Source organism: Mauremys reevesii, linkage group 2, assembly GCF_016161935.1.
Source record: "Mauremys reevesii isolate NIE-2019 linkage group 2, ASM1616193v1, whole genome shotgun sequence".
Classification (NCBI taxonomy): domain Eukaryota; kingdom Metazoa; phylum Chordata; order Testudines; family Geoemydidae; genus Mauremys; species Mauremys reevesii.
In genome coordinates, this window is record NC_052624.1 from 36,008,377 (window position 1) to 36,559,213 (window position 550,837).

General features: G+C 41.9%; 4 protein-coding genes, 5 long non-coding RNA genes and 1 other non-coding gene across 25 annotated transcripts; 5 read left to right on the forward strand and 5 right to left on the reverse strand.

Annotated features, from left to right (window-relative positions):
* The first annotated feature begins 3,568 nt into the window (after nucleotides 1-3,568).
* LOC120398424 lies at nucleotides 3,569-23,502 on the forward strand. Its single transcript, XR_005594391.1, has 3 exons — nucleotides 3,569-3,633; nucleotides 8,837-8,935; nucleotides 20,056-23,502. It is a non-coding gene; the product is annotated as an uncharacterized LOC120398424 (long non-coding RNA).
* Nucleotides 23,503-52,500: 28,998 nt separating this feature from the next.
* Nucleotides 52,501-246,882, forward strand: PIP4K2A (phosphatidylinositol-5-phosphate 4-kinase type 2 alpha). Of its 8 annotated transcripts, none has more exons than XM_039523540.1 (13): nucleotides 61,885-62,256; nucleotides 75,586-75,659; nucleotides 76,282-76,382; nucleotides 116,749-116,852; nucleotides 155,359-155,456; nucleotides 156,581-156,677; nucleotides 188,467-188,619; nucleotides 209,833-209,979; nucleotides 214,876-214,914; nucleotides 235,555-235,668; nucleotides 240,425-240,668; nucleotides 241,768-241,871; nucleotides 244,614-246,882. In XM_039523540.1, exons 1-13 carry the CDS (start codon nucleotides 62,116-62,118, stop codon nucleotides 244,692-244,694), a joined length of 1,497 nt encoding a protein of 498 aa, XP_039379474.1. In that variant the 5' UTR covers nucleotides 61,885-62,115; the 3' UTR covers nucleotides 244,695-246,882. The 8 variants fall into 8 exon arrangements, with proteins under 8 accessions (XP_039379481.1, XP_039379474.1, XP_039379475.1 ...); XM_039523543.1 differs by lacking the exon at nucleotides 116,749-116,852 and adding an exon at nucleotides 71,226-71,293 and having other exon boundaries at nucleotides 61,899-62,256; XM_039523544.1 differs by lacking the exons at nucleotides 76,282-76,382; nucleotides 116,749-116,852 and adding an exon at nucleotides 71,226-71,293 and having other exon boundaries at nucleotides 61,899-62,256.
* On the reverse strand, nucleotides 199,001-215,156 carry LOC120397549. Of its 2 annotated transcripts, none has more exons than XR_005593856.1 (4): nucleotides 215,001-215,156; nucleotides 211,760-211,859; nucleotides 209,895-209,953; nucleotides 199,001-199,232 (listed from the first exon to the last, which is right to left on the reverse strand). It is a non-coding gene; the product is annotated as an uncharacterized LOC120397549 (long non-coding RNA). The 2 variants fall into 2 exon arrangements; XR_005593855.1 differs by having other exon boundaries at nucleotides 214,959-215,156.
* Nucleotides 246,883-281,048: 34,166 nt separating the features above from the next.
* On the reverse strand, nucleotides 281,049-310,623 carry LOC120397552. The gene is made up of 3 exons (XR_005593860.1): nucleotides 310,504-310,623; nucleotides 300,748-300,855; nucleotides 281,049-281,620 (listed from the first exon to the last, which is right to left on the reverse strand). It is a non-coding gene; the product is annotated as an uncharacterized LOC120397552 (long non-coding RNA).
* On the forward strand, nucleotides 284,858-319,307 carry LOC120397551. Of its 3 annotated transcripts, XR_005593857.1 has the most exons (8): nucleotides 284,858-287,210; nucleotides 295,826-295,922; nucleotides 296,925-297,097; nucleotides 299,776-299,908; nucleotides 311,429-311,850; nucleotides 312,930-313,014; nucleotides 318,719-318,865; nucleotides 318,971-319,307. It is a non-coding gene; the product is annotated as an uncharacterized LOC120397551 (long non-coding RNA). The 3 variants fall into 3 exon arrangements; XR_005593858.1 differs by lacking the exon at nucleotides 311,429-311,850; XR_005593859.1 differs by lacking the exons at nucleotides 311,429-311,850; nucleotides 312,930-313,014; nucleotides 318,719-318,865; nucleotides 318,971-319,307 and adding an exon at nucleotides 303,310-303,696.
* Nucleotides 319,308-337,539: 18,232 nt separating this feature from the next.
* SPAG6 (sperm associated antigen 6) lies at nucleotides 337,540-392,464 on the reverse strand. 2 transcript variants are annotated; one of them, XM_039526876.1, is made up of 11 exons: nucleotides 392,290-392,464; nucleotides 392,042-392,137; nucleotides 373,752-373,918; nucleotides 369,602-369,785; nucleotides 359,626-359,831; nucleotides 358,482-358,655; nucleotides 356,431-356,583; nucleotides 354,489-354,680; nucleotides 353,335-353,451; nucleotides 341,776-341,921; nucleotides 337,540-337,692 (listed from the first exon to the last, which is right to left on the reverse strand). In XM_039526876.1, exons 1-11 carry the CDS (start codon nucleotides 392,312-392,314, stop codon nucleotides 337,626-337,628), a joined length of 1,527 nt encoding a protein of 508 aa, XP_039382810.1. In that variant the 5' UTR covers nucleotides 392,315-392,464; the 3' UTR covers nucleotides 337,540-337,625. The 2 variants fall into 2 exon arrangements, with proteins under 2 accessions (XP_039382810.1, XP_039382811.1); XM_039526877.1 differs by lacking the exon at nucleotides 337,540-337,692 and adding an exon at nucleotides 341,413-341,543.
* A 15,397-nt stretch (nucleotides 392,465-407,861) lies between these two features.
* LOC120398271 (polycomb complex protein BMI-1) lies at nucleotides 407,862-418,973 on the reverse strand. 4 transcript variants are annotated; one of them, XM_039525533.1, is made up of 10 exons: nucleotides 418,394-418,973; nucleotides 413,324-413,457; nucleotides 412,876-412,972; nucleotides 412,081-412,136; nucleotides 411,931-411,981; nucleotides 411,543-411,651; nucleotides 411,411-411,456; nucleotides 410,717-410,815; nucleotides 410,123-410,203; nucleotides 407,862-410,037 (listed from the first exon to the last, which is right to left on the reverse strand). In XM_039525533.1, exons 2-10 carry the CDS (start codon nucleotides 413,433-413,435, stop codon nucleotides 409,708-409,710), a joined length of 981 nt encoding a protein of 326 aa, XP_039381467.1. In that variant the 5' UTR covers nucleotides 413,436-413,457; nucleotides 418,394-418,973; the 3' UTR covers nucleotides 407,862-409,707. The 4 variants fall into 4 exon arrangements, with proteins under 4 accessions (XP_039381467.1, XP_039381465.1, XP_039381464.1 ...); XM_039525531.1 differs by lacking the exon at nucleotides 418,394-418,973 and adding an exon at nucleotides 417,589-417,609 and having other exon boundaries at nucleotides 409,708-410,037; XM_039525530.1 differs by lacking the exon at nucleotides 418,394-418,973 and adding an exon at nucleotides 414,888-415,405 and having other exon boundaries at nucleotides 409,708-410,037.
* A 2,011-nt stretch (nucleotides 418,974-420,984) lies between these two features.
* Nucleotides 420,985-425,774, reverse strand: COMMD3 (COMM domain containing 3). Of its 2 annotated transcripts, XM_039525534.1 has the most exons (8): nucleotides 425,484-425,763; nucleotides 423,713-423,824; nucleotides 423,550-423,613; nucleotides 423,430-423,464; nucleotides 423,028-423,088; nucleotides 422,875-422,931; nucleotides 422,720-422,779; nucleotides 420,985-421,650 (listed from the first exon to the last, which is right to left on the reverse strand). In XM_039525534.1, the coding sequence occupies exons 1-8, from the start codon at nucleotides 425,620-425,622 to the stop codon at nucleotides 421,591-421,593; spliced, it is 588 nt and encodes a 195-aa protein (XP_039381468.1). In that variant the 5' UTR covers nucleotides 425,623-425,763; the 3' UTR covers nucleotides 420,985-421,590. The 2 variants fall into 2 exon arrangements, with proteins under 2 accessions (XP_039381468.1, XP_039381469.1); XM_039525535.1 differs by lacking the exon at nucleotides 422,875-422,931 and having other exon boundaries at nucleotides 425,484-425,774.
* Nucleotides 425,775-427,116: 1,342 nt separating this feature from the next.
* LOC120398273 lies at nucleotides 427,117-428,513 on the forward strand. Its single transcript, XR_005594282.1, has 3 exons — nucleotides 427,117-427,176; nucleotides 428,267-428,303; nucleotides 428,422-428,513. It is a non-coding gene; the product is annotated as an uncharacterized LOC120398273 (long non-coding RNA).
* A 33,456-nt stretch (nucleotides 428,514-461,969) lies between these two features.
* TRNAN-GUU lies at nucleotides 461,970-462,043 on the forward strand. The gene has a single exon. It is a non-coding gene; the product is annotated as a tRNA-Asn (tRNA).
* Nucleotides 462,044-550,837: the final 88,794 nt, after the last annotated feature.

Below are 550,837 nucleotides of genomic sequence, written 5' to 3' on the forward strand. Positions count from 1 at the left end.
GTATAGATGGATGTCATTCCACTATTTAATTGATACCTTCATAGCAAATAATCAGTGAAAATATTAATAGTTGCTAGTAGCTTCATCAATCACAGCTCACAGTGTTTATAGGACCGCTTCCTGTTTGTGTTGGGATATGTTAGTTTTTCATTCTAATATTTTGGGTTTTTTTCATATTTGATGTACAAATGTATTCTGTGGTGTCATGTGACATTAAGGCTGACTGATTTGGTGTCAAAACTTAGTTTCTTTTGATCCACCAATAGCGATTGCCTTTATCAACGGTTATTTTGCCTCTCTAGCCAGCTTTTTTCACATCACTACTTGTGTGTAGAACTTGGTTCCCAAATATTCACCACAGACCAGATTTGTAAAGGTTGAAAGCATCTTGATGCTTTAGAAAATCCCACCAGTTGCCTCAGTACCTTTAAAAATCTGGCCCTAAGGGCACAATGCTATTTTTTGTTAAATCCTTCTCAAAGGCAAATTTCTACTTTATTTTTTTTTTAACTAAATACAGGTATACAACCCCAAGATAGATTGACAACCACAAGTATTCAAAAATCATGAGTTATATACCCAAAAGTTCTGAAATTAAAATAAATAAATACATCTCGGGTTCTTCTAGTTTTCCTTTTTGTTTCTGAGTCTTTAGGGCACGCTAGCTTCATACTTTTGCTGTTAGCTCTCCCAAAGAATTCATATATTTAAAGTGGTTGTAAATTACATTCCTATAACATTCAATACCATTTTCGACTTCCAGTAACGTGGTTCCGCAGCCGTTTGTAAGTGAAAACTTATTTAAAATCCTTAGTTGTGCAAGTAATTCCTCATCCTGCAAACACTGAAGAGAACACTGTGACATTGCACTCTATATGATTTTATGAAAGTATGCTGATGAGTGTGAACATAATGTAACTAAAATATGCTTCATGCAAAAGGTCTCTTGCAAGGTATCATTACAAAGCTTATAATCTACTGAGTGTGGTCATCCTATTTATATAAATGTATCACTCTTGTATCAGAAACTAGAAATACGGAATATAACTCTGAGGGCCTACTGTAATTACGAAAAGTGTGGGCCATTAATGGTGGTTTGGAATCTTGATGGCTCCCATCAACCAGAACAATTCACTGTGGATGGCTCTGTTTGCAGGCAGACCTTCCTGTGAGAAATGAAGGCTTGAAGTCTTACAGTGAGGTGATCATGTCACCTGAACTGGAATCCATCTAACCTGGTGTTGTTCCATTGAGAAGGAGGGTGGGAACCAAGAGAGGGACAAAAGGATTCCCGCCTTATGCAAAAGATATATATGTGGGTGGAACAGAACAAAAGGGGCAGCCATCATGAGAAATCCCCTAGCTACCACCTGAGCTGGAACAAGGGCTGGACCAGGGGAAAGGATTGTGCCCAGACTAGGAAGGCATCCAGTCTGTGAAAAAAACTTATTGAAACATCGCTGAGGATGAGATTTTATCTGTATTCAGTTTTATTACTATACTAGGCTTAGACTTGCGTGCTTTATTTTTCTTGGTAATTCACTTTGTTCTGTCTGTTACTACTTGGAACCATTTAAATCCTACTTTCTGTATTTAATAAAATCACTTTTTACTTATTAATTAACCTAGAGTATGTATTAATACCGGGGTGGGGGAGGCAAACAGCTGTGCATATCTCTCTATTAGTGTTATAGAGGGCGAACAATTTATGAGTTTACCCTGTATAAGCTTTATACAGGGTAAACGGATTTATTTGGGGTTTGGACCCCATTGGGAGTTGGGCATCTGGGTATTAAAGACAGGAACACTTCTTAAGTTGCATTCAGTTTAAGCCCATAGCTGTTAGTTGACATGGTTCAGACCCTGGGTCTGTATTGGAGCAGCCTGGCGTGTCTGGCTCAACAAGACAGGGTGCTGGAGTCCCAAGCTGACAGGGAAAGCAGGGGCAGAAGTAGTCTTGGCACATCAGTTGGCAGTTCCCAAGGGGATTTCTGTGATCCAACCCATCACAAACAAATTTGATATTTCATTTTGAAAGGATTTTTTAAGTGCATAGGCAACTACTAAACCAAAGCTCAAATCATTTGAAGAATGATAAGTCTTAGAAAATTTGCATGTTTAAGTTTATGAAATTATCTTTCTAAATATACTGAGACCACAGTGCTGAGGGAGCCATTTTTCATTTCCTGAATCATCAGTATTGGAATTATTATTTGCTGGAGGTATTTTTCTAAGGTATCAGTCATATTTTATGCTTTCAGAATATCCTTGCTGACATGTTGTACAAATAAGCCTCTCATCTACTTGTTTTATATCAGTCTGAAAAGACTGTTAAAAGGAATTTTTCTGTTCTGACAGGAAGAAGCTGATTTATGCAATAATGAATTTACAACTCCTCATTTGGGCACTCCAGCTGGGCATAGTACTTCATGCGTTAAAATAGCCAATATCAATGTAAATGGCCCTCTTTCTCCCAAAAAGAAATACAAATCAGATTAACAAACAGTCCCTTCATTCTTTTGCTGTGCAAAATAAGATTTCCTCATGCTCATTCCTTGCAGGCTCCCTGGCTATACATTCACCAGGAGTCTGTGCTGGGATTATTGAAACATTTCTTTCCACTGTAGTATTATTCTCTTCTATTTATATAATATATTCAAAGCTAAAGTAATGGGTGTATTTGGTCATAATTTGCAGATGATAAATTTTACACCATGAACATTTAGGATTTGGTGATTGAGCTGCAATCTTTTGGTCTAAGACCACATAAATGAAGCAGAGTTATCAGAACTCATCAGTAGTTGTATAGGAGATCTCCATGGACACTTAGGAGAAGACGGCCTGGTAGTGAGGGTGCAACCCTGTGATATTAGAGATTTGGGTTCAGGTCTCCTCTGCCCTAATGGACTTTGTTGTGCAACCTAGAGCAAGTCACTTACTCTTTCTAGGTCTTAATTCACTGCCTGTAAAATGCAAATAGTATTATTGCAGTACCTTATGGGAGTGGTGTGAGGCTGAAGACATTAAAGATGCTCAGATATTAAAGAATTGGGGGCTGTGTAAGCACTTAAGATAGTCAGAAGTGGTGTTGATGATTCAGTGGGTGGCACTCTGCCCTCTGAGCACACATCTATCCTAGGAAAAGGGGTTGTGTTTTAAAACATGCTGGCTATCATGTTTGTTTTTTCAACAACACTGAAGCAGGATTGACCACGGCGAGATAACACATTTTAAAATGTAGTATCTTTGTCTGCAGTGATGTTTGAAAATATTAATGTATCTTCATAGGTTTGCAAGTCAGGAAGCGTCAGGGGGAACAGTTCATGGCCACAAGAGAGTGGTCGAAGGTAGATACATTATCTCCAGGTTCAGCAGGTCCCTTTTCCCTGGGTAAGATAACAGGGACTATTCCAGAACACTCAGGAACTTTCTAGAACTAATTCAGGCAGGCAGGCTACACCTGTAGCCAATTGGGAAGTTACTAGAATTAATTAGGGCTAATCAGGACAGCTGGTATAAAAAGGCTCTCACTCCAGTTAGTGAGGTGTGTGTAAGGAGCTGGGAATGAGAGGATATGCTGCTGGAGGACTGAGGAATACAAGTGTTAACAGACCTCAGGAGGAAGGTCCTGTGGTGAGGACAAAGAAGGTGTTGGGAGAAGGCCATGGGAAAGTAGCCTAGGGAATTGTAGCTATCGTGTAGCTGTTCCAGAAGGCACTCTAGACAGCTGCAGTCCACGGGGCCCTGGGCTGGAACCCAGGGTAGAAGGCAGGCCTGGGTTCCCCCCAAAACCTCCCAACTCCTGATCCAACACAGGAAGATCTGAGGCTAGCAAAATCTGCCAATAAGTGCAGGACCCACCAAGGTAGAGGAGGAACTTTGTCACAGTGGTCAGAGTCCAGACACCAGAGCCAATGGTCAAAACAGTGTCAGAGCTAGGAATCAGAGCCAAGGATTAGAATCAAATTTCCAGAGTCAAAGAAGGCAGGGGCAAGGCTGGGACAGGACTGCAACAAGGCTGGGAGCATGGCAGGGTCTAGGCTGGAGCAAGGGAGAAGCAGGTCTTAGAGTAAGGTGAGAACAAGGTGGGGGGCAGAGAATCTACAAGCATGTGAATTGACCAGCCATCAGGCTGCTGCTGCTCAGCTTAAGAACTGGCCTGCTAGCTTCCTCAGCCAATCAGGTAGCCCAGCTGACTCATGAAGCTGTCAGGAGTAGTGAGCAGGTGCAGCTGCAGGGCTTACTGCTGACTGGAGGGACCATTCTGATCACTGATAAAGTTTGCAGCTGAGATAAACATTGGGGGAGTGGTAAATAATGAAGAGGACAGGTCATTGATTTAGAGTGATCTGGATCACAGGTTAAACTGGGTACAAGTGAACAGTATGTGTTTAAATATGACTAAAAGTAAATTAATACATTTAGGAACAAGGAATGTAGGCCACACTTACAGGATGGAGAACTGTATCATGGGAAGCAGGGACGCCAAAAAGGATTTGCGGGTCGTGATGGATAATCAGCTGAACATGAGGTCCCAGTGTGATGCTGATGCCAAAAGAGTTGATGCAACCCTGGGATGCATAAATAGGGGAATCTTGAGCAGAAGTAGAGAGGTTATTTTATGTCTCTTTTGGCACTGGTACAACATCTGCTGCAATACAGTTCTGGTGCCTACAATTCCAGGATGTTTATAAATTCAGAGATGAGCCACAAGAATGATTAAAGGATGAGAAAACATGCCTTATAGTGACAGACTCAAGAAGCTCAATAAGTCTGTAAGTAACTATGTGGGGAACAAATATTTAATAATGGGCCTATTCTATTTAGCAGAGAAAGGTATAACACAATCCAATGGCTAGGGATTATTTTGGGGAAGTTCTATGGTCTGTGTTATACAAGCGCTCAGACTAGATCGGGGTGGGCAAACTATAGCCCGGGGGCTGCATCTGGCCCTTCAGACGTTTTAATCTGGCTCTCAAGCTCCTGCTGGGGAGTGGGGTTGGGGGTTTGCTCCGCGTGGCTCCTGGAAGCAGCGGCATGTTCCAACTCCAGCTCCTATTTGTAGGGGCAGCCAGGGGGTCTGCACGGTGCCCCTGCCCCAAGCACCACCCCTGCAGCTCCCACTGGCTGGCAAACGGGGCCATTGGAAGCTGCAGGGGCAGCGCCTGCAGACAGGGCAGTGTGCAGAGCCGCCTGGCTGCATCTCTGCATAGGAGCCAGAGTCGGGGACATGCTGCTGCTTCTGGGAGCTGCTTGAGGCAAGCACCGCCTGGAGCCTGCACCCCTGATCCCCTGCCCCAGTCCTGATCCCCCTCCGAACCCCTCGGTCTCATCCTCCTGCACCCCCAGCCAGAGCCCTCACCCCCCCAGCCCAGAGCCCCCTCCTACACCTTGAACCCCTCATTTCTGGCCCCACCCCAGAGCCCACAACCCCAGCTGGAGCCCTCACCTCCACCCAACCCCCAATTTTGTGAGCATTTATGGCCTACCATACAATTTCCATACTCAGATGTGGCCCTCAGGCCAAAACGTTTGCCCATCCCTGGACTAGATGATCACAATGGACCCCTCTGGTACTGGAATCTATGAATTTATTATCATCTAGTCTGGTGTTTTGCATTACTCAGGCCTGAGAATGTCACCCAGTAATTCCTGCCGTGCCACTAATTGTCCCAATGATACTTCCTGAATGAAGTCTTCAATTTACTGTTATGTGGCATTTTGGGCATGTGGTCTATAAAATGAGATGTACCCAGAAGCTTTGACCTCTCATGCTTTTAAAGATCCCATAGCATTTTTTTCCAAGAGCAGCTGTATCTTGCCCAGCAGAGCTGTCCCTTGGGTAGGGTGATTTGGGGTGACTGCTCCACGCAGGCTGGTGTGATTGGCCAGCACGTTCAGTCCCAAAAGAGACGAATCCGTCACTTCCGCCCTGGGCCCCATACTCCCTAGGGATGGCCCTGCTGCCCAGATTTCAACTCTAGTAGTTGTATTCTGCATAATTAAAATTTCCCCTGTAGTTTCAGCTGGAAAAGTTATTCTGCACATCATTTCCTATAACCTGTAGCTGAGGGTGCAGAGGGCTGCCACATGCATTCCATCCCAGATGGGGGCTGTGTTTTAATGATGCCTGGGTGACTTTTACCCTATACCATCTGTAAAGAGTAGAGCTGGCTAAAAAACAGAAAAAAACCTTAAATATTCTGAAGTTATTTCCCATTTGCAGGGTTCAGAATGAAACAATACTTAATTCTTTTTGGAAATTTTTCATAACCATATATTTTGAAAAAAGATTTAAAATATTTTTTTGAAAAGTAAATATTGTTTTTCCCACATGTATTCCTTTTTGACACTGAGAACAATAAAATGAACAATCAGGTTTTTCCTTTTTCTTTTCTTTCTTTTTCCTTTTCCTGCTCTAACTTTTCAAAACGTCCTCTGATTTGGAAAAGTTTTAGTGGCATTTTTTATTTTGCTACTCTGTAACTTTTCCAAAGTTACAAAAATTTTGAAAAGCTATGGAGAGGAAAAAGGAAAGTGGAAAATGCCTCAGAATCAGCCATTCAATTATATTGAGTGGCAAAAAAGAGAAAAGGTAGAAAAAACAAAAATCCAAGATTTTGGAATTTTGTTTTTTGAAAATTGAAATGAGAAATTCAATTTGAAATGAAGAAAAATCTATTACATTTTCAGTTTGAAAATTTTCCATCTAAAAGATCATAAAAATGACATTTTCAGTACAAATAAATTTGGTTAAGATGGAAACCCCATTTTTGTTGGGGAAATTTTTTGATTGAAATATTTGGACCAGCTCCCGTAAAGCACTTTGAGATTCTTCAGCAGGAAAGGCAGTATAGAAAAGTTATTAATCTAAGTATTTCTTAAATAGAATTGTTTTTTTTGTTTTTTGCCAAAATATTTTCTTATCCTGATACAATGTATTGTTCAATTATCTGCTATAGTTTCTATTGTTTAAGCAGTAAGCTCATGCAATGAACTTGTATGACTGAAAAGTTTCTAAATCCAGTAGATGTGTTGTGTTGTGCTACAGAAGCACCTTATGTAACACTTTCCCCACCCTTAGTCTTTATGACCTTTCTACAGGCATTTTCAAAATTAGAGCACAAACCAATATACTGCACCTATTTTCCCCTTGGATCCTAATGACTCTTAAGGACACACTTGTTTTGGAACATCATGTGATTCAGATTAAGTATGAGAAGGCTTGCCAACCACTTAATAAATCCAGAGGTGATTTCAAAGATGCTGGCATTGCTATCTCTGAAGTGTGTTATGGTGCCAAATCCTGCAGTTGGAAAACTATCTTTCACAACATGAATATAGGCCCTGAGCTATCAACCAAGCACACATCACATCTGTACTCCTAGAAAAGCTAGACAAAGAGGAAGATGAGTGCACAAAGCAGATGGAGTTTGTTTTAATGTGGTAATCCTGAAATTGTATCAGCATTGGCTAATCTATGTTTTAACTTTACATAGCTCTTGATTTTAGCAATTTTTTCCAGCTTGTTTGTTCATTTCCTATTTTTGACTTACATTTCTTACTGTTGAATATTAGTTGAGTATGTTTTCAGTCTCTTGAAATGTTACCTGTTCACTGGCTATGAAGAAATTGGAGATAGTTTTAGGTGTCTTGCCAGAGTGCAGTCAGGAATGTTCTGTGGTGCAGCTGTCCTGAACTGATTTGGAGCTCTGTTTGTTCTGCTGAATTAGATGTTCTCTTTTCTGCGTTTTATCATCTTTCCACTCAGTTGGCCTGCTGAGATATTTTAAGGCTGTTTCTCCTGTTATTGATTGAGTTTGTGTAATTGTTGAACCAGGATTGTGTTTTCCTCCCAGTAGATTATGCTGCTGTGGGCTGCCTTTTTTCTCTCTCTCTCTTTTCCATGGTCAATGGATTCACTTGCATTACTGCTCTCTACAGACAGCTTGTTAGTGCATAGTTCTGCATACAGGATTTTCTAGAACCTGCCACTTCTTTTTTCTCTTCTTGAGACTGTTGGTCCTGCAGTCAGTCAATCTACAGTAAAGATCTACTTTTTGTGCTTTCCCTATCTTATTTCTGAGCACTAGGTAGTGGATATTATGGCCTTGGTCACAGTGGAATCAGAACAGTGCTAAATACTACATAGATTTTAAAAAATGAATGTTGCCCAAAACAGCAGCAATTTGCGTTCAGCTGCTATATGTGCCTAGTTAGTGTATAATATAAACATGCTAGTGGCATTCCAAACACACACAGGCCTCTGGACAACAGCATGGTGTCTGGCTTTCATTGCAGAGTACAAGGGTTTTGGCAAAACTTGTGTTGTATATAATTATGCCCTGTTCCTCTTTTTTATCTGCAGATAGACACACATGTAGAAGCTCTGTGCTGTCCAGCCTCCATGGGGTTTGGCTCTGTACAATGTTGTTTTGTAGTTATACAGCCTGTGATTTGTTTAGTTGCCCACAGATTCCATGATATGCTACATACTATGTCTATATTTTGTGCTTAATTTTGAATATCTGCTCCTTCTGCCTCTTTTTCCATAAAATGGGAAATATGGTCCTTTGTTTCTAATTTACCTTTACATTACATCTATTTGCTAGTCTAATAAATTATTTCTTTTAATTTCTTTTAATTTATCACCATATTAAGACCATATTAAGACCATCTTCTGAATTTTTCTTAGTTAAAGATGAAGTGGAAATGTAAATGCAAAAATCCTTAGCATTTCAATAGTGCGCACGGAATGTTCCCACTAATCAAGCTAAGAGAAGCTTTTAGCAAATGAACTAAAAATCCTTCTTTTTTTTTCTTAACTTTCCTTTAGGTCAAGGATTGCTGGTTCCTATTCTATAGTGATAACCCTACATGCGTCCTGTTGTGATGTCACAGCCACTATAGAACTCCATTGGAGCTTCTACCATCTGTAAGTAAGTCCAGTTCTTTAAAATATTGTATTGTTGCTCCTCTTGACCAGAACAATTAGCCAATATTTGGGGTCTTAGGAGTTGTATCTGTTAAGTAGAGAAACTGATGATGAGTCAGGTATTTCTCTGGTGCAATTCTGTTTATTTACAAAGAATGGAAATGAAGTCCTGTTTCCCTGAACACAGTAGGACTCCAACAGGAGTCATTTTCTTTGACAGTTCCAAGGCTCTTTCCAGCAGCACTCTGCCCAAAAAACATAAGAACATAAGAACGGCCATACTGGGTCAGACCAAAGGTCCATCTAGCCCAGTATCTGTCTACTGACAGTGGCTAATGCCAGGTGCCCCAGAGGGAGCAATGATCAAGTGATCTCTCTCCTGCCACCCATCTCCATCCTCTGACAAACAGAGGCTAGGGACACCATTCCTTACCCATCCTGGCTAATAGCCATTTATGGACTTCACCACCATGAATTTATCCAGTTCTCTTTTAAACGCTGTTATAGTCCTAGCCTTCACAACCTCCTCAGGTAAGGAGTTCCACAAGTTGACACTGCACTGCGGGAAGAAGAACTTCCTTTTATTGGTTTTAAACCTGCTGCCTATTAATTTCATTTGGTGACCCCCTAGTTCTTGTATTATGGGAATAAGTAAATAACTTTTCCTTATCCACTTTCTCCACATCACTCATGATTTTATATACCTCTATCATATCCCCACTTAGTCTCCTCTTTTCCAAGCTGAAAAGTCCTAGCCTCTTTAATCTTTCCTCATATGGGACCCTCTCCAAACCCCTAATCATTTTAGTTGCCCTTTTCTGAACCTTTTCCAGTGCTAGAATATCTTTTTTGAGGTGAGGAGACCACATCAGTACACAGTATTCAAGATGTGTGCGTACCATGGATTTATATAAGGGCAATAATATATTCTCAGTCTTATTCTCTATCCCCTTTTTAATGATTCCTAACATCCTGTTTGCTTTTTTGACCGCCTCTGCCCACTGCATGGACATCTTCAGAGAACTATCCACGATGACTCCAAGATCTTTTTCCTGACTCGTTGTAGCTAAATTAGCCCCCATCATATTGTATGTATAGTTGGGGTTATTCTTTCCAATGTGCATTACTTTACATTTATCCACATTAAATTTCATTTGCCACTTTGTTGCCCAATCACTTAGTTTTGTGAGATCTTTTTGAAGTTCTTCACAATCTGCTTTGGTCTTAACTATCTTGAGCAGTTTAGTATCATCTGCAAACTTTGCCACCTCACTGTTTATCCCTTTCTCCAGATCATTTATGAATAAATTGAATAGGATTGGTCCTAGGACTGACCCTTGGAACACCACTAGTTACCCCTCTCCATTCTGAGAATTGACCATTAATTCCTACCCTTTGTTCCCTGTCTTTTAACCAGTTCTCAATCCATGAAAGGACCTTCCCTTTTATCCCATGACAGCTTAATTTATGTAAGAGCCTTTGGTGAGGGACCTTGTCAAAGGCTTTCTGGAAATCTAAGTACACTATGTCCACCGGATCCACCTTGTCCACATGTTTGTTGACCCCTTCAAAGAACTCTAATAGATTAGTAAGACACGATTTCCCTTTACAGAAACCATGTTGACTATTGCTCAACAGTTTGTTTTTCTATGTGTCTGACAATTTTATTCTTAACTATTGTTTCGACTAATTTGCCTGGTACCAATGTTAGACTTACCGGTCTGTATTTGCCGGGATCACCTCTAGAGCCCTTTTTAAATATTGGCGTTACTTTAGCTAACTTCCAGTTATTGGGTACCGAAGCTGATTTAAAGGACAGGTTACAAACCTTAGTTAATAGTTCCGCAACTTCACATCTGAGTTCTTTCAGAACTCTTGGGTGAATGCCATCTGGTCCCGGTGACTTGTTAATGTTGAGTTTATCAATTAATTCTAAAACCTCCTCTAGTGACACTTCAATCTGTGACAGTTCCTCAGATTTGTCACCTACAAAAGCCAGCTCAGGTTTTGGGAATCTCCCTAACATCCTCAGCTGTGAAGACTGAAGCAAAGAATCCATTTAGTTTCTCCACAATGACTTTATTGTCTTTAAGCGCTCCTTTTGTATCTCGATCATCAAGGGGCCCCACTGGTTGTTTAGCAGGCTTCCTGCTTCTGATGTACTTAAAAAACATTTTGTTATTACCTTTGGAGTTTTTGGCTAGCCTTCTTGAAACTCCTCTTTGGCTTTTCTTATTACACTCTTGCACTTAACTCTCTCTCTCTCGGTCTTGGGGGCTTTCTCTCAGGGCCACATTACCAGTGCTTGTTCTCCTATTAGATTTCCTGCTGCCTTCTGTCAGCTTCTGCTCAGACACACACACCTCCACTAAACAATACCCAGCACCCTGCATTTTCATTCAGGTCCTAGCAAAACCACTCCACCCACACAGCTCAGCTTTTGATCAGCCCTATCTATGGCCTGTGTTTTGGGGTGTTCCTTACTGTTTCAGCTCTTCCTCCAAAAAGGAATTTAACTGCTGTGATGATGCAGTTCTGGCGGGACCCAACTGAGAGTGCCAGTTCAGGACCAATTGCTTAAACAGGGCAGTTACAGCCCAAGGCTGGGGTTTTTCCACCTCTAAGGCAAACCAAACCAGACAGACAAAGGACTTCGGTCTCACCCCACTGGCTAACCACAAGTCACAAGCAATTCCCTTAGACAGTCCAGTTTCCCAGTATCACCACCAGTGCCACTCATCCTGGGGATGAATGGTTATGAAAACCAACACCCCAGTAAAAGAGAGGTTCTCTCGATCCCAAAGAATCAAGCCCCAGACCCAGGTCAATATACAGATCAGATCTTACCCACAATTGCCAATCCTTTAGAATCTAAAAGCTTATTCATAAAAGGAAAAAGATATAGATGAGAGCTAGAATTGGTTAAATTACATACAGTAATGGCCAAGTTCTTGGTTTAGGCTTGTAGCAGTGATGGAGTAAACTGCAGGTTCAAATCAAGTCTCTGGAGTACATCCCCTGCTGGGATGGGTCATCAGTCCTTTTGTTCAGAGCTTCAGTTTGTAGCAAAGTCCTTCCAGAGGTAAGAAGCAGGATTGAAGACAAGATGGAGATGAGGCATCAGCCTTTTATAGTATTTTTCCAGGTGTAAGAACCTCTTTGCCCTTACTGTGGAAAATTACAGCAAAATGGAGTCTGGAGTCACATGGGCAAGTCCCTGCATACTTTGCTGAGTTACAAGGCATATCTGCCTTCTCTCAATGGGTCAGTTGTATAGCTGATGGTCCTTAATGGGCTAGGCAGAGCTAACACCAATTTGTCTGGGATGTTTCCCAGAAGCACAGCACAAATTTGAAATACAGACAGTATAGAGCCAATACTCATAACTTCAACTACAAATGATACATACATATAGTCAGCATAATTATAACCAGCAACCCATAACCTGGTCTTAGACACCTTATATGACCCCCTTTACATAAGATTTGGTGCCACTACAGGACCTTGATTGCAACCATGTTCTATATGGCCCCAGATTGTATCAATAACATCACAACTGCTTCTTACATTATCCCGAGTGAAGGGCATGAATTGCACCCACCTGCTTAAATGAGATTTCACCCAACCTCCATCATAACAGTATAGTTTTTTTTCAGTGTTCTGTGTCTATTTTATATCCCAAAGAAGAGATAGAGGTGTTGATCAGAAGAGTTACAGTAATTCAAGCAAAAGGATATAAAATAACCCCAAATGGTAAATAATAAAAAGATATTTTACAAAGAATATAGTATATCTAAAAAACTGGGCCTTACTTAATTAACCCTCTGCCTGCCAGCTCCATAGATCACTAATATTCCATTGTAGCTGGGGTGCCCCTGAGGTGTCCCAGACACCAACGACCGCAAATGTGGTAGAAAAAAGTGAGGTTTTGCTGGAGTTGTTTATATAGGAGAGTGTTTCTCTTAGCCTGGCTAGTGGAGCTTGTGGAGACAATCAGCACATGCTGCTGAAGTAAACAGAATTTTTGTATTTACATTTGCAGTTATTCTTTAATCTCTCTCTAAATTACATTGTTCATTTTTTAATGTGCACTCTTAGCTCAGAAAGCTTTACTTACATGTAATTTTACTGTTGATAATCAAGTTGATGTGATGTGTTTAACAGAACCTTGGCTTAAAGCTGTATATAATTTGCTATTATTGGAAGCCAGTTGAGTTGATTGCTTGGTTTTTTTCCATCCACTGTGCCAGAATTTAAAAAGAGGCAGGTAGACACATACTTTATTCTGACCCCTTTTTCTTTTATAAAAGCCTGATTTGAACAAGAGTTGGGTTTGGGGTTGTTTTATTCCTAAATATTTTAACCTACTAGTTAGAAATCTGGGATTTCTTTTGTTTACTGATCTAACCAGTTATGAAACTTGGGTTAAAGAAACAGCCTCTTCTTGGGAGGAAGAGAGAGGAAAAAACTATTGAAAGGCATCTGGATAGTCATGGCTATTTTCCTCTTGCAGTTCTTCCAATGCATCTTACTCTTGACCTGCATCAAGTCCTATTGGATCTCAGCCAGCAAGTGCCATTGATACCAAAATGGGTAGTTCTGTGATAGCTTTTCATAGAGGACTAAACAGACCACTGCATTCAGGTCTCTCATGACCAGTCTAAGTTTAGAGTTCAAACTTCCAATTATGAAAAGCTATTCATGGAAACTCACTGTGCTTAGACTATATTTTCAGCTGTTGGTGAATTGGCCTCGCTGACGTCAATGGAGCAACTTCCATTGACACCAGCTAATGATATGGTCCCTTGAGTTGTGCTGATAAATAAACTTACTCAGTTAGTAGCATAACTTTACACAATGCTTTTGATTGTGAAAGCATAATAAAGAATTCTATTTCTCACTTTTGGTCTTGTTCCACTGAATCTCTTAAGTACCATGTGGTTTGGTACTGCATGCTACTATCTAAAAATGAACCATTCTGAAAAATTGATCTACACTTTTAAGGCCTCTGTTATTGGATGTGCACTACTCCAGCTATCTGCTGAGCAATGGCCAAGGAGGTGGTGGTAGTAGTAGCAGCCATGGATATGAGAACAACAAAAAGAGAACCTTGATTGTCCCGTAGTATTTTCCTGAAGCTATGAATTAGTACACATTAAGGGGGCAGGGACATATACGTTGGGAATAGAGTTTATGTGCAACTTGAGTTGGAAATCAGTCTCATGGACTTATTTTGATTTTTCTTCTGAACTCTTGGATTTACAATATGACCATTGGCCAGCAGGCAAGTGTCGTCATGCAAGATTCTCCTGTTGGGTCTCTCTCTCTGGCTATGCCCTAAACAGGGGATGCAATATCCCCAAATGGCAAATTTACACCACTTCCCTTTGGTATCCACTCTGCTTCTGCCGTCTAATGCTAAAAGAGAAATCCTTGATCCCCTTAATAGAAGTAAAGACATTGAGAGCATTTGTTTAAATACATTTACAAACAAATGATTTTATTAAATTCCTTCCCTTGCCTATGACAAATCTGATATTTCTTTGAAACCACTAAATCCTATCCCCCTGCCTACATTTACAATATAGGGGGAGAGATGTGGTACCCATGCTTATGAGGGGCAACAGTGTTTGCTGAACTGGATGCAATCCTGAAGGAACGTTTCACTCCCATGTAAATGAAAGCATAGAATGCTTCAGATTTAGCTCCTATAACCAGCAGATGGGGAATCGGTGATTACAGTTCTTCATATGTTGTCCAAGCACTGTGTCTTTGGAAATAACTTGCCTAAAATGGTGAGAGATACAGTGGTGTGGAGATAAGACTTTTTCTAACTTTGTATTTGATCCTGAAGTGCTTAACTTAGAAATCTCTCTTCATATTGTGTGGCCACAAAGGTAGTTAACAAAAATGGCAGCAATTCCTGGTCACTGCAAGGCGATCTGACATCCACAAGAACATAGTCTGTAAGAGAAGACTGGCTCATTTAGGTAGTGAGCTAATCCCATGAGTAGCAACAACAAAAAAGTGGACCAGGGTAATGGTAGATATGGTGGAGGCCATAGAAACGCCTTAAACGTTGTGGGGGTTTTACAGGTGCACCAGTGCAAACTCTTAGGTTTGGTCTACACTTACAACTTTTACCAGCATAGTTATGTCAGTCAGAAGTGTGAAAACCCCCCAGTGCAGACGTAGCTCTGCTGTCAGAAAAGTGCTTCTGTTGGCATAACCAGAGCCGTCCCTTGGGTAGGGCGAATTGGGGCAACCGCTCCGGGCCCCGTGCTTGGCGGAGCCCCACAGGCCACTGCAATTGGCCAATGTGGTCAGTCCCATAAGAGACGAATCCATCACTTCTGCCCTGAGCACCCCCACACACACACTCTGGGCCCCACACTTTGGGGCACCCCAAGGGCCGATGCAATTGGCTGGCACGGTCAGTCCCGAAAGAGACTAATCCATCATCCTCCGCCCCGGGCCCTGCACCCCCCCAGGGACAGCCCTGGGCATAGCTAATGTTGTTCAGAGAGCTGGTGTTATTGTACGAGCAGAAAAACGTCTATAGGTATATGCTGCATCCACACTAGGGGGCTATGCTGGTATAGGTTCTGTAGTGCAGTGGTTCTCAATCAGGGGTACATGTATGCCTGGGTGTATTCAGAGGTCTTCCAGGAGGTACATCAACTCATCTAGGTATTTGCCTAGTGCTACCACAGGCTACATAAAAAGCACTAGCAAAGTCAGTACAAACTAAAATTGCATACAAACAATGCCTTGTTTGTTTCGCTCTTTATACTCTGAACTGAAATGTAAGTACAATATTTATATTTCAATTGATTTATTTTATATTTCTTTGGTAAAAATGAGGAAGTAAGTACTTTGTCAGTAACAGTGTGCTGTGACACTTTTGTATTTATGTCTGATGTTATAAGTGAGTTTTAACTTGGGGATACGCAAGGCAACTCAGACTCCTGAAAGTGGTACAGAAGTCTGGAAAGGTGGAGAGCCACTGCTGTAGTGTAGACATAGCCATAGGTTATGTCCACTGCACATTCCTTTCAGCAGTGTGTAGTGTACATACACTATATGCCCCCCTCGCATGGGTATAATTAGCAAGTAGATGGTGAGGCACTGGTTAGGTGAGTAAAGATACTCCTGAACTGTATGGGTATGAACTCACCCAAGCAGCGCATCCTGTCTACACTGCTAAAAATAGCAGTATAGTGTCCCTCTGTCTCACTGTTGCTGGAGTCTTTCTTTGATACCCTGCTGCCAGAGTTTTTCCTGTAAGACTCTGGCAGTGGAGAACGGCTCCAGCAGCAGAGAGATGCTGGAGTCTTTCCCAGCCACAGGGAAAGGCGCCTACAATGGAGAGCTGCTGGAGCATTTCCCTGGAGCAGGGAAAGGCTCTGCCTGGCAACTCCCAGTTGCTGGTGGCAGCTCATTGCTGAAGGAGACTTTCCCTTTGGCAAGGAAAGGCTCCAGCAGCTCCCTCTGGCTGAGAGAGAGACTGACAGTGGGAAGCTGCTGGAGCCTTTCCCCACCACAGTGAAAGACTCTGGCAGCAGGGAAAGGCTCTGGCAGGGGGAGGCAGTAATGACACGCTCTATCAGCTCCCCACTGCCAAGCTTTTCCCCATTGCCTCCCTGCTGCTTCCCCACTGCCAGAACCTTTCACTGTCACGGGTAGCTGCACACTGGAGCATGAACTCAGCCTGCTCTTCATTGCAGCGTGTAACTACACATACCTTATCCACCACTGAAAGAGGTGTGCAGTGCAGACATAGCCTTTGTGCAGACACACTGCGGTGGCATAAAGAGTGTCTTATACAGTACAGCTGTAAGTCACTTTTTGCATATGTGCCATGCATCTGTGCTAGAGGGCTGCACTGGTGCTGCTACATTTGTATAGTTACATCAGTGCAAAAAACTAACAAACCTGTGGACAAGATTTCAGAATGATCAAGACAGCAATCTGACAGTGTTGCAGGGGAAAAGAATATCTTAAGCACATTTTCTTATCGAGTAAGAAGGAAACCATCCGTCATGAGTATGGTGAAAGGCCCAAAGGTTGTATTGCACATAAGCCAAGATCAGTACAGAGATGGAATCCTCTTGGCTGAGGAAGAGTGACAAATTTATTCTCCCCCACCCCCACTTTTTTTTAGACAGTGGCATACATTCCAAAGAACCTCGAACAATTGTTACACTATCATGAAATGGCTGAGACACTGGAAAGGGACTCAAAAATCCTGGAGGAAAACAGCATGTTTTCAAAGAGGACCGGGAGTTGCTAAAAGGGATCCAGAAAAAATAAAAAACAAAGATTATTTCTTACAAATCTGAGTCGGTGCCACATGCCATGAGAGCCAAGACATGAAGTTGAGAGTCGGTGACATTCTTGCTCCAGAATAGCCTGCCCCATTTGTACCTCTTTTAAGCCAGTTAATATTCATATTTGCAGGGTTTATAATTTAAACAATTGGCCGTCTACAACACTGCCAAATTCCCAGGATTGAGAACTTGGTTACTCCACTGTCAGGAGTAACTTTTGCTACAGTAATTTAGGCCTACACCTAAAATTTAGATCTTCCTTAACACAAAGGGGGTAAAAAATGTACATCCCTGGGAGATGCAGTTAAGCTGACCTAAACCCTGATATAGACACTTCTAGGTTCTTCTGTCAACATACCTATGGTGTGGATTTATTACAGTCATGGAAAAACTCTTTCTATCTCTATAGGAAGAGTCTACATTACAGTGCTACAGAATTCCTCTGTTGACTATCTGTGTCTACACTGAGGGTTATGTCAACCTAACTATGTTGCACAGGGCACAGAATTTTTCACAGCCCTGAGTGATGTAGCCAGGTCAATCTAATGTTCAGATATAGATCAGGGCTTTGATTCAAGCATGGTCTAAACTACGAAGTTAGGTCAACGTAAGCCACCTTGCATTGACCTAGTTATGCATTTGTCTACACTTAAATTTGTCTCCCGCTGAAGCAAATGCCCCATTTCCCTGACATAGTAACACCACATGTCTGAGCAGTGTTGAGCCATGGTAGATTTACTGAGATTGATGCAGTGCAAGTGTAAACACTGTTATTTATGTCAACCCTAACAGTCCTCCAGCAGCTGATCCACAATACCAGACACTGACCACTCTGGTCACAATTGTGAACTCCACTGCCAAAAGCCCCCCTCCCATTTAAAGCCCCCCCAATTTTTTGATATGCCTTTTCCAGATTGCCCAGCATGGTGAGCACACCTAGCAGCTCTCCACTGTTGTGTGCAACTGCCCAGCTAGCCATGCTGCTCTGCCTACATGCTCTAGCTTGAAGTACACAGGAGATATTGGATCTCCTGTGCCTCTAGGAAGAAGAGGCTGTGCAAGCACATCTACAGAAATGCAGACATCTATGAACAGATTGCCTGGGGGATGCGGGAGGAGGGGTATAATATGGACCAGCAGCAGTGTTGTGTGAAAGGAAAGGAACTGTGTCAAGCATATCAGAAGGCCAGGGAGGCCAACAATTGATCTGGTGCTGAGCCATAGACCTGCCACTTTTACAAAGAGCTGCATGTCATATTTAGCAGAGACCTCACTACCACCACCCCACAACTACTGTGGATACCTCCAAGAAGCCCAAGTCACGGGCCCCTGGTGTGAACCATGAGAATGAGTAGGAGGTGGAGGAGGAAAAGGAGGAGGACGGAGGACATGCAAACAGGGCAGGGAAGGGTCCAGCCATGCTGCAAGCGAAAACCTATTTGAGATGCCATCATAGTCCAGTCAGTCCCAGGTGTCAAGCACAGGCAAGCCTGATGCACTTCCCTGAGGAAGGAACTTCAGGCAAATGTGTAATTGTATTTCCCATTAAAATGATGTACTGATGGTGCCCCCAACTTAACAGGACACAGCTATCAGCTTTTCCTTATTTATTCATACCGGAAGAGAGAGCAGTACAACAAAAAGAAGTAGCGTTGTTATCTGCTTTTCATTTCACTGTAGAGCTAGGCAAGGGCAGCATGTGAAGAAGTTTGTTTATGTACACAAGGATGTTCCTTGAATCCTCCTGAGAGATCTCTATGAGACACTCACGGAGATACTCTGTAGTCCTCTTCCAGGGCCGGTGCAACCATTTAGGCGACCTAGGCGGTTGCCTAGGGCACTAGGATTTGGGGGGTGCCATTTTCTTCGGCAGCAACCGCGGCGGCCTGATCTTTGGCCGCCCTGGTCGCCACCAGCATTTAGGCGGAGGGAGCTGGGGCAGGGGAGCGCGGGGAGGGCTACCTGCAGCAAGTAAGGCGGGGGTGGCATGCAGGGGAACTCCCTGCCTCAGCTCACCCCTGCCCCGCCTTCTCCCCAAGTACTCCGTGGCTGCTTCACTTCTCCTGCCTCCCAGGCTTGCGGTGCCAATCAGCTTAGGTGCCGCAAGCCTGGGAGGCGGGAGAAGTGAAGCAGCGACGGCGTGCTCGGGGTGCTCGTGAGTGGAGCAGGGGTGAGCTGGGGGTGGGGAACTGCTGCAAGGAGGGCGCCTCAGGATGGAGGGAGGGAGCTGTCGCGGGGGGGTGGGGTGCGGGCACAATGTGGAAAGTTTTGCCTAGGGCGTGAAACATCCTTGCACCAGCCCTGTCCTCTTCCAAAGGTTTCTAGGGATGGTAGCATTATTTCTTCCTCCACGGTAGGACAGTTTCCCATACCGGTCAGTGATAACTTCAGCATGCTCCATTGAAGTACACAGGCTAGCAGCATATGGGGCTGGGTGGATTCGGGACACCAGCAGGAGCTGTGCTTTCTGTGCCTTTGTTACCCTCAGGAGTGAGATATCAGCTAAAATCACCGTCGCCTGGGGAAAATGGTGACAACTGCAGTACCATTGCCCTATATTCGATTTCATGCAACTGAGCAACTACCTCCTCATTTCCCTCCTCCCGGTGGGCCATATTCACCATGGCTAGTGCTGTGAGTGGTGCCGTGCTCCAAAGCAGAAGTGTCAATAAGCATGTCTTGTTTAAAACTTATGGGGAGCAATGGAAGGGAGTTCTGAATCTTAACTTTCCCTTTCCCTTGTGACTACGTTGACAATGGCTGAATGGCACCTCTGTGTTTTATCTGCAGCTGCTGCTGTTGCAGCCTTTAGGGGTCTCCCCTCCATGCCCGTGGAACACCTGAGCCAGATAAGGAAGAGAATGTTCAATGAGATCCTGCAAGCCAGTGCTGCATCAGACCATGAGTAAAGGACCTGGAAGATGAGTATTGCAGACAGCCTGGAGAAGAATGGAGCAGACAAGAGAGAGGCCCTGGAGTACCAGCAGGAAAAGGAAAGGGAGATGCACCAGCACATAATGAGGCTTCTTCAGCAGCAAACACAGATGCTGCAGACTCTTGTGTACCTTCAGGTTCAACAATCATGGTCTCCCCTTCCTTTGCAGTCCATGGAGAACTCCATGACAGCACCTCCCTATGCCCCCCCCCTCAACATTCCACATAGTATCAGGGGCCATATTCCTACCCCACCACTCTACCTTGGGGAACATTAGGGACAACCATAGCTCCACATACACTGACCTGTGAAAGCCACAGTTGCTGTATGTGTAGGTAAAATAGATGTGAATGTTCCTTCTCCTTGTTAAGTTCTGTTCCATTAATTTATTAAGTTTTTATATAGTTGCTTTTAAATTGCACAGATTTTAATTTGCACTGGTTTTGTTACTGTTCCCAACATATGCTGCAGAGTACACAGCAGTTCTGAAAGTACCTGCTTACATGTTAATGTACAATGTGACACAACTCATAGGCTCAGTGACAAATACAATGTAAGAATGATAAGTACAACAAGCACAGCAAAATTAATAGGTGCATTGACAGTGTGATATTCATACACAAACACCAAGTGCCACAGAATTCCTAACAGGCCCCAAAACCAGGAAGAGTACAGTCCACCACATTGCATTACTGTGGCTCACTGTTAAAATGCTCTTTCAAAGCCTTCCTGAGTCATATAGCTCTGCATTGAATCTTCTAATAGCCCTTATGTCCGGCTGTTCAGATAGCCACCTTCTGTCCTGGCAGCAACTGTTCCCCTTTGCTTCAGAGATATTATGCAGGACAGAGCAGGCAGCTATAACCATTGGGATGTTTTTCTGACTGAGATCCAATCTTGTGAGTAAACAATGCCAGTGTCTCGTCAATCTACCAAAAGTGCATCCAACTGTCACTCTGCACCTGCTGAACCAGTAGCTGAAACTTTCCTTGGTGCTGTAGAAGTGGCTGGTGTACAGCTTCATGAGTGAGGGGAGCAAGAGGTGGGCTAAGTACCCAGGATCACTATTGGCATTTCAACATTGCCAATGGTAATCTGCCAGTTGGGAAAGGAAGTCCCTACTTACATCTTTCTGAACGGTCCTGTGCTCTTAAAGCTGAGAGCGTTATGCATTTTCCATGACCAGCCAACATTCATGCTGGTGAAGAATCTTGGTAATCCTCCAACGCTTGCATAACCATGGAAAAGTAGCCCTTTCAACTGAGGCACTCTATTGCAAAGTGAGTTGATGTCATAATAGAGATATGACACCATCTACTGCTCCACCACTGTTCAGGAACCCCATTACTGCCAGTCCATCCACTATATCCTGCACATTATTGAGAGTCACAGTCCTGCATAGCAGGATACAATTATTGGCCCTGCACACTTACATGACAACTGCCCTCACAATGGATTTTCCAACTCTAAAATGATTGTCCAGTGACTGGTAGCATTCCGGTGCTGCAAGTTTCCACAGTGTGATCACTACTCTTTTCTCTAATATCAGTGCAGTTCTCATAGTGGTGCCTCTGTGCTGGAGGGCTGGGGTGAGCTTGCACACAGATCTAGGAATGTGGCCTTTTGCATCTGGATGCGCTGCAGCCACTGATTGTCATCCCAAAACAGTATTATGATGCAATCCACCAGTCAATGCTCGTTTCTTGGGCCCAGAAGTGGTGCTCCACCATCTGCAACTGCTCTGTGAACATCACCAACAACCTTGAATTGGTTCTCGCTATGTCCCACAACAATCTCTCCTCCAAGAAATTGTTATATTCCACCCTTATTTGTTTCTCCTTACAGCTCTGCAAATGCTGGAGGTTCTTGCAATGCTTATGACAATAGCATTAGTTCTCCTTACAGCTCTGCAAATGCTAGAGGTTCTTGCAACGCTTATGACACTAGTGCAGAGCTGTGTAAGCTCCATGCTTCTGTCAGAGATGGTGGACAGCAAGAAGGCTGCACGGGTTCATGGTTTTTTTTTAAAGTGCAAAAATTATGGGATACAAGTGACATTATTGGATGTGGACAGTTACATACTGGGAAATTGACCTTTTGCTCCCAGTCAGCCCTTTGTGACTCATTTCTACCCCACCATGCATTGCCAAAAGCTTCCCAAGCACAGTGCGCCAGAAGGTGGTGGGTTGCACGCTGGGATGCCTACCATAGAGCACCACACTGTGCACTGACACAAGCAGTCCTGGTGAGTATGCACAGTGCCGACGGAAGGAGCCAAGTGTGTACATGCACAAATGATATACTAAGTATGGCGGCTTTCTGCTGATGTAATGTCTATCAATCAAAGTTTGTAGTGTAGACATGGCCTGAGTCATGTATACCAACAATTAGTCCTTGATGAGGTTTCAAAAGATCGCTAGTAACCATAAACACCAGTAAGGGTTTATTTCTTGATATAAGTTACCATTTAGAGTGTTACTCACTTCTGTCATTCTTAGCACATTGTGGAAACCATCTGACAGTGTTTGGTTAATTGGCTCTATATATTGTCATTATTATTGTGACAGATTAAACAGAACAAAAGCATCTCAGATTGCTACAAGAAGTGATAACAAGCTATGACAGGGGTCCAGATAAGAAAGGATAAATGTCTTTCACAAGAAAAAGGTAGACTAATTGGGCACTGTGCTAGGTGACACCGGAATTCATCCCATTGACAAGAAAGTTAAGGAAAGAAATTAAAAAGACTTGAGATCCTTAGACCACTATAATTAAGGACTGTTTGTTTTTCCATATCACAACCATTGTATAAGTTGGTGTATAAAGGGATTGAATGGATATAGGATCCAGAACAAGAGGAAGCTTTCACAAAAACTAAAGACCTGCAGTACTTCTGTGGTAGGCCATTATGGGGCATTGCAAGCCACGCATTCTACCATTTTTTTTTTATAACTCATGTGCTTCTGTTAGTGAGACTCTTCAGCCTATCCAGTATTTGACTTGACTGAGCCTTTTGCCAGTTTAGGAAATTGGATAGTACTATAGCGTTATTGTATGTTTTAGCACCTGTTGTTATTGTCAATACCCAGGGATAGTGACAATTGTCCTTTGGTTTCTGGTACGTGCTGTTCTTTCTGGTTTCTCTATGATTAATTGTTTCTCCTGCTCTAAACCTGTTGTCTTTACATTCTGAATTATTTTCTAACTCTAGGAAAGTTAGTGAATCATCTGTCCAGTACTTCTCTATGGGAGAAATTTATTCAAAGTCATGAGGTTTTACAACTGTATCAACTCTCTTTTCTGAATCACACAAATGATACTATTATTAAATGTAATATAAAGATAAAATTCTTGTATTATCTACTTTATTATAAATTGCAAATTTTGTGCACTGTAGGGTTTCTTACCAATATGAATCAGGGACTCAGTGGATCTGATTCTCCACTGCCTTGCATCTTGTGCAGTCATTTACATCTTTCAAGTGAGAAGGGTAGAGTTTTACACCCACTTTGTAATGACTAGGCAAGGAGCATTTTCTTAAAGGCTTTACTAATAAGGGAGAGGGTACAAATGTTGGGTTCCAAAAAGAAGGACGCCATGACAATATGTGACTTGAAGAGGGAAGAAAATGATACACTTCATTTTGATTAAGAGTTAAATTCTGCACTTGTGTGCTTTTATGAGAATGGTCATAGCTGACATCTTCAATTGGTGATGATTATGTTGTGCCACAGGTTATGCAGATGTGTTGCTACTCCTGATGAGGTTGGTATCCTGTATGTTTTGACTGACATAGACAGCATGGACAGCAAATAATCAGTGGCTATTTTCAAACAGGTTCATTTAATCATTTATCATTCAGCATCTCTTAAGTCAACGGGCAGCATAAGTTTTTTGTTTGTCTTTTAAATATGGGGCAAAATACATTCATTTTCCCATAAATATTCCACTCAAATTTTAAATAAATTCACTTCAGACTGTGTTCATATTCCATTTGTGCTATCTTTCTTTGAATATCCACAGAGATGAGTTACTATCCAGGAGTGACGAAAGATATGGACTTTTTCTGTCATTTTCATTGGCTATTAGAACCAAATCCTCTATACTATATAGCAGTGTGGTGAGCTCTGCCACACTGTACAGTTTAAGGTCCAGACAGAGCAGTGCCATGTTTCTTTCACATCCTGTCATGCAGACAATCAAATCCAGAGCTAGTGTTTTTGGACACATAGCTTAAAATCTCCCTCTGTTAGAGATTGTCAGGGCACTTCAAAGGTGGGTTCACTTCGTCACATATTTGTCTATGGATCCTGAATTTTGGTTCAACACTGTTTATTTGGCATTAGGTAGTTGTGACACGAACGCTGCTGGGCTCTCAGCCAACCACTGGTAGGTCCCTGATTGGGTGGACAAGACAAAGTTTTTTATTCAGCGGCTGCTCTCTTCAGATAGGACACCACCTGCAGCAGCCTTTCCCAGCCAAAGGCAGCAGTCTCTCAAGCAGTTCCTGGCCCCAACTAGGCCTGTACTTTCCAATCAGCACCATACTGAATTGGGCTCTCCCTTTTTAGCTCCTCTTTGCAAGCCAGATACCTAGTGCATGTATAGCAGGACAGAGCTGACCCTTTCTTGGCGAGTGTGGGGTTTGTATACCCCATCACAGTGGTACAAAACTTTTTATTCTGCTAATTGTCAATACAAATATGACAGACTGTATAAACACCTCACTGGTAGTGAAAAGGTTACGGCACAACTCTAGGCACAGACAACCCCACCCAGCCGCCCCTGCAGGACATGCTCCAGGTGGCGGTGGGGCTTAAGAGACACCCGGACAGCTCAGAAGGGGGTTGAACAGGCAGGGAGAAGGACCTGGCCTCAGGAGCTCCTGAGGAAGGACACGGAATCTGCTTCTTTGAGACGAGTGGAAATGACCCACTACAATCCAGACAGACAAAAGGCACCGTGTTTTTGTTCTGTATTACCTTGACAGCAGATGGGAAAAGCTTGAACTATAGAGTGGAGGGGTGGAAGTGGTCCAGGGAGGACTCACTTAAAGTGCTCTTGGGTGCCTGACCTTGGCTACCCTCACAGGGCCCTGGCCCAGAGCCCAGTGGAGTGGGTTCCCCTACCATCCTCTAAGCACCAAGCATCACCTCCATCAAGCGCCAACCATTACAACAAAATTTACACAGGCAGCTGCAAAATATGATGTCTTATTTACAAGGCTTGTTCCTAATAGTCTACAAATGTAGTCCACAGAAAGTAATTGTCTAATAAGTGTTTCCGTTTAGTCTTTTAAAAGATCTACTGATACGACTGGTAACCTGTAGTTTGCAACCTGTAGTTGACCAGGAACAACACAGCTACAACTGGGCACCAGTAATGGAGGATGAACTGCTAGTTCCTAGACACATAATCTAAAACTCAAAGACTATACTAAAGACTTGACTAGACTAAATGTTAAAGTGTTTGTTTTAAACATCTAATCTAGACAAGGCAGTGTGCTTTTAACACATGTTAAACTGGTTGAGTTAAAGCATAAGCTCCCCTCATCTTTACTTCAAGCCACTTAACATGTGATGCGCTGCCTTGGCTAGATTAGATATTTAAAACATGTTCATTAACACGTGTTCATTAACATAATATCTTAAAAGAGTAGTCTAGACAAGTTCTAAGAAAATGTTACTGTTATGACAAATCCCCAAAATTGAGGACGTTCCTTTGCAAATTATACCCCCAATAGCTAAGCACAATGGAGAACTGATTTGTCTCAACAGCTGAAGTTTAATCCTTAACTGTAAATGTCTTGTTCTGTGGGTTTGTGATAACTATATTTTCTTTCTTATAATATAAATTTTGAGGGGCTAATTTCTTTACTGTTGTTGTTATATTGGTCTGTGGGTTACGTACAAAGTAAACACTAAAATGCAGCTACTCACAGTGATATGCAGTCCCTCAGCTGAAGGCATACTTTATCTTAGTGGGCCACATTCATCCTTACGTAACTCCCCTGAAGTCAATGGGGTGATACCAGGGACTAAACTGGCTCACATTCCTCCATTGTATACAGGTAATTCCATTGTAGTCACTGTAGTTACCCCAAGAAAAATAAGCCCAGGTTAATGTGGTCGGTGCACCATCTTGGTTACATCTGCCTGTTGTGTACCTGTGCTGTTTACTTGTTTTCTCTGGGTGTAGGACTTCACATTTATTAGTAGTGAATTTACTCCTATTGCCCACAACTCCTACTGCTCTTATGTCTCTTGGTCACTTTTCAGTTCGATTCTCTCTTCCTGTATTGAGTTTGCTATCGCTCTGATTTTGATGTTATATGCAAATTTCATCACAGCTGAACTTACATCAGAGAAGCAACCAGCAAAGAAAGAGACACAGAGGCCATGTAAGGTGCAGAGAGACTTATTTTTCATATGACCAATAAATGGACCCAGAAAGCATGTAGAAACCCTACAGGATCCTAGATTGGGATACAACTAGTGGGATGCATCACTATTTGAAGACTAAATAAGGCCCTGTATTATCACTATTGCTGCTGTTGTTCCCATTAAGTTGCTAAGGGGTAAATTTCCAAAGATTTTGAGGCACCTAAAGATGCCAAGAGTTGCCCAGTGGGATTTTCAAAAGTGCCTAAGCTGGACAGGCACCTAACTCCCATTGATTTAAATCACTGAGCTATGCAATGCTAAGATCCCTTTCATCAGGAAACCTGACAAGAAGATAAGAGACAAAATGAGAACCACATTGCTCAAACCCTAAAGGCACCCAAAGCACACGAATAAGTCCATAGATATATTTTTATTCATTTTAATCTGTTTGCAGAAGACTTTAGGCAGCACTGAAGCAGTTGAAGTGCATCATTAAAACAAAAAGCTATATTTATCTGTGTTAAGTCCAGTCTAACTGAACTATGATATGTAAAAAATAAATACAGTGCTGTCTATCTATAAAGGTATATATTTAGACAGATACTCATATTCAAATTCTGGTTACAAAATCCACCTATGGGCACATTTTTACCTGGGAAATATTTCACTGTATATTATGGTAACACCCTATTCCATATAATTTATCATACATGTATTTTTAAAAAGAAATTTTATTGATTCAGTGTAAATAATGGTGATGTAAAACTCATGGTGATATGTATCTTTTTACAGGATGCAGGTGGGATTCTGTATATTAGGAACACTGGGTTCTTTTAGGGCTCAATCATGCAAGTTGCTGAGTGTCAATTCCCACTGGAAGACTGTGTCTTTAGCCTCCTCCTTTCAATATGTTTTTGGAAAGCCTGTGTGAGCTTTTTTTTAAAAAAAGATTCTTAATGTATTATAATAAACACATGCATTAAAATATTATTTCCCTTCAACACAAAACAGATGACACAGTAATCATAATGTATACAGAGAACTTAATCTAAAACCGCCTTGATCCATATCTGTAGTCCAGGCACAATTTACTTTCTTTTGTAGTTTAATTCCATTACAGGCTAAAATCATGAGGCAGACCTTAGAGTTATGTGAGAACCTACATTTCCACTGTGTTTCCAGTCTCCTTGTGACCAGTAACATTTTAGACTAATCCTTTGTGGTGCCTTTTGACAAGGACCATGTAGGATACATGACTGGCTCAGTGTCAGATTAATTTTGCAATCTGTTGTTATCTCATTTTTTTGTTGAAGTGGTCTTTAGGCTGCTACAGCAGAAGCTGCAGAATGACGTTTGGGAATTGGGATGCAGTCCTGGAGGCTCAGAGGGCTAGACTCTGATCTGAATTGCCCTGATATAAAGCAATTGAAATAAATGGGGCTAATTCCGTCCTCATTTACAATTGCTTTACACAAGTGTAATTCCACTGATTTTAAAAGCAGTGAATACCCACTTTGTCGGATGCATGTACACCCACGAAAGCTCATGCTCCAATACGTCTGTTAATCTATAAGGTGCCACAGGACTCTTTGCTGCTTTTACAGATCCAGACTAATATGGCTACCCCTCTGATACTCCACTGACTTTGATAGTTATTTCTGATTAACACCACCGTGAGAGCAGAATCAGGCCCACTGAAGTTATTCTGGATTTTTATTTATTTACTTATATTTCAAGTGCATCTATTGTAAAGCTAGGTGCAATACCTAGATAAAAAAACACAAACCTCAATCAAATACAAAATTTATTAATAAAACTGCATCAACAGAACTGAAATAAACAATCTATAAATCTTAAGCAGAGTTCCTAAAAAAACAACAACTCTTCTCAACCACCTTTAAGGTATTCAACCTGGCATCTGTTACAACCTCCCACCTCTCCTTCTATCTTCAGGAAAGCTTGGGAGAACAAGTGAGTCTAGGGGTGGGTTCTGAAAGTCACCAACTACAGGCTTTGGCAAACTGAGGCAGGAAGCAAATTCCAGATGTCCTTACCAAACAGTCCAACTGAGAAAAGAATGTGGTCCAGAGACTTTGCAATCTCACCATCAGTATTGTGCAAAGTCACAGTAACTTTAAAAGATGGGTAATGCACTTAAGTGTTGGCTTGTTAAGACATTTGATAAAACTTTTTGTAAAAGAGCTATAATTATTTTTGTCATCTTACCCAACCATGCCTAATCACCCTATCCGTCTATATTATATAATGGCAAAATGAGTTAGTTTCTTGTTCTTCTTAGCCACTCAAATGTGACTTGAAATCACCACTGTGTCGAAACTAGATTTCAGAAAGGGGATAGCTTATGAGAAGAACTGATCAGTTGTGGCATTGTAAATTAGGCCATGTGCAAACCTGGGGTCTGAATGTCTGACACAGTTCAGCCCCTTTACCTTACTCAAGGTGCATAAAAGGGTCCTAAATAGGGCCCTACCAAATTCACAACCACGAAAAATGTGTCATGGACCGCGAAATCTGGTCTCCACCATGACATCTGGTCTTTTGTGTGCTTTTACCCTGTACTATACAGATTTCACAGGGGAGACCAGCGTTTTTCCAACTGCAGGTCCCAACCTAAAAGGTGATCGCAGGGGGTTATCAGGTTATTGTAAAGGAGTCGTGGTATTGCCATCCTTACACTCCCCAGGCGACGGTGATTTTAGCTGATATCTCACTCCTGAGGGTAACATAGTGAAATTTCAGATATAAATATCTGAAATCATGAAATTTATTATTTTTAAGAACATAAGAACAGCCATACTGGGTCAGACCAAAGGTCCCAGCATCCTGTCTTCTGACAGTGGCCAATGCCAGGTGCCCCAGAGAGAATGAACAGAGCAGGTAATCATCAAGCGATCCATCCCCTGTCACCCATTCCCAGCTTCTGGCAAACAGAGGCTAATAGCCATTGATGGACCTAGCCTTCATGAATTTATCTAGTTCTTTTTGGAACCCTGTTATAGTCTTGGCCTTCACATCATCCTTGGGCAAGGAGTTCCACAGGTTGACTGTGCATTGTGTAAAAAAATATTTCCTTTTGTTTGTTTTAAACCTGCTGTCTATTAATTTCATTTGGTGACCCCTAGTTCTTGTGTTATGAGAAGGAGTAAACAATACTTCCTTATTTAGTTTCTCCACACCAGTCATGATTTTATAGACCTCTATCATATCCCCCTTTAGTCATCTTTTTTCCAGGCTGAAAAGTCCCAGGCTTATTAATCTCTCCTCATGTGGCAGCCATTCCATACTCCTAATCATTTTTTTTTTGCCCTTTTCTGAACCTTTTCCAATTCCAATATACCTTTTTTGAGAGGGGGCAACCACATCTACACGCAGTATTCAAGATGTGGGCGTACCACAGATTTATAAACAGGCAATATGATATTTTCTGTCTTATTATCTATCCCTTTCTTAATGATGCCCAACATTCTGTTTGCTTTTTTGACTGCTGCTGCACATTGAGTGGATGTTTTCAGAGAACTATCCACAATGACTCCAAGATCTCTTTCTTGAGCAGTAACAGCTACATTTAGACCCAATCATTTTATATGTATAGTTGGGATTATGTTTTCTCATGTGCATTACTTTGCATTTATCAACATTGAATTTCATCTGCCATTTTGTTGCCAAGTCACCCAGTTTTGAGACATCCTTTTATAGCTCTTCACAGTCTGCCTGGGACTTAAGTATCTTGAGTAGTTTTGTATTAAAACTCTATGACTGTGAAATTGACCAAAATGGACCATAAATTTGGCCATAAACTCAGCAAATCTGGCCACTGTATAATACCCCTTCCATTACAGTTTTCTTGGTTGGCATGGAACCACAACTCCTCCTTAAGCCCCAGGTTGGGGAGTACTATAAGGGAAATGACCAGGGGGAGTGGTCACAGCCAGAGCACTGCTGAGCTCCAGTTATTTTTGACTGCCACAGTGACTCTCAGGGCCACAGGAAGCTGAGTGTACGTTAAAGCAGCCCTAAGAGATGAACACCCTTCCGCAGAGGTTGAGGACAGATGACACCTTTGGGAAGTTTTCAGCAACTCATAGGATCAAGCCACAGGTGCCACAATAATGATACTACTTCAGTATGAATGCAGCCCCATGTTTCAGAAAAGAAACCATACTATCATTGAGAAAGTAGAATGCTTCCATCATGAACCCCTATTTTTCAGACATCTATGAAAAAATTGTGGTTTAAATTGAAATTTTTTAGCTCAAATGTGGCTTTATTCATTTTGTTTTGGTTTTGAATGGCAAGGAGTTTTGGAATAATCTGGCCATTTTTCAGATATCCATCTGAGTTATAATTTTTCACACATAATTTTTTGTTTCAATAAAAATATAGTAGCCATAAAAACCAACCAAACAAGAGCAGCATGCATGAACAAACAGAATTATTTGTCTCTTACGTAAACCAAATACAATACAGTAATTTTGTATTCAAATGGTTAAGTTTGATATGACTTTTAGTCATGGGGAGCCAGGTGCAAATTACAGGACATCAATGTTGTGAACTGTGTAGAAGAAATCAGTAAGAGCAGGAGTAAAGTTATAGATTTATAAAAGTTATAAAAATGGGACGGCAGTGACACTAATGCAGTAAATAATTATTACAGTGTGTGTTTCAATTTTCATTGCATTCCACTGCATTTCAAGTTTTCCCCAAGCTCCAGGGTCTGGTTGTCAATTTCAATTTTTTTTTCAAATTTTGTGTCCAACCCAAACTGAAGACTTCACTCATCTTTTATGCAATTGTAACTCAGACAATTCTCCATTAACGTTAATGAGACTAATCCAAACATCATAAAAACTGTATTTTAAAACTATTCTATTGATATTGAATTAATTAATGTTCTGTAAAAGCATATTTTAAAACAAAACTGATGTTTTGAGCCATCCTGCCAGACAATAATACCTGTCTAAAAGCCTCTTGAATGGGTTGGTAAAATCAGCGGTTTCTAATGACACAAATATTTGCAGTTTTAGAAAGATTTTTTTGCAGTGATTGTGCTGCCTCTTCCAAATGTTTTGTTTTTGGATGAATCTGCACATTTGCCACAATGCTTGCTGTGTGCTATTTTGATATTTTCTTTTGGAGTCACATAGACTTGTCCCACAGACTGAAAAGTTTTAGGGTCCTTGATTACTCTATTAGAAATGGGGCAAATTACCCCAGTGGCACTAGAGATAGGTGCAAAAATACTGAAGCGAAGAACTGAAGTTGTTTAAATCAGATATTATAGGTAACTGTGTTTGCTACTGTATAGTGCTTACACAACATTTTTCATAAAGAACCCGACTCTTCTGCTGATCTCAACGGCAAAACTTCCCCTTACCTCAGTAGGAGTAGGACCAGACTCAAGGCATGAGATAATTATAGACAAGACTTGGAAGCTATGGAAAGAAAATTTGACATCTTTTGGATAATTTATTATGGTCATGATCTGTTTAACCATCTCACACTTTTATAGCAGATAGCTAACAAAATACTTTAATTAGTTTAGCCAAACACATTATGCAGAGCTGTGATGGCTGAAATTGTTAACTTAGTTTTGTGGGCTATTAGAGGGAAGGTTTTTTCTAAATATATTTCTAAACAGCAAGAAGGTAAATATAGATTATTTTGAAGTATAATTGAAAATACAGTAGCACCTCAGAGTTACGAACACCAGAGTTACCAATTGACCGGTCAACCACACACCACACACCTCATTTGGAACAAGCAGTATGCAATCAGGCAGCAGCAGAGACCAAAAAACCCCAAACAAACAAATACAGTAGGGTACTGTGTTAAATGTAAACTGCTAAAAATATAAGGAGAAAGTTTAAAAAAAGATTTGACAAGGTAAGGAAACTTTCTGTGCTCGTAGCATTTAAATTAAGATGGTTAAAAGCAGCATTTTTCTTCTACATAGTAAAGTTTCAAAGCTGTAGTAAGTCAATGTTCAGTTGTAAACTTTTGAAAGAACAACCATAACATTTTGTTCATAGTTACAAACATTTCAGAATTACGAACAACCTCCATTCCTGAGGTGTTCAGAACTCTGAGGTTCTGCTGTAAGTAATGCAGGCCAAAAAGCTTTATCAGGCAACAACCATAAATGAATATAGAAACAAGAAGGTGTTTGTTTTATTGTAAATCTGTCATGTGCTCTGAAAGGGCAAAATCCCATTTACCTTATTCATGTACGTTTTCCCAATGATTACTCAAAATAAAATATAAGAATCCATTGTGCAGCTGTGTAATGTAAAGACTGTTCATATTGAAGAGTCAGTCTTTTCCTCATGTACAAGTGCTATAGAATTGTCAGTTTTTAGATTTATTGAAATGAGAACAGAAGTTTCAGCACACACAAAACAGTATATAGCACCCAATGTTCTGGGGGCAAAAGAGAACAATGGTTTGGGTGGCCAATACAGGATGAATTTCAGAGCTTCTTGTCCTAAGTAAATTTCATTTTGTCTTGTTTTAAAATGTCTTGTTTCTGATGGGCCATTACGTGAATGAAAAAATATCTTATGGTTAAGACATTGGTCTGAGAGCTGTAGGCTCTGTTCCTAGATCTTAATGCTTGTGGGACTGGGGCTAATCACTTCAACTCTCCTGACTCAGATTCCCTATCTGTAAAATGGAGTTAATAATGCTTCTCTACCATTTAGGGGTGTACTGGGGCTGAATAAATTAATATCTGTAAAACTAATTGGAGCTTTTTGGATGGAAGGTGATATAGAAGTGTAAGGCAGTATTCATCAACTTGGTCACTCATCACTGGATCTCTGGTTCTTATTTTTCCTAATCTCTCCCTCTCAGGAAGATTGCTCATCTCTGACAATCTCAGGCTGAGCTACTGTCCTTCAGCACATCATTCTCTCTCTCTCTCTCTCTCTCTTTCTGGTGTGTGTAAACAATGTATTCATATATAGATTGCTATTCTGGCATCAATCGAAATTAGAGCAGTAGGCCAAATTCTTCACTGGTGTAACTCCATTGATTGTATGGTTTGAATCTGGGATCAAATGAGATATTGAATGAATTTGGTCGAGTCTTTTGGAGATTTTCCTTTCCAACTAAACAAAATATTTGCAGAATGCAGAATACAAACAGGGTTTCCTACTGTTAGCAATTCCACTTCATTTATTTTGATTTTACTTTAAGATACATGTACACTCAAAAGATTGGCAGAATGAATGATGCATGTAAACAAATCAGACACATAGATTAAAGCTTTTAGTTGATTAGCTAGCTGTCAATACTGCTGTAAAAGTGGACAAAAATCCATTTTGTCCCTAGGATATTCCTTCTCCACAGGCGATACAATCATGAGTGTGTGGGAGGAGGGGTAACAGCAAGTACTAGCTGTTTGTTTTCAACTTATATATTACAATAAATAGTGGCAATCCATTTCCAGGAGTACTGGGGAGGGCCATAAAGGAATTGGCTGCAGCTCCCTGATCCTGGGGCTGTTTCCATATTAGATTTAGTGTTCCATGATTTACTGGAGTACATGGCTAGCTCTGGCCTCCAAGGCCTCCATACTCAGCCCAGAACAGCAGATTATGGTAGTGCTCTGGCCACATGCTGTCCTATCCTTTATGACCCCAACATGCTCCTCCTACATCAGGGAATGCACAGTGGGGGCTGGCATAAGAGCCAGCAGTCTCCAGCTGGACAGATTCACTGGTATTCCAGCCCCTCTGCATCAGTGGAACAACAGAAAGAGCCTGGATCACAGAAAAGAAGCTAGACAGTATGTGCATCCAGAATTGACAAAATAAAAAAGGAGAGGATATGATAAATTTGTTAACAGTTTATAGGATAATTATTCCTGTGTTGCCTATACAATGATCTATTATTGTTATTGTTGCCTCAGTGAATGAGTCTATCAGATCTCAAGATTCTAGCTCACAGGGAACATGGAAGTTTATGGTAGTCAGTCACTGTGCTACAAGTGTCTACAGAATATGGGATAAGATAATTATAGGTTGGGCTGGCATTGGTGGGGCAATGAGACTAGGACTGGGAGCTGGAGGAGGGGGGAGGCTTGGACTGGGAGACCTGAGGGTGGGAAGGTTGGGATTGATTGGACAAGGAGAAGGGGACTGGAACTGGGGGAGACTGGGAATGGGGGTCAGGGTGGGGAAGGGAAGACTGGAATTGGTTGGGCAAGGAGACTGGGAGCTGTGGGGAGACTGGAGTCAGTGAGGAAAACAGGAGGTCTGGGAGCCAGTTGGATTGGGGGAGGACACAGAGATTTGAGTAGGAAGTGAGGAGACGAGGATAGTCTTGACTGGCTGGATGAGTGGACTTGCATTAGCAACCAAATGTCAGGAGAATGGATGTGGGGAGAAGGGAGACAGATCTGACAAGGAGCAGGTATGTGAGGGCAAACTGGAACTGGTTGGGCAAAGAGACTGGGAGGGGTTGGGGGAGTAACTAAGATTGGATGAGGAGCCTGGGGAAGGAGACTGGTTTAAGAACCAGCAGGAAGAGAGAAGAGACAGATCAGATGAGAAGTTGTCAGCGGGGAACTGTGACTATCTAGACAAGGAGATTGGGACTGGGACAAGAAGCCTGAGGAGTGGAGTCTGGGACTGGATAGGCTAGAAGCCAGGGTGCAGAAGAGACAGGACTGTCACAGGGACAGGCTGGAGGAGACAGGGCAGAAGGGGCCACGCTTGGGGAAAACAGCTGGAAAAGTCTGTGTCCCAGAGAGCACGCTCCCTTTCAGGGTCTGGAATGGAACCCAAGATTCCTCAGTCTCACCATTCCTCTGCTGTCAGCAAATATCAATGAAAGCCATGGACAGTGTTATATGGTGCCACTAATATGGAAGTTTGAATATCAGGTGTAGCAGCCAGATTGCAACAGGAATAATCATGAGCTACATATACTCATTGTTGTGGTCATGCTTTGAATTTGACATGCCAGGATGCGATTAAAAATAATACTCTGCTAAGAGATACTCTTGAAACTGTTTACAAAATGACAAAATTAATTTAAAAATTACCCAAATGAGTTGCTACATTTCAGGACATTAAATGTGTCGTTTTAAGTATATCACCCAGGCATTTGTGTCCTCTGTCAAACAAAATGGACTCTATGAAAAAGCATTAGCTTCAGTTTCTGAGACCTACCTTGCACTGTGTGCAATTTGGGAAGTTGTGCAGGATGCAGTGAAAGATGCTGAAATTAGAGCTTGAACTGGTGGCACAGCTACTCAAATGGAGAAGTTTAACTTACACTTTGGTATTGAACTAGGTCTAAAAGTCCTAAACATAGGAGAGAATCTTACTAAAACTCTGCAAGAGATGGACTGTTCAGTAACAGAAGGCCAATCTCTTATGAAAATGACATTTAATTCACAGCAGTCCATCAGATCAGATGAAAGCTACAACTTATTCTGAGAGCAAATCCACCTGAAGAGTTTAAAGTTGGAGATAGTCAGAATGTTTGAGCTTCCAAGGAAGAGAAGTTTCCAAGAAAATACAGCTAGAAGAGGTGAACCCAGCTGCCAAATTGAGCAAAGGAATCTGCTTTGAAGTAATTTGTTTTACAATGTCCAGTATTTGATCAAGATATGAACACAAAGCCTACAAAATTATTTAAAAATTTGAAATACTTATAACAACTCTAAATGTAACAGAAATACAAGTTCAAGACCGGTCTGAGTTGTACAGTTCCAATTTTCCAATCAACCATGATTAACTGACTATTCAGCTTCTGCTGCATACCAGCTGTCAGCATACAAAAATATTGTTGAAGTCAGTTCAGAAATATCTTAGCTTGCTCTGTCAAACCGAACTTCATCTTTTTCTGAACTGGTGAAGTTATTGTGGTGGTACCAGTAACCAATGCTGTAAGTGAAGGATGTTTTGAGTGCTCTGTGTTGTACTGACACATAGCTTCAATCCACAATCACAGCTCAACAGTGTATCATTTGACATGTGTACGTGGATAAAACTGATGACTTACAGTTTTCACATGTTGCGGAATTCATTTCAAGAAACCCAGCATGAAAATGGTTGTTTGGAACTTTTTTCACATTTGTAAATCATTCTTTTTATTCTAGTCATGCTTTGAGTAGTTTTGTACCATGACTAAATTTGTCCACTTGTAACAACGCCTCCTATTCCAAATTCAGTCTTTCCTTTATTTATTAATGCAATTCCTAAAGACCCCAGTTGTCTATGCCCATGCTGATACAAGTCAAGCAGAGCCAGTTGGCATAAAACTGTATTGCATTTGTCTGTGGGGGTGGTGATATTTTTACTTCACTGGCACACTTGCAGGCATTTGTTCCAGTGTGTTGAATTAGATTATAATGAAATCCAGGAATTGCACACAACAATTTAGCCTCTTAATTCAGTTGGGTATATTGTATGAGACACAGATCTTCTGCAATGCTAATTAAAGCAGAGGGAATATTATGACTAGGAATCCCTTAATATATTTTACCACTTTAAAAATAGGGTCAGAACTGAAGAAGAGCCAAATGTTTGGTGAGATATACAGTCCTGAGGTGAGTGTGCTAAATACTGGCATACAAGATAAGGAGCACTGTAAACTACTGATAGTATATGCACATCCTTGATGTCAGTCCTCAGCTGCAATGCTGTCACTATCTACTTGTCTAAACATCTCTAGTTTAAGTTGACACTACAACAACAATACGTGCCAGCACAGCAGTTACTACACAATCTTTTGATCTCTTTGCAAAAGCTATAGAGGGAAGAGGCTGCAACATACGACAGAGTGTTTTCATTTTCCATGGTCCTGTCTAGCATTTCTTTTAGAATCTTTCTTTTACAGAAAGTCTTGAAAAGACCTGATTTTGTTTTGATGTGGCTATGTGGGACTGCGATTATATATATATATATAATTTACTACTTTGCAGCCTAAAATAGTTGTAGGATCCTATGCTGAAAAAAATTGGGTCTAGTCTCTAATCTCTTTGCTCATGTTGTGTAGCGCCTTGTTCAAAAAATAATCCCTTTGATTTCAATAGCAATGTTTGACAAGTAAGATTCTACTCAAGGTCAGGGTGTTAGAATCTGGCCCTTTGTGACTTGGGACTCATCTTATTCAAGTCTCTGTAACTGCTAAAATGCAATGAGGACTAGAAGAATAAGAATCAGAAGCTCCTGAGCAATATTCCTGACTGCCGGTGACATGTGTGGCCTTATCCAAGTTATTCAAACCTTTCCATGTCTCAGTTTTTTCCATTCATTGAAAATCAATTAATTAAAAATCGGTTACTATTTGTACGGTGCATTGAAAATATAACATACTATATACGTGCTAAGTAATTATTATTTCTTTTTTGTAATATTTCAGGACAAGTATATGTTGGCTGGTGATATGCTATACTTAATGGCTCTTAGGTGGTTTAATTGCTGTTTGATTACATGACCAGCAATTGTATTCAGAGTTTATTATCTGTACCAGTGGTTCTCAACCAGAGGTATGTGTACCCCTGGAGGTACGCAGAGGTCTTCCAAGGGGTACATCAACTCTTCTAGATATTTGCCTAGTTTTACAACAGGCTACATAAAAAGCACTAGTGAAGGCAGTAAAAACTAAAATTTCATACAGACAATGATTTGTTTATACTGCTGTGTATACTATACACTGAAATATAAGTACAATATTTATATTTCAATTGATTTATTTTATAATTATATAGTAAGAATGAGAAAGTAAGCAATTTTTCAGTAATAGTGTGCTGTGTCATTTTTCTATTTTTATGTCTGATTTTGTAAGCAAGTAGTTTAAGTGAGGTGAAACTTGGGGTATGCAAGACAAATCAGACTCCCGAAAGGGGTACGGTAGTCTGGAAACAGGGGCGACTCCAGGCACCAACACACCAAGCGCGTGCCTGGGGAGGCAAGCCACAGGGGGCGCTCTGCCAGTCACGCGGCAGGCAGGTTGCCTTCGGTGGCATGCCTGCGGAGGGTCCGCTAGTCCCACGACTTCGGTGGACCTCCCGCAGGTGCGCCACCAAATCCGCGGGACCGGGGACCTCCTACAGGCAAGCCGCCGAAGGCAGCCTGCCGGCCGTGCTTGGGGCGGCAAAATACCTAGAGCCGCCCCTGTCTGGAAAGGTTGAGAGCCCATTGGTCTGTACAGTAGCATTAATGTATATGGTGCTATAAAATAGAAAAGTTGTGCCAGATAAGTAATAGGTCCTTGCCACCCATCTAACAAGGGAGAAAGATGGCTTTATGGCTAAAGCACAGGACTTGCATCAGCCCAGGAGCAAAGCCCTCAATGTGAAAAGTCCATTGTGGGAGGAAGCAGATGTTAGAAAACAGCCACAACTTCCCCCTATCATGATACCTACATAGTACTTTTCAAATAGTTTGTAACATTGCATTATATGAGGGGATAAGATATGTGTGTCTATCAAAACACTTCTTGACCATTTGCTTTTACTGCACAGAAGAGCTCTCTTTGAGATTTGACTGAATAACAAATTGACAGGCTGGAGAAGAATATTTCACCACCATCTGTTGTTGGCATTAGGACTGTGGTAAACATCTCAAATACTTTTCAGTTAGTTGGGTAAAACACCTGAGGGGTAGGAATCAAGCTGCATATTCCAATAATTAATTTCATCCACATTCTATAACGTTATCTGTTCCAACAGAACTAGATCATAGTTATTGTTCTAAATTAAGTCATAGTCTTAAAACAGTTGTATATAAGCAGTACCTAAGGTTGTCTTATAGAAGAATTATAAGACTTCGCAGCTAACTGGTGATAAATGCTTTAGTAATTTTTTTGTTTTTGTTAAATAAGCTACTTTAAAATATTACTAAAGTAACTGTTAGCAAAGCACAGAATGGAATTAATTGGGGCTAAATCCACAATGGGGACTTAGACTCAACATTGCAAGGCCTAATGTTTAGGTACCCTGCCACCTAATGCAATACACTACCCTGAGTTACGTGCCCAGGCTCCTTGTGCAATGAACGGGAAGAGTTAGGTGCCTAACAATAGGATTCACAAAAGGCTGAATGGGGAGCTGCCTCAGTTAGCCAATAAGAAATGCTGAGGCAAGGCCTAAACCCCACCCCTCAAAGGGATTAGAGGCCTAATGTGGACCAGAGGGGAGTGCCTCGCTGTGTTTGGGAACCTCCCTGGAGTTAGGGCCTAAGACCTTTCTCACAAGGAACAGGAATGTTGGTAGTGCTGCTTCCCCCTTATAACCTTTAACCCAGTGGTTAGAGCCACTCACCCAGGATGTGGGAGACACAACGTCAACTCCCTTTTCTGCTTATTGTGGAGCAGGGGTTTAAAGTCAAGTCTCCAAATTCCCAAGTAAGTGCCCTAATTGCTGGACTATGGTGTATTCTAGCACAGGTGCCAGCTTCCAATTTTTATAACTCTGGCGGGAGGGAAAGCTGGCTGCCGGTGGATGCTAAACACCCACTAATTTTTTTCTGTGGGTGCTCCAGGGTTGGAGCACCCACAGAGTCAGCACCTACATATTCTAGGGTGGGATCTTCCTCAATCTCTACTACTGAAACTCTTCCACTTTGGATAAATAATCAAATATTCTTTGGAACAGGGATGTCCCACCGGAATGCCCTAACCCTAGGCAATGGAGTCAGTCTCACTCTTTCTCTGGCCCAATGAATATTTAGTTCTTTACACAAAGTGGAACAGCTTCAGCAAAAGAGATTGAGCTATGACAATTTACACTAGCTGAGGATCTGCCCTATAGACCAATCCTCCTGACTTCTAGGCCGGGCCCCAGCACACTATTCCAATAGCATAATTTCAATTAAGTTACTGCCCTTTTGTGCCACACCACGGGCATGAAGGAGTTCTAAAGTCAGCAGATCCAGTTATCAGGGAATACCCCATGCAGGGGCGGCTCCGGGCCCTAGCACACCAAGCGCGTGCTTGAGGCGGCATGCCGCGGGGGGCGCTCTGCCGGTCACTGGGAGGGCGGCAGGGGGCTCCGGTGGACCTCCCGCAGGTGTCCCTGCGGAGGGTCCGCTGGTCCCGCGGCTTCAGTGGAGCATCCGCAGGCACGTCTGCGGGAGGTCCACCGGAGCCGCGGGACCGGCGACCGGCAGAGCGCCCCCCACGGCATGCCACCGTGCTTGGGGCAGCTAAATGACTAGAGCCGCCCCTGACCCCATGGTTCTGGGGTAGTGCCTGGCTGATTCAGAGCCAGAGTAGCAGCATTATGCACCCCTCTCCTTATAGTCCTTTGCATAGTAGGGAGGTCAGTGGCATGGCTGGAGAGCCTCAGCACTCTAGAGCAGTCCATTGGAACTGGAGGCACTATAAATTATAGCGAAGGATGCTGTAATTTATGCCAGGGACTGTGCAGGTTCAGGCTGGGCCCAATATAAAGGCGACACAAGGATTATTATTCTTATTTGTATTTCTTTCTTTCTTTCTTTCTTTCTTTCTATTTATTTCTATTGCAGCAGCACCTATTGACCCCTACCAGGATCAGGCCCCCAATATGCAAGATGTTGCACAACATACAGTCAAAGAAAATATCTGTCCTAACTAAACAGATAAATGGAACAAGGGGACAAAGAGCCCTGATCTCAATTGGCGTATCTGGGTACTACTGTAATACAAATAATAATAACAACAACAATAACCTTTTTCTTCCTTGGTCTCCAAAGATGCTTCACTGTGTATTGAAATGCTTTTGTAACTCACACTTACACAATGTGGTACTCTGTCCCCCTCTAGTGCTAGGATACACAGAGTGGAATTATGAGTGCTACAGCCTTGAGTTTAACCAGTGTGAGCCTTCAACCAAGGGGTATTGTATTACACACTGCATATTTGTTACAGTTTTATTATACTCTATAATATATTGTTTTTGCTTTATCCCAGGAAAATGAAGAGGGAGAGGTCCTCTTTGTCTCTGTGGGTCTGATTCTGGACCAGGTAACGCTGGTGTAAATAAAGCTTATTCAGATACTCTGGTTTTATATCAATATAACTGAGACCAGAATATGATGTTTGTGAGTCTGATTCCAGGGTTTGGACACCTGGCAGCAGTTCGGGTGCCTATGCAGCTAACAGGGTTAAATCTGGCTCATTTTGGCTGCTAAGAGACACTGCTTGAAGCCACTAGTTTCATAACTTTTATAACTCTCTTTAATGGGCCTGAATTGCCAATAAAGAATTCACATAAAATAGTCACTTGCAGACAAGTTCCAAATATGCACCTATCCCAGCCCCACTGTTGAGTCCAGGCTGACATGGGAATCTGTGCTTGCAGCACTGCTCAGCACACAGTCCAGCTTCTTGTAAATGGGCAGCTCACCGGGGTAATGGTAGAAGTGGTAATGGCCCGCTGATAGCTCACCTTGAGTCCTTTTATCTTTTCCACACACTATGTTCCAGTCTGGTTGATCCATTATCATCCAGAAGCTTCTGAGGTATGCCATTGTATTGCTGGGCATTCCTCTTTTGAGTCCCAAAGTCATGAGTTTTGTTTGCTTCTTCCCAAAGATCAACCAAAGCTTTGGTACTGGCCCCTGGCTTGGTGGCTGCATGCTGACTGGGCATTCTTCTCACTCCTGCATTAGACATTGGAGAAGGTATTGCAAGCAACATGGATCTGAGAATACTGAGCAGAACCATAAGAAAGCTGGCAATTTCCAGTAGGGACAGATCATGGGTAAGACAGGACACAGGAACAGGTGCCCTGGAGGCTTGCGAGAAGGGATTGGTGGACCACCATCTATTAATAATAGTGACTGGCTGTGGCCATGTGTTCTCACTGCAGGCATCTCAACTTAGCAAAACGCAAGATAAGCTAACTTGTGGTTTGTCCTGTGCCTCAGAGCAAGGGTGCATGAGTAAGAATGTTGGTGTCTGAACATGGAACATGTTAAAAAAACTTGTGACTCACAACAGGTTAAATCTCCAGTGAAGACAAAGCCAGTGTCCACCAAGCACTAATTCACTTTTTCATTATTCCAGATCTCAATGGAGTTATGCTGGTGCAACACTGGAGTAACACAGCAATGAATCAGGCCTTATGCTGCTTTAATGAAACCCTTCAGCAGCCAGAGGTGGATTTAGAAAAGTCTCCTGAGTGTAAGCTAATTCATGTGGGAGCAGCACATATCATGTGTCACTTTTAAAAGTGCTAATTCCCATATCAGGGAATCTGAAAAGGAGCAGGAATATCACGTTAAATAAAAATTGATATAGCAGAGGGTGGTGAGAGAGGTTAAAAAGGGGATATTTAGAATCTCTTGTGCCACATGAGGCAACCCATTTTTCCAAGTACTGTCTATCTAGAGCAAGATCTTTGACTTCATCATAAGTTGTTGCCATGATGGCACCATCCTTTTTAATCATCCTGTGATAGGTCATTCCTTGTTCTCCAACCTTCCCTTTCCTCCAGGTGAAATCCAATCTAAGGTGTACCTGTAATCCTTCTGCCAGGTGGAATGGGCAGCAACAAGTGCCAGGTTCAGTATCCAGGGGTTCCTCTTAAAAATACAACACAGAACCAGCTTGAGCCCCTACCCAATAATCTGGGAAAACATCACTGGCATGGCTGGCCCAGTTCAGCTGACTCGGGCTTGTGGGGCTTGCGTTCTGGAGCTGTAAAACTGCAGTCGAGATGTTTGGCTTGGGCTGGAGCTTGAGTTCTGGAACCCCACAATGGGGGAAGGTCCCAGAGCCTGAGCTCCAGCCCGAGCATCTAAACTGCAATTTTACAGCCCCACAGCCCCATGAGCCTGAGTGAGCTGACACATGCCAGTCACAGGTGTTTAACTGAAGTGTGGACATACCCTAAGAGGCAACATTTCCGCACTTGCAAGCACTGAATCTGGGTAGATTCAAATTTAAAAGAACAAATTTATGAAAGAAAAAACACAGCGTTAATTTCGGAACAATGACATGAAAATATGCAACCAATAAGTAAAACACTTGTCCCACAGTATCTTGGCAGTATCCTTTGCCTTGGCTTCCCACCTCAAGGTGTGAAAATCCAATGGATGAATTTCTCTCCACTGCACCCTACTCATGATTTGTTGTCTCTTTAGTGATTTCACTGGATAGTGGGGAACCTCTCTGCTGCTGCTTCTTCTGTGTTGTCTTTTCCCTGCAACACTATCTCCATACCAAGTCTAAGATTCAGCCCCCCAGTGATAAGCTCCCACAACTTATTAGTGAGTTCAGCTCTAATGTTCCCTGAGAAATAGCCAGGACTCTCAATTGAGTGTAGGCATTTCTGACCTTAAACACTGGAAGGGGGAGAGTCAATGGCTTTTGGAACTCTTTAAACAGGCCCACCCCACTAGGTAAAAACACCTGTTCTGACCCCCTCTGACTTTTACTTGGATTTGGCATCACTACGCCCTGCTTAGGGAGTGAGGGTCAGTTTAGGGTGCCTCAATCAGGGCATGCTAAGTACATTTCTGCTGCCCTTTACTCATACAATAAGGATAACAATATTTAATTATCCTGGCATTCAATATTAAAGTGAATCTTTACCCAAAACAGCCATAATTGATCACTTTGGCAAGCAGATCTGCCTGCTGATTACCTAGGCAGAGTAGGTGTGTCTATGGGAACATGGTCTGATCCTCAGCTCTTTTCCCGCAGTTCATCACTTGATGGCAGGAGAGAGCTCATTCAGACCCTGCTGACATACCTTGTGCTTCTTCCATGGGGTAGCCTGATGCAGACACCGAGTTTCTAATGTGCCGGTAGATGCTTAGCCCCTGGCTCTGCCCCATGCTCCGCCCCACCTCTTCCTGCCCCTGCTCCACCCCTGCCCCACCTCTTCCAGTCTATTCTGCTCCCTTGCCTGCTCTTCCTCCTCCCCCCAGTACCTCCTGCACACTGCGGAACAGCTGATGACGGTGGATGGGATGCGCTTGGAGGGAGGAGGAGAAGCTGATCAGTGGGGCCGCCAGTGGGCAGGAGGCGCTAGGGAGAGGGGGAGGAGCTGATTGGTGGGTGCTCAGCATCACCATTTTTTTTCTGTGGGTACTCCACCCCCAGAGCACCTACAGAGTCGGCACCTACGGCTTTGTGACATGGCTAAATCATCATAATCATCTCTGCCTAATTATTAAGTCCACAGTCTGATGACCCATGTGGAGCAGCATTTCCACATTGGTTACACGATCTCTCCAATGAATTCCCAAGATTCTTTTTAAACAGTTCTGGAGGAATGCATTCAGCTTCTGTTGTGTACAGCCACCATCTGCCATGTTTCTTAGGCATACAATAGTGTTGGAAGGACAATAACGTTGTACAATCACATTTTAGTGTGTAGAGGTATCCTCTTAATCTTCCAGATATTTGATAAACAGGAAAATAATCCAGTGGCTTTACCAGTTCTTGCCTTCTCTTCTTTAGTGAGCTGGCCATTAGCAGATGTTGCACTTCCAAGGCAGATGAAGTCATCAAGTTTTTCATATTGCTCTCCATCAATCACACATCTGCCAGTGTTGACAGCATTCTCTCCTATCTCCATAGTCTTGCTCATCTGAGTACTGATACAAAGTCTCACATTAGCAGCTTCTGCTTTTATGCTCATAAAGAGTCTTTTCATTCCATCCAAGCCATCCAATATGACTGTATCATCTGCAATATGACTATATCTGCAAAATATAAGTCTCCTGCCCAAACAATATCAGTATCCTTGGGAGCAGCCATTGCTGTTCTCATTACAAAATCTATGACAGTGCAAAAGAGAAATGGGATAATTTTCACTCCTTGCCTTACGCAGTAACAATCTTAAACCATCCTGTGTCTCCACTCTCTGTCCTGATGCAGCACACAGATTTGTCATACAAAGCATTGTAAAAACAGAATAGGGAGGGAAGTATAATTATTGAAGGAGGACAAAAGCGAGTGATATATTTTAATTTTGAGTGGCGGTATTCAAAAATGGTAAGAAAAGAAGAAAAACAGAAGAGAGAGAACTGATGGGAAGACTTAAATAGTCATCATAATTCCAATATTTATAAAAACATGGAACTGATTAGAGGCAGAATAGAAGCTAAAAGAAACGTGGAGTAAGAAGATGAAAGAAGAGAGAAAGAACAGGTCAAACTGGGAGAGAAACAGACAGAAATGGAGGATCTGTAGCAAAAGGGATTCTTACAGCTTTTTATCTTCGTTTGTTGCCTCTGTAATGCTCTGAGGAATGTACGTTTGTTTCTTCAAATATTTGTTTTCATGCTGCCTTCCACCAATGCACAAGACTGTGGACAGAGACAGAAGAGAGCTGGTAACTGACAAAGATCCCTGTGATGGATGAAGAAGCAAGTGGGGAAAATAATTAAACATGAATTCATAGGAGCTATTCCTTTGTTCTCATTTTTGAGAAAGAAGGGGAACAAAACCTGACTTATTTTCTAGCACAGGTTACTTGGATGGAATAGTATATGGAACTCTGCTGTTGTAGCAGAAGGTTTTGGATTTGCCTTAGGAGAGAATGATATTTTAAAATTAGCTTAATCTTGTGTTTTGACTGATCTTCCTCTTTCCTGCCTATAACATTTGTAACCTGCAATGTAATTTCCTTGTCACAAAGTAGGTGTAAAAAAGGGAAGAGAACACCCTCTTCTTCCTCTTCTATCATGTCTTTCTTTCTTTTAATGCCTCTCCTTCATACCCTTCTTTGCCCATCCTTCCCCTCACCATCCATTTTCTTTCTTGTGTGTATGTTTGTGTTTGTGTGCATGTGCATAAGTAGCAAATAACTGGGACCAGATTTTTTAAAATAATCGGTGTCTCCCTGCCAGCTTAATTAAACTGAAGAGAGAATGCAGATGTCAAATAGGAAAATAAACTGGACTCTTTGCCCTATATTAACATAATTAAAACCTTTTACTTAGAATATTTAGCAGCCAAAAAGATCAGGAGATAAAAGTGTCATGTTGTACAGTTTCATTTGCTGGAAACTCTCCTGAACTGAAATTGGAAGAGGTGACACCACAGTATGCCCTAGGCCTGCCTTGCAGCGACCAGCTGCAAGAAACTGACCAGAACAGTATGAAGACAATAGCTCTGGTCTGCAATCTGTAAGCAGCATAAACATTTTTTCCTTTCCCTATCACAAATATTTAAATTTGTTTTTGAGTTCGTTTGAGGTTTGGGGGTGGTGTTTGTGCAGGCTTTTATAGATAAATGTTAGTTTTATCAGAACAGCTGAATCCTTAGTAGTAGTTCATGGCTGATTCAAAGCCTCCAGTACGCTAAGGCTGAGTTTAAACAGTTACCACTTAACTGGCAGGGCTTCAGATGCCTGGCGGCTGAGTTGAACACAGTGTCAAATGAAGAAGTACTTGTCTGAGGAACTGAAGAGCACATTGGATTGCATGTCTCAAACAGCCCTGGACTGTCTTCTTAATCTTGGTTTCAAAGCAGAATGAAACCTCTTGGCTTTCTCACTCTCCCATTTAGTATTTGAGCTCTGCTTCAGGTATTGCAGGACTGTGCAGCAAATAACTTTGCAGGATTGCTATTTACTTTGGTGCTGCAATTTCTATGGCAATTAAAATGTACTTCCTCTGCAGTTTGCAAACTTTGACAGCTGACCCGCTAGTCTGACTTATAGAGGAAGTGTTAGCAGCAACTTCATCTGCAAACGTAGAAACAGCAGAAGTACAAGAAGTATGCACAAATATGACAGTTCTTTTACATCAAATTTCTGTTACTCTGTTTCTGCAGTCTTTGCACATGCAAGACTGCCATTGATTTCAAAGAGAGTTATGTGCATATAAAGGCTCCAGGTTCAGACCTATATTGATTGTGTATCATTTTATGCATTTATGAATTAATTTCCATGTCTATTCTGTTAGAAATCATATACCAGATCCTCTGCTGGTGTAAATAACTATAGCTCCACTGACTTTAATAGAAGTATGCCATTTTACAGCTAAGGAAGATGTGGCTCCACATCTGTAGGTGTTTTATGATAAAAAGGGAACTCCCCCAGGCCTATATTTATTTGCATAGATAATTGTATACTCTGCCTTAATCCCTTTTGAACACACTTTGTGAGTCACTTGCTTAGCCCCTGCTAGATTTCTGCCAAGCAAAATAAAAAAAAATGCTTTTATTGATGTACTATGTAAGCATATAAATTGGGTGTCAAATATTCATCAGCTACTTTTCAAGTAAGCTATTTGCTAGACAAATTATATATAAATTATACTAATAATGATAAGATATTGTAAAGCAAATAACTGTATTGTGTTGCTTTATAAATCCTTTATCTAAGTTCAAAATTAAACAGGTTATTCCATTTGGCAATAATTTTATTATCCAAAAGAGAAAATTGTGTGTTTGAGTTTTTTTTCATTTACAAATACTTTTTGTGCTTTGGCAATTCAAAAATGACTGTTCTCAATGAAGATTAATACCTTTGTGTTTGAAGAACTTTTTCTTAGAAATGAAGAAGTATAGGCATTAGAAATGTATATACTTTGCATGCGCATACATTACTAATTGTACAGCAATGCATGGATGTGTGGTGCACCAGATACATACATGTGCAACTGGAGCATTGCATGATGATATTTAGTGTGAGCTGATAAAGACAGTCCCTTTGCTTTAACTCCATAATTCTTATTCTCTGTGCTCCCTGAGCAGTCATCCTTTCCCCCCTAAATTCTCCCTACATTAAATAAACAAAGTGCTCTCATTTTGTTAGTATTAATAATAATGATTAAAATTACTTATCTAGTGCTATAAATGTACATAGAACTTTGCAAATGAAAGTAAGACCCTAGGACATTTACAATATACCTTTGCCAGACACAGTACAAATATTTAAAATGTAAGACATGAGAGCTGGAGCAGAAAGAAAAGTAGGAAATCACCAATGGAAGGACAGGTGAAACAAGTAGGTTTTAAGGAGAGATTTAGTTGGAGCTAAAAACTTCAAACCTGCCTTCTTTTGTTTAACAAAAATTCCAAGTCTGAAGAAAATGGATTCACTAATTTTAAGTGATGAATGTTTAATTTTGGCAATCTGGATTATGTGCATTAGATTTTTTTTACTAATTTTTAATGTTTTTTAAAAATTGCTTTAAAAGGACATACTTCCTGGGCTACTCAAGGTAGAGCCAATGAGGATGGGTGGCTGTGATGCATATTGGCTCACTAAGAGAGCTTCCAGAACAGGAAATCTTTAGTATAGACTCATCTTTAAAGTGCTTTAGCATAAGCTTAGTTCTAAAGTACTTGACACTGGAACGAAGTGAATCACTCGTTTCAAGCAATTTACAAGCTCAGCTCAGGGAGCGTGTAAGTTCTGCAGCTGGATACCTGGATTCCAATTAACTTTCAAGCTTCTCTGGTGATGCCGGCAGAATCCGTCAACCTAATAGCTCTGATCAAAAAACGTACAAACCTGTGCAGCTGAAGCTTGTTGTACAGTTTTCAGTGACCTTGTATTGCCTTAGGCCTTGTCCAAGGCCTAAGACACAATACACATCCAAATTGTATAGCTTTAACTATACTGGTGCACCTCACTGATTCATCTCTCACCAGAACTCAGATATTCTGACACCAAACCACATATGCACTCCTAGCATAATTACATCATCACCAGGATCATCAAGAAATACCACCACCCAGTGCCAAACTTATCGGGGAAGAGGGGTGAGTGGGAAGAAGTCTGACCGGCTTTGAAATGATGTTAAATATGTGCAACAACTATTTTTGTCTACCCTAAATTTCTATTTTTATACTGGTCTAGTTAAATAATACAGTACCCCTAGTCTAGATTCAGTTATACCAGTATAAAAGTGCTTATACAGGGTAGTTTATCCCCATGATGGAATAATAAGCTATAAGCATATATGGCACCTTTACATTAGTATAACTGTGCCCACCTGAGGGGTTGTACCAGTATAACTATTTTATTTATCACACCCTAACCAAAATAGTTATACTGGTATAAAAACTGTGTGTAGAACCAGGTCTTATACACGTGTAGGTACATTGCATAAGCCCATACCCTCAGCTCATTTGTTCTATTAGCATCCACAGTGGCTTATGCCAGCTTTCTTACAGCACCTTTGGGGAAGGGGTTAGGAACCCTTTTTACCCTTAGCTATATCCAGGCTATTAGATCATTCCTGCTTCTACCTTTCTTAAGGAGCAATGTCAGCTTCCTTTTCTCTGAAGTCTTTGAAGACTGTACATATTACTAGGTCTCTCCCAAACTACTAGTCTGTCAGATTATCAACTAGAGTACCAGCATGTGTTCATGGAAGGCTGTTTAAGAAATCCCTGAATATTGTCCTTTTCCTCCTTTGATGTGATAATAACCCAATTCAGGGCCAAAATACAATAAAAATACATTATTTTTATTTTTATCTAGGGTAACTTTGAATAAAAGCTGTGTATTCTTTATATTAAGTTTCTCCTTTCCTAGTCCAATTTTTATCTCAATAACTATTTGCATTTAATAAATGTTTTTTCCTCCCTCCAACAGATTACATGGGATCTCAGGAGTGGGTCTTAAGCAGTTTCCCTAAGGAGTCCTTTTCTCACTGATTGTTTTTGACACTTCTCTGAAGAAAATGGTTCATTACTAGGGCCCTACCAAATTCACGGCCATGAAAAATGCCTCACAGACCATGAAATCTGGTCTCTCCCTGTGAAATCTGGTCTTTTGTGTACTTTTACCCTATACTATACAGATTTCATGCGGGAGACCAATGTTTCCCAAACCCAAAAAGAGGAGGCAGGGGAGTTGCAAGGTTATTGTAAGGGGATCACAGTATTGCCACCCTTGCTTCTGTGCTGCTTTCAGAGCTGGGTGGCCAGAGAGCAGTAGCTGCTGGCCGGGTGCCCAGCTCTGAAGGCGGTGCCGTCACCAGCAGCCATGCAGAAGTAAGGATGGCATAGTATGGTATTGCTACCCTTACTTTTGCACTTCTGTCTTCAGAGCTGGGCCCTTGGCCAGCAACTGCCACTCTCTGGCTGCCCAGCTTTGAAGGCAATAGTGCAGAAGTAAGGGTGGCAATACCATACCATGCCATCCTTACTTCTGCATGGCTGCTGGCGGCAGTGCTGTCTTCAGAACTGGGCGCCCAGCCAGCAGCCACCACTTTCTGGTAGCCCAGCTCTGAAGGCAGCACTGCTGTCAGCGGCAGCGCAGAAGTAAGAGTGGCAATACTGCAACCCTCCTACGATAACCTTGTGACTCCCCCACAATCCTCTTTCAAGTCAGGACTAGTGTTCCCTCTAATTTTTCCCACCCATGTGTGAATGAATTTAATGAGCACCAATATGGAGGTGATGTGTGACATATCACCTCCATATTGGTGCACATAACAAAATTCATGGGGTGGGGATGAGGAGTTCGGAGTATGGAGGGGCTCAGGGCTGGGGCATGGGGTTGGAGTGAGGGGGGGTGAGGGCTCCAGCTGGGGGTGCGGGCTCTAGGGTGGGACCAGGGTTGAGGGGCTCATGGTTGAGTCAGAGGGTTGGGGTGCAGGGGCTGAGGGCTCCGGTTGGGGGTGTGGGCTCTTGGTTGGGACCAGGGGATGGGCGCATCTCCCCAGGCTAAGTTAATAATGCATTTTATTTCTCAATCTGTTTATCAAAATGCTTATCTCTGTATGTTTCAAAGGTTGCTAAAACCAGATTTAAGAGACTATCCTCCTAAATATTTTTGACATAGGAAAAAGAACGTCTTTCTAACAGAAACAAACTTCTGGACAAGCACAAAAGTAATTAAAAACCAGGTAATTCAATGATATGACATGAATTACATGATGAAGAAAAGTGGTGTGGATGAAAACATCCTCAAGACTGAAGGATAAAAACAAAGATGAATTATAGACAACCTCCTTCTTGAGATGCAAAATTCTTATTCCTATAGCTCCCCATACCTGCTTACTGAATGGATCTAAATTTTAAACATAACAACAATTTTTTTTATGGTTAGCAGCTAGACATTGTATTGGATGTTATTCAAAGTATGTAACTCCCTCCTCCTATGGAATTGTGGTGTAGTAAAATATGGACTGTCCTTGTACTAGAAAAGCTTTCTAACCAAGTACATACACGACAAAAAACACCAGAAATGGAGGATAGATATTTGGTCACTCTTTCTAGCAAACTTAGAGAAGGACTCCCCTGCCAGCAAGCCAGAATCTTTAGCCAGATTCTTTGAATATTAACCAGATCCTAAATAAATAATGTACGATATTGTAAGTTAATGTTTTATTGTAACTTTGCCTTAATTAAAATTTAAAAAATAAACTTCTCCATGTTTCTAGTGTAATATTCCAATTTAGATCCATTTCCCAGGAGACATTGCTAAAAACAAATATCTAGCAATGTATATAGGTTGATATCACACATTAATTTGAGGCTAACTACTCATCCTGTGCACAAAGCATGAGTAAACAGGCTTTTCACGGGAAACACAGGCATGAACTGGGTGAGGTGACTTTTCCACCCTTCAACCTGGAGCAAAGATATGTAGTAACTGCGTAGCCATTCCATGGCCCATTAAACACCGCAAAGCTGTACTTTGCAGACCCACTGGCTACTCTATGAGTTCTACACATGGAAGGCTTGTGGGTTTGGGCTCTACTCCTTGTGAACCCAGAAGGGGTTAATCACTTCACTGGGCAGAAAGTAGGAGGTTAGCCCTTTTAGATTGCACAAGCTGCAAGATGGGCAGTTGTGGCTTATTAAACTTCTAGGAGCTGGAACTGACAGCTGTGCTGCCTAAGTGGAGGAAGTCATAAAAAGGAAGCAGAAGGCCCCAGAGGGAATTAGCTAGCTGCTTTCTAGCTTCATCCTGACTAGGGGAAAGGAGTAACTAGGGAAATTAACTTCCTGCTTGAACTAAGGAGGCCTATACTACAGCCAGAGGGTGACCACAGTAAGACTGTTTTTATTTGCTTGTTAGTTGAAGTAAATGGAAAGAAGCTGCCCTGTGTTCTATTACATTTATGATTATAGCCAAGAGAACTGCCCCATCACTGTTATTTTTCCAAGGCTGGGAGTGGAATGGATTTTCTATTTTTTGTTTTTAATATAATTTAAAGCGACTGTGACCCTAACCCATAGTGGTAGCTGGCATTCTTGTTCCTGGCTTCATAGTAGCAGATTGGTTTTCCTGCTGGAGAAGAAAAGAAAACTGGCAGTGCTCAAGTTGAAGCATCAGAGTCATATATGCTTATAGAGTTATTAATACATTTTTTTTATAAATCAGTTTTTAATATGTCTATATCTTCAGAAAATATTAATTTTGCTATCTAAGTCATTGGTCTTTGAAATTATGCTTATCCATGTTCCAGGGCCATTTGAAATTTCTTCCAATGCTGTAGGATACTGGGAATTCAGGAACTTTAAAAACATATCTGAGAAAGATGCTAGGATAAGTAAAATGCTTATGCTTGTAAACTTATATGGAAATTATTACCGACTATATAAATTTTGTATCTGCCATTCCTAAAAGTAAAGTGATCACCTCTCTCTTTGTATTCATTAGGTGAAGGGAACAGAGACGCCCTGTTTTCAAAACATCTCGTCTTATTCTGTTAAAGCAGTTTTCTTTAAAATATTGAATTGTTTCACACGCTTGTAGGTTTCTAAAGAAAGGAAAATGAAGACAATTAATATACAGTTTGTTTTCACCTTATGATAATGTGAGAGATTCTAGAACTATAGTCGAGCTTTAAAGTATCCCAGCTTGGCTAAAAGTGACATGTGCTCAGACCAATTTATAAAGAAATGGAACAATTTATAAGCATGCTCCAGCTGAAGTTGGCCCAGGGAAACTCTGTGGGCTTTCTGTGCTTTGCAGCTGCAGAAGATAATTGCAAGTCTTAAAGGGAATTATCACCTTCCAGTAGCCAAGCAAAGAATTACTTAAGTCACTTAAGAGCTCTATGATTTCCCCCTTCTTCAAGATAGAGTCCTTAACTCACCCATCACAATTGTCCTTATTGACAAATAAACCTTGTCTTAGACCATATGCATATTGGGAAAATACCATGTTAGAAAACATTCTAACATGCTCCACTGTGATGCTAAACATAACTTAGCAACTAATGTCACTAGGAACAAGTCATGTTTAAAAGCTGGTTAGCAGGCCATGGTTAATATCAGCTTCTCTTTGGCTGGTGAGATGACAGCCCTCCTCCTGTTTCAATCTGCTCTAACCACTATTGAAGTTAGTCAGAGACAGCCAGTCATTAGTACAGTATTGGTGAGGAGAAGAGACAACTGCCCAGAAGCACCGATTGAGAATATCTTGTGCCAGATGAAGAGTGAAACAAAGACTGATACAGACAGGATGAAACACAATGAATTCTTCCAAGCCTATGCTGAGGCTGTATTACAGGCCAAGATAATCTTCCTTTCAGCCTCCATTGAAGCTCTCAAAACCCATCCCAAAGAGCTATCCAGGGTGGTAAACCATTACACTAATCCTGAGTGTCTACAGTCTGCATCAGAACCAACTACTAACAGCTGCAAAGAACTATCATCCTACTTCACTGAAAAGAAAATGCACATTTGGGAAGGCTTCTCAAACAACCTGGATCCACTCCAACTGCACCCAGCAATCAATAACATGCATTCCAAGAGTTCAGTATATTCACTCAACATGAAATTCTGGACTGTAAGAGAACCCTAAAGGAGTCTCAACCCAGGACTTTTGAATCTGATCCATGCCCTTCCTGGTCTGTGAAAGAATCATGGACAATTGGTGCCACACATGATGAAATCAGCCAATGCCTCCTTCAAGGGAGGAATCTTATCTTCCTCCTTCAAACACATAATTGTATGACCAACATGAAAAAACCCCATCATGGATACATTGGTTCCAGCCAGCTACTGCCCATGTCAAACCATCAGCTCCTTAGCAAGCTCAAAGAGAAGCTAGCCAAAGGCCAACTACAATCCCATCCTGTACAAGACCAAGTACAATCTGGATTCAGGACAAGACAAGGAACTGAAACTACTTTAGTGGCACTGATGGTCTGCTATCAATGGATAGAGGGCAGACATCCATTCATATTCTCCTGGACCTTTCTGCAGCATTTGACTCTGTTGACCATAAGATGCTGCTATCTCACCTGAGTGCTTTGAGTCCTTACTGAAGGGATGCATCCAACAAGTAGCAATGGGAAGCTACCTCTGCCACTAAACTGATCACTCATGGAGTCCAAAAAGGATCAGTTCTCTCCTTGGTCCTATTGTACATCTCCATGCAGCTACTAGATCCTTCACCACGTATGACCTCACCACTACCAAGACGACCCAGTGCTTGGAGGAGATCAGTTCATGTCTAAAGAACTGGTTGAAGCTGAGCAGGACAGAGCATATGCTGGTGGGCATAGGAAAGCATTCTGAAGAGTTTGCAGCCATGGCACAGTTGAAGGTACACACCCGCAACAGGTCAATTCAGTCCATAGCTTAGGAGTGCTCCTGGATTCCTTGCTAACACTAAGCTGTCACCCAGCAGCATCCATAAGTAAGACTTTCTGCCATCTCCTGTTAGCTAGCCCATCCTGACAAAATATGGCCTCAGTTATACCTTTATCACCTCTTATCTGGACTATAGCAATGCAATATACGTGGCCATGAAGGCTTCAGTGCTTAGGAAACTCCGACTGGTACAGAATACTGCAGTGTGTCTCCTCAGCAACAAAGGCTACTGCAAACACAGAAAACCTGTCCTCCACTCTCTACACTGGCTTGCTATAGAATTTTGAATCAAGTTCAAGGTCTTGGTCGTTATCTTCAAGGTGTTCCATGGCCTGGGCCCAGGATATCTAAAAGAAACAATGGAAATGAAGATTGTGGTTAACAACTCTGTTCCTTTGGACAAGAGAACTTTCTACAATAAGGATAAAACTCATCTGTCCAGGAAACACAGTTTTCTTGGGAACTAGTCCCAGACTGTGGAACAAACTCCCACAGAAAGCAAGGACCATCACAAATCTCACCACCTTCTGCTCGAAGTGCAAGGCACATTTCTTTGACCTTGTGTTCTCCATCATCAGTGTATAGGGGTGTGTGTGTAGTATTATGTGACTTTAACATTCCACTACACACACTTCTGCTGGGGAGAGGATGACTCATGTGGCAGATATTAGTCACATTGCTTAATGCAGTATTGGAAGGCACTTTTGTCAATGAGAGTAATGTCGGTGTAAAGCCGTTGAAGTTGTTATATCTGCCATTTGTGCATAGCTTGCTGCTTGCATCGGTGCTGCACGTATTAACTAAGAGTACTTGTGTCAATGCAAAGTTTTGTACACCATAGGTAGGCATCCCAGTGTGCTGCGTGCTGCCGTATGGCACAGTGCCTTCTGGGAAGGTTTCACAATGTGTTGTGGGATAGAAATGACTTGCCTAGGAATCTCTGGAAGCTAGGGGTCACGTTCCCAGAGTGAAACTTTCTGCAGCCCATAATGCCATCCATATCCCATAAATTTTCTTGCCTTTATTTTAAATCCCACAAACCTGTGCAGCCCTCCTTGGTGTCCACAATCTTTGACCATAGCATGGAGCCTGCACAGCTCTGCACTATTTTAATGAACATTGCAAATACAGTCCAAACAATCCTCCAGTATTTTCAGACCCACAGGAAGAACCACAATAGTGGGAAACATGATTTTTTTTTGATGACAGACTATTAAAAAGACATAACAAAAAACAATTCAAGGTTATTGGTGGTGTTCATGGAGCAGCTGCAGATAGCAGAGAATTCCTTCTGGGCCAAGGAAATGAGCACTGACTGGTGGGATCACATGCAGGTTTGGGACAATGAACAGTGGTTGCAGAACTTTCAGATTCAAAAGGCCAGATTTTTGGATCTGTGTGCCAAGCTCACCTCAGCCCTCGTGTGCAGGGACACTAGAATGGGAGCTGTATTGACAACTGAGCAGTGAGTGGGGATCGCACTCTGGTAGCTTGCAATGCCGGATTCCTACCTGTCAGTGGGAAATCATTTTGCAATTGGAAAGCCCATGGGTGGGGAGGGGCATTGTCATGCAAGTGTTTAGGGCCATTAATTATGTCCTGGTATACAGAACTGTGACTCCTGGCAATGAGCAGGACATAGTGGATGGATTTGCAGCAATGGGGTTCCTAAGCTGCAGTGTGGCGTTAGCACTCATATCCCTATTTTAGAACCAGCCCTCCTTGCCACAGAGTACACCAAAAGAAAGGGCTACTTTTCTATGGTTATGCAAGCATTGGCAGATCACTGGGGATGCTTCACCAATATCAGTGTGGGCTGGTCAGGGAAAGTGCATGATGCTTGCATCTTTAAGAACATAGGACTGTTCAAAAAAACTGCATGCAGGGACATTCTTTCCCAACCAGCAGATTATCATTGGTGATGTTGAAATACCAATAATGATCCTGGAGCTCCTGCCTACCTCTTGTTCCCCTGGCTCAAGAAGCCATATGCTGACCACACTGACAGCACTAAGGACTGATTCAACTACCAGCTCAGCAGGTGCAGAAAGACAGATAAATGTGCTTTTGGTAGAATGAAGGGAGGTTGGTGGTGTTTACTCACCAGATTAGAGCTCAGTGAGAAAAATATACAAAGGGTTATAACTGCCTGCTGTGTCCTGCATAGTATCTGTGAGGCAAAAGGGAAAAAAGTTGCTCCTGGGGTGGAGGGTAGAGATAGAGCAGCTGTCTGCTGAATTTGTACAGCCAGACACAAAGGCCATTACAAGATCTCAGTGTGGAACTATGCGGTTGAGAGAGGCTTTAAAAAGCACTTTAATGGTCAGCCACATTAATGTGCTGTTCTGGACTGTGCTCTGGCCCTGAATATTTGGGTGCTGTTAAGAACTGTTTAGTGCTCGGTGTACATTTATACATATAACACTGTTTTTAATAAACCTATGAATTATGCAGCGCTTGCTGTACATTTACACATATGAGGTGTTTTCTTGAATCTGAGTTCTGTGGTGCTGTACACTTACAACAACTGAGTGTATTTAAGTATTGCTGTACATTCTGCAGTATGTGTGGTGAACTAATAAAGATTAAAATACTTTTAAAAAATAGAATTTTATTGAGTGACAAAAGCAGTGCAAAAAAATCAAGCTAACCAAAACCAATGTGCAAATAAAAAAGTACAATACAAACTTCTAACATAAATTAATGCAATGGAACTTTAAAATTAGAAAGGCAGCAACTATTTCTGTCCATTTCAATGAATGTGGTCCTTTTTTGCTACACATACACTTCAACTTGGAGTGGTAGAGGTAAGGATGCCCAGGAGTCCATGTAGAATGTTGGGGGATGTAGGGAGCTGCCACCATGGAGTTCTCCAGAGACTGCAAAGGTGGTAAGATCATGATTGTTGGATCTGCAGGTCAACTAGAGTCTGCAGCATCTGTGTTTGCTGCCTGACACATCCCATTATGTCCTGATGCATCTTCCTCTCCTGGTGGGAGTCCTGGGTCTGTCTCCATTTTCTTCTGTTCCACTTCATGCCATCTGCCATGTTGGACCACCAGGATCTTTGTACGCAATCTGATGCAACACTGGCCTGCAGGATCTCGTTGAACATGTCCTCCCTAGTGGGCTTCTTTCTCCTCCTCCTCAGGATCAGGGATTCTGTGGGTGTGAAGGGGCAGCTGCTACAGATAAAACAGACAGATGTATGATTGGATTTACAGCCACAATGGAAAGTGAAAGATAAGTTTAAAAAGGGCCTTCCCTTATTCCTATAAAAAATGTAAGACATGCTTATTGATACTTCAGCTTTGGAGTGAATCTGCACAGTTCTCCAGGCCCAGATATGGTGAGTAAGGCCTGCAAGAGGCAGCAGGGCTAGCGGGGGTAGGAGAGGAAGAGGGCATTAGATTTTCAGTTGCATAAAACAATAAAATTTTAGTCCCTATTTCCATAGGTATGAGTATAAGGTATGAATATTGGCACTGTTTTCCACAGGCAATGGTGATTTTAGCCGATAACTCATTCCTGAGGATAACAAAGGTACAGAGACCACAGCTGCTGCTGGTGTCCCCAAGATGCCTGGGCTCGTATGCTGCTAACCTGTTTACTGCAATGGTGCCAGCCAAGTTGGCCAACCTCATTGCGAAGCGTTGTTGGAAAGTGTCCTATCACAGAGGAAGAAATAAGGCAGCCTGCCTTAGGAACCTTTGGGAGAGGACTACAGAGTATCTCCAGGAAAATTTCATCAAAATCTCTCAGTAGGATACAAGGGACATCCCTGAATACGATAAACAAACTGCTCTGCATTCTCTCCACTCCCTACCTAACCCTACAGGGAAATGAAAAGCAGATAACTCTATCTCTGTTTATGGTACAACTACCTCTTCTCATACAAGTAAAACAATGAAAAGTTGGATACCTGAGTCTTGTTAATTTGGGTATAGGCCAGGTGCCATCTTCATATGTAAACATTGTAAAGGAAAATGCATGCACAGGCTTATCCGAGGTTCCTTCCCTTTCATTGGGTTTGGCAGGAAGGACAGGCTAGACTGCAGTGGAGTCCTGATCGGTTCCTCCATGCCACATCTCTCCTCCTTCTTATTGTTCACGGCATGCCTCTCTGTCTCGGGCTCCTCTAAGGTATGCATGGTGATCTGTGGGGTGCTGGTGGGATCTCCACCAAGTATGGCATACAGCTTGTTGTAAAAGTGGCAGGTCTATGGCTCAGCACCAGAATGAGAGTTGGCCTCCCTGGCCTTGTGATATGCCTGCCACAGTTCCTTTGCTTTCATGCAGTACTGCTGCTGATCCCTGTCATACCCCTTTGCCTGCATCCCCTGTAGAATCTTTTTGTAGATGTTCACATTTCTGCAACTGGTCCGTAGCTGTGCCTGGACAGCCTCTTCCCTCTGTAGGTCCAGGAGATCCAATATCTCTTGTTTACTCCAGGCAGGAGTGCATCTAGTACATGGAGCCAGCATGGTCAGCTGGTCAGCTGGGCATAAGGAAAGAGAGTTGCCTCGGTCTTTAATGAGGCTAATGAAGGGCTAAGGAATAGTGATAGAGGGACCGATGGGAATGAAGATATGGGGTGTAGTATCAGAACCTACAGAGTATAGAATAGCCGCTGGGTGCTGAGCTCTTTTAAAAACTGGCTCTAACTTTATTTTTAGGCACCTAAGTAAGTGATCTGCTTTTTTTCCCCAAAAGTGCTGAACACACAGCAGCTTCCGTGTCTGCAATAGCAACTTCAGGAACTTGTTTTTTTTTTGTGACTCTTGTTTTAGGAACAAAAAGGAAACAGTCAGAACACCTCTCCATACACTCCTACATAACTTTATAATTTAAGAAAGAACTGTGGAGAATGAGCTGTGAAGCCCGTGCTCTTCCTCCTTCCATCCCACCTTCTCTTCTACCAGAAACTGCAAAGATTAGAACACAGAATAAATTCTAACACCTGTTTGGATGCAAGTGGGATGGAGAATAAGCACCACTGAGTTATCCGGCTTTCATCTTGGTTAAACTTTCATATAAAAGATGAAAGTTAAAGGGAATTGGAGAGGGTGAGAGACTCAACAATTGGTGGTTGTGTATGCAAATTCCTCTAGATTTGAGCTTCCATGTAAATCTGGTCTTTTTGCTAAGTTATCAGCCCATAAACAAAGCGAGATCTGCAACATTCCAGATCAATATGTGCAGTTCAGAAGGTGGTGGATACCTCCACCATAAATACATTAACAGTGCATGCTTAAGCTGTACAAGTATGTGGAATGTGAACGCTCACTGGAGTTGTAATTAGTGAGGGAGCTGTATGGGATGTAGATAGTATTTTTTTTATCAGTCAAGTCTAAGACTGAAGGAAGTGCCTTGTGAAGATGTCAGTTTGTCAATGGCAGCGCGTATGTGTGGATGCACGGGCATGGTTATGAAGTATTTTGTAACCTGGTATTTTCTTGCTGCTTAGGCCAGGGGTGATTTCAGAACGGAAATATTATAGAACAGAATAGTTCAAAATATTTAAAAACAGATTATAGAATATGATGATGGGTGATCACTCGTTACTGAGTATGATCATCTTCCATGGGAGTTATGCATCCGGAGGTGGCTAATAAGGCCAATCCTTGAACCACAAGTTCTATTGCAATGAGGGCAAATGTTTTCAGGCTCAGCAGGAGGTTGTTGACCATGACTGGAAGCCAGTCTCTCCTTCCTTCTGCACCTCTTGTCCTCTTCAGCTCGTTGGCAAGCAAGTTCAAAATGCAGGGGACCATCACACAGGACTTCACTCCATTTTAAGCGATCCTGGGCAAGTGTCTCCCAAGTGTCAATGTCAATATTACTTTTTTAGGTTGTCCTTCAGTAAGTCCTTATAACGCTTCCATTGTCCACTCACATTACAGTACCCTTCTTTCAGCTGAGAGAAAAGGACCTGTTTTGGGAGGCGATGGTCTGGCATCTGGACAACATGACCAGTCCAGTGGAATTGCGGACAGACAACCTATAGACACCACTTGAAAGTCCTTGAGAGGCACCATCAACGCTGCCTTCCTAAAATTCTGAAGATCAAATGGGAAGACAGGCGCACCAACATTAGTGTCCTGGAAGAGGCACAGACCACCAGTATCTAGGCAATGCTCACCTGTCAGCAATATAGAATATATATTACAGGGAAATACCCTTTTTTAACACAGACAAGGCAAACTGATGTTCCCACAGGACGGATCTTTAGACTAGGCACCAGAGAGATGATGGATCTTCAGAGAAAAGAAGCCCCATGGGGCTGACTGCCAGTAAGGGCAGCGCACTGTGACTGAAAGCCTGGGGCTGGCGGGACTGGGTGCCAGCAGCCGTGTGTGTCACGCCCAGGTGTCTCAGGGCAGCGGGTGACCGCTGTACCGCTCGCCCGGGGTTGATGCCCGCTCCAGAGGCCACCAGGAGGGTGGAGGCGCTGGGGAGCGCGGTGCGGTGACAAGCTCGCGCTCCGCGGGCTCGCCGAGCTCAGGCAGGTGCCGGGGCGAGTCGTCACCAGGCTGGCTGGCTCCACGCACGCCCCCCGAGCCATGCAGACAGCGGGCCCCGCTCCGCCCAGGGACGGCAGCTGGCTTCCCGCAGCCTTTCCCTTCCCGCCTTGTATTAAACGGGGTTTTCCCTCCGCCGCCCACTTACCCCCATGTTACCGCCCCCGCCCCGCTCTGCTCAGGAGCGGACCCTGAGGGCACAGCGAAGGCGGAGAGGCTTCGTTGCTGCCAGTGCGCATGCTCGGCTCTCTCGGGCATGCGTATTGGTAACAAGGGAGCCGACTCTCACGCTCTCCCCGGAGCCCTTCCCGCCCAGGGGCGGGGCGGCCTGACGCAGAGCGCGGCAGGCGGAGGAAGCCCCGGGGAGGAGGCGGGGCCCTTTCAGCGAGCGGCGCAGGCGGCCAGGCCAGGATGCGCCTGGCATCCCGCGGCAGGCAGCCCGCCACCCCCGTGCAGCGCCAGCCGCCTCGCCTCCGCTCGGGCCCGGGGCGCTGAGCCGCCCCCTCCCGCCGGCTGCGCCATGGCGGCCCCCGGCAACATCGTGTCCGTTATGGCGAGTAAGACCAAGACCAAGAAGAAGCACTTCGTGGCGCAAAAAGTGAAGCTGTTCCGGGCCAGCGACCCGCTGCTCAGCGTCCTCATGTGGGGGGTCAACCACTCGGTAAGTGCGGGGCTCCCCGGCCTCCCGCCCGGCGCCGGGCTCCCCCAGCGCTCGCCCCCTCCGCAGCCCCCTGCCCGCCCAGGCAGCCGGGGACCGGGGCATCCATCCCCCGCCTGCGTGGGGGGCGCCTCTCGGGGGTCCCCGCGGGACGCGACGCCGCGGGTGACAGCGGGTGTGCGGCGCCCCGTGCCGGGCTGGCGGGGAGCTCCGGGCGTCACGGAGCTGCCGGGGCCGTTCTCGTGGCCGGGCTGCGCCGCTCGCCCTGGGGCTGCTGGCTCGCAGCAGTTGCCGTGACCGGCCGTGGCGCAGGGCAGCGCGGTGGCGGGATCGGCTCGGGCTCTGCTGCCAGTCCGCTGGCTTCGCCGCCGCCGCTGCTGGGGACGGATGCGGTTCGCGGAGCCGCGGTGAGTGTCAGGCGGCGGCGGCAGCAGCGGAGAAGCGGCTGCTGTAAAGGGGAGGGGGCGAAGGAGGCTCGCTAGCCGCAGCCAGTGCAGCCTCCCTCCCCCGCCTCGAAAGCTCGGGTGTTAGTGTCTGAGCCAGAGAGCGAGCTGGGGAAGTCGGGGAAGCGCCGCCGGCTTGCAGTGCTGCAGTGCCCTGTCTCTGAATCAGCGATAGCGGCTTGTGGAGCGGAACCCGTGCGGTGTTAATCTGATTATATGGAGGAGGAGGAGGAGGAAAAGCTGAGACATGATCACCGGGTCTGGGCAGAGCCATAAAAGTTTGCATGTCTACATGCATATTGTCCCTGATCTGTGGGAGAAAACTATTTCGCCTCTCATGGCTTTGAGGTCTTCAGTGGCTGGGTGTGTGTATGTGTGTTATGTACACGTCTCACCTTCCCACCCCTTCCCCATTGTGTAACTGTGACGATTGTTAAAACGTGAGACTACTGGGGTCTAATGTCTGCATTAAACCTTTCTCCAGATAAAGAAAGGTGACTACATAGCTGATCTTGAGTGCCTGGGGTAGTGTGTGTCCTATTGATCAGTGATGCAATGTATTAAGCAGTAGGTAAAATACATTACAGAGGTGTCCATTAAGTCACAATATTTCTCATTATGATTTGGGCTGTTCTATCTTCCCAACAAGATCAGCTCTTAAGAAGTGGGCATATTGGATGTACTATGGTAATAAAAGCAATTATACGCTTTTAACTTCTTGAGTTATGGTACCTCAAAAACAGTTTAAGCAAACATTTGTGTTTTGGGGTTGAGAAGGTTTTTTGTGTGCTCTTGAGATGGTAAAACTGCCAAATGGCAACATTTGCCAAGTGTCATACTCTTCTAGTGATATGCTGTTATAACTACATGCTGTCAAGGAATTTAATGTAGCCAGATACATAAAAACTAACTGGCTTGTGAGTGTTTAAGATTGTGAGGCTAATAATGAAGGTGTCACATGCATGGGGCATTATGTGACTCAGGACACAGCTTTGCATCTTTAAATAGCTAATGCAGAAGGCTAATGATGTAGAGTCTAAAGATCACCTAAATCCAGACATTGGGGAGTAAAGTAAAAAGCTTTTTGATCTCTTACGTTAGTTTTTTATCGGTAGTGGTAGCTCTATACTGTCAAACATGATATTCTCTATTAATGGAGTCACACACAATTGATACTTTGGTATTCTTGCAACTAGTTAATAGGAGATGTAGCTTGAGATCACTGGATAAAAGCAGACATTTCCATACAACAATAAAGGCAGTCTTACTACACTTCTACCCCGATATAACGTGACCCAATATAACACAAATTCGGATATAACGCGGTAAAGCAGTGCTCCGGGGGCGGGGCTACGCACTCTGGCAGATCAAAGCGAGTTCGATATAACGCAGTTTCACCTATAATGCGGTAAGACTTTTTGGCTCCTGAGGACAGCGTTATATCGGGGTAGAGGTGTACCAAAAGTCAGGGCTTGGCTACACTTACAAATTTGCAGCGCCGCGGCAGCGCTTTGAAGTTTAAGTGTAGCCATAGCCTCAGACTCTCCTTGCCATGACACCCAACCCCTCCTGCTTTTTTTGTAAAGTTAAACAAAAGGATTTTTAAAGAAAATTATGAAAAGGTCAATAGCCTCATCCCAAACCTATAGTCCTCAGTCAACAATCTAATCATTGGATCATACACCGTTTAACAGGCTTGACAAACTTGATGATTTTTTTTTTAAAGAAAATCTGTAGGTTCAGATTTCTTTACAATGGTGGGCAAGCTTCATTATCTCCATGGAGACAGTTAAAGTAACTAACTTACAAAGGCTATGTGACTTGCTTAAGATAACAGAAGAAATTGGTGGCAGATCTCAAAATAGATTGCTGATCTCCCGAGGGACAATTGTATTTGGTGGCATCCTGTATATTGGACAGGTAAGGGAGGAGCAAGTATCTGTTACCTTTTGTTACTATTACTAGTCCTGGCAGAAAAGACCAAAATGTGTGTCCCACCCCCACTCTAATAGTAAAGTAAGTAGCAAACAAGACAACTTCACATATGAGACATATCAAATGCTGTTATAGAGCAGTTTGAATTATGTTTCCTTCAAGCTTAAAGCTTTTGCCTATGTTATGGAAATATAGTAAAATCTAAGTGCAAATAACTTATGGGTAAGTAAATCTTGCTAATTTCCTTTCTTTCTCCATTTCTTTCATATCTCTAAAATTAATTCTGTCCCACAAATCTTTCTCATTCTGTTCATTGCCTCTTTTCTTTCTGGGGGGAGGGAGGCAGGGAGGGGGGGAAACGCCTCTCCTTCTTGCGGTTTCTCATTCACCACCTGTGTCATTTTTCTTTCTAAGGTGCAACATTGGGGAAATCAGGTTGAATCCTTTCTCCCCTGCTGCAGTCTTGTCAGGTTCTCCACATTCGATGTCTCTTCTCTACTGCTCCCCAGTACTATTGTATGAAATGCAGAAAAGATGAGAAGCTTCCTTCCATTGTGAAAATTATTTTTCTGTGTATGAAGCATTCTGGACAAGATGATACAGTGTTACATATTGTTTCCTACACTTTGAGATGAAAATAACAAATAACTTGAACATTAAGGTGCACAGTAGAATGAATACTGTGACTGTGTGGGCATGGACAGTTCACTTCCTAGCTGTGTCCTTTGTTTCATGTGCTCTGAAGAGACCGGAGAGCAGAGGTGCTGTCAGTTGGCTAGATACAAGAGTGAGGTGGCATATAGGGAACTGTGCCTCTAGTGATGAGAAGCAAATTTCTGTGAAGTTATAGAACATGTAAGACAAATCTGGTATGTATGATGCAAGACTTTAGAGCATAATATGGAACTATTGTATGAAATGCAGAAAAGATGAGAAGCTTCCTTCCATTGTGAAAATTATTTTTCGGTGTATGAGGCATTCTGGACAAGATGATACAGTGTTACATATTGTTCCCTACACTTTGAGATGAAAATAACTAACTAAAAACTTAACTAGGGCTCAAGTGAAATATTGGTGTTTTAGCAGTAAAATTACTTAAAATGGTCAGTGAGTTTCATGTGAGAAGTGTGTGATTCTTTGTTGACAGGAAGTGGTTCTGAGCATGAATATTCAAATACAAATATACAAATATTCCCATTATTTGGTCACAAAAGGATAAACTTATAAAGATTAGAGCGAATAAAATGAATTTATATCCACACTAGCCTGTTGCATTTTATGTCAATGGAGAAGGAAGAATTTTTAAATGACTTCTCATCTTGGATAGTATTGAAGCAAAAGGACATCTGATGAGGGGAACTTTGAGGTTTATCCTGCAACTGAAAAGTAACAAAGTAGCTTTCAGCAATTGTACTACAGTGCCAAGATTATGACAAGTTGGCAGCTCATAAGAGATCTGAAAGAAACGGGGGGAATATCTGGATTCATCAAGGACAGAGGTTGGAGATACTTCAGAGTCAGTTAATAACAGAATAAACTGGAAACCACGAAAGACTTTGATTATTAAATGAGTGCTGATATAAAAATATTTAAAAGAATGTGAAGTCCATAGTGATATTAATGAGACTAATTAACCAGACACAGAATAGATTACATTAATTAGAGGAAATAAGACTGACAGTAAGTGTTGGCAGTCTGTTTTAGATCTGCTTTCTAATACTAAATATGTACATCAACCAACAAGGAAAGGAATAATGCCAGATTTTGAGATTCTGCAATACAGAAAGTATAATAGAAGACAAAAAGAAAGGAGAGAATATGTGAAGCATATCACTGTATCCTGTATTTGAAATATAAATGAGACAAGAAAAAACTGAAAGGGGAAGGAAGTTGACAATGTGGAGTACATCGAATGAAATCAGTTTCAGTGAGGGTAGTGTGAACTGGGCGGGGGGTGTTATAAGAAACGCTCTGAAATACTACTAGTGCATAGTGATGAGTTCTAATTATTAACAAGGTTCAAAGTGCCTTACTAAGGTATAGTTGTGAATTCCCATTCCCTTGGGTGGGGGGAGGGTTGAAATTAAGCAGGATTTTCTTTTTCCCTGGATCTGTGCTTGCCTTTTTTTTTTTTTTTTTTTTGGTCTTTTGTCATTTTGAACTGGTAAAACCACAATATGTTCTGAAAATCTCCTGATGCTGGAAACATCAAGGTTTAATCTGAATCTGTAAATGAAAATTGATCTAAAGTAAAAAGGGAAATTATGAGAGTACTCAGGTTCTGGTGCCTATTAGAAAAGAGTTCTAGAACCCTCTAGAAGCCTAGAGGGAAAGAATAGGTAGTTGTTGGTGACTGGCGAGATAAGCAGCGCTACTTGATGTAGATATGAATTGTTAAGGAGGGGGAGCTTCTGGAAGGTAGGCAAATATCACCTGATCTTTTTATTATTATTATTTTTTAAAAGCTGGTTAAAACATCTGTTTTGGTCTTTATAGGTGAATTCAGTAGGTGGTTCTTCCATTCTAATCACAGTAAATATGAAAGTTGCTACTCAATAGTGCAGATGCCTGACTAGAGACTGAATTTGACTCAACATGCCTGTACTTGAAGGATGTGATGGGAAACTAGCAGTTGAATATATTGAAGTAATGTAAACAATTTTTCTAAAGTTCATGTAAACATTGTCCAGAATACTCAAGTAGCAAGAAAGAGAGCACTTGTGCTCATTTCAAAATGCCAAAACTGATTTATTTGGAATATTGTAGATTAAATATGCTATTGAATGAAACTTGGCCCATTGAAGTAGAAGAGTAAAACATGGAGTTTGATACTCCAGGTGAGAGATTTTTGACGTCACAATCATGGTAGCCTCAATGATAACTTAAGTCCCATGTTTCATGTATCCACATGTGCATAATTTAGGAGTAACCTTATCTGTTGGAGTTGGACATTTGAAAATGGCAAAGATGACTTTGGTTATGCTATTAAAACAAATAGGGCTCTATCCTTGGCATGGGAGAGAAGGGTGGAGGGCCAAGGTGATTGTATGCCACCTTTGTATCTTCCCCCAGAGCTGCTGGGGGTTGGTTTGGTGCCAGGATGAGGTTAGAATGACCCTGTGTCTACTGTAATTTATGCTGGTGGCTGGTAGCTTCTAGGACAGAGGTTCTCAAACTTCATTGCACCGTGACCCCTTCTGATGACAAAAATTATTACATGATCTCAGGTGGGAGGGACTGAAGCCCGAGCCCACTCCAGGTGTGGGGGAACCAAAACCTGAGCCCACTCCGGGTGGCGGGGGGGAACAAAGCTGAGGCTCAACGGACAGCCCCAGTAAGTCTAAGCCAGCCATGTCAACCCCATTAAAACAGTTGTGACCCACTTTGGGGTCCCGACCCACAATTTGAGAACCGCTGTACTAGGTGGTTGTTTTTGCCAGCTGGGATTTGGTGACGCCTGATAGCACTCCCAGGTACTTTTCAGCTGGCTACCCTACTTTTGTCTGTTGTCTTGACTGTAGTGTTTAAGAACTTGGATGGAGCAATCTGTAGTTTTCTTTTCAGACAGAAAATCCTGAGGTGCATTATAACTCCTTTGCACCACTTGGCATATAGGCAATGTGCGGTGGCGGTGTTACTTAATTGTAAGCTCCTTGTTTTGGTTGAATATATACCTTATTTTGAGTAAATAAGCTTATAAGGTGAATTGCAGTTTGTTTCATAAAATCTTTCCTCCTCCTCTTTAGGTTTCTAGGCATTAGGAAAACAACATAGAAACGAGATTATTAGATATCTACAATATCAGGAAGGATGATGGGAAGATTGAGAAAATACTAAAACTCAATTGTAGTCTTTGAATAAAGACTTTGTTAGATGGGGTTTTAAAGGACTCATCTACACATAGTAGCAGCACTTGACAATCAATTCCAAACAACCTATAGGAACAGATGTGAGATGAGCAGTACAGCTGCTATCATGGTTCGCTATGCTTCTGATCCCTTCACTTCTTGAGCTGATTTTTTTTTGTATCCAGTTTTGAGTAGAGAGATCCCTCTTCCCCTTTCCTTATACTTTTAAAGTAATAATGAAGCCTGTTTAACACCTGATGATTTAAAGCTGCAGCATTTTGTCTTGTGGCATCAGCTGTCTGCACCACAGATTACTCAAGAAATATCTGTTCAGAGGAGGGAGGGGCCCGGCCATACCAACTGTACTAGCAACTGCGTAGCTATTATTCATAGCAGCGATGAATGCTGTTGCAGTTGTCAAAATAGTAGCTTTCTCAAGAGAAGGAAATGGCAAGACTAGAAGCTGAAGGACTGGATGCGAATTCAAAATATATTGATAGACTTGAATAAAGTCTGTACTATTTTTGAAAGAAGCAGACATTAGAAGACACTAGGAGGAGAATTTCCAAGGGGAGACAGGAGGAAATAAAATGTGGTTGATTACACCAGCGGGTGTAGGTAATAAAGCAGCTAATAAAGCAATTAGAGCTATAAAAAAAAGTCAACTGGGCATCATGCCCAGATGCACTAAATCCTAGAATACTGAAGAAAATAGCAAAGGAAACAGGAAAGCCTTTACTGGAAACCTAGTTCATCATGCTCTAGGCACCACAAGAGACTTGGAGAGTGTTCGGCTCTTACGTCCTGGGGGGAAACCAGGAAAATACAGACCTGGAAACTTGACTTCTGCTGTGTAAAAGGTAATAGAAACTTCTGAAAGAATAGGACGGGATTGATAATTCAGTAAAGGATACCCAACATAAGTTAATGAAAGGAGGACCACGCATACATGATTTTCTTGTTGCAAAAATGTTGTGCAGTTAATAATCTCCTTAAAATCCAAATACATCTTTGATAACACACACAGATTAAGATGCACGGTGAGTGTGAAACAGGAAGAGCTAGCAAAATCAGTCTTAAAGTAGATCAGTTGGAAAGCTGTTTCAGCCTCTAGTAATTTATGAGTTTATGAACTAGGATGTTGCAAGGGCTGATCTTTTTCCACTTGACATAGGAAATAGAGAACAATTTTCTAAATTGAACAGACTTATTAACCTTCACAGGGAGAGGCAGGATTTAGCAGAGCAAACAAGTAAATAAGGAACATAGGAATTGTCTTATAGGTTCATGCTAGTGGTTCATCTAGTTTTGTAATCCACTCTCTGATAGAGGGCAATACCAGATGCTGTAGAGAAGGTAGAAGAAGACCCAAAGTGGCATGGTACAGGATTAACAGCCCAGAGGAAGAAACTTTTGAAGGTCCATCAGTAAGAGGCTGTCTTGTACTCTGAGGCAGAAGGGGTTATATCCCTCCTATTCATTTGGGTGTCTCTTAAATCCTATATAACTGGCTTTTCTCACTTTCCATACAAGTGTCTAATCCTGTTATCCTTTTGGCCTCTAATATCTTGTGGGACTGAGTCCCACAGGCTACTGATGCGTAGAGCTACTATATGCTTGCTCTTTTAATGTTAGATGAATCTATATTTTGTTTACCAGCAAGAGTTACTTGCAGGCTAGGGGTAAAATTGTCAAGAGAGATGTTTCCAGAGTGGTTAATGGGGAAGTTGTGGAAAGATTGTTATAAATAAAGCTATATACATTACTGGTCCTGAAGGACTTAGCCACACAATTATAGAAATTTAGACTTTCTCCTGGCTTTTAAGGGTTGCCTACGGTCTCTAAGGGGAAAAACTAATGTGTGTGAATTTAGTGCCTTATATTAACTTTTTAATTCTTATTGCAACCTGCTTTTGCTTTGTACTCTGGCTTCTTTCTAAACCAATCATGTACTTTTAGATGCCCCGCTCTAACAAAGCAACCATTACATTTTCTCCTCCCTCTCTTCATTGTATTCTAGCAGAAGTTGCCATGTAACTTATCGTAAATCTAATTGATTTGGTACCTAGAACTTCGCATGGACTTTCTTGTTTTAAATCTAGTTTTTTAAATGTATGCCACGCAGTCTGTCTCAGTAAATAATCTGAGAGCTGCCTCAAACTTGAGAGATGTTTGTCTCCATACTATACTTGATACCAGACTTCAAGGGGCAAAGTTAGGGTTGGATAGTTGTGTGGGCTGTGTGTGTTTCATAGAGTAGTAATGGATGAAGGGTTATATGGCAGAGGGGAGCTGAACAAATCCCTTATTTGTCCCTTATGGAACTTCAACATTGGTTCTTAAAAGTATAGAATTCTTGTAAAGAATGCCTCTGGAGTGTTAGCTGGAGTCTCTTGAAACATTTTTTTCAACTTTAATTCTCTTTAACAGTCTGAGAATCTTTCTCTGCCCACCCCCCCTTTAAAAAAAACCGGTTTATCAAAGTGCTGCAGGAGGTGAGACTTGCTCTAACTGTCCTTACAAAGTCTGCCAAAGCAGGGCTCCCCGTTGCAGACATTCGTTAGTCTTCATGACTAAGTTACCTGCACTAACCCATGTCCAACCCAGGTATAACTCTCTCATTCCAGCCCTCTCTTGCGGGCTGATTAATTTTGGATAATACTCCCATGTGCCCCTCCATCCCTTGCTGGTCCCTGCCCCAGTGTCATGACTCCTTCCTGACTTATGTCCTGCATTTCTTCCCCAGTCTCTTCTGCTGCCTATCATCCATGTCTTGTTCAGTCCAGCAGTAGCCCAGCCTGGAATCAGCTGCAGGTTGGTTTATATTTTAAAATGGTTGTTTGTAAACATCTGTTATATGACAGAGCTGCATGCACAAGTGTGACTAGGCCTATAGCCACATGAAAAATGGAGTGGGAACAAGACAAAAATAAAACATGGCATGCTGCTTTAAGACCCAAGTACCTCCGTCTGGAACACTTCTCTGGCATGGCCCCAACATACTGGAAACAAGAATTGGACTTTCTTTAGTTTGGTTCAGAAATGCTAAGTGGCTTGTTTCAACTGAGGTAGTTAAGTTACAAAGACTTGTAAGCAGTGCAGGCATGCTTACAAAGGATTGTCTTTACTCGCATATGCGCAGGTCCAGGTTTTGCTTATTGTCTGAGCCTGGGAGCTTCTGCTTCCTGTTGCCTTTCTGAGAGGGAGAAAGGACTCTGACTTCTCTCATGTGTCCCTAGCTGCTTTGTTCATGTTCCTGACCCAATGACCTCTGGGTAACACCTTTTGTGCCCACTACAGGATGGAGGACGGGTCATTCAATATTTGTATCTTCTCATTGTTCAATGTGTGGCCCTAGGCCTTATTTATTGAACACTATTCAAACCATGCTCTGAAGATGGAATTATTAATTTCTGCATTGGCTTTTCTGTGGTGCTCATTACAATAGCACCTGAGTCCATGTGGAGTGAAGGAGTGGTAGTATCCTCATTTTACAGATGGGAAGCAGAGGCACTGAGATTATGGTCAAAAGAATCCACTAATTCTGTGTGCCTCATTCAGATGCCCAGGATCTGATTTTTTCAGAGTACCGTATATGCTCGTTCATAAGCCGAATTTTTTTAGTAGAAAGAGGGTTGACTTATGAATGGTTAGAGAGAGGGAGAGGTGGGACACCGCCTCTCCCCTCAACAGCGGGAGCAAGGAGAGGCAGCACAGCCAGCAGAGCCAGAAGGGAAGATGCGGGGCCAGAGCCTCTCTGCTTCTGGCCACGCTGCTCTCCCCTCAGCCTCCAAAGCAGCTGCAGCTCTGGGGCTGGCAGGCTGCGGCCGTGCCGCTTGGCCTCGCCGCTCCCCCTGCCCGGAGCAGGCTGCGGCCGTGCCGCCCGACCCTCTGGAACAGGCTGCGGCCATGCTGCCCAACCTGATGGAGCAGCTCCAGCCAGGCCAGAAACATCCTCCCTGGCCTTCCCCAGATACGGCAGGAAGGGATGGGATGGGGAGAGTGGGGAGGTCCCGCGCTAGGGGTGGGGTCATGTAGGGAGTGGTCACAGAGGTTACCCCCAGCTTCTTCCACCCCAAAATTTCCCCACCAGTTGCTGTTCCTGCTCGATACTTGACTTATAGCCAACAAGGGGCATTGTTACTGGGAGGCTTTGCATACATGTCAACTAAATCAAAGTTATAAATGAGCAAACCCTAGGTCTCGTTATGATTTTTAAAATCCTATGACCATGAAATTGACCAAAATGGACTCTGAATTTGGTGGGGCCTTACCAATGAGTTTACAGCATCTTAATGACGAGCAAGGCATATAACACTGGCTTTTTGGCCTGATCAAGCTAAATCTTAATAGGATGCAGATACACATCATAGGGCAGAATCTTTATATTTAAAAAATGCACACTCTGTCTCTGTTATGTTTCATAGAGAGCCACTGAATCTTTCACAGGTGAATTGCAAGAAGTGTTAGTATTAAGTGTTGTCCCTGAAATTTTGTTCCTGCTGTCTACTTAGTATGGTAAAAAAATAGGTATATGTCTGCAGTTGGTAGATATTCAATACCAATACAAAATATTTCAATTTCAAAGGCATTCAAAACTGATTCTAAGTTGCTGTGAAATGACTCTAATGTATAACTAAATTTCACTATTCCATAGTTATAGGGTAGAATTGCATCCACAATGCTCTTGTGTGTGTATGGTGACAAAAAATACCAAAAATCCTTTTCCAGGGAGCTTATTTCAGTATTAGAAGCTAAAATTTTCATCTGCATATCTCTAACAAAGCAGAGTTTGAAAGATGATAGACAAAGCCTCTTTGTCTTGCGTTGGGACCTTCCATGTTCAGTGTGTTTTGATTACTGTTCACTTTAGTTGTGCTCACAATGCAGATGGCTTCTGTTTGAAACTACACATGAAGCTTAGCATATGGATTTAGCTCACTTTTTCAGAAACAATGTTGCCATATTGCATTAATGAGTGTTGCAGTACAGCCACAGTGTAACTGTTTATGTATAGTGAATCATTGGTATATAATTCACTTAATACAGTAATTGTGTAATGGATATTTATACTACAGGCCAAAATAATTATTAAGTGTTGGACAATATTTCTATTCTGAGGCTGAAATGTGTACTTTTTTTCAGTAAGGTATGCCTTGAATTATAACAGTAAAGGACTCTGAATGACGTATTACTCTGCCTCCTAGGGATACCAGCCTTGCATTACTCTTCATGACAGACTTTTTGCACACAATCCTTTCCCAAACTACCCTTTCACAACACAGCCAAATATTACATCAAACATCTACAACTACTAATGGCGTGAGTGAGGAGTGAATAATTTGATAGAGGCATGTGGGAAAGAGGAACAGATTTAAACTTGTGCTTAGTCTGGTGTACAGTAGCTGTGATAGTGGTAAGATGTGTGCTTGTGGTTGGAGGAGTAAAGGGCAAGTACTCCTTGGCACCTTAACTTTTCACTTCCTTACTTCTGTGGGTTTGTCAGGTGTGTTGTGTAGCAACCCTAATTGCTTTACAACACTTATGTATCAACAGGTATTTAATGTTTATGTACATGCCTAGAGCCTCTCTACAGGCAAATATGTTGCACAAAACATCCTTCTTCTGTTATGATAGGTGGACCCTGGGGTGAAAGTTCAGCTGAGGCTAGGAAGACTATATAGGTAGCATTTCTATTAAGGCATAATATTCAAATTACTGCTTTTATGAGCAAGGGCTAAAATACAAAACCCACTTCTTTGACCTAGCATCCCACAAAAATATCAACAAAGATCTCTGTATATAATACCATGGAGATGTCTCTTATTGAGTCTAGATATCCTTTGTATATAATACCTCGAATGATAAGACTGTAAAGTCTAGTATTCAAAAGTTAAGAAATGCCAGAAGCAACATTGTCCATGAAACCTTAACTTGTCTCACTTTTTGCAAATGCATTGGCAGTCTTAGCCACCTAAAAAGTCTGTGGCAGAGCCAGGAATAGAATACAGCTCCCTTGGGTCCTAGTCTCTTGTGACTAGAGCCCTGCAAATCTGCGGATATCTGCTTTATAGCTGCAGGCCATGTTTGCTGCTCATGTATTGGATGCGGATACAAATTCTGTATCCGCGCGGGGCTCTACTTCTGGCATGTAATGTCCTTTCTGTTCTTGTTACTCTCTGCCTGATGCACTGAGTGAAGTTGGGGTCCTGTAGAACAAATTGTGTGTGGTCATGTAATTAAAGACTGCATCACAAGTCACTTGCATAAGGGGGCTGAATTAATGGTGCACAAGTGACATTCATTCTGGCATTTCCAAACTTTTGAGTGCTTGTTTTTCAACCTTTACATACAAAAAATACGGAAGAAAGTATTTCCTAGTTCCCCTTTAAAAGGGCAAACTGAGAAAACAAATGACATCATGTGACACAATATTGATCCATTGCATGGGTCATCAATAAGATTAGAAACCAGAACTTCTAGACCTATACCACAGACCTCTACTTTTTGAATGGAGTAAATGGTCACAGTAGTAGGCTGTTATCCTCTACACTGACCAACCAGTAGAGGGGAGTGCAATGTTTTTCAGGTGGCTTACAAAGCTAGACAGCAGAGGAATGTTAAGAGTTGGGAATTAGTTTCTATCTATTCCTCTGGATGAGACTGCGATAAGGTTTAGACAGAACACCCACCTACACCTCATTGTCAGAAGAATCTTCTGAATTGTTTTTTCTGCAAACACTTCCTACCTTCAGCTGAATTTATTTTTTGCTTTTAGAGAGCAAGCATGGGAAAACTTCAGTACAAATAGTTAAAATTTGGCAAAGTTTTATAAAACTTAGAAAAATTGCTTACTGTAGAAATTGTTGGGCAATATTAACTACAGCTGTTGCTACCAACAATTTTTATATCTTGGATATGTGTCTACTTATGCACCATCATGTTGACCGTAGGACTGAAGAAAGATAATATCTAATTCTGAGTTTCTGGTATGTTGAAATGTTGTTTTTAAATCTAGAACATGGCTACATATGGGAGTAGTGCACTTTTTATGGGCAACAATCACAAACAATATGAGGTGCTCTATTTCTGTTTTTTTTCTACAGCTCCATTGGGGCAGCACACCTAAGGTGAGGGAGCAAGGAGTTCATCTGTCTGCAAGTTTCCAAGGTCATTTAAGGTATCTAGTGACAGGTTCAATGGGGGAGTAATCTCTGTTCAGATATTGTTTTAAACGAATTAGACTTCATATTCTTGTGGGAATGTCTCAGCACTAGATGACATGCTGACATACTATACCAGCATTATGGAGGGCTTTCAGGGTATGTTTTTGAAGTGTCTTGATCTATGATATCCTAAAAGGTACCACATGGCTTGCTGCATTCACTGAGCATTACATTTGGGAGCAAAGTCTTTGTTCTTCAGGTAGCACCCTGTGGGTGTTCCACTTCAGGTGCGCATGCGCCCTGTGTCTTTGATTGGAGACTTTTTGTAGCCGTGCTCGTTCAGCCCATGCATGCAGTCCACAATTTTGTGCCCCTTGCCTAGGATATATGTGGCTGCACAGGCAAACCATCCTCAGTTTTTTCTCAGCTGCCTTTGGCCCAAGATAGTCTGCTGTGTGCCTGTTCTCTAATATTTAGCTTTTTCTCTACCTTATAGTATTATAATTGTTGGAACAATTTTCCTTTTGTTTTTCCTTTTTTTAAAAAAACACCTTTTTGTTCATAGAGCTATTTATGTAGTTAAGAGATTTCCCCTTCGAGGCTTACATTTTTATTTGTTTTTGTTCGGAATGCCAGGGTTCTCAGGATTCAAGAGGTGCCTCTGTGTCAGGAGACTATTCCGATAAGTGATGGACACTCCCAGCATCTCTGCTGTCCTGGTGATATGCATATGCCCTGTAAGTGCAAGATCTGCACTTTCTTCAAGGGTAGATCTCCCCCCCCCCCCCACCCCAAATAGAGAAATTAAGTTTAATCTCCTAATGATGGAGCAAGATTTATGTCCATCTTTGTATCCCCTCCACATAGACTTCTCGGTATAGCTAGTGCCTTGTCTACATCGACATATCAGTCACCACAGACTGGTAGAGAGGTAGCCAGTTACATCTACAGACGTGGTTCTCAACCAGGGGTATGAATACGTCTCCCATGGGGTACATCAACTCGTCTAGATATTTGCCTACTTTTACAGCAGGCTACATAAAAAACACTAGTAAAGTCAGTACAAATTAAAATTTCATATAGACAGTGACCTGTTTATACTGCTCTATATACTATACACTAAATGTAAGTACAATATTTATATTCCAATTGTTGTATTTTATAATTGTATGGTAAATTAAACCATAAGCAATTTTTCAGTAATACTGTGCTGTGACGCTTCTGTATTTTTATGTCTAATTCTGTAAGCAAGTAGTTTTTAAGTGAGATGAAATCAGACTCCTGAAAAGGGTAAGGTAATCTGGAAAAGTTGAGAGCGACTGATCTACAGTACTAAAGTCCTCATCTATATCTGCCTCTAAGCAGAAGGAGGTAAGGAGTAAATCTCCAAGAAGCTCTCGGTCACGGTTTCACAAGAAGGCTATGGAACCTCTGGTCCCAAGGGACCAGGTCCCCAGGCTCTGAGTGAGGCCGGTACCACAGAGGTGAAGAGGAGTCAGTTATCTAAGACACATTTGGTACCGAGTGTGGATACCTGTATGCAGAGTGGCAGAGACAGGGTTGAAGAGACCAAGCCTATCACTGATTAACACTCTGTACTGATAACAAGAAAATCAGTGGTACCAAAGACTGTTCACCTACCTACAGTACTGAGAGAATCCCATACCAAGTGCTCGGTACCAGCTGCATTGATACCGAAGCTATCCTCCACATGTATCCCACTCAGTCCAATCTTTGATACTATCGGTACTTCAAGAGTTTAGATACCTTAAAGATCTGATAATATCTTCTGAGCTGGAGTATCCTCTGTTAACTAGGGCTGAGGGTTTCTCAGTGTCAAGACGCTCTGACACTGATCCCTCTGTCACATAGAGCACCACACTTGCCCTCATCTAATCTGTAAGCCGAACAGCTGTCTCCCCCCTTAGAGAATGTGGACAAGGACTCATTAGACTCTCAAATTTCAGTGTGGGGTTCCCCTACCTATTCTAGTTTTGATGGCTTGGTCTAGAGCAGAGGTTACTAAACTTTTCTTATTGCATACCCTCTTCTAGATCTACCACAGTGGCTCTCAAACTTTTGTACTGGTGACCACTTTCACATAGCAAGCTTCTGAGTGTGACCTCTTATAAATTAAAAACACTTTTTAATATATTTAACACCATTATAAATGTTGGAGCAAAGTAGGGTTTGGGGTGGAGGTTGACAGCTCGTGACCCCTCCTCCCCCGTAATAATCTTGCGACCCCCTGAGGGATCCCGATCCCCAGTTTGAGAACCCCTGATCTACCAGCTTCCTGTGTATCCCTACCCTTCTCATCACTGATACTTTGTTTTCTTCTTAACACTACCCGTCTTTAGCCGTCTGTCCATATTTCACTGTTAAGTACAGATATAGTTATAGTGGGATGTATACAACCAAACCGCCCCCTCCTCCCCCGAAGTTCTGAGCTCAGTTAGACTGGACATTTCCTAAGCAACTGAACCCATGATGTATAGTGATTGGAGGTGAGGGCTCTGTACATCCGTGTCTCTGTATATCCATGTTCTCATTGCAAATTAAGTACTGTATTTTATATAACAAATTTTCACCTAGTTTTAAAGCTTCATCTGAGTAGCGTATTATGAAAATATAATAAATAAAATCCACCATTACACAATTTCTCCCTCATCTCCCTCCCCGCGATGTCTTGTGTACCCCCAAGGGTACGCGTACCACAATTTGGAAACCCCTGGTTGAGAGTCTCAGCTATCCAACCAACAAAGTCTTACATGTGCAACATCTTGCCCTTCTCCCTACTTCTGGATGCCACCTCTCCCATTTTCAGGATGCATGGGAGCATATAACATCAGACAAATGAGTTTTGGAAGCCATAACACCTGGTAACGCTAACCATTTCAAATCTATTCCTCCTATACGTTGTCCCTCGTTATCCCTCTTCAGCAATCGATTGCTAGAGCAAGAGGTGACCTCTCTTCCAAATTTAGGAGCAATAGAACCATTTCCTGTGCAGCATGGGAAGGAGAGTATTTACTGATTCCCCAAAAGGCCAATTTTAGACCTCAGCTCTCTAAATATGCAAAGCAACAGAAATTTAGAACGTTAAACCTTGCAGCAATAATTCCTTCATGAGAAGTTGGTTTGCAACTCTTGACCTACAAGACACACTTTAATGTCACTATTCACCCTTCACACAAAAGGTTTCTTCGTTTTCTAATAAACAAGCACTGCCAATACAGTGCGCTCCCTTTCAGCCTATCTTCAGCACTGAGGGTATTTTCAAAGATTCTGGCAGTAGTTGCCACTCTCGCACATTGGGTATAATTGTTTTTCCATTCATAGACGATTGGTTGATCAAGGACAGATTGTATCAGGAAGTGTTAATATTAGTAAAGATCATGTGTTCTCTGTTTCACAGCCTGGGCCTTCAAATCAACCTCAAAGTTGGTTTTGACTCTATTACAGCATTTAGATTTCATAGGATCTTCCCTGGATGCTGTAACAGGCAAAGCGTACCATCCAGCAGATTTTTCTCACCAGAGATTCTCATCTCAAAGATTCAGGGCAGTCCTCAAGTAACAGTAAGAGATTGTCTTCAACTGCTAGGACACATCAGCTTGCATCTTTGTGTAGTGCAGCATGCCAGTTTGCACGACCAAACTTTCACAAGTGTTCCATTTTTGCAGTTTCCCCCTACTGTAGTGATATCATCAGATGTTCTGCTTTTACATCTGGGACCTCTCAAGGTACAGGGAAAATGCTCACTATAAGAGCAGCTTCTCCACATCAATCCTTTGAAATTGAGAACTGTCCAAAATCCTTATCTACACTTTCTACTGCTAATCAAATAGAAGACTGTCACTATATTTACTATGTGGCATGCAAGTATTATATCAACTGTCAGGGAGGCACACATTCATCATTTTTCTGTGCTAAAGCAATAAAACTCTGGAATTGGTGTATAGCTAACCACATGGTCATCTCAGCTTCTTACCGCACACACATTCAGAACATCATGGCAGGCAACTTCAGAAGACAATTTTTTCCATTAAATTACAAATGGGAACTGAACTCCAGAGTCCTTCACAAGATATTCTTATCTTGGGGTTGGTCCTGAAGGTTGATCTGTTTACCTCACCAGCCAATGTAAAAATGCATTGGGTATTGCTACAGAGGGAGGTCTCGATCCCTAATTCATAGGAGATGCATTCCTTGTCTCCTGGATGAAAAGACTTCTCTGTGTATCTCACCAACATTGTTGCTGTTAAAAGTTCTCAAGAAGATCGAGCCAGAGTCATGCTTATTGGGTGAGATGTAGATATAATGGATTACATCAACTTTCTAGGTAGAAACGTGGACAGTTTTGTTTATGTACCACTTGTATTCATAACCAGTTAATTTATCTGAACATTAGATATTTTTGATGTGCGCATTTTGCACTATGTATCATACAACAGTACATATTGCTATTTTCTACTAGAGACCTTATTTCTCAGAAATAAGTCAGTGAAATTACAATCAAATCATACTATGACATTTAAAATCTGCTGACAACTGCATGGACTTCAGGAGTAATCTAAGAAGTGAGGTAACATTGCCTTTTGAAGTCTTTCCATGTTTAAAAATAAAAGTTGGTGACTAATGTACCAACATGATTGCAACAAATTAGAAAAAGTGAAGGAATATTTATTGTAAACATCTGTTAAAATAAATATCACAACTAGTAACAAGCAAGACTTTTTCAGGCATGTAGAACTTGGATTTTGTGTCCTAAATGAAAATAACTTGAAAAATCTTTATTTAAAAGTCTCATAAATCAAACAGAATGTTTCATGTGCTAACTATATATAGCCATAGTGTTGGCAACAATGGCATCAATTAGTTATGTACTGTATTATATTAAGGTTTGAGATAGGGTTTAGTTTTCGGTGACCTGGTCTTGTCATTGCTTCAATGTTGCATTAAATTCCCTAATAAGTCACATCACTGTCAGTGCACTGTTGCTGAAAGGATGTGTATTGATGCTGTCATTTGTTATATAAGCCTCTGTACTACATTGATTATTGTATTCTGTTCATGAAGAAATTCTCTTCTCTGATTGATTCATTATTGCATTAACCTCTTATTTTTATGACTGGTTTTGACATCACTAAATAAGTTCATGTGCCTAAGTAAGATGGACTGACTCCTCATTAAGGAAAATTCATTGCAGTGTTGAAACTCCCTCTTTTTGAAAGTTCAAACAGAAACCTGACAGGATCTTCGTAGTTTTATTTGGGATGTGGGAGTGATAATACTTATGCACTACGCCTTTGAAGCTATTGACACATCTGCAGTAGGCTAACTCTTTTCCAAAAACTTCCTGTTTCTCACAAAAGCTTAACTTTTTTGCAGGAGGATCAAATGTTATCTGAACTCTGTGTGGTGTCCATTTATATTTCATGCAGTCTCTGTGTGATTAGGGGCTTGTCTCTGTCGACTGAGATTCTGCCATAAGTTGTTTGTATTTTGTGTACTTGAAACACACACAATTAAAAATGCTAATATAGGATTTTGACTTACTCCTCGGGGAATCCTGTGCCAATTCATAATGCAGAATTTGTGCAGAATTAATGTTCTGTGCAAAATTTCCTTCCCCCCCCTGCAGAAATGGGCTGCAGAGCTGCTGGCCACCATTAGGGGCCACTAAACCCCCCCAGAGCCCAGGTCGCAAATAGAAGACCACTATTGGGGAGATGGGGAGGGAGCTGGAGGGTTCCCAGCATGCCCTGAAGGAAGGAAGCGACATGAAGGAAACTCTGTACAAGCCTGGGACCCAGCGTCAGGCTGTTTCTTCCTCTGGATCCCTGGGCTCTGGGAGGGTAGAGGGTGTGGGTGTCTGGGCTGGAGGGTGCTCACAGCTGGGATTTGGGGTAGGAGGTGTGAGTGTCTGGGCTGGGGGGGCACTGTAGCTGGGTTCTGGCAGAGAGCAGGTGAGAGTGTCTGGGCTGGGGGGGGGTGCAGCTGAGCTCTGGGGGCCTTGGGGCTGCAAGTGTCTTTCCCCCTGGCAGGGCTCTGGAGTGGAGGGGGCAGAGAAACAGGAACTGGGTTGTTGTAGGGGTTTATTTAATTCTCTGCTCCTAAGGGGAATTTTTGTTGTTGTTCGTATCGTTACAGACATAGTTACTGACAGGTATTTTGAAATAAATTACCAAAATAATTGAAGCTGGCGTGATTATATAGCATTATTTTTACAAATAAAATATGCAGAATTTTGCAGAATTTTAAATTTTTTGGTGCAGAATGTCCCAGGAGTAAAATTTTGTTGAAACTAACAAAACTGGAAATGCAGACTGACTTTTAAAGCCTTTCTGGACAAACCATAGTAATCTCCTAAAATTAATAACTAAAAATCTGATTTTTTTTCTCCATTACAAGATTAAAAATTGAGGTTGACATTCCATTTCCTTAAATGGACATGTCATAACCTTAAGTTTACTGTAAGTGAAACTGGTAATGCTGCTTGAGTTAAGGCTGTTTAATGCTTTTCCTATTTTCAGTTGCTTATAGCACTTCAAACACCAGCCTTTCCAGCAACAACTGCTGTTCTGTTCTTCCAGTACAGGCTGCATGGGCCCCTGCTGCAGGCAGAGGACCCCGGTGGACTTTCTTCTCAAGGGCCTATCTCTGTCACACCACCTTGCTTTGGTGCCAGCCAGGCAGCAGGCCTGATTCAGTGCCCCTGAAGAGCATATCATTAATTCCACAACCATCTTGCCCAGTTCCAGCAGGCCTGGTCCAGCATTACCTCAGACCACTGAGTATTGGAGGTGAGCCAGAGAGGTTATGTATGTTATTTGGTTTCTCTCCCTCCCGCCCCCTGCCTTCCCAGTCTGTATTCAGAGACCACTACCATGAGAGCCTGAGTCAACAAGAAATATAGTACTTCTTTGCTTTGGGCATTCTAGAGGAGGTTCTCTGTCAGTAGAGGGAAAGGGGGTTCTAGTCAAAGTACTTCCTTGCTCCCAAGAAGACAGGGGCTTTGGCCAATACTAAACCTCAGAGGTCTGAAAACCTATGTCAAGAATCTTAGGCTTATGATGTTCTCTTGTCCATTATCATCCTTCTCCCTTCCCTTTCCTGGTCAAAAAGACAGATTTCTGCCCTTATCCTGAAGGATGCATATTTTCCACATTGTGGTACACCTGGCACACAAGTGCTTCTTGAGGTTTGTTTTGGACAACAATCACTACCAATATCAGGTTTTTCCCTTGGGGGTCTCCACAGTGCCCCATGTATTTATGAAACTACTTTGCTGTGATGGCTGCTTGGTTCAGATAGTCATCCAGTTCTTGGATTACTGGCTGACTAGGGGCCACAGAATCTCAGGCCTGGGACTGTCGTCATGTCCATTATCCAACTGTTCATTCGTCTGGTCCTGCTGGTGAAGAAGAAGAAGAAATGCACATTTAACACCAGAGTTCTTAATCAGTGCAGAAATGGTGACTGTCTACCTACTAAGAGGTTTCAGACTCTGCAGTTTCTGCTTCTTCCCGCAGTCTAGGGTTGCCAACTCTGGCTGGACATATTCCTGGAGGTTTAATTAGATGACAGTTTAATTAAAGATTAATCTTTAATTGCTGGAGACTCCAAACCATCTTGGAGGGTTGACAGCCATTTAGTCCCATACCCTGACATGAGTAAGATTCTATTTCAGGCTGTTGGGTCTTATGGTAGAATGTATGTCTACCAGGAGAATTTGGGAGCTGGAGGCTCTAATGGCAGAGCCACCTTATATGATCATCCAGAGGGACGAAGTATCCATAAAACTGCATCCCAGTTTTTTTTTCTAAGGTGGTGTCATAAATCTACAACAATATCATCCACTTAACTGTATTGTTCCCCAGGCCTCATGCAAGAAGAGTGGAACAGAGGCTGCGTGCGCAGAGCCATATTTGTTCTACTTGGACAGAACAAAATACTTCCAGAAGTCTCGCATGCTATTTCTGTCTTAAATTGAAGACAACATAGAAGACATCAAACTAGATTGCCCAGTGCATCAGGACATTTTTACTGGCTAATGGGCAGGCAGTCACCTGGCAGAGTACAAGCGTACTCCATGGCTTCCCTAGCGGAACTGCCAGGTTAGGATATTTGCAAAGCAGCAAAGTGGTTGTCTGTACATACATTCACAAAGCACTATGCAACCAGGGACGATGCAAGATTTGGAAGATCCTTGTTACAGTCCATACTCAGACTCCTTGTACCTTTCCCAATGGGGGCTAATGCTTGAGAGAGACCAACTGTGGAATATTTATACAGACTAGAATTTGAACAAAGAGGGTGCTTACCTCTACAATAATTGTTTTTTGAGATATTGTCCATATGCAATCAGTTAGTGTACAGGCAAGTAACCTCTCTTTTCTGGTCGCTGTTGTGACATTACACCCCATATCTTTATGGAAATATGCTTATGATATGAATATGGCATAACAGATATGTGATGCAAGATGGGTCTTGCAAGGTATCATTGAAAGGGTTATAATTTAATGAATATGATTATCCAATTCAAATGCATGTATCATTTCTGTATCTAAAGTTAGGAATATTGACTATGTAACAATTATAACTGGGTGTGTACTTGGGGAAACACCCACCAGACAACAGGCCATCTGCCTTGATGGGTCATTAGGAAGAAACAATAAGACTTTGAAGAGACTAACCTCTCTCCTTCCTGAGAGGCATCCTGGGACGTTGCAGTGGCACTACTAGGTCAGGTGGTCATGTCACATGGTACTAAACACCATCTTGGACTTCTAGTAATTTTCCATTAAAAGGAGGGGGAGCTCAAGACTGGGAAACAAGAGTCCTGCCTTATGTAAATCTTATTTAAGGCTGGGGAGTAAGTTGATCTGGGTTCACTCTTCACTGAATCCCCACCCAGGAGGATTGCTGGCAACACCTAAGGAACAAGGACAAAGGGAAAGGGGGAAGAGTTGAGCCAGGCTGGAAAAGGGATCTGGCCTGTGGATATGGTGTCTGAAGATTTAAGCTGCAAGCAGGGTAGCTAATCTTCAAGAATTTCTGCAACCGGCCCAAAAGCAACATTTAGGGTGAGAATTTATTTGAAATCAGTCTCTTTAAGATCTTAAGCTTAGTATGTGTGTTTTGTTTTATTTGCTTAGTAATCTGCTTTGTTCTGTTTGCTATCCTTTATAATCACTTAATCTGCCTCTTCTAGTTTAGAAACTTGTTTTTGTTTGTTATAAAACCCAGTTTGTGCAATTTATAACTGCGGGGTAGGGGTGGGCAAGAAGTTGTGCATATCTTCCTCCACATTGCGGGAGGGGGCGAATTCATGAGCTTACATTGTATAGATTTCTCTACAGTGCAAGACAATATTATTTTGGGTGTATCTCCCAGAAGGGAGCTGCACTTGAGTCTTGGCAATTTTCTAGTTGAGTCTTCCCATAGAAAGCTGTTGGGGGAGACTGTGATTCTACAGCTGGTGCATCCCTACCTGCATGTGTGTGCTGCCAGAGGCTGGAGAGCCTGATTCAGCAAAACGGAGGAGGAGTACAGGCTAGTGGACCAGGCAGGGTCAGTGAAACCCCAGTACATCAGGTTGCATCCCGGACAGGGGAGTCCAAACTGTCACAGTGGTGTCTTTCAAGGTTTTTGAAACAAGTAGTCTCTTCCTTGTGTATGTTTATTCATTGACTGGAAGAGTAAAACAAGCTTTCCAGCTTTTTCAACTCCCAGGTGGTTTCTTAACTTTGAATGAACCAGTCATTTCAACTAAATGAAATTTAGTTCATTCAAAATGACATGACTGTGCTGGTTCAAAGTGCTTAGTCAGTGACTTCACCAGTTGAGTGGTTTGACTTTCTTTAGAACTTTGGCAGCATGTACTAATCAACTTTTAACATTGATTGTAATAGTTTAAATGCATTTTGTATCTCTGACTATACTTTGTGTATAGTTGCTTGTCCATGTGTGTGGTCAGAGAAAGATATGAAATGAATCTTTTCCTTGTGGTGTTTTTTTTTTAAAGTAGTTTACTAATGAATGCAAAATGAAGCCATCTGATAAGATGCTTGAATGCCATGAAAAACAACAAAATTAAGTGCCAAGAATGGCTCAGACTTAAAACTTTATAGGGGAAAACTTTTAGGGAAATGTTTACAACAAAAACCAAGAAAGTATGGTAAAAACCTACATGGTGCTACACTTAAATTCATCTAGTATTCACCAAGAGCACTGTTCATAAGAACCATTGTTAATTCAAGTGGGTGACCACTGTGCTTTAGAAAGGCCATTGCAATTTGGACTTTAAGGAATAATACACAGGGTAGACCAGTAATTTATATAACTGGAATGAAAGCTACTTGTGTATGTTTATGACCTAATATTAAATTCATTCACTTTACCTGAGTTATAAATAGACTGGGAAGGCTCTGAACTATTGGGGATTCAGAGCAGTCGCCCATCTATATGTGGACAGCAAAAAAGTAGCTCCTTTATACAATGTGGAAGATTGAGAAATAGTAATTAAAAGCAAATTACTGGTAATTATCTTAAATACTGGAAGATCAAAGCTTACACTATTCTTGAAAATTATGCTAAAAGTATAGTTTAAAAATATATTTAAGATGAGCTTAATCTGTGTAAACTTCAGGGCACTAAGTTCTTGTTTTGCTTCTACATTTGCATATGTACTCCATCTTCAAAGTGAAATGAGAAACCCCCATGTACTTGCAGTTTCTAGACTTGATTATCGTTTCCACTGTATTGCTCATCAATAGACATGTCCTTGTTTTGGATGTTTCTTGAACAAGTACAGCAGAAGAGTGATATTGTATATGGTGATGAAACTAAGATTAGAATGTTATTTTCCACCAGCTTCAGGAAATGGAAGCATATAGACTAGCAAGACTCTCAAAGATTGGACCATATTATGATCCAGTGGGTTAAGGCAGGATTGCGAGTCTAGGATAAAATTTATCTAGGATAAAACTAAAGGTTAGTTCTTGTGCTTCAGGAAGTATGATCAGCTGTGTTGACAAACTTACCTTTGATGTAGAACTCCGCAGTTAGGGGCACTATGGGAGCGTCACACCTTTTGTCTAAAGTACTGTATCTAACGATGACTGGATACCTGGTTTAATGGCCTATTGGTGTGTTTGTTTATGTTCCTGCTGCTGTGTTAGCTCCATCTCCCTTTCCGTTTCTATGTGGATACTAAAGTCCATTCTCTCTGGGAGTAATATTACCGCTTCAGTTTACTACATACAATAACTCCTCACTTAACATTGTAGTTACGTTCCTTAAAAATGCGACTTTATGCAAATCCAATTTCCCCATAAGAATTAATGTAAATAAAGTGGGTTAGGTTCCAGGGAATTTTTTTTCACCAGACAAGAGACTATATTTTATTTTTATATATAGATATCTATATGTATAGATATAGATATGACACACACACACACTATAAGTTTTAAACAAACAATTTAGTACCGGTACACAGCCATGATGATTGTGAAGCTTGGTTGAGGTGAGGAAGTCAGAGGGTGGGATATTTCCCAGGGAATGCCTTACTGCTAAATGATGAACTAGCAATTGGCTGAGCCCTCAAGGGTTAACACACTGTTAATGTAGCCTCACACTCTACAAGGCAGCACGAATGGAGGGAGGGGAGACAGCATGGAAGACAGAGAGAGAGACTCGTGTGTGTGAGTGTGAGAGAGAGAGAGAGATGTGCATTGCCCCTTTAAGTATGCTGATCCCGCTCTAAGTACACTGCCTTTTTAAATAGATCAGCAAGTTGAGACAGTAGCTCCTGCCACCAAGGCAGAGGGCAGGAGCAGCACATGGCAGTGGGGAGTGGGACAGCTGAACTGCTGGCAATTGATAGCCTGCTGGGCGGCTGCTGCACAGCAAACTTAGGGGAATGGGGAGCTGATGGGGGTGGGGGCTGCCAGTTCACCCTGGTTCTAAGCCCCCACCAGCTAGCTCCAATCGGCTGCTCTTCCTGCTCTTAGATTACCTATTTCTGTTACTTGTTGTTGTGAAGGGGACTAGGTGAGTTGGCATACTGACAAAGTTTTCATATAGGTCAATTGCAGCATCTTGTAACTAGTATAGAAATAGGCTGGAGCAAGCTGTGTATTAACAGGCCGATGCTCAGAGTAGAGCTCACCACTGAAGACATGCAAAATTTGACATAGTTTGAGTGCTTTTGTGGACCAGTTTGTCCTTTGCTCACAGGACTATATTGTACTGTCATTGTTTAGCAAAGTTTCATATAGTGGGGGAAATAAACCCCTAATATACTGAGCTGTTGGCTGGATATTTTTCAAAGGTGCTAAGCACTTGCAGTCTGATTTCAGCCAAACTCTGTTAAATTTCTTTCCTCCAGTCTTAAGGGAAAAAAATCACTTTTAAAACTTGAAGAAAAATGTGTCCAAGAAATTAGGAGACAATGGGAACTTATGACATGGAGTGTTACCTGAGCCAGCAAGAGCTGGGCCTTAGCTCAGAACCTAAAAAAGTGGAAACCTGTGAAAATTCATCAAATTGAGAAAACTGCATTCAGCTCTGCTGAAAGCTAGCTGACTACACATGCAACAACTTCTGGGTAATACTATATTCTATAAAAGGGAAGCCAGGAAGACTCATGTAGTATAAAAATATTGCTCAGGCGTGCAGGAGTGAAATCAGGAAGGCCAAATCACACTTGGAGTTGCCCCTAGCAAGGGATGTTAAGAGTAACAAGAAGGGTTTCTTTGGGTATGTTAGCAACAAGAAGGTGGTCAAGGAAAGTGTGGGCCCCTTACTGAATGCGGGAGGCAACCTAGTGACAGAGGATGTGGAAAAAGCTAATGTACTCAGTGCTTTTTTTTGCCTCTGTCTTCACAAACAAGGTCAGCTCCCAGACTAAAAGGGGAAGGAAGAGGATCCGGGGAACTACAGGCCAGTCAGCCTCACCTCAGTCCCTGGAAAAATCATGGAGCAGGTCCTCAAGGAATCCATTTTGAAGCACTTCGAGGAGAGGAAAGTGATCAGGAACAGTCAGCATGGATTCACCAAGGGCAAGTTATGCCTGACTAACCTAATTGCCTCCTATGAGGAGATAACTCCCTCTGTGGATGAGGGGAAAGCAGTGGATATGTTATACCTTGACTTTAGCAAAGCTTTTGATACGGTCTCCCACAGTATTCTTGCTGGCAAATTAAAGTAGTATGGGCTGGATGAATGGACTATAAGGTGGATAGAAAGCTGGCTAGATTGTTGGGCTCAACGGGTAGTGATCAGTGGCTCCATGTCTAGTTGGCAGCTGGTATCAAGCGGAGTGCCCTGGTCCTGGGGCTGGTTTTGTTCAATATCTTCATTAACGATCTGGAGGATGGTGTGGACTGCACCCTTAGCAAGTTTGCAGATCACACTAAACTGGGAGAAGTGGTAGATTCGCTGGAGGGTAGGGATAGGATACAGAGGGACCTAGACAAATTAGAGGATTGGGCCAAAAGAAATCTGATGAGGTTCAACAAGGACAAGTGCAGAGTCCTGCACTTAGAACGGAAGAATCCCATGCACTGCTACAGACTAGGGACCAAGTGCAGAACTGCTGCCTAGCCAGAAAAGGACCTGAGGCTGTGGCTACACTTAGTGCTTCAAAGCGCTGCCACGGCAGCGCTTTGAAGCGCTAAGTGTAGTCAAAGCGCCAGCGCTGGGAGAGAACTCTCCCAGCGCTGTCCGTACTCCACCTCCCTGTGGGGAATAACGTACGGCGCTGGGGCTTTGACCACACTGGCGCTTTGCAGCGCTGGAGAGGGTGTGTTTTCACACCCTGCTGCAGCGCTGCAAATTTGTAAGTGTAGCCAAGCCCTAAGGATTACAGTGGACGAGAAGCTGGATATGAGTCAATAGTGTGCCCTTGTTGCCAAGAAGGCTAACAGTATTTTGGGCTGTATAAGTAGGAGCATTGCCAGCAGATCGAGGGACATGATCATTCCCCTCTATTCGGCATTGGTGAGGCCTCATCTGGAGTAGTGTGTCCAGTTTTGGGCCCCACACTACAAGAAGGATGTGGAAAAACTGGAAAGAGTCCAGTGGAGGGGAACAAAAATGATTAGGGGGTTGGAGCACATAACTTATGGGAGAGGCTGAGGGAACTGGGATTATTTAGTTTACAGAAGAGAAGAATGAGGGGGGATTTGATAGCTGCTTTCAACTACCTGAAAGGGGATTCCAAAGAGGATGGATCTAGACTGTTCTCAGTGGTACCAGATGACAGAACAAGGAGTAATGGTCTCAAGTTGCAATGGGGGAGGTTTAGGTTGGATATTAGGAAAAACTTTTTCACTAGGAGGGTGGTGAAGCACTGGAAAGGGTTACCAAGGGAGGTGGTGGAATCTCCTTCCTTAGAGGTTTTTAAGGTCAGGCTTGACAAAGCCCTGCCTGGGATGATTTAGTTGGGGATTGGTCTTGCTTTGAGCAGGGTGTTGGACTAGATGACCTCCTGAGGTCCCTTCCAACCCTGATATTCTATGATTCTGTGTTGGAGAATAGCCTCAAGAATAATCATATTGGTAATTAAATCATCAGTCTCTACTACTTGCCATATTTATTTCATTTGGACTTAGAGATGAACTCAGCCAGTTCAGAAAATGTAAAGAACTCTGACCCTAGAGATGTTTTGCTTAGAGGATAATCTACTGCTGTTTCTCAGCGAGTATATCTGTAATCTGTACAGTAAGTGTATAGTATTTACATGATATTAAACATTGCTAATTAGTCAGACTGCTCTTAAGAATGATATGAAAATAAGATGCCCCATTTCTCCAATCTTTCATCTATATACAGAATTTAGAAGGGGAAATTGCATTTCAGGCAGTATCTACCCCCCCCCCCCCTTATTTTGTTCTTTCATGGGGGAAAAAAGATTTTTTTTACAATAAGCAATAACAGTTAAGTATCAGAGGGGTAGCCATTTGTGGCCTGTCCGTTCAATAACAGTTAAAATTTCTGGCTGTGCTAGCAAAGCAAAATCTAACAGCTTGTCAAATGAGCAAAAAATCAAATTATCCAGTTTTGCTTTGAATGCTTTGTGAAAATAAAAAGGAGACTCATTAATTTAAGAAAAATAAACCCTACCTCTGCCCAGCTGAGAAACTGCAGGTAGCCTGATAATCCTCACAAGCCAGCAGCAAAGCAACCCTCTTTTTATTGCTCACTTCTTCGGATGCATAGAATGGAACACACAGACAGGAGATATTTATACATACAGAGAACATGAAAAGGTGGAAGTATGCATAACAACAGGAAAAGTCTAATCAATTGAGATGAGCTCTTATCAGCAGGAGGAAAAATAACTTTTTGAAGTGATAATTAAGATGGCCAATAGAAGGTGTGAGGAGAACTTAACATAGGGAAATAGATTCAATTAGTGTAATGACCCAACCATTCCCAGTCTTTGTTTAGGCTTAGTTAATTGTATCTAATTTGCATATTAATTCGAGTTCAGCAGTTTCTCTTTGGAGTCTGTTTTTGAAGTTTTTTTGTTGCAAAATTGCCACCTTCAAGTCTGTCACTGAGTGGTTAGAGAGGTTGAAGTGTTCTCCCACTGGTTTTTGAATGTTCTGATTCCTGATGTCAGATTTGTGTCCGGTTTGGCCAATGTACATGGCAGAGGGGCATTGCTGTCACATGATGGCATACATCACGTTGGTAAATGTGCAGGTATAGGAGCCCCTGATGGCGTGTCTGATGTGATTAGGTCCTATGATGGTGTCACTTGAATGGATATGTGGACAGAGCTGGCATCGGGCTTTGTTGCAAGGATAGGTTCCTGGGTTAGTGTTTATGTTGTATGGTGTGCGGTTGCTGGTGAGTATTTGCTTCAGGTTGGGAGGCTGTCTGTAAGCGAGGACTGGCCTGTCTCCCAAGATCTGTGAGAGTGAGGGATCATCTTTAAGGATAGGTTGTAGATCTTTGATGATGCGCTGGAGAGGTAAGAAAAATAAACCCTACCTCTGTTGGGGGCTGTAGGTGATGGCTAGTGGCGTTCTGTTATTTTCTTTTTTAGGCCTGTCCTGTAGTAGGTGACTTCTGGGTACTCTTCTGGCTCTGTCAATCTGTTTTTTTCACTTCAGCAGGTGGGTATTGTAGTTTTAAGAATGCTTGATAGAGATCTTGTAGGTGTTTATCTCTGTCTGAGGGATTGGAGCAAATATGGTTGTATCTTAGAGCTTGGCTGTAGACAATGGATCGTGTGGTGTGTCCGGGATGGAAGCTGGAGGCATGTAAGTAAGTATAGCAGTCAGTGGGTTTCCGGTATAGGGTAGTATTTATGTGACCATCGCTTATTAGTACAGTAGTGTCTAGGAAATGGACCGCTTGTGTGGATTGGTCTAGGCTGAGGTTGATGGTGGGATGGAAATTGTTGAAATCATGGTGGAATTCCTCAAGGGCTTCTTTTCCAGTATCCCCGATAATATCACGGCTAACCTGGTGGCTGAACTTTGTGACTTTGTCCTCACCCACAACTATTTCACTTTTGGGGACAATATATATCTTCAAGTCAGTGGCACTGCTATGGGTACCCGCATGGCCCCTCAGTATGCCAACATCTTTATGGCTGACTTAGAACAACGCTTCCTTAGCTCTCGTTCCCTAATGCCCCTACTCTACTTGCGCTACATTGATGACATCATCATCATCTGGACTCATGGAAAAGAAGCCCTCGAGGAATTCCACCGTGATTTTAACAATTTCCATCCCACCATCAACCTCAGCCTAGACCAGTCCACACAAGCGGTCCATTTCCTAGACACTACTGTACTAATAAGCGATGGTCACATAAATACTACCCTATACCGGAAACCCACTGACCGCTATACTTAATTACTTACATGCCTCCAGCTTCCATCCCGGACACACCACACGATCCAATGTGAAAATGTGCCTTAGCAGCGTTTACAGTTTGGTTGGTTGGGCTTCTCCTCCTGTCAAGTGTATGGCACATCTGAGGCCTAATAATTGTTGAGAAATTTTTCATCTTTACTGCTTCTGTTTAATTATGCTAAAGTTAAAGTGAGGATGTGATTTTTTTTTCATATTATACATATTTTATTAAAGGAAATAATGGACTAAACACTCAATTTAGCATTACATTAGTTTGATAGATCCTAAGAAGTATGAAACAGCCTTTATTAATATAAGGATTAAATTTGCACTTGATTTTCAAAAAATTAAAGATGAAGAAAAGTTTTGGCAGCTAAATTATAATTAAGGCTATTTTGTCATGGATAATTTTAGTAAATGTCACAGACAAGTCACGGGCAATAAAGAAAAATTCACGGAAACCTGTGACCTGTCCCTGACTTTTACTAAAAAAAAAAAAAAAAATCCATGGTAAAATGGGAAGGGATTGGGCAGCTGCAGGGTGTCTGGGAGCTCTGGGGCTCCCCATCGCCCATGTGGGCTCAGAGCTCCAGGGGTCCCCCTGTGATCTCCCATGATGGAGGGGAGTTGCTGGATCCCCCGGCCCCCTCCCCAGCACTGGGAAGCTGCCGGGGTCCTGCTGCACCCCCAACCCCCGCAGTGGTGGCTGGGGAGCTGCTGGGGTCCCCCTGCCCTCCCTCGACAGTGGCCAGGGAGCTGTTGGGTTCCCCTGTCCCCCAACTCCCGCCATGGTGGCTGGGGTCCCTCTGTCCCCCAACCCCTGCGGCGGCTGGCAGGGAGCTGTGGGGGCGTCTCCTGCCCCGCCACAGTAGCTGATGGGGAGCTGCGGGGTACCCCACTGCCCATGGCAGCTGGGAGCTTGGGGACCAGCTGCCTCAGGCAGCTGGGGTCCCTCACAGCTCCCTGCCACTGCGGAAGGCAGTGGGACCCTGCAGCTCCCAGCCACTTGCGCTAAAGTCACAGAGGTCTTTGGAAGTCACGGATTCCGTGACTTCTACGACCTCAGTGACAAAATTGTAGCTTTAATCATAATGTACTGATTGTATAGCATCAATTTCAAACCAAGTCGGTATTAAGTGCTTCAGTGTTTCTTTTAAACTAAGATGTTTTGGGTTTGAGTGATGGGTAAAGAATGCTGGGGGCTGAGGGGAAGTGTTATCTCTTTGTAAATATGATACCCAAAACCAATGACCCAGTCCTGTGGGGTGCTGAATGCCCTCAACTCCCATGTAAGTCTTAGAAATGGTGCTAAGCTTTTTTTCTCAATATGTCCTCTGCACATTAGATAAGTTAATGAAACTGTAGTCAAACTAGGATTTTCCTATTGTCAAGGGAATCTAGAGACTTGGAAAATGAGAGCTCTGACATGTTTTGTTGCTCACTGTGTAGTGCATCAGGAAATACAAATAAAGCCAAGGAAGACCTGCTACCAGTGAACATCTGGAGAGACCAGAATCTTTGTGCTATCATGCAGCATGATTAAATGGGACAAGAAAGAGAGGATTTCATTGCACACCTGTAAAGGGAACCAACCAAATAATGATGGAAGTATCTGAGAGGAAACAAGTGAGGGACACTGTCAGGTACCTTAGTTCTAAAAAAGTGTAAAAATATTTTACAAAACCCATTGCAATACTAATGGAAATATTTTCAAGAAATTGATTATGAAAGCAGTTTCATTGGCAGTTTAAACACTTTCCCAGCAGCATTTGCAGTCCAAACACTGCAGTACTGAGTAGTGCATGCACCTGAAAATGAAACTGACTGGAAACTAGTTAAGAAATGAGTAGCTTATGCACACTAGTGAAAAGCAAAAGTGTGAATTTTAAAAAACTGAGAAAAGTGTATTCACATTTCTTAAGGCTTTATTTTTTACAATCATTTCTAGTTTTCTAATAGTAGTAAGGAAATTTTATAGAAGCATTTACCTTGTCTCTTTAAAACACACTTTTCCAAGCTTGAGCAAAGACTAGAACACCATCCTCGTTAGGTGTGCTATGGTGCCTGAAACGGAAGTTTACAAGCCCTTTCATATGATATTGATTACAAGTCCATGTCTTGGCACTATGTCATAAAGTAGAATACACTACTGTACTTACTCAGTTTGATTGCTGTTATTTCCACAGAATTATGGTGGTGGTTGCTGTTATTTCCACAGAATTATGTAGACTAACATATCCAGGACTAATTTTTTTATACATGATCCTGCTCTGTTTAAACTGTTAACAAGGTCACTCCCAGCATAGATAAACTTTGACATCCATATTTTGTTCTGTGCCGTTATTCTCAATATTTAAAGCTAACTAGTTCACTGACCTGATTGGAACCAAAAACAATGTAATTACTATGTATTCCAGTGAAAACTTAACTTTATTTTTGGGAAGTAAATATTTGTTAGAAATATAAGAGCAAGTAAACAGAAGAGTGCAAAGATATAGACAACCCTTCCAGCCATGTTGCTCAATAAGACTTCGCTAATCAATACTCTGAATCAGTTACAGTGCCTGTTCTTCACATACATAAGTACAATTATGCTGTCAGTGTAAAAAGAATATTTTCAAAAGTGAAATATTTAAAACTACCAATGAAGAGTAATCCCCATTTTATTCTTCTGCTGTACCTATTACTTAGATATTGCCTTACCTTTCATCATTGGTGATCCCTTGATTCGAGGATGAGCTCTACCACATATTTACATATGGGTCCTGAGATGACTTACCTTTTATAATGCACTGAAATGTCAAGGTGAAAGGACCCAGATGCTCATCATTTGTATTTGTTTTGCCTGTGGTGGGTGTGGAAGAGGATCCTAACCGAATGAAAACTTAATTATCACTTATGGTGGACATACTAGTGCTACTAAATCCACCTGTCATGGCATCAGTAGTTACAATTTCTGTTCTTTATTCCTTTGAATTTTTCTATGGTGATATGGTCTAACCCCATCTCCTGATCTCAATGTCAAAGGAGAGACCTCAGAGTAGTATAATGGATTCTAGTTTACATTCTCCAAAGGAAAAGGGTTAACTAAGATAAACCTCTACTCTTAAATGAAAAGCTGAATAAAGAAATTTAGTACGTAGTCTATACAGATCTCTTTTATGCCTCTCTATTCTATGCAGAACATAGTCTTCACCACTGCCTTCTGTCTTTGCCAGTCTCTTGATGCAATCTTAGCTTCTTCCTGTGTCTTTTTGATAGCTTTCAGTTCTGTTTTTATTGGGCATTTCACAAATTTTTTACTTTTGGCCTATTCTTCATCTCTTGCCCTGGGGGTTCTGGTTCAATGCCTGTCTTGTTATGTTTGGGTTTTTCCTCCATCTGTGCCCTAGCCATATCGATTTTTGTTCTGTAATTTCATGTCCTACTAGTTTCTGTTGTCTTCCTCCAGAATTTTTTTTTTCTGGCCATCTGATACTGAGGATTTGTCTAAGGCCACTGATCATGAAATCTTGAAGTTCAGATAGTAAGGTCTTAAGTCTCCAAGTTTCAGAACCATATGCTAAGACTGACTTTATAGTGGTATTAAACACTCAAAGTTTAGTTTGGAAGGCAAGATTTCTGTTTCTCCGGATAAGCTTTAGAATTTACAAAGGCATGTCTGACTTCTGTTGTTATGGCTTTAATGTCTTTTTCTGTTACTCGTATTGTAATTTACTGTGCTGCCAAGATATGTGAAATATCGGACCTCTTCCATGTCAGCCACAGAAAACGTTTTTGGTGTTTCTTATTATGTGTTGATTCTCATGGGTTTTGGTTTTCTCAGGCCTGGTCTACACTGAGGGCGGGGCGGGGAATCGATCTAAGATACGCAACTTCAGCTATGAGAATAGCGTAGCTGAAGTTGCGTATCTTAGATCGACTTAGAATAATTTACTTTGCGTCCTTGTGGTGTGAGATCGACGGCCGCTGCTCCCCCGTCGACTTTGCTTCCGCCTCTTGCTGAGCTGGAGTTCAGCAGTCGATGGGAGAGTGATTGGGGATCGATTTATTGCGTCTACACTACATGCGATAAATCAATCCCCAATAGATCAATTGCTACCCGCTGATCTGGCGGGTAGTGTAGACGTACCCTCAGTGTTGATTTTCAGCCCTACTGATTTGTTAACTATTTAAGAACATAAGAATGGCCATACTGGGTCATACCAATGGTCCATCTAGCCCTGTATCCTGTCTTCCAATAGTGACTGGTGCCAGGTGCTTCAGAGGCAACAGAACATGGCAATTTATTGAGTGATCTGTTCCCTGTCATCTAGTTCTAGCTCCTAGCAGTCAGAGGTTTAGGGACACCCAGAGCATGGGGTTGTATCCCTGACCAGCGTGGCTAATAGCCATAGATGGACCTATCCTCCATGAACTTATCTAATTCTTTTTTGAACTCAGTTATCCTTTTGGCCTTCACAACATCCCCTGGCAACAAGTTCCACAAGTTGATTGTGCATTGTGTGGACAGGTACTTCCTTATGTTAGTTTTAAGTCTGCTGCCTGTTAATTTCATGGGTAACCCCTGGTTTGTATGTTACGTGAAGACACATTCTTATTATAAGACTTTCTTATTCATTCTCCACACCAGTCATGACACAGGTCTATAAAATCGTATCTCTCCTCAGTCGTCTCTTGTCCAAGCTGAACAGTCCCAGTCTTTTTAATTTAGCCCGATATGGAAACTGTTCATCCCCCATAATCACTTTTGTTGTCCTTCTCTGTACTTTTTTTTCCTATTTTAATATCTTTTTTGAGATGCAGCGACCACAATTGCATGCAGTATTCAAGGTATTGGTGTACTATTGCTTTATATAGTGACATTGTTATTTTCTGTCTTACCTATTCCTTTCCTAATGGTTCATAACATTCTGTTAGCTTTTTTTGATGGACACTGCACATTGAGGAAATGTTTTCAGAGAAGTATCCCCAGTGACTCCAAGATCTTTCGTGAATGGTAATAGCTAACTTAGACCCCACCATTTTGTATGAATAGCTGGTATTATGTTTTCCAGTGCATTACTTTGCATTTATTAACACTGAATTTCATCTGCTATTTTGTTGCTCAGTCACTCAGGTTTGTGAGATCCCTTTGTAACTCTTCATAGTCTTCTTTGGACTTAACTATCCTGAGTAATTTAGTCTTGTCTGCAAACTTTGGCACCTCACTGTTTACACCTTTTTCCAGATCATTTATGAAAATATGTTGAACAGCACTGGTCTCAGTACAGATCCCTGGGTGACCCTGCTATTTAGCTCTCTTCAACGTTAAAGCTGACTGTTTATTCCTACCCTTTGTTTTCTATCTTTTAACCAGTTACTGATCCATGAGAGGACCTTCCCTCATATCCCATGACTAAGGCTACGTTTAGTCACGGGTATTTTTACTAAAAGTCATGCATAGGTCATGGGCAATAACCAAAAATTCATGGCCTGTGACCTGTCCATGACTTTTACTATGTAACCCTGACTAAATCTTGGGGTAGGGGTAGCCTGGGGTGGGGGCGCTGCAGGTGCTTGGGGGGTGTGTGTGTGTGTCTAGGGTGTGTCTCAGGTGCTCTGGGAGAGCACCCAGGACCCCCTCTGGTGATGAGGGGAGTGGTTGGCAGGGCTTGCAGGCTTCCTATGTGGCTCCTTGCGGCTCTCTGAAAGTGACATGTCTCTACTTCAACTCCTAGCTCTGCGCGCTGCCCCTGCCCCAAGCACTGGCTCTGCAGCTCCCATTGGCTTAGAACCATGGCCAGTGGGAGCTGTGGGGGCAGTACCTGCGGGCGGAGGCAGCGCATGGAGCTAGGAGCTGAGGGAGGGACATGTTGCTGCTTCCGTGGAGTCCCCCACCGTAAGCACCACACAGAGCCCTCACCCCTCCCACACCCCAACCCTGAGCCCCCTCCGACACCCAAACTCCTGCTCCTGGGGGGCGGGGGGCGGTAGAGGAGAGGGGGTAGATGGTGGCCCGAGTCTTCCCCAGTAGCGGACGGTGTGGCTGGACCAGGTGTCCCCCGGGCCACCCGCACCGGCTGCTGCAGAAGTCAGTCTTGGCAAGTCATGAAATCCGTGACTTCCGTGACAAACTCGCAGCCTTACCCATGACTCCTTAAGCATTCAGTATTGTTTTTTAAACAACAATAAAAAATAAAATAGAACAGGTGCTTTAAACAAATGCAGTCTATGCAGTATCTTCAAGCTAACCATTCCAGTGCCCTATTAGGTTCACTTTCAGATTCTCTTGCATTCACTTAAAATTAAAAAAAGATGTAATTGAGTAGCATGATCTAAATGTACTATCAGAAGACTGCAGACAGTAAACAGTATAAACTAATGCCAATCCCACATGTTCAAAAAATCAGGCGCCCCCAAAATCATGAGACTTTTAAAAAACTTAAAAATTTGGGTTCTCTTGTAACCTGACAAGTTAAAGATACAGTAAAACAAATGGAACACATTTTCACAGGAAGGGAGGAGAGGATGGATGGAGCAGAAGTTGCTTGGCAGCTCTACACTTCCCTCCTCCTGTGAGCAACTGGGGGCTCCTCTGCTCCTCCCGCCTCCCATCCTGCAATACCCAGCCTGCGAAGGAGCAAAAGGGGAAGAGAATGAGACACCACTGCAGGGCCCCCCCTCCCCCTCCCAGCCTGGGGGAAGGGAGTGAAGAACTGCAGAAGGAGCACAGATGAGGCTGGAGCCTGAACTGATGGCAGCAACTGGAGGGATAGGACTGCTGAAGAGATGTGGGGGCAGGTGTGAGAACACCTGCAACAGAGGCCAAAAATTACCCTATCCAATAAATTTGGGAGAGTTGGCAACGAAGGGCGATGATTGGGGGAGCTAAATCAAAAGAGATCAAAAACACTGTATAACTTTAACAAAATCTTGTCTTTTGGATGGTCTGATTCATGATTTTTGATCTCTTGAGTTTGGCAATACTGCATGTAGGACCCTAACTTTGGATGCAGTTACAGACTAGTGACCATTGACAAGGGGGTCTCAGCCAGGTCTGCAGTATAAAAGAGGAGTTAACTCCAGATTTACACTGAAGTAGGAGGAGAATCAGATTGCTGAATACCTACACTCCTCTACAAGTGTGATTGATTTTAATGGAATTTGGATAGGCTCTTGTTGATTTTAATGGGGAGTTGGATCAGCCCCTTTAAATACTTATTGTCAGCCCCTGCATTCTACCACTGATGTCCCAAGTGCTGCTAAATTTCGCTTTAAGCATAATTTTAAATAAAAGCAGCAATACATCTACTCCTTATATGTTTGCATTATTGGCTGTATTAATTTAACATAAGAGGTAGGAAGAAAAGTGTAAATGCAATAGAGGAAGTAAAGACTATCTCTGCTCTCTCCCCCACACCCTTCTCAGAGGGGAGAAAAAAAAGCAAAGTGCTAATAGTCTGCACTGATGTAAATGTTACATGTAACTTTATATTTGCATGTGAACTACTAAATTACACTGAAATTGTAACTTTACATGCACACACAAGAAAATGTTGCTTCATTTTCCTGTAATTAGGCAGTTAATATCCTAGAACAGATTCATTTTTAAGATAGACATACAGAAACTGTTCTGGAATACAACAGTCAAGATACTGTACTTTAATATTAGATGAGAAAAATATTAGATAAGAAGTTGTAGTAAAACATTCATATAAGAATCTCAAAAAAAATATACAGGCAACTATATGCACAAAGCTGTGCTCATTCTGCCAAAAAATTTTAGCTAAATGAAAGTCAAAAGAACATACTATTCAACACTGCAAAAACAAACTGAAAATTGTGGTTTCTTTAAGTCACTTGCTGCATTTCAATTTCCTGGCATCTTATTTTGCTGTGACCACTTCCACCATCACAGTTTCCATTTTTTTGCATCTTTTCTTGATAAATGAACACCTACAGGCATAGTTGCAAAAAAAATATAAACTATTTTCCTGTCATGTACTTTCCAAATCTGTAACACTTAAGAACAAAGCAACTGCTTTTCTCTTCAGACAAAAAAGCAAGGAAATTCTTCTCCAGTATTGCAGGAATTTAAAGCCAGAACATGTCTTTTAAGTGCTGTAACATGTACTAAATGCAATACCTAGGGCTTTTCTACACTTGAAATGCTACAGCGGCACAGCTGTAGCTCTACAGCGGTGGTGCTGTAGTATTTCAGTGTAGGCCAGTGGTTTTCAAACTTCTTTTCTGGTGACCCAGTTGAAAAAAATCGTTGATGCCCGCAACCCAACGGAGCTGGGGATAAGGGGTTTGGGGTTGTGGGAGGGGCCCAGGGCTGGGGCAGAGGTTTGGGGTGCAAGGGTGAGGGCTGCGGGGTAGGTCTGTGAATGAGGGGTTCAGGGTGTGTGTGGGGGGGTCTCTGGGCTGGGGCAGGGGTTGGGTATGGGAGGGGGTCAGTGCTCTGGAGTGGGGGTGCAGGCAGGCTCTGGGGTGGGGCCGGAGATGAGGGGTTTGGGGTGCAGGAAGGGGCTCCGGGTTTGGGTGGGCTAGGGGCAGGGGATTGGGGCGTGGGGTTGGGGCACGGAATTACCTCCGGCGGCTCCTGGTCAGCGACGCAGCCGAGGTGCAGAGGCAGACTTCCTGCCTGTCCTGGCATTGTGGACCACACTGCGCTCTGGAAGCAGCCAGCAGCAGGTCCGGCTCCTAGGCGGAGGTGCACAGGCACCACCCTGCCTCCTCCCCCCCCCCATGGGCTGGTTCCCGGCCAATGCGGAGCCAGTGCTTGGGGCAGGGACAGCACACGGAGCCCTGTGGGCCCACCTAGGAACTGGACCTGCTGCTGGCCGCTTCCAGGGTGCAGCGTGGTGTCAGAATAGGTAGGGACTAGCCTGCCTTAGCTGGGTAGCACCGCCGATGGGACTTTTAACAGCCTGGTTGGCAGTGCTGACCAGAGCCGTCGCAACCCACAGTTTGAAAACGAATGATGTAGACACACCTATCCAATGGAAGGGGTTCTCCCATCAGCATAAGTAATCCACCTTCTTAAGAGGTGGTAGCTAGGTTGACGGAAGAATTTTTTTGTTGAACTAGTTCTGTTTACATCAAGGGTTTAGGATGGCTAAACTATGTTGCCCAGGGGTGTAGATTTTTCACACCCCCAACTGACATAGCTGGGTTGACTTAATATTTTATGTAGGCCAGGCCTTAGTTGTAACAGTGCAAACTAAAGATACAGTGCAGGTTCGGCAAGCAGCCAGTCAAAGGGCTCAAATTTGCAAGAGGGCTGATGCTTTTCATGTCCTCACCAGACTGGCTCCAGTCCCAGCTAAAATCCGGTCACTAACAAAACAAAACAGAAAAGTTGGCAACACTGTATATGCTTCCAAGCCAGCTGGAGTTGGCATCTAGTCACTCTTTCTAGCTCTGAGCCTCGAAAGCACATCCCTGGGTGCAGACCTCCTGTCTGGCACCGTTCCTTGGTATGTTTATGAAGTTGGGAATGGGAGATGAGGTGGATCACTTGATGAGTACATATTCTGTTCATTCCCTCTGGGGCACCTGTCATTGGCCCCTGTCGGAAGACAGGATACTGGGCTAGATGGACCTTTGGCCTCACCCAGTATGTCAGTTCTTATGCTGTTATGTGGGACTCAGCAATCCAACCTCTGTAGGCAATTCACTTACTTTAGGCTTGACTGTCAAACCTACTAGCAATAGCAGTGGAAATGTCTTCTTCCATTGGGAAGTTTGTATGCATGCCTTGTACATTTACTAACATTAATTGACAGATTTAAGTTCAAAGCTTCATTTGCCAAGAAATATTTTTCAGACTCAGAGTAGCTCCAGGTCTGCAAAGAGAATGTAATTTCCTTTATGCAGATATATCCATTTTAATATTTAGAAAAGAAGACCGTTCTCTAGAATCAAAGTTATTCATAACGAGAAGAACGTTGGCAACTCCAGCAAATCACACATAACAAAGGGTTTAAAAGTGCTTCATGTTTGGTATACTCTGCAATAGAAATCTAGTAATATATGAGAGAGGAGTACAAGCTGAGATTCCCCATCAGAGTTTTAATAATTCATAAACCTCATCCTTCACATTGCATTTTCCCTTCCTTCCTAGTTTAGAGACAGGCTACTCTAGTGTTTCTAGTGACGCTATCTTGCTGAACTTTCAAAATTGTGACTGAGCAGCACTCAAAATGACTAGTTAAGGGCAGGGTTTAGGTTAAAAGCAGCTGAATTATTGGCTGATTGTTAGATCTCAAAGACCACCCGGGAGTAATTTTGCAGTAAAACATTTGAGGGCTCCTTGCATCTTCCCTAAGTGGAGTGTTTCTGGCTTTGTGGTTGTAACATTACTCAAGCCTGCTAAAAGCAAAGTTAAACATCAAAAGGCATAATAAAGAGATGCCAGATGTACTGCAGTGTGTGAAACTGCCAACTTTAACTGTAAAATACTTAATTAAAGCAAACAAAAGAAACCCATAAAGAATATTAGAACATAAATTTAAACATTTGGATTGTACTACCTTTTTATTTATTTTCTTTAATAAACCTAAAGTTTGAGTTAATGCTGAAGAGCAAACACTGTGTCACTAGGCTTTTAGTGTGATAGAGGAACCACCTGCCACACAGCTAGTGGGCTGCTGACAGAATGTTGTACCTAGGCTGCTCCTCCATCATCACATGCAATATATTTAAAGGCAATTATTCCAGGGGTTAGATGCAAAAGCTGAATTACCATGGGGAACAAATCTGTTTTCTTCAACAAAGTCTCTTTAAACTTAAAAAGCAGCAACTAGATTTTAGTACTGACCAGCTTGTATAGTAGTTAGTGTAGGTGGTGTCAATTATGCAATTATCAGCAGAACAGTGCAGTGACTCCATTATTAGGCAGTTTAAAATTAACTGTGACATCACCTCTTGGGCCAGCAACTATTCTGAATGCAATATTTAACTGTACCAGTTATTTTAGTGCTACAAAAAACCTCACATAATTGATAAGGTAATTTGAATAACAGGAAATCAGCATCTTGAATCACTATTCTTTCTTCAAATAGAAGACTCATTTAATAGCAGTCATATTTTAACAAAAATTTTGAGAATAATTACTGGGTGGGGGGAAGCTAATGAAGTACGATGTGGATGTTTGCCAGTGTTCAGATAAATGGGTATAAACAGTTGGCTGCTGTTTGCAATCAGAATAGCTTGACTTTTGTTTACACCATCACCCATAAAACAGAAACTGCATTTAAAGATAGCCACATGTTGTTCACTGAACATTTTCACTTAAAGCTCCATTTGGTTCATTTCTAAATTATTTTATTGAGCCTGGGTCATGCTAGTGGCTATTAATGGCATATGGAAACTTTTACCTCCTACTTCAAAACTAGGCCATACTCAGAGATATGGCACATATATGGCATATGTGAAATGAGTTGAACAGTTCTATTCCTACTAAACAGAAGTGATCATAATAAATAGCTTTAGAGTTGATGCTAATTACATAGTCCACCTCCAGCAAAGAGTTAAAAAATCAATTATTTCTTAGGGTGTGGGTTATTAACAAAGAGAGTGCTAACATAATAAAAAAAATTCAGATCAAACTTTTAGCCCAGGGTAGGTAACCGTTACTAGATTTTCCTACTTTAGGACTGCTCAATCCTCATGTAGGATTTTCTCTAGCCAGGCAGTTCCACCTCCGTTATAGGTGTGGGGAAATGAGGCTGGTGGTGGTAACAGTAGACCTGCCTAAGACTATGTCTACACTTAAAATCCAACTGTAGCGCTTCAGCGTAAACACTTCAGCAATGGGAGGGGTTCTCCTGTTGCTATAGTTAATCCATTTCCCTGAGAGGTGGTAGCTAGGTATTGACTTAGTGCTGTCTACACCAAAGGTTAGGATGACTTAATTACGTTGTTCGGGGTGTGTTTTTTTTCACACCTCTGAGTGACATAGCTGGGTTGTCCTAACTTTTCAGTGTAGACCAGCCCTTAGTGAGTCATCAGAATTCACTTAACTCTTTTCCATGAGAATCAACGCATGTTTGCATCAGAGGAATGCTCTCAGCCTGCTGAAAACACTTTATTAGCAATCTCAGCAAAGAAGCCACAGAATGAACAGGCACTTGTGTGTAGCTTCTCCAGATCAAAGTATCTGGTCTGGGGATAAATAGAATATGGCTGGGGATGCTGATTGTCCAAAGTCACATTCTGATTGGCCAGTTGGGCCTTTTTAGCAGTGTCATAATGCAGTTGTGCATGACTGGGATCTCTTGCTTAAATTTAAAAATGTGCACACAAAATCCCAGTGTCTGTTAATTAGGTGTGGGAATTGTTAAAGCAGGAAAGTAAGGCAAATTGAGGATGAGAGGGATGAAAAGAGGCAGTTAGGGAAGCTGGAGAGGGGGGAGTGAGTTGAAGGAGGAAAAGTGCTAAATGTTAAACTGCCTGGTCTCCTTCAAAGTACCAGGGTGCCATTTCAGAAAGTTTGTGGCCCTTTGAGCCACTTTCAACTAATTTTGGGGGTAAAACCTAACTAGGAACTATTTGATATTTGTTTCTTAAAAAGGTAAAGAAAAGAAAATGAGTTCAGAGTGTCTTTTGGTGCCAAACTGCTCTTGAAGGTGTATCTGGGTTTCCAATTGGATCAAATAGGGCGGGGGGGAAAAAAAGTAGTAGTATTCTCAATCTCCATCCACAAAATATTTCCTATCCACCTGGGTTGCCAAAATGAATCACCATTCACAAGAGACTGTGTAGATGTTCAAAATATGATGAAGCATGTTCAGTTGTGCTCCTAAGCTTTTGTTCCTTCTTGGCTGGAAGTAATAAGTAGTGGTGGTATCTCCCGTACACCTTTCTCTCATGGCACCAAAATGAGCCATCATTCACCGCAGATTGGCAGACCTTCATATTATGGTGGTCCTTTGTCCTTTTTATTTATTTATTTATTTATTTAATTTTACATGTTTTGATCAGTGGTGAAATAGTTAACAATTTTTATCATTGGGCATCTGAATTAACATCCCCTTAAGAAGAATGGGGCAGTTCATATTTACAACTGTTGTTTAAGACTCTGTTTAGCCTCAGGTGGATGTAACTGTATTGGTTACACTCAGGTCACTTTTCAAAGATGGTGCTTGCAACTGTAACAGCTAAAGAATAGCACTTTTAAAAAAATGAAATCTGAGAATCTGGAGAACACTATGTCAGAGGGAAATATAACTGGTATGCTATACTACTGTGACACTCCCAATTCAAGTCAAGTTTCTGGGAGATAGAGTGAAATTTGAAAAGGAAAATATATTAACAAATATATTTAACATAGAAGAGTGCATATAATCTCTTCTCTACCTAATATTGAGTTTGGTTAAATAAATATTGTGGTGCCTGTTACCTTTTGAATCATAGTTGCTAGTCCATCAAAGAGGCTTTCAAGACCCGATGACAATTGTGACTGAAGGAAATATCAGCGTACTGTGAATTAAAATGTGTATTCAATTTATTTGGGGATTTGGTTGGGGATTGGTCCTGCTTTGAGCAGGGGGTTGGACTAGATCAGGGCCGCCCAGAGAATTCCGGGGGCCCGGGGTCTTCGGCGGCGGGGGGCCCCGCTCAGGGGCGTGGGGCGGTCCTTTCCCTGGGGGGCGGCATTTGGCTCCGGTTGAGCTCCCGCAGGCATGCCTGCGGCAGGTCGACCGGAGCCCGGGACGAGTGACTGCGGCGGGTGCCGTGGTCCCGCGGCTCCGCTTGACCTGCCGCAGTCATGCCTGCGGGAGGTCCAGCCGAGCCGCGGGACGAGCGCCCCCACCGCAGTCATGCCTGCGGCAGGTCCACTCGTCCCGGGCTCCGGTGGACCTGCCGCAGGCATGCCTGCGGGAGCTCAACCGGAACCGCAGGGGCCCCGGAAAACACTCATGGGGGCCCCTGCGGGACGCGGGGCCTGGGGCAAATTGCCCCTCTTGCCCCCCCCTCTGGGCGGCCCTGGACTAGATGACCTCCTGAGGTCCCTTCCAACCCTAGTAATCTATGATTCTATGAATTGATTACTTGACATTTAAAAACTATTTCTCCATCCTGTTATCCTAGAAGATGGTCATTACAGTTAATAAAACTTTACCTGATTTTCTCTTAAAAATATGAGGATAGTTGAGATCTTAAAAGCTATACAAAATGTTGATTGACAAGACCGTTACTATATCAACAGTGTATTGCAAGAAAACCACAAGATTATCTGCTAACAGCCGATGTGAATCACAAGCTGCAACTTCAGAAGTAGATCAGTTAAAAAGATTGTTCTTATGCTGTAGTGGGCCAGATGACTGCCTTACACACTTCCAAAAGAGGAAAGCCTACGTGGCTTATTTGAGGATGCAGTAATCCCACACAATGTGCTACTTCAACAAAGATTTCTAGGAGGAGAAATTCTAGTAATGCTTAAGAATGGTTTGTGCTCCATAAAATGAAACTTGTACAAAAAATTTTGTTGGTGTAGCTTGTCCTTTCAGTCTTGTTAATCATAAACATAAATTCATCAACCCGTAGAATGGATTCATTGTGGTTGCTACAAAAAGAACATATAGGCCCTGATCCTGCAACTGGCTTTAGTTGGGTGGCCCACATGCTCCACAGAGTCTTCTCTTCTAGAGCCAGTTTAAGACCAGGGCCTAAAATAGTAAAATAATTATGAAAAATGAAAATTACTATTTAGGAGTCTAATGACCTAAGAAACAGAAGATTTCATTCATATTTTGACTGACAGTTCTCAATGGTCAGATGATCCTGAACAGGGTTATACTGTAATGCCAGCATCATAATCTGTTTTGTTCTCTGAGCTGGTCTTTCAAGGAGTTTGTGTCCGTATGAGACGGTTTTCCTGGCAGCGTGTGACTCTGTGTTGCTTGTTTTCTTAGGCGATAAAAGGTCAGAATGTATCATATTCTATGGCAGCTTATAGCTACTTTATACTGAGAATTTACCCTTCTAAACTGATGAATGTGGGTGCATTATATTTGCTCTTAAAGCATTTTAACATTCTTGTATTTGTTAGTGATTCTTCTGAATTGTTTACAGTATATGTTTTATGAGCCAAATAAAATGTTGATCTAGGCATATTTTCTATAGACAGACAAATTGGATTAAAATAACATCATGGCCCAGATTGTAATAAACCCCAAAATACCTTCAGCAGGAGGAAGGAATTCACCTGTTGAAAAAGGAAAAAAATTAAAAACTCTAGGCCAGTCAGTGTTCGGGTCTAGTGCTTTTGTGAAACCAATCAGTATTTTGAGCAGTATCTTCTTTTGGTGGGGTAATCAGATGATTTTTGGTTTAAGGGATTTGATTTGAAGAAAACTATTTTGAGAGATTTCTTCTTCAGAGACTCAAATAAACTTAAATGACTGAGTTTGCTCTTCAGTGATTGGGGTGGGGTAAGATGGAGCAGGAACTGGACAAGCATGGCTTTTTTTTTTTTTTTAAGCCTGCAAGTGCTGTTTGAGAGAGTTACTAATACCATGTTCTTCCAGAGCCAGGAATGACTGGCACAGATCAGGTTACAATGATAAAATCTTGTGGAGGGAGGTAATTAAAGCTGTTTGTATGGGAAGTCAAACAGCCAATAGTCTTGACTGAAATTTGATTTAAAATGGTCAAATCAGGGCCAGAGAACAAATGATAGAGAAGCAGCTACAGTAGAATCTTTAGTGGATAATTTAATTATCACAGATTGGAATAGATTCATTCTTCACAAGTTTCATGGAAGCTGATTAAAAACAAATAAGAGATCATAAAATTCTTAGATCTAGGGCTAAAGCCATCTATAGGTAATCCCTTAAAGTAAAGACAACAGGGATTTGTGGTCTGCTGAAAGGACTGGAATGGAGCATTTCATATTGATTGTTTTGAAGAACAGATTTCATCCCCACTAGAACTGAATGGTAAATAAGATCCAGTTTTTCTAGTGCAAAAGTGCGGAATCTCACAGCAGAAAATGAAATTGCTGTGACAAGCACATATGGGAAGACTGTAAGGTGACTTGTACAATAGGTACTGGATAATGACGACTGTGGGGAAGCAGACTCTGAAAACTACAGCTGTTAGTGATCTTCCCAAGTAAAAAGAACAAGCTGTTGCCAATTAAGGGCCTGACTTTGCAAACTGTTTCATGAGAAGAGTAGTCTTTACTCACATGAGGAGTCCCATTTAAAGTTAGTGGAACTACTTGTGTCTGAGAGGACTCCTCCTAGAGTCAAGGTTTGTGCAATTGAACCCTAAATGTGCATTGCAAGTAAAAAGTGATGGCTGTGTTGCTATCCCTGGTTAAGTGATGGTAACTTTTCAAAGTAAAACTTATTTTTTCATTTATGAATCATTAATACGTGGGTTTTTCACAAAGGGTTCTAAAGTCACCATCAAAGTCTGAAGACACTGTGAGCTAAGAGCCTTTAGAACAGTTGGAAAAAAGTTCTAACTGCATAGTTTTTGTTTCGTATTTAAAATAGCTAATTCCCATTTGTGCTGTATTGCTTTAAAGATTGATTAATTGTATTGGCTATTTCCGCTAAGTGGTAATATATCCCGAGAATGGCATGACTTGTACAGCTTTGTTCTCTTCTCTTCTCTCCTGATTCCAACCCTCTGCTGTTGATCCAAGAAGAGTTTGATTATTTCTGCACTTGTAATGTCAGACATAATTCAACCCATGGTCTTCCACAGTTGTCCTAAATTCATTTGCATACTAATTTATTTAATCACTTGTACCAGAAAGGGCAAGATCAATTCCGCTTTACAGTTTCTGCACCATCCTCTCCTCTGCATTCCCTTTTCCTCTGCCATCCCTCTGCTGGTGGTCTATAAAGAGTCAGTATTGGGTGCTGGGCCTGAGATTAAAGGTAAATCAGCTAATTGTAGCTCTCCACCTCTTCTCCCTCACCCCACCGCCCCATAATTTATCATGTATTATTCATTGACACAATCCCCCTTTCATTTCTGTGATACAAAATGCTCTTCATTTATTTACTTAGTTCCCTTCTGTACTGCAATTTTGTTTTTAAAAAAAATCACCTTTTTTAAATTTAAGTATCCAGTATTTGATCCACATTGTTTTAATGGTATGAGACAGCTACAGAAATAAGTGGTTTTGAATTACCCTTCTCCCATCCAAATGAATCAGAGAGCCATAATATTTGGTTATTCTCTCACAAACTTTGTTAAACATGCTGGCATGGCTGGAGGTGGCATGGGGGCCAGCAGAACTGAGGGGAAATCTTCCCCCCTCCTTCCCACTTGGCTTGGTTAAACATTCCAAAGGCCCCGATAAAGCAAAAGAAAAACACAGTTGAGATGGGGTAGCCTTCCTACAGCAATATTCAGACAAGAGTAAGGCTTAGGGCATGTTCTTCTCGATGGAAGGTGAAACAGTCTGAGCATTTTCTTATCAAAAAACAAAAACGACCAACAGTATTTTCACATTTAGTTGCTTCATGTTTGGAAACTGTAGAAAAGGCAAAAATCAGCTCTTATTTTGTATATGAATTAATTTATGCAGTTCTAATCTAATAGATGAAGAGATTTTAGACTCTCACCTCCCGGACAGTCTGTTCATTACTTAAAGATGTCCCTTTTCCCCAAGCAGTGGTTTATACTATGTAGACTGTACATTTCTATAAGACTTGGAACACTGGGGAAGTTCCAGAAGACTGCAAGAAAGCTAATGTTCCAATATTTAAAAAGGATAAATGAGATGACTGGGTAATTATAGGCCTATCAGTCTGACATTGATCCTGGGCAAGATAATGGCACAGCTGATACAGGACTCGTTTAATTATATTACTCTCCTTTCATTTTTTATTAATGAAAATAAACATGGGCTTACGGAAAATAGAACCTGTCAAATTAACTTGATTTTTTTTGAGATTACAAGTTTGGTTGATAAAAGATATTAGTGTTGATGTAATAGACTTCTGTAAGGTATTTGGCTTGCTACTGAATGGTATTTTGATTATAAAGATATAAGATTAATATGGCACACATTAAATGGCTTAAAAGCTGACTAACTGGTTTCAAAATGTAAGCATAAATGGGGACTCATAATTGAATGGCTGTGTTTCTAAAGTGTGTGGGGGTCCTACCACAATTCCATCTTGGGCCTATGCTATTTAACATTTTTTATTAATGGCCTGGAAGAAAACATAAAATCATCACTGATGGAGTTTTCAGATAACCCAAAGATTGGAAGAGGGGTTAATAATGAAGAGAGGAAGGGTCTCTGATACTGAGCAATTTGGATCGCTTGGTAAGCTGGGCTTAAGCAGACAGTGTGTGTGTTTTAATATGGTTAAAAGCAAAGTCTTACATCTAGGAACAAAGAATGTAGGCCATACTTAGAGGCTGGGGTACCCTACCCTAGAAAGCAGTGACTCTGAAACAGATCTAGGGGTCATGGTGGATAATCAGCTGAACATTAGCTCCCAGTGTGATACTGTGGCCAAAAGAGCTGATGCACTCCTTAGATTCCCTTGCTTATGTATCCCAAGTAGGATCAGAGAGGTTATTTTACCTCTATATTTGGTACTGGTGTGACCATTGCTGGGATCCTGTGTCCGGTTCTGGTATTCACAATTCAAGAAGGATATTGACAAATTGGAAGTGGTTCAGAGAAGAGCCACGAAAATGATTAAATGGTTAGAAAACATGCCTGATAGTGATAGGTTAAAGGAGCTCAGTCTGTTTAATTTAACAAAGCGAAGGTTAAGGGATGACTTGATTACAGTCTATAAGTATCTACATGGGAAACAAATATTTAATAATGGGCTCATCACTCCAGCAGAGAAAGGTATAACAAGGTCCAATGTCTGAAAGTTGAAGCTAGGCACATTCAGAATAAAAATAAGGTGTAGATTTTTAACATTGAGAGTAATTAACCATTGGAATAATTTATCAATGGTCATGGTAGATTCTCCATCACTGACCATTTTAAAATCTGGATTGGATGATTTTCTAAAAAAAATATATACTCTAGGAATAGTTTTTGGGGAAGTTTTATGGGCTGATGGCCTGTGTATATAGGAGCTCAGACTATATGATCACAATGGTCCCTTCTGGCCTCGAAATCTATGAAACGTTAGTTGAGTGTTTAATTCAACAGCTCCACCAGCCCATCGAGTTGCATTGCATCAACTGTACTGTTCCTGCATTTTTGGGAGGAAGGACAACTCAAAGCCTCAGAGGGAAATTTCCTTCCTGTAATGAGGTTCATTGCTTAGTTATAGCAGTAAGGGTGGAGTTTCATTAAACAGTTGGTAATAGACAAAGCAGAGAAAATGAACGTGAAGATTTACTATATTTGTTGCGGTTCATGAAATAAGGGAAATTAATTCCTACAAGTATTTTTAAAAAGTCTGTTTAAACAGGCCAGTCACCACCTGTGTGGCTGGCTGGCTCCCTAGTGGCCTAGGGTCATGCTACAGGCAGCCTGACTCAGTTTTCACTCTTGTAGTATTGAAATAAAACTTAATGTCAGGTTTTTCTTAATGAAAAATTCCTCTCCTTAAGGGCTGGGTTTATTAATATAAAATAAACTTCAAATAAAACACAATCTCAAACAAAGTCCATTCACAGATCTGTCCAAAAGAAAGATGTCTCTTCCTCCTTCCAGACCTCTGTGCCCAGGGAGATTTGCAGTCTCTCCTAGGCCTCTCTGCCTGATCTCAGGGTCGTTCCCTGCAGGAGCCTTTCTTCACTCTCTGACTCTGCTATACTTCCACAGCTTCCCCCTTCACTGCAGCCACCTGCTGTCCTTTATAGGGAATTTCCTGATCTTCCTTTATGTGTGCCTTATTCTGTAATCAGGGCTGCTAGCCCAGCCTTTAAAGGGTGAGCCACTCTGTTACAATGTGAAATAGGCTCTTCAGAGTTATCGTTTCTTATTTTTATTGGAATTTAGCTTATCAGAATTTATTGGGTGAAATAGGGTCAAATGACATACGGAACTCTTATTTTTTTCCATTGCTTCTCCCAGTAGTGCTTCAAGTTTTTTTTTTTTTTTTTTTTTTTTCTGGTTGGTGGACATGGACACAAGAAAATGTTTTTGGTATGATGCATCTCTGTTTATTTTGGTTGGTGCATTATCTTTTGTAAGGTTAAATTTGAAACCATTGTGAAAACAAATGATAAAACATGGTATTTGTCCTAGAATGTTTTTAAAATTTTCAATCATGAATATGTAGTGGTAGTACTCTGTAGTTCTCTAAATCCCTCTAGAGGCCCTGTGAAAGTTAGGGACAGGGAGGATTGTTGCCTTTAAAAATTGTGTACAATGTACTCTCCCACAGTCCTTCAGAATGACAAATGAGGATTGGTATCTTCTCCAGTAATCCTGAGCAGGAAGTAAGAGTGGTCTTGAATTCTTGCTATTCAAGCTAAACCTTTGCTGGCCTCCAAACAGTTGAGTGGTATTTGTAACAAATCCATGTTAGTATGAAAAAAAAGCCTATTGGATGTATACAAGAATATTAAGTGAAATGTAAAATGAGCTTGTTAGGGTCATTATAAGGTCTTGTATGCTGATATGGGAACAGATGCTGTATTAAAAAGGACATCTGTTTTGGGTTTTTGTTTGTTTTGCTAAAAGCATATAAACATCACTAGTGAAATGAGATCTCCTGTCCCCTCAGTTTATTCTGGTTTTACCTTCCATTGACTGCAGCAGTAGTAGAAATGTGTAATCTTTAGGTCAGAGTGCTGAGTGCATTTCTTCCCTGTGTAAGGATGGCTTGGAATAAGCATGGGGTGTGATGAGACTTGATCACCTATGCTGATAAAGAATAAGGTCATCTCCACCTATGTTCTGCCCACATTGAGCTGGTTCCCAGACACTGAAGCCTGTGTGAGAATTAAGTATTCTCAGTATTCAGTGTGACACTCTGTACCTTGGAGGAACACCCAGCATCCCTATGTTCATCCTTGTAAAATGATTGTGTGATATCTAGTGCAAAGTTTGTCATGCCGGGTGTCTTCGGAAGGCTCATGATGCACTGAGCATTGTTGTTACAGTAATAGTATAGTAATATTATAGGTTATAATTTCATGTATGTAGTTATGAGGCTGAAAATGTATCCTCCTGGCTTAAAATAAGCCCAGGCGAAAACTCTCCAAGAGCAGAGAGGCAGTTCACACCTCATCATGGCAGGTATGGGACAAACCCAGCCCAGCCTCACAGGAACAAAGGACACTGGCCTAGGCAGCAACAAAATAATCTATTTGAATGAGTCACCCCCCTTCCTTTGGTCAATAAGGGACTACAATGAGGTAATTTTCACCTGACTCTGAAAGGAGTGGTGGGGGGGAAGCCAAGAGGGAAGAAAACATGATAAAAGGGAGAGGCATTTGCCATGCTCTCTCTCTCTCCCACCTACATCTGTAGACACCACACCAAGCCACTGAAGCGCTGATCAAAGAGGAGAGTCTGGCTGAAGAGCAACCAGCCAGCCTGTGGTGAGAAGCACCTGAGTTTGTAAAGGTATTGAAAGTGTTAAGATCAGCTTAGAACGCATTTTGCTTTTATTTCATTTGACCAAATATGACTTGTTATGCTTTGACTTATAATCACTAAAAATTTGTCTTTGTAGTTAATAAATCTGGTTTGAAGTGTGTCAGAGACTCCCTTTGGAATAACAAGCCTGATACATATCAATTTCTTTGTTAAATTGACGAACTCGTATAAGCTTGCAGCATCCAGCAGGCATAACTGAACATTGCAAGACGGAGGTTCCTAGGGTTGTGTCTGGGACCAGAGATATTGGCTAGTGTCATTTGCTTGCAAGTAGCTGGGAGCAGCTTATGCCACAGGCTGTGCATGAACAGCCCAGGAGTGGGGGTTCTCACAGCAGAGCAGGGTAAGGCTGGCTCCCAGAGTTAAGGATTGGAATAGCAGATCACTGGTCCAGATAACACCAGAGGGGAACGGCACAATGTGAAGTTTCTTGTTTTATATACCTGGCTCAGGACTCTATATGAACTAGCCTATTTGCTTTGAATTGATGTACATAATATCTCAGAGCCTACTGAGACATTTTCTGGTCTAAAAATATCCTCGTACAGCAGCTTTTTAGTTTTTCCTTGTTTTTTAAAGTTTTCAGGAAGGTTAATGCTATAATTAAATTACTAGGTTTCCAACTGACACTGGGTGGTTTTTCAAGAGTTTTCCAGGGAAGTTGTGGATAGATGAGAGTTTGCAATTCATATAGTGCTCAGATGTTTATTGTCTTAAAATATATAACTTCTTATGATGCACTTTAACACAATAAACTGTTTGTATATTAACATTATAATTTCCACCTAATACTATGAGTGCTTCAGTTATATTGCAGACTGCATACAGGGAATATGTGGTGCCTTTTGAGGTTTTTTTGAATTTAATTTCAAAATGAATTTGGGAAAATAACAAAATATATTACCTTCATGGTGAGAGGCAAAGCAAAAATAAAAAATTGAATAAAGCCCAGGTATAAGTATTAAATGCCCCTGCTGAGCAGGTTGTGGGGAGACATTTCATGCAAAAATTCATTAACTATTGTTTTTATTTATTTTTTTACGGGAAAATCCTCTTGGTACTTTCTGGTTCACAGAAAGCATCCGAGAATGTCGTCATTTCATTAAGTCAAAAGTATCTGCTACTGATCGTGTTCAGTTTTCATATAAAATTGTCAGGTCTTGTAAGAGGAATGGAGTTGAAACAGATTCAGTGATTGGAACCTAAAACTGCAAATCCAAGCAATGTTCTGGAGCTTCAGAAAGTGCATGAAATACCACTTAAAATCACTTGTGCATTTGGGCCCTTATATTATAATAGTATCTGCGCATGCAGCCCCTTGCATCTCTGGGGGAGCCCCATGACTTCAAGGTAAGATGCTGTCTACCTGGATCCAGTTGCAGGCTCAGGATCTTAGGTAGCTTGGATCTAGTTTTAGGCTTGGCAGCTTATGTAGCTATGGTGTGGACTGATTGCTTATTTGAATATTAGAAGTAAGCTACTGTGAATGCCCTCTGTCTTTTCCTCCCACTTAGGCTTCCAGAATTTGCTTATTCAACTTACAGGAACACCGTCCATTTGAATAAATGCTTCTTTCTGAACTTTTTTTATCTACTGTTATTGCAAGGAACACCTAAGATTAGAACTATAAAAAGAGGGAAGGAAAAAATGTTCCTTTCAGTTTAATTTGACAGTTCTTGATGTATTATTGGGTTCACTATTTTACCTGTTAGTCAGTCAGTTTCCCTTTTGTGAGTGTGGATCTTTCATACAGCAACACAGAAGAGAAACCATTTTAAAAATTAGGAAAATGTGTGCAGCCACAAAGATTGGTGCAGGTATTTGGGCAGGCATAATATCCAAAATAGCTTTTTTATTCTCTTCTACAATTGATATTTCAAGTTATTAGTATCCCTCTGACTGCCTGTTTTTCTAGATTTCACCTGGCTACCGTCCCTCTTACCTTTTAATATTAGAGTAGTTCTCTCATTCTCCTTTCATCTTTATCTTTGTGATACTTGGCTTCCTTTTCTGTTACCTATCTCAGTTGGAATTACCAGTTAGAGAGATGATACCGTAATTCAGCCTGGGCCTCATTCTCTTGGATGAAGGGAAGGTAAACTGATTTTCTTAGTTATGCTGGTTTTACACTGATGCAACGCCATAGACATCAGTGCAATTTTTCATGATTCTCAACATCATAAGTGAGAGAACAATCAGACACGGCATGTTAGCATTGTTATGCAGCCTCTGTTCTTCTGGTCCACTCCAGTATTCTGTAATTCCTTTCATAATATGATGTTACATTCCACCTATATTGAAATAATTGCTATTTTTAAAGAGCTTTAAAAACCTCTTTTGAGTTAATCTTATTTTTCATATTTCCATGGTGAAATGCTAAACAAAAGATGTGTTCAATTTATACCTCTTGCGTGCTACTGAAAGTTTTTCTTAAAATTCAACATAGAAATCAACTTTTATTCCATACTTCACAAAGAGAAAAGTCGTTTCCTACAGACAAAGGCATTTACTTTATTTTATTTTTCTACTATATTATATATAAAACAATTCTAACGTACTTTGTCTTCATCAGAATATTTGTTGGAGTGTGTGTATATGTGGAGGAAAGATTGCCCACAAAAATTGTTCTGACATTTTGTTTGATTTGCTTCTCTCTTTTCTCTCTTGATTAGACATGGCATGTGGTGTTTTATTAGAACATCAAAAAATATCTGAGAAGGAAACCCTGACATACCATAAAAGATGCACTAGAAGGGCTGGTTCCCTGATTTCTCAGGTATCATTGTGGAATTTAAGAATTTTTCCTCTGACTACAGATTTCCTCACATTTTCCCTCATACTATTCACACACTGGGATCCAAGACAATTTTTTCAACACAGCTAGGTCCAAAGCTTGGGGCAGCGGTAAATTTTGGAGTGGTTTCTCAACATGTCGTAATTACTTCAGTTGTTGCTCTTTGCTAAAGTTGATACCTGTGGGGCCCAAAGTGGAAACTAAGTTTCATTCACAGCTTATGAATGACTTCTTCTTCTCTCTCTTAGGGTCGCTCTTCTCTTTCCCAAGAGTAAATTCAATTCAGAATCAGACTTACTTGTTCATGTTACACTATAAATATTCTTTGGATTCCCCTCACCAACACTCACTTACAAATATATATTAGCTAAGAAACTGGCTCCCACAAAGGTTTTCTTCGTGTGTGCGTGTGTTGACTGTAGCGGAATGCTAGCTATTTTTTCAACAATTTTCTCTCCCTGCCAGTGCCTCCCCACCTGTCTCTTTCTTTTCGGCGTTTTCTTGCATATGTAGCAGCAAACTCTATACGCTGTTAGCCTAATGAGCTTCGCTTTCTTGCATAGGAGTTGATATGAAGCACATCAAGTTTCTTTGATGGGGAGGTGCTGAAGGTGCCTTCAGTTCAAAGTAGTAGTCTTGTCACACTGCTACATTCTCATTGCAAGTAAACTTGTTTTCATCTAGACACACACAGTGGTAGAAATAAACAAAGTTTGGCTCCTTATAAAAAGGCATCATTCTTTATTTTTCAGTAGCTCAGCTTTCCTCTAGTAAATTCTTGCATCAGCTCTCACTTGTGTTAATCCAGATGTTGACTAGATTCTGGGATTAACTGCACTCCTAAGGCTCCTTATACTCAAAATACCCAGGGGAACCCCCTCCTATGAGGGGGGGGGACAAGTTTGTTAGCATACGAATCAAAAAAGTTCCCCCTTAAGCATTCATAGATTCCTAGTTGTTTAACGCCAGAAGGGAATAGTTTGATCTTCTAGTCTCATCTCCTGCACAACACTGGTGATAAGACTTCCCTGAATTACTTACTGCTTGAAGTGCAATTTCTGTGCTTGAACTAGAGCACATATCTTTAAAAACAAAACAAAAAAAACCAAAATTGTTGGTGATGGAAAATTCACCACAACCTTGGTAAATTGTTCCAATGATTGATTAGCCTCATGGTTAAAAAGGTACTTATTTCTAGTCTGAATTTGTCTACTTTCAGCTTCCAGGTATTAGTTTTTGTTATACCATTTTCTGCACTCAAAAACAAAACAATGTAAAACTTTAGAGCCTACAAGTCCACTCAGTCCTACTTCTTGTTCAGTTAATTGTTTACCTTTATGGGAGATACTGCTGACTGCTTATATACAACGTCACCTGGAAGTCAGAACAAGCGTTCACATGACACTTTTGTAGCCGGCGTTGCAAGGTATTTATGTGCCAGATGCACTAAAGATTCATATGTCCCTCCATGCTTCAACCACCATTCCAGAAGACGTATCCATGCTAGTGACAGGTTCTGCTGGATAACAGTCCAAAGCAGAGCGGACTGACGCGTGTTCATTTTCATCATCTGAGTCAGATGCCACCAGCAGAAGGTTGATTTTCTTTTTTGGTGGTTCGGGTTCTGTAGTTTCCGCATTGGAGTGTTGCTCTTTTCAGATATCTGAAAAGAGCATTCTCCATATCTCATCCCTCTTGGATTTTGGAAGGCATTTCAGATTTACATTCTTCGCGTTTTGTCAAATCTGCTGTGAAAGTGTTCTTAAAATGAACATGTGTTGGGTCATCATCCGAGACTGCTATAACATGAAATATATAGCAGAATGTGGGTAAAACAGGACAGGAGACATACAGTTTTCCCCCAAGGCGTTCAGTCATAAATTTAATTAATGCATTATTTTTTTAATGAGCGTCATCAGCATGGAAGCATGTCCTCTGGAATGGTGTCCGAAGCATGGAGGGACATATGAATGTTTAGCATATCTGGCACATAGATACTTTGCAACGCTGGCTACAAAAGTGCCATGTGAACGCCTGTTCTGACTTTCAGGGGACATTGTAAATAAGAAACAGTCAACAGTATCTCCCGTAAAGGTAAACAAACTTGTTTGTCTTAGCAATTGGCTGAACAAGAAGTAGGACTGAGTGGACTTGTAGGCTCTAAAGTTTTACATTGTTTTGTTTGAGTGCAGTTATGTAACCAAAAAAAATCTATATTTCTAAGTTACACTTTCACGATGAAGAGATTGCACTGCAGTACTTGTATGAGGTGAATTGTAGAATACATTTTTTTATCATTTTTACAGTGCAAATATTTGTAATAAAAATAATATAAAGTGAGCACTGTACACTTTGTATTCTGTGTTGTAATAGAAATTAGTATATTTGAAAATGTAGAAAAAATCCAAAAATATTTAATAAATTTCAGTTGGTATTCTATTGTTTAACAGTGTGATTAATCACGATTCATTTTTTTAATTGCAGTTAATTTTTTTGAGTTAAACGCATGAGTTAACTGTGATTAATCGTCAGTCCTAGTAATTATATGATTAAAACTTAGCATACATATTTAATACACTTGTACTTTTCCAACGCCTTTTGCTATTAAATTCATGGGTTAGGACCATTTTAGTATACTTTTTGCTGTCATGATACAAATTTTAACATTTTAAAATAGAAAATTATTTTTACTGAAATCACAGGGGTGTGTGTATGTGCATGCACACACTTATGTATAAAAAGACACATTTTAAATAATAAATTGCACAGAATGCAATTAAGGCTAAGCTTCTCTCTCCCTCACCAGCACCACCACCAGTTCAGACTATTCGTGTGAGTTTATTTATGCTAGGAGAGGACACTTACCCACAAGCAGAGACTTTCCAATGTATGTCAAGCCCTGATATCTAACTCCACCCCTCACTTTCCCCTACACTTTTATATTTATGGATGTTTGTTCATAAATATTTAACGGGATTCAGGTTTCCACTTTGTTTAAGCAGTATTGACCATCTCTGTGGACTTGTTTACACTTAAATTACACTGCTCTACAGGCAAAATGCTTCTGAAATAAATGTAGTCCAACTTTACTAATTCTGGGTCACTGAGAACGAAAATGATGCTTAAAATTGTTGATTGGCTCTAGTTTTCAAGATATGCTATTGGGTCAGTATATATGACCCTTGACTTGGGAATGGCGGAGGATAAGTGAGTTATAAAGGGAAGGGATCTCAATTTAAACCAGAAATGACTAAAATACATCTTTGACTGGATCTATGAATAAATCTATGACTGGGTTTGGACAGTACTTGCTTTTTAGGCAAAACAATGAATGATGCAATCTGAAGCTGGTATTGCATCATACATGATATGAATTGCATCATGTTATTCCTAGAAGTCATGGATGATGCAATCATAACAAAGCTTACATCACTCTGCTGAACAAATTGCCCTATATCAGCTCTAGAAATCATACAGTGTCGTGCTCTCATTTGTCAGTGTTTGATTTTGCAAAGGGACACATTTCTGTTTAGCCAAAGTGAGCAGAGATGCCTCGTACTTGTGTGAACAGTGCAGATAACTTCTGCTATGTTTGTTGTGAAGTGACTTTTGCATCACAAAAGCGCAGTATAACCACTATGGTTAAGAAAGCCTATCACCTTTATTTTGGCTGCAAAATTGGAGATCAGGACAAGAGGTGGGCCCCACACATATGCTGCAACACTTGTGCAACAAATCTTCGCCAGTGGTTGAACAGGAAAAGGAAATCTATGCCTTTTGCAGTGCCAATGATTTGGAGAGAGCCAACAGATCATACCAGCAATTGTTACTTCTGCATGGTGCCTCCAGTTGGGAAAGGTGTGTCAAAGAAGAAAAAGTGGACTGTGCATTATCCAAACATTCCATCAGCTAAACGCCCAGTACCCCATGAAGAAGGACTGCCGGTTCCTGATGCACCAGAATCATTCTCACTTGAGTCAGATGAGGAAGAGGAAGAGGATGAAACTTCTGGTCCTGAACCATCAATGTCACAGGACCCACATTTTCTCCCATCCTCCTCCTCTGAACCACACCTCATAACACAAGGTGAACTGAATGACCTTGTCCTTGTCAGGGATTTGGAACTACCCAAGAGTAAGGCAGAGCTGTTGGGCTCCAGACTACAGCAGTGGAATCTCCTGGCAGGTGATGTTAGGGTTTCCATGTTCCGTGACCGTCAAAAGGATCTTGTCCCATTCTTCTTCATGGAAGGTGATCTTGTAGCCTGCAACAACATCGATGGTGTGATGGCAGCCCTCAACATCGTTCATGATCCAGATGAGTGGAGACTGTTCATTGATTCATCGAAGACTAGTCTTAAAGCTGTTTTACTGCATAATGGCAATGTTTTGCCATCAATTCCAGTTGGTCATGCAGTCCATATGAAGGAAACCTATGACAACATGAAACAACTTCTGAGGTGCATAAACTATGACCAACATCAGTGGCAGCTTTGTGGCGATTTGAAGGTTGTTGCTCTCTTGCTTGGTCTGCAGACTGGATACACAAAGTACTGCTGTTTTCTCTGCGAATGGGATAGTCGTGCCAAGAGATTCCCACTACATCAAGAAAGATTGGCCACTCCGACAGTCATTGGAGCCTGGGAGGAAAAGTGTTCAGCATCCACCACTTGTTGAATCAAGGAAGATTTTGTTACCACCCTTACACATCAAGCTGGGTCTGATGAAGAACTTTGTCAAGGCCATTGACAAAACACAAGCAGCTTTCAAGTACCTCCGTGGAAAATTTCCAAGGTTAAGTGAAGCTAAGATAAGGGAAGGTGTCTTTGTTGGTCCTCAGATTCGTGAATTTCTTTGAGATGATGCATTTGACCATGCACTGCGTGGCAAGGAAAAGACGGCATGGAAAGCCTTCCAGTTAGTGGCAATACATTTTCTCGGAAACAACAAGGCAGACAACTACAGATTGTTGGTGGAAAACCTCCTCAAGGCATACAAAAGCCTTGGTTGCAACATGTCACTAAAGATACATTTTTTGCACTCTCATCTAGATTTTTTTCCACCGAACTGCGGAGCAGTGAGCGGCGAGCGATTTCACCAGGACATAGCGTTTCTCCATTGTTGCAATCAGGGCAAATGGAGCCCATCAGTGCTTGCAGACTATTGCTGGAAAGTGACAAGAGATGCTCCATTTAATGAATACAAGAGACAAGCCAAGAAGCGCCGAGTAGACACTGAATAGGACTAAACTATGTACATAATAGTTTTTGCCTTTTGTTTCATAATAAATTTTAGTTATATAACCCTTTTGCTGATTTTTAAAGTGTTACATAAACAGGACAGGTGAAATATTATCATGTAAAGCAACCATAAACACATGAAAAGACCTAGGTTTACAATTTCTGATTAAAACTCTACTATCTACATAATATACATAGACATAAAATGTAAAAACTTAAATATCTTAGAAACAGTAGCCAATCAGTTGTTTTAATTGTCATATTTGAATTCAGCACATCAAAATACATAATAAATACCACATTTTATCTCTGAAGCAGACGACTTCTCAAAAACTGTAGACCAGTGTTACCTAAGCCGACAGGAGGGCTTCTTGAGAGCTCTCCCACTAACCAAGCGCTGTCTACACTAGGAAGTTAGGTAAGTTTAACTGCATCGCTGCATCACACCCCATAGCTATGTAGTTATACCAACTTAATTTCTTAGTGTAGATCAGGCCTAAAATTTTCAGCTAGATCAGGGACCAATCTTCTGTGCATAATTTGGCAATTCTTTGCAAAAGTGATATGATGTGTACAATACATTAATTTGGCTACAACTTGCTGTCCTCTCACTGTAAACATTATGGTAAGACATGTTATTTTCCTCTGAGACAGTAAGTTCTTCTCTGAATGATTGCTTATATCAGTTCCAATTAGACATGCACAGTCGTCGGAAAGCTTTTCCCTTAACAGCTCCCGTTGGGTCAGCTGTGGAGCCCCCTGGAGTTGCGCCTTCATGGCGCTGAATATAGGACCCTGCTGACCCGGCCCTTCCCCAGTTCCTTCTTACCACCAGGTTCCAGGCGAGGTTCTCTGACACCATTGGGGCGATGATCACTAGAGTGGCACCAGTTCCCCACACCAGCTCCCTGGCACCAGTTCCCTGCAATACCCATTGGTGCCACCATGGTCCTTACGGTCAAGATTGGCCTCATTGGACACGGACTCTTTCTACTCCAGAAGCAGCTGTCATAGGTCAAGTAGGCACTGATGTGATGCACCAGTGATTCCCTGGCACCTCTAGTGGCAGCCGTCTGCACAGTGGCCCTTTTGGACCCTCTAGGCTTATCACCAGGCTCAGGGCACCCCTTCCAGAGGATCCCAGTCGGTGGCCTCTGAAAATCAAGCTCTGCCACTGCCCACAGACTGACCTATGTATGCCTCAGGGCTCTGAGATGATGCCGGCAGAAGGACCGACTCCCACCCAGGCCACCGCTACCGTGACATTGGCAGATGCCAATATCCCCGGTACTGGTCAGGAGGGTGCAAGAGAACTGGAGGGTCAGGAAGACCCTGCACTGCCTCTGGCCTCATCATTCTCATTCCCAGACAAGGCAGTGACTGGGACTTCAGCCTCAGGACCACCCCCGATTGACCACAGAGCCCACCAAGACCTGCTGTGCAGGATTGTCTGCAATATGGGGTTGGAAGAGGTGGTCAAACCTGAGGACCCCATGCTGGACATTTTGGCACCAGAGGGGCCAACTAGAGTTGCTCTGCTAGTGATGAAAACTATCCACAGCAATATCAAGACTCTGTGGCAGACCCCAGCATCCGTTCTGCCTACTGCAAAAGGGGTGGAATGGAAATACCTTGTACCTTCTAAAGCATGGGTCTCAAACACAAGCTCCCCGTGCCCCTCCTCCCCGCCTACCTGCAGGATTGCCCCCTGTGGTGCTGCGAGCCCTGCGCCGCTCTCTGAAGCAGCTGGCAGCACGCCCCTTCAGTCCAGGGGGGAGGGACAAAGAGGCCGAGGGCTCCTGCATTGTCTCCTTCCAGGCACCACCCCCGCAGCTCCCGTTGGCCGGGAACAGGTAACCGCAGCCAGTGGGAGATTTGTGGGAGGTACCTGGAGGAGCGGCAAGAGCAGCAGACGCATGGAACCCTGATCCCCTCCCCTTTTCCCCCAGGGGCTGCAGGGACACAGTTCCAGTTGCTTCCTGGAATGGAGCAGCGTGGGGCCAGGGGCCAGGGCAGGCCGGCAGGGAGCCTTCCCTGGCCCCAGTGCGTGCCACTGGAGCTGCTCTAGGTAAGCGGCGCCAGGCTGGAGCTCGCACCCTGAGCCCCCTCTGCACCCCAACTCCCTGCCCTGAGCCCCCTGCCGCATCCCGCACCCCTCCTGTACCCCACCCCTGCCCTGAGCCCCCTGCCGCATCCCGCACCCCTCCTGCACCCCAACCCCCTGCCCTGAGCCCCTTGCTGCACCCCTTCTGCACTCCCTGCCCTGAGCCACCTGCTGCACCCTGCACCCCGACCCGTGCCGCACCCCGACCCGTGCCACACCCCTCACCCTCTTGCACCCCACACACCAACTCCCTGCTCTGAGCCCCCTGCCGCACCCTGCACACCTCCTGTATCCCCTGGGGCAGCGTTGGGGTGGGGACTTTGGGGAAGGGGTTGGAATGGGCGAGGAAGGGGTTGGAATGGGGCAGGGCCTAATGGAAAGGGTGGAGTGGGGGTGGGGCCAGAGGCAGCGAGGGGTGCGTGTCAGTGATGCGGCCCTCTGGCCAATGCACTAGTCCTCATGTGGCCCTCAAGGTCATTTGAGTTTGATACCCCTGTTCTAAAGGGTATGAGTACCTCTTCTCACACTCGCAGCCCTGCTCTTTGGTGGTGTCCAACTCCTAAATCTAAGGATCAAAAAGGATGGACCTTTTTGGAAGAAAAGGTATACTCAATTGGGAGCCTGGAGCTGAGGATAGCTAACCAGCAACTCTTATAACTTCAACTCTTGGGCCTCTATGTTGACATTTAAGGAGTTGGTGCCAACGGACTCCAGAGCTGAGTTTGCAGCAGATCTTACAAGACCTGCCCTTTGACGGGGCAGTCCTATTCTCAGAGCAGATGGATCCAGGCTGCACAGCTTAAAAGCCTACCAGGCGACCAGGAGATAGTTGGGCATACATACCCCGGCAACCCAGTGCAGGCATTTTAAGCCACAACAATGCTCCTCTCCTCCTCGGCCGAGGCAGGACTTCTATAGATGGAGGGGTAAAAATGGCGGGCAAAAGTCTTCCCATCTGCCCCCTCTCCCTCTGGGCAGGGCCAGGGCCTGACTAAGCTATCGTCAGGCTCAAAACAGGTCTTTTGCAGGGTCACCTGAGGACAGCACATCAGCCATGTCACCAGATCCTTCCCCTTGTTTCTTGAATCATCTTTCCCACTTCTGCCATTCTTGGTCCCAAATAACATCGGACTACTGGGTTCTTTGCACGGTAGAAGTGGGATATTCTCTCCAATTTTGCTCCTCCCCTCCCCGTCCCTCTTCAGGGACCCTTCTCATGAGCAACTCCTTATCCAGGAGCTGCAGGCACTCCTTGCCATGGGAGCAGTGGAGGAGATTCCTCAGGGGCAAGGGATTATATTTCTGTTGTTTCTTAATCCCCAAGCCTTTGGGGGTCTCAGACCCACTGTAGTTGACTGCAAACATTATCAGTTCACAGTCCTCTCCTTCGGCCTGTTGACGGCCCCCTGAGTGTTCACCAAGTGCATGATGGTCGTAACAGCCTTCCTCCAAAAGAGGCAGGTGCAGGTATACCCCTACCTTGATGACTGGCTGCTCAAGGGACACACCAGGGAACAGGTGGAGTCTTGCGTCTGATTGGTCACATCCACTTTCGAGAGTCTGGATCTCCTCCTCATCGTGAGCAAGTCTACTTCGGGGCAGTATTGGACTTGATACAACCGAGAGCGTTTCTGCCAGATGCCCACTTCCAAGTGATGGCAGACGTTATTCAGGGCCTCAGGTGGTACCCGTCCACTACAGCAGGAGGATGCCTGAGCCTCTTCTGCCACATGGCAGCCTGCATCTACATGGTCTGGCATGCCAGAATGAGGCTCAGACCTCTCCAAGCGTGGCTCGCTTTGGTCTACCGCCCAGGGCGCAACAGCCTGGACTCTGGTCACTGACAGTGTGCGAGGGAGTCCCCTTCAACAGCCCCCAGCCCTCCTTGTCCCTGGTAATGGACAGGTCAGCTCTGGGATGGGGTGCGTATTTGGGACACTTCCAAACGCAGGGCCTATGGTTGCAGGTCGAGCTTTCACTCCATATCAATGACAAGGAGTTGAGGGCTGTGCATCTAACATCCCAAACCTTTCAGGTCCGGCTACAGGGGCAGTGCATGGCAGTGATGACAGACAACGCTACTGCCATGCTTTACATCAACAAGTAAGGGGGAGCCCATTCCTCTCCACTATGTCAGGAAGCCCTCTAGCTCTGGGAGTTCTGCATAGCCCATTCCATTCACCTGAAGGCATCCTATCTCCAAGGAGCTCAGAATGAACTAGCAGACCACCTCAGCAGGTCCTTTCGCAACCACAAGTGGTCCATCCGCCCAAATGTCATATTCTCCATCTTCCAGAGGTGGGGGCTTCCCCAGGTTGATCTGTTTGCCACCTGGAGCAACAGAAAGTGCCCACAATTCTGTTCCTTCTGGAAACATAGCCCAGACTCTCTTGCAGACACATTCCTGATCCCCTGGACAGAAACTCTGTTGTATGCTTTTCCGCCGATCCTTCTCATAAACAAAGTCCTACTCAAGACCCACAGAAACAGGCAAGGCACCGGCATTAGCAGACTCACAAACTTAATTTATAGAGTTGAGTGCAATTTTCAAACTACGGGATATGAAAGAGAGAAACTGGGCAGCAGTATTTTTATTTTAACAAACATAATTGTCAGGGTCGTCTTTAAGTGAGAGTTCTCTTCCAAAGAAGTAGTTTGTCTTAATATAACACCACGCTCCTGGAGCTGTTGGTGGATGCCTCGATCACACTGCCACTACTCCCAGACCTGATCACACAGGACCACAGTCACCTCCAGTCCCTCCACCTCACGCCCTGGAAGCTTCATGGCTAGTCCCCGTGGAGCTCCTGTGCTCGGAACTGGTAAGAGAGGTCCTGCTTGGCAGCAGAAAACTCTCCACTAGGGCCACATATCTAGCACAGTGGAAAAGGTTCACATTCTGGTGTGCTCAGCATTGCACACCTCTGCTCCAGGCATCCATACCACTCATCCTGGAGTACCTGCTGCACCTAGAACAGCATGGTCTTGCAGGGTCATCCATCAAGGTGTGCCTTGCAGCTATTTTGGCCTTCCAGCTGGGAGCGGCCAGATGTTCAATCTTCGCCAATCCTATGGTTGCCCATTCCCTCAAGGGCTTGGAGCGATTATACCCACAGGTTAGACAACCGCTCACTGTGTGGGACCTTAACCTGGTCCTCTCCAGGCTAATGGCTCCTCCCTTTGAACCACTGGTGACTTGCTCCCTTCTCTACTTCTCATGGAAGGTTGCCTTCCTGGTTGCCATTACCTCATCAAGGAGGGTGTTGGAGTTAAAGGCCCTCACTTCCAACCCTCCTCCCCCCCACCTCCGGTTTTCCATAAGGACAAGGTACAACTCAGACCTCACCTGGCCTTCCTTCCAAAGGTGGTGTCATATTTTCACACCAACTGGGACGTTTTTCTTCCTGTCTTCTTCCCTAAGCCTCACACTAATGTCCGAGAACAGAGGCTCCACTCGCTGGATGTTCGGTGGGTGCTAGCTTTTTACATTGCACGAAGCTGTTCCGGAAATCGAACTAGCTGTTCATGGCGGTTGCGGACTGTATGAAAGGCCTCCCAGTCTCATCTCAGAGGATCTTGTCGTGGATCACGTTCCTTATCCAGACATGCTACAAGCTGGCCAACGTTCCAGCCCCAACCCTCACAGCACACTCCACAAGGGCGCAGGCTTCTTTGGCGGCGTTCCTGACTCGGGTTCCAATACGAGAGATCTGCAGGGCGGCAATATGGTCCTCGGTACACACGTTCACCTCTCATTACGCCATCATCCAACACACCAGAGATGACGCAGCATTCGGCAGAGCGGTGCTCCAGTCAATGATTCCATAACTCTGACTCCACCGCCTAGATAGGGCTTGGGAGTCACCTAAATGGAATTGATCTGAGCAATCACTCGAAGAAGAAAAAACGGTTACTCACCTTCTTGTAACTGTTCTTCGAGATATGGTGCTCATATCCATTCCAATACTACTTGTCTGTCGGAGTAGCCAGCAATAAGGAACTGGGGCCGGGTCGGCAGGGTCCTGTATTCATGAAGGCACCACTCCAGGGGGCTCCACAGCTGACCCAACAGCAGCTGTTAAGGGAAAACTTTCTGACAACTGGGCACACGGCACGTGCACACCTAATTTGAATCGATATGAACAACACATCTCGAAGAACAACAGTTAAAGAAGATTAGTAACTGTTTTTTATGCAGGAGAGATCTGTTCCCTTAGATGAATTCAAGGTATGTAATAATCTACAATGTAATTCACTGAAGCAATGAATTTAGTATGTTCTGGATATTATTATTACTCTTGTCATTGCACCAAATCTGCAAAATACTTTTTAAATGTTAACATAAAACTAATCTTTTAAAGGTAAATTGGATTTGTGTTTCTAAGTCTCTAGTTTTATGGAATTATTGTGTTTTTGATAGTATTATTGTATTAGATAGTAATTCATGTGTTTAAAATATTCCTTTTAAAATATTCCCCTTTTGAAGGTGACCTGAGAGAAAAATTTAATACCAGCAATTTTAGAAATATGTGCTGCAAGCTCTCAAGTAACCAGGATATGAGGAGAATTTTTTAATATCTTTCAGTTAAAACCTAGCAATTTGTAATTTTTTTTAAAGCCTGAGTTTGGACTTTTCATTTCTTCCAGGGCACTGGTTAGATGAGAGTTCAAAGTCTTAAACTTGCTGAGATAAAGTCTCATGAATGGAAGATAGGGATTATTGTGGTAGTGTTAGTTTTAACAGTGTGTTTTTATTTTTAGTAGACTCACAAACTTAATTTATAGAGTTGAGTGCAATTTTCAAACTACGGGATATGAAAGAAAATGAAACTGGGCAGCAGTATTTTTATTTTAACAAACACAATTGTCAGGGTCTTCTTTTAGTGAGAGTTCTCTTCCAAAGAAGTAGTTTGTCTTATTAAAGTATGAATTTTGTTATATTGTTAAATTCATCCTGTTTTCTGTCTCCGGCATTTAATAGTTTTTTTCAGGCTGTCTGTCCTGTGACCCATATCTTTATGGGAAAACAGGATTATGGGTTTACATGGTAAAACTAGTCAACTATAAATTCATCATTTAATGTTGACTTATTTACAGACGTCTTTGCCTTCTAAAGCTGCTGTGGATTTCTATCCTGACTGCAATTGACAGTTTACTTAGAAAATAATCTTAACAGCAGTTAATACTTTTTTAACAGGAGATTTATTTTATCAAAATTTTCAAAAATGGCCAATGATTTTGGGTACCTCCATATTTGGGTGCCCATCTGAGAAACCATGGGCCTAGTTCTCAGATGTGCTGAGTTTCCACAACTACAGCAAAAGCTAGTGGGAGCTGCAGATTCAGCAACTCTGAAAACCAGGTCCAATGTGTCATCAGTTGGGTACCTAAAATCACTGGCAACTATTGAAACATTGGATTCAGACAGTTCTACACTACAAATTTTTGCTGGCATAGTTATGTTGGTCAGAAATGTGATGAGCTGTGATCCCTGACTGACATAATTGTACCAGCAAAAGCCACTAGTGTAAACACAGTTATATGAGCAAAAATCTGTTTTTGCCAGAATAGCTTGGTCTGGAATAAGGGGCTAGGGGCTGGAATAAGCTATGCCAGTTAAAGCGTAGTTTTTCCATCATAACAGTGGTCCCACTAGGAAGCTTTTCTCATGTGGTATACCAGTATAGCTATACCGGCAAAGCCTTCCAAATGCATAACTGGCCTTAATATCTAGATAAAAGTAAAATAGTCACATCAGTGAGACTTGCAATAAAATTTAATGTCCACATTGTGAAACTAGACAAAACACTATTTAATAACTGAATACTATGGTTTGTTTTCATATGTGCTAAACATAGCACAAGGGAATTCTCTTCAAGTATCTGATCTTGCAAGGTGCTGAGTGCCCTCATCTCGCATTGGTATCAGGGGGAGTTGAGGATGCTCAGCATCTTGGAGGAGGAGGAGGAGGTTAGCATCTCACAGGATCAGGTCTCAAGGGACTGATGTAGAATAGTCCTCAGTATGAGGCTGTATAGAAATGATTTGGGGGGAGTCATGGGTGTGAATTATCAGCTTCTTGCAGCAGAGACTCTCTTACTCTTGTCTGTACAGTGCCTGTCAGAGTGGGAACTCTTATCTGTCTGGGGCCTGTAGGTGCTATTGTAGTGCAAAAGATTAATAATAATAAATTACACCATACTACTGAGTACAAATGAAAACATGGTCTTGATGGACCTGGTTAATTGCCCATTGAAGTGAATGGGGAAACTTCAGTGGGGGATGGGGCAGGCTAATTCCCATATTTCCCTGTTCAGTCTACCTTCTCTACAATGGGGAAAGAAACGAAAATGAACACATGTAAAAATAATTACTTGCAAAGAAAAGAATAATCTTATCTTTGAAATCTTATCTTTGAAACAAATTCACTTTCTCCCACTCCAAACCCAAAGGTAGAGAGCACTTTATAGAGCAAAAGGATTCAACCCTTGCCTTGAAAACCTTATAGTCTAAGGTTAGACATAGCATGAAAAACAATAATTGACAAAATGTGGGGGAGTTAAGAAAAGTAAGGATAAAAAAAAATTGTAGTAATTATGTACACATCGTGAAGGCTTTGTGATTCTTTGATAATGTACGTACACCTCTACCCCGATAGAACATGACCCGACATAACGTGGTAAAGCAGCGGGGAGCCCTGGGCCCTTTAAATCCCCACCCGAGCCCTGCTGCCAGAGCTCCAGCGGTGATTTAAAGGGACCAGGGGCTTCCCGCAGTGGCTGGAGCATCGGGCCCTTTAAATCACCGTCAGGGAAGGCGGTCCAGTCCGGCACGCCGTACCGGACCAAACCTGATATAAGGCAGTCTCACCTATAAGGCGGTGAGATTTTTTTGGCTCTCGAGGACCGTGTTATATCGGGGTAGAGGGTGTAATTATAATTGCATTTTTGTCTGTATCCACAGCAGAGAGTTTAGGTGAAGGAAGATAATGTCAAGCATTTTTATTGGTTTATTTCATTAATTGAACTGTTAAGTTGCAGTCCATAATTATACAAGGGACACACGATATACAGAATGCTCTGTAATTTTGAAAGGGAGAAAAAAAGAATCTGAACTGAATTTCCCCTGCAATATAGGTTGTTGCATAATCAAGTCCAAAATTGAATGAGATGAACAACTTTTATGCATAAAATGCAAATTCAAATATCAGTATTATTGATGAGATTCATAAAATAACATCCAGAAAACAAACCGGCTATAAACAAACTATTACAAGATCTATTCTAGGATGTTAGTATTTTGGATTCATCTGAGTGGAGATTGTCATGCAAACAAGGGTGTCATGGTTCAAAATAGGGACAGTCAGCTAAATTAAAAGAAACATTGTTGAGAAATTACTTTTGTCTTTTTTCTTCACATACTCTCAAAATGCAGTCCATCCTGTGATATAATGACGATGGTTGTTGTCTCTGCATCTGTGATAAATGAAGTGGGTACGGCTATCTCCCTTTTATGGACACCCAGCCAGCCAGTTAGCTATAAAATCCCTGTTAGTAGCTGTTCTCTACTTGCTTTACCTGTAAAGGGTTAAGAAGTCCATAGTAAAAGGAAGGGAGTGGGCACCTGACCAAAAGAGCCCATGGGAAGGCTAGAATCTTTTAAAATTGGGGAAAAAACTTCCCCTTTGTCTGTGTTATTCTCCCAGAGCGTGGAAAGAGGGCTGGAGCTATGCTGTAAAAAGCTTTGGGCCAGGTATGAAAAATCATCAGATCGTACCTAGAAACTACTCATTTGAAACCCCAGATATGCAAGTAGATCAGGAAACGTCTAGGAAGACGTGATTAGATTTCTCTTTTATTTCTTTATGGCTTGTGCACTCCTCTTTGCTAACTCCAGGTGCTTTTGTTTTGCTTGTAACCTTTAAGCTGGACCTCAAGAGAGTGTTGGGTTGGGGTGGCTGGAGGAGGAGGCGAAGAGACGCAGAGGGTGAGTGAAGGAGAGGGCACAGAAGCGTACGTGATGGGGAGGGGACTGAGTGGGGCTGGGGTGAAGCTGAGTGAGGGCAGACCTGGGGGTGGGGCTATGGTCCAGGCATATGCTGCCCCCCCCAATGGAGGAGTCAGGTGCTGCCCATGGGTACGTTAAAAGTTGTTGACTTGAGTTTTTTCCACACTGAGTTAAAGAATAGGGTTTTAAACATTTTTATGATTTCAGCATTTAAGGTTCTGAAAATCTAATATTCAGTTCTGGTTGTGATTTTAAAGAAGGACTCATTTAGTGTGCAAATGTATCTTTATGTGCAAGTGTCTGGTTTAGATAGAAACCCTTTGTTTTCTGCTTGATCAAGTATATGAAGCTCAGTAGGTGTTATGGCTCTAACGGATAAATTTATGAGAGACATGCCAGATCATCAGCCTCTGGCAATACAAACTCTGCCTCCCAGGCTTCTGCAGGCCTTGCTCTCTGTACAGGTTAACGAAAGGCACACACCAACCCCGAGTCCTCAGAAAGTTCCCTGTAGTATCCTGCCCCATATCCACTGAACACTCAGAATGATCAGGTCTGCTGTTCCCAAAGGAACAATATACACCAGCTTGTAAGAGTCAGCTCAGGACCACCACTTTTCTTAACACCAGAACTTTGATAATAAGCATTCTTGTTTTCATTATAAATATATCTAAGAGCAGAGATTCAAGTGATAGTAAGAATATTGGAAACAGTTTCCTATAAAACAATCATAGAATGCTTTTATAAACTAAATTTAACTAACAAGTTAAGCTTCTTCAGACAGGAAGATATCTCACCTGAAGTTTTCTCTGATTTTTTTTTTAACCAAGCCTGGTTGAGACCCCTGCTTCCTCTTCCTGTGACTTTTCTCTCTTTGAAGTTTTCACAATCCTTCATTAGCGTTCAGTTCATACTGATGAGAGGAGACCCATTGTCAACTATATAATAATTAATTTACATGTAACAGCCAGCTAGATAAATATTTCTTGTCTGACAGAACCTGTTTTTCACCTTAGCTGGTAACCAGTGCCTAAACAGACTGCACATATTTCACAAGGATTGCTTTTATTTGAGACTCCACATGACATTTTCTGGCTAACTAGAATGCACATACCAGACTCAGGAGATTCCTGTAACCCCTGGGCACTCCCTTGCTAATTGGCATGAAGAGATTCTTGCATCACAGGGTCGTTAAAGTTGAATATGCCAAAAACATGACCAACTGTGCTGATTCAGTGATTCTGAGGAGATGAGGAATACAAATATACTGGAGTTATTAGATTAGAAGCCAATCATAAAAGCCCAGTAATAAATCCTGAAGTTGACATGGCTAGCAAAAGCTCTCCTTTAGCTCTTAAGACTGCACAGTATTTTTGGTGTCATTTGGGGAATGCTTACCCATAGAAATGAAAACAAATTCTTAAGTTCCTTGGAGAAAATAAATTACGTTCATAGTAGCTAAATAGAGAAAACTAGGGAGCATGACCATTTTGGCTAAATGAACTTTATCTGCCCCATTGACTGATGGAGGTCTGCAAGAGCAGAAAGACCTCCAACTGTGGTATGTAAGAAGGTTTTTCTAATGTTTTCTAGAAGTAGAAGGGGCATTATGTTAATGTCCAATCATGCATGAGTATTCAGAAGAGCATAATATCTGTGAGCAATATCATATCAGAGGATTTAGTTGAGAAATTTATTCAGTTCACTTTATTTGTATGTATATCCTGTATCTTTCACATTATATGGAATAAACTTGTAAGGAAAGGCAATTCAAGTATCAACCAGTTTGGCTGTGCAGATACAGATTTGCAACCTACTATAACAACAAAAGGAGTAATGCAGACATTAAATTCAAAAGATCTGAGACAATTTCTTTACCCTAAACCAAAAATGACTTATGTTGGGACATTAAAAAAAAATCTGAAAAATGTTTATAATAAGGCATGAATGTTTTTAGTGTATGACACTGGTGCCAGAATATGTACTTGCCCTGATTTTCTCAGATTAATAGAAATTGGCATTCTAAATTCTCTCTCTCTCGTGAGAGAAATAAGAATTTCTACAAATTTAGAGATTCCTTTTAATTAGGAAGCAAGAGTAGTTTTGAATTATTTGCTCCCATTGGGTGCAACAGCTAACAGATTGTTTTTAATTATCTCTTTTCAAGATGGCTGAGTTGATGCAAATGTTTTCCTGTGGTACAGCTTGAAATTTGTAGGAAACAATAAAACCGTGTTTGGCAGAAATTTCTGACATCTGTTGCTGAAATTTTATGGTTCTTGCTTCCTGATTGCTTAGAAAAATTGTTGTTCTGAAAGGATCTTCTTTGAAATGTTGTATTGAGTCCATACAATGTACTGGTTGTACATCTAGTGTACAAATTTCCACTACAGATAAAACCATCAGACTACTTTAGTCTGTGACTTAATATCTGAATCCAAGTCTCCAGAAGCAAGGGCTAGTGCTTTCACTTATTACATCACCTCAGGCCCATACACCCACCTTTTAAATTTAGCCTGGTTGGGTCAACATAAGCTGCTTTGTGTTAACTTAGCTGTGGAAGTGTTTTTGCTTAAATTTGGCTCCTGATGTCGTAAGTGCCTCTCCATGCCGATTTAGTAACACCACCTCCCTGAGTGGCGTAGAGTAATGGTTGATGATGCAGTGTAGTCACTGTGTTGCTTACATCAACTGTTTCTGGCTTTCAGAAGCCATCCCACAGTGCCCCACACTGACAATACAATAGAAACCAAGTGCTCCTGGTGAGGATGCTCACCACTGGTACAAGAAGCCAAGTGTGCGTGCGCACACAAGCAATTTAAAAACTGTAGTGTCTGTTGACGTATGTTAGGTTGACATAATTTTGTAGTGTAGACATGGCCCAAGTCTTTTAAAGATCTGGGTGAAATCCTGGACTCAATAAATTCAGTGGGAGTTTTGCCTTCAGGGGAGCCAGGATTTTACGCCTTATTCTTCAACTGTCCTCAGCTGATCGTGGTATTTTTCTAACTACCTCCCACCCAAAATTATTTTTAAATTGTAATTTTATATCTAATTGTATTTTTGGTATTTTGGGTGGGGACTTATATTGTGTTTTATGACCCCTTTATTAATATATGTTCATAGTGTGAGCAGATGCCTAGTGCACCTTGGAAGGGAGAAGAGGGTACTTGATGCAACAGAATTATCATAATTACACTGAGAGCCACAGTATCCTTCTCCATCCCTTAATACTCCCTTTATACTTCTTTACATGCTGATGAAAATGAACCCTTCACTATTGAGATCCTTCTACCCCCAACCAATAGAAAATTGTATAAGGGAGATATTGCTTGCCAGCAGACTTACACTGTGTATACTTGCTCAGTTTATTTTTTAAAATGTATAATCAGTGTAACTTGCATGCACAGTAACACTGAACACTCAGAGTAGCAGCCGTGTTAGTCTGTATCCGCAAAAAAAAAACCCAAAAAACCCAGGAGTACTTGTGGCACCTTAAAGACTAACAAATTTATTTAAGCATGAGCTTTCGTGAGCTACAGCTCACTTCTTCGGATGCATAGAATGGAACACACAGACAGGGGATATTTATCACTTCAAAAAGTTTTTTTCCTCCTGCTAAGGATAGCTCATCTCAATTGTTTAGACTCTGCCTGTTGGTATGCATACTTCCACCTTTTCATGTTCTCTGTATGTATAAATATCCCCTGTCTGTGTGTTCCATTCTATGCATCCGAAGAAGTACTCCTGTTTTTTTTTTACTGAACACTCAGTATATGCCATTGTTAACTATACATAGTTCCTATTGAGACAAGGTGGGTGAGGTAGTATCTTTTACAGCTGGTCCAATAAAAGATATTACCATACCTCACCCACCTTCTCTCTAATGTACTGGGAACAGCACAGCTACAACAACGCTGCATACATTATTCCTATAGTACATTTTATTATTTGTGGTTTTTGCACATAGAGGCCTTAATGAAGAGTCACATTGTGAAAAATTTTACACGCAGACATTCGCTGCCCCAAAGAGTTTACAGTCTCTTGCAACAAGATATAACGTGGACAAAATAAACACATGGTAAGTGAAGGAGAAGGTGAAGGTAGTAACAGTGAAATGAATGAGTTTTGCGCTGTGAGCAGTAGTCACAGCTAGCCACCTGCTTAGCTGTGGTCACATAAGTTTTGGAAATCAGACTCTATAATATACATTGACTTTTCCCATGAGCTGAAAGATAAATCCTCTAACAAGTATGTTTAGTGGATCCCTGACCTTGAGACATTTTCAATAAAAATGGGAAGTGAAGAAAAAATGTAGAGTGGAATGTGCTACAAAAAGTATCCTTTTGTTCTGGGTAAATTAGCTTTTAAATATTGTTTTCAAAACACTTATTTTATTATTTCTCTAGGTAGAGCTTTCTTTGCTGACTTGTTAATGTTTGTTTTTTATTAAATATGCTTACACATGTCTTTGAGCTTACCATTACATTTCAAGTATTTAGAGACCCAGGATATATTGTATAAATACATTGTATGGCAGAATTGGGGTTACAAACCTGCCAATTAAGTCTGTGTGCAGTAAACATTATTAGATGATTACTAGTGTTTATCAGAATAGCCAGATAACAGTGATTTGGGGGGGAATGTTTTTTTTAAAAAGCTTTATGGATGTGAACTGGCGGTGTAGTGAATTTAATATATTATCAATTCAGATCTTGAATTCTTTGACTGAGTGGGTTGTTTATTCTTTAGTTTCCAGTTGGCAGTTGTCACCATTTAAAAAAAAAAAGAGAGAGAGAATAGAGCAGCACTATATGACAGTCTGCTTAGGATGAGTGAAGAATGAGCTAACAAGATACAGATCAAGGCTGAAGTGCACTCAGAACAGGTTCAGTGTGTAAGCTTGAGCAGCCTCTGAGTGCTCTATGGAATGTAGTTGGCATATCACACGCTCTTTTTGTATGATTGTACCTTGGTATTGTGTTCATGTGTCTATTGGACTGACTTTTTTGTAGAATCTACAGTAGAACATCTAGGAAAGTAGCAATGTATTTATGTATTTTGAGAGAGAAGAATTTAGACCTTTTAGAGGTTCTCACTGCTGTCTGACCTGGTGCAATGTGGTACATCTTAAAACCATTATACAAAGGTGAATATTTGCATTATTATCTTGGTGCCTTTTACATCCTCTCTTTTTTTAGATGTTCTCTTGTGAAGTTTTCAAGGCAAAGCTGGTAAACTAAAGCACATCCTTTTAACCTATAGGAACTTGTTTCTTTAAAGTAATTAGAAAAAATGACGTCAGATTTGCTATCAATAATCACTTCTGACAAGTGTAAATAATAATGCTAAGTGTTTCAAATGGAGGATATCAGCTTCTGTGAAAGATATAGTAGTGATACAACTTCTCGTTAGTATGCAAACCACAATAAGGAAAATTTGTGTGTTCAGCTATTTCTGCTCCAAAAGTAAAATATTGTTTTATCAATTTTGTGGGGTGTTCACTGGTGTATAACTTGCAAATGATGCTAAGTTGTTTGAACTATATTCCACATCCTGTTTTCTTTCTAAATGCTAAATTAGAAAAAGCAGATGAGCTCATGTTTGTTGTGTGTATGCCACTCATCCAAATTATTGTGGTTTTGGCTATTTGCAATTTCTCTTTCAGGCTGAGATTGTTTGTGAATGACATTACTTGGCTTTCAAAAGCCACTTGGCACTTTATAAACACCTTTGCATCTCAAGTTTCTCACATACCTGAATATACAGCCTTCATTAACAGATTTCCTCATTGACATTAGTATCATTTATGCATGTCCTTTCTGTTCTAGCTTTTCTAGAGTATCAGAGCATCATGACATTTAATCTGGGTTTCTCAGTTTCTATTTGGTAGACTTGTGTAAAAGCGAAGAGTATTTGGCAAATACATGGTGTAAAGTTTTGCACTCAAATGAAAAGTGTATGCTGAGGCACAGAAGGTTTTTTTAAAACTACATTAGCAAAAATAAGGCATTACACTTGCCTACGTATAGCAGATGCACTGGGTTTTCTAGAATATGGACATCTCCTATGTTTTGATTCCTTAGGGTTTTTTTTGATTCATTTCTTAACATTAGGGTTTGGTGTGACTTTGTTTTGATATAGTTTGCTCCATAGACTTTCTTGAAAGAGAATGTCAACTTAAAATTACATGGAAAAGTAACGATGGCCAAATTATAAAATAATGTTCAATTAGATGTTTTGGGGTCTAGATAGTCTCAATTTAAAGATGGCTGTATTAGCAGGTTTTGGTAAATACCCAAATAGTCTCTCTAGCTCCACGTCTTAATATGTATACCTCTGACCACATGGTGTAAAAAGCAGTCTCTTCAATAAATAGATTGGGACAAATCTGTAAATGATAAGTTAGATGTATATAAGACAACAAGGAAACAGTATTTGTTACAAATAATTCTCTTTCCTTCTCTCTCATTTATGTCACAGTATTCTGTTTTCCATAATGGATGCATGAACAATGAACTTCTCTCACCTATGAGATACTTTGTTATGTTCATACTGCTGAAAATGACAACTAAAAATTCTTTAATGAGAACATCTGTTTTTAGCATGAATTAATAGATATTTTATTAGGTGTTTGATTAATTATTTTGTACAGTAGTTCAGAGTCAGGGTATGTCTACACTACCGGATTATTCCGATTTTTACAGAAACCGTTTTTAAAACGGATTGTATAAAGTTGAGTGCACGTGACCACACTAAGCACATTAATTCGGCGGTGTGCGTCCATGTACCGAGGCTAGCGTCGATTCCAGAGTGTTGCACTGTGGGTAGCTATCCCATAGTTCCCGCAGTCTCTCCTGCCCATTGGAATTCTGGGTTGAGATCCCAATGCATGATGGGGCAAAAACAGTGTTGCGGGTGATTCTGGGTCAATGTCGTCACTCAATCCTTCCTATGTGAAAGCAACGGCAGACAATCATTTCACGCCCTTTTCCCCTGGATTGCCCTGGCAGACACCATAGCATGGCAACCATGGAGCCCATTTAGCCTTTTTTCACTGTCACCGTATATGTACTGGATGCTGCTGACAGACGCGGTACTGCAGTGCTACACAGCAGCATTCATTTGCCTTTGCAGGGTAGCAGAGACGGTTACCAGTCCTATTGCACCGTCTGCTGCAGTCATGGGTGCTCCTGGCTGGCCTCGCTGAGGTCGGCTGGGGGCGCATGGACAAAAATGGGAATGGCTCCCCAGGTCATTCCCTTCTTATGTTTTTTTTGTCTAAAAATAGTCAGTCCTGCCCTAGAATATGGGGCAAGCCTACTAGAGAACCAGAGAGCACAGCCGCTCCGGGTCAGAGCCCCAGACATCCCGCAGAAATGATGATCTGCATGCCATTCTAGGGGCTGCCCCTGCAACAACCCCACCTGTTGCTTCCCTCCTCCCACACCCCTCCTGGGCTACCATGGCAGTTATCCCCCCATTTGTGTGATAAAGTAATAAAGAATGCATGAATAAGAAACACTGACTTTTTAGTGAGATAAAATAAGGGGGAGGCAGCCTCCAGCTGCTATGGTATTCCAGGCAGGACTGAATCTCCAGGAGACAAAGCTTAAAGAAAGGAATGACCGGGAGTCATTCCTATTTTTGCCCAGGCGCCCCCGGCCGACCTCAACGAGGCCAGCCAGGAGCACTCACGGGATGATGACGATGGTTATCAGTCCTATTGTACCATCTGCCATCAGGGAGAGGAGGGGAGGGGATGCTGCTGTTTAGCGCTGCAGCACCCCGTCTACCAGCAGCATCCAGTAGACATATGGTGACATTGAAAAAAGGTGAGACACGATTTTTTTCCCTTTTCTTTCACAGGGGGGAGGGGTGTAAATAGATGACATATACCCTGAACCACCGGCGACAATGTTTTTGACCCTTCAGGCATTGGAAGCTCAGCCAAGAATGCAAATGCTTTTCGGACACTGCGGGAACTGTGGGATAGCTCGAGTCCTCAGTCCCCCCTCCCTCCCTCCATGAGCGTCCATTTGATTCTTTGGCTTTCCGTTACGCTTGTCACTCAGCACTGTGTTGAGTCCCTGCTGTGGCCTCTGTCTCATAGCCTGGAGACTTTTTCAAATGCTTTGGCATTTTGTCTTTTGGAATGGAGCTCTGATAGAACAGATTTGTCTCCCCATACAGCGATCAGATCCAGTATCTCCCATACGGTCCATGCTGGAGCTCTTTTTGGATTTGGGACTGCATGGTCACCCATGCTGATCGGCGCTCCACGCTGGGCAAACAGGAAATGAAATTCAAAAGTTCGCGGGGCTTTTCCTGTCTACCTGGCCAGTGCATCCGAGTTCAGATCACTGTCCAGAGCGGTCACAATGGTGCACTGTGGGATAGCGCCCGGAGGCCAATACCGTTGAATTGCAGCCACACTAACCCTAATCCGACATGGCAATACCGATTTCAGCGCTACTCCCCTTGTCGGGGAGGATTACAGATATCGGTATTAAGAGCCCTTTATATCGATATTAAGGGCTTCGTTGTGTGGACGGGTGCAGGGTTAATTCGGTTTAACGCTGCTAAAATCGGTATAAACGCGTAGTGTAGACCAGGCCTCAGATCCCAAGAATTCAAAAGTAGCACATTTTTTTCCTTTAAAAATAAGTCCCCTTCTATTGATGCTTCAATTGGAATACCTAAATATGTAAAAATATTTTATGCAATATAAAACAAGGTTTGAGATGTTAAGGATCTAGTATTCTGTGAAATTTATGCCTTTCTATATTAATATAGTTTCAGAAATACTTGGCTTCACCAGATCAACTTTTCTAGCATTGGTGGCTTTTGAAGAAGCCGAGTAAGCCAATCCAGTGACAGGTAGGCCCTGAAAGTAAGGCTAACACTATGGTTACCGGTGGGCGTTAGCAGACAGGTAAAACTTCAAAGCATACTAAATTGGCAGGTAGGTAAGGTTTTTTTCTGCATACATTTAAGTGAAAATAGATCCCAAAATATCAGTTAAAATTAAATACGTTATATTTTCCTCAGAGTCAAATAGTAGGTGTTAATTTAGAGGCTGACTTAAGGAATTATTTATACAGCAGAACTGTCTCCTGTGGCATTTAAACTCTTACTATATTCTGTAGTTACTGACAAAAGTCTGAATAGTTATTTTTACTTTGTGCTTGGGAGGTGGGGAGGAACTGTCAAAGATCTGCATATTTGACTCCTAGCAATTCTAAGTCTCATATTTCAGCATAATACACTTTGCTTGATATTTTTGTAGCTCATGGTTTTCCTACTGAATAACAGTATCTTTTCTTGCAAAAATGCCTTTGAGTGCATCTTAAACTGTCAAATGATATTTACAAAATGACTGTGTTGGTCTCCGACAAACAAATGTTTTCCACAAAAATTATCTGCTGACCGTCCACCCTTTTCAAGCGCTTGAAGTGAGACTGCAAAGATTTCAAAATAATCACCTCCCTTTCACTCTGTATTTTAATAGGAGACACACACTATCCCAATAGCAATATTTAGACCAGGAAACACTACTTTTCTGTATCAGAGGGGTAGCCGTGTTAGTCTGGATCTGTAAAAGCAGACTTGCATCCGAAGAAGTGGGTATTCACCCACGAAAGCTCATGCTGCAAAATGTCTGTTAGTCTATAAGGTGCCACAGGATTCTTTACTACTTTTCTGGAGTCTCTTCTCTGTGTCTCCCCCACCTTCTAGCCCAAATTCAGTGAGCCCCAGTGTTTAAAATATGTTTAAATATAAAAATGGGACATTTGATCACCCTAAAGGGACAGTCCCATATTTAAGCCCTCTTTCAGGTGTCCTGACTTTTTCTTAAAAACTGGCAAAATTGTCCCGTATTTTCTGTCTCTCCCCCCTCCTCCCATCAGTACTGGTGGGTCCTGCTGCTGGCCTCCCACCGGCGGGGTGTGTGTGTGTGTTTGTGGGGGGGGGGGGTCCAGTGGCTGACGATGGGGGTGGGGTGTGCAAAGCTTGTGATGGGGCGAAGATGCAGCACGGGGGGCCAGCTGCTCCCCCTGCTGGTCCGTCAGCTCAGCCCCCGCTGTGTGCTGGCTCTTGGCTAGTAGGGCCCTGCTCCCTGTCCCGTTTCCGGCTGGCACTGGCTGCACGCTGCAGTGGCTGGTGAGTGCGGGCAGGCACCAGCCCGTTACAAACTTTCTGTTGTCCGCCCATTAGCCCTTTACATGTTCCACCTCTCACTGTCCTCTCCCTACTTTGCCCCCCTCATCCCCTCTGCTTCTCCATAGCCCCACCGGTGAGGCACGTCCTGCTTCTAGCATTGTGCGGAGAACCATCCCCTGGTCAGAGCACTCAACTCACCAGCAACCTGGCCAGCAGGCTCCTTCCTCCCCCCTCCCTCCCACCTCTGGCTGGGCAGGTGCCCCAGGAAAGCCATGAGGTACTGAGACCTGTATGTGCCAAAGCCCTGTACAGCACTGGCATGGGGAAGCCTCTCCATCCCTCAGCTAAGCTCTGGAGTGGGGAGGAGGGGAAGCAATTTCCAGCCTATTCATCCCCCAAACCTGCAGGCTCCACAGCAGCCCCCATCTCCTTGCCCTAGGTCCTACCCCCAGGGAGTGTGGGGTTGCTCCATCTTCTAAGCACCCTCCCCTCCTGAGCCACCTCTCTGGCCAGTTATCTGAAGCCCTGGCAGTCAGGTTCCCTAGGCCCTGGTGCACAATAATCCCTTCCTGACCACACTGTAGCCAGGGTGGGGGCGAGGGGGAGACAGGAGGCAGCTGGGTTATGTCAGTGGCCAGCAGCAGCCTGGAGGTGTTAGCTGCCTCTCAGCACTGTGCAAGCAGGAAGGAACAAGTTGCTTCCAGCCCCAGGGGCAGCGGGGAGAAGAAGAGATGAGCTCTGCAAAGACATGGGCCAGGACATCCATCCCCCTTCCCTCCCACCCCCCACCCCCGAAACTGGAAGCAGCTCCTGTCCCTTCTCTAGCACAGTGCCGAAAGGCTGCTACTGACCACATTCTGGTGGGAATCCTGGCAGAAATCGGAGTGGGGAAGGGAAGGGTATGTGACTCTGCATGCCTCCCCCCCACGTGTTGCTTCAGGAAGACCAGTCTGTCCCAGGAGCCCAGCCAGGCCTGGAGGGCATAGAGTGCTGGGTGGGGAGGATCGGTTGGTCGGTCAAACCCCTGTGTGAGAGAGGTGTGCAGGAGTGTGTGTGTGTCTCACCTCTGTGTGTGTGTGGGGGGGGAGAGATAGGGATGTCTGTTTCACCCCTCTCTGTGTGAACCTTAAAGATAAGAAGGCATATAAAAAGAATCCAGCTACGCAGTATTTCTTTTTAATGGGGGCTCAGTCAACTTGATCTTAATTTGAACGTTTGTACTGCATAGTTCTGATTAATTGCCAGTCAACTCGCTTGAATATGAGTAGTTTTACCAGCTGTCCCATATTCAGCATAGGGAAATATGGTTACTCTATTTAAATACATAAATTTTGTTTAAAATACAAAGAACAAAAAAGACCACACGTCTTTCTCTCAGACTAACAATAAACAAACCAGTTCACTTGTACCCTGCCAGGTCCATTAGGCAGATAGTAGAGAAATGTCTACCCATTCACAAAGATCTGGGGGGAAAAAAGTGCGACTTGTACAACTGTGGGCATCTGCATCTGCCAAGAGAACAGCAACCTAGGTTTAGTTTGTTGAAACCACTAAGGGCTGTAATTGTGACTTTCTGCAGTGTTTAGCACAAAACATCCAATATCATTCTAGCTTCAGCCCTGAGAGGTTGGTATGAAAAAGGTCATGTCATTTGACAGGAAGGCAGAAATGTTTTGTGATTGTTAATACTTACATTCTTATCAAAGATGAGATATCCGATATTTAATGTATTGCATATAAAAATAAAATGGATGGAATTTAAATGGAAAGATAACTTGCATTAGAAGCACCCGTTAGGGATCACTTGGACATGCCCATTTTGATTGTGTGATTTGACTGGGGTGGAAACAGACATTAGTGGACTTGGGTCCTTTCCTCTTCTAAGTTTCTAGCCAGCCACAACATCTATAAGATGCTGTGCAAGCTCGTAGCTGCAGTGTAAAAAGAAGATATGCACTGGACTGTTAGAGAACAGAATCAATGTTCTCTGTCCACTCCAGCTAAATATGCAGTATCTTCAGTCAACTGCTTTTATTGTACACAGCTTAAATGTCTGTCTGCTTTGCATACAAGTAATTTATTGCTGCTTGTATTCTGACAGAATGAAACCTAATGCTTAATTAGGCATTGCACTGGTAATCTAGTATTTAGGGGGGAATGTATCTGAATTAAATAAGGGCTATTAATAATGCCTAACAACTTGAGCATATTCATTGCTTGATTTGAAATCATGTAAAATTAGTTAAGCTTATTTTAAAATGTCACAGTGTAAAATGGCTTTTGGGGAACACCTCTGTGTATGCTAATCTCAGAACCATTACCAGCTGAGCCTTACTATTTATTCAATGTCCAGTAGGCTTTTATTATTCCCTTATTTGCAATTTAACTGCAACCTCTATTTTCCTGCCAGAGTGAATTCAATCCTAAACCTGCAGGAGCAAAATGAGTTGCAAACACAAATTTTGCCTGCAAGCGCCCCTCTCCCTGCGACTGAACTGCAGTTTCAGGAGATTGGCAGTCTGATATTTTTTCAAACTGAACCATCTATTTAGAGTGGCACTGTCAATCTGAAGTGCCAAAATTTGCCTTTCTTAAAAAGGTAAATGCTTCAGTGTGCCTTTTACATACAATGTATATACAGTACAACCTTGCTTAGGTAAATATCATGGGGGATGAACTAAGGGAATGTTTCCTGGGCCATTTGTCACTGTTGTGCAGATATTTATTTACCTAATGTAATTAATAGGGCTGTCAAACAATTAAAAAAATTGTGATTAATTGTGAGATTAAAAAAAAACCACAATTAATCGCAGTTTTAATCATACTGTTAATAATAGAATACCAATTTAAATTTATAAATATTTTGGGATGTTTTTCTACATCTTCAAATATATTGATTTCAATTACAACACAGAATCCAAAGTGTAGAGAGCTCACTTTATATTATTATTTTTATTACAAATATTTGCTCTGTAAAAAAGATAAAAGTGCAATCTACAAGTCGAAGCATGAAGAGGGATACGAATGTTTAGCATATCTGTCACGTAAATATCTTGCAATGCTGGCTACAACAGTGCTGTGCTAACACTTGTTCTCACTTTCAAGTGACATTGTAAATAAGAAGTGGGCAGCATTATCACCTGTAAATATAAACAAACTTGTTTGTATCCACGATTAGCTGAACAAGAGGTAGGACTGGGTGGACTTGTAGGCTCTAAAGTTTTACATTGTTTTGGTTTTGAGTGCAGTTACTTAAAAAAAATCTACATTTGTAAGTTACACTTTCACAATAGAGATTGCACTACAGTACTTGTATGAAGTGAATTGAAAAATACTATTTTGTTTATCTATTCCAGGAGTTCTCAGACTGTGGGTTGGGACCCCAAAGGGGGTCATGACCCTGTTTTAATGGTGTTGCCAAGGCTGGTTTAGATTTGCTGGGGCCCAGGGCTGAAGCCAAAACCTGAGCCCCATTTCCTGGGGCCAAAGCCAAAACCCTTGGATTTCAGCCCTGGGTGGCAGGGCTCAGGTTACAGCCCCCCTGGCTGGGGCTAAAGCAGAGGTGGGCAAACTACGGCCCGTGGGCCACATCTGGCCTGCGGGACTCTTCTGCCCAGGCTCTGAGCTCCTGGCCTGGGAGGCTAGCCCCCTGGCCCCTTCCATGCTGTTCCTCCTCCCCTGCAGTCTCAGCTCACTGCACCGCCAGCACAATGCTCTGGGCGGCAGGGCTGTGAGGTTTTGGCAGGCTGCATAGCTGCGGCCTGACCTGGTGCTCTGTGTTGCGCGGTGGCGTGGCTGCCTGTCCTAGTACTCTGAGCTGCGTCACCAGCCACTGGTGCTTCAGGCAGCGTGGTAAGGGGGCAGGGAGTGTATGTGGGTGGGGGGGGAGTTGGATAGAGGGCAGGGGAGTTTGGGGTGCTGGTCAGGGGACAGGGGTGTGGATAGGGGTCGGGGCGGTCAGAGGGTGGGGAACAGGCGGGTTGAATGAGGGCAGGGGTTGCGGGGGCAGTTAGGAAGGGGAGGGTGGATGGGGCAAAGATGGGCAGTCAGGGGCAGGGGTTCTGGGGGTGGTCCGGGAGAAGGGGTGGTTGGATGGGGCAGAGGTTCCAGGGGGGCAGTCAGGAATGCGAGGAGGGGTTGGATGGGGTGGTGGGGGGCAGTCAAGGGTGGGGGGTCCTGGGTGGTTAGGGGACAGGGAACAGGGTGGGTTGGATGGGACAAGAATCCGGGGGGGGGGGGGTTGGGGTGGTCAGAGGGTGAGAAGCGGGGGGGGGGGTGTCAGATACAGGGTGGGGGCTGGGCCACGCCTTGCTGTTTGGGGAGGCACAGCCTCCCCTAACTGGCCCTCCATACAATTTAGCAAATCCAATGTGGCCTTCAGGCCAAAAAGTTTGCCTGCCCTTGGGCTAAAGCCTTTGGGCTTGGGGCCCCCCTCTGCACCAGGGCAGGTGGGGCTCGGGCTTTGGTACCCCCTCCTGGGGCGGTGGGGCTCGGGTGAGCTCAGGCTTCATTCCCCCTCCTGGGGTCGTGTAGTAATTTTTGTTGTCAGAATGGGGTCACGGTGCAATGAAGTTTGAGAATCTCTGATCTATTCTATTGTTTAAGTGAAATTAAAACTGCTATTTATCATGATTAACTTGATTTAAAAAAATAATTTGTTTTAAGTTAATTGCTTTAGTTAACTGTGATTAATGATAGCTTTAGTAATTAGTAGACAACTGTTGATGCAGCACTGCTCCAGATCATAGGGTGTTCTGGATAGCTAAAGTTCAGATAGTCAAGGTTGTAGTGCATATGTTTATACTTGGGTTTGGTGGAATTAGGTGCGGGTTTTTTTAATGGTCATTTTGGCAGATACATATTATATTAATCATTTTTTAAAATCTATTTTAATTTTCTTGGTTGCATGAAATTATGGGATTTAAGCATTTTTTCCTGTTTTTATCTATTGAATTTTCACAGTTGCAAGAAGTTGAGAGAGCTGTCCAATTTTGAACTTACGTACTTATTGTAGTACAAAACATTTAGCTGCCCAAGTTGGTCTTAGGAGAGGCATGTGTAGCATTTTGCTGTCTGAACAGACTGAATAATCTTTCCACAGACTCTGAAGTTACTGATACTCCAAATGCATGTAATTCTGCACTGCACATGACAGGCAATGATTTTTGTATTTGTTTTTACTTCTCCAGTATTCAAGTGCTAGTATGCTGTCATCACAGGGCACTTCACATGCCATGTATAAGTCAAAATCATTCCTGAACTCTTCTGTCTTGCATGGGAAAATACACAGCATATTTTCATAGTTGCTAAAATTGTATGACATCTGAGCTTGACAAATGGATCAAACACTTTACAGTTGGCAAAAAAAGATCCTGATCCATAGAGTCCATCAAATATATTGCGGGGTATAGTTGGCTTTAGTTTGCTTTGAAATTCTGATGTGAAAGCATGCATTGCAGATGAAAGGAGTTGCCTTTTGGAGCCCACTGACTTGAGGTTTCACTTCTTTTAAGGCGCCATGTATATAAGCATCAACTTGTAAATTACAGTAAGTAATTAAGCATTAGGTTTCATTCTGTCAGAATACAAGCAGCAATAAAGTACTTGGATGCAGAGCAGACATACATTTAAGGTACATTTTGTTTCTAATTGCAAATGAACCCCATAGATTTTTTCCAAAAAATACACACAGACAATATAACTTGCATTACAGTTCTCACTGGTTTCCATTGTCTTATTTGAGGTGACTGTATCATCTTCTTTAAAGAGAAGGTCTGTTATGCTGTCCCAATGGCTAGGAATGAATCCTGCTGCCTGGATCCAGGAAAACCAGTATGATGGCACAACACAAGGGAGCACATGCAAACTTCTTAGGCTCACCTTGTTGCCTTCACAGACTTTTTTTTTAAAAAAGCTTGCCTTTGCTTGTTTTCATATTTATATATTACTGGAAAATGTAGCACAAATGTGTTGACCACCCAGAATGCAACAGTTTTGATTGCGTAGTCAATGGCTACATGCAAAAGATGAGCAATATATGGAGTATGCAGTATACATATGAAGCAGAGCTAATAAAAAGATTGAACCACAGACATCATTATTTGGAATCTCTACAAAGCACAGTAAATGGAAAATCCACAGCTGCTGCTTTTGTCTCATTCTTCCCAAACTGTTTTACGAAGCCTGTGTTACCTTTCCTTGACTTGCTTTAATTTCAGGTGAGACTTACTGTTGAGATGTTCAGCATTATGATTTGTCTTTCTCTATATTTCTAGTTTACAATGTTTGCAGCACAAAATGTCTTCAGCTCCCTTTCCAAACTTTTTCACAGTTTCAAATTCCAGGTCAGGGCATTCCTGTAGAGTTTTTTTTCTTTTCAACCTATTACTAACATATAAAAAATATGGGCTTATTTTCCCTAAAGAAAGTACCTCTTTGTTACTGAGTAGGTTGATAGTGTTCTGTTTTAAATCATGAATTGAAAGATAACAAAAATAGGGCAAAAATTCACACGTATGCGACTAAAAAAAAGTCCGGACACATGCTTAATTTTAAGAGAGAGAGGCTGGTACCAGAGATTGCACTGAAAGTAGCGTTCCCATTTCACTACAAATAGGTTTAATTTTATTTCGTTTATGCTGTAAGTGATGATTCTCTTGTTTAATAGTAATTAAATTAATATACTTGGTTTTGAGTCCTTTGCAAACAGGAATCTCTTATTTATTTTTCTCCATGCATGAAGCCCTAATACTTTATTGGTGCATATTAATCAGCTTTTGTGGGAAATCATTATAGACGTGTGACTTCATTGCACTCAAGAGAAACAGCTAAGAAGAAAATGAATGTTCCAGCAGTTTTATTTCATGACCTTTGCCAATAGAACAGTTCCAACTATTTTTTAAACTTTTGAGTTATAGCTGTTGTAATGTAGTTTTCAGTTATAGCTGTTGGTGTTACACTCTTAACCTTGAAAATGAAATTTCATTTATTAACAATTTTATGTTTTGTTTTCCCTCCTTACTTTTCTCTAATGGCATTTTAAATCAATAACTTTTCTTTTCTCTCATGTGAATAAGCAGCATTGGTATAAGCACTATTCTGAGAGGTATGTGTGCTTAACTTCGGTGTGGAGGCATGTACAAAATACTTCGTGTCAGATTTCATATAAATATTACTTTAAATTCTGTGCCATAGGTGGCCTTAAAACAAAAAGAGCATGAGATTGAATGTTATCCCAAAGCGCAGGTTTGTCATTGGTTTAAAACACTTAAAAGGTATAAAATATCTGATGTGCGGCTTACTCTATTAAGTATCTTTAAAAGATGATTACTTGTTTTATTTACTTATTGGTCGTAAGTGAAAAAGTTAACAGCCCTCATTGTGACAAAATTACGTTGTTAATATTGATTGAGAGATGCTGATTATGTGTTCATATGAGCCTGAGGCTACCCTATACTACAGATTTCTTCCAGGATAGCTCTGTTGGTCAGGGATGTGATGAGATGTAATCCCAGAAGCTGTGCCAGCAAAAGCCCAGAGAGTAGATGCAGTTACACTAGCAAAAGCACAGTTTTGCTAGTATATCTTGTTTCACAGGATGGGGGCTGGTGGCGATGGAATAAACTATACCAGTAAAAGTGCAGGTTTGCGCGTACATCATCATCCACACTAGGAATGTTTTGCTGGTACAGTATACGGACATAGTTATACCAGCAAAGCATTTCTGGTGTAGACATGGCCTAATTCTCCATTCTATTGCACTGGTTTTATTTTGGCTTCTTAAGTGAGTTACATGAGCATAAAATAGGGGTAATGAAGTGGAGAATGAGGCCCTTTGACCCCTGCTCCTCCCCTCTTGTATCAAAAGCTGCTTTATCTGTATGGTTACAGTTTCCACAGTGAGCTGATGACATGGTATCCCTTTCTTTGTTGCATAGAGCTACAAAACTAGTCAGGTTAAAACTAGCCTACAGAAAATATTAGCACATGAAGAAGTCTACCTTCTTTGAGTGACGGTGCCTATATATATATATTCCAATCATGGGTGTGCATGCACGCCATGCGCCAGAGCTAGAAGGTTTTCGTAGCAGTGTTTGAAGAATTAGACATTGTGCTTGAACGGTTTAAGTTAATTGATGGTCTGTACTGCTAGGAGGTGTCATTCCTTAACTGAGGCAATTAAAGGTCACATTTGGTTTTATGCAGTATTATTTTGTTCTAGAAGAGACAGATTGAGAACTGACTGTCATATACTCTAAGACTGAGTGAATACCTTAAAACAATCTGTTTTTTTCTCAAACAAAAAGTTAAATCCTGTTAGGTTGCATTAATGCTCCTTTCTGATGTATTTTTCTTCATAATCTAGCAAAAGAGCTTGCTGGAGGGAATGTTTGTGGAATTTTATGTGAATTCTGGAGAAAGCAAATGTTTGATATGTAAATACAAATATTTCCACCGTACATCTGATTCTTAGTTACATTTATTCAGTCAGGGAACAGAAATGACCGCATATGACTGAGAGTCCAATTAAAACTAAGCAACACAGCTTGAACTTCAGTTATCAAATTATCACACCATACTGCTCATGAACAATCTATAGACCAAGTCTTAGTCATAGACATTTTCCGCAAATTAGAACAGTGAACAGATTTAAGAAAATCTGATGGTGTTCAGATGCATATAAAATCCTAAATTTGCTGAATAAATTTAATTTACATTAAATGGGTTACCTTTTTAAGATGCGTGAATTAAACATAATTAGTAGTTTTTATTTTAATACTTAAAACACGTAAGAGTGCTTGTGACCAGAATACAGACACACACTGGTGCTGCTTTGGCAACATGTGGTTGTGCCTACTTGAAGATCTGTTCTCCTTCATTCCAGGAAGCTGCCAGAATTTGATGTGTAGAGTGCCTGTCTCCTACTTGAAAGAACAGGACACTTTTAATATAACTAAAGCTACCTAAAAGAGTAGGTAATTATATGCAAGCAAATCTAAACATCCATGTTTGTTATCTGTTATAACAAACTTATACTGTAAGATATCTGTATGTTTATCTCTTATCCAGCTTTTTGTATGATGGTTAAATATGGTCCTGTATCATTACTGAATCATCAGTGCAGGTTGTTCCAGTGTGAATTTATGAAGAACAGTGAAATCAACCAAAGACTGCATATTTTAGATGGTAGTGAGTGCTCAGTCAACAGTTCTTGCTGCTTTTACTGTTCGTTGTCTTTAATGAGAATGTGTCACAGTGATTTATTAGGTTCTGTGGATGCTTTTACAAGTAGGTCTTGAAAAAATTACCAAACACTTACTAATCCAGGGATTCTGAGGCTGCTCAGACTTCTGGGAGGAAGGAGCATTCTTCCTAGAACCTCTTGGATACTGTGATATGTGCAGAAGGGTTCACCACTTTGCCCATCCCCAAAGACTTGCCTTTTGGGCCCTGTTCTCTGTTAAATAACTCCAGTGCCTATCTCTGTAGTTGCTCAGGCTTTGGCTACACTTGCACTTCAAAGCGCTAAGTGTAGTCAAAGCGCCAGCGCTGGGAGAGAGCTCTCCCAGCGCTGTCCGTACTCCACCTCCCTGTGGGGAATAACGTACAGCGCTGGGAGCCGTGCTCCCAGCGCTGGGGCTTTGACCACACTGGCGCTTTGCAGCGCCGCAATTTGCAGTGCTGGAGAGGGTGTGTTTTCACACCCTGCTGCAGCGCTGCAAATTTGCAAGTGTAGCCAAGGCCTCAGAGCTTTCCAAAACAGCACTGAAGTAAAATTGATTCTTATCAATTTCACTGCTGCCCTCAAGGATCCAAGTAACTGCAATGAACTTCAGGGATCCCTGCTGTCACTGGGGAAAGTTGTAAACAGCAGAGATAGCAGTGGAGCTGTCTGGCTGTAGATTTAGGAAGGCAGCACTACATTGGTTTACACCCACTTCAGATTTGTAAGGACTAACATCTTAATTTTTATTTTGTGAGAAAGCTCAGTTTCTCCAAAAGTTCATGGTAAGTGGATTTTTCAAGCCACTCACAAACCACTACTCTGATTCAGTGAAACCTTCCTATACCACTCCATTTGTATAATATTTACAATTAAACTTCTGGAAATTAGAATCCTACATATTAGGTCATCTCTACCCCATATCCTTGCCAGTGCAGGACTCTTCCCTGGTGGGCAAACTAAGGCTCTCTTCCTCCATTTGGCTCCACATAGAGGGAGGCTTTCCCATGTTTAAAACCTCACTGAAGCTCACAGGGCTCTGCATGAGCACAAAGATCTGCCAATGCAAATTCAATTTCAGGACCAGGATCCAGACCCTGTAAGAGCCATGACTAAAAATACTTTCTGGGTATAGTATTTGGTGATCTTTCTCCATGGATTTTTCACTAATGGTTTGAAAGGACTATTGAGCACTTGATTCATAAACAAAAATAGATCATTTTCAGGTAGTAGTTCATGCTGGGCAGTCATAAGAGATTGAAATTGTTTTTCCACTATGTTACCAAGTTAAAACTTATTGTAGTCCACTGAGAGCAACCAGTGCTAATTATTGTGTTTGTTAAGCTGTGGTTCAAATACTGTGCTGGAAAATTTAAGAGAGTAATAAATACAACAACAAAAACATGTTTGTTTTCAAAAGAGGTGAAGTACCTGTGAAGTTTCTTTTTGATGTATGAAAACAATTACCAATATTTGTTAAAAAATAAATGTAATGAATTTAAAAGTGTGACATAAGTGGTCATTTTTGAAATTTTAAATATAATCCTATAACATTCCCTAGTTTAAAGGGATACTGTCAAGTCAGATTTACCCCAGAATTTAGGCTTTGTTAAAACAAGTTTACAATATTCCAAAATTAAGGTGAATAAATGTTTTTATTAATTTAAGAAATAAAATTCCAGTGGAAACAGGATAACCCAAACATTCTTCCTCTATGTTTGCATCCCAGACATAGCAGCATTGTACATGAACCAGAACATTAAATTAACTAGAAACTAATTGATTTTTGTTACTTTTTGCACTGCCTATCTGGATAAGGCCCTAATTCTCCAATTTACCCCAAGTTAGTGAGTCTCCATGCAGATTCAAGTATTTGCCCTCATGTTAATCAAGGCCTAAGTTACATATATTACATATATCACATAAGTTACATATGTCCAATGCAGGATTGAAGCCTAAATTAAATATATATAAAGATTTAATAATAAATGGAACCTGGGCAAAGAAATTTGTTGTGTGTTTTTTTTTGTTTTGTTTCTAATACTTTTAACCTGACAATGTTCTTTTAAGCAGTTGCTCTTTTTAATCTGTTTGGCTAGCATCAAAAAGTATCTTATCTTTCCCTAGTTTCTCTGCACTTTTCCCTTCTACCACAACTTTCGACTAAAATAGACGTATCAATGAGACATTATATCACATAAAAACAAAAGAATGTCTTCTCAGTTAAAAAGTGCAAGAAGCATAAATGAGATCATTAGTGATATTATTCATTGGTAATGTGTCTGGTTCTGTTATTACTATGATTTTATGTGAAAAATATTACACTTTATTTTTACTTGGAATTATTATTACTTTCATCAGTAGGGTGCTCCTCTGAGATCTGACAATAAAATCTGGTAGAATTGTTAATTGTTGTTAATCTGCATTGGCAGATTCAATACAGGAATTGAACTGAGACCTATAATTGTAGTCATTATTATATTACACTGATTTAATGTGATACATTGCCATGAAATTCTTCATTGTAACAAGGGCTTTCTTTCAATTAAATTTTATAGCTGCCCTATAAGGAACCATTACCATTGAAACAAAAGCAAATTCTAAATACAAGTGGGTATTTTTTGTTTTGTTTTTAAAGACTTTCTGGATCCCTGGATGTCCTCTAAGCTTAGGGGGTCACTTTTTAGTATGGTACCTATTCAATCTCTGTCACTCCTGATATGACTGAAGATGACTTCAGGAAGCTACTCAAAGCACTTCTCTGTCCTACTTTTCTTCAGGTCCATATCTGAGCACATTACCTCCATGGCATTTCCAGGCTCTGTTAACCCAGAAGTAGAGGGTTACCTAAGTTAGCACAGCAAGCTGCCATGGAGGTATCGCTAGGCCATGGCCTTAGCTCAAATCAATATTATTGCCATCTCATTATCTGTGTTCTTAGCTCTTTCAACTCCTCATCCACTATGGTGATGATAATACTGCACCCATCAGACAATAATAGAAATTGCATTCAAATGGATCTGTAACAGTCCTTAAAATATTCATTGGAAATATACTTACTTTGAGGTGTTTAAAAGGTGGACTGTGAGAAGATGTGTAAGAAGAAATGTTTAAATCAAGGCGTCTATTTTCAATACAGTTGCAGTAGTAGGACTCAAGCACATACTGAGAGGAGAGGGGAGAGAGACTAGTTTAGGCTGTAAGGGAAAGTAGTAATTAGTGTATGAAATCTGGCAAAATTGTGACAAATGATCTGGGGTAGAAAAGTAGTTTTGCCCAATACAGAGGAGCAGCATTTTCATGGTTAAACACAATTTCTACTCTGATTTCACATCTGATTGACATTCCTGAGAAGTAGTACTTTCCAAGAGTACTTTGGAGGTTCTTGGCACTTACTACAATATAGATCAGGAATGCTTTTCCTACTCTCTCCATCATAGCTGGCCCCTGACCAAAGCAACACTTTAAAAAAAATTACTGAACAGGCAACTGATGACATCGGTCATTCTAACAATAATTCAAAGTAACTATGCCACATTTACTGATAAAACTGGACGCATGTAACTTTAAAATGTCATTAAATTTTTCATCCAGAAAAACTGAAATTGCTTTAGGATTTGTTCTCCTGAATTTAACAAGTTTTAAAACAAACTAAACATACCATCTTTGCCCGATGTCATGTGTAGAGTGTATTTGTAAAGTGTCAGCAAAGCTAAAATGTTATTAAATGTTTGTTTTTCTTCTCCTCTAGATCAATGAACTGAGCCATGTTCAAATCCCTATTATGTTGATGCCAGATGATTTCAAAGCATATTCAAAGATAAAGGTGGACAATCACCTTTTCAACAAGTAAGTGCAAGTAACAACCCTTTGTAAAGGGGGATAAAGCCCCCTGGCAGCGATATTTTACAAAATTCTATAAACTGTTATTTTTCAATGAATGGGAGTAAAGTTTTGCTGATTAAGTTAATCCTGTGATAAACACAACCATCTGTTATATTCTAAAAAGCAACAGCAGGGCCTACTGGGTAGTACTCTTTGGCCATATGGTATATTATTACCCATGAATATCTTATACCTAGAAAATGATTGTTCTGTTTCTGATGGAAATTTTTGTTTAGGTATTTTAAATGCATAAATCTTTGTACAGTGATTTTTGATATCTGAAACAAAAAAAGGTATGTATCAGTATAAACAGTGGGATAGAGAGTATTTCAAAGCCAAATAAGGAATGTACACCTTTTCATAATCCCTGATATGAAATCATATAAAATGTTGACCATATTACCCCATTCTGTTATATGATAAACTATGGAATTAGTTAGAAATTTATTAGAATGATTTAGCAAAATAATGACTTCAGGCATTTATTTTCAGCAATGTACATTAGTCATTGTGTGTTTCACATACAAAATAATAGCATGTGCACTTTTATAAAGATAAAATGAAGGTAAAAATATTCTAGGAAATGGAATGATTCCATTATTTTCTATCTTCTAATTTGTGGCAAAGTTCAAAGAGAAGTAGCAGCAATTACTCTTTCTGAGTATAACAGGGAGGTTAATTATAGGATTTTAAAACTAATCCATCATTAAAGGAGTCCGTGTTTTATAAAAGCTTTGATGTTTCTCTGAGTTTTTTGGTGTCATAGTTGAATCCTTGTATAATCCAATTTAAGGTTTCTCCTTTAGAGCATTAGTAGGGCAAAGGGAAAATTATTTCACTGTTTTTAGTCCAGATGTGAAGACTTGTCAAAAGTTAGATGTATGGGCTTCATCCGGTTCTTATATAGCTGATTACCAAGCCCTATGTGTATGTCTATAAAAGAGAGAAAATAGACCTGATAGAGGTTGGAGTAGATGGACTCTTAAGTCTGCTTTGTCTCTGTTTTGTACAAAAGCTTAAGATGTTATTGTCCTGAGTTCTTTAATTGAACATGCATGTGAATTTTGCTGTTTTTCATTCTATTTCAGAGAAAACATGCCAAGTCATTTCAAATTTAAGGAATATTGTCCAATGGTATTCCGCAATCTGAGAGAGAGATTTGGAATAGATGATCAGGACTTTCAGGTAGGTTCACTATCAATATACGTGTGAAGAACTATTCATAACTCCACTGGCTATGAGCAGGGAAATCTCAGTTTGTGTAGAAGTCTGCCCACAGATCATAGTCAGGCTTATACTTTGAGAGTCTGTCTGCTTATTCAGTGAGAAAATGGGCTTCTCCCACCCTTCTTAGTGATAATTAAGAAGGAACAGGACAGGAGTATACTAATTCTGAGATTGTCAGTGGTGTAGTTGAGATTGTGCAGGAGCTATAGACCCACATGAAAGTGGGGTTTTTGTTTTGTTTTTGGAGGGGGTTGTTTTTTAATTATAAACTGGGGGAGAGGGTTTGGAGTCTGCTTAGGCATTTAATAAGGGATCCAAGAGCGAAGCCCTAGTAGGGTGATGCCCGCTGGCTCTTCATTTGATGTAGACAATGTTGAGGCAGCAAGAGTTTTTTCTGCCTCTTTCCTATTTTTTCTTGTTTCTTGCAATTTTCAGTATCTTGGTCCTTAGCTTTTTCTTGTCTCTGTGTCCTCAGTACTTGTCTGTCTGTTCTCCTCCTCCTGTCGCATCCCTAGGGCCCTATCAAATTCATGGTCCTCCTCCTGTCGCATCCCTAGGGCCCTATCAAATTCATGGTGATTAATTTCACAGCCCGAGGGTTTTTAAATTGGTCAATTTCAGGTTTTCAGATGTTTACATCTGAAATTTCACAGTGTTGTGACCGTGGGGTCCCAACCCAAAAGGTACCCGGAGGTAGGTTTGGTCTCTTTTCCCCCCTCCCCAGCCCGACTGGGACTCGCAGCTAGGAGCCCCCGGCTGGGGCCCTTCCAGCAGCACGGAGAAGGGCTTATTTCACGGTCCATGACTTTCTACTTGTTCTGTTTCCTACTGCTGCATGTACCTGCCACAGTGAAGTTGTTGAGGCTGGGTATAGTACCTCTTGCAGTAAAAGGAAAGAGGTATGTCTGGACAGCACCAATGGGAAATGCTGTATCCACTGAGCAACTTTAGCAAGGTACATCAGTAACACAAGTGTTGTTTGAACATAGTCTCGCTGCATGTGTTAGTACCTCTGTCTTTTTTTCCTTCTCACCCCATATTTTACTAACAAGAAAGAGTACCAGGGTGGTACTTTTGCTGTCTTCCAATTGTCATGATCTGAAGACAGAAACATATGCAGAGGATTGGAGCAGAGTAAAGAGCAGATTTGACAAGCTAACAGAACACTGCAGGACCTGGCAGCGTTAGAAGAAGCTCTCCCAGCCTGATGATAACTCTGGCTGCTTAGCTTTCTGTCCTCACAAATAGGAATGGCCAGAGTACTGCACCACTATAGGAAAAGAAAGTACACCTCTACCCCGATATAACGCAACCCGATATAACAGAAATTTGGATATAAAGCGGTAAAGCAGTGCTCGGGGGGGGAGGGGGGAGGTGCGCACTCTGCGGATCAAAGCAAGTTCGATATAACGCGGTTTCACCTATAATGCAGTAGGATTTTTTGTCTCTTGAGGACAGTGTTATATCGGGGTACAGGTGTAATAGCGTTCTGTTCCAGCATAACCTTACTCTTACCTACTGCCATTCCTCTAATCACTTGTGGCTGTATTTCCTTCACACACTATTCCAGCTATCCACCTCTTCCGCCATGACAGTACAAATGGTTCTATCCTTTTTCTATCCAATGCTTATTGTGAACCCAATATTTTTCCTTCCCTGACAGTGTCCAAGTCATGTCCTTTTATTATGCACTCTTCTAATAGAAGTTATCTGTTTTTCTCCCCTTCACCATTACCACCACACCATCATTCAGCTGCATTTTTATCTCATCTTGACATACTCGGACATCTGCTGAATTTCCACTTGCCAAACCTGGATCTTAGATTTCTAGCCTGGTGAAATGATGGTACAAGCCATTCCCATCTGTTTGGAGCCTGCTAAACTTCTGCTCCATGTTTTAGAGTTGCTGATTTAAACTAAGAAAGCAGAGCTGATTGAAATTTTCTGAATTTTGATGTTTTTAAGCAAAATTTTTCATTGAAACTTGAAATTTAAATGAGAAGATTGGGATAACTTTTTTTGCAAGCATTTTCTCAGAAAATTCAGCCTGTTTCTCAATCTGCTATAGAACTTGTCAATTTTTTCTGAATTCTGATTTTAAAAGAATCAAAACTAACTTCCCATTTTTCAAACAGCTCCCTAAGAAAGAAGATATTCTATAATATATTTGAGTTTAACATTTACATTCAGAATGTTGCGTCAAAATTTTTACAGATCCTTCCGCCTGTAGGTTTCTGGTTCAAATTTGACTATTCATAGAAGATTAGGGTTGGAAGAGACCTCAGGAGATTATCTAGTCTAACCCCCTGCTCAAAGCAGGACCAATGAAATCATCCCAGCAAGGGCTTTGTCAAGCCAGGTCTTAAAAACCTCTAAGGATGGAGATTCCACCACCTCTCTAGGTAACCCATTCCAGTGCTTCACTACCCTCCTAGTGAAATAGTTTTTCCTGATATCCAACCTAGACCTCCCCCACTGCAACTTGAGATCATTGCTCCTTATTCTGTCATCTGGTACCACTGAGAACAGCCTAGCTCCATCCTCTTTGGAATACCCCTTCAGGTAGTTGAAGGCTGTTATCAAATCCCCCCTCTCTCTTCTCTTCTGCAAATTAAATAACCCAGTTCCCTCAGCCTCTCCTCATAAATCATGTGCCCCAGCCCACTAATCATTTCCATTGCCCTCCACCTCCACAGAACTCTCTCCAGTTAGTCCACATTCTTTCTGTATTGGGGGGAACAAAACTGGATGCAGTACTCCAGGTGTGGCCTCACCAGTGCTGAATAGAAGAGAATAATCACTTCCCTTGATCTATTGGCAATGCTCCTACTAATGCAGCCCAATATGCTGTAGTTGCCTTGGCAACAAGAGCACACTGACTCATATCCAGCTTTTCGTCCACTGTAATCCCCAGGTCCTTTTCTGCAGAACTGCCACTTAGCCAGTCGGTCCCCAGCACGTAGCATTGCATGGAATTCTTCTATCCGAAGTGCAGGACTCTACACTTGTCCTTGTTGAACCTCATCAGATTTCTTTTGGCCCAATCTTGCAATTTGTCTAGGTCACTCTGGACCCTATCTCTACCCTCTAGCCTATCTACCTCTCCCCCCAGCTTAGTGTCATCCGCAAAATTGCTGAGGGTGCAATCCATTCCATCATCCCTGGGGCACTCTGCTTGATACCGACTGCCAACTAGACTTCGAACAGTTGATCACTACCCCTTGAGCCCGACGATCTAGCCAGCTTTCTATCCACCTTATAGTCTGTTCATTCAATCCATACTTTTTTAACTTGCTGGCAAGAATATTGTGGGAGACCGTATCAAAAGCTCAAGTCAAGATATATCATGGCCACTGCTTTTCCCATATCCACAGAGCCAGTTATCTCATCATAGAAGGCAGTCAGGTTCGTTAGGCATGACTTGCCCTTGGTGAATCCATGTTGACTGTTCCTAATAACCTTCCTCTCCTCCAAGTGCTTCAAAATGGATTCCTTGAGGACCTGCTCCATGATTTTTCCGATGACTGAGGTGAGCCTGACTGGTCTGTAGTTCCTTAGATTCTCCTTCTTCCCTTTTTAAAAGATGGGCACTATATTTGCCTTTTTCCAGTCATTGAGGACCTCCCCTGATCGCCACAAGTTTTCAAAGATAATGGCCAATGACTCAGCAGTCACATCAGCCAACTCCCTCAGCACCCTCAGATGCATTCGATCCAGACCCATTTATTTGTGCATGTCCAGCTTTTCTAAATAGTCCTTAACCTGTTCTGGGAGCTGACCTTGTCTGTGAAGACTGAGGCAAAAAAAGCATTGAGTGCTTCAGCTTTTTCCACATCCTCTGTCACTAGGTTGCCTCCCCCATTCAGTGAGGGTCCCACGCTTTCCCTGACCACCACGTTGTTGCTAACATGCCTGTAAAAACCCTTCTTGTTACCCTTCACATCCCTTGCTAGCTGCAACTCTAATTGTGCTTTGGCCTTCCTGATTACACCCCTGCATGCTCAAGCAGTATTTTTATATTCTTCCTAGTCATCTGTCCAAGTTTTCACTTCTTGTAAGTTTCCTTTTTGTGTTTAAGCTCACCAAAGATTTCTCTGTTAAGCCAAGCCGATCGCCTGCCATAATTGTTGTTGTTTCTGTACGTTGGGATGGTTTGTTCCTACACCCTCAATAAGGCTTCTTTAAAATACAGCCAGCTCTCCTGGACTTCTTTCCCCGTCATATTAGCGTGACTCACAGGAAGGCTTGCCTACAAGTAGAGCCATCTATAGTCAATTGTCCTGGTTAATGGGAGCCATTAAGATTCCAAACCACCATTAATGGCCTACACTTTGCATAATTACAATAGGCCCTCAGAGTTGTATTTCATATTTCTAGTTTCAGATACAAGAGTGATACCTTCACACAAATAGGATGACCACACTCAATAGACAATAAGCTTTGTAATGATACCTTACAAGAGACCTTTTGCATGAAGAATATTCCAGTTACATTATATTCACCCATTATCATATTTTTATAAAATCATATAGACTGCAACATCGCGCAGGGTCCATGTTCTGCTGCTCTCCTTTCTTCCTTTTGTCAGGATCCTGAACTTGACCATCTCATGATCACTGCTATCCAGGTTGCCACCCACTTCTACTTCCCCTACCAATTCTTCTCTGTTTGAGAGCAGCAGGTCAAGAGGAGCATGGGCCCTAGTTGGTTCCTCTAGCACATGCACCAGGAAATTGTCTCCAAAAACTTTCTGGATTGTCTGTGCACTGCTGTATTGCTCTCCCAGCAGATGTCAGGGTGATTGAAGTCCCCCATGAGAACCAGGGCCTGTATTCTGGAAACTTCTGTTAGTTGTCCAAAGAAAGCTTGGTCTACCTCATCTTCCTGGTCGGGTGGTCTATAGCAGACGCCCACCATGACATCACCCTTGTTGCTCTTGCCTCTAAACTTAACCCAAAGACTCTCAACAGGCTTTTCTCCAGTTTCATATTGTAGCTCTGAGCAATCATACTGCTCCCTTACATACAGTGCAACTCATCCACCTTTTCTCCCCCACCTGTCCTTCCTGAACGGTTTATACTCATCCATGACAGTGCTCCAGTCATGTGAGTTACCTCACCGAGTCTCTGTTATTCCAATTACATCATAGTTCCTTGACTGTGCCAGGGCTTCCAATTCTTCCTGCTTGATTCCCAGTCTTCTTGCATTCATGTACAGGTACCTAAGATAACTAGCCGATTGCCCTACTTTCTCAGAATGAATCAGGAGGCCTCCCCGTTACACCCTTCTCCTTGTGTTTCCTCCCAGTATCCCATTTCCCCATTTACCTCTGGACTTAGGTCACCATCCCCCGGCGAACCTAGTTTAAAGCCCTCCTCACTAGGTTAGCAACCTCCCTGCAAAGATGCTCTTCCCTCTCTTCGTTAGGTGGATTCCATCTCTTCCTAGCAATCCTTCTTCCTGGAACAACATCCTATGGTTGAAGAATCCAAAGCCTTCTCTCTGACACTACCTGCATAACCACGCATTTACCTCCACAATTTGGTAGTCCCTACCTGGGCCTTTTCCTTCAACAGGGAAGGTAGACTAATGAAGTTCCTCTTGACCAGGAGGAAAGTGGATTCTGTAGCTGAGGTACTTTCATGGAAAATACTCTGCCAGGTACCCTCTCGCATTTAAATTGAAAGGAATCTAGCTCATACACCTCCAGTGACCACAGCTATGTACATTCTACAGGACAGAGATGATCTGTTAATTAGGCAGGTCCCAGGCCATTTAAGACTTTATAAGTTAAAAGCTACATCTTAAGATCACTTGAAGGCAGTAGGCAGTCAATGTAGATCATGGAGCACCTGTATCATGTGCTTGAAGTGAGATATTCTACTTAATGAGTCACCTCATTCACTAGTTTGAGCATTGGCCTGCTAAACCCAGGATTATGAGTTCAATCCTTGAGGGGGCCATTTAGGGAAATTGGGTAAAAGTCTGTCTAGGGATTGGTCCTGCTTTGAGCAGGGGGTTGGACTAGACGACCTCGTGAGGTCCCTTCCAATCCTGATATTCTATGATCTGTCTACATCTGTCTAGTTTTGGAGCAAAGCTGACCTTGTCTTAATGATGACTAAAGATAATCAGCCAACACAAAATGTACAGCCTCTGTTCCATGACCCAGTTGAAACATTACTATGTGTAACCTAGGGTCCAAATTAACCAGAACATGCCGCATTAAGTATATTGAACGCATGCAATTAACTGATTGGCAGCAATCTATAGAACAGGAAATATTAGAAAGTACTTGGTGTATAATTTCAAACAATTAATAAATCAATAAAATTATAAGATGCTTTTGGAGGATTCTTGAACAGAAAGGCTGAGTCAAATTATTTACTGTGAATTATTTATATAGTGTTACTTGTTTGTATTAAATTATCAAATAACTGCGTTCTTAGAAATTTAAAAATAGAAAGTTCTCTCTGCTGATTGTGCCCTTCTCACATTTCATTTGCAAATATGGTTATCCTGTCCCCCATCCTCAAAGAAGCTCACACAGACAGCTTCTTTTCATTTACTACTTGTTTGTGCAGCTGAAGCAGCAATATTGAAGTCACTGGAAATGTTTATAGCTTTGGGAATAGGTTTTAATAGGTTCCTCCTACTACAGAATCAGTCCCACATGGCTTTTCCACTGTGCCCCATAACCTCTGACTTCTGTGTGGAAGTTTAAAAAGAATAATAATTGGAAAACCTTAGTGGAAGTAGATTATAAGAGAGGATATATTTGCCATGTTTTTGCCAATTGATATTGAAGGGGAAGGTGTTTTCACAAATCCCAAGCAAGCTTTATATTACCTAGAAACACCATCCTTTCTCCCTCCCACCTGAGAAAATGCACACACCTTAACATTACCATAACTCTCATGTACCACATACACCTCTACCCCAATATAATGCGACCCAATATAACATGAATGCAGATATAACGCGGTAAAGCAGCGCTCCGGGAGGGGCTGGGATGCGTACTCCACTGGATCAAAGCAAGTTTGATATAACACAGTTTCACCTATGACACAGTAAGATTTTTTGGCTCCTGAGGACAGCGTTATATTGAGGTAGAGGTGTACTATGCACTGCAGCCTTAACTCTGCCCTCTTGGGATGCCAGCTTTCTATCACTCCCCTTTACCAAACTACCCCCTCCTAATACAGCACACTATGACACCAAACATCCACAACTCATAGTGTTGGGAGGGATAGTTTGTTAAAGGCATGTGTACAGGAGGTCAGACTGAGGTTGTGGTATGCAGTCTGTCATGGTATACAGTAGTTTAGTGGTATCGCTAAGGGTTTGTGCCAGTGGATGGAGGAGAAGGTATGTACTGTTAGCTGTGTGAATTTTTTTATTTCTTTGATCTTATGGCTTTTTGTCATGTATACTGTGTATGTGGCAACCCTAAATGCTTCACAAGTAAGTTTTTTGCATATTATTTATTATATGATTATGCAGAGTTATAAGCTATCATTTGTAATGGAAAACTAATGAGAGAGGAAGTAAATTGACCATCGTGATCATTAAGACCCAAGTCACTAACTAATAAACTTCTGAGACCAAAACAGCAAATTCCATTCCTAAGTGTGACAGTTCTATCATAGGAGAGTAGATAGGGGACGTCATAATGCAGGCTCCATTTGGGAAGATATTTGACCCCTTTAAATTAAGGTTTTGGAGAATTTGGGTTTTTTTTTCCCTTGCTCTTCAGCAGAGATGGAGAGGTTGGTGCTCCAAGGAAAAAGAGGTGGGATGGTTGTTACAGTTTAATAAATGGCATAGACTAATGTTTGAAATGCTTTGGAAAATTAAGGTGAAATCTGTGGGTGTTCAAGGTGACAAAGTTATCATAGCAATGTGTATGTAATGATAAAAGATTTAACAAGGTGCAAAATGACCATATTTTCAAAATAAAAAACCAGGATACTTTTGTGGAACATTTTTTAGAGTTGCAAAATAGTTGTACAAAAGGCTTTTAAAAAAATGCAGCTGGTGTCAGTATGCCAGCTTCTGACAAGCATATTACTTGAAATGGAAGACTTTTTTCCTTTTACTTAGTGTTCTGAATGTATGCAGTGTTGTTGTAGCCGTGTCAGTCCCAGGATATTTGAGAGACAAGGTGGGTGAGGTAATATCTTTTGTTGGCCCACTTCTTTCTAAGTGTTCTGAATGCATTTATAGTGAAATGCTGAAGAAGTGTCATTAACATTCACTTTGATCAAAAGAAGAGCTTTAATGGTATATACATTTACTTAACTTTTTTTTTTTTCACTCCACTCCAAACATAGTTTATCACACTGAACATTCATTCCACTGGATTGTTTGTTCCTGTTAAACACAGAGAAGGACTTACTCAATATAACTGCTCATCTTGAACAAACACTTGGCAGTTATAGTATTTTTGATAAAATAAACGCCCAGAACATTTCAGGTGTGCTGCAGGAAGTTCCCAGGACATCATAAATAACACTGGGCCTGTCGCAGTAAAACCAGGATGTGCTCATTTTAATGCTTCAACTCTGAGTTAAAAAAAATATACTAAACAAGAGAAGGTTATTGTCCTCTGGGAAACGCATCTATTTGGCCAGGAGACTTCCTCCTTCAAACAGTCTTGGATGGAGCCTGTATGTCTCTCTCTTCGGGGAAATTACTGTATTGCTCGCAGTGTGTGAAAACAAACCAGAATTGATAGTAGATGTTTGAGAGTTATAACTATGACATTTTTATTGAGAAAAGACTTTGCTGGCATTTATGTGCTGAATTGTGATTTTATATAGAAAGTCTTTTTCACATTAGCCGCTCTTCAGAATCCTCATTTGTACACTGGAGATTTTAATTGTATAAGACACAATAACTAAGGGTACGTCTACACTACGGGACTATTCCGAATTTGCATAAACCGGTTTTGTAAAACAGATTTTATAAAATCGAGTGCGCGCGGCCACACTAAACACATTAAATCGGTGGTGTGCGTCCATGGTCCGAGGCTAGCGTCGATTTCTGGAGCGTTGCACTGTGGGTAGCTATCCCGTAGCTATCCCATAGTTCCCGCAGCCTCCCCCGCCCCTTGGCATTTCCGGGTTGAGATCCCAGTGCCTGATGGGGCAAAAATCATTTTCGCGGGTGGTTCTGGGTACAGCCTCACCCCTCCCCTCCCTCCCTGAAAGCGGCAGACAACCGTTTCGCGCCTTTTTTGCTTGGTGAACTGTGCAGACGCCATAGCACAGCAAGCATGGACCCTGCTCAGCTCAGTACTGCAATCGTGGATGTTTTAAACACCTCGGGCACTATCGTGCAGTATATGCTGAACCAGGACCTTCGAACCGAGGCTAGGAGGAGGCGGATATGGCAGCGCGGCGATGACAGTGATGAGGACGTAGACACAGAATTCTCTCAAACTGCGGGCCCCGGCGCTTTGGAGATCCTGATGGTAATGGGGCAGATTCTATCCATTGAACGCCGATTTTGGGCCCGGGAAACAAGCACTGACTGGTGGGACCGCATTGTGTTGCAGGTGTGGGACGATTCCCAGTGGCTGCGAAACTTTCGCATGCGTAAGGGCACTTTCATGGAACTTTGTGACTTGCTTGCCCCTGCCCTGAAACACCATAATACCAAGATGAGAGCAGCCCTCACAGTAGAGAAGCGAGTGGCGATAGCCCTGTGGAAGCTTGCAACGCCAGACAGCTACCAGTCAGTCGGGAATCCATTTGGAGTTGGAAAATCTACTGTGGGGGCTGCTGTGATGCAAGTAGCCAAAGCAATCACTAAGCTGCTGCTACGAAAGGTTGTGACTCTGGGAAACGTGCAGGCCATAGTGGATGGCTTTGCTGCACTAGGATTCCCTAACTGTGGGGGGGCGATAGATGGAACCCATATCCCTAACTTGGCACCGCAGCACCAGGGCACCCAGTACGTAAACCGGAAGGGGTACTTTTCAATGGTGCTGCAAGCACTGGTGGATCACAAGGGACGTTTCACAAACATCCACGTGGGATGGCCAGGGAGGGTTCATGACGCTCGCGTATTCAGAATCACTACTCTGTTTAAACGGCTGCAGCAAGGGAATTACTTCCCAGACCAGAAAATAACAGTTGGGGATGTTGAAATGCCTGTCGTTATCCTGGGGGACCCAGCCTACCCCTTGATGCCATGGCTCATGAAGCCATACACAGGCAGCCTGGACAGTGGTCAGGATCTGTTCAATTACAGGCTGAGCAAGTGCAGAATGGTGGTGGAATGTGCATTTGGCTGTTTAAAGGCGCGCTGGCGCACATTACTGACTCGCTCAGACCTCAGCCAAACCAATGTCCCCTATGTTATTGCTGCTTGCTGTATTCTCCACAATCTCTGTGAGAGTAAGGGGGAGACCTTTATGGCGGGGTGGGAGGCTGAGGCAAATCACCTGGCCGCTGATTACGTGCAGCCAGACACCAGGGAGATTAGAAGAGCACACCAGGAAGCGGTGCGTATCAGAGAAGCTTTGAAAACGAGCTTCATCAATGGCCAGGGTACAGTGTGACTGCTGTGTTTGTTGATGAACACCCAACCCCCTTGATTGACTCAGTCCCTGTAAGCAACTCCCCCTCCCCCTTCGAGTACAGCTTACTTATGCAAATAAAGTCACTCTCATTTAAAAAGCATGAATTCTTTATTGATTCATTATAAAAAGAGGGAGAGAAGTAAGGGTGTGCTTTGGGAGGAGGATAGGAGGGATGGAGAAGGCCATTAAAAAAAAAATTCAGAGTAACGACATCCTTCTGGTTGGGCTGTCCACGGGGGTGGAGTGGGCGGGTGCACGGAGCCTCCCCCCACGCGTTCTTACACGTCTGGGTGAGGAGGATGTGGCACATGGTGAGGGTTGAGGGTGGTTATACAGGGGCTGCAGCGGCACTCTGTGATCCTGCTGCCGTTCCTGAAGCTCCACAAGACGCCGGAGCATGTCAGTTTGATCACGCAGCAGCCCCAGAGTTGCATCCCGCCACCGCTGATCTTCCTGCCGCAACCGCTGATTTTCCTGCCGGTCTTCCTGCCGCCACCTCTCATCTCGGTTGTCCCTCCTGTCCTCACGTTCACTGGCCTCTTTCCTGTAATTTGAAACCACGTCCTTCCACTCATTCAGATGAGCTCTTTCATTGCGTGTAACTTCCATAATATCCGAGAACATCTCATCTCGCGTCTTCTTTTTCCTCCGCCTTATCTGTGCTAGCCTTTGGGATGGAGGAGGGATGGTTGAAAAATTTGCAGCTGCATGAGGGAGATAAATATTTAGAAAGATACATTTTACAGAACAATGGTTATACTGTTTCACAGTGAACAGCACTATTCACCTAGCACATGTGATTTCCCTACAAGGTCGCATTTTTCAATTTAATAGTGAGTGCTTGCAGCTCTGGAGTTACAGATCTCACAGACACAGGTCCAGGCATCAGAATTCAGCTTGCATGCGGCCATGGTAAGCCACTGTCTTTCGGCTTCTGCAGTGATTTACCCCTCCCCCCCCAACGCATGGCTAATACCACACTAGCTCCTGCTAATCAACAACCTTCCCCACTGCGTGTCTGGTAGCTTGGGGAAGATCACCGGTGACCAAACACAGAAAAGATCATCGGCATTTCACTCCTCCCCTCCCCCCGCTTCGCTACATGCAGGAAAGTGTTTTTTTTAAGCTGCTGCATTCCACGAACCCAGTAGAAAAATGGCCACCCCCCTTACTTAAATTCCTGATTTTTAACCAGGTTATCCTGAACGATATCACTTTGCTGAGGATAACAGAACAAGATAAAGAGCGGATGCTTCTTGAATGCCAGCAGTCACCGGGACCATACGCTGCTATGCTTTGCCACGCAATGATACCTGATTACTTGCTACATGCATGGCATGGTAAAGTGTCCTACCATGGTGGGCGGAACAAGGATGCCTTGCCCAGAAACCTTCTGCAAAGGCTTCTAGAGTACCTACAGGAGCGCTTCATCGAGATGTCCCTGGAGGATTTCCTCTCAATCCCCGGACATGTTAACAAACTTTTCTAAGTAACTATACTATCTGCGAATGCATCCCAAGTCCTCAGGGCAAATCAATCATTAAAAAAGGCTTGCTTAAAAAACAATGTTTGCTATTTGCAAAGGTACACTCACCAGAGCTCCCTTCCATGGCGTCATTGTCTGGAATAGTTGCTTGTGAGGGCTGGGAGCAGGGTAATTCCGTCAGGGTGATAAAAAGCTCCTGGCTGCTGGGGGTCACGGAGTGCTGTGTGCTCTCTGCTAGGTCTTCCTCTTCTTCTTCATCTTCCCCGTCTGCATAATCCTCAGACATGGCAGAGATTACAACCCCCACCTCGGAATCCACGGTCAGGGGTGGGGTACTTGTGGCGCAGCCCCCTAAAATTGCATGCAGCTCAGCATAGAAGCGGCATGTTTTTCGACCTGCCCCGGACCTTCCGTTTGTTCTTTGGTTTTCTGGTAGGCTTGTCTGAGCTCCTTAACTTTCACTCTGCACTGCACTGAGTCCCTGCTGTGGCCTTTATCCGTCATAGCCTTAGAAATTCTTTCAAATACTTTTTCATTTAGTCTTTTGGAACGCAGTTCTGTTAGCACTGAATCCTCTCCCCATATAGCGATCAGATCCAGTACCTCCCGAGCGGTCCATGCTGGGGCTCTTTTTCGATTCTCAGGAGACTGCATTGTTAACTGTGCTGATGAGCTGTGTGTGGTCACCTGTGATGATGAGCTCTCCACGCTGGGGAAGCAGGAAATGAATTTCAAAAGTTCGCGGGGCTTTTCCTGTCTACCTGGCCAGTGCATCCGAGTTGAGAATGCTGTCCAGAGCGGTCAGTGGTGCACTGTGGGATACCGCCCGGAGGCCAATACCGTCGATTTGCGACCACACTAACCCTATTCCGATATGGTAATACCGATATTAGCGCTACTCCTCTCGTCGGGGAGGAGTACAGAAACCGATTTAAAGAGCCATTAAAATCGATATAAGGTGCCTCCTAGTGTGGACGGTTGTGGCGTTAAATCGGTTTTACGCTCCTAAAACCGATTTAAACGCCTAGTGTAGACCAGGCCTAAAACTTCAAAGAAAGGTAACGCCCTCAAATTGAATGCAGAGGAAATTGGCTTATTTACTTATTGTTATTTTTGTATTATTTGTACCTAAGAGCACCAGTCATGGACTACCCATTGTGCTACTCACTCTGCAGACAGATGATAGAGACTGTACCTGCCCCTCAGAGCTTACTGTCGTGGGTATCTGGCGTCTGTTGTGTCCTAATATAAAATCCCACTGTAAGAGAATATAGATTATTTTTTCTCTCCAGCACATAAATTGCTTAAGATAATCCAAAAGGAAATGTACAGGGTGAATAGTCCCAGTAAACTGTTAAGTATACTCTAGAATTCTTTCAGATCATTTTAGATTGAGATTTTTAGACCCTAGGTTTTTCAGGGCAGAATTTTTATTGTACTATCCAGAGCTGAACACGTAATCAGTGCTAAACAAATGATAAATGATGGTAATCTAAATGTACCCCAAACTTTTCTGCAGTGGGATGCACCCTTTTTAAAGAAGGTGAATTTCCTTGCATCAGTAAAGAAGCATAGTGAAATCTTCACACAAGCAGACTACTTAGGAGATTTTTACCAGGGGCATATGCTACGAGAGAGGAGTTTTTTCTGAAGGAGAATCACTATTGAGTTTTCAACACTTAAAAATATTTGTGGAAGCTGCTTTGTACTTTAAATCTAAATTGGGTCAATGCAGAGTATGAGAGAATTCTGTAAAACCAGGACAGAATTAAATCTCATATTAACCTGAAGGGTTTGGAAGGATCTTGAGGTAGAAAGTATATGAATATAGAAATAAAGTTTAGTCCTGGCCAAAGTGTTTCATAAATAGAGATAATGTAGCTAAGCTAATACTTCAAATTTAAAATGCTGACTGCAGATCCCACCAAGATATATGCAATATTATTGTTTGTTGTAGTTATCTGTGAGCTTGAACAATTACAGTGCTAGGAATTCAAATATATTTTAACCTTTTAAATTGTCCCCACCTAATTAGCTAGGCAATAAGAGGCATTAGCCAGCCTCAGAAAGTGAGTTCAGGGATACCATATTCCCAGTGGAAGGAGAAAAAGCCTAAGGCCTGAGCTGACATGATTGAATTGTTTTTAAAACACAAACACAAACTGACACTTTTTTACTTTCAGAAACATATTGTGAAGCCTTTGAGACAGGTTCACTTCCTAAGGGGTTCCATATAATTTGTATTTAAACCTAAGAGAGATCTCCACCTTGTCATTTTATCACCCATTTTCCCTTCTAAATAATGGCTTCCAATAGTAGCTAAAATCCTGGTGGGTTAAGAGATTTCTTTCAGGAATAATCCACTGTGATCTATCAGGATTTGTCCAGGGCTGAACATTTGAAAAGCTTGTTCCATCTTACTGGTGTGGTCCTGTTCACTAGCTGAAGAAATTATACAATGGAGCAAAAGCAAGCATATACTAGTTCATTAGTATTAGAGGCATTTTCTCTCTTAAGGCTACACTCTGGGGTCGTTCTGTTTCACCCCTTCTGTTCTTTGGCTCACTAATGTGAAATGTCCCATTGAGAGGGGAATTCCAACTTGGTAAAGAAAGGGATGTAATATCTTTTTTGCAGATTTTCTGCTTTATGCTTCATATTCAGAAAAGTGCTCCAATGAGCATTGTTGCTTATAATGAGTGTCCTGTATTCTGGTCTGAGAATAAATTGGAGAAGTCTAGTATTTTCATTGAGAGAAAGGATTATGGATCAGATAATGAGTAATTTACTGTAGATAAGTTTAAATACTTGGAATATGGTTCACAAGAAAGGAATCCCAATTAACTTTGAACAATGTCATCCCCATTACAGAGCAAGATAGGACTAATATAGACAAATTGGCCCACTTACCTCTTTCATTAATCAGATATATCAGTGTAATTAAAATGAATGTTCTTTCCAAATATCTGTTTCTGCAGATATCCTTTAAGTTGTTCCAGAGGATAGATAGAATTTATTCATAGGGAAAGAATTCTCCACTTCATAAAATAGTTTGTGAACTGATTAACCCATAGGTACTGAGACGACATCTTTTGATCTGATCCCTAAGGAAGAATTGAGGCTTCATAAAATACAGTGCTGTTCACACAACCCAGGCTATCTGAATTTAAAGTCTTAAAGTCTCAGGGAGTCTCTCCCCTGTGGATCCTGGTTCACAATCCGCATATGTGTGTAAGTCCTGAAGGCAATTATTTCTAGCAGTGGGATGATCTTGGAATTATGACAGTTCAGGATCTATATAACAGTCCTCTTTTCTTTTGAGGCAACCAAAGCCAGCTATCATGTCCCTAGATCTTTTTCACAGACTTCTCCAACTTAGACATTTTAATACGGAAGAGATGAATTCCAGGTTTTCTGATAAGCCAAAATTTTAACCCATAGTTCCATAGCTAGATGATTCTAGTTTTTAAAAAGTTATTAATTTATTATAAACAAAGGCCTAGAGAGGAGAACTAAAACTAAATGGGAGGAAAACCTACATGTACAGTACTCAGTGCAATACAGGAGTGATAATTAGATATGAACAAAATCGTATATCAGTGCAAGACTGAGACTAGTTCTCATCAATTTAAGTCATTCCAGCAAGGCTACCCAAAATACATGTTAGCTTTGATGAAGTATATGAAGTGTAACGTAGAATCTGGGATTTGTTACGGGAATGTAGAAAAGTCCAAGTGTCACATCAATTAGGGGAGATACTGAAAGTGAGGACTTTAATGCTGCTTCAGATGTGTCTTTTGAATTACTTATCCAAATTAAGGTATCAGAGAAAGTTTATAGGAATTGCATTCTGCATAGTCACACTTTGTACAGTAACTCCTCACTTAAAGTCGTCCTGGTTAACGTTATGTTGCTGATCAATTAGAGAACATGCTCGTTTAAAGTTGCGCAATGCTCCCTTATAATGTTTGGCAGCCACCTGCTTTGTCCACTGCTTGCAGAAAGAGCAGCTGGTGGGGGCTTGAAACCAGGGTGCACTGGCAGCCCCCCATCAGCTCCCTGCTCCCCTAAGTTCCCTGTGGGGCAGCCGCCAGCAGGCTATCAATTGCCTGGCAGTTCAGCTGTCCCTCCCCCCACTGCCATGTGCTGCGCCTGCCCTTTGCCTTGGAACTGCTCCCGGAAGCTTCCTGCTTGTGGTGCAAGGAGGAGGGGGAGAGGGGTGCTAATGTCAGGGTGTCCCCTTCCCCCTCGCTCCTGCCCCCCGCTTACCCCATTTCCATAGAGCGGGGGGCGGGGCGGAAACAACAGGGCTCAGGAGGGAAGGAGCTTGCTGGCAGCTGTCTCAACTTGCTGATCTACTTAAAAAAGCAATGTACTTAGAGTAGGGTCAGCATTCTTAAAGGGGCAATGCCCCCCCCTCTCTCTCTTCCCCCCCCCCCCACATGGTGTGTGTCTCTGTCTCTCTCTGCCATGCGGTCTCCCCTCCCTACATTCTTGCTGCCTTGTAGAGTGTGAGGCTACATTAACAACAATGTTCTAACTCTTGAGGGCTCAGCTGAGTGCTAGTTCATCATTTAACAGTAAGGCATTCCCTGGGAAATATCCGACCCTCTTCCACCTTCTGACTCCTCCACCTCAACCAGGCTTCACAATCATCATTGCTGTTAACAGTATTAAATTGTTTGCTTAAAACTTAGTGTGTGTGTGTGGGGGAGAATATATAGTCTTTTGTCTGGCAAAAAAAAAAAATTCCCTGGAACCTACTCCCCCCATTTACATTAATTCTTATGGGGAAATTGGATTCACTTAACATCGTTTCACTTAAAGTAGCATTTTTCAGGAACATAACTACAATGTTAGCGAGGAGTTACTGTAGCATGGATCATTGGTACACAGTTTTGATACCCTTCTCACTGTGTGAGTGAACTTGTCAGATTGATACTTCCTTGACCTTTGGGGGGAAAAAACAATATGAAATATTAGATGAAATTGTCAAGACCTTAAGAAAAAGGCATAATGAATATGTGGAGCTGTGATGATGAATGAAGTCATCTACTCTAGGATAAGAAACTGGAATCTTTTGTCAGAAAATACATCAATAGGTTTCTGATCTTTTTATCTGTTGATATTGTGCTGCTGTATATGTTATGTTGGTATGTAATTACTGTGTAGCCTTTTGGCTCAGTTGTTAAGATAACTATTGAGATATATTTTGTTAGAATTTTTCAACATAACTTTAAATGTATAAATATAATTATGCCCTGCTTCTCCCCTTTTTGACTAACACTGCCTCCTGCTACTTCAAATTACAATTGACGCTTTTGTGGCTGATTTTTTTTCCCCCCTGATTTGTAAGCTTAAATAGTGGTTTAATTTCAGCTGGTGCTGCCATATCTCTGAAAGGGAGCATCTAAAATTCTTATTCCTAACTGCTTGGGATAATGGAGAAATATGAGAAATAAAGGAATGTAACTTTCTCTGAATCTTGATAATTGGCTTTCCACTTCTCCTTTCCCTCCGTCAGCCCCACAAATGGATTCTCCTATTTTGCTTCTCTTGTCCCCTTTGCAACTGTCAGTTCAAGTACTGTCCTCATCGTCAGTTCTCTCTGAGGCATTGTGGCTGGACTGCAAGAGCCTTCTGCAGTAGAATAGGAAGTACTCCACTCTGGACTTCAGCACAGTATTTAATCTCTGAGTGGTGGTGCTGCGTTCCCTACATCAACAGTGGGTCTAGCAGTCCAGCGATATTAGTGTTATTTTGGAGGAAGATAGGGGCTGAGCTTGTCACTATCTTCTCATTTGCCCTCAGACTTCATCCTTATTTCATTAATACCAGGATGAGAACAATAACTACAGAGTGTAAACTGAAGTGAGATGGCACTTGACAAATCTAGTTGTCAGGGCCTTTGTGTACCAGTTGATTACCAAGTTGCGCTCAGGAGACCCATAGTGAGATCAGGGTCGAGCCAGGTCAAGATACCAGGAACTCAGGGTCAGGCACCAGGATGCAGACAGGAGACAAATAGCGGAGTCAGGGATGAACTGGGGTAAGAAGCCAGAGTCTAGGCTTCACAGCAAAACAAGATCTGGAGCAGAAGCAAGCGGGCAGTCTGTATCTTTGCTCAGAGAGCTCTCTATGATGGCTTTCAGTGCTCAGTCTCCAGTACAACCTGCAACAGATGATAGAATATTTAGTCACTGTTCCTAGCTCATGCATAATAGACCTGCTCTTTTACCAGCTTAGTCCCCTCTGAGCCTCGCTGAAGTGAAAAGGAATTCCACCTCTGAATTATCTAACCTAATAGTGTAATTTGTCAGTGCCATCCTCTAAATCACAGAACTTTCTCCCACTTTCCTCCTCCATTTCCATCCTTCTTTCGCCATTACAGTGAGCTTCATTTTGTCGCCTTCATAGGCAATCAGTGCTGAAAACATCTGTCAAAAGAGATAGGAAGTTTACTTATAAGACAAACACATTGGGTAAAATTCTGGCAAAACTCCTATTCACTTAAATGGGGCCAGTATTGCACACACTGATCCTGCAGCATTCCTGGTGCTGACTGGTAGGGAACAAAGGACTGATCTCAGAACCCATGCCTGATTCTCCTCATGGCCATGAACTATACAGTTAAATCACTAGGCTGACACAATGAGCTTCAGTTTTAGTTGTCATGTTTTAAGTACATCAGTGGATAATTGCTCCTGCTACATACTGCTGCAGTTATTTTGCTTGAGCAAAGCTGACCCATATGGACTCCAAAAACAATATCTAAACTCATGTGCCTTGATTTTTATTTCAGATACATAGCTGCATATCACAGAATATCTTGTAAAGTTAGTTCTCCTGTTTGTTCATTTTAGCATTGTGTGTGCTTGAATGAGATTAAACTATAGACTAGCATTTTTTAGTATATTTACTTCTAGCCAGACCTTGTGTGAAATTCCACTGAAAGTGAAAGATTTAGATCCTAGTGAGTACAGGGCCATTCAGTCAATTCCGTTTGACAGATTAATGTCTTACTGTTTTTCTAAATCTGTTTCATCACAACAAACTATAATTGTGACCTTTTCTCTTTGTAGAAAAAGCTGCTTTTCTGTGATAATTTTTGACTTTTTTTAAGAGGAACTTAATAAAGTATTTGTACTGTATCCAGAATGTAGCTTAAATGTATATAAAGTGTTGAGATACATAATCTTGAGTCTGTTACAGAAGTAGCAATTATTAAACAATGACATTTACATGAGATGTATAAAGGATTAAAGATTAGAATGAGCTAATTAAATTGACCTTTAAATCGCCTCACTTTCTTTGAGTCTCTGGCTAATCCTAGACCTCCCACTGTGGAGTTAAACATCCTCACTGTGAACTTTAGGTGTAGTGGGAAGAGAAGGAAGAGCTGCACTGGCAGTTCCATTAAAAAAAAAATTAAGGTAGCATTTTGCCAGTTGTAAATGTAACTTTCTACGGTAGAGTAAACCTCATCTCTCCTATCCTTTTGTGGGGGGAGGGAATAGGGGTCAGTTTTTCTCCCCCACAAGAAGAATAACTTTATTCTGAACAAGTTAATCCAAAGAAATACCTAACTCGTGGCATAAAATTGTTCAGTGTAGGCAACAGAACCGAAACTACTTTTTTTGAGGTGTTGAAGGGTTACTTTCTTCTTTATTATCTGGAATTAGGATAATTAACATTAGTATATTAACCTTATTGGTTAAATTAAGATGCTGCTTCTATTTGACTAACTCTTGTAGCTCCTGCTGTATTTGAAAGCCTTACTAATGTGTATATATAGGAATAGAGAATTAAAGCTGCAAAAGGTAAAATGAGTGCTTCAGAGACCTGCTTGTTGCTGTATTTAATAGGGTTTTCAAGAACTGTGTTGTAGTGTTTCTGTGTTTTTAGGACCCAATTCAAAACTATTTTGGCATTATTTTGCCTTCTTAAAATGGTGTTGCCATCCTGGGCAAAATAATGTAAAAGTTGATACTGGCTTCAATTGATAAAGAATTAAAGGATAATAATATAATTAATGCCAGTCAACATGGTTTGATGGAAAGTTGATCGTTTCAAACAAACCTAATTTCAGTCTTGATGAGATAATAAATTTGGTTGATAAAAGTAACTCCATAGATGTAATATACTTACTTTTGTAGGACAATTGACCGTACCACATGACATTCTGATTAAAAATTTAGCACTATACAATCGAGTGTATTAAATGGCTTGAGAACTGACAAATCTCAAAGTATTTGTCAATGAGGAATCATCATTGAATGGGAGTGTTAGTAGTCAGGTTCTGCAGGGATCGGTATTAGGCCTCATGCTATTCAATATTTTCATTAATGATCTGGAAGAAAATATAAAATCACTGCTGATAAAATTTGTGAATGAGACAAAGATTGGCAGAATGATAACTATTGAGGACAAGGCTGTCATACAGAGTGATTTTGGATCACTTAGTAATATTGGCCCATTCAAGCAAAATGTGTTTTAATACAGCCAAATGCAAAAGTAGATATCTAGAAACAAAGATGCAGGCTGTATATACAGAATGGGAGACGATATCCTGGAAAGCAGTATTTCTGAAAAGGATTTAGGTGTCGTAATGGACAAACAACTCAACATTAGCCACTAGTGTGATGCTGTGACAAAAAGAGATATTGAATTCCTTGGATATGTAAATAGGGGAGTAGTAAGAGAGTATTGGAGGTATTTTCAACTCTATATATGGCATTGGTGATACTGAAAGTGGAATACTGCTTATAATTCTGGTATCCAAATTTTAGAGAGGATGTTTGAAAAACTTGAAATGATGCAGAAAAATGATTTGAAGCCTGGCGAAAATGTCTTAAATTGAGAGTCTTAAAGAGCTCAATTTGTTTAGTTTAAGAAAGAAGATTGAGAGGTGACTTAATGATAGCAAAGAGTTCTCTGGCACCTTATAGACTAACAGATGTATTGGAGCATGAGCTTTCGTGGGTGAATACCCACTTCGTCGACACATACCTGCTGGCAAGGGGGGCAAAGGGGCTAATTGCCCAGGGGCCCGGGTGAATTAAAAGGGCCCAGCTGCCGCCGCCACCACCAGCGCAGCAGAGCTAAGGCAGGTTTCCTGCCTGCCCTCACTCCACGCTGCAGCCGGAACGGCCCTACAGCCCTTGGGCGGAGCAGGGGGTCTCCGCACACTGCCCCAGCTCTGCACACTGACTCCGCAGCTCCTATTGGCTGGGAACTGCACTGCAGCCAATGGAAGCTGCATGGGTGGTGCCTGCGGACAGTGGCGTGCGGAGACCCCTTTGGGCCTCCCGCCTAGGAGCCTCTGCCAGAAGGGTGTGCCGGTCGCTTTCGGGAGACACCTGAGGTAAGCACTGACCCCTTCCTGCACCCCAGCCTAGAGCCTGCACCCCAACTCCCTCCCTGAGCCCGCACCCTCTCCCACACCCAAACTCCCTCCCAGAGCCCACACCCCCTCCTGCACCACAACCCCCTACCCCAGCCTGGTGAAAGTGAGTGAGGGTAGGGGAGAGCGAGCGACAGAGGGAGAGGGGATGGAGTGAGCAGGGGGCAGGGCCTCAGAGAAGGGGTAGGGCAAGGTAAGGCAAGGGTCTTTGAGTTTGTGCAGTTAGATATTTGGCAACCCTACCAGGCAGGCATGTAGAAACCCTGGCTGTGTCGGAAGAGGGCGCCCAGCAGCTCGCTGGGCACTAACCAGTGCAGGTGCAACACCACCCACATGTCCCATGGACCACATCCATGTGGGCGTGGTAGCCCATTGACTGTTTTGCCCTGGGGCCTGGAATTGCTGTTGGTGGGCCTGTCTAATGGTCCCTTCTGGCCTTAAACTCTATGAAAAACTCATTGAAGTACAAAGAAAGACTCCAATGGACTTTGAATCAGGCCCCAAATGCAGGACCTGTTGGTAACAGTTTAAAATGGGCTTCATTCCCAGTGCACCTCCCTGGACCTAGAACTATTCAGGGAAGGTCACCCACTCTGGGGGCACTAGGACCAGGGGGTGTGCGCACACACCTCCAAAAATTTTGGAACTTACATGGCATTTGCTGCAATCACATTGTTCACTCTCCTTATATGCTGTTCCCCTTTCCCATCATGTGTATATTTAGAAAATATTGTCTCATTGTTTCCTTGTACTCCCCTGTCTCTGTAGCCATCTCTTGTCTTATACTTAGATTGTAAGCGCTTTTGGGCAGGGCCTGTCTTTTTGTTCTGTGTTGAGAGGGTGGTGTCTGGGCCAAACCCGGGCAATAACTGGAGCAGAGAGCTGGCCCACAGGACAGGAGCCGTGGGAGCTGTTTCTGTGGGATGAGTGCAGGGTGTGTTCCATCTCCAGCTCCCCCTTGTGGGTCTTCCTGCCCCTTAGGGGCAGAACTCGATCCGCCTTCCCCCACATCCCAAGATGGTCAGAGTTAATAAAATGAAATAAGAAATTCCCAAAAAATAAAATGAAAAAGTATAAATTATTTCACTGGACTCTAAGCTACAGTAGAGCAGAACGACATTTCATTTACTAAAGCGCTTCCACTGCCTATTGCAGTGCAGGTGAAACAAATATATGTAATGTAGTTGTGCAGATAAAGTTAATCTGCATCAAGAATGCTTTAGGGAATGAATTACTAACAAAAATCAGTGTGGCTTTCAGCAGGCTATATTTAATACTGTAGAATTAATGAACTAATTTATTTTACTATCAAGTAGTTCTGTGGTATGAGACACATTGGCTGTGATTGTAGCCTTTAGATGTTGAGGGTCAGATTAATTTAATGACCTTAAATGAAATCTGTTGCCTGTTACTCAGTGCACATATAGGTGATCTTTTTATTGACCTGTGTAGAGGCAATGTGACATTTCAACCAGGGTTCCTCACAAGGAAACTATTCTGTGGACTGTGCGTAAATGAAAAGATTTTATTAGAAGCCTCTTCAAGCATGTCATACTAAATATGTCTTTATTTGTTTAATTACTGTACAGAAGTTCAGCATATTCTTAAGGTGACCTCCATAAATATTCACATTTACAAAGTAGAAAAGCTGTTAACTCTCCTGAGATCAAAACCCAGTACGCACAGGCTTAAAATTTCACAAATTAAAAGTGAACAGGGAATTCAAGCAGCACTATTTCACTCAGAATAATATACATGGAATAAGTTGCTAAGCAAAGCTATTAAGTGGAATAGTATACATGAGGTTGACAGACATTTTAATCATGAGAGAGAGGATTGAGGCACATGGTGATAAAATAGAGAAGGCTGGGATAAACGTAAAGGGGACAGGGTTGTGTGACCTCATGTGAACTTTTCTTGTTCTGTAATGCTCTTTGGAGACTACATAGCAGTATTGCTCTTACTGACAACAGAATTAATAAAATGACTTGTTTGTGGTTAGTATGACTAATGCTTCACTGTTATGTAAACATGCCAAGGTGTACAGTAGCTGCGTAATAGGAGTGTGCTGTTGGTTCATAGTGAAAGACATGGAAGGGCTATTAAAACACTTAATCTATCCCCTTGCTAGGGCAGAATGCAGCTGCTTTATAGGGCCACGCTTAAATACATGTAAAGGATAAATCCTTCAACGCCCCTCCCCTTTCCAGTCTATACATTCCTAAAGATTAACTGGTTTGGTTTCTTTCCCTTCTCTTTCTCCAAACAAGAAAAAAAAATAGTCTGAGCAGTTCTGAGAAGGGGTGCACACTGTCTGGCACTTCCATTGCTCATCCCTTGCTATCTGTTCCTTCCCCTCCACTATTCTTTTTTTTTTCCTTCTTTTTATTAAAGCTACCTTGTGTCTGGGAGCTCCTTTTATCTGTGTTACATTTGAGATTGGGAAGGAAATAAGAAAAGACTGACAATCCATTTATAAAATCCCATGTACAGGAGGAGTTATGCCAATTAGGGGTGGGCTAGTGCCTATATGTACATGGCTCTGGCAATGATAGCAGCTAGCTCTAGAAGAGCTGAAGAGCCCTATGCTGCTTTCTTTAAGGAGGTCAAATCCAGTTATTTTTATGTATATTGATGCACATTCAGTTTCTTATTGTCCTGTTTGCTCACTTTGACTCAGTGTTGCCACCAAAGTCTAGCTACAACACTGTTGTTTTACCACTTTCCATCACAGAAAGCAGTGTGATACATTTTATCTCACAAAAAGAGATCTATGAATTAGGACTGTTTTTAAGCTGACTGCTAAAAAGCAACACCATTCAGGGAATGCGACAGTATTTTTCAGTCTGCCTGTTAATCGCTGTAACTTATACACCTTTTTGGGTATATCTACATTAAAATAAGATGGTGCTTTTAAAAATATTTTAATGTGTTTTTTTAAAAATGTTTATCGTAGTCTAGACTTATCTCCTGAGGTTCATATCTAACCTTAAAGAGGAAAAGTCCAAAAAATTGTGCATACACTGTGACATATGCTGTGCACTGAATGCCACATTATTTTACTGTTATTTTCATGTCTGGATCTTCTCTTACCAGCTGTCAGTTCATCAGTTACTGTACCAGACCCAGCTATTGTCAGGATCCCCTTGTCCATTCTGTACAATTCCTTAATGAAAATTGGCAAGGACCTGTGTGAAACTGACACAAAACACAAAAATGCCAATTGCCCCATTTAAACTATTCTTTACTTCCCTTTCCTACCTAACAGTCTCTTCTTTCTGCATACACAATACACATGCTACATATCTTTAGTATAAATTGGAAATGCAGTGGCACAAAGGTTTTTGGTTGATGGTGTCTGTTGTTAAACCAAGAATCAGGCATATGCTAACTGCCTCTAGGTGGGAAGGTTTCTTATTTTTAAAACTTGTTTAATTTTTAGCAAAATAGCTGTTGTGTTTCCACTCTGTGGCTCCCTAAAACTTTTCTAGTCCAGTATATTTCATTGATGTTTGTGTGCCCTATCTATCATTTACAAATGTTGGCACTTGTGGACAAGTTTTCCTCCCTTTATTTAAAGATGATTGCTCTGATGTCCAGGCAACAGGGCTACATGTTCTAATGAAGGTTAGTTTTGAAAATTTTGTAACTGGATGATAAATGTAACTAGTATAGTTGGGAAATGAGAAACTTCATATGCTGTGTGGAAGTTTTCCCTCAGCGAATCCTTTGTTTCTGCTTGACAGGAGCAGTGACATTAAATTGTCTGCAAACATCCACCGAAAAGGCAATACTACCTTGGAACTACCAGAAAGTGGTAGCCTTTTCCAAGCAAATATTGTAATCCGCACAATACAAAGATAGAACTTTCCATAAACTGAAAAACAAATTAATGTGCTTGAATGATCTCCTAATGCAAATACAAAGAAAAATCACAATAAACAACTTGCTAGTAGTAGTAGAACTAAATAATACCCTTTACTAAATTACTTGCAGCCCTTCTTCTCAGGCTTAAGGGGAATTGTATTCTTCAGTGCCTGCCATTATTTCAAACTACATTTGTGATCAAAACGTGTCTTACCTAGAGCATGTCTACACTACAAGCTTAGGCAACCTGTGTTAGGCTGACTTACAGCCACCGTAGTAATTACTGCAATGGTTTACGTCCACATTGCCCTCCTTCTGTTGGTGGTGCACATCCTCACCAGGAACGCTTTCACCAACTTAAGAGGGCTGGTGGGGAGGTGAGACCCTAGACTCTCAGTTCCATGTGACTCCCAGCTAGGAGCCGGGCTCCGCCCGTTTTCCTTGCTCCCTGTACCTCGCTGGGAGCACAGCTGCCCTCCTGGCTCTCTGCTGGGATCAGGGCTGCCCCCCAGCTCTGAGCTCCCTGCTCCCCAACAGGAGCAAGGCAGCCACCCAGGCTTTTGCCTCCTCACTGGGAGCATGCCAGCCAACCTGGCTTTCGCCTCTCCAGTCCCTGCTGGGAGTGAGCCAGCTGCTGCCATTCTCAGCAGGGAGCGTGAGCCTCAGTGCAGCTAGGCTCCCAGCGGGGAGCCAGGCAGGCATAGTCCGGCTGAAAGTGGGTAGCCTGGGTGGCAGCCCAGCTGGGAGTGGGGAGCCAGGACCCCGGGCGGCAGCCCAGCTGGGAGTGGAGAGTTGGGACCCTGAAGGCATCGAGCGGGGAGCCTGGGCGTCAGCCCAGCTGGGAGTGGGGAGTTGGGACCCCGAGGGCCTCGAGCGGGGAGCCTGGGCAGCAGCCCGGCTGGGAGTGAGGAGCCAGGACCCCGGGCGGCAGCCTAGCTGGGAGTGGGGAGCCGGGACCCCGAGGGCGTCGAGCGGGGAGCCTGGGCAGCAGCCCAGCTGGGAGTGGGCAGTCAGGACCCTGAGGGTAGTCGAGCGGGGAGCCTGGCCAGCAGCCTGGCTGGGAGCAGAGAGCCAGGGGCAGCGGGCAGTAGCCCAGCTGGGAGCAGGGAGGACTTTCTTGTCAATTTCATGGCTCTGCATGGACATGGACACTGAGTCATCCTAACTACACCAACATAAGCCCTACGCCTCTCATAGAGGTGGAGTAATGTCAGTGTAGTAGGGCACTTACATCAGTGGGAGCAAGGCTGTAAAGTGTACACTGACATAGTTAGGTCTACATAAGCTGCCTTACGTCGACCTAACAAGTGTAGACGAGGGCTTAGTAACTACAGGATGTGGCTCCCAAAGGATGGCTATTGCTCCTCACAACTAGCTGTAGCATAGTGTATCCTATATCTTGAGAGATAATTAATTCCTGGATCTCATCCCCTTCCCTTCACAATTGTGTGGACCATATCCTCTCCCATTTACAATCACATGGCATACCAGTGGAAACTACAGCAGTTTCTTACATAGCAGTTAATACCCAGGAAGTGTTTAATGTATTTTTAGCTGTCTTAATGCATTTCAGCAGCTGGAAACAGGGAGACCCAGCACCATTTGACCCAGGCAACTCTCCAGAGGCCTGCAGACCACCAGTGGTCCTTGAACCCAGTCTGAAAACCAGTGAGCAATAGTTAAATCTCAACTGAGTTTTTAAAAAAACTCCCAAACAAAACATCCTCTCACTTTGTCTGTTTTGGGTTGGAGGGTTTTTTTTCATTCATGTCAAACTTTCTTAGAATGTGAGTTTTGACTGGGGATCAGAGGATAGTTTTCACCCTTATTGGCTATGAGCCCTTGCAGAATCCTGTTGAATTGTGCAAAGGAATTAGAATAGTAGCTGGAGTAAAATGTGTGTGTGGGGGGTAACTATTCATATTCTGTACATTGAGAAATTTGGCATATATAATTTTTTCCACAATCCCAGTGAAGACATTTTACTTTAAAGGCCCTTTCATCTTCCTCTGGCTTCTCACTGTATTTAGTGTTCATTTAAGCCTGATTAATTGTGATGTCTTCTTGTGAAGACATGGGTTTTAAAAAACAAGAAAGGGGAAGAAAATATGTGAAGATATAATTGTGTAATGCCTTTGTGGCTGGAAAAAAATAAGGGAAATGAGCAAAATCTGCAGTTCACATTTACAGAGCCAACTGTTTCCTGAAAAGCAAGGCCCCAGTCTCACAAAGGGACCTACATGGTGCACAAGGGTCTTTCTGCATCAATCCAGTGGCAGGATCAGAGTCTAAGTGAGAAAATGTTTATGGAAATTGTAAGTGTCCTTATTTATTTTCAGCAAAGGAAGACCAGCTAAATCTGTGAGTTTCACACAGGATTTCCCTCTCAAGCACTTTGGGGAAAAGAGGCCATCTTAGAAGCTATCTTCGTGGGCTGAAATTAATCAACAACAAAAAACCTACTGGTACTTTAATTAGGCTTGAAAATCCCTGTTCAAAATGATATTTTGTGAAAGGTTTTGACATAAACATGGGCCACATACCTCTTTTATTACTGATTTCCCCTCCCCCCCCTTTTTTTCCACCTGGTACACATAATGTCTCTTTATTGTTTTTGTAGGTGCTTTTGTATAAAAAAGTGTTTCAGGAATACTGGTAAAAAATTTCAGTGATGAAGAGCCTTCTGCGTTTTGTATGTGGGGACAAATTCTGATATCCTTACTCAAATGTTGTAGTAGTACCTTTCTTTGCAAGTAGACCCTTCTTCCTTTAATGTGACTGTGCTGTAATAAGTGCCCCTCAGTGTAGGAAAGTAATCTGAATCTGGCCCTTAATCTCCAAATATTGTGGTGGAAAATGCTATAGATGACTTAGTAGGAACTGAAAATTTCAGAAATAAGTCTTCATCCACCCTTCCTCTTCCCTGTTTCAGTAGTGGTGGTGTGGACCACACCACCACACCTCTTTGCAGTTCTTCATAAAAAATATGAATGTGCAACAACGCATGTCCTGCTCCTCAGTTAATTGTTTTCAAGATTTATGCCACATGGCTCACAAGTCCAAGGTTAGGGTTTTTCAGGAGTAATATATTCAGAGAACTGCAGTTACTGACAAATAACCTAGTTTTATTTGTATAGTTACCAGAGAATAAGACACCTTTTTCTTCTGGGAACAGTTGTAATTAATTGCCCAGTAACTCCTGTTGTTGCTAACTGAATTATATCCTAATAACTGAGGATGAGTTCATGTGACTACTGTACATGCAACAATAACCTGTAATTTACTTTTCTAAGAAATAATGTATTATATTAAATATTTAATGTTTGACATTAAGTCCTAACATTTTTCTGGAGGTGGTAATGAAGCTGACTGCTATTGAACTTCTATTATATAATATTTTAAAAGCTACATTTTAACCCATTACAGAAGAGCTGTGGAAACAGAAGTGATACACTGCAGTGTTTGGGGGAGGAGTGGAGGTGTATTGAGAATTTCTAAGCTCATCAACTTAGTCGAAAATTAATCTTTTAATTATAAAATGAATGGAATGCTGAGCATCAAATGTAGCATTAAGGTGGTTGGTCCAGTGTCTCACAAATATAGACCACAATTATAAACAAAAAATAACACCCCAATGGCAGAATGGAGAACATTCCTTTGGTCATCTTTCCAGTGTGGAGCGAGGAACAGGGAGGGAAGTGCAGAGGGTGGAACATCTGAAAGTGGATGAGCCACAGCAATACATAAACTTGCAGGCTTCCATTCTATTTAAAACAGTGACTCAGAACATGGTGTGCAAAGCCTATCCTGCCTGTTCTGAGGAATCTCCACTTGGGAAAGTGGGGTCTTCGAGATCCTTCCCCCTGCAGAGAGGGAATTGGGCCATCAGTGGCTGCCCCAAAGGAGAGGAAAGGGACATTGAGTGCCCTAGCGTATCATCAGCATCCTATATCTGTATGAAGAAGACAGTGGAAGGGATCACCATGCAGTTGTTTCATCACAGTTGTCGGGATAACCCCAGCTAACTCTGTCTGCTCGGTTCTGGATTTTTTGGGTTTTTTTGTTTTTTCTTTTAAATAGGCAAAATTTTTCTATTTTTCTCCCACACTCCATGTTATTAGTACTTTCATTCCAGTTGAGCATTACATTTATATTTGGTGTCTCACTGTTTTTGCCAGTCCTTACTGGACCGAATAAAGAAACCTTGTGGAAAACCTTTTTTCATTTAGTATTTAGGCCCTGATTCAGGAAAGCCTCCTCAGTTCAGGATCGAATGTAAGTGTGTGTTAAAGGCCCATTGAAGTCAATGGGATTTATGCACCTTCTTAAAGTTAAGCATGTGCTCAAGTGCTGTCCTGAATCAGCACCATCATCATTCCTATGCCTCTTTACAAATTACATAACCTGGCTAACAAATGGCATCTTCACTGAGCACTTCTAACTTGGGAGCCAAATACTGCCTCTGGAGTCATGCAGAATATGCATGGCTCCAAAGTCCAAGGGACTAGTATGTGTTTCTCCTACGAGCAGATTTGGATCCATGCAGTGCTCAAACACACTGATGTATAAATCACAGTTTCACTAAAATGTACAGTACAGATTCCTCAGTGTTTAAGTAAGATTGGAAAGTTTGTTCCTTTTTGGTGGTTTCTGCAGTAAATTAGAACAAGAAATACCTTTCATTTACACTGCCATTACTGTGTACAGCCTCAACAATAGGTCTGACATAAACAGCCATTATATTTCTACCAGAGGTTGTATTTTGCTGTGTTAAGCCATTGATGTGTTTTCTGGCACACAGTATATTGTGTATTTAATGTAGTAAGAAGCAGAGATAATTGCCCCACTAAAGGGACCTCCATGCCAAATAGAAGATGATTCTTTTAAAATAAACCTTTGTGGTTTTGGCCCCTTGTTTGTGTGGAATGAGCGTGATTATAATAACTTTCTGAAAATATTCTCATTCTTGGAGTGTGATCCTACATCTATCTCTGACTCTTTCAACAATGTGCTATATTGAAAGATTAAAGTACATTGTACTGTGTTGCTACTGTAATTATTCTGCGTGTTTTAAGAGTACTACGACAAGATATTTGCTGGGACTATCACCACTTAAGGATTTGCAGTTGAAAGTTGCATAAGTATATTGTATACAAAGTTTTAATATAATTTTCTGTGCAAATAGCCTTTTTCCAGAGAACCAATATATTGTAAGAATTTATCATATATTTAAAGGGAATGGGGGTGGTTTTTGTTTGTAGCAGCATTTGTTGAGTAGAATGGCATTCTGTGCAAAGAGTTAGGGGTTGGATTTCTTTCCATTGTAGCTAATAGTAAGCAAAGTGGGGACTGGACTGCAGGCTTTATGAACCCAAAAGTGGTACAGTCTCTGAATACATTCCAAGAACTCCTACCTAACTTGATTTAGTCTTTTTGGAGTAAAGTCTAATTTTGTGGAGATTTAAATAGGGTGTAGGAGTGGTATTGTATGTTCTTGTTACATGTTGTAATTTCATTATTATTATTATTATTTATGTAAGTTTTTTAAATTGTTAGGTACTGTGCCTGGCATAGTCTAACTACTATAAACATTTATATCTAAAGTTATTTTCAGCCAATGGTACACTGTATTTGTTGAATTTTACTATATCGTTTTCATTTTGACAGTCCTAAAGGTAAAAGTAATGCTGACCTGACTACTCATTTGTTTTCCCTAAAATGCAAGAGAATTCTTTACCCTGTTGTAGTTTGAAGTCACACAAGCATCAGTCTAATAACACCTGCTAATCCTGTCACACTTTGTATCTTTAAAGTATTATACAATATTAACTAATCCTCTGAACTCCCCTTTGAGGAAGGGAGGGAGGTACCCTCATTTTACAGAAGAGGAAACAGAGACTGCATGTAACTTGCCCAAGGCCACACATTGAATCAGTGGTAGAGTTGGGATTAGAACCAAGGAATTCTAACTCTCATCTCATGCTTTGTGTGCTAGATTACACTGTCTCAGGCATTAATGAATATTAATATGACAGTGCTCCAACTGATTCATTTTGTATGTGCATTTGTGGTGTACTATTGTATTCCAACTGTTTTATTCCCTATTTAATTTTCTTCCAAAAGCTAACTGTTTTTAAAATAAAGAGTACGAGATCAATGTAAATTTACTTCAGAAATATCATTTAAACATTGGTGGACACTGGTGTTTTTCTCTTTGCAAAATATTTTGTGAAGTAAATGACCATTCAGCCAAGCTAGCAGCCGATTGGCATTTTGGTAGAATTGAGCAAGGTGCAAATGTTAGGTAAGAGAATAGAAAACAAATTTGAATGTACTGCATGCATTTCAACTACACTGTGTATTTTTGTCTGACATGTTTTCCCTTTTTTAATTAATGTGGCAGAATTCCTTGACAAGAAGTGCTCCACTTGCTAATGATTCTCAAGCACGAAGTGGTGCCCGTTTTCACACCTCATATGACAAAAGATATATCATCAAAACTATAACAAGTGAAGATGTAGCAGAAATGCACAACATTCTGAAGAAATATCATCAGGTAATGTTTTAGTTACTATCAGGAAATGGGAAGTGTTAAATTTAATTTGGAAAAATGTAAATGAAATTCTCTGTGATTAAGGAAAAGTTTTAAGTGTGTGCTGTTTTGGCTGTAGTGATGCTGCATTATTAATGTATTGTCAGTTAATTTCAGATTATTTTTCTTTGGTATGTCAAAAGATCTTAATAAGTGATTGTGAAAATAGAATCAGTCCAGATCATTTAGTTCATCTTCCTTTTGTGCATCACGCTTACAGTCTCATTGACTAAATGCTGCTTATATATTTTAGTAATACTGATTACAAGTGATGAATGTTACACTTTATTTTCATTTTATATATAAATGCATGTGTGTTTTGTGCATATGGAGAACATGGTGCTGGGTAAAAAGGCTTTATCTGTATGTATTTGAGGTAACCATGCTACTTGTGTGGCAAAGCCATGAGGGAATAATATGTCATCTCAGATGAGTGCTGATTAAAAACCATTATACCATGCCAAGATGTATTCTGTATATACAACATACTTAGCAGGGAAAATACTTAACAAATCTTTCAGAGAGTTTAAAGAAAATTGATACTATTTTTCATATCCCCACACCTGTTAAATCAAACTCTCTACTGCAGGGGTCGGCAACCTTTCGGAAGCGGTGTGCCGAGTCTTCATTTATTCACTCTAATTTAAGGTTTCGTGTGCCAGTCATACATTTTAACGTTTTTAGAAGGTCTCTTTCTATAAGTCTCTATAATATATAACTAAACTATTGTATGTAAAGTAAATAAGGTTTTTAAAATGTTTAAGAAGCTTCATTTAAAATTAAATTAAAATGCAGAGCCCCCTGGACCGGTGTCCAGAACCCAGGCAGTGTGAGTGCCACTGAAAATCAGCTTGTGTGCCGTAGGTTGCCTACCCCTGCTCTACTGCATAAGCCTTTGTGAGTGTGGGCAGGAGGGGTGGGGATTATAACTACATCTTAAAAATCTCTAAAAGTTTCCTACAAAGCATCTTCTTTCTCCTTCCTTCCAGCATTTCTTCACCCTCACTAACTCTTGGTGGTTTGGAGTGGTGTGAAGGGATTGGAGTGGTAGGCTTGGGATCTGGCTTTCTGTGTGGGGGGGTTAGGCTTAAACTTGAGTCTGAGCCTTGGTTTACTGTGCAGTGTAGACATACCCTAAGTGGCTTCAGCCTGTTTGCTAAATGCTGTGTTGCCAGCTCTTGTGATGTTATCATGCATCTTGTGATATTGGTGTTTTTTCTTAAAGCCCCAGCTCCATGAGTAATTCTCAGTATATGAGTATCTCAACTTCCATTTAAAAAGATAAAAAGCAAGCAACCATCTAGCAGCCCATATAGTTCAGGAAAACTACTTATAAATTTTAACTCTAAAGGCTCAAAACCCAGAAGGCAAATAAAAATCTCATGATTTTTAAGACAGTTTCATTATCATTGAGGAGTCCTGATTTTTGAATACTTGGGATTGACTGTCCCATCAAACCTTCTTGTGAGGAGCTTTTTGCAGTCAGCTTCCAGCTTACTCTGCCTGGTGCTCCAGTGCATGAACTCCCATTTGAGTTCAGAATGTCTTCAGGGCCTAAAAAGCTGCATATGCTTAAGAGCCACAGATTTAATATCCTCGCAGTTATACATTTTCCTTCGGCTCTGCAGCAGCATACTAAGGCCATCTTTGGATCACACTCCTGCAGTAACTGGGCTTTCTTTGCCCAAGACTGACAGATAAAGCTAGTCAGAAAAATTCTGACAAAACATTTTTTCAGCAGAATTTGCCAATTTGTCAAAATTGAAACACTTCATGGAGTTTGTTCAGTTTTGCCAAAGGTTCGATGGAAACCTGCCTGTTTTTTCTGCCACCAAGAGGGCTGCTGGGGAGCCCTGGCTTCCTGGATCCACAGCAGCCAAGGGCATAGAAGTCCTGAGAGCCCTGACTCGTAGCTCCCAGACATCCTGTTGCCCCAGGGTTTCTAGGGTCTATGGTTACAAGGCAGCCTGCCAGGCAGACTGCCCCAGAGCTGGGGCTCCTTTCCCTTTCACAGAGAATTCAGAAATGTTTGGTTTCTGTTCTGAATCAGAATGAATCCACATTTCAAAATATCAAAATCTTCTGCAAAACAGAATTACCTTTCTCTGTCCAGCTCTACAGACAATCCAAAAAGAGTCAGAGAAAGGACATTGCATAATAATTATATTACTTTACTTCAGGTTTCTGTGTTTGAAAGGTGTAAATCCCCAATGAGCAGAGCTGCTGCTTAGGCAGCTGTGAGGCAGTTGGAGGAGGGCAGGGGAAAGCAGCTTTGTTGAAGCAGCTCAGGGGCTGGAGTGCTGAAAGAAAGGATGGGGAGCCTACCATTTTTGCTCTGTTCACACCACTGTTCAATGCTTCAAACTTCCATCAGGAGATTGCCCTCGTGGTTTTTTGGACTCTTCCTATGACCAGGGCCGCCCAGAGAATTCAGGGGGTCTGGGGTCTTCTTGCCACCAAATTGCCGCCGAAGACCCAGCACTTTGGCGGTGGGTTCCGGGGTGGAAGGATCCCCTGCCGCCGAAGACCCGGAGCGAAAGAAGCTCCGGGGGCCCGGGCCCCGTGAGAGTTTTCCGGGGCCCTTGGAGCAAGTGAAGGACCCTGCTCCAGGGCCCCCGAAAAACTCTCGTGGGGGCCACTGTGGGGCCCAGGGCCTGGGGCAAATTGCCCCCCTTGCGCGCCCCCCCCCCCCCCCAGGCAGCTCTGCCTATGACTGCCTTAGCATTTTAACTTTTGACCTGTGAGTAATGTTACCTCCCCAGGTCAGGCATCTCCAGCCTTAATTTCTCCAGTTTTCCTCTTGCTCATGGTGTTTTGTTTTCAGTGATGTGGTTCATTCTCCTGTCCAGGGGCGGCTCTAGGAATTTGGCCACCCCAAGCATGGCGGCATGCCGCAGGGGGCGTGCTGCTGGTCGCCGGTCCCGCGGCTCCGGGGGACCTCTTGCAGACATGCCTGCGGAGGGTGCGCTGGTCCCGCGGCTCCGGTGGAGCATCGGCAGGCATGCCTGCGGGAGGTCCACCCGAGCCGCGGGACCAGCGGACCCTCCGCAGTCATGCCTGCGGGAGGTCCACCCGAGCCGCGGGACCAGCGGACCCTCCGCAGTCATGCCTGCGGGAGGTCCGCTGGTCCTGCGGCTCCGGTGGACCTCCCTCAGGCATGACTGCAGAAGGTCCGCCGGAGCCGCCTGCCGCCCTGCTGGCAAAATGCCGCCCCAAGAGCGCACTTGGCACGCTGGGGTCTGGAGCCGGCCCTGCTCCTGTCACTCCCAAAAAACAATGGCTTGGAAATGTAAATGTGCTTTTGTAACCCCTGTCTGCTTGATGTGGTGCTGTGTCCCCCTCTAGTGGCACCTATGCTATCTAGAGATTAATGAGTCAGCTACAACCTTAGCTAAGAGTCCTATGGCTTTTAGCTCTTGCAGTAGAGGCTCATACACTAAGCTTCAGAAGTCCCAGGTTCGATCCTGCCTCCTGACAACTGGGGTCTGTCAGTGTTACACTATGAGAATAGGCATGTGTTACGAACTGGAAATTCCTGAAATTGGAGTAGAAGAGCCTTATATAGTGTCAGTGAAGTGGGAAAGAGTGAGGAGAGTATTACATAGGAAAGGAAAGAGAGACCAGGGAGCAGGAATAGAAAGAGGAAGGATGAGGCAGCAGAGGAGATACAGAATAAGAGGCACAGACAGAAGAAGGCAAACAATGATGCTGAGCAACAGGATAAAGGTGGCGTGATCTCCCTTTCTTCATTCATAACCTCCTTAAAACTTCTGCAAAGTATATCAGTGACAATCAAATATAGGTCACTTACCAAAAAAACCAAAAACCTTTTGTCACTTCACAATTGACCCTTCAAACACTGGTTTATGGGCCTTCTTTTCAAACGTTTATAGATGTGCATAACTGTATGCACAAATGCAGGAGTACTGTGTGCGCGCACTTCTGGATCTGACACACAATGCAGACCTAGAAAGTTACTGGATGTTAGGCCTGATATCATGTATTTCAACTCACTTGCTATATTGATTGATGCTGCAAGAAGACAGCATTTTCCTCTGTTTCTTAATGCCAAGCATGTTGATGGTGCTTATTATGTAATACCAGTGATGGTGTGTGAGATTACGATAACCTCATTAATCCTGAAGCTCAAAATAAAAGCTGTGAGCAACTGCGGTGGTATGCAGGTAACTTTGTGTCAGGGAGGGAGCAAATGAAGAGAATGCAAAGCTTTGTCCTTTTTTTTTTTTTTTTTTTTTTTTTTTTCAACTTTTAGGAATGGGGGTGGAGAGGAATGCTTAAACTCCTTTCTCAATAGGAAGAAAAGAGAACAGTTTCTGCTTTGCAGCATCTGAGGAAAACTGGGAAAGAGTGATGCTCCTTCCTTCCAGCAGCCAGATGGGTGTGGAGGAGAGGCGGAAGGAGAGAATGAAGCTCCCCCTCACTCTTAATAGCTGGGGCAGGGAAAGTGGAGGAAAGAGAACAAGGCTTTTGCTTAGTCCCACCAACCTTTGGTATGTGGGAGAGGAGGCTTCAGATTGATCACATCTGTAAGCCAAGGCCATATGAGCATTTGAGTCCTTTAGTAGATTCCAAGGTCAGCATTCTGAGAAATACTAAGTACCCCATTTCCAAGCATTTGGGAGTGCTGCTCACTTGGGTACCCTCATCAAACCCCACTCAAAGACCCTCATTGCTGCTTTTAGCTAGTAGATTTATTCCTCTGACTAGCAAATATCTGATTTTCAGCCTCTGCCTTTTACTTATTACTCATCATCATCCTACTGGTCTTCACTTGAAATCAAACTATAAGTTTATGTAACATCTAAAAAACCTGTTCCTTCTGATATTCTGTTTCTTGAGAAACATTAACTTACAAAAAAATAGAATGCAGGAGAAGTCAGACCAAATGAACAGTTTTACATGTTTCAGTCAAAATGTTCATACTTGTGAAAATCTTCCTTCAATCACAGCACAAGCAAACTAGGAAGGCTGTCACATGTTTCAAGATCTGACATCACAAACCATTCAAACATTACTTTCATGATGTCATCACAATCTTTTGGTGTGTGTATTACTTCATAGTTACCTGGCTATATTATCCATGTTTGTTTCTCTCCCTCTGTATAAATACAATAGAAGATTAATGTATTTTTATTTTGCTGGAGATATACGCTGTCATTTTAGTAAAAGATGATACTGTAAAAGCTTCTTAGAGTTTGACAAATTAGCAGTTAAAATTTTTCTCTAATTGTAACTTGTGATTTTTTTAGTTTATAAAGCATCCAATCTTTGTATCATAGCTTTGATCTCAAAGGCATTTGATCTGTAAATCAATGCAGCAAACTGAAAGTGTTACCCAGTTTATTTGTCCAGTCAATTAATGGTAATCCTTATTATCTGTGAAGATAATGATACAATTTTGAGATGGTTGAACTAGTTAAAATTCAGATTACCTTTCAGAATAAAAAATCACTCCTTTCAAGAGTTTGACTGAAGGATGTGTCTCTAACATGAATGAAAAATCCTTGATGGTGTTTAGTTATGCTTGTATGGCATTTTTAAAATGTCGAGCTCTAAGTTAATACCTACAGTAATAGTAATTAATAAGATGTCTGCACCAGGGGTACATAGGTGGACTTTATACCAATTAAAAGGTGGACTTTATACCAAATATCGTAAGAATGGGGAGCATGCACTATACATGAGTGATTGTAGCCTGGTTGTTCAGGTACTCACTTGTAGGTGGGAGGTGCATAGTTCAAGTCTCTGCTCCAATGAATTAGTTATTATTAATGTGTTATATTATTAATATTGTTGACTCTTCAGTAGCTTGATTCACATGTTTGGAAAAGTGGGACTGGCATAATCTTTGGATATAGCATTAAGAATTAGATGTAAAAATACTTTCTGCTTCTAACATGCTTTTTACTGGAGAATTTCAATGCACTTAACAAATGTTATCTAAACTTCATAAACACTGAGAGCCAGAGGAACAGAGCAGTTTCAGTGTATGATATTTTTCCTTAGGTGTTTTTGACAACCTGCTGTTAAAAGAACAAAGTTATTATGATAATGCTGAAAGAAAAGTTAAATCCAAATTAAAATAAATCTTGTTTGCAATGGCATTTGTATTGGAGTTGTTATATCAGTGCACATATACTATATGAAACTGCCACTGAAAAAAACAGAATCAGAAAGTCGTTAGAAGTACTGTCTGGTCTTGATCTGCTTTTTAGTAATTTGTCAATGGGACAATCAGTATTCATATAGTGTGTCATGACCACTAATCCCTAACCAGTCAGTCTTCTACACAATGTAAGTTGGTGGATATTTTCAATACGTAGAAGGTAAAACTAGGTTTTCACTTCTATCAGATTAATATCCTTTTGTGTTTAAATTTTCCAGGGCTCACAGCTGTCTCCCTGGATAGTGTATTTCTATTACAGTATCGAGTAGCATTTTTCAAAACCTGTCATGTTACACTTTTCCCCATTTACAAGCTTATTACTGCTATTTTACATAATACTTTCCATAAAGTAGCAGGAAATAGCTGAAAAGATCAAATTTAATTAGATTCTAATATTAGAAACTAGTTATATACAAGTATCCACAATTAAAAGGTTACATTGAACTAGTCTTGAAAGAATTACATGAAAAATTACTATAAAAACCAGAGGGGTCACTTTAAAAAATCAGAGAGGTGATTTGAAGCTTTAATCTGACTTACTAAAGCCTCTAGTGAACTCATCAGATGAGCCTGGGACTTTGCTTTCAGTCCTATTTAAAAAAAACAAAACAAAAAAAAAAAAACAGTAGCCCAGTGGTGAGAGCACTGACCTGGAACATGGGAGAGTTAATGTCCTTGCTCCAAGAAATGTTTGTTTATACAAAGTGTTTATACAACAGGAGAGACTGAGAGAGACTCACCCCCAGAATACCCAATAGCCTGGCCTCAAAAATTCCCAGCCTGCTCCTCACTGGTTATCTTTTGTGGAAGGCCTGATCCAGTAGAAACCCATCTAATTTTGAGAATCCTGCCAGGACGTAGGTGCATGCTAGAGCTCCAAAAAGCTCAGCAGCATAAGGACTTTAAGGCAGCTTTGCATATACCCACTTGCAGAAATTTAGGAGCCATGGGGGTTTAGGCACCTGCAGGGTTAGGTGGCAGCTGAATAAGGAGTTTTGAAACTCTCAATGGTGTCTAAGTGTTGGACTTTGCCACCTAAAGTGGCAGTTAGTAAGTGCATACTGCTAACATTTAAAATTCTGTCTTATATCAGGAGAATGGAGAATAAGAGCAGTATGCAAATACACTAGGGAGCTTTTAATGCATCAGGGTCTGGGTGAAAAGTTAGTGCGCAGCATGCTGGAGTTCTGTAGATGTACAGTCCATCTTGCTGCACAGTAACTGTTTGTCTAGACAAGCCCTTAGTCTGAATTTTAAAAAAGATGTAAAGGAAAACATTTATATTGACATTAGGTTTTAACCTAAATTTAAAGAGTCATTTTAACAATAAGGTTTTTATTTTTCAGTGAGGATAAACTATTTTAGAGGGTACATTTAGCAAGACGTGTGTCAAATGTTCTAGCTTATCATAATTTTAAATGTTTGAGAAGCTTCTGAAAATTCCATCTCCTAATTATAGCAGCATTTTTGCAATATTGTACTACAAAAGAAAAAAGGTTCCTTAATATAGTGCATTGTATAAATGCAATCTCCTGTTTTAAACTTCCTTGGCATAGGATTTTTTAAAACTAAGGCGTACTTATGGAAAATGTAGCGAGCTGATGATTTTCAGTAGAAGTCATTCTTTTATGACTAAGCACATTAAAGGTGAAGTCTTATGATGGCTACAGTTCATCCATTTTCAAAAGAGGCAGTGTAGGTTCCAGCATTCTCATTTACCACTACGGTATAATTCTACAAAAAGGCAATTTGATCTGTTAATATTAAAACTGAAAAAATACCAAGTGAATAGGGAAAAGACAAAATGTGTGTTTACTTATGGTGCAGCAAAATCTTCAGCATTTAAAAAACATGAGATGCTGCAGAAGCCATGAGGTGTTAAGCCTCGTCTATTCTAGAAAAGTTGAACCATATTTATTTTTAAATTGATTTAGTTTGTGTGTCTAGTTAAAGGGTTGCACCAGTTTAACTAGATAATTTTTTTAAATCATTTTAGTTAAAACAGTGTGATTTTTCTAGTATAGAAAAGACCTTAGAGCTTGCAGGAAAATGCAAACCCTCAATCAAAATATACATAACAATTCTGTGGAAAAATGAGGTTGGAATATGTAAATGTTCAGAGTGGGAGGGGGCAATGTAAAGTACCAGCTGAGATTCAGAGGGAAACAATACCCTCACTAGAAGTGAAGAATTTGAGCAGCAGTGACAACTGTAAAACTCTTGTGATTCTTTAGCTATTGCCATACGGCTCTCAAGATCAAACTTGCCCAGTTTTTTTAACCTTTTCTCATAGGGCAGGTTTTCTAAACCTTGTATCATTTTTGTTGCTCTCCTTTGGAGTCTGGAGACTCTCTAGTTTGTCCACATCTTAAAGTGTGGTGCCCAAAACTGGACCCAATACTCCAGCTGAAGTGTCACCCGTGCCAAGTACCCGGGACAACTACTTCCTGTGTCTTGCATACAGTGCTTTTGTTGTTACACCCTAGAATGATATTAGTCTTTTTTGCAACATTAACTCATATTTGATTTGTGATCCACTAATTCCCATGTCCTTTCCAGCAGTACTACCATCTAGCCAGTTATTCGCCATTTTGTACTTGTGCATTTAATATTTTTTCTTCAAGTGCTTGCTAATGTCAATTCCATTCTAGGTGTGTGTGCCCACGTGCACAGTTGTCAGAGATTTTTGCCTTAGCAGTATCCGTAGGGTCACTTGTGGCACCACCTTGAGTGTCGTGCTTATGCACTGGTATATTAGGTACTGCTGACCCTACACTTGCTCAGTTCCTTCTTACCGCCTGTGGCAGTTTGTCAAAGCACCTCGTCTAGCATTGCAATATCGTTAGCGGTTCTTTACAGCCCATCATATATCTTTTTTGTATATAGTTTGTAGGTACTTAGTTAGCCATTAAGTTAAGTCAGTGGTCCCCAACGTGGTGCCCGTGGGCGCCATGGCACCCACTGGGGCATCTATGTGTGCCTGCGTACTGGCCGGCGGACAAGCATCCGCCAAAATGCCGCCGAAAAGTGACGTCATCAAGAGGCGTCGCCACCGAAATGCCGCTGATTTTCAGCAGCATTTCGGCAGCGACGCCTCTTGATGTTGCTGCTTCTCGGCGGCATTTCGGCGGATGCTTGTCCGCCAACCACGGTCCTTGGTGGCTCGTTGTCTGGCGCCCACCACCCGGAAAAGGTTGGGGACCACTGAGTTAAGTGTTAGGTTAGTTTGGTAGTGGAGTCCCATCTGGCACTTCGCCTTGGAGCAGAATATGGCCCGCTCTATCGGCTTCACATCATGCTCGTCATGCAACAGGCCAATGCCTATAAGTGACCCCAATGACAGCTGTTTGAAGTTCGTGGAGGAGTCCCATAGAAAGGACAAGTGCAGAAACTGGAAAAACTTTTGCCCTAGAACCCAGAAAGAGCAGGAATATCCCCTTGATGGTCCTCCTCGTGGAGGCTATGCTTCATCCTGCATTGGAGCCCTCCAGCTCGGACCCCACGCTCTGCCCAGCACCATTCCCCCTCATCGGTACCTAAGAAGCATCAAAAAAAGAGGAGCCCCCCAGCACCAGAGGGGAAAGGGGCTTTAGGCAAAGGACATATGTCAGGCTATGTGTCTGCAATGGTGCTTCACGGGGGTATCGCTGCGGCTGGACCCTCCGCCCAACCAGGGATCCACCTCCGACTCCTGGGAGTGGCAGGGGACCCTGGCTTCTCCTAGAGCCCTCGTTGCCCAAAGCGGCCCCGGCAGCTAAGGAACAAGCAGACTGACTGGCACCTCAGTCACCGTGGCAGGCACCATACTCAGCTAAGGGCTGCATATTTTCTCTCTTTCCCCAGGTAACTGTACATACCAGTGGTGCCGGCTACGCTGCCTGCTGTCTCTATGGCAACAGACAGCCTGTAGTGACCAGCACTGTGCAGTGCAGTGGACAGGGGGAGAATTCCCAGTTAGCAGAGGTATGGAAGAATGGAGAAGACGAGGTGGGTGGAAGGAGATGGAGAACAAAGAAACCAGATAAAAAGCAACAGCAAAAAAAAAAATAGAAAATAAAGGCAGAAAAATGCACAAGTCAGACAGAGGTCAGAAAAGAAAAAAGATGATAGAAAGGTAAGTGAAAGAAAATGCACAGAAAATAGGTGAGAGAAGACAAACCACACGAGAGCATGGTGCAAGACTGTGGAATTCAGGAGCTAGCATGGATTCATTGTGTGGGAGGTGGAATCGAGAATTTGAGTCCAAGGTTGAGAGCCATTGCTGGTGGTGATGGAGGAGGAATTTTTTAGCACAGATGAGGGAAACTGGAGATGGAGAAAAATTTTCAACCAGAGGATGATGATGATTAGCAGCCAAGGAATCTGGATAAGCCACTTGTAAAATAGGAGTCTGGAAAAGAAAAGAGAACTCTTCAATCAAATTGTACTTGATTTTTGTCTGTCTTACTGTAAGTGCTCAAAAGGATATTCTGATATCACTCTAAGGGCTTGTCAACACAGTGAGGATTTAAATGTGCACTACAGTGTGTGATTTCTACAGTGCACTGTGTGTTGCACATGAATTAGTCAGTGTAGACCCTGCTGGTGCTCACTAAAAATTCATTAGTTCACTTAACATAGTACTATTTCAAACAGCACTACATTAAAGCATACTAGGGAACATTGAGTATACTTATAGCATCTATGTTGACCAGTTAATGTGCAACATGTTAGTGGGCTTTAGAAGTCACTCCCTATAGAGTACATTACCCCACTATTCAACAAACCCAAGATGGGTAGTTCTGGAGGGAGTAACCAACATATTGGAGAAGCACAGAGAAGATGAGGTAATTTTTGGAGCAAAACAGCAAAATGAGGAATACAATGTGCTGAGTTACTTATATTGAAAATTTAAGTCAAGAATCTTAAATTCTTTAGAATATTGGTGTGATTCTCTGTGTGTTTATAATCTTGCAAGGGGAAAAGGTTCATAGGTGTTCTTCCATGAAAGACTATTGTGGGGGATTTTGCATGGAGTGGAGAAAAGACTTGGGGCCAAATTCTGTGCTGACTGAACTCCATGCAAATCATGAGGTTGCACAGGGTGTTTTCCACGCATAATGTGGCCCTTTGTGCTTACACTAAAATTATGAACAGTTAACATCTATTATGTTACTTCATTTAGTTTAAATACTTAGGATTCTTTCCTGGCCCATTGAAGTCAATGGCTAAACTCCCATTAACTTCCACAGGACCAGGATTTCACCTGTAGTTGTTAAATATTTACCTTGAATGTTGTACATTCAAGAGGTATTAAACCTGCAGGTTATTATCAGAAATCCAGTGTTTTATGTTAGGGTTCAGGCTCCTGCTATCAGATCTGAGTCCTGGATAGACGCAAAAGTTGGTGGTCCTCTAGCCAGACTTTCAAATTGATACGTAAAACTAAATATTGTGTTCTCCTGAGGCTCTAGGACTGAGAGTCATAGACTTGTGCCTCAGAACCATTCATGAAAAATTGAGCTAAATGAGTGCAATTTCATTTAAATCTCAAATGATTTAGCAGTGAGACGCATCTTTCACAGCTTTTACAAGACCCATGATGAATAGCAGATATCTCTTGCATTTATAACTTTTCATTGCTTTATGTGTTTGTCTTGTAATTCAGCTAATGAATCCCTTCACTGGGTCAGCTACATGCCCATCAGATAATTTTCCTGTTAAATAGTTCATCAATGGAATAAATTCCATCACACTAGGATTTGATAAAAGAATAGCACTCAACTCTATCCTGAGCAAATGTGTAAACCAGGGGTCGGCAACCTTTCAGAAGTGGTGTGCCGAGCCGTCATTCATTCACTCTAATTTAAGGCTTCGCGTCCCAATAATACATGTTAATGTTCTTAGAAGGTCTCTTTCTATAAGTCTATAATATATAATTAAACTATTGTTGTATGTAAAGTAAATTAGGGTTTTAAAATGTTTAAGAAGCTTCATTTAAAATTAAATAAAATGCAGAGTTCCCCAGACCGGTGGCCAGGACCCAGGCAGCGTGAGTGCCACTGAAAATAAGCACACATGCCGCCATCGGCACCTGTGCCATAGGTTGCCTACCCCTGGTGTAAACCTATGTAAGGTTCTTTTTTCTTTTTTTTAATTTAGAAACAGTAATTTGTTGTAACATAATTCTCTGATCTAAATTTTCCAAGATTAGGATTTTTTAACCTGTTTTTCCCCCCAATACAGTGAGCTGTTTCCTGCTGTCTAGGAACAGGAAATGAAAGTGAAGAATGAGCACAAAGCAGCAGTGTCTACTGTTGCTTCTTTAACGTCTTCAAAATATTTTTGAAGTTATATCACTAATCAATTTACATCTCCCCTCTCCTCCTGTGGCTGCTTTAATCTGCACTATTGCCATTTAAGAAATGTATAATATAAGACTACTGTAGCTTTTTGCCACTTTGCTGACAGCCTTTTTGTAAATATAATTATTTTAAAGGGATAATAAGGTAGAGAGAGAAAATATAGAGTACATTCAGAATTAGCATTTGCAGAATACATAATTAAGCGAGAAGGAGATGTCGAATCTTAGACAGTCAACAGCTCTTCCCCATTCAGGCACTGAGAGATCAGGATTCAGCCACCTGTGATTATATCAGGCTGGTTTTGCCAAAGTCATCCAGCAGAAAACCTTTTTTTTTTTTTTTTTTTGAGGCATTCTTTATATATCAGAAAAGATCTGGAAAGGGCCCAATTTATTCTTCCTGTGTCACCATTGCAATTATATATCCTGTGTCACCACTCCAGTCTGCCTAAGAGCTCACCAAAGTCATCCTGCAAGAAGGGTGAGAGCCAGGATCTTTTTTTTTTTTTTCCCTAATGCAAAAAGAGGCAGAGAGAGATTTTGGATTGAGAAGAACTTTGAGACTTAGTTTATATAGCACAGAAAGGAGAATTTAAGATCACAAACATTTGCAACTCATTTCACCTTTAAGATTTGTGTTCAAGAAAAAGGTAATATAATTGCTTATTTAAAACTATATTTGGATGCACAGCAGGCCAAATGTGCCCATATGTTGATGGTACTTTATTTTGTTAAATGTAATACAACCCTTCTGCTGTGAAGAAAATCTAGGAGAAAAATCATCTATCCAAAGTAATAAGAAAAATGGATAGTAGATTGTTTCATGCAACATCCATGTAAGAAAATGGATTTCATATACATAAGGACTTGTAATTGTATTATTAGCTAAGTATTATAAATATTTTAGCAAGGCTACTTGATGGAATTTTGTTAATGTTCTTTAAAAAAGAATTAGCCTTTATCATTAAAGGAGTGAAGGTCTTCTGTTACACTGAAATTAAGCAGTCCTGCTAAGCATATACTGGCTTATTTTCTAGGCTCACTTTTATCCCAGCTCTGAGTGGGAAACTTCAGGAAAACTTTCCTAAAAAGCACTTGAGTTGACTAATTTGTTACTTCATTTATATCAAGAAGGACAAATTGAAAATCTGCCAACCACAGCCACCAATGCAAGTCCTGCTGGGCTCCCACCCAAACAGATGACTCTCCTTGCCTCCTCTGTGATGCAGAAATGGGGGATTGATAGTTTCAAAGGTAGGAAGTTCTAGACCAACCTCCTAGATTATCGCTGCAAGTGGCATTCCTCCCTTTATCTCTCTCCATCAAGATAAGAAATGCTATAATGGAAAGTTTGGGGTAATTTAGTATTATTTTATCAAGTGGCAGTTGCACAAGTCTCCACACTTGTAGCAACAAGTAGGAAAGAAAAAGTTATGGAGCAGGTTCTGCTTTTAGAAGAAAGCCTCTTAAAACTCTGCAGTGGCATGGCTAAGTACCTCTTTAATCTTCCTAGTGTCCTTTGAGCTATGCTAGGGGAAGTTGCTAATATAAAGAATTCTATTGGTAGAGTCAAAACTGGTTACTTCCTCTGAAATGTACTAACAAATAGCTAGCTTTAACTTTATATTCCAGTAGGACGTAAATCAAGTCTCACTCTGTTCTCCTCTTACATAATCCCATAAGAGAAAAGATTCATTTATATCCTGCTACGTGGGATATGAGTTTCAGGAAGTGGACCAGAGTTGGTTTTATACCTACCGTGACTATTTTGCATGTATGTAGTGTTAACAGATTATTTTACAGATGGGATTGCTAAGGCACTGAGAAGTGACTTGTTCAGGTCACATAGCGAGTAACAGAGCTGGGCTTGAACACAGGTCTCTTGACTCTCAAACCATGCCCATACAGCTAGAAGAAGAAGGATTTTCCAGTGGTTAGAGGAGTAGCCTGGGACTCCAGATACCCAGATTCAATTCCCTGTTCTGCCATGGACTTCTTATATGACCTTGGGCAAATCACTTAGGGCTAGGTACACAAAGGGATTAGGTGTTGCAACACCTGATTCCTGTAAAAGTAGCAAAGAGTCCTGTGGCACCTTGTAGACCAACACGTTTTGGAGCATGAGCTTTCGTGGGTGAATACCCGCTTCGTCGGATGCATGTAGTGGAAATTTCCAGGGGCAGGTATCTATATATGCAAGCAAGAAGCAGGCTAGAGATAACGAGGTTAGTTCAATCAGGGAGGATGAGGCCCTCTTCTAGCAGCTGAGGTGTGAAAACCAAGAGAGGAGAAACGGCTTTTGTCGTTCGCAAACCATTCACAGTCTTTGTTTAGTCCTGAGCTGATGGTGTCAAATTTGCAGATGAACTGAAGCTCAGCAGTTTCTCTTTGAAGTCTGGTCCTGAAGTTTTTTTGCTGCAGGATGGCCACCTTAAGATCTGCTATTGTGTGGCCAAGGAGGTTAAGTGTTCTCCTACAGGTTTTTGTATATTGCCGTTCCTAATATCTGATTTGTGTCCATTTATCCTTTTCCATAGAGACTGTCCAGTTTGGCCGATGTACATAGCAGAGGGGCATTGCTGGCATATGATGGCGTATATTACATTGGTGGATGTGCAGGTGAATGAACCGGTGATGGTGTGGCTGATCTGGTTAGGTCCTGTGATGGTGTCGCTGGTGTAGATATGTGGGCAGAGTTGGCATCGAGGTTTGTTGCATGGATTGGTTCCTGAGTTAGAGTTACTATGGTGCAGTGTGCAGTTTCTGGTGAGAATATGCTTCAGGTTGGCAGGTTGTCTATGGGTGAGGACTGGTCTGCCACCCAAGGCCTGTGAAAGTGTGGAATCATTGTCCAGGATGGGTTGTAGATCCTAGATGGGTTCTCTACTCAGACCCTATGCCACCAACACTCCCAGCTATCTCCGTGACACCACTGATTTCCTGAGGAAACTACAATTTCCTCAGGAATGCATTGGTGACCTTCCAGAAAACACCATCCTAGCCACCATGGATGTAGAGGCTCTCTACACAAACATCCCACACACAAATGGAATACAAGCTGTCAGGAACAGTATCCCTGATGATGCCACAGCACAACTGGTTGCTGAGCTCTGTGCCTTTATCCTCACGCACAGCTATTTCAAATTTGATGACAATATATATCTCCAGATCAGTGGCACCGCTATGGGCACCCGCATGGCCCCACAATATGCCAACATTTTTATGACTGACCTGGAATAACGCTTCCTCAGCTCTCGTCCACTCACGCCCCTTCTCTACCTATGCTACATTGATGACATCTTCATCATCTGGACCCAAGGGAAGGAGACTCTGGAAAAATTCCACCATGATTTCAACAGCTTCCACCCCACCATCAACCTCAGCCTGGACCAATCTACACGGGAGGTCCACTTCCTAGACACCACGGTGCAAACAGTGGTGAGCTTGAGCCGGTTCGCACCGGTTCGCGTGATCCGGTTGTTAAATTTAGCAGCCCCTTTTAGAACCGGTTGTTCCAGGACAACCAGTTCTATAAGGGCTGCTAAATTTAACAAAAGCTCCTGCCCAAGCTCACTTCCCCCTCCTCTCCTGCTCCGCCCCCTCCCCTGCTTCCTGCGAATCAGATGTTCGCGGGAAGCCTGAACAAGCAGGCAGGCAGGTAAGCTGGTGCGGGAGTGGGAGGAGGAGAGGCGCGGCGGGGCTCGGCTCCTGCCCCCGGGGTCCGGCCGGGCGGGGCGGCGGGCTCGGCTCCTGCCCCGGGTCCGGCCGGGCGGCGCGGGCGGGCTCGGCTCCTGCCCCGGGTCCGCCGGGCGGCGCGGGCGGGCTCGGCTCCTGCCCCGGGTCCGCCGGGCGGCGCGGGCGGGCTCGGCTCCTGCCCCGGGAGTCAGGCCCGCGGCGCGGCGGGGCTCGGCTCCGGCCCCCGGGGAGTCCGGCCCCGCGGCTCCGGCCGAGCGGCTCGGCCCCTGGTGCCTGCCGGGCTCGGGGAGTCGGGCCCCGCGGCTCCGGCCGAGCGGCTCGGCCCCTGGTGCCTGCCGGGCTCGGGGAGTTGGGCCCCGCAGCGCCGGTCATGGTCCTGGCGGAGTGGACCCGGTCCCGGCTCCAGGCAGTGTGGTAAGGGGGCAGAGAGGGGGTGGGTTGTGGGGTGTTGGATAGGGGTCAGGGCGGTCAGAGGGCAGGGAACAGGGTGAATGAATGGGGGCAAGGGTCCCGGGGAACAGTCAGGAAAGAGCAGGGGTTGGATGAGGTGGTGGGGGCAGTCAGGGACAGGGAGAAGGGGTGGTTGGATGGGGTAGGGGTCCTGGGGGGCCATCGAGAATGAGAGGAGGGGTTGGGTGGGGTGGCAAGGGGCAGTCAGGGGACAGGGAAGGGGGGGGATGGGTCAGGGGTCCCGGGGGGGGGTGTCAAGGAACATGAGGGGTTGGATGGGGCACAGCCCCCCCTGGGGGGGCCGGGCATGACCCCCCCCCCCGGGGGGGGAGGAGGGAACCGGTTGTTAATATTTTGGCAGCTCATCACTGGGTGCAAATAAGTGATGGTCACATTAACACCACCCTATACCGAAAACCTGCTGACCTCTATGCCTACCTTCATGCCTCCAGCTTCCATCCCGGGCACACCACAAGATCCATTGTCTACAGCCAAGCACTGAGTTACAACCATATCTGCTCTAACCCCTCAGACAGAGACCAACACCTACAAAATCTCCACTAAGCATTCTCAAAACTACAATACCTGCACGAGGAAATAAGGAAACAGATCAACAGAGCCAGACGTGTACCCAGAAGCTTCCTACTGCAAGACAAACCCAAGAAAGAAACCAACAGGACTCCACTGGCCATCACATACAGTCCCCAGCTAAAACCCCTCCAACACATCATCAGGGATCTACAACCCATCCTGGACAATGATCCCACACTTCCACAGGCCTTGGGTGGCAGGCCAGTCCTCGCCCACAGACAACCTGCCAACCTGAAGCATATTCTCACCAGTAACTGCACACTGCACCATAGTAACTCTAACTCAGGAACCAATCCATGCAACAAACCTCGATGCCAACTCTGCCCACATATCTACACCAGCGACACCATCACAGGACCTAACCAGATCAGCCACACCATCACCGGTTCATTCACCTGCATGTCCACCAATGTAATATATGCCATCATATGCCAGCAATGCCCCTCTGCTATGTACATCAGCCAAACTGGACAGTCTCTATGGAAAAGGATAAATGGACACAAATCAGGTATTAGGAATGGCAATATACAAAAACCTGTAGAACACTTCAACCTCCCTGGCCACACAATAGCAGATCTTAAGGTGGCCATCCTGCAGCAAAAAAACTTCAGGACCAGACTTCAAAGAGAAACTTCTGAGCTTCAGTTCATCTGCAAATTTGACACCATCAGCTCAGGATTAAACAAAGACTGTGAATGGTTTGCCAACTACAAAAGCAGTTTCTCCTCCCTTGGTTTTCACACCTCAGCTGCTAGAAGAGGGCCTCATCCTCCCTGATTGAACTAACCTCGTTATCTCTAGCCTGCTTCTTGCTTGCATATATATACCTGCCCCTAGAAATTTCCACTACATGCATCTGTCGAAGTGGGTATTCACCCACGAAAGCTCATGCTCCAAAACGTCTGTTAGTCTATAAGGTGCCACAGGCCTCTTTGCTGCTTTTACAGATCCAGACTAACACGGCTACCTCTCTGATACTTGACACCTGATTCCTGGGTACCCTGCCTCCCAGTAGAATTGACAGCCCTGAGCTAGGCACCTCAGTTCTCCGTCTGTAAACTGTGGATAATAGCACTTACCTACCACGCAAGCTCTCAGATACCATAGTAATATGGGCCATAAGTACTTTAGATGGCTTGACCACTCTGACTTTAAACAGTTGAACAGTCGATGGACAGTTTCTCCAGCACAGAAATTCTTCTGCAAGTGGATGTTTCATTTTCAGGGTCATCATGGAAAACGATCAACCCAGTGGAGGCAGCATCTAGAACAGGGGTAGGCAACCTATGGCACGCATACCAAAGGCGGCATGTGAGCTGATTTTCAGTGGCACTCACACTGCCTGGGTCCCGGGCCATCAGTACGGGGGGCTCTGCATTTTAATGTAATTTTAAATGAAGCTTCTTAAACATTTTAAAACCCTTATTTACTTTACGTACAACAATAGTTTAGTTATATATTACAGACTTATAGAAAGAGACCTTCTAAAAACGTTAAAATGTATTACTGGCATGCGAAACCTTAAATTAGAGTGAATAAATGAAGACTCAGCACACCACTTCTGAAAGGTTGCCGATCCCTAATCTAGAAAATGTTTTTATGAGCACAACTCCCAACCTGCTAAAGCACAAATATATGACATTAGCCTTTGCAATATATATTCGGCACATAATGATGAACATAACACAGTAATAGAAGATGCTGCTTGATAGTGGGGACTTGACTTTTAAATATGCTAAAGTTTTCTATTACCTCAATTTGGGTATTTCTAATGTTAATTTGTGGTGCTAAAATCTGGAAGATAATATCAGGTTTGTGTGTATATATTTGTGGCTAAAATGAGTGATATGCCCAGTAATAGGTGTAGCATGCTTACGAGGCTAATGACAATCCTGTAATGAACAATTTTTCCTCTATAACTCAGGATCTTTGATCAAGTGGATACAGAATTTGAGATATTAGACACTGTGCACTGATTAAATCATCTTTTGAGCTTTTATCTTCAGTCTCCTTGTACTGTTTGGCACATAAAGTGATTCAGTTTCTTAGTCATAATTTGTTCAGCTCATAGTAAGTTTCCAGCTTTGCTGTTTCCCTATTTTCCTTCAGTTTTTGCTGGACATGATTGTTTTCATGATCATTTTGAGAGTTAACTAACATTTTAATATCAACAGAACTTCTTTCTTTAGTGTCTCCAAAACCTAATATCAAGTTAGGGAGAATGAGTCAGAGAATTCTCTAGATTTTAGCAGAGCATTCAGGAATTGGAAAATCTTCAGAGCTCCACTAGAGAGACACCAATCTGTGTGGCCTTGTTGATTTGAAATCTGATGAGAAATTTCCTAGAAAACTGCACTTAAATGTGCTTCTTATTAGAAATATGCTAACATAATTTCAAATCTAATTGTAGTCTGAATTTGAGAATTGTCAAATGGCTTAAACTGCTATGTTTTAGGCTATGTCTACACTATCACTTTTGTTGGCAAAACTTATATTGCTCAGGGATGTGAAAAAACACACTCCTGAGTGACATAAGTTTCACTGGCGTAGTGTGCACAGCACTATGTTGGTGGGAGAGCTTCTCCCACTGACATAGCTGCTGCCACTCTTTGAGGTGGTCGATGGTAGAACTCTCTCCCGTTGGCATAAAGGAGCTATATGAGCGGTCTTACAGCAGCACAGCTGCATCGGTATAGCTGTAAGCTTGATAGTGTAGACATGGCCATAGAAACTTGGTGTAAAATCAACTATATTTCAAAAGACCATGCTCTGACAACGATGACTATTTTGTTGCAAAAAGCAGAGGCTTTAGCTTTCACTGAACACTACTCATCTGTAGCTGTTTCTGCTTTTAGTAGAAGCTTTTGGTAGCATTTTGGTTCCCCATCTATAAGGATTTTTTTTTTGTTTAGGCCCCTCTGAGACTTATATGAGAATAAGATAGAGGAACACTATCATTTCCTTTTCTTTTGTCTCATACAGACTGGCCTAGCTTTCTTCATATCTTTTTTTCTAGGCAATAGGAGAGAAGTATTTGAATTCTTGTTTGGATTACTCTAGTTTGGATACTTGATAATATATTTTCACAATAAATTATCATTCCTTCTTAAATAACTTTTTTCTTGATGAATTCTGTATTTTTATGCTTCCTTGAATACTGTTTCTACAATATTCTTAATTACTAGTTGGAAGGCAGGTGATATCAGAACTGTGGTGGAGCACCCTGTGTCTGTAGGGTGACAGATTCTCTTCAGGGCTAATATCCCATCTGTGAAGGAATATGGGGAGATGAAATGTTCTCTAAATAAAAAACACATGTATTCTGCATTTTTTTCTGCCTGCTAGAAGTGGATTGTGTAATCCTGAGGTGCTGATTTAACATGAGAACTAGCACAAAGGAATTGACAGATTCTATTTGTTTTTTATGTACACTGTAAGCATACACTATGCTAAACAAGTATTGGAAAAATTGTACCAAAGTATCTACAGACTAAAGGCAAAATGCAGTACAACAGAGAATAAAACAAAGTGGGGTAGTGTTTGAAAGGACAATTTCTCCTTTGTGTGAGATCAAATTGTGCTGATTTTGGACTAATAAAACACACAGTGCTGTCAACTAACACAAAGAGAGTCTACCCTATTCTGAAAAGCCAAGGAAACTGAATGTCATAAGGAATGCTGTTAATATAAAAAAGGATTTTGTTTTTGACACTGGTTTACAAGTATAACAACTTTTTAAAGGTTTGCCTATGACAGTGGTTTTTGTGTGGATGCAGTGTGTTTGGAGACTTGTTTTTTCAATGGTTTGTGTATCCACCCACGACATACATGCTGTATATGTAGTTGTCTCTCTGGATCTGAGTTTTTAAAAAGTTGTATTTATTTCTTTTTTTTCTTCTGTCCTTTGTAGTATATTGTGGAGTGTCATGGGGTTACACTTCTTCCCCAGTTTTTTGGCATGTACCGGCTTACCGTTGATGGAGTTGAGATATATATGATTGTAACAAGAAACGTGTTCAGCCATCGTTTGTCTGTTTATAGAAAATATGATTTAAAGGTAAGATATAACTTTGGATATAACATTGTTAAAGTAGTTAAAATTGCTAAAATAAATATTAACTATTCTATTGAGTGTTTTAGACGTTGGTTGTTGCAAAGCACAATCAAATCTATTAAATGAATATTGTTCAGAAGTTATATTGGTTACTTCTAAAATAAAGAAAAGTGTGGTTAGCTAAACCGGAAAACATTTTTATACAAGTAACGCCATTTAAGCTGTATCATGCATGCTTTAAGGGAAGTGGTTTAGCAGAGTATGTTTGCTAAATGTAACTAATTGTTAATGGCTGAAACTAAAAACCACTGTGAAAATGTAATAATAATAATATAGTCCTTCTGTTTTCTATACTCCCTTGATCAACTTCGTGGGGGGCCACTGCTTATTTTGCATAGGGCTTTTTGTAATATTTTAAGAGATGTAATTCAAATAGAAATATCTATCACTTATATAGTTTTCACAGTGATAGTTCTTTTGATATTTAAAAGAAATTAAGGTAGAGGAGTTGGACCGAATGCTACAGTACATAACTTTTGGTGCCTGGTACCTCTACCAGATATGTTTCACCTGTTTTCTAAAATGTTTGGCTACTATTGCTAATTCAGCCAATATTTAATATATAATACTTAAAATGAATTGCCCAAATGTATTTTTCAATCCCTTTTCATAAGGGATTTGTTTTAAATTTCCTTCCCAAAGTATCTCCTTACATTTCTAAACATTATTTATAGTAAACGTTGTCATTCTTTGAGTGTTTGCTTATGTCGATTCCATTCTAGGTGTGCATGTGCCCACGTGTGCGGTCGTCGGATATTTTTGCTGTTGTGGTATCCTTAGGGCCAGCTGTGGCACCCCCTTGAGTGCCATGCTCGTGCACTGGTATATCAGGCGCCACTGGCCCTATGCCCTCTCAGTTCCATCTTATCACCCATGGTGGTTAGTTGGCGCGTCTTTGCTTGCTTAGCAAGGGCCAGCGGTTTTTTCCTCCTTTGGACTTTGTCCCTTAAGGCCTTGTATGTAGTTGATTCTTCAATAGTTAGTGTTAAGTACCTGTTCAGTGTTTAGTTGTTAGTAGTTAGAGTCCCAGCAGGGACTTTGCCCCTGGCAGGGCATGCCCAGGTCTCTGGGGTTCAAGCCCTGCACAGACTGTAACAGGCCAGTCCCTATCAGTGACCCCCATGACAGCTGTCTCAAGTGCTTGGGGGAGCACACATAAAAGACAAGGGCCGTATCTGCGAAAGCTTTTGGCCCTGCATACAGAGGGAGCGGGACATTCGACTTAGGGCCCTCCTGATGGAGTCTGCCCTCCACCCGGCCTCTGAGCCATCCCAGCTTGATTTGCCGAGCACTTTGGCATTGGAGCAAAGTGCACCCCCGGCACTGAGTTCCATTCTGCACCATTCCTTATCACCGGTACCGAAGAAGAAGGCCAACAAGGAACTGAGAGGGTATAGGGCCAGCAACGCCTGAAATACCAGTGCATGGACGCAGCACTCAAGGGGGCACCATAGCTGACCCTACAGATAGCGCTAAGGCAAAAATCTCAAATGACCATACCCGTGAGTGCGCATACACCTAGAATGGAATGGACATGAACAACACATCTCGAAGAACAACAGTTATAAAAGGTGGGTAACTTTTTTGCACACATTTGACTACGTAAGTATGTCTGCAAGCTTATTCAAAGATTGTTACTTAGTACTGTATATTACTGAGAGAAGTGTCATACTGCATAACGCGTCATCCCTTACACCCCCATCTATTGCAGACAAATAGCTACCTGGAAAAGGTGTCACTTGGATGTTTCGTCCAAGCTGATTTCTCAGAACTGACTAACAGTTGTTCAAGAACTGGCTCGTCAGTGTCTAGCATTATGGCCTCTGTGGGAGAGAGTAAAACATGAGAGGAGATTACAAAGGAGAGAATGGGAATACTTCTTAATTGTGCTATGGATGCTCTCGCTCGCGCTCTCTCTAATGGAGATACATATTCATGCTGCCCTTTAGCCCATCTTAAGTTAACCAACTGACACATGCCATATCTTGATCAGCAGAGATACAGAAGTTTGTACTTAACCAAAAGCACACACGTTTTGGGAGCCCTCCAAAGATTTTTTTAAAGAATGAGTCAGTAATCTATTGGCGGAATTAGTGATGGATGATTTATAAAAGATTTAGGGGCGGGTTCAATTTAGATAAGCATCCAAAAGTCCAGATGCTTAACCAATGATCTTTGATCAGTTCAAAATAGATTTTATCAAAAGATTTCCAATACTTCTTGGCTTGACCATGTTTGAAATATGAAGAGAAATGCTCTCATCATTTTATATTCTTGTCTTGGTCAAAACTTGGAAATACAGAGGCATTTCAAGTTTGAGGCCATTACTCATTTTATTTGAACTGGTTTGCTCATCTGTAACTATCACCTTCCTTGTCAAACCAGTAGTTGGAATGACTCCCTCTCTCATGACTCACCACGTTGGTCTAATTTTAGACAAAATGATCTCAGTTATGGGTAAGGGTTAGAGTTGACATGCAGTCAACATGTGCCATAATCAGCCTTGTTCCAAAAATGGGGAATTTGGTTTCTTTGTGTGCTGCTTGGTTATTTAATATTATGTATACATATTATGGGACTGGTGTTTCTTCTTTGATTTATTGCATTTTTAAGTGTTTGTAGGGTTACCTAGAGTGCTCCGATAGGAACCTCCTATTATTATATAAATGTTTATTTGTATTGCAGTATCATGTGGACACCCTAGTTTTATACAGACTCAATATACAAACACATAACAAAAAGAAATTTAAAGAAAAAATCAGTCACATTTAGCATTTCTATAAATAGCATTTGTTGCTAGTTATCTTTCCAGAACCTCTGTGTTTCTGTTAATTTGTCCAGTTGAAGGAGGAGAGGCCAAAAGTACGTTGGTGGTGATGGGAAAATTCTTGTTTCAGAGGCTAGGTTTTATTCATCAGGATGAACTTTCACCAGACAAATTTATAATTACATTGGACATAGTAGTAGTAGAGAGAAAATAATCATTGTTTTCTAACTTTGTTTAATGTTACAGTGCTTGCAAAATCTGTGGGAGCAGAGTCCACTGTAGTAGCTGAAAGTTTTCAAGACGTACCAATTTAGAATTTACACTTCTATTTTTCTGCTTTGGATTACAAGGAACATCTAAGATTACTATAGCTAAAAGAGCTGAGAGACAAAATTACTCAGCATTGGCCTAACTCTGTTCCTGTTGAAATTAGTGGTAAAACTCCCATTGACATCTGTTGGAGCAATTAGGCCAACACTAAGTGCTTTTGAAAACTGACCCCAAAAGTTTGGTGTAAAAAATTTTTCAGTTTGATTACTTCATGCATTTGACCACATTCTGTATATAGTCAGTGTCCCCAGTTGTTTGTGAATGCCTTTTGCACAACAAGAGGGAAAAGACAAATATTTTTTATAAGTAAGAAAGTGTGATTGTAAAATCACAAAAATTTGGCAAGATTAAGGGGCAAGGACAGTACCTAAAACTACATTTAATTGATATTGTTGCAATGAGCTTAATTTCAAGTGTCCCTCTAACTTTAGCTTTTACAATTTTCATTTTTTATTTGTTTGGTTCTTAACTGACCTTTCTTTCTGACAAGTAGCCCCTGGAAATGGATGGGAGTGATATGATACAGAACACAAAATAAAATATGTGTAACTAACTAATTCAGAGGGCCTTTTTTCACTCTTTTGGCAGCTTATGATGTGTAATGAAATCCCTGCTGAGTTGCCATATAATATAGCTAAAGGCCACTGTCCATACATCTGTTTTATGCATCCAGCTCCCCAGATATCTCTCTCCAGGTAAAACATTGAAGTATTTGGATTTAAAATGCGTGTAGAGAAAGGTAAGGCTATGAATTTTGAGGATCACTAGAGATAGCATTCTCCTTTTCAGCATTTCTCCACACGGCATACACAATGCAACAAAAATAGAGCCAGTGAATGCTTTAGATCTTGTGGGGCTGTTGTCTGCATGCTGTAGAAACACATTAATTATTTATTGTTATCCTTATCATTATTTATTTCCTGCACTGACTACTGTGTGGGAGGTACATTCAAAACACTTCAGAAGGACAATCCTTGATCCAAGGAGCTCACAATCCAGGGAACATCCCTTTTTTGTCACTTGCTGCTTACTCAGAATGCACAAGCATGTTTGCTCACTAGTTTGAGCAAAGACAATTTTAAAACAGCATTCAACACCCCTTCATCAAACAGTTAAATCCTACTGGTAAAGTCTTGATAAAACCACCGCTGATCCCATATTTTTTTGCTTTTCTTTTTAGCTTTAGAGCCCCTCTAATTTTATATTTCATAGTACTGCTGTAGGGTGCTTTTATTGCTTTTGTTTGTACTTTCTAATATTTTAAATACTACACAGTAACTCATTTTGTAAAGCATACTGCATGTCTTAGCAAAGTGTTAAAATAGTATAGTTATTATCATGTATTCTCCAACCCATAGTGACACAGCAAAATATAGGCATACAAAACTTAGAAATCTGTCAAAGAAAATGAGCCTCCCAGATGTTGTCTTACTAAGATGCAGTAGGATGAGATCTGAGGAGAGAAAACACAACAGGGGGAAGAGAATGGCTGTCGAACACTCAGTGATTTAAACGTACTTCATCCCCTTCATGTGTGTCATCCTCTATCCTCTTCAAAATATTGCAGCAAGCCAAACTACCTGAGCTGTTTGTGGCAAAATAACCACTTTACTACATCTCTGCCAAACAGTCTTCAGGTTCAGGGCATAGTTTCGCCAACCCGTTCTGGTCCATTATCTTAAAAGTTTTAAATTGATTTCCTTTTTATGTGCACATTTTTAGATTCAGTCTTTCTGTTTCAGGGCTCTACTGTGGCTAGAGAAGCCAGTGACAAAGAAAAGGTATGGTGAATTTGCATGTCTTGTCCAGTTACTTAGCTGCTAACCCATTTTAGGACGAGTACGATTGGTGCTCTTGTGCACCTAACCTTTCTTTCCCCTTCTGTTCTACTGCTCTTTCCTCTTCTTTTCTCAACTCTGCTTCACCTACTGAAGCCATACGAACAGTCCATTGTTCTGTAGTGAGATTGTGACATCAGAGGTAAGTGAATTAATCCACCTCTTCTTCTCCACCTATCCTCCCTTTTTCCTCTCCTCTTCCCAGCTCCTTCTGTTCCTGCCATGTGAAAAGCTTATTGTTGTGACTGTGGTATCAGAAAGTTTTCTCTTGCTTCCTCCCTCTTTTTTTTTCTTGCCACTTTTCATGCTGTAGCCTTGTGGATAATCCATTTTATTTGATAGAAATGACATCCTTTCTAGTGTCATTGTAACATTAAGAGACAAATTTTGAAATGTGGGCACCTCAGCTTTACAAATAAAGCCTGTATTTGTGTGTGCAAGCTGGATAACTGTGATCCTGTGACAGACTTGTATGCATATGCAGTTATGGCTGTTGCCCACAAGACAGGTTCCCACTCATTTTTTGTAGGTACAAGTTAGGAATCAGCTACTGAAAATGTTTCTCTAAAAGTAAGATCTCCATTCTCTATTCTATCTCTCCATCAATGTCTTCTCAATTCTTTTGGGCACTTCCGTCTTGTTGATTTTAAAATAAACTTAATTCTTAAATCTATTTTAATTACAAAACAAAATTTTGATCCACTTTTTATTAATGGTTTCACATCTGTAATCAAATGCCCTGACTGAATAATAGATATAGGAGCAATTGTTGCAGGTATATACAGGAAACTGAATATTCCACTATATATTATATATGACCTAGTAAATTGATTCCTAGCCATTTGAATTTCAAAATACTGGAAAAGATTAAGAATGCAGTCTGCTTATTTTCTTGTTTTCATAAGTAAGCTCTAAACTTCCCCTTCCCCCAGTTGTAAGGAATTCCTGAATTATATCGCTGTGTGGGATCACATAGCAGCGTGGGGTCAAAGACCTTACTTTGCTTTGTCCCAGGACCCACTTTGGTATTTTGTTTAAATGGAGCATTAGTTACGGTGTCCTCTCTGGGCTTTGGAGCCCTTCTGTGTAAATCACACTGACGGCACTGATGAGTTGGAGACGGACGCGATCAACTGCTTTAGCGGTGAAAGCTACTAACGGCACGTCATGACTCAAATAGAGGCTTTTGTTTTAGACCCATGAGAAACTCTCTGCTAAGTATTATTTTTCTCTCCCTTCCAAGAGGAAATGACTGGACAGTTCAGATCCTCATGCATTTTCTTTCAGCATCATCCATCTCGCAGCTCCCAGATGTGAATTGGAATCATCATGACATCCAATATCTGCATTTATCTCCCTTCTGCAGGAGATCCCTCAAGACCACAGCTTGAACTGTCTTTATTTTTCTAGTCTATTTTTATTTTTATAGCACAACCATTTGTGTTTTCAAACCTTAGTAATTTAACCCTCCACTGTTTTGGAATGGCAGCTAGTGCACAGTGAAGACATCTGCTGTCAGCACTGTGATAATTTAATATAAATGCAAAAAAACACAACATCCCAGTATGTTAAAATAACACTTGAGATAATATAAAATCAGACAATATCAAGGATATTCAGATTTCAATGGAGTCTAACTCTGAGTGTCCTCGTGTTGTAGAGAGTCTGTAGAATATTGGTATACATCACATGGGGGAATATATCCTGTTGGTACAAATACAGTTAGTATCTGTTAAGACTCTCAAAAACACTAAGCATTGACCTAACTTTGCTCCCACTGAAGTCAATGATAATTGATATTAATGGGAATAGAATTAGACCAATGCTGAGCACTTTCAAAAATCCCGCCCATAATCCTTATTTTAACGTAGGGTGAAATCCTGGCCCCACTGACGTCTGTCGTAAAACTCACTGATTTCAGTAACACCAGGATTTCACCATTGATTTCTAATAGTTTTTCCTTGTTTAATGGTAACCTGAAAAATACTAATAAAAATGCTGCCCAAAAAACCCGCAGTTAACATTTAAATGGCTGAAATGGTATTTTTTTTAAAAGGAATCTGATTTGTCGATTGTAGATCAAAGCAGGCCTAGTGTTGCAGCCAATTCAGTGAGTGTTGTGAGCAGAGAGCGCTTGCAGCATCAGGGCCTGAGACCAAATATTCTGCAGCTACAACATCTTCAAAGGCAATGTGATGCACCAATAAAATGACAGATTAGCACTCTATGTACATTTAAAAAAATAATTGGCAGGGCTCAGGCAGAATCTAAGCTTCGCAGAAAGAACAGCATTTCTTGGATCCATTTAAAAAAAAAAAGTTTGTTTTGCAAACGGTTCTGATCAATGGAAAAATTTCATTTTTATTTTATTTTACATTACTCTTTTTTCTATGAACACCAGAGTCTGCCTGAGCTGGGTCAGTTTAGAAGGGCCAGGAGAGTATACTGCAATCTTCTTTCGATCTTTACCATAGATTCTTATAGGATCCAAATCACTGTGGTATCTAGATGACAGTATCTTCTGCTTCATGCATTAACATCCTGCAGTGTTTTATCCCAAAGTAATTTTATTCATATTTAAAGGTTACTATTTAAAGTGCAATCTTTTAAATCTCTGAATGTGTTTTACACACAATATTTGTTTTATATCTTTAAGTAGAGTAGTAGAATCTGGATTATATGTGGGTGAACCCCTATGTGGATCCTACTGCAGGGTCAAAGCCTGGGTATAGTATAAAGATTATATTGGCATGAGTTTGTGATGGCTACGTTACTTATGAGTGAAAAATGTAAACAATGCACAACATTACTTATTTTCTGTTTTGCCACAAAATAGAAGGTATGTTAGAAAAAAATTTCTAATGATGCTGAGTGGAGAAGGAAACAAATGTTTGGTGATGTCAGATGCTTCTTTAAGAGAGCTAACTAAAAATGATACTTGTTAAAAACTAAATTTACATCCACATTTTCAAAGGTTGCATCTTCGTTAGGAGTAGAGTCTCAAACTACTCTTGAAAAATGTAAAAATGTCTGAAAAATTGTAGTTAGTTCTCATGGAAGCCTCTGACATCACCAAATATGTCTCCCTCTCCTGTTAAGTATCTTTAAAGAAATTGCTTAACTGATTCAACCAAAAAATAAAAGTATCTCACACCTTATCTGGTGTGGTAACTTATTTGCCAAGTTTTATCCTGATGCTAATTAAAATCACCTTCTGCAGTAATAAAGCCCTGAAATTACATTTGGAATGAAAGACTCTCAATTAATAATGTATTCTTAATCCATCCATAGATATTGTATCTGAGCAACAAGGAAGTATTAGAGAGAGGGAAGAGGCTTTTGTGGTGAAGACTTAGGGCTAAGAAGTCAGGTCTTGCTACAGATTGTGACCTTTAGAAAGTCACCTAAGCCAGAATTTTCAAATGATGATTAAAGATAGGCTCCTAAATTCACATTGAGGCACTCAAATGAGGAGCTTGATTTTGAGAGTTGCTGAGCACTAACAGCTCCCATTGAAATAATTTTGTGCAATTTCAATGGGAACTCTAGGTCAACATCATTCAGAACTGGGCGTGTTCAGCACCTCTGAAAATCAGGAGAGCTAGGTGCTTAATAGGGAGTCAAAATTTTAGACACCCTAGTTCAAAAATGTTGACCAAAATGGTGGTGATGCGCAATATCTTTTTCTGTACATCTTTCTTCAGCAATTACAATGCCTGTAAGTAAGAGGTAATCTGTTATGCCAAGAACTTTAATGCACCAGGAAAGTAGTAAATCAGTAAGAAAAGCATATTCAATCTCTCTCTCTGATTTTCTACTATAAAATAGTCGTCCAGAGTCAAAAATTATTTTTTTCTGGAAGAGGGGCCAACTGGAATGACTAATTATTGAGAACTTTATTGCTTTCTGCACCATTCTCAATTTTTCTTTCATTTGACTTGTCACACCTGTTTAATCTCCTGATGTGTTAATGATAAGCTCTGAAGTTATCATTTTAAATATTTTGTGATCCAATCCCATCCCTTAGATTTCACCTTGACACACAATTCTTGTGATTTATATTAGGAGAGATATTTTAACAATAACATCATCACTTACATGGCAACAGGTATCATAACATACATTTACAGATGTCTTGAATTTTAAAAGAACAGTACATTTCAACAGTTGTCAGATTCTGACAGCTGCTGCTTACTTTTTTATTCCTTAATTCTTTCTTTTTTCAATAGAGGGCATTTCCTATTCATGCCTCGAACAGTTTTGCCCTCTCTAAGTGAGACAGGGATAATGTGGAACTCCCTGGTGGTCTCTTTTTCACAGCTGTGCTGCACTTCCAGTATGACATTAAATTAGTAATTATAGCTGAGTGTAGTACTACTTCCTTCTGACAGTCTGAGCACACTGCCAGCAAGTGAGCTGCTCAGCAGGGAATTTGGAGAAGAAAAAGAAAACAGAACTGGACTGTTTTTCCTAAGGAGGTTGCAGTGATTATTTAAACATCCTATGTTCCATTCTTGCTAGACAACCTTCAAACAATATTAGAACTAGACGTTAATATGCATTTTTATGCTTAATCTTCTAAAATCACCGTATCACTGCTTGAACTGATGTATACTTTTACTCATAAAACAGTAACTAGATCATGAAAGCATAAATGTACTAATTAAAATGACTATGGGTTTGCTTTAACCTAAGAACTTTTCCATTGATGCTGGTTTTGGGGGAAAAAAATGTTGCTGTTGGCAGTTGTAGATATTTCTCAGCTATTATTACTGTTGGCAGTTCTAACTCAGTACAAAAAAGATTTGGTGATTCTTGGGAATTGTACGTGGCACCCATGCACAAGCAATTCTCTGAGGTTGGACACTTTACCTATCACAATTTGAGGGTTACATGAGAATTAATATCTAGGTATTACAGTTACCCATATATACTCATTCATTAGCCCGTTCGTTTATAAGGCGACCGCCCAAAATGGATAGGTAAAAATAGCAAAAACTGTTTGAGCCTTTCATAACCTGACCCTATATTTCAGGGGTTGGAAAACTTTGGCTCCCGGCCTACTGGCGGGTCAGGACATTTTGTTTACTTGGAGTATCTGCAGGCATGGAGCCCCTCAGCTCCTTGTATCCGCGGTTTGCCGTTCTGAGGGGCATCATGCCTGCAGACACTTCAGATAAACAAAATGACAGTGTATTAGATATTCAATTCAATGATTCCACAGAGTTTAAAATAATCAATTTTTGGTGTAGACCGGTTTATAAGCTGACCCCTGCTCTTTGGTGCGTCACTTTTTTACCAACAATATTCGGCTTATGAATGAGTATATATGGTAAGTTATTACATCTAGAAATATCCTCCATACCTGCTTTCCAGCATTTCTTTTGGACCCTTTAAATTACAACATATTATAATTGACTACTTTTATCTGGTTCCTGAGGCCACAGTTATAAATGAGAGAGGAGGGATTGTAATATCAGATCATTTTAGCACAATAGCTCAGCAACAGAGTCTTATTCCGACTCTTTAATTGAAGGGTATTTTTGTCTTTTGCAGTCAGTAGATGAATAGTTAAAGGGACTTCATCAAGTTCCAAAATATGACCAACTTTTTTCATTATTTCAATTCAAAGTCTTGATAATTCCATAATAATATTACTTATTTCAACTGAGGATTTAAAAGTGCTTTACAGACATTAATTAAGCCTCTCAACATACCTCTGAAGTATGTCTTAGACTCATTTTATAGATGGATACCAAATTGAGGCACAGTGAGGTTGTAATTTGCCCAAGGTGTCACAGTAAAGCAGTGGCAAAGTTACAATTAGAATTGAGTCCAGACTCCCATTCCCCTACTCCAAAAACTAGATTACACTACCCTGTAAAATGTCTTTACAAAGCAAATTATTTAAAGTTTTGTGCTTAGACAGGTTTTTTTAAAAGACTTATGCTGGAAGCACAGCACTGATTTTGTGTGTGTGTGTGTGTGTACCTATGCACAAAATGAAGAGACAAAATAGCAAGAAAAATCAAGTTCAGTATCAAGAGTTTGTTTTCTTAAGTAAAAAAAGACTTTAAAAAAATTAATTATATCTAGATTATAAAATTTACAAAAGGAAAAGAAAAATTAGAAATCGCTATTATGACAATTACATACCCATGCCACTGGAATTCAGTCATTTGTTTAGAAAAATAAAAAATAGTTGAAGGAGAATGTATAGAGCAAAGATTTGAAGTAAGTCTGGATATGCAGAATCTCCAAAACTATGCCTTCATTTTCATACAACAGAAGAGGTAGTGTTTATTTTTAAAACGCCAGAATATTGTGAAGATGAAAATTCAAGGGAATTAAATGGTTTCTCATGGCTTCAGAAATTCTAAAGTAATTAGAATGTAGTATATGATTTACTAAATCTAATACCTGTAAAATGTTCTAATGACTCATTCTTTGAATTAGAAATGAATAATCTTAAAGCCCGATCCAGCTAAGACTTATGGACCTACTTGACTTTATGCATTGTGAGACTTCAGTGGGACTAATCACAGCAAAGTTAAACAAGTGCATAAGTCTTTACAGGACCACAGCCTTAGTTCTTGTTACTGTTGCAACTCAAAGCACAAATTAGAATATAGCAGGGGGTTTTTCTAATATAGGGTGTAATTTTGTACTGGACCTCTAAGAGTCACAGCACAGAAGTCGCTCTCAGGGGAAGACAGAACTAAAGTGACTTTAGGATACCTTTTGTGGCCTTATTCTGGGATCTTCTGGTGGCCAGTGTAGCCCCAGCATAATTTAGGCAGCTCTTGGGGCTTGCCTACATTATGGTAATCCAAAGTAAACTGCATATGGCTGGCAATGCTGCCCAAAAACTTGGTAGTGCTATGTATTGGAGCCCCATCTTTCCCACCATTGGCCCCACCTGTGAGAGCCCTGCTTTTGCAGTGTTTGTGCCAGGGGAATTCTCCCCTGACCAGATCCAGGGATTCTCTAGTCCTTTTACACTGCCACAGCTGCTTCCAGGGGCCAGGCTGTGCAGAAAGAATCTTTCTCATTAATTTTAGCAGCATTTTTTCAGGAAAAAAGAGTCCCTATCCAGCAATTTTATGATATTTTTTCCCCAGGGCTGTAAAATTACTGAAGTCCATATTGATTTAAAAATTAAATTTAATATAAAATGGAATGAAACAGGTGTTCTTTGAGTTCCGCTCCTTATCTGTATTCCACTGTGGGTTATGTATGTTCTCCATGCACAGAGTCAGAGCATTCTTGCAAGCAGTGTCCATTGGTCCATGCATATGCCCTTGCCCTCCTTCTGTTTCCAACTGAGGGCATAAAGGGCGGAGGAAACCGACCAGCTTTCCAATTACTTCTTATTGCTGCAGAGCTTGGATCGGAACCTCCAGTGTCTGTAGCTCTCCTTGGATTTCCTTGAATCTGAACTATTTCAAAGATTGCCATTAATGCATTTTGTATATAGTTCTTCATAGTTAATAGTTCTTCTTTGAGGAGTGTCTCTGTAGGTGCTCCACTTCAGGTGAATGTGCCCCTGCACCTTCGATCAGAGAGTTTCAGCAGCAGTGCTTGTCTGGGTTGTGCATGCACTATCCCTGTCTCGCGCTGTTGTCAGCGCCTGTCTGGCACATGTGACCTGACCCCTCTCAATTCCTTCTCAGCTGTCCTTGGCCTGAGACAGAGCTCCAAGCAGTGCAAAAACAGTTTCTAAGAGCTTAGAATAGCTTCTTCTTAGAATAGTTTTAGTAGATGAGTTATGGTTACTTACCCTTTCTTTCCCCGTTTATTTTCTGTTAGAAAAAAATTCTTTTTATACTTCTGTTTTTGCCTGTTAAAATAGTTACCATTCATCCATACGTCTGAACCACCATAGTTCCAGTATGCCTGCTTCCCCGGGCTTCCAGTGTTGCCATTCCTGCTGGAGGTGATGCTGATGTTGGACAGACATGCTGTGTGTCTGCTCCTTAGGTGAGACACACATACCTCCAGGCTTCTATCACAGGTAACATCCCGTGGGGAGTCAAAATCTCCACAGTGAGAGAAAGTCCTGATGATTGGGGAAACTGAGGCTCAGGAAGAGGGAGGACGTCTTCCGGTGTAGCATAAGTATCTGAACTCCTGTTCGTGCTGAAGGGACTGAAGGAGAGAAGATGTGTGGCTGGTGCATGAGACAGTGACAGTACCTGGAGGATATTAATGTTCAACAGATCAAGACTTCTAAAATGATACCTCACAAGGCATACTTTGTACAAAACATATCATAATTATATGACAGTGGTGAATATGGGGGTTTCAGTCACAACAAAAAATTACCTGATAGACCAAGTTATGTGCAACCCTCAAGCTCCAATCAGAACTTGTCTTTCCTTCCTGGGGCACATGGCTTCATGCACTTACATTACCCTTTCACCAGATGCCACCTTTGTTACCTTCAGACATGGCTCTAAACAGCATACTGACCAAACAAAAAAGCATGAATACCATAGGGACAGTTCCTTCTTGAGTAACATCATCTTTAATATGGTGGTAGGATCCTCATCAGTTACATGTGGACATTCCCTTCCTATTCCCATCACTGGACAAGATGATAATTACAGATGCCTACCTCTTAGGCTGGGGAGCCCACATTGACAGTCATATGGCACAGAGCACTTGGACACCCCAAGAGGCCAGGATACACATCCGTGTTCTGGAACTTTGGGTACGCTGAGAAACTCACAATGCCTTTCTGCAATTTGTCTGATTTTCCCCCATGTCCTATAATGTCAGACTATATGAAAACTGTCTTTTACATCAACAAACAGAGAGGGGTGAGATCCATCCCTCTGTGTGTAGAAGCAGTCACCCTGAGGAATTGGTATACTAGGAATCAAATCACCTTGTCAGCAGCTTACTTTCCAGGAATTCAGAATGCATTGGCAGACACGCTTAGCAGGCATTTCACCATCGATCACAAGTGGGAGTTGCACAATTCAGTTGTGAATAGCATCTTCACTCAATGTGGGACCCCCAACTGAGATCTGTTCACCTCCCAAAAGAACAAGAAATGTAACATATACTGTTCAAGAGGAGCTCTGGGACTATACTCTCAAGACAATACTCTCCTTCTCCCCTGATCAGACCATCTGAGCAATGCCTTTCCTCCCTTACTGTTGCTGCCTCTGGTCTTATGGAAAATTCATCATGACAAGGCACAAGTCATCCTCATCGCCCCCAATATGCCCAGACAATTTTGGTTCACAAATGTCATCTTGTCCCCCAATCAGCACCCAGTCCTTTCCCAATTATCTTGACCCAGGAGAAGAGCAGGATCGAGCCTCCCAGCCCCAAAACACTTCTGGCTTGGTTTTTGGATGGACATCAACCCTAGAAGGTTCCTGCTCTGAGGACATACAAAGCATTCTTAATAATAGCATAAAAGAGTCTTCTAGGAAATGCTATTCAGCCAAGTGGAAACATTTATCCATTTGGGTACAGCAGAAACGTACATCTCCTGAGTCAGCAGATATTCCTCTTATTTTGCACTGTTGTCTTTTCTCTCAAAGTGACTCTCTTAGTTTTATACGAGTCCACATGGCAGCAATCAGTGCGTACCATCCACCATCAGATGGTTATTAAATTTTCACTCGCCCATTGACTGACAGATTTTTGAAGGGCCTAATCAGAACCTTCCCACCAAGAAGGAAGCCTACTCCTCGCTGGACTTGAACCTTGTACTTTCAGCACTCACTAAGTGTTCCTTCAAACCAGTAGCTGCACCCTGTCTCATCTGTCAATGAAAGTTGAATTCCTTGTGGCCATCACCTCAGTCAGCAGGGTAGGTCAGTTGAGAGCACTAATGAAGGATCTGCCATACACTGTATTCCATAAGGACAGTCTCTTCACAACTACATTCAAAATTCACCCCCAAGGTAGTTTCAGAATTTCCCATAAACCAATTAGTCCACTTACCTGTGTTTTTCTGAAACTGAGACTTAATTCCCCAGACATACAATGTGCTCTTGCCTTCCAACTGCAAAGGACAATACCAGTCAGAAAATCACATAGACTGTTTCTCGGTATAGCAGAATGAGTCCGAGATCAAACTATATCCTCCCAGATTACCTCTAAATGAAGCTCAGGCTGTATCCTTCTCTCTTGTCAGTTGTCACATCTTTCTTCCCTTCATGAGGTAAGGGCTTATTCTACAAGATACTCCTGAGATAATTTTGTGCCAAAAAATTAAAAATTATGCACACAATATTTTAAAATACTGCAAATTTTATTTGTCAATAAATAAATGTGGCTCCAGCATGGCTGTCGGGAGTGCAGGCCACTGGCTGCATTGAGATGGGAGATCACCCTGAAGCCCCCACCTCTCCAGGTACAGGGACTCGGCCAAGAGGCTGCTTCTGATCCTGACACAGTGCAAGGGCCAGGCCTGCACCAAAACACCCTGGAGCCCTGCCCCTCTGCGCCAGGTGCATCAGGTGTGGGTGTGCAGGCTCAGCCCAGCAGGATCCAAGTGTGGAAGCGCTTAGTGTGGAGGGATCCAGGTGTGGGCTGAAAGGTTTCTGTGTAGGGCAAGCTGGGTGTGGATAGCTCAGTGGGAAATCTGACTGCCCAGGGGCTCGTTGGGGGGCGGGGTTCTGGGTGCAGGGGCAATGGGACTCTGCAGGGGATCCAGGTGAAGGTGGTTGGGGCTCGGGACGACTCAGTGGGGATCCGGTGCTGGAGGAATGGGGCTTGATGGAGTGGGGGTCCACATGCAGCTGGCTGGGAATCAGTGGAGTGGGGGTTTGGGGGTGTAGGGCTCATCAGAGGGGTCCCGGTGTAGGGGGGGTAGGGCTTGTCAGAGTGAGGGTTTAATGGGTCTGCTTAATGGGGGAACCCCAGCTGCTGCTGAGGGGACACCTCATGCTGGGCTCCCGCTTCCCCCCCCCCCACGATTCCCCTATCCCCTTTTCTTCTCTATCTCCCTCCCCACATTCCCCTCTCTCTGCCCAATTCCACCCCCTATTGCACAGAAACCAGGAAGGCTCACAGCACACAGAAGGGGAGCGCAACTGGTACTAGAACCCAGGAGGCGGCATTCAGCTGCAGAGTCAGCAGAGTCAAGAGGTAGCCTCCTTCAGCTGGGCAGCTCTGCGCTTGCAGAAATGAGGGAGGGCAGTTGCACGTAACCCCGTGTGCCCCCCATGCCTCACCCCTGTTTGGAGGAGGCAGTCCCCCCCAAAACTGTGCACCCATTGTCGCCCCTCCCATCCCCCCACACATGGCTTCCCTTTACTTCCCTGCTGTTTCCTGCAGGGAAGCACAGAAATTCTGCGGGGTTCTGTGAGCACGCAGTCACGCAGAATCCCCCCAGGAGTATACAAGAGCACAAGCAACTGCAGTGGCATCACTTCAGAAAGTGCCTGTACTTGACATTTGCAGAGCAGCTATGTGGAGTTCCAGCCACATGTTCAGCAGACAGTATGCTCAGGTGCAGAACTCCTTTGCTGACACATTCTTTGGGACAGTGGTCCTCCAAATGGCTCTTCTGTCAGGATCCCTGCACCGTCCTCCTTCTTGAGTACTGCTTGTCAGTCACCTATATTGGAATACACACAGGGATCAGCACTGGAAGAAGAAAAAGTGACTTACCTTGTAGTAACTGGAGGTTCTTTGGGACGTATGGTCCCTACCTGTATTCCACTACCTGCCCTCTTTCCCCTCTGCTTCAGATCTTTACTGGATTTGTGGTAGAGAAGGAACTGGAGAGGTGTTTGGTCCTCTCCAACCTTTATGCCCTCAGTCAGAAACACAAGGAGGGCAAGGGCACATGAGAGGACCAACAGATGCTGCTTGTAGAATTCTCCAACTCTGGGTGCATGGAGCACATGCATATGCACAGTAGAATATAGATAGGGACTACACATATTGAAGAACCTCCCGTTACTGTAAAGTAAGTTTTCTCTTCCACCCATGCAGTCATTTTCCATTAAAATTGGTGCTTATAGTCTTTTCTGCCTCTCCCCAAAATATTTCTTTGATGTGTCACACAATTATAATTGATGTAGTGTATGTTTGTGGTAAACTGTATTTTGAAATTTCTTATGACATGGTTGCTTTCCAATTAATAGTTACCTCAAATGAAGACATAATTCTCAAGTTAAATCAGAAGGATTCAAGTGTGGTTTTTAATTTATTCCAGGTGTCCAGCTCAGTTAAAAATTGATAAAACAGGGGCACTTCTGTGTTCAGTCCCGCACATTCAACTTGCAGCAAAATAATGTTAACCATTGGAACTCATCCTGAATTAACATCACTGAGTATTGAAAAGGAGTGCACTCATCTCTGCAGTGCCCATCGCTGCCTCCCAACTTCCTAACCTGCCTGCAACTTCCTATTACAAATCCCCTGTCCCAGCTGCTAAAGCCCTCCCCTTAGACAGAGCAATCCACACAGCAAGATCTTAAATTCAGCCTTCCATGTTCACAGCTGGTGGAAACAACTAATAGCCTGCAAAACCCCCAGACAAATGCCCAAATGATTCCCCTTTCCTCTATAATAATTGTTTGGTGCAGACCCTCCTGTCCAGCTGCAGAACCCATCCAAGACACTCCAAACTATTCAAAATATATTTACAGAAGCTCCCCGACTTAAGCATTCCGTTCCAGAGCACCTTGCGGAAGTTCAGTTTTGCGTAAGTCAGGAATGTATCTCTGACAATTACGCCCAAAAAAAGTGCTTTCGGAACTTTTTCCATAAATATGGATTTCCGTAAGTCAGGTTTGCGCAACCCAGGGAACATCTGTAGTTAATACTCAGCATTTCTTTTTCAGGATACAATTTCTGTCCTTAGTGAACACAGTTTAGAAAAGCAGCCGAAAGTAACAAAAAGATTGAAGTTACTTAACATTTATAATTAATTTATAGAACAAGAAAATTTATGTGCAAATGAAGCTGATGCATGGAGCCTACCTTCTGATAACAGGCATTTTTATAACAGCTTGGAAACCAAAGCAGTTGATGAACTATGGGCCCAATCCTGCAAACATTTAGACATGTGAGTAACTTTACTCATTTGAATAGTCCATGAAGTCAGTAAAATTACTCGCATGCCTAAGTGTGGGAAGCATGAGGCCCTATATGCATACAGCACATTGAAATCCAGCCCCCACTGGAGTGGAAGACAACCACTAATTTGTCAGACAACGCACTTAACAGCAATAAAGAGAGGGTACATTTTGGCCTGTTGCACCTAGGTACAAACTCTTGTTCATTCAGAAAGTACCATGGAAATATTGTAATATTTTTCTCTGATTAAATGCAACAAGGCTATATAGAAACAATTAAATGATCTCAATCATTGGGGTTGGTAAGAGGCACAAGTCACAGATTTTTTTTAAAATTCAGAAAACATACTTTTTAGGAAATTAGACAGGAATTGCAATAAAAATGACTCACTAGTTATCCAGGTTCTAACATTGACTATCTAATTCTGTTTCATACGAAAAATACTGCAGTTATTAGCACAAAATTATACACATAAGTAACTGACTTTTTTTTTTTTAAATTGCTCAAGTCTGAAAAATGATTATGTAAAATAGCACCTTCTTCTTTGGTAGATCTTCTCCTTTGTGTATTTAGAGTCAACTTTAATGACAAAATGTAGATTTCAGTACATTTTCCACCTCTTAGCATTACAGTTGACACAACTAAAAAGAGTGTGAATTGGATTATTTTCCCTCGTGTTCATCACAAGCACAATTGCTTACTGTATTTCAATGTTAGACTTGTGCCACCGAGCCCATAATTTGAAGAAAATGGGGTAGCAATTCAGGTCCTATTTTGGCCTACAGAGCTCTCATTATTGGCGGTGATGCAAGAGAATGAAAAATTCAGCTTAGCTCTGTTTCCACAATTCCATTTTTAAATAATCATGCTTCCCAGTAGAAATGCACTTTGGCCCTATCCTGCAAAGTACAGAGCACCTACAGTTCCTGGTTCCTTTGATTGGAATTGTGGATGTACATCACTTGGCAGGATCAAGCCCTCTAAGACCTAAACATGTTTGCATCTTGGGATATCATCTAATATCTGAATTAATAGGTTTTAATTAAAATCTATTATCTTAAGTACTATAGATTAAACTTCCTGCATATTTGCTAGTTTCATTCTTAATAGGAATCTGATACATTATGTGGTCAGCAAAGTCATTTCTCTTGAGCTTGACCTGGATATTATAAAAGGTCCTGATGTATTTTAAAATTGATACTGTGAAAGCATATTATAAAATCACATGATTTATGTTGCATAAAAAGTAAAAGTGACATTGAATTAACCTGTCATTTTAATAATTGTACAGTTGTTTTATTACTCAGTACACAATGATTTTTATTAAAGATCTGGGTAAGTTTCGTTAGTGGGCAAAATCCACTTTTTACATTTTGTTCTGTACTTTCAGCAAATTTAATGAGCTTTCAATGAGAAGTGGACCAGGAACATTAATTATGTTTAATATAAAACCAGAATAAATTAACATTTCACATGTTGTCTATGCATTTTAATTTTTCAGAATGTCACACTATAGATTAGGCATTGTGGCCCCAAACCACAAAGGTACTTAGGCGCCTAAATCCTGAGTTTAGGCTCCACTGTGATCCATACAATTCCTGCTGAACTCTGTAAAGTGCCTACGCTCATTCGGTGCCTATATTCTCGGAGTAAAAGTTCCCTCAGCACCTCAGTTGTGCTGCCTCACTCTAGGCATGCAGACATCTATCTCCTGCCTAAGTCTGAGAGTGATTCGCAAACTGAGAGAAAGTAGGCAGACAAATGCCTATCTCATATGCAGGCACTGAACTGGTAGGTGTGTCGAGAGACCACCTGCCGGATTGGATCCCATTCAGAATTTGTCCACTAGAGGAGGTGAGGTGGTGGCAGTGGCAATGGCAACAGCAGCTATCTTATAACATTTATCTCACTCGTTAGAGTGGTCACTTGGGATATGGGAGACCGGGGGGGGCGGGGGGATATGAACAGGGGTCTACCACACCTCTCAGGTGAATGCTCTATGCACTGAGCTATGGAAAGTTCTGATGTAGGGCTTACTCAGTCTCTCTTTGAAGCTGTAGATAAATAATGAAAGAATGATTGGCACAGGATGACTGAATGCTGGGGTAAAATAATAGTGTGCGTTAATTAAATTTGTGACTGAACTCCTTGGGGGAGAATTGTATGTCTCCTGCTCTGTGGTTTTACCCACCTCCTGCCATATATTTCATGTTATAGTAGTCTCGGGTGATGATCCAGCACATGTTCAATTTAAGAACACTTTCACTGCAGATTTGACAAAACACGAAGGTACCAATATGAGATTTCTAAAAATAGCTACAGCACTCGACACCCAAGGTTTAAGACTCTGAAGTGCCTTCCAGAATCTGAGAGGGACAAGGTGTGGAACATTCTGCCAGAAGTCTTAAGAGCAACACTACGATTCTGAAATTTCAGAACACGAACCACCAAAAAAGAAAATCAACCTTCTGTCTGTGGCCTCTGACTCGGATGATGAAAATGAACGTCTGTCAGTCCTCACTGCTTTGGATCATTATCAACATGGAAACATTCTCTGGAATGGTGGTCAAAGCATGAAGGGGCATACTAATGTTTGAATAAGGAAAAGTTATTTACTTGTTCGCATAATATAAGAACTAGGGGCCACCAAATGAAATTAATGGACTGCAGGTTTAAAACAAATAAAAGGAAGTTCTTCTTCACATAGCACACAGTCAACCCGTGGAACTCCTTGCCTGAGGAGGTTGTGAAGGCTAAGACTATAACAGGGTTTAAAAGAGAACTAGATAAATTCATGGAAGGTAAGTCCATAAATGGCTATTAGCCAGGATGGGTAAGGAATGGTGTCCCTAGTCTCTGTTTGTCAGAGGGTGGAGATCGATGACAGAAGAGAGGTCACTTGATCATTACCTGTTAGGTTCACTCCCTCTGGGGCACTTGGTATTGGCCACTGTCAGTAGACAGGCTACTGGGCTGGATGGACCTTTGGTCTGACCCAGTATGGCCGTTCTTATGTTATGTTCTTAGCATATCTGGCATGTAAATACCTTGAAACACTGGCTAGAACAGTGCCATGTGTGAATGCCTGTTCTTACTTTCAAGTGACATTGTAAATAAGAAGTGGGCAACAAGAAAACAAACTTGTGTGTCTTACCAATTGGCTGAACAAGAAGTAGGACTGGGTGGACCTGTAGGCTCCAAAGTTTTACATTATTTTATTTTTAAGTGTAGTTATGAAAAAAAATCTACATTTGTAAGTTGCACTTTCACGATAAAGGGCTTGTACTACAATACTTGAATGAGGTGAATTGAAAAATACTATTTCTTTTATTTATCTTTTTTATGGTACAAATATTTGTAATAAAAAATAATAAAGTGAGCACTGTACATTTTGTACTCTGTGTTGTAATTGAAATCAATACGTATAAAAATGTAGAAAACATCCAAAATATTTAAATAAATGGTATTCTATTATTGTTTAACAGTGTGATTAAAACTGCGATTAAGCATGACTTTTTTTTAATCTCATGATTAATTGCAATTAATGTTTTTAAATCATTTGGTAGCCCTAATTTCTAAACAATTTACCTACTTAATTAATATACCTGAAAAGGTGAAGATTAGCCAGGAAAAGCTTTTTAGTGTTTTATCCTTTGCACTGAGAACCTCTGTACCACAATGACCAACTCATGATAAAACCTTAGGTTTCTGCTGAAAATGTAATGAAAGCTTAAGCAATTCAACTTGAATTGTGGAAAGGATGAGTATGTGCCTTTTAGAAACACATACTTTTATTTGTAAAATCCACTATGCTCTTCTTGCATTCTTAAACAGAGGATTAAAATGAGAGCAAAGTCTCAGAGTGAAAATCTATTATTAATTAAGTAGGAGTAGTTATGTATTTGTCTCCTGTGCAGCTTTTCAAATATTTAGTTCTTTAATGATAGTAAATGTTCATTACAATGAATTACAGTATCCGTGATTCCTTCTCTACCAAGGGTTTTTCTTCACTGGAAATATTTGAGACTTCATCAAAAATTGTCAATTATTTCACGAAAGCAAAGTCTCTGCAATTTTTCACGTGAATGGAGTTTTAAATGCTCACATGAAAGGAGGTGCATTTTCCCATGCTTACTGGTACCCACTTCAATTTCCCTTGTGCATTGGTAGAACATACATAGCCCCAAATCTTTGCCTATCTCTTCATACAGTATAGGTTTTTAAATAACGGTTAAAACCCCATTCCAGTAATTAATCTGTTTTGTTTAAGTTCCTAAATCTCTAATGCTCATCACTTTTATGGACATTAATCCAGTAACTAATGGTTGTTAATACTAATTTTGTATTACAGCAGTACCCCATCTTGCCAAGTTCTGTACAACCATATAGGAAGACATGGCCTAGCTAAAAAAGTTTATGGTTTAAAAATACCAAGAACAGGAAATTTAGTGTGCAGGCAAGAGAAACAGCATGCATGGTCAGTGTGACAACTGGCATGTAGTATGTTTGTTCCAGGTTTATTTTAAATGCCTATAGATTGTGCTCAGCTATTCCTCTTCCTAGCCATTATTAGGGCTTGGAGTTTTTTGGGGTTTTTTTGCTTATATTTTAAATATCTCATTTATAGTGTTACTTGGTATTTAATCTGTGAATTTAGGTATTTATATAGCTTCCATCACCATAGCATCTCAGTGCTTCACAAGCATTAATGATTTTCACAGCAGCCCTTTAAGGTAGGGAAGTGTTATCATCCCAGGTTTAAAGATGGGAATTAAGGCACAGACTGGTTAAGGAGAGACATTGGAAGGCACAAAGGGAAGTTAGACACCCAACTCCCACTGAAAGTCTCAGTGCAGGAAAGAGTCCAACTCCTGATGTGCCTTTGAAAATCTCCCCCTAAGGCCTTGTACTGAAGGCTAAAAGGCTATGTTTCTCATGTGTGTTTGCCAATATGTCTTTAAACGTGATTGAATTGTCAGTGTTGTAGTAGGGGGAGGGATGCCTAGGCTACTACATGGATCGCTAATATGCCTTCAGATGTTTTAGCCTGTATTTTAATAAGCATTATGAGGGCTTGTCTGTCATGGTAAGCTAACTTGAGTGAAAGATGCGCCCTTTTTAACCCATCAAGACAAGGCCTAAATGACTCCCCCAGTGTCATTCAGGAAGTCTGTGGCGCAGCACAGTACTGAGCTTGGTGTCTTAACCGTAAGACCATCCTTCCTCTGCTTCCCTATCATTTGTTTAATGTGTTAATAGTCCCTGTTTGTTAAAAGTGTCATTCTAAATTAGCTATGACTTTTTTTAAATATAACAATATTCTAAAATCAGGATTATAGTGACTTCTGTGCTGGAAGGAAAGGGAGTTTGGTGGCTTTTATTTTTTCATTGCTTTGTCTCAAGTTTTCATCTAATTCCATATCAGTCTCCTTCCTCCAGTCTTAAACATCCCACTCACTGGATCCTTCTGGCTTTGGCAGCGTCCCTCCATCCTCATCTGCCAAGTCAGCCTACAGAGTTATGTGAGAATTTCCTAGATGGAGAGTAATAAGCTTTACAGCTGCTAGTCCTGAATATTTTATCTGCTTTTTCCTCTTCTTTTCTATCCCAAACTACTTATCCAAGCTGGCCAGGGAGATAATTGATGTATGCTGTCACATTATAGTAAATAGCAACTCACTATTTTCTTCTAAGAAACCTTCCAGATACTACCCTAGCACCTTTGGGTTAAACACCAGAGTGCTTCAGACTGGATTTTTCTTCTCTGAAATCTGGTATGGATGGATGGGAACCTATAATTCCTTCTCAAATGTTTTTTGTTTTAACAAAATGGGACTCTAAGAACAAAGTTATAGGACATTTTAACAAGGCAGAAAGTAATGTATCCAAAAGCTGCCAAGTTCAAAGCTCAACTTTCCCAAAGTTCACGGTTGTTGGGATCTCTGGGTTCAGTTTGGACCTATCTCTATTTAAAAATCTTCAGGGTTTTTTTTTAAATATTCTCTTGGTATGCAGAGAGGGGGAGTCATTTTCTGAACAAGGGCAGCTATGTTATTCACATCAGGGTGAATAACGCACAATCCACAAGAACAAACCCAAGGAAAGGAGTTTGTTGCTATTGTGGAATTAAAGCATCCCAACCCCTCTTTTGTTTGGACGCAAGAGTTTTTCAATATTAGAGGGAGATATAAAAATATTTGTGTGAATTAAATTTTGGGGCCTGTCTGCTATGACAGTGTCACTTTGAATCCTTTGCTTTTTGTGTATCGGTGGGAGGGGGAAATAGAGGAAAAGAACCTCTAGGTTACTTTTTCCTTCTTGGGTTTATGAAGAACAAAATGAAGTGGTACATTGGAAAGTACTATATTCAATAAGGTTTATAAACAATGTGTTGGCATGTTTTTCCTGAAGCTACAGGAAACATTCCAGTAGGCTGTTGTTAACTATGGGGGGAGTTCTGTTTGCTTTTTAGGTATTGGGGGGTGTCCCTCCCCCTTATTTACTCTCAGTAGAAAGACTTGCAGACTGGGGTTGAAATCTTGGCTCTATTGAAGTTAGTCACAAAGGCTCAGATCCACAAAGGTGCTTAGGAACCTAAATCCCAGACTTAGGTGCCTAAGTCATTGTTTTAGGCACCAGTGCAATCCACAAAACTCATGCTAGGCTGACGCCTAACCCTATAGATACCTAAAATCACTCAGTGCCTATATTTTCTCAGTAAAAGTTTTCTTGGTGTCTAAGCTTCTGCCTCTGGGCATGCACATTGCTGCCTCACTCTACTGTCCAAACAGCTACCTCCTGCCTAAGCACCAGGGCAGACCACAACTGGAGAAAGATAAGCAGAAGAGTGTCCATGGTGCCCAATCAACTAGGGATGCTCAGGGGCTACCTGCTAGATTCAAAATGTGACCAGAGAAGGAGGTGGTGCTGCTGTTGCCACTTCCCACCTTCTGATATTTAGACTAGTTATTGCACTCACGTGGGATGTGGGACACTTGAGTTCAGTTCCCCCCTCTGCCTGAAGGGGGAGAGAGGTTTTGAACAGGGGTCTCCCACACCTCTCAGGAGAGTGCTCTAACCACTTGGGTATGGGAATTTTGATGTGGGGCTCCCTCTTTCATTGAAGCTGTCCACTGGGTGGATAATAATAGTTCCTTCATACTTAAATCTACTGAGAGTGAGTTCTGTAATTAGCAGACTTTTTTACAACATTGGTGAACTGTGAAAGCAAATTAGAATTCTGTTAAATTTGTGAACAAGTGAATATATGGTGCAGGTGTATTTGATTACACTGAATGAAGCTTTACGTATCTGCATTTGATGTGTTAGTGTTTTCAGTTGTCATAGCACACTAGTGCCCTCTTTTGGTCATTAGTGACATCTTGTATTTGGGGTGCGGTATATATTCAGTCCTGCTGTGACCTGAGCACAACCTTTTTCTATGGATCCAGATTGAAGAAGCAGTTTCAATGTACTCATATTTGTGTTCTAGTTCCTATTAATTGTTTTTGGGTTTTGCATTTGTTTTAGGCCAAAGAGCTGCCAACATTCAAAGACAATGATTTTATTAACGATGGCCAAAAGATTTATATTGATGAAAACAACAAAAAGGTGTTTCTTGAAAAGCTCAAAAAGGATGTGGAGGTAAGAATGTAATCTGCTTGATTTTTATATAATTATACCACACTGTGCAACAAGTCAAATGTGCAGCTGTGCAAAAAACATTTGTAGTTCATAAATGTATTGGGTAAAAATAAACTTAGCACAGACCTCTTTAAATTAAACACACTCTAAGCTTTCAGGAGCAATCACTTAATAAAGATCCCATCTACCATAGATGGTTGTCATACATTGCCCATGTCCTGATGTATTGTACTTGAAATGCTTTACAGGCATAATACCACATGGAGTGAGCTAAGTATTGTTAGTTATATTTTACAGGTGGGGAAACTTGAGGCACAGAGAAGTTGTGGCTTTCTCAAGGCCATACATTGAATCAGCGGCAGAGAACGCAGGTCTCCCAACTCCCATTTCTGTGCTTATTCCATCCGCTATTCAATTTACCTGTCTATCATCTAGTTTTATACCATCCAAATTACAGTAGTAGGAGTGCCTTAGGTATTTGTATACACTTCCTCTCATTATTCTAATATTGTATGCTTCTGCTATATTGAACACATAGTCAACATTCAATACAAAAATATTGGTTTGTGCTATTTTTAATACTAATTCTTAAAATGCTGATTTGGCTCTCAGAGTAAAATAATTTTATCATAGCTATCTATCCAGCAAATTTAAGCAGTATTTCCCCATCTTTAGAATAGAACTGATAACTCAGGCTTACAGGGTCTTCAGCTTTTTATATTGAATTTTTTTTGAACATTGACATTGATATTAGCACAGCTCTGGGATTTGTGTTTATCAGTTAAAAGCTGTTGCAAAGCACCACAGAACATCGTGTGTGTAACATTTACAGAATGGTCTTGGGGTTAATTTCTCATCAGTGGGGTGATAGATTTTGATATAATTCATACACATTCATATATTCACATGTGTATATAAAATATATTAATCCAAATGATTTGTCCTCCAATCTTTAGCATCTTTAGGATAGGTCAAATTTTAGACTTAAATTCTTGAGCCTTTCTTTAAGCATGTAACATTTTTGCTGACTAAATTTTTTACAGAAAATAGGCTGCACACAAGATGTAACGAAATGCAATGAATACAGTAGCTGTTTTATCTCCAAAATATGGATCGAGTGTGGTCTGCTACATAGCTTTCATTTACTATGTTTTAAATATGAAGGCAGACTTTAGAAGGTCAGTCTTACTCACATTCTGAGTAACCAAGTAAAGACACTTCTGAATTAGATGAGGTGTCATCCCCTATACCCTTGGGGCAGAGGTGAGTATATATTGGTGGTTAGGTCAGTACCTAGCCCTGGGAAGAGACCCACAGTTGAGTGGTACTGAGGTTAGAAAGGGAGACTGGTGAAGCCATGCTGGAGAAAGTCATTACAGTAACAGATGAAAGTATCTCTTGGAGTCCTCAAAAAGTCTGCAGGGGGACTGTCGGTACTGAAGGGTGAGTCGCTGTTGAAGAAATGGATGGAGGATAAGTAGGTTTCATGAGGTTGGGTCAGTATCGGTAGGGAGTACCTCTCATTACCTCTTCATAATGGTGATTTGGTCTCTTTGAGGATTAGGAGGTTCTCATGAGATAGGTGCCTGGATGCAGTAAAATATTAGGTGGTCCCGGAGATTGCTGTTTTTTGCTTCTGGCTATGGAAGTTGGTACCAATAAGGACTTTGCCTTGGGTTCTGGCTTTTGGAGGCACTAAGTCAGGTGCCGATGTCAGTGCCGTGCTAGATGGCTTCTTGGTACATGATGAGGTCGTCTTAGTCGGGTACCGTGGTCACAGTACCAGAGGGATGGGAGCCTCAGCTCCATATTGGGACGTGGTCTCCTGAGATCCAGTTCAAGGAGGTGTCTTTCCCCTTTTCTTGTTTCAGAGAAGAAGGTATTTTCTTCTTGGAAGGTCTGGGGAGTATCCCTGAGCCTCCAGGATCTTTGCTCACTGCAGAAGCAGAGGTAGTTGATGGAACCAATGTACCGGGAAGAGACTTGGACCCTGTGGAGCTCAGAGAGTGCTCCATGAGTAGGAGTTCAAGTCTGTCTTCCCTCAATTTTTCAGATCTGTTTTTAAATCCTAAACAGATTTTACATTTAGAGGGAATATGGCTTTCTCCCAAACAGCAGAGGCAGCTTGAATGTCTGTGGCTGAGGGGAAAAGACCTGTGGCAGGTCTGGCAAGGATTGAAGCCCAGGATATAGGGCATAACCTGCACTTGAGGCCAGGAATGTGGCCTGGGGGGAAAAAAAAACCAGGAGTCCAAAATGGGCAAACAAGGAAAGAGCAGAAAACTTGCTCAAAGCATGAACTCCTGCTAATAAAAGAAAAAATAACTAAGAACGAACTAAAAGAAAAAGGGTACAAGAAAGTGAGGTGTAGCAAGTTGCATGGGTCAGCTAACAGATGCTGTGATGCACCGTCTCAGGCTGCAGGCAGTTGAGAGGGAGCTGGAGTCATGGTGGGTCTGCCTCTACCGAGATACCCTCATATCTTCCTGTCTGGCAGGTGTCTTCATTCTCCTTCAGTTCTTTCCTCAAACCCATTTTTTTCACCTTGCCTTCCACTGTTGACTTCCTCTTCCATGTGACGTATGCCTCTCCTCCTCCATCTCTACTGAAAAATACAAAAACTAGTATGCTAATGTTTCATTTAAATTGTGAGACACTCAGGCCAGTGGTCATGAAGAGAATGTGACCTGGTTCTAGTCCTACGCTATGTAGAACTTAGCAAACAGTGGGTCCAAAAGCTACATTGTCCACTTTCAGTGGGCACAACATTTAACACATTTCTCTCTGTGTGACTCTTGAATTGAGCCTGCAGTCCCAAAGGGAAAGGAATGTTGTGGTCTGTCCTTAATGAACTATCCTATGAAACAAAAGTATAGCTGATAACATAGTGTTATGTGGCACTCTGGACAGCAGAGACAAATAACTGGCTAACAGTGAGACTGATCATTCACAAGAAAGAAAAGGTGTTCTTTTTCCTGAAGACTTTATTACTAGAACAGGGTGGTACAGCAGGCTATGCTTGACCTCTGGGCTGTTACATTTCATGTTTTACAGTATCATATTGGTAGCCTCTTCATCCAGATAAATACACACATTTTGCCTCAAATGTTATCTAAAATATTTTTAAAAGATTGTCGCTGCAGTGGGATGAAGAGAAATCTAACCCACATTTAGCTATGTATGTGAATTGAGGGTGCTTATGAGAGTGACTACAGAAAAGCATGATAAAGGCATTGTGCAAGCTGCCCAGCACAACTCTGCTTATGCATCTTAGTGTTGATTTACAGCATCTGTGTCCCTGACGTCCCTTGAGCTCCCAATGCTAATGATGTTATAAAGTGTAATAGTGAATTTCAGATAGCAAAATAATAAAATACGTTTAAAACGGTGGATTTGATTTAAATCAAACTGATTTAACTAATGATTTAAATTATTATTTAAATTACTAGTCAGGAAGACTTGATTTAATCATGGATTTCTACATAAAAGTGAATTCTTGTTGGTTGTTATAACCTTAACACACACTCTTCACAACTCAGATATAGATGTATAGTGTGTACCTTCTAAAATGAAACCTACATCTTTAAGTGATTTATTTTGAAAACTTTTCAGATTAGCTTTACAGCTATATCAGAAAATGAATGATTATTTGATTATTTCATTTACCAAAGGTAATTGAAGCAGATATTTACGAAGTTACTGGGAGGTGAACTATCTCCAATTCAACAGGCTAATCATTAATATTTGGAGGATTTTCTTGCCATGCTGTATTAGGAGAACATCACCAGACAGACATTTAAATTGTTTTATTTAACTAAAACAACAACATTAACTATTCTGGATATTTTTCTTCAACATCAAACATATAATATTTTAACAAAACAAGCATATGTCCCTCGCGTCTCACATTTATCTCCAGACTTCTTCTCGTTGTCCAGATCTATTCCGCCCCCAACAATCTTCTATTCATTGAACTTTTTGACACTTTGCACTTTTAGAGAGAGGTAAGGGATTGACTTTTGTACACAAATTTGCAGAGAGACACTAGAGGTGAGGTCTGTTATTTCTCACCTCTATGTATTTATTTATTTATTTGAAAACATTTTTGCTGTTAACAAGCATGTTACCTCTGGAGAGACAAATCCACAGTTTGGGAACTGCAAAACTAAGCATCTTTGGTTTTGTCTTCTAGACTGAGCACTGAGTCCCATTGGGTAGATAGAAAGATTAACCTAAAAAATGTATACAGAAGCCTCTGGAACTCCATAAGATTGGGTCCCTAATCCATGAACTATTGGAACTCATTTACAAAACTTACCTAAACATTACATGAATATATTGTCTCATACTATAGAATTAGAATTTTTAATCCCTATCCCATGATGAGATACCTTTGAGCTATAATGTATCTTAATTAAAACTATCTTTAGATAAGTTTTTTCCTCAAAAAGCATTTTATCAAAAAAATCTGATTTTTTTTTTAAATCATTGATTTTTATCCATCCTGATTTAAAATGGACATTTTCGTCTACTCCCACTGCCTCTTCCCACACTTCAGGTTGTCCCCTCTGTACTTGGCACAACAGTCCTGAAGATATCCCTTATTTTAAATCCAGTCTTAGCCCCCATCCCAGCCACCCTCTCTTAGAGATATTTGCTCTTCTTTGTAGACATTCATTTTTACATACTTTCCTATGTTCACAGTCAGATCTAAGATTTCACTGTGATACTGATATTGCTTATTATCACCTTCTAGTTCCTTGCTCAGTTAAAACTCATGGACTACAGCTTGCTGCTTGGAATTCATGATGTTGAGAGAGCTGAACAGGAAGAGGTAGAGTGTGAGGAAAATGATGGAGAAGATGAAGGGGAAAGTGATGGGACCCACCCTATTGGAACGCCTCCAGACAGTCCAGGAAATACACTGAACAGCTCACAGCCTTTGGCTCCAGGGGAATTTGATCCATCCATTGATGTTTATGGAATAAAATGCCATGAAAGTAAGCAGTATTGCTATGAATATTTTTATGTATGAGATGGTTTTATTCTTGAATCAAAAACTCAAAGCCTTCATAACCACATAAAGGCAAAATTATATTGCACAATATAATCCATTCTGTAGAAATGGAAATTAGTTCATTTTTGGTGCAACAGAAAGTTGAAGGCACCTATATTGCTTGGCTTTGATACTTAATATAATTTATTTCTTGGCTATTGTAATGTTTGGAAACACAGTAAAACAGTTTACCTACAGCCCAAGCAGCTAATGTACTTGCACAGCTGTTTACAGTGTTGCATCCTGTGTGGAGATACAGGGATTCTTAGAATCCAGGAGAAAAGCTCCTTTATTGGGTGGAAATCTATTTGCTGTACATAACTGGTTTTTACGCAGGTAGATAAGCCAATACTGTTAGCAGTGGTTCAGAAAAAGGAGCAAATCACTGCTTTGACCTATATCTCAAAGACTTTATTACTTCTAAAAATATTTGTAGACTTTGAGCCCAGTTTTTTAATACTAATAAGAAAATCTTATATGGAAGGCTGTTTTGCATAAAAAACAAGTGAGCTTTAAGGTAGTCCATACCACTGAGCAGGAATGCTTTCTATTTAAAGTTACCATGGATTGTTCAAGGCAGACAAAGTATCTGCTTTCCATCAAGGCCCTGCTTTGTAAACTTATTGGTAAATCCATTTTTCTACCATTCATAAATGAAATGTGATCTTAATTGTTGAAACACAAGCACTGTCTACAAAATATATGCTGTATGTGTTTGGCCATTTTTCTATATTTATATCCCAGAAATAATTGTGGATGAAATGAAAATACATGTTGGTTTTAACAAGGAATATTGACTTATGTCTTCTAATGTTGCATTTTGCATTATCTTTTATTTCATATGTATGAATGCAGCTAAACTATATTAAAAAAAAAGGGAGGGGGGGCTGAGCTTAAACTGTTTAAACACCTAAAGCTCTGACTAAATTCAGCCTCTCCCTTTCCTGAAGATTGACTTCATTTTAGTCACATGTCAAAAGAAGGAATCTTGATTAAAACGCTTGTAAAGTCATTCTGACTGCAATACGTTTGTCATTCTGCAGATGCACCTAGGAAGGAGGTATACTTTATGGCCATTATTGACATTCTTACTCATTATGATGCAAAAAAGAAAGCTGCCCATGCTGCAAAAACTGTTAAACATGGTGTAAGTATCTGTTTGTTTTCTCTAATTCCATTGCTGCTTCTGAATATTTGCTATTGAATGCCCTGCTGTGGCATAGTTTTGGGGATTTATGGAAGGATGCAAAATAAGTCAAGTTTTCTTTTTAATTTTGTTAATTAAATATTTAAATAATTGTGATACAAAACTAGAAAGTGATTGTTACAAGTTAAATATTAAAAGTGAAAATGCTTTCCTACCCTCACAAGCAGTGTTCATTATTGGTGAACACTATAATATATGCTGCATCATTATATCATTTCTAGGTTTTGTGAGACTTTTTAAAATTGGGTTTATAGCAATAAACACCTGAATATATCCATTGCAGAATGTGGCAAGTATTTATCACAGTGGCTTTGGTTGTAGGCTAGAGTGTCCTCTCAAAGTCCCACAAAGTGAAAACTCTTTTTCACCCTGTGATTATATTAGGAAAGAATCTTAAAAATACAATGCCAGATGCAGATAAATACATAATTTATAGTGTACTGAATTATTTTTCCAAATAGCCAACACTTAAAACTTTGTAACCAAGTTAAAGAGCAAATCTCAGGAGCTGAATAGCCTCTTACTATTGCAAATGATCCATAGTGGAAGGCACATCTTTGCCAAAAGAGAGCCTAACCCTTTAATATTTCAGTGATTTGAGCAGTGGTTTTATCTAGAAGTTATTCATCTCTTTTTAAAAATGTTTAAATATAAAGAGAACTCTGTGTGCAGAAGTCTTCATTTTGGCCTTGATCCTGCAAACAGATCTGTATGGCAGACCCTTATGCTCATATGCAGCCCCACAGAAGTCACTTATGGATTAGATTGCATGATAAAGAACATAATGACTATGTTGTGCATTTGTTGGCCCAATCTGCTGAGAGTTTACTCCAAATTGTATAATATGGTTTACTTTGTAAGGATACAAAGTATCCTTTTAGTAAAATACAATTTGGGGGGGGAAAAAGCATAAAAACTCAAATGTATCGCTTTACTACCTTAAAATCCCTTGTCTGAAGGATATGTGTTGTAAATACAGATAAGGCAATATGACTATCACTATTTGACTATAAAGGTAGTTAAGCTCTGGAATAAGCTTTCAAGGGAGGTTGTGGAATCCCCACCACTGGAAGTTTTTAAAAACAGGTTGGACAAATACCTGTGAAGGATGACAGGTTTCAGAGTAGCAGCCATGTTAGTCTGTATCCGCAAAAAGAACAGGAGAACTTGTGGCACCTTAGAAACTAACAAATGTATTTGAGCATAAGCTTTCGTGGGCTACAACCCACTTCTTCGGATGCATAGAATGGAATATATAGTGAGGAGATATATATATCTATATCTGTTCCATTCTGTGCATTCGAAGAAGTGGGCTGTAGCCCACGAAAGCTTATGCTCAAATAAATTTGTTAGTCTCTAAGGTGCCACAAGTACTCCTGTTCTTTCTGTGATGGATGGTCTGTGTTTACTTGGTCCTGCAACAGAGCAGGGAGCTGGACTTGATGACTTCCCAAGGTCCCTTCCAGCCCTACATCTCTATGATTCTGTTATTGTGGGCCACCATTTTAGGGCTTGATCCTGTAAACATGAGTAACTTTATCCAGCTGAGCAGTCACATTGACTACTCAGTGAGACTGCTCTTGTGAGTAAAAATGCACACATACAGTAAGTATTTGCAGTATCAGGCCCTTAGCTATCCTTTTTTTAAACAAAAACCGGAGAACGTCATTGTTGATAGTATCAGTTGCTTTCAAATTCTCAGCAATAAATCCCAGTAATTAATTTATAAAGATTTTCTGTCATACACTATAAAGACAGCTGAAAGTGGAGGCAGCCCTTATACAATCATCAGCTGATGATTACTAACAAAGTTTAAATTGAATCATCTTTTAAAAAACCCACTCACTTCTCTCTGAAATATTTTATCTACTATTGTTGTAAGCAATGCCTAGGATTACAATAACTGAAAGAGATTAGGAAATTTATTTTTCTCTATTTGAAGAGTTTTTTACTTTCTTCATTGGACAGCATTTAATGTGTATTCAATTTTACTGCTCAGGTCCTGATCCAACTTTTATTGAAGTCAGTGGGACTCTTTCCATTCACTGCCTCAAGTTTTCCCCATATATGTCAAGGGCTTTGAAAACCTGAGATGAAAACTACTGTGGGTGAAATCCTGGTCCCATTGAAATCAATGGGAGTTTTGCTATTGACTTCAGTTTAGTCACGATTTAAGCTTATATAGAAGTGCCAAATTACTAGTTATTGTTATCAACCAATCCAAAAATAGTCTGATTTGCCTTTTCAAGATAAAATAGCCTATCAGATTGACATATATTAACAAACAGTGATTACTAGATGTCAGTCCTAATCTGGAGTTATCGTCCATCTGAAGATACCTGTTCGAAGAAAACCTGATGATTCTGTCTGTATCATGGTAATTAAATGCTAGAAATTACAAGGGAGCTTAAAAGTTTCAGAGGGTTAGTTAGGGTAGAGAGAACGTTACACTTTTAAAAGGAGGGGATTGCTCCTGCAGTGAGTACAGTTACTTCAGTGCCAAACCACTTGGAATTCCATGGGATTCTGCATGGGAGTAATTAATTACCTTTGTCTGCTATCCTGTTTGCAGGTTCAGGCCTGGGGACTGAAAATTGCAAGGGAGTTTTAAGTAATGGTTTCCATACAAAAATATTCAATTAAAACTGCTTTTCCTCCCCTTTTTACTTCTCCCCTGTATAGGCAGGTGCAGAGATTTCAACCGTTAACCCTGAACAGTATTCAAAGCGCTTCTTGGACTTTATCGCCAATATCTTGACGTAACCTATCATGTTACATAGGACAGACACCAGACCTGGGGACAGCATCAGAGGCTACAAGTGTAGGGAAAAGAAAGGAACTCAGAGAAGTCTCATCTTGCAGAAAGCCAACCCCCTTGTTTACATCTGCTGGTAAAGATGACTAATTTGGGGTGGAATACTCGCTTTAACAGCTGCCTGATATTCCCAGCATAGTTCTAGCTATTTCTGACTTTTTTGTGTGTGCAAAAAATATATATATAAATTAATTAATGAATTGAAAAGATCAGCTTACTCAGAGTGCATTGCAATGGCAACACTCTGATGCTACTAGCTGAAATGGAATGAATGAGCAGAGGTGTGAGGGTGGGAGAGGAGTAAATGCATGTTAAATCTACAATATTGGTATCAAATTGTAAACTGTGGATCAGTTTATATTTTGAATGAAAGGATGCAAGACAGTATTCATGATGATGATAATAATGATGATAATAATAATAATAATAAAACCTTTACTGCGAATGTTACACTTATACCCTGCACGCTGGCACTCCTTAAAAACAGCAGCAACATTAAACCCTTGGTGCTGGAAGCTTTTCTGTTAGCTCCATTGCTTTTTTTTTTTCATTAGCACATTGCATCAGGAAGACCAGACTCCCAAGAGTCCAAGAGCTAATGTCTCTTGTTTTACAAAGAGCTAATGCCATATTCATGCTGCATATATGTTTTTGCTATAGCGAATTTATGTCAGGGGGAAAACCTGCTTATTTCACTTTTATTACCTGAAGTTTTTTTCATTGTTTATACTGTTATATTCTTGCAATATATGAGCTAATAATGCTACAAGGGGGAAAAAAAGCTTATTTGAAGAAGTGCATAGTTTTGGGCAATAGTAGCTACATCTTCCAGCACAGGAAGGTGAGCAAAGTGATCGAAATCTCCATTCTCCTGTAATCTAATGAGAATCCGAATTTTAAATGCTTATATTGTACTGTTTAAACAGTGGTATTTTATTATTAATTATCCCTCTAAAAATCAATTCTGAATTTTACTGTTTACATTATTAGGAAAACAGGGATACTTTTGAATTTCAGTGTTTGTGTACAGTATGTGATTTTGAAGTTTACATGTAAAGTTATTTTTGCAGTACAGATGAAGTAATCTTTGTCATCTCTCAAGGTGTAACTTGCAGTAATGTCTCATTCACCTCCACGGTAGAGTCTCTTTTACAATAAACTGAGAGAGGTTGTTTTTGAGGGGTTTTTTTCAGTTGTTCTTTATCATCTTAAATGACTTGTTTTAGTATTTCCCAAATTTGGTTGTATAAAATATTGCCTAAAACTGTGCTGATCATGTTTAACCTGTTAAAAATTTTAAACAATGATACTGTATTTACTTTCTTTCTTTCCTGTTTTTTTTCTGAAAGGTTCCAAGCTTAAAAAGTGAGAAACAAAATTAGACATGCTTAAAGTTTATCTACTTATACACTGTGCTAAAGCTGTGCCTTTAAAGCTCTTCATTGAAACAGTTGTTTTTATAGGCAATTTAGAAAACAAACTCCCACCATAACTTAACAAACCTAGGAGTGCCAGGATGCCTTCTCCAGTAACTTAATGTCAGTGCTGTTAAGACTGCAACTGTGCATAATGTATGTAGTGTTTACTTCAGAGAAACCTATTAAAAAAGCAGAACTGAATCGTCAGCAGCCAAAGGCAATACCGTCCCTATTGCTGTGTACTGATTTTTTTTTTTTTAAAACATGGTTTTGTTACCCTTAACTTAGGGATGTTAACAGCACTGTAATGTATGTGTGCACTTCTGAATTGTATGTATTTAAATGCATTGATAGTGTGGCTTGATTTTTTTTGTCCCCTCTTCATGACCCCAGTTAACTATGGCATCTCATGAATGTTCTGTTTTCTGAAGTATACTGTGGCTCCTAAAGTTATGAGACTGCAGAGAGGCCCTGAAGTAAAAAACTAAGGTACACATACATGATCTGAGTAAATACTTAATTGTGGCTAACTAGTGTATGCTTTTTAGAAGCTTACCTCAAAGCATTCTTTTTGTCTATAACAGTCTTTGTCACTCGTTATTTCTGATGAACTGTTTATTTGGACAGGATAAGGAAGATTCACATTGTATCTCCTAGAGCTAAGACTACACTCCAGACATGAGCAGGGCTTTATAAAATAAAGCACTTTGATGACTCACTAGGTAAATCCTTTGTCCCTCTGTTTCGACCGCACTTTTGATCACTTGTAGATTGAATTTTGGATACTAAAGCAAACGTATAATTCAAATATGTATCTCTAATGAAAAATCTTCAGTTTCATATTTTTCTTTGACTTATAGCCTCTTTTTTCCATATTTTCTCCAACTGGCTTGAAGGTTTTTGCCTCTGTCTTTGTGCTTGAATGTAATTTCTGAGGTAACCCAACCTGTGCTCTGAGAGCAAATATGAAGATTTGTTAATGTTACTCCATAGAATTGCTACTAAGGTTTAGTACAAAATTGAAACGTCCTCCGTGGTGGCTTATTGAAAGAGGGGTTGACATAAATAATGTAACACCCCCAACCAAATCTGTTATTAAAAAGTACTCAGAAGCAGGTTAGAATAATTCTGGAGTTTGTAGACCAAAAAATACCCCTTTGTGTTCTGGCATTACAGTGCTTTGATTGTCAGAGCTTTCCGCACATGATGTTTCTCTTTAACAATACCCTCGGGGTGGCAATGCCAGAGCTCAAGTCTAATTCACACTGCTCTTTCTTCCATTTTGACTGGGAGTCTTAATATTGTTTTTAATTTCCTTATTTATCATGGAACTATAACAATATAATGAGTCTTTTACCTGAAGAATGTACATGGTAGAACTTGTTCATTTTCTTCATAGGGGACAACTCTTGTAACAAAGTCATTATCTTAAAAGCGGGAGGAGGGGAGAGAGGAGAGGAGCAGCTCCCTAGTGATCCAGTGAGCCTCTTAATATACTGTCCAGTCATCATAGGCCCTGCTGGGTCCCCACTAGCACCTCTGCATACGCCCTTGATATAGTCACTCCTACAAGTGTTTGTTTTTTAATGTGAATTTGGTGCTCAAGAAAGTGCAGCACAGACTAGAGTCCGACTAGTATGGGAAGGTGGTGTGCAAGTGTCCCCAGCCAGCTCTGAGATTGTGCTTCAGTTCTAACCTGTATTTTAACACCCATTTCTTGAGCAGGGTGCCAGCTAGGCAAATTGTGTGCTAGTTTGAGAAAGTGGACTCATAGCTGTTGTTCTGTGGGAGGAGACCTCCAAACGTGATTTCACTGGCAACATGCGATAAGATTTGCACCCAGTGGCAAAAGGCACTAGTTTCTTATAGTACAAGCATCTACAGTGAGGAAGGTACTGGCTGTCCAACTACACAGAAAGAAACAGTCCTTGCCTCAGCGAGGTTACCTCAGCAGTTGTTTCAATTAAATACTGAACAGTCAGGACCTTTTCCATTATTTCTAAGTGGTGCTTTTCACTCTTTCTCCAGAGCTTCTGGACTTGATCCAGCTGGTCTTTCCAAGAACTGTCCTGCATTCAAGTCCTTCATAGATCCCTAGAAGAGTTGCCTATAGAATAGAGGGTTCAGTCCAGAGTCCCTTTACTCCAGCAGGCCCCTAGGACGCCAGTCGACATTTAGTATTTTAATGACCACACTGCAGTCTCTCTGATGGAACCTCCTTTCTGCAGTCCCCCCCCCCTCCAAGGACTTCTAGGCTGCTGCCACAGATTCTGAACAAAGTGCACCCCACTAGTCTCACCCCCACCCATGGACTAGTCTTTGACCCCACCCTCTCTAACAGATCCCCACAGTCTGTGGGTGACTAACCATTATGTGTATGGAGGGCTCCACAATCTAGACCCCTGGCTGGCAGCTGCTGCTCACTTCTAGCATCTTAAGAAGGCATGGATCATCAGTACATGCCCACATGGTACTGTATCCACTGGGGAGGGGCAGAAAGTCATTTCTATACAATTTCAATTACATTTTTTGTTTTGACTTTCATTTGCTGGTCTGAACTTGTGTGGATGTTGATTATATCCAAAATTTATGTTCGTATCTGCCACATTAATGCAAGTTCTACAGCCAAAGGAACAGAAATATGTTTTCCAAGTCACAAGAGGTTATTGGAAACTAATAGTGCCAAACTTAATCCAAGTTTATTATCTGAAATTCAGCTCAGCTCTAGCATTTACCTCTTTTTCCAAATGCAAGATGAGTGGGCAGGTGCCTGTACCAAAAGGAACAGTTACTTTTTGGTAATGGTACTTCACATTCTTCCCTTATCTATTCTTCCCCTCCTTTATTCTGGCTTTTTCTGAAGTTTACTTAAGTTGGGAGGGGGGAGAAAGGGAGTTGCTGACTCCAGGGAGAGGAGTTGTCTTTACCTCCTATGGTAGGGTTTACATTTTTTTTCCTGATGGATGGAGAAAAGGACTGTGAAAACTACCAGTAATTGATCTTACTGTATGCACTGAACAGTGTAAACATTTGCGTTTGTGCAAACCAAGTGTTCATTTCCAAACATATGATTTGACATCAAAATGGTTGATCCGGATAGAATTGCAGTGTCTCAAAGAACTCCGGTTACAGCTAAGTAACCTTTGCTTTTCTGAAAGCACAGATGAAAAGACATCTAAATCTATTAAAAGCGTTTCTTGTCTCTCTAGCACATTTATACATGGATTTACACAACATTTAATTAAATAATTTCTCAGAGTCACATTCATTTACTAAGAGATTTTAAACAAGTGCTAAATGAATAGATGAGCAGAATCTGACTTTAAAATAGGAGTGCTAATTCCTGCTTAATTGTAGTTGCATTTCCAAGCATGCCACAATCACTTAAAAAAACAAATGAGACTTTTTTAAATTGGGTTTATAGCTCCCTACCTGGCTTCTTGGAAGCAGTGACATGTCCCTCCCTAAGCTCCTAGCTCCGTGTGCTGCCAGCTCCACAGCTCCCATTGGCCAGGAACCACGGAGCTGAGGGAGGGACATGTTGCCACTTCTAGGGAGCCCTCCCCAAGGTAACCGCTGCCCAGAGCCCTCACCCCACCTGCACCCCAGCCCTGAGCCCCCCCACCCAAACTCCTGCTGCCCCGGGTGGGGGGGGGGGTGACCCAAGACTGCCCCAGCAGCGGCCCGTGCAACTTGCCCAGGGGCTGCCTGAGCTGCTCGGGCAACCCCGGAGCCAGCCGCACCGGCTGCTGCAGAAGTCACAGAATCGAAAGTCACAGAATCCATGACTTCCGTGACCTCCATGACAAACTCACAGCCTTAACTATAATCCCATATATTCTGTACTAGCCCTCCCAGTGCACGTGTCTTCTCTGCTCCAGGCAGCGCAGTAGCTTTCTAATCTAGCAGGGGAGAGGGCAGGAGCACAGTCATAAGCTGTCTGTGCCCAGCCCCCCTTCTAAACTCCAGGAAGAAGTTGTTTTTAAACAGAAACTTAACAACACATACACACGAATATGCTGCGCTAAACATACTGAAACAATGTTATTCAGCTTGGATTGATTTTAATTCCTCAGTGAGGCGAGGGAAAAACAAGCTCCAGCAATTCTGAATTAGGTAAGCACAACATTTTAATCAGAACAAATAGGGAGAGTATAGTTATTTAATACTTGCATAAATCAACAACGACAGAGCTAAGCTTACTTAACTTTCTAATGATTATTCACAGAGGGCAAGCATGGAAAATTTCAGCCCAAAAGACGTTTATTTGAGGAAAATGCTAAGCAACTGAGAAACACAAAAAGATGGAGGTTCGATTGGAAATTGGAACTTAACTTAACAGTAATTTCCACTATTGCAGAAACGGTCACATTTATACATATCTCATCCAATTACATTCAGTATCTGTCAGTGAATTACTCCCACAGGCTCCAGTTCAGCAAAGCACTTGTAGATTCATAGATTTGAAGGCCAGAAGGGGACCATTGTTATCATTTAGTCTGACCTCCTGTACAACACAGGCCATAGAACTGCCTCAAAAATAATTCCTAGAGCAGATCTTTTAGAAAAACATCCAGTCTTGATTTTAAAAGTTTCAGTGATGGAGAATCTACCACAACCCTTGGTAAATGTTGCAATGGTTAATTCCCCTCACTGTTAACAATTTACACCTTATTTCCGGTCTGGATTTGCCTGGTTTAACTTCCAGCCACCATATTGTGTTAAACCTTTCTCTGCTAGATTGACAAATCTGTTATTAAATATTTGTTCCCCAGGTAGGTAGGTAGGTATATATATATATATATATATATATATATATATATATATATATATATATATATATATATATATATATATATATATATATATATATATATATAGACTGTAATCAAGTCATCTCTTAACCATCTCTTTGTTAAGCTAAATGGACTGAGCTCCTTGAATCTCACTATAAGGCAGGGGTCGGCAACCTACAGCACGTGTGCCAAACACAGCACGCGAGCTGATTTTGAGTGTCACGCTGCTGCCTGCTGCGGTCCCAGCGCCCAGCCCCACTCAGCTCCCCCACCCACCGCTCTCCCCTGTGGGGGCAGGAGGCAGAAGCTTGGTCCTGCGGCAGCCAAGTTTCCCCCCTCCCCTGCTTCTTCCCCCAGCGTGGTGCTTTCCTGCCCCTCCTCCTCTCCTTCCCTGCGCAGATCAGCTGATGGCCCTTGTGAGGGGGAGGGGGAAGAGCGGCAGCGTGCTCGCTGCTCTGTAGAGGAGGCAGAGAAGAGGTCAGGACAGGGCCTTGGGGAAGGGAGTGGAACAGGGCATATCCCTTCCAGCCCCCTGCCATGAGCCGCTCAGGACAGGGAGCTGGGAGCACCCCCACAAGCCGAGCACCCCAGCCCTGTGCCCTGCCCTTGAACCCCCCCACACAGCCCTCTGCCCTGCACCCCAACTGCCCTCTGCCCTGACCCCTGAACCCCCCCCCACACACACAGCCTTCTGCCCTGAACCTCCCACACCCCATCCCTCTGCCCTGACCCCTGAACCCCCCCACACACACCCATCCCTCTGTCCTGACCCCGAACCCCCCCACACACACAGCCCTCTGCCCTGACCCCTGAAACCCCCCCCAAAGGTCTGGGGTCCTGACTGCTGGCCCCTGCCAGCTGGCATCCCGGCCGCAGGCCCCGCTCAGCCCGCTGCCAGCCTAGGTGAACAGAACCCCAGGCTGGCAGCGAGCTGAGCAGGCTGGCGGCGTAAGATCAGCATTTTAATTGAATTTTAAATGAAGCTTCTTAAACATTTTGAAAACCTTGTTTACTTTACATACAACAATAGTTTAGTTGTATAATATAGACTTATAGAAAGAGACCTTCTAAAAACGTTAATGTATTACTGACATGCGAAACCTTAAATTAGAGTGAATAAATGAAGACTCGGCACACCACTTCTGAAAGGTTGCCGACCCCTGCTATAAGGCATGTTTTCTAATCCTTTAATCATTCTTATGCCTCTTCTCTAACCCCTCTACAATTTATCAAGATCCTTCTTGAATTATGGGCACCGGAACTGGACGCAGGATTCCAGCAACAGTCGCACCAGTGCCAAATACAGAGGTAAAATAACCTGAGATTCCCTGTTTATGCATCCCAGGATCACAATAGCTCTTTTGGCCACAGCATCACACTAGGAGCTCATGTTCAGCTGACTATCCACCACGGCCCCCAAATCTTTTTCAGAGTCATTATTTCCCAACCTGTAAGTATGGCCTACGTTCTGTTTCTTGATGTATACATTTAGCCATATTAAATACACAGTTTGCTTGCACCCAGTTTACCGAGCGATCCAGATTGCTCTGAATCAGTGACCTGTCCTCTTCATTATTTACACATTTAAGCACCTGTTCAGATAGTGTGCTGAGCAGAGGTGGACTTCAGCATGTGCTTAAGTGCTTTACTGAGTCAAATCCATGGTTCTGATCCACTGCAGATTAGTGCAGTGTCACTGGAATATTTTTCAACAGACGTGCAAGAATAACCTTTGATCCAATTTATCTCTATTTCCATTTGTAAGAGTTAAACATTTTAACCCACAAAGTTGCAGCATGTAAATTAAGTGGGAGGGGAGAGTACAGAGAAGACAAAAGAAAAAGATGACAATTGTTGATTTACCTTTTGATGATACAATCTGCTGAGCTGGAGAGAGGAAGAAAGTGATGATTAACTGCCATTTTTGCAGCAGTGACAAACTTTGCAGTTCAAATACATCAAGAGAAGCGAGGAAAACCCCCTCCTCTCCTCAAAACTCATGACTGGTCTTAAAGTCATGAGCTTTGTCTTGCCAAAGTTGGTGGTTTTGTTCTGTTCACATGAATTTGGAAGCAAAATTAAAAAGATGGCCAAGTGTGGGTTATTAATGTGTCATTATTTGTATGAGCCATAGGTGTGCATGGTGCTTTTATACACCAGAAAGAGGACAGATCCCTGAAACCAGAAACTTACAATCTACTTTGGACCTGACACAGAAGGGGATGACACAGAAAAAGGAGAGAGTGGGAGAATCAATGTCACAAAAGTAATAGAATAAGATGTTTCTCATGCGTGATACTGGGGAGCACTGGTCAGGTTGCCTCATACCCCTACGGTATGTCTATACTGCAGTGTGTATCAGTGTCCTGACTCACGTGTATTAGCCAAACACGCCTCTGAGAATCCATGCCACACGTGCCCCATGTATTCATAACCACACTGGCTCTACAGTTGCACGTGCCCAGCTCTAGGACTTCTCAGGGTGTATCCCAAGGTTGTTAGTGCCTTGCCAACTGGAGCTGCTCTAGTAAGCTGTGTATTGTTGGAGAAAAATGGTTATTTACCTGTATTATAACTGTTGATCTTTGAGATGTGGCTCACACGTGTATTCTACTCAGATGTGTGTGCACCCAGCACATCAGAGAGCTTTCTGTAGCAGTATCCGTCAGGCTGGGGCACGCAGCTTGTGCCTCCTCAGGGATGCTCCAGAGGCTACATAACGGCAGCGCTGCCCCAACCACCTCTCACACCAGAAATGTGACTCAAGACTCTTGGGTCAGAGAATACACATGTGAAACCAGATAAGTAACTGATTTTTCTTAGAGTGGTTCTCATGTGAGTCACTTGAGTGGAACATACAAGTAGTATCATTAGGAGGTGGGAGTCCGAGTCTATTTCAATGGAGACTACTGGATTGCTTTCCCAAAGTTTGTATAACATCCTGAAGCAGTCGTGATGGCCTAATGGTGAGTGAAGGTATGTATGGAGGACCAGGTGGCAGCCCTACTAATGTCCAAAGTGGAAACGTCCCTCAAAAACCCTACCAATGTGGCTTGAGCCCTTGTTGAACAATCTCTGTGGAGGACGGGGGTTCACTACTCTGTACGCTATTGTGATGCAGGAAGTAATCCATCTGGAATTTGTGATGAATCTGCATGACCTTTCATTCTGTCAGCATGAGAGACAAAGAGCCAAGGAGATAACCTAAAGGACTTAACTCTGGTCCAGATAAAAGGCTAGTGCTTACCTTACACCCAAAGTATGAAGCTGCTCTTTTATCTCTACTTGAGTGCAGCTTTCGGAAAATAAACAGGTAAGTATATAGTCTGGTTTGGATGAAATGCTGAAACCACTTCAGTTTAAAACTTAGGATGTGGTCTGAAGGCTATTTTAATCTTTGAAAAATTGGGTATATGGCAGTCCCACTATCAGAGCCTGAAGTATAACTACTTTTCCGGCTGTTTTAATGGAGATGAGAAAGGCTGTCTTCTGAAATAGGAGAGGCAAATAACAGGTTGCCAAAAGCTCAGATGGAGGACCCTCTAATACCATATTAATGTTCCAAAGAAGAACCATGTCTTTTACAGAAAGAAGGTGAATAATGGCTTTTTTTTTAAAATGTAACCACCACTAGGTTGGGGGAAAAATGACTTCCCTTGAATGGGAGGACAGCTAGCCAAGGTCACAGCTAAACAGATTCTCAGGGAACTCCAAGAAAGACTCAAGGATTTAAGGTGTAGTAGGTACGGTGATGCTGGCAGACCAGATGCTAGGTCATGCCAAGGTCCTCATCCTCAACTGAATATTGACAAATACATGGCTGAAATCAGTCAGGCTCATCTGTGTGTTAATATTGTTAACACAGGTATTAGAATTATAAGAAATGAGTTTAGACTAGGGCTGTCAATCACAGTTAACTCCGCGATTAACTAAAAAAAAATCATGATTAATCGCCATTTTAATCACACTGTTAAACAATAGAATACCAATTGAAATTTAATAAATATTTTGCATGTTTTTCTACATTTTCAAATATATTGTACACTTTGATTTCAATTGCAACACAGAATACATTATTTGCACAGTAAAAATAACCAAAAGAAATAGTATTTTTCAGTTCATCTCATACAAGTACCATAATGCAATCTTTGTCATGAAAGTACAACTTACAAATGTAGATTTTTTTTTGTTACATAACTGCCCTCAAAAACAAAACAATGTAAAACTTCAAAGCCTACAAGTCCACTCAGTCCTCCTCCTTGTTCAGTCAATCGCTAAGACAAGCAAGTTTGTTTACATTTACAGGAGATAATGTTGCCCTCTTCTTATTTACAATGTCACCAGAAAGTGAGAACAGGCATTAGATTGGGACTTTTGTAGCTTGCATTGGAAGGTATTTACATGCCAGATATGCTAAATATTCGTATGCCCCTTCATGCTTCAGCCACCACTGCAGAGGACATGCTTCCATACTGATGACACTCATTAAAAAAATAATTTGTTAATTGAATTTGACTGAACTCCTTGGGGGAGAATTGTATGTTCCCTGCTCTGTTTTACCTGCATTCTGCCATATATTTCATGTTATAGCAGTCTGAGATGATGACCCAGCACATGTTGTTGTTCATTTTAAGAACACTTTCACTGCAGATTTGACAAAACACGAAGGTACCAATGTGAGATTTCTAAAGATAGCTTCAGCAGTTGACCCAAGGTTTAAGAATCTAAAGTGCCTTCCAAAATTCTTAGAGGGATGAGCAACACTCCGATACATAAACTACAGAATGAACATGCATCTGTCCACACTGCTTTGGATTGTTATAAAGCAGAACCCGTCATCAGCATGGACACACATCCTCTAGAATGGTGGTTGAAGCATGAAGGGACATATGAATCTTTAGCGTATCTGGCACTAAATATCTGAGAACACCAGCTGCAACAGTGCCATGAGAATGCCTGTTCTTGTTTCAGGTGACATTGTAAACAAGAAGCGGGCAGCATTATCCCCTGCAAATGTAAACAAACTTCTTTGTCTGAGCAATTGGCTGAACAAGAAGTAGGACCGAGTGGACTTGCAGACTAAAATTTTACATTTCATTTTTGAATGCAGTTTTTTTATACATAATTCTATATTTGTAAGTTCAACTTTCATGAAAAAGAGATTGCACTACAGTATTTGTATCAGTTGAATTGAAAAATACTATTTTGTTTTTTACAGTGCAAACATTTGCAATCAAAAATAAATATAAAGTGAGCACTGTACACTTTGTATTATGTGTTGTAATTGAAATATATTTGAAAATATAGAAAACATCCAAAAATATTTAAATAAAATGGTATTCTATTATTAACAGTGCGATCAATCATGTGATTATTTTTTTGAATCGCACGACAGCCCCAGTTTAGACTTTATTGAATGTTTGTGATGCATGCATTAATCTCACTTATAATCTCCGAAAAGTATGGGAGTTAGACTAGAGGACTCTTGCATTCCCCTCTAACCCTATAGTTCTATGATAACATCTGTATCCCATATTGTAAGGTAATATTTGAGAATTTGCATTGTACGCCTTTCTAACAGTGTAAATCACCAAACATTGTACTGCCCGACAATGAAGGCCCATTGACACCAGATGGATTAGAGTGGACCATTAAGGAGGACAAAAGACTGTGTTTACTCTCCCTCCACTTCCACTGAAGATGAGTCTTGCAAGTGAACTCCTCTCATCAGCTGAGTTTGCAGTTCAAAGCAGAAGGAGGAAGGAAATAAAAAACCCTTACCAGGAGGAACTGTATCTCATTGCTGCTTAGATTCTGGGGGCAAGTGTCTAGGCATTAGCAAGGGATCCCCAGCTGCTTAGCCTGAGTTTGCAAGGGATCTTGCTTATTATAGAAGCTTCTATTACAATCTTAAGTTTCAAAAGGTAACTCATTTGTGTATGTATTTTTACCTGCATTAACCTTGTAAATGACTATTTCCTTTTCTTATTAGTAACTCTGTATATCGATTATTATAGGATAGGCTACAAGTGTAGCCTTTGGTATGAGATTTAAGGTGCAGCTGACCTGGGGGAAGTGACTGGTCCTTTGGGACTGTGGAAGTAAGATGAATATTGCTGCAATTTGTGGTATAGGGAACCATCTTTCACAAAGGTAGGCTTGCCTCAGTTATAAGATATATTAGGGGTTGTGCCCTGGTTCTTAACAGTCTGCTCTGAGGTTGGTACTCACGTTCTTGAGTCACTGCAGGACAGCTTCACAGATACACAAAAATGTCCTTCTCAGGAATCAGTGCCTCTGCTGAATCTGGAACCAGCTAGCTGCCCAGCAGCTCAACACCCTGATCAATTGAACCACTCCCCTGACAGAAAGGCATCACTAGAACTATCTTAAGCCCCGCAGAATCGCTAGGCCAGTGGCTGCTCAATACTTACGTGCACAGCTGCTAACATGCCTGTGCCTGCCTTGTTACCAATCTTGTTCCTGCTCTACTGCAGCCCTGCTCCCTGACTCTTGGCTCTGACTCCTGGTTCCTGACTCCAGCTCTGACCTTCACCACTGCTCCGACCACTAGGTCCAACCGCCCGCACCCCAATCTGTGAAAGTCTGAGTAGTCCAAAAACCTATGGCAGAAGAGACAAGTTCCGTTACCAGAATGGATCTGGCAATAGCCAGCATCTTCCTGTCAGAGATAATAGGTTCTTTGCAGAACCTGCAGACTCGGTTTGCCGCCATGTAGATGCAGAGTGCAGTGCTGCAGGCACACATCAAGCCATCTGTGACTCCAACTCTGGCCCCTCAAGAACCAAAAATCCAGGGCCAGACAAGTTTACTGGTGACTGCGGTAAGTTCCGTGGGTTTCCTAATCAGTGTTGGCTCCTATTTCTGTTGTGTCTGCAGTCATTCCCAACGGGGATTTATCATCAGCCTGCTCATCAGGAAGGCTTGGGCCTCTCCACTCAGAGATCTAGCCCTCTTTTGAGTCAGTTTGAGAATGTTGTTCAACCCAGGATGGTGATTTTCAGTGACCCGAGTTGTGTCTGTACAGCAGAGGCTGCACTCCAGGCGTTGCAGCCGTGGTGCCGACCAGTTGCTAATTATGCTTCCAGTTTTGACACCAGGTAGCAGATGCTGAATAGAATGAGGCTATGCAGCACTATCACTTTTGGCTTGGCCTAGGTGCTGAGATCAAAGGTGACTGGGCACAGATGGTGCCTTGGACTGGTCTGGGCACTCTAACTGAACTGTGTATTAAGATTTACAACCACCTGATGGTATGCTGCTAGAAAAAGAGGTCAGCTTTCTAACCCTGCCCATCCTTACTGACTCTGCCCCACCAAACTTCCGTGCCTTCCTCACAGCCCAATCCCATGCATCTTGACCAAGTCCAGCCCCACCTCTCCAACACAGAAAAAACAGCACTGTGCATCAGGTCTATGCTTACACTGCAGGGAGGTGGGCACTTTGCATCAAGCTGCCCTGCAGGCCCCACTCTCCATCCCTGCTAGAAAACACAAAGCTCCTATCCCCAACAGGGGGGCCTGGGCTGGGTCAGCATTCCCCCTCTTGCTCCATCTGTACTTTGGGAGTGGCTAATCAGCACCCAACAAACCTTCAATTCCTGCTCCAGCTGCAGCACCCCACAATGTTGGAGGTTAATCTAGAAGTACTGGAGGACTCTGGTGCCTCGGGTAATTTCATGGATTTGGACTTTGCTTAATAGTATAATGTCTCCACCCAGCATAAGATTTATCCCAATTTGGTAGAGTCCATTGACAGATCACTCCTCTCTTCCAGCGCTGTCACTCACCAACTTGTTGCCTTAGAAATTGCTGCCCTCCAAAGTAGTCAAGAAATCCTTTAGTTTGGATTGATCCACACACCACATTCTCTAGCTGTCCTCTGTATTCACTAGTTCATTGCCCACAACCCACCTGTTATTCCTGGGGGAATTCTATGCCACTGCACATGCACAGAATTTATGTCCCCCACAGATTTCTTTGCTTCCCTGCAGAAAATGAGACACAACAAGCAGCATGTGTGGGGGTCACTTCTTTGGTTAGAGACCCCATGCAACAGGCAGTTCTTAAAGCCCAGGGAGTCACTGCTAACTATTGGGGGGAAAAAAGGCAGAAGCTAGACTCCCTATGAAGTATAAAAACAACACAAAAACAACCCTGAGATAAACTGCATGGGGAGAGCCTACTTAGGTCACGGGTGGTAAGAAGGAACTGAGGCCCATAGTCTACTCTTCTATAGACTGAAAGGGTCTGCCTACACTGTGTTTCAAAACCTACTGCAGTGACTCGCACAGCCTGGATCCACGCTCTGGTGCTAACAATGGATGTGTCAACATTCAGGCCTGAACTTGGGCTATGAAGCCCGGGGAATGGGGTGGTGGGGAGGAATCCCCCCATTGTACTTTCTTTTCTGCATCAAGCCAAGGCTGCAGTTTGAAACCTATCAATCTGACATGCCTTTATTCACTCATTCTACACTGCCCTATTCAGAAGTACCTTCTCCAAGGAGAAACCATGATACAAATTGCAGATATACTGAATTGTCAAAAAAACATTGTGGTCCCAAGGGAAGGGCAAGCAAATTAGGGGTCTGTTACCAGTCTGTTTCAACATTATTTCAGGCTGGTGACACTTGGAAAGATGTGAAGAGATGTGAACAGACTGGAGGAGAAATTACTGATTGAGGCCCATCTATCTGAGCAAAGAAGATTTTTCAGCTCCTGGTCACTGAACAGCATATTAGGAATGGAGAGGGCTGGTAAGCAGCTACGGAGGCAGCATGTTGTTGCATCCATCTTCAGATCTCATCCTATCCTCTGCAGGGTTGCTCTTCCTGGCCTTCAGGCCTGGCTGCTTTTGGAATCCTGGGCTTCTACATGCAAGATATGCAGATTATCTATAGAGTCAAAACCGACACAGGTTTACAACCCATGCTGTCCCATAGAAGGCAATGTAATTTAAGTGTAATATTGCACAATTTGAAATGTAGCATTTGAAACCACATTTAGACATAGAGCAGGCGGGGGACAGATCTTTAGCTCTATAATGTTAGGATTAAACATTTGCAGAGTGTTTCCCTTTTCTGTCACTACTCTTGACTATATAGTAGTGAGACCTTGAATGAGAACATGCTGCATCAGGCTATTACTCTGCAGCCTCTTTCTGTGCCGGCTTAGGTTATTTAATCAGGAAAGCCTCTGGAGATAGAGCATCTTAATTTTAAGAGGAGTAGACGATTCAAGAGTGGAAAAAGCATTTCCCAGTCAGCTAAAAATAAGGAGATCTGTTATCTGTTTTGTTTATAATAAAAACAAGTGCCGTTAAAACTGCTTAATACATTGGCTGTGCAAGTTCAGAATCATACTTGGGCTGCACTGCCCCAAACACCTTCATGGTAATGCTGCCTGTCTGAATAGTCTACAGCCTGCTGCATACATAATTGTCAGACCGTGAATTACAAGGCAATGTACAGCCATATTTTTTTTAAAATTGTTTTTCTTGATCTCATAATCTCTTAATCTGGTTCCAGAAGGTTATGTTTTCCTATACACAAAGTCTAAATGACTTTTATTTCATATTAAGGAAAGACACCATAAAACACAATCTGAAGTCTCCCAGAGCATGCGAAAACACAGTGACTCCCTCCGTAACATTCTGCATCTGAACTGAAATGTATAATGGCAGCTGCCTCACAGCTGTTCCTGGAGCATGAATGGTCAAGGGGACTCCACTCTTTTTTAAAAGTGAGATATGAATTAAACAGACTGACAATATCTTCTTTGTTATATTGCTACAAACATCATGCAGAGGCTGGATTGATTTAAAATCACTTTGATTTTAATCATGATTTAAGTCAGCAAGCAGGAAATCTTGATGTAAAGTCACCAATTTGAATCATGTTTTCTGTTTGTACTTCAGTTATTTCCCCAAGAAAGATTCATTCTCATTGGCTAGCATTACCTTTACAACATATTGATTTTATTATTTACAACTAAATAGAGCCTTTACACTAAACGTGGTACTTTTATTTTTCTAATCATGAGGATGCACTAACTATACACATTTATTAAAGCATTTTTATAGCTTAACATAAGTATCTCGACTAAATGTAATTTCTACATTTTTTCACTGTTAGAAAATGGTGAACAATTTTTTTTATAATAATTGACTTACTTGGGATTTGTTTCCAGATGCATTATATTCACACAAAACCAGTATTTAAAAAAAAAAAAACTACCAGATTTTTCTTTCCACTTCCCAGGGTTGAAATCTACATTAGAAGTTACACTCTGAAGAATGCTAATGACTCATAAATAGACTGCAAAAGTGAAACTAAAAGTATTTCTGCATTGAACCAAAAGTAATTAAGGCAAAAACTTGTCTTTACAGAGAGACTGAAAAGCACTGACATTTGGAAAAATGTAAATACCTGTATTTCCTTACTGTAAAGTTTCAGCATTCATTAAAAATTATATACTCAATGAAGTTTTGATCCCTACTTATAAAGCTTGACCTCAAGAGTTAGGGGAAAAACACGTTCTCTCCCTATTTTGTATATAAAATGTACATTTAAATTTATGAAAAGGGCTCATTGATTCACCATATCTACATAACTTCAGTAAGTGTAGGTCTTAGACATTGTCATAAATTCAGATGTAATACTATACACATTTTAAAAGAAAACCATAATTAAATTTTAAAAATAAATTTAAAATAGAATAAACCAGATATTTAATTTTAAAGGATTTTTTATCCATCCTGCCACACACTGAAGTAGATCACAATTACTTTTAAAACTTCAGTTGTGTTCTAAGTTCTGTCCCCAGCAGAGGGAGACAGCACCATATTGCTCTTTAGGAAAAATTAACAAACTTTTTTAAATTTGGGTTGAAAGAATATCTTCAGGATTTCCAATGTGGTTTCAGATTTTTTCCTCAGAACTTCTGTTATTAAATTTAATAAATTAACAAGCTAAGAATTTAGGGCCTGATCCAAAACCCATTGAAATCAATCTGAATCTTTTCATTGACTTCAATTGCTTTTGGATTAGACCTGTAACGCAAAGAACACACATTAAACCTGGAGTTCTGGTGATACAAAGAATTCCAGCTTTACTCCATATTATTTGTTTTCCCTGTAAGCCTCTGTTGCATTTATTCAGCTCTTCATTAAACCAAGTATTTCAGTCTAACCCAGTATTCATTTGTGAAGAAATATCTGACAGAGGTAAGATGCCCCTTTCCCCCAATCCCCTCACATGTGCACCAATACTCCAGCTCACTCCTGGGATGCAGCTATTTTCTTACATGCTCAGCCACCTGTAAGAGATGTTTCACCTTTTAAATCAAATGTAATATCTTAATTTCACACATTTTATGTTAATCAAATTAATTGTATTATTGTGCTTGAGCCACTTTAATACAATGTGTACAAGACAGACATTACCTCATCAGGATATTTTTAACGTGATCTCCTCTAGGTTACAATTTATTCAGGGTTCCAGGTTATCATTTCACTATCAGTAACATGAAAATATTTTCACATTATGAAATAAGTATTTTGGGAAACAAAAGCACCACTGAACCTTATATTGTCTTTAAAATCCTCTGAATTTGGGTTAGAAAGCAAACATTACAACTTCCATAGAATTGACAATGGTGTCATTTGATTTTATGAAGAGAAAGATTGTCTTTTTTGTGCCTGCAGAGAGCATTATTTTGGAAATATTAGAAGCCACAAACCATATACAGCTGTAGCATAGGTAACAAACATCACTATTGTAATACTAGCCATGAAGCACTTAAAACAACCTTGATCTGTTATTAGAAAAGTCAAACCTGTCTTATAGAAATATAATTTTACTGCTACATATTTCAGCACAAATTATATAGGATTTAAAATATCTGGAAGATGACATCCATAAATTTGCTGCTTTTCCCTGTCAGAAGCCATTGCATCATTTTTTCCTCTTAATGCTGGAGCTCACTATAAAACATATGCACATTCAGCCGTTTGTTTTGCTAGTGACACCATACATACTTGTTAGTGTCTATAATTTGTACATCTCTAGTTATTGTTGATCTAAGAAAACCCAGGTCATATCTCTAATAAGGAGAGATCATTGTCTAAAACTTCAGTTATCTGTTACCAGCACAGGCACTTGCAGTTTTCTGATACACCAACATTATCTAAACGAAGCTTCATAGCAGCCCAGCTTTTCCCAAGTCTGTCATTCCAGCATTAAAGGGCCTCATGAATTTTACTAATTTAGATTGCACCTCAGGACAGACATAGCTATTGTTTTGTCCAAACTCAAGGGGACTGGGAATCAAGATACTTGTGGCAGAGCAAAGAATAGAACCCAAGACTTCCTGTCTAATCATGGGCAAGTCACTGCACTTCTGTGCCTCAGTTTTCCCATCTATAAAATGGGAATAATGACATTTTCAAGCTTGTCCACCGGCAAGTTAATGCATGGTAAGCCAAGGTGTGAATCTACAGTATATGAGCTTGCCGCACACTAACATACGTTGACCACTATCAACTAACAGTATGATGGAGTTTGGTGACGTGCCCAAGGTCAGACAAAAGGTCTGTGGTGGAGCCAAGAACAGAGCCTAGGTGTCCCAAGTTCCAATCCAGGACTCTATCCCCTAGGCAACAATCCCACCCTTTAGAGAGTATGTGTGATAAGTGTGCAGCTGCTAGATGGCACATCTGAGTAATGTGTGTTTCTTCTCTGTTTTTAATATAGAACCTAAATAGGTAATAATTAGTGCAATAAATGACATCAGTGAAAGGGATGCATTTCTCTTCCTATCTTTTGATAAAGGTTGCTTTCTGTAATGAAGAAAAAGGACACCTTTGCATTTATCGCTTAGAGTTCTTTGTCCAGAAAACAGACATGTGCTAAACAAAAGCATCCTCCCAGCCCAAATGTGCAATGCTTTAGAATGGCCTTTATCTAACAGAATAGTTCTGAATCTATAGTTCATGTCACTGCTTAAAAACATAGCTGTCAGTTGGGGCAGGTTTATGTTACTGTAAATGCCAGAGAGGTTTCTCTTCCTTTCATTGCCTCATGGAAGTTATATTCTGTGAACAATGAGATCTTTCTTATGACTCATTGAAAGGTGTTCTATACATTTTAATACCTCTCTCCCTCCCGGACCGCCACACCAAAAACCTCAAATGACTTTTGTTGGCATAAATGTGTGTAAGAGCATCCAATCTGCATTTTGAATATTGTATTTGCAAGTTTATACTGGCCATTTAAACCTTGTGGCAGAACGGTTTGAATGTAAAACTTCAGAGGAAACCACCATGCAGCCAGGAACTTCTGTCTCTTTAAGAGTTAAACAAATAGAGTGTTAGCCCTTTTAGTAAAAAAAGTTAGATAAAGCCTTAGAAAGAATCCGTTCACCTTCCTATCAAATTACCCTTAATCCGTTTTCTCACAGCATTCATGTCAAACGCCAAAGAAAAGAAAGAACTGATATGTACAATCTCCTTTTTAAGTTGCCTTTTTAACTGGATTTACCCAGCCTAAAATACACAGTGCTGAAGTATAAGCAGAAGGAAACTAATACTGTTACCTGTCTGTGTTAATGTAATGTTAAGAGATTCTACTCCTGGGGGAATTCTGCGCCACTGGGCATGTACAGAATTTGTCCCCTGCAGATTTCTTTGCTTCCCCACAGAAAAATGAATTTCTGACAGGGAAGCAAAGGGGAGCGGTCATGCGGCCCTCCCCAGCAGTATGTTTCGGGTGCCCAGGGAAGCTGGCAGAGAGGTAAATCACTGTGGGGCAAGGGGTGGGACTGAGGAAGACGTGGCTGGTGATTCCTACACTGCAGCAGGCTCAGCTGCTAGTCCTGGCTGGGTTGGGGAGGATGGGACGACTTCTTCCCCTGCATGGCATCTGGGGTGGGTCAGACCCACCCCCAGATTTTTCCCCAGCTGCAGGAAGCTCTGCAAACTCTTCCCCCGCCCCTGCTTCCTGCACGCATCGCTCCTCGGCTGCAGGGGAAGGAATCCCTGTACAGGGAGCTGCTTCCCCATCCACCCAACCCACGTGCATCCAGACCCCTTAATACCCAGACCCTCCCGCCAAGCCTCACCGCCCCACACTCAGAACACCCCCCCCCATGAGGCCCATTCTCCCTGGCCCTGGACCACCCTGATGAGCCACCCGCACCCAGATCCCCGCCTCACTGAGCCCCACTCTCCCAGCATCTAGACCCCCCCACTGAGTGCCTCACATCCAGACCTTCCTGCCAAGCTCTGTCCCCACACACCCAGGCCCCCCCTGCTGAGCCCCAACCACCTTCACCTAGACCCCCCCACAGAATCCCATTACCATTGCACCCAGAACCACCCCCAACAAGCCCCTGTGCATCCAGATCTCCCCGCAGCCAGATCCCCTACTGAGCCATCCGCATTCAGATTGCCCCACACCCAGATTCCCCCACACTAAGCCACTCCACAGTTGGATCCTGCCTTGCTGAGCCTGTCTGGCCACACCTGATGTACCTGATATGGAGGGCCAGGACCGTGGGGTGTTTCTGGGGCAGGCTGTATCCTTGTGCTTTGTCAGGATTCGGTGCAGCTTCACCACTGAGTCCGTGTTCTAGGGGGTAGCTGCACAGTGATCTCTGTGCAGCCAGTGGCCTGTGCTCCCCAATGCCATGCTGAAGCCTCCACATTTATTTGACAAAATTTGCAGAATTTTTAATGTTTTGGTGCAGAATGCCCTCAGGAGTAAGAGATGCATACTACATACTGGCAGCCAAAGGTAGCTTATTAATTCAGTTTTGCCCGCTCCAGGCATTCATGAGACAGGACCCTCCAAAAAAAAAAAAAAAGCCAGAGATTAGCTTTAAAATCATGAGGTTTTTCTTTATCCAAATAATAAATTTTAGGGATTTCTTTAAAGTTTGGCTTCTGTTTTCAAGTTAGTTTTGAGCCTTTAGTGTTCAGGCTTTTGTTCCCCAACCACGATGACTAGAAAAAAAGAAGTGAGAACAGATTCTTGCAGAATCACGAGACTGCAGGAGCCAGGACTTTAAGGGGAAAAAAATTCCAACAAATATGAGACTCAGAATAAAATGTAAGAGATGGCAACACATAATTTTCAGCACAAATAAAAACCAAACCACATCCTGGACTCTCAGCTTTCACAACTTGGAGGGAGGAGTTGACAAAGCGCAGTGATTGAGTCTATAGAGTTATAAATGTGTTCAGATACCCCAGTAATAGGTTTGATCTAAGTACAATGACTAGACTAGATACAAAATGTACTGAAGATGGTTTCAGTGAAACCATTTGGTTAAGTCACAAATTCACTTGTATAGAACAAAATATTCCTTTCCCCATCATGAATGAACAAGGCTTGTTTTACAGTCACCCTCACCCTCATAGATAGAAATTAACAAATGACTGATACCAACATAAACTGAACCCATGGTAGTGACCAAAACGTAAAACCCTTCAGCAGATGGGACCCTACCAGCTCAGAGCTCATTTGGATAATTGTCTCTTGCCAAACTTTTAAATGTAAGCAACTATTCCCAGCCCCCAGCGTTAACAGGAGGTCGGTGAGGCTGTAAAGGCTGCAGTCGCTCTCAGTTTGTGTATAATGGTCAGTTAAGTTTGGGGATGGATAGTGGCTGTCAAAGAATAGTCTTGCTCAGCCTCCCCAGAAATCCTGATGCTAGCCCACCCGTGCATACTTTCCAGGCTCATGGTGGACAGGAATCAGACATGTTGGGCAAAATTCTTGGGAGACCCAGCCAAAAGGACTCAGTCTGGCTCTGACTACAAAGAAACAGGAGTCCCAAGTCAATCAACAAACAGAGCTCTAGTCCAGACTCAAGTCTCCAGATCCTTTTCCACTTGTCATTTCCTCTCAATAGTTTTCCAGCATGTCCAGTGATTTCTCTACACCTCCCCTAAGGGGGGTGTACACCCCACCCTGAATTTCCCCAACCCCCCCCCCCGAGTTTTGTGAACTAGTTACATGCCAAACCAGGTGGCTGAACTTTGCAACTTTGTCCTCATCCACAACTATTTCACATTTGGGGACAATATATACCTTCAGGTCAGCAGCACTGCTATGGGTATCCGCATGGCCCATAGTATGCCAACAGTTTTTATGGCTGACTTAGAACAATGCTTCCTTAGCTCTCGTCCCCTAATGCCCCTACTCTACACTGATGACATCTTCTTCATCTGGACCCATGGAAAAGAAGCCCTTGAGGAATTCCACCATGATTTCAACAATTTCCATCCCACCATCAAACTCAGCCTATACCAATCCACACAAGCGGTTCATTTCCTTGACACTACTGTGCTGATAAGTGATGGTCACATAAACACCACCCTATACCAGAAACCTACTGACCACTGTACTTACCTACATGCCTCCAGCTTCCATCCAGGACACACCAAACGATCCATTGTCTTCAGCCAAGCTCTAAGATACAACTGCATTTGCTCCAATTCCTCAGACAGAGACAAACACCTACAAGATCTCTATCAAGCATTCTTAAAACTACAATACCCACCTGCTGAAGTGAAAAAACAGATTGACAGAGCCAGAAGAGTACCCAGAAGTCACCTACTACAAGACTCCTGTTCTTTTTGCGGCTACAAACGAACACCGCTGCTACTCTGAAACATGCCAATTTAGTGACTGTTTGGAAATTTGAATTGAAATTGAAACATGAATACACACTTTAAAAGCATATACAGTGTATGATAAAATACATATATCTGAAAAAGTATAATAGATTTCAAAAGTATGAACATAGACTAGCTTCCTTATACAGCTGTTTTTTATGACAATCTCAGTGCATTCATTTTGGTGATGTTGGCCAACGTAATAATTTCAAATGATGATTTGTAAGCAAAGTCTAAATGAGCTCTCCCTGACAGCTAGTGATGAGCTGGGGGCTGGGGGGAAAGGCTTCAGGACCAGATTGTATTTACATTCACACCTAATCTACCTAGGTATCCAGCAAACAGAGCTGTGTTGCCCAAGTGATAGATTTCGGCTGGGGTTGGGTTACAAATTACTTGAATGTGGGGGGTGGGAAATGAAATGTTCTTATTGTATGAGTAAAGGTCAGTAAAACTGTACTTAGCCTGTGCTGATTGACCTCTATCGTATCCCCCCTTAGTCATCTCTTTTCTAATCTTAAAATTCCCAGTCATTTTAATTTCTCCTCCTGTTTCATACCCCTAATCATTTCAGTTGCCCATCTCTGTACCTTTTCCATTTCCAATGTATCTCTTTTGGGATGGGGTGACTAGATTTGCACACAGTATTCAAGGTGTACACATACCATGGATTTATATAGAGGCAATATGATATTTTCTGTCTTATTATCTATCCCTTTCTTAATGATTCCCATCATTCTGTTTGCTTTTTTGACTGACGCTGCACGTTGAGTGGATGTTTTCAGAGAACTATCCACAATGACTCCAAGATCTCTTTCTTGAGTGGTAACAGCTAATTCAGACTCCTTCATTTTGTATATATAGTTGAGATTGTTTTCCAATGTGCATTACTTTGCATTTATCAACATTGAATTTCATCTGCCATTTTGTTGACCAGTCACCCAGTTTTGTGAGATCCCTTTGTAACTCTTCGCAGTCTGCCTGGGACTTAACTATCTTGAATAGTTTTGTATGATCTGAAAGTTTTGTCACCTCACTGTTTAGCCATTTTTCCAGATCATTTATGAGTATGTTGAACCCCTCTGGGCAGGGCCGGCTCCAGACCCCAGCGTGCCAAGCGCGCGCTTGGGGCGGCATTTTGCCGGCAGGGCGGCAGCCGGCTCCGGCGGACCTTCCGCAGTCATTGCTGCGGGAGGTGCACCAGAGCCGCGGGACCAGTGGACCTCCCGCAGGCATGACTGTGGAGGGTTCGCTGGTCCCGCGGCTCGGGTGGACCTCCCGCAGGCATGACAGCGGATGCTCCACCGGAGCTGCGGGACCAGCGGAACCTCCGCAGGCACGTCTGCAAGAGGTCCCCCGGAGCCGCGGGACTGGCGACCGCCAGAGCGCGCCCCGTGGCGCGCCGCCCTGCTTGGGGCGGCGGGATTCCTAGAGCCGCCCTTGCCTCTGGGATACAACTATTTATCTCTCTCCATTCTGAAAACTGATGATTTGTTCCTACCCTTTGTTTCCCATATTTTAACCAGTTACTGATCCATGAGAGGACTTCCCTCTTATCCCATGATGGCTTACTTTTCAAAAGTCAATTTAAATTAAATACATTTTAAAAATATATATATATATATAGGAAATCTAGACCTGTTATGTGTAACTTGCATTATCCTTATGTTAATGTTTTGTTAGGATAATGCAAATTTTACTTTATTCATATCTCTTTTATATATATCATTGACCCTGACACCCCCCCTGTAAATTCAAACACCCCCCCTAATTTTCAATTCCTGGGGAAACTACTGAGCATGTCTCCCCTTATAAACATTGTGCCATTATCCAACTGCATTTGTAAAATATGTTGGTGCATTAAAAAACCTAGGTTGCTGTTAGATAAAAGCGGTATAGTATTTTATTGGGGTTTATTTTCAGAGATACCTGATAGAGCAGACAGGAGATGGGGCCATCTAGCAAATCCCTCCCTCTCTCTCTCTCTCTGTGGCAGGCAGCACACAGAGCAGAAGTATGCCCCCCTGGTGAAAGTCTACCTCAGAACTGTTTCTTTTTTTCCTCCATTCAGTAACACCTGGTTTCCAAGAGATTGCTGCTCAATTTGGATTTCTTTTTACTAAAATCTTTCCAACTTCAAACCTATTTTCAGTCAATAAGAATTCAATTGCACACTTACAGAATGCAGAGCATTTTAAAAGCAGCACTGTGGGACCTCATCACCAGAGCTAAACAGCTGCTTGAGCTTTTAGCTCTGTGTTGAAGCTGGCACACCCAAGCCCATGGACATCACTACACCCCAGCTCCCTACGACTCCCACAAAAACATCTAAGGGATTGTCTACACTGCCACATTACAGCACTGCAACTTTCTTGCTCGGGGGGGTGAAGAAACACCCCTATGAGCACTGCAAAGAGCCAGTGTAGACAGCACACCAGCACTAGGAGCTGAGCTCCCAGCACTGGTAGCTACGCCCCTCGTGGAGGTGGGGTTTTTAAGAGAGCTGGGAGAGCTCTCTCCCAGCACTATGCTGTGATCACACAAGCCACGTTAAAGCACTGCCACGACAATGCTTTAACGTTGCCAGTGAAGACGTGCCCTAATTTTTAGGTTGGTGTTGCTTATGAAGAGACCACTATGAAGAATTATTTCCAGAAAAGGAACTCACAAGGCAGCAAGACTGCAGAGCAGGCTGAGCTGGAGAAATCAAAGATAGTGATTGCTGGACCCAAGCCCAGGCCCATATCCCACAGAGGAGGAAGGGAGCAGGAGGGAGGAATCCCTGTCACTAAAGAAGGTTTTGGTGAGCTCACTTCTGAGTTTGGATCCCTAAAATCCTCCATAGATACCAAAGTGGATGTAATCAAGGCTGATCAGAGTGAAATGGGGGGAGGAAACAGGTCTGGGGGAAGAGAGTGGAGACCAAGTCTCACTTGTGGAACAGAATTCAAATCCTACAAAAGAAAGAGATCAACAAAGCAGAGAAGGTGGAAGACATGGAGAACTGTGAGTGGAGAAATAATCTAAGGATCAGGGGTCTCCCTGAAGGAGTACAGAAAGGGTATCTAGTGTAATTTCTAAAGCAGGCTCTAAGTACCATCTTAGACCCAAGAGAAGACAGAGATCAAGACAGACAGCGCTCAGAATCCTGTATGTCCCCCAACCCTTAAATCCCAATAGACTGAGGCATGATTTTGTGACTTTGCTATTTTGTGCAAAAAGAGCAAACTTTAAGAAGAGCCAGAGAGCTATCAGTAGTGATGCTAGGGAAATAAAGTACTACCACTCGTTACTAAAAAAAAAAAAAAAAAAGATTGCAAGCTGAAGCTCACATAAGACAGAGATGGGCTTTCCCTTTTCAGCTCCTCTTCACCCACAAGGAACAAACACAAAATATAAAAGAGAGAGGATTAGGTCCCTTGAAAGATTAACCCTAATAGAAGGCAGTTCAGACTCCTATGAGGATACAGGCATTGAATTAGCAAGCCAAAATAAAGATTGGCAATCAGTCAAACCTAGAAGAAAGTGATCACCAAAAACCTGCAACAGTTAAGTCAAGAAAAAGATTCACAAGGACATGGGCATCTCTTTATGATTCTCAAAAAGATGAATCTGAGGAAGAGGAAGGAAAGTAATAAAAGAATGAAAAACAGAGTGGCCACTTTATTTATTAACTATTCTGAAGCACTCTGCAAGGGTATTATTTAAATACTGGAACATAATAGATCCCAGATACTTGGCAAGAAACACAAATTGTGGTTGTGCCAAAACCCGTTAAGGACTCATCCTGCTTTGTATCAGGCCTTATTAAATCAAGATGCAAAAAAAAATATGTTTCAAACCTAGCAAACAGTGTGGAAAAATTACCACCTACGTATATTAACAGGGACCAGACTGGATTTGTATTAAACAGGTAACTAGCTGATAATGTTCACAGAATTTTAGACCTGATCATCTGTACAGACTCTACCAATGAATCTCATCTATTTTAATCACTAGATGCAGAAAAAGCTTTTGACAGAGTAAACTGGCAGTTCTTCAAAGATACTCTATATACCTTTGGTTTAGGCCCTAAATTTCAAAATTGGATTCCCATCTTATATTCCAACCCCTATGCTATTATAAGAGTAAATGTATATCTATTAGAAAAATTTCTCCTTTTCACATGCACACGTCAAGGATGACCCATTATCACCTCTTTTCTTCCCTGGGGTAATGGAGTCATTTGCCCAATTGATCAGAGATTATCCTAATATAAATGGGAAACAGGAAACACAAATGACCCTTATATTCAGATGTTATCATGGCATTTGTTGTTAATCTAGTTCAGACACTACTAGAACTGCAAGAGTAAATCTTACAATTTGTCTGTGTCAGGATTTAAAATAAACTATGACAAGTCAGAACTTCTGGGTGTAGGTTTGGGGTCTGACCTACAGAAAGATATAAAAGTTAAATACAAATATAAATGTGTAACTACTTCAGTAAAAGACCAGGGAATACACATTTCTAAAAGATGGCAAGACTTCTATAATATTAATTATATGCCTTTGATTATGAAAATCAAAACTGATCTGGAAAATTGGTCAAAATATGAAATGTCGTGGTTAGGCAAAACTGCAGCAGTTAAAATAAATATCTTATCTCAATTTAACTTCTTTTTCCAAATCCTCCCAGTGTTAGTCCCAGGAAGTCTCTTAGATCAATGGCAATCCATGATAAACAAATTCCTTTTGGGGAAATAAGAAGCCCAGGATTAAGCAATCTATTTTACAAATGCCAGGGCAAAAGGGAGTATTAGCTTTACCAAACATTAATCACTATTATCAAGCTAGTCTGATCAGAAACCTAATGTAGTAGATAACACCAACCCTAATAAGCACTGGGCAGAGACAGAAGAAGCTCATTGTGGTATAATCAAACACCACATGATCCCCTGGCTAAAGAAATCCTATAGGGTAAAAATCAATATATAACCACCCTTCTATGAAAGCAACAATAGAAACTTGGGATAGTTTATGTAGAAAACTAAGCCGAAACCCATCACCTCTAATTCCCATTGTAGATAATATAGACTTTAACCCCAATAAAAAAAGCCTAGAAAGTTCTGACTTTTGGAAAGATATAGATATATCAAAATTTGGCCAACTGTTTAGAGACAATACATTTGGACACTTCAATCACTTGATGAAATACAACAATTCACAAAAGGCACCAAAATTCCAGTACTGTATTTCAATATCTACAACTGAGACATTTTTCAATCCACCCGCACAAAAAGGCAAACCCAAGTAGAAAACTGACAACTTAAAAACCAACTCACTACATCAATGAAACACAAAGGCTTACTTTCCATTTAATTCAAAATAATCTCTGTTATTAGATAAAATAATGATGTTCATGAAAAGACGGAAAGTTGACATAGGCATAGGGCAGGTCTACACTAGGGGGGGGATCGATCTAAGATACGCAACTTCAGCTACGTGAATAGCATAGCTGACGTCAAAGTACCTTAGATCGAATTACTTACCATCCTCACGGCGCGGGATCGAAGTCCGCAGCTCCCCATGTTGACTCCGCTACCACCGTTCGCGTTGGTGGAGTTCCAGAGTCGACAGGAGCGCGTTCGGGGATCGATATATCGCGTCTAGATGAGACGCGATATATCGATCCCCGAGAAATCGATTGCTACCCGCCGATCCGGCTGGTAGTGAAGACGTACCCAAAGACACCAAAAACTGAGGAATGGGATAACATATGGTGCAATGGTCCAAATACCTCAGTAAACACAAAGAATTTTAACATTTTTCTTTTATCAGTCAATGGTACTCAGCTCCCCTTAATATTAAATAAATACTTATGATATAAGGATGGCAACTGTTGGAGAGAATATAATTAAATGAGAGGATTTCTCCATATTTATGGTTGACGTGCCCCAAAATTAACACATTTTTGAAAGCTGTTACATACTCCATAATGAAGATAATAGAGCGTCAGCTGTCCAGTAAACCCTTAATATTTTTATGAAATTGTCCTGAAAAGTCTATGTTTAATAAAAGCCATAAAGAATTGACCACTTATCTCCTAGCTGAGACACACAGGACCTGTCCACACTGCCCTGCAGCTCAGACTAAGGAGGTATGAATAGCAGCACACACTAAAGTGCTGCACTGTGACTCCCCTGTGTGGATGCTGTGAAGAGGACTACATCAGTGCAAAACCAGGACCTTTAAGTTTGAGCCTGCAGTGTCCACAATGCCCTAGTCCAGGGATCTCAAACTCAAATCACCGCGAGGGCCGCGTGAGGACTAGTACATTGGCCCAAGGGCTGCATCACTGACACCTTTTCATACAAAGATACAAAAGCCTCCCCCCCCCGCTCCACCCCTTCCATGAGGCCTTGCTCCACCTCTTCCCACCCCTTCTCCATCCCCATTCCAACCCCTGCCCCAAAATTCCTGCCTCACCTCCGCCCCTATTCTAACCCCTTTCCCAAATCCCCGCCCCAGCCCTGCCTCTTCTCCACCACCTCCCCTGAGTGTGCTGCATCCCCACTCCTCCCCCTCCCTCCTGGAAAGTCCTAAGCGCCGCCAAACAGCTGTTTGGCGGCGGGAAGTGCTGGGAGGTAGGCAGAGGAGTGGGGACACAGCGCGCTCAGGAGGGGCGGAAGGAGGGGTGAGGGGAGCTATGGCAGGCTGCATGCGGCCCTCAGGCTGCATCTTTGAGACCCCTGCCCTAGTCCAAACTGTGGGGCAGTGTGGACATGCCCCTAGGATCTGATTTTTAGAATATTTAGCATGTACAGCACTTCATAAAGCACAGCTCCCCTTGACTTCAGCTGCAGTGACGAGTGCTCAGCACTTCTACAAATCAGACCCCAGGGTCTCAGGTGCAGCACCCGGAAGATGAGAAATAGTTAGTGACCACCTGTGCCGAGTGGCTTGCCCAGCATCACACAGGAACTCTGGTAGAAACAGGGATAGAATCCAACTCTACAGGGACGTATGCAACTGCCTTCCCCAGGAGACTGTCCTTTCTCTTCCTGCGATCTTAATTTAGGCAACCTTAATTCTGGCCATTTCTAAATTTTGCATGCTTGATTTTGCCATCTCAATAATGTTCTTTTCATGTAGTGTGTTGTTTGCTTTTTTAAGCACCAAGACAATTACACAACCAAACAGAAATTCCTCATGTGGCATGATGTTGACACCCACATGGTTCAGCAGCAGGTTTGGAGCCATTAGATCCACAGAACAGACTTCTGACACTTGAGCTACAGAATAACTGCTAGCCATAGTAGCTTGTCATCCTCTATGTAGATCAATACTAAAGTGGGATGAGATGCACAGTTTGCGAGTGTTTCACAGCTACACCTCTACCCCGATATAACGCTGTCCTCGGGAGCCAAAAATTCCTACCGCATTATAGGTGAAACCCCGTTATATCAGGGTAGCAGTGGCAGGGCTCCAGCGGTGATTTAAAGAGGTCCAGGCTCTGGCCGCTGCGGGGAGCCCGGGCCCTTTAAATCACTGGCTGAGCCCTGCTGCGGCAGCTCTGGGGTTACCGTGCTGTATGTGAATCCGTGTTATATCGGGTCTCATTATATCAGAGTAGAGGTGACAGCAGGGGAATGGTGAGACTCAGGAATCTTGGGTTCTATTCCCGGCTCCAGATAGGAGTGTGCACCAATATGCACAGACTTTTCTGCCTGTCCCCCTCCCCACTCCCTGCAAGCTTGAAGCCTTCAACCTGTCCCTGTTCCAGTCCCATCTCTTCCTATTCCTCACTCCTTGCCTCAGTCCCATTCTCCTTGCCTACCCAGTCACAGCCTCAACTCCTCAGAGGCATCTCATCTCAGTCATCAATGTGGTTTGCTGCAGAACTAAAAGAGACCTCAAAACATAATGTCACCTCTGCGTTTAAGAAAACAATATATCTTTATTCCCCAAATAAAACTTTTCACTTGAATAAACAGTTTACTGTAGCAGACTTAGAACTATTAGCCTATAAATATTTACATTTAATAATTGGGCCACACCATTTGCAGCGCATACACTCAACTTAATTCTTTTCTCCTGTTTTTGTTTTTTAAAACCTTTAAAATACTTCCTTGTGTTCTGAAATGTGTTCTGATACAGCTTTTCATTTCCTTCCCATTTTAGTGTGTCAAATCTGCTAACAGCCTGAAATGTGTATGTGGTGGGTGTGAGATTCATCAATACATTCAGATACGCACACACTTTAGAGCTTGCATGCATCTCTGTTTGTTTATTGTGTGTGTCTTCTAGACTAATAAATACATAGCCTTACTGCAACAGGTAGCTTTGCACATACACACAGACTAATGTATTATTGTAATACATATATCTGATGCAATATATTGTATTTTCCTAATAAAATAAGTTTGTTAATATATTTGAATGATACAAAAGTAGGGTGAAAAATTAGCGGAAAAAATTAATAATACTTTTTGTAAAACCCAGGAAATTTTTGGTAAAAAATCTGTTTAAACTGAAAACAAAGGGGCTTAGAGATGATATGTATTTAATCAAACAAATGTCCTAAAATCTGCAGACAATACTGCTATCAACCAAAGCAACATGAATAAATTTCAGAATTTATTATTTTTCTGCTCATACTAAAACTGTACTTACTAGATGCCCATGATAGCATTCTCCACCAATACACTGGCTTGAAACACACAATCTCCTGGTTCTCTTAACCTTCACTCAGGTTCATCGCATTTACGCCAAAAGAAGCATATTAATTTTACACCAAAACAAACAATACTTATAATCATCTTTCATTATGCAAAATTACCACTGATCCTTCCCTCACTGTCTCTTCTATCTCCTATACAAAACATGTCTATGGTTTTAATTTTAGCCTCTTTATAGAATATTAATTCTTGGTTAAAGGTTCCTATAATCTAATATAATTAGATTATGAGAAAAGAAGATGCCATGTCTTCTTAGAAGCAAATTCTGAAACAATACAAAACCCATAATTTGCCACTCAATAAATAGTTCAGACTTAGATGATACATTATTGAAAATAAAATATAGTTCATTTATTGGTTCTGAGACTACAAAAGAGGCTTAAAGCAAACATGTATTCACTATTAAATCTGTGAATACATTTGATAGGGGAGGGACAGCTCAGTGGTTTGAGCATTGGCCTGCTAAACAGTGGGGTGGTGAGTTCAATTCTTGAGGGGGCCACTTAGGGACCTGGGGCAAAATCAGAACTTGGTCCTGCTAGTGAAGGTAGGGGGCTGGATATGATGACCTTTTGTGGTCCCTTCCAGTTCTAGGAGATAGGTATATCTCCATATTTGCAGGGGGAGAAGGGCGAAGGATCGCTCAGTGGCTTGGCCTGCTAAACCCAGGGCCTGCTAAACCCAGGGCCATTTGGGGCAAAAATCTGTCTGGGGATTGGTCCTGCTTTGAGCAGGGGGTTGGACTAGATGACCTCCTGAGGTCCCTTCCAACCCTGATACTCTAACTTTCTCATGCTAACTTTCCTAAAATAGGAGAGACCTTTATTTATAGTTGGCAGAATATATACAATTTTTTATTGGAACCTAAAGGTGAATAGCTCTGTATCTGTAAGCAATGCTTTTTGTTTTTAATAGTAGAAGTGATGGTCACAGACTTATATTATTATTATTAATAATATTATATTAACAACCATGCTAGCACATAGATGGTTATATATACAGTTTACCCAAAATGCATTAATTGTAACAAATACATATTCCTTTTAAAAATGTAAAATGGAAAGGCGCTCTAGGGAAAACACATTTGCAGTTCTTCAACATTGTACACTATAGAACCAGTTATTTAGGCTTAGAAATATTTTTGCTATTTTCTCAGAAAAGACAAAAGCACAACATGGTTCTAAAATGATCATTTATCTCCCTACCATATGGAAACGATGCACAAATCCTTCAGGTATTCTTAAACCGTATCTGTCATAGCTTCTTGGTGCAAAATATATTCATTTTACAATCCTGGAAGTGGCCCAAACCCGGCTGTCTTTGCTCACCCAGTGATAGTCCCACTGACATTACTTTTGAGTAAAAAGTGCCTGTGCAATACCTATGCACTAGTTAAGTCCCAGTGAAGCTCTCAAAATAGGCAAGTAAGATGTTTCTTACAGCTATTGGGACAAAGGAGTGCATACTACCAGTAGCATGAGAAATTCGGTCTCCCAAAGTTCCTTTATTTCAGAGTATTTTCCTTTCAGCACAAAGTATTGTGGCCCAGGATCATTCTTTTTTATACATCTTGGGTACTCCCACCCAGTTAAAAAAAAAAAGAGTAAACAGGAGCCTCTCCCTCAAATTCAGAGTGAGCTGGGTGTTTACCAAATCCTATTGCGTAACATTTTCCTTTATCCAAGCACAAAAACAAACGTTATGTTCCAGGATGTCAGAATAAGTTCTATTCCTAACATGATATGGGGCTTCTTGACAGACCTCACCTCATGTCAGTTGCATAGGTGGTGGTGGAGCTGCCTCAAAGTTTACCACCAAGCTTGGTTGCTGAGAGCCTGCACTGTGCTGGTTCTATGTGCTGTATGATGGTGAAAACTATTCCATACTTCAAGACCCACTGCAGTGGTAAAGTTGCTAGCATGTGTACAGCCATACTACCTCATTCTAACAAGTCTTCCATGCCACCAGACGTAGTGCTGATAATTCAGTAAGCAGGAGTCTTCTCTCCACACATTGATATGGAACTAATGCACTAGTCTGATATTAAGGGGCATTGTGCTTTTATAGGGATGAGATGTAAAACAGAGGACCTGACTGCTTGCTGTCATCAAGGATCCCAAGGTGGTTTTTGTAAAAGTAGGTTTGTTAACAGTGTTTTATGTAAAACTTGAGAAATGACATTCTGCCTCCTGCAATTTCAGTTGGATACAGGATTCCTCTGCATCCTGTTCTAAACTGTTGTTTAGTGTTGCTATGCTCTGGTAAACAGCTGCTGTTTTCCACCCCAGAGAAAGATGCACTTCTGCCTACCTGGTAAAGTGCTAGGCTCTGGGGATGAGTGAGGTACAGCTGTTTCTGGCTTTCAATCAATAGAGAGCTTGAGGACTGCAGCAAAGAATGAGGAAACAGTCAGCTGTTCTTCACTCCTGTGCAGTTATTTTAAGAAAAGAACTTCTGTTTTTATGTTTAAATGCAGATTCTCCAACCTTCTCTGTACATTGAATTAATAATTTCCTGATGGACTATTCTATGATGCTCTCATTTTGGTACCATAATTCTTTATAACCATTAATGAATTTATTTTCACAACACCCCTGGGAAGGGAGGTAGGGTTATGATCCCCATGTTAAACATGGGGAACTGACTCACAGAGATTAAAGCCAAAATTGTCAAACAGCTTTGAGTGCCCAATTTGAGCAGCTGAGGGCTTCATTTTTCAGAGTATTTAACATTTTATAGCACTTCAGATGTGCAAAGCCCAGCTCCCCTTGACTTCAATTGCAGTTATGAGAGCTCAGCAATTCGGTAAATCAGACCGCAGGGTTAGGTGCCCAGAAAATGAAAAACACACACTGACCATCTGTGAGGAGTTTGGTTTAAATGATTTTTATTGCACGCTTTGCAGCAGAGGCAATGATGGAATTCATTTCTCCAAGGCAGCATTCAACTGCCTAAGTCAAAAGACCCTCCTTTCTCTTCCTATCCATGGATGGGTCTTACCATTGCTGCGGGAGGCAGAGGCTGGAGCCCTCCCCCATGGGCCATCCACTCCCCTACCAACAGTGAAGACCACCTGTAGACTGCCTCTACTTGCTTGCCTCCACCCAGCCACCCTTGGAGTGCAGCAGCAGCAGCAGACTGTAATTGCAAGCACATGTGAGAGCACATGTTCCCCCACCCCCTTGGACTTTCCTTATCTGCTCCCCTCAGTTTGCAGTGGGCTGCCACCACTCCCTGCCCACTAGTCCCCGCCCAGCCCCTTGTGGCTTGTTCCCTTTGCTACTTGTCCTGCTCAGTCCCACACTTTGCTACTTGCTGCCTGTCCTGCACTATCCATCCTGCCCAGGCAGGGTGACCAGATGTCCCGATTTTTGGGTCCTATTACCCCCCACCACTGTCCTGATTTTTCACATTTTCTGTCTGGTTACCCTATGCCCAGGCCCCTTTCATTATTTGAAACCTGCCCAGCCCCCTCCCCCTTCGTGTTTGTTACCTGCCTCCCTTATACCCATCAAAGCCCCTGTTGTTTGTTTGCTTGCCTCTCCTGCCCCACCCAGTCCTCCTCACTTCACTGGTCCCCACACCGCCCAGGGCCACCTTGCAGTTTTTCTGTGCCCCACATGCCCCATATACCTGTGCTTTCTCAGCACTTGCGACTGCATCTCACCATTTTCTTTTACCCCCTGCTTACTGCACCACCTCACACCTACTGCTGACCCTCATCCAGTGCAGCTGGAAGAGCTAGTGCCCCCTCAATGGTGGACCCCTGACTTGGCCACACACAAGGCTTCAGCTGCAGGAGCTTTGCCTATGAGGGAACTGAAGGAGGAAGATGCTGGCCACCGTTGTTGCCCAGCCTCTATTCTCGCCCCCATCCATCCCAGTGGCAACCACCACCAACAGCACTGCCAATACCATCAGTGCCCCCTCTGGGGCCGTGGCAGCAGGCACAGGCTGGGACCTTGTTGCCAAACCTCCCGACACCACCAAGGGAGCCCCACTGGTCGGCAGAAAGGGCCAGGGGGAGAAAAAAGCTAAGACCTGCCCAAAAGTCATCTTCTGCAGCAGCCATTACTACTGCCATGGCCCCAGCATGGGCCACCACTCCCCATCCCCTGCCATCCTTCCACCAGCTCTGGGGGCACTCGCTTCTCAGCGCCCACAGTGTTCACCCAGGGGGCCATGGCTCCTCCACCCACCTCTGCCTCCTGGCAAGGCTCCTTCCCCCACCCCGACCAGGGGGCTCGTGTCTGTTTGTAAGGGGGCTGTTCTCCCCTTACTGAAAATTGGTGGGTTTTTTGGTTAGTCCTCTCCCGAGAAAGGGGAAGGGCTAAAGAGAAATCAGGATCCTGAGACTGACAGTCCCCTGGGCCAATGGGGAGATGGTAATGCTCCAAATCCACCAGATTGACAGGGCAGGCAGGCCAATGAGGGCATCAAGAGCACAAGGCCCATCCTCCATGTGAGCTTGAGCAGGGCAGACCAGCTGTGCTGAAGGGAAGCTGGGGCTGAGCTACAGTGGGGAGCTGTGGGGCCAGAGCCTGCATGGCAGATGTGGCCGTGCCACACGTAACCCCGAGGCCAGGATGGCAGATTCCCACTGTGCCACAAGTAACCCCGAGGCCGGGATGGCAGATTCTCACTGTGCCACAAGTAACTCCAGGCTTGGGATGGCAGATTCCAACTGTGCCACATGTAACACCGGGACCAGGATGGCGGATGCCTGCTGTGCCATGAGTAACACTGGAGCCAAGCATGGCAAGTGGCTTGGAAAAGTGAGGTGGGACCCTGGCAGTGAGGACCTGGCATACAGAGACATTACCAGACAATAGGGCCTTGAAGGCCAGACTTAGGGGGGAACACGACTCAGATGGAAGGGCCGATATTGAGGAGAACAGTTCCACCACCTAGAGCCTACATTTTTTAAAACTAAAAATACAAAAAGTTCATCTTGTCTAAACATATTGCCCCCACCCTCACCCCATCGGTCAGCAGTAGAGATGAGATCTTTAGATCCACCACACGGTTCTGTACCAGTTGAGCTAACAGAGTAATTGGTAGCAAAAGGTTGCTGTTATCTTCCACATAGACCTGCCAATCCAGGAGGATGAAAGCACATTTTGTTAGGAGGCATCACACCTAGCAGCAGACAACAAAGGAATGTTGAAACTCAGGAACAATGGGTTCAATTTCAGATTCTGAAGGAAGTGCGCTCCAGTGCAGTGCATCTCAACAGGTAGGCTGAAAGGCAATTGGACACAGGGCATTTAAAATTTTATTATAGTCTGAAGTAAGGAAAAGCTTGCTCTCTCTCTCCCCCGCCCCCACCCCTTCCTGCAAAGAGAAGTATTCTCTGTCAGTCTTTCAACACACACACACACACAATTTTTGTAGGCTTTTATTGTGAACTAGATGCATTTTTCCTCTTATTTTTATAATAAAGGTGAGGGGATCACACTTTTTTTTTATTTTTCTGCCTTCCCTGTCCCTTCCCCTCCCTCTCCTTCCAGCTTCTGCCCCAATCCCATTTTCTTTTCCCTGCTCATGATCTCTCCCTCCGCAGTTCCTGCCCTCCCCTTCCCACTGGTTCTATCTTTTCCTTCCCCACTCATGTCTGCTGCCCACTCTGCTTCTGGCCCTAGCCCACCCCCGGCTCCTGCTCCTGTCCCCTACCACGTTGCTTCTCATCCTTCTGCATGCAAGTGAAGCTGCCTTCTCCTTCTCCTCCAGGAGTCAGCAGGGGGAAGCATGAATTTGAGCACACAGGAAAGCCAGTCTCCCTACTCTCAGTGCCTGTGCCCCGCCCCGCAGCAGCTGCTGCATGCCAGGAGGAGCAACTGTAGGAAAAGTCCTGCGCAAGCCCTGCAGCCCCAGGCTGGGACGCACTCAATGCAGAGGGAACTTTTGAAGAATTTAGCTGCCAAACTCTAACGAGCAAGTGCAAATGGAGATTTTTCAGAGGCTTATAAATTGGTCAGATTGGGTGAATTTTCACAGTCATGGCAAAAGGCACATCTCTGACAGTAGGGCAACCACACTGCCAAATGTCAAGTTCCTACTCCAAAGCATGGAAGCATCAAGTTTCTCAAAGTTTATAAGAATTTTTAACATGAGCAAAATCAATGTATTCTCCCCTAACCTTGTTCTTGGAAATAGCGGAACCATTTTTAGCTAAAACTTCCCCTCCCAAAAATAACCCTGAAGCAGACCTCAGGCTTTGAAAATTTCAGCCCAAGTGGTGTAAGTTTGGCAAACTTATACACAACTGAAAACGGGGTCTTACAATGGACATGGAATCTTACCTATAAGTAAGGTTTCTGCTGGGGAGTATTAATTTCATTTTTCTGGTTTTATTTTTAGAAATGTTTGAGTTTTATGTAGATGTCCAAAACCTGGTGTGGTTTGGGGCTCTCTCTGTGTATATACTGTAATGAATAATATCTATGATATACATTAGTCATGATGGTAGTATATACTGTAATGAGTAGCTCTTTATAATGTTCCCTAGTGCACTTTAATGTAGTACTGTTTCAAAGAGGACTACATCAAAGCTCACTAGGGAATCTTTAGTGCACACCAGCAGGGTCTACACAGACCAATTAATGCATAACACATTAGTATGCTTTAGAAATCACACACCCATCATCCCCCTTACTGTTTCAGGCATACAAGTTACACTGTCTGGTGTGTTTGAGGGATAAACACAGATTTCATTGTTATTTATTCATTTTATTTTATATTGGGAGAGGTGTTGTTTTTGTGTTTACTGGTTAAACCCTAACTATAGGCTATATAGAATATGTTTAACATGATGGGGTCCTTTTTAAACATCAGCTCAGCAATGCCCCCAACATGAACCAACTTTGCATACATGGGCCTCAAAATACAAGCCATGGAGATGTTAATAATTTCCAAACATTTACTTAAGATGCCATAAACTTATGTATTTTATAGTTAATCATCTGATGTTCTTAATAGGTTGATTGATAGTGGATGTAGATAGGCCCCTTCATAGTTTGCTTTTGGGACATGATTGCAGTCTTTGTATTATACCGCGATAGGTTTGGCAGATATGTGATTATAGGTAATGGCTAGTGAATTTAGGACTCGCGTTGGTAAGAGGATAAGAGAGACAATGAACCACACTTTATAGGTGTTTGTCACATTGCTTAAAGCACTATTGGAAAGTGCTCCGATATTATGATTAGGGTGGCATTACAATCTATGTAGAATAAAACTAGATGATGTTTAAACGAGCCTCCCTTCCAATAAAAAAATGCTGTGGTTTTTTTCGTTTCACTCTTTGTGACTTTATAGGCACAACTAAGCTTATGTGCGTTTCGTTTGTGCCCCAGAGGATGTAAAACACCCTGGATTTTTTAGCGGCCAAGCCTGTTAGGGACTAGCTCCCACTTACTGCTTGTGTTGCTATTCCCCAGGAGCGGAGTTATTACGTGGGCTATATGCTGAGAGCGAGTATTTTAAAAATATTCAGTGATGCTGGGGGAATGGGTAGGGAAGTCAAATGACGCTGTGCGGGAAACCCATTGTTTATTAAAGTGAACTCAAACTAGAGGGGCTTCTGGAAGCTGGACAGTAATCGCCAAGGGGAGGTTTATGCTCACTGACCCTTTTGGGAAAGATGGGGCGGGAGGGGGTCGTTGGTTATTGTGCTCGAGTCCAGAACAATTTGCTGGGCGAGTCTGCAGGAGAACAAGCTCCTGGAGAAAAAGCCCCGCTAGGGTCCATGACCGAGCAATCGGCGGGCGGAGCAGGAAGGCGAGTGTGCCCGGCAGCCTGGAGCTGGCTGGGTTTGACAAAGGGAAGCGCAGGAAGGAAGCCCGCCCGCCCCGGCAGAAGGCTGAGCCACAAACCAGGGGCGTTTTCACGCCGCTTTCTCACTGATCGGTTTCACCGACCCCGGCCTTGCCCAGGCAGCGGTGGAAAGCACCGGCATGGCAGGGCAGGGCGGGCGGACACCGGGCAGCCGGCAGCTTTCCCCGTGTCCCGGCGGCGCCTGGCTGCGCTGCAGCTCCGTGCAGCCTGCATCTCGCAAGGGACCAACACACGTTCCCAGCAAACGCCGCGGCCCGATCCTGGGACCCAAACCGGCCATATGAGTCCGCCTTTTGCGAGCAGGGGAAGTGTCGCAGCGGGCCCTAGAGTCTGACTCCTGTTCCCATTGAAGCCGCAGAGACACCAGGACCGGACCCTTAAAGGGTAACGGAGGATGCTGGGGCGGGGTAAGGGAGGCTCGGACTCTGGATTTGTCCGCGAAGCAGAGTCCCAGAGACCCGCCCGCACCCCCATCGGGAACGTCTACACTGCAATTAAACCCCCGCCCCCCAGCTCGGTGTAGACACACCCCGAGTCAGGAGAGAAAAAATGCAGCAGCAGGTAAGTATCGTATTAAAGGAAACGTCCCCGGCAGCGCCGGGTGCCTCGCAGGCTGTCGGCCACCCACTGGGGGATGTAACTAGCTGCTGCTCATCCCCCCCCCCCGCGGAGCTGGCAGAGAGGGGACCCCACGCGTGGGCGCCCTCCCAGCAGGCCTGGTCTGTGCGGGGAATCGGGGCTGCCGGCGGCTGGGGCCGTTTACAGCGGTCACCGGGCTGAGTTCGGAGTGAGTCCCAGTCCGGCGGCCACGGGGCTTGCCCCCCCGGCTGTGCCTGCCCGGCGGCGCTCCGCTCCCTGCTTACAAAGCGCCCCGCCGAGGAGGGGCCGGAGGCCGCCAGCGCTCAGCTGCAAACCCGCGGGCCCGCTCGTGGGCGGCTCGAGCTGGGGGAGCGACCCGCCGCCGGCCGGCTCTCCTGGGCAGCCCGCGGTGCCATGCGGCTGGCGGGGATTGTTCTGGGCAGGCTCCGCCCCGGTCCTGCCCCGCTGCCCCCGCGGGGGTGGGTTTCCTGAGAGGGGCCGGGCCCAGCGCAGATCTGCCTCCAGCGCCGCAGCTCCCCCGGGACACTCCCGCTCCGCGCGGCTCGCAGCTGTGCCAAGGAGGCGCCTCCCTCCCGGCTCCAAACTCCTGTGACCCGCGGAGCCAGAGATCGTCCTTGCAAATGACATTATTACTGGAGGCTTTTGGCCAACCGCTCACTTCCCGTGATGCCCTGCGGGCGGTGGTGGTGTAATCTGCTAAATTTTCGTTGTCTCCGACTTTTCTGGTGAAAGCACAAGGCTGATAACAGTTACCCCACATCCTGGACCTCGAAGTATCGGCTTTGAAGCGGCTCTGCGCTCCAGCCAACAGAGGGTGATTTACATCAACTAGTCAGTCTCTAGATGCTTCCCGGGGAATCTACAGCTGAGCCAAAGTGAGCAAATGCTCCCAACCCTTCCCCGCACCTCCCTCTCCCATTCCCAGTGTATCTCCATCCCTGCCCGCAGCACGCACCTGTAGCAGGAGCAGAGCTCCCCTATCTTGGTGTCGGAGTTTGAGGCAGAGTAACACCGCCTATTGCACTGTTGAGTGCAAGGAATGACATGCAATCAAGGGATTTGCCTGACATCAACACCTAATTACAATAATTTAGCGGTGTGTGAATGACAGCAAGCTCCATTTTTGGTTGAATTACAATTAAAGGGAGATAATTATGCCCTGCGCAGTACAATGTATTAATATTTATGGCGTGGTGAAGACCTGGAGGTTTCTTTCAATGGGAGGACGGAGCATGCCAGAGGTTTTCAGCGCAGTGTTCTGTGGGACTGGAAAGTTTGCAGTGCGCATAAAGCAGGAAGATCGCGGCTGGGTTTGATACAGTTGAAGGAATCCAGATCAACCAGCTGGGGTGAGAGAGGATTATATAGAGAGAGAGAGCCAGATGTCTGAATTTTTCTTTATAAACATTTTATCCCTCATCAACCACGTCCCTCACCACAAGCCGGGCTCCCCTTTATTTGTCTTTTCCTCTCGGATCACTGGGGGTTTCCACGCCTCGTTAGTAGATTGAGGTTTAAATGGGTAGAATTAATGTCTAAACGCCATTAATTTACTTTAACTACACACATGCGCGCTTGCCGAGCGTTTGTGTCCAGCTGCTCCCTAGGCACACGATATGTTATTCACCTCAAGGTGGGAGGAGGCCACGAAGTGACTTGTGCTTCTAATTTTATACCTTCCAAATTCTCTTTTCTGTTTTGCGTTCCCATTCTGGCCAGAATCTCCAATCAGCTGCTCACCCATGCATGGGCGGTCAGCTGCCAACGCCTTTTAAAGGCAATTTACTAACCATTTGCAAAGCCTGCCCAACGCTGATCTAAATAACACACAGAGGGAGAAACCTGGCGCTGTGGGAAGCTGGAATTTCACAACAACTTTTTTCAAGAAGAGGGGAGAAAGCTAAAAGAACAAAATCAAACCACGTAAATCCCAACTCCCTCCGCGAAAAACAATCCCAAATCATTACAAATCCCGCTTTGACGCAACGCCTTGAAACGCAAATCTCCCCCCCCCCCCCCGCAGCTGCTGCTGCTGCTGCTACATGGGGTGGTTTTTACTGCTGCCCCGCGTGTCCCTTCCCACGCTCAGAGCAGCAGCAGCAGCGCCTGGTGCTGATCAATTCTGATGTAATAAAATAAACCAGTGAGTCCTCTGGGACCCTCGGAACGCGGCTCCCATGGCAACAGGGACTATATAACCTGTGTAGCTGCTGCAGGCTTTAGCTGGAGCTGCTGCGATCCATCGGTCTCCAGGGAGCTGTGATCTCCGCACACCAAGCACAGGGAGAAGCCATCCAGCACCGCGTTGTTATACCAGAGAGATCTAGGGCCGGATTAACCAAAACCCATAAAGGAATCACTCAGGAAGGAACCTAGCTAATACAGAAGCTCATTGGTAAATTATCCCAGGCTCTGAAAGGTTGAAAGGCACTATACACCACTTGTCTCTTGAGTTAGTGCTTAAATACAGGACTTGATCTCCTGGCTCTTTCTAGATATACACACTAGTAAAAGTAGTGGCCCTGCATAGATTTATTTTATATTATTGGAATATAAAAATATCATACTCTAGATGGATATTTATAGGCATATACACAGAGGCAACCTTAGCTAAACTCTTTATGGCAGGGACTATGGCTTTCTGTGTGTTTTGACAACACCCGCTGACATATTCAGTGTCCTGAAAAGCACCTCCACTTGCATTTGTATAAGTATATTATATATATTTAGATACCTGAAAAATATATTTATATAAACATAATAAGATATATCATTACTTCATAAAGTAATCTCATACAGTCATTTTGATGTATAGTATTTATGTGATCATAGAGCAAGGTACATATGTCCTCTAAGGCAGCTTCTGATTATTGAAATAGGGAATATTAGTGGGTTTTTTTCCCCTTGGCCTTCCACTCACTTGGTATGTAATCTTTATGCAGTCATTTAACTCTCTGTGTCTCAATTTACCCAGCTCCAAAATGGGTAAAACCATATTTATTTATCTACAGTGCTAACAAAGATGCTGCGAGACTTGATTAATTTATGTTTGCAATAGGCTCTGTAAGTACAAAGTGTTATTATTTATTGTAAGCAGAGAAAAAAATCTGTAACCACAATGTGAAATACAATATACATTTTATTTTCGTGAGTTAGGGATGACTAATAAGGTGTAGAGAGAAGTAAAGTTATGAGTGGGCTGTGCTTTATCATTTATAATGAATGAAAATCAAAAGTGTGTTACGCTGTCCACTTATTCTCTTCCTATAGTCTGGCTCCTTTTCTTTGCCTTATCATTTATTTCATTAGTTAATGTGGTCCAGTTAAGAATAAAAACAACATGCAGAAGAACAGTTTAACTTTGGACTGGAAGGAGAATATCTATGCTGAGGAAATGTGCAAACACATTGTATTGTTAGTAGAAATGGCTATGCCATTGGAATGGTTTGTACCAATGGAATGATTTATTAATGGAGTTTGTATGACATTTCCCTGCACAGCCTGCAGGCTGTCATCAAGACATCTTTGTAATATCATCAGTGCTGCATGGGAAACACAGGATCCTGAAATAAGAACTCAGCAGAAAACGGAGGACCTCCCTTGGAAATATTTGATTTAAAATGGATTAATAGTGAGACAATTCCTGCTCCCCTTACATATAGGAGGTGAAATTCACCCCATATAGAGGGCTAGCAAGAGGCCTATGGACCACTTAAGCCTTAATTTGAGAATTTAAGTGGGGTTTAAGTGACACATATGCCTTGTGCTGGTCCCTCTACACAGAGGTTGGGTGAATTTCACCCATGACTAATCCCATTGACTTCAAAGGGGCTACTTGCCTGAGTAAATAGTCTGATACTTACTTAAGGGAGATCTTAAATAGGTGTTTTTAAAATTTGCAGTTTACTGTTTAGGCTTTAAACTGCTTTGATTCTATTCCTCAGAAAGTAAAATATTGAATCTCTCCATAATCTGAAGTAACTATCTTTATGCAGAGGTTCTGTTTCTTGGGTAATGGTTAAGCATAAATACTTTATGCAGTTGAGGGCCCACTTAAAGGTGAAATATGGCACAATCTGGTATAGAAGAAATCTGAGAGACCCATAGACAAAGTATATGATTTTGTTGAAAGTTCTCTTAGAAGTGGAGATAGCTGTATACTGAATTATTTAATCAGCGTGATGTTTGCAATTTATTGGAATACATAACAAAAATAAAACTCAGGAAGAGAAATATTAACTCTTTGTAACCCTCTTCCTCTTCCTTTTTTTGAATGTTGTTTTAAAGAAAATCTCTAACCGTCGCTCTTTTCTTTGCACTTCATGCTGCTTCTAATGATTTGGGGCCTAATCTAAGTTCCATTAAAGTAATAGAAAGTCTCACATTGATATCAGTAAAGTTAGATCAGGCCTTTGATGTCTGTTATCATCTTATAAATTCAATATTTTGGTCTCAACCAGGATCATCAGATGTTGATTTTTGTTATTATTATCACTTTATTGCAATATTATTCTGTTACTCTGACCTAGCTTTTTGGATCAAATATGCTATGTAAGGGCCAGATGCTGCCACCTTATTCACGTTGAGTAGTAACTTGCTCTGTGAATTTACAGGCCTACTCACTGAGTAAGATATTCCTCAATGTGAGTAAGAGTGGCAGAAGTGGACCATCAAGAAATGTAAAGTAATGATATAATATCCTGTTAGTATTACATCCCATAAATGTGAGCTATCCCTTAGGGATGGAGTCAACAGCTTTGCCACCATTGTAAAAGGCAGGCATGATGTGTTGAACTGCAAATAAAAATACTTCCTCCTTCAAGGGAAACATCTTTCATTGTCTATGGATAGTAGAAGGTATTTTTTTAAGGCAAGTGGACAAGAAGGTAAATTAACCTCCAGACTTTATCTGATGAATGCTGCTTTCATATGAATCCTGTTTGGTCTTTATCTATCAAGCAGAGATTGACTTCAATTGCAGTTAATATAAAGATTTATTGGCCTGAGAAGTAAATATTGACCAAGGTAAAGCCAAGGTCACTGTTTACCTAAAGGGATAATAAGTCTTGATAGTCACCTAAATATGAAGTCAGTGAGCCAGATTTTGCTCTCTCTTCAGTATAAATGCAAAGTAACAGCAGTGAGGTGAATAGATTTACACTGGTAAGTACAGAATTTGTCCCATATAATGTATGTATCAATAGTATCACCATTGTGGACATAAGCTTCCAAAATGTAACTGATTTTGCTTAGAAACTAAACTTCTAAAGCAGAGATAAAACTAGAGGGTTAGAAAATTATTCCCTGAAAGCGAAGAATAGTTTCACTGCATACTGCTGCTGTCGTTGATGTTTTTTTCATTTACAACCTGATTGGTACATGTTGCTCCAGACTTTAATACTATAAACTACTAAGGATATTAAAACAGAAACTTACTGATTTGAAATATCTATATTCAAAGGTTTATGAGCCTGGATTGTTTTTCTTCCAGGTAGTACAACGTAATTGCAAGCACCTTAGTCAGAATGCTTGGACTGTGTCTGATAGACATTCATTTATTTGTGTGGTTTATGTAAAACAGCTCTAACAATATCATTCATTGAATCTGATAGCCTTCATTTCTGTAGTGCCTCTTTAAATACTCTTGACACTATAAAGGCTAAGCGTTCATGTCTTTATAAAAATTAGATGTGAATCCATATGGCTGTTGTATTTTATTGGTCCTTATAGATTTAGCTGCCTACCTTATTTCATAAGGCGTTATTGGGGCCTTTAACTTATCACAGAATGCCCAGAAATCACCGGTCTCTTGGACTACTCTTCAATATTCTCCTATGTTCTGTTCTCTACATGACTGAGAAGAATATAGCTTTTATAAACCTCTCAGGATGCTTCATGAATTTTGTCAGAATTGGTATAAATGCCTTTCTCCTTTGTTATCTCCTTAATAGATTTTTTTCCTGGGCTCCCTATCTCAGTTGTCTGGTGGAAATGCTGCTTTCTCTGTTCTCAGGAACAAAGAAATGGCTCCTGTTTAACTTAATCAAATACTCTGGTCTCTTTCTGATAGAAAGAATAGTGGCCAATTTACCTCTACCACTATTAAGTCCCCAACAGTTTTCCTGTGTGTGGGTTTCTATATGTTCCTTCAGTGAAACCTTTATTTTTTTCCCGGGCTATTTCCATCTGCCACATTCTCTTTAAGACGGCTGACACAAAAAAGTATCTGACCATTCATGTATTTTTGTTGAAGACCATGGTGTTGTTTCATTAAATTATTTCCTGTCATTCATTTGCAATTAAATGATTTTTACTCACTGCACATACCAGGGCTTCTGTAGGGGAAAATTATTAGTGCTCTTACAGCCAAACCCTGCAGGCTTTATTCAGCCCTTCTGCAGCCAGAATTCCCAGTGCCATTAATGAAAGAGCAAAGTATTACTGACTTTAAGAGGAGTTTTGCCTGAGTAAGAAATGACTCTTAGTAAATGTCTCCTGGATCATATTTCACAATCAGACTTTCATATGGTTTCTGCTAACATTAGGTTTCCATCCTCAAATTTTAGCTACATTTTCCATCCATCACACAAAATAATTGACCCTAGAATATGAACTTGTGCTGGATGAAACAGTAAAACTAGCATTCAGTCTCTGTTTCTCACTTTACTCATGTAACAGGACCCATTGAGTCAATGGGATCACTCTCAGGAGAGAACGGCAAGCAAGATATGTCTCGGAGCAGCTACCCCAGGCTGTACACAAACAGAATAGCTGTGTCTTGCTGTCTCTATTAAAATGATGTGGCTAAGGCTGAAATCCAAATTACAAAAGAAAACTAACTTTAAAAAATAAGTTTCTGATTTTATTTAAATAAAAATCTGACCTTTTAAATTCTAGCCCTTCACTGATAAGTGTGGTTAGGGGCTGGCTTTTGCATACAGGCAAATTAGACAGTTGTCTGAGATAGCAAAATATCAAGGGTAGTAAATGTTAAGTGGCTGGCTATTGTGTGAGTCTGCATCTGTGGGAGACAATTGAACATTTTCAAATTTTCTCAGGCTAGCAAATGAACTGGGGAGCCAGCATGTTCCGCTGTAATAAAAGAGATGAAAATAAAAAACACTGCAGCGGATGGAACAGTACTGCAGAGATAGGTGACCACTGCAAAAACATTTCCAGGCATATTTGTTAAAACATTTAAATGAATTTGTTTTTACTCTGTCTGTGTCCCTTTTGTGTTTACTATCTGCAGGTATTCTAGCAAGTTAGTTTTTTGTCAGGGACATTCACTGAAACAGCTAATTTTAATTGGATGTAGGAGAACATTCACAGCATGTGTATTTGGAATTGACAGTTGTGTGTATTTGCACCTTAACTCTGATTCTAAGACTTCAGTTCTGGGCACAGAAACATACCATGGGACTGATGGGTCCAATCAAAACAGCTCAAATTTCAAATATTCATAGTGCACTTTTTGTGAACAAACTACAGAACAAGAGTTACTTGCAGAAAATTATTTAGCTAGTACTGTAATTCTGAACAACGAATAAATCACAATCTTCTCAAGTCTATTCACAGGCAATTTACAAATAAAAAAGAGGTGAATTTTGTCACTTATTTGCCCTCTCTGTTGTAATGAAAGGCATGGCTACAGTGACAATTGTTAGCTGGAGGTCCTGCAAAGGCTTCCTTTTGAGTTTCACTTTAACCATGGATTACTCACAGGGGCAACGTTCAGCAAATGTAAGAAAGACTCTATAGAATCGCAGTGTTGATCACACTGATGTGACTATGTATGTAATACCTCTAATATTTACTGTGTCATTATGGTTAAATACTTTTGGTGAACTAAACAGTGTGGGTGAAGCATCAATGAAAATCTTAGCTGTGCCAATGCCAATGAGTTGCCCTCAACGTACTCAGTACTTGGTGGAATTGTGGTTGACTCTGAAGCTGTTTGTGGTTGGGCTCTGAAGCAGATGTTTTACATTTTATTTTTGAGTTTTGAAAATTCCTTTTCAATAGTAATTCAACTTTATGAATGGTGAGGGGGAAATATCTTATTGACATAAGTGGGAGTTTAGGTGCACTAGGGATGCAGATCTAAGTCTCTAAAGATTAAATATCATCATACTATACATTTAGTGGTGGCATACAGCTACACAATCACTGTTGCGTTATAAAGAGAGGAGAAACCCTAGACAATACTGGCTGGTTCAGAAGAACATTAGGTATACTTTTAACGGGAGAGGGAAATGACAGATGATTTGAGAAAGGGAGTCAGTAACTTTCTCCTGAGTGGCTACCTTTCTGGAATTTGGGGAAAGAGTTCATTCAAATGTAACTAGGAATAGAATAAATGTAATTTGTTTTTCTTTATGTCTGAGTAAATTACAAATTCTCATTGTTTGCTATAGAGAGATGGTGCCCTTTTAAAAGCACACTGCATGTGATGTATTTGTTGGCTCTTTCTTTCTTCCTGTCATCACTCAATTTGTAATCAAAATTTAAGCAACAATTCTCCCTTATTTTGTATCTTTGTCTGTGTTGCTTGCAAAATATAAAATACATTTAAAAAAAATTGTTAATGCCAAAATGCAACCCTGACTAAGCACTCCCAAAGGGAAATAATTAAACACTCCGTTATTTGCAGGTGAAACCTGATCATTTAAATCACTTCTTTATTTCCCTTATTGTGCCCCTATTTAGGATAAAAAAAATCTGAATGAATTAATTTCATCTGCATTGAAAAGTAATGATAAGTTATTGCTCGGGAGGTAATATTCACAACATTTACCAGTCAGAAATGCTATTCGTGGTTAGCCGGTAGCTGTTTGGCTTGAAGTAGTTTGTGGTGTTGATAAAGGATTGACTTTAAATGATACAGCAACAGCATGCTATTAATGGAATATCTGCTTCTACTCAATACAAACTTCTCTGTCAAATCTCAATCTGAGAGAGAAAAACATGAAATATTCACAGCTAGAAACACTCATAGGTTTTAGGCTAAAACTCAACAATTTCAGCAGTAGGGAACATCCTTCCTGTTTTTGCAATAAAGTACATGCCAAATACCGTTACTTTCATTATCTAAGCAAAAATATGAGCAGAGCTTCTGTGGCTAAAGAGGTCCAGCAAAGTGACTAGGCATTTTAGTACATCTCGTTATTTCAGTACACAACACAGAATACATCCCTTTGTTTCCCCTCTGTGAAACCATGTTCATGTAAATACAACAAATGCAGAGTTAATGGCATGGAAAAACACAGACAACCTCATATTCCTCATTTACACACAATGAATGTAGTATTTCCATAGATTTCTATAATAAAGTGCCTTCTTTTTATTAAAATCAAGTCGGTTCTAACACTTTGTTTGTTTGACCGTGTTATCAGTACAGGTGGGAGGATGATGCATATCACAATTTGCACAGCCCATGATAGTGCTTATGCGCCAAACCTTCCAAACTGCACCTTAACATAGTTACAAATGTCCCAGTGCATGTGCAAGTCTGGCTTTGCACAAACCTATGTGCACATGCAAACCTGCTTTGTGAACACACATTGGACTATGGCAAACTCCTGTTATTCGTGCACATTTTTGTACATTTGGCCTACAATGTCAACAGCAATGTCAGCATAACACAGACCAGTTGTCATCACCTGTTGTTATCATAGGTCTTTCCTGGGCTCTTTTTCTCTTCTATCTTGTTTACAATGTCGAACAAATTAATTGTTAACATTCACTACTCCGGGACTGAATTATCCAATACCTGTCTAAAGTGAATTACATAAAGTGTGGAACTTGCATTATTTTTAGTACAAATGATTTGACCCAGGAGATTTGATCACATTAACCAGGTACCAGAATTGAAAAATATTTGAATATAAGTTCACTAATGTTGTTGTAACTCCTATACGCCCAGGTCCCCATTTTCCCCCCCATACCCTTCATTTCAGCCATTTTCACTTGTTCTGATATGTCCAATCTTAAACTGGGGCAGAGACCATGTTGTTTGGTTTAATGCACATCTAAATATTTAAGAAGAGTAGAGAGCCTTATACATAAAGCAACATGTTGGAAACAAATATAGATCTTTTAGATCTTATTTTCTCTTCAGAGTGTTAATTCCCCTTCATCTTATTTTGCTGATAACACATCTAAATAATGGAATCCTGAAAACTGATGGAGAATAACCACAACAACGTTTTGACATTTCCATAGCATCTGCTATCTGAGCCTCTCTGATGTTAATTACCACTCACAATAACCTTGCGAGGCAGGAATTATTACTTTCATTTTATAGATGGGGAAATCGAGGCACAAAGAGGGTAGATAATTTGCTCAGAATTGCACAAAGAGCCCTGACTCAGGAAAGCATCCCTATTCAGGATAGCACTTAAGCAGTATACTTTAGTTATATGCAAAAAAGAACCCTTTTTTGGCAAAGCAAAGCCAGCAGAAGATTTATATAGCTTTGAGGTTGCATCTTGCTGCTACTGAGTAGCTGTCACCAGTTTTCCACAGGCCAAATGGAAAGGCATAATACTTTACAAACCATGTGAAGTTATCATCCCATCCCAGAAGAGTTCACAGCCTAATTCAGCAGAACAGTGACCTGACGCTGTCCTCAACTGTGCTGAAGATGAACCAAACAGCTGTGAAATTATAATGCCGTTCAGCTACTCTAACTTGGGCTAGATTTAAATCAGTGACCTCAAAGGGAAGGGCTCTGTATCCTTCTACCACATCCCTATGCAGTATAGTTCCACTGGCAGAATGTTTTAATCCAGACAACCTCCTGGACCGTTGCAGGGGCTGTGTACCTGTGGATATGCTATCAGACTTGAGGTCTTGTCTAGTCATCAGGCCCTTCCAGACTGAAAACCATTCACACATTACATGTCTTAATTCCAAGGGGAATGCTAACTCCTTCCCTTTTTCAGTTGGGATTCCTGGAAGGATCATCCCAAACCACCAGCCTGGCCTTTAATTATTTTTCTTTATTAGGAACTGCACTGGAAAGCCATTTCTGCCTGAATACGTTCAGGGCAGCAGGTGTGGGAGGCAGACACTTGGTCTCCAAGGGAGTTACCTGAAGCATAAGGTAAACTACTTAAGCCACATTTGGGACCCATTTTTCAATTACTATATTCACAGCCTTAGACCTGACCTACACCCTGGGAGACAGAAGCTTGTTTAATTGGTTGTTGTTGACATTCCTTCAGGGATGTCAGAAGAGGTAGCTCAGAGAGAGAATATTATATGTTAGTCCAGCTTTGTGCATGGATCTGACTGACACTTTCCTTATTCCTTCTTATGTACCATTACTACTCTGTCTTACAATGTGTTTTACGGTCTACTGTATTTCCCTTGCCTTAATAAATACAAAGAGAAATGAGGGACGGTAGGAAGATCTCATAAAAATAGTGGTTCAATCACCCTGGTAAGGATATCAGATTTTTTTTAAAAGAAAGAAATGCTGTTGCTGCAGCAGCCAATGTCATAGCATTTTAATTATGATTCTAATATATTTGTAGCACAAAACCTGGCAATTTTAATGACAAAGTACTGTGATTGCACAAAGCATTTTTAGAACTAATAAATCTCTACAGAATACTTGCATGAAACATATTAAGATGCAATTCCTGCATTCACTAGTAAAATCAAATAGCATGTGGTGGAGATGGTTATTTGAAAAATGCAGTCAGTGTAAATTGATTTTGTATTATCAGGAATAATATTGAGAGTGACTCTCCAGTACCTTAACACTTCAGCTGTTACACTGCCAGCTGCACTTTATGCCTGTAGTTGTGGGAGATTTATGGAGCATTTTAATTTTCACTCATAGTGGTGTTAACCAGTGGAGAGGTACTTAGTGTACTTGACATTAATCCCAAATTCATGCACTAACAGTAGCAAAAATAAGGTGCTAATAAAAGCCAGAAGTCAACCTTGGCTCAGTTAAAATATTTATGTGTCAATATTAACCATGTACTTTCTTATATTGGGGTGCCCATCACCATCGTGGCATCTGAGCACCACCCCAAGAGCAAGAGGGGCAACAACAATGAACTTTCTCTCTCTTTCTTCCTTCCCTCCCTCCCAGCAAGAGGCAGGCTTAGGGTTTTGCTTTTCGGGTTATTGCTGAGTATATGAGAGCAGCAGAAGTACCTGAGTAAGTAAGGGTGATATTACAAGAAAGCTTGGATGAAGGGGCAGTGTGCGTACTGAGTTCTGAATGCTGTGACGTTACCAGTCCTGTGTCGTTAACCCACAGAGGTAAGAAAATGCATTTCCTATCATTAAAATTAGACAGCTCTGTCCATACAGGACATCCAGTGTCTGAATTGGTTTGTACGTCTGCTTTGACTGTAAGCTCCTCGCACCAAGGGCTCAATTTCCTCCGATTTGTATAGGGCTGAGCTGACAGAGCTGAACTATTAATAATAATGATATTAATATTTAATCAGCATAAAAATAGGGCAGGGGACTAAGATAGACACCATGAAGAGCAACATAAGTAATAAATATCTGTCGGGGGGGGGGGATAAAACCAAAACCACATATATTGGGCAAACTGAGCCAAAAAGCTAAATGGGATGTGAGCATGAGCAGAGGGCTGTTGGCACTATTTCTAGGTGTCAAGATCGGAAACTCCACCCCAGGGTTAATAAGAGACTAGCATTCACTAATGCAGTGTGAGCAAAGAGGAAATTAAGGAACACTACTTATCCAAATAGCAGCGGGGTTAATTTCATTATTCAGTTTCTTAATGAGGCAATATTCCTTGAGTGTAGTGCATTGGTGAACCAGAAGGGGTCAGCTGCTTCATATGGAAATAGAAGGGTATAGAGAAGGGCCTTTAAGGAAGAGAACTTCTACAGAGCTTGTTCTATGTTGAGTCACCTGAGACTAGATCCACAAAGGGATTTATGCACCTAACTGCCACTTTAGGCACCTAAATGCAAAATTTAGATCCCCCCAAATCCTGCTCAGCTGCTGACTAAACCCGTCGGTAGCTAAATTCCCTAGGCACCTCCGTTTCCATGGATAAAGTCCCCCAGGCACCTAAAAATCTGCCAATGAGCATGCAGCCTTACCCTGGCCTTAACTTGGTGGTGGTGGGGATTGAAGGTTGGGGGTGGAGTGCTTGGTGGATAGTACTTGAACTGCATTCTGCCGCATTCTGACTCCACTCCAACACTGCGGTGGGTCAGTCTCAATCTCTCCTTTTGAAGCCGTTCTACTCTATCAGTTCTTCATTTAAATAAATATTTACATGAATAAATATTCACTGGGACAGGGGAAGACTGAGAGTGATGCCCTAAGTGAGTGGTCAAGCCACTCATGTGGGAGACCCAAGTTCAATTCCCTGTTCTAATGACTATTTGGAATCCTGAATGTGGGGAAGCAGATCCCTCTGGCCTGGGTGTAAGTATCTAATTCCAACAGGTGTGTGTGGAACTTAGCCCACACTCCTATCCTGGGCATTTTCTATTGGCTAGCTGAAGTGGCTCCTCGCTCAGCTTGCTGGCCTTTGTGGATCCCATTCTTGGGTGCTAACTTTCCCAATGTATTGTATAGAGCACCTGGGTGGCTAATTCAGGGCTATAGATTGCACTAGGTAGCAGGGCGTGCAAACATTAGGCATTGCAACACAGGGTATGTCTATACTATCAGCTGGATCGGCGGGTAGCGGTCGATGTATCACGTCTAGACGCGATAAATTGATCCCCGAATCGACGCCCATACTCCACCTCGGCAGGAGGGGTATGCAGAGTCAACGGGGGCGCCGTGGCGATTGACTCGGCCAGGTAAGTCGAACTAAGATACTTCAACTTCAGCTACACGAATAGCATACTGAAGTTAAAAGAACAGGAGTACTTGTGGCACCTTAGAGACTAACAAATTTATTTGAGCATAAGCTTTTTTTTTTTAGCTGAAGTTGCGTATCTTAGTTCAACCCCCCTCCTGCCCCCCCGCTAGTGTAGCCCAGGCCACAGAGTCTAATTCCCCTTTTTTGATCTAGCCCCTGGGATTCTTGATCCTCATGTATCTATGAGGCACCCCTTTGCCAATGCTGGTAAGTTGGGAAAACTAGATATTAAGCTTTGGGATATTACCAACATGTGCTGCAACAATGAATGAACTGGCATCATTGATATGTGCAGTCAGGGCCGGCTCCAGGGGTTTTGCCGCCCCAAGCAGCCAAAAAAAAAAACGATCACGATCTGTGGCAATTCAGTCAGAGGTCCTTCGCTCCAACCGGGAGTGAGGGATCCTCCACTGAATTGCCGCCGAATAGCTGGACATGCCGCCCCTCTCTGAAGTGGCCGCCCCAAGCACCTGCTTGCTAAGCTGGTGCCTGGAACCGGCCCTGTGTGCAGATAAACCCCAAATCTATTAATTAGAGGTCTTGGGCAGGCATATGAGTGGTATCTGCTTCAAAGGCTGAGTTTACAGCGGAGTAGCTAGGTCTGTTTCTCCAGTGTCTTGTATCACAGTCATTTACACCTGTGCAAGTGGGGTGTAAAATGCTACTGTGTCAGAATGGCTGCCGTTCTACACCCACTTTGCACAGGTGTAAATGACACAAAGTGCCAGGCAGTGGAGAACCAGGCCCAGCATTTTACCAACCTGCATCTCCCTGGAGAGAGACTTGACAGGGCCCCACCAATTCTGAAGTCTTGTTTGAGTATGATCTAAGGATTGTAGTTTGAAATTTTAAATGAAATAATCACCCCTAAGTTTATAAACATATCTTGGTGTCCTAAATGAAAAGTTAGGGTCTGGTCTATCTTGTTTCCACAGGCAATTTATTTAGCCATCTGAGACCGTGCAAGTATGGAGTGTAATGAGGCTTTAGAGCAGTCTCTAGATTCGATAGCTAAAACAAGGCTATCTGAACTGAAGGAGATTTTATTGTCTCCTTTTTTTTATCCTGCTGTCTTTCTCAGATCTGTCCTATGCATATCTGCATTCGCCCATGAACAAATAGTGCTGAGGGGCCAGTCATCAGAAGCCAGGGCAATTTGGCTTTGGTTCACAGAGAAGCAATCAAAAAAAATCAAACAATTGGTAATCATCATGGTAAGTAGTAAGGCCTATAATAAACATACATATTTGATAAATTCCATCTCAGCCTCCATTGAAGTTCTCAGAGACAACACATGTGAACTCCCACTCCATTTGATCAAAAGCATTTTTGGTAGCCAGTGAGCAAAAGAAAAAGTTTTCGAGAACCACTTGCTAATTACACAAGATTAATCAATCATCTGAAACTGATAAAAGACTTTACCCCTGTAATGAAACACATCTGCCTGGGCCTTGACTAATTTATGACTGTTTGCAGATCGTTACTATGTTGAACCAAGTTTTGGGAGTGAGATTTGGTAAGTGAAATTGGCCCATTTACAAACAAAGCTCAGCTCTTTTTAGCTTGGGGCCAACATGTTATTTTTTTGCGTCATTGTCAGATGGCACCTGCCGGGTGCCTCCAAATGCCCTAACGTTTGCAGTAGATGACAGGAGAGCAAAAGAGATAATTTCACTAAAATATGCAGTGAGCCAGTCAGGGTCTAAAGGCTTCATAATACAGTTTGGCTAGTCACTCCCTTTGCTTATTGCTGAACTACAACCCTACTTCAACAAAGCAGCAAAAGCAGGTGACAATTCAGGCAGCTTAAATAAACACTAAAAGAAGCAGTTCTTCTGTTCCATCCCCTTGTTGCAAAACTATTTGTAACCTGATTTGGGGGCCTTTCCAATTTCCCTGATTTGTAGTGACTCTAGACACTTTGTAGTTTATCTGCCCCTCTGCTATGCCACCCCATGAAACCAGATGCTGCTAGGAGAGGCCCAGCAGGAAAAGATTAATAAGATCATTATTTGGCATGGAGCCAGGATACCTTGCAGTTGGGATATCTTACCTCCTAGCATTCAGAATAGTCTCATTTCGTTGGCACTAGCCCAGGTTTAGTACAGCTTTAAGTAGGCAACAGCAAAACTTTGCTTCAGTTCTTCTTTCACACAAAATCCTAGAGAAAGAAGAAGAAAAAGGAAAATCACACTGAGCTAGTGTGAAAGCAGGTACAAACAAGAAATTAACTTAATGTGTGATTTCAGAAAGAGTGGACTGATTTGATTTAGGCATCGTTTCATCTTGACTGAGGCTTTTGGAGCTCAAGCAATAAAAAAAAATTCTCTGTATTCTATCTGAATATTAACGCTCGCATACACCTTTCATGAGTGCAAGGATTTGCTTGAGTCCTGGCCAATGCCCTCCATGCCATCCCACTGTAGCATGAGGTAAACCAGTCCTGTTCTTCCACCTGAGGGTGGCTGTATTTCACTGATGGCATGTGCATGGGAGTGCAAATGGCCTGACTCTGAGAAATGCTAAGCACCTCTGAGTATCAGTTCCAAAGAACCTTGGGATCAGAGGCACTATAACCAAGTAAATTAGCATTATAAGCATAGTCAGTAGATTTCCCCAATCATGTGAAAATGGAAAGCTCATTTAATGACATTCCAATTTTAGCTTGATAATGAAACCGACTATACATTTCTTAATGTGGCTGTGTGTTTAATGTGAGCAGTATGTTATTAATTAATAATACTTGTTAACAGTATCTTTAATTTGTTGTGCATTTTTATCCGGGGGCCCTTTCCACGTATGCCGTTGTCAGTGATATTTAGGGACTAGTGGAGCCATCTAGTGGTAATGTCCTGCACTGCTATGTGGGATAACCAGATTGAGCCTGGTTCTCTTACGCCCCACATAGGTAGGGGTTGGGAGTGCCACACAGAAAGCATGTCCAGCCATGGGAAGCTGGCATTACTCAATAGCTGCAGACCAATTTAAGGATCAGCCTTCATAGGCTCACACAGCAACACAATAGCAGATCTTAAGGTGGCCATCCTGCAGCAAAAAAACGTCAGGACCAGACTTCAAAGAGAAACTGCTGAGCTTCAGTTCATCTGCAAATTTGACACCATCAGCTCAGGATTAAACAAAGACTGTGAATGGCTTGCCAACTACAGAACCAGTTTCTCCTCCCTTGGTTTTCACACCTCAACTGCTAGAACAGGGCCTCATCCTCCCTGATTGAACTAACCTCATTATCTCTAGCCTGCTTCTTGCTTGCATATATATACCTGCCCCTGGAAATTTCCACTACTTGCATCCGACGAAGTGGGTATTCACCCACGAAAGCTCATGCTGCAAAACGTCTGATAGTCTATAAGGTGCCACAGGATTCTTTGCTGCTTTTACAGCAACATAGTGAGGCGAGGCAAATGATGGGGGTGCTAGTGGAAGAAGGGGGCCTCAGGGACCGATAGCTCAGTGGTTTGAGCATTGGCCTACTAAACCCAGGGTTGTGAGTTCAATCCTTCAGGGGCCCATTTAGGGAACTGGGGTAAAAATCTGTCTGGGGATTGGTCCTGCTTTGAGCAGGGGGGTTGGACTAGATGACCTTGTGAGGTCCCTTCCAACCCTGATATTCTATGATTCACTCCAACTGCACTAGGGATGGTTGTCACTCATTACCAGATGACAGTTCCATTTAGGAGGTGTCAGCCAATGCTGATGTCTCTAGGATGGCTGCTCTCAGAACCTCTCTATTTCTTCAGCTATCAGTCAGCTGAAGAGACTCCAGTACCCACATAAGAAGACTGGAGGAGATATCCCTGATGTCATTCCCCTGTATCCCTGATGTCAGGAAAGAAGAGGTCAGCATCTCAGACTCTGTCTCTGGGCAGGGGGCTTAGGCTGAATGGTCCTGTAACAATTCTGCCAGGGGTGCTCCTCCCAACCCCTCCCCTCCCCACCTCTTCTCCACCCTCTCCTCAGGATTGCAGCCATGCTCCATAGATATGAGGGCTGGCTGGTCTGTAGAGCTCTGACCAGCTCCACATCTATGGAGCAGCAGAGCCAGGTTTTGACTAATAGTTTGTATATCGAACTAAGCACTTTGGGATCCATCAGGATGACCAGTGCTATATAAAATGTCATTATCACTAGTGATGGTAGAAAAAACAGGGAGAGTAATGAAAAATACTCAAAATTCCTCAGACGTGTGGTTTTCTGGGTAGGGGGTAATTCAAAACGTTGCCCCCAAAAAATCAAAATTTCAATATTTTGATCAGCCCTAAGTACAGTATCACTATCTGAAAGTTGTAATATGTTTAAATGGCCTCTGAAGATTGCCTTTAAGGAATCTAGAAGCTGAAATGGAGCAAGAATTGTGAGACAGGAGTAGCCAACTATTCATTAGGTAATAACAATGTACTTGATAGGGAGATAGCCCTTTAATGATTTTGTCCAGTTAAACCTCAGCAGAGGTACTTCTGCCCTGCACTGCTTATTTACCACATCAACGATCTGGATATTTAAATGCTAATGAATGTTTTTTCTGTTGATTCTGTAATAAAAACAAAGTGCTAAGTATGTTGCTGAATCATTTCTGATAATCAGTAATGTATATTAGGCAGATAAGAATGTGACCACCAGAGACAGAGAACAGGAGGAATGCCTCACAGCTAGAAATATACACTCATTATCAGGTTCTCAGCATGGAAATTGCAGAAAAGATCTCTGACAATCCAGGTGGTTGAATGGAGCAGAAAGCTGGCTGGGACATACCTGAGTATGGTTGCACAGCTCAACCTGCACGATTCTCAAGCGTGCCCACAAAGATCTCCAACCATCCAAAAGAGAGAGAAGATCCTTATTAGAGACTGTATGCTAAGAAGAATGTGTAAGCCGGGTCTGAATGAGCTCTCCCTGGACATCTAGTGATGAACGAGGGGTGAAGACTTCAGGAACCAACCTTCTTTGCATAGACTTGCCCACTCTGCCTAGGTGCACAGCATGATGGAGCTGCTTTGCCCAAATTATCACTTTTGGCTGGTGTTGGCTTGAAAGTCACTTCGCTATTGGGTACAGTGGTAATAAAGCATCATCCTTGTTTTATGAATAAAGGTCAGCCGAACTGTGCTTGGCATGCCCTGAGTGAGGGTTTCACACTCTACAGAACTGCACTCGCTAAGCAGAGGGTAGGTGTGCCAAAGCTCAGTGGAGATGGGGGTGGGGAAATAGGTGTTTGTGCCTGGTGGTGTGGGCTCTGCCTAAGGGGTCCTGCAGGAATCACTTTTTGGTCCTATGCTATTTAAGAAAGAAAACATAAAATCTCATTATTTATAAATGTTGCAGATGACACAAAGACTGAAAGCGTAGTAACTAATGAAGCGAACTTGTCATTGATACAGAGTGATCTGGATCACTTGATAATCTGGGCACACTTGAACAATCTGAGTTTCAATATGGCCAAATGTAAGGTCATCCATCTAGGAACAAAGAACATAGGACATAGTTACAAGCTGGGGGACGCTATCCTAGGAAACAGTGACTTTGAAAAAGAGTTGGGGGTCATGGTAGATAATCAACTGAACATGAGCGCTCAGTGCGATGCTGTTGCTAAAGGGGCATGAATGTCTGAAAAGGGAAGTAGGGAGGTTATACTAACTCAATTTTTGGCACTGGTGCCAAAGAAATCTATATAACACTTTCAAAAGATGAGCCTGAGCGTTTAAATTCGTTACTCTGCTAGACAGCAAAAATCATGGACTGAACAGAGACATTGGATTTATGGCTTATTACAACAATCTGTAACCCACTAACCCCCTCTTTTTGTCCTATGACTACAGAGCTGTTAATGGGTTACTCTATCTCATAGGTGCCGAGTTTCTAATCTGCCAGGGGTGCTCCCCTCCGGCTCCTCCCAGGACCTGCCCCCACCTCTTTCCCACCTCTTCTCATCCCCGCCCCGCCTCTTCTCCGCCCTGTTCCACCCCCTCCCCCAAGTGTGCTGTGCCCTCGCTCCTCCCCGCTCCTCTCCAGCACCTCCAGATGCCGCGAAACAGCTGATCCATGGTAGGCGGTAGGTGCTGGGAGGGAGGGGGAGATGCTCATTGGTGGGGCCTATGCTCTATCTTGAATGGTCCCTTACAATATGTGCTAATTACAAACGCTAAACAATCTGTTCCACCTTGTATTTTGCTGTGACGCTTGGAGTCACTTTCCCAGACCGGAGGAAGAGCTCCGTGTGGCTTGAAAACTTCTCTCTCTCTCACCAACAGAAGTTGTTCCAATAAAAGATATTACCTCACCCATGTTCTCTCTCTAATATCCTGGGACCGACATGGCTCCAAGTAAGCAGCAAAACTGTGTCCAGTTCTGGTGTCCTCACTTTAGAAGGACATTGAAAATTTGGGGGTTCCAGAATAGAACCATGAGGATGATAAAGGACTGGAAAAACATGCCTTCTAAGGAGACTCAAAGAGCTCAATCTATTTAGTTTATCAAAGGGAAGGTTAGGGAGTGACTTGTTCACAATCTGTAAGTACCTACCTGGAGAACAGAAATTTGATACTAGAGAGCTCTTCAATCTATCAGACAAAGTTACTTACAAGTTGCTTACTTTACCTCCCAATTGTCAGTAAAGCAAAAACATGCTGCTTCACAGCAAGCGTTACATCACTGATGTAGCTACAATTGCACTTTTACAAACAGATGGGGAAAAAAATGCATCATCCTCAAATCAAATTAAGCTTGACATATTAGCCAAGAGCAGATTTAACACATATATATGGAGTCATTTGCAGGAGGGTTTTTTACCTTTTGTTTTTAGCTGAGAAATTGTATTTAGAAGTTTCTCAAAATTTGAAGAAATATAAAACTTTCTTCATATTATTGGATGATAATCACTGTTAGATGCTGGATACATTCCAGGTTTTCTTGATGCAAGAGACCCATGTCAGGGTTGCCACACCTTGTTTAACCTTAAAGCTAATAATCTCGCTGGTGAAAACCTATTGTTTGACTTGTAGACCTTTGTCTGTGCAGAAGTACAGGACAAAGTTAGAAAATGTTCTTTTACCATTTTGAAAAGAATTGTACATAAAGTACAGAATAATGCTATATTTAACTTCTGTTTAGTCTGGAAATATATTGTGACAAAGAATAAACCACTGCATCTTGGTCTGTGAATAGACCAAGATGCAGTGGTTAATTTTTTCCCCAGCCAGAACTATGTCAGTTAAGGGTGGGATTTTTTAAAATCAGTATAGTTATACTGGTACAATTTCTATATCAGTATTAATACTGGTATAGCTGTAAAGAAATAAGCTATACCAGTATAAGCACAGTTATCCCAGTATAACACTGGGGAGTTGTATTGCTTTAGCTATCCCAACATTGCTAAACAATACTAGTGTGTGTGCAGACAAGGCTTTTGGAGGTTATGCAGTGATGATGTTCTGAAGATATTAACTCAATGTTGCAAATATTTTTAGGAGCTAATTGCATTAGGAAAAAATAGTTTAAAAGGCTGGGAATTAGTAGGATGTGGGAACAGGAATGGATGAGAGTTGGATAAGGGAAAATCTGAGGTTAAAAAATAAGCTGAAAGTTCTTCCTGAGCAACTTAAAATGCCAAGGGTAAAAGAGAGGCATCGAAAAGTACAACAAACAGGTGCCTGTTTTACAGCAGTATTAACCGAATGAGTCCTTTTCTCAACAAAATTACATTTGAACTCCTTTGGAACCACTTTGGGCTCTCAAATAGTACTTTGTGTTACCAAAGTTTATAATTTAAGTTATTTATTTTATATGGAGCCAGCCAACCTCAGTAGAACATTGTGTTTTTTAAATTTTTTTAGATCAATTTTTCAAGGAAGATAGACAACCCCACCAGTGTAATTAGCAAGACATTTTTAAAGTTTGAAGTATCAGCATTAAAACCTGCTGTCTGGCATTGGAATGAAGGAAAGATCTTGACAGGAAAATGGCAGACAAAAGAGCAGTGGAAAATATCATGGAGATATGCTAACATTCATAAAGAAGTCTGTTGAACATTCCTCCAAGCCATAGCTTTCTGATCACACATTGCCTGAGCAATCAGAGGTCTTCAGGAGGCCAGACACTGAGGTGATGGAAAATACAAGAATAATGGTGTGAGAACATGGCTGATTCTCTATGTCAAACAGAACAGGTGTCAGTCACTGCCCAAAGGGAAATTTATATGTGATTCTTGAACGCCAATAATGAAAAAGAATAATCTTTAGTGCTTAAATACAGCTTTTCATCTTCATAGTCTTTTACAAACATTAGGCTTGATTCAGCCCTGTGTTATACTAGCTTCCACTAACAAAACAAAGATGAGGGGCTTGGCCCCTCACAAGATACCCATAACCCTCCCTCTGCTGGGAAGCTTACAAAGTTGTCATTGCTGGCTAGGGATAGACATAGAGCATGCACTGATTCAACATATCTCTCAGACAACTTGTGCTGGCAGGACTCCCTGTGGTGCCGTGATATAAATTTATAGCCGCCCTCCCCCAGCAGAACGCCTTAGGGAGGGTGGAGATGCACACACTGTGTGTTTTCCCTTGTAGATAAATCCCTCCTGAGCTCAGCAACCCCCCTGAGTACACACATGGGCATGCACATAGACAATTTGCACCTTTCCGCTAAAAAAGTAGAATGTTGATATAACAAAGGTCCTATTTTTTTTTCGTGAAGGTCACTATTTTAAAATGATACAGCCCGTGATCAAATTCAGTCAACAATTCACCAAAAGCCTGGTGGCCTCTTTACTGATTGTAGCAAGGTACCTAGCTTTATCTTAATGAACTCATGATTTCATTTGAGATGGCAATATGGGTGTAATCCCCATCACTCTAACGAACGCTAACATGAACATGACTTCATTCACTTTAGCCTATCTGAATTGCTCTCAAGATCTCTCCTTCATCCCAATGCCAAAGAGCAGGTTGCTGCCTGATCAAGTTGACTGTATGAAATATTCACCCAGTTTCTGGAACATGTTTCACAATTCATATTCTGAAGCCTTTGTCAGATTGGTAGATGCCTTTTTGCTTTTAGAAGCTCAGGGTCCAACCCTGCAAACTGTTATCTTCATGTAGAAGCAGTTCATGGGCTAATATAGCTAAGTATAGGTCCAATCCTTATTCATTGGAATTGTCCTTACTCATTTATGTTGTAAGGGTTATAGAATCAGGCCCTTACTTAGCTATATTAGTAAATGAGCCGCTGCTTCTAAACAGACAATAAGTAAGATTTTAACTTTCATTTACTCTAGAATTTGGCCACGCTACAGGAAAAGAAAAGAAACATTTAAGGATGAAAAATGACAATGGAATATAAAATCCCTAAATTGCAAAACTCCATTATTTGTACAGGTTTCCTAGTCATTAGTGCACATTTGTAAGGTTCTAACTGTGTTGGTTCAGAATAGGTCAATTTAGATCAGAAATAATAATTGGAGACTGTGGACTATGTATCTGTAATTCTGTTTTCTGGTACTGACATTTTAAATGCTAGAAGTCTGCCTGCCTGTCTGCTGTGAGAAGACTGAAGATAGAGGATCCTATACCAGGAGAGAGACAGTTTTCTGCCATGGAGATTTTCTATATTTTTCTTTCCTTGTTGTTTTCCTGTACAGAAGGAAAGTGCACATTTTGCTCTTTGTGTATAGAAAATATAAAGAAAACTGGCAACCAGGATGAGATTGTAAAAAAAAAATAACAAAGAAAAGAACAAATATAAGAGAGAAAACAAAGCATGTCTCTCTTCCATCTTGAATTCTCACAACCCTAGCAGACAGACATGATGCTACTTACATTTAAAGGCTCAGTACACAGAATCATAGCTACACCACAGAGAAAATAAGTCTCTGTGCAGTGCAAAGAAGGTGGTTCTGGAAGTGAAAATCCAAGAGCACCAACTTAAATCTCCCATAACACTGTGTCTAAGGTTTTATCTGCATTTTTATTAATCATCACTAGTACAGAACATAACGTCACAAACTGATAAACTGTAGCATGATACTGATTCTCAAACTGTGATTCAAAAACCTTTGCACTTTAGTGTAGAAATTAGCTTGGAGAACTAATATATTGTGCTGATGGAGCTGAATTAAGAGGCTTTTGCTCATGTTCATTAAATCTTTTGCTTCAGCAACCTGAAACCTAGTTTGCTGGTTGTGCTCATAGGAACTGGGAAAGATTTAATGTCAGTCTGTTGCAGAGTTGATGACTGGTTTCAGCTACAGACTTTCAGCTCCAGAGGATATAAGGAAACTATACTAGCCAGCAAAGTGACTATGGGTCAAAGAGGCAGCAGTATGTTGCTTTGCTAAAAATATTTTAATTCCTAGATTTTTCACCTTTTCTGAACTCTCCCCTTAGAATGTCAGTGCAAGTGCCAATTCTGCAGGGGCATGTTATGGTCTTAATTTTCCTCTTAGTCAGAGGTGGATGCCATGCCATTTTGTTGACTTTAGGGGAAAGGGAGTACTTTTCTCTCCTCTGGAACAGTTTAATCTCAGGTGTATTATAAAGTTCAAAAAACGTTTCAATTGTGCATTTGATGACAAGTTACATGCTTGGCTTCTCATATAGGTCACATCAGCTTACTCAAAATATGCTCAACATACTCCACCAGAATATTCTGCCCTTTGGACTAAGCATGCTCAGCCGTCTGTGGCTTTATCATCAGTAATGCTAGGTGTGGCTAAGCTCATCAGCTGGTCATGTACTTTACAATATAGTTACTCTTTTCTTGACAAAATCCTTTACCCGATCTAATTTGTTAATATTACCTAATATTCCTCCATCACATGATCTTCCCAAGAAGATTTTGGTTACTTTCACAGGTGAAAGGTGACACATGCAAGTCACCCATCATATTGACATTTGAGTTCCATTCCTATTGCATTGTTTGTTGATTATTGTTCAGACTGAGGTAAGCCGTTTAAAGAATTTTAGGGGCATGTTAGTACTTTACCCATGTGAAATTATTTTAAACATAACTTTGCGAATATGCTGTAACCGTGCCACAGTGGGTCACAACTGAGGATGCCAAATTCAGGATGAACTGCAGAGAAATAGGGGAAACACAACCCAAAACTAGTGGTTAGTCTTTCATAAGATAGACCAAACCAGCCACAAAAGTAAATTCCTGTTTGACCACACTGGCTAACAAGAAGTCATAAAAGCACTTTCCTTGGGCATTCCAGGTCTTATATCACCACCAAAAACACTGGATTCAGAGATGAGTCATTCTTTACAATCAGTCTCATCAAATGAAAAGTTATTCTGATCCCAAAGGACTGGCCACACACCCAGGTCACTATATACCTTAGATCTTACCTAAAAATCACACTGGTGCCAATCTTTTAGTATCTAAAATCTAAGGGTTTATTCATAAAAAGAAAGAAAGAGAGGTGAGAGTTAAAATTGGTTAAAGGAATCAAATACATACAGTAATTGCAAAATTCTTGGTTCAGGCTTGTAGCAGTGATGGACTAAACTGCTGGCTTAATAAGTCTCTGGTTACTTCCAAATCATTGGAAGGACCTCAGTTCCTTGGTTAGAATGCTTCCATTAGTATAAGTTCACAGTCCAGAGATTTGAGCAGGACAGAGGTAAAAGGGAAGGGTTTCCAGGGCCATTTATATCCTCTGCCATGTGGAGGGAAACCTATTATTTCAAACAAAAACCTCAGCACAGGAAGTGGAGAATCACAGGTGATCAGATAATGTTTGGGCAAGTCACATGTTCATGCCCAATTTCGCTCAGTCATTGCAGAAAGCCATTACCTATATTCCAGACAGCACGTTTATAGGACAGTCCACTCAGTGTAGATAGGCATCTCCCATGGTCCATTGTGAGTTAAGTGTCCTTTTGATGGGACACTCAATTTGAATAGTCCCTCCAAGATGTGCTGGCTAACTACCTCATGGGCGTTACCCTAGGAGCAAACATTTGAAATCCAGGTATAGAACCAATATTCATAACGTCAAATACAAAAATGCTACATGCATACACTAGCATAGTCATAACCAGCAATCATAACCTTTTCATAGATATTTTACATGCCACATTTTGTACAAGATTCATTGCAGATATATAATAGTGGTTGCAACAATGATCGATATTATCATACTTTAATCAGATAATGTCACATATGTGTAGCATGAAACTAAGCTTTAGTCTGTCAGTTTAATTTTTACATTATTATAAATGTATGCATATAAAAGTCAATCTTATGCTGAATGTTCCTCCATAGCAGTAAGCTGGGAGGTGCTCAGGGAGGTACATCTTTGGATATTATTTTTATACAGTCAACGTCTCATTAGAAAATAGATTTAAATAGCTTTTCTGAATCACATACCAAAGAACTCAAAATGCAAAGCATTTGGAAGCCTTTATTGATGATTGCAGATATCGTCTCAGAATATTTTAAATCAAATCCTTACCTTGAGCTACAGTTTCAGGAAATCTGTTTCGCCCTAAAATCTTGTAACAATTGTTGAACTTGCTACACCATTGTCTTTGTGTTTTTAGACACACTTCTGCATTAGACTGGAAAATAAACATGGATATAATATCCAAGAGGGTGCCATTTGAAGCAGTACAGAACATTTGGGATGGGGAATGTAGTTATGAAAATTAGCCATCTTAAAAAGAAGTGTACTTAGCTAGTATGCTCTCACTCTATTCATTCTCCATTGTACACTGCAGAAAGCTGGGCTACAGCAAGAAAGATGATGCAAAAATCAGTGAGTAGCTCAATACAACAGGGACAGTAATATGCTTTTAATTATATAAATTGAAAGACAAGTGGAGAAAAGCATGTTAAAAATGGTCATATTCCTGAGAAGTGTAAAGACATGAAACAGCAATGAATTTGGAAGAAAGGACACTGGACTAAACATCAAATGGAGACCTCGAGATGGGAAACGTACAGAAAAAGAGGAAGCAATGGAAAAATGTGCTAAATAAATTCTGTGATGGAAACAGCTGGATTATATTCTCTTGGGACTGAGAAAAAGAGAAACAGAATGGAGAGATCATCTTCACCTGTCAGTGCTCATAATGATGACAGATATAACATCCAAGCATTCTCATCATTCTGTAGTACTTCATCTCATTCCATAACAAAGGTATCCGTGTAGTCACTTTTAATCTATTGAAAGACTAGCCTCTTTTTACAGTTACTCGCTGCATTTTTATTTGTTGTCCATTGTTAGTTTATGTTTCTATCTTTTAATGTTCTTTGTCAGCTTGCTTAGGAAGAGGAGTCAGCCTGATCTAGAAAAAAAAGCCTTGCTGTAAACTAGGTGGCCTTTGTGAAAAGTTTGGTGGTTTCTAGCCCCTTTACAGTCACGAAGTTTTCATGCCGTTCAAGAATCTATTCAGTGGGTCTCCTGTTTAGCAGTATTCTTCACTCAGCAGAAATCCTGCATGAGAACAGTAGCCTGTGATTTAGATCTATTTAACAGATGATTCCGAAACTTTTCATTCTCATTCTCCAGTCACAGAAGTCTATCTGGGGTTGTGTTTGTTCTCTTAACGTCTAATATATATTTTTTTCTTTTTGTTTTCTTTTCATATTGCACTTGGCTGCTTGATAAATGCTGTTCTTACAGAGTCCACTACCCCTCCAGTTCATTGAGGCTGAGGGAGCTGGGCTTATTTAGCCTGCAGAAGAGAAGAGTGAGGGGGGATTTGATAGCAGCCTTCAACTATTTGAAGGGGGGTTCCAAAGAGGATGGAGCTCGGCTGTTCTCAGTGGTGGCAGATGACAGAACAAGGCGCAATGGTCTCAAGTTGCAGTGGGGGAGGTCGAGGTTGGATATTAGGAAAAACTATTTCACTAGGAGGATAGTGAAGCACAGGAATGGGTTACGCAGGGAGGTGGTGGAATCTTCATCCTTAGAGGTTTTTAAGGCCCGTCTTGACAAAGCCCTGGCTGGGATGATTTAGTTGGGGTTGGTCCTGCTTTGAGCAGGGGGTTGGACTAGATGACCTCCTGAGGTCTCTTCCAACCCTAATTTTCTATGTTTCTATGATTATCCTGGTTTGTCTCTCTTTTCTTTTACTGATTGCAGCTACCAACATAAATATTCCAGTTGTACTGTAGGAATCAGCTCACCAACTTTCAATTATGTACTCATCAGAAATAACAACAATTAGTAATATACATTATTTGTGATAATATCTCTATGCATCTTCTCTGCAGTGTTTCAAAAGATTTCAGGATGAACCACCTAAACACGTGAAATGCCCTGTCCCTATGGAGGGAATGAGAGAGGAGGGAGGAATATGTGAGTACCAGAGCACACATCTGAGAAGCTGAACTGAATTGTATTGCTGTAAGAAACAGTCACAGTAACTTCTCCTGGTGGTTTCTTCCTTTCCCTGTGCAGGGCTCTCCTTTATGCACAGAGGATTTTCCAATCTCTATTTGCACTTTAACCCCCTTTGAACTGGGTTTCTCTGACCATCCAACAGTTTACTCAATAAAAGAGGAACATCTCCCAGTCATGCTGAGGGGCCCAGTCAGCCCCTCACACTCTGACCAGCCCCTGCATCTAAATCCCTCCATTTTCTTCTGAGGTTAGCTTTCCTGCCTCCACCTAACCTTGGCTTTTCCGGAGTGCCACTGCTAGGCTTTCAGACAGGAGCCGCACTGAACAGCTCCCGCAATGGTCCAGTTTGGAAGTCAACTCCCATCTGAACTTCCTCCCCTTTGGACAAACTAGACAATTGAACAATGCATTAAATATGCCTCTGGGATATGAATCTCACTCGGTGCTACACCAGTACTGAAATATTGCGGTTACAGTGCTGGCTGAGTCCCTGCTAGTGGACAGACACCAGCCTGTTGTATTGGGTTCAGCCTTTGTATCCCATGCACTGCTTAGCCAGCTGGGGCTGAGCAGTGACCAGACACCCATATTTTCAACTCTTATGATTTTTGGATGAGTGACAGGATCTCAGCTGGAGCTGGAGCCCCTCTTGCAATGACATGAGAAGCCCCAACTCAATCCTCTCACAAATTTGAGCACGGCCTGGGGAGAAAACCCCCTCTGATTGGCTGCCTTCTCCACTTGCCCACCTCCTGGCACTGAGCAACCAATCAGAGCTGCTACAGGAAGAGTTCTCTCCCCCATCCCCTCAGAATCTCCCAGCCATTCTCACAGGAGGGGATCAGGAGGTTAAAGAGTCCAGCAGCTTAGGGAGGCTTCACTCTTGTCTCCCTTCCTGTGAGCAACTAGACAGCTCCTCTGCAACACCCTGGCTGAGAAACAGGAGGGAATGTCTGGAGTGCTCTCCCCACCATGGAAGGTGGAGAGGGACCCCACTGTAGGCCCCCCCAAACCTGGGGGGGTGAAGAACCCCAGGAGGAGCAGAGGTGAGGTAGAGGGATAAACGTGGGGGGAGGCAGAATTGATGCAGGAGCTGGGGGACAGGATTGATTAGGATATTGTGGGGAGCAGAATTAATTGCTGGGCAAAGGATGGGAAGATGAGGGAGTGAAAGCTGCTGCAGCAGAAGCCAAAAATACCTCTCCCGATCAATGTTGGAGTGTGGGTAGCACTAATTGTCACACACACCGGGGGTGGGCAGGGGGAATCCAGCAATCCTAAAACAGACCAAACGCACAATATAGGTTTTTTTAAATCTCAAGATTTTTTCAGGCCAATCCTACCATTTTTGGGGATGTGGCTCATAATTTTTGATCTCTTGAGGTTGGCAATACTAAGACACAGGCCTGGTCTACACTATGCGTTTAAACCGATTTTAGGAGCGTTAAACCAATTTAACGCCGCACCCGTCCACACTACGAGGCCCTTTATATCGATATAAAGGGCTCTTTAAACCGGTTTCTGTACTCCTCCCCAACGAGAGGAGTAGCACTAATATCGGTATTACCATATTGGATTAGGGTTAGTGTGGCCGCAAAACGACGGTATTGGCCTCCGGGCGGTATCCCACAGTGCACCACTGTGACCGCTCTGGACAGCAATCTGAACTCAGATGCAGTGGCCAGGTAGACAGGAAAAGCCCCGCGAACTTTTGAATTTCATTTCCTGTTTGCCCAGCGTGGAGCTCCGATCAGCACGGGTGGCGATGCAGTCCCAAATCCAAAAAGAGCTCCAGCATGGACCGTACAGATGTGATCGCTGTATGGGCGGACAAATCTGTTCTATCAGAGCTCTGTTACAGAAGACAAAATGCCAAAGCATTTTAAAAAAAATCTCCAGACAGAGGCCACAGGAGGGACTCAGCACACTGCTGTGTGACAAGTGTAACGGAAAGCCAAAGAATCAAATGGATGCTCATGGAGGGAGGGAGGAAGTGGGGACTGAGGACTCAAGCTATCCCACAGTTCTTGCAGTCTCCGAAAAGCATTTGCATTCTTGGCTGAGCTCCCAATGCCTGTAGGGTCAAACACATTGTCTGGGGTGGTTCAGGGCATAGCTCGTCAATTTACCACCCCCCCACCTACCCCCAGAAGGAAAAGGGAAAAAAATCGTCTCTTGACTTTTTTAAATGTCACCCTATGTCTACTGAATGCTGCTGGTAGACGCGATGCTGCGGCAGTGAACTGCAGCATCCTCTCCCCCCATCCCTGGTGGCAGATGGTACAATATGACTGCTATCCATCGTCATCATCAGCCCGTGAGTGCTCCTGGCTGGCCTCAGGTGAGGTCAGCTGGGGGTGCCTGGTGGCAGACGGTACAGTGCAGTAGGACTGGTATCTGTCCTCGTCATCAGCCCGTGAGTGCTCCTGGCTGGCCTGAGGTGAGGTTGGCTGGGGGCGCCTGGGTAAAAATCGGAATGACTCCCGGTCATTCCCAGTAGATGGTACAGAATGGCTGGTAACCGTCTTCATCATAGCAACAGGGGGCTGAGCTCCATCAGCCCCCACCCTTCAGGTGTAAAGAAAAGATTCTGTACTGCCTGGACTATCATAGCAGCGGGATGCTGGGCTCCTCTCCCCCACACTGCTTAATGTCCTGCCTGGACTATCATAGCAGCTGGAGACTGCCTTCCCCTTATTTTATCTCACTAACAAGTCACTTTTTCTTATTCCTGCATTCTTTATTACTTCATCACACAAATGGGGGGACACTGCAACGGTAGCCCAGGAAGGCTGGGGGAGGAGGGAAGCAACAGGTGGGGTTGTTGCAGGGGCACCCCCTATGAATGGCATACAGCTCATCATTTCTGTGGGATCTGACACGGAGCGGCTGTGCTCTCTGGTTCTCTGATACACTGGTTCTCTAGTACACTTGCCCCATATTCTAGGCAGGACTGATTCTATTTTTAGATACCATAAAGGAGAGATTGACTCGGGGAGTCATTCCTATTTTTGTCTTTGCGCCCCCGGCCGACCTCAGCCAGGGGGACCCATGACAGCAGCAGACAGTACAGAACGACTGATAACCGTCTCTGCTATCATGCAAAAGCAAATGAATGCTGCTGTGTAGCGCTTCTGTATCGCCTCTGTCAGCAGCATCCAGTACACATACGGTGACAGTGACAAAAGGCAAAACAGGCTCCATGGTTGCTATGCTATGGCGTCTGCCAGGGCAATCCAGGGAAAAAGGGCGCGAAATGATTGTCTGCCGTTGCTTTCCCAGAGGAAGGAATGACTGACGACATTTACCCAGAACCACCCGCGACAATGATTTTTGCCCCATCAGGCACTGGGATCTCAACCCAGAATTCCAAGGGGTGGGGGAGACTGCGGGAACTATGGGATAGCTACGGAATAGCTACCCACAGTGCAACGCTCCAGAAATCGATGCTAGCCTCGGACCATGGACGCACACCGCCGAATTAATGTGCTTAGTGTGGCCGCGTGCACTCGACTTTATACAATCTGTTTTACTAAACCGGTTTATGTAAAACTGGAATAATCCCGTAGTGTAGACGTACCCACAGTCTCTTGTTCTGACCCCTTCTTGGAATGCAGGACCCCGCGGTCAGGCTGCCCTAGGTTCCAAGACCAGTGCTGAACTCCCAAGTCTCCCCAGTAGACTATGCAAGCTCCCTTAGATCACCACCCTCATGGGCACTTCAATTTACAGTTTAACTCTTTGGGGACCATGTGACAGTTAAAGGAAGAAACACCAAGTTCCTTTGCAAAGGAACATGAAATTCAGTGTTGCTAAATTCAAAGTGTTACACATTGGAAAACATAATCCCAACTATACATACAAAATGATGGGGTTGAAATTAGCTGTTACCACTCAAGAAGAGATCTTGGAGTTATCGTGGATAGCTCTCTGAAAACATCTGCTCAGTATGCAGCAGCAGTCAAAAAAGCTAACAGAATGTTAGGAACTATTAGAAAAGGGACAGACAGTAAGACAGAAAATATCATAGTGCCACTGTAAATCCAAGGCGTGCCCACACCTTGAATACTACATGCCCCATCTCAAAAAAGATATATTAGAATTGCAAAAAGTACAGAGGAAGGCAACAGAAATTATTAGGGGTATGGAACAGTTTCCATAAGAGGAGAAATTTAAAAGACTGTGACTTTTAAGGTAAGACAAGAGAAGACCAAGGGGGGATATGATAGAGGTCTATAAAATCATGAATGGTATGGAGAAAGTGCATAGGGAAGAGTTATTTTCCACTTCACACAACACAAGAACCAGGGTTCAGCCAATGAAATTAATAGGCAGCAGGTTTAAACAAACACAATAAATTTCTTCTTCACACAACACACAGTCACCCTGTGGAACTGGTTGCCAGGGGATGTTGTGAAGGCCAAAAGCATAACTGAGTTGAAAATAGAATTAGATATGTTCATGGAGGATAGATCATCCATGGCTGTTAGCAACCATATCCTCTGGGTGTCCCTAAACTTCTGACTGCCAGATGGGGGCTAGGACTGGACAACAGGGGATGGATCATGGTAAATTTCCCTATTCTGTTCATTCCCGCTGAAACACCTGGCACTGGCCACTACTGGAAGACAGGATAGTGGGCTAGATCAACCATTGGTCTGACCCAGTATTGCCATACTCACATTCTTATGTTCAAGAAACAGAGAAGCTCCTTTGCAATGGACCTTACTAAACACACACACTTTACTCATAGAAAGCAGAAGAGATTTACAGATCTATGGAAAACAACAAGCACCTGAATATAATTCTCTCCTTCAGATCCGTCACCACTCTTTGGAATCCTTTGGGGTTTGGTCAATGTTCTTGAGGGGGGACAGGTCCATCCTGGCCTCCATCCTTCTGCTCAGTCTTCTGGCTCTAGCAATGGTCTACTACCCTGTGACAGAGTGCTGGGCGCTAACAGGTGACTCTGCACTCTGATACCAAATAGTTCCCCCAGGAGAAGGCTGACTGGGGTAACTGAAGTTAATTATCTAATCAGCTGAGGGTGGGGGGGGACTGGCTGAGCTAATGAGCCAATTAGCCCATCAGCTCAAGACTGATAAAGACACAGGAAGGAAGTCAAGGAGAAAGGAACATGGCTAGCTGAGCCCAGTCTGACAGTGATCTCAGAAAAGGCAGACCTCTGGTCCTCTCAGGCCATGGGGAAGGGGCTGAAAGCACAGAGAGCAATCTAAACATCATTGTTGCATAGGACTGTAAAGGTGTAGGTGGAAGGAACATAAGTAAATAGCATGGTGTGGATACCCAGCCAGCAGAGCTGCCGTGGTTTCTGTGGTTCTAAAAGGCAGGAGCAGAGCATATCCTGCTACATCTCCTCTTGCTACACAGCTAGTTCCTTTTAAAAGCAAGGTCTGATTACACCTCTTCCTGCTTCTCTTCTCACACTGGGATTTTCCGTTCTCCCTGCCTGTGAGTGGGGTTGCTGGCTGAGGGTCATTCAGAGTCACTGGCTCAGCTGTCTGTCTTCTGTCATAAAATGGAAGTTTTAATCAGCACTGAAAGTCATAGTCACACACAGAGTTCATGAAATCAAACGGAATTCATAAGCTTAAGGACAGATCGCCCACACTGTCACAATCACTTTGTTCTTTCACAGCCCTACAAAGACAAGGCCCCTGGCTCCACGCGCTTGCACGCTGAATAGACAGGAAGAAACGGGGGAGAGGATGCAACAAAAAAGCAGCTGGTCTTGTGTATGGTGGCATCTTGTTAGTTCCATGTTGTTAAGTCTCTGTGTTACTAGGTAAGGGGGTAAATTCCTTGCTTCTTCCTTTTTGTTTGATTTGTATCATTAATGCCTCTCTGCCTGCACTCCCCTTTGCTAATGCCCAGGTGCACTTTCTGTCAGACTCCACTACAGGCTCATTTTGTCAGGGGCAAACCTGATGAGCCAAGACCAGAGACAACCCCCTGTAACCACTTTAAAGAGAAGCAGCCCATTTACTCTTCCCCCCACCTTCAGCAATCCTGCAGTACCATCTACGTAGCATCTGGAAGCAACATGTAATTGGGAAGGAAAGTCTCCGCCATTTGTAGGTCCATCTCTACAAGGAAACGCTGGTGAGTGTGATGGTCACCAGCAGCTACAGCCTTTATTCTACTGATGCTTCCGCTCAGCAATAAACCAAGAACTAATGGGGAAAAGATGGTGAGATAGAGATGGAGGAAGGCTGAGTCCGAGAGTTTAAGGGCAGAAGGGAACACCAGATTATGTAGTCCAGTGTTTTTCAAAAAAAAATTTTTGGTGACCCAGTTGAAGAAAATTGTTGATGCCTGTGACCCAACAGAGCTGGGAATGAGGGATTTGGTGTGTGGGAGAGGCTCTGGGCTGGGACAGGGGGTTGGGGTAAGGGAGGGGGTCAGGGCTCTGGGATGGGGGTGCAGGCTCTGAGGTGGGGCCAGGGATGAGGGGTTTGGGGTGTAGGAGGGGATTCTGGGTTTGGGGGGGCTCAGGGCTCTGCCGGGGGTTGGGGTGCAGGGGGGGTGAGGGCTCTGGGCTGCAGGTGCAGGATCTGGGGTAGAGCCAGGGATGAGGGGTTTGGGGTGCAGGAAGGGGCTCTGAGTTTGGGGGGGGCTCAGGGCTGGGGCAGGGGATTGGGGCACAGTCTTACCTTGGGTGGCTCCCAGTCAGTGGTTCAGCAGGGGTGCAGAGGCAGGCTTCCTGCCTGTCATGGCACTGTGGACCACGCTGCACCCCGGAAGCGGCCAGCAGCAGGTCCAGCTCCTAGACAGAGGTGCACAAGCAGCTCCGCGTGGCTTTCACCCACAGGCACCGCCCCCCCAGCTCCCATTGGCTGGTTACCAGCCAATGGGACTGTGGAGCCAGTGCTAGGGCAGGGGCAGCATGTGGAGCCCCGTGGCCTCCCAACCCAGGAGACAGAGCTGCTGCTGGCCACTTCTAGGGTGCAGCATGGTGTCAGAACAGGTAGGGACTAGCCTGCCTTAGCAGGGCAGCACCACTGACGGGACTTTTAATAGCCCAGTTGGCAGTGCTGACCAGAGCCACTGTGACCCAGTACTGGGTCGCTACCCGCAGTTTGAAAACCACTAACGTAGTCTGACAGCCTGTATATCACAGGCCATCGATACCACCCAGCACCCGCACACCAAACCCCCTAACCAAAACTGAGGGAGGAGAAAGAGAGAGAGAAGTTGCCTAATACTCTGAGCAACTCTAAAGCAAACAAGCCCTTATGGAATTAAGGAATGTGTACAGGATCTGGGGTTTGGTTTGATGTTGTTATGATGAGTCTGTTTATTTGAAGCAATGACTGTGCTCTGCACTTTAATAAGGCCAGCAAGGAAAGTGCAGCTGCATTTTGTCCATGTACTGTCTACTGGGACATAAAATAATTCAAGCATTGGAGGTCCACTCTGCACTTGCACTGCTTCATATGCACATATCATCCTGTGCATCATACAGTCTTCAGCTCCTCTTGTTGCCCCTCATTGCAGGAGGTTGTCTATTAGCCATTAACACAAGAGCTCATTAAAAAAGATTGTGTGGCTCATCAAGCGTTCTGCACAGTACCTTAGGGATGTTGTATTTGCAATAAATTGCTTCATTTCTTAGTAATGTTTCATGCATACCTTAATTTACAGAAAACATTGTGAGAAACTGGTTTTGCATATGTTCACCTTTGCCTTCACCAACCCTGTAGTACAAAGAAATGCTTCAATTTACACTGTTCAGCTGGTCACTAAAATTACTGTATCATATGCAGTCATAATTAATTCCAGTATGCTTGTTTCTAAGGAAGACATCCGACCATTTTCATGGCATACACTGGCTATTTTTGTGATAATATATCAATTCTGCCAAGAAAATGTAACTATTACCCCAGAAAGTAAAGTCAGTTGAAAGGAGAATAAACTATGACAGGCAATATGTAAAATGGAAACTAGGAGGGTTAAGAGGAGATATGAAGAGCAAATAGCCAAAGATACAGAAACAACAAAACAATAATTACTTAAGTACATAAGAAGCAGGAAGCCTGCAAGAGAATCAGTGGGCCTCTGGGCTCATGGGGTACAAGGGGGCAATTAAGGAGAATAAGGACATTGCAAAGGAGCTAAACGAGATCTTTTGCGTCAGTCTCCTGCACCGAGGATGTTGAGGAGATAGTTAACCTCAACCTAAAGATGAGGGACTGTCAGAGACTAAAGTGTCAAAGAAAAAGTATTGGAAAAAATTAAAAAGCAACATGTCACCCAGACCGGATGATATAACCATTCAAGAATTTTGAAAGAACGTAACGCTTTGGGTTGGCTGAAGCAGCGTTGAGGCTGATGGGTGTGGCCACTCCCCTTCATTTTAAATAGTCATGCAAGATGGTTAAGCAGCCCTGCACCTAAAACAAAGGCATATATGAGTAGGCCCAGGAATCTGAACCATGTGAGCACATTGTTCTGGGTAAGGGTGCATGCGTACAAAAAAGAGAAGCAGGAGACAGCACAGACAGAGAGCTACACAGCTTGGACACATATGATGTGTAACCCTGGGAGAAGCCTCATGAGAGGGCTTTTGAGTCTGGTGCTTGCTAAAGAGGCTTGGGCTTGAAGCAAATAAAGTAGCTCCTGTTGTTTGGTTCCTCCTGTGTTTGGAGAAACAAGACTTCGTACATTCCTTGTAAATAAACAAGATTGTTACAAAGAAAATACCTGACTGTATCATCAATCTCCCTCATAACTGAAACAACCCACAATACGTTGAATTTGGCTAACTGATGAGGTTAAAGGGATAACGGTAAGAATGAAGTGACTGAGCCACCATTTCATTAAAATCCTGTTTATAATGGAGGGGGAACAAATCTTGAACCTGTCTTTTAAACAGGCAGGAGTGGCAATTTTGGGAAATGTAGACCAGTAAACCTAACGTCAGTATCAGGTAAACTGGCTGAAATAATAGAATGACAAAAACCCTACAGGAATATGATATGACAGGGACAAACACCTTTCTGTAAAGGAAAACCATTCTTGTCTAATCTTCCAAAATTCATTGAGCATGTCAACAAAATAATAGTAAAAGAGAACTAGCTGAGATAATTTATCTGGATTTTCAAAACGCCTTTCACAACGTTCCTCACAAGAGGCTAATAAGAATACTAAATAACTATGGAGTGTGGTGTAAAATAATGTCTTGGATTAGAAACTGGCTAAGAGATAGAAAGCAAAAACTAGGAATAAGTGGCCAACTTTCATCATGGCAAAATGTTACCATGAGGTGTCCAAAGAATCTGTATCTGGACTAGTGTTTAACATATCAATTAATTGATCTGCAAAAGGGAGTGGACAGCACGGTGTCAAAACTGGTAGGTGACACAAAAGATTTTAAACTAGTCAAGTTGAGAGAAGACTGTGAAGCACTTCAGAGAGACCTAATAAAGCCAGGTGAATGACACAGATTAAATTAAATGTTGACAAATGCAAGGTAATGCCCATTGAAAGGATTAATTTGAACTGCTCACACATTGCAGGGGTCTAAATTAACTGTAGCTACTCATGAAAAGTCCTAGATACTGTGGACGGCTCAACTAAAACTTCTGCTTAACGTAAAGTGGTGAGCAAAAAGCAAACAAAACGATGAGCTATATAAAGCAGAGAGAGAAAATAATATATAAATCAACAAAACACCCTCAAAGTCAGCTCTGATTGCCCTATCTCAAAAAAAAAAGATACAGCAGAATTAGAAGTGGATCAGAGATGAACAATTTGAAGCATGCATCTGGTATAGTAATTCCTATGTAGTTATATTCTATTGCCTGACCTACTTTATCCAGGAAGGTGGGCCATGTGCATTCAGTCCTCATCCTCAGCTTGTTCAGGGATCATAAGAGTCATGTGCACTAATAGTTTGAGCCTCTCTTAAAACCTCATGTAGTAATTATTACCTGGATTGATAAGTGATCCTGCTAGGGATTCCATGTCATATTTGGGCATCAGCTGTAGAGAGTTAACTCTTCCACCAACCTCTCTAATCTTTCACCTCCATTTGCAACTCATTCTTCCTGGGAGCTATTATGTAATGGGGAAATATTTCTCTACTGTGAGTTTCCTTGTCATTCACTACAGAAGCTCTCTCAGCACCAGTGGCTGTGAACTTTCCTCACCCATGCACTCCATCATGCTTTCTGGTGGTCTAATTTATTTGTGTAAGTGGGGAAACCCCATGTCTATTTCCCCACCTCTCACCTCTTTGGCCATTGCAGAAGGATGGAGACTTCTTTCCATATGGGGCATTAGAAACCAACCCTACTGTATCAGCATTAACTGTCAAGGTGTCTCCCTGGCAGCCACAGTTTCTCACTGTGACTCTGGTTTCCCATGGGGCTGGTATACTATCCCATACTTGCAGAAGTGGTTCAGCAGCTCCTATTGATTTTCAAGTCCCTCCCATCCCAGCGATCTTCCTCAGAAAGGGAAGCCTTCTGCTTGCTCCTCTTATTAGTTGCAGGGACATATTCAGACTTCTGATGAATGGTTGAGTCACCTAGGAATTCTCTCCCCTGCGGCCTACTGGTATTCAGATAGGGGCTAGATCCAGCTCTCCTACTCTCTGCAGCAAAGCCTTGATGGCAGAGATGAGAACTTTTTCAAGTGTTTGAGAAACAGCTACTGCCCAAGTTTCTTGTCCATGGTAGTTATAATCATAGAAACATAGAACTGGAAGGGACCATGAGAGGTCATCTAGTCCAGTCCCCTGCACTCAAGGCAGGACTACGTATTATCTAGACCACCTCTGACAGGTGTTTGTCCAACTTGCTCTTAAAAATCCCCAATGATGGAGATTCCACAACCTCCCTAGGCAATTTATTCCAGTGTTTAACCATTCTGATAGTTAGGAAGTTTTTCCTAATGTCCAACCTAAACCACCTTTGCTACAATTTAAGCCCATTGCTTCTTGTCCTATCCTCAGAGGTTAAGAAGAACAATTTTTCTCCATCCTCCTTGTAACAACCTTTTATGTACTTGAAAACTTCTCAGTCTTCTCTTCTTTAGACTAAACAACCCCAATTTTTTCAATCTTGTCTCATAGGTCATGTTTTCTACACCTTTAATCATTTTTGTTGCTCTTCTTTGGACGTTCTCCAGTTTGTCCACATCTTTCCTGAAATGTGGCACCCAGAACTGGACACAATACTACAGTTGAGGCCAAATCAGCATGGAGTAGAGCAGAAGAATTACTTCTTGTGTCTTGCTTACAATACTCTTGCTAATACATCCCAGAACGATGTTTGATTTTTTTGCAACAGCATTACACTGTTGACTCATATTTAGCTTCTGATCCACTATGACCCCCAGATCCCTTTCCGCAGTACTCCTTCCTAGGCAGTCATTTCCCATTTTGTATGTGTGCAACCTATTTGTTCCTTCCTAAGTGTAGTACTTTGCATTTGTCCTTATTCAATTTCATCCTATTTACTTCAGACCATTTCTCCAGTTTGTCCAGATCATTTTGAATTTTAATCCTATCCTCCAAAGTACTTGCAACCTCTCCCAGCTTGGTATCGTCTGCAAACTTTATAAGTGTACTCTCTATGTCATTATCTAAATCACTGATGAAGATATTGAACAGAACCAGATCCAGAACCGATCCCTGTGGGATCCCACGCGCTATGCCCTTCCAGCATGACTATGAACCACTGATAACTATTCTCTGGGAACAGTTTTCCAACCAGTTATGCACTCACCTTATAGTAGCTCCATCTAGGTTGTATTTCCCTAGTTTGTTTATGAGAAGGTCATGCGAGACAGTATCAAAAGCCTTACTAAAGTCAAGATATACCACATCTACCGCTCCCCCCACATCCACAAGTCTTGTTACTCTGTCAAAGAAAGCTATCAGGTTGGTTTGACATGATTTGTTCTTGACAAATCCATGCTGACTGTTATTTATCACCTTATTATCTTCTAGGTGTTTTCAAATAGATTGCTTAATTATTTGCTCCATTATCTTTCTGGGTACGGATGTTCAGCTGACTGGTCTGTAATTACCCGGGTTGTCCTTATTTCCCTTTGTACGGATGGGCACTATATTTGTCCTTTTCCAGTCTTCTGGAATGTCTCCCATCTTCCATGACTTTTCAAAGATAATTGCTAATGGCTCAGATAGTCTGGCATAGAACTACTTTGCATTATGGTGGGTTCGGGCTCCATCGCCTCTGGCATTGGAGCCTGCGCAGTAGCATTTTTCAGCTGAGGAGGAGGAAGAAAATCTAGCTCTTGCATTTCCAGGGAGTGTAATATAGCCAGACCTGTGGGATTCATGGAGAGACATGGTGGTCATTGTGCATACTGGTGTTAAAGGGCCACCTGCAATGTTACTGCTGTGCTTTTGGGGACAAAGATGAATTTACAATAAAGAGCCTTTGTGTCATGTCATAAAATTAAAACAAATTTTTCAATTGTCTGATGGTTTCTTCCTTCACCTAGCTGGCTAATCTGTAGTAGTAAAACAGACCATTCTGAAACACCAGAATTTACACCAGGCTTAAAATGTTTACTTGCTACATATCTCCTCGCCCAGGCATGATGGTTTTAAATTCTATCAGAGCATTGTTAAAATGCCTTGCCTTGGCCATGTAACTATTTCAGAAATTCAGATGTGTTGCATTTTTGTAACTTTTGCAATGTGCACAAACCTACAAAGCCTTCATAATGTGTATATTCCTACTAAAACAGTGGGGCTGCTCAGCTGGATAAGGGTTTGCAGGATCAGGTCTATTCAGTAATGTTATGGGTCATTTACAGGGTTGCACAGTGTCTAATATAGTACATCTGATAGTTATCTTTTATGTACTTTAATGCATCTACCACCATCATACTGAAGTACTGTAGTATCCAGGTTACATTTGCATGCAACAGATTGTGTTGAAGTTAAATTAGTCTGTTTATAAATAAAATAAATTTTACTTCTGTATGTCCCTCAAGTCACTGTCTACTGATTTCGACATCCATCCTGTGAAAATGGGACACTACTGCTAGTGTTTTTCACATTGAGATTGTCAGATTGCTTGGAGGTAGGGGCAAGGATCACAGCTTTCCCAGAAGGTGTGTAAACACTACTCAGATCTAAGAGCCCTATTCCCCGTCTCCCTCCCCCCCCCCCCCCGCAGGATACAAAATAATTTTCATTGCAGTCATTGGGAGTTACTTGTATCCTGCAGGAGAAGGGGAATGTTGGGGGTAAGGGGTAATCTAATTTAGATTTTGGGTTGCTGCTATAGCTCTGTGTGCTCCTCTTTAGAGTGGTAATATGCATCTCTGTTTAATTTCACATGGAAGGAATTTAGTTGATCACAAATCCAAACTATAGCCAAGAGGAGGAAAGAATCTCATTTTCTTCGTGCATGGTCAGTGAACAAGTACCAATAAAACCAGAATGTAAATTATGCACAGGAACTCAAACTGTTTATAAAGCAGTTTCAAAGGCAGTTTAAAAAAATAAACAATGAAGGGTGACTAGATGAGAAGAAAATCCTTGACCTTTGTCACCTTTTAAATCAGTTTCTAATCTCCTAACAAGAGGTAATTAAGTTCACATTAGTTCAAATTGTTATTGGGGCATTCTAACCTTTATTCCTAATGATACCCAGATTTACAAAACACCCCATTCGGTGGCACACACTTGCATTACCAATGTATAGGACTTTTTAAAACTTTTCGGGTAGTTGGCAGGGTGGGTTGTTTGTTTCTTTTATCAGAAGTAGAGAGGGTGTGAGTCTGCTCTCATTGAAGTCAATGGCAAAACTCCCATTGGAGGTTGCTGCAGGGTCATGCCCTAAATAAATTATATTGGTAGGCAGATAAATAAATATAGCAAAAAAAAAAAAATCCCTCCACCACTGCACCAAATGAAAGTTCGGTTTTACGGCCCTGCTGTCATAACATGCCTATAAATCATGTGTGAGGCTGTAAGTGTGAGGAAAGAACATTTTTGCAAACCGTGGAGAAAATGAACAATTTTGATGGCCTTTTAACTAACAGAATTGCCACCTGAAAACAGATTAACAGTCAGCTGTGCATTGATCAGTTCAGTAAATAGCAATAATGCTTAGTACTCATATGGCAGTTTTCATCTTCAAAGCACTAATGAATCCTCACACAAAACCCATGGGAAATGCTTAGGAGTAAATCCTCTTCCGTATGCCAAGCCAAGTACATGAGGTTGCTGCGGGTTGCTGTGTGGGGACAGTGTGGGTGGGGAGGGTTAAGGGAATCCTATAGTAGCCCCCATATGTACTCCCCTCTAGGGCAGGAATGGGTGTTGGAGCCCTGAAGTTAGGATGGGGCAGGACCTGTGGCTCCTTAACTCCATCACCTCTTATACAGAAATACAGAAGGAGCCCTCATTGGAGCAGAGTTCCTCAGCACAAGGGGGCTGAAAGGACAAGGGTTAGCCATTGCTGTGGATGTATTTATAGAATAGTTGAAGGAAACCTTTCATTTCCCCAAAAATAATAATAAAAATATTCACTCCTAATAATTCCCACATTAGCTTGAGCTAAGGAACAAGTGCCCAGCTTAATTTAAGTGTTTTGGTATTTTATTTGCTTGTGTCACCAAATTTTTTTTTTAAAATCCCAATGCTTTTGTTCTAACTAAAACCAAAGTTCTCATTAACCTCCTGTCAAAGTCAGTGACAAAACTCCGAGAGAGCTCTTGGGTCCCTTTAGCAATAAAAGGGAAGCTTTCATTCTTTATGACAGACCAACAATCTTTCAAATTTTTGCCAAATATTTTTAAATTTCAGACTGAGATTGTGTGCTTTTATATGCACGTGCATTTTAAATCAGATGCGAGTTTTAAGGCCAATATAAACCTGAAAAACGTGTTTGGGATTCCTACCAACAGCTCACCTCCTGTGGTACAATGCTACTCTAATTCTCGGTTACAGCCTCTTATTAAAGAATGGTAAAATAATAATCCACAACATGGATGTCTGATGAAATTGCAGTAACCAGAAGAATGCAGCTCTCTGCTGGTGTGAGCCGGTGCTAGACCCCGAGATGGGTTTGTAGCCTTGTTCGGTTTTGTTGTATTATTTTGCATACAGTATTGGTCGCACCCAATTTAACAGGAAAAACACTTGATGAAAATAAAGTACTGTTACTACAGTAACCCTGCGCAGATGTGCAGCAGATCTCAGATTCACCAATCCCAAAGGTATGGGCCCTAACAGTGAAAATCTGGGAAGGAGAGCAAGCTACAAATGTATGAGAGTTAATCTGTGTGAAGAAGGAATGCACCAGGCTCAGGGAAGTTAAATTTATAGAACTAGAGGAATACAGAACCTTTGTTTTAAAAACATCACTCCTGGCTGTTGGCTGTGTCGCCATACTAAGTCCTTTAGCACTCTCATTCTCTCTCTCACAAGTGTGCACACACAGCTCTATCAGGCAAGAAATGGCTGTAATGCTTTTCCTCTTTGCATTCACAATATCCTTAACTCATGATGGTGAGAGGAGAGCTGGTTTTCATGGTCCTGATTCTCTGCCCAGTTATACTAGTGCGTCGTCACTGAAGTCAGTGGAATTGTGTGATTTACACCTGTGTGCAAGGTGAATCAGGCCACGTATCTCCATTTCCTGTGCCCTTTGTACCATCAGCCAGCAACTTCACTTCATTCAGGAAATAACCTCACAAACACAGCTTTATCCTAACTTCCTATGCCCAGCAATGTTTATAAAGGGGGAAGGGGCAGAGTAACACCCACTAAAATCTTAGGAATTCGATCACAATCTAAATGCATGATAGCCTGCACAGGTGAGTAATGTCTGATATACAAACATGGAGACGATGCTGGATAGGGGCCAGAACCAGGAAAACATATGAACCAAAGCATGAGGTTGCTGCATAATGAAGCATAACTGGGACTGAGTGTATATGGAACACAGAGTTAAAGCGTATGCTTGACTGAGCAGCACCGGTATTTCTTTTGTTCTTATGTTTGGGTTTTTGTTATCTCCCATTTTTGGTTTGTGGCTGGTCTTTGCTTCTCCCTCTGTTTTCATGCATATACGCTAGGCTCTTGGTATGATCTAGTACAGTGGTTCTCAACCTTTTTTTCCTTTGTGGGCCCCTAAAAAAATTTCAAATGGAGGGGCAGACTCCTTTCGAAATCTCAGACAGTCTGCAGACCCCCAGGCGTCCATGGATCACAGGTTGAAAATCACTTATCTATGGTAACTACAACCTTTCGTGGACCCCTTAGACATAGTCTCCAAATCCCCAAGAGTCTACAGACCACACGTTGAGAACCACTGATCTATCACACAGCTTAGGATATGCTCATGGTGGAAGTGTTTGCTTCTGATTACTGAATAAAAAGTTTTTGGGGAAAATGAACAATCCCTCTTGAGATACAACAACAATATCAAATTGTCCCCACTAACATCTCGCTGATACAAGATGCCAGGCACTGTTAATTCCCATTGAAGGCAGTGTCAGCTGAGGACCGTCCGCACTTCACTGAGCCAGTCAGATATTCCCAGGAGCAGGCCTTTGGTGTCAGAGAACAGTAATTGACTAATACATTTAACTCATGGGAAAGGAGATGCTTGTGATATGCAGCATAGTATAATGGTAGTTTTCTTGCTGTAAGCATATAAGGCAATAATTTTAGCCACCAAAACATGCTTTGGTAATGTACAGTTCCTAATTTGATTTTTTTCTGCAGTACATATAACTACAGTACAGTAGTGATAGTATAATTAGTATTCACACTAACTCAAATTATAGGGTTGATGGCAGAATGTGGTTTCTTCTAGTAACACCAGTAAAAACACTTCAGTATTAGAAAAAAAGATGACACCATGACATTTAATACAGCCGTGAGAAAGGGATTGTTGTCACTGGAATTAGTTCTGGATATTTTTCTCTTTCTTTTAAGAAAATTCCTTCAAATTGTGTAAGAAAGAATTGAGAAAAATGCACAGAATCCATAAGTATTTAGTGCAACTAAAACGCTAAAAGAATAATCTTCCTTTCCTAATCAGAATTTTAGTTATATTAGTCAGGATTTCAATCCATAATTCTTTACAGACATCTGTGAATTAGGATTCCTGCAATGGAGTGAAGTATTATAACCACATTTTTACAGATGAGGCATAGAGTAATGGACTTACCCAAGGTCACAGATGAAATCTATGGCAAAGCAAGGAACAGAACCTAGAGTTCCTGATTTACATGCTGGTGCTTTAACCAGGCCATCCTCTCTTCCTTCCACTCTGCCTCTCCCAATGGTCAGGTCCGTTGGTTTAACAAAACAGGATGTTGGCTTCCAAGCAGCCACAGAAGACAATATACGGTCAGACATACTTTCAGACAGATATGCACCCATCTCATCTTTGTTTTGGACAGCAATTCACTGAATCATAGTCAACTGCTTCTATGTGCTAGAATCCCATTTACTATTTCATGGTGCTCAGAGCTCCAGTTGGCCAACTTGATCCACAAATCTAGTAAACCAATTGCAAATAGATGCTGAGGATTTAAACCCAGTTTTTTTCTGTCACTACTGTAACACAATGTCTTACTCCAGAAAAAAAAGATAGAGAAATGGTCCTTGAATCTCCCAGTGGCCTGTTAGATTCAGGGCTCTGCAGCTAAACACCTGAAAAAATAGGACTTAACTTCTCCCAGAACAGAAGATAGTATCATAGAACCATAGGGTTAGAGAGGACCGCAAGGGTCAACTAGTATAACCCCCTGCCAAGATGCAGGATTTGTTGTGTCTAAACCATCCAAGACAGATGGCTGTCCATCCTCCTTTTGAAAACCTCCAGTGAAGGAGTTTCCACAACCTCCTCAGGCAGTTTGTTCCACTGTCCTACTCTTCTTACAGTTAGGAAGCTTTCCTGAGATTAATCTAAATCTGCTGTGCCGTAGAATCATATGGTTGGAAGGGACCACAAAGGTCATCTAGTCTAACCCCCTGCCAAGATGGATGGTTTAGACACAACTCCTCCTACAAGACAGATGGCTATCCAGACTCCTTTTGAAAACCTCCAGTGAAGAAGTGTCCACAATCTCCTGAGGCAGTCTGTTTCATTGTCCTACAGTCCTTACAGGTAAGAACTTTTTTCTAAGATTTAATTGAAATCTGCCATGCTATAATTTGAACCCATTGCGTCTTATCCTGCTCTCTGTGGCAAAAGAGAACAACTTTTCTCCATCTTTTTTATGGCAGCCTCTGATGGGGTGACTGCCCCTCGCTGGCAGAAAAGGAGTTAAAAGCAGCCCTAGGGAGGCTGCACCAGAGGCAGCCAATTACAAAGGAGCTGAGAATAGAAGCTAATCATGGCCCGGCAGGCTCATCTAAGAAGGGCTGCAGGGCAGAGCAGAGTTCAATAGCTGACGGGAGCTTGATGGGGGAAGACCAGACTCCTAATAGGAGGAAGGAGTCTGTGCACCTGGGATATTTCAGTGCTGCAAGCGGGGACCAGGGGAACTAGACAGCTACTGGCGGGCTGCTAGGGCCAGCAGGTTGAGGCCCTGACGTAAGGGCAGAAAAGGGTGCTGGAGCCACATGGGAAGTGGCCCTGGGACAAAGGACTGTAATTACCACTGAGGGAGTGGCTGGATGGAGATTGCAGGTCCCCCAGAAGGGGAGAACATAGAGTCCAGCACAGCTAGAGGGGAGTGTCACTGAAGAAGATGCTTCAGTCCTGGAAGTGACATAGGTCTTGGAACGAAAATGATGTTGGCGAGGCACCACCAGAGGAGGGCATCCTGGCGAACAGAGTTAACTCTCATGACCGCCAGAAGGAGGTGCCAGAGTGATGAGTTCCACACCATCACACAATTTTTCAAGTGTCTGAAGACCACTGTCATGTCCCCCACTCACTCTCCTTTTTTCCAAACTAAACATACCAAGTTCCTTCAGTCTTTGCTCATATGGCTGCATTCCATCCCTTTGATCATCTTTGTCACTTGCCTCTGGATCCTTTCCAGTTTCTCTGCATCCTTTCTATATATTGGTGACCAAAATTGGACACAGTACTCCAGGTGAGGCCTAACCAGAGTAGTACTATCACTTCCTGTGATTTGCATGCTATGCCTCTGTTAATGCAACCTAAAATTGCATTTGCTTTTTTAGCAACAGTATTGCATTGCTGACTCATGTTGAAGTTGTGATCCACCACAACTTCCAGATCATTCTCAGCAGTGCTGCTGCTAAGCCAGTTTTCCCCCCATTCTGTATTTGTGCATTTGGTTTTCTTCCCTAAGTGTAGCACCTTATAATTGTCTTGGTTGAATTTTGCTTTGTCTATAGCCCAGTTCTCCAATTTATCAAGATCCCTCTGATTTTAGCTCTATCCTCTAAAGTGCTGGCAACATCTCCCCTAGCTTTGTGTCATCTGCAGACTTGATCAGTATGATCTTTATTCCTACATCCTGGTCATTAATAAAGATATGAAACACCACCAGATCCAGAACAGATCCCTGTGGAAGTTTGAGACCTCTCTCTAATCTGACATCATTCCATTAATAGTTATTCTTTGTTTGCGGTTGTTTAACCAATTATACCACTTCATGGTAGTTCTGCGGAGCCCACATTTCTCCAGCTTATCAGAATGTTATGTGCGACTATGTCACAAATCTTGCTGAAGTGCAGGTATATTATGTCCAACGCATTCCCCCTACCCACCAAATAAATTACCCTATCAAAGAAGGAAATCAAGCGGGTTTGTCATGATTTGTTCTTGGTAAATCCATGCTGGCTGCTAGTGATCACACCTTCATCCTCCAGGTAGTCACAAATTGAATGTTTTATACATTGCTCTAGTACCTTCCCAGGTATCAAAGTCAGGCTGACTAGTCTATAGTTCCCAGGCTCCTCCTAGCCCCTTTTTAAAGATGGACACTACATTAGCCCATCTCCAGTCTTCCAGGATCTCTCCTGTCCTCCATGAGTTTGTAAATATTATTGCCGGTGGCTCTGAGATCTATTCAGCTAATTCCTTCTGTGGAAGCCAGTAAATAATTAACAAGGTTTGAAGAGATCTTAATGAATGTTAGTTAGCAAGAGTCAGGCCATACTGTAACCCTAATGACGTGAGACTTGTAGGAGCAAAGATAGTGCGAGGCGACAGGACAAGAACTGTGTACAAAGTTATTACGACCTTGCAATCACTAACCAAAATGCAGGCTTGCTTTTCTTAGGCTTATCTTATTGTCTCACTCCTTTCTGCTATGTATAAACAAAATGTATTTGTTGCTTTTTACTGTCTCCATGATTGCTAGAAATTGTCTGAAACAAAGGTATAAAGGCTTGATGTAATTGTTTACCAGTTGAGAGACCTGTCCAGGACCCTGTGTCCTATGGCACTCTCTCCCTCCATTGTAATTACTGGAGAAATAATAAAGTATTTAATTTTGCTGCACCCAAACAAAAAGTGAGAACTAAGTTTTTCTTCGACACTTCAGTACCCGTGAATAGCATTAGACCCCGGTGATTTGAATTCATTAAAATTAGTCGGAAGATCTCTGATGTGTTCTTTACTTATCCCGATCTGCATCCCTTCCCCTTTGTCATCTATGGTAACTTCGCTAGTCCTCTGGTCACATTTTTTCTGAGAAGACTGAAGCAAAGTAGGCGTTGAACAGCTCTGTCTTCCTATCATCTTCTGTTACCAGCTCACCTTCACCGTTGAGCAGTGGGACCCACACCATTCTTGATCTTTTTTGCCTGACATATTTGAAGAACCCCATCTTGCTGTCTCTAACATTTCTTGCCTACTGTAACTCATTCATTGCCTTGGCTTTCCTGATTTTGTCCCTAAACGCTCATGATATTCCCATGTATGCTTCCTTGGTGACATGCCCCGTCTTCCATTTCCTATATGTATCCCTTTTGGTTTTTAGATAGTTAAAAAGCAGCTTGTGCAGCCACATTGCCCTCCTATAGCTCATATCTTTCCTCTGTGTCAGAATAGCTTGATTTTGAGCCTCTGTTATTACATCTTTTAAGAACTACCAGCTCCCTTCAACTCCTGTTCTTCCTAATTGGTCTTTCCATTGGACCTTGTCTACTATTTCTCTGAGATAGTTGAAATCTGCCTTGAATCATATGTGTGAGAGTAGAGTTTATCTGTGTAAGCTCCCCTTTGCAGATCCTATTGATCCCAGAGTGGCTAGATGAAAAAGGTAGTTTTTGTGGACCAGCCAATCCTGCTGCTAAAAGGATTAAAGTTCTGAACACCCCTGCACTGTTTCAAGGCCTTAGCCTGTGCTGAGTCACATGACAACTCCAGAAGCAGTGCTTCCAGTAAACAGAAGCCTGCTCAAGTGGAAAGGTGAGCGCCAGTCTGGGTTCTTTGTACCAGACCATCCTGCAAGGCTCTCCTGTGGTAAAGCCAGGATTGTGGGAGCCTGAGGGAAGCCTGCCAGGATTCAATTGCAGCCCCTAGAAGGAGAGCTGTGAAGAATCTTCAACTAAGAGCCACAAGGACTTGAACTGAGAAGCCCTGATAGTAGGGCAAAGAATTACTTGAGCCCAAAGAAAGGCTAAAGGAGCTGTGAGTTTAAAGGAATGTAAGTACTTGTACCTGGAAGGGTAAAAGGGACAACTTGTGTTTATTTTGTGTTATGGGTTAATAAACCAGTCTCCACAAGTTGGAATTATATTTGAAATATGTAAGTGTATGAGATTTCAGAGGGAGATATAGAAGCACTGCTCCAGAGGTAAACTGAGGCAGCAGCTGACCCTTGCACAATCGGCCTGTTCATCAAGCCAACTTCCATGAGTTTGTGTGCGACATGATGCCATTAAATCAGTACAAAAACAGGATTTCTACAGTGAATTAGAATGCAAACAACTAGATTTTATTACATGGAACTGAGACAAAAGATACCACTTGACAGTTGCCACAGTAGTGGCTATAAACATTAACACAGGTATAGATATTATTTAAACCAAGAGAGAGAGGGCTGAAGTGCTGTAAAACATAGCTATTGAAGCACTGCAAAAAATAGTAGTCATTGAACTAGTGAATTTGAAAATGCAAATAAGTCACAGTGCTGTTTAAGACCTAAATCCTGCCCTGTGCAGCATCAGTGTCCATGGGGAGTTCTCCAGCCACAGGAGGAGGGGTTGCAACCCTGTGAAGGAGCCTGTTCAACTGCAGGCAACCAGCACAAGATTCTACATCATCTCCACTCCCCTGACTGCAGCAACGTGGCAGGATCTGGCAGGATCCTTGGATTATTACAACAACAGTTAGAGGCCAAATGATTTTATTTGCCTAGGATAAAATGTATAATTGTCTTAAATAATAATTCCCCAATATTGAGCCAGCTTCTGCCAGGCACCAAGCACCCTCCTTTTACACTGTTTTGTCCACACAGGTGGAGTTCATCCCTTTGGACAATCTGGTCTACTGTGAGAAATAGAAAAAGATTTAGAGGTTGGGGTATGATATGGTGTTTACTTTCCGTTAGGGAAGACAGATATTTTGGTTGATAATGAAGGAACCCACCTGGTATGGTCTATGAATATCTCAGTATCAGAATTCATGAAGCCTCTCAGCTTCCAATTCAATTAGGGCTAGATACTGCAAGGTGCTGTGCACCCTCTACTCCCTCTGAAAAACGTGGAAGCTGATAGCACTCACACCTCGCAGCAGGGACTCAGCCCTTTGTAGAATTAGTCCTTTAGTCAAGATAACCCATCAATATTTTTGTAAACTGCTGAAAATGATGCTGACAAGAATAAAAGAAAATAGAAATTTAGAATTTGGCCAAGGTACCCACTCTAAATAATTTCCAATTACATTGAAGCATTGCTCCTGTTATACACAGTTAATAGAGGAGACTATTCCTGTTTTATAAACTTACATTTTTTTACAAAAGTAGAAAAATTAATTTGACACATTTTATTGTATGTCAAAAGTGTTCTCTTTAATGTGGGGTTTTCAAACATCTCTCCCCACACTGAGTAGTTCAACGCTCCATTGCAGAAACAAAATTTTTATTATTCTTTGAAAGAAAATGCTACATACTAGAGGGAGAAAAATGGTCAGTAGTTCAAAGGGAATGACAAATGACTATGCCAGGTAGGCTAGTGACTACTCAGGACTACATCCTGTCCTGTGCTGCACTGGTACCCAAGAGGGATAAGAGGAAGTTAAGAGTCTTATTACATCATGTAAGAGGGAAAAATCTCGCCATAGTGCTCCAGCAAGCCAACAGCTAATATCTGCAACATACCTGTGTGGGCGTGATCTATGGATGAAGGACTCTCTTTAGGCTCCCGACCTGTTTAGACCCAATTCTGCAGAGTGCCAACTGTCTCCTGACAAATGCTGAGCAACCTCAAGTTCCATTCAAGTGACTGGGAGTAAAGTGCCCTCAATTCACTGAAGATGCTCAGTACTTTGCAGGCATTGTTCTGAGGGCCCGTTATATGAGCTGTTGAGTACTTCCTGCCAGATGCTGCGTACTTACAACCAGAGTTGACTGTGCTCTGAATCTGACTGGACCTCACAGGATCTGGCCCCTATGCACATACAGAAAGCTCAGTTTGGGTGCTCACACTCTGTTCCTGATCAGAGGGGCAGAGAAGTGTGCTGCCCCTTCCCATCATGAGAAATCTTGCCTCAAGCAGCAGGACTCCTGCAGAGGATGCACTGGCCAGGATTCCTGGTCCACCATACTGCACCAGCCAAGGTAGGATTTGGTCCTCATATCACTGTCAGACCCTGACAGCTTGTCTATTTTATACCTACTTTGGCCCCTATAGACCAAAATCGTACCTAATAAGTCAGTCTCTTGTTTTCCATCAAGGAGGGGTTGGAAATGTTTCAGAGGAAAACTGATTGCATAATAACAAAAGAGTTAGGATTCTCTCAGACCTGGGGAGCTCTAACCTATGTATAAAGGTACAAACAGGGAAATAGTTACAATACTGGGAAAGCCAAAGCCTGGGCCCCGGTCAGATAACCACTAGCTTTCCATGAGGAAATAAAGAATAAGGACTGATTCGACAAAGAGTTTCTCCATCACAAATCCTTGCTCTCACATGGAGTTTTAGTGAAACATGAGGTAATAACTAGTTGTAGGATCAAGCAGAAAAAAATCAGAAAAGGAGGAGCAAAACTTCAGAAACTAATTATATACAGAACAAAATATCATTTGCTGGAGACACTGAGCTCCTTCAACTTCCATTGAGTGCAGTGGGAGTTGAAGAGGGCTCCCAAGTACATCCAGGCAGTGCTCAGCACTCTGCAGCATGAGTGACTTTTGAGAAACATGAACTCCTGACATTTGAGAATCCTTGTTCTCAATGTGAGCTTGCACAAACACTACAGCACAAAAAAAATCAAGGTTATTTCTTCAAACTGACAAAGGATTAATAATGGTGATTAATAGTTCAGAGAATAGGAGAAAGATAAATATTTCAGAATTCAGCAAGAGTTTCTGGCTATACTGTACTGTATTTTCATGCTCATCAGAAAAGCACATATGAGAAATAGGCTATTTTAACAGAAAAATCAAAGCATTTATAAAACTGGTTGATAATTTTCCACTCTTTCCAGAAGTGCATCAGAATATCCAGGAGAATAATACCTGAAAAAGAAACATTTTGTCTGTGTATTAGACAAGGGAATATATATGATGCTAAATATTTAAATTATATTAATATCTAGTGTATTTATTAGAAAATTGCTAGACTCAAAGGGCAGGTCTACACTAAGGGCGGGGGTCGAACTAGGGTACGCAAGTTCAGCTACGTGAATAGCGTAGCTGAATTCGAAGTACCCTAGTTCAAACTACTCACCCGTCCAGATGCCGCGGAATCGAAGTCCGCGGCTCCAAGGTTGACTCCGCCACCGCCTTTTGCAGTGGTGGAGTACCGGAGTCGACCGCGGCGCTTCCGGAGTTCGAACTATCGCATCCAGATTAGACGCGATAGTTCGAACTCTGAGAAGTCGAACTCACCGCGTCGACCCGGCTGGTAAGTGTAGACTAGCCCAAACTCTGGTTATAGCTCAAGAAGATCTGTAATTATCCACCTGTAATCCTTTAAGAGACTGTTTCTGTACTACCGTGCATTTTGTGTCATCATTTACCCCTGAGCAAAATGACTGTAAAATGCCAGCATTCAGACCTATAGGACCAGATTTTCAGAACTGCTCAGTATTCAACTGGAGTCAGATTTTCAAAAAGAGCTCAGCTCCCAAATAGGCACTTAAAGGGAGTGGCCAGTTTTCAGGAGAGTTCAGCATCCAACAGCACTCTTCTCAATGGGAGCTGCTGGGTGCTGAGCTCATGAGAAACTCTGACCCTTAATGCAAAGCATGAGTTTCCACAGAATGTCTGTCACAGCATAATGGTTTACGGCTGCCAGAGAAATGCAAGTGTACATGTCAAAAACTAATGCAAAGGCAAACAGTTGATTAATGTACAATGTTAGTAACAGTGATCTTGTAACAATGTTTTATGGCAATGATCTTATTTCTGTAATACCAAATGACTGATGGAGATTACATTATTCAAGAGATTTTTATTAGAGTAGAAATTCATTGTGACTTTACTGACCTACTGCATTCTGACTGGCTTTGAGAACAGACCAGTTGTGTCCCTCAAGTAATCAGAGGCCAGCATTTGTTTATTTTTGTTTTTTTAAGTAAACTGCCCTTTTCTGAATAAGCTTGCTGCTGACTGGTTGAAGGCTTTTTGGTTTTGCTTTTTTAACTGAACTATACCATTTACCTAAAGGTTCACTGGTGAAAATTCACAAAATCCTTCCAACCCTGCAGATCTCAAGCATATTACACTGTAGTTCATGGTTTGATATAGATGCTAGAATTTTGTCTGCACTTGGATTTCCTGTAAATATGCTTAGTTTAAACTTCATAGAAGTTAATTTTAAAATCCGGGTTCATTTTTATGTACACCTGGATCTGATGTAAATCCACACATGCCCCAGTGTGTGTGCAAGTCAGTGCTTATGCCCATACACAGCTATGTATGCAAAATCTCACCCATGTGCATCAGGATATTTCCATGTCTAAGTCAGATGTGCACTTTTATGTTCACTTGTTTGTAAATTAAGCCCTATTTTTATGACCTACAAAAACTGTAAACTACAAAGGATCATTGACTTGGTAAATCATTCATGGAATTTTAAAAAACCTATATCTGTGGGGTGAAATCTCCTAAAGACACCTAAAGTAATTATTCATTCTGTTAACCTATGGGGTTCAGGGGAGAATTTTATCCTTTATTTACCCACAAATAAAGTCCTAACAAAGGCTTTTGAAAGTCCATTGCATACTGATGTCTTTATGCTGGAATAGTTTGTTTCTATTCCAATGTGGCAAGATAAGACCAAGAAAAATGACATTAAATTTTTCCAATGCTTTGCTTAGAAACAATCATGGTCAAAGTCTCTCTCCCTTGAGAAATTTCTGGAGAATTTCCTTTGTCAGTGTGATTCTTTGAAGACTTTGCATTGAGGAATTTACAACAGTCAAGTTGCTCCCTTTTTTACAAGCCACTAAAGCTTACAAAAACTCCGTCCTGCGTTCTTGATGTTACATGAATATCAGACTTAAGAGAGGTGGATGAAGTTTCAAAATCAACACACAGACAAGGAAAGGAATGAGGAATAGAAATAGCTGTACATACCTCAATACTTCCAAATCATATTATCCGAGAACAACAAATAAGGTTTGAATACAGACATTATCAATTTATGCCCAATAGGCTAGCTGTATTTATTCTTAATTCTAAAAGTTATTAAGAGTGGAGGCATGCACCCTAGTTGTATAAGCAAAATCACTCCAGTGCTATACCAGAAAGAACCTTCAATCTACATAGTGCTGAAGTATTGCACTGCTAGCTGTCTAGGTTTTTATACCATACCCATCAGCATAATATCTGAGACTTGGATTACTTGTATTATTGTGTATGTTCCTAAGAAAACACAGTAATACTGTATGTCTAACGAGCCGTACAGAGCCATTGCTGCACATCTCTGAACACTGAAAGCCTTAACTACAAGGAGATAGGAGTAAAGTTTATTATAACTGAAATGTGTTCAATGAGAAATTCCAAATGCTAGCACAGAGGGGGTTAATAATGCATGGAATTTGTCTTTGCTTCATTCTCCTCACTGATTTTCTATAGAATTTAAAACTTTATATAGTTGTTTGTAAATCCATTATTAGCTTTTGTGAAAATAACTTTCCAAATGCAAAGTAATGCAGTTGTCTTCCTGAATCTGCAGACAGCCTGAAAAAGCAGCTTTATAGGACAAATCCAGCCCTGACCTCTGGAGCAGCAGAAGTGCCCCGGCAGTGGAACCAACATGGTTCTACTGCACAAAGAGGCGGGGGAGGAGCTTAAAGGACACATTTTCTTCATTACACCAATGGCATGTTTCTTTGCTTCCCCTAACAAAAAAAGTAGTTTGTAGCAAAAGGAAACATGAAGTACAGCCAAAAAATGTAAACAAATTTTTTTTTATTCTATATAGTTACTCTTCATAGCTTGAAAATGTCTTGATGATTCTTTACCCCTTTGACAGTCACTGAGTTTTCCCTTGCAGAAGCAAACAGGATTCCATGTCTGTGCAACTTCTAATTTGCAGCAACTATTAGCCAGTGCTTAACTCGTGCCAGAGCTTTCCAGGACTGAGCCCTGGCACCTCTAGGCTTGGCAGCTCATAGCCCCAGCACCTTTGGGCTTGCCGTGTCAGTTATGAAAGTTACAAAAAAAATTGCTTGAGTCCTGGCATCTAATTGCTTGAACCCCATCACCTCTTTCACTACAAATTAAGCACTGCTATTAGCTAACAAATGCTGTTTACTATAGTTAAAATTGATGACGCTGATGCAAAGAACCAGTACAGGGCGTGCAACAGTACAACATCCCCGTGAGTGTATTGCTGAAGTGAAGAACTGGTAAATGGATATCTAGAATTCAGGAGGAGATTTCCCTCCTTATTATAAGTTAAGGTTGGTGACATTTTGAGTGCCAACTATTTAACAGTAATTCTGTATTCATCAAGAGCAAAACTCGCCTTGGTGCAGACAGCTAGTGCATGGTCCTTTATATAACACTTGAACCTCCTCATGAGGCTTAGGGAAGGAGCAGCTGTGGTTGGAGCAACAGATCAGGAGGCTCTCTCCATCCTGGTACACTGAAGCCTCGGAACAAGTTAGCTCAGAGAACGGTGTTGGGGAAGCCAAGGGGAAGTCAGAGGAGGCACCAAAAGATACATTACCTGTATTCCATGTATGGGGCAGAAACTGCTACTTCTGCTTACTGATTGGCATGGCATCCAGAAGGGTGGTGTTGCAGCCCCAGAGCCTGCCTGGTGGATGTGGGAGTTAATTCTATTCCCCAACTCCCACTTAGTTCCCTGCAAAAGGGCAATCTTGGGCTTTGTTTAGGAAGAGGTAAATTTGAACCTGAGAAGCAATTTTAAAAAGATGATAATAAAACGTTCAGAAAGACAAGAAAGTATCTGTCTAATTTTGTGTTCATCCAACTACTTTTTCGGGCTGATAACCAAAGATGATCATTAATTTTAAAAGGGCATTCACACAGACCTTAAATTATATTTCAAATCTCTCATTTTGTGCTTTGAAGACAATCTAACAATGTAACAACTATGAATTGCTAGGTCTTCAATTTCCTCACCTTACTATTTCCTCTGGGTAACAGTTGTTAATAGTGTTGATGTACTCTTGAAGAAGTGAACCCGGCTCTGCTTTTATCTCTTGAACTTTTTTAAGTCCACCACTTGTTACAAAGAGACGTCGTGCTTTGCTATCATGCGGCAGCACCTACAAAAAATGAAGTACATAATGAGTGTTAAACTTCCCTTTAAAAGAGCCTTCTACATTGGTAAGCTTTAATATTAAAAAAAAATCAGAGAACATACACAGAGAATAAGATAAAACAGAATTGCAAGCAATATTCAGAGACGTAGCACCTCCTGTAATAAAGGTTTTATTTTAACTTGTTGGTTAACTAGGAACAATTAAATCTTGAGCCACCTTCACTAGGCTGCAACATAATTTGATCTGTTCATTTAATATACACCGCTGTAAATAATAAAAATGCTTATGACAGCTTTATGCAATTAATATTTTAATTGTTTCTACAAAACAACATGCCTGTGAAGATTAAACAAACAGAAAACTAACATGGAATGATAGAGAGGAGTAGTTGTCTAGTCTGGATCTGTAAAGTAAAAGCAGCTTGTAGTGTAGACTAGACACAGTTCAGCAGCATGAGAGAGTGGTGAAATACCACTTCTTCAGCAGATGAGATGCAGATGCAGAAAGAAGAAAATATTCATTCACCCACGAAAGCTCATGCTGCAGAACGTCTGTTAGTCTATAAGGTGCCACAGGATTCTTTGTTACTTTTATGGAATGATAATTGCACCTGTCCCATTACCACTGACTTAGTTAAGTCTTTTATATTGATTCACTCAGTTTATTTGTACAGTAGATTTTCCTATCATTCTTATGATCTAATATGGATTGTTACTATCAACTCAAGTTCCTGGATATTAAAAACCATGGATCAAATCCCACAGTCCATCTGTGTAGCCATGGATGGCCCCTACAGATAGCAAAAATGCACTGTTTGCTGCACAAAGGAGATGGAAAGCAGAAGTGGTAAGTAAAGGGATTTTGCAGCCCCCCGAATGATGCTGATATGCAGCTCTCTCCAGAGGAGGAGGAGGGTTGTGGGCAGGCAAAGAAGAATGGCAGTAGTTGGCCAGTGGATCTACTAGGCCAGAATGGTATGTCGAGTGAAACAATGAGCTGTCAGCTACATCTACATCACAAAAATAGCCATGATTGATTAAACATGGTTGTACCCAACCCTGTAGGTTAAACCCTACATGGGCAAAAGCACTTTATAACTTGATCTGGCCCCATTCATATTAGCTGGGCAAACCAAGTTTTAAATTTGGTTGTGTTTCAGTTGTTAACTAGCACCTTGGGAAAAAAGAGCAACTATGCTAAAAGAGTGGGGAAAGGGAATTAGACACGTTCCCCATCAGGCAGATGAGCTAACAATTTGAACAGACAAACTTCATTTCTCTAGTTCCTTTTGTACCATATAAAACACCCCCAGAAGGATTAAACAACAGAGTCTCCTGGCCCTCAGGTAGAGAGGGCAAAGGGAGGAAGCAAGGAGCTTGACCCCATTATCACTTCATGCAAGGGCCAGGAACAATTACAATCCTTTCACTGTGGAACTGCTGCATCCAGGGGCACAAACTACCTAAAAGAGGATAACAAGGGGGTAAGCCACATCCCTTCCTCCCTCCATACTGGCTCCCAAAGCTGGCTGCAGGGAGCAGGATGCACCCTCCCCTTGAGTAAGAGAGATCTTAGGGAGGGACTGTGTCTCTCAGAGAGGCACAGTCCCTCCCTCAACCCCCACTGAGACAGTGTGGTGATGCACAGACCTGTTCTTAGGGCATTGCTCAAATGGCCATAGCTTCCCCACAGTGAAGTGCACTTTAGGCAATAAAGCTTTTACTTGGCTATAAGTGAGCTGATGGAAGCAATCTCCCTAATGTCCAAGGACAGAGAATTTCAGAGTTATGGTGCAAGAGAAACACTTTTACTGTAAAGAATGTCATATAAATGTATACATTATACATAAGCCATCCAAACATAGTTTGTTTAATGCAATGGGTGAGGAGAAGCATAAAGAACCAACATGTCATTCAATATAAACTGTGTTCGTCCAAGCCATTTACAACATAAAAAACAGCAAGAATCCATACAATGGGCAGCTAGCTACTAAGAGCTCCCTTTATTACTTACTGTGGTCAGCAGAGCTGGTTGGGAATTTTCTGACAAAATATTTTTTCATCGGAAAATGCTTATTTGTTGAAACCATTCATGGAGAAGAGTCAGTTTCAACAATTTTTTTCAACTTGAAAAACTACGTTTCAAAATTGTCAAAACGTTTTAACTTTTTTTTAAATGAAAAAAATCCATTTTTCCAGGGTAAAAATGCTTTTCCTTTTGAAATGTTAGTTATAGTAAGAAAGAAAAAAAAAGAGAGAGAGTTACTCACCTTGCGCAGTAACTGAAGTTCTTTGAGATGTGTGTCCCTGTGGGTGCTCCACTTCAAGTGCTGGTATGTCCGAGCACCATTGATTGGAGATTTTCAGTAGCAGAGTTCGGTCGGGACACATGTGCACAGTAGCTGTCTCACTGCACTGTTGGAGTCTCATCTAGTGCGCACACAGCCTGACCCCTTTAGTTCCTTCTCTACTATAGAGTCCTTGTATCGAACTCCAAAGTAGAGGAGAGGAGGGTGGGTAGTGAAGCACCCACAGGGACACACATCTCGAAGAACCTCAGTTACTGCACCAGGTGAGTAACCCTCTCTTCTTCTTCGAGTGCTGTCCTTGTGGGTGCTCCACTTCAGGTGAATGTAGAACAGTGTCCACTATGGTTGGGGAGACTTTGGAGTTACATGCATAGTGGAGGAGAGGACTGTTAGGCCCAGCATGGCATCAGCTCGTGAGTCCTGTGTAATTGTTTACTTGTTAATGAATGTATGTTCTGAGGCCCATGTAGCAGCTCTGCAGATCTCTGAGATATGTGACGGGTTGGACCCCCTTTTTGGGGTGTCACTGGATGTGCTGAGGTCCCACATAGCCCGCCTGTCCCAACAGCCTGGGCTCCCCCTATTCTGTGCTGTTGTGACAGGTTCTCAAGCTCCTTTCCAGCACACACACAAGTAGGGACACACCCAACTCTAAAATCACACCCCCAGAGTCTGCAATCAGCTCTGTGTGAGAGGACTCAGCTAAGGGATTGCCCAGCACTCCTGTGCACACACCCTCTGGTGTGTAAACCCAAAATTATATTGTATTGCGCTTTATAGAGCTCTATATAGCAAAAGCTCATGGAAATTGCCCCCTCCTTCATTGTGGAGGAAGATATACACAGCTCTTTGCCATCTCCCCCGCCCCCATAGTTATGAATTGCACAAACTGGGTTTTAGAAAACAAAACCAGTTTCTTAACTACAAAGGATGAATTTTAAGTGATTATAAGGGATAGCAAACAGAAAAAGCAGATCACTGAGCAAAATAAACAAACACACATCCTAAGCTTAATTCACTAAAGAAACTGGTTACAAATAGTAATTTCTCACCCTAAATGTTGTTTTAGGCTATAAGTGAGCTTATGAAAGCAATCTCCCTAATGTCCAAGGGCAGAGAATTTCAGAGTTATGGTGCAAGAGATACACTTTTACTGCAAAGAACTTCATGCAGAGTTTCTGCAGCTTCGAGTTTCAGGTATTTCTCTTCATAGGCTAGACCCCTGTTTCAGCCTGGGTCCCAGTCCTTTCTCCCCAGATCAGTCTTAGGTGTTTACAGCAGTCATCCTGGACGAGGATTCAGTGAAGAACCAGCGACAACCTTGATTAACTCACTCTCCAGCCTTAAACAGGATTTACATATGGTGTGAATCTTTTGTTTCCTTGTTTGTGCCTCCCCCCCCTTCAGTGGAAAAATACCAGCTCAAGATGGTGTCCTGTACCAGGTGACATGATCACATGACCTTGCAGTGTCAAAGCAACCATGAGACAAGGTTTATTTTTAATATCCACAGAAGGAACTCCAGGAAGATGGGAAGTCAGCATCTTCAAAGACCCTTTGTCTTTTCTAATGGCCCATTCAGGCTGATTGCATTCTGTCTGGTGGGTGTTCCCCAAGTACACACACAGTTGTAATTGTTACATAGTCAATATTCCTAACTTCAGATACATAAATGATACATGCATACAAATTGGATAATCAGATTTAGTAAATTTTCCAATGATATTTCACAAGACCCATCTTGCATCAAATAAATCTTAGTTATGCCATATTCATATCATAAGCATGTTTCTATAAAGAATATGGGGTGTAACGTCCCAGTACATTGTTCAGAAATGGTATAGATGCTGCCATGGAACACATAGAAAGGCACCTGATCCCCATTGGTGGCTCTGTCTTATCTGTTTGATAACATAATTGGATGCAGCTCGAGATCCACTTAGATAGTCTCTGAGAGGATATAGCAGAGCCCTTGGATTGTTTTGTTGTTGAGATGAAGAGTTTTGGGGCTTTGCAGAAAGATTTTGTTCTATTCAGGTAAAAGGTTTTTGCTGGTCGAACATCTAGAGTGTGTAACATGGCCTCCTGTGTGTTTCTGTGCAGTTTGGGGTACAATGTGGGGAGATGAATAGGTTGGGTGATATGGAAAGTTGAAGCTATTTTGGGGAGGAACTTTGGGTGAGGTTGCAATATGATCTTGTCTTTAAAGAAGACAGTCTATGGTGGATTAGCCATTAATGCAACAATCTCACTCACTCATCTGGTGGAGGTGATAGCCACCAAGAATGTCACCTTCATCAAGAGGTGTTGCAAGGAACAAGTGGCCAGCTGCTCAAAGGATGGTCTAGTAAGGCCTTTGAGAACTAGGTTTAGGTCCCAAGTGGTGTGGGGTGGTATACTTCTGGGTAGAGATTCTGTATGCCAGTGAGAAACTGCTTGGTGGTCAGGTGTGCAAATACTGAGAATCCATAGATTTTATGATGAAAAGTGGTGATCACTGTGAGATGTGCTTTACTAGAACTTGTGGACAGTCCTGAGTTCTTCAGTTCTAAGAGAAATTCTAGTACTAGCGACAGTGGTGTAGTATTGTTTGTTCTGACTCCATGCGGAGAATCTTTTCAATTGATGCAGGTATGTACTGCATGTGGATATACATCTGCTGTTCAATAACATGTTTGACTTGTTCCAAACAGGCTAATTCGTGCTGCTGGAACCATGAAGGGGCCACGCTTTCAGATGGAGTTTCTCCAGGTTCAGATGAGGATCTGACCATTGGCTTGAGAGAGAAGATTCGGTCTCAGTGGGAGAGTTCGTGGGGCGCAAACGGTCATGTGCATCAGGTAAGGATAGCAGGTCTGCCTGGGCCATGCTAGGGCTATCAATATGATTTTGGCATTGTTGTCCTGTATCTTATGTCGGACCCAGGGGATTGGGGGACTGGCAGGAATGCATATTGGAGTGCTGTGTACCATGTGAGGAGGAAAGCATCCCCTATGGATCAAGGTCCTAATCCCGCTCTCGAACAGACTAGCAGACATTTGTGATTCTGAGATGTAGCAAATAGGTCAATGGTGGGTAACCCCCATCGTTGGAATATATGTTGTAAGTAGAGCCCTGCATGGATACAAATTTATATCCACGGATTCAGATATCCACGGGTATAAATCGGTATCCATGGAACTTCAGGGACCTCCCAGGAACCGCAATGGTGGAAAGAAGAGAATGTTGGGCCGCCATTCCTAGGAGCCAGCATTCCATGCAGGCAGCTTCTCCAGTGCAGCTGTACCATCCACAGGCCCGCCCCTGTCCCTTCCACACAGCTGTCTGCTTCTCCTGTCTGAGGGTGTGTGCACTGCTTGAACACAAGAGCGTGACCAGGGATAGCTGCCAGTGAGCCTGCCCACCCCAGTGGGCAGGGCTGTGGGCAGTACAGCCATGCCAGAGGAGCTGTTGGCATTGGATGCTGGCTCCTGGGAGCAGCGGCCCCACATTCTGCTCCTTTTGCTGCTGTGGTTCCCGGGGCAGCCCTGCAGTTCTGCGGATGCTGATTTAGATCCACAAATATCCGCATCCATGGATATAAATTTGTATCCACATAGGGCTCTAGTTGTAAGACTGAGGGATTCATTTCCCATCTGTGTTCCTGTGAGAACCATCTGCTTAGAGTGTCCGCTGTGGTATTTTGACATCCAGGGAGGTAGGAGGCTGAGATGTCAATGTGGCGATGAATACACCAGTTCCAGAGTTTTATGACCTAAGTACATAGGGAGTGGGATCGTGCACCCCCTTGTCGGTTGATGTAGAACATGCATGCAATATTGTCTGTCATCACCCATACCATCTCATTCTTTATGAGCGGAAGGAAATGGAGGCAAGCATTCCGTCCCGCTATTAGTTTCAGTATGCTGATATGGAGATGTGTTTCCACTGGTGACCACCTGCCGTGGATTGTATGATGATCCAGGTGTGCATCCCAACCTATCAAGGAGGCATCTGTTGTGATCATAACTGAGGGTGGTTCCAGGTAAAAGGGAATCCCTGAGCAGAGATTTTCCTGTTTTGTCCAACACTGAAGGGATTCTAGTACTCTAGGAGCTGGTGTTACGATCTTGTTCAAACTGTGTTTGATGGGTTTGTATATGGAACTCAGCCAACCTTGTAGGCAGCACATGTGTAGTCTCACATGTTTTACCATGAATGTGGTGGCTGCATGTGTCCTAGCAGTTGTAGACAGGTTTTTGCTGTGATTCATGGACTGATGAAAACTGTCTCTATGAGCTTTTTTATTATCAGAAATCTGGTTTGCGGTAGAGATGCTCTGGCTTGAACCGAATCAAGGTGTGCTCCAATGAAGTCTAGTTGTTGTGTGGGTATCAATGTTAACTTTTGTATGTTCAGTTGCAGCCCAAGTGTTTGGAAGAGGGCAGTAGTCGGTTGGGTGATTTCTGTCATTGCTATCCAATTGGGGTCTTTCAGGAAGTAGTCATCTAGATACGGGAAAAACACGATTCCCTGCTTGCACAGGTGCGCAGCGACAACCACAAGGGTTTTGGAGAAGACCCTTGGTGCAGTGGACAGTCTGAATGGAAGCACTATGTACTGGTAGTGCTCATGTCCTAATAATGTGAATCGGAGGAATTGCCTGTGAATGGTAATGTGGAAATACGTGTCTTGTAGGTCAAGGGCTGAAAACAAGTCCCACTGTTCCAGCGCTGGGATCACAGTGCCTAATGTGACCATTTTGAATTTCTGGGAGCGGACAAACGTTACGTTTTTGTAGATCCAATATGGGTCGCCATCCTCCATTTTTCTTCTGGGTCAGAAATAATGGGAATAGAAGCCCTTCCCTCTGTATTGCATAAGTATTAGCTCCACAGCACCTAGTTGCAGTAGGTGATGTAGTTCCTGCCTTAAGAGGTGCTTGTGAGAAGGGTCCCTGAAGAGGGACGGGGAAGGAGGTAGGGTAGGTGGGCAAAAAATAAAGTGGATGGCATAACCTGATCGTATGATCTCTAGGACCAGTGGTCCTTGTTGCGAATTCCCATGTTTGATAAAGGTCTCAATATATGGCCAAATGAGCAAAGTGGCGCTGTCTTGAGTGGGAGGTCATTCAGACCCTTGACCAACAGTTCAAAATTGTTGCTTAGTAGATGACGGATGTGACACTGCTGGTTGGGGTTAAGATGGCTGATGTCTTTGTGGTTGGTGTCTTTGTGGTTGGTTTCTCTGCCTGTTGGTGTTTTAAGGTCTGGTATTCTGGCAACTACATTGTGTGTCTTTAGAATGATGGTAAGATTGGTAAGGCTTTCTTTTAGCTAGTGATGTGTAAATGCCCAGCGTGCGGAGTGTTGCACCAGGAGGGCGACCCTACATTGCAAAGTGGATGAGGTGTATACCTTCCTTCCTAGGAGGTCCAGCCTTTTGTAGTCCTTATCATGAGGTGTGGATTTAAAATGTTTAGATCAATGGTTTGCCACCTCAACAACCAGTGAGTTTGGTGACGGATGAGAAAAGAAGAAGTCCATGCCTTTGGCCAGCAGATAATATTTTCTATTGGCCTTTTTGCATGTAGATGGAATGGCGGCTGGCGGCTGCCACACCGTTTCAGCAGGTTCCAGAATGGCGTTGTTTATTGGTAGTACAATTTTTGAGGAGGACAAGGTTTGCAAAATTTGGACCAACTTATGCTGATTTTCTTGGACTTCTTCCAAAGGTGTGTTCTGGCTCAGTGCAATTCTCAAAGAGTTCTTGAAACTGTTTAAAATCATCTGCCATTGTAGGTGGAGGTGACATAATGGCCTCATGAAGAGAGGAAGAATTGTTAGGTGGTGACATGTTTTCCTAACCTGTTTCTTCTTCGAGCTTCTCTGTTATATCCTCTGGGACTATGGATGTCATCGCCACTGGGGACAATGGAGGAGACCTAAGTTCACCTCTGGGCGGTGATGAGGTTTTGGCACAGTGGGCTCTATATGCTGCCAACAGGTCCCATGTTGGCCACTGCATGGGAAACGTCATGGGAGGACACATCCATGGTTGTCCATACCATGGGTGTGTGGGCTGTTTATGATGATTTTGGCCCTCAGACTTTTCCTCCAAGTGGTCTGTGTTGAGGAGGTGAGAAGTGTTGTGGGGAGAAGACCCCCTCATCCTGTTCCTCATTCTCGCTGTCGCTTGGTACTGATGGTGTCATGGGAGAAGTGGGTGCATAATGATGCTTCTTGGAGGAGATCCGTCAGTGCCAAGAAGTGGTGATTGGGGCACCAAAGATATCTATATATCGCTCTGCGTTAGGAATTGCTGTGGAACCGATGGAGGCGGTGCCAAGGATTTTGTAGGAGCTGAATGGTGTGCAGCTGTCTTGTGGCTTGTCTTTGTCGGTGCCGGTGGACCCATCATGGCAATATCAGTCAGGGCTGATGGAGGCATCAGTGCCGAGGTCATTGTCAGTGCTGGAGATGGCAGTAGGCTTGGTGCCGTAGCCACTTCCCCTACCAACGTGGTCAGTGCCATGGCAGAGGCATGGCTATGCCTATATCTCAACGCCATTACTACTTTGGGCATGGGTGGCGGCTGACTTGCTGGCTTAGGGAGGCTGTGTACACACACCCAAGCTCTGGGTGGGTGGTGCATGGCCCCTCACCAGCATGGGGCAGGCAGCCCCTTCTCCCCCTCCACCCTGGGGGCCTCCCCACTGCTGGCAGCCCCAGCCACCCCAAGGCCCAACCACAGCCACCCTAGCCCTCGTCCCAGCTCCAGCATGCTTCCCTGAAGAGGAGCAGCCAGCCTGCCTGGGGCCAACGGAGAAGGGCAAGCAAGAGGGGACATTCCAGGTGGATTGTGGGTGGGCCGCGCTGGGCTGTTGGGGAGGCATAGCCTCCCCCAGCCTACAATATGCACCACCCATGGCTTTGGGCTCAACGGTACAGCCTGTGCCGGAGGTGCCGGGTGAGTCATAGGCACTGACTTGAGAGGCGGCCAGCACTGAAGGTAATGACCTCACAGGGGAACATTTCTTTTTGTGTGGTTTCCTCTGGGGAGAGGTTGACTCTCGCGTCCTCTTTTCTTTAGAGGACAGAGCTGTGCTCTTCCTTGGTTCCAACTTGGTCAGAGAGCCCTTAGCGACATGTTTTGGGAGGTCTATTTTTGGGCTCACCTGCAGCAATTTCTCCATTAGGATCATCTTGAGGCAGAGGTCCCAGTCGTGCTGGGCTCTTGCCTTCAAGTTGTTACAGTGAACGCACTTTTGGGGTATGTGCGATTCACTGCGACATCTCACACAGACAGAGTGTCTGTCGGATATCGTCATCATTTCCCAGCAGGAGCCGCATCTTTTAAAGCCTGGGGAACCAGGCATGTTCCAGAGAGGGCTCCAAAAGGAACATGGAATGGGACAATAAACTTTTCTTTTTAAACAAACTACTAGCTAAGCTAACAATGAGTTAACAATAAGAACTAACAATTAGCTAACAATAAGCTAACAATTAGAACTAACTTATCTAAGGTATCTAGCTAATATTTTTCTTTTTTCTCTATATACAGGGGAAGAAGCTGACACACTGCCCCAAGTTCCATCTTCAGCTGAGGACGGTTGAGAAGGAACTGAAGGGGTCAGGTTGTGCGCACGCTAGATGAGACTCCAACGGTGCAGCAAGACAGCTACTGCACACGCGCATCCCATACAAACACTGCTATAGGAAATCTCTGATCAACAGCACCAGGATGCACCAACACCTGAAGTGGAGCACCCACAGGGACAGCACTCGAAGAAGAATATAAAATTTTCAAATGGTCAAAATAAAAATGTAATGTTTCAAATGAGCTGAACCAAGAATTTTTTCAGATTTTCAGTTCACAAACATTTTTGAGATTGACTTTTCATCCCAATGTTGAATGAGGGAAACTTTTCAATACCTCAAAATTTTTTGCAGAATAGGAAAATGGTTTCCTGGCCAGGTCAACACACATAAGCACCATGGCACCGGTATTTTGAACAAATGTGCAATCCTTATTGATTTAGCCGGATGTATAAACAGCAGCATTTCCAAGTCTGTGGAATGTAGTACTAGATAATATCAGAGAATTTTATTTGGGCATTTCCAGCAAAGAACACCAGAGCAGGACAATCTGGCAGTCTCTACTAAAGGATTATGCAGTATTGTATTTGAAAGAAGAAAGGGCTATAGTGGAGTGGGATTCCCTAACAGCTGGTCACCACGGCAGAAACTCAAAATACCTAAAATCCATGACAGTTATTCACCGTTTAAATAAAATATTTTAATTACATTAATTTTTACCTCTATATTTTGCTCAAATCTGTTACTTAAATAACTGACATAATTGCACATTTTAAAGAGTTTGGAAGAAGATTTAGGATTTTTCCACCTAGTCCAGGACTGGAGTCAAAAGATAAAACACAGAACTGGAGAAGCTTTTACTTTTAAAACAATTTTTCTAATAATTGATTCAATTCACCCCTGTGTAGAGCGCTTGCACTAGACCTAAAACATGGCTTCAGTGAGACTTAAGCGATGCACTGACCTAGTTGGGTTCTCTGCATAAGGGCTAATTTTCTACTTTGGCAGAGGAGGAAGACAGTGTCTTGCTTATGAGTAAGGCTAAGATTTTCTGACCGTTATTTTTAGTAGTCACAGACAGGTCACCAGCAACAAACAAAAATTCACGAACCCATGACTTTTACTAAAAATAACCGTACAAGCCGCAGCAGAGGTGCACAGCCCCAGCTGCAGCCCTCACCGCAGGGCAGAGGTGCACAGCCCCAGCAGCGACCACCGGTGGAAGCCACAGGGCTATGCGGGGAGCATAGCCCTAGCTCCAGCCCCAGCCACGGCTCCAGCCATGGCTTCAGCTGGTGACAGATAATATATTTGATTGGACCAACATCCATAGGTGAAAGAGACAGAGCTCTGTGTAGTTCAAAAGCTTGTCTCTTTCTCCAAGAGAAGGTGGTAGTAAAAGATATTACCACCCCCACCCCCCTTGTCTCTCTAATATCCTGGGACCAACAAAGCTACAACAACACTGCAAACATGCTGTTTAGGTAACAGATGGTTAATCTATCATTCACCAAGAAGAGCCTTTTCTTACCTTACTGAACTGCCCAACTACGTGTTTCAGAATATTGGGAGGTGCATCATGCAGCAAGGGTTCAAGTGCTGGCAGATATGTGCATTTCTGCAAGATGTTCTTTAAGGCCTTTTTAGTCTATTGAAATGCAAAACAAAATGTCTATAGTAAGACATCAATGAAACAACAATGTGAATTTATGTCCACATTCCTGGTGTTTGAAAGTCTGATCAATTTGCTTTTTTGGTCGGAATTATTTCAAAAGGGCAATTTTCTGAATCAAAACTACACGATCCATCAATTAATTTAATAAAGAATCAATTTTCGGCTCATCTTATCAAACTGCAAAACAAATCTTCAGTGCATCGTATTCCTATTAAGTTATCTAGTCAAAGTCATGGCAATTTTCCTCTGAGTGCAATGGGAAAGGGAGCAGGCCCCCTAAGTAAATATAAATTAAAGTACTGTAATACAATAAAAAAAGTTAAATTAAAAACATGTTTTTAAAAGATTGTATTTGAGTAGTAGTTTATTAGGAGACCCTGCCAGTCTGGAGCTGCACCTTGCACTGCCACCTCTGCAAAGGGAAGTGAGTGTGCATCAGTGTTTGGGTCCTAAACCAGAGAAAGTAATGACCCAATTGTGTAGGACTGCAGGTTCAGAGAACGTTGGCCTTTTTTTTTTTTTTTTTTTGGTGACCATTGGCCTTAAAACTCTGAAAATGGCTATATAAAGGTGGGGTCTTACTCAACAAATATGGGGCTGATCATTCTCTAGTTGCCTTCAAAATGGAATGACATGATATGATAAGAAATATATCATATATTATACGATCACATCATTTCCTGTAATGTCACACAAAAATCTATTTCAACAAAGGCTAATAGGCAGACAGTAACTAGCCCCATTGTAAAAGTGTAATGATAGCCCTAAATATGGACTATCCTTTACCCAAGAGTGTTTTTTTTAAGCCAGCAAAAAACACATTTCATACTGACAGCACTTATAAAATTGTAAGAAAGGCTTATGTGTACAAAAAATAAAAATACACCATTAGACATCACTCACTGACTGGTGGCATGATAATATTGAATAACAATTAACACTCTGTAATTTTGAAGGACTTAAATCTGATGATTAACAGCAATGCATAGTATTTCAGACACTGCACCTACTTTTACTTGAAGATCTTCTGAGCTTTCTGTTTCCATATACAGGGAAAGCAGCAGCGGTAACACATTTGTTACAGCAACAGCACGTGCATGCTCTGGAGTATGTCTTCCAATCTGTCCCAAGGCCCAAGCAGCCGCTGCCTTAATATGATCTTCTCGTTCCTCTGACAAGCAGATAGACAGTTGTGGCACCCCCTGTAGTATTCATTAAAAACACAAACATTATGAATCAAGGGCAGGACTAGACACTGGAACAGATTATTAGAAAAAGCTTGTTTCTTCTATTTCTATTTTTCTGGCTTGAATACATTGTAGATGAACATAGGATGGAGCTGTCATTTTTCAAGTCAACTATGTGGCCAGAAATAATTTAAAAAAAAAGAATCTATACAAGTCTAACTGGAGAGAGAATATTAAATATGCCAGTTTCTCTGAGTTTGAGGGCAGTTTTAGCGAACACGTCAGCTACTCCAAAGGTTTCAAAGAGCAGATGCCACAATTCAGGCAGCTGAAAGCAACGCCACCATTTTTGACAGACACTGATATCCCAAGGTCTTTAGTATTTCTTTATTCACTTTATAGTTTTTTTATGAATAGGAATCTTTCATATTATAATTTTTTCCTTTTTCATTGGACACAATTAATCTAAGAATGACTAATATGTTATTACATAGGGAGATGTTGACCCATACTCACATGAGCTGGGACCTTCGTCAGTTAGATTGCTCCCTTAGTCATGCCCAGTTTATAATTAGAATTCTGTATTTTGATAATGCATAGTATTTATTCAACTATCCACTGGCCTTAACATACATCAAAATGTTGTGTTAGATACAATTATATTTAACAAATATTAAACCCTCTTATTGCCTATTGCATGTATGGTAATTCACCTCCCCTCTATATTACTATCAAACATATTCATTTAAAACTGAAAAATCTACAAAACATCAAACTTATTAAATGCAAAATATCATACGCATAGCTGAATCAAACTATATAATGCATTTCAGGGACCAAGATTGTGTGTAAGCATGATGATTGTTTTTGTAAATTTATTATAGTAGTAGCAGTGCAGTCATAGTGGTTTAGTAAATTATATGCCATCACAAATTATTGTTTCAAAAAGGATTATAATGTGGCCACAAATATTTGTTTTAACAGGAAACAGGCTATAGAAAGTCACACCTTTTCTTTTCTTTGTGTGTGCAAATGCAACTCAGCATAATTTTACATTTCAACAGACGCTTTTTCTAGTAAACCAATCCATACCAATACAGCAAAAAAGCAGCAACTCATTAAGGACCTTACTTTTCCAGACTGTCCCATCATTTTGAACTTTGAGTAATATTACAGAAGATGCACTCATAGCACTAGGTATGTCATCTTGTATCAAAACTATACATGTTGTTAAAAATTGTAATATGGTTAAGTTGTTTATTTAATAAAGGCACACATAAATTATAATTCTTATACTGGATAGTTTAACCTAAAAATTATATACAACTGCCTAGTCGCATTATTGAAAAAAGGGATGTATTTTATCAGCAGTTTAAGTGCACTGTTACTGCCAAGTGTGAAATATAATACTGGTGTAGTTTTACTCTTTCCTTAATAGTTATCTGTAAGTACATGACTGAAAACCAGGGCCCTGATCCTACACGTACTTATACATGTACTTAACTTTAAGCGCTTGAGTAATTTCGCTGATTTCAATGGAGCTACTCAAGTGCTGAAAGTTAAACATGTGATAAAGTGTTTGCAGGATCAGGACCTAAGGGACATACAAAACAGAAAAATATGCGGGTACTTTTTCTATGATGTGCGTTACTAAACAAATCAGTAAACCACTCCACCAAATCATCTGTGGGACTATATTCTTCTACCTCTTCTACTCTGAAACTCACTGTAATGGCTGTAGGAAGACAATGAAGCAGGAGCTAACCTTGGAGATGATCACTGCCATTGCCAGGTTCTCAGAATGAGCTGCTACGTAGCCAAGCATCATGATGCCAGGCAGCCTGACATTTCCTTTGCAGTTGCCAATACAATCAATCACAGCAGCAACTCCTCCTGCATTGACTATAAGTTGTGAAAGCTGTAAGAAGATAGAGAAATTAGATACTGTAGCATATCTATCACCATAAAGCACTATACTCAGATGATCCTTAACTATTTCACTCCTGTTTTTTAAAAAGTGTAACTCTATTGTTGACAATCAAGTAACACGAGTAATGGAGTGATGAATCAGATTCATTCTTTGGACTTATGAGTGCTCATAATGTAGCAAAACATTTATATTGTGATGAACGTCTCTATTTTCCATTAACTTTACTGCAAGGTAAGCTGGACATTGAATGCTATGGACTTGCCTAATCCAAAAATCTATTTAGTAAGTATTTACTGATTAATTACGCAGACAAAAATTCAACATGCTAATGACTTGTAGAAATATACATATTGAGCCAGATGCTCATTTACACTAAGGCCGAATTACACCACTCTGAGTGTGTGAAGGGTCCTTAAAGCAAGTGCATGTGTAATTTGTTCTAAGAAGCCTTGGTACAAAGAATAATCAGGACTGGGGTCTTTAATGCCTACTAAACTGTGGCTTATATTTTTCCAAGTGATGTCACCTCTAACATCACTTAGACAGCAGCATTTGAGTGGTTTAGGACATCACCAACATTTAGAGATTATATTAATTTCATATTATGATGGAGGATTTTTCCACCTATACTGACGGGTATTTTCAGTTTTATCTAAAATTCCCAAAGCATTTTAGGAACAGGACCATTTTATTAATGCAACAGCTTGGTTAGAAGATATTTAACTTTTAAAGCGGTCACTTTAAAAATGTAAATACTCTTTACGTGGCTGTTGACTGCAATCACTTACGGTCAAATCTTGTATCTGTGCACAGCCCCAAAAAACAGAAGGGAAATCCAAGAGAGAGGGGAAGGAATCCTCCCCCTCAGGCTGTAGAACAGCTGCAAAGCCATTCCATGACTACTACTGCAGCCTCCAGACCTACCAGCCCCACGCCTCCATCCACTGTCCCCTCAAATATGCATAGGGAAGTCCAGTAGAGATGTGCTCCACAGCACAGAGGGGGTGTGGACCACTGCACGAGCTCTCCAAATCCTGCTGCTGTACAAGCTCCCTTGTGTTTGCAGAAGGAGGCCAAGGGGACAATTTCCAGAATGGTCATATAACTGATATATCTGACTAGTTTAGAAAAGTCCTGGGGCCAGAGTCAGCGCTAGTGTAGCACAAATTCCTTCAGCTGATTTACAGCAGGGATGATTTTGGTCCAATAGCTATCAGTCTAAAGTCAAGTTTGTGGATTAGAACTTTCCAGTGTCAATGAGAGTCATTAGGCTTCTATCTAAAGCCTGGTTAGGGCACAAGTATTGCAAATATTCACAGACCATCGTTGCCAACTCTTGTGATTTTATCTTGAGTCTTATGATATTTAGTCTTTAGCTTCAAGCCTCCAGTTCCTGTAGTTCAGCAGCCCAGCTTTCATTTCTTTTTAAAAGCAAGTTTTTATGGCTGTGGAAAAAACCTGAAAATGTGACTCAAGAATCACCTAAAGGCTCAACAACCAGAAGGAAAAGAAAAAAATCCCAGCATTTTAAAATATCTCATGATGTTTAAGCCAATCTCATGATTGGAGGCAAAAGGAGGTATCTTGACTCAGAATTTTTTAATGTTTGTGGCTGGCAATATTATTAGTGCACTCCCCATTCCCTGCACTGACACCTACTGGTAAGGAAAAGCTAATTATATACATTATTCCTAGTTTCCTAATTCAATTCATATTCAGTCCACATCTCAGAACACCAACAAAAACATTTCCATATTTTTCTGGTGGAAATCACATAGAGCCTTTTGCCCTCTCTTTTTAAAAGCAAATGACCAAATAATACGGCATTGTATTTAAAATGTAAAATCTAATGATGCGACCTTGTATTTGCATTTTCAAGGTGTTACCTCAGGCGTGTGCTTTGCTATCTCTCTAATTAAAGTTGCAGCATTTTTCTTGACATATTCATCTGAGTCCTTCAGGCATGTGAGTACAACTGGGAAAATTTCTGCTTCAACCCCCATTTCTGCAAGATCCACAGAATGCTTTGCTATTTGGCTGAGAGCTGAAAGCACCTGACGCTGGTAAACAGAAATTGTTTTATAAATTATATTATACAAACACCCCACAACACACAGAGTGTCATCATACACACAATCTGCTCCATCAAAAAACAAAGCAACACAGAGCAAACAACCACAGCTATTATATAATTAATTGAGTCAGTTCATATGCCAGTCTAATAGCTGAGAGTATTTATTAGTATCTAATAAATGTTTCTCCTTAGGTTTACCTCTTAAAATATGCTATATAACAGAAACACAAATACAATAAGCCACAATTTAACACTAGATCTTAAAAGAAAATATAGAAACCTATAGTAATTGTTTTTGCTTGCAAAGCATAAGATTGAGCCCACAGATCTTATATTTAAAATATTCCATTTAAGTGTTTAGCTATAATTCTTTTTAATAATGATAATTTATTATTTATTTATAGCTGTAAGAATAAGACAGTAAAACTGTACACAGGAATGGAACTATATTTTCCATAAACTAAACTATAAATATGACAACTTAAGAGCTATTGAAACAAATATTCAATGTATTCCAAAAACAAAAACATTATTGTATTTAAATATTAAACTAAAATGTTTTTATAACACAACCGGAAATGTGTAACTCTGCTTGCTTGTAACTGGGTTGTACACATAATACCTATTAAATCCATCTAACAGGTTTTAAAATTTAGGGCTTGGATTTTACATTTAACACCAAATTTGTTTCTTAGATGTTACTATGTTAATCTCTCTGTGCACTGCTGGCCTAGAGCACAAACACACACTATTCACTTGAAAGACTAGTTTCACTGTTCCTTGTTGAAGAGCTATTGAACACACAAAAATAATCAGAACTCTTTATCACCAACTGTGTAGTTATGCTTTTTTTGTTAGACATTTCAATAAGAGCTTGCTAAATAAACATGGATATCAATGTCCTCAGTTTAGTAACAAATAATGCCTGGTGTAATTTAGAAAAAAAATTAAAGTACCTTCAGTTTGGCATCAGGGTTCAGGATCATCTGAGCCAAATGAGCAATAGCCCCCGCATCCACTACTGTCTGGGCTAACTCTGGAGAATGCTTTGAAATATCACTGAGGGCTGAGGCAGCAATCCTTTTCAAAGCAATTTCTGGCTCCTGGATACAGAGTACTAAAAGAGGAACAGCTCCTGCATCCACCACAGCTTGTGACAGTTCTGTAGGTCCAAGAAAAGTAATTGAGTATGGGTGACTGACCCTTGTGCAAGCCATTTTTCACCCTGACAGATAGAGCAAAGAAAAAAAGGGAGGGTGTACTTCACTGTCTCGACATCTGCATTTCAAATCAGCCCTCCTGGTTTCATAAACCATGTGGACCAATCCACAACTGAAAAGAATACAGGTCAATAGATGGACCCCCATTTACATGCACACATTTGAGGTAGATTAAGCTGAAATGGTTTGTTATTCTGTGTTTAAAAAAAAAAAGAGTAAGCAGATGTCAGCTGTTTAAGCCCTGGCTATTCTGCACTGATCAATAGGCAAGCATTTTATGCATGGCTAACAACAGAGAAAGCTACCAAAATTTTACCAACCACCCTAATTAGACAACATTTTGTCCATTTAAATTATAAGCAGATATTAATATGGATCATTTTAAAAAAACCATATATTTTACACTGTTCATTGGGGAAAAAAAATGCATCTTGTTTTGTAACACAACCCAACTAGGAGTTGCCACCGTCCATTTAAAAGACATTTTGATGGCACTAAAATATAAATTCTACCACATATATTTAGCTAAATGAGATGTATTGTCATTGTGAGATTATGCATTTGGGTTTAGCACAACATCCTTAGCTAACTTCATCCTAATTTAAAAAAAACACGTAATTAGCTGACTTATTCAAGAACTGCAGTATTAGAAATTCATTAGCTCTTTCTCTATATTTGGCATTAATCACAGTACTGAAATAAGAAATTATTAGATAACGAGGTGCAAAAATTACATGATAGCCATTTTAAGATGTTGAGGAATGAATACAAAACACATTAGTTTCAAATAACCTGTTAGCGTCTTAAATAAGGTTTTGCTCTGTTCTATCCTTGTTATGCACATCTATTCTTATCTTTAACATTTAACTTGGCTTACAGTACCATGGCAACATATGGCTATTGTATTTCAAGGACCTAGCTTAGCTTTTCATTTACATTCCATCAATCAAGGCTTTCCATATTAAGAATCACACACACACATATATATACATATATATATATATACACACACACACACACACACACATACACACACGCACACACACACTATCTTTCATTAAGTATGTATAGTTATGCAGTCATTATGTTGCTTGTATTTTGTTAGTACCCAAATCATCTTTATGACTATATGTGTTTTTTGAATTAGTAGACCACAGATGCCCACCCTGACATGCATTGAACACACAAGTTTTTACACTGTACTTAGGATTTTCCATGGTTAAAATAATTGTTTTTATGAAGCAATATTTATATTATACATACAGGAATTTTTAAAAGATTATTACAATTAATCTTCCAGGGTTCACTTTCAAATAACTATTTTATTGAAACTTAGGGGTTTGAATATATACACAAGGCATATGCGTCTAATGCATGCTCATATAGCAGATCTCTCTCTCTAGAAGGTAAAGATATATATATATATATATAAAGCCCAAAATTTCAACAAAACCCTGTGTTAGAGTGTGCATCTATGATTCACTACTTAAAAACTAAATTTAGTAAAGAAGGTTATTTGAGCACAAAGATATTGAATGCACATGACAAACTGTTGCATTTTATGTATTTTTAATGAAAAATGTGCAAAGTAATCCTTGCTTCCCACCAAAAATATGTTTTGGTATTGTATACTAATTGATATAGACACATGATTTACTTCTAATCAAAAGGTCAGTTAAAGAAAGAGAATAACCAGAAAAATAAAAACAGACAGTCCAGCTGAGCAGCCTACTAATGTAACAGCCTCTTTAGAGGCAACTTCAAAGACACCATCTCAATTGCCTGAAAACTGCCAAGGAGATGATGCCAAGGAAATCACATCAAGGAGATAGGTGATGATGCTGGAAAAATATATTTTGTGGCTTACTGTCAGGATATTGTCATCACCTTTCATAAAGAGAGAGGAGAAAGAGGAGAAGTTGTATAATGTCTTAAGGTCACTGCTAAGCCCTAACACTTTTGTTTTTAATTAACGATCTACAAAATTTAAATAGGAACACAAACTAAGTGTGATTTAGTATAAATCTTTTCTGAAGGTCTAGGAGTCTGATGACATTTAATACTTATTTAAACATGACCAATATGAACCATGAGTATCTGCTCTTCTGATATTTGTAAGATGTATCTGTTTGCAAAGGGTAGGGGGCAGGTGGGCTGGCAGAAGAGCGAGCAGCTTGAGATAGGGCTGCAGGGAAACACATATCATTCCCATCCCCCCCACTAGTGCCTAGCATAGCCCAAGACAGAAATGTAACATGGCCTGGGGCATAACACTGATGGGAAAATCTCCATATAAAGGGTGCCTTCTTGGCATAGCTTTGTTGAAGCTATGCTGCCACAGAGTAGGGTCAGAGATGAGAGCCAATGATGAATTCAGTGTCCCTGGCTTATCTCTGATTCCCCAAGATTCATAAGCTTTGTGTGCAGTCCTTGTGGCCTGTTCTTTAGGGGGGATGGGACAAATTCTTCCCCCAACATAAAAATTGCAGAGAAATCTCTGTAATGTTCACCTTGTGGAGATTTTAATTCCTTTAGCCCTCTCCTATAAGCTTTCCTATAGCATGAGGGAAGGGGATCAGGCCCCATATTTGCTCATGTCAGCGTTTAAGGAGATACGCAAGATTCCAACCGTTCATTTCCCCTCTACCCCCAATCTTGCTACCTATTCTCACAGCCATACCCCACCTCATCATTTCCCTTGCTCTCCGTGTCCACAATCCCAAATGCACTTCCCATATGAGGTCTGTGTTCTCTCTCTCCACTAGTGGCCAAATGATTTTTTCCATCCATACATTCTTTGAGTCGACACAGCCCAATTTGAGCCTCATTTCCTCTACCCCAATCTTGCTACCTATTCTCACAGCCATACCCCACCTCATCATTTCCCTTGCTCTCCGTGTCCACAATCCCAAATGCACTTCCCATATGAGGTCTGTGTTCTCTCTCTCCACTAGTGGCCAAATGATTTTTTCCATCCATACATTCTTTGAGTCGACACAGCCCAATTTGAGCCCTGCCAACATGTAGCAAGAGCGAGCAGTGGTCAAAGAAACACTCATCATCTGTTTTCAGAAACCTTCTCATTTGTTTCTGTTTATTTGCAAAGTGCACGTGTAAAACCAAATTTATTTTTTCTCAAAAAGAGATTTAATATAGCTTCACTTTCTATGGTGATTTTGATTCAAACTATACCCTCCAAGACACTTTAGAGAGTTAAATTATACAATTGCAAAATTTCTCTCTCTCCCTCTCATGCACCCGCGCACACAGAGGGAGAGAAAGGGTGGAAAAACAGATAAGGAAAGGGAGAAAAAATATTTTTTCAGATGAAGTTTGAAAGCAAATGGAGAGACCAAGAAAGATAGTGAAGTTGATCCGGATGGAAGGAGATGCAATAAAAGCATCTTCATCACAAAAACTGTAAAGATTATGTGGAGAGTCTGAGAGGAGGCCAGTGCCTAACGAACAGAGGGAGGGGAAGCAGAGAGTTGAGAGGTTCCTGAGGCAGTCTGGAGCTGGTCCTTGAAAGATTTTAGAAAACAAGAAGGGTAGTTTTGAAATGGAACCTGAAATGGGGAACCAGGGGAATTGTCTGGTCACATGGATGATGTGGCAGTTCTTCTCTGTCCACAAGAGAAAGCAGTGTATTTTTCACCCCATGCATCTGATGAAGTGGGTTATAGCCCACAAAAGCTTATGTCCAAACAAATTTGTTAGTTTCTAAGGTGCCACAAGGACTTCTTGTTGTTTCAACCAAAATGGTAAAGGCTACCCTGAAGACACAAAAGGAGCTTTCATCAGCAGAAAGTTGGAGGTCATTAAATACATGGAGGAGAGTGGCTTCTAAGTGGCTGGAGTGAAAACTAGTTTGAATCATTCAAAGTTATGCTGTGTAAGAGAGTGGGGAAAATGAGAGACGAATACTTTCTCGGTTAGGTGCTTGAGTGTAAGTAGCTAGTGTACTTATTTTCACCTTCCTGACCAGTTGCATTATGCAGTGGTTATTTGTAGAACACAGGTTTTAGATTTTGTGCTGATAAAGCAAATGGAAACAAAATTATTTTCATGCATCTCTCAAATGCAAGGTTTTTTGCTTTTTAAAAACCTCACTTAATATGGCATATGAGCAAAATTTCAAGGAATGTTTCACAGATTCCGCAATACTCAATGGTGTTTCAAAAAAGAACTAGGTAAGTTCATGGAGGCAGGGAGGCAAAACCATGCTCTGAAGTGTCCCTAGCCTCTGTTTGCCAGATGCTGGGAATGACTGACAGGGGGCGGATCACTTGATGATTGCCTGTACTGTTCATTCCCTCTGAAGAACCTGACATTGCCCACTATCGAAAGACAGGATACCAGACTAGATGGACCATTGGTCTGACCCAGTATGGCAGTTCTTATTTAGACACTCTGTATGTCCTCAAAAACTGTAAAATAAGTGATGGAAATGGTAAAGAAGAGCTAGGAAGACGTCGTTCAGCTCTGCATCTGGGATGGGTTAGTGCCTGGGGTTCCACTTCAAGGGTCAAGCTAGGAAAGTCTAAGTTTAGATATGTGAGCACCAAATTTTGGGAGCCATTCTTGAGAGATTCTGGCATCAACTGGCATAAATCTTGCAAAGTCAGCTAATCGTATGACATTTCTGCCTTCTTGAATGGTGGAAATTTTTGCAAGATCACTATTGCCAAGAATTTTTTGACATCTTGACCCAAAAACTCCCAAGAATCCCACAATAGCATTTTTAGAGACTTTTTCGGAGAAGAACTGCCTTCTAAGTGTTTATGGGCTTTTTGCTGGTGATTGGCAGTTGATGTATTCAATGAGAGAGCATAGTAATTCCTACACCATAACATAATTAACTAGGTCTAATCCATTATCTTGTCTCAACAGTAGCCAACACCTGATACTTCAGAGGAAAATGTAAAAACCCTGTCATGCCACTCGTTGGGCAACAATATAACTATGGAAGCAACATTTCTTACTAACCTCAGCTAATCATCAGTTTATGTCCTAGAGCACATGGCTTGGTCAGTCTTCCAATTTCAACCTAACTGAAACTGTTATTCTTATTAACAGCATAAACTTCTGTTAGATTCACCCATCCAATGCCAGCAGGGATGCATTTCACAATTGTGCGGAAACAAATGATGCAAATCATTTGTTAGCTTAAACAACTATGCATCGTCTCCATTGTACAGAAGGCCCCCCATAAAGAGACTTGGTTCACCCAACCTTTAGGGCAGTTGAGACAAGTCAATATTCACACACACACACACACACACGCAAACTCTCTTATTTTGCTCATCTTCTTAGGAAGTAACCTCTTCAGGACAAGATCTATCTGTTGTATAGGGCCTAGTGCAATGGGTTCAAATCCTGATCAGCACCTCTAGATGTTACTGTAATAATGAACATAAACCTCCTCTTGGTGTTGCAAGAGACTCTCTAGGGACTTTCCAATTCACACTCTTCCATTCTCTTAAGGGGTCTCATGAAGAATTGCCATTAGTCTATTCAGGATTCCATAGCTTAACTCTGTCATGCATTTCACCATCTCAACAAGTCAAAGCAGCCAGACACCTTTTCAACATGGTTTCTAGTTCCAAACTGAAAACTGGGGTAGTTGATCTCTGAATAAGCAATGCATGCAATGAACATGTACATGTTGTTATGTAGCAACTCTTAAGGCTCTGCAGATCCTGGATGGAACTCTTAAATCACATACACAAACAACAAGCAAAACTTTTTTAAGCGGCCAGGACAGTGGCTTGCTTCCCATGGCAAGGTTCTTTAGGCCAGATGCAGTCAGCAACTTGGATCCAAGATCTCAACTCAGAGAGAGAGATTCTAGGGCTTTAACCTCATAGCTTCATGATATGACAGATTTCCCCTCTCTCCTTTATGGTCTCTCCTGTCAAACAGCATAAGGGACTCAATCCAACTTCCTTTGAAATCAGTGTATAACCCACTAGTGAGTACAAACGACAAGGAGTCCTTGTGGCACCATAAATGTCTCTAAGGTGCCACAAGGACTCCTCGTTGTTTTTGCTGATACAGACTAACACAGCTACCTCTCTGAAACCTGCCACTAGTGAATGTGTCACAGGTCCTTCCTCTGTGCCACTCTGCAAAGGATAGGAGTTGTTATGTTACACAGCTACAGAGCCTTGGCTCTTGATGTTTGGTGGCCCCTGTATGACCTGTAGCAACTCTGGGTTCAATCTTTCTCGTATGTTGACCAAGATGGCAGCTATCACAAATGCAAAACTCCCATTTACCTCAGGGGGAGTTGGACTGGGCCCTGTGTCCTTTGTCACCTCTAGAACATTGTATCCCACCCAAATCAGTCAGTTGAAGCTGGCACAGTATTGACACAATACTCAGACATCTTCATGAAGAACTGAAATAAGTATTCCAACTATTGTTCTCTCTATGAAGCCTTGAGATGATAGTGCTAAGCCACCAACCAGGCCTTATTTCTATTAATTTATAAACTAAAATCATAGCCACCAAATTTTGTGCAACAACTAGGATCCAAGTCCTAGACTTGAAGAGAGGGGGATTCCAGGGCTTTAGCTTCATGGTATGAAAGAGTCCCCTTCATGTGTAACATTTTATGTACATTTTAATGAACTAATTTGCATATAACAATAACATTAGTATTAAACAAATTGTATGAATGTATTGCTGATGAGAGGAATTTGCTTGATGGCTCTGACGAAGTCTCACACACTGCCAACACACATCAACACTGAACAGGGTGCAGGAGTGAGGAGAACAACTTCCCTCAGGGAAAACAGGGGTATTTCAGTCTCCATGATTCATCCAGTTGTTGTTCTCTCTCTCAAGTCTGCCAATTCATGCAAAGCATAGCTTATGATGCAGGTGCTGGAACTGATATCTGTCAAACTTCTCTCATACAGGGGCCACCAAACATCCATTTGATGAGAATTTTTAATCCCTACTGAATTGGACTGGATTCAAACTGGTGACAAATAGGTGCAAAGCTCTCTCTCATACCAATGCCCTGAGACATGCTAGTGTTACACCTTCAAGAATGTGGCTTGTTTTCATATAATCATAGAAATGTAGGGCTGGAAAGTTCCTTCAGAGGTCATCAAGTATAGCCCCCTGTGCTGAGGCAGGACCAAGTAAACCTAGACTATCCTTGACAGGTGTTTGTCCAACCTGTTCTTAAAAGCCTCCAATGATGGGGATTCCACAACGCCCCTGGGAAGCCTATTCCAGAACTTAACTACCTTTATCATTAGAAAGTTTTTCCCTAATATCTAACCTAAATCTCCCTGAAATTAAGCCCATTACTTCTTGTCCTGCCTTCAGTGGACATGGAGAACAACTGACAACCTCCTCTTTGTAACAGCCCTTAACGTATCTCTTATCAGGTCCTCCCCTCTTGTCTTCTTTTCTCAAGATTAAACATGCTTAGTTATTTTAATCTTTCCTCATAGGGCAGGTTTACTAAACTTGCCAGCATTTTTGTTGCACTCCTCTGGACTGTTTCCAATTTATCCACATCTTTCCTAAAGCATGGAGCCCAGAATTGCAGACGGTGCTTCAGCTGAGGTCTCACCAGTGCAGAGTGGAATGGGACAATCACCTCCCGTGTCTTATATATGACGTTCTTGATAAAATACCCGAGAATTACATTAGACTTTTTCGCACCTGCATCACATTGTTGACTCTTATTCAATTTGTGATTCACTATAACCCCCCAGATCCTTTTCATCAGTACTATCACCTAGCCAATTATCTAAGTGGACCTGATGGGACAAGATCACACATTCACTGAAGCGGTCTGAAATTGGGGCCAATTACTCAGACAATACTTGAAATCACCTGAAAAAGAACTGCAATTCTAGGACTTACAAGTTTGGGGGTGATGTTGGGAATCAGAACCAGCAGAAACTATTTCCTATTAATTACACTTGAATCTTTTTATATGTGTGCTTAGGAAATTAAAGTGTTTTCTTTCCCACCTTTCTTCCCATATTTCTTTCTCCAGCTTGTGGACCATGCCTGACCCTTTGTAATGAGACAGTTACACCTATGGCTCAAATAATCTCACCACGTGGTATCATAATGTTCAAAGTAGCAGTGTTGGACTGGAGGAGCTGGCATAGTGATTCACTAAAAGAAAACGGGATGGGAAGAGGGCTGGACAGGAACGAAAAGTCAGATTTTGTAAAAAGTTTAGCTGCTCCATCAAGAAGAGGTAGGAGCTTGGTCTACATGGATAGAAGTTCTGGAAAGATGACTTTATTAAGTCAAGTGCTGACCTTTTGGGAGCTTACACAAGCAAAGTCTCCTACCCTCTGGACATATAAGCAAGATCTCCCACAATCTATAATTAAGTGTCCATCCACATAAAAACAACAAAAGACAACATTCAAATTCATACTAAATACAATGTTTTAGAATATAAAATCATTTCAACAGCTACAATTATTCCAGGGTCAACACACTAAGCTCTTTCATCCAAATAAACACCAGCTATTTCCCCCCCAAATACAAGTGGTCAGGGGAGTTTGACCTCACAACCCTTAACTCCACAGCACAACCCTCTACCACTTGAACTAAATGAACAGCTGGTAGAAGTAAGCTATTACCCTGGATCAGCCCTTAAATAGGAACATGATATACACATTACAAGTAGCATTACACAACTATATGTGAAAGAGTAGTGGACTGTTGGGTACCAGATTCCTGGGATCTGTTCCTGGCTCTGGGAGAAGAGTGTGGTCTAGAGGTTAAGAACAATGATTACAAACAGCATAGTCAAGCCAATAGATTTGGCACATTTGTTCTGAAAGGCAGTGCAGCCAAGCAGATGAGATTTGGTTCTGTGATGTTGGGTGACATCCAGGGCCGGCTCCAGACCCCAGTGCGCCAAGCACGCGCTTGGGGCGGCGTCCCAGCGGGAGGGCGGCAGGCAGCTCCGGCGGACCTCCCGCAGGCATGCCTGCGGAAGGTCCGCTGGGACTGCGGTTCTGGTAGACCTCCCGCAAACGTGCCTGCAGAGGGGCCGCTGGTCCCTGCGGTGGAGCATCCGCAGGCATGCCTGCGGGAGGTCCACCGGAGCCGCGGGGCCAGCGGACCCTCCACAGGCACGTCTGCGGGAGGTCCACCGGAGCCGTGGGACCGGCGACCGCTAGAGCGCCCCCCGCGGCGTGCTGCCCTGCTTGGGGCGGCCGAAATCCTAGAACCGCCCCTGGTGACATCAGTTCTATTCCGAGTTTTCCCAGAAGTGATGTTGCACAACCTCTCAGTTATGCTATTTGTTAAATTAAGGGAATGAATGCTGGAGGAGTTAGGAGTCCTTGTTCAGTAATAAGGGCTGTGAAGTGCACAGAAATATTAAAACCACACAGTAAAAGACATGAAGTCAGAATCTGTGGTTTGCTGGCCCCCACCACAATGCATCTCCTCCTAAGTCAAAGGGCATTTTATGGGGGAATGCCTCTCTCTCATGTTGTCAGGCATTAAGGGCTGCCAAATATGCAGGTGTTACACAAGATCTGCACTTGGTGGATTGGTAAAATAGAGTAGAATTCATTTCCAAATGTAAGATTTAATGTCGGGGGGGGAATCATTTTCTGAGTTATAAATTACAATAAGTCAACATATCACAACGTGTAATCACTTTTAAACAAACAATATTATGGTGTAACAAAGCACACACAAAACCTATTACCTGCATTATGTCTGGCAATATACCCAAGTGCCCAGGCTGCAGCTTCCTTTACTCCAGGGTCAAAATCTTCCAAGCAAATCACAAGTGTATCCAGTGCTCCACAATCAACTATCGCTTGAGCTAGCTGAGGAGAATGTTTACCAACCGCTCTTAACACAAATGCAGCTGCTTTCTTGTAGAAACGCTACACAAATTGGAAACAAAACATACATTTTTACTAATATCATTACTTCAAAAATCAAAAAGATCAGAACAAATACTAAAAGAAGTATTTTATTATTACTATTGATTAATTCCTATTGCAGTAGCACATAAGTACCCAAATTAAGGATGAGGGCTCCATTGTACAAGACACTGGACAAACAATTAACACATACAGACCCTGCCCTAGTCAGCTCACAATCTAAGATGCTGACAGTATGCAATAGATAAACACATAGACAAAATGGGAGGGTTGAGGAGGTGTGACTAAAAGATAACAGGAAAGATACAAATATTTGCATAAATGAATGCTCTCAAGAGCTAGACAAATACAATAAATCTGACCTGTTGGATCCGACTGTGTATGATATGCACCAATCTGCCCTCAGCGCAGGGCAAGTTCCAAGACAGATTCTGTCTATGGCATTTATATGGCCTCCACTATTGTAGAATGTATTTATCCTCACAAGCCCAATAATATTACTTCCATCTTACAGATGGGGAACACACAGACTAACGGCCAGATTTTCAAAAGTATTTAGGCACCTAATGATGCAGATAGATGCCTAATAAGATTTTCAAAAGCTCCTAAGTGAGTTGGGTGCCTAAGTTTCAATGAAGTCAATGAGAATTAATCACCTAGCCTGCTTTATGTGCTGTTATAAATCCCACTGGCTGCTATGTGCATCATTAAGTACCTACATACCATTAAAATGCTGGCCCTAAATGACCTGCTCAATGTCTCTCAAGTCCCAAGCTAGTATTCTAAACACTGGATCACCCTTCCTCTCTAACTGTCTTAGGACAGCATAGCATGCTCCCCTTTGTGCACCTGGCCATCTCTCTTCCCTACCCCCTTTGGGTTCCTTGTGCCCCTGTGCAGGGCCGGCTTTAGGCCTATTCCACCAATTCCCCCAAATCGGGCCCCACACCCAGTGAGAATCCCTTCCCTGGCTAGAGGTGCCTATTTAATTTTTACTCACCTGGCGGCGCTTCGGGTCTTCAGCGGCACTTCAGCGGTGGGTCCTTCAGTGCCGCTGAAGACCTGGAGTGAGTAAAGGATCCGCCGCCGAAGTGCCGCCGAAGACTCAGAGCACCGCCCGGTGAGTACAAGCCCCACACGTTTTTTTTACGTGTTTTGGGTTTTTTTTTTAAGTCATCCCTGCCGGGGCCCCATCAAAACTGTTCACATAGGGCTCCACACTTCCTAAAGCCGGCCCTGCCCCTGTGGGCACTAGAAGGGAGCAATCCTTGTGCTTTCTCTGAGCAAATACCAAGATTGTGCCTTGGCTTTGTGTGGCGACTGCACAGGTGACTGTGAAGCATCCATGGGCCAACACCTCCTACATGCCTATTGTGAAGGGGTTGACGGACCCCTCACTAAGACTAAAGGAGCAAGATCAAGCCAAGAAGGCCCCGCCCCTCAGTAGCTGCAGAATATGCTCCAAATGGAGGACCTGCTTAAAATGGGACTCTGGCAATCAAGCTGTGGCAAGAGTGAAGGAAAGGCTGTCTGCAAGAAGGAAGCCAGTATGGAGAAGGACCTGGACCGTGGGTAAGGCCTTACTGGGCAGCCAGAGGCCTGACCACTTTTTCTTTCCCCTTCTGTCTGACAAGGGGGAAATCATTGGACATCGCAATTTGGAAACCCCAGCTGACTACCTGAATCACTGAGACTGCTTGAACAACCTTCTGAGAGGAGGGAACCAGAGGGCTGTGACTATGCCTGAAACTGAAGAGAGCACTGGGAAGGTAGGAAGTGGGCCAAGGGAGGCTGATCTGGAGTATCAGTTAGTGGGGATGGAAGCATCCCCGCCCGCATCCTCCCTTTGGATCCAGGATCCAGTCAAGAAGGAGGGCCCAGCTCTCCCTACCCTTCCCTCTACCCCAGCCCAACTGAGGGTAACCCAGAGAAGGACAGACTGTAACTTGGCTATCATGCCCCCAGACTGCCTGACAAGGCCCCCTCCCTCAAGACATTGGAAATTGATGAGCTGTGGCCAACCTACTAGGCAATTTCCTAACTGAACCATGCTACACCTCTAAAAATGGGCCAGGCAAAATCTAGTCTTCCTGTAGTTAATGTGCAAATTGACAGAGGTTAGCCTAAGGGCCTGATCCCAATGAAGTTAAAATGGCAGAACTCCCCAGGACTTCAGTGGCAGAAGGACCTGGTTCTAAAATAGAAAAATAGGTTGCCTTTAATGTAAAAGATATTTTGAATAAGAATAATAACCTTAAAAAAAAATGTCTCTCTGCCCAAAGCATAATTTAATAGGAATAATATATCCATGATAGGGCAGATCCTCAGCTGATGTAAACTGGCATAGCTCCATTGAAGTCAATGGAGCTATGCCAATTTACACCAGCTGAGGATCTGCCCCAATATACACCCTCCAATGTGTGCATGTGCATTATTCCTTTTATACTGTGGGAAAGGCTCTTTTTAGGGTTTATTCTTATTCACAATATGTTGTTCTTGAAATAAAACACATTCACAAAAACATTTAGAATGTGCTATAAAACCTTTTTTATTTTCACTCAGTTTATATGACAAAACACTGATCAGATGCTTGATCCTGTAAGTCCTGCACATGTACAAGTCAATGAAAGTTCCACTATGGAGTGCTCACAGGATCTGATCCTTTTTGATACTGATGCATAAAATGAATGGAACAGGAATGCATAGGGAATTGCCCATAGGAACTAACAAATTACTTGCATGTCTTGCTAAACTCTGTATGAACTGGATAATTAGTTTCCTTCACTTGCCCTCAGTCACTAAAGCACGGTAGGCCTTCTGTGACCTCACACTAATCTTGCTGATGCCCCAAGTGATTCTGAATCACAGCTGTCTCCCGGATGCATTGACAGTATAGACACTAAAATGGAAAAGATAAGTCAAGGCATCTATGCTAACTTTGTATAGTTTCTCCTATCAAATAAATGGCGTAACATCAAACAAACAACAAAGACCATAATTTTCTCTCTTTAAAATCGTTAAATAACCAAATTATTTATAACTTTATCTAAGTCCTACTTTGTTCCATACAATATACATATTTTAGAATGAATGGGTGATTCCCTTCAATAATAATATGGAATTTTTATTATGACTGTAGAAGTATTAATCAGATATGCAACTATGAAAATATTATTTCATTAGTGATTACTTCTGAATTCTCAAAAGATGAAAAACTATGTCATTTCATGATAAGCATTGATATTTGAATTCTTCTAAATCTAAAACAACAAAACTACAATCTAAATTCAGTTAAATAAGTTGGAAGTGTAGCCATATTATAACTCTCAAATTTCTATATTTTTCAATCACTAGGAACCATGTTTGAAAACTTTGCTGTTAACCTAAGTTAGGATCCTAAAATTGGAATCCATCCAAAAACTGTAGGAAAAGTAGGGGACAGCCTGTCAGATATATTTGTGCTATATCATATCACATTTTATTTGACAAACAAGCAGATTAAATCATTTTAATGTGTTGTACTGTGTCTGTGCCAATAATTAGATTTTATATTCCTCATGCTATACAAGTTTCCAAATGTTCAAGTTTGGAGATGTTAACTACAGGATAACTGCAGTTCAATTTATGTGCATTTTATAAGCATTTAGAATTAAAGACAAGTTCTAACCAATTATCTGTACAGCATTTCTAATTATTTGAAAAAAAACAGCCTTCTACAAATCCTTTCATTAACATGTCAGAAAAATAAAGCTCCCATGAATATATTACAGATAATACAGAATAAGAATTTTTAAATGTCTCATTGAGTTACAATTCTGACTACAGTATATTTTGACTTACCAGGAGACCAATGCACATGCTGTATGTAACTTCAGTACATGTATTACTGCACTGAGAGTCAAGACAGTTCATTACGTTTTTTTTTAATTGGCAGTTAAATTGTTTAAGAAAATAAAAATTCCTTACATTCTGTTCAGCCAATGAATATACAAGCTGTGGAAGAATGTCTCCCTTAACAACCGCCTCTGCCAGGTCATCGTTATAATTGGCAAGTCTCCCAAGAGCCAAAGCAGCGGTCTGTTGAATAGTTGGGACCACATCCAACAGAAGAGGCCTCAGCAAAGACATTACACCTGAGTTGCATTAGGAAGAAGCAGAAGAAAGAGGCAATACTATAAGCAAAGATTTATCTAAACAGACTTTTTTTTCATAAAAACAAATTAAATAGACTCTTACAAGTAGCAGAAACTTGTGATAAATTCACAAATGTTCCACTGAAAATTAATCAAATATTTTCCTGTTCCTGCTAATGTCTATAACATTCCCACCTGCTTTCCAACAAGTAAAGATGTGTTTGCAACACATGGGTGGGCGATGTATTATATCTAAGTCCTGATTTGCCCCTCCTCTCCTCCCAGCACTTGAATTAATGTTTGTAAAGTTCTCGGATACTTATTTATCACCACAGCATCTCTGCGCAGTAGGGAAGTATTGTTATCCCTGTTATTCATATGAAGAAGCAAGTCTCATTCCGAATCCAGCACAATAATCACAAAACCATCTTTCCACTCCTCTCCTGATAGACCATCTGGCATAAACCAATATACATAAGCAAGTGAGTATTTTGGGGCAAATCTTGAGAAAACAAGCAAACTCTTTTTATTTCAGCTTTGCTCTACATGAAGTCATCCTGGCCCCAACAGGCCAAGACATCTGGACAGAGGCTATAGTTCCTATAGCAGATTATGGGAAGAGTAGCAGGTCTGCTTTGCCAGACACAGATTTTTTCACTCACAACATTTATAGATCTACCATCTATGCCCTTGTCCCTCTTATGGCTAGTCTACATTCAGGGGCGGCTCTACGTTTTTGGCCGCCCCAAGCAGTCATGCGCGAGAGGCGCCCCGGAGCCGCGGGAGCAGCGGACCTCCCGCGGGCATGACTGCAGAGGGACCACTGGTCCCGCGTGGCTCGGCTGGACCTCCCGCGGCTGCGGACGGTTCGCGGGTCCGGCGGCTCCGCTTGAGCTGCCGCAGTCATGCCTGCGGCAGGTCCAGTCGTCCCGGGGCTCCAGTGGACCTCCCGCAGGCATGACTGCGGCAGGTCCGCCGGCCCAGCCTCCCGCCCCTCCCGGCGGCAGGGGACGCCCCCTAGATTTTGCCGCCCTAGGCACCAGCTTCTTTTGCTGGTGCCTAGAGCCGCTCCTGTCTACATTCTCTTCCTCCACAGTGAGCTGCAAAGACCCGCTGGGCATACGGGAATATGGAATCTTCTTTTGCAACATCTCTGCTGATTTTACTCCCTTGTAGTCCCCACAATCAGTTTTTAAAGTGCTTTAAAGGGCACTCCAGGATTTGGTCCTCTCTTAGAAACGCAGTTTAGAGATAATTAACCATCCTCCAGTCTCACTTTTGAAAATTCTAAGAGCAAACAAAAATTAAAATACTCATAGGACATCACAATAGTATTAATCATTTTTTCAAATATAAAACTATAAACAGAAACCTTTACAAAGGGAAGCAGTTTCAACTCTGATTTAAAAAAACCAACAAATATGCTACCAAGGAAATGCAAATATGCACAAGAAATTCCATCTTGGGCTTCTGGTGATGAAATATTACGATGTTCCTCTTGATTTATGCTGCCACCACAACCTATTGATGGAATTACACCAGATTACATTACATACATTATAGCGACTAATTTGGGGAGCAAGAGCTGTAATATATTGCTCTCCAGATAGAAGAGTTATTGATATTTCATTATTATTATTGTAATAATTATTTATTATGTATTTATGGTAGTGCCCACAACATGCTAGCCAAACACAAAAAAAGAAAACTCCCTAACCTAAGGAGCTTACATCATGGATGTACCCTGCTGAATTGAGAGTTTGGGTACATTGTTCCTCACATAATTAAACTATGCAGAGAGATAAAACAATTTAATCAAGAGCAGTTTTGAAACACATTTTATTTTTGACATAAAATACCCTATAAAGCAGAGCCAAATCTAATATAACCTAAAGAACAAACACAAAACAAAAGTTAGGAGATACGTGCATGTCTGCATAAAGAACACAATTTGTAGAGGAGGGAAGGTTACTTATTATACTAACTGTGGTTCTTTGAAAGTGTTGCCTCCATATGCTAAGACCTGGTGGATGTTCTACCTCAGCTGTAAAGCAGTGGTTGCAATGGGCACAAGAGCCCTGCATCACAGCCTCGAATGTTCAGAGCTATGGTAATTATACTCCATCTGTCTCTGTTTTTTCAACTACACCAGTTAGCATCAGCTGATCTAGCCCACTGTCTGGAGTGACAAATGGAACAGAGGGGGTTCTCCCAAGGGGTCAGTGAGACCATCAACTTTGCCAGCACCAGGTTAAGGGCCCATGATGGAACAAGTTATTTTTATGAGTCTTGTGATGATGAGTGACTGAAAAAATTTAGAACTGTCCACTGACAAATTATACATTGGCGTTTCAGACAGACTCACCTGGATAGAAGACAAGGAGAGGATGAGAGACCAAGTACAAGAAATAATCCAGAATAGATTATGGGGATACGTAATGTGGAGATGAATTATTACCAACTTTGTGCCAAGTTACTTAGCCCATCACCAATGAAAGACTTGCACAGAGGGGCTCTGTAGGAGGCAAAATTAGGCTTGGCATCAGTGAAGTTCTGGCACAGAACACTGCTGAGGTTCTCATTGCCAATGAGGCCTCTGTGCCTAAAAGGGTTTTAGGCACTACAGCCACAGATCTCAATCTGTCTGGTACTAATTTCTTTGTGCCTGTGTCATCTGATTTGGCTGGTTTGAAGCTGAAAGTGGCAGATTCTGTCCAATCACAGGAGTAGATCCATGGCCAGGCTTGTAAATTGTCCTCAGTGAGGGAGGCACAGGGCCTTGCCTGCCTAATTGTGCATACTCAAGGTGGAAAGGCTCTACATACAAAGCAACAAATCAGGAAATAAGCTTCCCCCAAACAGAACAGCCAGACAAGAATGCTGGTCCTCCTCTGGGAACATGAAAGAACACCAAATACACCACTTGATTCCACCCTCATTATTTAGTTCTCAGAGGTCTGATCGGTCATGACCAAAATACCTAAGGGCCTAGGTCCACTATAAAATTTAATGTACACAGCTACCTGATACTTACGAGCTAGCTGACTAAATTAACAACATAGTGGGGGAGGGATAGCTCAGTGGTTTGAGCATTGGCCTACTAAACCTAAGGTTGTAAATTCAGCCCTTGAGGGGGCCATTTAGGGATTTAGTTGGGTTTGGTCCTGCTTTGAGCAGGGGGTTAGACTAGATGACCTCCTGAGGTCCCTTCCAACCCTGAGATTCTATTCTATGAAATGAAGAGCTTTATGATCACAAGAAAAAAACACTGTTCCTGGCCAGGAGAGAATGAGCCTACATCTGTAGTTGGCTGTGAAAAGAAAGTAATGGAACCATCTGGGCCCACACAGACCCTTTGAAAATCTTATCTCAGAACACCAAGTGCTGCGAGAGGAAGCTTGCGCAACCCCAGTGGGCACTACTTCCCAGAAAATTCCTAAAGCCCCGTGCTACAAATCAGAATATGCAGAGGCCCTCCTCAATGAGGGAAAGCCAAAATTAAACTCTAAATACATGCTCAGCATTATGAAGGCACTTTTAATGGTAACTTTGCAATCTTCTAGTTATTTATCATTGGACCATATTCCAAAGAAAGGCAAAACTGGGCTCTATATAAATATTTCTTTGGTCATGGAGGTACATTTGGGGCATATTCTGCTCAAGCCAATGAGACTAAAAGGTGGTCTTTAGAGGCTCAACAGTGATCAAGGGCCTGATCCTCCCATACACCTTCCGATATGATATCAATGGGAGTTCATGCAACACTTTGCAGGAGACACTTATTATCCCAGAGGATTGGCCACTAAATTATTATCCACCCACACTCTGAGATGAAAGGAGTTTATCATTATTAGTAAATTATTTATACATCACTTTGAAATATGCTAGGTACTTTACAGAGTATATAAAAAGATAAGACCTGGTGCCAACTCCAAAAACCTTGTTATCAATTTTTATAATCTCATCCTTTGATAAACCATCAACCTCCCCTTCATAGACTCCTAGACTTTAAGGTCAGAAGGGACCATTATGAGATGTTACTGCTTTTGCAGCCAATAATTTCTTATCTTTCCTTTTAAAATGACAGGTTGCATGCTCAATCCTCCATTCCTGACACAATGCAAAATGCCCACTGAAGATCCAGTTGAGCACAGAGCGATCAGGCACTCTCTGTATCTCCATACCACATAGAATTCAGTAGACAAGAACAATGCTACTTTTACACTGACTATGATGGGATTTCTGCTTTTAATGTATGTTAAATTTGTGCCACTCAGCTTCCCTTGTCAGAGCAGGAAGCACAGGTCCCTCTTTTTGCCAACAGAGCAGAAGGAAATAAACAGTCTACATTTTTTGTTTCCAAGCCTTATTCAAACCTGCATTTCTATGAACATCTGTGGGTGGGCTTGAGAGTCAACAAACCTTTTAAACATTTTGAGTGGCTCAAACTTTGAATGCAACAGAGACTGAAGCCGTCTAGAGCTGAGGGGTCCAAGTGCCAGATCCACACTAGATGACATTTTTGGCCTGCATGACCTATCTAGATTCTGCAAAATTTAAGCTTTCATTTCTCAGAAATATACTTCTAGCTGATGGGGGAATTCTCCTGCTGGCTAATAATTTCATTTGAGTATTAAAGCTGAATTACAAGGTATGTCTACACTTTGAGGTGGGGGTGTGATTCCCAGCTCAAGGAAACCTACTCATGCAGCTCTCACTGAGGTAGCACACTAAAAAGAGAGTATAGCTACAACAGTGTCAGTGGCAGGATGGGCTAGCCATCCCAAGTACAGGCACAGGGCCTTGGATGGGCACGTACTGGGGGTGGCTAGCCTGTTCCAGTGCTCACACTACCACAGCTACAATCTATTTTTAGTCTGCTAGCTCAATGAGACTAGCACTTGTATGTCTCCTTGAGATGGGAATCACACCCCCACTTCGAAGTGTAGATATACCCCTAGTGACACCACTTTGAATGTTAGCGTTAAATATTTCACTGATGATCATTTTAGCTGATGCAATAGGGAGGGGATTTAGTGTGAAGACCGTTGACTGCAGCGGGGAGGAAATATGCAATGGGAAGAAAGGAGAAGGATGGGAAAGGTTGAGAAACAGAGTAGTAATAGTGTTGATCATAGAGGAGAACATATTTTCCCAGAGTGATACCTCAATGAGACAAAAGGTATTGAACAAAAGTTTTGTTGTTGTTCGAACTAAAAGCAGCCATATTCTATTCTTGATCTTTGTGTAAACCTTGTAATGCCATCAGTGGGAGATTCACTAAGGATGGTATATAGTTCTAAAGCTATACTATACCCACAGGCTATGGTTAAAAGAAAAAGCTGGACCCTTCCACACAATGAGTTTGATTCTCCGGGTCTAGATCCTATCAGTGATCTTAGCCCCCTCTTAAAAATCCAATCCTCAAAAAAAAGTCCTCCCACATCCCATGATTTCTTATTTACTGTGTGCCAGAGCATTTCTCTGACTAGCACTTGTGAAATAGTTTTATACTTTCCATATATATGATTCAACTTGCTTACTTAGAGGTTGTAAATTCTCCTCTGAAGTGCAAGTTTTAACCTCAATCTTGGCTGTAAGAAGAGCAAAGGCATCCACCTCCCTTTCCACAGCTTTTGCTGATGACAGATCAGCCTGCCACAAAGGGAGACTTTCCTTTTGGGGGGTGGGCTCAACCCTGTTCCCACTGAAATCGATGGGAGTTTTTCCAATGACTTCAATGGGAGCAGTAACAGGTCCTTAGAGACCAATTCTGCAACCGTTATTCACTCAAGCAATCCTTACTCATGCAAGCAACCCCGCTAAAATCAAAAGACCCATTGTACATGCTCCTTCCCTTAACATGCCAGTACTTAGCAGCAACTATGACTCCAACAGTCTCCTGATTTCCCCCCTCCCAACAGCTCCTGTTTCCCTTGGCATCCACATCTACAGCAAAGTCCACACCCTCTATCTCCCAAAAATGTTCCAACCAGCACTCCATGGGAATTTATAGAATTTGAATCAAAATACTTGTAACATTAACTTTAAAAAGCAAAGCAGAAAATTAGAACAGCAATACAACATTTAGAGCAAGTTGTCACCACCACTCCTGCCCCTCCTCATCCAGGTTTGTACACCAGATACATACTTTCACACACGCCAGTTTCCATTCCCTCCCTTCCCACATTGAAACCAATAGCTACCAAAAGGGGAAGGGAAAAAATCATTTAAAAAAAAAGTTTAGCTGTAGGAATGTTACACTTCCTAAGCGCTAAGGGGGTTGGAATGCTGCCCCCGGATTTGGAGCAGCTGAAGTGATTCCCACACACACCCCCCCACACTTCCGGTCAGGAGGCACATAGATTAAGCACTGATAAGGTGTGTATTTCTGGAGTACATAGTGCAAGAAGCACCAACCAGGAGAGGGGGCGAGATGTTGGCTTCAGTTTGTACATGCGTATAATAGCATGATTTATATAACCACTTATAATAAATAGACGTGGACAGCCCCGTTGGGGGCGGCTCCACGGAAACAGACTGACTGACTCGGCTCCGTCATTACTACATTTAGCTACAATATCCGAGCAACTGGGATCGGACATTGCTCCAGTAATCACCCCAGCACAGCAGAGAGAAGTAGAAAGAGTCCATGTACTGGAGTTATAGTATCAGTTCTGCTGCAGTTTTAGCTAGGTCCTGTCCAACAAACAACAAAACAAAGATTTGTGCTTATCTGCTAAGGGAACCTATCATAAGATTTAAAATGTTTTATATAACATAAGATACTACACAGTTTAACAAGTCTGTGCCTTTAAGAGAAGAAAGGCTACTAATTCTACCCCAACACAACTCACATTGCCCATGTTTGTTAATCCCAGTACATCCACCACTGTTTTTCTGCACGCTCTCCCTTTCTGTTACGCCATCTACGACATTACTACTGCCCACTTAGGAACTATCCCACAGCATGCTCAGCAGGCCTTGATGATTACACAATCTATTTACCTCTTCAAAGCAAGTGCATTGGGTAATTTTTTGCACAAACGTTGCTAACAGGAATGTTAATCAACAATGCTCATCACATTCGAGTCAAAATGCAAAACTTTCTTCTTCACCTTTACTTTCCTTCTAAGCAACACATAGCACACAACAGATACTAGTCTTCTTTCTTCTGGAAGGTACTCAGATACCATGATGATGGGCTCGACATAAGAACCTGAATAGAACAGAAGCAAAACCAAATCCTTCTCAGAGAAGATTCAATCTATTTCAAATTGCTGTAGTTTGACTCCCTGGGATGGGGAAGGTTCTTTCCTAGATGATTACTGAGGGAACAAGTATAAAAGGCCCATATCACCTTTTCCTGACTGAGCTCCAAAACAGAACTCAGCCATGGAAAGGAAGTAGCCTGAAGAACATTACCTCCTTGCCCCACAAATACAGATGACCAGATATGGAAAGGAAGCCATCTTATAGGGGACTGCCGTCACTACACCCAAGTATGTGGAACTGAACAAGAAAAATTTACTGGATAGAGATGAGCCATAATGTTTCAGCACACAGCCAAATAAGCATAGGGAGCTCTTTGTTTCACCACTACCACCCGTTTAGGGGATAGCTGAACTAATTCCTATGGAGAAACAGAAGAAGCAGACTGAGAACTGGGAGTAGCAGTGCCCTACTATAGAGCTTTGATGGGGGGGTTGCTTTTTGGTCTTGCTATAGAGAAGTCTCTTGTTACAGAGGCAGGAAAACTTTATTGACGAATTCCCTAATTTTGTTTGCATGCAACAATGTAGAAAGTAAAGAACAACAACAAAGTACAGTGAAACCCCGCTATAACGCGATGTTTGGAGTCCAAAAAATTCCATCGCGATAAATCCGGGGTCGCGGTATAGCAGGGTTTCAAGCCGGTCAGTTTAAGTCAGTGGTCCCCAACACGGTGCATTGATATGCGCCGCCTAGTGCCTAGTGCCGAGCAGGGGAGAAGAGCCATGGCCCCCCGCCTGCCGGGGACGGAGAACTCCGAGGCTGCGGGCTCCGGTGCTCTCTGTCCCTGGCAGGTGTGGGGCCGCGGCTTCTTTCTGGCCTGCCAGAGACAGAGAGCACTGGCACCTGCAGCCCCAGAGAAGCCAGAGAGAAGCCGTGGCCCTGCACCTGCCGGGGACAGAGAGCACTGGCGCCCGCAGCCTTGGAGTTCTCTGTCCCCGGCAGGCGTGGGGCTGCAGCTTCTCTCCCCTGCCATGGTGCTGGGAACCACTGGTATTATGCCTTAAAAGGGAGCCAACCTATGATCGCGTTATATGTGATTTCGCATTATGGCGGGGCACGTTATTGCGAGGTTTGACTGTACGCTACTTATACCAACAGACTAGATTTGTCTTTGAAGAGATCCTATAAGCTATTCAGAGATGGAGTAAAAAAGAGCAATATCCAAATATTCTCCCTTACATAACCTCCCAGTGACTGACCTTGGACAGGGAATGATTCCCCTTTCTATTCACAGTTTCTAATTCATCATTTTTGTTTCAAAGAAACCTTACAGCCTTTATAAGCTGAATCACTTTTAACTCACACATTTCAAGTAGTGGTTTGTGCAAAAGCCTGATTTGTCTCACTTCAGCAGACAAGTGTTGGCTGCTGCCTAGCTTTATCAGGGAAAAACGTTCAGGGTAGCTACAGGTTCCAGATTTTTCTTTCCAAGACCTTGTAGCCAAACAAAGAGTAATCTGCCACAGACAGCAGCTTTTGTTTGGTTCTTTCTACTGCTTGGGGGAGAACACCTGAAACTAAAAAAGAAAAAAATAATGTAACTGGATACAAAGAGAAGATTCTTCTATGTCACCCATTATGCTTTGAAATCCCTCAGTCTGCACCTGATAATCACATTATTTTCATTTAAAGCCCTCCTTAAAAACAGGTTTCTTCCACAAAAACTTTAAAAAACCCTCTACACCACTTTGTGACCCACCAGTGTATTTTGTATCTGAATTGTTCTGTCCATCTAGTGTAGACGATCAGCTCTTTGGAGCAGCAGCTAGATTGTACTCTGTGTTTTGTACAGTGCCCAGCGCATGTGGAGGACATTCAGTAAGTTAATCATGATAATATTCAAGCAATTGTCATGTAACCTTGAGTTTTCAGGAATTTTGATTCCCAAATCCAGACCCAAGACCAATTAAAAGAGGAAACCTTAGGGAGTCTGGAGAAAGTGGAAATGGAATAGTATCCTAGATTATCTAAAATCCTCCCCCCTAGAAACAGTGTAGCAGCAAGACTTAACTAGAGGTGATTAGAAGTTTCCCTGAAGCTTAATGAGAAAGGGAGCCTTCACCCCCTTGTCTCAAGATATTCCCTCTCAGAGAACCCCTTAAATAGCAATCCTCAGCCACACATTCATTTCTGTGAGAGAGCATTCCTACCACCACCAATCCTCTGCTTGAGTATAGCTAGGATTCTCCAGATACTAATGGGGATACTGAATATGTTTCAATAACTGATGTTTTGGATAACTGGGCAATTTTCAATGTAATTAACAGATGATGGAGAACATGACAAACACTCACTTTGTCAGCAGAGGATCCAGAAGCAGCCAGGAGTAGCAAACCACTTCCTTTTAAGACCTTCCCAGCTATTTCATAGGCCTCTTCCATATGGGCTGGAGGCAGAAGGGATCCAGGAGAATTGGCTCTCCTAAAATGCCCTTCGTGTGGCTAATCAGCAACCTCCAGCGGGATCTCCCACCCAAATCCCATACAGGCTTCCTCCACATAGGCATGGAGCAACAAAAATCAAGGAAGCCAAAAGGAGTTGCTCCCTTTTACTGGCCACTTCAGAAGCCAACCAGCAGCTGCCAACAGGATCTCTACCACCCTACACTACCTGTGGGCTTCATCCACAGAGGCTGGACACAAAAGAGACAGAGGATCCAGGAGCAACAAATCCCTTTCAAAGCCTACTTTCTGAGCCCTGGTGATGATTCCTCTTTCCCCCTCATGATATCTCTGGTACTTGCATTAACACACTTCCTTCTTTCCTTCAATGGACAGCTCCAAATCACAAAACCCCAAGAAAGCAACTTCCCTACTTTATTTTCCCACCATGACTCCAGTGATTATCTCTTGGCTTTGATCTCCATTCTCCCCCTCACATGCTTCTTGCCCAGCTTTTACCATATCAGTTATTCCCCTTCCCCACTCACTTCTCTTCTCACAAACTCCTAGTCACCTCAACAGCATTCTTTACCTTCTCTCGTTCCACTGAAGTTGGTCAATTGGAGTTGAGGAAATTATTGGGCTCATACATCTAGATCCTATAACTGGATCCATATGAGCACAGGAGTCTGTCCGTGCAGAATCAATTGCAGGATCCAGCTCTTAGAATGTAGATTCCCTGGAGCAGGTTACATGTCTTATTCTATGCATCTGATCCTCAAGCCCTTACTATTGCGAGTTCAGTGGCATCAACACGATGTTTGCAAAGCACTTTGTAAGTTTATGCAATAAAGAAGAGTAGATTCTTTTACATTTTGTTAAATGTGGGGCAAAACCCTGAAGTCCTTAGTCAGAGCCTGATCCTGTAGGCCCTACTCAGGCAATGCTCCCAGTTGAGTCAGAGTTTTGTCTTAATAAGGTCTAAGGGTCAGACTTTTAAAGACATTGGTAGGTGCCTGGTAGGATTTTCAAAAGTCCCTATCTGTACCTTTTGCCACCTAAATATCTTTAAAAATCTGGCCCTAAGTACTAAATCATCCATCCAAATGTGTCCTAGAAGAGGAGGAAACTGTGAAAATACAGGCTAGTCCATGCACATGTGGAGCAAGATGAACCTGAGCACCATCTCCTCAAAGTAGAAGCATGCTGAAGCACCTCTGCAAATTTGGGACTGCAGGTTTTGAAAGGTTGTGGACCTCAGGGTAGAGCTGGAGCCAGCAGTGCGTATTCTGCATTACATTATCCCATCTCCTGAACAGAATGTACCATGTCAGATTAAAATTTCTGGCAGAAAATTTCAGTAGATCCCACTCCATGTCCTACTCTTTAACAGCTCCACTTACTCCACTCCAATATCCTACCTGTCTCAGCTTTCAGGAATCTCCATTTTCACTAGCACCCATTTGCTACATCATTCCACAGGATCATGGTTTTGGTCTTTCGGAAGCTTAACTATTATTAATAATTATTATTAATAAGTGTTGTCATTATGCTTATCATCCTTGTACCTGAGCCTCACAGACAGACATGGATCTACCCTTACAACATTGTTTTGAGGTAGAAGTAGTATTATTATTCCTATCTTACATGAACTAAAGTACACGGGAAGCTTGAATGGTTTACTCAAAGCCACATAGGAAGCTCATAGCAGACCTGAGAGAGAGTCAAGATCTCCTGAGTTCCAGTCCACTATCTTAACAATAAGGTCATCCTCCTTTCTATGCACTCTATGTCCACACTACCGTTTTATGGCCATGCACTCAGCCCTCTCTAGAAAAACCACCCTACCAATAGAGAGCTGGAAATGTTTCATATTTATACTACAATAGTGCCTAGAAGCCTCAACTGACATCAAGCTCCTCCCCCTCCCCCCACAATCACACTCAGCACTGTACAAACAGATAAGACACAGCCCCTGTCCTGAAGAGCTTACACTCTGAATAGACATGACAGAGGCACAAAGAGGTAAAGTGACTTGCACAAGTCACCCACCAGGTCACCAGCAGGTCTCCCAATTCCTTATCTGGTTCTCTAGCCACTGGACTACACTGCCTCTCAAATTCCATTTTTCAAATTCTCAAATTCCATCCTCAGTTTTCTACTCAACTCCTAGCCACCCCATTCAGAAGGGCATGATCCAGCCATGGGAAAGAATGGCAAGAGTTGTTCCTTAGTCTGTTGGCTTTGAGGCCATTTCAATCAGAGAAATAAAACTGATTCTTAATTCCAACTGGATGTCTAACTTCATAATTTAAAGCAACAATCCTCATCAGTGCAAGCTCCACTGAAAGAAAATGTATAACTTAAATTCTCACTCAAGCTGAAGGTGAGAGTACAGAACTGGTTTCCAGAAACTAAGAAACCACTAAACTCACAGAACCTGATTCCACTGTACTTATTCTTATTAAATAGCAAATTGCCCAGCAAGTAATCCCATTCATTCCAGTGGCACTACTTGCAGAATATTCTACTTCTAAGGATGAATGAGGATGGCAGAATTAGGCTCACAGTGAATAAGATTTTCACTAATAGAAATGGGCCTGTGCCAAAAGTTCAGACTTGATTCTAAACTATCCCAAAGTTCAAGGCAGGTGGAAGTTTTGATCACACAGGGAGGAGGGGTTGATTCAAGTCCATCTTTAATTATAGTTGAAAATATGCAATTTCTAATACTTGAAATCATTGTTTTTCTTTTAATAATTAATTCTGATACCAACATTCACGGGCTGTGCCTGCCAACAGAACAGATTTATTTTTAAAAGAAATGTGTAAAACTACTAACATCAAAATAGATTTCTTCCATAAATCCCAGCCCACTAGAATGAAATTTGTTAAGTGAATTGTTTTTTTAGTGTCTCAGTTACACATTTACCAGTTGACACAGGTTTTCTGGGGGAGGATTTTTCCCCCCCTTTCAGATATGTGCATTAATTATGAATTAAGAGGCCCAATTCTTCAACATTTACTCATCTTTGAGTAATGAGTAGCACTTACTCATGTGAGTAGACTCATTCACAAAAACATCCAAGGCAGGAACAATGGCCAGCAAGAAAGCACACATACAGGAAGGAGCTCTAGGGGAGGAAATCTCTGTGAAGGTTCTCTCGCAATGATCTCTCACTGTCCCATGCGGGGAATAGCTTCACCATGGAAGAAGCCATAGAGTAGGCTCCAAACTTGCACACACTGCACCAAATGTGAGTATCAGAGGAAAGCCAGAGCCACCTGCATCAAGCATTATCTGCAATGGCCCCTAGCTCCCAGGTCAGTTGTAGCTACAGGATTGGGGGCAGGGGCTCTGCAAACAGAATAATGCAGCCTGGGGCTATATTATCTTTATGAGGATTCGCCACAAAGTCCAGGAGGTGTGTGTGTATTTGGAGTGGGAAGATGTGTATCTTCCCTTCAGCCCTCCCTGGGTATGCGTAGGCTGCAGCTGACAGCAAACTTCCCAGTGCGGATAGACAGAGGGGCTCAAGCTAGTGTGCTAAAAATAGGATGGTGCCACTTGGGCTCTCAAGCCCACCTGACCCCATACATCTGATCTTGGGTGACTAGCCAGAGTCTCCACCAGAGCCACAACATCCACACTGCTATTATTAACGCACTAGGCTGAGCCCTGCTATCACGAGTCTGTTTACCCAGGCTGAGAGGTTCACTCCAAGTTGCAGCATAGACAGATCCCCAGTCTCCACTAGCACGGAGCCCAGACCATGCCGAAAGGCCTCCACGGGGTCTGAAAGGGGAAAATGGTGCTGCTAAGGAAGTTGAACAGTGTTTAATTTATGCCAGTGCTCAGCCCTGGCACCTCCTAGGTTTGGTGTGTCAGTAATGAAAGTAAACGAATTGATTGAGTCCCAACACCTCTTTCGTTACAAAGTAAGCACTGACACTGACCTTGTTTTGGTGCAAAAGGTGGTGGAGATCTGTGTGAGCAGATCTAGGAGTGCAATCTGAGCCATTATATTTTAAATTCAATTACACTATTAGTATTATTATCTATCTACTACCACAATACAGTTGCCACTGATATTGCATATCTTGTTACTCACTATTGGTTCACATGCCTCCTCAAATGGCATCTATTATGATACTAGATAAGTGGTGCTTAAAGTGTAATCAACTTTTTTAAAAACAACATCTCCAGCTTGGATGCTTTTGATCAAGGACACTGTTTAACAAATAGCAAGAGCCCTCTCAAACTCTATTTCATTTCTGAAATGACATTAGGAATCTTCATGTATTTATTGCTAAGGATTTCTACACTGACTGATGTAAAGTAAGTTATTTAAAGGCCCAATGCTGCTCAAATTTAATTCAATGGCAAAACTGCCATTTATTTCACTGGGAGCAGGATCAGGCCTGACAGTCCTTTAAATGCACAATAGGGGCCCTCTCCTGTAAGGCGATAAGCACCCTCAACTCCTGTTACAGTCAATGGAAATTTAGGCAGTAAGCATCTTTCAGGATCAAGTGCTATATCTTCTTAAAACAGTTCTCTGCTTAATAAATAATGAGCTTTCGTTATAAGGATAAACAAAGAGACAACCTGTAAGTGTATATAGAATGGTTTCATTCTTATGTAATAAAGGACACCCCTCCACCCTGTTGTTTCATTAGAAACAGTTTTATATAGCAAGACCACCATAAAAGACAGGACAGTTGTCTGGTAGACAATAATGCCTCAAAATACGGTTCTTGGTTCTTTTCTTTTTTAAGCAATTAACCACATTCAGTTTTAGAAATTGTACATTTGACACATCTGCTGAAGCATTTCGATACCAACATCTGCTGTTACAATCACATGATTATGAATTGGTTTTCAAGGAGGGATTCAGGTTTCATTTTTAATGTCTGTGAACGTCAAAAGTTAAAAAATTATACAAAAACTATCATTGCAAATATTTTTCTTATCTAAAAATTTGAGAGAAAATTTAAAAAACTTATGAAACAGGAGTAACAGGACTAAACTGAAACATGTCTGGCAGAAAATATTGTGCATTGCTGTTCCAATACACCAGGAGGCTGGGGCCTGATCCTGCATTCTTTGTCCATCCAAAACGCAGTAGGAATTCTGGCTGCCCAACAAATACAGTATCAGGTCCCTCATAGGTTCCGTGGCCAGAAGAGACCATTGTGATCATCTAGTCTGATGTCCTGTATAACACAGGCCATAGGACTTCCTCAAAATAATTCCTAGAACACATATTTTAGAAAAACAGACCTGGAATACTGAACTGGAATATCCCATTCCTGAGCCTCTTTTGAACAGAAACTGTCAACATGCCACTTTGCTTGATGGTTTTATGATGCACACAAGTGGAAACTAGGATAAAACTATCAAACTCAGCCCCCAGTCCTGCTTCCACTGATGTCAGTGGATGCAGTATCGAGCCCTTGTTCTCACTTGTAAGCTAGTACAGACTCTCTCAAATGCGGCCACTGTGGTCAAATGTGGCCACCAGGGGCTTTTCTTGCAGCCACAGCCTCCTGGGTGGTGACTTGAGGGGCAAAGCAATGGCCCCTACTCCAAGGTCTGCAGCAGGGGTTAGACCCTGCCACCTTCTGGAGCCACAAACACTGTAGGAGCAGGCAACCAGTGCGAGTTCCCCACTTTCCTGGGGGGGCAGTGGGGCTTGGGCTTTGGCTTCAGCCCTGGGGTGGTAGGCAGCAGGCTCTGTCCCCCAGCCACAGGGCTTCAGGCTCTGGCCACGGGCTCACCCTCCTCACTTTGCCACTGGCACCCGCTGCCTCCAGCCCCCACCCAGGCAGCGGGACCCAAGCCTCCAGCCCTGGACTCACACAACCCCATCGCCCTGACCCTGCTGCCTCCTCCATCCTCCCATCCAGTCTCCCATCACCCCTGGCCCTCCTGCCTCCTTACCCATCTCCCCATCCAGGGTTTAATTTGTCCCCCAGCTTGCCAAGGATGAGTAAGTCTGCTGTGCAAAGTGATATTAACAAATATACAAATATCACTTTTCACAATAGCAGACATACTAGCTAGCAAGTCTAAAAAAAAAATCAACCAAAAAAAGCAAAACATGCAAAGCATCTTATTTGTGTTTCTATTCTATTTAGGTCCAGTAAGGAATAGGGACAACTGTACATTATTTTTATTATTGAGTCTGCAAAAAAAACCCTACATAAATAAATGACAATGATTTGGACATGTGTATGTGCATATTTATTTGTTTTTCATAAAGTTAATTAAGTATTTTAAGAAAAAATGTCATGGCAGCCACCAGCAAGAGTTGGTGGCCGCTCTTTGAAGCCACCAAAAAATTTGTTGTGAGAACCCCTGAGCTAGTCTACTATTTGACCTCAGGGCATTGGGGTGAAATGCTAGTTAGTGCATTAAACACATTTCCTATTTTTAAAATTAGTTATTGTTCATCTAAACCACATCATTGTTTTCATTTTACTTAAGTTCAAAAAGGCGATTTTTATATTTTATTTTTCTAATTGTTAGGTAGATGTAGAGACATTGCACTTCTTCCTTCAGGTTTGTAAAGTGATCAGAATTTCAACTAACCAAATAGCTTTATACTAAGTTAATCAACCACAAATGTTTTTAAAAAATAATAATGTAAAGTAGAACTGTGCTTGGAGGTTAGGGGTGTTTTGTTTGGTTGGTGGGTTTGATTTGGTTGATTAGTTGGGTTTTTTTATTCACTCTCTGTAAACAATAACTTTCTTTAGTCATTTTTTTAAAATAGCAAATATAAGGCCTGATCCTGACTTGAATCGTTTGCAGAACTGTTTCCAAAAGAAATGCAATTTGTTAAAATATTCGGCCCCATCCCAAATCCCTTAATCACGAGTAGTTCATACTCAAGCAAACAATCCTGTTTCACAAACGAGGACAAATTGCATCAGTAAGGACACCAAGATCAGGTTGTGTATACTCTGGTTTTGTGGAAGACAAAATCAAGAAGTATGGACAGGCATATAATACTATAAGGCTTACTTAATGGGTGTTCCATTCATGGATTATTTGCACAATCAAGCTCAACATTTCTTTAACAAGAACTTACAGATAGTGACATGGTTTGGTTCAAAATTTATTAATAGAGTTGTACATGTTTTCTTTGTGCCTATCGCATTTCAGGAAAACTACCAGTTTAACAGACTTGGAAAACAAGTATTTAAAACAAAATGCTTACAGTATTCTAATTAGTTTATCAATACCATAAAATAAGTAAAATTGGGTTGTACTGTTCATCAGTTCACATGCCTGACAATTCTTATTTTTGGTTTATTAAATTCCATAACAGCAATAAGTCTGAATTTCTAGGTGGTTGCAGAACACATCAGATGGCTGAAAGCATTCAACAATTTATAAACAACTATCACAATATATACATGCTTACCTTTTGAATAGGATTTTGCTTTACAATATTACAACTAGCCTCATTTAAAAGTCCATTTATTAATGATTCCTCATGCTTCCAAATACAATTTTATTTACAAAATAAAAAATGTTCATTTATACTGCCAATTTTTCCTTTAAATACAAATAAATTGGAATTTGTAGGAGAGTGTATCAAAGGTATCCATAGTCTTAAAAAAATTAGAAATAAAATTGCGGTCAAGCAAGAAAATGTGTGTGCGCGCAATCCGAGGCTATTGTTAAACTTCCAAATTTCACCCAGGAAGATACAACAGACAGGGTGCCCAAACAGGATTGCAAAGAGAACTATACAGTACCTACATACTGACTAGTTGAAAGCCTAAGCAACAGGTAAAACAAAACAGAAAGTCTTGAGCTGTCTCTAGAAGAATTCCACAGATAAATGCTGAATATTAAAAAATTGCAGATATTTTATTTTCTCATTCAGCACACTGTGCCTAAAATACTTTTAGCTTTTGTGAACAGGAACCATTTATATTTTAGAGTCTTTCTGTAAAGCTGTAAAGTTTTTCTCTTCACCTCCATCAGTGAGATCAATATTTCTACTCCAGCATTGTCAGACACCATTATAATGGCAAAGTAAAATGCTGTCCTTCTACCATCCATAGTTTAAACACCCAAATTAGATAGTAGCAGACTGTAAACCCTAGTATTTGTTCTTTAAATGTAACACCTGCGTTATTTTTCTCCTTCATAAAACTGCAGGGGGGGGGAGTAAAAAAGGTTAACTACTGACTCGTTCCTGGGTGGGGGGATATGATCCTCCCTTCCTCTCCTTTGCTGGCATAGCGACTGTGAAACGAATCGTGCAACTACATCTCTTGGAGTTCCTTTGCTGTGAACATGTCAGTTCGATAAGCAAATGCAGACTGGCCTTAAGGTGCAAATACTCTCAGGACAGGCTAGTAAAAGTCACCCTGGGCATGCGTTGCGGTCTGGTGCCCGCACACCAGGGCTGCGGCCCCGATCGGCGGAAGAAGGGAAGCGCTTTACCTGCATTCTGGAGCGTCTCGATATTCTGGGGCCTAGTAGCAAGTTCGGCAACCGTTTGAACAAACTGCGTTCGGGCTTTTTGATACTGCTCGAAAACTGCAAGTGGGAGAGGGGGACAGAGTTAGCACTGGGAAGCGATCCCGGGCCGGGCCGAGCCAGGCCAGTCCCTCCCGCGCCGCCCGCCCGCGGCTGGAGCCAGGGGCTCGCTGCGCCTGGCCCCCAGGGTGGCAATTCCGATAGGTAAATACCTTGTAAGACCTGCCTCTGGCTCATGGCTCCGGGTGGTGGGGAGTCAATGAGAGGGGCTGCCGGGGGGGGGGCACCTGGCGCTCTCTACGTGGGCTACCAGCGCGGCGCGCGAATCCCCTCACGCGGACTCCCGGGCCGAGCAGGGCCGCGCCGCGCCGCGCCGCGCCGCACTGTGTATCTTCTCCTAGGTAACCAAACGGAAGCCGGGCGCCGGCCGGGGGGGGAGGGGCAGGGAGCCGCCCCCGCCGGATTGTGACATCAGGTGGCTGACCCCGCAGCCGAGCTCGCGGAGCTGCTCCCCGCGGGGCACGTCGCGCACGCGGGCGGGGGCAGCCCCGGCCATGGACACAGAGCGTGCGGGTGTTGGGGTGCTCAGACCTGCTACGCAGAGCCGCTGGGGGCTGGTAGCAGCGTAGCTACATAGTGGGGAAAGTGCAATGAACCTGCTGGCTGCTTAGTCTGTTACGAGCTACAGACGGTATTTACACTGCGCTGTGCATAAAGTTAAACAAGTGCGTAAGTGCAGGATCCGGCTGTCCTAGCGGACATATTACAGAGCCACATAAAATGTATGGCATGTCTTTATACCATATAGAATGACATATACACCATCTCATGCCTTTTATCACATTGTTATATCATGCTTTTATTTATGTCATTGCCTTTTCTCTCCCTAGAAGAAAAGCTGTCTCCCCATTACCTGTTTGCCTTGGTGTGTTTTGTGGAACACACACATTAATTAACATAAGAAGGCCATACTGAGTCAGCTCAATGGTCCATCAAGCCCAGTATACTGTCTTTTGACAGTGGCCAGTCCCAGATGCTTCAGAGCAAATAAACAGAACAGGGAACTTAATCCAATGATTGATTCCACGATCCTCTGGTTCCAGCTTCTAGCAGTCAGAGGTTTTGGGACACCTAGAGCATGGGGTTGTGTCCCTCACCAGCTTAGCTAATAGCCATTGATGGATCTATCCTTCATGAGCCTATTTAATTCTATTTTGAACCTTTATATTTTTGGCCTTCACAATATCCCCTGGCAAGAGTTCCACGGGTTGACTGTCTTGTGTGAAAAAGCACTTTATGTTTGTTTTAAACCGGCTGCCTATTAATTTCATTGGGTGACCCCGATACTTGTGTTATATGAAGGGATAAAGAACACTTCCCTATTCACTTTATCCACACCATACATGATTTTATAGACCTCTGTCATATCTCGCTCAGTTCTCTCTTTTCTAAAATGAACTGTCCCAGTCTTTTTAATCTCTCCTCACATGGAGCTGTTCCATACCCCTAATTATTTTTGTTGCCCTTCCCTGTACTTTTTTTCAATTCTTATGTATCTTTTTTGAGATTGGGAAACCAGAATTGCATGCAGTATTCAAGGTGTGGTCATACCATGGATTTATATAGTGGCATAATTATATTTATTGTTTTATTATTTATCCCTTTCCTAATGGTATCTAATTCTCTGTTAGCTTTTTTGACTGCTACTGCACATTGAGCAGATATTTTCAGGGAACTTATCCATGAAGACTCCAAGATCTCTTTCTTGATTGTTAACAGCTAATTTAGATCCCTCCATTTTTGTATGCATAGTTGGGATTATGCTTTCCAATGTGCATTACTGTGCATTTATCAACACTGAATTTCATCTGCCATTTTCTTGCCCAGACACTCAGTTTTTGTGAGATCCCTTTATACCTCTTTGCAGTCAGCTTTGGGCTTAACTAACCTATCTTGAGTAATTGTGTATGGTCTGCAAACTTTTCCACTTCACTGTTTACTCCCTTTCCCAGATCATTTATGAATCTGTTGAAAAGCACAGGTCCCAGTACAGATCCTTGGGGGACCTCACTATTTACTTCCCTTTACTGTGAAAACTGACCATTTTTTATTCCTTCCCTTTGTTTCCTATCTTTTAACCAGTTATTGATCAGTGAGAGGACCTTCCTTCTTATCCCATGACTGCCTACTCTGCTTAAGAACTTTTGGTGAAGGATCTTGTCAAAGTCTTTCTGAAAGTCCAAGTGCACTATATCCACTGGATCACACTTGTCCACGTGTTTGTTGACACCCTCCCAAAGAATTCTAAGATTGGTGAGGCATGATTTCCCTTTACAAAAGCCATGTGACTCTTCCCCAATAAATCATGTTCATTTAGGTGTCTGATAATTCTGTTCTTTACAATAGTTTCAACCAGTTTACCTGGTACTGATTTATTGGCCTGTAATGACCAGGACACCTTTTTTTAAAATTGGTGTCACATTATAGTTATCCACCAGTCATCTGGTACATAGGCTGATTTAAGATAAATTACATACCACAGTTAGTAGTTCTGCAATTTAATATTTTAGTTCCTTCAGAACACCTGGGTGAATACTATCTGATCCTGGTGATTTATTACTGTTTATTTTATCGGTTTGTTCCAAAATCTCCTCGAACAACTCTTCAATCTGGGACAATTCCACCGATTTGCCACCTAAAATGTATATATATAAAATCACCTATATTTCAACTATATATTTAAGTGGCAAGTTTTAGGTTATATATATATATATATTCAGAGAGAGTCATTCTAAGTCGTAGTATATGTAAAATAATACAGACATTTCTGTCTTACTTACACACACACACACACTCCGATTTTAAGAGGTGCTTAAGACCCTAAGCTTCATTTGAAATTTACTGTGTTCACGACCTATAAGGGAAACATCTCCACTGTTTCTGCTTGTGCTAGGCTCCAGAGAAGAATGATTTCATGAAGTTATGAGATTTTAAGTGCTTCTGTGAAAGCCACAGCAAACAGCCACAGCAATCCTTCCTCCCTCGAGGGAAAGCCTTTAAATGCTGCTTTAAAATTAATCTCAAATGAAGGAATCTCTCACTCCCTCAACTGAGTGAGATTTAGCAGGTCTACTTTTGAGTTTTAATTTAAAACCCTGTTTGCTTTCATTACTTCTGGGTTTTCCCTCAGCTTTATTAATTGGAGAGGATGAAAACGTAATGTGTTTAGTGAAAATCAATATCTCACAAGAACTCAAATGGCATTTTAACAAAGCCCAGCTGGGTCTCCTGCAACTGTTTAAGGTCTTCACAAAAAAAGATTTAAGCATCGGAAACAATTTGCCTTTGCCCCTCCTTTCTCTGTAACTGGATTAAAGCATTAATCCAATTTTAAAACATTTTACTTTTTAAAAAGGAAATCGGCAGCCTGTGCGTTTGCACACTGCTGTCCGCCAAGCAGCCGGGAATTGAAGCCATAGCCCCAAGCCTGGGGAGAGAAGTCCCCTTGGACAAGCAGGGAGGAACTGAACTGAGCTGTTCGAGGCGCCAGGCGGGCGCAGCTACCCACCCCCACGCATCGCCTCCCCCCAGAGTTCGAGGCTTTCTGGAGCCCTGGTAAAGCGGCGGAGTTTGGGGAGGACGGAAAGGCGGGGGCGGCTCTGCAGTAGGCAGCGTATAGACCTGGCTCTTGTTGCAAACAAGAGCTGCACCCCATGGGCCCGATCCTGCGGACGTTCCCTGGAGACTCTCCCCTGCCTAAGGTCTATAGGTCTGGGTACCCTCGGGGATTTCCGCGGCACTGCGCGCAGCAGCAAGCACCGCACTACGCGGGGGCAGTGAATGTTTCCAGGCTCGGGCTCTCCTCCTCTCACTTCGCTGCCGGAGGCTTAACTTCAGCGCGCGCGCGCGCGGCAGCGGCGGCGCGCGGCGCGCAGCGCGCGCGCTAAGCAGCAGCGCGCGCGCTGGGAAAAAAGCCGTCCGTCTCCCAGCCCAGCTCCCTGTGGGGGGGGGCGACAGCGCTGGGGCGGCGCGCCAGCAGCGGGGGGGGATTTACACTGGGGCTTTTTTGCGCCGCACAGTAGCGCTGCAGAGGGTGTGTTTTCACACCCTGCTGCAGCGCTGCAAATTTGTAAGTGTAGCCAAGCCCTGTATTACGAGGAGCGTCCTATCTGGTGGTGATTCCCTATGGAGACAAACAAACTGCCGGCAGCGCCTACTGAATCCTCAGCTCAGCTGCAACCTGGGCCCCGGGGTGGTGTGGCGGGGGGGGGGGTGACTTCGACATGTCGACGCTGCTGCTTCTGCCGATGACTCTGCTGCAGGCAGCGACCCAGCCGGTACGCGGCTGCTGCTAGTTTGGGTGACCTCGCTAATCCCACGTTGGGGTTGGCAGGAGACCTGATGCCAACCACTTGGCTGAAAAAGCAGCCGCTGCTCCATTGAGTGTTTTGTATAGCAAATAAATCTCCATCGTGGCGACTCTTGGCTGACTGCTCAGCAAGGAACAACTTCGGGTGGCTTCCAAGTGCTGCTGCTGGGGAAACGCCTTTTCTGTTTGTTGGGAAAGCGGGGGGATGTTTATCGTTATCGTGAAACCGCTTGTTGTGTGTGTCACCCGCTGGCGGAGGGGGAAAGCCGGGGATTTTTTATTTTTATTTTTTTTTGCATCCCTAAACTTGTACTTCAAAGTTCAAACAGATCAGCCCTAGTCATAACGCTCGCCCTTTACGGGCACCGGGACTCCCCCGCCCCGCGCTCTCGGGCACGTCACTGGAAACATAGGGCATTTGCTCCATTTGCGCAGGCTAAGCAGCGCCGACCAACCCTCAGGGGCGGGGGAAGGAGCCGGAGCCTCTCCCCGGCACCGAGCCCTTTTCGTCAACTTGCGGGTGCTCGGCAGGCAGCACGCGCAGCTTGTCCCCGCGCGCCGCGGGCAGGCAGCTCCTCGCCCCAGATCGGCTCCCCCAGCCCCGGCACAGGCAGGAACGGAGCGTGAGCAGCCGCCCCTGAGCTCAGCCGACAGGCGCACACCGCGCGGCTTGCTCCGGAGCCGTTTCTCCCCTCCCCTCGTCGCCAGATCGATGAGCTAGACCGGGCCCTTCGCCCTCAGGCCACTGCGCCCGCGGGCACTTTGTTCTGTTTCCTTTACAAGGAGCGCAGCGAGATTAAAATCACCCAAATCCCCGCAGCAGCAGCAGCGCGCAGCTGGCTTATGAGACGGGGGCAAGCGTCGACGCTGAGCCGGCAATGGGACTGCGCCGCGCATAGCGCATGTGCAGCCGAGAAATAAATTTTGTTTTTTGACTCGCTTCCTTATGACAATGCTATGTGTACACAGCACACACACAGCTGTCTGGGCACACGTACACGCGTACCCAGACTTGAGGGCTGATGTCTTAATTAATAAAGAATAATCGATTGTAATTTCGAATAAAAGCTATTGCCTTTTTCAGGAGCAAATTAAGTAAGGGTGGCACCCACGTGGCTTCTGCCTTTCAAAAATGGGGTTATGAGAAAATTCCTTTTCTTCCCCTCTACTGTATTCGTCTGGAGAAAGTTCGTTCCAAGCATAAGGTTGTCAGTGTGAGAGCTTAATGCGGTGCATATTGTACGCGATAAACTTGTCTCTCTGATAGCTTTTGTTAATTTCTAATGCAGTATCCAGCACAAAAACCAATAAGAAAGGTTGTATTTGTTCGTGACAACGGAGTAATGTACAGATGCCAGTGGGATGTAAGCAACAACTTTCTGTCTTCATCAGATATGCTGCTTATCTTTGCGTTTTACAACATTCATATTTTTTTTTCAAAAAAGACTCCTTACCTGAGGAGGTTGTGAAGGCTAGGACTACAACAGCGTTTGAAAGAGAACTGGATAAATTCATGGAGGTTAAGTCCCTTAATGGATATTAGCCAGGATGGGTACAGAATGGTGTCCCTAGCTTCTGTTTGTCAGAAGGTGGAGATGGCTGGCAGGAGAGAGATCACTTGATCATTGCCTATTTGGGTTCACTCCCTCTGGGGCACCTGGCATTGGCCACTGTCAGTAGACAAGATACTGGGCTAGATGGACCTTTGGTCTGACCCAGGACCGCCGTTCTTATGTTCTTATGACTCCAGATATTAAATTATTAGATAACCTAGTCACTGCATTGGACTCTTAGGGTATTAAAACTCCAGTACTAGAAGGATACGGTGTTTGTGAATTACTATCTTTAATGAGCTCCCTGCCAAGTATCATAATTACTTTACAAATTTAGAGTCTGGCTTTATAATTGATCTTGCAGAACTAAAATTATATTTATAAATAAATATGACCCCAGAGGTCATCATTATAGCATCTAAAGTAAACAGTAGAGTTGAAATGTGAAATTAAGATTGACAGAGTTTGAACATACCTAGGTTGCACACCCTGCTCCAGATTCCTTTGATGGTGATTCTAAATAAGTTGAATATCTGTGAACAAAACTTCTTACTTATATAGTATTTAACCCAAATATTGGCCAAGTTACTCTATGTCCGATGTATTTCAAATTCTAACGGATAGTATAAAGCTATATAGCTCAAAATGTAATACAAAATCTCATAATGATTTTGGAAACTGTTTCTGTTTATTTGTTTGTTTGTTATTCTTTAAAGCTTTAAATGTAACAACTACAATGAAAAATATTACTTATGACACGAACGTGTTATCTGATAAGTAATAAGAAAGGTTTTTAAATACCTTGCAGTTGAAAGAAGTTATTCTTTCCGCCTCATTTAAAAGTTTAGCAAAGTTTACCCAGGTTTTAAGAAAGTTATATTACGTTAATAAATAATCCGTGAAATCTGTTCAGTTGCAAATAAAATGGACTGAAACTAACAGCATTATCCACCACAATCAACTGTTTCAATGTATATTTAGTTCAAAACCTTCTACTTTAAAAAAACTGGCTGTATGTTTCGCTCCAAAAACAAATAGGACTCGTCAAATGAGACTGTCAAAGAGGTCATTTGCAACAGAAAATATTTTGGGAAATTGTCACCACGTGCATATGACAAAGGCAACAGCTGTTCAACACATTTCTGTCACTCTAATTTCGGGTTCTTAAGTTAGATTACAAAAATAAACAAACACTAATGATTTACGTTCAACGTTTTTTAAAGAAGTAAAGATGTTAATTACAGATATAATTGATTTGGCTGGCTAAACAAGTCAAGTGTTCAGAGATATTAAGAAGTCAAAATTATAATATTAAACATATCCATATATTCCTGCTTTATTTCGTTCCTGTACGTTGTGATGGTTTACTTACACAGATAGTAATAAACTATGAAAAATCGTACAGAAACTCAGTCTACAGAGACATCATTGATTCTTGCAAAAGTGCTCAAGACAGAAAGTCATTTATGGAAATGACGTGGTTGTCAAACCTAATTGCGTGGCTTGTGACTGCTTATAATGGAAAACCTGTAGCCTTAGGCATGTTAACTGATAGCTGATGCATTACTGGTTTCAAGTTTAAAATAAAACAAGAAACCCAACCATTATTCAAGTGAATCGCGCTAATTCACATTAATATGGATGGTCTTTAATCTTGTCCTTTGATTCATTAGAAGATGCAGTTCTCATGAGAAAATGAGATAATATTCACTTCAACTCAGTGCACAGCACAGCTGTTGTTGGCCTGTGCTTTTTGAAACACTGAAGAAAAAAACTTTTCACAGGCTTTACTTTCTTATTTGTGTCAGTGAGGATGCATTGCAACAGGTTGTTCAGTTCCCTGTATGAGATCAGGTAAGTATTTCTTATGTACTCTTATTGCTTAAATTGTGTTTATAATTACATTGTGAGAAGTTTGGAGGTAACTTTTTTTTCCCAGAAGGAGTCTAAAATCATCACAGATATATGGTTCATTTAAATGGCATAATTGCTTTGGACTATATAGGTAATTTACAAAGAATCAAGACTGCTTGAAATCGAGTTACATTTAGTTGATGGGTTTATGTATTGTATTGTCCTGGATTTGTATTATCATCTGAATGGAAAAGTCTTAAGGATTCCTGTTTACGACTTCAAGCCAACCCGTTAATGCTTTCAGTGTCTGAGAAGGATTTAAAAGTTGATGGCAGAACTTGCAGCTCCTAAATCACATTTTCAATGTTCCTTAGAATTATGTAAAGTTACAATAATATAGCAGAACTCCTGCTACTCTTTAGTCTTGTGTAGTATTTATTTGCTTATCTTGGCAACCAGACTTGTTTAAGTTTGTTAATAACTGCTTTGAGTATTCAGATAGGTCCGCAAAATGACTTTTTAGTTGCCTAGTGTCGCCATCACTTAGCAGGTCTGAGGCTTTAGTGGAAAGAGTGATGCAGAGAGCTTACTGGATTTCCTCTGTGGCTTAGAGGTTAACGCTGTTAACTTCAGCTGATAACTTTTCCCCAGCGAAGTGAATTATTATTGGTATTTAGGGTGTCCGGAAAACTAAATGCTTTCTTAGAGAAGAATATATTGGTCTTGGGGATCATGGCATAGTGTTTCCTATATTAAAATGTAGTCAACGAGTCGTTTTAGTTCATTAATTACTTTAACATGGGCTTGGCCCCCGAGTTAATTTTACAAAGACTCAATAAGAGAAGTACAATTAAAACCATATAATATTTCATTTTTCCCTAAATGTTGAGCTATACCTAAATAGAATAACTTTGTGGGTCCTCGTCTCAGATTTTTGTCGATACGTTTAATTTACAAAATCTTTTAAAATACATATATTTTTTAAATAATTTTGTTGACTGATGCCAGAAACCTAAAGAAATGTCAAACACGTTAGAAATTAGTCATTCCTGTCTCATGACTTGAAAAAGCAACATTGGCATTTTAACAGAGATTTGTAAATGGTATTGAATCGTGTACATTTGCTTTGTGGAAGTTAGTACCCGGTCACAGTACAAATTCAGAGAAAGGATAAGAATAACGACGTAACAAAATAAATATAACTAAATTAAAAGGAAGGTAAAACAGTACAAGTCAGTTTACATAAATGAAACCAGCAAATATAACCTCGTAGTCCTGAATACTTTATTCAGACAGAGGCAGACACGTGTGTGTAGTTACATCACTGGTTTCCTGTAGAACCTTCAGAGCTTGAGCAGACACCGAGAAGAAGAACACGTTGTGTTCCAAAACTGAAAGAAGCCTTAAATTACTTTAAGGATCTGAAACCAATTAGGTCTTTGTGTGTGTGTGTCTATTAATATGTGTGAGTGTGTATTTTGAGTTACGGCTGAAGACTGTTCCTGTCTGTCTAGATAGAGACGCAGAACATGCACAGAGAGAGCTGAGATATACCCGCACGTTGGTAATGTAAAACAATGCTCCCAGACAATGCGAAGTAAACAGAGTCTATGCTAATAAGGCACATAGGTTGGCACGCCAATCTTGAAATCTTGACCGCGAAGATCAGCTTTGTGTGTTACCTAGCGAAGACACAAAAGCACACACTCGTTATTCCTTCAATTGCTGCGAGTAAGGGTGGGAGCAAATAAATGCCGCGCCGACAGGATACGATACCCGGGTCTGCGAGAGAAAAAGGAGGTGTAACAAGAGGCACCGGCAGCAGAGCAGGCTGGAAATCGCTGTCGTGTGGTTGCTATTAGCAACAAATCAGCTGAACAGCTTGCGAGCTCTAAGCACCTAGCAGGGAGGTGGCAAGGAAAGCGCCGGGAATAGAGAGGCCACGGCTTGTGGGGCTCACTGGAGTCACCTAGAGAGCACGGAGAACCCCGCAAGGCAGCTGCCAAGGGAGGGGAGGAAGGTGCTCCCACGACAGGCCCCGTGTCACTGGGTGCACACACCTTCAAGAAAGGAAAAGCCAATCCACTTACAGAAGCACAAGATGGCAGATCCTAGCGGGTACGCTATATACACCCCCTCCCTGCATAAGTGGACCTTCCTGCATGGGAGATCAGTAAACGCAAAGGAGATACGATTTCAGTGCTTACAATGTGAGGTTATCTACCCGCCCTTCAGGGCACAGAAGGCAAAGTTATATACACCCCGCTCCGAGGATAAAGAGAGAAGTTATATACACCCCTCTCTACCCATGCCAGGAGGGTGAGGTATTCTACACTCCTCTCCGAGCACGGAAGGCGGGTTGCATACACGCCTCCTCATTTGTAGAGGATAATTTGTATACACCTTTCAGAGCACAGAGTGGCAGGTTATCTATTCCCCTTCCAGTGCCCGTAGGGGATGACATACTTAAGCCTGTTAGAATTGGGTTATAGACACCCTTCTCCGTACGTATGTGATTAGGTTATATGCAGCCCTCTTCATACTCGTTTGTCATCGCATTTCCGTGTCCTTCCAGCAACCTCTCCTCCCCCACACACTCACGGTGACCCACTGCGAAAATTCAACTCTGTATTTCCGCGCCCGGCGATTGAGGCCCCAAGGCTCAGCCACAAACTGGGTCTCCTGGGAATTTCCCAAACTGCCACCTATGTGCACTCAAAACCCCTAATGACTTAATTCCAGCACGAGCTGCGGCCTCACTAGCACAAAAACCACCCCTTGCTAGAAAGCAGACGTCCTCCTCACCCAGTCGCATGTACAGTCCAAGAGCAGCAGAAATAATGTTCCCAATATAATTATTTTATTTTAAGAAGAAATACATCTGAGCCGAGAGAGTTGTTTTATGATTGCTTGCTGAGGCTACACGAGAGGCAGAGATTGTATTGCATAGGTTTCACCAGGCGCCCTGATGACATTTTTCTCTGATCATTCGAACATCTCCACCTGAAAGCAAGTCCTACGGTCGGTCAGTCTCTGAGGCCTCCACTGCAGCAGCAGCTTCAGAGATTGTGTATTCTCTTTTCTAGTCGATCAAAAGTGCCTGGGCAGAGAAGGTTCCTGGCGATCATTTTCACCGAATCAGAATTGAAGAGTTAAAAATGTCAGTGCTGAGGGAAATGTCAATGATCGTTATTCTCAGCAAAGGTCAGAACAAGACAGAAAGAGCATTTCCAACTAATCTGGGATTTGAGTCAATCTGTAGTTTCACCACTGTCTCTGGGAAATAGCACCAGAGGAAACTTTTTAGGGGGTAGTTTTTTATTTTCTTGTGTTATTAGCTGTGCGATTTTAAATGCTTCTGTATCATAAAGGAGATTTCACTGAGCTTCTTTGTGCGAAATAGTCGCTACAGGGGAAGCCACACTGCAGTGGAAAATGTAAATAGCATCGAGATGGTCAGAGGGGGAAAGAATTTGCATTTTTTTTACAGCGATCAAAAATACAGCCCTTTGTCTCCGTATCTGAGGTGCGATATTCAGCAACGTGCCATTAAAATACAAACACCAAATGGCATCTACAGTCACCTTCGTTTATTCGGGGGGAGGCCTGGATTTCTGCAAATGGCCCCTGCCTTACCTTTGGTCCGCTGGAGCTTTGTTTCCTATTTTTGCTGCTGGATGCAGGCAGAATTTGGAGGGACCTCTCTGGAAGCCAAATATTTCGCGTTTGAAGCAAGTCCCATGGAGAACTGAGACTGCTGGAGCCGCGGGGGTTGCTCTAAACCAGCCAATGAGCATTGCCCCACCCTACATTCACGTTGTGGTCAGGAGTTCACTTCCCCTCAAAACAGGATCCTCTTTAGGGCTCTCAGTAGCATCGTAAGGAAACACGTGTGTGTGTGGGGACTTCGTGATTCACAGACTCTGGGACTTGCGTGTCAGTGGGTCACGGCTTCTCAAGGGACATTCTTCCTTATTACACGGATCAGTGCGCTCTGGTTATTAAATAAGCCCGTCTGTCTGTGACTTGGTTGCATTGCACTCGTGTCCCGGCTTGGAGTTGTGTGCGCGTGTGGACGGCGATCGGTGCCTGAGGAATTCGTGTCCTCCACACAGTGTCACCACAGGAGAACAGAAGCGGAGCAGCTTTTTCTTCTTTCCCTTCTCCAGCAATGCCCAGAGAAATGTGGGGTTCATTGATCTGCATAGCCTTGGTTGGAAAGAATGCTTCTTTCGCAGAATGAGCAGGGACCTGCAGCTGGGAATGGCTCTCCTTCTGGAAGTGGTTATAGTTGGCCAACATTGTTTATTTGCTAACGGTGGCCGCTGGGAAGGATTGCTTGTATGGCAAATATCGCTGCTTTGGCAATGGCTGTTCATTTGCCCAGCATCGCTACTGCAATGGGTGCTTGTTTGGGCACAGTTACCGGGGAGAAAGATGGCAACTGGCAATGGTTGAGTCTTTGTTAAGGGATGAATTTGGCTGTGGCTGTTCGTTGGACAAAGGATTACAGGGGGCGGTGGTTGCTACGTGGCGACCGCTCATGGTCGCAACTGGCAATGATGATTTTCAAGCTACTTGCAAAAAGGGTGGGTGCTTTTCTCTTGCTTTCGTTTCCCCGTTAGCTCTCCCCGGCTTGCGATGGCTGAGCAAGGAGCATGTGTCTTTCTGTGGCCTGGCGGCTGATCAGAAGAAACGTCAGGGCTCCCCGCAGCGTCTCCGCTTCCCGATTGCTCCGTCGCTCTCTGCCTTGTGCGCGGCCTGAAAGTTCCCATTTGAATTTGGCGGTAGAGAAGTGGGAAGTTCACCCGGCGAGCGGAGCTGCGCAGGCGCAAGATGGCCTCTTCCCCGGGTATGAGCCGCCGCAGCGAGGAGCCTTGTACGCTTCAGTGGCGGCATTGAGCAAACCCGCAGCGGACGGAGTGGGTGGGGGGAATTTGCAGATACACGTATTTTCTTTGACGCTCACTGCTCCAGATGAAGAAGCCATGGGGGTTATTTTAACATAACCGCGCGTTAATGCGGGGAAATAATACCCCCCAGTAAGGGCAGGGCTGCTTTGCACCTCCCAAAAAGCACAACACAATTCATTTTCGGTGCTTAACACCGTTGGTTTCGCTTCCTCCAAATTCGAGAAGGAAAATATGTGCCAGTCAGTCACCACATGGAGGTACGGGCATCAGTTTCAGTGCGATGTGCCGCTGAGATAGAGAGAACTAAAATTAACATCTGTAGCGAGGCACACAGGAACTGAAAGGAGAACGTCGTATCCCTAATTCGGTATCCAGGCTCAAGCACCAAAATCGCCTCCGTGGCTCTCTTCATGGTTTCAAGACATTTGCATGCTGCAGCCCAGCTTCAAAGCGACAGCACAGAATGCAAGTTTTCTTTCGTCTCTTCGAGAAACGAGCCCCAAATGTGTTCGTGGGTTCTTTTTTAGCCACGCGTTTGACATTTTTAAATGCACGCAATTAATCGGTGCATTAAATAAAGATAGATATTCAAATCCAGTAAGCACTGAGATGACACCCGGGACTCTGGAAGGTGTTAGGGTTTGATCTTTTGTCTTTCTGCGACTCTTCTGGTTGGTTGCAGAAAAGGGAATGCAAGAAGCAAATCTGGACAACTACGATATCAGAATTTGAATTCATACGGCACTAAAACAGCTGTCCCGTTGGGGTTTCCTGACATGCTAACGATTTTAAGATCGGAACACTTAGTGTCTTCAGCCCCTTAGATACGCCTATACATAATTGCAAAGGCATTCCTTGTACAGGACCTATTAAGAAAAGGCGAAGAAAAAGAAACTGCCTATAAAGTACTAAAATAAAGGAAATCCGTTTCAAGTACCCAGAGTAGAAGCAAGGACATTAAAATTAACAGCGGAAACAGGAAACACTTATCTACGTAAACATTGTCTCAGAATTTGACAATATCAAAATTAGGAGGGCAGAAGGTGCTTGCACGGAGGAAAACTATCAGAGTCCTGCCCAGGTAACTCACAGTGTAGGTTGCCTTTGCTTTTCTCTGTCTAGCTAGAAAACTGGAGCTCGTTGTACATGTGCATCTAGAAGCACCCGATCTTTGTGAATCTGTTTGGTGGTAAAGGTCGGAACTGCAAGAGCTCACTTGTGATGTTTTGAAAGGTAATACCCAGCAATATATTAGGAGAGGCTACGTACCATAGATTCAGGGCTAGGGTCAATATGAAGGATCGCTTGCAAGTCATAGAGCTGCAACAAACAAGAGTGTTACCGCTTCCCCCCCAGTATTAATCCGCGAGAGCCTTGCAAAGAGTCGTTGCGGCTTCTCACTGGAAATTCCTAACGAAACAAGTCGATTCTTTGGCAGCAGTGAGGGTGGGGAACGGAGTGACATGCTTGATAGTGTTGGAGAATGAAAGGAAGAAATTTACCTGCACTTTACATACATGTTTATCTAACGCTTAAATTTTCCCTGCCTTTGAATTTGAAACATCAGAGTCTCAATGCCCCCATTCATTTCCAAAGAACTGAAGAAAAGGTTCTTTTAACCGAGTTATCTAAAAAGATGCCTTTTTTTTCAGGCACCTTGGCATGTGAATGAAAGAAGCTTCTTGCTCTCCTGTCTAATTACGTGACGCTAAAGGCTCCTTGGAGTTCACCTTGGAACTGCAATAGCTACACGCTGATACTGGCCTATGAAAGACAATGAAATGGGTTGTTTTAAGCACTACTTCGTAACTCGGGACACAATTCTGCTTGTGGAAAAAAAGTTCTGAAGTACTTTTCAAAAGAGGGGATCGAGTGGGCCATTAAATTCGCATGCACCATTCTGGGTGGACACAAGTTATGCGTGGAGCAGTTGGCAGCTGAACCGGAACTGAATTTTGGAGCAACGAGCAATGAAAAACGTAGTATTCCTATGCATACAAAATAAACCTGCCTTAAACTTTATCCATGTATAGGATGGATTTGATTGATGAACATGTTTTTACGGAAAATGCAATTGGACATCGCACACTTTGGCTTATTTTCCCGATAAAAATAATCTTTAAGATGAATCCGAGTATGAGGAATTTCTTGTATTGTCACATTAAATGTCCATTTCATCTTCACGGGCTATAAAGAATCATTTAAAGACTTACCCATTTTTCCCCTGACAACAGTGCATTTTACTTGCTAAGACAATCTTGTGAAACCAGGAGAATGATTGAACTGCTTTGATGTAAACCTTAGGATGCTATCTTGTTTTTTTTTTCAAATAAATTTAGCAATATATGTGCATCACAGTAACAAAACAGCACGTAGCAAAACATTTTCTAGGGAAGAACAGACGTACTACAGCTCCGTTAGATCGTTAGGCTTATCATTTTTAGAAGGACTGGATGAAGTGAAGTCCAGTGTATTATAGAAATTTTATAAGTTCTGAAGGGAACTATCCAACTCACATTTCATTGTACTTATTCTTCACGGAAAGGTTGTATGTACCAATTTCAACTCAGTTTTTATTGCAACATTTATAATTATTGAACTGGTTCCAAAATAAAGAAGCTTAGTTTGATTTATGTGCAATCCAGTGTTTTGGGCTCAATGCTGGCCTTTGTTGTGAATTCATTCATACTTTATATAGGACAGGGAGCCGGGCCAAAACAATTCTCCGTGGGATTGAACCATCTTTACTTTAAAAAAAATATTTTGTTCCATTAAAGTTTTTAAAAAGTAATCTAGAGATGGAGAGAGACAATCTCTACTCCCCAAAACCCCACCATTCCTAAAGTGTGGGTAGGACGGATATGAAGAAAAATAAATCTCCTTTGTCAACATTTGAGAATTAACCACTTAGTCCCATTCAGGTGAAATAAAGAACTCTGCTTGTTTACTATGCATGCATCTGAAATAAATCAGCACTCTTAAGATGATTGTGTTATTTTCATTCTATGGTGACCTATTCTATTTACCGAAACCTGTCATACACACACAGAGTATTTCAGTACTCTATTTGTCTTTGATATCACATGATTAACAAAGCTTATTTACTATTTATTCAATGAAGTATCCCTTTTATTTGTTTATTTCTTTGATCAACTATAAATGAAAGATATTCCTGTATATAAAACTGAACGTTTTAACTGCTGAAATGGAACTGTACATGTTTACTACAGGAAAGAATATCAACTCTCGTTTAACAAGACATTATACATCAATAATCCCTATGGAGGATTTGCAGTAACCTGATCTATAAAAACAAGCAGGACAAGTAACAGCAATTTATATGCAAAAGTAATGATTTAATGACTATAAGCAAGACAAAGCAATAGAATTGTGCTTCTGTTGCAGACTGGAGACAATGAAATGTTTAACTACAATTTTCCCGTACAAACATGAAACAATATCCATATAGAATAAACACCCTCACAAATGTATAAATGGTGGGTGATGAACACACACGAAGTTCGACCAAAGCAAAGCACAAACTGAAAAGTGTTCCGGGCTATTCATATTTTGAGTTGAAAGTGTTCCTTCTAGTTCAAAAATAAGACCTTTGGAAGCCTCTGATAAAATGCTCCTATTGGCAGAACATTAAAAAGGAGGCGTTCTCTACAGTTTATTGGAAATATTAAAGTACCTGTTAAATTTTAATGAAGTTAGTACTGTACCATATACATATATATTAAAACAAATGTAGATAAAATGCCTTCATCCAGCAACTTGCTGGTTCCTTAAAATTTATACCACATATTTTATGGCTTCTGTAATGATTCCATGTGCTTTTTAAAAACACAATTCCATCACACCAAATAATAAAACTAACCTAACAGGTAAATCACTTCCATGTTCCTTAATTTTTCTTCACTGCACCATTTAAACTATTAGTAGCGTTGGGTAAAAGTAAAAATATATCACTTGAAACAAGATAAAGCCCATAAAATCCTATTAAGATTGCCAATTGCTTTCAGGTTAACAGAGATTTGTGATAGCTCTCAAAGACGGAAGCTTTCACACACACACACAACGTGTTCTCTGCAATATCAGCAAAATTCAAACAGGTGGCATCTGCAAGGGTCGAACCAGTTTGGAAATTTAACAACCATATCATGAGTGCATGAAACACAATATTTTCTTTATAGTATTTATAAATATATCATACAATACTGTTTCCTGTTATGTCATATACCAATATGGCATTGTACAACAAGCATAATGCCATCTGATTCTTACAAAAGCGAATCATTTAAACAAAGTCAGTAAATAAAACGGTAATACCCGCTTTTAGGCATACAAATTGTAAAACTGAAGTTTACTTTCATTTTGATCGGTTCTGCGCAGCAACAGAAAAGTAAGGATGCAACATAAGAATCAAAATGGCTAATACGCAAGAAATAGTTATTCACAGTGACATGGCTACATATATGCATTATTCTATGCATATTCTTTCCGTTTTGTTGAATTTCAAGATGAAAAAGCAGTTGCTTTCTACGGGTTCACAAAACAGCATAATAACAATAACAATTGAAGAGAATGTAATGTAGGAGTTAGTCTGGATTAACAAACTACATCCCAAGGTTTATATCCACTTCCGGAGCTTCCCATGTCTAAATGATGGGGACAGAAATCACTCCACTTCTTTCCTAACACATCATGGTACACGTCGGTTTGCTTCCCAGTCCTTTGAAAATAATCCTTTACAGAACAATCTTTCGTTGTAATTAACGTCCGTATAAACAGTCACCTAGTCCATCTTTCATAGCCAAGTTCGGTGTCACTACAAAAGAAAGCGATTTGGACGATAGTCACATGTATTAGCATCTATAAAGCTGTAATGGCATGAAGAGATCTATATAAATCAGGGTTTTCGGCAGTCTCATGGAGGTGTCAGCCCGACGAAGTTGCCGAAGAGCCATTTATTGATGTTTTCCGCACTCTGTTGGTAAAGGAGGATTGGTGGTTACTGGTGGGGCTGCTGCTGGTTCCATTCATAGTACTAGAGATATGAGGAAATTGAGGATGGGGAGACTGCACTGGAGTGCTGGGGCTGGGCAAACAAGATGAAGTAGAGGGGATGCCTCCTGCTGGGCTGCTAGCTTTGTCACTCCCAGAGTCACTTTCTAATTCTCCGCTATTATTTAAGCCCTCTCTCTGGTGGCTGATCTTCATTCTTTTGCAAGTCGGTCGAACTCGATACTTCAGAGGAAGAGGTCCATTCTGCAAAACAAAGAGAAGGCACTATAAGCGCACTCTCTGCACCAGTAAAGATTACAGCGTGACAAGAGGAACGGCAGGTATTTACCCTTCTCCAAGTGTAAATATAGGCAATATCCATTAGTGTATAGTAGTCCTTCAAAGGTTCCTCTTCATACATCACATCGATCTATTTTTAAGACATTAACCCTTCAATTAATAAGTATCAGAATAAAATAACTTAAAGCATAACATATTTTTCTTCCAGGGAAAAAAGTGATCTGAAAGCAATATTATCCAAGGGACTTCAAAACCTTTTACTCCAAAACTGCCTGGCGGAGGAGAACTTTTGATACGTACTATTTATCTGGCATATATGAAAAGAGCATTTAATTTTTAAAAAAAGTCTATGCAGAATAATTTCCTCAGTATTTAGAGGGCAAAAATGAATTTGAAAAAAATTACAGAATAAACACAAATGCTTCTGTGGGATTTTAAAGTATTTTCTTATTTCTTACAAAATATTACATTATACATTTTAATTATGGTTAGTTCTTATTATTTTGTGGTTCTGAGTTAAACAACTAATCAGAAACCCACTTTCAAATAAAATAAACAAACAACACTACAGCTAAACAGCTCTGGAAGGTTTAAAATAAAAGGACTGTTAAACAAAACAAAATAAAAAAAAATATCCAGGTACCTGAAAAGTATTAGGTATGTCCATTTTACTTCGGAGAAACTTTCTTAGATGCATCACTGTCATTGCTGCTGGGCAGCGTAAATATCTTTTGTCATTCACCTAACAGTATATTTGGAAAAAGTCAGTCCATGTACTGAGAACAAACAGCAATTTTTTAACTGTTTAATTTAGGATGACACAGTATAACTGAATAAAAGCATACAAACTTTATAAAATGACCAACTACAGTTTTAAGATTTTTATTGTGAATTCCTTATGAAGAAAATTGGAAATAGGCACTAAATACTAAATACAAAAAAAGTGTAGAGCAAAATCAAATACTATATAAGTAATTGTATATGTAAGGGTGCTAAAACAGATTTAAAATATTATTAGTAGAGATGTTTCAAGTGGTTATATTTTAAAAATTCAAATTGTCTTTCTTCTAATAAATTACATTTAAAAAATAAGAGCAAACTACTTCAGTTTCCATTTTTAAAGTATTAACACAGCTTCTATTTTGTCTACCAAAGCAATTTCTTTCTATCTATAGCAGTAAGAAGTTGCAAACCTCTGTTTAATATCTTTTTATGGGGGTTGTTTCTTCTGGCAGATAGGTGTAATTATTTATTTAGCTCACCCACCAAACTGTCCAAAAAGTATTTTTTTTTTTGTCTGTCTAGGCTTTTGTCTCGAGTAAAGCTAGATTATTTACCTCATCCTTTGATTTCTCTCTCTCTTTATTTCCTTTCCGTTCCAATCTGGAGAAAACAATGAAATAATTACAACAAATAATAGATAGAGCTGTTAATATTGATAAACATAAAATATTGCCCACAGAACTTGCCTATTCTGGTCAAAGAATTCAATGGATAAGCTTATTATCTCGTCATCTGTTATAATTCTTTTGTCTTCGTCTGCAACTTCTCCCCTGTCTTCATTAGAGCCATTGGCAGCTGCACAGAAATTTCCACAATAGTTTATATTTTTAAATTAAAATCAGACAGAATGACAATTCTCAGTAACAGGGGAAAACCTCAGTACTAAGATAATGTATTAGTATTAAGTAGCCATTATCATATCTTTAATCAGAAACCTGAATCCAGGGTGTCTTAAATGTATTTATGGTTAAATAATTTGTAAATGAAAGAGGAAATATTAAGATGTTTTAGCTAAAGTATAAGGTCCAGTCTATGTTATTGTTACCACAGGTTTAATAAACTAGAAAGTTTTACCATCAGCTGATGGATGAGCTGCATAAAAATCTCTTCTTCTTTTCATTTCATCTGGATGGGAAAGCATATATGTTTCATTTACTTTACTCTGTACTATAGGTAAAAAGGCAGCATAGTAGTTATGTATTGTTATTTGATTTAGCTACTTACTTTTGAAAAGGCCTGGTACTAGTTTGTACACAATATCTTGGAGAGTTTTATCTGACCTAAAACAACAACAACCCCAAAATACAAATAAGCAAATGCAACAATATTTGAATAAAAGTTACAGCTCTTCATTTACAATCAATCCCTTAGCAATGAGGGATCGTCTACAAAAATAAAAGGCTCAGCTATATTAAAATTAACCCACAAGACTTTACAAACAAATTGACGGTATTAAAATAAATGTTAACTCTTTTGCAATTTATCTGACTGAAAATATTCTCTGTCCACTAGCAATCTATCTCCTACAGTATTCACTCAGTCTGAAAGAAGGCCTTTTAAAAACCTGTAACCACCAACCAAAAAGAGGAGATAAACACCACAAAGGAGCAATGAAGGATCCTGCTAAAGGACGAGGACTTTTTTTTTGAAGTTTAACTTTTCCTTTTGAGTTTCATAAATATTTTTGATGTTTCTGAAGAACAGTTAAGAGGTTGCACTGCAGGATGTCTGTGTGAAATGGAACATGGAGATACAAAATATGGGATTGTGATAAATAAGGAGAGGGAAAATGACATTGTTCAAGCGGTTAGTGTATTCCAAAAAATACAAAAACATTGTCTCTCGCATCCAGTCAAGTCTTCGATTCAATCCGTGACAAGACTCCAAAGACAGCACATAGGCAAACGTTAGCATGTAAATTGACAACTCCTCTCAGATTTAAATGGTAGATGAAGAGATAACATCAAAATATTCACAGCTAGACCCCTTTTATAACGTAAAATTACACTTTTCTCCTACCTTATATTCAAAAGCGGTCTGGTTTTGTGAACTTGGACATCACATATAGGACAATACTTGCTTGTCTCCAAGTAACGTACGATACACGTCTTACAGACTATAAGTAAAAACACGTAAGGCTTTTAGTAATATTATTAGGTAATACTCAAATATGGACAGGGGTGCGATTTTTACACTATGCAAGCTAATAAATGGTCCACTGTTAGAAATGCGCTGCTTAAGCTAAACAAGTTCTCTGATTAGCTGCAATTAACGTGAAACTGAGACGCTCAGTGTGTACATAGATATACACACCACGTTAACAAAGACTAAGGCTTTTGTCAAACGAAATGTGAACAAATCATCTTTCGCACAAATCTGCATATTGGACGTTCTAGCTAATAGCTCCGTTTTCCCGGAAAGGTGCGAAGCAGCACAGGGACAATGAGAAGAGCCTTACTGTACTTACAGGAGTGTAGACACTCTATGATGGTTGTTGCATCAATGAAGTACCCGCCACAGAGCACACACATGAGATGGGGGTTTAGCTCGGTTATTTTGATTCTGGTTGTTCGGTGCATTTTTGCTTAAGAAAAGGCGGCTCTGAAAGACACACACAGAGGACCATTGACTAGGGGACGAGCTCAGTGTCCCAGGGACAGAGAGCCCGCGTTTCCCCACCCACGCTGAAGTTGCATCCCCAAATCGCAGGGAAATATGGAAGGAGACTGGAGTGGGAGAAGTGGCCAGACAGGGAATTGCGGGCGGGCGCGATGCCCGGGTGACACAGCCCAGGGAAATGTCCCGGCCAGAGGTGCCTGCAGCCCCGCGTTGGGGGCCGGGGTCCAAGCCCTCTGCCAGCTCCGGGAGGGCGAGCCCGCTGCACAGCACCTACCCGCTCCCCCGCGGGTGCTGCGGTTACTCGCTGGCCCAGATCCCCTCGGCGCGGCTGGAGCCCGCAGCCCGGGGTGCGGAGGGAGCCGGGTCCCCTCTCCATGGAGCGGGCCGGGCACTGGGCTGCAGGGGAGCCACACAAAGGGGAACCGGCGCCTCCCGCTGCGCCCGCTCTGGCATTTCCGGAGGGCCAGGGGTGGGGATGGGGGACACGCACCTCGGAGCTGCTCCGGCCGGCCCCGGGGCTGCCCGCTGCCCACCCGGCCGGGGCTGGGGTCCGGGCGGCTGCCGCTCCCCCCTCGCGCCGCGCTCGGTGCAGGCTCGGGACTGCTCAGCTATCCGAGGGGGTTGCTATAGCAACTTACACTTACACTTGGCATCCTGCCACCGCTGGGAACACACGAGAGCCAGGCGGGGGGGAGCCGAGGGGAGGATGCGGGCCGGGGGAAGCCGGGCCGGGGAGGGGGCGCGGCCCTGCCAGGCTGCGGGTGTCTGCGAAGCGGCGCCGGGCAGAGCCTGGGCCTGGAGGAACCTGGGCTGGGGCTGGGGTGCAGCTGGGGGAGGTGGTGTCCGGCGCGGAGGGGGCTGGTGGGGCCGGGCTCGGCAGAGCTGCCGCACGATCCCGCAGGGTGCAAAGGGAGCGGAGGGCTGGGGGTGGGGGCTGAAAGCGGAGCTGGTGGTGGGAGGGGTCTCGGGCGGCCAGAGAGCTGCGCCGAGCCGGTGTTGGGGTCTTAGACTAGTGGAGGCAAATGCAAGAGGCTCCTCCCGAGTCTCGGCCATTTCGGATCCTCTCAGGGGCCTCTATCCACGTCGACTCGGTGCAAGGAGCTTGTCTGAGATCGTTCCTCTTCCCCTCTGCTCCCTCCCTCTCCCAGCCCAGCCGAACCGCATTCCCAGGCAGATCCCCCTAGCTCGCCAGCTGTAGACTTCGCCCCAGCTCCCTGCGATCGCATTACCGAGATGTTTATTTAACTGGGTCTCGTTTTAACGCTTTTGGGGTCTAAAATGAAATTCTCCCGCGGCTCGGACAGGAACGGTGCAAAGTTTTGCTAAGGTGGAAAGAGATTTGCAATAAGGGGGTGAGGTGTCCGTGTGGGAGGAAGCCGGTGTGCAAATCTCAGACTGTTTGAACAAATCACCTTTTGAGCAATAAAAGCTACTTTAAACAGTGCAGGAGTGACAATATGCAAAGGACCACGTGACCAGACCATTCCTAACGCTAAATCAACACCTTGTCAACGCTTTGCAGCGACAGGAGTGAAAAACAAATGTCATTTTCCCAGCCGCAGCCTACAACCTCCCATCGGCTGCAACAACACTAACAAAAATCATATATAGGAAAGAATAAGAGGGAAAAGAGTAAACTCCAAGGAGAAAAAAAAAAGCCGCCAGCTGCGCCAATTGCACAGTAAATTATTTACTGTCAACTAGAACCTGAACAGCGTGACATAACAATGCATGCCAGTCACCTCCCCATTCCAGTGCTCCCACTCCACGGACCAAGTTTCCTGATCTCACCCTTTCTGGGACACAGTAGAAGCTACCGTCGACTGAAATGCCTGAGTTTATGAAACTCGCTGTTGGATACTGCTCGAGATTCTCCCCAGATCCTCGCAAGCTTCGATACCAACCAGTGAAACCCAACGATACCAGCCAGGTTCCGAAACGCTCTGAATGCCAGTCAAACTGGCCAGGTGAGGGATACAACATTTCTAAGTGTCCACAGCGCCCACGAGCGACCTGAGCAAGAAAACTTCTCTTGCTGCTGCATGAGACTCTCTGAACAAGCAATATACAGTAGACAAACTCTCCAATATGAAATGATTGCGAGCCATGTGCAAAGGGCTATGGTGAGGTGATATCCCCAAGGCTGAGTGTGGCACCGCGCAGGGAGTCAAGACACAAATGTCACTGTATTCTGAATCCAAAGATCGCCTCAACAGTCGCCAACCTGCCACTCTTTTTATTGATATCGACAGCATGTTTTTGTACGAGAGAATAAATGCAAGGCGGCTTTACTTCAGTCTCTGAAGTATATTACTGCATTGCCATTGACCTGGGGTTTCTTACATTACTCAAATATGAATAGGCTGCTTTCATTGTTCTGTGTTTTATCTGTTAAACCCAACACCGTGTAAATCATACACATCTATATTGCTAAATAAACCGTGGCAGAGGTCACATAGGACGATTGGTTTAGAATTCTTCCCAAGTCCTGATATACCAGGGCCGTCCTTCCAAAGGTATTAACGCGTGTTTTATTTCATGCAAGCGCAGCCTCTTCCTAAATGGAGAATTTAATTCAACCGTGAACCTTGTTTAGTCGCAGCATCCCCTACCGCATATTATTTATAGTTTAAAGTTAACTCTTTTTCTGCTAGCACACTATGAGCTGTCTCTGAAATCTGTGATCTCCTACAGCAAACTGAATCAAACACCCAAATACTCACTACAAGTTACCTGGTACACACACACTTCTGTAGACGAGCGTGTCCATTGTACACACACACACACACACACACACTATATTTTACTACAGCAAAACCTGACCATCATATTTTGGTTAGAGGAAAATCCTTTCAGGTTTTTCTACTGGTATTAACATTAAGAATCCATAGACTCACCACAGCCAACACAAACTGCCCCTTAACATGAATATATATATAGCTACACACACAACCAAAAAAAACCCAACTAAATGTAACAATACGTGATAGTAAAACTTGCTAGCGGTAAACAGTGACAGCCAACTGACTGTTTAGAGGCCTTACATGGGTTATGTCAAAATGAAGAAAAACAGAAGCACGTTCTTGTGGTTATAATCTGGTAGACTATGAAAAAAATCTGAGTGCAATAAACTATCTAATTCGGTTTTCCAGGTGTGTAACAAAGTATATCTAAAATATAGGTAACTTCATTCAGACGGTTTTGCGTACTTTGCACCTATATCCGCTGGAAGAACGGTCTGTTCAGCAACAACAAGCCTGTCACCTAAAGCCTTATTATCTTTAGGAATAAGAGCCACTTTTACTATGAATACTATTATTGTCCCTTCACTAAAGAATGTCCACATATGTTTTAAAGGAACTGTACGGATAGTATTTCCCCAAAGAACGTCTTTGCACAGCATATTGTAGTAAAGAAAGAACTGAAGAATGGCAGCAGAGGGTAAAAATCCTCAGCCCTTAAAATCAGGCTCATAAATTTAACTACTTGAAGTACCCAGCCAGTCTACCTAAATAAACTAACGTGAATTTGTAGGTATCGCCATGATCTGGTATAGATCAATAGTTTGTATCTGGTAAATTGCAACGAAGGTCTGTCTTAGTTTACGGGATGTATTGTAAATAGCGCCTCTAAGCATTTTTAGTGGATTACATTTCCAGAAACTCTCTAGTCTTTAAGAGTCCTGTAAAATAAAGAAACACTGTCTACTATGAACTATGCAGAAAACTATTGAATGCTTTACTTGGCGTTTGGGTATACATGTCTACATTTCCCTAAACTTTATGGAGAGCGGGGTATGACGCTTAGTTTTTAGATTCTGGAAAATGACGATTTTCCTTTTATATAAATTGATTTTTTTCTGCTTCTCTTTTCTTGTTTACTTCCAAATATTAACAATAAATGGCTAGGAAAGCGCCAAGTTGTGTATTGTCAAGGCCACACACAATTACATAAACATATACAATCAACTTTCTAGTGCCATCCATAAACATCACGACGAGTAAATCCACGGCACCTTAAAGACTTTACCGAGAAGTTCATGTTAATTTACCCTTCCCGGGCTTAGAAGGAAAATACAAGTTAAAGAAAAAAAAGCCATTCAAAAAAACCCACTATGTCCTGCAGTCACACCATCTTCGCTATGGTAAATCTGCACACCCAATTTTCAAGGATCACAGTTAAAGTGATTTCTTCACAAAAAGTTATTTTTCAGCTTTGGTCTCCCCTGTCCCCCCTCAACAGGTACAAGCCCAGAAACTTTAGCATTTTAAGCACAAATGCAAACGGAGGCATTGGAAACAACTGGGAACCGCCATCTTACAAGCCATCAAATTTCACAGAAGTGTTTGTCCAACTTAAGTTAATAACATTTTCTTTGCGGTCCCCCCCGGTCTAACAACCCCCCCAGCGGGATCACTACCCCCCAGTGGCCCTATCTCTATAAAATGGGTGCAGTATCTCACACTTTAAACCCCCCCAAGCATATTTCTTTCGGAGAGGACTGAAATCACTTGACCTAGGCAGCTCCAGATTTCATGAACCGTCCCGGTTTAATCAAAATCTGCCTTTAAACAAAGGGCGCTGAGGCCGGGCTGGAAACAGGGACTGGAAATATAAATATTCTCCTAGGGGGCCATGTGCACAGAAACATTTTAGGGGGCAGCTGGGGAAAGAAAGGAACTAAAATTTGCAAATGTGGGTGCGTAACGAAAGTGAGTGCACAGGCTGCTGCTGCTGCTGCTGTGTGAGTCTATGTGTGTGTGTGTGTGTGGTTGGAGCAGCCTGTCAGCGCTTTTCGCATACGGAGAGCTTGGGGGACACCTAGGCTCCCCTTTGCAGCCCCCAAACCGGCCTAAACCCACCGCCACCCCCTTCCGCCCCCCGTCCTTGGCAAGGAGACACCTCGCTTTATACATACCCGGAAAAAGGAGCCGGTGGGTGATGATCGGAGCGGCCAAAAAAGACAATGAAAGTTAAAAGTCGTTCAGCAGAAAATGAATGTGAGCCAAGCGGCCATCTTGAAATGAACTGCAGACGCTGTCAATTGCAATAAGCTTATTGCTGCTGCTGCTGCTGCTCTCAGCTCATGTTAGTTACAAAACAACCGGGTTTTCTCCTCTCCTCCATCGACCCTTCTCACTCCCTCTGTCTCTCTCCCTCTGAGTCTGGTTTTTGGGTGGCTGAGGAGCTGGGAGTTTAAAATCTTTCTAATCCGGATGGGTTCTGTCTCCACCAGCCCATTGTCTCCCCCTCGGCCCCTGCTCTGTCTCTTGGTCTCCTTTTTATTATTATTATTTCATAGTTGTTGGTGGGGAAACAGGGAAGGGAGGGCGGAGGAGGGAAAAAATGCAACGCTGAAGGCACACAGTGGAAACTGACACCGTCCCCAAAATGGCTCAGAGTTCGCCCGCCCCGCCAGCATCACGTGGGGCTCCTCATTCCTTAAGGGTGGCCTGGGAATTAGTGTCGGTGTAGTCGGAGCCCGTCAGCCTCCCCATGACCCAATCCCACAACTCAGCCGCCTCCTCCCCCTCCTCGCAGGCCACCCCCTCCCCCTTCCACTCCACACACACACTGCCTGTTCCTCCTCCCCCCGCTACCCTGCACACACACAGACCCTGCCTATTCCTCCTTTTCCCCGCTGCACACACGCTGCCCCGGCCCCCCTCTACTCACATTCCCCACTTCTCCGCTTCCCTCCGCACTATACACTTTGCCTTTTCCTTCTCTCCCTCCACACCCCTTCGAGCCCTATTCTTCTTCCCCGCTGGCTGCAGGCACTGCGAGCCCTGCTACCCCTCCTTCCATTCACACGCACTCCCCGCTCTGCACACACGGTCCATGCCTCCTCTCGACACACACCGCCTCCGTCCTTCTCCTGGCCCCACATCCACACACACCAGCTGCCTCCTCCTCTGCCCACCTTTCCTGCCCCATCTCTGCCCAGCTATGGGCTGTACACACCCAGAGCTGACTCTTCCCCACGCTCTGCTCACACCTCCAGTCCCACCGCCGCGCTCACCACGTGGGCTCTCCTCGCTCCTCCACACACACGGTGCCCATTCTTCCCCCTCCACTCCACACATCCCCTCCAGCCCTTGCCAGCACTCTGCGACTGCCCGGGATTTCCCCCGCTGAGCACACGCACCCCCCATCCCTCGACACATAACACTTGCCCCCCTCGATGCACACACACAATTTCCTGCCTCCTGCCCCGACTCTGCACATCGTGCTCCTGTCCCTCTTCCATGTGCAAACAGTCCCCACGGCTGCCTTTCCACACTGCTATTCACACACGCCTGCGTCCTGCTTCCTCCACATCCACATGCCACCATCAGCCTCCGCTCCCCTATTCCACCTTCCTTCCCTCTACACTCAGCACAGCTCCCCCTCCTCGCCCCTCTGCCCCTTTCCAGACACACACACCACCTTCCCGGGCCGCCTTTCCCCCACATTCCTACCCCTTCCTCGCTCTCTTCTATACATACCCCTCGGTCTCCGTTTTCATCCATACCCTTGTTCCCAGCGAACCCCAGAGCCCGTCACTGCCTCCTCCACACGCCCTGACACCTCCTGCCCCGCCCTCCCGCCACATGCACCCTGTCCCCAGCTCACCCTGCGCGCACGCCTGGCTCCCTCCTACCCCCCGGGCATATTCCTTCTTCCTCTCCCACCCTGACTCGGCCCCGCCTATGGCTCCCCCAGGCACGGCGCTGCTTGCTGGGGCTGCGCCCATCTCCTGTTCCCCCGCTGGACACAGCCCGTGTGTGGACGGGAGGTGCCCTCATGTTGGACACGGTCCACGACAGCGTCAAGCTATCAGGGCTAAAGCTCCGCTCTCCGCCCGTTCCGGGGGCTTGCTCGCCGGAGGGGCTGCGATAGAGAATGTGGCTCCCTGAAGGAAGGGCTCATATCAGGGAGTATTGACCGACGGGGGAAGGCAGTAGGCAAGGTCAGTCCCATCTTAACCTCCCCTCCTATGACGTCCCAGGATCGCTGCAGAGCAATAGACCCCCGTGCCTGGCTCCGGAGCTTTAATGAAGGAGAGGCAGCGCTGTACCCAACAGCTGCAGTCCTCACCTGAGCGCCTCCGCGTTTTGCCCGAGTCAGGACTGCAGGAGCCAACCCCGCTTTTGCGTTTAAAGCGGTGCTTATTCTCTTCAACAATTGAGTCCCCCCGCCTGTCGATCAAAGACAGCGGCTGCGAGGAAGAGGATCAGGGGGAGAAGAGTTATGTATCAACGCTGATTTCATACACAGGGTATAATTTCTGGAAGGACAAGCTTCCAGATAATACGGCAGAAGGTGTGTGTGTGTGAAGAGGTTGTGGAGACAACGCAGGTCCCATTTCAGTTCCAACCCTACATCCGTACTGAAACAACAGGATAGACTTCTCAGCAGGAGCAGAGTTTGACCCATTGCCTGCCTCTGTGGAGCGGTGCTTGCTCTGAGTTTTTAAATGAGTAAATCCGGGGCAAGATCAACGACTGGCAGTTTTGCCTCCCACTGTAAAGTTTGAGTGAATTTTAATCTCACCTAAACTGCAACATCATCGGAGTGAAGGATACAGCAGTAGACGGACAACGGCATTACAATCTAACAAATCATATCGCTAGAACCTTAGCAGTATCGCACTGAACTAGTTTTTGCCTTTTGAACGATAATACTGTTCCTCTAAGGAAATGTCATTTTCAACAGAGCGGCTGTTTCCGCCCCTTGGGAACTTTTCATCCACAAAAATGGAGAGAAGAAATTAATCCATTTTATTATAACGTGTGGAAAAATAATATTTCAGAAGAAACCACAGAGTAAAATAAAGTGAATATTTTAAAGACAAATCAATTATCTAGCCATCTAATGTAAGACCAGTTGTGATAAGAAAACAGGACTTTAACAAAGAATATAAATTTGACTGCACAGAAAGAGTAGTTACACTTACTAGAATACAGAATTTCAGATTCAATAGCTGATACATAAGTACTAAGGTCTAAATTTGTGACTACATGATATTTTAAAAAGAAGAAAGTTGATTCAGCATGTTCCCGACGAAGAAACTGTTAGGAGCCAGTGCACTTTTCTTCCTCTTGAACCCAGTGGATTGTCAATTTCCTTCGATCACATCTGAGATGCTCTTTCTAGGCTTTTTGCTGCATCTTTTAGTTTTCCAACTAAATCCTAAAAGATGGAGTACTTCAGTTTAGAATATGTTTTGCAACAAACTGGCTACTAATAGAGACAAATATACATTATTTTTAGCTACTCAAAATGGGAATAGCAGCACTTGTCTCAGAGGACTTTTATATTTGATACAAATTGAAATGTCAATTAAAGCAATAACTTTTACTATGCTTCAATGCTTAAAGTGTTCCACATATTTGCAAAAAGTAACCTTTTACATGGATCCGTTACTAAAATATTAAAGTGCATTTTCAAAATGAAGATTGTATCAGCAGTGTATTCACAGTTAACATTAAAAGATACTTACCACAATAGCCATAGGCAGATTTCAAATATTTTCAAAATATTTAATGTCAACTTTTATGCCAACACAATCCAGCAGTCAAAAGCATGTCAAATTTAATCAACTCAGCAAAACCTAAACCTAACCAAAATATCTCTTTGTAGGTAAAACAAAGTTTTTGGGAAACATTTCACTTGAGTTTTAAATTTGTAATTGGAATATCTTTGCATCCCCCTAGCTCCCCCACAGTCTCACAGTTTTTCCCTAATATTTTTCAGTATAACAGCCCTCCAACTACTTAATTACATGCTTAATTGCTAAGTAGAGATCAATGTATATTTCAATTAATTACTTCTTCTTTAGGTGCAATTAGCACAGATTAAAACTCTTCAGTTTATACACATTAATCAATCATGCAGTGGTTATCCAAATACCATACCATTTTCTCCTTTATATTTTCTCTATCACAGGAGATTAAAGTTGTAGAAAATTGATGATTTCCTTTCAGATTAGCATTACATTAAGAAATGTTTTCCATCGGTTTCTAAAGCCATACCAACAAAAAAGAGTAATTCCCAGGTAATTAACTTCGTGTAGCTGGCAGCTTCACATCAGAAGTACAGATACAATAAAATATTTCATTTAATATGTTTTTACAAAAGGCATTCTTCCCAACCCCATATATTTTTTGAACTGTTTACAAACTTTGCAGTTGATTGACACCCGATCAAAATTCACAGCGCTGGAGTCAAATACAGAAACAGTGATGATATAAGAAAATACCTGTAACTGTTCCATAGTGCAACTAAAACTAACGTCAGGGTGTGATCTTGAGTCGCTGTTCTGAAGGAAAAGAATAACACCTGTTTAATTAAAATGTGTCCTGAGCCTCGAGTTGCCTTTTATCTACTTATGCTAGGAAAAGTGATATACAGTACCTCCACATTTAAGGTCACCAAATAGGCAGGTCGATAAGTTTTATGAAGTTGGTTGGTCTAAAGTGATGATAAAACACACACACACACACACAAAATTAGACATTACCACAGAGAAGGAAATCAAATCAAAGTTTCCTAATGTGGTAAGATTACCTTGATTTGATATTCCAGGCGCCAAGAAACATCGGTTATGTGCAGAGGACACCTGCCTATACTGAAAGATACAATGGTTATGTGTATCCTACCCTAAAAGTAAAGGTCAGTGCTTCAAGGCTTTTGGTAAACAAACGCTAACAAATTTTTACGATTTTCTCAAATGATTGTTCAAAAGTTCACAACTTTATTTAAAGAAGAGAGTGTTAAATGGGGAAAGGAAAGTTCATATTTTGTTTAAATTTGTGTTCAAAAGTATTAAATACAATTGAACGATTTGTTACTTTAATCATTTAAATAGCTCATTATAATTCCCCCCAAAATATATTTGGGTTTTTTTGTTTGCTTGTCTAAATAGTATCTATAACTGAAAAAATGATTTCTGTTGACAGAATAACCTACCTTCCCAATATGAGTTCCAACGTATCTTTGTTTTTCTGAAAAAAGGAAAACATGTATTTGCCAACTTCTACTGAATGAATAATTATAAAAGGGAAATATAGTTTAAAATTGGCTTAAAACCTGATATTCGGTGCAAAATTGCTCTATTCTCTCTCTATCAAATTTACAGTCTTCTAGACATGTGCTAGAGAGAGAAAAACAGAAGTGTATTAGTCTTTGAAAAGAAATTAGCAGTATAATTTAAAGTAACAGCCACTAGAAAAATAGGGTGGCTTCAAAATACCTTATAGCAGATTTGTCGGCTTTGTATTTTCCAGCCTCCAGTATACAAGTTGCAGCTGCTGCATGACAATGTTTTAATACTGTTGGGTCAATATGTTTCAAGACTGGGTGATCTAAAATAAATGAATGACTGATGATATACTTGTTCCTGAAGCCTGAAAACAGCTTAAACCAGGGCGTCTCTTTCTTTTTAAAATGAACTGTTCTAAGAAGTTACAAAGTAAAATGTTTCATAATTTAGAGGGTGGCAGGAAACTAAATATGTAGGCAAGTTATTAAACCAAATACAGCATAAAAGACAGGTATTTTCATATTGTAAAAATCATTGCTAATACGTTAGTTTCATTAATAAGTGGGTACATGCATCTCCCCTCAACCCATTAAAAATCTTACGTATCATAGGGAAACCCTTAACTTCCCATCACCCCACCTGCAAGCATTTCTCAGAGCCTTATCACCAGAGACATGGAATTAGAATCTGACCTCGACTACACCAGTGTAAATTACTCCGGATTTACACAGGTATAACCGAGATCAGAATCCGGCTCATAAAATTTAAAAACATAAATACAAAGGTTTCACAGATTTTCTGAGTAAATTAGCTTTTTCTGCTAATCGCCCCTTCCATCCATCCCCCACCCCTATTTTATTCAGTTAATTTATGGAATTAAATTTAATGATCCAATTAAGAATAATGTAAATTATAAACTAATTGCACAGATTTGCTGGGATTGCCATAAGAAGAAACATCCCACAGGGAAAAACAAAACAAAACAAACAACTTTTGTTCGTGACCCAGGAGGACTCACGGACACAAATAGGCGGATGCCTTCGTTTTAATTACTATATACATCACACAATTAACAACTCAAGCACTCACGTTTAGAGTAAATACTTCTCCGAATAACAATTTACTTCGGAACTGTCTGCAGATTAAATTTTACCAAAAGACTGATTAACCCCTCCCCCAAGTAAATTATAATTTTGTTCAATAATTACAGTTTTAGCTACAATCACCCCCACAGCGATTTGCATTTTCCAATAGACATTTTGGACTATATTGCAGTCACTAGCCGAATAATTAAAACAAATCCTGTTGTTCCACCCTACTGCTGTGCGAAGCTGCATGTCAAATGTCAACACACGATTACTTTGCATGTGCAATTACTGACCAGGCAACAGATTTTTATAACCCAAACTGCACTGAAAATAAATGGAGCTATGAATTAAAAATACTTATAAGGGACATCAACTAAAGACTGGGACTGCAGCTGCCAAAACCAAACTGGACCCACTGCCACATACAAATTTGACCCATGCCATCTTCATTTTAACCTCTCCCGTTGGCAAATATACGTAGCTTAACCCCCCTATAGAGCTGTTTCGAATAACCAGCCAGGACAAGAAGTGATAGTTACCCAACTGTCCAAAACATCCAAGCTCCTTTCATTTAACTGGAGCTTGCAATCTCTTTTAGGCCATAAGCGAGAAATGCACAGTTATTTCTGCAGTGAAATAACAAACATGGGGGAAGAATACTACGTGGGAAAGCGATTACATTGGTGTTTGTCTTGCTTGGTGCAGGTGGCATAGTATGCGTTACAGTACAGGGATCTAGGGGTCTGGCTCTAGCTACAATTAGCTGCAAACACAAGTCACAATAATGCAGCAGAAGATAAAAATAGATCCATTTCCCTGTTTCTCTCCAGCGCCCAGAAAGACACTGCAGGCTCCTTTCCTCGCCTAGCTCTTACTCGAGAAGCAGCGCTTACCTAAAGCTACCTGGTCCGCCTGGGCGTTGAGCAGGCTCTGGAAAGCCGTCTGGAGCAGAACCGTGTAGGCGCTAGGAGAAAAGCAGCCAGAATCGGCTAGGATCTGCAAGCCGCTCTGCACATACTCCGACAGCTCCATTGTGAGCGCTGTGACCTTCGACACACGGCCCACGTGACACCAAGGCTCAGCTGATCTCTCAGCTCCGGAGGAGCTAGAGCGGCAGCAGCTGCTTCTTTCAGCCCAGTCCCAGAAAGCAAGAGGAGCTGCTGTGGCTGTTGGAAGCTAGGCACCCTTTCTGCCGAGCTAGACACCACACATAAGTGCTTTTGTATTTAACCCCCTCCCTCGCTTTTCAATGTTCTCTATGTCTCCTTTACCAGGGTAGGAGCAAAGCCATTTTCTAACTAAAAATAATAAAAATCTAATGGACATCCATGAATTTTACACACTTTTGGTGTTACCCCCCCCCCTTTTTTTTTTTTGCAGTGTAAATACTACCACTGATTTATTTGTAGGGAACAGCCAAGGAAATTCCACCCGCGCGCTGTAAACTGGCTTTACCCTGGCTCTGAACTTTCAATAACTTTCCAGCCCCAGGGAATGCATTTTTTCTCCTCTTTCTGCTATATATCTTACTATGGTTTACATTATCATTTGTGAAATGTATTACATGTTATTTACATCAATGTGCAGCTTCCAGACCTTTGTATGCCTCTTTCCTGTAGGAATGGCACAAATACATTGCTGAATAACTCTACTGGTATATTGTAGATGGACACTATGGAGAGAGGTCATTAGAATTGTCTATAACAATAATTATTATTTATGTATTATTATATAATATAATTTAAAAGCTGGAATGGTAGATGTATATTTTATATTTTGACCTGATACTTTCTCCAGTGCTGTGGAAATCTGAATCTGTTTTAGTATTTGTTCTTCCATTATGCAATACAGTAACAGGCCCTGATCTTGCAAGCAGTTATTCACATGCTTAACTTTACATACTATTAGTCCCATGAGTATTTGTAGGATTGTGGCCTTAATGTTTCTTTTGTACATACAGACATTTTGTAATATGTATACCTATAAAATGAAAAAAAAATGATATCAGTGTAATGTTATGGTTGAGAGTTTCCATACACAAAAGTCAGAGAACTTTCAACCTAGACTCACAAGGTTTTCCATTTAAATCAGTGGAGGTTAGGAGACTAAATACCTTTGTGGATTTAAGCCTTAATGCTATGATTCCCACGGTAAATATAACTCAGCTCTTTTTCATATATGTAGAATTTTCTATTAATATATATGGCAATATATCTATGTTTAAATATATGAACTATACAATGTTGCTGTGGAAACACTATCCATGAATTTTGTGAGTAATTCATGTGTTTAAAATCTCATCTGTAACATTCTATTAATGTACTATTTGTATGTCTTTAAAAAAAATACAAAAACAGAGTTTTGTGCATTTACTTGAGTTAGATCCAAATGATCACACATTATACAAATATACTGTTTGCTTGAATGTGTAATTATTAAAATATGTATTTCAATGAACATATTCTGATATATTCATATAGTTTGTGTTTATCTGGATTATTGCACTGTGGGCTCAGCCTTGCTCCTGTCTGAAGTCAGCTGCAAATCTTCCAATGACTTGGCCCTTGAAACAATAAGGAAAATGAGGTATTGCAGCACAACTATTTTAACTCATTAATACTTTTATTTCTTAATATTTTTTCAAATTTACTAAAGCATAATTTTTCAAATTAAATTGGTTTAGAGTAATATGAGTGTGAAAAAAGTGCAGCCTAAAAAAATCATAAACATGACAAACTTTTATCTGAAACTTGCTGGATGGAATTTTACCAAGCTTTCCCAGTAAGTCATATTTGGGTTAATGAACTGCCAGGAGAAATGTCAACCAAAATGGTAAATTTTGCTAAATTATACGCAACCAAAATAGGGGCTTAGAAGCAAAATGCTTCTTTAACTACAACTATATTATCACTATAGCAACAATAAAATATGCATTCTCACATATGGAAAACACTGGTCTAGATAAATGCCATCTGAGAAATAGTATTATTTTGATTGATGACCCTGTAAGTAATATATTCCTGAGATACAAGGTGTTGACATAATATGTGATATAAGCACTTTATGTTTTGTTTACCTGTTATTTAAATGCTATGTTTTAAGATTAACAGTCTATAATAAATAATAAAGCCGTTTGATGGCATGTATTTGTGAGTCAGCTAAGGACCAAATCATGTGATTGACTCTCCTTTGACATCCTCAGTGTAAAAGGCCTTATCATGATAATATACAAATTCTGTTGCATAAAAATAAAATGACAATCCTTGAATAAAAATTAAAACAATTTAAAACATTTTTAGACATGATACTTGTCCTGCATACTTGAATGTTCTTAGCCATTCCATGTATAATCTAGCACTCCTTACTCAAGCAAAACTCCCGCTAAAGTCAAGGAGAATTTTTCTTAAAGGGACACCCATCAATTTAAAAGCTAGGTAATTTTAAAATATGATGTAAAAGTATACACCTTCTCCTGAGTGTCCCTGTCTATTTTTGTGATTTTAAAATCACGTTTTCCTATTTTTAAAAAGATTTCTCTCTCCCCTGTTGCTATGTTAAAGACCTACACAGATGACAGGGGAAACAGTGAAACTGTCATCTATACACATTGTGCTGCCAAATGCATAAAGTAAAAAAAAAAATAGAAAGAAAAATATTTTTCTCTAATTTCTTTCAGCTTTACTCATCCTAGCTGTTGTTTGTAAGTATAACAGGTAAAGTATACATATATTTAATATTCATTACAATTAAAATCAACACAATTATTACATAAATTGAGACTTCCATTTTGCTCATCTTCTGAAGTATGTTGCTATCACTTTTTGTTTGCAGGTTGATGACAGGGCTTTCAGCAGATTGGACAGATTGGGAAGCAGCAGTGAAAAGACAGTTTTCATTCAGAGTTACGAGCACCATTTATAGTTATCAAGGTAATTAAACAGTAGCATATTATCTTTAAAAACATTTACAATTTTCATATCTGTGTCTAGTGATAGCTGGATAGGTAGATATCTAAAGGGCCTGATCCTGCAGTTAAAGTCAATGAGAGTTTTTTCCTGAGTAAGAGGTTTTATAGGTTTAGAATTACTGTAGTTTTCCTTTCAAGAAGACAGTCTCATTGTGTAGACTTACTTAAGTAAATTATTTATTGTTACTCTAACATACATTTTTATGTTTCTTACTTTAAAAAAGAAAAATAAATGGGCTAAGAGTCTGTATATGACTGTTCACATTGGCACAGTCTATAATGTAAATGGGTAAGAAGAACAACATTTAGTTCCCATTTTTCTTGTACTATGTATGGGCTGTCTTGTCAAGCTATTGTATAAACAGAGTTTGTGTACTTAGGGCCAAGTCACCTTCCTAATTAGGGGTGGGGGTAGCACCCAGTGACTGCAGGATCAGGCACTTAAAATATAATGTATTGTATACATACCATACTAGGCTTCAAGATAATGCATTAATACTATTAGAAAATAAAAATTAGAAATCTGCTATGCATTTTGAAGCAATATTTCTGTTTTGACACATTGGCTGCAAAGTGAAAGTTACCAGAGTTATGATCTTTGAAGCCTGGGCAGACAGGGATCTTGGTCAGTTTCCTTTTGCAATAGTGAAAGACCACAGAAAAAAAGGGGAGAGAAAATAAGGCTATCTGTGCAGCTGTGTTATATAATAATAGTATATAGTGACTGTTTTACCCACACATGAAAGAGGCTATATAAAATGGAGGAGAGAGGAGAAAACATAAAATGGAGGCTAGGACAGAAATATGAACATATAGTTACAGAGGAAAAGAGATCACAGCTATAAAATAAAGGATAACTACTGAAAGAAAGATTTTGAAATACACATAAATAGCACAAAAGCCTATTACAGAAATTCATACTCCAGAGTTTTCTTTAAATTTACAACATTTTGGAAACTAAATTATAATTAACAATGTATTTCCTTAAATGCCTGAAATTCATGAAAAGATTATACATTAGTTTAGTTTATCTTCATTGCAAAAATCATATTTTTAATTTAATCTGCCCCAGTATCTCAGTCTTTTGTCTTTTCAGATAGGAGGTCAAGTTGATTCACAAATTTGTCAGGTTAATACAAGTGTTATTTTGTTGCTCTTGCATAGTGTGTGTGTGTGTGTATATATATATATATATACACTAAAAAATCTAATGATTGTATTTTCCAAAAGAAAACTAAACTGAATATTAAAAACGGTACAAAGTAAATACATTAAGATTAGAACAATAATTAATCAGTCATACTAACTGCCACAACCCATTGTCTATTTTTTTCAGTTATAAAGAATTCATTACAACTAACATGGCAATAATATTCAAAACTGAATGATAAATCATTTAGCATGCCTAGAATAGATATTCATGAAGTGTACGAAGTTGGACCAAAGTCATAGGCTCTAGATTTGCATCTTGTCTTCTACGTAGTCTTCTCCAGTGGAAAAGAAGATGGTGATAACCTAGGAAGATATCCTGCCATCGATATTATGCAAAACCATTAGTGACATCAATGAGTTTGATCCAGAGACTGACTGAATGGAATTTTGCCAGGGTAAGGAGTAAAGGATAGTGCTCACTGATTATGTAACACTGAGTTGATTCAGCATGTACAAATAATTCTGATTTCAAAATACAGTTTAGGATCCTGCCCTTTTCTTTTAGGTAAGTAATGAGTTTTCCTTTCATAAAACATAGTTTATTGGAAAAAATGCTTGAAACAGATTATAAGAGAAAAAGAAAAACAGTAAGGAATAATTAAATAGTAACCATGAAACATAACTTTCATTTGGTACATACTTAAAGAGAAACCCATGACAAATGTAGGCCCTGTTTTGCTTTCTTAGATCAGTCACTGTTGTAATAACGATGATTGCAATGATAGACTAAAAGAACACACACAAAAATGGCCCAGGAACATTTCTCCCATCTTCATTAGCAGAAAACAAAATACTGCCCTGAACCAAACCATGAGCCATATTGTGCTGTTGATAAGGCTCTTGTAGGTATTTCTTTCATTAGGTATAAGTGTAGAACTAGTCATAATATATTTTCTAAAAATAATTTTGCAGCTTTTCTGGCAATTTTTGGATAAGTTTTGAATTCTTGATCCAATACAATATATTGTCTGGTTGTAGAAAGGGCCTCTCCAACAAAACATGCCTAAAAGTGGCCCAGAGATAGTGCTGATCTATAATGTAACAAATCAGTTTTTAAGTGAAATATATCAAAAATATTAAGGATGTATTGTATACTTTCTGTAACCTCTGATGAAAACTATTGTAGTTTAGTTTATTTCTAATCATGTATTCAAAATTCCTTATTCCAGTTTTACAGTGAAAACTAATGTTTCCAATTTTGTAATCTTTCTGGATTAAGTGGGATTGGTGTTAAAAACAAAAATGAAAAAGAAGCATTATCTATTTGCTATTAATTGACTTCATTTTGACTTAGTCACAAATTACTTCTATTTGTCAAGGAATAAAGTTAATCTAGATCTGTTTTCCCACTTTCCCTTGGCACATGGGAACAGTCCCATATGCCCAGAAAACAAAAATCTTTATGAAGGTCTATATTCTGCATATCTGAATTGTCCACTTTTAAAAAGTTAACATCTTAGTCATTTGAATTTTTTTCTTTTAATAAATATTCAGAGGCAGAAGTAGTCTGGGAAATTGCACTCTTTCAAAGAATCAAAGCCAGTTCTGAATTATAACAATACAAGCAAGTGTTTTAAAGCATAAAGGTTCTACATTTTCCCCTAATTTTACTTAAAAATGTCAAATCCATTGAAACCAAATTTCACTATAAAATTGATTGGAGGCTGAGACCTCATATCTCTGTGCCACTGTTTGACATACTTTGTATACTCTTATGCCTGAGCTCCTATAAAAGGGGTTATAATTTAAATAATGTAAGACTTATGTAGATGTTTTAGCAGGCACCATTATAATATATAGTATAATATAATACATCTCATATAATAGTAGTTCTGCCTTTTTGTAAGTTTCAGCATCATTTTTAAGTCTTGCTAATAAAATGAATTACAATTTATTGTATTCTCAGCCTCCCACTTTCTCACACACAAACAAAGTAGGCTGTGTAGACATTTGATATTCCTTCAAGATAAAATTCTAGCATATGTGACCAGATTTATGGAGATTTATAAATGAGGCCTATATAAAGGGTGCAAATCTTTAGCAGTGAAGAGAGAAGCACAAAAAGTAAAGCCTGCTGCTTCAGCAGAAATGCTGATTTCGTTTTATGTAAATTTTAGTCCTATATTGCAAATAAACAGCATTTGAAATACTGACAAAGTATGATACAAAATAAATCTTTCTGGGTTTTCATATTTTTATTCTGTATTTATGGACAACATACATCTAATTGCAATAGACTTTAATATGAACATTTTGCTACCATTCAAATCACAACACTGAAATGATTTATAGACATCTATAAGTTGTGTATATAATTTATGCTTCCCAAGAAGGGTTCAAACACAGACATGCATTCAGTACAGTGAGAAATTGTCCTCCACATTTAAATTTCCATATGCTTTAGTTTTACTGAAAAGAATCTCATTTTGCAAGTATTTTTGGAGAGCAAACCAAATACATTTTAAGACTTGTCAATGTTTTAAATCAGTCTTACTTTACCTGTTTATATCTCCTTGTTGCAAAGATCATAGCTTCACTGTTGGAAGCCTATGCAGAAAATAATATGTTCAGTGATTATTATTGTCACCATGCATTCACAGTCTGTCACATAATACGAGGCAGCATATAGAAGAGCAAAAAAGGAGTAATTTTTGTAAGATGGCATTCAGCACTGTGAGTTATAAAATAGATAAACCTCAAAAGAAATTAGGGCAACATGTTTTTAGATAGCACTTTGTCTCCAGGTGCTTAATATCAGGCCACTAAAATCTGATTTAGCATGGGGCCAAATTGATAAAATAATTTTATGTTTATGTAACAAACAGAAATGTTTTTCTTAGTTCTGTATCTAGTTAGCTTCTTATCAAGGAAGATAGATACTCAAAATATAAACAGTTTTCTATAATCTGACATTTACAGAGATTTTTCTATGGTAGTTTTACTTCTATTCACATGAAAGATTCAGCAGTTGCAAGCAGCAAAAGTATTTTTATAAGAGCCACAAAAATAGTGTGTGGTCTGTAACAATGATAGGAAAGTAAACAATGTAGCGGGTGCTAGAATGAAACTATATTGTATTTTTGTAGAATTAAAAGTGTTGAAATTGTGGGGGAGGGAGGGTTAATTGAAAATGTTTGACAGATGGCCCAAAATGGTGCTTAGATACCAAAATAATAGGCACTTTAGAAACAGCTAAGGTAGATAAATAAAATTCTGTGGGCCTCATACTGCAACATTTCCTGTTACAGTTAGTGGGGAATACCTGAGCAATTTTTAGAAAATGTAAGGATTTCAGATTATTTAAATCAGTGCAGCTTCCTTGAATTACTGGAGTTATACTGATTTACAACAGTTGAAACACTCATCCATATAGATTATCTCAAAAGGGGTATCAGCTACCATAAAACATAACTTGCATATCCCAAAGCAAATACAGTTTGAATAGCGAATTGATGTTTTCTTGAAATACCTACATTAACCTGAGCAATGTGTTCAAAATTGGGCGAATTTATGTATGGTGTCAAATTATTTTGGTTTGATCATATCAGCAATTACATATTGCACTGATCACTTTTAATCATCTATAAAGCTATAATAATGTATGAAAGTTAATGTTGATAAGGAGTACTGACAACTTGGGAGTTCTATTTTGCTCCTATTGACTTCAGTGGGGGAAGCATCAGGACCTTGCATTGAAACAATTCTATACATCAAACAATTCACAGATTGTGTGAAGGAAATGTGTTAGATTTCTTACAGTTACATCACATATTTCAATTCCAATGCCTAGCATTTCTGACATAACTAGTGCGCTCATACAGTCAGATCCTGCAGACACTTAAGCAATTAAATCCAAGTCTATTCATGTGCTGAAAATGATGCCTGTGTTTAAGTGTTTGCAGGATTAGAATCATAATTCTTAGATTAAAATACTACCCTATATAAACCAATATTTTCAGAGGGATATAGTCTAACAATTTATAGCATCCTAATCTATTCTTAATTTTTTTGGCTCAATTCATAAATGAAGAAAGATGCCAATTAATATAATTTTGAGCAGTAATCAGTAGGTATGTGGATTATCTCATTTTATGGCTACACATACTGGATCTGATCCTGCAACAATTATAAAAATAATCCTTAGACAAGTAGTACCATTGAAATCAATGGAATTTTGCCAGGGTAAGGAGTAAAGGATAGTGTCCACTGATTTTGTAACACTGAGTTTAATCAGCATGTACAAATAATTCTGATTTCTAAATACAGTTTAGGATCCTGCCATTATTAGATGACATTTACACAATGGCCAACATGGGAAAGCAGAGAAGGATCTTTATGCGGATCCTTATTGTAATAATTTAGCAATGCCACATAAAAATACCAGTATTCATGTACTCTCTGTTTCATGCAAGATTTATTTGTTTGTGAAAGAAAATACAATGGTTGGTTGGTGAATTAGATCAATAAGCAGTGGGGTAGTGACAGGGGAAGGTTCTTTTACTCTTGGGGATTTTGGCATCCTAGCACCACATTTGAATCAATAGGAATCATCAGATACCCTAATCTTGCTTTACCAAATAGCATTAGGCCTGGGGTGATGGGAAAAAATGGAAGGAAAGTCTGGGAAATTGCTGTTTTTGTATGTTATTATACACTGTAGAATATGATGGTGTGGATACCTATGTGGATGTTACCTGTATATGAGCTTAACTGTATGCATACTAATTATAATGTTCTCATAAAATTGGTATTAACACTTACTACAGAAAATATATGTTACATATAAGGCTTGATCCTGAAGTCCTTGTTCAGCCAACACTTCCATTGCATTTCAAAGAGAATGTTGCTTGAGAAGGGACTTCAAGGTTTGGTCCATATTGTTGAAAATCTTTTTGCAGATTTGTCAGTATTCTGTGAAAACGAATACTAACAAGAGCCACAAAGCAAAAGAATGTTATTATGCCAAAAACATAAATGTTAGGATCCTATCTTGCAGTTTCTTACATTAATTAATATAAAGCAGGGGTCGGCAGCCTTTCAGAAGTGGTGTGCCGAGTCTTCATTTATTCACTCTAATTTAAGGTTTTGCGTGCCAGTCATACATTTTAACGTTTTTAGAAGGTCTCTTTCTATGTCTATAATATATAACTAAACTATTGTTGTATATAAAGTAAATAAGGTTTTAAAAATGTTTAAGATGCTTCATTTAAAATTAAATTAAAATGCAGAGCCCCTCAGACCGGTGGCCAGGACCTGGGCAGTGTGAGTGCCACTGAAAATCAGCTCGCGTGCTGCCCTCGACACCTGTGCCATAGGTTGCCTACCCTGATATAAAGCAATGTGGATGTAGTAGAGATGATGATAAAAAAGTAGAGGTAGATTTACAAAAGAATCCCAAGAATCCAAGGATATGAAGGAATTTGGGGATCCTATAGTTTGGATATGAAGTGACTTTGAAGCGTGGGAGTGTATTTTTGTTTTATTTTATTTTGTTTTGTTTTATTGTACAGCTTGCTGATGATTTTTAAAAAATTAGTTCATCATTGAGATATAAGGCCTAAATCTGCATTGCTTGCACATCCCAAATTTCTACTAATTCCAGAGGCAGTTTTAGGTGAACATACATTGCAAGATCAGGATTTAGGGAGCTGAGAAGTGGGGTTCTTCTAAAATAACACTGTCTTTTTCAACAATATGGGGGTTTTTTGCTATAATTTTATTTAGTACATGATCAAAATATACTTCTTTCAGTATTTGTCAATGCGCACATGTGAAGAGTTTGAAATAATAAACAGTATTTTTATGCATATGGTATAATCAACAATTTTAAATGCTATACTCTGAAAGTGTAATTTATCTAGTTATACATGAATATAAGTATTGAAAGTATACCCTGAAAAGGTATAGTTTATCTTATACATGAAGAATTTTCTTATTTTAAAAATCATCTATCAGTTCTTTGTTTAAATGGGGAAATCATGTATTAGAAGCACCTTTTCTCTTGACAAAAACTTTAATATCTTATGCCCTTTGTCCAAAATAAATATTAGATACTCCTTAATTCCAATATTTTCACACATATCACAGCATTGCAATGTCTTAAGCATATAGTAGCTGTATAAGATCAAGGTATGTGTTCATTGACAGAGTAATTGACCTTCTCAGTCAGAAATCCTGTTCTCAATACCTACATGTAATGCACATCCATAGAGTCAAATCCTGAGGTTATTACGCAGTTTTTACTCAGGCAGGCTTCCATTGAAGTCAGTGAGAGGTTGCCTGAGTGGAAACTGAGCAACAGGGTCAAGCTCTGACCCATAGCCTTTTGGCTGTCAATCCCCGGGTCCCTCAGTTTGCCTGGCTACTACCCACTCTCTACTGAGTTGGACCTTTGCCCTAGAATATAGGTGCCAGGCAATAACAGCTCATGTCGTCAGCCTGTACAACAATGCAAATGTGATATCTTCAGCAGAAAGTTCAGTAAAACTGGGCACTTATTGCATTTTTTGACATGTATGTTGTTAGAAAAGGAGGTACTGGAACGAGGGAGGAAAGAAAACCATGCAATTACTGGTGCTTGATGGTTCCAAAAAGACAAATAGCTCTGGAGCAAGTGCCTTGGAAACCCATGGAGGCCAGCTGAGAGGTGTCAAAAATGTGCGGAACATGAGCAAACAGCAGAACAGACAATGTCACCAAGGGGCTAACGGAACCACAAAGGAGTGAATTGAGCAGCATTCCAGAAATGCACTGTGCTTTGCCCTAAGAAGTGGGCAACACATGCCAAAGAGGCATACCCCTGAGTGGTCAGAACCAGGGTGTGTGGATGATGCCCTTTCAAGTGGGGCAAAGGAAAACAAAAGATTCCCATGGTCTTGTGCCTGGGAAATGCCCATAGTCATGCTGAAAATAGTCGAATCAGAAAAGAGATGATTGTCTGTCACTAGTCTCCGTCAGCCTGTGAATTGAAGTAGATCATTTGAAACTTCATGACCCTGCATGTGTAAATGCCTAATTGCAAAGTGTAGGCAGGTAGAAGGAAGAAGATTATGATCCCTTTTGCAGGGCCTGTCAAACTAATGCCTATAGGCCATACTTATCCCTTGACCTTGTTAAATGTGGCCCACGTGCTGGAGGGAGTACAAGCAACTTTTCTGACACATTCCCTTCCCGTGTGCTTTTACTTCACTATGCTAATGTTGATAGTTTTCAAGAACATGGGCGTAAAAGTGACTTCCTCACGTGTGCTTTAAAGCTAACAGAGCTACAGCAAGTAAAAAGCACACGGAGATGGAAAAGAAGCATCAGAATTAAAAATATTTTCCACTGCTTGTGCTCTGTGTTCATGTATTCAGTGAAAACACATGGGAAGCAGAATAGGAAAGCAAGAGCAGAAATAAAAAAAGAAAGAGAGGACAGGAACAGGAAGAAAACAAGAAAGAGACACAGCCAGAGAGGAGCAAGGAGGAAGGGGAACAAAAGAATGCTGCTTCAGGAGACAAAGAAAAAGGAGAGTCTGAGTGCTAGAGGGAGACATATTGAATGAAAAATGAGAAAAACTAAGATAGACAAGTAAGAGAAAGCAGGAAAGGGAGAGGACAGGAACAGAAAGGCAGTAGAAAGCTATACATAGAGCACGACAGCAGAAAAGGGTAAAACATCACAAGTGTGCATGGTTTTATTTTAGCTTTTAGTGGTGTGTTTTGTGTGTGTGTTTTGTTTTTTACAAAGCTAGGACACTGGTGTTTTGGACATTCTCTATTGCTGTTCCTCCCTTCTTTGGTCTCTAGCTACTGATTCTTTGTTTCTGCTGCTGCCTTCTGTCTCAGTCTATCTTCTGTTGTTCCCCCGCCCACCTTTTCCTTCTCTGTCTCTTTCTTTCAGTGACACTGAATGGGGATGTAGTCCATTGGTATGTGAAGAGGGCCAAAATTTTCTCACACCTGCAAGTAAGGATGTTGTTATTCTTTTAGTATTTTCTCTGAGAAGGCGCAGTTGAGACAGCTTGAAGCCATCAGTGTAGATCTGAATTAGCATATGGGGTCAGTCTGACTTTTGCTCCATGTTTAGGCAGGGGATATGGGCAAAGCCTTGATTTGAAGGAGCTTTACAAGGAATCAATGCTGAGAAATTTTCACCTTTAGTTGATGAAACCCAAGAGAAAGTGCTGAGGAAAAAAAAAAAGAAGACGATAAAGATAAACCTCTGTTAGCCTTACCTCTTAATTTCCCTGAATGTTTCACCTTCTGTGTGTGCACCATTTAGACTGCAACCTTTTCCTGGCAAGAACTGCTATTTTTGTGCATTATATAGCTCTAAGCATGTTGTTGATGCTAAACAAATAACAAAATTATTATTTATATATTTTATTATTAAAATGAATTTTCTCCCAGATAGAAGGTCCTTGGCTTTGAACCCCAGAGTAATGACAAAGCAGGAAAGGGGCAGTGATGGGGCTGATGATCCATAGGCTGCACTGATTCTGGGAGTTTCTCCACCCTGTGACATGGGGCTGCTAGTGCCAAAGAAGTTATTCTGGTCCTTAGGCTGGAGTAGCAGTTGTAGAACCACATCACAACCTAGGAGGCAGATTTATTTTCCTGCTCCCAAGCACCTAGGCCAGTTATTCAGAGGGGATAGGAAGAGGATTTGAGCCATAGTAACAACTTTCTGCTAGAAAAATTTCATCAGGATTCTGGGCATATGGATAAAAACAAACACATAGAGTTTATGTACAGTTTATGAGATTAACAGATTTGATTATGTAGCTGATTCAGTCTATATTGTCATAAAATGACAGTACTTTACACAAATGAGGCAGAATTCAGAATATATTGTAATGGATCCGAGAGAACTGTTCCTTTATAATACAGTTTAAGAACTAGATGGCTCACCAATATAGCTGAATACCTGATTGACTCTAAAAGGCTCCTTTTATCAGGCAGATAATATGAATCTTCCAATGTAAAGACTTACAAAGTACCTATTTACCTAATCCATTATGTATTATAGTCTGCTAGACAAATGTTATGAACCAAATTCTCTGCTGGTATAAATGGTTCAGCTCCAGTGAAGTCTGTGGAGTTGTGCCAATTTGTGCCAGCAAAGAATTTGCCTCCATCTCTTTATGTTATGTATATTTTACAGATTAGTTGCTTCAATTAACCAATCAATCAAATTGTATTGCTTATGCTGACCATTTTTGCAAATAAACAAGTTACATAGAATTGAAACAGAGTTAAGATAAAATAGTTAACTTAAAACATCAGTAAATGAAGAAAAAAACAGTACCCCAGAATTTAATTCATGCTGAGTTAATGTCTATACAGCTCATTGAAGGTAAAAAGTGTTATATAAGTGCTAAGCAATATCCATGTTATTATGGGAAGCTGGCTTCAACCTTACCTGTGAAGAGATGATGCTTCTATAATTGTTTTGTAAATATATGTTTTTATGTGGTAGACAGATGAATAAATAATATCTAATGCTGCATCAGTCATTCAGACAAAATTCCCTTTGACATCACTGGGAGATTTGCCTAAAGGCCGCAGGATTTGGCTAATAACAATAATGACAACCAATATTTAGGCAACATGAAGGTTATGACAATATTAACCAAAGGAAGGGAATGGAAGGTTAAAACTGAAACTCTCAACTGCCCCCATCTGTAATTTATCCTGTTATGAGTAGTTACTGCAGTGTCAAAACAAGGCAAGTCCAGGGCTACATTTCAGCCCTTGTTTTGAATTCTCTTACTTTTAAACATCATATCACAACATTAATATTATTTAAGCCTGGCATTTTGTTTTGGGGCATTAATATTACACTAGTACAGAGGTTTCCTATTTGATGGATTACAAAATGTGTTGGGTTTGGTCAGTATTTTATCACTGGTTATGAGAATAATCTCTTTGATTTGCCTCACATAGCTATTAAATAGCTACAGAAAGATTGATTATGGTACTATAAAGTACTTCATCATTAATAATTGTAAGAGCCAGAGTATAAACAGATTTCATGACTGTGTGCATTCTTTATTAGAATATCTGAAAAAAGATCTGTGCATCAGTTTGCTGTGGAAATTTCTGGCAAAACTGATTTGTTTGGCTTTCCAGTGCTTCATATAGCAACGTGCTGTTATCCTACCAGCACTGCAGTAATGAGGGTTTAAGTCACAGTCAAATTAGTAGTAAGAGACAAACACTCAATAAAACAAAATACTGTAACGACTGAAAGAATCCCAGTTTAACATCAGTGAGAACGTGATTAATCCCATCATGTGTGCTAAATAATTTAAATATTGAGCATGTAGGCCAAACTCCTACTGAAGTCAGTGAGAGTGTTCCTGAAAATGTAATGCAGGATTGGGCCCATTGCTGGTAACTTATAGCTGCTATACAGGTTTGCCTCTAGGAGTGCAGGCAGTGTCTGCACTTGGACTGCCAAATCAGATTGTGTATGTGATCTATGTTCATTCTGCATGCTTGCTAGAATAATTTATTATGATACTGTACTTCCAAAGAATACATTCACTTCCAGACTCTCTATAGTAATACCATATGGTTGATGCAAATAAACATTCCAAGCCAGTGCATTTTTCATCTTGAAAAAAAAATGGCAATCCCAAAGCAGTTTTGTATTTATTCAGTACTGACTGTCATGCCATTTGACACCAGGTACAGAATTAATATATTTAAAAATAGTAATTACTCTCTAGGCCTTTGCATTGATTCCCATTTACTCTTACTCTTCATTTATTTTGTTGACCAGTACCGTCAAAATGCGAGGATAACCTGCTCATAGTATGAATTCTCAAGGATTATTGCACTATTCTGTATAAAACTTCATTGTTTATTTTTTCATATTTTGGATGAAATGTGCCTGTCTTTATCTGAAGCAGAATCTGTTTATAGAACTCAGGTTGTTCTTGATGTTATCTTCCTGATACAAAAATATATTGCTGCTGATGCACAAGCTTAACTAACAAAATAAATATTCAGTGTATGTCAATCTTTTGTGCACTATTAGAAATGTATTACTTTGTATGTCTGCAACATTTTGATTGACAGGTCATTTATTAATACTGCTTCTATAGAAAAAGCAAATGCAGCACCCTAAGGGTCTCAGGCAAAATGACCATCAAAGTCATGGGAATTTGGGCTGTGTAAAGACTGCAGGATTGTGCCTACAATGGGCCAGAATATGCTCTCAGTTGCACTCCTGCAGCCCCCATTGACTTTTGACTCCAGTGAGGTGGCACCTGTTTAAATGACAAAAGATTTAGCCTCCATCTTTCTTTTTGATAGGGTGTTAATCTTCACTACTTAGATGATGGGATATAGCACAAGACTCAATACTTTTATTTTTATTTAGTATAGCTTTTGATTGAAGTAATATCCTACATCTGATACAAATAAGTTAAAACCCCACATTTTTAAGATACATTCATTCAGATTAAGCATTCATGCTGGATAATCTTGTGCATATTCATGCTTTCTGAAATAGTTTTCTAGATAGATGGACTAATTACTTAGAAAAAGTGGTATCTATGTGACAATGATTTTTATTCAAACTAGCTTTGTTTGTTATTTCCATTTATAAGGAGTGGGAAAAGTTGGATATTTTACTTGACGACTGTTATAAAATGAGAAGCAAGACCTGCTCTCACTCCCAGTGGTATAAGTGGAGGTTCGCCACTGACTTCAGTGGGAGCAGGAGTAGGTAATAGTAGTGAATTATGATGTCACATATAAAAAACACCAATGTGTACATAGTTTTAAAATAAAGGAACACCTACATTTTTTTATTTTATTGTAGTCTATGGATAACTGGCCAATGCATATACAAAGTCTGTCTTTAGTTAAGAGAGGTTATTATGGTGTCCAGTTATAAAATTATTTTATATAAATGTTAGGGATGTCAATCACAGTTAACTCAAGTGAATAACTCAAAACAAATTAATTACAAGTAACCACAGTTTTAATCACACTGTTAAACAACAGTAGAATACCAGTTGAAATTATTATAAATATTTTTAGATGATTTTCTGCATTTGCAAATATATTGATTTCAATTACAACACAGAATACAAAGTGTACAGTGCTCACTTTATATTATTTTTATTACAAATATTTGCACTGTAAAAAGATAAACAAAATAAATATTTTTCAGTTCACCTCATACAAGTACTGTAGTGCAATATCTTTATCATGAAAGTGCAATTTACAAATGTAGATTTTTTTGTTACATAACTGCACTAAAAAAAATAGTGTAAAACTTTAGAGCTTACAAGTCCACTCAGTCCTACTTCTTGTTCAGCTAGTTGCTAAGACAAAAAAAGAGGGTCCCATACGAGGAAAGATTAAAGAGGCTAGGACTCTTCAGCTTGGAAAAGAGAAGACTAAGGGGGGACATGATAGAGGTATATAAAATCATGAGTGATGTTGAGAAAGTGGATAAGGAAAAGTTATTTACTTATTCCCATAATACAAGAACTAGGGGTCACCAAATGAAATTAATAGGCAGCAGGTTTAAAACAAATAAAAGGAAGTTCTTCTTCACGCAGCGCACAGTCAACTTGTGGAACTCCTTACCTGAGGAGGTTGTGAAGGCTAGGACTATAACAATGTTTAAAAGGGGACTGGATAAATTCATGGTGGCTAAGTCCATAAATGGCTATTAGCCAGAATGGGTAAGAATGGTGTCCCTAGCCTCTGTTCGTCAGAGGATGGAGATGGATGGCAGGAGAGAGATCACTTGATCATTGCCTGTTAGATTCACTCCCTCTGGGGCACCTGGCATTGGCCCCTGTCGGTAGACAGATACTGGGCTAGATGGACCTTTGGTCTGACCCGGTACAGCCTTTCTTATGTTCTTATGTTTACATTTATGGGAGATAATGCTGCCCGCTTCTTATTTACAATGTCACTTGAAAGTGAGAACAGGCATTCACATGGCACTTTTGTAGCCAGCGTTGCAAGGTATTTATGTGCCAGATATGCTAAACCTTCGTATGCCCCTTCATGCTTTGGCCACTGTTCCAAAGGACATGCTTTCATGCTGATGATGGGTTCTGCTCCATACCTATCCAAAGCAGTGTGGAATGTAGAAAACACCCACAAATATTTAAATAAATGGTATTCTATTATTGTTTAACAGTGCGATTAAAAATGTGATTGATCACGATTATTTTTTTAACTTTGTGATTAATTTTTTAAATAATTTGACAGCCCTAATAAACTTTACTACATTATCTGCAGAATATCAGAGGGGTAGCCATGTTAATCTGGATCTGTAAAAGCAGCAAAGAGTCCTGTGGCACCTTATAGACTAACAGACGTATTGGACATGAGCTTTCGTGGGTGAATACCCACTTCATTGGATGCATGTGCAGAATGTAATGGTGAGGTTATTTGCAATGATGGAATAATTAGAATTGATCTGAGATTTCTAAACAAATATATAAATGTGTGAAAAATGCGGAATTATTACCTGAAAATAGAGTTTCTTGATGCATTGTTCATATTCTTCTTAATTTTATCTTGGATTAAAGAAGATTGTTTTGTTTTGTAAGCTACTGGTCCAATTTGTTAAATTGTGATGTAGGTTTGCTTCTATTTGAGGTCAGTATTGTGTAGTTTATAGGAAAACTAAATAATCTCTGTTGCCACAACTGGAAGTTACTACTATAAAATGGTAATATTATGCACAGTATATAAAAGCATTCTCTACCCAAAAATGTTATTGTGAGGTTACACACACATTTTTATTAGAAATTGCAGTTTTTACTCTCTCATAAATCTCTCAAAACATTCAACTTTTGGGCTGAAACTTGCTGTGGTTGATCTGGCCCCTGACACAATAGCCCCTGCAATCAGTGGAAACTGACCCTTGTGCGATGTGATGGTATAATCTTTTCTGACCCCGACCAATGTCATGTGACTTGAGTAAAGAAATAAAGATTAGTTTCTCACAATACTCCTGTGTGTCATACCTTTATTACAATCCCAAAGGTGATTTTTAAAAAAAGAGTCAAATCTGTTTACCTGTTTTGGAGTTAGCTGAGCATGATAAAATATAGCTTTTAAAATACTATTAAATTTAAATCCTACTCTCCTTACTCACATGAACTCAATGGGACTCTTCAGAAGTGTCGTGCAAACAGGACTTGGCTCAGTCTGGTTGCCCTTGAAATCATGATGATGATGATTGATTTCCAGTGATCTGCTGTACATCGTTTATCTACTGTCCCTTCTGCTGCTGAGATTTTGTTTAAAAGTCCTTTTTAATAGTGTTGCTTAATAATGATTCTTCTCTTCTTCTTAATTGTAAGACATATAAATGAATGACAAGTACTGAGGATCATTTCTCTACATAGCATTCAAAGAAATAGATAATTATATATGTTTGCTGATTGTCTGAATCCCAGAAAAGGGTTTTCTTACATGTGTTTTCTGTACATGACCACACAAACCTATAGTGTTATATAAATACTGAATAATAGAAAAAAATAAAATGATACTAGTGTTCTTGTATGAGAGTCCAATAAATAATAAACCATTTCCGATTCAAGATAGAAGACTTCTTCCTGATACACGTGGATGGAGACATTCATGTTTCTCCCCACCTTAAATATTCCTTTCATGTAAGGCTCCTTTCATTGTGAAAGAGCACTGGGTTTCCCAACAGCTAATGGATAGATTTATGGAACTGACAATCCAGTTATTCTTGAAGAACTGGATAGATGTCTCAGAATGGATAAATACGTTATAGGTTGGATTGCGACTGGCCCTTATACAACTGCACTGGTATGATAGCATGCAAGGTCCAGTTTCAGTTACAGAACCTGTGCCTGGGGGAGCCCAAGGATTGTTCTCTCTATGTGTTTCTGGGAGATGGGCATCACCTCACATGGCGCAAGGAGAAGGCAGGGTCATGGCTATGTGTCCACTTTTGTACCACCCCAGGATGAGCAGGCTGTGCCATCTTAAAGGATGATGCAGTCTGCCCACTATACCCACTCATTTGTCTGATTGGAGAGGGATTATGTCTCCATTAGATTCCCCTCGTATGGTGGTCCATCTCCAGCAAGGGCAAGTGCATCCAAAGTTCATTGTTTAGTGGCATATTGTTAAATATTTTTTATATTATTAATTAAACATTGTATTCTTTCCTTGTTCCTGATCCTGCAGTCATTTCTCAGGCAAAACTTCCATTGCCGTCAATGGAACTGAGAACTGCAGGATCAGGTCTTATCTTTTATTTCAGTTTAATACATTATTTCAACTGAATTTTAGAAGATCTGTGTTACAACAAAATGTAAAGACAATAACTGAAATGGTTTAGTACTTCAAAATGTTGTTTTGTTTCAGCTGGGTGCAATAAGACAACGAAGTCCCAGAATCTTCAAACAGCAGATATAATTGATTTATGAAACCTTGTCAATCTTGCTCCCATTTAACTCAATGGCAAAATTCCCATTATCTTCAACAGCAGCAGGATTGGATCCAGAATTAAACCATTGCTGGCAGCAAAGAAATCCAATAGTTCTTAACAGTTATTTCTGGTACACGGTCATTTGTGCCCTCTTCTTTGTGTGATACAATTGCATTTAAGATTGATGTGCAGTAGTAAAATTAAAGCAGCAGAGAGTATGAGAAAAATGTGCAAATAATATTAAACATAAATTTCACTTTTGAAACTTGAATCTTTTATTAAAAGGCTATGAGATTATCTGTCGTAACTTTGGGAGATGTCGTGTTTTTAAAATCGTTGCTTTAGTGTTGCTATGACCTTACATTAGAATAAACTTATTTTGCTATAATAGGCTGCAGCCTGACTTTACTCACACTGAAATCCATGGGCTTTCTTTCTTTCTTTCTTTCTGCCTGCCTGCCTTTGAGCTATATGGGAGGTATATCTGGTCTTTATTTAGAGGTATCTGATAGACTGTGATGTATTTTTGTTTCATATTATTATATTTATAACAATAGCTTGGTATTTTATTACTGTAACAATAATATACGTATCCAGTAACATTAATATGTAATTGTTATGTTTTATGTATAGCAGAGGTTCCTAAAAGAGCCCTTCCAGTGACCCTCAGAGAGCTAGACTGCTGGTTCTGAGCCCTTGATGCACCTCAGCCAGGACATCTGTACGAGAGAGGAGCTGCCAGTAGAGGAGACTGTGTTATCAAATGAGCTATGCTGAAAAAAAGCTTCTTCCTTCCCCCTCCAAGAACAGCCACACTGCAGGCTCAAGCCACCAGCCTCCCCATCACATGCCAGAGGCAAGGGAGTCAAAATAAAGGCCTTGTCCCCAGGCCAGAGAGGTACTTTGAGGATGGGAGAGGGAGAAAATAACCAGGGGATTGGTGAACAACAGGACTAGACAGGAGGAAGAGAAAAATCAGTCACTGGAGCAAAGGAGCTGCCTAGAAGTCTGGCAGGCGGAAGCAGTGTGGGGCTGGGTGGGAGGAAGGAGCGTGATGTCTGAGGGAAGTAAGGAGACTGGTAACAGAGGAGAGGAAGTGTCCAGATGGGAGAAGGAGCACAGAGTTGGGAGGACCCAGGAAGCAGTCAATAGTGCACCCAAGGGAGGTAGGTGCGTGGGACCTGGGGAGAGAGCTGGAAAGTGGGATTGGAGTGGAGATGGAGGAAAGAACTAGTGTTTGGGAAGAGAGGCACTAGGCTGGAGGGGTCAAGCTAAGTTAAGAGGACAACAAGCATATTGTGTGTGTGTAGTTTTGCATGTTGTGCAGTCACAAATTGGAGCATGATTTGGCAGGGAGGTGGCCCAGAAGATGATTGCTCTAAGGAGTGTTTTATGCTATGAACCAGTATGCATTGCTGCTGCTTTGGACCTGCTGCTCCTGCTCTTGTTGAAATCAATGGGAGTTTTGCAGTTGACTTCTTGGGAACAGGATCCAGGCCTTTTATGTTTACAAGAGACTCAAAAGTAGCAAAAAGTACATTTGGTTCATTTGTAGTTTTTTATTAGTAAAGTAAAAAGTCTGTGAAATTCAGACCTTTTAATGTCCCTTCAGTTTAAATAGTTTTTAGAGGTAATTATTTTAAGAACAATTTCACAAGATGTTACCTGAGGCAAATCATATAAAATTAAAACAAAGAGTCTGTCAAATTCCAAGTCTGTCGGAAGTTTTTAAAATTTTTAGCCTTCTGGAATTCCTGTGGGTCATGATTTATTCTTGATATATACCAGAAGGAAATATAAGGCACTGAAATATATACAGAAATAAATGTAATTAAATTGAAATAATAATTGTAATTATTTGAAAGGAAGCACAATTTGATATTGATTTTAAATGTAATGTAAATCATAACCAGATTAACATGATTTAAAAAAATCTGAACTTTGTAATAGAACAAGGCATCTCTAAGTATTTTTAAATTACGAAACTTTGCATTCACCTAAAGCTTAGAATAGGAAGATGTGATAAAAATAAACAAGTAACAAAGACTAGAAGTTAGTGATTCATAGACTATATCTTCAAATAATGGACAAAGGTATAGTTACTAATCACTGACGAACAGCTGCACTAGTTATTTGATCATTTCTTAAAAAATAAAATATAGATGAAAACTTCAAGATTTAAAAAAAGACGTTTAAAAAGTTATCAGTATATGCTAGTTATTTTAAGTCTCCTTGATGGTTTTATGGTTAGATACCTACAGTTTGCTCATATGAATGAATTATGTTCTTTTCTTTGCTGCTCTGTCTGGTAAATAGAAGTCTTGTTGTCAAATGTGGGGGCAGATTTTGTTCACCTTACATATGTAGGTAGTCTCTTAACTTTAAAAAGTTGGAATTTTTGTGTAAGACAAACAGGATTTGGCTAGGGATTTCTGTGCTCTTTGTTAGGGCTTCGTCCTGCAAACATATCCTTTTATGTATTTATACCTGCTCCTGTATTTTTCACTCCATGCATCTGATGAAGTGGGTTCTAGCCCACGAAAGCTTAGGCCCAAATAAATTTGTTAGTCTCTAAGGTGCCACAAGGACTCCTCATTGTTTTTACATACGTGAGTAGCTTTATTCAGATGACTAGCATCATGAAGCTCAATTGGACTACCCATCTGAGTGAAGTTACTCAAGTGCATAAGTATTTGCAAGATTGCATCCTTAAAATGTCAGAAGACTTGTGTGTGACTCATACATCTATGCAAAGACAGTACAAATTTGAACTGAAAAGAAAATGTACTAAAGTGACTGTTTGTGATAGTTTAATCGATTATGTAACTATAAATGTATATACATTCTGAAACACATTTTATTTACATGTACCTTGTAATGATTGTGTGTAGCTGCTAAATTTTATGTTTAAAAAAAGGAATTAAGTATTCATTCTAAAAATCTTTACAAATAGTAGTTACTGTGCATACTTGCAGCCAACACAATTTTTAGTTGCACAAGCATAGTTCAGAATGGTAATCAGTTTCCTCACTTGTATAACATCAAAATGAACAAAACATATTTTGCAAATGTCAAGTAAAGAAAATTCTCCTGTGCTGAGTCCTGCTGTGCCAGCTTTAGTTAAAAATGGGATTTATAATAGAAATGCTGACACAATCCTCTATCTAGACTATTACACTCAGATTTAATGAACACCAGTCTATGATCTTCATATTATTAATGTCAGTCACTTTACATTTAAGGCAAAAATTCTGGTTCCTTATTTATGCACATAATCCCATTCAAGTCAATAGAACTACCCACATGAGCAGGGTGAGTAGGACTTGACACAAAGTACAATGGTGGTTGTGATGAGTCTCCTTCCACTAAATGCACTATAAAGCTCTTGAATCTAGGACTCAATCCTGCAATGTTTACTCACCTGAATAAATCTTATTTAGGCAAATAGTCCCATTGACTTCTCTCAGAGGAATAGGATTGCAGGATCAGGCCCTTAGATTGATTTTTCCTCCTAAATTTATATTATATTACATGGGAAAGAAAGGCTCAGTCTTGTAACCCTCCCTGACGTGAGTACTTACACCAGTGAAAATTACTGAGTCAGGTTTCCAGGGCTGGGCTCCAAAACCTCTGTAAATGTAACTGAAATTATTGATAACAAATAAATGCTAAAATGATCAGTTCCTTTATACATCCCTCTTCCATTGTTTTTCACTTAGGACAAATAATAAGCATTATTGAAATACACTTAAAATGCGGTGATATGTGTTTTATAATTAAGGGCCTACTTAGATTATGATATTGCAGAAATTGCAGATTCTGCAACATTAGGCTTAGTTCCACCTCAGTTTTGGCAGCAGGAGCCCTGGGATATGCATGGCTAACAGTGGGAGCCCCAGCCACTCTGGGGATGAGAGCGGGAGCCCCTACTGTCAGTCCTGGGTGGCCGCTGTCAGCCCTGGACCCCTGCTATCAGCCCAAAGCAGCTGTCAGCAGGAGCCCCCACCCTCAGCCCCAGGCAGCTGACAGCGGGAAACCCTGCTCTCAGCCCTGGGCAGCCGACAGTGGAAGCCCCCTGCTCTCCTAATACAATATCATGGAAAAGTAATAATGGACTTTATTACCACAAATAATAAGGTCCATTATTACTTTTCTGCAATTTTCCATGGCTTGTCCGCAACTCAGCCGCAATTTTTTGACAATCATCCCGCAGTTCAAGTAGAGCCTTATTTATAATATGGTACAGTTGAAGTCCCTGGGTGTTTTGTATCACTGAATAGTTTTATGCAAGGATATCTGTATATAAGTGTAATCTCACATTCATTCTCAGCAAAATTCAGCTAAATTCATGATATATTAAGCCACAACTGGAGGAAGAGGAAATGAGCAATTTTCCAATTTGTGTAATTTAAGAGAAATATGGGTTAGGGAGCGGGTTAATGGCTATTGGCTGTATTAGATAAATACACATCTATCTACTAGACAGTGAAACACTGTTAAAGGTGGAAGAAGCCTCAAAACTTCAATGTGTCTGTGATTCTCTATGGCCATGTAGGACACAAGTGCTGGGTGTATTTTTGTTGAATAGGACCCTTAGATTTATAGAAGATCACAAATATTACTATGTTCTGTATTGGTTTTATAATAATAGGTTGTTCCAGCTTATATTGTTTGGCTTGAGATTTTAACGAATTTAACCAAATCATGTATTTAAAACATATAGAACAAATTCAGAAAATAAAAGCTGTTTTAGGGTTGCTTGTTTATCTTTTTGGGAATGGAATGTTTTGAATTGTACAATTGAATGGATTATTTTAATTAGGGAAAAAAAAAGATTAAAGGTTTCCAGGTGCATAAACAGACACACATCTTCTCTGTAAGCAGGTTAGCAAATTATTTGTATATATTGCAAAGAAAGCAAAGTAAAATCTGTGAAAATCTGGAAATGCTGAATACATAAAGAAACCAATTGTTAAAACAATGTAAATGTTATTACAGTATTTTAAATGCCAGTTAACTGTGTAATGGCAAAAGTAGCAGGGCTATAACTTTTAAGCCATACGTGGTCATATGTTTTTCATGTTTTGTATTTCCAATGAGGTAAAGTTTCTCCTGGACACTGATTGGAAGGTATGTAGTGTAGCAACCTGCAATGTGAGAAAAAACACAGTTAATTACAGTCCTTTTTAGTTAACGTCAGGGAATGTGGATAAAAGAAGCAATTTTGGATTATGTTCTTTTGAAAGATTTGTGTTAAACATAAGTATCCCAGAGTGTGATACTGAGGAGCCTACACAATGACCGTGGCTATATATGCCCTTTGTATTTTTTTTTATAAAACATTTGTGCTTTACTGAAGTTGAATTTCAGGTACGTAAACTAAGCACTCAGTTATATAATTCAAATAGGAACTCAGGAAATTTAGAATCGACTTCATATAATGACAGAAAGGGAGAGGGAGACTAAGGGGCCCCTCCTGCAGCTATAGGGAGCTCCTGTGCAGTTGAGCAGGTGTGGTTCTCCTGCACAAGGGAGGAAGGTGGCTGGATGCCAAAGGTCACACGGGGATGTACATCTCCTGCCTGTCATAGAGCTGATTGTGCAGGGTCTCTGCATCACAGCATGTAGGAGGAGAGTGGGGAGGCTGGGCTTGAGCCATGTCAGGGATCTGCTGCTCTGTGGCTCCTGCCATTCTCCACCCCATAGGCGGGCTGTGCTAAGGGCTGCAGAATGCACTCTGCAGCCATGGAGTTGCTTGGATGGGAAGATCCCTTTCCATTAGGCTTTGTACATTTCAGTGCGTGTTGTGACTACTTGAGCTAGGTGCTGATGTCTGGATTTTAGCCCAAATGTATTAAGCAGCAGAGAACTGATATTTCCTATTCTTAAACATTAAAGAATCTTAATAACCTTCTTTATTTTCGTATGCATTAATTCTTCTTGGCTTACTGACATGAGTAGGCCTGTTGAAATCAGTCGAACGAATTGTGTGTGCAAAGTGAGAAGGATTTAGATCATTGTTACCTCTGTAATAGATTATAACAGGGACTAATAATGATAGTTAATAATTAATAACATTCCTCTGAAGTCCCCCATGGGAAAGTCAACAGAGATGAGAAGAAAGGACTATGGGTCATTATTAAAACACCCTTACCTTGGCTTGTTTGCCTGTGGACCTGCTCAGCTTCACTTAATGTCCAAGTGCTTTTAGGACTCTTAATATCTTGTACATTACATTCAGATTTTTAGACATTAGTAATATAACCCTCTTTCACCTTTTGTAATTATTTTAGCATATGATGCTACAAAATAGCACCAGATAATTTCAAAGGGATTATGATGAAACCTAAACATCACTCCAGTTCCCTTCCTATAGACATATTTTTATATTAAAGTCTAAGGCTCCAGGGTGTTCTGCAGGAGATTATCCAAAAAACGATAGCTCTTCTGTAGGAGCCATCAAAGCCTCAGCTGCAATTTGTAGTCACTAACTAGGTCCTCACATCTATTATACTGTTATTGGCTTATTGAGTAGCCTGGAAAGTAGTGAAGTATTGATTGCAACTATTTAGGGATGAAAAAGGAAATCTATCCTCTGTCTAAGGAATTTACAGTTCTTTCCCCCTTTTTAAAGTCATTTGCCTTTTGTTGTATTTATCTTATTATCCCCTTACTATTACATGAAGCAGGCTGATGTGTCCATCTTATGGCATCAGCAAGGTGGACAAATTGGTGCCTCACTCAGCTGGCATTGTAGAGAGGACAGACCTAGATGGACAAATAAAAGAAGAAAAAGATTAGAAAAGTCTAGTTGCATCCAAATCATTTTGTATATAACATTCTAGAAAGCAAAACTAGATTCCTTTGTATCTATATTTTTGTTAATTTGCTATGCACAAAAAATCATCCTGAATGTCTTTGCAAAGCAGATTTTGAATTCTGAAGATGGACTTAATTACACTGCAGTCTTTTCTTCTCCCACCCCAGTGCATACCTGCCTGCTCTCCTGGTTCTATTCACAGAACAGCTGCCGAAAAAGTCAATTAACTGTATCTAAATATCCATATAAACTGCTAATCCAACCATAGAACTACATTATGCCAAAGGGACAGGAGGACATATCTGGGAGAATTTTTAGCATGTTGGTCCATTAGGGAGCTATTTTAAAAGTCATTTTCGAAAAGAATAAAGAATGAAACAAGAAACAACAAAACAATTTTCCCCCAAATCCAGCAACCTACCTCTTGTTGTCCTTTTCCCTAGAAGTCCCTGTGCAACTACATTGGCACATGCAGGTGGTTTTCTGCATGGTTAGTTAGTTCTCTGCCTGGTACTTAAGCTGAAATCATTAACATGTGTCTTGTACATTACCTGAATGAAAGGCCAGTTCCCAGGTTATTATAGCCCATTTTTCCCTTTGCTCCTGCGCTTCCCTGTTTCGATTACAAATCCCCCTCCAGGCACAAAGCAAGCTGGACACCTAGGGTGCAGCTAAAGAGTTATTTGTTCGCTAGGTAGACATTAATGAATGACTGCAGTGCTGCCCTGAGCCTGGGGTTCCCCACTATTAAAAGTTTAATAGAAAGATCTGAGAAGCCAGGGGCCAAGAGAAGGGAGAAGGGGAGGCTGGACTGTGAGTAAATCAATAGGTACCTTGTCTGTTCTTTTGCCTTAGCGGAGACTCCACCATCCAAGAGGGCAGCAGTAACTGGGGCATTAAGAGAAGCTAATTCCCTCTGTATTCTCTCCTTTTGCCATCAATCCCACCAGAGGCTTCTAAAGCTGCAAAAATGGTACCTTTCCACTGGAAAAAAATCCAAGGAAGCAAGAATATGGTACTGCTGAAAATTGATCTTAATATTATACTTCCTCTAATTTTCAAATTCACTTTCCCTTTGCTCTTTTTCTCTTGGTTCTCTTTCTGTTCTTTTTTCCCTTGTGTCTTTATTTTCTTCCTTTCTTTTGTTGTCTGCACCCTTCTCTTTCTCTTTTCCTCTTTCTCCAGGACCAGTTACTAAAGACAGATAGATAGTGTGATGGGATCCCCGGGCTGCAGCTTGGAACTGTGGGACTGCTATGCCCCCCTTAACTCTCTCCAGCCTGGGCTGTCTCTCACAATGCCTTGCTAGTGACCAGCAACAAACCCCTCCAGGCACTGTTATCACTCAACACAACAGCATGTGGAGACCCACACCCAGATAGATTGCATGAATGCGCCCAGAGCCACTCATGAATCACACTAAGAAAGGCATTAGAGCCAAATCCCCTCCAGCTCCTAGCACTGTACCCCAGGAATATACCATGTTGCACTGCTCAAGATGAGTAGTGCTAATTTATTAATTGGTTCACAATTTCATCAATGGAAAGTGGATATACACCAGACTTTGGAGAACCTGAGCAGATTTGCCACATACTTCATACAAACTCAGATAGATTTTAAGTGATATTAAGTGATAGGCAAAAAGTCAGAGTTAGTTACCAAAAGAAATAAAAGATAAGCATGCTGTCTAAACTCTCAACCCTATTAGACTGGGCAGCAACTAGATTAAGCAGTTTTTCTCGCGCCACTGGATATTGCAGATTTGTCCCTTAAATCTAGGCCAGTCTCCTCTGTTGGAGTCTTCAGTCTTCTCCTCTGTCTTTGTTGCTTGTAGCATTGGTGGGGTCAGGAGAAAAGGGCCCACATATGGCCACTGTCACAGTTGCCAACTTTTACGCGGTAAATAAGCACCCCGACTTTCACAATAAGCCAAAAATCAAGCTAATCCCATTTCAAAACAGAGTCAAAACAAGTCAATCCCTAAGAACCCCAACACTCTATGTGACCAGATCCCCCTGGCGTGCAGTCTGGGACTGTGGTGGCCCCGTTGTGCACCCCTGACTCTCTCCCCAACTTACCCCTGCTTGCCCCCCTTGCCCCAGCTTGCTGGGAGCCAATCAAAAAAAGAAGCAACAAGCTACAACAAGCTTGAGGCTAGAGTCTAGCATCCCCATACAATGTCCAGCCCAGTGAAGTTGGTGCATGAGGATCATTGCTTCAATCCTTGGCGTCAGCGAGGATGCCGGTGTTAGTGCGGTGATCTTGACACCTGACGCGAAGGCATCAAGACATCATTGGCATCACCATAATTCAGGAGGCATCATTGGTGATACCTCTCCAAACCCTTGAGATGCTGTTAATAGGTCACTCTCACTCAATATTGAGAAGACTAAAGTGCTCTATCAACCTGCTTCAGGCCTTGCACATGACCCACCACAAATCACCACTGAGGGTCAGACTTTGGAGACAGTTGTGCACTTTTGCTACCTCAGTAGCCAACTTTCTCAAAATGCAAAAATCGACAGTGAGATCCAGCACAGGATCCAGTGTGCAAGTGCTGTCTTTGGGAAATTTCTCTGATGCATTTTCATGGACCGTGACCAATGGCAGGACACCAAGATCCAGATGTATAAGACAATTGTTGTTCCTACACTCCTCTATGGAGGCGATATACATATACGGATAGAGAAATGACTTTCAGCAGATCATAACCTTTCCCCTGATACTTTACAAGGCATACTTTATATGCAAGATCACAATCATATGTAAATGAGGAATATGGGGGTTACAGGGTGCTCCCCCAAGGTACCGAATGTCACAGATAGATACATCCAATTTTAAGACCCAGAAATTTATTTTTCATTCAGTATCTCTTTATTTGCTCCAAGACAGAAGCACAGAAGAAGGAAATCACTTCTTTAGTCTTATTACCTCACTGCCTAAATATCTGTGCCTGTAGATCTAACTTAGAATGTCTTCACAAATCCCTACATATGTTAAGTCATCATAAAGCAGGATTCATTTTAATTCCAAGAATCATAAGAAGATAAAGTTGTTTTTTGTCCTCCTTTTAGTGGTTTTAAATATAAATGTCTTCTGTTGTTACTCTGCACCCACCTCCCATTTTTGTCCCCTATCCTTCCTACCACTAAGAAGACCATCAATCTCACTTTTATATATAGATATGCTTTGGGCCTCCACTTCCATAGCATCTGTACCTCTCAGAAACATGAGAAGATGTTTGGATGCTATCTTCACATTGGTTTTATTCTGATGTTTTCATTCATTGGATTGGCAAAATGTATTTTCTCCTCAGGTTCCTTGGCTTAAAGGGCCTATACTGACTTAATTAATTCAAATATATAGGTCTGGATCACAGTTGCCAACTTTCACATGGTAAATAAGCACCCCGACTTTCACAATAAGCCAAAAATCAAGATAATCCCATTTCAAAACAAAGCCAAAACAAGCCAAACCCTAAGAAATCCAACACTTTACGTGACTAGATCCCCCCGGCGTGCAGTCTGGGACTGTGGTGGGCCTGCTGTGCACCCCTGACTCTCTCCTTCCTCTTGCCCCTGCTTGCCGGGAGCTGATATAAAAAAAAACCAAAAACCTACAAGCCAAACAAGCCCAAAGCCAAAAACTAGCCAACAAGCAACTCACAAGCCAATTAAGACAAAACCAAGCCCAACTTCTGTTTTATTTTCCTGCGGGTTTGGCATGTCTGGTCTGGATCCCCTTTTCTAGTCTAATTGAGATTTGGTGCTTGACTCCTTTCCCACATCACAAAGCAGAAGCACGAATAGGCTCTTGCTTTTGTCTGGGCACTTTAAATACCTTTTAAAGAATCCTTTTGGGGAAGAAATTACACTTCCTGAGTCACAGCATTTCTGCACTAACCATGGGAAGCAATATTTTCTTGCAGGTTCAGGCTATCAGATTTCATGCTGTTCTGGAGTTCACCACGATCCCTCCAGTGTTACAAGTGACAACTGAGGTAGACCGTGATGGAAAGGAGCTTCTTAGCACTGCTTCTCAGGGAGAGAGGATTCAGGCGGAATGATTCCAGGGCTAACCCCAGGTAGTTCAAGATTCTTTTCATGATGGAAGATTGGATTACATGAAAATTTGGGCCCCCAGTTTTGACAGCTGAACTCCATTATCAAAGAACTGTAGGCAACCCAGAAGGCCTAAAATATATGGAGTCCTTAGTGTGCTTCTTTAGACTCTGTGTGTCAGATTATACAGAGACCTCCTTCAAAAACGCCTTTGATATGCAACGCAGGAACCACATAAGGGTGTAAATGTGCCCATAAAGAAGCATTAACACCTGAATTTGATGTTAGTCTCCTCTCTTAAATTGCCTGATTAAGCAAAGGCCTCGGGAAAGGGCCCATCATGTTAATTAGACTTGCCATCTTAAATTCCTTGAGATTGTTGGTTGGATTACCAAAATTTTTGAGCTATCAGAAAACACCCTTAAATAGATTTAAGACACTAGTTGGAAATGTCTGTAGTGAATAGGGCTATCTGCTTCTTCCCCAATGCACTTAGCCACGATGCTTAATTTTGACATAAAGATAGATCTAAAATTGATTAATATGACCACCTGTCAAGGAAGTACTGGAGGTGAAGTAGATGCTTTTGGGAATTAGTTTATTAAGGATTTGGGACTCTATCTGTAGACTCTTCAATCCACTGAATCTTTTAGAATTTTTGGCAATGCTGAAATTAGTGGGGATATTGTTTCTTGGACTACTAAGATTCAAATTTTGGGACACTTTGGATGAAGACCTGTCCTAAAACATGGTAAACATAGAAAAAAAAACTAGGACTCTTAAAATACGTAGGGTTGATTAGCATCTATAACATTATATAACTGGTTTCAGAGTAGCAGCCGTGTTAGTCTGTATCCGCAAAAAAACCAGGAGTACTTGTGGCACCTTAAAGACTAACAAATTTATTTAAGCATGAGCTTTCGTGAGCTACAGCATCCGAAGAAGTGAGCTGTAGCTCACGAAAGCTCATGCTTAAATAAATTTGTTAGTCTTTAAGGTGCCACAAGTACTCCTGTTTTTATTATATAACTGGACTCTTATGATTTGGCATGCATGATGTAAGTAATGTACAACCAAAATGGGAGATCACACAGCATTTGTGTCAGGCAGTCCATATTGAAGGATGTCACTTATAATGAGGGGAAATAGAGAGGAATGGTAGGGATGCTTATTTAACCACCCAACATATCCTGGCTCAACCAGACAGAAACCAACCAGCAACCCAATTTTGAGGCTTTCCAGAAGGTAGATGTAGACGCTCATCCTGGACTAAATGCCAGGCAATCAACCTTTTAGGAAAAAGTGATTTTTCTCTTAATATTTTTAATTCACTTTGGGCTATCTATTGAGCAGAGTGACAGGTACAATAAGGGAACAAATCCACTTATTTTCTTCAAATTGAGAGAGTTTAGAAGATTTATATCTTTGAATCTGCTTTAGAATTTGTCCTCCCAGCATTACCAATTTAAGAAAATCCTACTGTAAACTGTGATCTACTCCTAATTAGACTTCAGTACATGCTTAGGTGCTGTCCTGAATAAGCCTACTTTCCTGGATGCAGCCAGTTTTTGGATATTGAACCTCAGAATGATGGACCACCAGGAACCTTAGAAAAGCTTTGCTGCCTCTGGGAGCGTAGAATCTAGGAATTTGTCTGCCTCCCTCTGTGTTCCATAAAACACTCAGTCAGTAGTGGCTGCACTAAAGTTGAGTAGCATCAGACTCATTTATCTCAACAATTTTTCAGTATTAATTATATTTCAAGAGCTATTCAAGCTCCAGTAAGAAACATAGTGATAATAGCAGTGTTGCAAATTTAGGATTTGTTGCAAACCACAGGAGATTCCCTTTTTAACTCCTTCTGAGTATATAAAATTCTTTGGTTTTATGGCAGTTTCTACTTACACATTGAGGCCCCTAATAGAAAATAAGAAAAAGAAATAGAAAGAAACAATGTTCCAGCCAAAAGGATAACAGATTTCAGCTTTATGATCTTTCTTTATTGAGCTCTGTGGTGAGGTGTAGAAACAAAGACAGTAAGACATTTTCTTGGAAATAAGGGAATCTAGCAAAATAATTCTGGTACATTTGTCTTCAATACTACTTATAAACCTGAAGCCAAATTTATCTCAGGACTGTCAAAAAGAATAGTCATTTGGAACTCTGAGTGTTTGCGTGGGGGTGAGGGGAAGGTGAGGTGGGGGCACAGAGGGGGGAAGCAGCAGTTGGAGTCTCAAAAAATAAAGCTTCCAAATATTAAACAGAAAAGAATAACGTCTCCACTTTGCCTCTCATAGTTCTGAAGCAATTTGTAGATCAAGAAGTGATAAAAGTAGATGCAGTTCTACAAAACTGCAAAGACAAGGATTACCCTTTCTAAGGACTGTCAAACACAATTGTGTGTGAGACATGTGGAAGCTACATCAGTGTAGCCATCACTGGCATGATACATACTTTTTGTACTAGTGACAATTTTTACTCTTCACTTTTTAAAAATGCTTTTCTAAATTTGAGGAATTTCTTTTAGTGCTTGTGAAAGGTGCTAAACGGACAGTTCTAAAGACTGAAGTGCTCACATTATCCACAGGACAGGTACATTACAAGGAGTGGCAATGCAAACTCCCTTTACTTTCTTACTATTGTGCCTCAGATGAGATCATGCCTAAGTAAGCAGATAGTTCTCTCTCATTCAGTCCTTGGCCCCTCAGCTGAGATTGCTGCCCAGGCTGTGAATTATGGCCAGTAGTGGTGGTTGTTCTGTGATGTTGACGCATCTATTAGGAAAGAACTGGGCTGAGACGACCAACTCAGTTCACATACTCTCTGTCATTGAATGGCTGTCACATGGTATCGACTGAGCCTTGTGATCCAGAACCATGCAGCTTCCCCCATTTTCCCTCCCTATAAATGATGACTCTCTGAAACATTCTGAACAATGATTGACTACTGATTTTACTAAATACCCTGCAATTAGCAATAGCTAATAAAGACTCAACATGTATTAAATTATTTTCAAAATTCATGGCTAACCAATGTTTATTTAAAATAATACAGATAAAAATACAGACTTTGGATGCCATTCACAAATACATTTTACTAGGGGAATCAAAACCTTTTTCTCAGTCAGAAAACCAGCTTGCTCTTTAATCCTCCTCAGTTTTTAATCCCTCTTTTGGAACCACACTTTTCTATGGTTTGTTGTTGGGGGCTCTGTAAAAATAAAAGTTGGCTCATGGGATTCCCAGAGGGAAATCAGCCTTTGATTATTTTTTGTCATAGAAACATAGTAATTGCCGTATTGAATTAAACCAGTGGCCCATCTAGTTCAGTATTCTAGCACTAAGGATATGTCTATACTACCCGCTCAGATCAGCAGGCAGCGATCGATCCAACAAGGGGGTCGATTTATCGTATCTAGTCTAGATGCGATAAATCGACCCCTGAGTGCTCTCCCATCGACTCCTATATTCCACTGTCTTCAGTGAAGACACTGCGGTGAGTAGATCTAAGTACGTCGGCTTCAGCTACGTTATTCATGTAGCTGAAGATGTGTAACTTAAATCGATCCCCCCTACTCCCCCCTTTCCCCCCCCCAGTGTAGACCAGGCCTGAGAGTGGCCGGCATCAGATATTTCATGGTAAGGTGCAAGAAACTCTGTAGCATTAAGCTGTATCTCCGAGCTTCAACTCCAGAATAATCAATTAATATGTTTTGGAAGACATGGATGTGGATGTTTCCACATTTGCAATGTCTAGAAGGCTGTTTAGCTGGGCTCTAGAATGGATGGCACCCTGAAAGTAGCTAGCTTTCAGAAAATGATGTATAGAATGATAAATTACCCTTTTAGGTCTGTATACATCTAAAGCAAATTGCAGAAAGGATGCTTCCCAAGAAAAAGTGTAGAAACTTAGTAATTTGGTAATTTTATTGTGTAATTGGGAGAGCCCTCTGACTTCCAGCCACCATACTGCTGAAATTACATGGGAAGCTTTTTTCTCAGTTTTCTAGATCATCAAACTGCATTTTTTTGACCGAGGGTATAGGGTGTGTGTAAGGTCCATTTAAACAATACCCAATTTCTTCCCACTTTCTACATCATCTCTCTCTTACATGCAAGCACCAACACTCCAATCTTCTAACAGCTTATGTATGTCCATTGAAATCAGTGGGCTACCCATGTGTGTAAAGTAAAACATGTATGTAAACCAATGGGATCAAGGCTCAAAAGCACTCCCAAATTACTGATTAGTACCATGCTGGTCCTGAGGCTATCCTAGGCCTGAATTCAGTAAGTTACTTAGGCACATGCCTAACTTTAAGCACTTGCATTGTCCCATGGAAGTCAATGAGAGTACTAGCACCTAAAGTTAGGCACATGCTCAAGTATTTTACTGAACTGGGGTCCTGATATGCTACCTCTGCTGTTCTGGCCTTTGCTGTGTGTGTTTGTGCATGTTACTATGCACAGCAGGGTGACGGAGAGCTGATGGGACTCAGACATGTAGAGAACCAAAACCAGTGTTCTTCACATTGAGAATAGCCCATTTATCACAAGCAGGAAAGCACTTGACAGGATGCAAGGCACCCTAAAAAGAATTCATTTTAAAAGATTATTTTAAATGCTGTTTGGGGCCTGGGCATCATCCCTATCTCTCTCTCTCCACCCTCCTAATAGCCATAAAGATGTGGGAAAGGTGCTACCAAAAAAAGTACCAAGGGTGTGAAATCATACACTGAGGAACAGAGTATATTACAGTAATAGTAACTGCACTTATTAGCATCTTTAGCCAAAGTTCTCAAAGCCCTTTGAAAAAGTGCCTCTTTTGCCTCTTTTGTAAATGAGGATTCTGCGACACAGAAGTTAAGTGATTTGCCCAAGCTCACATAGTGGGTGATGGCAGTACAGAGCATAGAACCAGATACCATTCCATGACTCCAGTGCTAAACACACAAAAATTACAGGATATCACAAACATTTTGAGAGCTGACCATTCCTGGGAATGCAAACTCATGGCCTAATCCAACTCTCATCAGGTAAAGGGAGAGACTCCCATTAATTTAAATAGGAGTTGCACTGGGCGCCTCAGGTCTCATTCTGGCTCGTAGATAGCCAGAAACTGGGAGCATTGGAGGTGCACAAACTCTGCAGGGAGGTGAGTTATTACCTAATATCCCTGCATGGTGACCCTTCAGACTAGCTGACTAGCTCTAGCTTTACTTGGACAGAGACAGGTTTGCCCTCAGGCAAAGCCTTAAAGGGGTGAGTGAAGATAAGGAAAAACTTCAAGAGTGGTTTAGAGGTGTAGATCTTACACTAGGAAGTTGTAGATGTGGATTTATCCCAGGATATCTGCTATCGATTTGGTTAATAATGTAATATGTAAAATAAGGAAGTGGTAGCTTTCCCTTTCACTGGTGTTTCTGACCACTACATTGAAACAAAAATGTTGTACATCTAATAAAATCCTGCCTTTTCGAGAATCCCGTCAATTAAATCACACTAGTAAAAGCTCTAATGAAGCACATTTGGAATGCTAGTCAGGAATAACTTTTGGATGTGTATGCATAATGGATGAATCAGTAACGGAAGTAAAAATCTATGGTTAACTCACTGGGATATGTGACTATTTCCCAGCAAAAGAATGTTCCCTTAAAGGGGGAGCTTAGAAATAACTCAACTCTTACAGATTTCGTACAAAAAGAAACCCTATAATACCCTCCCTTTTTCCCTACCAAGTAATTTCGTGTGACTGGATTTAACAGTCAAAGCTTGTGTTTATTTAAATTCTGCATGCCTTATTTTATAGAAAACTGAGATAGAACATTGCCTGATGATGGTGTCAGAGACTTATCAGCTTTTCTGGGCAGCTCTTTTCCACACGAGTCTCTGTGGCGCAATCGGTTAGCGCGTTCGGCTGTTAACCGAAAGGTTGGTGGTTCGAGCCCACCCAGGGACGCGGTTGCGTTTTGCCTCACCGTAAGAGCCGCCTTTTTGTACAGGTGAAGGGGGCTCCGATCGAGCCCGCGGCGCAGCAGCCGCCCGCCCCTGTGTTCCAGAGCGGGGCGCTCCCCCGGCCGGCGAGGGAGAGCCCTGGGCTGCAGCAGGCGCCCTAGCGGCAGAGACGATTATTTCCCGTCCCGCACCATCCCTGGGGAACCCCGGCCCCGATCCCCTCACACCTTCTGCCGGGCAAAGACCCCCCGCCCCTCCTTGCTGCGGAGGAGCCCCCGCCCTGCAGCGCTCCCCCGGGGGCCCCGCTTCCCCCCAATCTCCGCCTCCTCCCGCCAGGACCCCGCTGATCCCCACCTCCCTGCAGGGCCCCCGCTCTCCTGCGTCCCCTCCCGGCTCCGCCGCTGCCCATCTTCCCCGCTTTCCCCACCACCATCCCCGGGGCTCGCCTGATCCCCCCGGCTCCACGTCAGCTGCTTTTCCCTGAGCCCCGAGCGTCCAGCGCCTCAAATTCCCTGCAACAAACTCTGCCCCGCAGCTGGGGTGGGGGGAGTTTATTCACCTCTCCAGTCCGGTCTGAAAGAGGACAAGAAAATCCTCTGTAAATGTCTGATACAGATAGTAACGGATAAAGAACTGATCATGAGCCATTAGGACCGGGGGGCTTCAGGAAACGTTACATTTAAGTCAGTCTTGTGGCTGGCCTGTTACAGCCGAGTAATGTACGCTGGGCTGGAGCCGAAGCTCTAAGGGGAAAAAATCCAGTTGCAAAAGGGATTGTTATTTATTATCAAAGTTAATATGCTCAGCTACGGATCTGGAAGTTCTACGAAGGCAGCAGCAACATTTTACAGTATTTAAACTACGTGCTTAAATAACCAGCGGGGAGGGGGAGCAAGAAGCGAAGATGCCAAGGAAACATCTTATATAAGAGGGTCGATAGGAAAGTCGAGCCAAATTCACTTTCAGCTGCAAATGTCTCCGCAGGAGCGTTTGAAATCGGTCTGGACAGTCCCCCAGCAGCAGTTGTAGGTTTGTTAAACTCCCCTAGAATACGTTTGAATCCCCTCTACACGTTTTATACCGGAGCTGCAGCTATTTTCAGGCCCGTTTTCTTCCCTCCTTGAGCACCAGCTCATCAGCCTTCAACTGGCCGTGTAAAGTGTTTTGCATAAATGAATGTTAAAAGCAATTACGTTCGAAGCTTCACCTAAACGTATCTATTAGGAGTTGGCACCTTTGCCATATTTTAGCCCGTGACCTGATTCAAAGAAGTTTTTCACTGGGTGCAAATACGGCTGTTTTCGAGATCAGCTTCTGCAAAGTCTGGTATGATCTACTTACAATTTATAGACAACAGAATTCATATTAAAATTGCCTACTTCCACGGTAAAGTTGTACTTTAAAGATCTTTCTTTTCAGTGTGTCTGTTTCAAATAAAAACATACAGTTTTCTCAAAAGTCATGTCGTGAAATAGATAGACTTGCAACTCTCCAGTGGTGACAAGATATGGCCCTGGCTAGCTGGATTAGCTGTTGACAAAACTGTATTTTTAAAAAATTGAAAAATCAGTTAAAAAGGAATGCAGTCAAAAACTTTAAAATATCTCTACAGCAATTTGCTGGCATTGTTTTCCTCTCGTTTAAGTCTTTTAAATTTCAGCAAACCATTTTGAAAAATTGGCACCCGCAGGTCATGTGCAGACAAACAGTATAAACATGTTTCACTACAGTACCAAGCAATTATAGCTGACAACGTTTTATTTATAAATAATTCCTACCCAACAGTGGTATTATTTTTTTAATAATCATTTCAATAAATGTTATTCTTCTTGTTGTTGCACATTATTTCCAGAAAAGCACCAAGCCCTGTGGCATTACATTAGCTGCATTTGGCAAAAGCCGGGTATGTGAATAGAGATTTAAGTATATATATACATATACTGTTTGGATTTGTACGTTATTTTCGTATGCTATTTAGGCATAAAAGGTTTACACACAATCACAACTCTTGAAATGTGAATGTGTGCAGCTATGGCAGCATTTATAGAAAGGCAGAGTGGTAGCAATAACTTAGGAGTTAAGGTTTTACCTTAACTCCTAAGTTAAGACCTACAAAACTAACAAGGGGAAGGAAAATGAAACCATAACACGTCTTGTTTTCTAGAGTAAGTCATAGAATACCTTTGATATATGTGTATTGTTATTTACCTCATGGACTGCAAATCCTGCCCCAGTTAGTACATTGTGTTGAGTAAATATGTCTATAGAAAATTTTTTGAAACATGTTTAGCCAGTATATCATATTTGTTCTTATGTATATGTGGTTTATACACAGAAAAAAGATATTTCAAATGCCTTTGATTTGTACAACTAGACATGTAGGCAATACTTAGTAAAACTAATTTTATAAAGGTAGCTACAAAGCTTGTGCATTCAAATTTATGCACTGCTTCCGTTCACAAAAGCACCCCAACCCCTCTGCCCAACAGCTAATTAAAATCAAGGGTGTGTTGGGGGGGAGGGGAGAGAAATCTGGAAAATGTTTTTTTGGGAGGGAGTAGAACCCATGTAAGAGCGAGGCGAAATATATTTATTGATCAGTGAAGCTTCCCCTTATCAAGCATGAAAAGAGCTCATTTTAATTTGCTGATGAACACAAATAAAATATGTTTCCTAAATGAATTAATTTTATTCAAATTCAATTGTGAAGAAATACTGTGATATAAATATACCTAGTAGTAATGTTTGATAATTTTTATAAGAAAGACTTGATACAAGCGAAGTGACCTTATCCATAACAAAAATAAATGTATTTAAATTCCAGCATCACCTTATGTATCTGTCTGCTCTGATACTTTACTGAAATGGTTGAAGGTTTGAAATGAACTGTTGAAATGTTGAAAAGAAATGAGAATTACACAACACTGAAGGCAAGAGAATCTCTCAACTGTCTATTATATTGTTACACAATTTTTGCAATAATAGACACTAATCTAATCTGTTTTATCTATCCCTGCGCACACACTTGATGATCGGGAGACTTTAATGAAGACACACTGATGGCTCAGACGGGACAGCAGAAAGCAAAGTTCAGTGGACAACTGGTCGGTTTGTATTGATTCTGCTTTACGTTGATCTCTCATCCTGCCCACCTTCAGTTTTTCCTTCGGTAACTTGTCAGGGCCATCCTATAAATCCTTCTTTCCCCACCCGCTGATCTCTCCCGTAACCGCCCCCCCCCCCCACAACACCCCTTCCATGTTGTCTGCTGCCCCCCATACTCCCTCCCCCCGCATTCCTGTCTATTCACGGCATTTGCAGAAGTGACCCAACTGCAGTTTGTCTGGTTTCCGCGTTAATCGCTTGAGTGACTCGGGGCGCGGAGCTGCGCAGGGCTGGTTGTTACACGCCCCGATCGCTTTTCGCTGGCTCGCTGCGGTGTTTGCAGCGCTAGTGTAAGCGGCGGGCGCGGCTCCCCGGCACAGCGCTGGGTTGGCGCTGTAATAAACCCTGTCACGGGAGCCAAATCCTGAGCCTGCGCCCTCCTCATTCCCGGCTCGGCAAAACTGCGATTGCCCCGGGGGGTGCAGCCCGAGGGGACAGCCAAGGCCACTCAGACAACGCCGCGGGAGGGGCCTAAGGCGGGCAGGACACGCTGCCCGGCTCCCCTCGCTCGCCGGGCCCCGTTCCGGGAGGTGCGGGCTGTGCAGGCCTCGCCCCGCCGGGCCCCCGGAACCCTCCTTCCGCACGGCCCCAGCAGCATCCTGCTCCGCCGCCCCCTCCCCCGGCAGCGGGCTCCCGCTGGGGCGGCGCTGCAGTTGGCCGAGCCTCCCTGCGGCTGCTCCGTAGCTGGCGTGGAGGGGAGCCAGGGGCTTTCGGCAGGGAACCCAGGTGCCGAGGAGGGGGGCGGTGTGCTACAGAGCAGCCCTGGCCCCGTCCTCGCCCCCTCCGGCCCCACGGAGCCCCCGTGCGCGCTGAGCACCCACAGAGGGGCGCCCACGCGGCGCCAGGGACGGGAGCTCACGCTACAGATGCGGCACTCCCCGCCCCCCCCCCCCGTTCTGCTGCGAAAGGGGGAGACATGCACTGGGAACACCCCCCGCCCCGCACTCATGGATCTGCAGGAGGCAGTCCAGACCTGGGGATTGGGCCTAAGATTTGGACCGCAAAGACAGCCGCTGACAATCATATTCAATGGATATTAAACGTGATTTCTCTGAAATAATCAGAATATTGCGGTGTGCTTAATGTATCATTAAATCTGAACTACTGTACCCTTCATCGTGTGGGTCCACTAAATGGCTGTGTGTATCTTACCTAGGCTACATACGGTGTTTAAAACAACATTAGATTATACCTCTGATCAAAATAGCACAATAAAAGGTATATCAATTTATAACCTAAAAAGTATATTTTAAGTAACTCTTTTGAACTTTTGCCAATATCTAATTATTTGAGAGGCAGATTAGATGTGGAATAAACTATTCATAGATTGAACAAAGAAGAAGATCTGAAAGGTTTGAATCATGAAAAACAAGAGCTCCCTGAAAGGGTGCAGAAAACAGCCATCTTGAATATTTTAATCTCTGGCAAGTGTTTCTTTGGAACAAAATGGATGTTGGAGGGAAACAGCATAGTTAACTTTACTGTATCCGTCTATTTCTAACACCATCCCTCTCACAGAATCCAGCTGACATGAGGCAGTGAAACTAGATGGAATGCCACAGCTTATTATCTATATAAAATCATAATAAATAATCATAATAATATGAATAGTATGGTCTGGAAATTAGTATCTCTAATTTTTTCACATGATTTATATTGATTTGTTTGCATCAGTACATACAAGTCACATGCAGTACCACAAAAAACATTGTTAGGATGCATTCAGTATAAACAAGCAACTGCTATATGTTTACCAAGAACACAGTTGTAAAAAATTTTCACTTTTAATATAACAACATGGTGTTGCTTTTATGAGGCCTGATCCAACTCTCACTGAAGTCAAAGAAAGGATTCCTATTTATTTAATTGGAAATTGGGTCAGGTCCTTGGTTAGAGGTTTGTGTGGGTATTCATGATATGAACCATTATTTTTAGGAATTCATCAGTTGGCCATAAAAAAAAATCACTCTGGGCTAAAATTAAGCATAGAAGGTCCTCAAGATTTTTTTTCCTTTTTACCAAAATTCAAAGGTAGCTATTCAAGTTATTTTTTAAACTGCAGGGGAGAAAAGTAAAATATGTACAGCTTAATGCTTTTAGGTGCTTTATTTTTTTCCCTTGTAACTGAAAAGTAGCTTCCTTTTTTAAACTAAGATTTTAAAGGCTGTTAATCTCAACTGTGGATTCAGCCCTTTGCATATTTAAAGGAATAAATTATTAAAAACAACTAACATTGGGTATAAGCAGGAACCAAGGGGGTCTTGGTGGGGACAGAGATAAGTCAGAAGTTAAGACACTACAGAGGACTCACAGGGGCTTGTTCCATGTGAATTTTTTTTCTTCATTTTGCTGGTTACTGTTTACTTACCTTGGACCTACTCCCTCTGTGGATAAGCTTGGCAGGAACAATGTAGAGAAATATGCTAACGGGAGCTAAAAGAGGGAGTGCTAGACTAGACAGCTGAAGAGTGTTGTCTACAGATTAGAAAATAGGACTGGGAGTAAGGATTGCTGGATTTTGTTCTGACTTTGCCACTGACTAATTGTAATCTTGAGCAAACCACACAGACCAAAATTTGCAAACTTGGTTGCCTAAAGCTAGGCTCCTAACTAAGTGATCTGATTTTTTTCAAAGATTTTCAAAAGCTGCACTCATTCTAAAAATCAGATTGCTTATGTTAAGTGCCTAAGTATGGATTTAGTTGTATACGTTTAGGCACACAGATGTGAAAATTTTTACCTTCACCTCTTTGTGCCTTATTTCCCCCCATCTGTAAAATGGAAATCGAAATATTTCTCAACTCTTTCAAAGGAGTGTTGTGAGACTTCATTAATCTTCTGAGAGCCTGTGGGTGAAAGGCTCTATAAAATCAAGCAACATGCTCATGACTTTATAAAACATAAGCAAGCAGAAACCACGGGAGAAAAATAATTTCGGAAAATACAGGGAGCAAAATTGATAAAATACAAGTGATAAGTACTTAGATGCAAAAACTGAAAATGTGTGTTATAAGAAAACAAACGCACAAGCTAGAATAGATAACCTGGAAAAGCAAACACTGATTTCTTTAGCTCACGAAAGCTCATGCTAAAATAAATTTGTTAGTCTTTAAGGTGCCACAAGTACTCCTGTTTTTTTTACTGATTTCTTGGTGCAAAATGTCTTAAAGGTCATATCTCATTCTAAAAACATAAACACTGTTTTGTTAAAGGCAAACAAATTGTTGTATTGTAATCTAGAAAATATGAAGAATTTAATTAGACTGAATAATGTTGGAAGTTGTGGGATTGTTGTTGGGCCCAGAGGGGAAAGTCACCACTGGATTTGTAGGAAGGTTAAGCTCCTGCATTGAAATGTCGCTGAGAATCCGATTTATGTGGGAAAGGTATTTAGGATTCCAGGAAGGAAGCAGAGTGCAGAGAAGGACTAAGGAAGTATTTTTCTTATACTTTGTTTGTCAGACCTGAAGGACAGAGACACAATGATCAAAGCAGCCAAGGAAAAACATGATTTTTTTATGATGATTGTAAGGGCAAATGTTGCGTGAAAGAAATCTATAAACAGGAGAAGAAAAACAGAATAATGTTATTTGTCTATATAACAATAATGATTTTGTACATTTGAAAAAACGTATTTACCCCATTCCCATTTTTGTGTGGCATGATCAATTTTTTTTCTCCCTGTTATATGCTATACTGCCTCACTGTCATCATAAACTTTGATAAAAAAAAAAAAAAAAAAAAAAAAAGCCTGAGAGCTAGATTGTGCCTAGCCATGCATGGTTGCACAAGGGAGAGAAACAAAGGTGCAGGAATTCTTCCACCTACATACCCTGCACAGGGGCCAGGCACAGTCTGCAAATCCACAAAGATCTGAGGCTCTAGTGGTAAATATTGAACAGCACATTTGAATTATGTAGATAGGGTAGCTTCCTCGTTTTGCTTTTTTGCTGGGTCATTTCCACTTTGGGTTCAGCAGACAAGGACTGTTAAGTATTTCATAGAGCTGGGCATATAATTGGTAACAATTTATTCAATAGACTGAAGGCTTGTATATATACAGTTTTTGTACCAATTTAACTATATTGATTTGGAAAACAATATAGTTACACTGATGCAACTCCCTAGTGTGGATGTAGTTATACCACTATAAAGGTGTTTCTAAACTGATACTGATATAAAACCTGTATGTACTATCGTCAGTTAGCCACCTTTTCTGCCCACAAATTATCTGCAAACACTTTATTTTTTCATATTTGTTATTCAAATTATTTGCCAAATTATTTCTCAGAATATTTCTCTGTCTACTATAGATTGCTTGGGAACAGTTAATTGTTAAATAGTTAAAGTAGTCATTATTCAAATTTCAGGCTGTGTTGGCTAGTTTTAATTGGACACACAGTTCACATGGTACCATTTCTGTTCCCTGATTGGATGAGCTGAATATTCTGAGATGCAGGTGTGAATGCTCACATTTACAACTCCAAAAATGTACTTTCCACAAATATGCTCTATGATTCATGTGAAATGTGCTGTTTCTGTGAACATTGCTACTGGTAAGTAGCTGCTAGTATATTGTGGGAAAATAAACACAGAGTCTAGCACAATGGGGCTTAACTTGGTTGTGGTCTTTAGGTGCTACCACAATATAAATGTTAAATAAAAATAATAATAAGAGGCTGAAATAAAGTTGGTGCAAATTCAGTATTATATTCAAGCCAACATTAGCAGAAAATGTTTTGTTGTATTCACCTGGCTCCAGTAGTCAGCATTCATTGGTGGGGTCTGGTTTTTGCAAGCCCTAAACTAAAAAGGAAAACTGTTCTTTTTCCCCTTCATTTTCCGTAATCTCCTTTGAGTCTCATGTGGAAGAGTTTGGATCTTCCCCAGAGGTCAGTGCCACAGACTGAGAAACACCACTCTAGCCTATCCTTGCACTCCTCTAGCATGAATGCCTCAAACCCCTCCTGTATTAGCTTGTTCCATTATGTAATTTCCTTCTCTATTTTCATATATATATAACCTAGATCTTTCCCTTTTTAATTTCAAGACCTAGTGCCTTCTCTACTACTGTCGCCACTGCAAGTCTCAGATAAATTGGTAGGAAATATAATAATTTGGAATTTATTGCAGAAAGAAGATAAGACTAGCTGCGGTAAAGATTTATTATTAGACAATGAATAGGGCAGTTTTCAAGATTTAAAGGAATTGTACAAATTACCTGTTGGCCAGTTGTTGTTTTTTTAATTTCCAACTAGAGGCAGTGCTGAAAGAACCATTGTGGCCTATTAGCTTGCCTTTGGAAATATTTTTAGTGGAAGAATTTGTAAGAGATATGGAAGATTCATTTGGCTAGTAGATGTTAATAACATTTTTAATGATTTCAGCAGCCTCAAATGAGACTACTGGGGGCTGGGCTGGGCTGGACTGGAACTTGCTGGTGTTGTTAGAGGGTCTAGCACAGTGATTCTCCACCAGGGGTACATGTACCCCTGTGGGTACACAGAGGTCTTCCGGGGGTACATCAGCGCATCTAGATATTTGCCTAGTTTTACAACAGACTACATGAAAAGTTCTAATAAAGTCAGTACAAACTAAAATTTCATACAGAGAATTACCTTTTTATATTATTTTAAATACTATCCATTGAAATGTAAGTACAGTATTTATATTCCAATTGATTTATTTTATAATTACACCTCTACCCCGATATAATGCTATCCTCAGGAGCCAAAATATCTTACTGCGTTATAGGTGAAACTGCGTTATATCGAACTTGCTCTGATCCACCGGAGTGTGCAGCCCCGCCCCCCTGGAGCACTGCTTTACCGCGTTATATCCAAATTCGTGTTATATCAGGTCACGTTATATCGGGGTAGAGGTGTATATGGTAAAAATGAGAAAATAAGCAATTTTTCAGTAATAGTGTGGCTGTGACACTTTTGTATTTTTATGTCTGATTTTGTAAGCAAGTAGTTTTTAAGTGGGATGAAACTTGGAGGTACGCAAGACAAATCAGACTCCTGAATGGGTACAGTAGTCTGGAAAGTTTAAGAGCCACTGCTCCACAGGGTGCCATATGCAACATCAGTATTCTGCTCTCCAAGCTTTTGTGGACTTCCTTTTGACATCAGTGGGGAAAGCAGAATACTGAAGCCGAGTACTAAAGTGAGGATATTAAGTCATGTCTACATTAGGAAACTTGACAAAAATTCCACTGGAGCACTGGTAGAAACTATAGCATAGACAAGGCTTCTGCAGCCAGATCCATTTTTACCATTCTTTATTATACTTACTTTTGGGAGGTGTAAGACCCAGTGTAGAAATGTCCTGAGAAAATAATTTTTTCTTTGAACATTATGAAATGCAAAATCGAATCAAATGCACACATACAAAATGGGGAATAACTGGCTAGGCAGTAAAGGATCTGGGAGTATGGTGGATCACAAATTGAACATCAGCCAACAGTGTAAAAAAGGGCTAGTATCATTCTGCGGGTATTAAAACAGTGTCATATGTAAGACACTTTTCTACTCTGCGTTGGTGAGGCCTCACCTGGAATACTGTGTACAGGTTTAAGTGCCACACTTTAAGAAAGATGTGGACAAACTGGAGAGAGGCTGGAGGAGAATAACAAAAATCATAAAATGTTTAGAAAAGCTGACCTATGAGGAAAGGTTAAAAAAACTGAGCATGTTCAGTCCTGAGAAAAGAAGACTAAGAGGGGACCTGATAAATCTTCAGATATGTTAAGGGCTGTTACGTGTTCCAAAAAGTAATGGGCTTAATCTGCAGCAAGGGAGATTTAGGTTAGATGTTAGGAAAATCTTTCCACTTACAAGGATAGTTAAATACTGGAATAGGTTACCGAGGGAGGTTGTGGAAACCCAGTCACAGCAGGTATTTAAGAACAGGTTAGACAAACACCTGTCAGGGATGGCCTAGGTATACTTGGTTCTTCCTTGGTGCTGAGGGATGGAGTAGATGACCTCTGGACATCCCTTCCAGCCGTGTATGTCTATGATTCTGTGATTATTGCCTATGGTTTGAATCCTTCTTGTCTTACTCTCACTGTCTTTACTAGGAAATGTAAAATGAGCAGGATTTGGCCATATAATTGCTAATTCAAAGTCAGCAACCATCAAAGGAAAAGGGCATTCGCAGTGGCATACTCAGTTTCTGTAATGATAAGCCTGTCTCTAAGTGGCACTAAGGTGGATCATCTCTAGGATGTGGTATTGTAGGTAGTAGTTTAAAATGGTCTTTAGATTGTAAACTCTTTGGGGCAGAGACCGTATGACCATATTTGTCTGTAATGTGCCTTGACACTTTTGGCAGTATATAAATAATAATACTAATTAATTACTACACAATAAATACAGGGGAGCAAGTATAGCAGTAAAGGTTCTGGGGCTGTCTAGGCATCCCCTAGGATCTGGGTCAGTAGGTAAGCACTGAAAGGCATAAAGCCCACTTTAGCTGTGCAGCCATTCAAAGATGTCAGAAGTGAAACCTGTCAAATCCTGAGCCTTTAAAACCATTTGCTGATGAGCCTGAAAAGAGTGAAAATATTTAGCTCCTGTGGTACTGGTCTAACAAATGTCACATTCGTTTTATACAGTATATAGTCTCAGTTTAACCATTTCAATAGCAAAACAGACAACACCTTTCCCTGCCCCGGCTGCTTAGCCTTTTCCCCAGCTGCTTTTCAGTACATTTTTTTACAGTTTTTCTGGCTTAGGTCAGGTGATTCAGACATCCCCTGCTGTTCCTGCCCGTTTTCACAGCCTGTGAATTAGCTCTTCTGGAGGCAGCATTTCCTGTCAGTGACTGACAAGAGGTGTTGTATCTGACAAGATGCATTTTCTCTCTCTTTCCCTCTCTTTCTTCTGTCTTGTCATTGCCTCCTCATCTCTCTGTGTCTCTCCTTTGCTTCTAGTCTCCTTAATCCTCTTCGGTTTTCTCTCACTTCTCCTTTTCTTTTTTCTTGTATTCTTTCTCCACTTCACTTTCTCTCTATTATCTTTCTTGTCCTCCTCTGCATTCTTTCAATCCCAGCAGGGCTCACGCATACAAATTGACCCCCTCCCAGCCAGTAATGTGATCGAAACTCTTTGTGGCTCCTACAATCTCTATGGTAACTATCGGGGGGGTCTCCATAGTGGTGTTAAACCCAGTGCACTGGCCCACATACTGTTGTTCTTGCTAACATTACATACTGACCACATGGGCCTGGTTGCTCATTTAAAAACTACCTTTTTTAAATAAAACATTGAAATCAATTTACTTTAAATAATTTAACACCCCCCCCTCCGGAAGCTAAAACCATGTGCCTGTGTGCAAATAGTTTTTTGGGTTCTAAAATGTCTGAAAGATGTCATTGTCTTCAGAGCAGCATTTCTGGGCAGCCCTTTTTTATCACTGTATTTATTATTATTGTTGATTGCTGGCTGTTGCAGTCAGGGATACAGCTAGGGATAGAGCTATACTAGAAAAATTAGTATCCACATTGCAGCAGCAGCTGGTAATAGTGAAACTGATGTGCTAAGCCACTAAGAAGTGAGCTGTAGCTCACGAAAGCTCATGCTTAAATAAATTTGTTAGTCTTTAAGGTGCCACAAGTACTCCTGTTTTTTTAATGCAGACTGGTATCAGAGCAGGTTTTTTGTTACACAGACTCAGATATCGTAAATGATATCTACGCTTGCTCTTACACCATTGCTACCAGTGTGCAGCTTTACCTTTCCTGACAGTTGCTGCAATACATATCCTAAATTTTAGACAAAGCCTATGTTACTATACATCCACTTACTACCATCAGGTTTGGAGCTGTGCAAAGATGGTGCAATTGTAGAATCTGGTTGCAGCATAGAGCTGAGGGAAGCACCCAAATAATTGTGATATGGCCATAAGGGACATAAAGAGCCACTATGCGGCCAAGTGTGCATTCCTCATGCATGCAAAGCTCCCAATGAAGCAATGAAAACTTGGGAGACACACAGAATTCAAGACCATGTCCATTACACTGAATAGATTTTTAAAAAGGGGATAAAAGTATCCAGCTTTAGAAAATGTAAAGAAGCTAGATTAGCAGTAGAAAAAGAACTGGATCCAAAGATTTTGCGAATATTATTATTTGCATAATATTTGTAAATAGTAAGATGTGGTTCCTGTTCAGGAATGTAGGTCCAAATATTGATACATATGAGGTTCATGAGATTCTTTATAAACAGCTGTGTTTTCGTACCCAAAACAAATGCCCTGGGGCTGTTGATTTCTACAGAAAATAACATTAGTAGCACCTGTTCAATATTTATGAACATGAATAATTAAAATGCGTTGGGAATTTTGGCAAAAATTACCTGAAATTTCAACTTAAAAACTATTGGGTTTTCCCTCATACCTCTGTATATTTTCTGGGACTTTTTTTTAAATATTACTCAGCCTTACTTATACTTTAATATCAAATATCACCAAAAGACACAGTATATTTATTAGGTAATTAAACTTTCCTGGCTTTGCTGCTACTGGAAAAATATTAGAAATCCCACAAGACCCTGTATTGCCCTGTGGGGTCCTGAAAACCACATCACTGTTGTTCAGAACTTTGTTGCTGACATTGGAAACACACTACTTTTACCAGAAAGAACGAGGAGTACCTGTGGCACCTTAGAGACAGGGATAAACATCTGAATTCTTCAAGAAATTATTCGGTTTTCCAACTAGTTCTATGTCTATGCCGTCCTCACAGATGTATTCATGGAAATGTCCACTGAACTGAACACATTCATTTGATTGTGAACGTTACACCTAGCTACGTGTGCATAAGTCAAGTACATTAATCGAATGTTTCTGTGACTACAGTCAGCAATGAAATGGTTAACACTGTGGGCATTTAAGTGGTCATAATTAACAGTCCATTAAGATGAATGGAGAAAGTTCTCACATAGCACTGCTATTGTTTCAGTCTGTCTGTTTACAGACGCCGCACAACAACAGCGTGTGGCTTGACATTGTCCTGGTTTTTGCAACCAGAGGAAGTAGAAAACATTCAAAGAAGCTTGGATTCTGGAAAATGCAGCAAAATCTGGAGGAAATCCATCAGTTTTGAACATTTCTTGCTCCAGGGATTTCTGTTGTCCCAGTTGACAGGGATATGAGAAGTAGCAAATCCACATTTTTTTTTATTAGCTGGTTACTTAAATAACACTCATCATCCATCAAATATTAGATACAAATCCATCCAAAATAAAGACCCAACTATCCTGCATCACTTCACACTTCATAATGACTCACATATGCAATAAAATTTGCTTCCAGCAAATAAAGGTGTAGGTGGAAAGCAACTCCACAAACCTGTAAGCATGCTTCCTGATTTCTCGATGGAATTGCTTTTTTGCTTATTTGGCTTATACTTTTCTGCAAGTGTATAAATGTTTCATTCTTTCTGTGTTTCATATTCTTGTATAATATGTCATGAGTCCCAGTACTGCCAGCCTCAAGCATGCAAAAATCATGTGTTGGACCACAAAACATCATAAGATTGGCTTTAAAAGCATGAGATATTTATAAAATGATATATTTTGGGTTCTTTATATTTGTCTTCTGGCTTCTGAATGTTTAGTGTTCACTTGCTTCATATTTTCAAGCTTTCTCTGCAGCCATGAGGGCTGAAAACTTACTTTTTTCAAAAATGGAAGCTGAGATTCTCATGCAATTTTTTAATTCCAGGAGCTGGGGCTTTAAGAAAAACAACAAATATCAGGAGACTCATGATAAAATTCTGAGAGTTGGCCATGCTGCATTAGTGCTGGTGGCTGTTCTCTAAACAGGTCCAGAGAGGCTGAGGCCCCAAGCATGAGGACCTGCATCCCAGCCGCCTACTGTCAAGTCTAGCAGCACAAATCACTGAGCAAAATACTTTTAGGTGTCTCATCTCACCACAGCAAGGCGTCAGTCAGCTCTTTAGTACACAAGACACATTTTATTTTCAGTGAAGCCCTTTAATTTATAGGCTCTGATTTTTAAAAGGTTTCCATTTTACAGGTGCATTTTTTTCCTCACAGATAATTCATTTGCATTTGTAATTCATAGTTCTTGTATATCTAACTACCTGACTCCACTCAGAAATCAGGTAATTAGAAAGCTTGACATCAGCAGCACTTGGATGTGTATCTCTTTATCTACACGGCAGTCATCATTTTGGTATCTGAGTTCCCGAAAATATGAATGAAATACAAAATGTGAGTGAAAATAATGGCTCTCAGCATGTTTTAATTCATTCATTTGAATATAAATAAATGAAAATATTAGCAAATAATTTTTTATCTTGGACTCAGGTATGATTGTCAAAAGAACATTTTAAATAATACATTTATAGAGTTTACCTTTATCCTTTCTGAAATAAAGGCTAGTAAAATATGGATTTGCATACTTTCATGTGTTAGAGTTTTTCCTGTAATTTTAACCTTAGTTTTGAAATTCCTGATTTTTTTAATGGTAGTTGTTTTTTTATTTATTTATTGTTAATTACAATGTTCTTATCAGGACTTTTGCCCTTAAGCTACTGATACAAATTATTTTATTTTATTTCACTTTAGACACATTTTTGTCTGGGTTCAATTTAAAACTTGCCATAGTGCCTTGTGCTTGGCTGAGGCACTCTCTAACCATTTGAAACAACATTAAAAGCACAGTGACATGCCAGAGTGATCCCCTGAAGCCGTTTTATAGGAATCCCTGTTTATTTCATTTTGATGGCAAGTCAGATTTCATGAAGTGGGAAGGTAAAAATGGTGTTAATTTCATAGATGACCTTTTTTAATCAAATTAATTTAAATCCTTCCAGTAACTCAGTTCCCAGTTTTGTCTTCCAAATGCAAAAATTTAATATCTACAAATCTGAGCCCTTTCAGTTCATAGGCACAATGGGAGAGAGAACTTTATACTAACTGCATCTGATGTAACTGTTACTCAAATTTATAATGAATTTATTTATGTAACTGTTAAAAAAATTGCAACCTCTACTTCTCTCCACAAAGAGAAATTCCCACATGTCCTTTTTTCTTGAGCAGTTTTAGGTATCACCCAGGGATAAAAATCTGAAAAGGTCCCAAAGGTACCTGAGTGGGTTTCAGAAGCTTCATAATGACCCATCAGTGAAGAACTGGGCTGACTGAGAAATAATAACCAGCATTTTTTTGGTTTTTTTGTTGCTGTTTTTTTAAATTGGAAGCCTAGGCTAGACACAATGTTCTAAAATACACTGTTAATTTCATTGTACTGTCCATGGACATCAGCCTAAAAACACTGAATACTGAACAAAATGCTTACTAATAAGTGGCTCAATTGAAATCACTGTAATAAGCAATTTGAGTAAGCGGAGCTGGTTGAGAAATTAAAAACATTTTTGTGAAAATTTCAAACTGCAGATTATTTCAATATGTTCAGTTTCAAAATAGACCCACTTTTTGTTTCACATTTTTTTCCATTTTTAAAATCTCATATTTTATTTTCAAAACACAACTTTTTCTGTGTTGAAATTGACAATTTTTAAATTTTTAAATATGCCACCATAGGAGTAAGCTGATCATTTACAATTGGCAATATAAAAGGAAACCCAAAAATTGAAACAGAGAATAGGAAATGAAAACTGATAAACAAGAATGAAAAGGATAAAAGCATTGTATTGAAAAGTGGGAAATTTCAAGAAAATTTAAATGGTTTTATGAACATTTCTGTTTCAAAAAAGGGCCGGACTTTTTTGGGGAAGTGGGGGAGGGGAGAATCTAATTTAAAAACATCTTCTCTCTTGTAGTAATTGCTTGCAAAATTGGTCCCTGTGGCTGAAATTCTACAAATACTCTGTGATGGCGTGTATTCCCTACATGTCATATTAATATGGACCTGAGAGGCCAATTGACCAGTGTGCTTGCACCTGGAGAGTGGGCCAGGCCTGCTTAGAGATAAAGCCCGGCTAGGACGTTAGCTGGCTTGTCCCTCTCCTCCCACCCTCACCCATCCCAGAGGTCAATTGGAGGAAGAAAACTTAGGGGGAGAGGAGGTGGAGTGTTTCTTCTCTGGAAGAAGGCTAAGAAGGATGTAGAAGAGATGAGGTAAGAGGTGAAGCTCTACACCTGAACCCTGAGTGAGGGGAGGAGTGTGCCAGCCTCTGGGCTTTGATTGAGGCACAGAAACCTGTGGCTAGACAGGACATTATAGAGCAGTAGAGGTATGCCTGCAATAAGGTAGGTGGCTGCCAGCTGGGCCGAAGGTTTGGTTTTGTATAAATTTCTGTTTGACTTTAGTAAAGGAATTTGTGATCCTGGTAGAGGCAGGGCTCTGTTAAGAGGTTTGGCTGGAGTAGGCCAAAGGACAGTGGGGGAAACTGAGGCAAGGGTGCTGCAATACCACAGTGAGACAGAAGGAGGCATGCTGGGTTGACAACTTTGATATATATTGACATGCTTAACTTACTCATGTTTGTATTCCCATTGATTTCACTGGGACTACTCACCTGTGTAAAGTTAAGCACATGTGGAAGTATCAGCAGGATCAGGGCTTATGTTTGTAAAATTGAAGTTGTGGTAGCAACAAATGTTTATGGGGACAAATGGCAAGTGGCCTAGCTGTCTAATTAAAAAACTAAAGGTATAAGTAAGGACCTAATCCTGTTTCTATGGAGTTGGCCATTGACTTCAGAGGAAGCATAATCAGATACAAAAGCTATACATTTTAGTGTTAAATTACTTTGTTTTAATAATAACATATATCTGCTATTTATATAATAACTTCTATCCAGAGAGCTCAGTGGGTCTTGTAACTGTTAACTAATTTAGCTTCAGAAATCTCTTGTCAGGCAGGTATCATCTTCATTTTGCAGATGGGGAAACTGAGGCCCAGAACTTAAATGCTTTGCCCAAACCTGTGTCAAGTCATGACTGAAGTGATCAATGATGCTTGGATCCATGAAACTTTTGGTGGTGGTCCATGGAAAATTGGCTGGCTCTCAGCCGGTCAACAATGGGAGCTTTTGGGTACGGAGCATTTTTGTCAATCTGGCCACTTAACTACCAAAGGTACTGAGGGACTTTTGAATATCTAGCCCTGAAAATGTAGAGTTGAGGTGAACTGTTGCAGGACCACAAAGTATTTAGTTTCCTTCTTTAGATCTGGTAGCTCAAGCGAAACACCAGTCTCTTATGGGAGGTAGATGAGGGAGGCGGGAACATGTGAGGAAGCTTGCTTGTCACTGCCAGTGCTGTATTTGATCTGAGCATTTCAGGGCTGTCCGTTTCAGTGATACACAATCTCTGAGCACTGGCCTCTTGCCAGGAATCTGAGGGCTGAATGTCATTTGCATACAAATTTAATTTTGTACTAAAAAGAAATGTACGCAACAATCATATTTCATGCCTACTTTCATCTCCTATTCCCCATGAACCCGAGGCTTAGGAATGGAAGAGCCTTGCTGAGGGACCAATGCTTTTCACTAACTTCTAGTTCTACTCACCTCTGGCTTTAGTGCCACCCTGTAAATGTTTCTTTCCTCTCCCTTTCTGTATTTAACAACGATAAATACTTTTTGCCCTTCACAAGACCTGATCAATGCATAGCAAGGGACGAGGAGTTATCTGGTATCAGGGTAGCTTATTCAACTTATTACATTTGCTGCTTAAAAATGAAAACACTAAATTCCCTTATTACGGGGGCTGTGGGGCTTGCAGAGGCCTGCCGTGACCAGAGCAACCCTTTAAGTGATGATATTTCGGAGTTGAGGTGAGTTTGAGTGACTTCATCCAATGATATGACAGAATCAGGCATATAAGAGACGTCTACAGATGAGAGTAGAGCAACAGCCAAAGACAAGAGAGCACCACCCTAGAAGGACATCTTGAGGAACAGCTCTCTTTTGGGGGATCCAGTTCATTGGACTGGTAGGAATGTTGTGGGTTATGTTGGTGGAAAAGCCTGATATTTTAAATACCCACTAATTACTTTTAATCTTCTAATGTGTGGGTTAAAAGGGATATTTGGAGTCAGACTCCAGTACTTTGCTTAGACGCTTACAATTAGACAATGAGGATTTCACCAATTTCCTTGGGCAGCTATTCCACAGATTTGTAAGGGCTTGATCCAAAATTCTGGTAAAACTCCTATTGACTACAGTGGGCCTTGGATCAGGTTTGTAGAATGAAACATTATGGGTTGGGGTAATTATAGGGCTGTTGATTAATCGCAGTTAACTCACGCAATTAACTCAAAAAATTAATCGCCATTTAAAAAATGTATTGAGGTTAATCACACCATTAAACAATAGAATCCCAATTGAAATTTATTAACTATTTTTGTTTTTTTTCTACATTTTCAAATATATCAATTTCAATTACAACACAGAATACAAAGTGTACAGCGCTCACTTTATTTTTATTACAAATATTTGCACTGTAAAAATGAAAAACAAAAGAAATACAGGTCTGTCGCATCTTATGCACATTTAACATGCACGATTTCAGCTTTACGCGGTTGGCAAAAACAAAAAAAAACAAAAAAAAGAGAAAAATAACAATTTTAATACTGTACCTGTAGTGCGGGCAATTCTGCCCGCCATTACACTCAATGTAATTTTGACTATACGCGATTTTCGCTTTATGTGCTGACTGTGGAATGTAACCCCAGCATAAGATGTGACAGCATAAGACCTGTAGGATTTTTCAATTCACCTCATACAAGTACTGTAGTGAAATCTCTTTATTGTGAAAGTGCAACTTATAAATGTAGGTTTTTTGTTACATAACTGCACACAGAACCAAAACAATGTAAAACTTTAGAGCCTACAAATCCATTCAGTCCTACTTCTTGTTTAGCCAATCGCTAAGAGAAACAAGTTTGTTTACATTTACGGGAGATAATGCTGATTACTTCTTAATTATAATGTCACCTGAGAGTGAGAACAGGCATTCACATGACACTGTTGTAGCCAGCATTGCAAGATATTTACGTACCAGATATGCTAAACAAGAGGTTGGCAACCTTCAGCATGCAGCCCATCAGGGTAATCTGCTGGTGGGCTATGAGACATTTTGTTTACATTGACTGTCCGCAGGCATGGCCCCCTGCATCTCCCAGTGGCGGCGATTCGCTGTTCCTGGCCAATGGGAGCTGCAGGAAGCAGCAGCCAGCACATCCCTGCGGCCTGCGCCACTTCCTGCAGTTTCCATTGGCCGGGAAAGGCAAATCGCGGCCACTGGGAGATGCAGGGGGACGTGCCTGCGGATGGTCAACATAAACAAAATGTCTTGTGGCCCACCAATGGATTACCCTGATGGGCCGTGTGCCAAAGCTTGCCAACCCCGTACTAAACATGTTTATGCCCCTTCGTGCTTCGGCCACAATGCCAGAGGACATGCTTCCATGCTGATTAGACTCGTTAAAAAATAATGCATTAATTAAATTTGTGAATGAACTCCTTGGGGGAAAATTGTATTTCTCCGGCTCTGTTTTACCTGCATTCTGCCATATATTTCATGTTATAGTAGTCTCAGATGATGACTCAGAACATGTTGTTTGTTTTAAGAACACTTTTACTGTAGATTTGACAAAACGCAAAGAAGGTACCAATGTGAGATTTCTAAAGATACCTACAGCACTCAACCCAAGATTTAAGAATCTGAAGTGCCTTCCAAAATTTGAGAGGGATGAGGTGTGGAGCATGCTTTCAGAAGTCTTAAAAGAGCAACACTCCGATGTAGAAACTACAGAACCCAAACCACCAAAAAAGAAAATCAACCTTCTGCTGGTGCATCTGACTCAGAGGATGAAAATGAACATGTGTTGGTCCGTAGTGCTTTGGATTTTTATCGAGCAGAACCCATCATCAGTATGGACGCATGTCCTCTGGAATGGTGGTTGAAGCATGAAGGGACATATGAATCTTTAGTACATCTGGCATGTAAATATCTTGCGACACCAGCTACACCAGTGCCATGTGAATGCCTGTTCTCACTTTCAGGTGATATTGTAAACCAGAAGTGGGCAGCATTATCTCCTGCAAATGTAAACAAACTTTTGTATGAGCAATTGACTAAAGAAGAAATAGGACTGAGTGGACTTGTAGGCTCAAAAGTTTTTCATTTTTTTTAATGCAGTTATTTTTTGTACATAATTCTACATTTGTATGTTCAACTTTCATGTTAAAGAGATTGCACTAGAGTACTAGTATTAGGTGAATTGAAAAATACTGTTTCTTTTGTTTTTTACAGTGCAAATATTTGTAATCAGAAATAAATATAAAGTGAGCACTATACACTTTGCATTCGGTGTTGGAACTGAAATCAATATATTTGAAAATGTAGAAAACATCCAGAAATATTTAAATAAATGGTATTCTATTATTGTTTAACAGTGCGATTAATCATAATTTTTTAATCGCTTGACAGCCCTAGTTTTGTTTACATTCAGCCTACATTTTTCTTTCCTGAACTTTCCCATTATTTATATTTGCACCCCCTTGTAGCATACTAGAGATTAACAATTCCTCTCCCTCCTTACGACTCAGTTATGTCCAGCCCTGCACTGGTACTCAAAGGCAGGGGGAAGTGTATAAACCCTCACCACCCCAATGTCTGTGTAGGACTCAGCCTCTTCAAGCCAGAGGGTTTTTTATATATAATGTGACACACAGAGTTTTAGATCTGATTCATATGAAGATTGTGTTTCTGTTTTCTGTGTGCTATTGGATATTGTATGTACTATAAACATCAAGGGGCCAAGTATAATTGTTGACTTTATGGATTTGGTCCATCCATTAATTAAAAGGCTTTAAGAGACTGGTGGCTTATTTCTAAATCTTTACAGTAGGAAATGTAAAGGTAATAATGAACCAGAAGTTGTTTCACCGGGTTTCCCCATTTGGGGTGTTTGTTTACATAGAATTTCTGTAAAGAATCTGCCCTTGATGTAAAGATTGTTTGAAATTGTTTTTTCTGGCATGTGTGAGCTGAATTGAAGGGTTTTTTCAGCGTGTACTGTCTATAATTCCCCATATATTTGAAGCAAGGGGTCTGTCTGTACGGGCTATGGTTTAAGTGGGATTTCAGTATTTCCTTTGAAGGACTGGAGACTGCTATTTGGAAGCTGAGGAGACTGTGGAATTGAGAAAAGTGCATTGTCTGTCTGGGGTGGAGATGGAATTGGGAAAGGAACTAAGAATAAGACCAGTTGACATTGTGTTGTGGATTTTCCTTTTTTCCTTTCCCTCTTGTGATTTATAAAATACGAGCTTCAAATTGTAAACCCCCAAAAGAACACAGGACTTGCCACATGAGATTTGACGAATGGTTCTTTTAGCATGGTATCTTCTCTCCAGCAGCAGCTTCAGAGGGAGCTGTAACTGTCACCCCCCCACCACCACATTCCCTATGGCAATTATACAATGATGTGCTTAAAGGAGAGGCTTTGTCCTGTTCTCTACAGGTAATTGGCTTAGGTCCTGAACCATGATATCACATAGGTTTTATCTGAGCTAGTGTAACTGTGGCCAAAATTTTATTATGCATACACATCAATCCTTTCTGGAGTACTTCCAATCTCCAGTAATATCTTGTGGCAATGAGTTCCTAGGGTTGAGCACACAATTAGCTCACAATGCAGGGCTGTGCTGTCAGCTTCATACATATAATTTCTAATGATCAGGCTGGTGAGAGCTGGCTGATGCAAAAACATACATAATGGCTATACAAACTCTAGTATCCTTTCTTAAAAACCACTAGGAGGCTGCCAGGTACATTAGCGAATAATGGATATTACTGAGTGTGTTTGTCATCTCATTTCGAGAGGATACTTTTCTCCTCCAGTTTTATCTAATGACTGACAAGTTCTCAGACACTTATGTTTGGAGCTGGTATTGGAAATCTTGCTCTGGTAATTATTGCTAGAGGCAGGATTGCATGGATGATGCTTTTGTCTCTAGGCCAACCTGAAACTCCATAAGTGCCGCTTTTCCTGGAATTACAGACAAGTGATGACCAGAATGAAACGGATACCTCCAGGTGTTTGTTTATGATGTTGGATTTCTGAAGCTATTATTGTGCCAGCACATGTTGTTGTGTGCCAGACCTGAACGTCTTATAGTTCACTTTGTTATTGGCTCCAGATCTGAGATGTCTTTGAATATTCTACATTTTAAAAAAGTCCATTTAAAGGGCTATATTGTTCTTAGTGGCTGTGAAAAATATATCCTGGTGCATGACAGAGGGTTGCTACATTGGGTTGCCTATACCTGTCACAGTAGTGAGTGCAGGGGCGGCTCCAGGCCCCAGCATGCCAAGCGCGTGCTTGGGGCGGCACACTGCGGGGGGCGCTCTGCCAGTTGCCGGGAGGGTGGCAGGCGGCTCCAGTGGACCTCCGCAGGCATGTCTGCGGGAGGTCCACCGGAGCCGCGGGACCAGCGACTGGCAGGGCGTCTCCTGCGGCGTGCCGCCGTGCTTGGGGCGGCGAAATGGCTAGAGCCGCCCCTGAGTGAGTGAATCACTACCTGCTTTCAAAACCCTATGTTCATATGATGCTTTTGCATTTTATTGGGCCTACATTGTTGTTTTATAGACTGATAGAGTGCTTGTGAACTCTTTGTTTAGATGAAATGATGGCATGAACCAATAATGCCTGCAAAGGCCAGTCCATCGTATGGGATTTATTAGGGCTGCTATAGCATCTGTAGCACGACTGTGGGACACACCAAATATGTTCTGTGCTTGATTACCCCTGTTCTTGTAGTTCATGTGGATTCTTCCCAGGCTGGCATATTGCATAGGCATCTGCAGCTGTAAGGGACCTGTTCTGTAGTTCTGGCTGTCTTCCAAAGCACAACAAAGTTTCTGACCACAACTCGCCAGCGTCTCAACAAAACTTTCATTGCAGACAGAAATGGAGATAAGGACTGTGTATTTCCCTGCTGTTGATATACTATTTATTAGGGCTGTCAATTAATTGCAGTTAATTCACGCGATTAACTCAAAATAATCGCAGTTAAAAAAAATTAATCGCAATTAATCACAATGTTAAACAATAGCATTCCAATTGAAATTTGTTAAATATTTTTGTGTTTTTCTAAATTTTCAAATATATCAATTTCAATTACAACACAGAATACAAAGTGTACAGTGCTCACTTTATGTTATTTTTATTACAAATATTTGCACTGTAAAAATGAAAAACAAAAGAAATAGTATTTTTCAATTCACCTCATCCCAGTACTATAGTGAAATCTCTTTATCATGAAAGTGCAACTTACAAATGTAGGTTTTTTTGTTACAAACTGCACTCAAAACCAAAACAATGTAAAACTTTAGAGCCCACAAGTCCACTCAGTCCTACTTCTTGTTCAGCCAATCACTAAGAGAAACAAGTTTGTTTACATTTACCGGAGATAATGCTGCCCACTTATTAATTATAATGTCACCTGCGAGTGAGAGCTGGCATTCTTTGTAGCTGGTGTCACAAGATATTTACATGCCAGATGTGCTAAACATTCATATACCTCTTCATGCTTCGGCCATCATTCCAGAGGACATGCTTTCATGCTGATGATGCTCATTAAAAAAAAATGTGTTAATTACATTTGTGACTGAACTCCTTGGGGGAGAATTGTATGTCTCCTGCTCTGTTTTACCTGCATTCTGCCATATATTTCATGTTATAGCAGTCTCAGATGATGACCCAGCACGTGTTCTTTGTTTTAAGAACACTTTCACTTCAAATTTGGCAAAATGCAAAGAAGGTACCAATATGAAATTTCTAAAGATAGCTACAGCACTCAACCCAAGATTTAAGAATTTGAGGTGCCTTCCAAAATCTGAGAGGGATGAGGTGTGGAGCATGCTTTCATAAGTCTTAAAAGAGCAACACTCCAATGCAGAAACTACAGAACCCAAACAACCAAAAAAGAAAATCAACTTTCTGCTGGTGGCATCTGACTTAGATGATGAAAATGAACATGTGTCAATCCGTACTGCTTTGGATCGTTATCTAGCAGAGCCCGTCATCAGTAAGGACGCATATCCTCTGGAATGGTGATTGAAGCATGAAGGGACATATGAATCTTTAGCGTATCTGGCATGTAAATATCTTGTGACGTCAGCTTGTTTGTCTGAGCGATTGGCTGAACAAGAAGTAAGACTGAGTGGACTTGTAGGCTCTAAAGTTTTACATTGTTTTATTTTTGAATGACTTTTTTTGTATATAATTCTACATTTGTAAGTTTAACTTTTATGAGAAAGAGATTGCACTATAGTACTTGTATTAGGTGAACTGAAAAATACTGTTTCTTTTGTTTTTTACAGTGCAAATATTTGTAATCAGAAATAAATATAAATTGAGCACTGTACACTTTGTATTCTGTGTTGAAATGGAAATCAATATATTTGAAAATTTAGAAAACATTCAAAATATTTAAATAAATGGTATTGTTGTTGTTTAACAGCGTGATTAATCGTGCAATTAATTGCGATTAACTTTTTTAATCGCTTGACAGCTACTGTTTACAGTACCTGTAGTGTAATAAGGCACATTTTAAAAAAATACTACTATTCTGTTTCTGGAAGCCCATCTTTTTCTCTTTTCTGTGAATAGCATAGCATATCTGATTGCGGAAGCGCCAAAGGAGCACTAAATGGTGCCTGGTGAATGAGAGTAACTTCAGCCCAACTTTCCTCTCTTCTTGGACACAGGGGAAGGGCTTTAAGAGTGGCTGTTTAAGAGTGACAGGGAAAGGACAGGCCTTTGGGGAAAGTAGGGCTCTACACCTAGGAGGCATAAGATAGGACTGGGTTGAATGAACCCCAGTGTGGAGATTTAGTAAGTATAAACAAGTAAAATAACTTTATTTAAACACTAACCCTGGAGGAAAGAGCCTTGCTGACTGTTTTCTTCCAGCTGATCTATTCTGCTGGCTAACAGCAATAACTTGTATTGTAAAATCTGTTTCTGCATTCTTCCTGGAATGGTGTGGTAGGGAGAGGTAAGTGGGGAGCTTTGAGCTTTGTGGAGTAGCTGGCTTATGTAACTTTCAGGCTTGCAGAGTAGAACTGCTTATGAAAGAAAGACAATTGGAAGAGATGGCAATTGTGAACATAGCACCCGCTATGAGAGATTTAGTGAGAGGGTTATTTTGATCTGTTCCTGAAACTCTAGTTTTGGAACTTTTCAAGAAATTGGCGCCACACCGTTTACTAACTGTGAGATTGGCATGCTGTCCTGTAGTGGCAGTGCTCAACGACTGGCTTTACCTTGAAATGCTGTGACCCAGTTTAAGCCTACTAATAGGTTCTGGAGGAAGATTAGAGCTATGATTTAACCATTCTGTACACCTATGCATGCCCCACTTTGGAAAACTAAATTTTTAAAAGATGAAAAGAAATGCTGTCCATTGGCCGGGTGGTTGCATAGAACAAATACTAGTGAATGTTTTAAAAACTTATGCTGTGGGAAGCTCCTGTTTTGGAACCTCACAATAAGTGGCCCAAGTCTCTAGGGGTATGTCTACACTGTAATTAAACACCTGTGGCTGGCCCGTGTCAGCTGACTCGGGCTTGCAGGGCTCAGGCTTGTTTAATAGGACTGTTTAATTGTGGTGCCCAAGCCTGAACATCTACAATTAAACAGCTCCGTAGCCCGAGCCCCATGAGCCTGAGTCAGCTGACAGGCCAGCCACGAGTGTTTAATTGCAGTGTAGACATACTCTAGGGGGCTACATGACTGATGGAAGTTGTATGCTGCTTGTGTGATGAATGCCAATTAAATCACAGGCACGATGCCCCAGGGAAGTGGCTCTGACTGGTGGCTGCCTGCATACAAGAGTCCAGTGTGACTTCAGTTAATGTGATTTCAATGGATGTGTCTTTTAAATGTTCCCTGCTGCCTTGCTGATCTCTGAGTGAATCCAAACTGTGCGGTTTCCTCACTCATGGATGCTTCCACCAGCAGGCAATCTGAGCCCAGAACTGAATTGCTAGTATCACTGACCTCCCCTCCCCTGCATTTTGTTTAATGAGTACATTAAAAGTACATTTTAAACAGTCTCCTAGTTAAGATAAAACTAACAGATGAATTAGATGCATTTCTGTAGCTGTCCAATATGGCCTGTGTGCAACATATATGCACCAAAAGAAAAGATAAAGCAGAATCTCTTTGCTGCTGCTGTTGCAACAAATTTTAGAACAAGAAGTGAACAGAACCTGTTTTAATGTGCTGGAATGTTTGGATAGTTCTTAAAAACTTAATTTCTGTTTTCCGGCTGAGACTGGAAATGATGAAATACTTCAAGAAAGGCTCTTGCTGGGAGATTTCCAGCCAGCTAGGAGCACTAGCGAGCTCATGAAAAAGCACTCTTGAGAGATTTCCAGCTCTGTTCTGCAATATCAGGAGGTTCAGATTGTTTGGATAAGCATCCGAGATTCTGAACCAAACATGAACTCTCAATTTCCTGAGGTTTGCTCATAACTAATGGAAATACTTGTTCTCTCTCTCTCTCTCTCATTCTATCTCTCGTTCTCTCAATCTGTGTGTCTTTGTGTGTGTCTTTCATCTAGCAGTAAAATCCTACTTATGATAAATAATTCTCCAACACATCAATGGATGGATTCAAGAAAATTCATATGTTCCAGGACCTGCTCAAACTGAGATTTTAGTTTGCGAGTAATACTGAAAGTTCAAAAGTTAAAAATACAGCTTGCTTATTTAATTCTTGTCATGCAATACTTTTTTCCTAAAAAGCTTCAGCAGTTACTAAGTCAAATTTTGAAGAATGCCTGTGTAATGGATCTGAGTGAATAATTTATTTAGTGAATTTAGCCATGGAATTAATGGATTTCATTAATGGAGAATCCATAATCAGATCACAAGATTCACAAATTGATTAAGTAATCAGATTTATTTAATTCTTAAAAAATTACTGTATGCATTGACTGCAAATATTTGGCATTTGTGTTGTGTGGCTTAGTTGTGGTTGGTCAGAGGAGGAGAAGTTGTAGTAAATATAAATGGAAGAACGCACAAGCTCTTCACAAATATTAACAAATTCTTACACATATGAACTTAGGATTTGGTATCTGCAAACAAATGTTTTGGCATTACTTGCTCAGGCTCTACTCAGTGAGACTGAGTTTTGCTTGGTATTTAAATCAATGAGCTTTTCTCTGCAGATTTGATGACCAGTTTTTTCTTGTTCATTTCCACTGGTGATAAATTGATGTCACAGCTGGTCTCACTTGTACTGGGAGCTGCAGAAGCAATTTTACCTATTGTTAGTGCATAACAGGGAATTCAGTTCTCATAGCCTTGATGATTTTCAAGCAGACACTATTTTTGATTGCTGAGATGATCATGTAACCTTTTAAAATTGGCAATTTACAGTAAAACCTTAAGCCTACCCTATTTTGCAAACACTTCTAGTTGCTGAGGGTAAAATTCATTTCACCCACATAAAACAGAGTAATGGGGCTTTATGTGGGTGAAGTGCAAGGAGATGAAATTTCTCTCCAGTTTAGGCCAAGGTGAAGGGCTACAGGACAGGCTTTTCTACCTTATAGGCTTTACATACATTATATGTCCCCATTACCATAGTATTCAAGCACCTCACAATCTTTACATATTTATCCTCACAACCCACCTGTGAGGTAGGCAAATACTATTATCCTTGTTTTATGGATGGAGAACCAAGGCACAGAGAGGTTAAATGAGTAGCCCAAGGTCACATAGGAAAACTGGGTAACAGAAGGGACTTCAACCTACATCTCCCAAGTAACAAGCTGGCTCTCTAATCACTTGAGCCATCCTTATTCTTGGGGGTGACCTACTGTTATTTGCCAATTGTAAAAGTTTCCCTGTTCCTCTCAGCCACCAGTCTCCCTGAACCACCACCCTCTTTATTGCCTAATGCGGGGCCTGCATACAGATTCCCTTTGTGGTGTGCAGGAGTGCCAAAGTTCCCCTGCACGGCTGCTCTACTGGCAAATTCCCAAACTGGGAATTAAGTGGCGTGAGGCTTTGTGGCTGGTGCTCCACACCAGCATGAGCTTCTCCTGCTTTTTATAAGCAGGGTGAGTGTTTGTCCCAACCCCAGAATATGTCTCAAAGCCAATACAAAAATTGCCTCAGTAGCATATCTCAAACAATGGCAAATACCAGATGCTTCAGAGGAAGTTGTTAAAACCTAATATTGGACAATTCTGGAATAACCTTCTCACGAGGGAAGTTTCTTCTTAAGCCAGTCACCAGCTGCCTGGGGTTATGTCCTGAGCATGAGGGTTTATATATCCCTTACTAATTTTTATCCTAGATAGTCAAGTCAATGGGAGGTTTGCCTGAGTAAGGAGTGGAAAACTGTGGGTACTACCCGCCGGATCGGGGGGTAGTGTTCAATGTATCAGGGATCGATTTATCACATCTCGTCTACCGCTAATCGACGCCCGTACTCCACCTCGGCAGGAGGAGTAAGTGGAGTCAATGGGGGAGCCGCAGCGGTTGACTTGCCGCCGTGAGGACGGCCAGGTAAGTCAAACTAAGATACTTTGACTTCAGCTACACGAATAGCGTAGCTGAAGTTGCGTATCTTATTTCGAAACACCACCACCACCAGTGTAGCCCAGGCCTGTGTCTTCCTATTTTACCAACACTTTTGTTGTGCTTTCCATATCAGTCCATAAAACTTCCATTGGCCTAACAAAGTCGAAACATTTACGGGTCTCATCACGAGTAACTAATATCTTAATGTAGGTGAAAGGAGCAGTTAATTAGCTCTGCTCTTTTCAGCATGGAACATTAGAATTTAATGAGAATTAATAATTTCATAAGTTATGGAAATATTGCCGTGAGCTAAACATGATCTAATACAGTATTACAAATAGGTATTTAAAATGAATGCAGTGACATTTTCACATTGTTGGATGATCTATAATAAGTTGTACCTACAGGTACAGTGTATACTTAGGTCATATTACATAGTAAATTACTGTTTTAAGATATTCTGTTCTCAAGGTCCTCACTGCTTAAGAATAAAAATGCTGATACAAACTTCAATACAGCTTTGTAAATGTGACTATATAAAACATTTTCATCTGAAAAAAAAAAAAGGTTGACAGAGCTACAGATCATCTAGAAGCACCATTTAGGGACAACAATGTCTTTACAATGTGCTAAAGTGTCTTCTTGAGTCAGATCTATGGGACTGCTCATGTGAGCAAAGCAAACAGGATAACTATTTTGATTATAAGATACCTTCTAATGACCATAGAAAATATTTATGGAGTAAATATATATGGGGCTATTTTAGACTGATCTCAGGTAACATAGCTGGCATGTACAAATGTTTAATTTAAATTGGCTTTTTGGTCCAGCACTTTCATGTACATGCTTAGCAATTGCTGCTTTGTCTGAACTATTGTTCATTGTGTACACGGGCATTGTTTATAACTTCTAAAAGAAAAAAGACTAGATCCTGGTCTGGTGTAAGATGGCCTATATCCACTGACTTAAATGCAGCTATACTGATTTTCACCATCTGAGCATCTGGAGGTATTAGGGAGAGCGGGAGGGGAGGAAGGAGGGCTGGGAAGGGGACAGGAGTGATGGATGGTCTTACTACAATATATTTTGTGATTATTATTTATCTCAAATACTTTGGTTTTTTAAAAAACTATGGCAAATATTTGTTAATTAAATTTGACTTTTAATAAAAATGTCCTCCTGGAGAGGAGGTCGGTATTAGGGATTGTTTTCTTGAATGCAGTCTGGATTTATGTGCTGGACAAACTCAATATTAAATGGAAGAAGCCAAAAATGTGGGTTTGGATTCTCCACCTCTTTACTCTGATCTAACTCTCTTTACTTCAAAAGAGTTAAAATGGCATAATATCAGCATAACAGAGTGGAGAATCAGGCTAATTTAGTATCTAATCTTACTCTTGAAAGAATTATAGCCTAGATTATATATGTCAGATTGAGTAAGGGCCTGAGTAGCACTTTCCTGCCACTGGGTCTAGTCTGCAGTACCCTATCATTAGAGCAATGTGTGTGATGAAATCTGAATTCCTCTTGCTGCAGCAATATCTAGCCAAAGGACAGAGACCAAACTATTACGTTTTTCTCAGTAGAACAATCATTTTAATTTTAAAATGCAAAATGATAAAACAAACTCTTATTTTCTCCATCATGCAAGCAAACAATAATAATAAAAAACCCTCATCCTAAAATTCTAACCCACTACTCATATCACAGATTTGCTGATATGAGAGAGTGAACAACTCAGAAAAATACCGTTCTGGAGTATGTATTAGATCATGTTTCCTTTAAAATCCTAAAGATTACTATCGCCCACCCAGTATGACAGGTTTTATGATAAATCTAACTAGAGTTGGTTAATACATCCAGAAATTTTCATCAAAGAGTGGGAAGGGAGAAAGAATACCCAGAAAATAAAATGCTCAATGAAGATGTTTGTTGTAAATTCAAAATTCTGAAAACTTCAACCAGCTTTGTAGCTTGATGAAAAATTGTCAGGAAGAAGGTAGTTTTTTTGTTGTTGTTGAAAATCCAGTAGGTGGTTACATTAATTGAAAACTAGTATTTTGGAAAAATTCAACCATCTATAAATACAACTAAACCATATTCTGCTGCCATTTTTATTGTACAGTTTCACAGTATAAAAAAGCCAAGATTGGAATTCATGTTTCATTATTTTCCAGCATCTTACCCAATTTGTAAACATTTTGCGAAGTAACTTAAATGGTGTCTGAGTCAATAATTATGGAATTGATTTTCATCACAAATTATTGATTCTCAGCACTTTTTGAAAAGGCATTGGTATTACATTACATAAATGCATTTCCTATTGATTGGAATGATGCTGTTAAACTTAACTAGAGTTAATCTTCTACTAGAGTTTTCAAGTTTTTGTCAATTGGCTGGGAAGATTAATTCAGGTCTGAAACCTAGTTCACAAGATATCAACCAAGCAACTTGATTTCTTTTCCCCTCAATCATATTTTTATTTATTATATCAGCACCAGTAATATGATCCTCACTTTGAAGGCCACATCTAAACCCTACTGCTGCTTCTTCCTACATAAAATCTCCAAGATCTGACTTCTTTTTACCATCCGCAGCTAAGGCCTGGTCTACACTACAATTTTAGGTTAAATTTAGCAGCGTTACCTTGATTTAACCCTGCACCCGTCCACACAATTAAGCCCTTTTTTTTTTTACTTAAAGGGCTCTTAAAATTGATTTCTTTACTCCACCTCTGATGAGGTGATTAGCACTGAAATTGGCCTTGCCGAGTCGAATTTGGGGTAGTGTGGATGCAATTTGACGGTATTGGCCTCCGGGAGCTATCCCAGAGTGCTCCATTGTGACCGCTCTGAACAGCGCTCTCAACTTAGATGCACTGGCCAGGTAGACAGGAAAAGTCCCGCGAACTTTTGAATTTCATTTCCTGTTTGGCCAGCGTTGTGAGCTGATCGGCACAGGTGACCGTGCAGAGCTCATCAGCAGAGGTTACCATGGAGACCCAGAATCGCAAAAGAGCTCCAACATGGACCGAACAGGAGGTACAGGATCTGATCGCTGTATGGGGAGACAAATCTGTGCTAGCTGAACTCCGTTCCAGTAAACAAAATGCCAAAACATTTGAAAGTCTCCAAGGGCATGAATGACAGAGGCTAGAACATGGACTCACGGCAGTGCCGCGTAAAAATTAAGGACCTCAGGCAAGCCTATCAAAAAAAACAGAGGCAAACGGCTGCGCCAGGTCACAGCCCCAAACATGCCAGTTCTATGATGAGCTGCTTACCATTCTAGGGGGTGCAGCCACCAGTACCCTAACCCTGTGCTTTGACTCCATCAGTGGAGTAGGACGCAACATGGGAGTGGGTTTTGGGGATGAGGAAGATGATGAGGAGGAGGTTGAAGATTGCTCACAGCAAGGAAGCAGAGAAACCGGTTTCCCCAACAGCCAGGCTCTGTTTCTCACCCTGGACCTGGAGCCAGTAACTCCCGAACCCACCCAAGCCAGGCTCCCAGACCTTGTAGGCGGAGAAGGGACCTCTGGTGAGTGTACATTTGTAAATATTATACATGGTTTAAAAGCAAGCGTGTTTAATGATTAATTTGCCATGGCATTCATGGCCAGTACAGCTACTGGAAAAGTCTGTTAATGTGTCTGGGGATGGAGCGGAAATCCTCCAGGGACATCTACATAAAGCTCTCCTGGATCTACTCCCAAAGCCTTTGCAAAAGGTTTCTTGGGAGGGCAGCCTTATTCCGTCCTCCATGGTAGGACACTTTACCATGCCAGGCCAGTAGCACGTAGTCAGGAATCATTGCAGAACAAGGCATTGCAGCGTATGGTCCCGGTGTTTGCTGGCATTCAAACAGCAGCTGTTCTTTATCTCTCTGTGTTATCCTCAGGAGAGTGATATAATTCATGGTCACCTGGTTGAAATAGAGTGGTTTTATTAAGCGGACATTCAGAGGTGCCCATTCCTGCTGGGCGGTTTGCCTGTGGCTGAACAGAAATGTTCCCCACTGTTAGCCACGTGGTGGGGGGAGAGGTGAAGCCATCAAAATGCGACCTTGTAACGAAAGCACATTTGCTATGTAATGTTAACAGCAAGATTTACCATGAAAGAGTGTACCCATTGTTCTATAAAATGTCTTTTAAACTACCACTCTCCCTTTTTTTTCCCTCCACCAGCTGCATATGTTTCTCCTTCCCAGAGGCTAGCAAAGATTAGAAGGTGAAAAAAATGCACTTGGGTTGAAATGTTCTCTGAGATCATTCTGTCAGCCCACACTGACAGAGCACAGTAGAATGCGTGGAGGCAGACAATGTCAGAGTGCAGAAAAGCACAGTATGAAAGTGAGGAGAGGTGGCGAGCTGAAGAGAGTAAGTGGCGGGCTGAAGATGATAGGTGGCATCAGCTTGCTGACAGAAGGCAGAAGTCAATGCTCAGGCTGCTGGAGCATCAAACTCATATGCTCCAGCGTATGGTTGAGCTGCAGGAAAGGCAGCAGGAGCACAGACTGCCACTACAGCCCCTGTGTAACCAACCACCTTCCTCCCCAAGTTCCATAGCCGCCTCGCCCAGATGCCCAAGAACGCGGTGGGGAGGCCTTCGGCCACCCAGGCACTCCACCCCAGAGGATTGCCCAAGCAACAGAAGGCTGGCGTTCAATAAGTTTTAAAGTGCAGTGTGGCCTTGTCCTTCCCTCCTCCCCCACCCCTCCCGGGCTACCTTGGCAGTTATCCCTCTATTTGTGTGATGAATTAATAAAGAATGTATGAATGTGAAGCAACAATGACTTTATTGCCTCTGCAAGCAGTGATCAAAGGGGGGAGGGGAGGGTGGTTAGCTTACAGGGAAGTAGAGTGAACCAAGGGGGAGGGGGGGCTCATCAAGGAGAAACAAACAGAACTTTCACACCGTAGCCTGGCCAGTCATGAAACTGGTTTTCAAAGCTTCTCCAATGCGCACCGTGCCCTCCTGTACTCTTCTAACCACCGTGGTGTCTGGCTGCGTGTAATCAGTGGCCAGAAGATTTGCCTCAACCTCCTACCCCACAATAAACGTCTCTCTCTTACTCTCACAGATATTGTGGAGTGCACAGCAAGCAGTAATAACAACGGGAATATTGGTTTTGCTGAGGTCTATATGAGTCAGTAAACTGCGCCAGCGCACTTTTAAATGTCCAAATGCACATTCTACCACCATTCTGCACTTGCTCAGCCTATAGTTGAACTGCTCCTGACTACTGTCCAGCAGCCTGTGTATGGCTTCATGAGCCATGGCATTAAGGGGTAGGCTGGGTCCCCAAGGATAACTATAGGCATTTCAACATCCCCAATGGTTATTTTCTGGTCTGGGAAGAAAGTCCCTTCCTGCACCTTTTGAAACAGACCAGAGTTCCTGAAGATATGAGCGTCATGTACCTTTCCCGGCCATCCCACGTTGATGTTGGTGAAATGTCCCTCATAATCCACCAGTGCTTGCAGCACCATGGAAAAGTACCCCTTGCGGTTTATGTACTGGGTGCCCTGGTGCTCCGGTGCCAAGATAGGGATATGGGTTCCGTCTATCGCCCCACCACAGTTAGGGAATCCCATTGCAGCAAAGCCATCCACTATGGCCTGCACATTTCCCAGAGTCACTACCCTTGATATCAGCAGCTCTTTGATTGCGTTGGCTACTTGGATCACAGCAGCTCCCACAGTAGATTTGCCCACTCCAAATTGATGCCAGACTGACCGGTAGCTGTCTGGTGTTGCAAGCTTCCACAGGGCTATCGCCACTCGCTTCTCAACTGTGAGGGCTGCTCTCATCTTGGTAGTCTTGCGCTTCAGGGCAGGGGAAAGCAAGTCACAAAGTTCCATGAAAGTGCCCTTATGCATGCGAAAGTGTCGCAGCCACTGGGAATCATCCCAGACCTGCAACACTATGCGGTCCCACCAGTCTGTGCTTGTTTCCCCGGCCCAGAATCAGTGTTCCACAGCATGAACCTGCCCCATTAACACCATGATGTGCACATTGCTGGGGCCCATACTTTGTGAGAAATCTATGTCCATGTCTATGTCCTCATCACTCTCGTCACCACTCTGCCATCGCCTCCTCACCTAGTTTTGCTTTTGCAGGTTCTAGTTCTGCATATACTGCAGGATAATGCGCGTGGTGTTTACAGTGCTCATAATTGCTGCGGTGATCTGAGCAGGCTCCATGTTCCCAGTGCTATGGCGTCTGCACTAAAAAAAGGCATGAAAAGATTGTCTGCCGTTGCTCTGACAGAGGGAGGGGCGACTGACGACATGGCTTACAGGGAATTAAAATCAACAAAGGGGGTGGCTTTGCATCAAGGAGAAACACAAACAACTGTCACACAGAATGGCCTCCTCAAGCATTGAACTCAAACCCCTGGGTTTAGCAGGCTGTTGATTTCACGGAGGGAGCGGAGAGCAAATGAATACAAAACAAATCTGGTCTATTTCTTGTTTTGATCCACTCCATCTATCTTATACAGCTTCGGCTGGCAGCAGACGGTGCAGTATGACTGCTAGCCATCATCATCTCCTGGGTGCTCGCCAGAAGATGGTGCAGTACGACTGGGGAATGACCTGGCTGAGTCACTCCCATGTCTGCCGAGGCACCCCTGACCAACCTCACTGAGATCGGCTAAAAGAGCACCCATGAGTATGATGACAATGGCTACCAGTTGTAATGCACCGTCTGCTGCCAAAAGGCAATAAGCTGCTGCTGTGTAGCAATGCAGTCCCACGTCTGCCAGCACCCAGGAGACGTACTGTGACGGTGAGCTGAGCGGGCTCCATGCTTGCTGTGGTATGGCGTCTGCAGAGGTAACCCAGGAAAAAAGGCGCAAAACGATTGTTTGCAGTTGCTTTCAAGGAGGGAGGGAGGAAGAGAGGGAGAGGGAGGCCTGACAACATGTACCCAGAACCATCCGTGACACAGTTTTTGCCCCATCAGGCATTGGGATCTCAACCCAGAATTCCAATGGGTGGCGGAGACTGCGGAAACTGTGGGATAGCTACCCACAGCTACCCGCAGCGCAACGCTCCGGAAGTTGATGCTAGCCTCGGTACTGTGGATGCAGTCCACTGAGTTAATGCACTTAGAGCATTTTGTGTGGGTGCACACACAATCGACTGTATAAAAATGATTTCTAAAAAAATGACTTCTATAAATTCGACCTAATTTTGTAGTGTAGACATACCCTAAATCTCTTGCCACAGCTCATGTCTTGCAGCTTAGCTCCTGCAACTTCTTTCCTGCCTTGACAAATGTAATCTCGCCCTACTTTTGCCGATGGAAAATGCTGCTGCAAAGATCATCTCCCTGGCTTAAAGGTCTGTTACCCCTCTCACTGTATCCCCCACCGGCTCCCTGTTCTCCACTGCAACAAATGCAAACAACTCATCTTTGCTTCAAAGGACCTTAAAAGCATGTCCCTGCCCTATCTGTCATCTTTCACAGGCTGATTAGTTGTCTATCTCTGCCTTGCCAATGATGCCAGCCTTCACTGCTCATTTGTTAAGCTTTCAGACAAGCACCTTAACACCCTCTTATATGTTAGCCCCTCTTCATACGTAAGAGGAGCTCCCTACCCATAAACATCTGCAAAGCCATCTCATTGGCCTCCTTCAAATCACTCCTTAAAATCTCCTCTGCTGTGATACCTACAAAAACCTTGCTAATGATTGGACATCCGGTAGGCTGGGGCTGCTGCTTAGGCTATATGGTATTGTCTGATTGTTAACTTGTGCTTCCCAGGCTCTGTATTGATCCATCTTTTGTCTTACAACCTGTTAAGCTCTTCGTGGCTGCACACAGCACAGTGAGACCTTGGTCTTTGACTGGGACCCCTAAGAGCTACCAAAATACAAATAATAATTAAAAACTATCTGTTTCTCAGAGGGATGCTGGAACAAATTGTACAGTGGGGGTGCTGAGAGCCAAACTCTAAATCCTGTTTGTAATGGAAACCACTTCAAACTAGGGGGTGCAGTAGCCAGCACCTATGGTTTCTCATATGGTATCATGGATCTGAACACCACATTTTTGGGAAGGCGACGAAGTACAGATAACTGAACAGGTACAACCCAGTAACAAGTGTAATAAAAACTTAATATCAGGTAGCAAGATATATTAGAAAATGGTATGCCTTGTTTTCTCTCCTCCTTCCACTTCTAAACCGTCCCTTTCTCTAATTACAAAATTCAGGGAAAGAAAACTACCAACATCCCTAGGATAGGGTGACCAGATGTCCCTGGACAGTCCCGATATTTGGGGCATTTTCTTCTATAGGTGCCTATTACCCCCTATCCCCGTCCTGATTTTTCACACTTGCTGTCTGGGCACCCTACCCTAGGATGCTGTAAGATATTGTTTTATAAACATAAGTTTATAGCGCACAGTAAAATGTAACAATATTCTTGTCAGCTCCCAGACAAGCTAGTCATAGTCTGACTCTGCTGTTCTTTTTGCCATGTTTGGCAGGGTCCTAAAAGCCAAATCGTGCCCTGTGCAATCAACAGGGAACTCCATTGAGAGCTAAGAAGCAGGACTCCTGCCCAGGCCACAGAACTACTCTGTAGCCACTAGTGCAGATTCAAAACTTCAGTGGCCTTTGTGTTTCTCCTCTGGGCAAGCATGGCGAATGGATTCACATAGTCATGGATCAACCTGCCCCCAAATTCCTCCTCCAAAGTGGCATGTAGGAAGTACCAGGTTCACAATGGCACCAGGCCCCCCTGGGAAGAGGCCCATTATGGACCCATCTAACCCATCCACACAGTTGGGTCTGGCCCCTCACCTGGGGCAGTCCAGCAGCCAGGCCTTGCTGTTTGAGCGGCTCTCATCCAGAAGGTCCCATTCACCTGTAGGGGGTTCGCTGCCCAGCAGCCGAACTCTGCCATGAGGGCTGGGTAGGGCTTCTGGCCACGGGGCCAGTGGGTGCAGCCGGGCAGGTTCTCAGGGGTCGCGTCCCGGGGTCTGCGCCACTCTCCAGCGCAGCTCAAGCTCCAAGCAGTCTATGCTGCCTGCCACCTGTGGGGGCCCCCCATGCCGCCCCGGAGCCAAGCTGCCTGGGACTGGTGCAGAGGCCAGGCTGGTCTCAGCCAGTGGGGAGGGGAGAGCAGCACAGGGGGGTTGGCCAGGCCCCACCAGGCAAGTGGGTCCTGAGGGAGCCCAGTCCAGGCAGGTCCTCCTCCCACTCCGACTTAGCTGATCGCACCTCTCCCAAGGGGCCGGAGCAATCCCCACCCCAGGACAAGCCCTGGCCATGCTGCCAACTCAGCCTGGCAGACACAGTCACCTCCTAGCGGGGTGGTGATTGGAGCTAGCAGGGTGCATGGGAGTGGGTGTCTGGAGCATGTTGGGGGGAGGGGGAGCTGAGCAATGAAGGAGCAGGGGACACTGGGAAGTGGGGGTTGGGGGAGGTCTGTGTGTGTTGGGGTGCTGGGTGGGGGTGATGTGCAGGCCGCTGTGCAGTTGTGGTAGGGGAGTCTGTGGTGGGGTCTCTGGGTATAGGGGTCTCTGGGTGGGGGGTGCTCTGGCCATAGGGGATCGGGGGGCGCTGTGGGGGGGGTGCAGGCCCTCCCCTGAGGGGAAGGGTCATGCTGGCAGCACAGGGCCCGGTGGGCCAATGTGCATCTGGCAGCTGCCGATTTGAAAACAATGCCCTTGCGCTGGGCTTGGCAGAGCAGGGCCGCCCCCGCTATACCGTGCCCCATTGCCCCCGGCTCACTCCAGGGTCTGACCTCCCCCATGCCATGGCCCATTGCCCCCATGGGGACCCACAAATATGTTTGGCATCAGGTCCACCAGGCCTGTGGAGCTTGAGTAGGATGCAGATTCCCTCAGGGGGATCATTTGTCCCTAAGGAAGAGCTTCAAAGTTTCATAATATTTTGTTGGTTCATTTTTTCAGTTGACATGTTTTTATTTCCAAAGAGCCTCAGTTTGATCATATTTGTTATCCACAAAGAACACAGAAAGATGTGTTTTCATCCAACAAATGTATACATCTAGCTTGGTAGAATCTTTTGGTTTTTTTTCTTTTAATGATTTTGATGGATAATGATTATTTTAAGCAATTTGTTTTAGCTTTTTATCTATTTAAAATTTCAGTCGTGAAATTATGTGGGCTGGGTCAGACAATTGTTTAATGATAGATGTTGGGATTCGAAAATCTAAAGCTTTATAAACCATTAAAACACAAATTGTTGATATCACATGTCACGATATGTAAAGTAAATATAACATCAACAAATCATACCTGTTTTTATTATTTGTTCGCTAGTCCACTTGTAACAAGCCTAATTCAAACATCTAAATCACTGAATTTTGACTCCTCAAGAAGTATTTTTCTTTCTTTGCCCATTTGTACATATTGATATGACTGCTGGAATATTTTTTTCATTGGTTCGTATGTTTGGTGAAATCGATATTTACCAATAAACATCTAATCCTTCCAAACCTACTTATATCCTTCCTCATATTCTGCCTATTGGGCAAGATGCTCACTCTAATGCAGGCTTATTATCTACTGGGTGAGTGTTTGGACAGAGTGCATCAATATTACTCAGACCCTTGTAAGCAGATCTTTCCATACATTTCTCCAGCTGCTTGTAGCCATAGAGCAAGCTCTCCAGTGATGTGATCAATCTGCACTCTGGTGTAGGCACTTCTGGCCTTTAGAACAAATTTGCTTGTTCCACTTGGATTGATCTACTTCTGTATAATATAGCTTCTCCTAGGCATAATCCAGTTAGAAAACAATGATTTTATGTTAAAATAAAATATATTTTGTATTGCTGGGGCCTCTGGGTTTCAGGATTCAGAGTCCCTGATGCCATTTATAAATGAAAAGACTGTCCCTGCCCCAAAGAACTGTCAAGCTAAATATAAGATGAGAGGCAAGAGATGGATAAAACAACCAGAAGTGGGAAGCACAATTTAATTGTGGTGATTTTTTATATATAAGCATGAAGAGCAGAATTTGACCATTACTCAACAACATAATACAATACAATTGCTTTGAATGGTATTTTGAACAGACAAATGAAATAATAAAGATAATGAGCTTTAAAATGCATGGGAAGGGGGGGTTCACTGAGGGGGAAGAGGCAGGGCAGAGGAGGCTTTATGCTGCCTTTGCGCTTTTGGTTTGTGGACTACACCAGGCCCAAAACAGTCCGGATGTAAGTTAGGGCAGCCCAGTATTCCCATAGTGCCGTGTGCTATAGACCCCCCTTCCAATCCAAGCCCCACCTTTGCTTTCTGTAATGGAGCTTTTACTGAAGGGCAGCATGGAGTTGCTTACAGGGCTCCGTGCTGAGTCTGCATTGAGGGAATTCTCCCTCAACCCATTGCAGTTCCTATGTGCAACCAGAGTGGCATATAGGAATCAGAGTGGGGAATGGACTCTATCCCTTGGTACCTGAATTGCCTCACTTTCCTATTTTTGGGGTGTTTAGTGCCACTGTGTTTAACATCCTTATTCCCAACCTGCTGACGGAACATAAGAGGAGATTCTGGCATCGCACTGCACAGAAGCACAAGGGCAGGCTGGCTCCCAGTCCCTTTCATGTGTGCACAGGCAGAACATAGCCCTGCACGTTTCTGGCTGATTGTTACATTGGAACCTTGTGCTCATTAAATTGCTGGAGTTTTCCTTTAAAAATCTGCCTTTAAACTGGGCTATGACTTGATGTGGGGTCAGATTTATGGTAAAAGATAGCCCTTCACTCATGTGTTGGGCCTGTTCTCACAGTAACATGAATAAGGAAGGTATCAGCATATTTGCTGGGGGGTTTTCTTTTGGGTTTAAATCAGGCCCTTGACATTATTTTAATGTTGGTTTAGGGTTTAATTAGAGAGCAATCGGCATCAGCATTTGTACACCCAGCCTTCATATCATGATCTAAAACCTAGCTACTTAATCTCATAAGATGATTAGCATCTTATTACAGTACTTTATTAAATTTTGATGCCAAAGTTTTATATTGAGCATTTGCAAATCCTTCTTAGTTAATTAATGGTGAAACAAAAACCTTTCCATTAGGTGAGAGCTACTATAATTATATTTACTTTGATTTATTACCATGTATTTAAATTGTATTATTGAATATGTGTGTGTGTTGTACCCCAAAAACTACATTATAAGGATATTATTAAGGCTGTAAAGTCAGCCACTTAAAAGTTGGGAAATATCAGAACTCATTTGGTCTGTGCATCCTTAATTGGTCCTCCATGTGCATATGTATTATGATATAGTCTTTAATTACATGATCACATACTATTTTTTTCCCACAGGACACCTGCCTCCATCAATGCATAGGATAGGTGGGGCTCACTGAATAAGAAGTTATTCAGTATTTTGTTTTCTCCTTGTTCAATGTGTGGCCCCAGGCCTTATTGCACACTATTCACATCCTGTTTTGGAGACAGAACTGGTAATTTCCGCATGGGGTTTTCTGCAGAGCTCCTCACTTTAATATGAGTGCTTCACAGACCTGAACTAATATTCACAATATTGTTGTGAGGCGGGGGAGTAGTATTGTCCTAATTTTTATAGATGGGGATCTGAGGCACAGAGATTAAGATCAAAAGTAACCACTAATTTTGGTGCGCAATTTGAGACATGCATGATCTGATTAGGGAGAGGAGGAAAAACTTAGTACTTAGCATTATATAGCACAGTATATGTTCAAAACATGGGTTCCAGAGATCTCAGTTGCAGCTGTGAGGATGTGGTGCTTCTACAAATCTGTCCCCAGAGTCTAAAGTTGAGTACCCAGATAATGAAGCACAGAATTAGTGACCACCAATGAAAAGTTTAGTGTAAGTAACTTGACTAGCCTCACATAGAAATTCTGTGGCGGAGGCAACCATAGAACCCAATTCTCCAGGTCAGCATGCAACTGCCTTTACCATGAGGCCATGATTTATGTTTTTGCAATTGCCTGCTTGATTCACTACAGACAGACCTTCAACTTCCTCAACAAATGAGGCTGGGTTCCTGCAGACAATACATGGGCATAGTTTTGGGGGAACAGGGGCATCATTGCCTCCCCAAACAGAGGTTAGGCAGCAGGACACACGGGGGCACCCCCTCCCCTTTCTGCGAGAAAGTCGCTGCTCTGGCTCACTGACTCTGCAGCTGGATGCCACCTTCTGGATCCTAGTGCCAGTTGTCTTCCCCTTCTTTGTGTTCTGGGTGCCCTGCATGGCCACCATCCTGTTTTCTGTACAATAGTCAGTGACTGTGGTGGGGCAGGGCAAATGGGGGAATGGAGGTGGGGTGGGGAAGAGGCAATGGGGAAGGAAGGGGTATGGGATAGGGAAGGGGGAAGAGAAGGGAATGGGGCAAAGGGAGGGAGATGTGGGGGTAAGAGGAGAGGGATGGGGCAGGGGACAGTGGGGAGAGGAAGGGGGTGGGGATGGGGAAGAGAAGGGGATAGTGGAATGGTGGGGGAGCGGGAGCCCAGCATGCAGCATCCCCTCAGCAGCAGCAGCATCTGGGGCTCCCCATTAAGCAGGCCCAGCCTCTCCTCAGCACTGGCAGCCCAGGTGCCATTCCAGGTTGGAGAAGAGAGCCAGAGGAACTGGCTTCAGTGCGAGCATGCATGCATGTGTGCCGTTCTCCCCAAATATAGCAGTTAAATCATGCCTATGAGACAATTGTCACCCTAGCTGTCACCCTAGTTGAGCACTCATCCCGAATTGGGTGGTACAATCCTGAAATACAGAGTTCAAGTCCCGGTCACAGGCTGAATGATTCCTGGACAGCATTTGTTCTGGATTCCTTATGGCGCCACTCCACACCTGCCAAGGCTCAGGGGCAACAGCAGCCTCTTCCCAGTTTCAGGGGGGCTGAGTTGGGCCTTAGCCCCCCACCCGCCATGAGGCCCTGCCCCCGGCCAGGCTGGAAGCTGGAGCCAGGCCATAGTAAGAGCCAACCCAGGCATAGGCACCGACTTCCCCTCTGCCCAGTGGGTGCTCGACCCCCCTCCCGCCTCTGGCCCTGCCCCTGCACCGCCCTCGCCCCACCCCCATTCCACCCCTTCCCCAAAGTACCCGCCACACCCCGCATTTTCCCACCCCAGCCATATCCTCTTCCTGCTCCCATTCCATCCCCTTCCTCCAAGTCCCTGCCCCTGCCCTGCCTCTCCTCCGCCTCCTCCACTAAGCACACCGCATACCAGCTCCTCCTCCTCCTTCTGAAAAAGTCCTAAGTGCCGCCAAACAGCTGTTAGGTGGCAGGGGGTGGGAAGCGCTGGGAGGAAGGGGGAGGAGCAGGGATGCGCTGTGCTGCGGGGGGGAGAAAGAGGTGAGGAGGGGGGAGCTTGGCTGCTGGTGGGTGTGGAGCACCCGCTAATTTTTCGCCATGGGTGCTTCAGCCCCGGAGCACCCACAGAGTCGGCGCCTATGCATCCAGGGATCCAAGGCCACTGTGAGCAGCCCCAGACCCTCCACCTGTCCCGCCAGGGGTTTCACAGCTAATTGCTGACAGCAGAGGAATGGTGACACTAAGGAATCTTGGGTTCTATTCCAATTCCTTCCCTCTGGAAGGGAATGTGTGTAACCCACATGCCTAATAGGGCAATATCTCTCTAAGCAATCTAGAGAGGTGAAGGGGAGAAGAATGAGTTGTGTCTGGGTCAGTGAGGCAGATACACAATTAGCATGCCACGCCCAGAAATATTTGGAATTGGGTGTGGTGGTCTTGGCATGCTCAGTAGGTTCCCTGTAGCTGGACTCAGAGACTCCACTGAGGGCAAGTAGTCAGGGCAGCAGCTTTACAAAAGGACATGTGACCTACCAGTATATGGGTGGGCTGGGAGAAGCTTAGCCACAAGACAGGAGCAGAAAGCAGACTCCTAATGCTGAAGCATTTTGTAGTAGGTTAGTTCTATTGTTTACTTGGAACACAGGGAAGGGTTAGTTATGGAAAGCGGAAATTAGGAGGGAAAAATATTTTTTTGTTTTAATTGTATACCTTGAATATTTGGTTTTAGCCAACCTGTTTTATTTAAATTATCTTAACCAGTATGGTTCACCAACTCTTTTCTTATTTAAATGTGGTGATGATGAGGAAGAGTCCTCTATATTGTGCTACTCTCAGAGTTGTATTTTTCTTGTAACAGGGTTTTTCATGTATATACTTATCACTGATTGGTAGGTTAATTAGTTGGCTGACTAGCTAACTGAGTGATCCCACAGTACAGCAGAGAAGGTCAGAGAATCTGCCTGGATCTCTGCAAGCAGGAGAGGGGAAGATACTGTTTCACCGCATTGTATTCAATAGACTGCATAGAGTTGATGAACTAAAGATTTTCACTGAGACTCAGGTGAACTCAACTTAAGCTTTTGGAACTCTGACGTATTTCTCACTGTTTCTGTGGGGACTGATCAGTTCTAGATTTAATGTTTTGTTTATATTTGTGTATAACTGAAAATAATTTATGTGCATTATGAAGTAGCCTTTGTTATTTTGTAGAAGTGAAGATATATTTTTGTTATAAAACTTAATAAAATTGGTAACTTTTGTATTTTTTGGATTTGATTGTGGGGAGGCTGACCCTGTACAATCACTGCTGAAAATCTTCAATGACTGAATTTTGGGTCTCCCCGTGCTTTTCTATAGGAGTTGTATTTAAGCACTAGAAGAGTGGTGGTGAAGTAAACTCCAGCCTACCAAAAAGTTGAAAAATGGCATCCAAGTAGAGAAGGATTTGAGAATTGCTTGTGATTTCTTTCTGAGGAGTATTGCACCGTTCAATTACAAAATAATTTAATGTTACTAAATGTTGTTGAATTTATACATTGTTAATATTAAGATAATGGAACTTGTACACAATTTGGGTTAGATCCTTGTAAGAACATTTTGGTCAGTGAGGTTTCCCTTGCCTTTGCTGATAGTAGAGCAGAAGTTAACCAAAGGTTCTAACAACCCTCTTATGTGACCGATAAGGGGAAGGGAGAACAAGATATGATTCTTTGTGAATTCAAAGACCCGGTTTCTGTGATACACACAGTGAGAAACTGTATAGTGCAGTAGCTAGAACAGAGATGGGATGCAACTCCTCTTCATTGTGCAGTTTTACCATTCATATCCATTGGTGCTGTGTCCACAGTATCTCAGTGTAGGGATCAGGGATATTCTGTGTAGTCTGATAGAGGACTTGAGACTGAGAGACAGCCTTTGGTTACACTTCTGGATGACAGACAGACTAGATGGTTAACAGATGCTACACCTGTTATGGACCAAGATCCAATAGGAATCTCTACTTCTGCTGTGAGTCTCCCTCTCAAGATGCAACATCATTCATAAGAACACAGCATTGAAATCTGTGAATGAAACTGTGGCTGATTGGAAATTTAAACTGAAATATTTTTCGGGTAATTCACTCAGACCCAGTGGAGAAGTTGATTATCACACCTGGCGAGCACAAGCCAAAGAGCTGATGGAAGACAATGAGACTTCTGACAAAGTTAAAAGAAGAAAGGTTATTGAAAATGTATTACCCCCAGCACTGAAGGTGGCCTTAGGAGCTGATAGCAAGGCAACCATTGGAGAATGCTTTGATATTTTGGAAACGGTATATAGAAGTGTCATAAATGCATCTGAGTTTAAGGCTCAATTTTCTGAGATGCACTAACATACTAGAGAACTACTGTCTGTGTATCTGAATAGATTACACACATTACCCCAAGAAGTTTTGGAGGCTGGTGAGGTAAAAGATACAGAATTGGACTCTTGTATACAAGATCAATTTTTCTGTGGTGGTTGGCATGAGTCCTCATTAAATACACTCTTTTCAAAAGTATTAATGCTACTGGCAGACAAAGGTCTCTTATGCCACACTCCTTTTTGAGGTGAGAGCTTTTGAAAGAGAGCACTCTGATAAACAAGAGAGAACTTCAGTAAGAAATAGAAGAAGGAAGGCCATTGAGTAGGAGTTCTTTTCAATTCATAAGGGCATCTGAAAATACTTCCAGAGCCAGTGAAGAAGCCACTGAAATAGGTTGGAAAGAGAAATGCCTGCAAATGGAGCAGTGATTGGTGGGACTGCAGATGATCAAGCCAAGTTCTGAAACTTCTGCTCCATATAGCTTGTTCACTTCCCAAAAGCCCGAAGAATTTTAATAAACAAGCAATATTAAAATGTACCAAAAGAAAGCCTTTGTGTTTTAAACTGTGGGGAAATAGGACATTTTCAAAATGATTGTGAGAATTCTCCTAACCAATCTAGTATATCAGCAGCCAGAAAGAAAATAAATTAATAACTCTCAGAGCAAAGCTGTTATTCAATGGGTTCAGGAGACAGATGCTACCCAAATGGGTGTCAGTGAGGTCATTCAGCAATTAGTAGGACCTGTTTGTCATGGTTATGTTTACCTAGATGGAGCAAAGAGTACCTGCTGTAATAGATACTGGTTCTCAAGTACCCTGTGTATGTAAAACTTTCTATTATGAGCATTTATGAGTTAGTCTATTGGCAATATACTTCAGATAGAATGAACTTGAGGACACCTGATTCCTGGATATATCCTTGAAGATATGATTCCCAAAGGTCATCTGTGGGACTAACAAACAATATGAGATACTAGTCTTGGTTTGTCAAGACCAACATATGAATCAGCACGTGTCAGCGCTCATAGGCACAAATGAGCTGAAATATTTTGTAGAAGACTGTAAGAAGAAATGAGGTCCTGATTTCTTAAGTAGGATTTCTCTATCAAGTGAGTGGGCTGTAGCTCAGTCAATTTTCCTTCAGTCATTACAGTAAGAAGCTGAAGAAGAGGCTACGGTGATCCTGAGAAGAAGAAATTCTGTGACAACTCCACCTGGCACATCCAGAACAGTGCCCAGAATTCTGAAATTTGCAGTGAACAAATTGGAGATTGCCGTAATGCTAGAAGATCCAGGTGTTGCAGTTGGCTAGCAATTCTGTCTCAATTTGTTAAAGTCACTGGCTCCAGTATGAGAACAGGGGCACAAGTCAAAAACTTATTGAGGAAGGATGTCTCTCACTCTCATTGTGAAGGAGCAAGCAATTGAATAGATAAAGCTGGTGCCAACCCACGTTTCAGAAGCTTGACTAAGAAAGAGATTGTTGTATTGCCGCTTGACTTTGAAGGATTGCTTCAGTGCTGCTGAGAGGAAAAAAACTGCTAAGACAATCAGTGAGGAAGCTTGTAAAGCTTTTGATGTTCATAATCTAGACTTTAGTGAGCTCAACCTGAAACTCTTACAATGTCCCTTTTTGAAAGGAAGATCTAGAAGGGTTTTGCCCTCAGATTTTGAAAATGTATCAGCATGTGTGTGCGTTGGTGGCAGTGGAAGTGAATGAGGAAATGTAGTCCATATGCATCACATGTGGTGCTGGTGTGTAAGAAGATGAGCCCTTAAAATGGTGGTGGATTATAGCAAAATGAACAGTGTTATTTGAAAGGATGCTTATCGGTTACCCAGGATAGAAGATACCTTTGCCTTGCTGGTTGTTTGTATTGGATCTAAAGAGCGGATACTATTAAGTTCCAGCAGAGTCCAGTGATCAGGGGGGTTGGCCCTCAGGCCAATTCAACAGTTTCGATGGGGGGCCCGGCAGAAATAAATAAATAAATAAATAAATAAATAAATAACATGGTACTCTCACTCAGTGGTGCTTGCTGTGGTGCTGGTGGGTGGCATTTGGTGGTGTGGGTCCCCAGGTCTTCGGCGGCACTGAAGGACCCGCTGCCGGGCGCCGCCGCCGAAGACACCCCACAGGCAAAAAAAAAAAAAAAAAAGCTCTAGCCAGGGAAGGGATTCTCACTGGGTGCAGGGCCCTCTTAGGCGCGGGGCCCGATTTGGGGGAATTGGTGGAATTGGCCTAAAGCCGGCCCTGCCAGTGATTGTCTGAAGACGGTCTTCACTACACTGTTTGGTAATTGACATTTCAAAATGATGCCGCAAACCTTGACTATAATGCTCTAGCTATCTTCCAGCAAATGATGGAATGTATTATGGCTGGTATGAATATCACAGAAGTTGTAGAATTCTTGGACGAATCAATCATCTTTTCAGCCACTCTAGAAATGCATGAGGAGTGTCTCCTAGAAATTTTGAAAAGACTTCAGGAATACAACTTAAAACTTGCACTTTCAAAGTGTATACTTCACTTTAGCCTTCAGTGAAACATCTGGGTCATAGCACATCTCAAGATGGGATTTGTCCAGATAGAGAGAACTGATACTATCATAATTTGGCCTGTTCCAACTACCTTCAGAACTTTTGTAGATTCTTGGGATTTGCTGATTACTACCTAAGATTTGTAGAGAGAGACTCTGTTATTGCAAAATCTTTGAATTCTCTTCTTGCTGGTGGTCCAAAAGAGAGTACATGGAATGGAAAACAACCACTTGAGAGCAGATGGGGTGCAGTTGCCAACAGGCCTTTGAAACCTTGAAACAAAAGTTCACTACTGCATCAATCCTTGCTGAAAATCCCCAATGACTGAATTCTGGGTCTGCATGTCCTTTTCTATAGGAGTTGTATTTTAAGCACTGGGAGAAGGGTGGTGAAATAAACTCTAGCCCACCCAAAGGTTACATGTGCTGTAGTGGGCATGGACTCTTCTACCCCATCCTCTACAGCCTGTCCCTGTACTAGTCGTAGCTCTTCCCTACCCCTGGCTCCTTGTCCCAGTTCATTTTCCCCACCTAGCCAGTCAGGCTCCAATCCTCAAGCCTCTCCTGCCAGTCTTCTTGTTCAGCAAGTCCTTGACTCCCAGCCCCAGTTCCACCCCTGTGTAGCTCCTCATCCAATCTGTCTCCATGGCCTTCCTGCCCAGGTTCACCATCCTCAGTGACTTCCATTCCTTCCCCTGGCTGCTCATCTAGTCTGTGTCCTCTTCCCCCACCTGCTAGCTCATTGTTTCCCTCACCAGCTCCCAGTCTCTCCTTCAACCCCAAATCTGAGTTTCTTTTCCCACCCCGGCCAGCCTCCAATCCCAGTCTCCCTTGCTACTTCTCTTGGATCATCTGCAAGTCTGGCTCTTGTCCCCTCTGCATTTGAATTAGGCACCTTCCTCCTCCACTCTGCATGGATCCAGCAAGGGATCACTGAGAGCACAGGAGAGAGTCTCCCTATTCACACTTCAGGTGCCCAGAGCTGGACCCAATATAGCTTGCAGCAGCCCAGAGCAGTCATTGCAGGGAAAGTCCTGCTCAGCCCTGAGCTGAAGCATGCCCAATGCAGCCAGAATCTTGGGAGGTATTTAGCTGCTAAAATCATAGTCTCTACTCATCATGTGCAAATTGCTTTGAATCTCAAGACAGAGGAGCAGTGGGGTGATGTGTCTATGGTAACCTATGTGGCAAAACAGATGAGATGGCCTGTTGCATTTTGTACCACTTGAAATTTTTTAAAGACATGTAGCTTTTATTTTATTTCAGTGTAATGTATGGATTTTGCATCAAGTGGAATCTGAGGTTTTTCTACTGATTTCTAGTTTGGTGCTATGTTTGATGACTTGTCAAGTTGCTTAGAGCCAGGGATTGGAGAATTTGGGTTTTAACATATTTTTTTTAAATTCGAACTAGTTGAGACAAAGAATAATAATGAGTAGAGATGGGTCCAAACCCCTGAAATTAGGGAAAGACCAGTTTTGGCTCTGAATCAAGGTCTAGAGCTGGCCTTCACATTTTGGGGAAGCTTGTGAAACTATTATTTTGCAACCTCCCACTAGCCTTCATGATTTCCCTGGGTCCACTACTCTGCACAGGGCTGGCCTGGAGATTTTGAGGAGGGCTAGTGAAATGACACTGGGATACACCCCAAATTTCACTAACTCATTTTATATAGTTTTATTTTTCTTATTTTTTCAGTCCATTACTAAGAAGAACCTTAAATTCTTCCTTGTAAACAAATAAATGGATTTTTTTTATTGCATCTTTGGCATCCAACCTAATAAGAGAAGTTGTTTTTACATCTCTCTTTGGGGCAATATACAGGCACTGGCAAAAGCTATCCACAAGCACTACAAACATGAGGATGGAAACAATATATAAACATTTAAGTTTAAACTGTTATAAGATAAAAAAGGTTATAATAGCAACAATGAACTTGACTCAGTGCATTTCCTGTGGGGATAAAGTGACCTGCAGGGGTTAATACCCCGAAGCAAAACCATGGGCCATCATCTCACCCAACCAGTAATTAACCTGAAGAAATGCCTTGAGCTCTCATCATTAGCCCTTAAAAAGAGCCTTTGGAATTCAAAATTAGTTTGGAGTGGGACTTACCACCACCTGAGCTTCATTCATTGTAACTAACTTGTCTCTGCTCTTCAGGCTGGATGCATTTAAGTACTGTAACTGTATGTAACAATTGAATGAATTACATTGAGATTAAAGGGCCGAACTGGAGAAACTGCATACGGCTGGTTTTAAGGTGAGGCATCTTCCAATATTATTCTAACAGTAGTGTGATGCAACTGCTGCAGCAAATGGGGAATCAAATTATTGCATTATTTATCATCGTATGTAAAATGTTTCCATGTGCAGTGAATGTTCTTAAACTTTTCAGTTCCCTCATAAAAAATTGTTGTGTTTTTGTTCATTTAATTTGTTACCAGTAGTGCCCAAAATGGGGTAGGTGCTGTGCAAACATAGAGGAAGCCATGGTCCCTGCCCTCAAGAGCTCACGTTACCTATGTATTTGTGGAATCTTCCTATACAAAATATAGGTGAGTACAGGGAACACTGCTAATAACATATTCTAGTTTTCTAAAGCAAAATTGGGAAGTTTAAGCACAACTGCTGTACATTCCCCTCCCCCCACACCATTATATTTGCATTCTGCATCAATTCCTTTTTAAGATCAATAACTCATAATTTAAGTTCTGAAGGGGCAAAGTTTTAACTTTTATAGAAGTAGCCTACACATAGCTCATTACAATCTATTCTGTTAGTTTCCTACTGTGTTTATATAGCAAAAACATGCCTATAATGTACTGATGTGGCTGAGATTTTGTAAACACAAATATCAGGAAATTAAAAAATATGTTTCCAACTGCAACCTTAACTTGGCTCCTTTGTTTACATTATTTTGTAGTAATCTATACTGTAGTATTCTTAATGACTTGGGGCCAAATTCTGACTGATTAGGAGAGAGTAATATAACTCACCACCTACCTAAACAGGTGTTTTGTGTACATGGCAAAAGCAGCACTTGTCTTTGTTCTCTATGATACCAGTCCTATATATAGTCTCATGTGATCTGTTCCTTCTTCTTCGAGTGCTTGCTCATATCGATTCCAATTAGGTGTACGTGTGCCGCGTGCACGTTTGTCGGAAGATTTTTACCCTAGCAATACTCGGTGGGTCGGCTGGGCGCCCCCTGGAGTGGCACCGCTATGGCACCGGATATATACCCCTGCCGACCCATCGCCCCTCAGTACCTTCTTACCGCCCATGTCGGTCGTTGGAACAGTGGAGCCACTTCCCTAGCTACTCGTAGTTCTCTCGTTCCTTGTTGTGTATATAGTTAAAAACTTTTTATATAGTTCAACTTAGTTTATCACTTTATAGTATATTTAATATAATATAGTTAAGAGGGGTTTGGGGAATAGCCCCTTCCCCACACCCGGTGCCGGGGCCCATGCCCGGTTCACCGGGTTTCAAACGGTGCTCGGCCTGCCGCAGGCCGATGCCGACAGGAGACCCACATGACTCCTGTCTGAAGTGCCTCGGGGAATCGCACCTGACAGCTAAGTGCCACATTTGCAAGGCTTTTAAGCCAAGAACAAAAAAGGAGTGGGATATTAGGCTAAAGCAGCTCCTCATGGAGGCGGCTCTCACCCCTCCGCCTTCGGCACCGAGCACTGGTCACTCTTCGAGCAGAAGCACCTCCTCGGCACCAGACCGTGCCGGTATGGCCAAGGGTCCTCGGCACCAGCCGTCGCCAGCACTGAGACCGGCTCGACGCCGCTCCCTCTCCCCGAGGTCGAGAAAGGCTAAGACTCCTGCTGCTTCCGTGCCACCTGCACCGCAGCCAGAGAGCTCATCCAAGTCGGACCGCCCGGCGCCGACACCCGCCGTGGCACCGACGATGTCGGCACCATTGATTCCGGTCCCACAAGGGCCGTCGGGTCCGGTGCCTGTCAGCTCCCTGGCTAGACCCGTGGTAGAGCTTACTATCCCGTCTACGCCGGAGATGTTCTCAACGGCAAGGGATCTGATTTCAATGACAGAGTTGACGCTGCCTCCGCCCCCGTCACCACCGGTGCGGGCGATACAGTCTATAGGAAAGCCGGCCTTGATTCGGCCACCCTCTGTTGGCACAGCAGACCGGCACCGTTCAAGATCACGGTCCTGCAGACGTTCCAGGTCCCGACAGCGCTCCCGCTCCCGTCGCCGCTCGCAGTCCCGGCACCGTTCTCCTCTCCGGTACTGGTCGCACTCGCGGCTCTGGTCGGCATCCCAGTCACTGGTCCGCTATTCTCGGCATCGCTCCAGCTCCCGGCACCGCTCCAGGCACCGTGACTCCCGTGGCCGCTCCCGACGCCAAGCCTCGAGATCGTGGTCGACCTCCCGGCACCATTCCAGTTGCAGGTCCCGATCTCGTTCCCGGTACTGGTATGCCTCCCGGTACCGGTATCCGGTGCCGAGTAGAGCTAGGCTAGCTAGAGACATGGACTCTGCTCAGGGTCTCTCCGCTCCTCCATGGCCATCCAGGCACGCTTCAGAGTCGTCCCGCGCGGACAGCTATTATGCACAGGACCGCGAGTCTGATGTTCCCACCGAGGTCTTTCAAGAGGCACAGGCCCAGGACCTAGGCCCACACCAGTGGTCCTTCTGGATGCCTTTGGCGTACCACCAGGCCCAAGGGGCACCAGTAGTCCCATCCCGCTCGGCACCATCAGAGCACCGGGTGCCAGAGGCGACAATCAGCCGTCCCCCTCCGGCTGGTATGGAGGAAGCTCCAGTACACCCACTGGACTCCCCAGTCCCACTGGAGCAGGAGGTTGCTCAGGAGCAAGAGGCCACGCAGGACCCTCTCGTCCCAGGTGTCTCCTCTTCCTCTTCTCCCAACGAGGCGGTGGCAGGGACATCCTCCTTGGGCCCTCCTCCAAACAACCTGAGGGCCCACCAGGACATCCTCAGGAGGGTAGCACTCAAGATGAACCTCCAGGTGGAGGAGGTACCAGAGGTGGAGGACCCGGTAGTGAGCATTCTGTTAGCGGATGCTCCCACCAGAGTGGCCCTACCGTTCATTTGTACCATCCAAGCCAATGCCGACACTATATGGCAATCGCCGGCCTCCATCCCACCTACGGCCAGGGGAGTCGAGCATAAATATATGGTGCCCTCTAAGAGGTACGAGTATTTATATGTCCATCCTCCTCCCTGCTCACTGGTCGTTCAATCAGTTAATGAGAGGGAACGCCATGGCCAGCAGGCGGTAGCCCCAAAATTGAAGGAGGCTAGGCGAATGGACCTGCTCGGCCATAAGGTGTACTCAGCAGGTGCCTTACAGCTCCGGGTGGTGAATCAACAAGCTCTCCTCAGCCACTATAATTACAACACATGGGCGGAGGTGGGGAGATTTACGGAACTACTCCCTCAGGATTCCCGCCAGGAGTTCGCGGCCTTCTTGGAGGAAGGAAAAAAGGTGGCCAGAACTTCCCTCCAAACTTCCCTCCAAGCAGCCGACTCAACAGCCAGGACTCTGGCCTCAGGTGTTGCCATGAGGCGTATCTCATGGCTTCAGGTTTCCAACCTCCCACCCGAGCTGCAGTACACCATCCAGGACTTGCCGTTCGATGGTAAAGGCCTCTTCTCAGAGAATACTGACCCTAGGCTGCAAAGCCTGAAAGACAATAGGATCATAATGCGTTCGCTAGGCATGTACACGCCAGTGACCCAACGCAGACCCTTCCGCCCCCAACCTCCCCGTTCGTACTTTGTGCCCAGAAACAGACAGGACTTTGACAGGCGGCGCGGCCGAGGTGGGCGTAGACGCCAATCAGGACCCCAAAGGGGCCAAAATCAAGGTCCCTTGAAACCACCAGCAGGACCAAAATCTAACTTTTGAAGGTGCGCCCAAGGACGGTGTACCAATTACAGGCCAGGATCCTTCTCCTCCCTTCTCCAACCGTCTTTCCTACTTCCTCCCGGCGTGGTCCCAGTTAACCTCGGATCTCTGGGTGCTACGCATGGTGGAATATGGATAACAACTCCAATTTGTTTCAACCCCAGCCTCCCACCCTCCCCGTCTCTCTTCAGGGACCCCTCTCACGAGCAATTCCTCTTGCAAGAGGTGCAGTTGCTCCTCGCCATGGGGGCTATAGAGAAGGTGCCAAAGAACGAAAAGGGCAAGGGGTTTTACTCCCGTTATTTCCTAATCCCCAAGTCGAAGGGTGGTCTCAGACCCATCCTAGACCTGCGAGGACTCAACCAGTTTATGGTAAAGTTGAAGTTCCGTATGGTATCCCTGGGGACCATTATCCCATCCTTGGATCCTGGAGACTGGTGTGCCGCCCTCGATATGAAGGACACATATTTTCATATCGCCATTTTTCCTCTGCACAGGAGGTACCTCCACTTCGTAGCCGACCATCAGCACTTCCAGTTCACAGTCCTGCCCTTCGGCCTTTCCACAGCCCCCAGGGTATTCACGAAGTGCATGGCCGTGGTCGCCGCATATCTCCGCCGACGTCGGATACACGTGTTTCCATATCTGGATGATTGGCTCATCCGGGGGACCTCCGAGACACAAGTAACCCAGCATGTGGGCATCATCAGGGACCTATTCACTCGTCTAGGCCTGGTGATCAATATAGAGAAGTCCTCTCTGGTTCCCACGCAGAGGTTAGACTTCATAGGAGCGACCCTAGACTCCAATCTCGCCAGGGCCTGCTTACCACAGGCGCGGTTTCAAGCAATGGCAACAATCATCTGTGGTCTGCAGAATTTCCCGACGACCTCGGTTCGCACTTGTCTCGGTCTCTTGGGTCACATGGCTGCATGCACACTCGTAACCAAGCACGCCAGGCTCCGCCTCTGTCTGTTACAAACTTGGCTCAACTCGGTATACCTCCCAATCAGGGACTCAATAGACACAATAGTCACCATTCCCCCGAGCACTCTAGGCTCTCTAGACTGGTGGCTGACTCCCTCCCTGGTGTGTGCAGGGCTACCGTTCCATCCGCCTCAGCCCTCAGTGTCCCTGACGATGGACACATCTTCTCTTGGCTGGGGCGCACACTTGGAAGCCTTCATACGCAAGGCCTCTGGTCACCTCACAAGCTGACACTGCTCATAAATGTCTAAGAACTGAGAGCAGTCCGCCTGGCATGCCAGGCGTTCCTGCAACATTTACAAGGCCGCGGTGTCTCAGTGTTTACGGACAACACAATGGCCATGTACTATATATACAAACAGGGAGGGACTCGATCTTCCCCCCTTTGTCAGGAGACCATCAGACTCTGGGACTTTTGTATAGCCCACTAGATAGACCTGGTAGCGTCCTTTCTCCTGGGGGTTCGGAACACTCTGGCGGATTGACTGAGCAGGTCATTCCTCTGCCACGAGTGGTCGATACGCCCGGATGTTATTCATTCGGTTTTCCAGATGTGGGGATTTCCCCACATAGACCTGTTTGCTTCCCGCGAGAACAGGAAATGCCAGATGTTCTGCTCCTTCCAAGGCCTCTCCCCAGGGTCAATCTCGGACGCATTCCGGATGCCGTGGACGAACCAGCTGCATTATGCCTTCCCGCTGTTCCCGCTGGTTCACAAGGTCCTGCTAAACTCCGCAGGGACAGAGCGCACCTAATCTTGATCGCTCCAGCGTGGCCCAGGCAGCACTGGTACACCACGCTGCTCGACCTGTCACTAGCCAACCCGATTACCCTGCCACTCCACCCAGACCTCATAATGCAGGACCACGGCAGACTTCGCCACCCAGACGTGCAGGCCCTTCACCTCAAGGCGTGGCAGCTGCATGGCTAAACCAGTCAGAGTTGCGTTGCTCTGCCTCAGTACAGCAAGTATTCCTGGGTAGCAGGAAGCCTTCCACCCGGTCAACGTATCTGGCCAAATGGAAGCGTTTCTCCACTGTCGGAGTAGCTGGCAAGAAGGAACTGAGGGGCGGATGGGTCGGCAGGGGTATATATCCGGTGCCATAGTGGCTCCACTCCAGGGGGCGCCCAGCCGACCCACCGAATGTTGCTAGGGTAAAAATCTTCCGATGAACGTGCACGCGGCGCGCGCACACCTAATTGGAATGGATATGAGCAACACATCTCGAAGAACAACAGTTACAAAGGTGAGTAACCGTCTTTTTTGACTGGTTTGAGCCTGTGTCTTAATGGTAAACAAGTCCACTCTCAGAGATGGAGTCCAAGGGTCAATAGCTCATATACTCCATATTGGATCTTATTTTAAAGCCAGTGATTTACTTAACATTACTTCATAAACACCTTATTAAACAACTAATTGAACATATTAAACAGTCTATACTTCTTACACCTAACATGGCTTTAAATTTTGGGCCAAATCCTGCTCCCATTGAATTCAACAGCAAAACTCCAGTCACTTTCAGTGAGAGCAGAGTTGGAACTCGTACATCTTCCCCACCCACCAGTGTGCAATATTTGAACTGAATCAAGAAAACATGATAGCGGGAGGTGGAGAGAGAGAGTGGCTAGTGAGGCTGCATGGAGAGTGTAGGTAGACAAGGGGGTATCAGTCACTGGTATTTCTGTGTGTGGGTGTATGCAGAGAGCATCCCATTTGTGTTAGTGCATTTTATAAGTTTGTATACAAAAATTTAAATAAAAACGTACAAACTGTTGGCACACCCCCAACAACAAGGGGAAGGAGAGAACATGTGAATGAGCAGGAAACAATTAGGAAATGAATATCCATTTCTAGATGAATTTTCTTCGTATACATCAAAGGTACTTGTGGTGACTGAGGAGTGGGGGACCAAATCCTCAATCACATGATACACAGAAATGAGCATACTGAAATCAGTGGGATTGCTCACAAGTAAGGCAAGAAGGATTTCACCCTAAGCCGTTTGGGTTATCTGAGCTCTCTGAAGTGCTTAAAATGTTCTAACTGCTGAAAATCACCATTTCCTCCCACAACTTAGTATTTTGAAAAAGGTCAAACAATTTTATCCTCACTTCCTAAAAAGTCTCTCTAGACTGAGAACAAACATGTACAATTGTAGTTCAAAGAATAATATTTGTGAACAGTTGTAACCATCTGAAAACAGAAGCTGATAATGCTAGTACCAGTTTTCCCCATTATAGGATTATTAGTCCAGCACTACTCTTTTCCCAGTTCATATGTGTTTATGTTGTATAATACAAAGGAATAAAAAAGCATCTTCTTTTCTTTACTTGTGTTTTAATACCATACTTGTTTTATCATGCACTTTATTTCAATCTGCTGGTGTTTCTAATGGGAAGTAATTCAAGGCTAACATGAAAAAAGCACTCAAATAACACAGGTAATTGTGTCTTTATTGCTGGTAAACAGTAAGAAATGTGCATTTACTGTATCTGTAGTTAAGTTGCTCTGCTGTAAGTGTTCAGAACAATCTGCTCCAGCAAACATTTTACTTTACTATCACCTGTCTTCTCTCATTGGCCTATCCCTTCACATCATGAGCCTGTTTCCACTGTAATTTAAAACTGAGGCATGGAAACAATTACAATGCAGTTGACCTCCCTGCCGTTACAACACAGTTTCCATTTCTGCTGTAGATGGCATATAACAAGATCTTACCCAATTCAGCCAAAGATTTTGCTGCTGCAGCCTTGTTTTCCCCTTTTTGGTCTTCCCAAGAACTGCACCCAGGCAAGGCAAATAAACTGGACTCCAGGAAGGCCCGTTACTAAAACAGAATAGTTCAAATGTCAGCGTAAACCAAAACAAGTCTGTCCTCCTCCCTCCCCCGCCCCAGTTCCTTCAGCCCCTTGCTGAGCTAAATTGTTCTTTCCAAAACAGAGTCCTGCTGTTTGGCATTTCCTCAAATCTCTTCCCTCTTAAGGTTTCCTCTCCTGCTCCTCACAGCAGGTTACTTCAGCCATGCCTTTCCCTCTGGCTGCTATGGAGAGTCTTTTCCTGGCTCCTTGCTGACCCTTGGGTCCCCTCTGGATTTCCAGCAGAAGCCTCCATACAGCTCTCATCTCCTCAGATTCATCTGAGCAGGGGAGCACTGCCATGCCCACTCTGGCCTTCTCTGGAGATAACTCTTCCTGGCCTTCTCTCCAATGCAGCAGCCAACCCAGGACTACTGTCACATGAAGCCTGGTTACCTGACTCAACCAGCAGCACAAGTACAAACCTGTCTCCTGGGATCAGATGACGAGACACAAATGGGGCTGAGCCCAAGCCCTTTAAAGGCACTATCACAAATAATGTGTCTGGCCCTTCACCGTAATTTGGCTAAAGACCTAGACCTGCTATAATTGAGTCTGACAATTCTAACTGCAATTTAGATGTGTCCCAGAAGAATACAAGTGGAATCCACTTAAAGATGCCCAGCAAAGGAAAAAATATGATTCCCCGCCCCCTCCCTTGTTTGTTCATGAGGTTTGAAGGTGCTAGTAAAGGTACTTGGTTTTTTTTTTTTTTTCTACTTACAATTTACATTCAAAATGAGGCCTTGGAAACTAGTTGGGTTTTGTTATAGGTAGGGCCCTACCAAATTCATGGTCCATTTTGGTCAATTTAATGATCATAGGATTTAAAAAATAGTAAATGTCATGATTTCAGCTATTTAAATCTGACATTTCATGGCGTAATTGTAGGAGGAGTTGTGGGGGGGTTGCAGGGTTATTGTACTGAGGGGTTGCAGTACTGCTATCCGTACTTCTGCGCTGCTGCTGGAGGCAGCAACTCTGCCTTCAGAGCTGGGCAGCCGGAGACCGGTGACTGCTAGCTGGGATCCCAGCTCTGAAGGCAGAGCTGCTGCCAGCAGCAGTGAAGAAGTAAGGTGGTATGGTATGGTATTGCCACCCTTACTTCTGTGCTGCTGCTGGTGGGGCACTGCCTTCAGAGCTGGGTGCCTGGCCAACAGCTGCCACTCTCCAGCCACCCAGCTCTGAAGGAAGCGGAGAAGTAAAGGTGGCAGTACTGCAGCCCCCCTGCCAGGGGCGGCTCTAGGAATTGCGCCGCCCCAAGCAGGGCGGCATGCCGCGGGGGGCGCTCTGGCGGTTGCCGGTCCCGCAGCTCCGGTGGACCTCCCGCAGGCACGTCTGTGGATGCTCCACCGAAGCGGTGGGACCAGCGGACCGTCCGCAGGCATGTCTGCGGGAGGTCCACTGGAGCCGCCTGCCGCCCTCCCGCGGCACGCCGCCCCAAGCACGCGCTTGGCGCGCTGGGGTCTGGAGCTGGCCCTGCCCCCTGCTAAAATAACCTTGCAACCACTTTGCAACTCCCTTTTGGATCAGGACACATAATTTGAGAAACGCTGGTCTCCCCCATGGAATCTATACAGTATAGGGTAAAAGCACATAAAAGACCAGATTTCATGGGGGAAGACCAGATTTCACAGTCTGGGATGCGTTTTTCATGGCCGTGAATTTGGTAGGGCCCTAGTTATAGCATATATTTAACTCCAATGCATAATAAATACTTGGAACGAAGGAAGTCTTAGAGATTCAACACCCCCAACCTCTAAATGATGGATGAGAGAGCTCCTAATCAAAATCTGAGATTCCTGATATAAACTTCAGCACAATCAGAGGAGACCAGAACTGACCTTAATCCATATTTGTTAAAAAATATCAAGTACATATTGTCAAGAAACCTTTCTGTTTCTCTTTATAACCCATAAAAAAGTAGAAAGAAACTCAAACTTAAAACATTTTTAGGTCATCATGCAGCTATGGGATGGTGGGAGCTTAATATCAAAATGAGGCTTCTTTTGCTAGTCATAGCTATGTTGCTAGAACGTGATAAACTTGTCACTTATGTAGTAGCCCCGTGTAAGAACATGTGAACAAGCTTCCATCCTGGTTGAACACTACACAAAATTTTAACATTTTGAATATAAACATAAACATACTTAGTGTTTAAAAGGACACTGTCAGGATAATCACACTCCAAAATATGTCTCCCATTACAAATAGGGCCTTAGACTATAACAAAAAAATTCACATGGTTCAATGACAGCAGCATTTACTGCCCCAATCACAACTGCCCCAGCACACATGAGAGACATTGAAAGCAATATTGCTCTTCCTAATGCAGCTCGCTCTGCCTTCTGCTCCTCACCTGGACATGACTCTGCACAAAATGTCAAGTTTTGCTTGTGCGCTCCAACCCCAAGTGCCACCCTAATAGTTTGGAGGCCGATCCCTCCACAGATAATTTAGCTGTAGGAGAAGGAAGTTTTCATAGGGCATGAGTGGAGCTGGGAGAGGACACGTCATGCTAAGCAGTGGTGGAGATGTGGACAGTCCTATAGCAGCAACTTTCTGCCATGTCTCAGGCTCTTAGTGGACTCTGTGAAGAAGTCATGATATCAAGTTTGTTGTGGATCTATAGAACCATCGTCATCCCAGCTCTGTTGTATGTAAGTGAAACGCTGGTGCTGAGGAAGGCTAAATAACACCAGATTACTGTGTTTGATTCTTATTATCTTTGTCAGCTGCTCCATATCAAGTGGCACAACAAGATTAGAAATACAGTGAATGCCAATTAACATGGGTTTATGGAAAATCGATCCTGTGAAACTAACTTGCTATCTATTTTTTTGTTGTTGAGATTACAGGTTTGGTTGATAAACCTAGTAGTATTGGTGTAATATACTTAGAATTCTGTTGTGCATTTGACTGGGTACTGCATGATATTCTGATTAAAAAAAACAACAAAAACCTGGAACAATATTAAATGAATCTGGCCTTACACTATTTAACATGTTTATCAATGAACTGGAAGAAAACATAAAATAATGACTGATAAATTTTGCAGATGCCCCCAAAATTGGGGGAGTGGTAAATACAAAGAGGACAGATCAATGATACAGAGTGATCTGAATCACTTGTTAAGCTGGGGGCACGCTACCAATGTGTGTTTTAATATGGCTAAATATATATATTTAGGAACAAAGAAGGTGGGCCATACTTATGGGATGGGGGACTCTATCTTGGGAACGATGACTCTGAAAAAGATTTGGGAATCATGATGGATAATTTGATCATGAGCTCTCTGTGACCAAAAGGGCTAATACTATCCTTGGATACATAAGAAGAGGAATCTTGAGCAGGGGTAGAGGGTTGTTTTACCTCTGTATTTGGCACTGGTGCAACTGCGGCTGGAATTCTGTGTCCACGAAGGAGGGGGGGTCTCTGGGCTCCAGCAGGAGAAGGGGGACGGGAGGGGCAGAGCCTTAGGCAGAAGAGGTGGGATGGGTTGGGAGCTAGCCTCTCCGAGCCCGTGGTTCACCTGCTACCCATGTCTTTAACATGCAAAATCATTCCCAACTGAATGATGAGTGCTCTAGCCAGTCACTTCTGAATTATATCAGAGTGACAACAGCAAATTCTCAGTCCCAGACTTGTGCCCAGAAATGTGCGTCTTAGACTGTACAGCACCCTTTTGGACAATACAAGAAAGAAAATCCAGCATTTCATTAATAGAAAATGATATGCACAAACCCTGTTATCTGAAATGGAGGTTCCATATACTTCAATCCAAACACATACTGGTTTAGATAAAACAATAAAACAAGTTTTATTAACTACAGAAATATAGATTTTAAGTGATTACAACTAATGAGGCATAAAAATCAGAACTGGTTACAAAGAAATAAAAGGTAAAATGCAAACTAATACCTCACTTAGCAAGCTAGGTGAACTTAAAGCAACAGGATCTCTTTCACCATATGTTCACAGCAGTTTGGCTGGATATTTCAGCAAGGACCCTCCTCCCAGTTCAATGATGCTCCTTTTGTCTTCCAAATGTTATTGATGCTGTGAGTAGAGATGAGGAGAGAGGTGATTTCTGTCCTCTGTTCTCCCTTCTTTCTTTGAGAATCCTCTTCAGCTGGGGTTCAAGCGGCAACAAGTCTGTCTGCCAAGATATAAACTTCTAGCTCACAACCCTCTTCCTGCTAAAGAACAGCCACTTAACCAGGTGATAGTTCATTTGATTATGTTGACACCTGGCTGAGGTGCTGGCTAGCCTTTTGTCGTTGAAGAACTGGTCAGGGCTGCTTCCTCAGATTTGGAATATGCCTTAGTAACATCATACTGTAGAGTCTTATAATTTTACATACAATGTTGCCACACATATTTTACGAGGTCAGTAATCAGCAAATTATGTTTGTGCAAGAGTCAAGTAAGAGTGGCACAGCTAGCATAGCTTCACAGCCATAATCCACCCATTCACCATCAGCCTATGTTGCTCCCATACTGGGGCCTCTCACATGATATCACAGAGCTCTGCTGCTTCTTCACTGACTTAGTTCCAAGTTAATCGGTTAGTTCAGGTTTTGAACACTATTTGATCCTTTTTTTTTTAACAATGAAAGCTCTGTATATTAAAAGAAAAGTCCTACATATGTGTCATAGTCTTTTCTTACTTACAACTTCAGTTTTCATGTCATTTGATTTATACTAGCTGTGGTTGATAAGAAATATATGTTGTTGCAGTAGATAAGGCATGCACAATTTTATGTGAAATTTAATCATGGACATGGGGATTTCCTGTCCTCTTTCTGTCAAAATACTGTTGCATAAAACTTGATAAAGAGAAGGCTTAGCAAACAATGAGAGAGAGCCATGAAAGCAGAGACAGAGATGCCCGTGAGTAGGCAGAGGGTCCAGAGATGTCTGGGGATTAATAATAATAATAATTAATAATAAAAAATCAGGTTCCCTTTAAGAGCAGTGAATGAAAGACCTGAGAATTGTTGGAACAGAGACAAAAGAAGACAGCCTAAAGGGAAAGATGGTTACAGGGTGGAGCCTGATGACAAAACCATGAGGGATTGGTCCCTGAAGAGGACAGAGAGGAAAATGCCCTTGGAGTAGAGAGAGAAGGCTGTAATCTGGGCGGATTCTTCCAGCTGATGACAATTCAAATTATAAATTTGAACAAAATAAGTGCATGCATAGGTAGCACCTGCTGAAACTATATTGTAGCTGTAGTCTGAAAAATGACTGTAAAATTGGCAGTCTTATTTGACAGATTAGTTCAATATTTAGAGTCAGATATGCTTACATTAGTGACAATAAATAAATTTTTTACTACTCTTCTGTTGGCACTGCAAACTTAACAGAGCTGTGGGGGTGGGGGCTGGATTCCATTCCGACCCTCCCATCCTCCAGGGAAAGATTTAACTAAGGGCTAGTCTACACTAAAAGTGCTACATCGGTGCAGCTGCACCACTGTAGTGTGTCTGGTGAAGACACTCTATGCTGATGGGAGAGAGCTCTCCTATTGGCATAATTAATATACCTCCACAAGAGGCAGTAGCTATGTCGGCAGGAGAAACTCTCCCACCGACATTGCATGGTCCACACTGGCGCTTAGGTCAGTGTAACTTACATTGCTCAGGAGGTGGTCCTAAGCAACGTAAGTTATGCCGCAGTAAGTGGTAGTGTAGACCTGGCCTAAGTTACAATTGCAAGGCCAAGTGCTGCACATAGTTAAATCTGTGCAACCCAACTGCCTGGCAATTGGGTTGAAATGAGTGTAAATAAAAGCAGTATTTGAAGACAATGTCTGTTTCTCTCTACTTGCACAAGGAGATGGAATTTACATCTTGATGCTAGTGAGGGCTACTGCACCTTGTGGGAGGGTCTCCCATGGAGAAGGGCAGGGGATATTTTCATTGCTACCTCAGAGACTAGGACCGGGTACTATGTTAAGCACTCCCCATGTATTCAGGTTTTGGTAGTGTGTTAAATTATGTGTCTAGTATGTCACCTATGATTCTCTTTCTCTCTTTCAGTCCCCAGGGGTGGGAACTGCATGTATATATTTACACTGTGCTCTGTGAGGTTTTTATTAACAAAGATAAAATGTGCCCCTTATTTGGAATGGCAGGTGGTGAGGTTTGTGGGGGTTCTTAGTTCATATGGGGTTTTCTTCCATAGTCCAACTCCCTATAAAGCTCTCTCTGCTGCACAAATGAGCTTTACTCTTGTGACAGACATTGTGCCAGAGGAGTAGACTTATGGACTGCAGTCCCTGACCCAACATTTTTTATATTTTTAGGTAGCCCACACCCAAGTCATTATACTCTTTGAAGATAAGGCTGAGACTTTTAATTTTGACATGATATTCCATAGGAACTAAGATGCCTTTGTAGTGAAGGGAGGACAAGGTTTGGTGTACTTGCAGTAGCCCATGTTGCTAAGGAGACTAGCTGCTGCATTTTGTACTACTGTAGTAGTAGTTTCCTGGGGGCTGATGATTCCGTGCCCAGGTAGATAGACTACAACAGTACAATCAGAAGTTCCAAAGGTGGGTATTATAAAAGCCAGGTCACTATCCATCAGGATTGGACCACCTTCTAGCCAGCCATGGATGGTATTATTGGACGCTGCTCTTTGAGAGCTTAACATCAGTCAGAATCTAAGAGCATTCCTAAATTCCAGTCTAATTTGGTCAATTGCGGGTAAGCATCTTCAGCCAGAGGAGATTGCTCTATAGCTGCAAACCTCTCAGATGTTTTCCTCTGCCAACCAGCCTGACATCAGTTTTACTAGCTGCTTTTCATCTATGAACTGACGTTAGCCAGTCACAACTATCTTAGTGACAGTGGCATTGTCCTATGTTGTGAAGGATAAAGAGAGCTGTGTGTCATCAGGTTATTGTTCAGAAAACCATGAAAATATGAGCAGAGTGTAAAATGATGCAGTGTTATGACAGATGAAATGCCAATATCATTAACTATTTCACTACAGAGCATTTGAGCAGAAACATCCTCCTAATGTGCTTCTTCTACTGTCCCAAATTGCCCCTCACTCCTTTCTGCAGACCAACAGCTCCAACGTCCTCTGCCCTGCCGCCAGAACCTGCAGCTTCATCCCTGACAACTTCTGTGATCCAGTTATAAATTGCCAATACAAAAATCCTGTGGTGTGTTGGAAACTGAAAGTGTGGGTTGGTGAAAGTAAATTGAATTTAATATAAACAAAATACAGAGGCTTACGGTCCAGATTGTATTTATTTCATGGCTGAGTCAGGAGAGACTCCTGCTCCTCATTTCAGGCTATGGAGGGGAGTAGCTGAATCAGCAAGAATTCATCCTCTGAAGTGGGAAGCTCTTCACAACCCCTTTCTGAGCCATGACAATTGATTTTTTTTTAGATGAAAAATATAAAATATGGTGCCTGTGTCTCTTCACCTTAATTTAATTGGAGGCACAAAATTGTGTCCACAGCACTGGAAATCCAGTTGAACCCCCAGAGAAATAGGCCCAGCTTTTTAAAGGTATCGAGTCACTGCTGTGCTCAGTGTTGCAATGCATAATTGATTTAGGAGCCTAAATTCCTTTTGACAGTGAGACTTAGGCTCCTAAATCAGTTAAGCATTGTAACGCTGAATGCAGCAATGCTTAAGTATCTTTTAAAAACCAGGATTTATTGTTTAGAATCAGAGAGGATTCCCTCCACTATTAAAAATATGTTTCATGCCTGCACTGCTTTCTCACTTCACACTCTCATCTAATTTTAGCAACAGTACTTTAAGAATATTCTTCAGCTCTGTATGGAGAAAACAGCCTTTGCTGAAACAGGTGTTGTTGCATCAAACTGTGAAGGTGAGATACCACTTAGATTTTTAGAATTGCAAATGGAAGTTCTCTCTCTCTTTCCCTGCTACAAATCACAATAATATAAAAATATAAAACACATACATTCAAAAAGCCGACAGTCTTATTTTCAACCCATTTTGGCTTAATGATATCGCCTTGGTCTCCATTGTTTGGTGCTGGAGTCACATAGTCTGCTGATGTACAGATAATGTCCCAGTTCCAAACTAATAGCTTTCTGTTTATAGCATATTTAAAGCACAACTGTTAGACAATGCAAACTTCAGAAAAGCATGAGCTCTGCAACAAAATAAAGCAAATGCCTCATTTTTCCTGTCTCATTACAATCCAGTAGCAAAAATCAGAGGATATATTTCATATTAGTATCAGATTATGAAAGGCATCTGTACCAATTTAGTTACAGTCTAAGAATGCTCAGACTTGTAAGGAAAATTAGCCTCTTATCTGCCCCACAATAATTGAGAAAGAGGACTTGCGCCATGATGAAACTATATCCTAAGAGAAGAGTATATCAGGATTTAGAGTACAAGAAGGAGAAGAGGGAGCAGCATTCAGAGGTAGAGCAACAGATTAAAAAGGCAGGGTTAAAATGTGTAACAATATTGAGATTGACAAAATTACAATCAGAAGATCAGACTGACAGTTTGTCAGCTGGACTGTATACAACATACCGGTTCTATTAAACCATTAAAAGAAAATACAAAGAAATGGTATGCACACAGAGCTAAGTTTTGTGGTGATTTGCCATATGTACCATGCCACCTTAGTGAAGTAAATGGGTATGAAGTTAAGAACATAACACTGGACATATAGGGTCAGATCAGCGGTCCATCTAGTCCTGTGTCCTGTCTTCCAACAGTGGCCAGTGCCAATACTTCAGAGGGAATGAACAAAACAGGGCAATTATTGAGTGATCCATCCCCTGTTGTCCAGGCCCAGCTTCTGGCAGTCAGAGGTTCAGGGACAGCCAGAGCATGGGGTTACATCTCTGGCCATCTTGGCTAATAGCCCTAAATGGACATATCCTCCAGGAACTTATCTAATTCTTTTTTAAATCCATTTATACTTTTGACCTTCACAACATTCCCTGGCAATGAGTTCCACAGGTTGACTGTGCATTTTGTGAAGAAGTTCTTCCTTAGTTTGTTTTAAACTTGCTGCCTATTTTTGGGAGACCTCTGATTCTTGTGTTATGTAAAGGGGTAAATAACATTTCCCTAGGCACCTTCTCCACACCATTCATGATTTTATTAGATCCTCTCTTAGTTGTCTCTTTTTTAAAATGAATAGTCCAAGTCTTCTTATCTCAAATGGAAGCCATTCCATACAGCTACTCATTTTTGTTACCCTTCTCTGTATTTTTTCAAATTCTAATAAATCTTCTTTGAGGTGGGCAGGCAGAACTGCATGCAGTATTCAAGGTGTGGGCATGCCATGGATTTATATACTGGCATTATATTTTCTGTCTTATCTCTCCCTTTCCTAATGGTTCTTACACTCTGTTAGCTTTTTTGCCTACTGCTTCACATTGAGCAGATGAGTTCTTCACAGATAGTTCTCTGAAAACAATGTCTTTCTTGAGTGATAACAGCTAATTTTGACCCCATCATTTTGTATGCATTGTTTGGATTACATTTTCCAGTGTGCACTACTTTGCATTTATCAACATTGAATTTAATCTGCCATTTTGTTGCTCAAGCACCCGGTTTTGTGAGATCATTTTGTAACTCTGCAGTCAGTTTAGGACTTCACTGTCTTGAGTAATTTTGTATCCATCTGCAAACTTTGCCACCTCACTGTTTACCCCTTTTTCCAGATCACTTTTGAATATGTTGAACAAAACAAGTCCCAGGCCAGATCCTTGGAAGACTGACCCCTCTATTTATGTCTTTCCACTGTGAAAACTGACCAGGTATACCTATCATTTGTTTTCTATCCTTTTGACTAGTTCTTGATCCATGAGAGGACTTTCCCTCTTATCCAACAACTGCTTACTTTGCTTAAGAGCCTTTGGTGAGGAACCTTGTCAAAGGCTTTCTGAAAGTCCAAATATATTATATCCAGTGGATCACCCCCCTCCACATGTTTGTTGCCTCCCCCACTCAAAGAATTGTAACTGATTGGTGAGGCATGATTTCCCATTTCAAAAGTCACATTGACTCTTCCCCAAGTAATTTCAAGTGTAAGATGCGGTAAGTATGCTTTCTTCTGCATGTGAGCTGACTCCACTTTCCCAAATGCGTTGGTAACCTTTTTCCTGAGTTTTCATAGCTCTATGGATTGGTTCTGATCAGCTCCGTGTGAGTGTTCTGTGATCAATACTTGCAAGCTGAGTTGTGTGGTCAGTTGTGATGTCAGTTGTGACTGTGCAGACTAGGATATTGTTTCTCTTCTCTGGATGGATAGGTGCACAACATTTCAGGCACAAAAAGTCATGCCAGGACCCTTGCTCTCCTCCCTCATTCTCAGGGGCAAAAGCCATCCCTTCAGAAAGAACCATCTGGGAGAATCTCTGAGGGAGCATTTGCAAAACAGGATTTTGCCTCTTAGATCGCTTTCGGGTAGTGTAGTTCTGCACTTTCCATAACTGTGGGCTCTGCTTAATAGGTGCAACCTAGCTAACTATATGCACAATGGGAGGCAAAGGGATATGTTTTCTGAATAGATGTGAAGACACTGTCAGTCATATAGCATTCCCTTATCAGAAAAAATACACATCCCTACATGAATGTCCATATAATGTATGCACATATAAGGCCTGGTTTTCCTCTTACAACAATGTAAATCAGGAGTAACTCCATTTAAATCAGTGGAGTTACATAATTTTTTTCACCAGTAGAAGTGAGTGGTGAAATGGGTACATGTATTGCATGTGTGTATGTAGCTTATTAGAGAGACAAAGTGGATGAGGTAATATCTTTTATTGGACCAACTTCTGTTGGTGAGAAAGACAAGCTTACACAGAGCTGTTCTTCCGGTCTGGGAAACTGAGAGCGTCACTGCTAAATACACAGTGGAAAAGACTGTTTAGCATAAGTAGTTAACACATATTTCAAGGGATCATTCAGGTGAAGAGGCCCATTTATACCACTCCAGTCTTAGGGAGGAAAGGAAGGGAGGATCATACCACAAGAATAACACTTACACGTACCTTTCAAAACAATATATATGAGTGTCACATCTAGTGGATATTCGTGGGCTATGAATTTGCAGGAAGAGCCCCCTGTATTGCGTGAAATTCCATGTAGTTTGGAAACATAAAGTAACACATCATAGGGTTAAACCTGGGCCCCTTTCATGGTGGTTCTTTGCATACTCAGGGAGCAGTGAAGGATTTAAGGGTTCATACTATGAAGTGAAGAGAAGTGATCCTTACAAAAAAGCAAGAGAAATAACTTCAGTTTGCCCTCCCTGCCCTGAGGTGTGTGTAGAAATCTAGACATTAAATTAACTAGGCAGATAAAACAGGATTGTAGGCTCAGGAGAGGGACATAGGTCTTCCTCCACTTTTCACCAACTGCCTTATGATTAACTGAAACAACAACTAGGGTTGCCAACTTTTTAATTTCTGAAAACCAGACCTCCCCTGCCCCACCTCTCCACGGAGGCCCTCCCTGCCCACTCCTCTTCCCCTCCCCGTCACTCCCTGCTCTTCCCCCTTCCCCTTCCTCATTGCTCAATCCTCCACCTCCATTCCCTCTTCTCTCCCCCTTGCCCCACCAGCTGGGCTCCCTCCTCTCTGGGGCTGTGGCAGGAGCTGCAGCCTGCTGCGGAGCCTGCTGCCTGCCTTCCCACGAGATGAGAGTAGGAGGCAGCCCAAACTGAGGAGGGGCTGGTGCAGGTTGATGACCCGGCGCCTCTTCCTCCACCCGCAGTAACCAGACTTTTGGTGTCTAGTCAATACCTCTGACCGGACACTGCCAGGTCCCCTTTCAACAGGACTTCCTGGTTGAAAACTGGACACCTGGCAACCCTATCAACAACCCATGTAGCTTGTTAGCCATGCAAGGTACCAAGAAGACATCACTCTAAGTTGCCATTCTCTGCACTGGCTTTCCATTGGACCCGAGGTTGCTCTCCTGATTTTCAAAGTCCTGCAAGGAATCGATACTGGCTGCTTGAGGGCGAGTGTGTCTCTGATGCCATGGCAGCCTTGTTCCAGTGGAGCATTGGAATAGGGAGAGAATCATAGAAATGGAGGACTGGAAGGGACCTCAAGAGGTCATCAAGTGCTGTCCTCTGCACCAAAGCAGGACCAAGTAAAACTAGGATTCCACAACCTCCCTTGGAAGCTTAAATCTCCCTTGCTTCAGATTAAGTCAATTACTACTTCTCTGACCTTTAGTAGACATGGAGGACAATTGATCTCAGTCCTCTTTATAACAGCCACCAACAAAGCTGAAGACTTATCAGGTTCCCCTGTCAGTTTGCTTTTTTCAAGACTAAACATACTCAGTTTTTTTAACCTTTCCTCATAAGTCAGTTTTTCTAAACCTTTGATCATTTTTGTTTCTCTCCTTTGGATTCTCCAGTTTATCCACATATTTCCTAAAGTGTGTTGCCCAGAATAGGACTGCTATTCAGCTCAGGCCTGACCAGCGCTGAGTAAAGTAGGACAATTGTCTCACATACAACATTCCTGTTAATACACCCCAGCATGATATGAGCCTTTTTTTGCAACTACATCACATTGTTGACTCTCATTCAATTTGTAATCCACTCTAGATCCCAGATCCTTTTCAGTGGTCTTACCACCTAGTCAGGTTTTCCCCATTTTGTAGTTATGCATTTGATTTTTCCTTTCTAAATGTTGTACTTTGCACTTGTCTTTACTGAGTTTCATCTTGTTGATTTCAGACAAATTGTTCAATTTGTCAAAGTGGTTTTGAATTCTAATCCTGTCCTCCAAAGTGCTTGCAACCCCTCCCAGCTTGGTGTCTTCTGGAAATTTTATAAGCATACTCTTCACTCCATGATCAAAGTCATTAATGAAAATACTGACTAGTGCTGAATCCAGGCCTGACCCCCTGGACTGCCCCACTTGGTACAACCTCCAGTTTGACAGCAAACCATTGATAACTATTCTTTTCAATACAGTCTTTCAACCACTTTAGTACCCTCCTTATAGTAAATTCATCTAGACTACATTACCTATTTTGTCTATGAAATTGTCACATGAGAGGCTTGTGACTGTGCGTGACAGAACCCTCACAGAAGCCAGACCCTGGCTATGGAATCCATGGCTTGATTAAATAAGAATGACCTCCCACCTCGGTGTGGTCAGTGCTTAAATGTCAATGTCAACGCTTCACTCCAGCTCTCCCACAACACCTGACTTTCGTCCCCATAGCTATGTAAAAAAACTAAAGAAATGAAACCAAGCCTGCCTCTCACTACCAGGAAAGGAAAAGAGAGATTCATTTTGTGGGAAGCACTTTGATACTATGGTGGAGGGGGTCAATTTAAGAAACTAGACTGAGAGTTGCTAACATCATATTCATGGGGTATATGGTTTTCAGTGCTGCGCTGCTTAAATGCCAATTTGGGCAATTTAACAGGAGAAAAAAGCCAGGAGACAGGAGCGAGGGAATCCAGTGTATGGAAATTCCCCTGTCTCCTATGTCCGTTTTTACCAACTCACAGAATAAATGTAAATTCGTATGTTGCACTCTACATTCATTATGATTATCATAAGAAAAGAAATGTCAGGTCTTTCACACAATCCCTAAATCCCTTCCATAGTTCCTTATGCTACTGCATATGTCTGACATCTGCAAGAAATATTGTTGTAAAGTGTATGAATACACAACAAACCCATCAAGCCATGCAGAAAATCTAGAGGGCATGCTGTAAGTTCAAGACATCTTAACAGAGCTTTTACTGTTAGAAAGGTAGATGGAGATTTAACCGAGGAAGGGGGGGAAAAGGATTTTTGTGTTTAACATTTAATTGTGGGCTTATTTCAAATGTTGTGGGATGAAGGTAGGGTATGTGAACAGCAAAGGTTTTCAACAACAGATTCCCAGTCTCCTAGAACTTTTGAGGCTAATGCTGAGAGGAATTCCTGGGTTCATTCCTCTCCATGCTGTGACCTCTTTTAGAACAAAAAGAATGGTAGTTTTCAACTTGCCAATAATTTTTCTAGTTGACTGTAAGACCAATGAGTAGTCTTCATTTTTCCAATAGGTATAATACATTTGAGATAGTAATCTGTACTGATTTCTTAATTTAGGCAAATCTGTCTATGTAATCTTGACTCAACAAACACTTCTCCACTCCCTTTTTTCTTATTAATAGGAGAGCTGAAAATAAGGAAATATAAAGTTAGATAAGACTACCATAGAGCTGAATGCCTGAAACAAAAGATCCATGAGTAAGATTCACTGCCCCAGACCCAGTATAGATTAAACAACCTAAGGGATGCTCTAATGAAAATTAGCTGCCTGACAGAGGGGCTGTCCATGAGCAGGAGATAACTGGAGCACAGAGGGTGAGGAGGGGTGTTAGGAGTCAACTGTGTGGGGAGATTTGGCCAGTTTCCATTTCTTTTGTGCAGAAAGGGGATGGAACAAGCCAAAGTATTGCCCCCATGATTCCAATGTCAGGTCCAGTCCTGCAAGGTGCTGAGCACCATCAATTCTGTTTACTTTGAAAGAACTCACCTCCTTGGAAGATCAGGTCCTACAGAATACAAAAAGAGTAATGGGGAAGTGGTTGGGCTGGCATGTTCACACGAGCCTTGACAACTAGCTTTTTGCCTTTTTGCTTCCTGGAGACATGACACTGCCTACCAGAGTTCTCTCTTAGGGAAGAGGAATGTCAGGGGCAGATACACCCCTTGGTGGGAGGGGAGGGGCGACTTATAGTCCTGTGGCTGAGTCTGAATAACGCCCTTTTCCTCAGGGTGGTATGACCTAATGGTCAGAATCAACAGAACCGTCCTTCAGTACAGGACAGTAGGGCCCAGTGGCCAATGTCCATGGGCCTGCCCCTAGATTCAGGGTAGTGTGGCCTAACAGCCAGAGCCTACAGGACCATCCTTCAGTGCAGAGTGGTATGGTCTAATGGCCAGTCAGTAGGACCTCCCTTCCATGGGGGGCAGTATGGCCCAGTGGCCACAGTCAGTAGTACAGCACTACCCTTAGGGTCATGGCAGTATGGCCTAGCAATCAGAGTCAATAGGGTTGCCCTTACATGCAGAGTGATGTGGCCTACTGGCCAGAGTCAACAGGGTTGCCCCGATATGCAGGGTGGTGCCTAGTGGCCAGAATCAATAGGGTTGCCCATATATGCATGGTGGCATGGCCTAGTGGCCAGCATCAATAGGGTTGCCCCTATGTGTGCCCTAATGGTCCAAGGACGGTGGGCACCACCCAGGGGTGGGTTGATGGCTGGGATAAGGAGACACGGGCTCTCCCTACTCCACCAGATCCCACACCTGGGCCCTATCAGCAGCGAGTGTACCTTCCACAGGGTCAGTGGGATCCATCCGAAAAAAGCTGACTCGGTTCTTGGTTCCATAACCAAATCAAGTCTGGTTCCCTGGGACTACTTCCTACACTGTCTACCCGCTCTGTAATCAGCAGATCCTCTGTGTCTCCGGGGTAGTCAGCAGACAAAGCTTCTGACAACTCTTTCTCTTTCCCTATAAATTGTCAGTCAGGAAATTTAGGCTTGAAATTAGACGAAGGTTTCTAACCATCAGGGGAGTGCAATTCTGGAACAGCCTACCGAGGGAAACGGTGGGGGTGAAGGACCTCCATGACTTTAAGATTAAGCTGGATAAGTTTATGGAGGGGATGGTATGATAGGATAACGGGTTTAGTCAATAGGTCAATAACGTGCCACACTGGTAATTAGTACAAAGGGTCAATGTTGGGATATTGTTAGCCTTTTCCAGAGGGTCTGGCTGGAGAGTCTTGCCCACATGCTCGGGGTTCAGCTGACCGCCATATTTGGGGTCGGGAAGGAATTTTCCTCCAGGGTAGATTGGCAGTGGCCCTAGAGGTTTTTCGCCTTCCTCCGAAGCATGGGGCAGGGGTCGCTTGCTGGAGGATTATCTGCTACTTGAAGTCTTTAAATCATGATTTGGAGCATTCAACAGCAGAGTCAAGGGAGAGAATTATTTCAGGAGTGGGTGGATCGGCTTATGTGGCCTGCATCTTGCAGGAGGTCAGACTAGATGATCATAATGGTCCCTTCTGATCTTGAATTCTATGATTCTATGATTCTTCACAGGTGTCCATGGCCAGCCAGGTATTTTCCTGGGTTTCGGTGTGGCTGGCCTCCATGATCTGGGGCTCCAACAGCTCCCATCTGGGAGGCTGTGACACATGTCCTCTCTCCTCCACAGTCAGAGCAGGGCTGCTCCCTTTTATACTGAGGTTCCAGTTGGAGCATCCCCAGCAGGGGCATGGCTTCCTGAGCCCACAGTATGGGATTAATCCCTTCCTGTCCAGTGCAAGTCAGGTGTACACTGTCATAAGGAGACATAGTAAATATTAGCAAAATGGCATCAGGTGCTCGTGATGGGATCTACAGACCTCCTACAAAGGCTAAGGGAGTGATGGAACAATACTGGGCTAAAGAGCCTCACTCCTCAGCAGCTGCAGAGCACACTCCAAATGGAGGACCTGCTTAAAAGGGGACTCTGACAGTCAAGCAGGGGGAAAGTGAAGGAGAGACTGTCTGCAGGGAGGATGCCAGTTTGTGGTTTCCAGGATAGAACAATCTACAGGAGAAGGGTCTGGATTGTGGGGAAGACCTGACTAGGAGGCTAGGGGCCTGACCCTTTTCCCTCCTCTGCTCACTGACTAAGGAGAATAACTGGACACTGAGAAGTGAGCTTGGAAGTACCTATTTGACTGCTCAACTGCTGAGACTGATTGGGAACTGTCCACTGGGTGGGGCAGAGTGCTGTGACCATGCCCCAAACTGAAGACAGAGCAGGAAGTGGCCCCGCGGAGGCTGGTCTGGAGTATCAGCAAGAGGCTCTGAGACACTTCTTGTCCCTCACCCCTTGGGCCCTGGGCTGGGACCTGGTGGAGAGAGAGGGCCAGGTCCCCCTACTGTCTTCCTCTCCACCCACAGAGAACTCAGAGAGCACCGAGGAATGACAGTCTGTAACTTGACTGCCAGGCCTGTGGACTGTCCAGCAAGGACATCCCAGGACATTGGGGACTGTTGAGCTTGGCCTGCCCACTAGGTCTGCCAGATTGCAAGAGAAGCCCGCTACAGCACTCCATATTTTTAAACTACTACACTTTTGTGGCATTCTGTATGGGACACCCAGAATTGTAAGCCACCATGTTACCCCTCTGCCTGGGCAAGAGTGGGCTTTACTGGAGATTACACTGTGTGTCAGCTCCCTGCCACACCAGTCTGTCAGCCTCACCAGCAAATTCCTTGAACTCTGCCAGTCTTTGCCGCCCCATGCAGGTAACTATGAGTGAACCCCTGTTCCTGAGTTCCCCAGAGATGTCTCTCTGTACTCTCCAGTCCCTCTCACTGGACGCTCATGGAAAGTAAGTTCACTGCCTCCAAAGAGACAGTGTATACACCAGCCTGTTAACTGACCTGGAGACCCACCAGTTACTTCAATATAACAACACTGAGATTGTTTATAGTAAAACTAAGGATAAGTTTATTTTCAAAGAACCAAGATTTAAGTGATACTAGCAAGAGAAAAAGATAGGCACGGTTACAAACAAAACATGCTTTCTAGTGCCTAAATCTTAATTCTAGCAAGTTATATTTTTGCCTAAAATAGTTTCTCACTTACAGCAAGTTTTCATTAGCTCCTGCCCATCAAGCCAAGAGGATCCACTGTTTACAGGCTGAGGGGGCTGCTCTCCATATCCCCTAAGTGATGGATAACTAGACTGTCTTTTTGCTGCCCCTTCTGTTTCCCAAAGTCCAGGGTGTCTCTCTCAAGAGCCAGGAAGACTTCAGACTCAGACCCCTGGTGAGCTCACTAAGGTCTTTCCTCTTTTGATTGTTAGCTTGATTGCTATGTTTACATTATATGTAAATATACTTTTAGTGTCTTCTGCCTATAATCAAGCCAGCCAGCCAAGTAAATCCACATTCCTTTGTCTAGGGCAGGCTTGGTTTATGCACTGCCTCCCACACACATTAAGAACATATTTCTAGCACGCACAGACCAGCATGATACCAGTTTATATGTGATACCTTACATGACGCCTTTTAGATACATATTACGACAACAGTGTGTTGGGGGCAGTGAGTGTGTCAGAACTCATATGAGTTACAGTATGGCAGGCCCTCAACCAGTTGGCAGTGAGAGGCTTTTAGGTTCACAACCAGACTTTATTTTTCAAATATCACTATTGTTAGAGCTACACATGTAATGTCTTGATTTGAAAAAAGTCTGTTGTAACTCTAAGCAATTGGCAAAGGGAACTGTTAATTAATAAGCAGGAAAGTTGTCTGGTTAAACAAAAACTGAAATAATTTTTAAAGAGACATTTCAAATAAGAACTATAAACTGGGATAAGTCACATCAAAGTAATCATTCAGATATTTACTTATTCTAAAAACATTCTAAAGATATAATGCTGTTTGAAAAGAATAGGTGGCACAATTCTAGTGTCCTGCCCAATACACCTCTACCTTGATATAACACTGTCCTTGGGAGCCAAAAAATCTTACCACGTTATAGGTGAAACCGCAATATATTGATCTTGCTTTGATCCACTGGAGTGCGCAGCCCCCCCACTCCCCAAGCACTGCTTTACCGCGTTATATCTGAATGACTCATATCTGAATTTGTGTTATATCAAGGTAGCAGTGTATATTCCCTCTCTCTCAGTAAAATGTGTATTTATAGCCAAAGCTGTCTGAGACTTATTGATGAGTTCAATGTCATTGCACTTACTACTTTGTAAAGTGCTTTGGGATCAATATAAAACCAATAGAAAATACATCAGAATCAGATGTTAAACAATTATAGCTGTTTTTGTAATCATAGAATCATAGAGATGTAAGGCTCGATGGGACCGTGAGAAGTCAGCAAATGCAGCCCCCTGCACTGTGACAGGACCAAGTAAACATAGACCATTCCTGACAGGGGGTTGTCTAACCTGTTCTTAAAAACCTCCAGTGATGGGGCTTCCACAACCTCTCTTGGAAGCCTATTCCAGAGCTTACCTACCCTTATAGTTAGAAAGATTTTTCTAATATAGAACCTAAAATCTTTGTGTCATACTTCTTATATCTTCAGTGGACACAGAGAACATTTGATCACCGTCCTCTTTGTAACCGCCCTTAACATATTTGAAGGCTGTTATCCATGCCCAGTTTTTTTTAACCTTTTCTCATAGGTCAGATTTTCTAGACCTTTTCTCTCTTTTTTGCTCCTTTACTCTGGATTCTCTCCAATTTGTCCACACCTTTCCTAAAAGCCACAGTACTCCAGATGAGGGCTTACCAGTGCTGAGTTACCACCTGCGTCTTAACTCCTGTTAATATACCCCATAATGATATTAGCCTTTTTTGCAACTGCATCCCATTGTTGACTCATTCAGTTTGTGATCCACTGTAACCCCCAGACCCTTCTTAGAAGTACTACTACCTAGCTGGTTATCCCCCACTTCGAAGCTGTTCGTTTGATTTTTCCTTCCTAAATGAAGTACGTTGCTGTTGTCTTTAAGACCAATTCTCCAATTTGTCAAGGTCGTTTAGAATTCTAATCCTGTCCTCCAAAGTGCTTGCAATCCGTCCCAGCTTGGTGTCATCCACAAACTTTATAAGCATACTCTCCACTCCATTATTAAGGCATTAATAAAAATATTGAATAATACCAGACATGAAACAACATACAATGTGGCTCTATATATTAGAGGGTACTCTGCTGTATTTGTGTTGCCTTGGGCTGTGGAATTGTCAGATCTCATAAGATAATTGATGGTAAGGTAGTAAAAGTATTTGAAGTGGAGACCTCCAAATAAAACACAGGTGCAGCTGGAAGTGGTGTTGGTGATCCATTAAATGGCAAACTTACCCGTGGCTAGTCCTGAATGTATGCTTCAATATGGTGTTGAGTGCAGGTGTATTGAAACAGGTATAAATTGAGGTCTGATCACTGGGGTCATTGTGGATACCACTGGACACTTTTCAAGAGTGTATATGATAACTGCCGTGTCCCGATCAATTTCCATCTTGTTAACCTAAAAATGTCTCCTGCAGTTTCAGTTGGATGTGGTATTCTTCCCCTACTGTGAGGAGTTGCTATGCCCTATTATAGCAGTGGCCATGTATCACTCCAGACATGCCTATATTTGCAATGGTGGATGAAATTTACTTTGAAAACTACTTTTGGATACTTCCAGCTATAAAAATATGCTACTGTATAAATCATCACTGAATATTCATGACACCCGTGCTGTCATGGGGAGCTAAAATATATATGAAAGTCCTCATCTAATATCCTGCTTGACACGGCAGGGAGGGGACTGCTGGTTTAGGGCCTATCCTAAGGGCTGGTAAGGGCTCTCAGTGTCTATTACTTCAGTAGAAGTTAAGTGAGTTCATCGTACTGGGACCTTAGCTTTTTGCACAGAAGCCACAATAAAGAAAAAGGAAGATGGGGGTGGAGAGGAGGAAGAAGGGAAGGGAATGGTAGGGCGAAATAAATGGTACTCTTGCTGTATAGGCAATGATCAAATCAAAACTTCTTCATGTTTATAGCACATATTGTGCTTCAGAGAGCATCTGAACAATCAGGGCTTTTTAAAATAGAATTCAAATTATTTATCAGTATTTTTGATAGAAACAGAAAGGAGCCGGTGGTGTTATAAAAACTGTGGAACTAGACAGTAATTAAAATGAGACAGCTGTTTGTTCAGGCTTTTCCAGTTTCCCAGGAACACAGCTCATATTGCAGCAGGAGTGCATACTGCTTTTCTTTGGCTTGTGGCCATTATTTATGGCACAGCCAGACAGTCCTGTATCAGAGTTTGACCCTAGTGAGACTAAGTCTTGTTACTTGAAATTAATTTAGAAATGTTGAGTCACAACTGTGATTTTTAAGGCGTTTTGATTAAAGGTCAAGACAGAAATTTTGGTGTCACCACTTCATTATTAAATCAGCTCTGGGTTTGAACATTTGATTTTAGAGAGTTGGGGTCTACTCTACTCCAATCTACTACCCTGACCTTGTGAGGAGAGCAGTGCCTTCAGCTACTTCTGACTTCAGTGGAAGTTGAGAGCACTCAGAAACTGGCAGGAGGAGCTCAGCAATTTGTACCATCAGGTCCAGTGTGTTAAACATATAACTTCCATTAAGTTAACACTAAGATGAGAATAGACTTATACCTGTGATCTATGACTATATTATAGTTATTGGCAGCACATCGCATTCAGATACAGTTAGTGGGCCTGAGTTCTGATCTCAGTTATCTCCATGTAAATCTGGAATAATCCCATTGATATCAATGGAGTTACTCCAGTGTAAGAAACATCAGAATAGGCCGAATGTGTGAAGTTCTTGTAGAAAGTCTAAATAGTTCACAAGTCTCATTGGATTAAATTTAAGATCCAGGAGCTAGATCCTGGACTCTTGGTCTGGTTTTCTTTACAGGCTGTCTTACAGGCGCAGCTCAAGATTCCCTCAGGCTGACTATGTCATCTGAATAGCCACTTCTTCACCCCTTCATGTATGGGGCAAGCTGGGTTTGAAGCAGAATACACAGCTCTTTGTCTGATTCTCGTCTGGTCCCATTGCAGTTAGACTAACTTAGAGCAGCCTGTAGACTTTTAGGTCCTGAGGTTATTCTAAATTATCTCAAACTGTTTTGGCCCTTGTCTGGGGAGCAGAAAGGCACCTTAAAACTAGCTTTCTCCATTGCTCTCCTCAACTGCACCAAACATAAGCTTAGGTGTGAAAAAAATCTTTCAGAAGTCCTGGATATTCAAATTCTTGATTTGAAATTATGATGAACATTTATCTTACAAAGGAAAGCAAATTAAATCTATGAATATTGATTTTTCACAAAATTTGACCTTGTCTAATAAGTCTTCATAACCAGATTGATAAAACTGAACATGCACTGACTTGGTTTTGCTTATGTATAATGTACTATATGTTCATCTATTATGCTTAGTAGATCAATATCAGGAGGCTTATTTTATGAAAATTAAATTTCACACTTTTATATAAAACTACAGAAGTTAAGCACAAATAAGGAATATTTTTAGTCCTCTCTTTCACAGTATAATTTTCTATTCTCCCCTCCCTCCAATATTGGGAAGAGGAGGGGAAATCCATAGTGGGAGAGTAAGATTGTATTTTGAAATTTGTATTTCAAAACTATGGCTCCAATCCTGCATTGAAATGAAGGTAGTGATGCTATAAAGAAAAAAAATCTAATGTCTTTAAAAGCAGTTACATCTAATCTGGGACCATAAATGCTAATTATAATAATATGGTTATTGGATGATGTCACTACAAGGCAGAGTTAAGGTTATCTGGGTGTTCATTTCTTACCTTAACATGGTTGGATTTCTTTTAAGCATAATCTTAACTGTGAATTTCCTGTTTGGTTTTGGGATAATTACAACATTCCTATAATGTTTTTTATACTTATTACTGAAACATACTCTCAGACTTAACTTCCCCTTAATGTAGTTTCTTGTCTGGGAATTCATGTAGGGCCTAATCCAGAGCCCACTGAAGTTAAACGAAGGACTCCCTTTTATTTCAATAGGCTTTTAATCAGGCCCACAATGACAAAAGTATACTAGGACTTATTTACAACTTTAGGCTTAACTCTTTCTTAACAAAGTTGTTTTTGGGAGAATTTGGTGTTATGGAATTGTGTGTCCTTGGTATTATTGGTGGTATTCTCTCTCAAATTGTTGGCTTGCATTTTGCTTAAATTAATTTAGGGTTGCTAATTTCTCTCCACACTCTCTTTCTCTGGATCGTCTTTTATTTGTTCACTCTTTGCTTGTGTGTATAAAATCTCTGAGATAAGTACCATATACTCCATGTAATCCACGGGCACTTTACTGTCTCTTCCGACCATTTATGAAGATATTGAAACCTCTCAGCCTTGACCCCTTCATAACCCCACTAGATAGGTCTCTGCAATTGTCTCAACGAAATGCAGCCCATTTATAACTGTTAACTGTTTACATTCCATCAGATAGGGTATGATACATCCCATATTAGATAATATATTATATAGCCCAATCAATTCAATAATATTTTTTAATATGGAGCCAAATTGTGTCACTTAGCCATTAGCCTGAGTAAGAGTGCAGACGTTGCAGAATAATGGTGCTGTGGGAAATACATGATGGGGCAGTGTGAATCAAGCTAAGACAGTAATGCAGGTCAGCCAAAACAAGTAATGATAAAACCTTTCTACCACATTGTGATGCATCGTATTCTGTATTTGTCACACATGGCCCAGAAAAATATTTTACAAATAGTTTAGAGAGTTAAAAAAAAAAGTATTCGGTCTGTAAAGCCAGGTGCTTAGGGACCTGATCCAGCAAAGCAGTTAAACCCATTGCTTAACCTTAAGCATGTGAGTAATCTCATTAATGTCCATTGAACTCACATGCTTGAAAACCATAACATGTGCTTTGTTTAACTGGGGCCTTAGTTTGTGAGTCCAACTATACAGGGCTTGAAGGGAACAATAAACACCTCTAAAAATATCACTTTTATGTTCCTACAAATGTCACAGTCTGAAGTTTGATATCCAGCATCTACTTTCCATAGACAGAAATGAGTGCAAGGTCCCACTGGGAAACTGAATCCCCACTTCCCAACAGGATAAAGGTCCTGTTTCTAGCCCGGTTAAGTGGAAGTTATTGAACTTTAAACCTGTTGTGTTCCAACCCTGAATAGTGCCCTTCCTGGGCCTCAGGAAGTATAATTTTGTTGTGGAATTTCCACATTTGAGGAAAAGAAGGTAACATCATTCTGGCATGTTGGTTAATTAAATGGCAGCTGTTTGAAATGCCTCATGGGATTGAAATGTTAGAATATATTCTTGGGAGATGAATTAGCAGTAAAAGAGCAGGTGATACATTCAAAGGTGAATGAAAAATAAATAAAATACACTGTGAAACCAGGTGATCACATGGCTCTGCAATTTATAGTATTGCTAGTTCTCATGATTTTACCATGAGTCTCACTGTATTTTGGTGTTTTTCTTAAAACCCCAGCTCTTGGATTAACGTGATTGTGAGAATCTCAACTTACTTTTTTTAATAAAAGTTTCTAGCCCATGTGGTTGCAGAGAAAAATCTTTAAAACATGACCATGTGTACTTTAAAGGCTCAGAAACCAGAAGACAAATAAAAGGAACTCATCATTTATTTTATAGGCCTTTATCAGTGTTAGACTATGAATAAATGTTATCTGTTTTCCGCTGCTTTATTCAAAATAAGTTACAATCTACAACACTGTGTTAAAGAGGGGAATAGAGTGAAATAAGATCACCTACAATACATACTATTTAATATTACAGAGGATGCTAGGATGACAACTTTATCCATGTAAACTGAAGCATTAGCAATAAAGGTTAATTAGGTGGCAGCAAAAACCTAATCTAGTTTAGCTGCTATGGAAAACATCCACCAAACTGCATTATGTATTCAGCTAATCAGAATGGGTTGGAGATCATCACCAACTGTATCTAAGCAACCCAATAAATGATGAATCAGCAAACCAACTACATGGGGTTTTTTCTTCATATTTTGGGGTAAGAATCTCAGCTCTTTTACCAAAGAATACAAGTTTGGTCACAAGAATTACCACAATACTACTTTTGTGAGACTTAGATCGTTTCTCCTCACTTAGTGTGGGCACAGTTCCTGATGACCTTAATGGAAATTATAAATGTATATTAGATACACACACAAAAGTTAAAAAATTAAGGTTGCAAAATCAAGTACTCAAAAGTTAGGAAATGTCAGGATTAAGGTTGCATTGTGCAACTTTCATTCAGCCCTCTTGTGCATATGCATTGTGATAGTCTTTAATCACATGACTACATACTATTTTTTCCACTGGACCCTGCACACCTAGTATCAGCCCCCTTGACCAGTCAGTCCCAGTTCCCCAGTCTTGGCTCCTCACCAGCTCTATCATACCCTCCCCACTCCCTACCCCCACTGGTTCCCAATCCCAGGCTCCGTCCCTAGGCTCCTCATTCAATCTCAGTCACTCTCAGTCTCGGTAACTCCCATTCCCCTTCTTGGTTCCTTGTCCAAGTCTTTGGCCAGCCAGTCCCAGTTCTGTTCCTGCACCCTAGCTCTCTGCCAGGTCTGTCTCCCTTCCCCACTGGTTCCCAGTCTCACTTTCTTCTTTCCCCCTTACCAGTTCTAGTCTCATCTGGCTCCTTGTCCCAATAGACTCCTCTCTCTCCTCTCAAGCCATCTTTTCTCCCCTTCACATTAAATAGAGAGCTTCTTTCTTCACCCTTCCTAGGTGCCAGCAGGGAGATATCACTGAGAGCACAGAAAAGAAAGCCTCCCTGCTCTCCATTCTGGTGTGCAGCCTAAGGCAGACAAGAGAAGTCATTTGAGGAAAAGTCTGGCTTTATCTGTGTAGACCTGGGCTGGAAAGGGCATGCTCAGTCACTCTGTGGGGATGGTGCATGCACAGTCTGGTCAACACTAGGAGCTGGGAGCAGTTTGAGGATGCTCAGTGTAGACAGGCTCCTAAGAGGTTTTAGATGCTAAAATTGAAGACTCCACTGAGCTTTTGTGCACTGAGGTTTTTCAGAGGGTTATGACTTGGCCAAATTTGGATTTTCACAAGAAGGACAAAAGGTATTGTTGGGTATGAGGTGTTATATTGTTCATGGTTATTAAGTTACATGTGTGCATTAGACCCAATAATCAGTTTTAAGGATATTGCAGCAATCCAAGATGGAGTCTGAACTGTCATCTTGTGACTCCATTTTGTGACCCCTGTATGCACTGTCAGCTTAGCCTGGATGTAACTGGATTGAACTGTTTTTTCCCGGCACTGGGCTATCCCCAAGATTCTACCACCTCAAACTGTTTCCTGCCTTTCCTGAGATCATACCATGTTTTTGTTAAATCCTTGGGGCAGCCGGTGTAGGAAGCAATCACTTGAGGCCAGAGAGCAGGCAGCTAACCAAAACCTCCATTTTATTTACAGACACAGAGAGCTCACTCCGCCAGTTGAAACCGGTTGAGCTAACCCATAATAATCTAACTCGGTTGCCATAGCAACAAAAACCATGACAACCAAATACACAACATATTCCTCCCCCCCTAATAAGAACATCCCCTAAATAAAACACACACTAGACTAGAGAAGGAGGGTAGACTGCCTCCATTCCCGGCTAAACCCTGGGGATTATTTTGCCCCATAACCGTGGGTTCGCCCTAGCTAAAGATCCAGCCGATGAGGAGGCCTTCTGTCTCTAGGTGGATTACGGCGAACTTCTGGTGTTATTGCACCCGAAAGCACTAGGGGCTCAGGGTCCGCAGCACGAACAGGTGAGGAGGTGGTATCAGCTCGTGCTTGGCAAAGGGGTATCTCAGCCGCCGGCAGTAATGGAGGAGAACAGTCAGATACAGGTGACTTGTGATTCGGTCCCTCACCAGAAGAGGTGAAGTCAGACCCCTCAACTGCAGATGGGTCCTGAGGACTGGCATGACCTGGCAACAGCTGATCTACATGTCGCCGCCAGGTAAGATTCTCTGCAGTCCGGACTGTGTAGGAAACAGGTCCTGTTTGAGTGATGACTGTGGCCGGAACCCATTTAGCTCTGGAAGTATAATTCCGAGCCAAAACTGGCTGTCCCAGGCTAAAGGTTCGGTCTTTTGCTCTGGGTGCCCGTCTGATGACTTGATATTGCTGCTGATGTTGCACAATTTGTCGGGGTTCAGAAGGTTTCAGCAGATCAAAGCAAGTGCGCAGCTGTCGTCCCATCATTAGAAAGGCCGGAGATGCGTGGGTTGTAGCATGAGGTGTGTTTCTGTAGGAAAGTAAAAAGGTATCCAGACGCTTTTGAATGGAGTGTTGTCCCCTTGCTGATTTCAAAGCGTTTTTCATTGTCTGCACAAATCCTTCAGCTAATCCGTTGGTGGACGGATGACGTGATGTGGTGTATCCCATTTGCCTTCATAAAATTTTGAAACTCCTGAGAAACGAACTGCGGTCCGTTGTCACTCACAAGTTGTTCTGGCAGACCAAAACGACTAAAGAGTCCTCGTAGTTTTTGGATAGTACTCTCTGCAGAAGTGGACTGCATTATAGAGACTTCTGGCCATTTAGAATGGGCATCTATTGCCACCAAGAACATGCTTCCTTCAAGGGGGCCAGCAAAGTCAACGTGAATACGTTGCCACGGGTTTTCAGGCCAGTCCCATGGGTGTAGGGGTGCCCACTGGGGTGCATTCCTCACACCCTGACATGACATACAAGCTTTTGCCTTCTCTTCAATAGCGCTGTCCAGTCCAGGCCACCAAAAATAGCTTCGTGCAATTTCCTTCATGCGCACTATTCCACAGTGACCGGAATGTAACTGTTCTAACATCTGTGATCTCAGTGGTGGTGGAATAATGACACGTCTCCCCCACAACAAACAACCAGATTGGACCGATAACTCCGTCCGCTTGGACATGTAGGGAACAAGGTCGGATGAGACCGGAGAGGTTTGTCGAGATTTTCCATGCATCACCAGATCCATAACGTGGGACAATACTGGGTCAACGCGAGTTGCCTTCTTTATCTGAGTAGCAGTGATGGGTGTATTCTCTACCTGTTCAAAGTAGAAGATTTCCTTTTGGGCACTATCTTGGTGTTTGACCGCAAAGGCAACCTTGAGAGGCCATCTGCATTGCCGTGCAGAGTGGATTTCCGATATTTGATTTCATATGTGTGTGCTGAAAGTAACAATGCCCAACGTTGCATACGACTAGCAGCTAATGGGGGAATGCCTGTGTAGGGTTCAAAAATTGATGTCAGAGGTCGATGGTCTGTGAGAAGAGTAAATTTTCGCCCAAACAGGTACTGATGAAACTTCCGAATTCCAAAAACAATTCCTAATGCCTCACGTTCGATTTGGGCGTAGTTAGTTTCTGCTTTGCTTAGAGTGCGTGAAGCAAAAGCAATAGGTCTCTCTTCTCCTGAAGGCATAATATGTGACACGACTGCTCCCACTCCATAAGGAGGCATCGCAGGCCAATTGCAGTGGTAAGGATGGATCAAAGTGCGTTAGAACTTCAGAATTTAGCAGTGCATCCTTAGCTTTGTTAAACGCAACATCACAGGCTTCAGTCCACTTCCAGGCCTTGTTCTGCCCAAGGAGCTCATGAAGTGGTTTTAGCAGTGTGGCTAACTGTGAGATGAACTTTCCATAATAGTTCAGGAGTCCTAGAAACGAGCGCAGCTGGCTTACATTTCAAGTGGGGAGCCTCCACAATAGCTTTAACTTTTGCAGGGGCCTTATGAAGACCTGCAGAATCAATGATGTGTCCCAAATATTCAACAGAGGGCTTGAAGAATTCACACTTGTCTTTGCGAACTCGTAGGCCATACTCTTCCAGTCTTTGTAGGGTAGCCTCTAAATTCTTTAAGTGATCCTCTTCATTTCTTCCAGTGACCAGGATATCATCCAGATAGCACTGAACTCCTGACAAGCCACACAAGATCTGGTCCATAGCCCTCTGGAACAGGGCGGAGCAGATGTTATTCGAAGGGTAGGCAACAGTATCGATAAAGCCCTTATGAGTCACAATAGTCAACAGCTCTTGGGACTTTTCATCGACGTGCATCTGTAAATATGCTTGACTCAGATCAATCTTACTGAACTTTTGTCCCCCAGCCAGGCCTGCGAAGAGGTCATCGATGCGGGGAAGCGGGTATTGCTCTGCACACAACACTGGGTTGACAGTGACTTTAAAATCACCGCAAATCCGGAGAGCCATCTTTCTTCACGATTGGACGATAGGAGTGGCCCATGAGCTATGGGTAACTGGTATTAGGACTCCATTGGTGACCAGGCGCTCCAGGTCTGCTTCAACTTTTGGCCTGATGGCATATGGCACAGTTCGGGCTTTCAGATATTTTGGTGGACTGTCAGGTTTAATGTTCAATGTCACAGTGATTCCCTTCATACTTCCCAAATCATCTCAAAAACAGCAGCATGTTTCCTTAGAATAGGGGTTAGACTGGTTTCTTCTTTAGTCATCCGGTGCACTTCTGCCCAGTTCAGTTGAATCTTCCCAAGCCAAGACCTACCCATTAAGGCTGGGTAGTCACCTCTCACCACAAACAGTGGCAATTTAGCTGCCTGTCCATTGAGCTCCACCTTAACATCAATAGTGCCCAACATGGGCACAGCTTCACCTGTATACATCTTCAGAACAGTTTTTGTTGCCTTAAGCGGAAGATGCTGTAGCTTTTCCTTATACACAGTCTCAGGAACCAGCGAGACAGCTGCACCGGTGTCTAGTTCCATGCGTATAGGTTTGCCCTCCAATAAAGGGGTTACCCAGTATTCATGTGAGCCCGCTGCCAAAGACAAAACATGCAGTGGCACTTCCTCTTGTGAGGAGGTGTCACCTTGATCATCCTGGGTCTGCTCTAGGGTATGCAAGGTTCCTCTTTGTCGGCCAGACCACAGGTCTCTTTTTCTTTTGTTTACAGGCATACTCAATGTGTCCCTTTTTGCCACAGTGTCGACACACCAGGTCCTTACACCAGCATTCTGATGCCTGGTGACCCAGCTTACCACAGCGGTAACATTCTTGACTCTGCACCGTTTTGTGGGTCAGTTCTTGTGACACTTTTTGCACCCTAGGGGATGCACCGATGTATTGTGCCTCCCTTGTAGCCAGTTCCATGGAGACAGCAATATCAACAGCCTTCTGTAATGTAAGCTGAGCCTCTGTCAGTAGGCGCTTCCGTATAGCTTCACTGCAGAGGCCACACACTAACCTGTCACGCAGGGCATCATTTAACATCTCTTTAAATTCACAGTGTTCTGCTAGCTTTTTTAAAATGGCTACAAATTGTACAACTGTTTCATCTTCCTTTTGGTCAGCAATTACCAGTGGTTTTGGGGAGAAATGAGACCCCAGGATTTCCACAATGTCACTGTAAGATTTAGTCTCAGGCTTAACAGGGTGCAGTAAGCTGCGTAGCAGAGAGTAGGTTTTAGCCCTTACAACAGTTAAGAATATTGGCGCCTTCTTCGCTTCTGTAATGTCATTTGCAATACCAAAAAGCTCAAAACGCTCAGTATACACATGCCACTGCTCTGTATTCTCATCAAAAGGCTCCAGAGGCCTGGTCAGAGTAGCCATGATTTTTAGTTTCACTTTCACAGTCAGTGCAAACAAGCAGCTTTTTTTGTTTGTTTGTTCTTTACCTTGACTTCTACTTCCTTCTGTTACTGGAGCAGCACCAGGATCCCATCCTCGTCGCCAGTGTTAAATCCTTGGGGCAGCCGGTGTAGGAAGCAATCACTTGAGGCCAGAGAGCAGGCAGCTAACCAAAACCTCCATTTTATTTACAGACACAGAGAGCTCACTCCGCCGGTTGGAACCGGTTGAGCTAACCCATAATAATCTAACTCAGTTGCCATAGCAACAAAAACCATGACAACCAAATACACAACAGTTTTCCCACCACAAACTATATAAAAGGACTGTAATCACATCCTGGTGGTGCAGTCCATCTCACACTGTGGGTGAGTGGCTCGGCTCTTCATGGCACCAGTGCATCATCGAAGAATACCATTCGCTCCTGAGGTGAGAAAAAAGAAGACGTATTCCACCTTACCTGCTCCTGGGAATGTCAACAACCAGAGGGTTCTCGGTCTGTTTCTTCCATCCCAATTGAACTGTCATCAAGGGACTCTCCAGTGTTCCTTCTCTACAGGTTCCAATTACGCACGGAGTGGAGGTCCTGGACTTCACCACCGCCACAGAAGTGCTGGGAATATAGTGAGATGTAATAATTAGGGTTTTCTTAGTTGGGGTTACATTTTCAATTGCCAGGGTGTGTTCTGTATTTTGGGCCTGAGCTTTATGCTCATAGGGAGAGCTGCTGTGTCACTGGCTTTGTGTTGTTTCTATAGTTATTGCTCATTCACATTTATCCCTTCCCTTATCTGCAATTTATCCCCTAATACACTTACCTGTTGTTCAACCCTTATTGCTTTGTCAGTTTTTATTTATTGCACACCACACAAGGGAAGAAGGGAGGAGATTTGCACCAGTCCAGATACGGCAGAGGGCAGGTCTGCC

Coding starts and splice junctions, on each gene's coding strand:
- PIP4K2A (XM_039523540.1), top strand. CDS start 62,116: ATGGCGGCCCCCGGCAACATCGTGTCCGTTATGGCGAGTAAGACCAAG. Junction 155,457..156,580: donor GACAATCACCTTTTCAACAA/GTAAGTGCAAGT, acceptor ATTCTATTTCAG/AGAAAACATGCCAAGTCATT. Junction 240,669..241,767: donor TGGAATAAAATGCCATGAAA/GTAAGCAGTATT, acceptor GTCATTCTGCAG/ATGCACCTAGGAAGGAGGTA.
- SPAG6 (XM_039526876.1), bottom strand. CDS start 392,314: ATGAGCCAGAGGCAGGTCTTACAAG. Junction 369,786..373,751: donor ATTCATTGGCTGAACAGAAT/GTAAGGAATTTT, acceptor CAATTTGTGTAG/CGTTTCTACAAGAAAGCAGC. Junction 356,584..358,481: donor TAGCAAAGCACACGCCTGAG/GTAACACCTTGA, acceptor ATCTTCTTACAG/CTTTCACAACTTATAGTCAA.
- LOC120398271 (XM_039525533.1), bottom strand. CDS start 413,435: ATGCACCGAACAACCAGAATCAAAATAACCGAGCTAAACCCCCATCTC. Junction 411,457..411,542: donor GAATTCTTTGACCAGAATAG/GCAAGTTCTGTG, acceptor TGTTTTCTCCAG/ATTGGAACGGAAAGGAAATA. Junction 410,816..411,410: donor GAGAGAAATCAAAGGATGAG/GTAAATAATCTA, acceptor ATATACTGTTAG/GTGAATGACAAAAGATATTT.
- COMMD3 (XM_039525534.1), bottom strand. CDS start 425,622: ATGGAGCTGTCGGAGTATGTGCAGAGCGGCTTGCAGATCCTAGCCGAT. Junction 423,825..425,483: donor GGCGGACCAGGTAGCTTTAG/GTAAGCGCTGCT, acceptor CATTTATTTTAG/ATCACCCAGTCTTGAAACAT. Junction 422,932..423,027: donor GCCTGGAATATCAAATCAAG/GTAATCTTACCA, acceptor TCATCACTTTAG/ACCAACCAACTTCATAAAAC.